General features: G+C 41.1%; 8 protein-coding genes and 1 non-coding gene across 18 annotated transcripts; 4 read left to right on the plus strand and 5 right to left on the minus strand.

The window, feature by feature from the left end:
* Window positions 1–11,031: 11,031 nt before the first annotated feature.
* On the plus strand, window positions 11,032–11,169 carry LOC118661832. Its single transcript, XR_004969492.1, has one exon. It is a non-coding gene; the product is annotated as a small nucleolar RNA SNORA8 (small nucleolar RNA).
* Window positions 11,170–57,220: 46,051 nt separating this feature from the next.
* Window positions 57,221–59,816, minus strand: GPR135 (G protein-coupled receptor 135). Its single transcript, XM_036308941.1, has one exon. It carries the CDS (start codon window positions 59,613–59,615, stop codon window positions 58,164–58,166), a length of 1,452 nt encoding a protein of 483 aa, XP_036164834.1. The 5' UTR covers window positions 59,616–59,816; the 3' UTR covers window positions 57,221–58,163.
* Window positions 59,817–67,865: 8,049 nt separating this feature from the next.
* Window positions 67,866–78,144, minus strand: L3HYPDH (trans-L-3-hydroxyproline dehydratase). 2 transcript variants are annotated; one of them, XR_004967501.1, is made up of 6 exons: window positions 77,511–78,144; window positions 73,365–73,534; window positions 71,956–72,078; window positions 71,732–71,869; window positions 69,076–69,305; window positions 68,435–68,569 (listed from the first exon to the last, which is right to left on the minus strand). XR_004967501.1 is itself a non-coding variant. In XM_036308950.1 (5 exons), exons 1-5 carry the CDS (start codon window positions 78,025–78,027, stop codon window positions 68,444–68,446), a joined length of 1,074 nt encoding a protein of 357 aa, XP_036164843.1. In that variant the 5' UTR covers window positions 78,028–78,144; the 3' UTR covers window positions 67,866–68,443. The 2 variants fall into 2 exon arrangements, 1 of the variants encoding a protein (XP_036164843.1); XM_036308950.1 differs by lacking the exon at window positions 69,076–69,305 and having other exon boundaries at window positions 67,866–68,569.
* A 22-nt stretch (window positions 78,145–78,166) lies between these two features.
* LOC118656124 (JNK1/MAPK8 associated membrane protein) lies at window positions 78,167–91,777 on the plus strand. Of its 7 annotated transcripts, none has more exons than XM_036308974.1 (7): window positions 78,167–78,303; window positions 80,220–80,311; window positions 80,902–81,056; window positions 86,654–86,860; window positions 88,317–88,498; window positions 89,669–89,745; window positions 91,500–91,777. In XM_036308974.1, the coding sequence occupies exons 1-7, from the start codon at window positions 78,300–78,302 to the stop codon at window positions 91,716–91,718; spliced, it is 936 nt and encodes a 311-aa protein (XP_036164867.1). In that variant the 5' UTR covers window positions 78,167–78,299; the 3' UTR covers window positions 91,719–91,777. The 7 variants fall into 7 exon arrangements, with proteins under 7 accessions (XP_036164867.1, XP_036164877.1, XP_036164892.1 ...); XM_036308984.1 differs by having other exon boundaries at window positions 78,170–78,303; window positions 80,238–80,311; XM_036308999.1 differs by having other exon boundaries at window positions 78,191–78,303; window positions 80,188–80,311.
* A 5,808-nt stretch (window positions 91,778–97,585) lies between these two features.
* On the minus strand, window positions 97,586–149,417 carry CCDC175 (coiled-coil domain containing 175). Its single transcript, XM_036355154.1, has 20 exons — window positions 149,264–149,417; window positions 146,566–146,651; window positions 142,868–142,979; window positions 139,468–139,603; window positions 134,947–135,175; window positions 127,626–127,748; window positions 124,451–124,560; window positions 122,429–122,510; window positions 118,301–118,437; window positions 117,507–117,617; window positions 112,086–112,157; window positions 110,629–110,764; window positions 109,965–110,096; window positions 105,977–106,115; window positions 105,332–105,411; window positions 102,788–102,940; window positions 99,793–99,889; window positions 99,011–99,152; window positions 98,092–98,167; window positions 97,586–97,765 (listed from the first exon to the last, which is right to left on the minus strand). The coding sequence occupies exons 1-20, from the start codon at window positions 149,415–149,417 to the stop codon at window positions 97,586–97,588; spliced, it is 2,487 nt and encodes an 828-aa protein (XP_036211047.1).
* A 5,732-nt stretch (window positions 149,418–155,149) lies between these two features.
* RTN1 (reticulon 1) lies at window positions 155,150–340,034 on the minus strand. 2 transcript variants are annotated; one of them, XM_036309028.1, is made up of 9 exons: window positions 339,610–340,034; window positions 246,171–246,944; window positions 237,195–237,950; window positions 163,565–163,772; window positions 160,316–160,454; window positions 158,444–158,513; window positions 157,910–157,956; window positions 157,766–157,824; window positions 155,150–155,952 (listed from the first exon to the last, which is right to left on the minus strand). In XM_036309028.1, the coding sequence occupies exons 1-9, from the start codon at window positions 339,845–339,847 to the stop codon at window positions 155,910–155,912; spliced, it is 2,334 nt and encodes a 777-aa protein (XP_036164921.1). In that variant the 5' UTR covers window positions 339,848–340,034; the 3' UTR covers window positions 155,150–155,909. The 2 variants fall into 2 exon arrangements, with proteins under 2 accessions (XP_036164921.1, XP_036164930.1); XM_036309037.1 differs by lacking the exons at window positions 237,195–237,950; window positions 246,171–246,944; window positions 339,610–340,034 and adding an exon at window positions 176,611–176,819.
* Window positions 340,035–363,783: 23,749 nt separating this feature from the next.
* On the plus strand, window positions 363,784–458,520 carry LRRC9 (leucine rich repeat containing 9). The gene is made up of 32 exons (XM_036355246.1): window positions 363,784–363,831; window positions 364,096–364,314; window positions 365,472–365,612; window positions 366,385–366,448; window positions 367,029–367,099; window positions 371,629–371,811; window positions 375,177–375,332; window positions 377,998–378,194; window positions 379,360–379,491; window positions 383,333–383,509; window positions 383,833–383,950; window positions 397,747–397,879; window positions 401,518–401,640; window positions 402,267–402,382; window positions 406,064–406,276; window positions 410,793–410,912; window positions 414,549–414,740; window positions 416,056–416,181; window positions 419,817–419,951; window positions 420,979–421,156; window positions 423,771–423,991; window positions 425,323–425,445; window positions 429,347–429,477; window positions 431,457–431,565; window positions 432,251–432,390; window positions 436,059–436,195; window positions 439,515–439,732; window positions 443,072–443,140; window positions 448,542–448,682; window positions 453,881–454,022; window positions 457,428–457,596; window positions 458,463–458,520. The coding sequence occupies exons 1-32, from the start codon at window positions 363,784–363,786 to the stop codon at window positions 458,518–458,520; spliced, it is 4,500 nt and encodes a 1,499-aa protein (XP_036211139.1).
* Window positions 458,521–483,772: 25,252 nt separating this feature from the next.
* PCNX4 (pecanex 4) lies at window positions 483,773–509,257 on the plus strand. Its single transcript, XM_036309047.1, has 11 exons — window positions 483,773–484,218; window positions 491,272–492,016; window positions 494,993–495,172; window positions 495,262–495,776; window positions 496,027–496,127; window positions 496,253–496,372; window positions 498,307–498,667; window positions 501,649–501,752; window positions 502,919–503,946; window positions 504,320–504,506; window positions 508,568–509,257. The coding sequence occupies exons 2-11, from the start codon at window positions 491,328–491,330 to the stop codon at window positions 508,817–508,819; spliced, it is 3,537 nt and encodes a 1,178-aa protein (XP_036164940.1). The 5' UTR covers window positions 483,773–484,218; window positions 491,272–491,327; the 3' UTR covers window positions 508,820–509,257.
* Window positions 509,258–512,991: 3,734 nt separating this feature from the next.
* Window positions 512,992–532,834, minus strand: DHRS7 (dehydrogenase/reductase 7). Of its 2 annotated transcripts, none has more exons than XM_036309053.1 (7): window positions 532,612–532,834; window positions 526,023–526,175; window positions 523,323–523,429; window positions 521,949–522,188; window positions 519,348–519,470; window positions 517,696–517,911; window positions 512,992–513,227 (listed from the first exon to the last, which is right to left on the minus strand). In XM_036309053.1, the coding sequence occupies exons 1-7, from the start codon at window positions 532,742–532,744 to the stop codon at window positions 513,180–513,182; spliced, it is 1,020 nt and encodes a 339-aa protein (XP_036164946.1). In that variant the 5' UTR covers window positions 532,745–532,834; the 3' UTR covers window positions 512,992–513,179. The 2 variants fall into 2 exon arrangements, with proteins under 2 accessions (XP_036164946.1, XP_036164956.1); XM_036309063.1 differs by lacking the exon at window positions 532,612–532,834 and adding an exon at window positions 529,483–530,163.
* Window positions 532,835–576,716: the final 43,882 nt, after the last annotated feature.

Below are 576,716 nucleotides of genomic sequence, written 5' to 3' on the forward strand. Positions count from 1 at the left end.
GATCCCTCCAGAACTCTGCCCCTTTTCTAACCAAACATGGGTTTATGTGAGGCAAAAGGATAATATTTATTAAACTAGTTTAGACAATTATTCAAAAGACTATTCTGAAAGAGAGAGTTGTTCGGTGAGATTTTGTTTCCAAGTGGAAAGCCTAAATTAAGAACCCAAAGGCTTAACAATCACTTGATACCATTCAGTTCCATAAACCCTAGCTTTGAGAACCACTGGACTGTGTGTAGAGAACTTTGTTCTCTGTCACTTCGTTCTCATTCAGATGGAAGAGAGCCTTCTATGCATGGGACAAGGACCCCGATGCAAAGTTCTGGGCTTCTTGCATCGGGGTCACGTATAGACCATCATTATGTTGAGTTAGGTGCCCACTTTCTGAGACTCTTTATGCCTGTTTTCCCTATTAATATGAACGCTACTGATGTCTAAAAGCCTGTTGAGTTCATAATTAAGGGGTGGCTTAAAGTCTGTAAAGTCTTAGCGAAAATTTGGAATTCTAGAGGAAAGAGTTTCTTTTTCAGAAGGATTTTTCCATAGCAAAGATCAATCAAAATTATTTTTCTTCAGTCTTATGGGGAAAACATCGAAACTAACCTTTGGTCTCTTCCCTGACACACTTTTGTCTACTGCAAACAACTGTGTTTCCATGGTATCAAACAAACAACATGAACACGGGATTGCACACTGGAGGTTTTTGACAAAGGAGATCCTTATTTTTTATCAAACCTTGATATGTTTTTATTTCTCATGGGAGAGGGGTTTTGAGGTATGAAGTTGCCATGTCATCCCAATAAAGTATTTGTTCTCTGCTTCTCTGCCTGTGGTTTCTTTCACTGAGAGGAGGAAGAGAAGAGACAGTTCAATACTGGTCTTTGGTACCATTTCCTTTTTCATTTACACCCATTATGGTCATATGGGGACATTTCTGTGGCAAAGGAGTCTGCGGCCCCCTGAGGGGTGATGAACGTTTCCTGTTAGTGGCTTCACCCTCCCTCCCCCCACTCTGGCCTCCAGGGTAGAGAAACTGCTATGTCTGAGATTTGAGGTCCACCTGACTCTTGAGACAGGTGATTGTGCTTAGAGGAGGTGACTGTGATGCTGAGCAATGGGTCAGTTGAACAGGCACAGGAAAGAAAACGAAGGAGGTGCCTCTACCAGCTGCTTAAAAAGAGAAAGTCCATGAGTGCATGGCCAGGACACTGCCCTACTGAATCCGTTTAAGTTGCCCTATTCCCTTGCACATGCCCTCCCTCAGCTAAACTCCCTTTGATAACTTACCGCACCCCTTGACTTCCCGTTTATCCACATCTGGGAATATCTCCAAGGAACAGGGTAGCTTCTCACACTTCCTTGAACTTCCTTTTCTGACCACCATCCTTTGAGACCAGCCCCGTCTCTAAAACCTCCTGATTAACTCCTAGGCCACTAGGACCACGCTGTCTATTCCTTAACTCAGTGGTTCTCAACCTTGGCTGCATTAGAATCACCTGGAAATCTTTTTAAAATCCTGATTTCTGGGCCTCATCCTCCGGAAATTCTGTTTCTTTGTTACTAATGTTGCGGCCCCACCCCATAACAAAGAAACAGAATTTCCGGAGGATGAGGCCCAGAAATCAGGATTTTAAAAAGATTCCCAGGTGATTCTAATGTGCAGCCAAGGTTGAGAACCGCTGCCTTAACTCTACTTTAGAGGTGGGGGCAGAAATAAAAGGATGGATTGTCACTAGTGAGCTAAGCATGCTCAGGCAGTTCAGATTATAAATCATTGGGACTTCCTGTTTAAGACAGTGTCTGCAAGTTGACTGCATCAGCGGGCTCGCCAGAGGAGCCTGCCCTTCCCTCCCTGTTTTCCCTCACACCAGCATCCCACCATCTAAAGCCTTCATTAGGAATTCTCTTAAGACTTTTGAGGAAAACAGTCCTCTCCTACTGCCTCTGACGTGAGCTGTTTGACCCTGATATGCAGCAGCTGTTTAGTGACCTGATGTTTTTATGGCGGGTGAGTTCCCACTCAGAGCGTGGCCTTTCCGTGTCTGCAGGAGCACTGCTAGGCGGGCCACGCAGCCCTGCTCGCTGCTGAAGGATGAAGGCAATGGCAGAGGACAGTTGGCATCGACTCCCTCGTCAGAATGCGCCAAAGGGGACCCCGATGAAGCCTCAAACCAACTAGTCATTGAGGTACTCGCCACAGAAGACGCTTCCAGGCTTCCTTGTGCCGATTTCTAAGCAACACTGTAAAACCCAGAACTCTGAGTTGCAGAGCTGTGGATTGCCTTGGACATGAGCTGTGACCTTAGGCGAGTCTCCTAAGTGCCTTCACTTCCCTTTTGGGAGCTGGGAGAGCAGCTGTAAAACCTCCCATTGCAGGGCCGCCGCGCAGTCCTGCCGCTGAGGCTCCTGCAGCCGATTACTAACATTAAACTCTCCCTGATCACTCTGCTTATCACCCACAGACTAGAAACCCGCCTCTGCCCTGGCTGCCTGGGAGGGCAAGTGCTGAGAGCAGCTTCCATCTCAGCGGTAGCCAGACTCATGCCGGGGTTTCCTTTTGTTTTACCAGGTAACTGTGGTAAGGTGGATCCTCAGAGCATCCAACCCGCATCCCTTGATTTAGCAACGTCTGTCATCAAATGGCTTTGCCCAGTAGAGGTTGTGGCGACTTAGGAAGAGTGTGGCTGGGAGTGAAGGCAGGAACAAATCCAAATAAATCCAACTAAATGGATGGGCCCACTGCGCTCTTCACTGGAGTGGCCACAGCTGGAGTGCTGTGTTCTCAGGGACAATGCATCATCATCATTATTATTATTATTATTATTTTAATATATTTTATTGATTTTTTACAGAGCGGAAGGGAGAGGGATAGAGAGTTAGAAACACCTATCAGCTGCCTCCTGCACACCCCCTACTGGGGATGTGCCCGCAACCAAGGTACCAAGGTACATGCCCTTGACCGGAATTGAACCTGGGACCCTTGAGTCTGCAGGCTGACGCTCTATCCACTGAGCCAAACCGGTTAGGGCAGGGACAATGCATTTGAAGAGCAGCACTGACAAACCGAAATGCATCCTGGTAAACAGGTTTAAAAACTGACTAAGCAGCATCCACCCACAAGAAACTTAGCCTGCAAGACAAATTATAAAGGAGATGTGGGGAGACAAAGGGAAGCTGGGTAGTCAGGAATTGGGACCATTTGGGTGGGAGGAGTAAAATCGGGGAACCCAACGAGGTGGAGTTACTAAGGCACCCCAACTTGGAGGGGGGAAGGAAGGACACACAGGAGAGGCATGACTTTAAAAATACTAAGACAAGCGGGTGCAGGTAACCAATCACAAGGCAGTAAGACATATAAACCAATCCCAAGGACGTTGCTAAGGCAAAATTCTTTGATAAGACCAATCAGGAGCGAGCAACGCTGTCTCCACCCCCTAAATGAAAAGGGGCGTGCGCTTCTCCTTTCCCCTCTGCGCGCGATGGGTTCCTGAGGTTCATTCCCGCACATCCCTGTGCCCACGTGGCGTATGGCTGCGTGGGCCTCCACACGTGGACCATTAGACTTTAATTAGCTTGGACACTAAACTACTCCCCACTGTAGCATGGAGAGGAAGCTCCCGGCCCAGGCCTGCTCCTGGGACGCCAGCTGCACCTTTTCCAGGACTGGCTTCTCTCAATGAACTTCGGTTTCACTAACCACTCCTGTCTTGTCTTCAGTCTTCCTTTCTGTGAGGCAACGAACTCGGACTCGAACACCTCACATTTTGGTTTCATAATGACAGCGGCCTCTAATACTTGAAGAGGGGGAAGACTTACTCTGTATTTCACCAGAACACAGGACTGCAACCAACAGGTAAAAGTCACCCCCCAAAAATGCATTTGATTTTCTTAACCCGCAGTGAACTTTCAAGCTCCTTTGATAACCAGCAGGTGAACAGGTGCCACAGGGGACACTGAGTACCTCGTCCTTAGAGGCATTCAAACCTCCACACTATTCATCACATCAGGGCTGTTGTCAGAAGTTTGGGATTAAGTGGCAGGTTGAATAAGTGACTTTTTAAAACTTTTCATTTGGAAATAATTTCAAACTTACAAAAAAATACAAAAATTAAAATCGCATAAGGAACACCTTATGTGCCCCTTCCCCAATTCCCTTATTGCTAACATTTTGCCCTATTTTGTCATTTGTTCTCTTGCTCTCTTTCTGTCTGTGTGTATGGGCCCACATAATCCTTTTCTCTGAACCATTAAAAAGTTTGCATCATGGCCCTAATTCCTACATACTCCAGTGTGCATGTCCTAAGACTAAGAATATACTGTTGTATAACTTAAGTACATTTATCAACTTCATAAATTTATACCTCTACCAGTATCTAATCAACCATTCATGTTCCAATTTTGTCCAATAATGAATGTCCTTTATAGCATTTTCCCCTCCAGAAAAGGGTCTAGTCCAAGATCAGATATTGTACTTATTGTCATATCTCTTTAACCTCTTACACTCTTGAGCCTTTCTTTGTCTCTTATGACATTGACGTTTTTGAATCGTCCTGTGGTAGGCAGAATAATGGCTCCCCAAAATGTGCATATCCTAATCCCCCAAAACTTGTAAATGTTTCTATTTTGCCTCTGTTTCTATTTTGTTCATCAGTTTAGTATGTTCATTACATTCCACATGACAAAAAACGACGTTGATTAAGTGAAGGATCTTGACCCAGGAAGACTAACTTGGATCGTCCACATGAGCCCAGTATTATCACAGGGCCTTATCAGAGGGAGGCAGGAGGGTCTCAGTCAGAGGAGATGTGAGAAAGGAAGCTCAGGTTGGAGAAATGAGATTGCTGGCCTTGACAGAAGGGGGCCACAAACCAAGAAACACAAGTCCCCCCACCCACCTTTTGTAAAATTTATTGGGGTGACATTGGTTCACATAACCTTACAGGTTTTAAGTGTACAACACAATAAAACATAACGTGCACACTGCACTGTGCACCCATTGCCCCAGGCAAAGTCTCTTTCATCCCCATTTTCTCCCTCTGTGCGCATCTCCACCTACCCCCACCCCCTTTCCCGCTGGCTATCACCACTGGCTCTCCAACATCCCCTAAGGCAGCGGTTCTCAACCTGTGGGTTGCGACCCCTTTGGCGGTCAAACGTCCCTTTCACAGGGGTCGCCTAAGACCATCCTGCATATCAGATATTTACATTACGATTCATAACAGTAGCAACATTACAGTTATGAAGTAGCAACAGAAATAATTTTATGGTTGGGTCACAACATGAGGAACTGTATTTAAAGGGCCAGAAGGTTGAGAACCACTGCAAGGGATCCTGGATTGTGAGAGGGCACAGGCCAGGCCAAGGGGACCTCCCCCACCCATGCATGATCTGGACCGGGGAGGGACGCAGGAGGTTGGCCAGCTGGGGAGGGACCTCGGGAGGGCTCCAGGGCATGTCCAGCCCATCTCGCTCAGTCCTGATCGGACAGACCCCAGCAGCAAGCTAACCTACCAGTTGGGAGTGTCTGCCCCCTGTTGGTAAGAGCACGTCATAGCGACTGGTGGATTGGTCAACTGTCTGCCCCCTGGTGGTCAGTGTACGTCATAGCGAGGAGTTGAGTGGCCTTAGCATATCACTAGCATATTACGCTTTGATTGGTTGAACAGATGACCAGACACTTAGCATATTAGGCTTTTATTATATAGGAGGATGTTTCTTGGCTAATCCCTTCACCTTCTTTCATCCACACCCCCTTCTCCCCTCCCCTCTGACAGCTGTCAGTCTGTTCCATATGTCCATACCTCTGTTTCTATTTTGTTCAGTAGTTTATTTTGTTCATTAGATTCCACATCTAAGTGAGATCGTGGGGTATTTTTCTTTCTCTGACTGGCTTATTTTACTCAACATAATAATCTCCAGGTCTATCCGTACTATCACAAAAGGTAAGATTTTCTTATTTTTTTTTACAGCCAAGTAGTATTCCATTGTGTAAGTATATCATTGCTTTTTCATCCACTCATCTACTGTTGGGCATTTGGGCTGTTTCCAGATCGTGGCTATTGTAAATTACACCTCTATGGACATAGGGGTGCATGTATTCTTTCGAATTGGTATTTTGGAATTCTTAGAATAAATTCCCAGAAGTGGGATCACTGGGTCAAAAGACAATTCCACTTTCAATTTTTTGAGGAAACACCATGCTGTTTTCCACAGTGGATGTACCAGTCTGCATTCCCAGCAGTGCATGACACGCCTTCTCCAACACTTGTTTGTTGATTTATTGATGATAGCCACTCTGACAGGTGTGAGGTGTTATCTCATTGTGGTTTTAATTTGCATCTCTCTGATGATTAGAGGCATTGAGCATTTTTTCACACGTCTGTGGCCTTCTGTATGCCCTCTTTGGAGACGTGTCTATTCAAGACTTTTGCCCATTTTTTAATTGGATTGTCTTCCTTTTTTTTAAGTTATATAAATTCTTTATATATTTTGGAAATTAACCCCTTTTCAGATGTATCATTGGCAAATATAGTCTCCCATTCAGTGGGTTGTTGATGGTTTCTTTTGCTGTGCAAAAGCTTTTTAGTTTGATGTAGTTTCATTTGTTTATTTAACTATAATTTTCCTTGTATTTGTCTGATGTTTCTTTTTGTTAGATTGAGGTTATGCATTCTGGGCTGGAAGACAGCGTGGGTGATATCAGGGAATCACACAATGTTTATCTCTCCGTCATAGGTAACATAAGTTTCATCACCCAGTCAAGGTGTGACCCAGTTTCTTCTCTGTATAGCTATAGGGTTTTGTTCTCCCTTGCAATTAATAAGCTGCCTGTTCCTCATCAAAATCCCTCCCCTAGAGTTAGCAGCTATCGATGATCCTTGGCTGAAAAAATCTTTACTATAATCGTTGGGAAATGATGATATAGTTCGGCTCCAACAATTTCTCTACATTTATCAGTCGACCTCACCTTTCTACTCTAAGCAAGAGCCCTCCCAACTCCTCCATCATTCATTTATCTCTGATCAGTATAGGCTTGTGAATTCCTATTTTTTTCCAGTGGTTTATAATTCATTACTGGACTTAATTATGTTTATACTCAAATTATTCCAGATCTGACCTGAGAATGCCCCCTCAAGCTTGTACCTGTGTCCTTGTAATATGTCCCATTTAAAAAACTAATTTCCTAAATTCTGGCATAACAAAAGGTTCCAGGTTTATCTTGTACCTACCCTGCCCCAGCCTTGGAGTGAGCCATTTCTCCCAGGAATTCTGATGCTTTTAGTGGGAAATGTCATTAGAGACCGAGATTAACTTTGCCTCTTGACCTGTTTCACAGACAGTGAGGAAATGTATACATGTGCTTATCCATATAACAGACATACACACAAATATGCATGTGCACATAGACATGCCAATATACATGCACATATTTTAGGAATCATGACTTCATACCAATGTCTCAAATTCTAATCTATCCCCACACAAGTCCTCCCTCACTTCCCCTGTTCCATATCTGTACTAGTATATCCTTCTTCCACAGTGGATGTACCAGTCTGCATCCCCCTGCAGACTGGTACATCCATATAACACATTTACGCATTTGTGCAATCCGATGTTGAATCTAAGAGTGTTTCAAAATTGCTTCTTACGTAACACTACAAAGAAACTACCCTACTGGAGAGTCCAGAATTTATGCCTCTCCCCTGCCACATCCCACTGTGTTCCAGATGGTGGTACATAATCAAAAACTGTTCCTAAATTACTTGGGTTGGTCCTTTCTTCTTTTTTCCTCCTCCCTCAGTACAGTTATAAGAATCGTTTGAAATGCACTTAGATCCATTTGTTTTCATTTTCTTTCACTTTTAGTTAGGTTTTGTCTCCTCATTCTTATTGATTTGATTTGATTTTTTGACTACGTAGACTACTAACATACTTTCAAAGTCAAAACTATTTGAAAGGGCACCCAGAGAGGTGTCCCTCCTTCCTGTATCCCTGTCACCCCACCCTAGCTTGCAGGTATTCAAATTTGTTTTCTTCTTTATCTTCCCTTTATTTCTTTTGTAATGATATGTGATATTTACTTGTTTTCCTTCTTTTTTTGCACAAAAGGTAACATACTACATATGCACTTTTGCAGTCAACCTTTTCCACTCAATATCTGCTGGAAAGCACCCCATGTCAATTCATTCAGATCATTCTTTTTATAGCTGCATAGTACTCAATTATGTGTCAGTAACAGTTTATTTAGCCAATCTCCAACATTTTCCAATTACATATAACATTGCAACAAATAGCCTTGTGCATCTGTATGTATTATTGTTATATTTTCAATATAAATTTCTAGCATTGGGATTGTTGAGTCGAAGAGTAAACTCCTAGGTTATTGTTAAAGGTTGCTAAACAACCCTGTTAGGGGTTGTACCATTTTGCATTCCCACCAGCAATATATAAGTGTGTCTAATGAGTTCAATCAATTCTCACTATCTCCACTGTTATCCTGGACTGAGCATCTCTTTTCTGGATTAAGGCCATGGCCTCCTAACTGGTCTCTTTGCTTCAGTCTTTTCTGCCATTATCTAGTCCAGCCGTGGGCAAACTATGGCCCGCGGGCCGGATCCGGCCCGTTTGAAATGAATAAAACTAAAAAAAAAAAAAGACCGTACCCTTTTATGTAATGATGTTTACTTTGAATTTATATTAGTTCACACAAACACTCCATCCATGCTTTTGTTCCAGCCCTCCGGTCCAGTTTAAGAACCCATTGTGGCCCTCGAGTCAAAAAGTTTGCCCACCCCTGATTCTAGTCTCATCGCCACAGCTGAGGTGATGCTTTCAAATACCACTCGCTTAAACTCTCCAGAAGAAGTAAAGTGACAGTTCTCACAGTGTCCTCTAGACCCTAAATGATCTGGATACCAGCCCAGCACCGCCATCCTTTTGACCTTGTCCTCACGACTCTCCTTCTTCCTCCCTTTGCTCCTCCCTCTCCTTGATACCAAACACCGACCTATATCAGAGTCTTTGCACGTCTGTGTCCTTTGCCTAAAACACTCTTTCCTTTCTTCGCCTTCTGTCATCTCCTCCAGATCTTTCTTCTAATGTAACCTTCTCAGTAAAGACTTTCTTGCCACCAAGTTTATAATTACAAACCGTGCCCATCCCGGCATCCATCCCTAGTCTCGACTCTATTTTCTTCATAACAGTTGTCATCATATATTTTGCATACCATTTGTTTATTATGTCTCTTGATCCACCCTCCCCCCCCATTAGAATAAAAGCTCCATGACGTTAGAGATGTTTGTTTTGTTCACTGAGTATTCCAGCATCTGGAACAAAGTCTCACATACTGGAGGTTCTCAATAAATGTTTGTTAACTTAAATGAGCGACTTCAATATGTCACTCTCTTCTCTGATAGATCAAATATGTAAAAAGTAGAGACATGAATAATGCAATTGATGAGGTTTATTTAATAGATATTTTTAAACAAGGATATATTTGAAGAGAAAATCTCTCCTTTTAAATGTTTGTGATAGTGTTTCTCAACAGCAACTATTACATTTTGTGCCCAATAGCTCTTTGTTGTGGGAGCTGTTGTGGTCACTGATGTTTAGCAGCATTTCTGATCTCCACCCATTGGCATACCTCCCCAAGTTGTAACAACCAAAATTATCTCCAGACATTGCCAATGTCCCCTGGGGAGTAAAACTGCCCCCAGTTGAGGCCCACTCACCTATGGTTACACTCCTAAAATTGAGCCATCCTATATAATAAAAGCCCAGCGACCGAAATGGTGGAACGACCAGAGACCAGAACACCACAGCCCCTTGCCCCAGCTGTCTCTGCCCCCTCCCCCCCCCCCAAGGAGTGGTTAGGGGTGATCAGGCAGGCAGGTAGGCAAGCAGTTAGGAACCAGGGATCAGGCCTAAACCGGCAGTTGGACATCCCTGAAAGGTCTCGGATTGCGAGAGGCGCAGGCCGGCCTGAGGGACAAACCTCCTCCAGTGCACGAATTTCGTGCACCGGGCCTCTAGTATATACATAAAAAGAGCAAAATGTAACAATAAAAGTTTAAACAAAAAAATATCACAACCATTTGGAGCAAAGTGTTCCAAGAAATATTGGCTCAAAAGTTAACCAAAATTAATAGGGTTGCCAGATAAAATATAGGATACCCAGTTAAATTATAATTTCAGATAATAAATCATTTCTTGGTATAACTAATATTTAGGGCATACACTAAAAATGTATCTCTTGTTTATCTGAAATTTAAATTTAATTGGGGAATCTTATATTTTTATTTGCTAAATCTGGCAACTCATTATTCATTAATTATTATTAATGGTTAACTCATTATTGTTATTCATATAATAATGAATATAACACAATTTCATATAAAAATACAGCCACTATACACAGAATACATCCTGAACTGTACTCAAAGGTAAAGATATGTTTGTTGACTCCTTTATTTCTTAAGCAGAGATATGATTAAAAATGAACTAAATGTTTAACTTAGCCAGGCTGGCATGGCTCAGTGGTTGAGCATCAACCTATGAACCAGTAGGTCATAGTTCAATTCCCAGTCTGAGCACCCCGCTTGGGTTGTAGGCTCGATCCCCAGTGTGGAGTATGCAGGAAGTAGCCAATCAATGATTCTCTCTCATCGATGTTTCTATATCTCTCTCTCCCTCTCCCTTCCTCTCTGAAATCAATAAAAATATTTTTGAAAATAATAAAAATTAAAAATTAAAAAAATAAATGTTTAACTTAAAAATGAAAAAACCACCAAAAATACCAAAGAAAAACCAAAATAAGTAATCTAATGGGATGCCTCATAGCTAAGTTAATTTAAAGGAAGAACCCTTTCCCACCCTAGTTACAGCCTTGCCAATGGGATTATACTGCTCCAGGGTCTTTGGTTCTGAGACCAGGCTAGACACATTCTAATAATGCTCTACATCTGTTTGCCCTTCTAAGTGCTGATCAACACTTCTATTGATGTATTTTCCATTTAACTATATTATCACACATGCACTGCATGGTATCTGTATTCAGTAGTTTATTCTTGCTGGGTGTTCAAAGGACAGGGCAATATAAATTTAGTATCTGGCATCGTTGGTTTTCTTGGCTTTGTGCATGTTAAACCTGGTATTTTTATTGAGACATTTTTTTAAAAAAATAAAAATAAAAATAAATATATTACCACACATCTTTTTCATGCTATGTAATGTCCATCAGGTCTTGTCTATAGCTACCGATCTTTTGACTAAAGGAAACTCCTGAGTTATAAGTATAGACATTATTGTTTAAGCTGATGACTTCAGAAAGGGCCTACTTTATGTTCACTTATCAGTGGTTCTCAACCTGTGGGTCGCGACCCCTTTGGGGTTCGAACGACCCTTTCACAGGGGTCGCCTAAGACCATCAGAAAACACATATATAATTACATATTGTTTTGTGATTAATCACTATGCTTTAATTATGTTCAATTTGTAACAATGAAATTGGGGGTCACCACAACATGAGGAACTGTATTAAAAGGTTGCGGCATTAGGAAGGTTGAGAACCACTGACTTAGTTGATTCAGTTAGATTAGCTGAAACCTGGAGAATCTCACTGTTTCTCTTACGCATTATCCTCCAGTACTTTTACCGATGAGTCCAGTATTTTCAAGGTATCTCTCCGACATTGTCAGGGAGATGGCAATGGCTCCCTGAAAGCATCAGCACTTGAGACGCGAACCAGTGAGTGACTGGACTCCCCGAAGGAAGTGATTCTATCAAGTAACTTTGAGAACCGGGATGGGAACAAAGAAATAAGGCCTATTATGTACAATGAGCTGTCATGGTGTTGTCATTTCCTGAGCAACCTTCTTCTTATCTGCAGTGGCTCTGTTGCCAAATTTCATCTTGGAAGAGCATTACAAGGGGAAACCAATCCAAATCTTTATGTAGTATTTCCCAGTTAGTAAACACAGGATTTCCTGCATGCGAATGATTTCAACAAATTGCCTTCCAACACGGCCTAGTGACACTGTTCCGCCAGGCCAGATAAGCTTGCTGATTGAAACCTCCTCTAGCTGAGCAAGGGGTTTTGCCGCGTGTGTAGCCAAGTTCGCAACGCTGCCCCTCCCCGCCCAGCCTGGGGGCCACAGAGATGAATTTGCATGTCACACTGATTTCCACCTGGCCTTAGTATGTCATGTATTTCCATGTCCCCCCAAGCAGAGTCTGGAAGTATGACTCACCCTTTTCTTCTGAGAGCTCAAGGGGGCAGCCTGGTGACTGTTAAAGAGGTAGGTAGGTAGGTGGTCGACAGAGGCTTCTGGGTCATTTATTTTAGAAATAATAAGCTGGGGGATTCTGGAGGATGGACGCTGAGTTTTCAAGCGCTGGCATTTGTTTCTGGGGGGAAAGGCTCAACTTTCCATTCACAGTCTCCAGAGGAAGGAAGTGTGTTTAGCAAAGGGACAGGACTCCCTTCCTCTCAGACATAATTCTGGTCACACCAGGATAATTTGTAAATCGGCACCAGAAACAGTTCCCCTCCCCATTTCCCATTCCTAATAAGGTGCTCGTGATGAACTAAGTGATGGAAACTCTCTCCCCAGACTCCAGTCTCTCTTTGTTTTAAAATCTTATGTGAGTGAGTTTCTTCCGGAAGCATGTGGTTGCATAATTCCCAGGACACACTGTTGGCCTGAAACTCATTTGTAGTTTAGTCAACACGATGATATACCCAAGAGTCATAGCGACTGCTCCAGTTTGCCAAAGGACAGAGGATGTACAGATTTGGATCATGTATCAAAATTCTGCAGAACTGTGTTATCCCTGCCATTATGCGGAAGTCGGTACGGAAGAACCCTTTTCAGGAAAAGCCAGGGCAAACCTTCGTGGGGAGCATTTGTAATGTTCTCCCTACAGTGTTGCCCCAGTTGCTGTCAAGCATAAACACAGGCTGTGTACCCGGACACAGTCCCGCCGAGAGTCTTGGTGTTCATGGAACACAAATCTGCAGTTTGGGTGAATTGCCACCATTCAGCCTGTCCGTCCCCTGCGCTTGGTAGTTGAGAAGAATATCTAGCTGTTCACCATGTCTCCAAGCTTTCATGAATTTATGAAAATGACCTCATTAAAATAGGATTGTATAAGTTTCCATTGTTAACATTTGAGAGGAAATTTCCTTTTAGAATAATAACTGCCATTATTAAGGCCAGACACTGTAATAAGCAATTCCCATAAAACAACCCAGTAAAGGTCCAATGACTCATATTTTATAGATGAGGAAACTGAGGCTCAGGAAAATTAAAAAATTTACTGAAGGTCACACAAAATTCAACCAGAACCTGACGAAAGAGTGTGAGCCCTTAACAAATATTTAATTAAAAAAGAAATTGCAGCCCTAGCCAGATTGGCTCAATGGATAGAGTGTCGGCCTGTGGACTGAAGGGTCCCAGGTTCGCTTACAGCCAAGGGCACATCCCTCCGTTTCAGGCTCCTCTCGGGCCCGGGCCCTGGTTGGGGTACATGCAGAGACAACAAATTGATGTGTTTCTCTCACATCGATGTTTCTCTCTGTCCTTCCCTCTCTCTTCAACTCTCTCTAAAATATCAATGGAAAAATATCCTCAGGTGAGGATTTGAAAAAAGGAAGAAAGAAAAAGAAATTGCAAAAGACACTGCCATTATTATCTGATTTTTTAACTTTCTTTTCTTTTATGTTGATGCTGCTAATCTTTGAGATTGAAACTCCAGTGTAGAACAGAGCCTGTGGGGCCATTTTGTTTGCTGTTGCAAGTGGGAATTCTCTAATAATGAAACAGTAGTCACAGAATCAGGGGACTGGAGGGGACCTGGAAGGACTGCAGTGGACACATGTGTGAATTTCCTACCATTGACTCCCCCTTCTCCTGCTGCCCACACTCCCCCACCAGAGGGTCAGTCAATGTTCCCACCCCCTAGTTCAAGGAATGGGCATGTGGCCTGAGCAAGGCAATCAGAACTGAGGGACACAGTCTGGTTCCCGTGACAATCCCTGAAGGGATAGCACATCATTCTTGCCACCCAGAACCCAGGAGCTCCCCTGGTTCCGGTCCTGTCTGAAGTTGAGGTCTTCAGCTTTCCCAGCGATTCTGAAAACTGGCCCATGTCAGATTCTGTGGGTGGGAACCGAAGAATCCTAACTGATACAAATGTCTAATCGGGTCTTCGGGGGCCTGAGGGGCCAGACACATAGGCACCAGTTCCCTGCTTCTGCTTCAGCCAAAAAGCTCTGTAGGTTTTTAACAAGGGTTTGGTTATTAAAGTTTGAAACAGCACTAATCTAGTCTGAGCACCCTCAGTCCTTGGTAGCCCAAATGGTGACCATCTAAGCTCAGCCCCTGGGGACTTTAGCTTTGGCTGTTATATTCATTTATTTTGCAATTAAATTCAAATGTGAGGAGAGGGTGGCACCTATGAGCCCCTTTAATCTCACCACTGTTTGTACCCAAATAAGACAGATGTGGAAACAACCGCCATCCCAACTCACCTCCCGTTGACAACTTTTCAAACCTGGTTCCAAATCACATCTGAACTTTCCTTTAAACAACGTCTTATCATCACCAAAGTGTAAATGTACGATGGCACATTTGTTTGCGTACATTTTCAGCACTGGCAGTTTTTATTATTTTTCACTCCGTACCTGTCAAAAGAAATCTGTTCAATAATTTATTCAGAGAGTTACTGAACTTGAAATTTATAAAATGTTAAAGGACCATTCCAAATTCAAAACTAAATCCAAAGAAGCTGACCAGAACTTTTAAGCTACATTCCTGTTCCTCATGCTATCCCTCTCCAAAAAGGCAAGAATCCAAAGATCTTTCGGGGGGAGAAGGGGGGAGTTGAGATTCAAATTTGACTTGTAGCTTTTGGCATGAGAGTGAATGTAATCTTATATTTAACAGTGAATATCTATCCCTTTTCCTAAAAAACAAGTTCATCTTTTTTCTTTCTATCTTGTTAAATGAGCTAAACTAATGTGAAAAACGGAAGGGCATCTAAATAGTTACATCAGGGTTGGGTGGCTTTCCAAATTCTAGTCGGGAGGCTTATGGCATGGCGGTCAGAACAGATAGTCCGGATAGGAACCAATTGAATTCCAAAAGTTCAGATGGGAATTAGTTTTTAACTTGAAACATATTTTCCACTGGAAATCGTGTTTAAAATGATAGCTATGTCCTCAAGGTTAGCCTACAAAGGGCTTCCAGACTGTTCTAATAGTCCCAGTGTTCTTCAGTGGTTCTCAACCTTCTGGCCCTTTAAATACAGTTCCTCATGTTGTGACCCAACCATAAAATTATTTTCGTTGCTACTTCATAACTGTCATGTTGCTACTGTTATGAATCGTAATGTAAATATCTGATATGCAGGATGGTCTTAGGCGACCCCTGTGAAAGGGTCGTTCGACTGCCAAAGGGGTCGCGACCCACAGGTTGAGAACCTCTATGTAGTTCTAAGTTGATACGGAAAAGAAAGGAACAATGTTAAAATTTGACCCCCCTTTCTGTGGCCCTCAGCCCAGCTGGGTCCCAGGGCCTTTTGCTTTCCAAGGTCTCCCTGGGTTCTCTCTCCAGCTGCTACCCTCAGGTCATCTGAGCACAATTACTAACCCCACATCATGCATAGACATTCTAGAAGCGGGCCGAGGAATCTGCATTTTAACCAAGTGCCCCAGGGATCATTTTACACACTGAGGGTTGAGAGCCAAAATGTTTTGGTTTCTGGATGCCAATTCCACCTTCACCCCAGATCCAAGCTTCTGTTTGCTCAAGCTGGCTGATCTGAGCTCGAGTGGAGAGAAAGGTAGCGAATGAATGAGTTTGCTGAAGATTTGGGTCCTTGCACTTTCCTCGGCCTGTGGAAACCTCTCACCTAAAGACAATCATTTTTAACAATTAGGCGTGTTTCTCTTCAGATACAGAGGAATGTGTGTGTGTGTGTGTGTGTGTGTGTGTGTGTGTGTGTGTGTTTGGGGAGATTAGAATTATATAGAGAGATTTTATATAATAAAATCGTACTCTTTAACAAACTTAATAAAATGTATTTTTCCACCTGTTAGGAATGTTGTGACAACAGAAATTGTAATAACTACCTAATATTTTAATTTTATGAATTTGACAAGTCCTGTTGAACATTTATTTATTACTTATTACAAACAAGGCTCTGATAAATATTTTGAATACAGCTTTGACAGATTCATGTTCCCCTGCTGGTTCATTTCTGGAGATAGAATTCATACCTTCTCACTACAGATTGCCACAATGCCCTCTGGAAAGCATCGTACCAGTTTACACACCCGGCAGCTGGGGGTGAGAGCGCCCTTCTACTAACCACACCGTCATCAACATTGAGTAATACCAGGATTAGAAAACTTTTAAACACTTTTTTTTAAAATTAGGGATGATTCAAGCTGTGGCTTCAAAGAACAAAGGGAGTGTGGGCAGAGCCCTGGAGTGGGAATCAGCAGCTGGATCCATGGTGCCTGGACTTGGTGGCTCTGTCGTCTCTCTGAGTCGCAGTGAACCATGCCCGTGGGAAGGTGAGTGGATCAGGAGGCCACAGTCCAGGTAGAACCACTCACCTGGCAGTGTACCGCCTACATTTCCAGGCAGAATTATTGAATCAATGTTTGCACCTGTTTCCTTGGATAAGCATGAAGGCAAGGATTAAAACTCAGATTCTGCGATCCACCCAGAGGTCCTGATTCAGTTAGCCTTCGGTAGGCATGGGAATCTACATGTTCATTAAGAACCCCATGTGAGTCCAACTTAGGGGGCTAGGACCTCCCCTGGAGAAATGTTAAAGGAGAAGAACATTTCTGAGGGGCAGCCCTATAACCCAGTTTTATCTCAGGAAATTACTCCAGTATTAATCTTTCCAAGAGGAATCCACTCTGAACAGTGCCATGCTTTTCTTTTGATCTATGTTGAAATGGACAGCTGCACTCAGAGGTTGCTATGACTGGCCTGGCTTTCAAGCCAGCACTGAGGATGGGTGACGTCAGCTACACACAGGTCTAGTTTGTGAGGATGGTACACACGCCTTGGCCGGCCAGCTTTCCCTCTCTAGCCTCATGCACAGGCTCTAACCTGGTTTAGTGCTGGGTGGTGCTAACTAGACTAGAGCCAAGATAGCAAATGCTGGCATAGACTTTTGACAGCACATTCCTTTGGGTTATAAAAACAGCCTGCGAAATACAGGCTGAGTGTGCAGAGTCAGGGACCATGTACCTTGACACCCCCGGAAAGGGTCCCCAGGCTAGGTCTCCCCATCCCGTGTAGAACTGAGAAGGGCGAGAAAGATGATCTGAGTTAGCATCCAGGCTCCACGTTTGCCAGCTCCAATGACCATCTCATGTGAGCTTAAAGGGACTCTGTCAACATTGCTTACATCTGAAGATCAAGTTCAAGGAAGGTGAAAAGAATGTGCGGAACTGATGTACAAGGCAAGCCTTAACCTCAGGCCAAGAAGGTTACCCACTGTTATGGACTGAATCGCATCCCTTCAAAATTCATGTGCTAAAGTCCTCACCCCGAGAACATGGCTGGTGGAGATAGGTTCTTTACAGAGCCAATTAAATAAGGTAATTTACTAGTAAATGAGCTCACGAGGGTGGACCCTAATTCAATATGATTAGTGTCCTTGTGTGAGGACAGCTGCCTAGGAGACAAGAAGAGGCCTCACGATGAAACCCACCTTGGAGGCACCTGGCTCTCAGACTCCTCACCTCCAGAGTCAGGAGAAAAGAAATGTCTTGTTGTTTAAGCCACCCAGTCTGTAGCTCTTTGTTACAGCAGCCCTAGCAAACTAACATACCCATTTAGTAGGTTTTGAAAAGGAGACATATGTAATACTCTTTGTAATACTTTAAGCAATAAAACAAAATTTTAAAAAAGAAAAAAAAGAAATAATCTCGCTCCCTTTGGTGCCTGAAATCCCTTTCCCTTTGGCTATTCAGTTTAACAGTCCCTTACTTAACCCTTTGTACGCCATAAGCGTCTATAGACGCAAACAGGATGGTTCCCGTTTTGGTTGCATGGCAGTTAACACACACACACACACACACACACACACACACACACACACACACGTTCTAGTTGCTTCTTCTAGGCCAGGCAGCTGGCTTCCTTGTCTCTATATGCTCAGGCCACATATCAGGACTCCATCTAGTGGAATTCAAAAAACATTTATTAAATACTTACTATCTGCCAGGCACGCTAAGTAACACAGAGTTAAAAACAGAGATGTAATCCTTATATTTGAGACACTCAGTCCCTGGGAAGCGAGACCATGCACAGTTTAAGGGCTAGGACAGTGACAGCTTTGGGACAGGGTGGACATGACTGGTTTGCCTGAGGGGCGTGCGGAGGCCTTGCAGCAAAGGTAAGTTTGAAAGGAAGAGGAGGAGGTTTGCAGATGAAGAAGAGAGACATTCTGACTAAAAGAAACAGTATGTCCCGCAACAGAGGCCTACAAAGTGTTTGGAACTGATGAAAACTGCAGTGGTGCTGGAGTACAAGGCTGTTAGGAGGAACTCACGGGGCCACCCGCATCATCCTCCGGGCAGGACAAAGCCACTCAGCTGAGCTCCCATTGGTCCAGAGGGTTCTCCAGGCTCCCCAGACTCCTGCAGCATCTGAAGCAAATGATGGTCCCTGCCAACCAAAACCAGCCAGCCCCATTCCTGTGCGCTGGCTTTTGAGAGCACAGGGAGTCCAGCACAGGAGCCAAGTCCATCTCAGTCTCATGGAATCAATATTCCCAGGCCCACTTTCCACTTCTGGGGAGCTGGAACCTAACCAAAGCGAGAGATGTGGTGTAAGCTGGCCCCTAACATCTGCTCAGGAGAACATAATATCTTTATTACTGTCTTTGTGTCCAAGGTTCACTCAGCTCGTCAGAAAGGCTGATGGTGTTCCTACTCCTCTCTCTCTGTGTGGTCAACCCCAAAGCTGTGTGTTTTGGCAGATAACTGATATTCTTCCTATTGATAGACCATTTCCCGTGTTATTCACTCACAGGGTTTCTGTGGTCCAGTGTTCTGTCAAGTCCCAGCGGGCCAGGCATGCATAACAGTCGTTACCAGTACAGCTGCTTTTTTCATAGTCTGGGCTTACATAAGGTTAAATCTGTGTATGTTAAAACACATATATCTAGCTGGGTTAAAATGTTCATTTGTATTAAGTGCTTTCCAAAATTAATATCAGAGCTAAAAATAATAGTTCTCCATTATCCAAATGGTGAAATATTCATTTTTGCCTTTTCGAGATATAGAAGAGTAAACGCCATTTTTGAAAAAGCAGAGTTTCTATTTAAAGTATAATGTCCCAGTGACAGAGCAAAGAACCAAGTACCTTTTTCTTTTTATTTCTTCTGCTTCCTTATTATCTGTTTTGAGGAAGAGAAAGTTTGGAAGGTGCCTATTCAAATGTTGAATTTCATCTTTCAAAAATAATTTTTAGCAGCTTATTGACTATCATATCTCTTTATCCCATAATAATCCTTGATATCAGTTGACTGCCTTTTAAAATAACAGCTTTATTGAGATATAATGTACGTATTATACATTTATTCACTCGAAGTATACAATTCAGTGTCTTTTAGTATATTCACAAGTTGTGCAACTGTTACCACAATCAACTTGAAAACATTTTCATCATGCCAAAAAGAATCCGCACACCCATTAGTAGTCACGCCCCTTTTCCCTCCATTTCCTTCCTCTCCACCTCTAGGAAACCATGTTCTGTGTGTTTAGCTTTACCTAATTCTGGACATTTCATATAAATGGAATTATACAACGTATTATCTTTTGTGATTGGCTTCTTTACTTACCATAATGTGTTCTTAATTCATCCATGTTGTAGTTACATATCCATATTTCATTCCCTTTTAAAAATATATATTTTTATTGATTCCATAGAGGGAGAGAGAGATAGGAACATTAATGATAACAGAGAATCATTGATGGGCTGCCTCCTGCATGACCCTCACTGGGGATCGAGGCAGGAATCAAACTGTGCCCTCCTTGTAGTTGACACAGAACCTCTGAGGCACATTTGCTGGGTTCATTCCTTTTTATTGCTGAATGATACTTAAGTGTGGATATACCACTTGGTTTTTCCACTCATCAGTCAATGGACATTGGTTTGATTTCATGTTTTGGCTGTTATGAATAATACTGCACACGGTTTTAGATTGGCATGTGCTTTCCTATATTTCATATATTTCATATGGAGTGGAATTACTAGGTCAGATCATTTTGCCTGCCTTTCAATACTGAATGAGGATACCCCAAATTTCATAACAGGTAAACAGAGTTTAAGGTAACTGTGGGACACTAGTGTGAAGGTGTCTGGCAGGCAACATAACTGTCAATGTTGCTCCCATGGACTTAGAATAGAGTCCATTTTGTTGCCAACATCTCTATGTGATTTCTTGTGCTAAACAGGAATTGGTAACAACTCACCTTCAACTTACAAAGGGAGAACCAGTTGGTCAGCAACTGTGTCTGCTGACTAAGATAGTGTCTATGTTATTCAGGTGTACAAAACACACAAACCAGGGATTTAATGTCAAAAATAAACCTTTCAGTAAGACACAAAGTCCTCTTTGGTGTCATATTAAATTACTTAGTTGCTAGATTGAACATCCTGATTTCCAGGGAATATGTAAAAACTATAATGTAGGGACTGCTTGCCATTGTTTTGCCATCACTAATGTTGCCTATTTTTTGTTTATTTGTGGGACAATTAATTTTAACATTGAATACCTAGAATGCACCAGGATTTGTGTTCAGTGCAGGGGGTAAAAATATGACTCAGACATGGCCACAGCCTTAAAAGACCATAGCCTCAGTGATGAGGACGAGGCGCCCAGTTCATCAGTCACTAGAGCCAGGTGCATATTGGTGCATAGCCATTCAGGTGAAGGGCAAAGCATCACCAGTTGGGGACATCAGGAAAACCTTAAAGAAGGTGTAGCATTTGATGTGTCTTGGAGGATGAATGCGATTTTGATATGCAAATGTAGGTGGAGAAGACATTGCAGAATTGCACATGAAGGGAAATACATGAAGAAAGGCAGATAAGCAAGAAAGAAAAGGATTTATTTAGGGAACTCAGATTTAAATTTTTCTCAGTGCTACTGCCTAACCATAATACTTTGGACAATTTACCTGAATTTTTCAAGGATTCAGTTTCTTCATTTGTAACATGGGCAAAATAACACCATCATGTGATAAGAATTAAATGATACAATATATTAAAAATATTCATCACAATGTCTAAAACCTAGTAAGTGCTCAATAACAAGTTGTTTTCAAGTGGGATGGTTGGAATATAGGTAGATGTAAGGGACCAGGAAGTAGGTTGGATCCACAGTGTAGAGCCTTGATGTGGGATGAGAAGTTGGAATTTAGGTTGCCCAAGCAATAAAGCATTGCGGAGATTTTGGAGGAGGGAAGCAGCATGATTACAGCATCGTGGGCATGGGCATGAAGAATGGGACAAAACTGGGCTACGCTGTAGAAGGCTATGGCAGAAGCCCTCGGGATGGGTAATGAGGACCTGAGATAAGGCGGAAAGTATAGAAATGCAAATGGAAGTCCATTTGAAAGGTTTTATAAAGGGCAGACTATCTAAACCACAGCAACTGCTTAAATTTTAGAGGCAGAAGAGAAGCCAAGCTTTTGAGACTGTGTCTCTGTGGGAATATAGTGATATCATTAAACAGGAAAAATGAATTAAGAGGAAAGATGGGTTTGGCTTTATCTCTGAGGAATTCAAGGTACCTGTGTGAAGGTGTCCAGCAGCCAAGTAGAAATGGGGATGAGAGCATGGGCAAGAAGTCCAGCTAGAGATTCTGGAGCTACCTGCGGAATTGGCAGAAGCGAGGGGCTGGGTGACACAGAATTTGACAAAAGTCAGCACTGCCATAAAGAAAAAGAGAAACGAGAAGTGGGAGAGGTTCCAGTTCTGCGTGCCTGTCGAGTTTACCCACAGGAAAACCCTGCGCAAGCTGTCACGTACTGCAAAGACGGGCTGATGAGACACAGAGGAACGAACAGCCGCTGCGGAGAAGGTCACAGAGAGTCTCCTGAACCAATGGGACGACCCTGATTTCTTGATAGATCTGATAAGCAGTCCAATGGAACACGCTGCTAGAGTTTGGATAACTGGATGGGGTAGCAAAGGAGTGATTAAGCCAGGCTCTCTTGACAAGAGAATTTGCTCCTGTGTGCTTCAAATAACTGTGTGGATCCTTCCAACTTTCTTGTTTATTCCAGCTGCTTTTGGAATCTGCACTGTCAGCCATGTTTCCAAATTAAGGAACGATGCTTGGGGCTTCTGTGACCAGGCAGTGGAATAGGGATTATGGTGCCATTATTGTCCCCTTCTGGATAGAGACAGCTTCCTGAACAAACTTCTTTTCTCCATCACACATTTTGCATCAGGTCTTCAAAGTATCACCAGTTCCACATTTTAAAGTTTGTAATCAGTCAAGATGGCCTGTTGGTGGTATCTGCCCCTTAAGTTCTAGCACAGTCTTACTGGATGTCGTTTGGGAGGTCAGAACCTGAGGCTAGAGCAGCCGTGGGCAAACTATGGCCCGCGGGCTGGGCCATATCCGGCCCATTTGAAATGAATAAAACTAAAAAAAAAAAAGACTGTACCCTTTTATGTAATGATGTTTACTTTGAATTTATATTAGTTCACACAAACACTCCATCCATGCTTTTGTTCCGGCCCTCCGGTCCAGTTTAAGAACCCACTGTGGCCCTCGAGTCAAAAAGTTTGCCCACCCCTGGGCTAGAGGAAGCCAGGGACCCAGAGGCAGGAGGCCAAGGTGCAGCCGGCTCCCCAGGTGCCAGCACTCAGCACCTGTAATCACACGTTTCTCTCAAGGACCTTGAGAGGTAATTACTTTCTCTCCAATTTTCTGAGAAGGAAATGGTGACTAAGAAAAGTTAAAGTTGACCAAGGTCAAAATCTAGTAAGTGGCTGAGCTAGACTTTGAACCTATATTTGTCTGACTCGAGTGACTTTTTTTCTACTAAGTAACTTCTTTTTTGTCGGATTTGTGAAGATTCCTGCAATGTTCCCCACCACGGTCCCTAATGCTACAATTCTGACACTGCCCTTTTTTCCCCTTAAACCATTTAACATTTTTCCACTGGATGCTACATTACTATTCCATATATTTTTCTGAATATATTTTATTTTCAAATGTCTCTATGATTGGAAAAAAAACCCTGCACCTATTTCAGCTGAACTATGTTTCCTATGCTCTTCTTAGACGTGATGTGAGAAGGGTTTAAATAAATTCCATGTCTGTGGAAAGGTGAGTCTTAGATATAACATTAATCAAGGTTACAATTCATAATCAGAATTGCCAAAGTGGAAAAGACATATTTAAAGATATTTAGCAGCAATAAAGCTTTATTCTACAAACGTAAGAATTGCGGATAGTTGTATATTTTAGTTGCTCACGGATAATGCAATTATCCGTAAGCAACTAAATAGCAACAGCCATTTTGAACAAAATATACGATGAATCATAGTAAACTAAGAATTCCTGTGTAAATTAATTTATGATTTTAATGACTTTTATGCTTCCCCTATACAATATGCTAAAGAAGTCTTGCGTGCCCCAGGGAAGTACATACACAGTAAAGCACGCCTAGTGAAGTCTGCAATTTTACTGAGATAAATCACTACTTGCCAACATTAAGGGGAAACAGTAATTTATAGGGCTGCAGTGAACACACGCTTTTAAAATTATGCTCTGTCCTAGGGGGAAACTGCCCCCATAGAAATGCATTTACAGGGAAATAATTGGAAAAGTTCGGAAGCCTGGGCACTTAGTTTATTTTGCAGTGGCATATTTTATTATCATCATTATTTGCCTAAGTTGAAGTGCTTATCAGACTTGATCTCACCCTAAGAATATTTAAAATAATAAAATAGTATTCAAAGCAGACCTACCTCATTACAACAATATCCCTGGTTCTTCATATTTGAGGAGTTCTGAAGTTTTCTAAGCTGTTTATCACACAGCTTCTCAAAAAAAAAAAAGTACCTTACCTAGAATAAATACACGACTTCTATAGCAGATTGATAAGCAACTTAACAAGGGTAATTTGTAAATGAGGTTAGACCTAAGGATGAGCCACCATGTTTTATTAAGATTAAAACGTGTGTCCATTCTCTGTGGGGGACTTTTTCCTCTGGCCAGAGCATATAGGAAAAGTTTGCCTTTTATGGCTTCAGCTAAAGAAGAGAGTTAAACCTCACACACCCTCAGGAGCTCCCACAGGCTTGTGCGGTTTCTGTACATCACCCCCCCCATAAGCCTCACTTCATTTTCTAGCCAACCTCAGCCCCAGTCCTCCATGTTAACCCCTCTCCTGCCTCCACCCACTTTTCTTCTGAGTACCTGGCAAACTCCCTCCCTGGATTAAACTCATTGTCTGGCTCTTCAATGCCCCACAAGGGCTGCTATGCCCAAATAGTATACAACAAAGAGCACACCCAGTTATGTGGATTGGAGCCACCTCAAATTCAAGTTCTCTGTACCCTCCCCCACAGGGCAGCCTCAATTCCATCCATCCCTCCTCCTCCTCCTCCTCCTCCTCCCTCAGACTGCCTCACTTCACCACAGTGGATAACCCTCCCTCTGGAAAGCTTACCTACTCCTCACTCACCTTCATTCCCTTCCTTTCTTTTCAAGGATGAAGCTGGCTCTACCACCTCCGCAGGAGTCTTGCTTCATCCATAATTATCGCCCTGATCTGACTGTTTTTCTTTCTCGGTTGATTGTTTCCCTTCGCAGACAGAGACTGGTCTGGATCCCCCAGCACCTCCCGCCGCTCCTTGGGCTGACAGCCCTTATATAAGGTGGGCCCTGGGTTCCTTCCACAGCTCTTCGTCCACGGCACTCTGTACTGGACTTGGGTGCTGTACTCACCCTGCAACAGTCAGGCTGCGGTCAGAGACCAGGGCCACACCAGTCATTTTAAAAGCAAGAAATTAATGTAAAGAATTGTTAAGTAGGCAGAGAGTTGTTAGCTAGGTAACGGAACGGGTGAAAAAGGAACTCGAAGATTTGGCGGAGGTGGCACCCACAGGAAGCAACACCACCTCAAGGGCTGAAGGAACAAAGGAAGAGGTTGGAGTTAATGAGACGAGACCTGAGGGGAGAGCTGCCATGGGTGGGGCCCAGACCTCGGGGAGGCGGGGTACCTGGGCACTGCTGGGTCTCTAAGTGGGGGTGTTAGGAAAATGCACACTGGACCCCACAGCTGCTACTGGAATCAACTGCAGCTGTAAGGCCGCTGAAAACCCCCCCCCTTCCCCCTGGACCAGCTTTTCCAGTAAGCTCTGGTTAATGTAAAGATTAAAGAGAACTTCCCCCTCCTGACCTTTCCCGTAAAGCTCTGGCGCCCTGATCTGGTCATAGCATAGTTATCTTATCACTCCTCGGGATCGGCCTGCGCATACCAGACCACCCTGGCCCCTTAGGAAATGAGTCAACTAATAACAAAGACCTGTCCCTGTAAAAGATGAGTTATGAGTTAACTGGTAACCCAGTTCCCTGTTTTCCGGCCACCTGCGTGTGGTTTTTGCCTTTATAAACCCGTGTTCTGCAATTGCTCGGGGCTCCAGTCAGCAGCACTTCCTTTGTGTTGTTGCCTGCCTGCCTGAGAGCCCCTGCGCTGCGCTTGTAATAAAAATCCTCTTGCTCTTGCATCAAGCCTCGGTCTCTGCGTTTGACTTGGGGTCGTCGCCTCCTCTGCTGGACTCTCCGGGGGTCTTAGGGCCCAACATTTGGGGGCTCGTCCGGGATGAGGCGACCCCCTTCAAGCGCTGGGATCGGTCTTGGAGGTAAGCAGACTCCGGAGTCATTCAGTGTTTGTCTTGTCCTTTGTTCGTTCTTAGTTTCGGTTTTTCAGGAAGACAGGGTGTCGGCTCCGTAAGGAGTCGGCTCCTCTGGTCGTAGGGGCTTCGGCCAGAAAAACTGTCACCCTGGGGGACGCCCCAGGATCGGGCGGTGACCAAGAGGTCTTGGTCACTTCAGGTTCTGGCTGTCCGGCAACGGGCACTCGCGTGTCCGGCCGGACTAGCATTAGGGAGGGATATCATCCCTCAGCGGCCGTTCTGTATCTGGGTAAATTCTTGTGGATCCGGTGTCTTGTCGCGTCATTGTTTGTTCTTTGTTTTTGTCTTTTACTCCTCTTCTCCCATCCAGGTAACATGGGCCACGGAAGCAGCACCCCTCTTTCTCTTACAGTAGCACACTGGACGGACGTCCGGAGTCGGGGACTCAATCTTTCCGTCAGTGTCAAGAAGGGTCCTTGGCAGACTTTCTGTTCATCCGACTGGCCAGCCCTAGGCGTGGGATGGCCAGCGGACGGGACTTTTGACCTGTCTATTATTTTTGCAGTAAAGAATAAGGTGTTCCAATCAGGCCCGGCGGGCCATCCAGACCAGCAGCCGTATATTGTCGTCTGGCAGGACCTGGTCCAGAACCCTCCCTCTTGGCTGAAACCCTGGCTGCCATCCGGAACCTCCCGGGTTCTCGTGGCCCAGGCCCCTCCCGCCGCAGATCAGACGAAACGTCCCCTGGCAGATTCTCAAACCGATCTTCTCCTCTTGGACTCTCCACCCCCTTACCCCTCTCCTCTTCAGCCAGAGCCGCCGGGGAGACCGGAGCCTTCAGCACCTCCTCCCGCCCCTCCAACAGAGGGACCGGCCCAGGGAACCCGGAGTCAGAGGAGACATCCCGCGTCTCCAGATTCGACCGTAGCCTGCCCTCTCCGACCATACGGGCCTCCACCCCCCCGCGGAGACGATAATGAAACGGCTCCGCTCCAGCCACTCCAATACTGGCCCTTCTCCTCGGCAGACCTCTATAACTGGAAAACTAACCACCCTCCCTTTTCAGAGGATCCCCAGCGTCTAACGGGGCTGGTTGAGTCCCTTATGTTCTCTCACCAGCCCACTTGGGACGATTGTCAACAGCTTCTTCAGACTCTCTTTACTACAGAGGAAAGGGAGCGGATCCTCTTGGAGGCCCGGAAGAACGCCCCTGGCCCCGACGGCCGGCCGACTCTACTCCCTCATCTGGTGGATGCGGCCTTTCCTCTGGCCAGGCCGGACTGGGACTTCAACACGGCAGAAGGTAGGGAGCACCTGAAGGTCTACCGCCAGACACTAGTGGCCGGCCTCAGAGGGGCAGCTCGGCGCCCCACGAATTTGGCTAAGGTAAGAGAGGTCATACAGGGGCCCACTGAACCGCCTTCTGTTTTTCTCGAGCGATTAATGGAGGCGTTCAGACGGTACACCCCGTTTGACCCCACCTCGGAGGGGCAGAGGGCCTCAGTAGCTATGGCTTTCATAGGGCAGTCAGCATTAGATATTAAGAAAAAGCTGCAGAGACTTGAGGGATTGCAGGACTTTACCCTCCAAGATTTAGTTAAGGAAGCAGAGAAAGTGTACCATAAGAGGGAGACCGAGGAGGAAAAGGAGCAGCGGAAGGAGAGAGAGAGAGAGGAGAAGGAGGAGAAAAAGGAAAAAAGGGAAGAGCAGAGACTAACCCGTATCTTGGCCGCAGCAATAGAAGGGAGTAAGCCACAGGAGAGAGGAAAAGGAAGACAGGCAGGGGCCCTGGGCAACAGGCCACCGTTAAGGAAGAATCAATGTGCTTATTGCAAGGAAGAAGGACATTGGAAGCGGGAGTGCCCAAAGAGACTAGCAAAGAAGGCGCTGGCACTCCAGGAAGATAGTGATTGAAGAAGTCGGGGCTCGGATCCCCTCCCCGAGCCTAGGGTAACTCTTAAGGTGGAGGGGAAGCCTGTTAACTTTCTGGTAGACACAGGGGCCCAATATTCAGTTCTTAAGAAACCACTAGGACCAGTCTCCCAGAAGACCTCCTGGGTGATAGGGGCAACGGGAAATGAGCAATATTCCTGGACCACCACCCGGACAGTTGATCTAGGCACGGGAAGAGTGACTCATTCCTTCTTAGTAATACCCGAGTGTCCAGCCCCCCTTCTGGGAAGAGACTTGCTAACTAAAATGGGGGCTCAGATCACTTTCACCCCACGGGGGCCGACCCTGACCCAACATGGAGAGCCAATTACTCTCTTGACACTCCAGCTCGAAGACGAGCATCGGCTGTTTGAGAGTAATGTCCGAAAGGACGAGAGGATAGCGGGATGGTTACAGCAATACCCCAAAGCTTGGGCTGAAACCGCAGGGATGGGCTTAGCTACCGAACGGCCCCCCGTGATAGTAGAGCTTAAGTCCACTGCAACCCCGATTGCAGTACGACAGTACCCCATGGCAAAAGAAGCCTGGAGGGGGATCAAGGTTCATGTCCAACGCCTCCTACGCCTTGGAGTCCTCGTTAAGTGCCACTCCCCGTGGAACACCCCACTCCTCCCGGTAAAAAAGCCCGGAACTGATGACTACCGACCGGTGCAGGATTTAAGAGAAGTCAACAAGAGGGTACAGGATATTCATCCCACGGTCCCCAATCCTTACAATCTCTTAAGCTCTATCCCTCCGTCCCATGTGTGGTATTCAGTCCTAGACTTAAAAGATGCCTTCTTCTGCTTGAGACTGCATCCTGCCAGCCAGAACATTTTCGCCTTCGAGTGGAGAGACCCAGATTCGGGAATAACGGGGCAGCTGACTTGGACCCGACTTCCGCAAGGATTCAAAAATTCCCCCACTATCTTTGATGAGGCTCTTCATCAAGACCTGGCTGCTTTCCGTGCTGACCACCCGCAAGTCACCCTTCTCCAGTACGTGGATGACCTTCTCCTCGCCGGAGCTACTAAGGAGGACTGTGAAACAGGTACCGGGGCCTTGCTTTTAGAGCTCTCCCGCCTAGGATACCGGGTCTCGGCCAAGAAGGCCCAGATATGTCAGCGGAGAGTGACCTATTTAGGATACGCACTAGAAGGGGGAAAGAGGTGGCTCACTGAAGCCCGAAAAAGCACAGTCACCCAGATTCCCAGACCACAGACCCCCCGGCAGGTACGCGAGTTCCTGGGAACAGCTGGATTCTGCCGCCTCTGGATTCCAGGTTTTGCAACCCTAGCGGAGCCCCTATACCCGCTGACAAAACAAGGGAACCCCTTCGAGTGGGGGGAGACTCATCAGAAAGCCTTTGACGACATTAAAAAGGCTCTTCTCTCGGCGCCAGCGTTGGCCTTACCAGATGTGGCCAAGCCCTTCACTCTGTTCATAGATGAAAGAAAGGGAGTAGCCAGGGGGGTCCTAACTCAAACCTTAGGCCCCTGGAAGAGGCCGGTAGCCTATTTATCCAAGAGACTAGACCCAGTGGCTAGGGGGTGGCCAGGCTGTCTAAGAGCAATTGCAGCTACTGCCCTGCTTGTAAGAGATGCGGACAAACTTACCTTGGGGCAGAAACTAACTGTGGTGGCCCCACACACTCTCGAGAGTGTTATCCGGCAGCCACCGGACCGGTGGCTATCCAACGCCCGGATGACTCACTACCAGAGTCTCCTGCTAAGTGAAGATCGAATCCGCTTCGGGGCTCCGGTAGCTCTCAACCCAGCAACCTTACTACCGGAAGTAAATCCTGAGAGCAAAGAAGTCCTACACTCATGCCGTGACATTCTGGCAGAGGAAACAGGGCCGAGGAGAGACCTCAAAGATTCCCCCTTGCCAGAACCTCAACTCACCTGGTACACGGATGGAAGCAGCTACCTCTATGAAGGTAAGAGGGTGGCGGGAGCGGCTGTGGTCAGCAAGGACCGGACTATCTGGGCTAGTAGCTTGCCCGAAGGGACTTCGGCCCAGAAGGCTGAATTAATTGCTCTGACACAGGCTCTCAGGCTGGCAGAGAACAGCCGGGCTAATATTTATACTGACAGTCGTTATGCTTTTGCCACTGCTCATGTGCACGGGGCTATATACCGTCAGAGAGGTCTCCTCACCTCAGCAGGAAAGGAAATTAAAAATAAAAAGGAAATCCTCGACCTCCTAGAAGCCATTCATGCCCCCCAGGAGGTAGCTATCATCCATTGTCCCGGCCACCAGAAAGGGACCTCGGAAACAGCTATAGGAAACAGGAAAGCGGATGCCGAGGCAAGGCAGGCCGCTCTAGGGCCCCGGCTACTCGCCCTCGCTGTTGGCCCCGCAGCACCACAGCCAGAGACCCTCCACTACACCCTAGAGGAGGAAAAAGACCTGCTTAAAAGGCCAGAAAAATACCATAAGGACAAACTAGGAGTGTGGAGAACTGCAGGGGAAAAAATGGTAGTACCAAGGGCGGCAGCCACTGCCTACCTCCAACAACTGCATCGCCTTACCCACCTGGGGGCCAAACACCTCAGCTCCACCAGCCGGGCAACGGGACACTATGTCAAAGGACTCGATCGCCTTTCAGAAGAAGTAGTTAAGCAATGCAAGGCGTGTCAGCTGGTAAATGTACATTCATCCCAGGTCGGGACCGGACACAGGCTCAGGGGAGACCGGCCCGGGAGTTACTGGGAGGTGGATTTTACAGAAGTGAAGCCCGCCCGATACGGTTATAAATATCTTTTAGTTTTCATAGATACCTTCTCAGGTTGGGTAGAAGCCTTCCCTACCAAAAGAGAAACTGCAACTGTGGTCGCCAAGAAGATCTTAGAAGACATCTTTCCACGGTTTGGAATTCCTAAGGTAATTGGATCAGACAACGGTCCAGCTTTTGTTGCCCAGGTAAGTCAGGGAATGGCCAAGATACTAGGGGCGGATTGGAAATTGCATTGTGCTTACAGGCCCCAGAGTTCAGGTCAGGTAGAAAGAATGAATAGAACATTAAAAGAGGCTATGACTAAATTGTCCTTAGAGACTGGCGTGGCAGACTGGACGGTCCTCCTTCCCTTTGCCCTTTTCCGCGCGCGAAACACCCCAGGCCCCTTGGGGGTGACACCGTTCGAGGTTTTGTTTGGGGCCCCTCCGCCCCTAGCCGCTGACCCTTGGTCCGTGCCCACAGACACTCACACCCCTCAATCCCTGCTTGCCAGGCTGAAGGCCCTCGAGACTGTCCAGAAGGAGGTGTGGACTCCCCTGGCCGCCCTCTACCAACCAGGAGAACTGCAAGTCCCCCACCAGTTCCAGGTCGGAGACTTTGTGTACATCAGACGCCATCGGGCCGCTAATCTCGAGCCGAGGTGGAAGGGACCCCACCTGGTATTGCTGACAACCCCATAGAACTAGAGACAAACTCAGGTCAGAGGCTATTAGGCTTGGTAGAGGGGGCCTTTAGTTCTTTAAACATGTCCAAGTCTAACCTAACTGAGTCTTGCTGGCTCTGCCTAACTACAGGGCCCCCCTACTATGAGGGCATAGCCTTCCAGGGAAACTATACCAACACCACCAGCCATGACCACTGTTCGTGGGGACAGCAGGGGAAGTTGACCCTTACTGAGGTCTCAGGGCAAGGCACATGTATAGGACAAGTGCCAAAGGACCGCCAGCATCTCTGCAAGGAGAACCTGGCATATCCCTCCTCTGCAAGCTATTACTTAGTGCCCCCAACAGGGGGATGGTGGGCCTGTAGTACGGGACTTACTCCATGTTTAGCAGCCCAGGCCTTTAACCGTTCTCAAGATTATTGTATCCTTGTCCAACTAGTCCCCAGGATCATGTATTATCAAGCTAATGCATTTGAAAAAGAATTTGACTCCTATTCTCCTTCCCATCGGGATAAACGGGAACTTGTTTCACTGACCTTGGCTGCTCTCCTAGGTCTAGGGGTCGCGGCAGGAGTAGGAACAGGGACAACAGCCCTCATTAAAGGCCCCACCTATACTGAGGAGCTCAGAGCTGCTATAGATGAAGACCTCAAACATTAGCCTGTAGTTCCATGATTGGAACTTCCCACAAGAAAAGGGGGGAATGTAAGGCCGCTGAAAACCCCCCCCCTTCCCCCTGGACCAGCTTTTCCAGTAAGCTCTGGTTAATGTAAAGATTAAAGAGAACTTCCCCCTCCTGACCTTTCCCGTAAAGCTCTGGCGCCCTGATCTGGTCATAGCATAGTTATCTTATCACTCCTCGGGATCGGCCTGCGCATACCAGACCACCCTGGCCCCTTAGGAAATGAGTCAACTAATAACAAAGACCTGTCCCTGTAAAAGATGAGTTATGAGTTAACTGGTAACCCAGTTCCCTGTTTTCCGGCCACCTGCGTGTGGTTTTTGCCTTTATAAACCCGTGTTCTGCAATTGCTCGGGGCTCCAGTCAGCAGCACTTCCTTTGTGTTGTTGCCTGCCTGCCTGAGAGCCCCTGCGCTGCGCTTGTAATAAAAATCCTCTTGCTCTTGCATCAAGCCTCGGTCTCTGCGTTTGACTTGGGGTCGTCGCCTCCTCTGCTGGACTCTCCGGGGGTCTTAGGGCCCAACACAGCTGCTGGGGTGAAGAGGCGAGGTGGTGGGGACTCGAGCCTTCTCTCCTCCAGCCTCCCTCTACTGGCAGAACCTGAGATATGGTTTTTGGAGTCCCAGATCCAGCATCTGAAAGTATTAGAGAGTGAATTTGGATCAAGAGGTAAAAATTGGCCCAACCCCACAACCTACATCCCACCAGAGGATTGACAAGCCCATCTTCCCAGCTTAAGCCTCTCTCTCTTGACCCCCGGATTCATTTAGCCAATATTTATTTGGTTGCTCCACGGTTACATCCAATTCAGTATTTTTAAATTGTTCGCATTAGCCTTAGCCAGCATGGCTCAGTGGACAGAGTATCGACCTACTACAGACTGAAGAGTCCTGGTTCGATTCCCGTTAAGGACATGTACCTCAGTTGCAGGCTGGGTCCTGGGCGTGGCTCGGGCATGTGCAGGAGGCAACCAATCGGCGTGTCTCTCTCACATCGGTGTTTATGTCTCTGTCTCTTCCCCTCCCTTCCACTCTCCCTAAAAATGAATGGAAAAATATCCTGGGGTGAGGATTAACAGAAATAAAAATAAATTGCTCTCATTATCCTTTTCTTTGTCCTTCCCAACCCTGTTCCCTTCTTCGACCCTGCTTTCCCCAAGTGAATGAATATCATTTTGTGTATGGATGAAGCACATAAGTGTTATCTCATCATTGACACTCCCTGTCCCCTAGTCTCCTCATTCAACTCTTTCAGAATCCTTTTACTTCAAGTCAATTCCCTCCTCTCCATCCCCACTGCCACGGTCTGAAGCCACACCCTTGTCATTCTTACTGAATAAAAGGATTGTCTCCTAAACAGCCTCACTGTCTCGAGTGTGACTACTGCCACACCTGGGCCCTGATTGCCTGCCAGGAATCCCTGTGTAAATAGTGTTCTTTTCTGAAATGCAAATCTTGTCACCCTCATCTCTGTTCAAAATCCTTTAGTGGCTTTCCTTAACCTTCAAAATTAAACTCTCTTTGGCCTGACTTAGCAAAAGCCTTAATTCTTTTTTTTAAAAAAAAAAAAATTATATATATATATATATATATATATAATGTATTTTTATTGATTTCAGAGAGGAAGGGAGAGGGAGAAAGATAGAAACATCAATGATGAGAGAGAATCATTGATTGGCTGCCTCCTGCACCCCCCTATACACACACTGGGGATCGAGCCCACAACCTGGGCATGAGCCCTGACTGGGAATCCAACCGTGACTGCTAGATTCATAGGTCAACACTCAACCCCTGAGCCATGCCAGCCAGGCGAAATCCTTAATTCTTACGTCTGCTTCTGCCTGGACCCCTTGCTCAGTTCAACCAAAATGCAGTGATCGGAGCACCGGGCACCACTCAGCTCTCCTCACGCTTGCCCGTCCCCCTTGCCGCTGCTTATTTGTCCATCCTGCATCCCTTTCTCAGCGAATCTTCCCATTTCTCATTTCTGACCCTTCTTTCCTTTCTAACCTCTTTCTCACCTTCAGGACTGAGCACAAGTTCTGACTCGTAGGGGGATTCTGTCTCAGTCCCCAGTCTGAGTGTCTCTCCCCATCATCCTTGGTGGCGGGTCTTCTTGGTGGGACTGCTGAGTGGTTAGGCATGAGAGCTCTGGGGTCGTGTTCAAGTCCCAGTGCTTCACCTGTGTGACTTTGAGGAAGTTATTTCACCTTACAACCCGTCGGCTCCCACAGGGGGTGCTTATAATAGTATCTTCTAAGAGGTGTGTGAGGAGTAAATGAGAGATTTATAAAAGTCCAGCGCCAGCTTTTAATCATTCTTCTCGAAGGCTCTCACTTCTCTGGCTGTTGGTACGCGTGTGATTCTGAAGCCAGGACCCAGAGTGAGAGTATCCCACGTGAGAAAACATTCTTCTGCTGAAACACAACCGCATTTATTTTGGAAGGGCCGGGACCAGGTGGATGCTATCATTGCCTTGATTCCATAATCATTTGGGGGTGGGCTCAAGTCTCACATTGTCTTAGGCACTAGGGGCCCTCAACCTGTGGGTCGCAATCCCTTTGGCGATCAAACGACCCCTTCACAGGGGTTGCCTAAGACTATCTTGCATCACAGTAGCAACATTACAGTGATGAAGTAGCAACAAAAATAACTTTATGGTTGGGTCACAACATGAGGAACTGTATTTAAAGGGCCAGAAGGTTGAGAACCACTGCACTAGGGCCTTCTACTTCCTTGAGGAAAAGGAGTGAGTGTTCCGCCAGCCCTGCATCCTCTGGACTGAGTGAAAGTGAGTTTGGTGGGAATGCCATTAACTTCTTATGGGAAAGATGAAGTTGGCCAGCACCCTGGTGCTGCCTTCCAGTTTCGCTGGGGTCCGACAGGGCCTGGGAAGAGGTATCCAATGAAGCCTGAGCCGAGGCAGCACGGGCTCTTCCCCGGGGTCCAGCGGGCCTCTGTTCTACCTTGATGCAGACTCTCCTTCTCAACATTTACTTGTGCTTTCGACCTGAGGTCCAATAGGATCATAAAACATGTTATTCCGAAAGAGATTACCCCCTGCTAATTCATTCTGCCACACACAGAGAAGACAGAAAACCACTCACAAGCCAGTAGCATGCAACTCCTCCAGGGAGCCTTCTGACCACCATGTACGAAGCCCTCACATTCAGCCCGGGGATCGCGGGGTTCCGGGAAGGTGCGTGTGCAGAAGGAAGACACACTGATGGATTTTGTTTTTATTTTCTTCTCGCCAGACCTATCCTTGACTCCTCACAGATTTCCCAGCAGAAGAATCAGAATGGATGATAACATGGGAGAAAAATGTTCTACTGTCATCTGTGTTCTCGGGAGAGCCATTTGTGCGCACATGGTTGGGGGGCTGAGAGCCCTGATGGCTTGCGCGGCGGGCGGGAGGTCATGCTGCTCCCTGGGAGCTGGGATGCAGTGACCTCTGTCTTCTCGTCCTCTGGAGGATGCAGCTCATGTCCGGCCACAGGCTGTCACCTCAGACGGCCTCACCGAGGCCGACTGAGTTACTAGCACGTTAGCATCAGCTTGGCTGCATGATGCCCTCTTGTGTCTCCCCTCCAGGAGCACTGGCTCTGCCACTCCCGCCGCTGGGCTGTGGGGATTACTAGGAAAAGTGTAGGAGGGATGTCATGTGTTTTTTTTAAGGTGACAAGTTTTTTAGCTTTGCTCAAAAACCATCTCTCCTAATGAAAAAAGAAGAGGGCCTGAGTATGGGAAGAAATTCCAAAATACTAGTGTCTCTAGGGGTACTTTTTTCCCAAGGAATTCAAGATCACAGCATGATTGTGCTCCCTAGGAATGGTTTGTTTTGTTTTTTAATGTGTTTTTATTTACTTTAGAGAGTGGAAGAGACAGGGAGAGAGAGATAGAACCATCAATGATGAGAATCATCCATCAGCTGCCTCCTGCACGGGGGTCCCTCAGCCTAGCCTGTGCCCTCTCACAGTCCAGGACCCCTCGGTCCTTACCGCCCACCTGCAGCAGAGGCAGGAGAGGCTCCTGCCACCACCGCTGCGCTCGTCAGCCGTGAGCCCAGCTCAGGGCTTCTAGCTGACCAGCGCTCCCCTTGTGGGAGTGCACTGACCACCAGGGGGCAGCTCCTGCTTTGAGCATCTGTCCCCTGGTGGTCAGTGCATGTCATAGCAGCCAGTCATTCTGCCGTTCGGTCAATTTGCATATTGGCCTTTTATTATATAGGACTAGAGGCCCAGTGCATGGATTCATGCATCGGTGGGGTCCCTCAGTCTGGCCTGTGCCTTCTTGCAATCCAGGACCTCTCAGGGGATGTCAGACTGCCAGTTTCGGCCGATCCCTGCAGGCTGACATCCCCCGAGGGACATAGTAATGTGTGAAGCAGCAGGCGGCTGGGGAGGAGCACGAGCCCAGGCCAGTCACTGTGCCACTCCCGCTCATCCTGGCCCCGCTGTGCCTGCCACTGCTCAGTAGCACTGCTGCAGAGGTGGGAGAGGCTTGCACTGCCACACCTGCGCTTGCCAGCCGTGAGCCTGGTGTCTGGCACCCATCGGTCAGTTGAGTGGCACTCCTGCTGTGGGAGCACACTGACCACCAGGGGAAAGCTCCTGTGTTGAGCATCTGTCCCCTGGTGGTCAGTGTGCATCATAGCGACCAGTCGACCAGTTGTTTGGTCGTTGGGTCAATTAGGCTTTTATTTTTATTTTTTTATTGCTTAAAGTATTACAAAAAGTATTACATATGTTCCCCCCCCCCTTCACATTCCCACAGCCTCCCCTACCCCCCAGTGTCTTGTGTCCATTGGTTATGCTTATATGCATGCATACAAGTCCTTCGGCTGATCTCTTACCCCCTCTCCTGCCCCCAACCCTCCCCGGCCTTCCCGCTGTAGTTTGACAGTCTGTCCGATGCTGCTCTGCCTCTGCATCTATTTTTGTTCATCAGTTTATAATGGTCTTTATTATCCATGAATGAGTGAGATCATGTGGTATTTTTCCTTCATTGACTGGCTTATTTCACTTAGCATAATGCTCTCCAGTTCCATCCATGCCAATGCAAATGGTAAGAGTTCCTTCTTTTTTTACAGCAGCATAGTATTCCATTCCATATGTACCACAGTTTTCTAATCCATTCATCTGCTGATGGGCACTTAGGCTATTTCCAGATCTAAGCTATGGTGAATTGTGCTGCTATGAACATAGGGGTGCATATATCCTTTCTGATTGGTGTTTCTGGTTTCTTGGGATATATTCCTAGAAATGGGATTACTGGGAAAATGGCAGCTCCATTTTTAACTTTTTGAGGAAACTCCATACTGTCTTCCATAGTGGTTGCACCAGTCTACATTCCCACCAGCAGTGCATGAGTGTTCCCTTTTCTCCGCATCCTCTCCAGCACTTGTCGTTTGTTGATTTGTTGATGATAGCCATTCTGACAGGTGTGAGATGATACCTCATTGTTGTTTTGATTTGCATCTCTCGGATGATTAGTGACTTGGAACGTGTTTTCATATGTCTGTTGGCTTTCTGAATGTCCTCTTTTGAAAAGTGTCTATTTAGGTCCTTTGCCCATTTTTTGATTGGATTATTTATCTTCCTTTTGTTAAGTTGTATGAGTTCCCTATAAATGTTGGAGATTAAACCCTTATCGGAGATAACATTGGCAAATATGTTCTCCCTTGCAGTGGGCTTTCTTGTTGTTTTGTTGGTGGTTTCTTTTGCTGTGCAGAAGCTTTTTATTTTTATGTAGTCCCATTTGTTTATTTTTTCTTTAGTTTCCAATGTCCTAGGAGATGTATCGGTGAAGAAATTGCTTCGGCATATGTCTGAGATTTTGTTGCCTTTGGATTCCTCTAGTATTTTTATGGTTTCCCGTCTTACATTTAAGTCCTTTATTCATTTTGAGTTTATTTTTGTGTATGGTGTAAGTTGATGGTCTAGTTTCATTTTTTTTGCATGTGTCTGTCCAATTCTCCCAACACCATTCATTGAAGAGACTTTCTCGACTCCATTGTATGTTCTTGCCTCCTTTGTCAAATATTAATTGAGCATATTGGTTCGGGTCGATTTCTGGGCTCTCTATTCTATTCCATTGTTCTATATGTCTGTTCTTGTGCTAGTACCAGGCAGTTTTGAGAACAGTGGCTTTGTAATACAGCTTGATATCTGGTATTGAGATCCCACCCACTTTGTTCTTCTTTCTCCGGATCTCTGCAACTATTCGGGGTCTTTTTTTATTCCAGATGAATTTTTGGAGAGTTTGTTCTAGGTCTGTGAAATATGTCATTGGTATTTTAATGGGGAAGTGCATTGAATTTATAGATTGCTTTGGGTAGTATGGACATTTTAATGATGTTGATTCTACCAATCCATGAACATGGTATGTTCTTCCATCTATTTATGTCTTCCTCTATCTCTTTTTTCAACATTTTGTAGTTTTCTGAGTAGAGGTCTTTTACCTCTTAGTTAAGTTTATCCAGAGGTATCTTAAGTTTTTTTGTGCGATGGTAAATGGGATTGCTTTTTTAGTCTCTCTTTCTATAAGTTCACTATTGGTGTATAGAAATGCCATAGATTTCTTGGCGTTAATTTTGTATCCTGCTACATTGCCGAATTAAACTATCAAGTCTAATAGTTTTTTGATGAAGTCTTTAGGGTTTTTTATGTACAATATCATGTCATCTGCAAATAAGGACAGTTTTACTTCCTCTTTTCCAATTTGGATGCCTTTTATTTCTTCTTCTTGTCTAATTGCAATGGCTAGTACTTCTAGTACTATGTCAAACAGGAATGGTGAGAGTGGGCATCCCTGTTTTGTTCCTGTTCTTAAGGGAAATGGTTTTAGTTTTTGCCCATTGAGTATGATGTTGGCTGTGGGTTTGTCATATATGGCTTTTATTATGTTGAGGTATGATCCTTCTATTTCCACCTTGCTGAGAGTTTTTATCAAAAATGGGTGTTGGATTTTGTCAAATGCTTTTTCTGCATCAATTGATATGACTATGTGGTTTTTTTCTTTCAATTTGTTTTTGTGATGTATCACGTTTATTGATTTGCAGATATTGTACCATCCTTGCATCCCTGGGATAAATCCTACTTGGTCATGGTGTATGATCTTTCTGATGTACTGCTGGATCTGATTTTGTTGAGGATTTTGGCATCTATGTTCATGAGGGATATTGGCCTGTAATTCTCTTTCATTGTGTTGTCTTTACCTGGTTTTGATATTAGGGTGATGCTGGCTTTGTAGAATGAGCTTGGAAGTGTTCCTTCCTCTTGAATTTTTTGGAATAGTCTGAGGAGGATAGGTTTTAGTTCTTCCTTGAATATTTGGTAAAACTTCCCTGTGAAGCTGTCTGGCCCTGGGCTTTTGTTTGCTGGAAGCTTTTTGATGACTGCTTCAATTTCTTCCATAGTAATTGGCCTATTGAGATTTTTAGATTCTTCCTTATTGAGTTTTGGAAAGTTGCATTTTTCTAGAAATATGTCAATTTCCTCCAGGTTGTCTAGTTTGTTGGAGTAGAGTTGTTCATAGTATTTTTTAACAATCATTTGTATTTCTGTGGGGTCTGCTGTTATTTCGCCTCTATCATTTCTGATTTTGTTTATTTGGGTCCTCTCTCTTTGCTTCTTGGTGAGCCTGGCTAGAGGTTCATCAATCTTGTTTATCCTTTCAACGAACCAGCTCTTGGTTTCATTGATCTTATGTATTGTTTTTTTGGTCTCTATGTCATTTATTTCTGCTCTGATTTTTATTACCTCCTTCCTTCTGCTCACCCTGGGCTTTTCTTTAGGCCTTTATATATATAGATATTTGAGTGTATTCATTTCTAATTCAGAATTTAGTTTTTGTCTGAGATTTGTGGGAAGTCAAGTAATTTCCTACAAAATAACCTGCAAAATAGATGAAGTAAGTTGATTTCACACTTTTTTTTTTTTATTAGGAAAGGAACCCTTGTTTAAATGAAATTTTGCTTAGAAGCCCAATATGTAAAATGGGTAAGAAATAATAATAATAACAATAATAATAATAATAATAATAAGAAGAAGAAGAAGAAGAAGAAGAAGAAGAAGAAGAATACCCTGACTGGTTTGGCTCAGTGGATGGAGCGTTGGCCTGCAGACTGAAGTGACCCAGGTTCGATTCCAGTCAGGGCCATGTACCTGGTTGTAGGCACATCCCCAGTGGTGGGTGTGCAGGAGGCAGCTGACCGATGTTTCTCTCTCATCGATGTTTCTAACTATCCCTCTCCCTTCCTCTCTGTAAAAAATCTATAAAATATATATTTAATAATAATAATAATAATAATAATAATAATAATAATAGGCAGCTTTGGCAGAAGCAGAGGGAACTAGCTCTCTTGGATGCCATGTCCACCTCACAGAGTCACTAAGGGCCCTCAGGACACAGCAACTGAAATAAGCAACTAAGCACATGCAAAGATGTTCACCATTACTAGCCAATAGGGAAATTCAAGTTAAAACTACAGTGAGATATCACTGCACACCTATCAGAACAGCTAGAATAAAAAAGTGACAGCAACAAATACTGGCCAGTATAAGAAGAAACAGAATCACTCATGTGTTGTTAGCAGGAATATAAGATGGTGCAGCTACTCTGCAAAATAATGTCTGTTTATTTTAAAAAATTAAACACGAGACTTCTATACAACCTAAGGATTGAACTCCCAGACACTTATCCTGGATAAATGACAATTTAGCTTTATGTGAAAGCCCATACACAAATGTTGATTTCTGCTCTATATGTCATAGCCCCCCAATAAAACGACAAGATGTCTTTCAACGGGTGAATGGTTAACCAAACTGTGATTCTAAAATAGTACTCAGAATAGCACTACAGGTTAGTCCTCAGCAACAAGAACCAAGTATTAATGTATGGAACTGGATCAGTCTCCAGAGAATCATGCTGTATGAAGAAAGCCAATCCCTAAAGGTTACATACTGTATGATTCTATTCATATAACATTATGTCAATGGCAGGATTATAGAAATGAAGAACAGATTAGTGGTTGCCAGGGGTGAAGGTTGTGGGAGGAGAATGGATGTGGCTACAGAAGGGCAGCATGCAGGATTCCAGTGGTGATGACAATGCCCTGAATCTTATCTGTATCAGCATCAGTATCCTGGTTGTAATATTGTTCTATAGTTTTGCAAGGTGTTGCTTTGGGGAGAAACTGGGTAAAGGCACATGACATCTCTCTATTATTTCATACAACTGCATGGAATCTACTATAAAAAAAAAAAAGTTGATCTGTCTACATACTGTGTGGGTGATTCTGAGTAACCCCACAGTGCTATGACTTGGATGTCCCATGACCATGGTCTTGTCTTGTTCAGAACTGATCCGTTTATCAGGATGCCCTCTCAGACAAATGCCAGGCACCAGGTAAAGCTCAACTTTCCTCCTTTCCAATTCGGTCAAAAGCACTTACTTGAGTACTGCTTTTAAATCAACACAGGATTCGATGCTGGAAATGAACCTGCTGGTTTTTTGAGCTTATTTCTTCTCTTAATTGGGTAGGAGTTTAAGTGATAAGGAAGTGAAAGTAAGCAAGAGATAAATATCAACAAGAGCTATTTGCTTGTCTGATTAATTGGTGGCATGACCCTACTTAACTCCAAAAGTAATTTAGGATGCATTTTAAAAGTTATTCTATACTTTTAAATATAGGATCAATTAAAGCCCCCTAAAGAGGTTCATGTCCTAATCCCTGGGACCTATGAATGTTACCTTATGTGGCAAAAGGGACTTTGCAGCTCTAATTAATGGTTTTTTAAAAATATATTTTATTGATTTTTTACAGAGAGGAAGGGAGAGAGATAGAGAGTTAGAAACATCGATCAGCTGCCTCCTGCACATCTCCCACTGGGGATGTGCCCGCAACCCAGGTACATGCCCTTGACCGGAATCGAACCTGGGACCTTTCAGTCCACAGGCCGACGCTCTATCCACCGAGCCAAACTGGTTTCGGCGATTTAATGGTTTTAAGATGGGAGAAAATCCTGGATTATCCAGGTGGCTCTAATGTAATCACAAGAGTCTTTACAAAAGGGAGGAAAGAGGTCAGAGAGAGAAGGCAATGTGAAGATGGAAGCAGTGATTGGGAGGATGTGGCCCTAAGCCAAGGAATCCTAGAAGCCTTTAGGAGGAGCCGACCCAGCTGACATCTTGATTTCAGCCTGGTAAGATTCATTTCAGATTCCTGAGTTCCAAACAATACAAGAAGAATAAATGCGTGTTGTCTTAAACCACTACGTTTGTGGCAATTTGTTACAGCAGCAATAGGAAATTAAACGTATACCGTAAAACTGTTACAGTAAAAGAAGAAAAATAAGATAAAGCAAGAGCTTCCTCTCTCTTCAGTTTATTTTACTGAAATATTATTTTGAAGGCAAGGTTTACTTCTTATAAACAGCATGTAGACTGTATGCTTGAATGCTTACCAAAATACTCCAGTCAACTCCCATAGATGACATTGAATCTAATAATTACCTTTTTTGAACTCTGCTAGTAAGCAAGCCCATATTAGGAATTCTTTTTTTGAAAAAATTCAAGCATTTCCAACATTTGTCTTAGCCTCAGTAAGAGTTGAGCTCAATATTCTTCCTTTTCTATATTTGCATTTTGGAAAACTAGGAATCTAGTAAATTACAGCAAAATTATTTACAGCTGTCCATGCATTTCTCTATTTTTCTGTCTTATATTTTGGAAGCAGCTTTATGTTCTTTGGCATCACTCCCTTTGCTATTAAATCATCACCATTCATTTATTAATTCAATGAGTAATTATTCAGATGTATATGTACACATACATATACAAATATATATACATATAAATATGCAGACCTATATAATAGGAATGCAATTATTCCTCTTATTTATAGTAGACTAGAGGCCTGGTGCACAAAAATTTGTGTACAAGCGGGGGGTCCCTCAGCCTGGCCTGTGCCCTCTCTCAGTCTTGGACCCCTTGGGGGATGTCCACCTGCTGGCATAGGCCTGCTCCTGGGGGATCGGGCCTAAGATGGCAGTCAGACATCCCTCTAGCAGCCTGGGAGCCCTCGGGGGATGTCCACTTGCCAGCGGGGAGAGCAGGCCTAAGCTGCAGTCAGACATCCTTAGCGCTGCTGAGGCGGGAGAGGCTCCCACCACCACCACTGTGCTGGCAGCCATCAGCCTGGCTTGTGGCTGAGCAGAGCTTCCCCTGTGGGAGCACATTGACCACCAGGGGGCAGCTCCTGCATTGAGCGTGTGCCCCCTGGTGGTCAGTGTGTGTCATAGTGACCAGTCATTCCCAGTTGTTCTGCTGTTAGGGTCAATTTGCATATTACCCTTTTATTGTATAGGATGTGTCAAAACAGTGGAGATTGTGATTTTCAAGAAGGTGAATCTCAGAACATGATAGCATGCTCTAGTCTAGAAAGATTCTCTAGAAGATTATTAATCAGTGGTTTGAGAGCATTTAGAAAAGAGATTGTGAACCTCAAGGGTCAGAAAATTGGCTTCTGGTGGTTTGCATGACTAACCCAAGTGGATTATTAGCATTCGCCTAATATAGGGGCTTCTGGTTAGTACTGTTAACCCAATATGCCCTGCATCCCACTGGCTCCAACTGGTGTTAAGACTCTGTCTCCCGGAGTACCTATTAACACATAATAACTTGATTAGAACAGTGTTCTTACCAAGCTTATGTATGTATGGCTTAAAACATAATCAGGATATACCTTGTGAATTTGCCACACAAGTTTAGCAATCATCAGAGCAGCCCAAAAAGAGTTCTTCTGTATCATCTACTTAAACATCCCTAGGAGCCAGACCGGTTTGGCTCAGTGGATAGAGCGTCGGCCTGTAGACTGAAAGGTCCCGGGTTCGATTCCGGTCAAGGGCATGTACCTTGGTTGGGGGCACATCCCCAGTAGGAGGTGTGCAGGAGGCGGCTGGTCAATGTTTCTAACTCTCTATCCCTCTCCCTTCCTCTCTGTAAAAAATCAATAAAATATATTTAAAAAAACCAACAACAAACATCCCTAGGGAATAGAAACCTACTCTCTTCCTGTTCAACCTACTCATGGCACATTTCATTTACATAGAGCCAAGCTCTGCCTCTATTTAACATCAACTCTCCGTTCATCTGTCCCTCTATTTTAACACTTAAAGACAGCTCTCAGGCCCTCCTGCCAAAATCTTCCTTATTTTCCAAGTTAAATGTCCATGTTTTTCTTCACTATTTTTTAAAGGATAGTTATTAGTCATTAGGGAAATGCAAATCAAAACCACCATGAGGTACTACTTCACACCTATTAGGGTAGCCAATGTTAAAAACAAAACAAAACCATAATCCATAATAAGTGTTGGTGAAAATGTGAAAGAAATTGGAATCCTCATACACTGCTCGTGCAAATGTAAAATGGTGCAGCCAACTTTGGAAAAGTTTGGCAGTTCCTCAAAATATTAAACATAAATTTACCATATGACCTAACATTTCTCTACAAGGTATATACCCAAGAGAAATGAAAACATATGTCCACACAAAACTTAAACTGTTCATAGCAGTATTACTCCCAGCAGCTAAAAAGTGGAAACAACCCATTCATTGACTGATAAATGAAAAAACAAAATGCGATATATCCATACAATAGAATATTATTCAGCAATGAAAAGAATAAAGCAATAAAAAGAACGAAGTACTGATAGATGCCACAACAAAGATAAACCTTGAAAACGAGGTTTGTTAATATACTAAGTGAAAGAAGCCAGTCACAAAACACGTGTTGTCTGATTTCATTCATATGGAATGTCCATAGTAGGCCAATCCATGGAGACAGAAAGGAGACTAGTGGTTGCCAGGGGCTGCAGGGAGGAGAAGGGGATGGGAGCAACTGCTGGTGGGTGTGGGGGTTGTTTTTAGGGTGATGAAAAGCTCTGAAGTCACGCGTGGTAATGGTTGCACAAGTCTGAACACACTAAAGCCCTCTGAATTTACAATTTAAGGGTGAATTATATATGTGAATGATAATGTCAAAGCTGTTATTAAAAACAAAGATGCTGAAAGCTTTTACAGTTTTGCTTTATCGTTTACTGTCTCTCAGTCCTCGTTAGCATGAGTGTGGCTGTGAAATGAACTTTTCAAGGTGTCTACTGTAGAATCTCCTACTTAGAGAAATGAAATGTCAACAAAATAATTTTTAATACATTCTGACACTTGTCATAGTAGACAAATGAAACCAAACTATTGAAAGCATGAGGTTGAAAAATAATAAACCTTAGATTTAAAAATGCTTTTTATGACTACAAAGCTCAGTTAAAAATTTGTGATAAATTAAAAACATGGAAAAGTGAAAGCATATCATCATTGGTATTTATTTTATTAACTTCAAATGTTATGAAAAGGACTAAAGCAGTTTATTTGATTTGGCTGAGCATATATTACTTACTTAAAAAATAAAGCATAGCCTTAAAATAGCTTGTTTAGAATGCCTGTCCAGTGATTTAGAACTAATTACCAAATATTAATCTGTTGCTCACGCCTTACATTTGTTTTAGTGAGGTTTGCTAAATTAGTTAACATAAACTCAAGCATAGCATATTTCTGGCATATTTTTGATAAAATGTGTCACAAACATATACTTTTCCATATGCATTTAAAATAGTTAATAGGAAACTCTCTTACACCATATTTTTCAGGAAAGAAATTTGTACACAGGAAGTTTATTGTGGAGTGGTCTCAGGAATAAAAATTGTGAGGAGCTAGAGAAGCAAGAGTGGGCAAAAGAAGGTGAACTGTGATGAAACTGTAAGAGAGGCATCTGTACATCCCCTAAGACAGTGGTTCTCAACCTTGGTTGCACATTAGAATCACCTGGGAATCTTTTTAAAATCCTGATTTCTGGGCCTCATCCTCCGGAAATTCTGTTTCTTTGTTACTAATGTTGTGGCCCCACCCCGTAACAAAGAAACAGAACTTCCGGAGGATGAGGCCCAGAAATCAGGATTTTAAAAAGATTTCCAGGTGTTTCTAATGTGCAGCCAAGGTTGAGGACCACTGTCTTAAGAACTTGGGGGCTGGGATGGTCCTGCAGAGCTGTCCCAAATTAAGGTCAAAGAACTGGATTTTTGTATCTCCACCTTGGCCAATCATTGGGTATGGGCTTCCCCTTCGGATTGGGCATAACCTTTGGATTAGCCATGAGCCATCAATAGCTAACACTTCTGCCAGCTGGGGAGATGAATGCCTTGGTCACGAAGCGGGTGTCTGGACAGGATGTCACAGCATCCACCACAGTTCACCCCTTGCACTGCCTGTATTCACTTGCTTTATATAAATCATTCATTCCATTTGAGTACAGCACCCACGGGCTTCTGGTTGGTCCATTTTCCTCAGGAGAAAAGTTTGTGGGATGAAGTACAATCCCCATGCCTGCTGCTGACCTCAGAGATGCTGTTGATATTCCACATCTCCCTTCCCTATTACCCACCGGAATTCGCCTCACCCTGGGCTAGTCTAGATGGCTTCCCTGGTCAGGTGACTCTGACACTCATTACTGCCCTCTAAAGCCTTGCTCATTATGCCCTCCTGAGGACCAGGTGCTGTCCTTGTTCCTTTACTGTAAACTAGGCAGGCGAATACTAAAAGATGCCCAGGGGGTCACAAGGAACCAAACCTGTTCTTTCCTTCCCCATTGTATAACAGCAGGTCTGCCTCCTGTAGAACCTGTGGTTGTTCGTGGTGTGGTCCAAAATCATGCCAGGTCCTCCCATCTGGGGAAGCCAGCGCTTAAAGAGTCTCTACCCTTTGACCTCTTTCTCTACGGGTCTCATGGTGTGACTATTGATATTTTAATGTAAAATAAGCAAACTGACATTCCTTTTCAAATTGCATCCTCTACATATTTTCAACAACCAGAAGGCCCACACATTATTTTAGAAATGTTGAGGAGTTCACCAAAAGTGGAGGATCTGTTCAGGAGGAATGACCTCTCCCTTTTCCCCAAAGGAGTAGCTTGATTTTTTAATAGACCAGGTGAGGAGTGTTATTGCATGCTAACTACCTACCAGATTCCCCATAAATAGAGTGACTATTCAGCCAAGATGCATTAAAAAAAAAAATCAAACAAAAATATTTAAGGTATATAGCCAGCGTATCCATACCATACTGGTTGATAAATATTTTATCACTCCTGCAATTTGATCATTCAAAGGTAAGTTTTAGAGGGGATGTAAAGTAGGGCATGGGGAATATAGTCAGTAAGTCAGATGGATACGAGATTTATTGGGATGATCACTTAGTAAGTTACAGAATGTCTAATCACTGGGGTGTACACCTGAAGCCAATATAATATTGTTTGTCAACTAAGTAAAAAATAAAAAATGATTTGAATAAAGAAAAGCTAACTAAATAAATGGATGTCTCTCTAAGCAGTGGTTCTCAACCTTCTGGCCCTTTAAATACAGTGCCTCATGTTGTGACCCAACCATAAAATTATTTTCGTTGCTACTGTTATGAATCGTAATGTAAATATCTGACATGCAGGATGGGCTTAGGCGACCCCTGTGAAAGGGTCGTTCGACCGCCAAAGGGGTCGCAACCCACAGGTTGAGAACTGCTGCTCTATAGTAACATATGGATCTGAGCTCTAAAATAAAACTACAAAACTGAATTCTGTAAATGCTTAAATAATTAGAAACAAAACTTCACGAACCTTTGTTCATTATTAATTTTTTTAAAAGGTAAGTTGATTTGTCTTTTTGGCACCAAAGACAAAGAACCAATCTAGAATCTATTTAGAACTTATTTGACAAGTTCACCTGTGTTACCGACTTCAGTGCTTTTGTACACAAGAGGATTTTTTTTGATAGGCTGTCTGTTCATACACTTTATGCTAAACCAACATTCTGTGTTTAATTCCAGATTATTTTTGCTCTGCATCTATTCCAATCATTGACTTAAGACAAAATCTGCTCTTGACTCTTGATGTGACGTTATTCTGGCAGCCTAAGCTTCCCCAAGGCCGCCAGGCTCCTCCAGGTGCACAGGGGCCTCGGGGAGCCTCAGCGAGCCCCTGACCACGTGGCTCCGGCTGCCCTGAGACACAGCCACCAGGTCTTCTCTCGTCTGCCGGCAGGGCACAGTCCTGACCTTTAGGGAGAGTGACCAGACATGAAGAAGCTAGTGCCTGGCTACCCAGTAATTATTGAAAAAGTTATCATAGGACGCTAATTTCACTCTTACATTTCAGACATAATATTGATGCTTAAATTCAACTCACTGGAAAAATAGAGACACGTCTGGCACAGAGGGCCTGATGAGGACCGGTAGGCATGCTCAGGGATGTCAATCTCTCCTTGGTGCCCACCCAGGTTAGACTCCACCTTCATGTCACCCTGCCTCCTCCTGACTCTCAGGCTCTCATACCTCCATCCCGCCCCACTCCTTTCCCCATCCACTCCTATGTGAGTCCAGTACCAGTACTTCCGGTACCAGCTGTTCAGATGGCTATGGGATCTTGAACAAGTTATTTCTTTGAGTCGCAGTCTCTTCGTCTGCAGAATGCACAGAGTAATAGCCCATGGATACAGCTCAAATGAAATAATATAAGCAAAGCACCTGAAGGAGGCACTCCGTAAATACGGTACTAGCCACAGCCCCGAATCCCACTCTCAAAAGAAGACTGACGTCTCAGAGCACTAACACTCACAAATTACAAATCTAATTATATTTTTCATGTAAAGAAATTTGCCTTCTCAGTTTCCCTGATGTATTTTATACGCATACCATATGGCATGCAATAAATGATTTAAACATAAAGTTAATTGAATGCTTATGGCACTGGTCATATTTATTCTAATTTATTTTTTCTTCAGAGAATTGAGGATGCAAAAGGAAAACTTTTAACATCATACAGTGTTACATCATATATCTAGTTTTAACATCATACTTTTGAAAACAATCTTAATTGTATAAATTATTATGTATTTAAATTATATTTCCTTTTTAAATACTTTGAACAAATTTATGACCATTTAGAAATTATATTACCAGTATTTTAAGGTATCACATCATCTGATTAGAAGTATTCACTGCTTCAATTTTAAAGAGATATTAAATAACGCCATGCCCATATGTGTTATTAAGCAAAATTACTAAACAGGTAACAATGTTTTGCCATATATATAAAGAGAAAACATCTTAACCAAAGGTTAATCCTTTTTTTTCTTTGACTTTGAAAGCCAAAGTTGAATCTATGTGACAAATCTTGGATCAAATGTAATAACTGAAGCATGAGGGAATATTTTTTATTATAATTATCAACCTCGCTTCCCCCCAATTCTCCCCCCCCCCACTCAAAATAAATAAATAAATAAATAAGAACCTCTTGTTCTGTATTCTCAGTTTAATTTAAGTTATGGATTTAAGACAGGATACATTTGCCTTACTTTGCATGGCAGTAAGATAATACAATACTTTTCTTATATGATAATAAGAACCAAACTGTAATCAGGAATGTTAAAGTGGTTAAAGGTTATGAAAGTTTCATGCACCATGATGTGCTGCTTTTAAAATGGGTGATACGTTTCCCTCTTGAAACTTTTACGTGACAATGGGGCCTCCTTGTGGGGAATTAGCAGTATCTCAGGCTTTCATATTGCAGCTGAAATGCTATTTGGGTGCCCCCTTTCACAGAGTGAGCACAGGGAGTGCTATTAAGAAAGGCTGCACTTCCCGTGGACCCCTGCCATCCAGAAACAAGCAGGCGCTCAATGACCACAGGACGTGGTGAGCTCAGTGCCGTCTCTCCTTTCATTTGTCTCTCGCAGCTGAAGGTACGACAGGATTAAACATTTTCCCCCGGTTAAATTGATTGTTAGGGTCTCTGGAGAGAGAACAAGTTGACAGACAGTTGTTTACTTTTAAACTGGCCCATGCAGAGAACATACGACATTAGGCAGATGCATGTTTTGCCTTCATGTAGTGGAGATATTGCTCTATTTTGACCAGAGGGCATGTTCCTCTGAGAGGAAAGGTGCCTTATTCAGCAAGGCTGGTGCTTTGGGAGAGCGATGATAGCTGGCAGCATCAGCCAGCTCCACTCTGTGGATGAACGTGGTAACAACTGTTAGCAGCTGGTGGCTGCACTTTCGTTACCAGTGCACAGGGAGAGGTCCAGCAGCAAGAGGAATAGCCAGGACCCAGGGAGTAGTGAGATGGTGAGAGCATCTTCTACTCCTCACACCTGTGTGCAGAGAATAAAACAGGGCGCTAGTATAAAATACCCGAGTCCTTGGTATATTTTGTTAATCATAACAATACTAGTGTCCCAATGCACAAAATTTGTGCACGTTAAAAGGGGGTTAATTAGAGGAAATATTTTAATATTGCTATTTGCCCTTTCTCTATAATAGAAGTGTCAGAGATGAAAGAAAATTAGTAAAATGTATATGAAAATCATCCTCCTGTCAGAGTCTGGGGCGCACCACAGGACCCAGAGTCAAGTCCCCACCCACCCATGTGCGCCTCAAAATCGCACGAGACCCAGACCCAGCCAGCACCCCCTCCCCCACATTGGGCTAGATCCAGACCTGGCCAGTCCCACCCTTGTCAAACCCCGCTGAGTGGGGGGGGGGGTGCAGCCTCAGGTCCCCCAGCCCAGGCCAGGGCAGGGGGCATGGCCTGAGGTCCCCCGTGAAGCCCTGCTGGATGGGGGGGCACGGCCTGAGGTCCCCTGTCAAGCCCCATGGGGGCAGGGGAGGGGGACGCAGCCTTAGGTCCCTGCTGATTGCTCGTTAAGGCTCAGCCATCTTGTGTTACAGAAACCCCCACCTCCACTGTGGGTTTCACCATCTTTTTTGGTGGAGTGACAGTCAATTTGCATATTCCCTCTTTATTATATAGGACGATTTAAAAAATAAAATTTAAGCTTACACCCTAAGTAAATTTTTTCCAGGATTTTTTTTAACTACTTAGACACATAACTTTGAAGTGTTCCTATGTTGGTATATTTTCAAGGGCCCAGGCCAGTAACTCAGGCCTCAGTCAGAGGCTATGGGGCCCAAAGGCCTGAAAAAGCCTAGGGCCTATTGCAGTAAATACATAAATGATTTCACTCCTTCCAAGGCCAAATGGAGGGACTGTCCCCTCTCTCCTTCAACCTGGACCCCTCAGGATGCTCTTTTGCCGAACCGGTTTGGCTCAGTGGATGGAGCGTCAGCCTGCAGACTGGAGAGTCCCAGGTTCAATTCTGGTCAAGGGCATGTACCTTGGTTGTGGGCACATCCCCAGTAGGGGGCGTGCAGGAGGCAGCTGATTGATCTCATCTATGTTTCTAACTCTCTATCCCTCTCCCTTCTTCTCTATAAAAAAATCAATAAAATATTTTTTAAAAAAATGCTCTTTTGTGGTTTATCTTTATCATTCATTTTTTAAAAAGTAATGTATGCTTATTGCAGAAATATAATGGGATAAATTATTCACAACTGAAGAGCACCTATAACTATATAGTTTGGTAAAAATATTATTTTGTAGTAATAATATTTGTAGATATCTTTTCAGATTTACTTCAATGCAAGTATGTTTTCCAAAAATGACATCACTCTAAATATACTATTTTATAATGGACTTTTTACTTTAATAAAATATTATAATATATAAAATTTCATATCCGTAAATAAAGATTTCATAAGAAAAACCAGCATATATTGCCCATTTACTCTGTGCAGGCATCACGCTGAGTGCTGTGTCTGCATTTGCATTATATAAATTACTCATTTTTCTTCCCAGGGCTATTTTTCAGACTTTGACATTGGGAGGTGGAGCCCAAGTAAAGAAAGATGGTCTTGCCAAGCTGGGAATGTAGAGATCAGAGTTGGAGGCAGCTGAAGTGACTGGAATTTGTGGAGTAGAGTACCAGAGAAATGAAAGTTATGTGATGGAGACAGAAGTCTGCATGGCGGTTCCCCCGTATATCTTTGGGACAAAGTTAGGCTGCACACATATAGAATAAATTGCATGAGGCCTAGGTCGGAGGGCTACTCCAGGACTGGGAGAGGAACAGAGAGAGGAAGAGAAAAGGGGTGGAGAAATAGGAGAGGCCTCCCTCCCCCCACCCACCCCTATAAAAAGTGAGAGCTTAGAGCATGCTTACGTGCTCAGAGGAGGGATTTGGACCAGTGAGAAAGGCTAAGGATGTGGGGAAAGAAAGTTATTGGTAGCAGGAGATTCCTGAGGCTGGAGAGGGGACTGGTTTCTTTACTATTGGAAAGACAGAGCTCAGAAATCCAGGTTAGTTTGTTACCTTTGGTGGCTAAAATATAAATGTACTATTGGCGTGGTGCAAGAATCCATGCACATTGACAGGAGATTAATTAGAAGAAATATTTTAATATCACTATTCGCCCTTTCTCTATAATAGAAGTGTCAACCAAGTTCACAATCAACAATAACAGATGGAAACACACGTGTGCGATTGGCGCCAACAAGAGCTTTATATAGATAAACTTGCTTAATTAGACCTGCTTTCTGATTTAGCTAAACTTTTTCCAGCCCAGTGAAGCACCCCAACTTCTCTTTCAGGTAATTGTCAGCAACATAGCAGTAAATATCAACATGAAGCAGATTATTATTGTAGATCACACAGGGAGAATATTTAATTGTAAAGGGTAAAATATTTAATTGTAAAGGGTAAAATATTTAACTGCAGCAGTGTTTGACTATACTCTGCCCAGTGAGAAAACCTGAAGTCATTTTCAAGGTCCACCATTTCTTTTTTTCAGTCGGGTCAAGTTTCTAAACTTTCTAAATCTCCATTTTCCAGCTAATGAAAAGAAAATAGGATTCCACTGAGTCTCCTACCTACCTACTCCAGGACTTCTATGAGGATCAAATAAGATGAGGCATGGGAAAAACACTTCACAGACATTTGGTTAAAATGTAAAATGTTTTCACCTGGCTATAAAGCAAGTAATGTTCCTGGGCTAAAAAACTCCAAGGAGGCTAGTCGCTAGGGAGAGGAAGCCAGGCGTTGCTATGTGACATCATTACCCCACACCCACAGAGACTGTTTCCAGGCTGGGCTGGGCTGTGGGCTGCATTTTGCGCCATGCGGTCTCGGCAGCATCGGCTGCGATTTGGTGGGCTGTTGCTCCGGGGTGGTGGCGGGGCCTGTGTCCCACTTGGGGGAAGCTGAGTGTTGCTTTGTGGGCATCAGGTCTGCGGTTCCGTTTCTCTGTAAATGGCCAGTGGGTGTCACTGCAGCTCTTGTGTTGAGCGTCTGCCCCCTGGTGGTCAGTGCGCATCATAGTGACCGGTCAGATGGTCAGACACTTAGCATATTAGCCTTTTATATATATAGATATGTATCTGTCTATCTCTTTGGTGAAGTAGGAAGGATATTCATCCTCCAACAAGGGAGGGTCATCAAAAGTTTGAGGGGAGAAAGTTTGTAGAAACTTACAGTGGTCAGAAAGAGTGAGCTGACAAGCACAGAGGTTTAGACAACTGAGCAGGGGAGAGGGCCCTGGTGAGGCTATGGAGTCTAGGTGCAGAGGGTACTATTGATCTGTCTGTAATTTTCTCCAGCTGTGCTCAGCTGCCCTGGAGCAGAAATAGAGAAGATGGGTGATGGGGAACATTAAGGCCTAGGATTATGCCTATAAGTGATTGCTATGAATCTCTTCATGTAGTTTTTAAACACACATCATGTATAGCTGCTCTCCAAATTAAACAAATCATTTCTTTTAAATGTTATGCTACCCACTCCCCCCTCTCTTTGATAATTGTTTTTAATGTCTCTGGCTCTTTTCCATATTTCCCATTGTCTTTTAAAATGAGATAGGCCACACAATGCAGTGATTAAGACAGACTTCTGGCACCAGTCTGCTAGGCACCAATCTTAGGCCTAGCATTACATCCTGTGTGAACTTCGGCAAATCACGTAGCACCTCAGTGCCTCAGTTTTCTCATCTGTAAAATAGGTGGAATAATCAAAATAGTACCCCCCTGCAGAGGGTTGCCTTGAGGATTAAATGAGCTAATGTATGTACTATGCTGAATATGACTTGTTGCTTTATTTTCATTCAAATGAAATATTTGAGCTGGGAGCAGAATGAGATATGAAGGATTACATTCTGGCTTTTTTTGTATTATGCCATATTTAACACATCCCAATATTTCACACTTTTCTTTCCCCTTTTCCCACAAAGACCCTAAAATCATGTACGCAGCCTGAGGGAAGGCCCAAGTCTTAAATTTATTGGAGTCATTCTTCCTCTATCTTTTATTCAAGGCATTAATTTTTGTCTCTAAATATTTACAACTGGACCAGGTTGGTAGTTGGCCTTTATCTACATGTCTTTTGCTTCTAAATCCATCTCCTTTAATAGCCACATCTAAAAATGCTGCACCTCTTCTTCCCCACAGGTAAAATAAAGAGTCCTGATTATGGACCATTTTTATAAAGTACAAGGTCCTAATTAAGCGGTTATGCCTTCTTAAGGCAGGTACTTGATTTCCATCTTTTAGTAGCCTTTGTACTCAGAAGTTGCCCAATGTAAAGTAGGAAGTAAAAACAGTAGATTGATGATGATGATGATAGTACCACAACTTCTCATCCTTCGTTTCCCTTACCATTGACCTTTGTGAGGACCACAGAGGGTAGAGACGGAAACATAGGGCTCTGAGCCCAGAAAGACTGTGCTTCCAATCCTAGTTCTATCACTGACTAGTTGTATAGCCTCACATTAAACAAACACATAGTACTCTAAGTCAGTGGTCGGCAAACCGCGGCTCGCGAGCCACATGCGGCTCTTTGGCCCTTGAGTGTGGCTCTTCCACAAAATACCACGTGCGGGTGCGCACATACAGTGCAATTGAAACTTCGTGGCCCATGCGCAGAAGTCAGTTTTTGGCCTGGGCGAGTCTATTTTGAGGAAGTGGCGTTAGAAGAAGTGGGGGGTGTCGGTTGGTCGGGAGACGGGAGACGGGGTGCAGGCGGGCCATGGGATACGCAGTGCTGGGGCGTGATTCATGCACGAGTTGAGTGAGCCAGTCAGCAGTCTCATTGTGCAGTGGTTAGTGCTAGTCGTGTCAGCAAATCGCGCGCGGGTGACAAAAGTAAAGTTTATTAAATTAATTTTAGGGAACGTTGTGGAGTGAAAGAAGATGTAGTGTCAAGGATTGAGAAAGGTATGTTGAGATGGTTTGGACATGTAGAGAGGATGAACGAAAGGGGATCCAGCCGTGGGCAAACTACGGCCCGCGGGCCGGATCCGGCCTGTTTGAAATGAATAAAACTAAAAAAAAAAAGACCATACCCTTTTATGTAATGATGTTTACTTTGAATTTATATTAGTTCACACAAACACTCCATCCATGCTTTTGTTCTGGCCCTCCGGTCCAGTTTAAGAACCCATTGTGGCCCTCGAGTCAAAAAGTTTGCCCACCCCGGGACAAAACAAGTAGACAAGACGAGTGTGGATGGGAGAGTTGGAAGGGGCCGACCTCAGTGAACATACCTCAATCAGATTGAGGACGTTTTTAGCAAAGGCCAGCTTAGGAGTACCCTAATTAAGTTAATAACAATGTACCTACCTATATAGTTTAAGTTTAAAAAATTTGGCTCTCAAAAGAAATTTCAATCGTTGTACTGTTGATATTTGGCTCTGTTGACTAGTGAGTTTGCCAACCACTGCTCTAGGTTGTTCAGTAACTTATTAACAAGTTTCTCTTTTTTAAAAAAATATATTTTTATTTATTTTAGAGAGGAAGGGAGAGGGAGAGAGATAGAAACATCAATGATGAGAGGGAATCATTGATTAGCTTCCTCCTGCACGCCCCCTACTGGGGATTGAGGAACCCAGTACCCTTCAGTCCACAGGCCCATGCCTCTATCCACTGAGCCAAACTGGCTAGGGATCTTTTTCCCTCTTATTCTTGCTAACCATAACTCTTAGAGCCATTAACACCTGGTCTCTTCCCAAAGCCATTTCTTTATTAAAACTTCCTACCACTCCCTACCAAGAGTTAGGGTGGGAATTTCTTTTCTGTCTTAAAGTCCTTCATGCCACCAGCTTCTCACTTCCAATCTCTCAGATTCACCAGATTCCCTTCATTCACCAGAAAGGTTTATTCCATTTCATGTTTGTTTATTATATGTGTTTATGAAATACCTTCCTTCGATTCTTTATCCTAGACCTAGGCAATACCCTATTTTGCAACATGCTTACCTCCTTCCCCCAAGGTTTCTCTTTTTCTGACCATTACTCACAGTTGCCAAATTCCTAGTCTGTGATACTTTTCATAACTAGAAGTTTTTCATCATTTCTAATGACTTCCATTTTCTCACAATGCCAAAAAATACACAAATTTTTTGCCTTTAACAGGCAAGTACTACTAGTACAGATATCTGTTAAATGTCTGTTTGGCGTCATTAAGTCTGTATATGTTTTATAACAAGTACTAAAGAGAAAAGATTAGCTCATCTACTTTGTACTATGCTGAGTGTAGCAAGATATATACAGATAATTTATAAACTTCTGATTATGATGATGCCTGGAGAAGAAGAAAAATTAAAACATCATTAGCTCTGGCATGAATATATATATATTTCCATTTTCGATTACAAAATAATGACATACACCCATCACACAAAAACTTAAACTCAATAAATATCTTTAAACATTTTATAAGGAAAAAAGTGATTATTTCACATTAAAACCTTTATATGATAGCTGATGTTTCATATGTAGTTTAAAGTACTTATTCAATTAAGGCTATGAAATATTGAAGACAAAAGAGGCAAGATAGAGGAAAGAAAGGAGAAAACACAAAAATATCTCATAAAATTCTGAGTCAGTGAACGGCATTTAATGAAATTTTATCTACACAAATCCTGAATGGTGCTTTTGAATTTTTTAAAAGCATCTTTGTCTTACACATTTCTAAAGACACCTTTAGCTTGACTGGAGTACCTCTCTGGCAGGCCTAAGTTATTTAGACCCTATTACACTGTATAATTACTCCACACTTGGTCTCCCTTCCTAATAAAGACTACATTATTTTAGGAAACTCATATCTATAAAACAATGATCCGTTTAAAAACACACACACACACACATGTACCCAAAACTCCCAAATGTGAGAGTATGATCTTCTTAGAAAATTCTATGTTTATTTTAGAAATGGGGCCACTTCTCAAAATATTTTTAGAATTCCTTTTAGAAAACATCATCAGTTAAAAAACCACGCAGGAAAGTGAAATCATGTTACTTTATAGAGCTTTTATTTTAATATATATGACATTACTCACCTGATTCAATCAACTTGACTTCAAATTACATTTTTTGGCTGCATCCAAAAATCAATTTACTCCCCAAAGACAAAGATTTTCTACTACAAACGTTATTTTTTAAAAGTGTGAAAGCATTCTGAGAGCAGCATCACCCAATGTATTAGAAACAAAAGCAGCAGGTTAGAGGAAGGGTAAATAAAGCCTCAGCGGTAGTCAGGGCAGATAATTTTGGGGGTAGGATGAGAAACATAACTTTCTAATTATAATTTTAGAAGACTTTTTAAAACAGCCACATTTCTTTATTTTCATACTTCAGGTGGCTGAATTTTATGGTAATAAACCACCTTTTCAAAATCCTACAGTTTTACATGGGATATGAATTTAAAATTTCCCACAAAGATTTTAGAGGGATGGGGTGTGAAGTAGACAGAAGAGTGTAAGGATAAGAATTTTCCGCTCCCAACCTAAGTACCCAAAGCATGTGTCAGAGTAGCAAGTTCTAGAAATCTGAATTGAATGCTGGTGATTTAGAGGGTTCAGTAAGCAATTCTGAGGGTCTCTGTTCTTTCTTGAAACTCTATGTGTTTGAACAAATACTGATTGCATTCAATGATTTTGTTTCACAGTGTGATTCCTGTAATATGAGCTTTTCAATAATTGTGAATTTTATTTAGTCATTTTTGGCACTTACAGTTCACAATGCTTGGTTGTGTGGTTTCAGATTATTTTAATTTTTGCACTTTACATTCCTTTTGGCACGTTTGAAGGTGACATTGTCTCGTATGTTGTTTGGGGAATGGTAGGCCTCCCAATCTGTATCTTTTTTAAATGTTTGGCTTTATGAAAAACACACTTCTCCCCAGGATCCTGCATTAAACGAAGCAGGTAAAAAGCTACCTTCACAAGCTGTGCACCCCAACTCTGCTTAGAGGCTGGTATCCCTGGCTCCAGATGGAGGCTGTTTGGCCAATGCTGTCACAGGTTCCGGTGGCCCTTCCCGGCAGAAAAGTACAACTGGAGTTTTACGAGCCCACAAGGCCATCTCCCCAGCTACCCCGCTGGTCGGATTGGAAGAGTTCATCCTGCTGCAGGCCCCCAGCCGGTTGGCAGACCGGTTTCTGGCCCGCGGGCCCGGGCCCTGGTCGGGCAGGGAAGCGTCCACATTCCTAGTCCGGTAACCCTCTTCCCGGCTGCGCCCTAGCAGCATGGATATGTTGGGGTTGCGAATGGCGTAGATGACAGGGTTGATGGCCCCATTGGCCCAAGTCAGCCAGACAGCCACCACGTTGAAGAGCGAGGGGACCTGCGTGGCCTGGGCCTGACGGGCAGCAGCCAGCAGCACCAGGAAGCAGTAGGGTCCCCAGCAGCAGATGACGAAGACGATCATGACTAGAACGGTGGTGGCGGTGCGCACCTCGCTGAAGAAGCGCAGCACCCGCGCGTAGGTGGTCACGGGCCGCACGCGCACGCCCGACAGGCGCACGGCCTTGCAGATGTGATAGTGGCAGAAGCACATGAGCAGGAAAGGCAGCAGGTAGCAGGCGACCACGAGCCCCACGCTGTAGGCCGCGCCCAGCTGCGCGGGGTCCGGGGACGTGCGGTAGAGGCAGCCGTGGAAGCTCTGCGCGGCGGGGGGCGCGCGGGGCGCGCGGAGCAGCTCCCAGGGCAGGGAGCAGCTCAGGGCCAGCAGCCAGGCGCCCGCCAGCAGCTGCAGCGCGCGCCGGCGACCGATCTTCTCCCGGGGCGGCCGCACGATGGCGCAGTAGCGGTCCAGCGAGATGAGCGCCACGCTGAGCGTGGAGACGATGCCAAAGCAGGAGCTGAAGAAGCGGCTGGCGGTGCAGAAGCCGCTCCAGGGCCCCGCGGCGACGGCGGCGGCGGGAGCTGAGCCCCCGGGCGGCGTGAAGAGGTCTAGGAAGGCAGCGGGCAGGCAGAGCAGGGCCGTGAGCAGATCCGACAAGGACAGGGACAGGATGAAGGCGTTGGTGACGGTGCGGAGCTGCCGGTGCTTCACGATCACCCCCATCACGGCGCAGTTGCCCAGGCTAGACAGCAGGAAGATGAGCAGGAGGACCAGCGCCTGGGCCGCCACCGCCGCCCCGTGCGTGAGCAGCTGCGCCGCCTCGGGGCGCAGCGGTGGCCTCCCCGCCGCCCCCGCCGCCCCAGGCCAGCCGAGGCCGCCGCCAGCCGTGGCGCCAGTGATGTCGCCCTCGCTCCCGTCGCTCCGGTTCCCCAGCGCCGCGGCCGCCGCGGTAGCCACGGTGCTGAAGGAGAGAGCGGCCGCCGCCGTCTCCGCGGAAGAAGGCCAGCCAGGTGTGCCGGCCGCGGAGGGGGCGCCGGGGCGTGGGCTGCCCAAGGCCATGCACGCTGGCTCCATGGGGCCCCGCGGCGGCCGCGCGTCTGTTCATCCCGCACCAGGGGAGGCGGCCGCGAGCTGGAGGGTGTCTCGGCCGGGGCGAGAGGCCGCTGCCGGGAGTGGGGCTTGGCCGGAGGGGTGGTGGTCGCCGCGGACTCTGCGGTGCCTTTGACGTGGGTTCCAGGCGTTGCCTAGGGAACCGCCTGTTTACGCAGGAGCGCGGGGCGGGACACCCTCCAAGTGCTTCCGAAAAGCCGGCGCACCACTTCACGTCCCCGCGGGGTGCCTCGGCCTGGGGTCCGGCCGGCTTCAGAGTGCCAAAGGACCTCCGCATGGACCTATGTCTAGCCAGATAAAGCGGGAGTGGCTCTCCTATAAATGACCAAATTCAACAAGGGTTCATTCTCCAGTTCTTTTCTTGGATAGGAGGTCCTGGGAAGGCCTTGGCTTGAGGGGGATGCTTTGCCTCCCTGTGGGTGTTTCCGGCATACGCAGGTAGGGAAGGAATCAAGAACCCGAAGTGAAAGCTGCCCAAATCTGGAGATTTTAAACCAGGGGGCAGTGACGCATAGTAATTCCTCCTTTGGAAAACTGCTGTTTGAAACTGCTGTTTGAACTACTCTGTTATTTTTAGTCTCTTATTCTGTAGGTCAACTCTGTTATTTTTAGATAGTCCCTTATTCCGTAAAATAACTGTTTTAGTTTGAATAATAGAAAAAGATAAAAACTTAACTGACCTTGCAAGCTAGCCATCTGATGTAACAGGCTAATACTGATACTGATAATAATTACCATATTCTTATGCCAAGTATTGGTTCATTATGTATTCAAGGTTACAAACTGTAACAATAACTTACACAGAGCTCTTTGTAAAATCTGCAAAGGGCTCAAAAAGGTATAAATAGAACTTCCTCTATTTGTTTGCTCAGAGATTTGGGAAACACCTCCCTCTGGGTCTCTCGAATAAAGACTCCTAATTAATTGGCTCATTAAGGCCTCTCGTTAATCCAGGTGTTCTCAACCTTGAGCATCTAACAGAATCACCTGGACTTCTTGCTGAAACTAAGTGAGTCGGCCCAACCCCAAGTTTCAGATTCAGTGGGTCTGGGGTCCTGTCCTAGAATTTTGCATCTCTTAACAAGTTCCCAGGTGGGGATGTTACTGGTCTGGTGGCCACACTTTGGGAACCACTGATGTACTGTGCTTATTAAATGCAGATTCACTGGTTGACGCCCAGGATTACTGAGGACAGGCCTACGACTCTAAACCCCACAGGTGACTCTGATACAGGTGCTCTGAGGAGCTGGTAGGATATGGATTTTAGCGGCAGGATGCCACTTTGCTTTAAAGAGCCTGGGACCCAGAATCATGCATAATTGGCTCTCGCACATGTTGTGGGAAAAGGGAGCGTGTTCCTTCTCTGTGGCCTGGCCTTCCTCAGTTCTCTGGAACGTGATGTGCTTTGAGTGTAAGGTGCTGCCAACTAGGCAGTCACCACAGAGGCAGCTCTGGGTGTCTGGTTGGGAGAGACAGGAGCAGGGCCTGCAGGCCCAGGGAAGGTGCATCTCAAGTTTCTGGGCACGGCTGCTAGTGGGGGGAAGTGAGCTCAGCCCTCAGGTTCTCTAAGGCTGTGGTTTGTAAAGTGTGGACCCTGGACCAGCAGCATCAGTCTGACCTGGGAACGTGTCAGAAATGCACATTCTCAGGCCCGGCTCCCAACCTGAATCTGAAATTCTAAGGTGGGGCCCAGCCATATGACTTGCAAGTGATTCTGATACACAATCAAGTTTGGAGAAACACGGCTCTAAAAAATAATTGGTACATGTGCAGGTCTTAGAATCAATGATAGGAGTGCCTTGGTTGCTTAGTTCAGTGATGGAGAATATCCTACTGGAAATTAACAGCATAAATAGTTCATTTAAGGTGGTAACTAAGACTGTGTTTCTCGGCCTCAGCATTATTGACATTTTGAGACAAATAATCTTAGTTGTGAAGGCTACCCTATGCATTACAGATGTTTAGCATTATCTCTAGCCTCTATCCATGATACCCCTGTAGTGACAACTAAAAGTTACGTCTTCAGATATTGGCAAATGTCCCCAGAGATTGGGGGGTGTTGGGGGGGGGGATCAACCCAGACGAGAACTACTGAATTAAGACAAAAATTTAATAGATTAATTTATAAAATCTCTGTGCTAAGTGTTCAGAAACAACAAGTAAGATAAGGATTCCAGCTGGAAGAATCTTACAGCCTTAGGTACACACAACTATATTGCAGTGTGGAAAGTATTGTTAAAAATATACAAATGAAATTCTATGGAGGTGACTAACTCTTCCTAGGGAAGATGATGGAGAATAAAGACTTGGCACAAGAAGTGACAATGGACTCTCAAAAAAAAAAGAAGAAGAAAGGGAAGGACACTTGATGCATGTGTGAAGTCTGAAGGTTAGTGTCTAAGTACTTTACTCTTGGGTACTGGCGAGAAATACCTGTATCTGAGGCTATGTGGGGTAGGGAGTGAAGAGGGGGAAGAACGATGAAAACTGATTGGGGCCCTCTTACAAAGGCCTTGCGTGCAGTGTTACAGAGATGGAACTTCATTGGGAGAAGACGGGGTAATGGCACTAGCCATGAAGGAGTTTAAACAAGGGAGGGCATGATCAGGCATGGTTCAGAAAGGTAAGAGTGACCTCACACTCTCCTGGTTTCCCATCTTCCTCGTTTGCCGCAGTGTCCTCAGCTAGTTCATCCTCCCTCACCTACCTTTAAACGCTAGAATCCAAGGCCCCGTCCTGGATTGCTCTGGACTTCCTCCCCCTTCTCACTCACAGCCACAGCTTTGAAAACTATATACTCACAACTCTAAATTATGTCCCTAGTTCCAAACCATGTATCTTGCTACTTGGCAATGAGCCTTGATGTGCAAAAGCACCTCAAATGTAAGGTGACCAAAATGGAATTCATGATCTTTCCTAAAAACCTTAGTCCTCAATATTTTGAATCTCAAAAAAAAAAAAACCAAAACACCACCTTCCACCTAGTTTTCTAGGCAAAAACTAAAAACTTAGGGTTCTTTCTAGATAAATTTTCTCTTCCTCATACCAACCCATGTCCAATCACCAAAACCTGAGGATTTTACTTATTAAATATCTTTGTATCCATTCACTTCCTCCATCACTCCATCGTCCACCTGAATCTTAGCTCTCATCCTCTCTTTGGACTATTGCTGATACCTCCTAGCTGGGTCTCACCCCATCCAGCCCCTATTCCACATTGTAGGCAGAATGCTTTTTTTTTTTTAACAAAATAATTTGATCATGCCACTTATTTAAACACTAGAGGCCCGGTGCACAAAAATTTGTGCACTTGGGGGGAAGGGGGGGTCCCTCAGCCTGGCCTGTGCCCTCTAGCAGTCTGGGACCCCTCGGGAGATAACGACCTGCTGGCTTAGGCCTGCTCCCTGGTGGCAGCGGGCAGGCCCAATCCCTAGGTGCAGCCCCTGGTTGGGCTCAGAGCAGGGCCGATTGGGGAGTTGGGGCACCGCCCCTGTCATGCACAGAGCAGGGCGGATCAGGAGGTTGCGATGCCACCCTCAGTCACGCTCAGGGTAGGGCCGATTGGAGGGTTGGGGCACCGCCCCCTGTCACACTCAAGGCAGGGTCGATGGGGAGGTTGCGGCGCCACCCCCTGTCACGCACAGAGCAGGGCCAATCGGGGTTGGAGCGCTGCCCCCTGTCACTCACAGAGCAGGGCCCATCGGGGGTTGGGGAGCTCCGCCTGTCACGCACAGAGTAGGGCCAATAAGGGAGTTGGGGCGCCACCACTGTCACACTCAGGGCAGGGCCAATGGGGAGGTTATGGCTCTACCCCATCACACACAGAGCAGGGCCTGTGGTGGGGGGGTGGGGGGGGGGTTTGGGGCGCCGCACCCTGTCACACACACAGCCACAGGGCGAACGGGGTTGGGGAGCTCCCCCCTATCAGGCACAGAGCAGGGCCGATCAGGGGGTTGGGGCGCCTTCCTGTCACGAACAGAGCAGGGCCGATAGGGAGGTTGTGGCCACACCCCCTGTCACACACAGAGCCGCAGGGCAATCAGGGGGTTTGGGTGCTGCCCCCTGTCACACTGATCCCGGTGCCGGGAGGCCTTGCGGCTCCACTGATCCCGGTGCTGGGAGGCATATTACCCTTTTACTATATAGGATAGAGGCCTGGTGCACGTGTGGGGGCTGGCTGGTTTGCCCTGAAGGGTGTCCTGGATCAGGGCGAGGGTCCCCACTGGGGTGCCTGGCCAGCCTGGGTGAGGGGATGATGGCTGTTTGCAGCTGGTCACACACCCTTCAGGGTGGGGGTCCCCATTGGCGTGCCTGGCCAGTCTGGGTGAGGGGCTGAGGGCTGTTTTTAGGCTGGTGGGTGACTGAAGCTCCCAATCGCTCCTCTTTTTCTTTTTTTTTTATTCTGGGCCAGCTTTAGCTCTGAGGCTCCAGCTCTTAGGCCTCCGCTGCTGAAAGCAGGTTTCTCGCTTTTGTTTACCTTCTGTATTTGAAACAATGTTGCGATCCTGCTGGCTGAAGCCCGGCGGACTAAAGCAGGTTTCCGGGGTTTTGTTTAGCTTCTATATTTGTAACATAGTTGCTTAGAGTTGCAGCTCAGAGGCCGGCAGCGGCAGGCGGGGAACGTTGGAGTCCTCCATCACTGAAGCAAGCAAGCCTCATGTTAGCTTCCAGCTGGCTGGCTGCTGGCCGCCATCTTGGCTGGCAGTTAATTTGCATATCGTCCTGATTAGCCAATGGGAAGGGTAGCGGTAGTACGCTAATTACCATGTTTCTCTTTTATTAGATAGGAGTCTATTGGCTTTCTCCATTTAATTTAGGGTAAGGACCCCAATCCTTAATATTTACTGCAAGGCACTGCATGATTTCACATCTGTTTCCTCCCTAGTCTCATTTTGGGCCACTTTCCTTCTTTTTTACTCCACTCTAACCACACTGGCCTATTGTGAGTTCCTTAGGGCATTTGTACCTACTCTGTCTTCTGCTGAGAAAGCTCCACCACCACTCCTCCCCCCAATCCCATAGCACCCCCATCTCTGCATGAATGTTTGTCCCTCAGGGTAAGCCCCCTGGGCTTGTAGGACATACCACACTGTCTATAATTATGTTTTCATGACTATTACTTGCCTCCCATGGTCGACTTGTAGACTGTTAAGACTAGGACTTGACCTGTTTGGCTTTTTATTAGATTCCTAGTACTTAGCACTCTGGAAAACTATTAGGAAAACACACAAAAGAAATATTTTTTGAGTAACTATCAGAGGAGAAGTTAGCAACTGGGACACCAGTTAGGAAAAGGCATTGTAATGACCAGGGAGGAAATGAAGGAGTCTGAAGTCAGGCATTTCAGCCAGGAGCAGAAGAGATTTTAAGGAGTTAGTGTATGGATTAGGGTCTTTGGAGATAAGCAATACTTATAGGGCACTGTCTCCCTTAAACAAGAAAGGAATTTACAGATTATAGAAGGATAGTCTAACAGCCAGCCCCAAGAACAAGAGAAGTCAGGGCAGCTCTGTGGGTAGAGATAGCAGACACTAATTGAGGGTGATCTCTTTAAGGCACTATCAGAATAAGTCTGCTTCAACCATTTATACACCAAATGTCATTTCTCTCAAGATCCCAGATCCTGCTCTAGTTGGTTTGACTCAGTGGATAGAGCGTCAGCCTGTGGACAAAGGCTCCCTGATTTGATTCTAGTCAAGGGTGTGTTCCTTGGTTGCAGGCTCCTCCCCAGCCTGGGCCCTAGATTGGGCTTGTGCAGGAGGCAAACAATCTATGTGTTTCTCTCACATCAATGTTTCTCTCTGTCTTTCCCTCTCTCTTCCAATCTCCCTAAAAATCAATGGAAAAATTTCCTTGGGTGAGGATTAACAACAACAACAAATCCCAGGTCCTGGGAGCAAGAGCCTGATTGGTGTACCCTTTCCCTTGCCTGGTAGTCCCAGCAAGGCTACGTTCAGGGGATGGATAGCTTCCCAGAGAAAAAGGAGTGTTAATAAAGTGGGAAAAAGTTAGTGATAGTGTTATTTTTTTTTTTAATTAAATCTTTATTGTTCAGATTATTACATTTGTTCTTCTTTTTCCCCCCCCATAACTCCCCTCCTCCCAGTTCCTGCCCCACCCTCCGCCCTCACTCCCCACCCACTGTCCTCATCCATAGGTGCACGATTTTTGTCCAGTCTCTTCCCGCATCTCCCACATCCCTTTCCCCCCCAAGAATAGTCAGTCCATTCCCTTTCTATGTCCCTGATTCTATTATAATCACCAGTTCATTCTGTTCATCAGATTATTTATTCACTTGATTCTTAGATTCACTTGTTGATAGATGCATATTTGTTGTTCATAATTTGTATCTTTACCTTTTTCTTCCTCTTCCTCTTCTTAAAGGATACCTTTCAGCATTTCATATAATCCTGGTTTGGTGGTGATGAACTCCTTTAGCTTTTCCTTATCTGTGAAGCTCTTTATCTGACCTTCAGTTCTGAATGATAGCTTTGCTGGATAAAGTAATCTTGGTTGTAGGTTCTTGGTATTCATCACTTTGAATATTTCTTGCCACTCCCTTCTGGCCTGCAAAGTTTCTGTTGAGAAATCAGCTGACAGTCGTATGGGTATTCCCTTGTAGGTAACTGAGTTTCTTTCTCTTGCTGTTTTTAAGATTCTCTCTTTGTCTTTTGCTCTTGGCATTTTAATTATGATGTGTCTTGGTGTGGTCCTCTTTGGATTCCTTTTGTTTGGGGTTCTCCGCGCTTCTTGGACCTGTAAGTCCATTTCTTTCACCAGGTGGGGGAAGTTTTCTGTCATTATTTCTTCAAATAGGTTTTCAATATCTTGCTCTCTCTCATCTTCTGGCACCCCTATAATTCTGATGTTGGTACGCTTGAAGCTGTCCCAGAGGCTCCTTACACTATCCTCGCATTTTTGGATTCTTTTTTCATTTTGCTTTTCCGGTTGGGTGTTTTTTGCTTCCTCGCATTTCAAATCATTGACTTGATTCTTGCGCTCCTCTGGTCTGCTGTCGGGAGTCTGTATAATATTCGTTATTTCAGTCCGTGTATGCTTAATTTCTAGTTGGTTCCCCAATATAACATGGAGGGTCTCATTAGTTTTCTTGTAGATCTCATTAAGTTTATCGGCGGCTTCTAAACAGTTCTTGAGAGACCTTAAAAGTGTGGTTCTGAACTCTATATCTTCCATTGACAATTTTGTCCTGTTTCTTTGTCTCCGCATTTTGTTATGCTTCCTTGGTGCACCCCCTAGTGGTCTTTGTGCGCAGTCTTATAGTTAAGCCTTGATTGTTGTAGCTAATACCAGGGAGGGTTTGACCTCCAGGCCAAGTGGCTATGAGAATCAGCTGTGTCTGCAGTGAGAGAACTTCTGTCCTCTAGGGAGGTGCTAATCTAGCCTTTGCCTGAGGCTATCCGGCAAATGCCTCTGTGCAGGGCTTGGGCGGGGCGGGTCGCACAGGATCAACAGGGTGGGCCAGAGAGAGCAGTTATGGCGGCTCTCAGTCCTGTCCCCAGGGGCTCTGCCTCTCTGAGTCCCAGCATCCGCTGCAAACCTCGGAGAGAAAGCTGCACTCGCTCTGACCGAAGCCAGACAGTCCCGCTTCTCCCGTTTGAGTCTGGGTCCCTAAAGACTCGCCTGTATCTGGAGCTCAGAGCCTGCGACTCCCTCCCGATTGAAAACGCCAACCGCGCCCTCCGCCGCCAGCCCGCTCCGCGCACTCCGCACCTCAGAATTTGACTTCAGTACTGCGGCTCCTCTGAGTGTCCGTATGCGTTTCTCTTTCCTCCTAGTTGTAGGACTTCCACTCAGCCAGCGTTCCTGTGGTTCTAGGTGATGTCCGTTCCGTTTTTTAGTTTCACTTTTGAAGTAGTTGTTTAAGGCAGCAAACTCCGGCGTTCACCTATGCCGCCATCTTGGTTCCACCGATCGATAGTGTTATTTTTTAGAGAGACGTGATTTCTTTACCAAAGAATGTAATAGAGAATGAGTGGAAAACATTATTTTGTTGTGTAATTGATTCTAGTCAGGTAATTAAATCATAGACCTAATGACTGGGTCTATACAGACTTGGTGGATGGCAAAGCCAGTTTAAATGAATTAATTACCTCAGTTTCTGTCAGCTCAGAAAAAAGAAATACTACTAATCACAGCAGAGTTTAAGGAATATTGAGAGCATTACACGTTGAATAATTTTAATTCTTCATTTTATAATGACTGGTAATGATCAAATTTATTTTTAACAGGCTCACAGGCAAGAATACCAAGAGTTACCATTTCTTTCATATTTTATTTTTTTAACATGTTTTTATTGATTTTAGAGAGATAACAAGGGAAAGGAGAGAGAGAAATATCAATGTTAGAGAGAAACATCTCGGCTGCCTCCTGCACACCCCATACTAGGGATCAAGCCCACTACCCTGTCTGTGCCCTGGAATCGAACCAGCGACCTTTTGGTGCATGGAATGAAGCTCACCCAACTGAGCCACACTAGCCAGGACATCATGTTATAAATCTACCTGGCATGTAGCTGGTAGAGTATGAGACTTGTCCCACTGTAGTGATTCACTGATTGTTTTCTACTATGCACCTGTATTTCAGGACCTATACCTATATATCTATGCATCTCTGAGGTATAATGATTTTATATTTAGCCATAGTGTACTATTTTAGAAAAATGGGAATTGGCTTACATGTACAATTTGGATATAGGTTTCCACATAATTCAGATGAAAATTACTGATAGATAACGACTGCTTTAAAAAGAAAGCCTTTAAAAGTCATAGAAGTCACTTGAGAAGAAACCCATCCCTCAGTGGGTCGTCGTCTTCTATTGTAAAGCTTGCTGTTCCCGTGTAATGGGCTTGTCCGGATACTTCCACGATAACCGCATTAAAATCCCCACACTTTGCTTCCTGAAAAAAGGTTAAAGGAGTACAATATCAAAATACTGCATTCACATTGTATCTGGCTTAAGTCATATTGTTAATTTTTATCACTTTAAAGAAAACCCAAGAGTTAATCCAATGAAAGGAGAGCAACCTGATCAGGTCTGTGTTTTACATAAATTAACCTGTACAGTGGGAGACAACTGGAGAGGAGAGAAACTAGACACCCAGAACCCTGTGGAAAGGGAAGCTTAATTCATTGATTGAATCTACAGTCACTGGGGTAATTTTTAGTGAGGCTGGAGGAGAGCAAAATACAGAGATACTTTGGAGGAAGAACTGACAGGCCTGGGGATTGATATGTGGGAAGTAAGGAATAGAAATAAATATGACTACAACTTTTAGCTTGAAAGTGATGGGGAATGTGGCAGGAGAGGCACCTTTAGGAAGAAAGAAGTTTTTTACAAGTTGAATTTTCGATGTCTCTGGGACAGTCATTTTGAGATGAGTTTACTGGACAGTTGGGAACATACCTGTTAGACTCAGGAGAGAAGCCCAGGGTAGGCATGGGAGGGAGGAAGGTTTGGAAGTCATCAGTGGGTGGCTGAGAGTTGAAACTTCAGAAGTGGGTGAAATGGCCCAGTGGCATCAAATTGCAGATGAGATGAGAAGGAAGCTAAGGATAAAATGCTGGGGGCTTCTGAACGGAAGGATGGGGAAAGGAAGCTGGGCAGCGAAAGAGATGGAGATTCTATCAGAGAGCCTGGAAGAGCCCAGAGATGAAAGGTCAGTGGTGCAAAGGAAGATGTTCTGGCAAGTATGATAATCGGGATTAAATAAGTTTAAATCTTCACTACAGAGTATCTTTTCATTTTCTAATTAAAAAAAAATACTTACCTTTCTAATTAAGGTAAATATCAATTATGAGCTTAGGGTACAGTAATTTTATCTAATATAATAATAGAGGAATATGCAAATTAGTCACGACGCTATAATGTCATGATTGATCTACAAGCAGCGGAGAGCTACAGGAGGGCAGGGCAGTGAGCTATGAGCAGCGGAGAGCTACAGGAGGGCAGGGCAGTGAGCTATGAGCAGCAGAGAGCTACAGGAGGGCAGGGCAGCAAGCTACAGCGGAGAGCTACCAGCAGTGGTGGGCGGGGTGCCCAGCTGAGGCAAGCAGCAGCGAGCTACTTGCACACGGATTCGTGCACAGGGCTACTAGTCTTTTTGTAAAGCTGCTATAATATAAAGCCTCACTGAAAACTTGCCTTGTCTAATCTATACTAATAAAAGGGTAATATGCTAATTAGACCAGGAGACCTTCCGAACGTCCTTCCGGACAAAGCCATGGTGGTGGGGCCGAGGCAGAAGCTGTTAGGGGCGAACAGGCCAGCAGGGGAGGGCAGTTGGGGGCAAGCAGGCTGGCAGGGGACAGCAGTTGGAGGCAAGCAAGCAGGGGACGGCAGTTGGATCCTGCAGGGATGGGGCCTAAACCAGCAGTCGGACATCCCCCGAGGGGTCCCGGATTGGAGAGGGTGCAGGCTGGGCTGAGGGACACCCCCCCCCCCTTCCTGTGCACCAGGCCACTAGTAGCAATATAATATAATGCTTAACAGTGTGGGGTCTGCTTAGAGAGATCCATGTTCATAGTCTGGATCCATTACTCTTTGACTTTTGGCAAATTACCTAAACTCACCAATTTATCATTTGTTGAAGAAGAAGAATAGTATTGACCTCCCAGAATTCTTGTGAGAATTAAATGATATGGTATGCATAATGTGTTTAGCTTGGAAACTGACATGTAGTGAAACACCCAATAAATATTATAGATTATTACTTTATCTTCATTCTGAGACTTGAAGACAATGTATCCCAACTTTTTGCATACAACATAATGGTTTGGTACCTCATAAGATCAGGTAACGTATAGGAATGCCTAACTTAAAAGAAAATTCAATATTTAGAAAAATCAAACTTTAAAAACATCTATATTTCCCTGGCCATGTGGCTCAGTTGGTTGAGCATCATCTAGTGCACCAAAGAGTGCAGGTTCAATTCCCTGTCAGGGCACATACCTAGGTTGCCAGTTGATTCCTTTGTTGGGGCACCTACAACCAATCACTGTTTCTCCCTCATCTCTATCTCTCTTTCTCTTTCTCTTTTTCTCTTTCTCTTTCTCTTTCTCTTTCTCTTTCTCTTTCTCTTTCTCTTTCTCTTTCTCTTTCTCTTTCTCTTTCTCTTCTCTCTCTCTCTCAAATCAATAAACATATCCTCAGGTAAAGATTTTTTTAAAAAGCTATATTAGGATATAAAAGTATTAGGATAGATTTCTATGTTAAAGGACTCTTTGAGTAGATTCACTTACTAGATGTAAACAAGTTATCCTGTAGATTTCATTTATTAATGAGTAAATTCATTAATTAGCACTATTAGCAAATTTAATATTTGATTCCATTATAAAAATTCTGCCCACTTTTCAGGACTTTCACATCCTATTATAAAATGAAACACTCCTATAGAATAAAAACAAGCAAACAAAACATCCAAACCCTAGTTTAATGGCTCGCAGACATTTCGGTGCCAGGACCCCTTTACACCTTCAGGTTTGAGGACCTCAAAATAGTTTTTGTTTATGTAGGTTATATATATTAATATTTGCTTTTTAAAAAGTTAAAGATATTTTTTCATTAATTAGTTTAAAAAATAAACTCACTGCATGTTAACATAAACAACAAATTTTTGTGAAAATAACATTGCCAAAACAAACAAAAAAACTAATGAGAAAAATGGCATTGTTTTACATTTTTGGAAACATCCAATGTCTGGCTATAAAGAAGACGCTAGATCCTCATATCTGCTTCTACATTCAGTCAGCTGGGATAGCACATTATTCTGCCTCTGGAGAAACTGTACACTGATGAGAGAATGAAAGTGAAAAGCAAACGATGTCTTAGTATTATTATGAACATTGTTTTGGCCTTGTGGACCCATGGAAAGGACCCTGGGAACCCCCAGGGGTTTTCAAACCTCACATTGAGGACCAGTATCCTAGCTGAACAGTTTTTACAGGTCTGTTTGAAAATCGTCTTCTGAGAGCTGAGTGAAGAAACTCATCACACACCCGACTCACGCCTCTTCAGTCTCCAAAGTAACCCATTTACAGAAGAAGGTAAGGGTGTCACTCACCCTCACAGCCTTCCCGGTGAAGACTGAGCCAGTGGCACTGCTTTTAAAGGCTCTGGTCTGGTTCAGTTCCAGAAGCCCTTTGTGATACTGTAAGGCAATTCGGGCTGTCACTCCTGAGCCCGTAGGACTTCGGTCAACCTGTTTCAGAACAAAGATAAGAAAGTTCATAGTGCTCTACTTCCACATCACATGACTTTTGTGCCTAAAAATCACAGTTTTAATACCTGCTCATCTGCAAACACACAGATGTTGGTGGTTGGCTCCTCACTGTAAGTGTCTTTTCCATCTGTTAATATAGTTCCATATAGAAAGGCAAGGTCTTCACTATCAGGATGAGTAATTTTAAACTGCAAATAACAAAAAATTATCAACCACATGTAAAATAAATACTTTGATTCAAGTTTATATTTTAAATAACATTATGGGGCTCTCTTAGACATAATTTTTCCACCTTTATAATTTTTAAAACACCTTTTGGGTCAAGGCACTAAATGCTAGAATGACATCTTTGTCTAGATCCGTGATCGGCAAACTGTGGCTCGTGAGCCACATGCGGCTCTTTGACCTCTTGAGTGTGGCTCTTCCTAAGCCTTAGGAGTACCCTAATTAAGTTAATAACAATGTACCTACCTATATAGTTTAAGTTTAAAAAACTTGGCTCTCAAAAGAAATTTCAATCGTTGTACTCTTGATATTTGGCTCTGTTGACTAATGAGTTTGCCGACCACTGGTCTAGATGAATAAACATAGTTTTATTGGAAGTTGTGATTTTTTTTTAATTGGTTTCAAAGAGAGGAAGGGAAAGGGAGAGAGAGATAGAAGCATTAATGATGAGAGAGAATAATTGACCGGCTGCCTCCTGCACGCCCCCTGCTGGGGATCGAACCCGCAATCTGGGCATGTGCCCTGACTGGAAATCAAACTGTGACCTCCTGGTTCATGGGTGGATGCTCAACCACTGAGTCACACTGGCCAGGTGGAAGTGTGAGTCCTTCCGAAGGAAGTTGCCCTGCACATAGCCTCTACTAATGGAACAGTCCTACTTTATACACACCCCCACTAAGTAAACACACACACTCTTTGAGGCGCTGAGCCCAGGATGGTCAATCCACAGGCTGGCCATGGCTGCCCAAACAGGAGGCGCTAAGGCAACCATATCCTCATTCTCAGGAGCTTGAAGGGGATCATGTGGAGAAACCAGGCAATGAGTATCTAGAGCTGAAGTGAATACCAGTGATAGAGACAAAGACTGTGAGAGGCCCAGAGCAAGCAGAAGTTACCGGGATGCGGATGCTATTAGGTAAGAGAAACAACTGGATGGAAAAAGAATGATATATTGTAAAGAATGATGTCAGCCCAGGTGGGTGTGGCTCAGTGGTTGAGCATCAACCTAAGAACCAAGAGGTCTCCGGTTGGATTTCTGGTCAGGGCACATGCCCAAGTTGCAGGCTGGATCCCCAGTGGGGGCGTGCAGGAGGCACCTGATCAATGATTCTCATCATTGATATTTACTAATATCTCTCTCTCCCTCTCTCTTCCTCTCTGAAATAAATAAAAATATATATTTTTAAAAAGAATGAAGTCAGCTGGTATCATGAAAAGCAGCAGTGTTGATGGCAGCAACAGTACTGACCTGAGCTTTCACTGCTTCTGTCACTGTACTTGCTGCATCCACAAGGTCCCTTGTCTTTGCAGAACAAACATCGAGTCCTAACTTTTCACCACTAACAAATGCATAAAATGCGCCACCATATGCAATATCCACTACCACCTTTCCATGACCAGGAACATCCACCGGGAGATCTAAAAAAGATGTGTTTGAATAGTGTGTTTTAGTAGCTTAGCAATATAAATCATACAATTTTTCATATGTTTATGTTGCGGGGGGGGGGACGGGGAGCATAGAGAAAGTGGGGGGGTCTTCCTATCATAAAATGGAATGAAACAAAAATCCATCTTCAAAATGAGTAAGCATCAAGTAAATAATAATAGAGCTTTAGCTAAGTACACCTTTCTATTTTTAACTTGATGTTTGCATAAGGTATACGAGTGCACTTGAATGCATGTTTTCCTTAAATTATACATGCATATTTGTTAACTATTCTGAGTATCTTTTTTTTCTAGGAAACATTAGAGAGACAGAGAGAGGAAAACCCTGGGGCCTCAACGTGTAAAAACTACGAAGGAAAATGTAGGTCCCCTCTCATACTATTAGGAGTGGTTTTAAATAGTGAGGATTTGGAGCCCTATTCAGAAATTGGTTTTCTTCAAATCTGTCGTCAAAACAAAATGGGGAAAAAGAGACTTTTCCTATACGTTACATACTTATATAATATGGCTAATCTTAATGTTCATAAGATTGCAAAAAACACTTATTCACTTATATATTTCATTGAAAAACACTTATTCACTTATATATTTCATCTCATGCAAATACTGCAGGCAAATACTCAGAACAAACCACTGTGCAACCACTGACTTGTATGGTATTATTTTGCATCAGGGTTTTTATAGGTATTTTAAGTGGCGACATAACCAAAGTTTCACCTGAAGGTCAGTTGTTTGAAATACTGACTTTACATTTCCAAAGGAATGGGGCTGGCTGATATTTCGGGATATTAAAACTGTTTCCCCCCTTCTCGAATTTTCCTCTCTTTCTCCTCCCCAATTCCAGTGGGCTTGGTGATTATGGCCTCTGGGGGAGGGATATGGCAGGGGAGAAGCAGGTTTTGTGGAAAATGATCGCAGGGGAAGAGATATGTTGGCCAAGGAGTGTCCTATATATATATATATATTATTTTTTCCGTCACCATTTATCCCCTCTGTGCCCTCTTCCACCTCCCCTTCCCCCCCCACAACCACCACACTGTTGTCCATGTCCATGAGTTCTCTTTTTAAAAATCTTTATTGTTGAAAGTATTACATATGTCCCCCTTTTCCCCCATGGACCCCCTCCAGCGAGTTCTCTTTTATTTTTTCTACATTATTCCATCCCCCCGACACCCCCACCCCCGCCCCAGCTGCTGCCTGCTCTCTAAGGGGAGAAAAATTTCTCTTGGTCAATAGGGAAACTTCCTCTGGACTGAGAAAAGAGGCTGGAGGCCCTGAGTGCAGAGGGCCTGTTAACTTCCCCACACACCACCGAGAGGCTGCAGGCTGTGCCAGAGGCAGGAGGAGGAGGGGGCGGGGGCAGGGGCCACATGGAGGGGGTGGATGACGCTTCCCTGGTAATCTGTGCAAGCCAAGGCCTGGGCTATTTTCAGAAACCTTTGCTCACATATATATGAGGAAAAGGGGCAGCAAGTGGAGGAATGAAACTATGTCAACCAATAAGGCAGAGTGGAGTCTCAAATTCAGAAATTAAGTTGTGAAAAATAAAATATTTCTTGTATTCCTGAGTTTGCACAGTCCTACAACGGTACCAGTATGCGATCAGTTACAGACTAGCCCACAGAGCCCTTTTTACATGTGACGTGTCAAAACACAGCAAATTTATCATCAAAAGAGTAAAACATGCCTGTGGAACTTAACAGCAAACCTGAATAAAAAGGTCTTTATCTGGATGCTGGTGCAACATGAAAAGCACATTTAATAAAAGGAGAATGAGGAATTCGATGGAAATAAGGGACTGCTAGAAAGCTAAGCTAAGTGTGGCTTTGGTGTCCTCATGTGTAAAATGGCACTACTATTCCCCCCCCCAAAAGGTTTTCTTTGAGAATCCCATGTGATTATGTGTGTGGAGTGGTTGGCACAGATTAGTAATGTAATAAATGTTAATATTAAAGCCAGAAGTTTAATTTCCAATAGAAATAGAACTCTTAAGAGAACAGTTGTTTACATTTGCCAATCAGCATAGTCTCCTCCAAATTTCATTTTAGTTATTCATTTAACAAGTGTTAACTACCTACTGTTCTAGCACTTGAATACAGTGAACAAAATTCTGGAGTTTTCATTTTGGCAGGTGGAGTGGAGGTGGACTCAGCAATTTTCTGAGATGGGCACTGTTGTCATCTTCATTTTACAGACATGACATTGAGGAACAGAAACCCTTTCACAAGGTCGCCTAGATGAGGAAGGACAGAGTAGTGATCTTGATTGAACAGTCAGTCCACCTTTTTTGTATTTTTCTAAGTAGAGAATTTAGGATTTCATTTTCTTTTAAAATATATTTTTATTGATTTCAGAGAGGAAGGAAGAGGGAGAGAGATAGAAACATCAGTAATGAGAGAGAATCATTGATCAGCTGCCTCCCACATGCCCCCCCCCCCCCCCCCCGGCCCCCCCCCCCCCCCGCCCCCCAGCCCCTTCCCTTGCACGCCCCACACTGGGGATCAAGCCCACAACACGGGCATATGCCCTGACCGGGAATCAAACCATGACATTCTCTGGTTCATAGGTTGACGCTCAACCTCTGAGCCACACCAGCCGGGCAAGATTTCATTTTCTTCATGCAGTGCTGTTCCCGGAACTACCGAGCTGATGGGGTTGGCTGCCCCTGCCATCACTTGAGGTGGTGGTGATCCTGCTGCCTGCTGTCATTTCCCACAGAACCTAGAGGGCTTCCCACCTGCTGCTGGCGTGGCTTAGGTGCCAAGTGAAACTGTTGAGGTTTTTGAGGTGAAATCTGAACACAGACTCCTGTCTCCCTCCAGTGCCTTCCCAATACAGATGTGACACCATTCTCTCCTAAAGGGGAAAGTGGCATCTATTTGCTCTAAGAATGAGCTGGACTATCACGGCATCATTCAGAATCAGGCTAACCTGGAATCCAAATCCTCGGGGAGAATTAAGATCGAACTCACAGCATGATATGCATGGCTTGAAGGCTTTGAAAAAAAGAGGTGATAACCCAGTTCCTGGCTGGACTAACTTAGCTCCCAGCTCACTTCCAGCCACGACTACTTAAGCTGTCCTCACTGACAGAATGCAGCCCTTTGGAGGGGTTTCCCCTCTATGTAAGGATGATAGTTATTAGACATTTATCACATGACACACAGGCTCTGTACTAGGGACCCACCAAAACCTTCTGAAGGCTCAGCACACCCAGAGGACGGACTAGTAACCTTATATATTCGGTAGTCTCTGTCTTGGAATGTATCTATTTTTAAATGCTAAGTAGTGCCTTACACTCATTCAATCCTCACAAAACTCAATCCTCACATGAAGTATAGACTCAGAGAGGTTAAGTAATTTGACTCAAGCTGCACAGCCTTATAGGATTGTCAGGCTTTGAACCCAGGCAAAGTCTGTTCCTTTTTTAAAAAAATAAGAGCAAGCGTTTTAGCGACATCGGTACTTTCACGATTTATAAGTTGCCTAGTTCATTCTCATTTAATTTCCTCCCCAAGAAGTGGGGAAGCACTTTTTACAGGTCAGTCCCAGTAACCTGTGTTTAGTAACCTGTCAGAGGGGATGGTGTGTCTGGCGAGGGTATTCTGAGTCAGCCTGGAACCGGGCCCACTGGCTGTTCTTTGCCCTTTGACTCCGGCCGACCTGGCTTTAGCCAATTGTGAAATCTAGGAACGCCTGCCGAGTGGGGAACGAGGCGCCAGGAGAAGCTCTCTCAAGACCACAGGCCCACGGACCTGCGGGATCGATCATTGAATTGCATGCTCCGCACAAATCCGAAGGCTATCTGCAGTGACTGAGAATTGCCTTTTCATTATCTGCAAAGGCTGTGGGGTGGGTTAGTTGCGCGGTGTGGGTTCCAGCCGAGAGAACGAGTGCAGTTAGTAGCGTCTCGGGTTGCAGCCCGAGGGTGGGCGGTCCCGCCGGTTACCTGTGGCCAGCACGAAGGCCGGGACGCTGTGGAAGCGCACCGGGCCGCGGCTCCGGCCGCCCTCGCACTGCACGAAGGCGGCCACCAGCCCGCACGGGCAGTGGATGTTGACTTGGGCCTCGCGGGCGCCGGCCGGGGGCGCAGCCACCAGCCCGAAGTCGAGCGCGAAGCGGCCCAGCGCCAGCACGGCGTGGCCGCACATGGAGCTGTAGCCTTCGTTGTGCAGGAACAAGACGCCCAGGTGCGCGTCCGGCAGCTCGCTCGGCACCAGCACGGCCCCGTACATGTCCCGGTGCCCCCGGGGTTCGAACACCAGCCGTCGCCGCACGTGATCCAGGTGCTGGCGCATGTAGCGCCGCTTGGCCAGCAGCGTGGGGCCCGCCACCTCCGGACACCCCGCCAGCACGATGCGCAGGGGCTCGCCGCCCGTGTGCATGTCCACCACCGACAGCGCCGGCGTGCCCGGGTCGTGCGGGGGCAGCCGGGGCGGCGCCGGCGAGCGCTCGGCGGTCTGCATGGGGAGCTCAGCTACCGCTCGGCTGGGCGGCGCGCGCTGCCAACCCAGGGCCCACCCGCGGGCCGGGCGCCGGGGAGGTAGGACCCGCGGCCTCCTCGGGGGCGGGGCCTCGGAGCCCGGACGGGGAAGCGCGAGGCGGGGGCGGAGCTTCGGAGCGGTCGCCCGGGTTACCAGGAGGCGGACCCGCCGAGGCGTCCGTGGCCCGGATGTCCGGGCGCAGCGGGCCCTGCGGCTGATCCTGGAGCTTCTCCAAGGAAACTTACCCGCGGCCCATGGGTGAGTGGTCGCTGGGGTCCCGGGAGCGTTTGCAGAAGCCCCTGCTGTTTGCCTTGGCTGCTGCGCGGGGCTCGGCTCATCCTCGCTCCTCGCTCCCCCACCCCTCGCCGTGGGGGCGCGCCCTGCACTCTCCTGGGGACGCGGGTGGGGTCGGGGGCCTCGGCTCCCGCCCGGATGCCGAGGGGAGGCCGCTGCGCGCGGGGAGGGATGGGCTAGGCCTCCGTGGCTGCGATCGGAGCGGCCCTTCTGTCTCCGCGTCAGTCCTGGCTGAACACTCACCGGGGTTGACTTCACAGCTCAGGGCGCGGGAGCAGAGGCTGATGGCCGCATAGCGTTGTTTCCCGCTTCAGCGTCAATCGTGGGTGCAGGGGCCCGTCACAGAGATTGCAAAAAACCCAGACAGAATGCTAGCTGCAGGGAGGGTAAGGAAAGTGATCGGACGCTGGGAGTCGGGGTTTGTTTGGCTGATGATAAGCTGGTGCTGGCTTTCAGGACTTGGGGTTTGAGAAACTTGACTTACATTCAACTAGATTTATTAAACATCTACTATAGGCAAAGCCTGTGTAGGAAAACTTCCAATTCTTTAACCCGGGGCTTCTCAAAAAATCAATTCATTTCCGACTATTAGCTTAGAACATGGTGATTACAGTTGGTTTAAAAATAAGCGTCAAAGAAGCCCGGGGATTTAAAAAAGAACCAAACTCAAAAATTTGATAAAAGTGAAACGATTAGACTTGCGGCATTTTAGTCAGTGTTATTTCTGTTGTTTTTTTCTCAACTGCAAAAGGAGAAAAAAAATCAGAAGTCTATTCAAATTTGAAAGGAGAACCGGCATTGTGGACCAGACAGTCTCTAGATTGTGAATTCATGAAGAGTTTGGGAAATGATTGTTCATCATAATTATAAAATGCATACTTTTCTAATTAATTTGCATTTGACCACAGTTGTTTTGGAATTATTCCACGCGAGGCTAAAGGTTCCTGAAGGCAGGGACTGCCATGTCCCTCTGTGGATCTTTAGTTGTCCCTGACCAGTGGAACCTGACATTTAATGCATGTTCGTTGAATGAGTGAATCAATGAAGGAAGGGAAATGTCCCTGATGAAAAAAAACCAAAACTCTCCTTCAATAACCTCTACCTGTTGATGAGGTCAAAGACAGTCGGTCGGCCCTGAGTGGTTTCGTAAAGAACAGCTGCTTTTAATTTCCCCCAAGCCTCCAGATCAGGGGGTTGATTCAGGCAGTGGTTCCAAGTATTGGTCAGAGTCCCCGTGACAGCCTTGATGAAGTTGTCAGCTGTCCTTGACAAAAGTTAGGACAATGTAAGTAAGCCTTTTCTAAGGGTGAATCTATTTACTCTAAAGGCCCGCCCTTTATTCTGAAATTATGTTCTTTCTGCTTTTCTGGTATTAAACTGTGTCCTGTTATGGAAGAAGGTGATAGTAGATAGTGTGTGTGTGTGTGTGTGTGTGTGTGTGTGTGTGTGTGCACTTAATGTCCTGACTGAGCAAAATAAAAAGTAGTGATTCTCTACTAATCCTCTTATTAGAAAACCATTTAAATTCAGAAGGCTAGACCCCCTAATCAAGGGGAGTGGCTGGCTGGAGCTACTGGAGACAGGCCAGGTTAGGCTCTGAGTTCCAGGGATACCTGCTGACCTGCAGGTAGAGGACTGAGGGTGTTAATCACGAGAAACAGTATTAACAACAAGGTTCCAGTATAACTTTGTGCAGTGTCATGTCACAGTGTAAAGGAGAAATTTAATTTTTAAAATAAATGCACAAGACTTTTGCCACGGTACATATGATTTTATTTGAAACTGTACTGAGATATTTCTGCCAAGTGCTTCAACTAGTATTGCATTATTTGTTTATAATCACAAAAGATGTTACTGTACTGGCATTTGTTTTTAAAAAGCTGTCGATATTCAACCAGCATGCCTTGGACTTTACTGTGGGAAGACCCTATTATTTAAAAATGGCTCAACTGAACTGTATGGAGAATGTGGGGTAAGTCTTAATGTTTGTATGTTCATTTGTAAAATCTTTTTGCTTTTGAAATATTTTCGCATGTAGTATATCTTTTTTCTTCTGTCTACTCATTAGTTTCTAAAAGACTATGTAGGCATTAATAAAGTTCTTGTGTTGTCATGTTGATTGTCTATAATACATCTTTCTTTACAGTCGCAGTTACTGTGTTTTTAAGAACATTTTATAATTTTAAAGTAATTTTAAATTACTTTTTATTAATGATATAGTACAGTGACTTGGATATGCAAGTCAGTTAACATTACAATTCCAGAACACTTGTTTGCAATTATTTTTATACGATGCTAATAGCTAAGTTTGTCATTTAATATTAGTCAACTATTTTAGTAACTTAGTAAAAGGACTCCTTTTACAGTTGGTTTCATACAGATATAGGCAAATACAGTGTAGATTTCTTTTTATTTTACTTACGCTTTCTCTTTTTTATATCTGGAAGATGCACATGTAAATAGATGTCTAAACAGAAATGGGACATTTTATAGAAAGATTTTGGGGGTGTTAATGTTCTAAAGTAATATCTGTACATAAAATATTATTTTTATATGTTGTAGGTGTGTCCAAGAGGACAGAGAACAAACGCACAGAAGTACTGCCAGCCTTGCACAGAGTCTCCAGAGCTCTATGACTGGCTCTATCTTGGATTCATGGCTATGCTTCCCCTTGTTTTGCATTGGTTCTTCATTGAATGGTACTCGGGGAAAAAGAGGTTAGCACTTCCTATGAATGTATCTGGATGGACTGACGCTGGAATAATTATTAGTCAGAATCAAATAATTATACTTCTGTTGTTTGTTTTAAAAGTGGTAAGCCTGTTTTGGTTGTATATTCTGATTACTCTTGATTGTGGCAAGAAAACTTAATGATAGGGCATGCCTCAATATGTATTGAGGGAAGTATCCTTTATCTGGTTTACTTTAAATGAGCTTGAGGGAACTTTTTTTTTACATATCTTTCTTTTTTTGTTGAAGAAATTGAAAACATTTTAAAATTATTATCTTTGTTGTTGTTTTTTCTTTACAAAGAATTGCTTTATTGTTCTAGAACTAGTACTTTGTGATTTAATTTACTACTAGTAATCTAGTGTAATGTAGTTAAAATGCTATAACTGCAACCTCGTTATGAAAACTCATACTATTACATTATCTCCATAAGCATTTTTTAAGCACTGTGTTTTATGTTCATAAGACCAGAGGAGGAGACACACAAATAACTGACATGGTTTATAGTCATAACCTTTTAGAGAAGACAAACGTATATATAACTGAATGTAATATAAGTCAGTCTTAAAACTATATAAACAAAAAGTGTGTAAAAGCACTGTAAGCAAAATGCTCTGGAATCATGAAGAAAGGAAGAGATAAATTGTGCCTGGTAGGATCTGAAAGACTTGGGGAAAGAAAAAAACACACACCATTTTAGGCAGAGGAAAGAGCTTGAGCAATGACATGGAGGTGTGAAATGTGTGCCCTGTTAGGGTGGGAATGGAAGTGGTCCTGGGTGGTCACCGTGTGGATTGCTTATGAAAGAAAGGTGATGAAAGGAGAGTGGGGAAGATAGGCTGCGGCCAGCATGTGAGGGTTCCTGATGAGGATGTGAATTTTATTCTGGGAATGAGGACCCAAATTCTACCTTAGCTTATATTAGCCATACTATGTATGACTTAGTGTATATGGCTTTTAGTTCCTCTAACATCTCAGTATCTTTCCTGCTTTAGGTCCTTTTCCTTACCCCAAACTTTTCTCTGCCTGAAATACTTTCTTGTCCCTCTAACTGCAACTTTTTGCCTAACCGCCTCTTCCCCCCTTCAGTTTAAATTACACCTACTCGGAGAGGCCTTCCCTGACCCAATCTAAAGTAGGTCTGTCCCTTATTTTTCTTTTTTAATAGCACTCTTCATTTGTTTTTGTTTTGATTTAGCACTCAGCACAATTTCTAGATAAGTTTATTTCCTCAGTTAGCGTTCCGCCCACCCCTGACTGCCAGCTCCAAGAGGGCAGTGGTACTCTGTCTTCCATGGAATCTGCAGAGACCAGCACAGCAGCTGGCCCGTGAGAGATGCCCACTTAGTATTTGCCGAGTGAATGATTTATTCATGAAGGTTTGGTTTAGAGAAGTAACATCCTTGGATGTGTATTTTAGGAAGATGACTTCTGTGGAGGGTAGATTAGAGGAGAGATATATTAGAAGGCTGTGGCCCAAGAAACAGTGATGGCCAGGCTCAGGTCCTGGGAACAGAGGTGGAAGATGGAAGTGGAATCAGCACTTTTCTGGATCCGACGTAATAAGTCCACGGTGATTATTTATGTTAGAAAAGCATTATTTTTCAGAAGAACATATGAAGAGATTTTTTTTAAAGCTCTCATCCTTTTTAAGATTTTTGTTACAGAATAATGAGAGATGACAATGAAAAGGATGTGATGCGCATAAAGCTAAAATAGAGTAAATGCTCAGTTAGTTGTTGGAACTTCTTGGCTCAAAGTAGAGAAGAGATGGGGGTAGCAGATGTAGCTTCCAAATGCATTAGAACTAAAACATCAGGTGTGTTTTGAGGGAGGATCTTGGAGCAGAAGGTAGAAACAAGCAGTGATCAGTGGTAGGCAGGGGAGGAGGTGGATTTAAAAAGGACATAACTGCTTTGCCTAGCAAGTTGGTAGCTAGTAACACAAGGGCCATCTTTCATTTTCCTGAAACGCTGCACTTTTTTCTTCTTTATTTCAGAGAAGAAGCGGGGGTGGGGGGTGGGGTGGGGAGGGAGAAAGAGAAAGAGAAAGAAACATTAATGATGAGAGAGAATCATTGATCGGCTGCCTCCTGCAGGCTCCGTACTGGGATCAAGCCCCAACCAGAGTATGCAACCCAACTGGGAATCAAACCATAACCTACTGGTTCATAGGTCGACACTCAATCACTGAGCCACACCAGCCAGGTGAGATGTTGCACTTTTAACGAAGGTAGCAGGGCCCTAGCTGATCAGTGTTTCTCAACCATTTTTCATTATCACATCTTTAAAAAACCTTATAGATAACCTTTCGTTCCTTAATTCCATCTACCCTCATGAAATTTATGTTTGTTTATGCAGTGTATGTATATATGTACTTTATTATAAAAAGTGTAGGAGTATTTTACCCATAAGGACCAGTTCTTGCCCCCTGGGGAGTAATATCACTATTGAGAATACGTAGCTAGATAATAATCAAAGTTCTCCTTTCTGGCACCCTTGCTTCTCCTAGAGTTTAGTATTAAATTTGTTTTTCTTTAAGACCAGGGCGAGATAGGCAGAAATTGCACATTTCTATGTAATATAGGCAGAAGCTTTGCTTCTTATGTGATTTGTATTTATATAATTTACAATTTTTCAAATATACTCATTCAACAGTCTTTAGGGGTATTTGCAATACATTGCAGGATTCAGAGATGACTAAATTGTGGATGCTCATGGTCCAGTGGATGAAATGACAAACCTTCACATATATATCAGGTCCTGTACTAGAGCCATGTGCAGAGATTTAAGGCTGCATGAAGAAGAAAGAAGTTAATTTTACCTTCTCAACTAGGATGGTGTCATAGAAGAAAAAACTGATTTTAAGCTGGACTTTGAAAAATAATAGTTTTTGATAGAATAATTGCAGAGTCTGTCAGACATAAAGAAAAAGATGTGCAAATGTATAGAAGCAAAAAGCTCCATATAATCAAAAAATGAGAGCTGAGAATGCTGTGGAAAAAAAGGGGGAAGGCTAAATGAGGCCAGAATATAAAGAGATTGGGACTTGGGGAGTCAGGAAATGCTCATAAAATGGGGGGATGACCCTAGAGCTGATATTGAAGGATGCAGTTTGCCAGAGGGGGAATATGTTTTGAGGGGGAGAGGGAAGCATACCCAGATCTGTGAGGGGTGAGTGGTTTAGTAGGGCCAGAAGGTGTGGACGATAAGGCTGGTGAGGAGTACTTTTCCTATAAGGCAGAAGGGACTCAGGGAAGTACTTTAATAAGGATAGTTTGAGGGTCAGGTTTCATTTGGTAAAGATCATGTGGTTAACTGCAACTGGATTGAAGGGGAGCATGATAAGAGAGCAGTAAGAAGGCTAAAACAATGGCAAGAAATGATGAGATTAAAATTTTGCCTCTAAAAATATGAATTCTATAAGGAAAGAAAAGATTGGATTATATACGGAAGTGTAAATGTTTAAGTATCCAGTTTTTCAACTGTGTAAAATGGTGCTAGGGTTCTGCTTCCAACAATATGGACTAATCATGAGCTCCAGGCGACCTTCCTGCATGACGTTCTGAAGTCTGCGGAAGACAAACTAATTAAGACGTTGCTGGTCTTCCTGGAGTTAAGGGAGAGGTCCAAGAACTCTTCTCTTTCAGAAAGCAAACCCGACCCAAGCTGGGGCCAGAGTGACAAAGCAGGCAGTGGGGATGGGAGGGTTGCCCGAGGTTCATTGTTGAAAGCAGCAGTGCTATTGGATACTGAATCATGGGCAGCCATGGCTAAGCCTAGATTCCCAAGGGGCTGAAGCCCAAGGTAGTCGTGTGCATGGCACCTGGGGAAAACAGTAAGTCCTTTTTGCTAGAAAGCTTCCCCATTCTCAATTTAGGCCTATAAGACTCTGGTTTAAGATCTGTTAATGATCTCATAATCTGTGATTAGTAAATAAAATAATCACTATGACTGAGCGTCAGTAGTCATAACAAATAATACATGCTCCCAGAGGCCTACAGATAATGGACTTTTAGCTACCGAGTATTTACCTGTTACCTTTATAATGTTTAAAGAAATAGAGGGTGCAGTCACAAGGATCTCCAGTCAGTAAGAGATTTGCTTAAAAAAAAAAAGGCATTTCTAGAAATGAAAATTTATACTTGTCCCTCAAAACGGTAGGTCAATTACTAGATTAAACAGTTGAAGATAGAATTAGTCAATTAGAAAAAATATATACAAAGAAATAATGCAGCACTGAGAGAAAAGGAGATAGAAAATATGAAATATGTTAAGACGTGGACCATAGAATGAGAAGCTGTATTATGTATCTGTATTACCTGGTGGGAATCCACTCCGGTTTAGTTAAACATTCAGACTTAAGAGGCTGTCACAGGTCGTACCCACTGCCAGTGTGCTCAGAAGGAACACGGCCGACAGCAGGGCAGCATCAGACATTTCTTGTCAGCAGCAGCTTTTCAGCGGTTGTGCTCAGCTTCGAGGAAATGAGATCCACATTGAGTGGGTGTGAGAGTCGTCAGGCTTAGTCTTACGCCCCGGAGGAGCGAGAGTAGTTTTGAAGCATAAGTACATGGGAATATAAACTTTAGAAAAAGTGCTAGCCCTGGCCTGTGTGGCTCAGGCGGTTGGGCTTTGTCCAGTGCACCGAAACGTTGCCGATTCCATTCCTGGTCAGAGCATATGCCCAGGTTGTGGACTTGATCCCTAGTAGGGGGCGTGCAGGAGGAATGTTTCGCTCTCACATCAATATTTCTTTCTCCCTCTCCCTTCCTCTCTCTAAAAATAAATTTAAAAAATATTTTTAAAAATAAAAAGTGATAAAAGACAATTTAATAGAAAGGTTAACTCTAGGGTAGAGACAGGTGTGTGGAATGGGGAGAAACAGAGGTAGATATAAGTTGTTATTGTTCTAGTTATTGGGTTAGATGGTGAGCTTACAGTATTTATTATACTCTATAACTAATATATTAGGTATAATTTTGGTGTACTTTTTATTTTTATTTATTTTTATTTTTTTAAAAATATATTTTATTGATTTTTTACAGAGAGAAAGGGAGAGGGATAGAGACTTAGAAACATCGATGAGAGAGAAACATCGACCAGCCGCCTCCTGCACACCCCCTACTGGGGATGTGCCCGCAACCGAGATACGTGCCCTTGACCGGAATCGAACCTGGGACCTTTCAGTCCGCAGGCCGACGCTCTATCCACTGAGCCAAACCGGTTTGGCAACTTTTTATATTTAAGATAATTTTAAAATGATGCATAAACAACTTTAAGAACATTTTAATAGCAATTTGGCGAGGCACTAAAGATAAGGGTAGATCTAATTTCTGCTCTTCTGCACATTCAGGTGATACTGGCATGGTATAATCCCTTTTCAGTAAACAAGTTAAACTCTTCTCAAGTGGTTTTCATGTATGTTTGACTTTCCTTACCCGTTAAGAAGATACTTTGTTTCAGGAGTCAACAGTTACAATTTCTTTACAGAAACCATATCTTGAATCATATCCAGGTTGTATGGAAAGCCGTTTAGCACTAACGGCTAATTTTGGGTAATTGTGCTTCTTCCATCTTGCTAGCTCCAGCGCACTTCTCCAGCACGCCACCGCATTGTTTGAATGCGGCGCGGCCGCTGCCATCACCTTACTTGTGAGTGAGCCCGTCGGGGTTCTTTACATCCGTTCATGCCGAGTGCTGATGCTCTCTGATTGGTACACGATGCTTTACAACCCCAGCCCAGATTACGTCACCACCGTGCACTGTACTCACGAAGCTGTCTACCCCCTGTAAGTGTTTATCTAGACTTAAGATCACGTTTTGAAAAATGACAATTAGAGATTTAATTCATTTCCATAGGCTTTGAGCATCGTAAAATGGCATCTAGGCCCTGGGGGAAATACACAGAAATGATTTTCTTCTTCTAAGGGATACATCGTCTGATAGGAGAAAATAGAAATACAGCTTAGTATAATAGAAGTGAAAGTGTTTTTGCGTTGGCGTTGAAGTATGTGTAAACACAAAATAAGCCATCTGTGCTTCTTAGAAAGGGATTTACAAGGAACACCTTTTTGATACGCAGCAGAGAAGCAATATCTGACACACGGGAAAGAGTATGGGCTTTGGAGCTGAAAGCAGGCTTGAGTTTGGATCCTGGGTCTGCCAGTTGTCCTGTTACCTCGAGCATGTTAGGAGCCTCTTGTAACTCACATTGGGAAAATGGGAATGATGATCCCTCCTAAGGTGAGTTTGAGGATTAAATAAATCCATTCAGATCAGATACTGTGCAGTGCTTCACGTATGGGAAGCACCCAACAGTAGCTGAAATTATTATTAGAGGGTTTGGGTTAATGTTCTTTCCCCCCCCTGTTTTTCTAAATAAATGTAATTTCCATCAAAATATTTTGTTTTAAAAATATCAAATTCATAACATTCTATATAATATCATCCCAGACTACATTATTTTTAGAATTTCTGTAAATGGTTGGTGTTCATTTGATGTGTTCTTTTTGGTAAAGGTATAGTAGAAGAGTCTGGTATTTATGTTCTAGTCATAGCAAGTGTTCATTACATAATATGCTCGATAAAATAGTCCTTTTTGAGAAAGTTCTAATAGTACTGATTGTCAAAATACACATGCACATATGTAAAAAGGTAATTTTCAAAAAATAAGATCCAGATGTAAAGATATGAAAATCTTTTCCACCTGCCCAGCTTTAAGCCCTATCTCTCTCTACATGTATTTATAGCTAAAATTTATATGTAAAGGACTGATAAAATCCCCTGATTTAATAGAGCTGTACCATCAGCTTCAGTTAATGAAATAATGGCTACATAGTATTTCACATAACATTTAACCAGTTATCTGTTGTTGAATATTTATTTTGTTCCTTAGTTTTCTTTATTATATGGTCCAATAAAAACCTTGTTCATAAAGTTATTTTTGTGAATCCCTGATTATTTCCCTTTGAAAATTTCTGCAAGTAAAATTGTGGATCGAAGGAGATAAACATTTTTTTAGGATTTTGGATACACATTTCCAAACTGCCTCTGGGAAGGGACCAGCATGCACTTTTCAGTAATGGTATGAGAGTCCTTTTGGGAAACTGTCCACCAATGTGACCATTCAATGGGTAGACTTAATATGCTTTTTTAACCTTTTATAGGACCTTTGATTTAAAAATGATCAATGATAAAGTATTTTAAGAGTATTTTTGATCATGTAATTCCTTATTTATTTTACAGCTATACCATTGTATTTATCTACTATGCGTTCTGCTTGGTGTTAATGATGCTGCTCCGGCCTCTGCTGGTAAAGAAGATTGCCTGTGGGTTAGGGAAGTCGGATCGATTTAAAAGTATTTACGCTGCACTTTACTTCTTCCCCATTTTAACCGTGCTTCAGGCAGTTGGTGGAGGCCTTTTATGTAAGTTTCTTGGGTAAATAGCTATATATTTATTATATGTGATCAACAATGTCTTCTCTGAGTATAATTTTGGAGCTTTTTCTTTAAAATGGAATTTTTTAATTCTTGAAAATAAGCCACAGTATATATTTTTGCTAAAACACATAATAAGCCTTATTATTTTTTTTTAAATCATGATTTTTTTTTGGAATGAAATAGAAATTCTCAGGAAATCAGTGGCAGCTAACCAAAACTGATTTTTATTTAGAGAATATTTTGTATTTGAAGCTTATAACCTAAACAGAAAGATTTTTAAAACCCAAGTATAAATTAGAAAATAAAAACTGGTTTTTGCATATAATATATGGAAATTACTCTTAGTAATGTATACTATTTATCAAGTTAGATTTTAGATTTCTAAATTTCTTTATGAAAACCTTTTAGATACAGTAAAATAATCTTCAGTTTATTTTAATACTAGAGGCCTGATATATGGAATTCGTGCACTCGGGGGAAGGGGGAGGTCCCTCAGCCCAGCCTGCACCCTCTCACAGTCTGGGAGCCCTTGGGGAATGTCCGACTGCCACAGAGGCAGGAGAGCCTCCTGCCACTGCGCTCACCATCCATGAGCCCAGCTTCTGGCTGAGCAGCACTCCCATTGTGGGAGCGCACTGACCGCCAGGGGGCAGCTCCTGCATTGAGCGTCTGCCCCCTGGAGGTCCGTATACATCATAGCGACCGGCCATTCGGTCGATTTGCATATTACCCTTTTATTATATAGGATAGCCATTCGTTCATTTATTCAGCAACCATTTAGACTAAATTGTTATGCAAAGGAAGAATAAGAAAAAGTTGGTGTTAAAGGATTCACATACTACTAGGAAAGCTGTAAGTAGCTTAGGGGACATAGTGTGGTACTTATTTGAATATGTGACATTGACTGGGATTTTGACATTGACAAGGATGTTAGATACCATCTTTTATACACTGCAGAGCCAAAAACATTTACTGTCTGGCCCTTTACAGAGAGCCTTTGCTGACCCCTGCCTCAGGGCACTGAGGCTTCCGTCTCTCACAGGACTGATTGAGAAAGTTTTCAATTATGGGGAGAATTAAACTTTTGAAATTTTTTGATGGTTTATTTCAAAAATTTGCTTAATTTTCAACATAATGCCAATGTTTGTTTTTCAGATTACGCTTTCCCATACATTATATTGGTGTTATCTTTGGTTACTCTGGCTGTGTACATGTCGGCCTCTGAAATAGAGGTAGGAAAAATGTTTTCCTTTGTTAGAGATTTTTTTTTTATGGGTTTGACAATTGAATAACAGTATAATACATATGATATGACATAGCACAACTGATTGTTTTAGTAATCTTTGGCTAGTTGATGTCATTACATAGCTTATGAAGGGTTGTATACTAGACTGTATTTGCTTGGGAAATTAGTGAAGTAGTCAGGCTCAACTATCTAGCATGTTGGAGAAAAAAATCACATAATTTACTCAGAAAATATTTAATTATGAAATATTGAAAACAACACCATTTTGAGGGAAACATAAAAATGCTTTATGATATGTAGAACTAATTTTACAGTACATTTTACAATGGCAACACTGTCATTAGTAATTATACAGTACATTCTCCACCTTTCTATATTTTGTCTCCAATTTTATTTTCTTGATTATGGATGTTTACAGTTGTCCTCTAATATCTATACTATTTAACACTAACAGTAACATTACTTCTGATACTGTTTCTGTTTTGAGATACCCATTTGCGCTTCTAACTTTTCAGTATTTCTGTGGAAGGTCACTGTTAGAAAGGACTCCTTATTTTGAGGCTGACCTCTGAAGGAATAGCGTGTCAGTGGCTTAGTACTATTTCACCCGAGCTTGCTAACCTAGTGCCCATGCACTGTCTTCGCTGCCCACCACACGTGATAAGACATGTGCCTGCTCATAATTCTTAACCTTAACCCAGGGATATTATATTTTAATTTAATCCAGAGAAAGTAAGTTGTTAACTATTTTGGAATGCTTGCTGTTGATGCCTCTCTTTCAGTTCATTAGTGAAAAGGTGAGAGAGAACGACTGACAGGGAGAATAATGTAGTAGAGGAACAGACAGAATATTTTGATGTTGATTATTCAATTGTTTCCATTTCCCCTTTATAATCTTTAATGATTGTCAAAATATGTATAATTAAAGAAGATAAGCAAATTAGTTTTAGCACGTTTTTCAATGCTAGGGAAATATTTGAATAAAATGAAGTTTGTGAATTTGTTCATTATCCATAACTACTATAGGTAGTAGTTATATTAGCTTGGAACTTATTTGTGTCCCTGCCCCTGGGGATCTCTCCATATAAAATGTTCATGTACTTCAATTAGGACTCCACCCATAAATCCGAGAGAGAGACCTGGATCAGGAAGGCAGTCTATAAGTCTAGCTTTAGGCAAGTTAAAGAGCCATTTAGTAAGAGAAAGTTAGTAATGGAATATTGCAAATTCCATTTCAGTATGTTTATTAGCACATTCAGCTATTACTTTAATAATAATTTGGGCCTTCCCATTTCTGCATATTATAGAGCTGTGTTCAAGAATAAAAAGAAACCAGAGTAGGTCCCGTGTCGTTTCTGCTCCCTTCTACCGGTCCAGGCAGCAGACCCCAGGAGAGCTGAGGTTAGGGAAGCTGGTGTGTGCGCCCGTTTCTCACCTGTAGACGGAGCTGCCGGGCAGGAGGAAGGCAGGTCACGTGGTGTTCCCCTTCCAGCTCATTCCTTCAGAAGCAGCCCTAGTGCTTCCCGCATTGACTCCGGTCCTGTGCTGCCTCAGGGCTTACGTGACCTCAGCCAGGAAGCCTCACCCTGCTCCTCGGCAAGTGCAGAGGCTAGCAAGTGCTCTCTCAGGTCCCTTTAGCGCAAAGTCTGTGATTGAGGTTATGACTTTTAAATAATACATTTAAATCAAAATATAAGTGATTATCTGTTTCTCTCTTCTTCCTTTTATAAAATGTTACAGAACTGCTATGATCTTCTAGTCAGGAAGAAGAGACTCATCGTCCTCTTCAGCCACTGGCTACTTCATGCTTACGGGATCATCTCCATCTCCAGAGTGGATAAACTCGAGCAAGACTTACCCCTTTTGGCCTTGGTACCCACGCCAGCCCTTTTTTACTTGTTCACAGCAAAGTTTACTGAACCTTCACGGATACTCTCAGAAGGAGCCAATGGACACTGAATATAACATGCCAAAACCCCTAAGAAGTATTCTTAATAAAAAAGTAAAGAAATTAAAAATGTATTAGTTCTCTTCTGTCATACATGGGAATGAGATTGTCAATATGTCGTAATGTTTTTGGTTGGTTTGATTTTGTTTTTGACCTAAGACTTTATGGTTAGACTTAGAAAATACAAACACTATAATACTCTCTTACATAGTATAATACACTATCCCCGCTTATAGTACTCTATTATATGACAGGAAGCCTATCTCTTGCAACAAGTTGGTTATTGTTTAGAGCAAAAACATGCTTCTGTTTTTATTAAGTACTTTAATAAGTATAATATGGAATTCTTAGCTTTGGCACAATTGTGCTTGCCTGATGTGTTTCAACCTGGCTTTCAAGTGTAATGAATTATAAAGACATACCTGTGGGGTCTGATAGCAAGCATGGAAATGTAAAGTATGTTGTTTTTTGTTATCTGTTTATTTTCACCAATATAGTCTTTTCATCAAAAATAGAGCATAATTTATATAACAGGTTTTCTGTTTATAGGTAGTTTGGTTGAAAATATCTTCATATTATTCCTGTTTCTGTAAAGAAAAACAGTAATGAAAAACCTGACAAAAAGTCTCAAATGTTCTGACATTTGTATTTGCCACACTAATTGTGGAAATTAAAAATATTAGGTAGTGAGATTAATGTCTTTTTCCCACGTGAATAAATACATGTACTCACATATTTCCTTCCTCTTACATCTTATTTAAAAAATTTGATTTTAGACAGAGGAGGGAAGAGAGAAAAACATCAGTTGGTTGTGCAGAGATGGAACTGGCAACCTAGGTACGTGCCCTGACCGATCGAATCTGCAGCCTTTCGGTGTATGGGATGATGCTCTAACCAACTGCGCCAGCCAGCTGGGGCTTATATATATTTTTAAGGATGCATACACATGCCACATTTTTTTGATCCTGGGACACATTTCTCTCCACAGTGGGACATCTCTGAATTAGGCTGCATCACACAACTAATGGCTTAGATTTAACAAAATGCAGAATCTATACAGCATAGGAACAGTTTTACTGTGGTTGTTGATAGGTATGCTGCTTGTTGATTTTTATACTCTGAATAGACTTACGGTTGTAACCATGGAAATAAGATTTTTATTTACTGATTCTGCTATTGGTGGGGGTTACCCAAGTTTGTTAAATCTCAAACTTTAAGACTTTCATTGACAGTTGCAAATTGCAAAAGAATGCACTCACTTTCTCTATAGTTTTGTTTATGCCTTTTGAATTCACAGCAGTTGTATCCTTGGAATTATTTTGTTATTTTTTCTTCATTACTATCTTTTTCACAATACGTGCAGCCACCGGAAAACGGACTTTTTTGGTACGTGTCTGTTTGGTTGTCTTTTCTGTAGGAATAAAAATAAAATTGTAAAAATTCTCTATGTATTTCAGACAGGTTTGGGTGGTTATTAGTGTCCATTAAAATTCTAAGTTGCTCAAAGAATCCCTCCGTTGGGCAGTTGCACAGTTGGAAAGGGGGAGGCCTGGGGGGTCATGTATCCGATTACCAGGACTGTTCTTTTCCCACCACATTTGGAGCCATCTTAAGGCATCTTCTCTGATGTTCTATTCTAGCAGAAAAGTGTGTATGCAAAATGAGAAATCATGCAGGTAATTATGATTACAACTCAAAGGCAAAGACTTTCAGGAATACTTAATACATATCTGCATTTTTACAGAGAGGAAGAGAGAGGATAAAGAGTTAGAAACATCGATGAGAGAAACATCAATCAGCTGCCTCCTGCACACTCCCCACTGGATATGTGCCCGCAACCAAGGTACATGCCCTTGACTGGAATCGAACCTGGAACCCTTGAGTCCGCAGGCCAGTGCTCTATCCACTGAGCCAAACCGGTTAGGGCCATATCTGCATTTTTAATTTGCACTGTGAAGAACAAGAGGAATAATTCATAGCACCTGTGGCTGCTAATGTTATTAATTAGCTTGTTAAAACGCGGTTATTAAGAAATACACCAAAACTACCCTTGTCTAGCTCAACTTTTGTCTTGATGTAGGTCCTTGTAGTATATTACAACTCACTGCTATAGTAATAATTGTGCTAACCAGTGCTGGATAGGTTATTTAAAGTCAAAATATTTTCTGATTTGGGTCAGTGTACCCATTTGTTACCTTGTTATCTATTTGCCTAAAACCACTGGTTTGCAAGACTTGACTGCACATTGGAACCAGCTGGAGAGTTTCTAAAAACATGCCTGGGTCCCAGCCCCAGAGACTCATGGTGAATTGGTCTGGGGTATGGGCCAAAGATTGTAAAACCTTCTCCAGGTGATTCTAATGTTTGGGAACCATTGTCTAAACCAGGGGTGGGCAAACTTTTTGACTCAAGGGCCACAATGGGTTCTTAAACTGGACCGGAGGGCCGGAACAAAAGCATGGATGGAGTGTTTGTGTGAACTAATATAAATTCAAAGTAAACATCATTACATAAAAGGGTACGGTACGGTCTTTTTTTTTTTTTAGTTTTATTCATTTCAAACGGGCCGGATCCGGCCCGCAGGCCATAGTTTGCCCACAGCTGGTCTAAACTCTCTTCCTAGTTCAGATTTTAATTTTTCCAAGAGACCTTTTCACAGTTTTTAGGCAAATGATTTTTAGATTATTTCTTACTGAAATTTTGATTCTGCTAGATTATAACTGCATTCTTTTCCATTATTAAATGATCAAAATACAGATAATTATATCAAGTTCTTGTCCAAAACAATAACAAAAAATAATTATATGATATTTGATCATTATTTTAAAATATCTCTTGATCTAAAAAGTCTCTACAGAGTAGACATCAAGTTAAAATATTTGGTTAGTATACAGATTGTTTATCTGCATTCAAAATTATAGTACAATTCAAGGACTTTTGGAATTTTAAAACATTCTTTTTAATGCTTTAAAAAATCCATATTCAGTTGCTATTTGGTTTAGGTATACACTACAAATTAACTTATTTACTTGTTTACCAGAAAGAATATTAAGGCAGAAAGTAACGATCTTAGATTTCAGGATGAAGCCTGGTACTTTCTGACAAGCTAACCCCCCACTCTCGCCAGCTGGAACCCCAGATCTCCACTCAGCCATACTGCTGCAGTTCTTGGCCAGGTGATCGGGGCTGCTCCTTTGGGAAGACATCCCTGTGTATTCCCAACACCCCAAAAGACTCCGACACCCCACTTTACCTTCCCCCATAGCCACTCATTAGGAGGAGTCCCCTGGATTCTAATCGTCTCTCGTCTCGTTCTCACAGTATGTGCCCTCTGACATTCATACTGGGTGTCATTCAACTCGGGCAGCCTTTGTTCTGGTGCCAGACTCAAGGGTGCTCACTCTGCTAATTAAGCTAGTGCAGTGTTCCTGGAGAGGGTCGGACCTGCTGGGCTGCAGGGACCTGATGTGTCCAGAAGAGGACAGGGGAGAGCTGTTGAGCTGAAAGATCAAGGCCTCCTTTAGAAGTCCCATCTGTGAGAGAAGCCATTCAACAAGAACATTTCAAAGCTAGGAGATTACAGGTGGCTCAGAGGTGGCCAGGTAATTCACGGGACCAAAGCTGACCTTTATCACCTCAGGAGGATGGTAAGCTTCAGGGATCTGATAAGTGCTTAATAAAGGTCTAATGCTTTCTTACTGCTGCTATCACTTACAGTTTACAACCAGGGAGGCTAAATAGCACGTAAGAAGCAAAGCTGCGATGTGAGCCCACATGGTGCCACTGCTCCAGGAGCAAAAATCAGTGGAGCTAAGGGGGCAGCAATCTTCCTTCAGATCTCAGCTCCATTTCCAGTTCTTCAGAGACGTCTCCCGACCCCTAACTAGGGCAAGTCTCCCTCTTAGGTTCTTAAGTTCTTAGGCCCCCCTTCAGGACACTTATGACACTGACATTTTACATACATCTGTGTAATACCTGATTCTCCCACCACACCAGCGGCGGACCAACTACACCTGAGGGGCAATTCTGCTCCCCTGGCAGAGTTGAGGAGTTGAGTAGGAGACCTTTCATGGCTGGCCAAGCCAAAAATATTGTCTGGCCCTTTAAAGTTTGCCGACCTCTGGCCCTGACTGATTTCCATAGGGCACGGACTAGACCTGTTTTCATTCCCTGTTGTAACTCCACAGCCTGATAGAATAGTTGGCACAGAATGGACATTTGATAAGTACTTGTTGAATACAGTTTAGAGTTGATAGTGAACCATGGATGGAAGTTAAAAGCAGGACCAACCAGAGGAAGGCAAATACGCTCACTGAAGGCTCCCCCAGGAGGCTCTGCGTCAGGCTGGCCGGCCAGCTTCCCCAGGCCCACAGCCTCCATCCGCGCACCGGAAGGCTCCTCTCTTTCCCAATAAACCTTGCCCACTACCGTCCCTGCCTCTGAATCTCTGCCAAATGCAAGTGGTGGTGACTGCCCGCCTTGCTGTCCCAAGTTCTACGCCTCGGCTTTTCATGCAGTCTATTTAAATCCGCCCCAACACAAAGATGCCATTAGGCTTCAACAAAAACGGAAGATGCGCTCATGTGAAAATAATGCAATTGACACTTAGAGATGATTTAGCTCCTCAAATTCCCCTGATCCACAGTTGCTGGGGATGGCCTAGCCTTGCAAAGAAAATACAAAGTGAGGCAAGTCCCTCCCACCAGGGACCCTTGAAGCACTCAGACCTAAGAAGGACCACCAGGCACCAGCAGGAAGACCAAGACAGCTTCCTGGCTGATACAAAGGGGCTTTCCCACAGAACGCTTCATTGGCTGCCTAAGCATTCCTTCTCCTGTCAGCAGTACCCTCAGAACACGGGTTTTTCGCAAATATTGCAACGGTGTTTAATCCCATCACTTTTTCTCATCTTAGCTTTTATTATATTTCATTTTACTTTCTACACCCCACCTTTATAAGTACTTATCTAATGAAGATGCTCTTTAAAATTAAACCTTAATGACCTCTACTAAACCCATATCCTTGCTGAATGACTTTTTTTTTTTCCATTTCACAACTCCATCGCTCTGCTGCACTCTATTCTCCTGCCTCCTCCCCAACCTTCGCTCCCTCCCTGGGACCCCCTGCTGCGCCTGTGTGAGGGCTGGCTCCAGGCTCCGCCGCCCTGGACAGGGCTCTGAGTTAGAGAAGGAATCAAGGAGGAAGCTGATATTCCTCTGGAGCCAGCGGTTCTCAACCTGTGGGTCGCGACCCCTTTGGCGGTCGAACGACCCTTTCACAGGGGTCGCCTAAGACCATCCTGCATATCAGATATTTATATTATGATTCATAACAGTAGCAACATTACAGTTATGAAGTAGCAACGAAAATAATTTTACAGTTGGGTCACAACATGAGGAACTGTATTTAAAGGGCCAGAAGGATGAGAACCACTGCTCTGGGGAGACCCGGCTGCTTGATTTTGAGGGGACCAATCCTGCGCTATAGGATGTATTCACATCTCACGAGCCCCAGAAGGCATCCCTAGACGGGGAAGAAAAGGTAAACTGATGCTCAGTATCTCCTGTTTATGAAGACAAGGAAATGTGTGAAAGAGTTTGGAAAGACTGCTTTGGAAAGTGTTCAAAATAAGAGTTTAAAACATCAGAAATAAGTTGAGGTTCCGTTAGGGAGAAAACTCTCTTAGGTAGAAGGGAGACTGTCCGGCGCTGCTGCCCTGCCGTGTTCGACCCTGCAGATGAGAATCGGTGCTCACCTGAATGTCTGGGGCATGATTCGGGGTGGGCTGTTGGGCATAACTACGTTACTAGTAGGCACGCTTATCTGGGGAAGGGCTTTCTGGATACCACCAGCTAGTAAAGGAGCGGGAAGTTCTTGGTTACCCAAAGCTCTTGAGGTGCTGCTTACCAGGAATTTCCACGGTGGCGAGGAAGCGCAACTCTTCAAGATTCCCTCGTAACCAAATACTGATTTTCTCTATTTTTTCATCTCTTGCACACAGCCTGTCTATTAGACTTTTTATTTCTTGCAAAGTATCTTCACAATCACCTACAAATTCCTTTAAAAAAAAAGTAGCATATTTTTGGGTGTGTATGAATTGCAATAAAATAAAAAAAAAAATATTCTGTCCAGGAAATCATATCCAAGACAAAAATATATATGCAAAATTGGTATGAGTCGTGCAAAATAAATATGCATACACAGCAAATTCGCCAAGTTCTAGAAAAGATCTCAGAAGAAATGGTTTAGTAAATCACTGAACTAAAAAATGTTTTCAATGGTTAATTTTCTTATGGAGCTATAATTGACATAGAACATTACATTGTTTGGTGGGTAAATACTTTTAGAAATATGATACTTACGGAGGTAAAACAAAAAACTCACCTTTATAGTAATCTGAAGTTCTGCCCACAAATTCAGATATTGTGCTAAAGTAAAGATTTTCAAAATGCACAGGTTACTGAAACAATTGGAACATTTTTATCAAAGAAATGCTATTTGTGTCTCAAAATTGTTTTGTGTAAAAAATTTCAAAATGACAGAAGAATTAGATCAGACTTGCCCTCCCACTGCCAACAAGCAGAGAATGGGACCATGTCAGCCAGGTGGGTGAGTGGTCTTCAGATGGCCCCAGCCCCCAGCTGCCGAGTTACCCGGACATCGAGCTGCCCCAGCTGAAGTCATGCGGAGCAGACCCGAGTTGTCTCCACCAAGTTCTGACAAAATTGGCAATTTGTGAGCAAAGTAAATGATGTGCAATATCTGTTACTGCGATATGCTCCCCTTTCTTCTCTCTTTAAAAATCAATAAAAACCATATCCTTGGTGAGGATTTAAAAACACATAATAAAATAAAAAAACACTTGTAGAAAAGTAGTAACCCCAAACTGGAAAGAATTCAAATGCCCTTCAGCTGGTGAATCCTATATACTAAAAGGCCAGAGGCCATAAACGTCATGACCAAGGCCAGAGGCCATAAACGACCACTAGACCACTCACCATGAGGTGGCATTGACCACCTCTCGGTCCCTACACCACTGGTCCACGAGCAGGGGCGGGGCGGAACTGGGGACTGGCGAGCGGGCTGAACGGCTGACCTCTTGGTCCCTGCCCCCGGCCCGCAGGCTCCGATGGATCAGCGATGGTGAACGGGGCAATCGGGGTGGGTGGTGGGAGAACCGGGCTGGCTCTCAGGCCGTTGGGATCACCAGCTCATCCCCGGCTGCTCAGGGGCTCAGGCCTGCGGGAAAGCGAGCGCCGGGCTGGCCGCTGATGGAACGTGCTACCTGCTCGGGGTAGCTCACTCTGGGGCAGGTAGGTCCCGGGCACGCCCCACAGCTTCCATCAGTGCTTCAAGCCCCAGCAGCAGCGGCAGGGGCAGCGGCAACGGCAGCGGCGCCTGCATGAGCAGCCCTGAGCGGATAGCATGTACCATCAGCTGCCGGCCTGGCACACATGCATGGAGGTGAAGTCGCAGGCACAAGCTTTCCCACCAGCCTGAGCCCCAGGGCAGCCAGGGATGAGCTGGTGATCCCAGTGGCCTGACAGCCCAGCGGCAGAGGCAGCATTTGGCCTGGGGACTGGCAAATGGGCAGGAGATGGCCCTGATCGCAGGAGGCTAGGCCTAGGGACTCTACCCACACGATTTCGTGCACTGGGCCTCTAGTGGATAAATAAAAAACATGGTACAGCCATGTAGTAGAATACTATATAGCTACATAAAGGAGCAAGCCAATGATACGTGCAACAACATGGCTGGGTCTTAAAAACAGTTCGTTGAGTGAAAGAAGCCAGGTACAAAAGTGTGCATAGTCTATCATTCCATTTCTATCCAATCCTTGGTGACAGAAAGCAGGCCAGTGGTTTCTAAGAACTGGAGGTCGGGTGGGACTACAAAGGAACACAAGGAATGAGAACGCTCTATATCTTGTTTGTGCTGTCAGTGGTTACAATGGAATGCACATTTATCAAAACTCATTGCACTCAAGATGGTGCATGTATTGCATGCAAATCAGTAAAATTTGATTTAAATAAAACAAAAGCTTTCTACTTCATATGTAAAGCTCACCCAGGACACATTACCTACCGTAATTAGCTACCAGGTGCCAGGACAGGTCACTGTAGATGTACGTCTTGGCTTCTTGTGCGTACGGCTCTATCTTGGTCTTCATGTATGCAATATACTGAAAATCAAAGGCATGGAATTGTTTTAAGCAGTTTCATTACTGTAAGCTAGTTCTCTGTGCAGTCATTCAGTAAACATTTATTGATCCCTCCTCTGTGCCATCAACTGATCTAGGTGCAGTGCTAACAGTGGTGAACAGCCCTGTCAAGCTTACATTCTAGTGAGGGAGATAAAGATCCTACTTTCTAGCAAGCATTTTGGCACCCAAATAAACACAGTATCTGAATATAATTTTACATAGAAGAAATTAAATGGTATTCTAAATGTACCGTCTCTCTCTCTCTCTCTCTCTCTCTCTCTCTCTCTCTCTCTCTCTCTCTCTCTCTCTCTCTCTCTCTCTCTCTCTCTCACACACACACACACACACACACACACAATGTTCCTTATGCAAAATGGTGTGCAGTGAATGTCACAGCAAAGATGCTGCCTGACTGGAAGAACTCAGCATAAGATCAGGGAGAGGGTTTCCTGAGGCAGAAGACCCCACAGAACCGCTCACTGGGCTGGTGATGGTGGTAACAGTGGTTGGGGTACTAAAGTCATGGCTTTCTCTTCTGACCACCCACTACTCAGGAACTCTAACGTCTCTGGGAACTCTGAAAGGACGGGCTTTGGGATGTAAACGTGGCACTGGTCCAGTTTCAAGAGAGAAATAGTAAAGACTAAAACTACTGAAAAAAATATAAGAAGTAGCATCCACCATAGAAGGAGATGACAGAGAACTGTTTTTCACCCCAGTGGTACGGGGTTTACTCATGCAGCCCTGACCTTGTGTCAGCCTTCGCATGGCTTGGCGGCAGATATTGTAGTAAACCAAAGTCAAGTCCAAATCAGCATTCCTGCCTCTCTTTGAACATGGATCACTGTTTGTAGACTTGCCTAGTTCAGCTGGCCTCCCGTAACTCTCAAATGAGTTAACACGCTGACTTGTAATGATCTATTTATAGGCCCATCTCCTTGGCCAGAGGGTGAGCCTCCCAAGGGCTCGGGCAGTGCCTTATTCAGCTCCATTCACTGCACCTTCCCCAGGGTTTGGGACTCAGTGGATGCTCAGAGTGTGTGTTGAGTGAAGATGCAAAACAGAATGGTGAGTGAATAAGATAAAAGCACAGGGTCATCCAGAGGAATCAGTAGATTGGGCACTTAATCCAAAAGCGGAACTTTTAGAATGACACAGGCATTCATTTGCTTACGCATTACCAAAATAGCAATAAAATTCCAAGTATTTTAATAAATAATATATATCACCTTGATAGGGAGACAATAGAGTGGAATATTTCCATGAGTGGATGGAATTCCTTATGAGTTTGGTTCAAGGGCTAGAAGAACAAAGATGTGTTGCGTGTGTGTGGGCGGGGGGAGCGGGGGGGGGGGGTGTTTACTGATGATGGTACCTGGGCTCCATGGAACACATTTCCCTTTCCAAAGTACCTTGGTACCTTTTACGCCATTTTAATTCTACCAAAAAATACACATGCTATCGGTGGGAAAACTGTTGTCATTGAACTAAGGACAACAATCTCCCAGGGAGCTAAAGGCATTTTCTCCTTAGAGTCTTATTGCTGTAGGACTGCTTTTATTTTCCCAACTATTAAAAAATTATTACAAATGCAGAGTCTCACTTTCCTCCTCTATAGAAGGGGCAGAATATATCATCCACGTTATAAGGTTACTGGGATCATCCCAGGGGACCGGATCCCTCTTACATGCGCGGGACTGCGCAAACGGCTGGCATACACCGACCCACTGCCTGACCCACCGAGGTCACGATGGTTCGCTGGGGGGAAAACGTACAGTCGATATGAAACAGACTGACAACCTAATTTTTAAACTGGGCAACAGAACAAGCACTTCGCAAAGAGGTTATACAAGTGGCCAAAACACATGGATAAGCGCTTCCCTCGTCATCAGGAAAAGACAAATGCTGGGACCCCATCGCACACCCGCCAGAATGGTTACGTTGAGAAAGACTAAGCTTCGGTGAGAATGCGGGACAGCTGGTGTTCTCCTACATTAACGCCAGAGTGGCCATCACTGCAACGTCTTTGGGAGACGGGCACTGTGCACGAACGCGGGCGGCACACACCCCATGGCTCTGTGATTCCACGTGAGTGTATGCCCAACAGAAAAACGTACATATGTTCACCAAACAAACATGTACTAGAATGTTCCTAGCAACACTATTTGTAACAGGAGAAACTCTGAACGCCTGTCAACAGTGCAAATAAAGTGTAGTGGAGTCACATAATCGAGTCCCACCCAGAGCTAAGAATGAAGGAACCTCAATGGCACCCGACAATAAAGATGAACCTCACAAGCATGGTGTTGAGCAAAAAAAGTGCGCACTGTCCCATTCCACGTGTATAATGTTCAAAAACAGGCAAAACTGGTCTGTAGTGATAGAAGCCAGGCGGGTGCTGCCCTTGCGAGGCGGTCGGGGACGGGAAGGGACTGAGAGGGTGCGTGGACACCGGTAATGCTTTGTTTCTTTTCTTTTCTTTTTTTTAATATATTTTATTGATTTTCTACAGAGAGGAAGGGAGAGAGATAGAGAGCCAGAAACATCGATGAGAGAGAAACATCGATCAGCTGCCTCCTGCACATCTCCTACCGGAGATGTGCCCGCAACCCAGGTACATGCCCTTGACTGGAATCGAACCCGGGACCCTTCAGTCCGCAGGCCGACGCTCTATCCACTGAGCCAAACCGGTTTTGGCAATGCTTTGTTTCTTGATCTGGGTGCTGGTCACCCTCGTGTGCTCATTAGGCTGTACACGTATGATTCGGGCACCTTCTTGTCGGTGCTTTAAGCTTCATTTAAAAGCTCTTAAGAGCTCTTCTCTCATAACGATTATAACCAGGACCACTGCGCACACTGAAGTGCTCTTGAACTTACCTTTTTCAACCTTTCATTTTCCAGGAGCAAGGCTTCTGTTTCTAGGTCATGTGCATAGATTTCATTTTCTAAGTTCTTCAGAATTTCAAAATGACTTTTGATCCTATCGCTTTCTTGATCTCGCAATTGTTGTAATTCTCGCCTCAGTTTACTCTGCTCAGACATAAAGCCCACAGTTAACTCACAGATTCAAGGAGCAGGGCACTGATACATTAGGCCACCTGGACCACGTTCAGAGAGGAGTCCCAAGTAAGTCCTGAACCATCAGCAAAGGCTATGCAGAACTTCCCGCAGAAAAACTTTATTTTAAATCCAAAAGCTGATTCATGGAAATTTATTCATGGACTTTGGGAAGCAGGTCCACAGACCCTAAGTTAAGCTGTTGAGACAACTTCACAAAATAGCATATATGTTGGTATATGAACAATTGTCCAGCAAAAGCAGGGAAGAGGAGAGTGAAGTTTGTTGAGGATTTTTTGGGAGGATTTAATATTTCTTGAAGGAAAAGAATATTACTTTATAGATTTTTAAGAAACTTTCTGTTTTCTAGACAATCTCTACAGTTATTATACTGTTATAAATCACAATCTTCATTCATTGCATAATCATCACTAGCAGCATCTTATTAAGAACATAAAATTGTATATATTGTATACTTACAATTTTCCCCTTCATATCTCTCTATGCCAATAACATGTTAACACATTTCGTACCGCTCAGGAGTTTGCTCGTGTTTCGCGCGCCATCTGTTAAGGACCGCTCACGAGTGTTCTCGTTTTTCACGCCCATGGAAAAGGGAGCGAATCTAGATACTTATGTAAATTTTGTTTGGTCCCTCTTCACAGACGAAAATGTTTTACGCAGTGCCATACGTTAAAAAAGTACTAGGAACTTTAATTGTTTAATTGTTTTTGTAAATAAAAATGTTGTAATTATTGAAAAACAACACCTAAAGTGCATTATGATGATTTAAATAACGTGCAGTTTGCTCAAAAACGTGCGATCCCTGGCGTATGTCTTAGAGATTTCTATGCGGTACGCAATGTGTTAAAAGTTACTTTTTATATCAGTGCATCTCAAAGAATAGAATGTTTCCATTTTTAATTAAGCAACTCCACATACATGTTTATCATTAACTAGTGATTATAAATTTTAAAAAGGTAATAAACACCTCTTTACTTGTTCCCTTTTCATCCACTCCCTCCCTACCCTGCAACCTCTTAACACTTATCCTTGTCTTCATAGGAACTTACCGAAGTAACAGATCTGAAAAGAACCTGAGAAAGCATAAGCCAATCTCTACCTTATAAATAAGGAAATCGAGGCCACCCAATGATGTTCCCATGGTTACATGTTAGTTGCTTCTAGAGTCCCTGTCTCTCTCTTTATATATACACTAGAGGCCTGGTGCATAAAATTCGTGCATGGCGGGGGGAGGAAGGTCCCTCGGCCCAGCCTGCACCCTCTCCAATACGGGACACCCCTCTCGCAATCTGGGACCGCTGGCTCCTAACTGCTCACCTGCCTGCCTGATCGCCTCTAACCACCTCTGCCTGCCAGCCTGGTCGCCCCCTAACTGCTCTTCCTGCTGGCCTGATTGCCCCCTAACTGCTCTTCCCTGCTGGCCTGATTGCCCCTAACTGCCTCTGCTTCAGCCCCCGCCACCATGGCTTTGTCGGAAAGGTCGTCCGGAAGATGTCCAATCTAATTAGCATATTACCGTTTTATTAGTATAGATACTAGTGACCCGGTGCATGAATTCGTGCACCAGTGGGGTCCCTCGGCCTGGCCTGTGGGATTGGGCCAAAACTGGCTCTCTGACATCCCCAAAAGGGTCCCAGATTGTGAGAGGGTGCAGGCCAGGCTGAGGGACCCCACTGGTGCACGATCAGGGCCAGGAAGGGACGTGAGAGGTTGAACAGCCGGGGAGGGACTGTAGAAGGGCTCTAGCACCTGTCCGGCCCATCTTGCTCAGTCCCATTTGGCTGGACCCCAGCAGCAAGCTAACCTACCAGTCAGAGCATCTGACCCCGGTCAGTGCACGTCACAGCAACTGGTCGACGGGCCGACTGTCTGCCCCCTGGTGGTCAGTGCATGTCATAGCAAGCAGTTGAGGAGCCTTAGCATATCATTAGCATATTACACTTTGATTGGTTGAACGGCCAACTGGATGACCAGACACTTAGCATATTAGGCTTTTATTATATAGGATACAGATATATATATATATATATATATATATATATATATATATATATGCGCGCACACACACATATATATTTTGATATATGAACAACTGTCCAGCAAAAGTGGGGAAGAGGATATACAAATACACATACATACATACATATGTATGTGTATATGTGTATATGTATGTTGTTACTAAAATTTCAAAACATTAATATTAAAAGGGTAAGTTTAATCAATGTGGATTTCCTGAAAACTCCAAAGGTGCCAGGTAAGTATTACTGTGAGTATATACCAACATTTTTTTATATCAACATTTTAATAGAAGAAAGAAGAATGGATGCATGGACTCTTTACCAAAAGGTTCATTTGTCTTGTAAACTCTCTTGTCATTTGAGAAATCTGATCATTCAGTAAATCCTGTTCTTTTTTTTGTTCTATAAAAGAGATACAGAGAAAAAATAACTACCCACAATGTTCTTTGGCTTAAAAAACATCCATCAAAATAAGAAATGAACCTGGTTTTAAAAGTCAAATACTATGGCTTATAACAAAAACTAGCAGTCAGGTGATCCCCAACACTGCCCCCACCCTTTGTCCAACTCCTAAGGCTAAAATCATAGCTGGAAATGATATAATTTCCAAATTTATGTTAAGAAACAGGAAAAAAATCTCCACGTGGTAGTAAAGTTGATTCTACCTTTACCAAGTACAGGGAGAAACCACATAATATAGTTGCTACTAACTCTTAATTTTAAACAATCTTTAAAAAAGAAAAGGAAAAATTTGACAACAGCAACAGTAAGATTTTGTGTTATAAAAGAGAGGAAATTCGTAGATAAGAAAAAAACAAAACACCCAAACCATAGAGAACAGAGTTAAAGGTGATGAGGAAAGGTAGAGGAAATTCAACCTTGCTTTGGTGGGTGAACCCCTCGTTAGAAGTCAATGGTGAAATCCTTACCTGGGCTTAAGGTCAATTACTTAGTGCCTCATACAAACCTGTGAGAATACGACCCAGCTCTTGAAACATTTTGTTTTTGCTCATATATTCGTCTTCTGTCTCTTGGAGTGTGGGAAGATATGTAAATAGTTCATCTTCCTTTTCTTTGGTACTTTCCATTTTCTTAACAAATTTTTGCTTTAAAGAAAGTAAGGCTGATTGTGAGGCATGGTTTCAGAGAACTGACATAACAGTCGAGAGCAGTTATAAATCATTTGAGGGATAGAGTTCTCTCTTAGTCTTCTCCTGTCCTAAGGTGCATAGCAAGGTATCTGGCACATCCTAGATGTTTAAAAAAATATTTACTGGCTGACTCACTTACAAACTAAGACGATGAGAGTCAATGGCTTTCCGAAGATCCTCTCAGTTCTATAGCTCTATTGCTACAATTCTGCTGTTATCATGTGTGTACTCCCAAATCATTTGAGGAACTTCTCTTGGTTGACAATATTTTATGGGTAAAAAAAACCCACAAAACCGAAACAAGCAAACAGGCAGCAGGACAGATTATACACAAGTTCTAAGAAATGTGCATGTAAGAAAGAAATGGGAGGGGGTAGCAATAATTGGATATACTTCTACAGCAAGCATGTCAAACTCGCAGCCACATGGGGCCCACAGTGAATGTTTTTGCAGCCCAGCCACTATAACGGCATGTAAGAAACATTTTAACTTAAATTTTGTGACTTAATTTTTACAATGTCCTGTTACACATTGTTAATAACGAACTACAATGTTCGCTAATGACTGATTACTATCATCGTGTTGCATTCATTTCCCTTACGTGCCTTACACGCAAGCGCACCATTTCCCTCCACTAATACTAGCAGCAGATATTTTAGCAGCCGATTGCCACGTCATTAGTCTTGGACTGACTGGTTTGGTGTGTGCAACAGGAAATATTTCGCTTTCGGAGAACACGAAAAATAGATTTGCATTACGCTTATTAATTTGTGCAGAGTCTGGTAAGTTAATGTTCAAGAAAAATATTAATTTTTATTAAAATGTTCTATTATTTTATGTTAACGATGACTCATTTATTTCAGCGCTTTGTATTCAGCATGTCTCTATCGAAATAAACCTACATTTCTATGAAAATTGAAGCTTTTGTGTTTCTGCGGCCCACAGAAACGTAAACCTTGTTTATTTGGCCCGTGTTAGCCTGTGAGTTTGACATGCTTGTTCTACAGCAAATGGGTACCAAGTGTCCAAAGCAAAGCATGAATTTGCCTGCTTACTATTCAATCTCAGGTTTTGTTTCATTTCAAATGGAGTAATTTTTTTTTTTCTAGAAAGTCAGGATAAGTTTAAAATGGTGAAGAAGGCAGAGGCGGCCAGCTGACATTCACTATCCGTTCTCCTGTCCTTGAACCTCAGGACCCCGGAGTTCAGCAGAGCATATGGCTGCCACCTACAGGGGTTTCTCTGTTTCCCTTGCAGGTGGGTGTGACCAACGAGTATGTGAGCAGAAGTGGTTCGGGCCACTTCTGGGCCTCGCCCCTGCAGCAAGAAGGGGTATGTGCCCCCTTGCACCCCCCCTCCCCTGGCTGGAGAGGATGAGAATGAAAGCCGCCACCTGGACCCACAGGTGTTAGCCATACGCTGAGCAGGTGGACCTGCCCCTCCCGCCCGGGATTGCTCCCCTTTAGCCTCTACCGAGAAAGAGGAAGAACCGTCTCTCCTGCTGCAATGACCAGACCAGTGGGTCTTCTCAACTCGATACGCAGGCTCTTAAGGTTTCAATAGGCCGTACTTGACCCAGTTTACTCTGAAAAACTTCCATTTTTATTTTTAGCCAAGTTGTATCTGCATGTAACTTGAAGAAATCCCTGAGTGCCAGCAGGGCAGCAACAGACATGCTTCCCCAGCAGGAGGCGCCCTACAACACAGCTGACCAGAGGCCAGTGCCCTTCGACCCCACCAAAGAGATAAACTCAGATGAAGGGAAAGAGACCCGCACGGGTGGGTACTAGAGCGCCAGGTTCAGAGAGGACCAGCATCTGCTGGGCAAACCTTCTAGGTCCCCGCAAGGGACATGCCCACTTACATGAGGCACCAACCCCAGGAGAGCCCGATGTCATGATTTCCCAGCAGTTAAGGCTCCCAGTCAAGACGCAGCGCACCCACCAGGGGGCTTTTCCACACAAGCTGTGCTACCTGACCCCACAGCTGCCAGTGCCCCTTTATCAGGCTACCAGGGCAGGAAGTCAACACGGTCAGCCACGGTCCCCTTCCCAACAGAGGGCGGCTTGCTAACCCTGCACAATACACCTTGCATATGTTCACTATGTTTTGGCATCTCTTTGATACAAGCAGCTTGCTTACACCCTAATTAACACAGTGATACACCAGCCTATGTCCCCTTCTAAATTGCCATTAAAATCCTTATAAAGAAATATAGGAACACACACACACAACCACGATTTAAAAATGTCACAGTGCAGAATCAGGAGAAAATTTCTCCAGACTGCAGTGTGAAAAAACTCAATTGTGTGTTATCTGTATTATGTTCTCTACAGAAGAATATCGGGGTGGCGGCCGGGGGGGGGGGAGATAAGGAGGTGTGTGGATGCATTAATTCATTCCTATTGTCTGCAGTCTCCCCATTTCTGCTCCAGCCACCTGTCCCCTTTCTGTTCCTCAGGTAGGACAGCCCTGCCTCAGACCTTCATGCTCAGCATGCCCTCTGCCCGGCACCGCCTCCTACAGCCTTCTCCACGGCAAGCTCCCTCACGCCTCAGGGCGGGGCCCTCTCTGACTACCCTATTCAAAACAGCACACACTCCAGCCCATGTCCCTGCTTTCTTTTTCTCTATAGCATTCATCACCATCGAATCTACTACTTGTTCTCTTTGTTTATCTTGTTTCTTTTCTAACTCCCCTCACTGGGCGTTTGACAGGCCAAGCTCTGCTGTTTTTTTGTTTTCTGTTAGCATCTAGCAGAATACCTCGCACCCAGATGTGGTACAACCAACAGAGAAGGGCTCCCACCCACCGCTCCCCACCGTCCCCTCTGATTCTGTGTCATTCTGTGCCGCGCTCTCTGCCACCTGCTCCCTGCCTTGTGCCGCTTGCCATGTCACCTCTCCCTACGCCTGGCCAGTCCTCTGACATTTCTGCCTGTGCTCCCGAGTTGCTGACTTTCCTGCACAGCCCCGTGAAGTTACATTTTTTTTTTTTTTTTTAATTCAGGAAAGAACATTTGATCCCAGTTTTCGTCTGTGGCAGCATCACTTTTCTGAGTGCTCTTCATTTGCAGGGACGCTTTGCTCTGCCTTTTGTCTGTTCTCACAGCCTTTTTTGTGTGGAAGGTGTGCCTGCTTCTTGCCTGTCACTCATATTAGAAGTGGCTCTTCTTGGATTAGTTATCTGCAGAGGCTTCTGGATGAGGTGTTGGGGAATAAGTACCTGAGGGGGGGCGGGCGGGGGGGGGGGCGGAAATAGGCTTGGACCAGGGTCAGATCTAAACTTTGAAACGTAAGGGCTCCCTACTCCATCGCTACAGCAAGGGACTGCTGCCTTCAAACACAAACTGTTTGGTGTCGCTGGGCCTCTTTCCCCCTTCAAACCAAATCAAGTCAGGAAGGCTCCTACCTCCATCTCTTCTCTCCTCAACTTCTCTACCAATGCCAGGCTCCGAGAAACACACCCTGGCCTTTCAAGGTCACGCCGTCACCTTGAGAAGGCGTGGTTTGTGTTGTTTCTGGGCGCCCTGGGTACTTCTGGTCCCCTTTTATCCACCTCCTCCAGCATCCGCACCCTAGTCTATCCCAGGTCAGCTCTGAGCCGTTCCGAAGTCAGTACAACAATATTTCTGGCTGCTCTATTTCCTTTTTAGGAAAAGAAGAAAGATTCAGAATGAAATGTAGTTTTCTTCACACTAAAAGATTTGTCTTATATTTAACTAATTAGAGGAGCATGGGACATATACCCCTTTCCCGGCACACAGCCCTCTATAATTATTCTTAGATGTAAAATAAAATTTACCTCATACTTGTTCAATTCTTGAATTAACTTTTTTTCATTGATGACAAATTCCGTCTCTGTTTGTTTTAAATCTAATGCAACTTTTTTAATCTGTACCAAATTTTCAGTGATCTCTTTCTCTGTAACACTGGTCTAATGAGGGGAAAAAGAAGATTCGTCATTTGTCTAGTAGCAGTCATCCTTGGATTTTTTCCAACAACCAGGTAAATGAATATCTCTTTGCATGAGATTTGGCTCTGATTTCAGGTCATTATTTCTCAGTAACCACTGAAAAGGTTTTTCCCCCGCTTCAGACATTAATTTCTTCGCCAAATAGTAGTTATAAATGACACGAGGAAATGGAGAATGGGGTCAGTGAACAATGGAGGATGGGCAGAGGGTAAATATGGAAGTTAAATAAATGATGTGTGATCTCTTTATTTTTAGAAACAAATTCCTAAAAAACAATTAAGTGTCTGATCACAGGAGAAAATTGCCACTTCGTTTGCTAAATTCCTATAGCTAATACACAGCAAATGGATATATTTCTTAGGAAGATTACATAGTTCACCCTAAGCTTGAAGTCAGCTGAAAGGAAAATATCTTTGCGTTAAACTTAATATTGAAGGACAATTACTGATATGCAATATAGGAAACGAACACTAAGTCTGTTGCATTCCCTTACCTCTTCTATTAACTCACTGCGTCTATCTTCTGCGGCCTTGATTTGATCCATAATAGCTTCTAATTCTTCTCTCATCTTCAGTAGCCAACGTCCATGTCTTTTTGTCAAACAAGCTATTTTCCACCGAGTCAGAACACTAGAGATCAGAACAAAAAGATTGGGACAATTTTATGTCATCATTAAGTTGACATAACGGTCTACTGAAAAGATGAAGGGATGCAAAACAAAACAAAGTCTCTGATCACACAAAACTGTTTGTGCTATTGGCGATGCAGACTCCACATTAGCTAAAAAAAATAAGACAAAACGTTGACTGCCTCAATGCTGGATCTGCACGTTGCTTCAAAGTAAGACGCTCTGCCCTGACCGGTTTGGCTCAGTGGATAGAACGTCAGCCTGCGAACTGAAGGGTCCCAGGTTTGATTCCGGTCAAGGGCATGTACCTTGGTTGCGGGCACATCCCCAGTAGGGAGTGTGCAGGAGGCAGCTGAATCGATGTTTCTCTCTCATCGATGTTTCTAACTCTCTATCCCTCTCCTTCTCTCTTCCTCTCTGTAAAAAAATCAATAATAAAAAAAAGTAAGATGCTCAGTGGGCCCATCCAATAGGACAGCGGACAAACCACACTTGGCAGCTTGCCTCCTTTAGGTGAGGAGAGAAATGGGAAAGGTTCGGGGGCAGTGGAAGAAAGGAGAGGCCCAGGCAGAAGAGTCATGGAAGTACCTAAATGACCCAAAGTGCTAATGAGGGATTTCAAGCTTCTAGGTTCTCAAATTTCTCTCCACCACAACATAGAAAAGCTACATAATTGGGAGCCAGAATGTGCCATTCGAGTCTTATATACATCATATTATTACCAATGACAACAACAATAAAAAAAATAGAGTTATGTTTTCCCAAGCGCTTCTTAGATGCCAGGTGCTGATCCAAATACTTTACATGGATCATGACATTTACCATGACGAGGTGGCACTGCTATCATTCCCCCCTTTATAGGGATGGGAGCAGAGAGATAATGAAATAACTGAGCAGTGATCCCAGAGTGAGTTAGAGGTAGAGCCATCAGGGTCGCCCCTCTGCAGAGCCTGTACTCCCACCGCTTCTCTGCCCCTGCACATCCCCTGCTGTCCCCACGAGGCCTGGATGTGCAAAAGGCATTACACAAATCTTGGCAATTTTACTTTTACTATTTTGTGACTTTACTCGATTGAAATGGAAAACTTTGGTTCTGGTCAGGGCCAAAAAATGTGCACGCGCAGGCACACACACACACACACACACACACACACACACACACTTATATACATAGATGTAGATCCAGAACTCACACAATTTAGCTTAAGAAAATCAGTTTCTTGGATTCTAGCAACCAACAAGTACTCTGATTTCCTCCCTACTTTGGGGCACTGTTCATTCAGATACTAAATAACCTACACAAAGGAACTGGTTTTCTTTACCATCTCTGAATTTCTCTTTCCAGGTTTTCACTCAGGATTTCTATGTGCTTCCGATAGACTTCCTGTGTTGCTCTGAAAACATGAAGAAGATATTGGATTTGGCATTTATTTATAGGAGCTGTTAGAATATATAAAAATTTATGTGTCAATCTTATGCGCAATAAGGTTATTGCTTAATTGGAACACGAAGCAAACCTTGTGAAACCACTGAAGAACTTAGTGGCAGAATGACAGAAAGATAACTGAAGTTCTGTGCAAGCACACACCGATTTTGCAAGTATCGAGGTGGACATCCAAGGAGAGGGAGCAGACTCTGGGGACGCAGCTGGAGAAAGATTATTGGAGGTTCCTGTTTGACAGGAGGAGACACGTGGGTTGCCGGAACGAAGGAGCAATCCCACCAAGGAAAGGACCTCGCTGTTTGTAAAGACACCGGGGAACAGAACAGCAAGTCAGGACCCCGGTGACGAAGGCAGACTCGCTGCCCACAGATGAAGGGAAACAGCACCCTGATGTAGGAGGAGTCAGAGTCAACAAACCGGTGAGGACCTCTGAATTCTAGATTAGTTACGATTTGCTACAACGTTTAATTCAGAACGTCAATAGAAATGCTTGAACTAGGGGTAAATAGTATTCAGGATGGAAGATTTTTCTGGTGAATCTGAAATGGATAAAAATGTGAGGGCTCTAACATAGACATCAGAAGCCTTTATTATTTTCATTCCCTTTATTCCCTAAGTGCTTCATCATGCACAGTGATGAGTTAAAGGCCACATAAGTAAAATGAGACTTTATACCTTTTTAAAAGATAGAAATATTGACAAATGCAACTTAGAATAGGAAATACTGTTAAAGAAACTAAAAACACACTGTGCTCATGTTTTTTTTTTCTTCTCTATTTGAAATCAATTTCTTACCAAAATAAACATAATATCCTCCCCTGGAACTGCAGGGTTCTTTATAATTTGCCCCAACGTTATTGATTTTATTTACATTTTAAATTTAATTCCCACAGGGGTTGACTAGTTTAAAATAAAGCAACAGTAATAGAAAAAAATCCTTAATGGATGCCAGTATTTGGCTCTGAGCTTCCTGGTGATCAGAGTAACGATGACACAATAATTCACTGTAAATTTGCATTATTCACAAGGAACGTAAAACCTCAATCAACTCGGTTCTATTTTCCTGCTCTCTATAGTGAAGGGTTTATAGTTTCTTTTCTGAGGCTCACAAGATGAAAAATAGATGTTTAAAAATATGATTTAACAACATATGGACATGCAACCAGAAAGCTACACTTCCTGCCTGCTCTACCTTTCTGTTGATATGTGTCAAATTTTCATCACCACCCATCTTAGTTTTCTGTAAGTTAGTCTCTTCAGTATCCTATATTCAAGTCATCTATCTCTCTATGAGTGGCGATATTATTCCCCCATTTGATAAGCAAAGAGAAAAAAATCTGATTTGCTTTTAAAGGTCTACAGTTTTAAATCTTTATATAACAAAGAAGAACTCCTTTACTTTCCTTCACCCTTCTTTGATTGTTTCTTAATAATTCACGCTATTCTTCAGTTATATACCATTCATTAGTTATTGTCTGTTGTTAGTCTTGATCATGTGCCCAACGACAGTATAAGTTGCTTTATGCCCAGTATTAGTGAGTGTAAAATGATAGAATATTTACATAGGGCATTTCATAATTATAAAAATAAAAAATACATAACCCTCTTTGACCCAGGAATTCAACTTTTAGGATTTATTATAAAGAACTAGTCACGCTGAAAAAAGAGATAGAAGAAGACATAAACAAGTGGAAGAATATACCGTGCTCATGGATTGGTAGAATCAACATCATTAAAATGTCCATACTACCCAAAGCAATCTATAGAGTCAATGCAATCCCCATTAAAATACCAACAGCATACTTCAAAGACCTTGAACAAAATCTCCAAAAATTCATCTGGAATAAAAAAGACCCCGAATAGCTGCAGCAATCTTGAGAAAAAAGAACAAAGTTGGAGGGATCACAAATAACAGATATCAAGCTATATTACAATGCCACTGTTCTCAAAACTGCCTGGTATTGGCATAAGAGCAGACATATAGACCAATGGAACAGAACAGATAACCCAGAGATAGACCCAAGCCACTATACTGAATTAATATTTGACAAAGGAGGCAAGAGCATACAATGGATTCAAGACAATCTCTTCAGTAAATTGTGTTGGGAAAATTGGACAGATACATGCAAAAAAAAAAAAAAATGAAACTAGAACACCAACTTACACTATACGCAAAAATAAACTCAAAATGGATAAAGGACTTAAATGTAAGGTGGGAAACCATAAAAATCTTAGAAGAATCCATAGATAGCAAAATAGCACACATTTGTCATAGCAATATCTTTACCGATACAACTCCTAGGGCAATGGAGAAAATAAACAAATGGAACTACATCAAAATAAAAAGCTTCTGCATAGCAAAAGAAACCATCGACAAAACAACACGAAAGCCTACTGCATGGGAGAACATATTGCCAATGTTATCTCCGATAAGGGTTTAATCTCCAACATTTATAGGGAACTCATACAACTTAACAAAAGGAAGATAAACAATCCAATCAAAAAATGGGCAAAGGACCTAAATAGACACTTTTTTTATTTTAAAAAAAACGACATACAGAAGGCCAAGAGACATATAAAAACATGCTCAAAGTCACTAATCATCCAAGAGATGCAAATCAAAACAACAATGAGGTACCATCTCACACCTGTCAGAATGGCTATCATCAACAAATCAACAAACAACAAGTGCTGGTGAGGATGTGGAGAAAAAGGAACCCTCCTTCATTGCTGGTGGGAATGCAGATTGGTGCAGCCACTGTGGAAAAACAGTATGGCATTTTCTCAAAAAATTAAAAATGGAGCTGCCATTTTCCCAGTAATCCCATTTCTAGGAATATATCCCCCCAAAAAACCAGAAACACCAATCAGAAAGGATATATGCACCCCTATGTTCATAGCAGCACAATTTACAATAGCTAAGATTTGGAAACAGCCTAAGTGCCCATCAGCAGATGAGTGGATTAGAAAACTGTGGAACATCTACACAATGAAATACTACACTGCTGTAAAACAGAATGGATTCTTACCATTTGCAACAGCATGGATGGAACTGGAGAGCATAGTGCTAAGTAAAATAAGCTAGTCAATGGAAGAAAAATACCACATGATCTCACTCATTTGTGGAATATAATGAACATAAACTGATGAACAAAAATAGAACCAACATCATAGAAGCATTGAACAGACTGTCCAACCTATGAGGGAAGGCAGGGGTGAGGGGGTAAGAGATCAACCAAAGGACTTGTATGCATGAATATGAGCATAACCAATGGACACAGATGGAAGGGGGGGCTGGTGAGGGCATGTTCTGGGGATTGGGGGCAGCCAGGGAGAGGTTAATGCGGGAAAAGGAGACTTATGTAATACATTAAACAATAAAAAATTTTAAAAAAGAGAAATAGTCACATAGGTGGACAGAGATATGTTAATGTTAACTTTGAAAATTGTTAGTAATATAGGAAACAGAAAAAAATGTCCATCAACAAAGTATTAGTTAAATAAAATACAGTATAATCTGCAGAAGAAATACTATGCAGTTAAAGAAAAGAATGAGGAAAGAGGTCCTGTATATATGATTTTTTCTTTATTTTTAAATAGTTTTAAACTCAACAGGTAAGTGTCAAAATCAGTGCAAAGAATCCCATAACTTTTACCAACCATGGTTTTATTATTCTCTCAGATATAATTTTTCCAGCTTTATTGAGATATAACTGACATATGATATTGTGTAAGTTACCCAGATATAATTTTAAGTGGGAAAAATCCAATTACAAAAGACTGCAACCCAAGTTTTGAGTAAATAAATGCATAATCTAGCTATATAAAACCCTAATATGCAAATCAACTTAACAGCGGACTAACTGGCGGAACGACCCATCGCTATGATGCACACTGACCACCATGGGGCAGACACTCAATGCAGAAGCTGCCCCCGGCCCACAGACCCCAACCAGCAGTGGGGGGCAGGGCTGGTGAGCCAGTGGTGCCAGGCCAGCCAAGGTGGATGGGAGCAGGAGCCCCAGAGATCAACTCTGATAGCTGGCCAGGCCTAGGGACCCTACCCGAGCACGAATTTCACACACTGGGCCTCTATTCTATATATATAAAAGCCTAAGCAACCAGCCGACAGGGTGGTAGTTATGATGCGCAATGACCACCAGAGGGAAATCGAGGAACAGACTGATGGAAACATGGAACAGACTGATGAATCTCAGAGGGAAGGGGAATGGGGGAGGGCAGAAAGAGATTAACCAAAGATCTTATATGCACACTAGAAGCCTGGTGCATGGGTTCATGCACCAGTGGGGTCCCTCGGCCTGGCCTGTAGGGATCAGGCAAAACCAGCTCTCTGGCATCCCCCGAGGGGTCACAGGCCAGGCCGAGAGACCCCTCTAGTATGTATATATTATGTATAGATAAATATAAATATATACTAAAGGCCCAGTGCATGGATTCATGCACCAGTGGGGTCCCTGGGCCTGGACTGTGCCCTCTCTCAATCTGGGACCCCTGGGGGATGTTGGGCTGCCAGTTTCAGCATGATCCCCACATCCCTGCAGGTGGCTGGTGAAAAGCCCAAGCCGGGGCCAGGTGCCGCTCCCACTCATTCCAGCCCTGATGCACCTGCTGCTGCTGCCACTTGGTAGCACTGCTGTGGAGGCGGGAGAAGCTTGCGCTGCTGGCTGAGTAGTGCTCCTGCTGTGGGAGCGTACAGACCACCAGGGGATAGCTCCTGCCGAGCGTCTGCCCCCTGGTGGTCAGTGTGCATCATAGCAACTGGTTGACCAGTTGTTCACTCATTCAGTTGGTTAGGCTTTTATATATATAGATATTAGAAAGCATGTATAGCAAACTGTTAACAGTAATTATTTCTGTGGAGAGATTCCGGTAACTTACTTTTGAAGTTACAAATTTCTATATTTAAATTTTAAAATCAGGTATAGGCATTACTTTTTTAATCAGAAAAAATTAAAATAGCAATTAGAGTGATTTAGAATGGTAGAAATGAACATGATGGGGGGTCAGTGCTGAAATAACATTTGGGCACATTCTTGTCACTAGATCCCTAACTTGTCCACTCCTCATGCTCAGCAACTTGTATAGAACTTAGAACCTGTCTGCCCTTTCAATGAAAGATTCAATGATAATGACTGTTCAGGATTGTAAAACAGAGACTGAATTATAAACCTCATTTTTTGTAGGAGATTAGAAATTGACCTATATTTGTTGTTACTATTTATTTTTTAAAAATGCAGAGAGGAATGAAGATTAAAAATTTCGAAGGCAACAAACATACCGATAAAGTTCAGAAAGCGTGACAAGTCCTTCTTCCATATTTTTGATGTCTACTTTTCTTTGTGACAGGAAGTTTTCTTTCTCAGCAATAAATTTCAGTTGTTTTTTATTTCTACCATAAAAAAAAACCACAGAGCTATCATATTTTAAAGGTTTAAATAATCATTTTTCAAATCCTCAGCATGAGAAACTATGCCATCACTAAGACCAATTTTGATATATTTTATTGATTTTACAGAGAGAAAGAGAGAGAGAAACAGTGATGAGAAACATCAATCAGCTGCCTCCTGCACGCCCCCTACTGGGGAATCAAACCCACAACCAAGGTATATGCCCTTGACCAGAATCACGCTGGGCACCCTTGGATCCGTGGGCTGATGCTCTATCCACTGAGCCAAACCAGTTAGAGCCAATTTTGAATACTGGCTCTACCTCTTCCCAGGGGTGTGACCTTGAAAAGAAACTTTACCTGTTAATGAACCTCAATTTTCCCATCCAAAAAATGGGGATCAAAATACCTATCTCAATGGGATTAAACAAGGTGTAAGCATTTTGTAAAAAGTGGTTTGTTTTTTTGTCTCTAACTTGCAGAAAGAATAATAGGAAGGTTATGATTTTATTCACATTTCCACACATTGATAGGAACACGCCTGCAACGGAAAGTACTTTATCTAAGTGTCAATAGGTTTTAAAACTAGAATAAGTTCAGGTGAAGGGTTACCACTTTGACAGGAAGGAAAGCACCCCATAACTACAGTATGTTAACTCATATATGGATCAGAAATAGAAACATACTCTTCTTGTATTTTCTTTTTTTGCATATGAACTTTATCTTCCTCCTGTAAGACAATCTTATATTGTTTGGTAAGAGTCTGCAATTTCTCTTGTAGATCTTTGTTTTCTAACTGAGCTTTGTATATTTTTTCATTCATCTAGAAAAAAACACACACAAAATAACTGAAGTAGAGGACCTGCTTCACAGGTCCTTTGAGGGGAGTTAGAGTCAGGTAGGCAACTCGCTAGAGCACTGAGCATATTGCTTAGCAAACAATGACTATGCCACAAAGAGTGAGTGATTGAATTCTATATCAACTATCCAATTATACACTTTGGGGCTTCTTCTATAACTTATGTCCTAAGTGTAGAAAGGTAATAAACACTGATGCAAAACTACAGAGTAATAATTCATACTGAAATACAAACTGGGATTACGAAACCGGGATAATTCACTTTATGACGTATGTCTTTTTTCCAGAAGATGAACTACACTGGGGAGGTAAAGTATAATAGCAACAGAAGTTCTTGCTCAAAACCTCTTTCACTGGATATTATGCTTGCTTCTTGTTAAATATTTCTACTTAAGGGAAAAAAAGGAGTACTTTTTAGTGGTTTGAAAGAGGTAAAAACTTTGTGTTTGGATGTCTCTGTTGAATTCCATCAAATGAGGTGAAAAAGATAGATTTAGTATTCAGTTCAAAATAACCATCTGGCTGAGGATTGCTAAAATAGCTGGGTGAAAAAAAATCCTTAAGTGTTGAAGAACTAACAAGATGATGAGGAATTTCTAGGTCTAATTCAATAAGAAAGCAAGAATCCATAGTGGTAAATCTAGCACTGAAAAGTCCTTTGTACCCTTAGGACATTTACAGATATGGAAGAAAACATGTGGAAACTGAGTTTTGGTTTTCTTACATGACAAGGGGGACAAAAGCCAACACTTGGAGCTCATCCAGGTGTTGAGTCTGATAAATCGCCCATCACATTGTCTGGGATCCCAAAGAGCTTCCCTCTCTGGCGAAGGGTGAATCAGGAGCTAACATGCCATGGTCTGTGGTCACAAACAAACCTAAAGGTGTACACACACACACACACACACACACACACACACACACTAATAAAAGAGAAACATGCAAAATTAACCATCACTCCACCACTCCGCTACACCCACCAGCCAATCAGGAGCAAGTATGCAAATTAACCCAACTAAGATGGTGGTGGCCACGGAGCTAGAGCGAGCAGGAGGCTTGCGTTGCCCTGGGCGATGGAGGAAGCCAAGCTTCCCATCTGCTCTGGCCGGCCCTGAGCTCCATTCAAGGCTACAAAGTTTCAATTATAAAAGATAAATAAATCCCAGATACCTGCTTCGAGCCCACCCTGGCCTCCGCTCAAGGAGGCACTGAAAAAAAAAAATAAGGAGAGGCTGGGAGTTTGGGTCGCCGGGGTGTGTGGCCAGCCTGAAAATGGCCATCAGCCCCTCACCCAGGCTGGCCAGGCACCCCAGCGGGGACCCCCACCCTGATCTGGGACAACCTTCAGGGCAAACCACCCGGCCCCCACCCATGCACCAGGCCTCTATCTATACTAATAAAAGGGTAATATGCTAATTAGAATGGGAGACCTTCCAGGAGACCTTCCAGATGTTCTTCTGGACAAAGCCATGGTGGCCGGGCCGAGGTAGAGGTGGTTAGAGGCCAAGAGGGGACGGCTGTTGTGGGTGATCAGGCTGATGGGGGGTGGGGCCGTTGGGAGCGAGACCAGCAGGGGGACCAGTTGGGGGTGAGCAGGCCATCAGTGGGGGTCAGTTGGAGGTGATCAGGACAGCAAGGGGGGGCAATTTGGAGTGAGCAGGCCAGCAGGGGGGCAGTTGGGGGCAAACAGGCCAGTGGGGAGGGAAGGTGGGGGTGAGTACACTGGCACGGGGGGCAGTTGGGGGTGATCAGGCTGGCAGTGGGCATTTGGGGGTGAGCAGGCCGGCAGTGGGGAGGCAGCTGGGGGCGAGCAGGCCAGCAGGCAGGATGGTTAGGGGCAGGCAGGCAGGCAGGCAGGTGAGTGTTTAGGAGCCAGCAGTCCTAGATTGTGAGAGTGATATCCCACTGCCGGTTTAGGCCCAATCCCTATAAACCATATAGGACATCCTTCGAAGGGTCCCAGATTGGAGAGGGTGCAGGCTGGGCTAAGGGACACCCCCCCCCCCCCGTGCACGAATTTCATGCACCAGGCCACTAGTGTGTGTGTGTGTGTGGGGGGGGGGTGTATGTGTGTGTGTGTATAATTGGGTCATAGTGTATATACTGTTTTATATTTTACTAGAGGCCCAATGCAATTCATGCAAGAGTAGGCCTTCCTTCCCCCAGCTGTGGGCACCGGCTTCCTCTGGCACCCGGGACCCAGGCTTCCCTCTGGCTGGTCTTGCCTCTGGTACCGGGGACCCGTGCTTCCCTCCAGCTGCTGGCAGGCACCTGGGACCCAGGCTTAACTCACAGCCCTGGCTTTGTCTGAAAGGACATCCGGTCTAATTAGCATATTATGCTTTTACTAGGGGCCCAGTGCATGAATTCGTGCACCTTGAAAGAAAGTGTGGGCCACAAAACTGTGGTAGGTACAGGGGCGGGTCTCAACCCATCCTCTGTGCCCCTGCCTGGCCCCTTTCACCACGTCCCCGGTCCCATGTCTGCCGGCAGCCCTACTCCCACCGCTGCTCCCATGTGCTGACAGCACTAGCCCCACTTGCACCCGCTGATGGTGTAGAGCGATTGGGCCAGCGCCAGCAGAAGATGTGAGCAGAGCCAGTGGGGTCAGCGAGTGCAAGTGGGGGCTGCTGCTCCAATAGCCCCTCGGGAGCAGGGGGAGGTAGAGAAGCCCTCAGGGGCAATCAGGGCTTGTAGCCGCTGCTCGCACCCACTGATGGCACTGAGTGATTGGGACCAGAACCGGGCACTGGCAGCAGGTACAAGCAGTGCTGGCACCAGCAGCAGGTGCGAGCACCTGGCGGGACTGTGGCGCAAAGGAGGAAAGAATTTTCAATAATTACCAGAGGCTTGCCCCTATGACAAAGACCGGCACTCCACCTTGGTATGGAGCCCCTGCTCACCTGCTCCACCATCCTGCCACGGCCAACATCCATCATGTTCTGCACATGCCCCCTGGTGGTCAGCATACATCATAGCAACTGGTTGTTTGGTTGTTCCGTCGTTTGGTCTATTTGTATATTAGCCTTTTATTATTATAGACTAGAGGCCCAGTGCATGAATTCGTGCACCGGTGTATTCCCTCAGCCTGGCCTGTGCCCTCTCACAATCCGAGACCCCTCAGGGGATGTTGGAGAGCTGGTTTTGGCCCAATCCCTGCAGGCCAGGCCAAGGGACCCCATCGGTGCATGAATCTGGGCCTCTAGTATGCATATAAGATCTTTGGTTAATCTCTTCCTGCCCTCTCCCCTTCCCTTTTCCCTCTGAGATTCATCAGTCTGTTCCATGTTTCCATGCCTGTGTGTTGAGCGTCTGCCCCCTGGTGGTCATTGTGCATCACAGGGTCAGCTGGTCGCTTAGGCTTATATATATATATATAGATTTATCATATCCTAAACGATGACATTTAAAGGATTTCTGTTAAGCTTTAATTGTACTTTGTCTCTAATTGTTCAACTTTCATAATAAATGCTTCATTGACTATCTTGTGGAGAAATCTTGGTTTATAGCCATGATTACTTACTTAAAATATCATATTTCTTATAACCTAAGTTTTATAATGTCTAGGGAATTCTCCTGGGGTCTAAATTTGACTCAAATATTCCACTAAAATTATTAAGTACAATATGGGTTGCTATACAACAGCAAGAAGCTCCTAATTTTTCTAATTAACTCACATAAAAATGTCCATTAGCCATGGATATTCCTAATGTAAAATAACCATATCCACTTGAAAAGTTATCGAGAAAATAATTCATCTTCTCATTAGAAATTTTTTCCTTTATACTTAAAGTGCTCTGGGAGGGAATAAAATCTTTAAATCAATTACTGTGACTGATCATGATTATTAGTTAATGAAAAAACTAGTTTTGGAAAATTTCTCCATTTACTTAAAATACTAACTAAAAAGAAAATCTAATTATAATCTAAAAAATAATAATTTCTGTCTTCCTACCTCCTTTATCTTCTGAAAAAATTCATTTTTGTCAGTAATAGTTTTCTCTCCCAGTTTTTTCTTGTTTTTCTTTAAAAAAAATCTATGAACAAAGGAAGCCAAACAAATTCATATTAAGACATATTTTTTCAGCAAAGCCATATTGTCCTATATAACATATTTATATATTCATTATAACAGACAAAATATTTTACTTTTTAGAATTGACGAATTAATGCTTTATTATTCTATTCAATCATTTAAGAAGCAATGGCAAATGGGATTGTTGTTTTTATTTTCTCTCTCTGAGAATTCATTATTGGTATATAAAAATGCCATTGATTTCTGGGTGTTAATATTGTATCCTGAGTGTAGCAATATTTTTAATCATAAGTCCTAGAAATAATTTAAGAACTAATCTGTATCTTCCACTATGATTCTCTGCCTAGTTTTTCTTTAAAACATATATGAACTAAAACTATTAAACTTCCAAAGAAAAAGATTTTTTGTTCTGAGTTTGAATTGTAGTAACTCTTGAGTCTTCCTATGTTAAATCTGGTACTGGGTACAAAGATCAGTGCCTACTTTATGGACCAGTTGATGATTACTATACTGGGCAATTGCTGTTTTAAAAGACTTAATTTTAATCACAATACATTCAAACCTCTGTACGTAGAAATGAGCCATTTTATAACATGATTCCACATGTGAAGTTAACTTGTCTTTTGGAATCTGTTCAGTTCACAATTTGTCTTTTAAATCGAACTCTGGAGGTAGGCCCAGAAGCCATATATTTGTATTACAAGACCTTGCCTTCTGGTCCAAAGCTGAGCCAAACAGTTTTTGTTGCTGTTAATCCTCACCTGAGGGTATTTTTTCTATTGATTTTTAGAGAGAGTGAAAGGGAGGGAGTGAGAGGGAGTGAGGAAGAGAGAGAGAGAGAGAGAGAGAGAGAGAGAGAGAGAGAGAGAGAGAGAGAGAGAGAGAGAGAGAAATGTGAGAGACACATAGATTGGTTGCCCCCTGCACATGCCCCAACCTGGACTGGGGATCAAATCTGCAACCCAGGTACGTGCCCTTGACAGGGAATCGAACCCTCAACCCTTCAGTGCTCAGGCCAATGCTCTAACCCAGTGGTCGGCAAACTCATTAGTCAACAGAGCCAAATATCAACAGTACTTCTTCAAAATAGACTCGCCCAGGCTGAAAACCGACTTCTGCGCATGGGCCACGAAGTTTCAATCGCACTGTACGCGCGCACCCACATGTGGTATTTTGTGGAAGAGCCACACTCAAGGGGCCAAAGAGCCGTATGTAGCTTGCGAGCCGCAGTTTGCCGACCACAACTCTAACCATTTAGCAACACTGGCCAGGGCTGAGCCAAACGGCTTTTGATGGGAAATCTGCGAATTCTCCTGGAAGAGAGTCTATTGGCCAATCTCTAATGATGAGCAGGCCTGTGCCAGGTCATTTCAGAGGGTTTGGAATGGTCATGCTTAGCCATGGCTCACCAGGAAGAGAACATAGTATGCAGATAGAGAGAAAGATGAAACCCTTTTGCAAAAGGAAGAGAGAGTGTGGGCTTTGGGATGAAAGATTCCCTTAAGTTTCTGGTTCCAGTCCCATGGGTAAAAGTTTTTACCCAGGGGCGTCCCTGTAATTTCTCAATAAACTCTGCAAATCTCCCTCGACTAAGAACAGCCACTGTAACCGTATGGGTAGGGGAGTGGGTAGCCTTGCGGCGGGCCTCATGAATGCCTTCCTGGGGGCATATTCATTTGCAGGAATCCCGGAATGGGGGTGAGAATAATACAGCCCACCAAGTCCCTTCCTTTTCCTGAGCTGACTGCATCATCCCCAATATTTTCTCTTGATCACGGGAGAGACTGATTAATTCCAAAATGAAGAGGTGTTTCTCTCCAGCTTGCAAGCACACAAATTTTAGTAAACTAAAAGATTATCATTTTCATCTAATAAAATTTTTTAAAGGAAAGAAACATAACACCGAGAAATGCTTCAGTAAAAATAAAGTATCATACTTACATTTTTTCCTCCAGGCTATTACAGATTTTCTTTATTTCTTCGATCTGTTCTTCCCAATGTCTTATTGATTGATTTAGTTCTGCTATCTCTAAATTGTGATCACTAAGTTCCTATTGAAAATTTAAAAAAATTATGGCATTCAGTCATTGTCAAATGATTCAGGATGGTGGTTCGATTCACTAAATATTCATGTGTCACCCACTCAACTTCTGCACTGGGGGGTGTCCTTTAGTTAAAATAAAAGCAATCATTGCAAATTGTTTCTTCAAAATATAAACTAGGGCAGAAATAAAAAATAATATTGGGGGGGGGGAGAGCAACCAAATATAGTAGTGAGGATGTGACAACTATAAAAACAACTCTCAAGACATGAATTCACCTTGACTATCATTTTAAAAAATAAACAAATCTATATTTTCATAATCATCTCCAAAATGTTATTCCAGGAGAGAAGAATGATATTATAAACAGGTCTAAACAAATTGGGTCTTTCACCTCAACTGATAGCTATGTTCATGCTGAAGAAAAATTTCTCTCTTAATATTTAATCAGAAGTTTGAAAATAAAACCGGTGAAGACTGTGAAAAAATGTTAGCCTAATTTTAAAAAGGAAATACAGATGAAGAAAATTCATAGTGAGACAGCTATGTTGACAGTGCAGTTTGGGAATAAAGAAAAGGGAAGGCAAATGTATCAGAGCCCTGGGCCTGCGTTTCCGCTTCTGAGGGAGAACGGAGCTGGTCAGATCCCTCCGCTCTGCAGCACAGGTGCCAGGCCAGATTATCGCATGCCGTCTAAGCCTGCACGCCAACGTGGGGTCATGGACACACCTGGGCAGCATAAAGGTGCTCTCCATCATGCCACGTGAGACAGGTGACAGCTCCCCAGAACTCTTTCTTTCTCTAAAGAAGTGGTTCTCAACCTTCCTAATGCCGCGACCCTTTAATACAGTTCCTCATGTTGTGGTGACCCCCAACCATAAAATTATTTCGTTGCTACTTCATAACTGTAATTTTGCTACTGTTATGAATCGTAATGTAAATATCTGATATGCAGGATGTATTTTCATTGTTACAAATTGAACATAATTAAAGCATAGTGATCAATCACAAAAACAATATGTAATTATATATGTGTTTTCCGATGGTCTTAGGTGAACCCTGTGGAAGGGTCATTCGACTCCCAAAGGGGTTGCGACCCACAGGTTGGCGACCCAAAGGTTGAGAACCGCTGCAAGCATCCTTGGGACTGAACTTCTGGGCTATAACTAATTCCAGAGTAACAGGGTCTGAAATCCTAGAACTGCCACCAACAATCAGCAGAACGTCTAAAGGACTCCGGCTGGCCATGAGGATTAGTGACTAAATGCCAAGGCCATCAGGAATGACACTGGTCACCTCTTGTCCCCAGTTCTCCCTGCCCTGGATATGTAGGCCATATTGAGGACCACACACCATTATTCTTTTCTGCCAACATGGCATCAGCTTGACCTTGGTGCAGAGTTTTCTAAACTAAAGGTACCACAGGAAGATTAATCTGATATCTCCTACTGTCTCAGTCCACAGCCAAAATGTTGTTTTCTAATCTTGAGCAATAACAACAAACTTCACCAATGTCTGATCTCCACAAAAGCCCTTTGAAGAAGGCAATGGTATTACCCCACTTTACATTTTTCATTTCTATAGATTTCAAAGAGGAAGGGAGAGGGAGAGACAGACAGAAACATCCATGATGAGAATCATTGATCGACTGCCTCCTGCATGCTCCCTATTGGGAATCGAGCCCGCAGCCCAAGCATGTGCCCTTGACAGGAATCAAACCCAGGATCCTTCAGTCCACAGGCTCTATCCACTGAGCCAAACCAGCTAAGACTTACCCTATTTTATAGGTGAAAAAAATCTGGGCTTGTAGAGTCAAGGTTTGAACCTAGGTCTCTTTGACACTCAAGTTTGTGCTTTAAACATTATTCTCCACCAGTAAGGTAGGGCGGGGTGGTCAGGTATGACGGGGCAAGAGGGAAAATGACACTTTCAAGCCTGTCTCATTTGGCCTTAGAGATCTTTGGAGTACAGGTTAAGGAGCACGTGCTTCATTTTCCCAAGTTAGAACTTGGAGGGCACTTGGCTTTGATTTATGAGGTCCAAACGAGAGGTGTGTACTTGGGGGGCATGCAGATCAAATGTGTTTTATGCAATCCCTACTTTCTCCTTAGCCTGACTCATGCTTCCTTACTATGTTGATATTTAAAAAACAGGTAATGATATTCTTAAATATATTGGGAGGGGGAATTTTGACTTGACCAATGTTTTGTAATTGGATGTCATAACCGATATAATAAAACTAAAATGATCAGGACCACCATATAAAAAATAAAATGGAATTGGCTGAGCATTCTGGTAAGAAGTGTGATGTTTCAGTATTACTATTGCCCATATACAGTTTTACATGTATTTCTCAATGCAGATAGGAGAAATGAAGACTCAATTCAACTAACTGTGATAGATTACCATTCATTTCTGTTTTAATTAACATAGAAGTGGTATTATCATTAACGTTTTCAATTATAGTGACCTCCAAAGGTCCAGTTTTCTAATTTTTAAAATAATGATGATCCCCACAAAATACTTAACATAGTACTGGCTTTCATTCAATGTTATTAGTATTTTTAAAAATAGAACTGCAGAGTTCTCAAGTATTTGCTAACTTAAATAAACAAATAGTCCCCTTTCCCTATTATGTTTTTCCCTATTATGTTCCTGTACCCAATATAAATGGAGAGACTAAATTCTGTTTTATCATCACATACCCAGAATTAAGGAATCTGCCCCTGGTTACTTCTTTTGTTATGTAAAATAAAGCAATATCATAAAAATGTTATATATGGTATTGTATGCATTTTAAAAAAATCAGTTTTACAGTATTTTGGTTCATCCAAATGCAATCTGTACCTAAGGTGTGCCAAACTTTTTTCTTCCCACCATATTCCTGAAGAAGAAAACACAATTGCAATACAACACACTAAAGTATCAGGAAATGTTAACATGACAAAAATATTCTTCCAGCACGTAAATTAAAATCAATTCCTTTTTAAAACGCCTGTTACCAGTCATATTAAAGGTAGTGTATATTGAGGTGCCCGGGTCAGGCTTGAAAAGCATAGTTTATCCTTTCTTACCACTGTGCTGGTAATAACTTTTTCTTTTATGTCCATCTCTTTAATCCTTAATTTATCCAATTGTTTCTTCCTATAATAAGCATCCTGTTTCTTAGATTCACAGATATTGTCATATTCATTCATCTGTAGTGACAAACACAAACCAATGAAAAAGCTTATGAGGGCAACAAAGTTTAGAAACTCCTTTTTTAAATTTTATCAATCTAATTCATATTCAATCTAAGTATATCATATTCAATCTAAGTATATCAACAATAAATAATAACCAGCCCTGGCTGATGGCTCAGTTGGTTGGAGCATTGTTCTGAACACCTAAAGGTGGCGGGTTCCATTCCAGGTCAGAGCACATATCCAGGATGCAGGCTCGATACCCAGTAGGGGGCACATGTGGGAGGCAACTAAATTGATGTTTCTCTCTCACATGGATGTTTGGATGTTTCCTTCTCTCTCTCCCTTTCTCTAAGATAATAAAGAAAATAATTTATTTTCTGTTAATAAAGAAAATAAATTAACAGCTCCAAGTCTGTTCCCTGCAGATCCAGGGGGAAGGGACTACCAGTGGTTCTCAACCTTCTGGCCCTTTAAATACATTTCCTCATGTTGTGACCCAACCATAAAATTATCTTCGTTGCTACTTCATAACTGTAATGTTGCTACTGTTATGAATCGTAATGTAAACATCTGATATGCAGGATGGTCTTAGGCAATCCCTGTGAAAGGGTCGTTTGACCCCCAAAGGGGTCGCGACCCACAGGTTGAGAACCGCTGGACTAGACAAAGAAAGAATACACGCATGCCCAGTAAAGTCTAGGTGGTCTAGGGAGGGTGATTGCCTATCAGTCACACCTGGGAGCAGGTCACTGGCCAGAATAGATGTGGCTACTGCAAGGGCGCAAAACCTGAGACACATATGCTCCTGAACAAAGGAAGCTCTTGCTTTCGTGGGACTCTTGTTGCAGGGGGTATGCCCTCAGACTCTGCACTTGCCCACACGGCCCACAGACATGTGGGCTCCACACAGGATGGGCTGATGGACTGGAATTAGTCTAATGCTGTGCTGGACCTAACTCCATCAGGGAACAATATAAAAAATACAAAGTAATACAAAAAGTTCAATGAAATGGAGAGTTGGTTCTTTTAACAGATAAACAAGATAGAGGAACCCTTAGCTGGATTCATTAAGAAACACAGAGAGAGAACCCAAATAAATAAGATCAGAAATGAATGGGGTAAAGTAACAACGGACACCACAGAAATAGGATTATAAGAAAATACTGCAAACAACTATATGCCAACAAACTAGACAACCTGGGTGAAATAAACAAATTCCTAGAAACATACAATCTTCCAAAACTGAATCAGGAAGAAGACAAAAACCTGAATAGGCCTGGTAACAGCTGATGAAACTGAAGCAGTATAAAACAAAAAAACAAAAAACTCAGCAACCAAAGCCCGGGTCTGGATGGCTTCACAGGGGAGTTTTGCCAAACATTCAAAGAACTAACACCTCTCCTCCTTAAATTATTCCAAAAAATTCAAGAAGAAGGAAGACTTCTAGGCTCTTTTTTGAGGCCAGTATTATCCTAATCCCAAAACCAGATAAGACCACAACAAAGAAAGAGAATTATATGCCAATAACCCTGATAAACAGAAATTCTAAAATCTTCAACAAAATACTAGCAAATCAGATCAGCAATATATTAAAAAGATCATACACCATGACCAAGTGGGATTTATTCCAGGGATGCAAGACCGGTACAATATTTGCAAATCAATAAATGTGATACACCAAATTGAAAAATCACATGATCATATCAATAGATACAGAAAAAGCATTTGACAAAATCCAACAACCCATTTAAAAAAATATATTTTTATTGATTTCAGAGAGGAAGGCAGAGGGAGAGAGAGATAGAAACATCAATGATGAGAAAGTATCATGGACTGGCTGCCTCCTACATACCGCACATTGGGAATCCAGCCCAAAACCCAGGCATGTGCCCTGACTAGGAACTGAACCATGACCTCCTGGTTCATAAGTTGACACTCAACTACTGAGCCACACTGGCTGGGCCAACACTCATTTTTGATAAAAACTCTAAGCAAAGTGGAGAGGGACCATACCTCAACATAATGAAGGCCATATATGACAAACCTACAGGCAAATCATACTTAATAGGTAGAAACTAAAACCATTTCTCCTAAGACCAAGAACAAAACAGAGTTGCCCGCTAGTATTTTATTCAATACTAGAGGCCCGGTGCATGAAATTTGTGCACAGGGGAGGAGGGGATCCCTCAGCCTGGCCTGCACCCTCTCGCAATCTGGGACTCCCTCAGGGGGATGTCCAACTGCTAGTTTAGACCCGAGCCGGATTGAGCCTAAACAGCAGTTGGACATCCCTCTCATAATCTGGGACCGCTAGCTCCTAACTGCTCACCAGCCTGCCTGCCTGCCTGATGTCACTAATTGCTCGCCAGCCTGCTTGATGCCCCTAACCCAGTGGTCGGCAAACTGCGGCTCGCGAGCCACATGCAGCTCTTTGGCCCCTTGAGTATGGCTCTTCCACGAAATACTGACTTCTGCGCATGGGCCATGAAGTTTCAATCGCACTGTACGTGCGCACCCACACATGGTATTTTGTGGAAGAGCCACACTCAAGGGGCCAAAGAGCCACATGTGGCTCGCGAGCCGCAGTTTGCCGACCACTGCCCTAACCACCTCTGCCTGCTTGCCTGATTACCCCTAACCATTCACCTACCTGCTGATCACCCCTAACTGCTCATCTGCCTGATTGCCCCTAACCACCTCTGCCTCGGCCCCTGCCGCCATGTCTTCGTCAGGAAGGACGTTCGGAATGACGTCTGGAAGGTCGTTCAGCTGTCCAGTCTAATTAGCATATTACACTTTTAATATTATAGATAGTATTGGAAGTCCTAGCCACATCAATCAGACAAGAAGAAAAAACAAAAGGCATCCAAATTGAAAAAAGGATATAAAACTGTCATTAGTTGTAGATGACATGATACTGTACAGAGAAAACCCTAAAGACTCCACCAAAAAACTACTAGATGTAATAAATGAATTTGGCAAAGTAGCAGAATACAAATTTAACATCCAGAAATTGATGGTATTCTTATAGACCAATAATGAACTCTCAGAAAGAGAAACTAAAAAAAAAAATCTCATTTACCATTGCAACAAAAATATACACCTTGGAATAAATTTAACCATAGAGGCAAAAGACCTGTATTCCGAAAACTATAGGACATTTAAAAAAAAGAAATAGAGGAAGATACAAACATAGGAAGAATATACCATGTTTATTAATTGGAAGAATGAGCATCATCAAAATGTCCATACTACCCAAAGTAATCTATAGATTCAATGCAGTTCCTGTTAAAATACCAATGGCATATTTACAGATCTAGAACATATACTCCAAAATTTATATGGAACCAAAAAAGACCCTGGGTAGCAGCAGCAATCTTGAGAAAGAAGAACAAAATTGGAGGGATCACAACACCAGATATAAAATTATACTACAAAGCTATTGCAAACAAAACAGCCTGATACTGGCACAAGAACAGGCATATAGATCAGTGGAACAGAACAGAGAACCCAGAAATAGACTCAAGCCATTATGCTCAATCAGTATTTGAAAAAGAAGGCAAGGGAATACAATAGAGTAAAGACAGTCTCTTCAACAAATGATGTTGGGAAAATTGAACAGGTACATGCAAAAAAAATGAAATTAGACCTTCAGCTTAGACCATACATAAGAATAAACTCAAAATGCATAAAAGACTTCAATGTAAGTCGGAAAACCATAAAAATCTTAGAAGAAATCATAGGCAGCAAAATCTCAGACATCTCCCGTAGCAATATCTGTGCTGATACATCTCCTAGGGCAGTGGTCGGCAAACTCATTAGTCAACAGAGCCAAATATCAATAGTACTTCTTCAAAACAGACTTGCCCAGGCCGAAAACCAACTTCTGCGCATGGGCCAGGAAGTTTCAATCGCACTGTACGCGCACCCGCACGTGGTGTTTTGTGGAAAAGCCACACTCAAGGGGTCAAAGAGCCGTATGTGGCTCGCGAGCCACAGTTTGCCGACCATGGTCCTAGGGCAAAAGAAACAAAGGAGATAAACAGATGTTTAAAAATAAAAAGCTTCTGCACAGCAAAAGAACCCTGCAACAAAATGAAAAGGGAGCCCACTGCATGGGAGAATATATTTGCCAATGATACGTCTGATAAGGTGTTAATTTTCAACATATATAAAGAACTCATACAACTTAACAAAAGGAAGACAAACAATCCAATAAAAAAATGGGCAAAGGACCTGAATAGATATGGCTCTAAAGAGGACATCCAGATGGCCAAGAGACATATGAAAAAATGCTCCAAGTCACTAATCATCGAAGAGATGCAAATCAAAATGACAATGAGGCACCATCTCACACCTGTCAGAATGGCTACCGTCAACAAATCAACAAACAACAAGTACTGGCGAGGATGTGGAGAAAAGGGAACCCTCGTACACTGTTGATGGGAGTGCAGACTGGTGCTGCCACCAAAGAAAACAGTATGGAGTTTCCTCAAAAAATTAAAAATGGAACCGCCATTTGACCCTGTAATCACACGTCTAGGAATATGATCTAAGAAGCCTGAAACACCAATCAGAAAGAATACATGCAGCCCTATGTGCATAGCAGTGCTATTTATAATAGCTAAGATCTGGAAACAGCAGCCCAAGGGCCCATCTGTAGATGAGTGGATAAAAACAGTCCTGGACACTGTTCTGCATGTGGTACATTTACATCATGGAACACTACACTATGCAGCTGTGAAAAAGGATCTCCTACCCTTTGAGACAGCTAAGCAAAGTAAGCCAGTTAGAGAAAGAAAAGTATCATATGATCTCCCTTATATTTGGAATCTAACAAACAAAATAAACTCATGAACAAATAGAGCCAGAGACATAGAAGCATGGAACCAATGTCCATGCATAACTCATGGACACAGACAATCGTGCACTTACGGGTGGGGGGGGGCAGTTTTGGGGGAAGAAAAGGGATATCTGTAATACTTTCAACATTTTTTAAAAAGATGAAGGATGGAGAAGAGGATGATAAGCCACTGAATTAATGAGTCTTGGATACTGTTCTGCATTGGTAATTCCTACTGTGTGAGATAACAAATGCCCTTACTGTCTAAGCCAGCTGGAGTCAGGGCTTCTGCCGTTTGCATCTGAAAGCGTCCTAACTGGTGCCATTTTCCAGGGAGATCACCACGGGTAAACAAACTCCTACCCGTGGCTCAAATCCAGCCACCACCTGTTTTTGTCAGCTGCTCTCATACATTCATACATTTAGGAGTTGTTTGTGGCTACTTTCGTGCTAAGATAGCATCGTTGTTTGTGGCAGAGACTGTATGGCCCACAAAGCCCTAAACATTTACCATCTGACCCTTTCAGAAAATGTTTGTCGACCCTGAGACAGGCTATTCACATAAGGAAGAGCCTGCCATGTTTGCAAATGTCCATGTTTTGAGCTCCTTTGTGCCTCCTTTTTGCATTTTAACATTTACATTAAAGAATAGGGGCGGGGGGGGGGGGGGCGGGATTTCCCCGTAGGGTGTAAAATGAAGTCAGAAACTCGTTCATTCAGTGGAGTCACATGACACAGTGTCTCCATGTGCGAGGCACGCCAGGCTCTGTTGGTAGTGCTGGGATGCAGCACGAAGGACACGGACAGAATCCCAGTCCTGGAGCCTTCTGATGGACAAAGCACTCATCTGCATATCCGACGCCACCGCTGCAGGACCAATTAAGTCCCCGGGGAAGTAAAGAGAAGGAGCAGGGCTCCCCGACTTCTCACCCCCCTCCCAGCTGTGCCCACACAGACACACCCCACTTTTGGCTCCTGTGACTTAAGTGAGCCGCTCCACTTTGGGGTCTGGGGTGCTCAGAGAGAGGAAGAGGGCTGGAACAGCAGGGTGACCGAGAGCTGCTCAGCCTCCTTGTCAATATGGCACGAAAACAGTAAAATGCCTTTTGGTTCTTGTTGTCCTGATATTCCCATTTCCTTGTGACAGTAATCACCAAGTGAGTTCTCGCCCAGGGACAGGAGCCCCTCACTGTTTTTGAGACGTGGATGTTGGCTGACTCCAGCACTGCAGGTCAGGCGACCAGGGGCTTCAGCCCCTGGGAGCTGGGCTTTCACAAATTCAGTTTAGTGGCTGCAGAGGGCCCAAGGGACTTCTTGCCAGCTCCTTCACCAAGAGCCCGTTCCCAGGATGACTAAGCCTGAGCTATCGGTATTCAAAAGGACGATCCATGGTTTTAGTGTAAAACTATTCCTGAAAGACTCAGTGTTACCGCTGTTAGCTACTTACTGATGGGAACAGAAGCCAGGACGTCAGACACTGTTGAGCATATTCGGCTGGGAAGCAGGGGCCCGTCTGCCCCACCAGGAAGCTACGGCTTCACACCCCAAGAAATCGCAGCATTGTCCCTCCAAGGGCGTCAACACCCTTCTCTTCCCCACTCCAGGACCCGATTGTGTGTGGAGCAGGGGGAGATATGGACATGCTCGGTAAAGTCAAAATGGTGCAGAGGAGGTGCCTGACCCCAGGGGCCTGTCAGTCTAACCGGGGAAAGCCATTGTCAGGCCCAGCAGAAACCCTTGAAACCTTGGGAAGCTAATTGGTTATTTTGAACAAGCTCCTGGTTATAATCCCAGGAGACAAAGAGCTCTCTCTCTCTTTCTTTCTCTCTCTCTCTCTCTCTCTCTGTCAGATTGATTCAGCAGGTGCAGCAGGCTGGGGCAGGGCTGAACTTCCTAGTCCTGCCATAGAGACACGGCCGCAGAACGGCCAAAGGCAACCAGATGACATGGAGGCAAATTCCTAGTCCCTATTGGGCTGCAGATGAGCCAGGGGCCACCCCAGTGATACAAATCCTGTCACTCATATTCTTTCTCATGAACTGAGATGCTGCTATACAATTAGCTATCTTCCCCAAGGGGCTCCCCTAAGATTCCCACCTGCAAAGGAGATTAAAAACCCCAAGACAAAGGGCCAGTGCATGCGCTCTCCCGCTGGGGAACATGTCCACACCTTCCCCTTCCCCGTCATCTCTCCCTCAGGCATGCATCTCCTAAACTCTAAAGATCTCTACTCTATTTCCCATCCCAGTGTTCACAGAGGACAGCACAGGAGCGCTAGCTAGCCTTGAGGACAAATAAATTATTCCCCATTTCGTGCTTGAGATTCTGGATAATTCTGTACCATAAAAAATAAATCATGCCACTTACCTGGCCACTCAACCTTTTTTTTGCCTTCAAATATTCTCCTTTGTCTTTGACTATTATCGCCTCTTTACCTTGAATACTTTTCTTTTTCAGTCTTATTTCTTCTTTCTCCAAGTTTATTTTTGTATAAGTCTCATTGATGTAAATAGCGGCGATGGCTTTTTTTCCCATCGCGTGGTTGAGTAACACAACAAGCTTTTCATGCTTCTTCGCCAGCTCCTTTTGCTGTTCCCTGGGAGAGAGAAAAAACATTCATGGCATGAAAAGTACGGCTTTTGGGAAAGGAACTTAAAGTCTATTTGGTGAAATCAACCACCACAAAGGGGGAAATTGTAAGGCATACTGATTTTAGAACTGTATTTGTAATCGCCTAAACTTGGGTGAGATGAGGACAGATGGATAACACAAGTGTTAACCTTGTAACTATTTACCAAGTAAAAATATCACGTGGTCCTGCCTCACCACGCCCATCCCCACAGAGCAGGTAGTGTCTATGGGATGTTTGGGTTAAAATATGCAATGACTCAAAAACAGTTTGGAGCAAGTAAATAAAACCTGGCCAGACAAATGGTTTGCTATGTAGCACTGCCGTTATGTACCTTATCATCCTGAGATCTGTAGCTAAATCAAAGAAATATATACATCCCACCACCCCACCGGCCACCTGCTGATGCCAGGGCCTGCAGGGAGGACCCAGGAGAAAGCTCGCCTCCCTCCGATGGACAGGAGTTAGGCGAGGAGAGGGTCCATCTTCATTGTTCAGGGGATGCTTGAAACCTAATGTGAACCCTCTTATCTCCCACCAGCTGCAGCCAAATCTGAGTTCAAAAGTAGACAATACCTTCACCCGTCAGTTGGTCACATTCACTGGAGGAAGACCTTGAGACTGCTAGAAACATCTACGCCAGGGCTAACCATAAAAGGTGTGTAGGAAGAATAACTGCCACGATGTCTGAGACAGGCCAGTAAGCCAGGACAAGTGGAACAGGGAAACTGAGGCAGAGAGCTGAACAAACTGGCCGAGGAATTTACAGCCAGACACAGCAGGTTGCCTCCCTGGAGATGACATCTAGGCCTCAGTTGTATTTCAGCTCCAGGCCCAGAAAAGCGGCACAACCAGGTGGGTGATGCCAGGGCCTGCTGCAGTGACTGACCCCTGCCCTGCCAGTCAAGGCCGTGACCCTGGAAGAGCACGCCTGAAAACTGATGAATTTTCTGCGGAAACCACGCCCTGAGACCTCCCCTAAGATTCCTGCCTGCAAGAGAGATAAAAACCCTCAAGACAAAGGACCCAGCACTGCGCTCTCCTTCTGGGAGCATGTCTACGCCTTCCCCTTCTTCTTCTTCCCCCACAAGCATGCATCTCCAAAACCCTAAGGAACCACGTGAGGCTTGCAACCTAAGGAGGAGGGGGGGAGGTGCTAATGGGCAGTGGCAGCTCTCACCTGGGCTAGCCTAACCCTCTGAACCTGTCTGCAAGGCCCCCTTTCCTCTGACTTCCCAGTGAGCCAAAGCAGCCCAGCCAAGGCTCTCCTGTTGCTGCTTCTATGCTAAGCCCTTACTTCACTGTCCCCAGGGTTTTTTTTTTGTTTTTGTTTTGTCTCCAGCTTTGATAAACGTACCCTCATAGTCACCTGGACTTGTGCTGTGAAATCTTTCCTGCACAAAGTCAGAAACCCACACACTACCGGCCGGCCCTAGGCAGACCCCCTCAGGGTCAGGTCCCTGTCTGATAACATTTCTATATTTTCCTTTTTAAAAAGCTCCTGCAATGTACACACATTTTTTTCCAGTCCCCAGGGCTAAACATTTGAGTTCAGGTGGTTGTGTGCAAAGGTTCAGGAAAATGGAAACGGATTGTTGGTCAGTTCGATTTCCAGAGGTCACCTCCACCACGTAAATTCAATAAACAGAAGCGCAGGCTAGAGGGAGTGAAATCCTGGGTGCTTTGTGGTCTAGTAGAGGAAGCCTTCTAAGAATGAATCGACCTAGGGATCGAGTAGCCTCAGGGAGACAGAGCGAAACAAGTCAAATGAAAAACCCTAACTGGGAGCACTGGGGCGGGCTGAGAAGCGAGCCTTCAGAAACCTGAGGGGGCATGCAGCCTGAGGAAAGCACACCAAAGAGCTTGCAGGGATCCAGCTTGCGAGAACTGTCCAGGAGAGGGCCACCTTCTTTGAAAAATGGACGCAACGCACAATTGTAGCTTGATGATACCTCATCATCAAGCCACCCACGTTATGTTTGTAATTTGCCTTACCATAAGGATGTCTCTACAGCAGTGATTCCCAAAATGTGGTCAGGACCTCCCAGCAGTGGCAACATTACCTGGGAACTTGTCAGAAATCCCAGTTCTCACCCTCACCTCCACCAAGTCAGAAGTTCAGGGGGTGGATGTCCCCAGCAATTTGCGTTTTCACAAGAACCCCAGGAGATTCTGATGCACCATGAAGTCTGAGAGTCACTGGTCTGTAGAGAGGTGATGGTGCTGGCCAGCTGATACGAGTATTGCAGCTTGGAAATGGACAGTCTAGTCTACACGGCAGTTTCCGGCAATTGTGGCTGGCACACACCACGTACAAATCTGCACTGTGAAGCCCCAACAGGGGTTGGAGAAGGAGTATTTCTCAAACTTATGTGATGATGAACTTCCTTTTTCATGGAGCGTCTCCCAGAACAGGTGTTCTGAGAGCCTATTTCCGGAGGAGTCTCTGGGCCTTGAGGTCTCCACCTTATTCCTTGTGCCTTGAAATCGTGAGCACCAAGCAATCCTCTGATTATTTTAGCTTCCCAAGAGGATTTTCCCGCTACGATGAGGGCTCTTTGAAAACTTCTCATTTTGACAAACTGACCTTCTAGTATTTACAATTAGCCTTGCAAATTTGCTCACAGCACTGAGTTGCTCTTCAGAGGTCTAGTTTTGCTTTTTCCCCCCAGAATATCTCTCTTCCTCCATGAGGTGGGTAAATCAAGACTTGTAATCCCCATTTAACAGATGGAGAAAATGGAACCCCCAGGGGTGAAGTGCTAGCAACACAGCCAGGAATAAAGGAAAGAGACTAACAGGTGTCAGATCCTCTCTTGGGAACATAATCCAGTCTTAGATTATGACTGACTATCTTCAAGGAACTAAACTAGCTACCATCTATCTGGCTTGATGCTATATTTACACCCAGCAAGCTTTCTTCCTTTGGTGGGTGAAATTTGTAAATTTAATTTTACTAAAATGGAAACCATGTGCCTCTGTCTGTGGAGGCGGTGTGCAAAGCACTGTGGGATTTATACACAGCAGCTGCTACTCAGAAGCTGGGTCAGAGGACAAAGCCCTTAGGACAGGGGTGGGCAACCCCTGGCACGCGTGCCAAATACGGCACACCAGTAACTTTTGCTGGCAGGCGAAACCCTCTCTTATAATCTTCTATTTACAATTTTTGTGAACATTTGAATGACTTAAATGTTAAATTACAAGGAACTGGCAAGACACTTGATGTTATCTTTGGTTACATAAAGGCTTTTGAAAGGAAACTGGAAGTCATTAAGAGGGATGTGGATGATGAGAGATTTCGATATATCCCAAACCTCAAGAGGCACATCAAAGACCTCCCAAAAGATGACAGAACAGACTGTCAAAGCCTTCAAAAGCTGTTTCTAAACATCATCAAGTCAACTATTGAGCAGTTCTCAAGATTTGCGAAATTCAGAGAACTGGAAGAGACAGCAAAATTCATGAGGTTTCCAGACAGCATGAAACTGGAGGAACTAAACTTACAAATATTTTCATGGATAGACATGACTGACTTTGAAATGCAGTTGATTGAATTTCAGAGTAGCTCAATTTGGAAGCAGAAATTTATTGACTTTAGAGTTGTCTTAGAAAACATTGAAAAAAAGCGATTAGAGACAGGAGTACCAGAGAGAAGTGTCAAAAACGAACTATTGAGGACTTGGAATGCCATTCCAGAGAATTTTTTCTGTTTAAAAAACTTTGCAACAGTGTTACTCTCCATGTTTTCATCCACATACACTTGTGAATCTTTGTTCTCAGTGATGAATTTTGTTAAGTCTTGTAATAGTAGCCTGATGGATGAAAGTAGTAGCTTGTGCATATCTCTGAAGGTCACGAAATATAAACCTGATGTAAAATCTGTCATCAGTGATGCAGCAGCAAAAGTCCCACTGATAATATCAAACAGAGTCATAAAGTTTTCTGTCGGACTATCAGTGTACATGTATACATTAAAAAATAAGTGTACTTCTCATCATCATATACTGTGTTTTGTTGCTCGAATGAATTTTATTATTTCTTCAAGGTTCTTCACATACGTACACCTTAGGAGATATCAAGTAGGCATAACATGTTCTCAAAAAATTAGGGATGGCACGCAGAAGAATTTTGAGTCAGAGATTTTGCTGGTTTTGGCACGCGCTCACTAAAAGGTTGCCCACCCCTGCCTTAGGACATTTTTCCCACTCCGGCCCCAGACCTCAACTCCCTCTGGTATTGAACAGAAGAGATATACCTACCCCAGATCATTATTAGTATCTTTCAAATCAACCATTTTCCTCTTCAGAAGCTCTATTTCCTTATTTAACCTTGCAACTTCCATCCGTAATTGTTTTATCTCAAGAAGGTTTAATTTGCGAGCAGCGATGACAAATTCTTAAAAGTAAGTGGAAATATTTACTGTTACTTGAGAAACAGCACAATTGTAGACACTAACTTTTCAAATCATGGACAAATTGCCTTTCTTTGAAATATTCTTTAAATTGTGTTTCTGTATCACAACACCTCTTCTTTACCCCTTTGGACCTTCTCAATCTTATCTATCAATTATTTCTCTTATTATTTCAGTTGCTGCTATGGTGACCAGCTTTCTATGGGCTCTGAGCAACTTGAGACTGGTGCATCTGACAGCACCTGATGCCCGCTTTTTCCATCCACTCCTCACCTTCTGCCTGGCACTTCCCTGTTGCCTTTATCATGGGACTTCTTTAAATTTTAAAATATGCCTTTATTTATTTGAGAGAGAGAGGAAGAGAGAGACAGAAATATTAACGAGAGAGAAACATAGGCGGGCTGCCTCCTGCATAGGGATTGAGCCCGAAACCTGGGTATGTGTCCTGACTGAGAACTTCTCTAGGTACCCACAGCCATGCATGTGAACGCAAAGCGCAGAGGTGGGGCAAAACACTGGACCAGAGATCAACAGGAGCCTACTAGTACCTGGATGGTCCTGAGAAGAGGTAACTGTGTCTTAGGGGCATGTTCTCCTACTTCAATAGTTGCATTTGACAACAGTCAACATCATATTGTACGGCATATTAGCTCTCCCTTCTCCCCACTTTGGTCTCTGTACCCTTCTCTCCTCCTTCTTGAATTGTACTGCCTAATAAAACATAGGGCAAAAGCCATTGCCTCTGGTTCTGTTGTCTAGGGAACTCAGTGTGTTAAAAACATACACTAATTATTCACCAGTAAATAACAAATCAGTGTAATCACATGAGACTTCAGAAGACTATCTCAGTGCATGACAGACAGATGGTAACAATGCATGAATTTTGAATACGGCTGTTTAGCAAAGTCCCGGATGACCCATTTCTACACATACAATTTCCTAGAAATGAACTGGTATCTTCCCTGAGAGAGCTGGGTTATTTTTTTCTAGGCTACTAGTTCAATTGTCCATTGTAGCAGGACTTCTCAAACTCTCTGTCTCAAATCTGCACATGCAACACCTGGGGATCTTGTTGAAATATAGGTTCTAATACAGCAGGTATGGGATGAGCATAGAGACTGCATTTTGTAACAGGCTCTCAGGTGATGCTGATGGTGCAGATCCAAGAATCATCTTTTGAGTAGCAAAGCTTGACTCATAAGGCCAATTAAAGTTACTTGGTTAAGCAGTCAGCATGTATCAAGGATTTATAGGCTCATATGGTATTTTTTTTCTTCTAAAATATTTTTTTCCTGATTATAAAAGTAACTCAACCTAGAAATAAAAAAGCAACCAAAGAAAATAAAACAAAAACACTCTTAATTATGCCTTTGGTGAGGATTTCTTCCAAGGATGATTCTTCTCTGCATGTATAGTTGGTTGTATTTTCCCTGCCAACTTAGACTAACATTGTGCATGTTGTTTTATAACCAAATGTATCACTAAGGGTCCAATTAGGTCATAGGAATCTTATATAAGTTGATATAAAATTATTGATTATAACAGGATTAGAGAAATGAGGGAATGAACAAGAAAAAGTAAAGAGAACTCTAAAGAATTTAGGAGCAGCAGGCATAAGGAACAGCCACCATGCCCAGGGCTGAGACAGAGTGCCCTCGGAGAAGCAGCACCTCACACATGAGATCCAGACTTCACTGGAGGTGGCTGTGGCTCATTGCATGGCTCAGAGATGTTCATTAAATACTGGGCTGGCAATCTGGCTTCTGAGGTGTTGGGGGAATCTGTCCAAGGGAGGTGCCATACTTTAGAACTCACTGAAAACCACCCAAGGGTGCTGGGGAAGCTGTGCATTAATCACAATAGCCATTGGTGAATGGATGGATAAATATTATACATACACACACACTCCCTTATTTCCTCAGGAATATTGTTCAATCTTAAAAAGGAATTCTGACACATGCTACAACATGGATGAACCTTTAAGGCATTATGCCAAGTGAAATAAAACATTCACAAAAGGACAAATATTGTGTGATTCCACTTATATGAGGTACCTATAGTAGCCAAACTCATAGAAAACTGGTGATTTAGGCCAGTCAAGCTGCCTAATTTAGTTGGATAAATATCAATTTGGAATAGGCTGATCTATATATCTTTAGCCTATTTATAAACTAAATTATATAAATTTTATATATATATATATCCAGTGCATGAAATTTGTGCACTGGGGGGGGGGATGTCCCTCAGCCTAGCCTGCACCCTCTCCAATCTGGGACCCCTTGGGGAATCGGGCATCCCTGGCAGTTGGACATCCCTCACAATCTGGGACTGCTGGCTCCCAACCGCTCGCCTGCCTGCCTGATTGTCCCTAACTGCTTCTGCCTGCCAGCCTAATCACCCCCTAACCACTCCCCTGCCAGCCTGATCGATGCCTAACTGCTCCCCTGCTGGTCCGGTCGCCCCCAACTGCCCTACCCTGCCGGCCTGGTCACCCCTAACTGCCCTCCTCTGCTGGCCTGGTCGCTCCCAACTGCCCTCCCCTGCAGGGCATCTTGTGGCTGCCATCTTGTGATGATATGGGTGGGGCCATCTTTTTTAAAAAAATATATTTTATTGATTTTTTACAGAGAGGAAGGCAGAGGAATAGAGAGTTAGAAACATTGATGAAAGAGAAACATCGATCAGCTGCTTCCTGCACACCTCCTACTGGGGATGTGCCCGCAACCAAGGTACATGCTCTTGACCGGAATCAAACCTGGGACCTTTCAGTCTGCAGGCTGACTGACGCTCTATCCACTAAGCCAAAGCAGTTAGGGCAGGGGGGTGGCCATCTTGGGATGCCATGGGGGCGGCCATCTTGTGCAAGGGTGTGGCAGTCAATTTGCATATTACCTCTTTATTATATAGGATATGATTTCCACTTAAAATGCCGCTGTGTTTGTGTCTCACTGTGTTTATGTCATGTACTCTTCTAGCTTATTTTGAGATGAAATACCTAAGCTAACCTTATTTTATAATAAATTAAACTCATCTTTTTACAAGGGCTTCATTCTATTTTCTTTTTTTAATGAAAAGTGTTTAATGTTGATATTATTGCAGGTGTCCCCCATCTCCCCCTTCTTTGCCCACCTCTACCCCTCATCCCCCGGCCTCGGCCTTCATCACGCTGTCGTCCACGTCCATGGAGAAAGCATATATGTTCTTTCGCTAGTCCCTTCACCTTCTTTACCCAGTCACCCTCAAAATACCTTCGAGTTCTGTGTTAATGTGATCAGGAAGAGTTTCCAATAGAAAATATAGTCTACTGAGTTCCATGCTTTCAATTTCCAGATGTTCAATTGTAGCTCTTCTCATTTCTTCCTAAAGATTTAAATTACATATTAAAATAATAAAATTTATCTCTTAAACAATGCCCTATAAATGTTTTCAAAGGTCAAAATGTAATTTTCATTAAATACCTTCTGCTGCTATTTTTATTTGGAATAGAAAGTAGGAAACATAACTACAATCAGTTTTAAGGTGTCACTGTTAATTTATTTTTTTTAACTTCCACTTATTTTCTCCTACTCAGAAATCATCTTTCTGTATGTGTGTTTCCTATTTGCAGTTTCAACCAATTTAAAGACTTCAACAAAAAGGGTAACATTGAGAAAGAAAACTAGTTAATTAAAATTAGAAAATGCCTATAAAAATATGCTTATGTATAAAGAGAACAACAGTTCTCTTTACATACCTACAAATCCAAACAAAAAGTCAGATAAGCCTGTTATTATTATTAACTCATAATTTTTTGGGGGGGGTTATCTGAAAAAGAATAAAAATCTGTTCATGGAACAATAGATGAAATTATCTTTTAAATAAATGGCTGCAATGGCTATAGGTATTTTATGACCTGAGAAATTACTATTATTTTTATTAATAATGAAAAGCAGGTTATATAATTGTATATATAGTATGATCAGGTTTCTTTAAAAAATAAAATTCAATACAGGCATCATCTATACCCTGAAAGTAGGAAGAACATTCATCAGGAGTTAACTGTGACTATTGTAGGGTGGTGGGATCATCATGGTTTTTACTTTCTTCCTTTTGCTTGTCTATTTTTTTTCTGTTTTCCAGAGTAAACTTGTGTGCTTTTATAATAGTGAAAATGTGCTACTTTAAAAAATGGAAGGATTTATCTCTAAGAGATTTCACAGGTCAGGTGTTAAATGGAGACATACTAGGTACTTTAATAAGCCACACTAAATACTTTGATCCCTTCAATCCCTAGAGAAAAACATAACTGAAAACAAAGCAGAAGAGGTTTTCATGAGATCACAGTGCAGTACAACATGCGTAAACTCTAAAGAGTATGTATTCTACTAGTATATGCATATACTCTACATGTATTCAAATAAGTGTAATTATAAGGTATAATTCTATAGTATGCATACACAACTATATATAACTAGAGGCCCATGTGCACAAAAATTTGTGCACTCGGGGGGGTCCCTCAGCCCGGCCTGTGCCCTCTCTCAGTCTGGAATGCCTCAGGGGATGACCACCTGATGGCTTAGGCCTGCTTCCCGGAGGATAGAGCCTAAGCTGGCAGTCAGACATCCCTCTGGCAGCCCGGGAGCCCTCAGGGGATGTCCACTTGCCAGTGGGGAGCAGGCCTAAGCTGCAGTTGGACATCCTTAGCACTGCTGAGGAGGCGGGAGAGGCTCCCACCACCACCACTGTACTGGCAGCCGGCAGCCTGGCTTATGGATGAGCAGAGCTTCCCCTGTGGGAGTGCACTGACCACCAGGGGACAGCTCCTGCATTGAGCGTCTGGCTCCTGGTGGTCAGTGTGTGTCATAGTGACCAGTCATTCCCAGTCGTTCTGCTGTTAGGGTCAGTTTGCATATTACCCTTTTATTATAAGGATAGAGGCCTGGTGCATGAGTGGGGGGCCTGGTACATGGGTGGGGGCCAGCTGGTTTGGCCTGAAGGGTGTCCCGGATCATAGTGGGGGGTCCCGCTAGGGTGCCTGGCCAGCCTGGGTGAGGGGCTGATGGCTGTTTGCAGGTTGGCCACAGCCCCTTCAGGGTGGGGGTCCCCACTGGGGTGCCTGGCCAGCCTGGGTGAGGGGCTCAGGGCCGTTTTCAGGCTGGCCACACCCCCTTCAGGGTCAGGGGTCCTGCTGGGGTGCCTGGCTAGCCTGGGTGAGGGGCTGAGGGCCGTTTGCAGGCTGACCAAGCCCCCCAGCAGGGACCCTCACCCCATGTGGGTGTGGCCATCCTGGGTGAGGGGCTGATGGCTGTTTGTAGGCTGGCACAGCCCCCAGCCACCCAAGCTCTCAGTGGAGGCTGGCTGGAAGCAGGTATCTGGGATTTATTTATCTTCTACAGTATAATTGAAACTTTGTTGCCTTGAGTGGAGGTCACAGCCTGTCAGGGCAGGCGGGAAGGTTGGCTTTCTCCATCGCCGGGGCAACCAAGCCTCCTGCTTGCTCCATCTCCATGGCTGCCGGCCGCCATCTTGGTTGGGTTAATTTGCATATAGTTGCTCTGATTGCCTGGTGGGCGTGGCTTGGGGCTTACTGGAGGTGCAGTCAATATGCATGTTTCTCTTTTATTAGATTAGATACTAGAAGCCCAGTGCACAGATTCATGCACTAGTGGGGTTCCTCCCTGGGCCTGGTCTGTGGGGTCAGGCTGAAACCAGCTCTCCGATATCCCCCGAGTGGTCCTGGATTGCGAAAGGAAGCAGGCTAGGCCAAGGGACCCCACTGGTGCATGATCAGGGCTAGGGAGGGACCGTGGGAGGGCTCCAGGGCATGTCCGGCCCATCTCACCCAGTCCCAATCAGCTGGATCCCAGCAGCAAGATAATCTACTGGTTGCAGCGTCTGCCCCCTGGTGATCAGTGCATGTCATAGTGACTGGTCGAACGGTTGAACAAACAGTCGGACACTTAGCATATTAGGCTTTTATTACATAGGATAATTGTAAAGTAATGAGATTAACTTTTATCAGCAGTCTCTAGACCCAAACTCATTTACTTTACAGTCATATTTTTATATTTTTAGATATTTGATATGTAGTAGATTCTTATTCAATATTTTTAAATCAAATAAAGAGACCTCACTATTCTAACCCTTCTGGGGAAGCATTGTAAATGTCACCAAGGACCAAAGAGAAAAGTTTGTGACTTCAATAGAAAATTATTTAAATCTTTCTTTGTGGGGTTGAATTAACATAACCAAAAGAATTTCTGTTCATTTATTTTCACTGAACAGCAAGGTCTACTTCAGGGAAATGGGAGCAAGAATTGCTTATAGAGAACTAAGTTCATTGGTACCACACATGCAATTAATTTCAGAGGTTGTCTGTCTTAACCAATACTTACATATTGGTGTCCTAAGCATTTGCGCATTTGGCTCACCCCTTAGCTGAGCTCTGTTATCACCAGTATTGCTTCTGTTTAGCGGGCTTGCCCTCATCCATAGCACAAGTCTTTTTTTTTTTTTTTTTTTTTTTTTTTTTAAGGAGGGGAAACAGGGAGAGAGAGAACTAGAGAAACATCAGTGTGAGAGAAAAACATCAATGTGAGGCACATCAATTGATTGCGTCCCATATGCCCCAAGGGCAGAGATCAGACCTGTAACGCAAGTACCTGCCCTTGACCGGAATCAAACCCATGACCTTTCAGTCCACAGGCCGACACTCCAAACACTGAGCCAAACCAGCTAGGGCCATAGCACAGGTCTTAATTAAGTGCTCTGCATGGAAAATCAGGCAACAGTCCACCATTGAGCAACACTGGTTAAAATGCTTAGTAAATTAAGAGGAAAAAAATTTTATAAATCTTTTCTTATGTATCTATTGAAATACCTTGAACAGAGTTGGTGTTAAATTAAAGTTTGATGAAGAAATAAGTGGAAGATTGGGGGGAAAAAACTCTTATAGATAATACAATACCAATCTCCTGACAGCTATAGCAATGTCCTTAAGAAAGATGGTAGCTTCTTCGTTGCATTTAAAATAGTCACTTTGCAGTGATTGTTCTAAAAAAAAAAAAAGTAGAAAATTAAGATCTCATATTTATCTGTTCAAATCCTATTTAACCCTTTAAGATCTAGCTCAAATGTTTACTCAGCTGGAAATTATATCTTCTATCTCTGAATTTCTGTAGGACTTTATATAAATCTCTTTTGTATTTGTTATTTTCTATTCCATTCTATTCTAATTTAGGGATATATTTTATTCTCCTTGAGTCCATCTTTGCATCTCATGGTGAAAAGAGAATGTTTATAGCATAGGCAAGAAATTCAACAAACATTTATGAAAGATATAAATATAACAAGCCTATAATGTAGGTTTGTATAGGAATGTTTTCTTATATGTTAGTATTTTGCCCAAAAACACACATTTAATTAACTGTATAACAATCTAAGTCAACTCTTGTAAACTTATGATGATTTCTATTTCACAGGTAAGAAATCTAAGACTTTGAGGTCATGTCATATGTTCAAGGTCACAGAGCCCATCACTGACAGAGTCTGGATTCAAATGTAAGTGGTGTGACTACAGGGTCCATGCCCTAAAGAGTTCTATTTACTTTCAGAAAAGTAAATAGCAGTTTCTGCCCTCACTTCCAGGGAACTTGAATTCTCTTAATGAAATAAGCTCTCAAACCAAATGAAAATCAGTTACGGAGTTTGCAAGCAAGTGTGTGTTAGAGAGGGACGGGCATTGCCTGCTATTTCCTTTTCTTTCTTCTAAGGCAGTGGCTCTCAACCTTCCTAATGCGCGACCCTTTAATACAGTTCCTCATGTTGTGGTGACCCCCAACCATAAAATTATTACAGCTACTTCATAACTGTAATTTTGCTACTGTTATGAATCGTAATGTAAATATCTGATATGCAGGATGTATTTTCATTGTTACAAATTGAACATAATTAAAGTATAGTCATTAACCACAAAAACAATATGTAATTATATATGTGTTTTCCGATGGTCTTAGGTGACCCCTGTGAAAGGGTCGTTCGACCCCCAAAGGGGTCGTGACCCACAGGTTAAGAACATCTGTTCATAGGAATGAATGAACCCAAGAGCTTGATCCCATTTGCAAAGGAGTTGGAGAGCTACTACATATTTTATAACTCACACTAAGGACAAGAGGCTCAATTAAGTTTTTCTTCCTAAGAAAAACTTTCTGAAGGTTCAAAAATTAGCAGAAAAAAATATTTGTGAGTGAATGGGTATGCTGGTCTAGACGACCTAGGACAAACATGAAAATACTCCTCCAAAACTTGTAAGAATTGTGAAGTTAAATTCGTTCATCTAAGAAGGATAAAAGAAGCTGTCCCAAACTGAGTAACATTATGACAGATATCAGTAAAGTTATCTGGAAACAATGAGATTATTAGAGTAAAGCAAGGAGATGCTTTGTTGTTCGGTGTAAATGGTTTATGAGCTGAACAAGACACCCTTCCTTGGACTGTCGCACCTTAAGCTTATGTAAGGTCAGGTTTAGCTTCTTAAATGAGGAAGTATTTTAACACTAGAAAGACTGAAATTTAGTATACACCTATATTGCCCAAAAGCAGTCAAAATGACTGCATTGTGAAATAATAATATCGGCGCACTCTTCACTTATGTTCCTTAGCTTTTCCAATAACGCACTTCTATTCGACATTTCTTTCATGAATTTAGGGCGCAAAAATAAAATAAAATAAACAACTTATTAGAACAACTATCACTGCATAAAGATTCGAATAACAAGTACTAGTTTAGCTTATTGAGCAACTGCAACTTATCAAGTATCGACAATTTATCATGTACTTGTATTTTATCATGTGACGGTAATCAAAAAAAAAAATGAAAACTGTTATTTCAATACAGAGCCGAACTGTTATTACTCAATTCAATAATAAGAATCATTTGATTATTTAAAATTTCCCAAGCAGTCAAAATGACTGCTTTTGGGCAATATAGGTATAACACATATATCTATATACCAGAAATGAAGGAGGGGGAGGTAACTACAATTATTAATAAACGCATTTATATGTTGTACAAAAAGTCACAAAATTCTAAGACATTGTGTCCTTATATACATAATTGTTTTTCTAATTGAAATTAAAAAGCAGTCAAAATGACTTCCTTGGGCAATCTAGTGTTAACCTGGCCCCACCCAAGGTTATTATCTGTTTCACCTCCTTAACACCCCTCTCTAATATTCCTTGCCTAATATGACAAGAGCTTCTTAAACACTCCTGTCGTATTAGGCAAGGAGATGCTTTCTTGTTTGCCTGTTAAATTTTCCAGTTTGCCCTGGCACAATGTTGGAGGAAATTAACTTGTGAAGGAAAGCCACGAAGGGAAAAGGGAAAACTGAATGCACAATCTAATGCAGGTGGGCACTGCAGGTGCAGATAAATGGCAATGGCCTGGGAGTCCAGGAGTTGTCACCAGCTGCTGGTGTGAGTTGGGCCAAGTCACTCCAGTGGCACGACAGCACGAGGGCTGAGCCCTGGGTCCCACCCTGTCGCCTCTCTCTAACCCTAGGACCGGAGAAGGCTCTGCTCAAGCCAGGGATGCACTGAAGGTTCCTGCTAAGCTTAGCGCCCCTTCTCCGAGGACCCCCTCCCAGCGCCCGCGGGCCTCTCACCCACAATAAAGAGCTGCTCCAGCGCTGCGGTCGCGACTACGGAGCCCAGGGTGGAGGGGAAGGTGCTTAAATCCAGGGAGGGGCCGGTGGAGACGGCGACCTGCTTCAGCTTTTCGCTGAACCCCAGCTCCGGAGACCAGGAGTGTAGCGCCATCTTTCTGCTCCTGTGCCGCCCACTTGACCAGAGGCAAGGACGCCCGCCCGTTGCCACGGGCAACGAGGTCGCCCACGCAGGCGCACCAGCTGTGGCCCTCCCGGCGGCGTCTCTAGCTACATTCACAATAATTAAGCTGTACCGGAAGCAACCCCTCTGGAGCGGTCCTTCTCTCCATGTCCCTTTCTTTAGCGCAGCCCTCGCACCTGTCTCGTGGACCTTGGGAATCAGTAAGGATCGTCTTGAGCGCGGCTCTGTGCCAGGCACTCCTGGAGGAGCTTAGTTTTCACAGTGACTTTGTGAGGCAGGTTCTTTCACACACATGTGCTAATTTTAAATGAACCTAGGTAGTTGCCCACCTGCAAGGTATTTTGTGTTTCACAAAATGTCCATTTTGTAACTGCTCCCGTGACTTATTTAGTCTTTGTCATAACGCTTCAGGGAGATTTTTATGGTTATCCCATTTTTCAGAACATCTTACTGAGGTGAGAGATGCAGTAACCTGGGGGTAACCGCTGCCCCCGGCCCTTAGGATTGGACAATGGCAAGGCAGTTTCCCACCCCGGGTCTGCCAGAGCTGCCCTGTGACTGTGCAACCAGGGCAGGGAGTGGGGCTGGACAGCCAGGCACTGGGGCGTGGCTGCAGAGTATGGGGTGCAGGAGCCCAGCCTGAAATGGAGGCTGTGAATTTACCGTCGGGCCTTGAATTCTGAATTCAGGAGTTTGGGTTTTACTGCTGCAGGCAATGCTGCTCTGAATAGGAAGATGAGAACAGATTAAGGGGCTCCCTGCTGGCAGCTGCTTGGTAAACAGTTTATTTCTGCCTCAGGTAACGTTATGGTAGAGCAGAATATTCTTGTCAATTACAGGCATTATGATTTTTTTCAAGGAATCATCTTGCAGAGTAATCAGAAATTAAATTGGGCCTGAAACAACCAACCCATATTTGGCATAAATGTCTTATTCATTTTTATTATTAAGTGGCATCCTAAAAAGGTAGCAGTGATCATTGTTAATGCTCACTTAGTATTTTTACAGACATTTCAAACACTCATGATCTTAAAGTAGCAATATTCTTATTTTTCTTATTTTTAATTTATTTAGTTCTTATTTTTACAAAATGTTTTAGATGATTCATCTGAAGATGATTCAGTAAAGATCACTGGTGTATTAAGCCCTCCATTTGATTTAAAAATCTTTGCCTTTGCCCAAGCAGCATGGATCAGGGATGGAACACAGACCTATGAACAAGGAGGTCACAGTTCCATTCCTGGGTACCCAGGTTGTGGGTTCCATCCCCAGTGTGGGGCGTGCAGGAGGCAGCTGATCAATGAGTCTCTGTCATCTCTCTCCCTCTCCCTTCCTCTCTGAAATCAATAAAAAAAAATTTAAAATTTTTTGCCTTCTTTTCTTTTTGTCTAGCTAAGGTTTTGTCATTTTTTAAAAATCAACTCAGTTTTATATATTTTCTATTGTTTTTCTATTCCTTATTTGAATTATTTTTGTTTTAATTTTTATTATTTCCTTCTGCTAACTTGGGGTTTAGTTCATTATTCTTTTCTAGTTTCTTTAGGTGTACAGTTAGGCTGTTTATTTGAGATACATATATATGTATTTTAATTTAGGCCTTTATCCCTATAAACTTTCCTTAATTACTACTTTTGCTATATCCTATATGTTTTTCTAATTTGTGTTTTTGTTTTCATTTGTCTTGAGGTATATCAATTTTTTAATTTAAAAATATGTTTTCATTGATTTCAGAGAGGAAAGGAGAGGGAAAGGGAGAGATAGAAACATCAATGATGAGAGAGATTCATAGATTGGCTGCCTCCTGCAGGCCCCCCATTGGGGATCCAGCCTGCAACCTGGGCATGTGCTCTGACTGAGAACCGAACTGTGACCTCCTGGTTCATGGGTCCACCGACACTCAACCACTGAGCCACACTGGCCAGGCTTGAGGTATATTTTAAATTCCCTTTTGATTTTCTCTATGACCCAATAATTGTTCAAGAGTATTATTTATTTTCCACGTATTTGTGAATTTCCCCATTTTCTTGCTTTTACTCATTTCTGGTTTCATTCCAGTGTGCTCCGAAAAGATACATGGTATAATGTCTATCTTTTCAAATTTGTTAGGACTTGTCTTGAGGCCTGACATGTGATCTGTCATAGAGACTGTTCTGTGTGTCCTTGAGAATGTGTATTCTTCTGTTGGGTGAAAAGTTCTGTATATGTCTTTCAGATACATTTGGTCTATAGGTTCGCTCAAGTCCATTCTTTCTTTATTGATCTTTCTGTCTGGATGTTCTATACATTATTGAATGTGGGGTGTTGAAGTCTCTCACTATTATTGTATTGCTTTCTCTTTCTCCTTTCAGATCTGTCAATATTTATTTTATATACTCAGGTGCTCTGATATTGGGTGCGTGTATATTTACAATTGTTGTATCTTCATGTTAAATTGACCCTTTTATCATTGTGTAATGACTGTCTTTGTTTCTAAAGACAATTTTTGTCTTAAAATCAACTTCACCAAAGAGTTTCATACTTTATATTCTCACGTTGCTATTTAGTGTCTTTCATTTCTACTTGAAACACTCGATTTAGCATAGTAGGGAGGAACCAGAGACAGGTAATTCTAGCAGGATTATTTTAAAAGGCTGCGACCCAGGATGAAAGCAATTAAATTTACTCATTGAAGAAAACGTGGCCAGCCAAATTAATTCTGTAATATTGCATTATTGAACTGAAGATAAATTAGCAAAAATATCATATCGAGGAGCTCGAGGATGATGCTTAAACAAAGCACTAACTAGAGGAGCAGGTTGGAGTCTATAGGCAAATGACACTCCTGTCTGACTAGGCAAAGCTTGGTTATTCCCTGTCTAACCACCGCCATGTTGGCTAACACTAGGACACTAATAGTGGCTCCTTCACATCTCCCACCTTCTTCTCTACACTCAGAAGAAAGGGCTGAAGTTTGGGGTCTTGGAGATGCCCTATTCAAGGACAATGTGGCGATTGATAGAACTATACAGTAGTGAAGCAAGGCCCAGCACGTGGCCTTTCTCAAGTGCATGCGGGTAAGGGAGGAGCTGCCCCACTACTTCTCAGCAGTGATTCCTAACAGTGGGAAACAAGGAGAAAGAGATCTGGGTTCCACATAGGAGGGAAAGTCTTCACAGGGGTATAAGGGCCAGTGTGAGGCCTGGGATGGTGTTATGGGTTGAACTGTGTCTCTCCCCGCGCCCCCCCCCCGCCGCCCCCCAAGAATATATGTTGAAGTCCCAAACCCCAGCATCTCAGAATGTGACCTTATTTGGAAAGAGGGTATTTTACCAAGGCAATTAAGTTCAAGTGAGGTCATTAGGGTGGGCCCTAATCTGATAGACTGGTGTCCTTATAAAATGGGGAAATTGGACACAGAGGGAGGAGGATGTGAAGACACACGGGAAGAAGATGGCCATGTGCCTGAAGTGATGCACCACATGTTGCTGGCAACCACAAAAGCTGGAAGAGGTAAGGAGGAACTCTCCCCTAAAGCTACTGGGGAGAGAGGATGGCCCTGCCGACACCTTGGTTTTAGACTTCCAGCTTCCAGAACTGTGAGAGAATACATTTCAGTTGTAATAAGAATTTTCTACTGTTCTCAGCTTTCAGAATAACCTCACTCACTCTGGGTCCCTGGGGGCTCTGTCCTTGGTCCTCTTCTTTCCTGTTCACTGGGCCCTCACTTTGTATCTATCATCTTGAATATCAACTTAACAGATGCTTCCTGTAGAAGCAGGATACAATGGGGCCTTGACTTAGGAGTGTCCCGACTAACGAGTTATTCCAATACGAGCCGTCCCCGGCTGATTTTTTGCTTTGAGTTGACAGAGTAATTTGAGTTAACGAGCTCCTTAACGAGCTCTGTCACAGAACGAATTAAACTCGTAAGTCAAGGCCCCACTGTATTATGTGCCCTGAATTCCATTTGGTAAAATTCTACATCCATACCTATCATTTTGTAAGGCTGGACTGTCCTCAGGAAATTTTCTTCACAACTGTTAGCAAATGCAATTCCTCATAAGATCCTCCTACTGCTTATGCAAAGCTGCTTATGCAAAGAATTCTGGGCCCATAAGTATGAGGAAAATGCTGCCAATGCAGATACTGGGGAAGGTTAATTCAGCATAACAGAGCCATTTAGAAGAAACTTTATCTTCAAGGTTGGAGACTGAGATACACACATGAAAAAAAAAAATCCTCTTCTGTATCTAGTAAACATAAAAAATAGTAGGGACCAAACTAAGCTTATTGTCTTCCTTCCCAAATCAGCTCTTTTAGGCTTTCTATTCTCAAAAATGGTCTTGCATTCTCCTGACCAGCTAGTATTAGACAGAGGTGAGCGAGGGCGGGGCATGCGAGCTGCCTAGCGTGCCTAGGAGGCACTAACTCTCAGGTCGGCCTTGGTTGAAACACCATATCTAATCGCCAGCGCCAGTCTCATCTCCCTCCATGTAATCTCTTAGGGCCTAAGTCTGAGACTCAGGCAGTCCTCTGTGCACAGTGGGTGCCTGGCAGGTTGGGCTGATATAAAGGATCAGGAACAGGTGGATACCTCCCTTCTATTCTCACTGTGGCTACTTTAGTAGAGGCCTAGTCATTTGACACCTGCTTGCTGTTAGTTATGTGATAGTTGTTTCCTATAGTCTTCTAATCTCTAGTATCAGGCACCCTCCATGTGTTTATGTGACTCTGAGATCTAAAGAACGAAGACCAGGCCCTTGGTGTTTCTTTCTAGTGTGATCTAGACCCAGCCCGTCAGCCTTAACTGACATGACCATTCCCACCCCAAGCACCTTACAGCCCAATCCAGCTTATTACACACGGTGTGTGCCATGCACTACCATGTCTTAGCACCTTAGTTCATGTTCTTTCTTTATGCTGGAATGCACCTTCTCTATCTGGAGAAAGCCAGATCAGGACCCAGCCCCAAAGCTCACCTTCTCTGTCGCTCCTATGTCACGCTGCCTTTTATTTAGTTAGCATTTCCACAGAGCCACCTCCCACCTCCCCCATTTTGGCTATTGGCACAGTGTCCAGTTGCCCTGCGGTCTCCATTAGTGCTTATAAACCTGCATACAGGTCAAAGGCAGCTTTTGTAACTATTCCTTTTATCTCCCACTACTTTTATTCCTCCCACTGCTCCAACTTGCATCCACTTCTACCAGGTCATCCTTGACTTTTGACTCTAAGAGTGAAATAAAATGTGCAACTGGACTTTTGACAAAAAGTGAACAATGGTTAGAAGACCTATCTTGGTGATGGTAGGAATTGTAGTCTCTCTTATTCACAGTCCTAGTCTCAGGACTAGGGGCTCACACGTCAGGGCTCAATAAATAATTCCAAAAAGAGTGAGTTCATAGCAATTTTAATTGTTTCATACCAGTGTTGTGTTGTATATTATAAGAATTTTATGGAAGGATTTATATAACTTCCAATTTTAAAAAAAACCTACTTAAAATATCTGTGTCAACCACACAATATAATATACAGTCTTTTCCAGTTTTGGTGATTTCTATTAATAGCCCAAAGTAGCCATATGCCAGGTTGGGGTTGGACCGTATGGTCCTGGAGACAGGAGAAAAATGAACACTTGGTCTCATCCTTCCCAACATATATGTCCTCCGGAGATTTCGTCTCTTACAACTTTTGCATTTTCTAGTAAGACCACAAAAAGAGAGGGAGAAGTTTTTACATTTATTAACATTTATTTATGCATTCAATACCAAGTACAGAAGTGCAAATATCCAGAGTCCATAATTAAATCCATTAGGAACTACAGAGAAAGTAATACAAATTGTAATAAAGTTAACAAGCTGGTACTCTTTCGTTACCATACATGTAAATCAGCCCGTCAGTCCCACACAACAAAAGTACCACCTGTCTGTTTTGGATTTATTCATTCATTTAATTATTTTAAGTTATACAAAACTGATTACCATAAGTACAGCCAACTGTTTTTATTTTTACGTTGTGTGTGTTGGAAAAACACTAAGACATCGGTCTACACTTCTATATATTGTTATTAAAGATTAATCCGACCAGCAGCCCAAGGACATAAAAGCGATTTTCACTACTGCGTCAGGGCACTCAGCGGGAAAGGCCTAGCCACGGGAACATGAGAAGCTACAGAAGCATTGCAGGGAGGAGGAGAAGAACACCAAAGAAGGAAAGATAACTTGGGCTCTCACCATCATGCACGTTTTTTTAGCAACACGAAATTAAAAACCACATCTAATACACTTTTCTCTATACTTTAGTGTTTGACACAAGTGACTCAAATATCCTAAGAGTACAGGAACAGCCTAAAAACAGCTGTTGCAAAGTTTGTCTCTAAGATTATGGTACTGGGGGGAGAAACAATCGACTTGCCGTAACACTTAAAAAGAGAGCGGTTACCACTCCAGACATTTCTGTTGTGCCCAGTCCCGGTGGGATATCAGTTTACTCAGCGTGCCTTTTAGCGCCTGGGATTTTAGCCTGGATCCTAAAAAGACAACATCAAAGGTAATAAATCACAAGTGTTATTAATAAAAGGATTTTATGACATTATGTGTTGTTGCTTTAATTAGCTTAAGTGATCGAATAGCTTAATATTTCAAAAATAATAATCTTTATGTATGAATGTCCACAAACACATTCTTTCTTCTTCTTTTTGAAGTGGTTTTTAAAAAAACATTTTACTTTTCAATTGCAGTTGACATTCAATATTATTTTGTATAGTTTCGGGTGTGCAGCGCAGAGACAATCATATACTTTATTTAAAGTGCCCCCCTCAGTATTTCTAGTGCCCACCTGGCACCATACATAGTCATTACAATATCATTGACTCTATTCCCTATGCTGGACTTTACATCCCTGTGACTATTCCGTAATACCAATTTGTGCTTCTCAATCCCTTCATTTTTTCACGCTGTCCCCCAACGCCCCCTCCCCTCTGCAACCATCAGTGTGTTCTCTCCGAATCTATGAGTCTGCATAACCACAGTCCCTTGCAACAATAGGAAGAATGTGTAAATCAGACAATGAATGATCCAAGAAGGCCACGTTTCTTAAATTATAACTTTTTAGGTGGACAAAGATAGTGACTTATTTCAGGATTACAGCAGCTGTGGTAGAGTTAGGTGACCATTTATCACCAGTCTGGGACACTTCTGAAAGAGAAAGACAGTGCTGTTACTAACTATTCCAGGACATTAGGCATAAACGGAGATGGTCCCAGGTAACGGAACCTATGACTAATCTCAGCGTAGCCAAACTACCCAGCCTGGAATGAAGAAACCTGAGTCCTAGTCCCTGCTGTGCTACCAGTCAGCTGTGTGACGTAAGGCCAGCTAATGAGCTTTCCTGGTCCTACAGCGTCCATTTTTAAAGTGTGGGTATATCTCAAAAAAACACCCCAAAACAGTAATTTGAAGAAATATATGCAGCACCCCTATGTTCACTGCAGCATTATTTATAATAGCCAAGATATGGAAGCAACCCAAGTGCCCATCAATAGACAAGTGTATAAAAAAGTGGTGGTACATACATATAATGGAATATTACTGGACCATAAAAAAAATGCAGTCTTATAATTTTTGACATTATGGATGGACCTAGAAGGTATAATGGTAAGTGAAATAAGTCAGGGAAAAATAAATCCCATATGATTTCACTTATATGTAGAATCTAAAGAACAACATAAAAGAATAAGCAAAATAGAAATATTCATAGATACAGAGAACAGACTGATGGTTGCCAGAGGGGAGGGGTGTTGGGGGACTGCGTGAAAAAGGTGAAGGGATTAAGACACACAAATTGGGAGTTACAAAATAGTCACAGGGGTGTGAAGTACAGTATAGGGAATATAGTAATTAATATTGCAATAACTATGTATGGAGCCAGGTTGGTACTTGAAATATCAAAAAAATCACTTTGTCAAGTATATGATTGTCTAACCACTATGCTGTACACCTGCAACTGATAAAAAAATAATATTGAATATAGACTGTAATTGAAAATTAAAAGTAAAAAATAAAATGTGTGATTTGGTTGAGTCAAAAAAATCCTCATTCACCATGATCCCTGAAATAAACCCTCAAAACACCTGAAAGTTTTGTTTAGTTGAGAGTTTTAAAATGTGTACTTATTTTCTGAAATAATACTATTGGAAAGAGCATGAATATGACTCAAATAAGTGAATGAATGATCATAAATCAACCTATCATTTTATTATCCTTTTATTACCCCTACCTCATCCACTTATATGCCTGCTTAAGCCAGTCTCTCCTTTTTACAAATTGCACTGTATAACTTACTTTGCCACAATAGCATTTATGTGAGTCCTCACAAGTCCCAGATATTGGTCAACCTGTGCCTACAACAAGGAAGAAAATCATGAGCACATCCAAAGTTCAAGAGGCCAAACGTAACATGAATGTTTGACTTCACACAGAACTTACCTGGTGCTTAACATACACTACAGGTAGAGTAAACATTGAAACCACAGCTGGGATGAAAAACAAATAAGAGTATTAAAATTCTGAGAGTCATCAGTATCTATAAGCTTATAGATACATGTTCATGTAGTTATGTAATATTATAGCATTTATAATAGTCAGCATTTTAGATAAAAGAGGACAGGGCAGCTCCTAAGGAAAACAAAGGGATGCTGAGCCCTTTACAGATAGTAAATCATTATCCCTAGAATGAGGGTAGATTGTGCCTTCCTAGGATGAAAATGGATTTCTGTCCACAACTGCCATTGTAATGTACATTAGAAGAAGAAAAAACCCTTCAGACTAAGAAATTCATTATTAATGTGTAATATATCTCTTATACTCTTTATTGAACTATGGTCAGGGAAATGTGCAGCATCAGGGGGATCTGGTATTTGTTCCCAGGAATCTATCAATTCAAGTGAACAGCTAGCAGCCGGGAAGCTCTATGCTCACGGAGCGTGTGAAGGAAGACGTAGCACGCTCATCTGTCCTTACCCATGAGCAGCAGGGTCAGGCCGTTGAAGAGAGCGCCAACGTAAGTCAGGAGCCACATCAGGACTGCGAACTGAAAAGTGAGATGATTATCACAGCTTCTAAAACCGTGACAGGTAAGAGTCTCATTTCATTGACTTTTTAGATTCGAATTTGAGGCAAAATATATCATGATTTCAATAGGAAATGTAGGAGCACTTAAAGCTTGTCCCAGGATTACTGAAAGAGGGTCCTGTTTACTTTTCTCAGAACCCTTTCACTTGTTTCTGTGTGGATCCATGAGCTAAGAACGGATTTCACATTTTTAAATGCTCAAATAAAAATCAAAACAAGAATAACATTTTGCTATATATGAAAATGATATAAAATTCAATTTTCAGCATTCATAAAGTTTTATTGACTCAGTGGGCAACCTAGGGCAAGTGTTTTAGCCTCTCTGAGCCACAACACCCTCCCAACATCTGTAAGATAAGGGGGTTAGCCTGCATGAGCTCCATGGGACTGTACAGCTAGAAGTTTTCTGACTCTAGAATGTAATTTGCACTTGCATTTTATTCTCCAGGATGTGGGTGCTGGAAGCCAATTCCAGCATGACAGCAGGGCTGCATCTGGGAATGGCTGAAGGCATTTCCCCAAACCTGAATAGGATACATTAAATTGATTATTTGCTGCCAGACAGCTCAGGGCATCTTAATCTACATGCTACTGCCTCCTACTGGCCAAACACCTGAACAGCTATAGACTAATTCCCCCAATCTGACAATGCCTCTGTATAGGAAACCCTGACCCTTTGAAGTGTGTATCTCTGCCTCGCCTCAGGACAAATTGTGTTAATAAAAAGCATGGGGGTCCTGAGACGAGGAGATCTTACTTTCCTTTAAACGAGGCTCCTCTGACCCCCAAATGCCTTTCAAAATTATATTTTGTCTCTGGACTCCTATTTAATCTATGCACAGCCTTGTCCATATTTCCTGAACCCTTCTTAATGCTAGAACAAGAACCCCGGCATGTGGTTTTTGGTTTATTATATTACTAGAGGCCCAGTGCACAAAATTCGTGCACTGGGGGGGGGGGGGGCGCGTCCCTCAGCCCAGCCTGTGCCCTCTCACAGTCTGGGAGCCCTCGGGGGATGTCCAACTGACGGCTTAGGTCCGCTCTCCACAGGGAGTGGGCCTAACCTGTCAGCCGGACATCCTTAGCGCTGCTGCGGAGGTGGGAGAGGCTCCTGCTGCTGCGCTTGCCAGCTGTGAGCCCAGCTTCTGGCTGAACAGCGCTCCCCCTGTGGGAGCGCACTGACCACCAGGGTGCAGCTTCTGAGTTGAGCATCTGCCCCCTGGTGATCAGTGCATGTCATAGTGACCGATCGTTCAGCCATTGGGCCGAAACTGGCTCTCTGACATCCCCTGAGGGGTCCCAGATTCCGAGAGGGTGCAGGCCAGGCTGAGGGACCCCACCAGTGCACAATCGGGGCCAGGGAGGGATGTGGGAGGTTGGCCAGCCGGGGAGGGGCCGTGGGAGGGTTCCAGGGCGTGTCTGGCTTGTCTTGCTCAGTCCCCATCGGCTGGACCCCAACAGCAAGCTAACCTACCGGTTGGAGCCTCTGCCCCCTTGTGGTCATCTGACAATGCCTCTGTACAGGAAACCCACACATAGCGACTAGTCAACCAGTCGACTGTCTGCCCCCTGGTGGTCAGTGCACGTTATAGCGAGCATTTGAGCGGCCTTAGCATATCATTAGCATACTACGCTTTGATTGGTTGAACGGCCAACTGTACGACTGGACACTTAGCATAATTGGCTTTTATTATATAGGATACCTTCAGGGGAAAAGAACAAAACTCAAGACTGTCTAGTGAGCAGCTTAAGCAATCGTACTTTTAGGGAATCCACCAGGTCCTGGACGAGGAAGAGTCTCCTCAGTTCCTTAAGCGTGTTGTTCACGTAAAACTGCAGGCAGTCCGTGTACTTCTGAATCTGCTCCTGAGAAAGGGTGATCTCGAGCTCCAAGTAGGCCCTGCCAACAAACCATCCCCACAGAGCACTCATCAGAGGGAACCACCAAACAGCTAAGTTTTCCTTCTTTCACTCTGAGTGTGACAGCTGGGTTGTCCTGGGTTGGGGAGGGGGGGGGGTGCCAGCCAGTGGGCCCAATACTCAGTGCACTGGGGAACGGGAGAATCATGGCGCCTAGTGGGGCACTGTAACCACTTCTGTTTCCCAAAGACAGCATCATAATTGAGCAACTGTCCAAAATCAGCTCATTTTCTGAATTCTCTTGATATCCCTGGCCCACCAGGTAATTGTGAAAGTCCTCATGTCTTCTTGGCTGAGTGGACATGAATTATCTTTTAAAATAGTTGAAATATCTGAAAATCCTAGCTGCCAATTATTGTTTGTCATCTAAAACTCTTAAGATGGCATATTTAAATTCTGGAAAGTTCTTCCAAGATTTTATCTAGAGAGCTCGGAAAGCTCAAGTGAGCTGGGCCATATTAAAATGCTCATGGTTCTATTAAGAGAGGAACCTTTGTTTATTTTGTTCATTAGATTCCACATGTAAGTGAAATCATACACAAGCAAATAAAATAGAAACAGACTCAGCTATTGAAAATAGAATGACAACTGTCAGAGGGGAGAGGGTTGGGGGTCTGGGTAAAAAAGGTGAAGGGAGTAAGCAAAAAACAAAAAACAAAAAAACAACAACACAAAACACCTCATAGACACAGACAACAGTATGATGATTACAAGAGGGAACAGCGTGTGGGGGGAGGTAGAAAAGGGTAAAGCAGGATATATGGTGACAGAGGAGACTTGACTTTGGATGGTGAGCACACAATATAATAGATGGTGTATTACAGAAGTATACACTTGAAACCTATGTAATTTTACTAACCAATGTCACCCCAATAATCCAATACAAAAAGATAATCATGTACATAAAGATAAATACACGCACCAAAAGAGAGAGAGAGAAAGAGAGAGGTATCTTTAGTAACTGCATTTTTCATTTGTTAAAATGGTTATATTGAACTCTTGGGTAGATAAACCAAGCTCCTCAAATATATGCAAATCAGTGCATCTTCCTGTTTGTCCATGCTCCTCACAGAGGTCCACCCTCCCTCTCTCCACCCTCCTCTGCACTAAGACAGGCCATGTTGTCTAACCAGAGGATAGCCCCAGAGCACTTCCAGTGCCTACCTAACTCTGGGAATAGGGGTGAAGAGGAAAGCAGCATTTGGCTTGAGTTTTAGGACGTTTACTAGTATATGGAAATACTATGGTTTTCTTCCATTTGGGAAAAAATAATACTGGTAGTATGTTTTGATTCGAAATGTACTCTGAGTCAGATATTTCTTTAACTGATAAAAACAGAGGAAAATCCTGCATTTTAAAATGGTCTCCTAAAGGACAAAAAAGTAGTTGAGCAAATTGTAGTTAGGCTCTTGGTCCTATACTGGGTATTGGGAGAAATAAACCAAATGAAAGATAAGTTCCCCTTGTAACTTGACTGTCTTGGGGGCCAAGAAAGCAGGAGAAACCAGCTTCTCCTGAATGGCTGACAGCAAAGGTGGGGGCAGGGTGAGACTCTAAATGTGGAGTCTCTGGTCCCATGATACTCCACTTCACTCTTCCCACCTTTGGGATGGGAACTTGTGTAGCCAAATTATAGCCCCAAAGACACTTTAACTCTGCATTAGAAGAGGCCACATGCATCCCAAGAACAAGAATGCTCAGCCTGTAACTGGGTTTGACACTGAAGCCAGGAGCCAAAAGCTGGGAAGGGACATCTGATGCACAGCCTTTTCCCTTTTGTCAACAGACCCCATAACACAGTCATCCTTCTCCCTGTAAGAGCCTGGTGCACCGAGGTCTGGATTCAGCTGACTGGTGGGTGAGCCCGATAGGGGCGGAGGCATCCGGTGAATTACTGGGGCTGGCTGAGAAATCAATTCGGCAGCACCCACCTGTGTCATCCACGAGGCGAACTGTCCCTGCTTACAGGAGGTGAGGGCACCTGCGCTCTGGGGCCAGCACCAGACCAGGGGTGACTGACGGTCAGGGCTAAAAGTGCCCGAGCTCACAATCTAGAATCAGGAGATAAATTGGGGTGCGGGTGGATGGCATGTAGCCGGCAGTGCTAATATCTCCCTTCACTACATTTCCTATATTCTCCAAGTATATTGCCTTTTAAAAAATAATTTGTTCTTCAATATGCATTCCAATCAGATCTCCCTGGTATAAAAATGCAGATGAGGGAACATTGTAAAATTGTTCATGACCCTTGCACCCTCCAGAAGATCGGCCCTTTGGTATTAAACTTCTAGAGAGAGCCTAGAAGTGAAAATCTGAACACCTGGTCCTGGCCCTGTGCTCTGGACTGGCCCTGTGGCCTTGGGTGAGTCACTTTACTGCTTAGAACCTCAGTTTCTCTACTTGTAAGTAAGGACTATAATGCCCTGCCTTCTTCACAGAATTGGGAGGATTAATTGTTGAAACACTTTTAAAATGAGAAAACATTGTGTATGTATATATATATATGTGTGTATATATATATATCAAGAATTATGATTACTATTAGGAATAATTAAATATAAAATATTAATGTTAAATATAAATTTATATTATATAAGTAAATTTATGTTAAATTTAAATATTAAGTATTTAAACCCTGGCCAGTATGGCTCAGTTGGTTGGAACGTGGTCCCATGTACCCAAGGGTTGCGGGTTTGATTCCAGTCAGGGCACATAACCCAAGTTGCCGGTTCAGAGCGCATATGTCCATATTTCTCTGTCTCTCCCCCTCCCTTTCTCTCTCTCTGAAATCAATGGAAACATATATCCTCAGGTGAGGATTAAAAATAAATAAATATTACATACTTAATTGGTAATAATTAAAATATTAAAAATCAGTAAAACAATAGGTGTTAGAATAGAGACAATTGAGTTTGTTAAAGAAATTCACCAGAAACATCGGAGATTAGAAGAGAGGGTGTTAAACGTTACCCTTAAGAGGCCTGTTAGGTCTCAGGGAAACATGACCCAAAGCGCAGGGGAGTGAAACAGCGGCAGAGGGAAAGAGCCCGGGAGAGGCTGGGCCAGGGCCGGCCTGGCCGGGGCACTCACTTGAAAGGGTGGCCCTCGTCGGTTTTCTGCACGGCTTGTAAAACAGACTTGTAGATGCGGAAACTGATGGTGGCCGAGAGCACGGCGAGGGCCAGGTAGGCCACCACGCTCACCACGCTGAACTGGGTCAGGGAGAAGAGCAGCAGCAGGAAGCTCCCGAACACTATCCCCGTCTGCTTGATGTCCCGCCAGTACAGCAGGTCAATGGCTGTGGGAGACACAGAGCACACAGCACTTAACACGGGCAGGGCCGGGACGCCGCTGCGGCCCGCTGGCAAAGCCGTGGCTGCAGGTTCTCACCGGCCTTCGGATCCTAAACCCAAGTGAGGGGACATAGGGCTTTGCCCAGGGCGCTCACTGTCATTCCATTTTGCTTTGGAAGAATCTTTTCCAGCTCTGATAACGGCTCGTAAATTCATAGATATGAAAAGGCCGTGACTCTCCAGCGACCCTATCTCTAGGAACATATCTCACTGGGCTATGCCTTCTGCAGAGTGGCCCAAATTATATGACGTTGAAGCAAAACTGAAAATACATAAGACTTTGTGAAGAGCCTGTTCCCTTGCCCGGCCGGTGTGGCTCAGTGGTTCAGCGTCCATCGATGAACCAGGAGGTCATGGTTTGATTCCCCATCAGGGCACATGCCCAGGTTGTGGACTTGATCCCCACTAGGGGGCATGCAGGAGGCAGCCAACCAATGATTCTCATCAATGATGTTTCTCTCTCTCTCTTCCTCTCCCTTCCTCTCCGAAAGCAATAAAAAAATATTATTTTTAATAAAGAACCCGCTCCCTTGTTTTTGGGTGGCATTGATTGTGTGTATTTCGAGGCCCTGCTGACAATTTTACACCTCAGTGGTGGCCTGTGAGTGCACAGCAGTCACACAAGTGTTTCTGTGCTGAGAGGGAGGAACAGCAGTGGAAAGGGAGGGCCTGGCGAAGCGGTGCCTTCCGGAGAGGGGCGGCAGGCCCAGGAGATCCCAGCCTGCCTCCAACACTGAGGGGTAGCGGCTGTACGCGACCTGTGACTTAAAAATCTGAAATACACACTTTAAAATCCACATCACATCGATCATTCAGTTATTTCCCTCTTTCAATCTTTTTAGAAAAAAATTTAAATTCAAAATACTTTCAGATAGTACCTCATTTAAACCTTACAATAAACTTTATTAGATAGGTATCCAGTAGTCACCCCTTACCCATAGTTTTGATTTCCGGGGCCAACTGTGGTCCAGAAATATTAAGTGGAAATTTTCAGAAATAAACAACTCATAAAATTTTAAATGTATGCCATTCTGAGTCAAGTGATGAAATCGCAAGCCCTTGTGCTCTGTCCCACCCAGTATGTGAATCCTCCTTTCGTCCAGCGAATCCACACTGTTCATGCTCCAAACCTGTTAGTCATTAGTAGTTTCTACATTATCAGATGGACTGTGGGGGTATCACAGTGCTTGTGTTCAAGTAACCCTGTTTTACTTACTAATGACCCCAAAGCCATTCACATAGCTTTTATTACAGTATATTGTTATAACTGTCCTATTTTATTATGTTATTGTTGTTAATCTCTTACTGTACCAAATTTATAAATTAAACTTTATCATAGGAATGTATATTTAGGAAAAACATAATACACAGAGTTCAGTACTATCCAAGGTTTCAGGCACCCATGGAAGTCTAGAGATGTATCCCCCACAGATAAGGGGGACTGCTATATAACAGGTGAGGAAGGTAAAAGTTGAGAAACTTGTCTACTGACTAGTTAAGAGGAAAAGCAAGATCAAAACCTAAGTGTGAGGCTTCTTTTCCAAAACAAAACAGTTGTATCTCTCACATATTTGGTTATATATTAAATGTCCCCAAAAGTCTGCAAAATTAATTTAGGCAACCTGATTATGTTTAAATCTGTTTCTAGAGTTAGGTATTTAAAATAACATTTTTTTTTTTAAGTGAAAGTGACTCATCAGCAGTAAATAGTCATTGGTTATCTATTTACCTAGTAATTGCAGGAATGAAAATATAAAATTTTGTTCCTGCTTTTAAGAATCTAGCCTGGCCGGTGTAGCTCAGTGGTTGACCATCAACATATGAACCAAGAGGTCACAGTTTGATTCCCAGTCAGGGCACATGCTCAGGTTGCAGGCTCAGTCCCCAGTAGGGGGCGTGCTGGAGGCAGCCGATCAATGATTCTCTCTCATCATTGATGTTTCTATCTTTCCCTCTTTCTTTCTCTCTCCCTCTCTGAAATCAATAAAAATATATTTTAAAAAAAGAATCTAGCTGGGAAGATTGGACATTCACTTAAAAATGTATCAGTGCCAGTGTATCTTGTGTTGTTGGAGGTGGTAAAAGGTGATTTCAAGGAAGGGATAGTACTGGGACTGATGACAGTGGACCTGGGATGGTTTGCGAACGTGGGAGCAATTTGTTGAGAAGATGGGGTGGATAAAGGGAAATATTATGAGGGATTCGTTGACAAGAACGGTGACTAATTAGCTGTGGGAGAAAGGAGGAAGAGCTAATTAAGGGTGAAAGCCACATTTCCAAGCTGGGTGAGTGAGGGATTAATGTCACCGACAAAAGCAGGAAATCCGAGGGTGAGCTGGTTTGAGGAAAAGCGGACACTTGGTTTTAAACCTCTGGGTTCCGACATGATGACACCAACGCAGGGTATTTTGGCATAGCCGGGGGCAGAGATGGAATAGGGATCAGGGATGAGTTGAGACTGACAATTACACGCCATACGCATTACTTTTTTTAAAGCTTGGAAATTAAATGATTTTTCCTAGGATTTGTTAGAGTATTTGTGAGTTAAATGCCAGTAATATCATATTCCAATGCTATTCAGATGAAGGTATGCAGTAGGCACTTGGAAATGCAGGACTGAAGTTTAGTAAAAAGGACTGAACACTTATATTTGGCTGCAGTCTGAGTGGAAATGATGATCGAAGTCATGAGTAGAGAAAACCTCCAAGAGAGGAGAGACTAAGGGATGCAATTGTGGTTGAGTAGGTGCTGGGAAATTCAAAGTAATAAAGAAGATGGTAAATAGAATGGTAGTTTGAGGAGTCGTAGCAACAAGTTAACCTTGAGGTTGAGTGAAACCTGGAAATGTTAGTGGAGAGGGCAGGCGGGGGCAACGGACATGTGTTGAGGTGGAAAGGGAATAACGAAGTGGCTGGAGGCAGATTTGAGTCCTGAGGTCTTCCTGAGACTGCGGCGACTGGGATAGGACTTGAAGAGACCAGGAAAAGTCAAAGACCTGTGTTATTCACTGCAGTTGTGGGGAGCCAAGGTGGCTACTGAGTGAAATGTGGCTGGTCCATTTGGAAAAACTGTGTATCCAATTTCAGGCTTAGTCCAGAAAAGGATGTAAATAAAGTATCTCATTAATGCTGTTCATATTGATTTTTTTGATGTTGAGAGGCTAATCCTCTGGGTATGTTGGATTAGATAAAATATATTATCAAAATTAATTTTATCTGTTTCTTTTTTAATATAACTAGAATATTTCAAATTACTTATGTGTCTTGTTAGCTGAACAGCCCTGATCTAGAAAAATATAGTAAAGATTCCAAAAGAAATGGATGAAAGGACTGCCAGAAAGTAAAGAGGGTCTGGTTCAAGTGGAGGATCTCTAGAGCAGTGATGGCGAACCTTTTGAGCTCGGCGTGTCAGCATTTTGAAAAACCCTAACTTAACTCTGGTGCCGTGTCACATATAGAAGTTTTTTTGATATTTGAAACCATAGTAAAACAAAGATTTATATTTTTGATATTTATTTCATATATTTAAATGCCATTTAACAAAGAAAAATCAACCAAAAAAATGAGTACGCGTGTCACCTCTGACACGTGTGTCATAGGTTCGCCATCACTGCTCTAAAGGGTCCAGTCAGCAAAGTTCGAGACTGGTGTTCTGAGCAGCAGGCGGTGGAGCTGAGCCAGGGCTCTGAACTGGCACAAGGAGCATGGTTAGAGGAGCTGAAGATCCAAGAGGACAGAATTGGAATGAACACCCTGGGCCCGGGCTGGGAATGAGAGGCAGTGAAGACCATTGGGCGGATGGGCTGGGACAGCTGTGGGCAAACTACAGCCCGCGGGCCGGATCCGGCCCGTTTGAAATGAATAAAACTAAAAAAAAAAAAGACCGAACCCTTTTATGTAATGATGTTTACTTTGAATTTATATTAGTTCACACAAACACTCCATCCATGCTTTTGTTCCGGTCCGGTCCAGTTTAAGAACCCATTGTGGCCCTCGAGTCAAAAAGTTTGCCCACCCCTGGGCTGGGAGAATGGCAATGGCTGTGTGTTGTCAGAGTGCTGGCAAATGGCCCGAAGCTCCGATGATTCAGCGGGAAGGGTAGGAAGTGATGGGGTGTGATCAGAGAAGAGAATTTCTGTGTTCCCAGTCTGCTGTGCAAATGCCAAGTTTTCACATTTTAATTTTGCTTACGGTGATGTAAGCTTGTGTAGGAAGCTTTATCGCACCCAATCCAGAAAAATGGATATTTGAATACAATTTCCTTAGAACCTACGTTCAAAAACTACCAATAACTCTGTAACTGCAATAAATTACCCAAAGTCGTCATTGGGTCCAACAAAGTATAGGTAGCTTTTCTCTTCTTTCAATATCCTCCTAATGTAGAAAGGCCAGATGAGAGGTTGTACACCAGAGTACACATTCACTAGGCATGCTCACCAACACAGGCAAATTACTGTATTGTTTTGCCAATTGTGAGAATTACGAGTTACTTTGCCAAGAACCATATGGCTTTGGAATAAGAGATCAGTGTGTCCTATCAACCTGATAAATGGACTGGGTTCGGTGATCTCATCTCAGTCCCCAAACCACAGGTGGGGGCACACCTCAGCCTGCCTGGGGCTGACTTAGTGCTAATTCACCTCAAGGGTGAACTGGCAAATTTGAAATACTGAAATCAGTGCTACCCGCACTTCCATAATCCAAGCAAGAACAGAAGAGGAAAATAGAAGTGATCCAAGGTTTTAACTAATAGCTAAATGGAAATAAAATGCTATGTCAAATTTCTAGAAAACAGTCCTTTGATGCAGTCCAAAATTTTTTGGTTTGTGAAACTATTATAAATGTATTCCATTATGACCTAATAGTGGTTGCAGTACTCAGAAAATTTATTAAAAATGTAGGAAGTAAGAAGACAGTGGTGCAGATATTCAAATTTCATTTAGAAGGCAAAATGTGGAATAAGGGAATAATATGAACTGGCAATAAACTGTGCACAAGTATCTGCATTATTGCACCATATTCCCAAATATATTTATTTATATTCCATCTTGGTCCAAAAAAGATTACAGGTAGCATTGCATCCCTTGCTGTGAGAAGTTAATGCTACTTAAAAAAATTTTTTTTAAATTGATTTCTTTCTAGAGAGAGAGAAAGGGAGAGGGAAAGCGACCAAGAGAGAAACATCAATGTGAGAGAGAAACATTGATTCATTGTCTCCCATACACACCCCGACCAGGGTCATGTCCCTGGACTAGGAATCAACTGGGAATCGAACCTCAAATTGAACTAGTGACCTTTCAATGCACTAGAAGATGCTTAACCAACTGAGCCATACTGGCCGGGCAGTTAATGCTATTTTTAAAAGGCCAAGTGAGGAAATCCTATTCATAGGTAATATCAGCATTTCAATTAAAGGCTTGTTGAAAATGACATGCTCTTGACTTTTACTTTTTATTTTAGCAAGCTTCCAATAATTGGTTATGATAACTGACTACCTTCTAAAAGGGATTAGAAGGCTATAAAAACCTCAGTTCTTTACAACCCAGTGTCCAAAGCAGTATAGAAAAGCCAGTTTCTCTGATGCTCATGAGGCAAACAAAATACCATCCCTAAAAGTTAACCAGAAGAAACAGTAACTTTCCCTACTTGAACTTTCCTTTATTTTGCTATCAAACTGGAGAAACATAATGGAAATAGATGCATAAAAATACTTTCAACATACACAGAGACCTTCAAAGATGACATCTTCCAGTCAACAAATTCATGAGCTTCCTCTGCCTTGAAAAGTCTCTCACGTAAATTAAAACTTTAACTGGTACTTCAGGCGCCCTGAGCCCAGAGAGGAAACTTCTGGAAGGGTCTTTTGCTAATAAAACACCTGCAATGGTTCCATTTCTCAGGCCCTTGCTTCACAGCTCCAAATGCAGCCGAGAGAGCGTCAAGAGAAAAATGGCAGCACTGTTTCCAGAGGTTTAAATCATTCTGTAGATGTTCTGAAAGGGGAGAGACACTAAGCCTGGTGCTCTGTGCAGACAGTAAAAGACACAGCATGTCACGCACACGGGTGATCCTCTACGTGAGCTTTGGTGGAACAACGGAGAATGAAGGATTTGATGAGCAAAGCCACAGCCAGCAACGATGTCTGGTATTTTAATTCCACGGGAGACAAAAGCAAACACATTCTTCTAATGACTACCCTTCAGAAACATCAACTGCTTTCATGTTTCTGTGAATTTTGTGAAGCAGCTGAATGTGGTTCTGTTTGCTAGTTCTAAGCACCAGGACCACATTCTCCCCTTGTGACAAAGGTAACACAATGCTTAGGCCCATTGTCATGGTGATGGGTGGGCCTGGCTAAGAAGTGAAACGGCAGGGCCTAGTATTTAAGACAGTATGGCCTGCTCCTCCTGCTAAAACTCCAGCAAATGGGCTCCTTTAGAGGAGTCTCCAAGGGCAGCTGGCATCAAAGGCAGAGATGGCCATATGGAGAGAAAACGAGACTTTGGGCACATGATCGTGGAGGGAGGCACCCAGAAAGATTTGCGAGGTATTGAGCAATGAATGTCTTCGTGTGCTTTTCTTTCTTTAAGCTTCCTGGCCATATCAAAATACAAAACTGTTCATTTGGTGGGTGGTCATCAGTCATAACTAGTCCCAAAATCTTAAGTCTGGGCCACACCCTAAAAAACCAGCGTTGTATTAGAATAGAAAGGAACCTCGGAGGTAGACAGCTGTTGGTTCTTTATAAAAATAAATGAGTAAATTTAAAAATTTTGACCAATACCATAATAATAACAATATTTCTTGAACTAGAAAGATATAAGGATAAGGAATCATTTCTCTTTGTGCTCCCGTTCTGTTCAATAAAATGTTATGTCCTTCCCGACCCCTATTACCACTAGATTTGCTCTGCGGAGTGATGAAATGTACCTGAGACAAGACATACAGTATAACCGCCGTGAAACGAGTGGAACTCCAATAAATTCTAAACATTCAAACCTGTGATGGTTGTACTTTTCACTTGTTCATAAAGAATGCCAGTTTGGGCAAAGGCCTTGTAAGTGATGCTTGAATTATTTTCCTCCCCCCGTGGCAATAATGAAAATAAAAAAGAACTTAAGGATTTGATTGCATGAAAATTATAGCTTTGCTCAGCTTTAACTTAAAAATATAGCTCAAGTTTATTTGGAGGAAATAGAAGTCTATATTTCTACGTTCTAAAACTCCTAATAATGTTATCTTATTTAAAATATATGCCGTACATTTGAAATACAATTGTAATTATCAAGATTTTTAATGTAGTTATTATTATTAATTGTCACTTTGGCAGACGATGGCTTTTAAAGACTTATTAATGTCAAATTCTTAACTTTTAAAGTGTGAGCTTATTAATAAGGCAACTGTGTTTCTTTGAATGTTTGTGTGTACTTTTGTAAGCACTGGAAAGGTGACAGTATGTAAATATTAATACATGACCAGATATGCACATAACTTAGGACAGCGTGTTGAGAAGGATGGGAAATGTGTTGGTGACATACATTTAATTATTTCAAAAAGAAAAGTGATAGTCTGAAAATGATCCAACCATGTATGCTAGCTTTCGTTTGCTGGATTCAGTGGATTTTAGAACTTGATTCTATCATAAGCTAATTTAAAATATATCGATTACAGATTCTGGTCTCAAATATATTAACAAGTCTAAAGATAAAAAAGAATTGAGTAATAATACCATTTTGAATATAAGAAGAAATTAGGAGGAAAGCATGGAGGGGATAGGGAGACGAGAGAGAGAATACTTTTAAAAATGATGAAGTATTAACATTCGTTAACTGTAGGTGGTAGGACTTTGGGTGACTTGCGACTTTCATTTGACCTCTCTTCGTACAAATGGGAATTGTCATAATGTGCATGTACCACTTTTAGAAGAACAATAAAGCCTTTCTTCTCTCCCCAAACTTTGAGACATTTCCTCATAAAGATTCTCTTGAAAATGATAACATAATGCAAAAAATACTTTTATTTTTCGATGGAGTAATAACTACCTACATTTGGTGTGTTGGTGTGTTATGTGTATAATGAGGCTTTTCTTTCATTAAAAAAAAACCCCTTAACTCCTTGCTAAGCCAGTTTTCCCATTGGATCTCATTAGAATCTGCAGAGAGGGAGTTTGCAAATGTAATTATTTATGTTGTAATAGTTGTACAGTATTATCCTGCTCTAGCTGGTTTGGCTCGGTGGATAGAGCATCGGCCTGCAAACTGAAGGGTCCCAGGTTTGATTCCGGTCAAGGGCACATGCCTGGTTTGCGGACTCGATCCCCAGTGTGGGGCATGCAGGAGGCAGCCGATCAATTATTCTCTCTCATCATTGATGTTTCTATCTCTCTCCCCCTCTCCCTTCCTCTCTGAAATCAATAAAAATATTTAAAAAATAATTGTACAGTATCCTAATAATATTGAATCCAAATAAAATGCTATATTTGATGGAAGGTGATATTGGTCTGCCTTTATGTTTTTAAAATTGCCTTTACTAAAGATATGTAACAAGAGCTTAGGACAGTGATTGGAACATAGATAATACTGATGGAAAATTTAGGATGATGAATTTATAATGATGGTGATGATGACAAAAATGGCATGAACTGGTTAAGACCACTGCCTTGCTGATGAATTTTGCTGTTTGTAAAGAGAGAACCTATGTGAAAATATCCCAGAAGAGGTAAGTGAGAGTTCACTCTCTGTAACTCAGCACTAGTAAAAGAGGTGGTGAGTGCTGAGATGGGAAGAGTTCTAGATTTGAAGCCAACCGTCACCTCTTCACTACTCAACATACCACTTATCAAAAAACCTTGGGCAAGTCACTTAACCTCTTTGAGGCTCTTAATGTCAAAAAGTAAACTGAAAAATCTCAAATAAGAAGACATTTGACAAATGAAAACTATGTAAATGTGAGGGGTTATTAAATCCGCACAATCACCATTACCTAGATAATTCATATTTTTAGAAAAACCAATGAGGAAAAAGGCATTGAGGCAGATAGTAGGGCAGTGAGAAGAGGGGAGCCTAGGTTTAAATCCAGCTTCTGGAATTACTAGCTGTGTGCCTTGGTAGAAGGCTCAGTTGAAAACCTGTAAAATGGGATAGTAATAAAATTTACATGTCATACGTAACACATATGATTTGTGAGGATTAAAGGCAATGATGCAAGTAAAGTGCTCAGTAAATGGGCCCAATAAATAACTAATGATGTTGTTGTCTTTAAGATTACTGTGTATATCGCCCAGCTGGTGTGGCTCAGTGGTTGAGCATTGACATATGAACCAGGAGGTTGAGGTTTGATTCCCAATCAGGGCATATGCCTGGGTTGTGGGCTCCATTCCCAGTGTGGGGTGGCGCAGTAGGCAGCCAATCAATGATTCTCTCTCATCATTGACATTTCTATCTTTCTCTCTTTCCCTTCCCCTCTGAAAAAAGAAAAAGAAAAAAAAAAAAGGATTACCGTATACATAGGTGTTTTATTAGCTTATTGTTTTATTGTCATTTCATTTTCACTGAGTAGAATCAGCTTTGATTTATTAACCAATGCTGGGTATTAGTATCATTTAAAAAAACTGTGTAGCTTAGTATAATGTAGACTTTTAATCTCTTTAAATGTTCTTATCTATGACTGAAATCTTATGTATTAATAAAATAAATATAAGGTTCCTTTTGCATGTGTTGTAGAGTTCTTATGATACAGTGTGTTGGTTTCAGTAGAGTCTTCATGTGATAGACAATGGGCTGCGATTTCTCTATGGAAGGTTTAATAACACAGAAGAAAACCTGAAGCTCACTTTAAAAAAAATATATATTTTTATTGATTTCAGAGAGGAAGGGAGAGGGAGGGAGAGAGGGAAACATCAATGATGAGAGAGAATCATTGATTGGCTGCCTCCTGCACACCCCCACTGGGGATCGAGCCCGAAACCCGGGCATGTGCTCTTGATTGGAATGGAACCTGGTACCCTTCAGTCCACAGGCCGACGCTCTATCCACTGAGCCAAACCGGCTAGGGCTCACCTTCTTTATTCCCTTTTCCAATAAAAACTTTCTCCTTGGAATAGTTCTGGAGGACATTATCAACAATGTCACATGGCCTTCTTTTAACTGTCTTCTTAGCTGCTTCTCGATCACACCCACTTCAGCATTTGCATACCAGACCTTGTTCTGCTGGCCTATGGACTGGGCTCAATAAGTATTATTAAACGCCAGTAGCTTCAAACCTGACTACGCACTAAACTCACCTGAGGAGCTTTTAAAAAATATTGATGCCTGGCCCAATTGATTCAGAACCTCTGGGGGTACAGGCATACTTGGAGTTTTTGTGTGTGTGTGTTTTTAAAAATATATTTTATTGATTTTAGAGAGGAAGGGAGAGAGATAGAAACATCAATGATGAGAGAGAATCATTGATCGGCTGTTCCCCCCCCCCCCCCACACACACACACTGGGGATCAAGCCCACAACCTAGGCATGGGCCGATCCCTTGGCCGGAATCGAACCTGGGACCCTTCAGCCCGCAGGCCAACGCTCTATCCATTGAGCCAAACCAGCCAGGGCCTTTGTGTTTTTTAAAGCTCTCTAGGTGATACTAATGTGCAGCCAGGGTTAATAGAAATTGTTTTTGATAATGGAGCTAAAATGCAGAAAATACACTGAAAATGCTAAAAAACAACAACAGCCCCTTATTGTAGATTTAGTTTAAATGAAAAGTTGTCCTATTGGGGAGAAAAGGAATATTTACTTCTTGCCATTTCTCTTTTATGTACACCCACCTAGTTATTAGTCAATTTTCATCAATCTTTAAGATAATAGCTTTGTTCTGTTTGACAAAAGGAAATCAATGGTACTAAAGTCTACCAAAGGTCACTGTGTCCAGAAGACCCTCAATGATCTTGCATTAATCTTCACAAGTTGCTATATATTGGAAATGAAAATGATTTTTTTCAATGGGGAAGTAATGGCATTTTGTGTCATTTTGTGATTATAAATGTCCATGCATTTTAATCATCCTACCCCCTTATGAGGTCAACTGAGCCAAATATATAGGATTATGATACATATAAGATAAAATATAAGAAATAATGTTTTATATTTTATACAAATAAAACAAAATCTGCCACCTTTTGGTATCTACTTTTGGTAAGAATAGAAGAATCCCATAATCATAGTGTAAAAACCAACTCTGTTCTGTCTTTATGTCCAACTCAACTTGATATTATATCAAGCCATAGCTGGCTGTTGACTGTGTATATCAAACAAATTGGATGAATCTAAACACATAACAAGAATGAAATATTATCAAGAATTTTGTATAAATTCTGCCTTCTGTATACAACATATGCTATTCCATAGCATTGTCATCATTCTCTAAAATTATACTCTTGAATTGCCATACATTTCTTTATGTCCTGGCTTTCAAATGTATTAGGTCCATTTATTTACTTTTGACAGTTGTATTTCCAATAGGCCCACCCACACAATTTGAACTTGACTGTATGTATTTTGTCATTGCCACCCAACCGACAAAATCAGAAGCAGAGCAATTGTCTTCTTAATTCTAAGGTTCGTGTTTACTTTTTCTTTGCCTAAAAAAATCTACCAAAGAAAACCCCCACAGGGCATTAAAGATGAAAAGATATCCTATTCTTTCTGTGAGAGAAAATTACAAGGGGAAGATGCCAGTTTTTGGTGTTTTTTTTTAAACCCACAAAACCCAGCTTCTGCTCCAGAGTATTCTTGGTCCCCCAAGGGACGCTACAGCCCTGCAGGTTAAGTCAAATGCACCTTCTTCAGAACCATATTTGTTAAATATTAAACGACACTTCATCTTACAAACACCCCAAGGTTTCTACACATAATTCATTCTTGCAAATGATCTCCATCTCCTCCTATTCTCAAACTGAGCAAGGTGAAGGAGGGCATCTTAATGTAACAAAGGAGAGATGGATGTGTGAAGTATGAGGCTGAATAAAAATGGCTGAAAAGCAATCCAAGCGAGGCTGGAGGGTGGCCACACCCAGTGCTAACATGGACTGTTTCAAAATAAATCTGTTCTACCAGAGGGAAACCAGCAGTGCTTTTTATTCCCCTCTACTTGTTCCACAGACACCGATTATTAATAAATAGTAGTTAGCAGTTACCCGCATGACAGACACAAAAAACCCCTGAAATATTTCCAGGTGAACCCTCCTAATATGTGGCTACGCCATCACATCTTCAGGATTTGGAGAACTAGTCTGCATGCCCAGTCTCCTTTGTGTGACCACAAATAACAACCCTGAAATGGGTGTGTCCCACTTAACAGAATGCACTAGTGCCCACTCGGTTAATGGTTCTACCAGGAGGTTGCCACCTTTCTGCAGAAATGAAATACAGTGGGATGCATGGAACAATAAGAAAGCATTTTAACTCGGGGATGAGGAGGGATTAAACAAGTACTGAATGGTCAACGGATCCCAAAGAGCTCCCAGAGGAGGCACAGGATGCATTTTAAAAAATACTAGCTTGACAACAAGAAAACAAAAAGGGTGGCGGTGGGAGGGAAAATAAACAAATGGGGGAAAGAAAAAACATCAAACACTATCCATTTTGATTTTTGACATAACAAGTTTACTCCCCCCAACAGAAAGCTCTGGGGGATAAAGCATGCAGAGGTCCCACAGGTGAAATGATGCACAATGGCCGAGTCCGGGTCCCGGGCTCCCGTGCGCCGCAGGCATGCATTACTGAAATAAAGAGAATACCCTGACTTTTCCAGTTGCTCCACACACAGTCCATCTTGGTGGAATCGGCAGTGGCCTGCATCGTGCGGGCTCTGGGGGCTCGCCGTTGCTGTCCTGGGGGCGGGGAGCGGGCACTCCGGCGTCAGCGGCCCGGGCTGCAGCGCTGGGCTCGCGGTGGCCGCGCGGCTGCAGACAGACTGAGGCTGCACCAGCCGGCGCTGCGCTGCGAGGGGCGGGCGGGGCGCGGGCACCGCAGTCTCAGCCGCAGCGAATCAGCGCAGCGCAGCGCGCCCCGGAGCTGGGAGCTGCCGGCGCGCTGGGCTCGGGGATGCGGGCGGGCGCCCCAACGTGGGAGCTCGGGCTCGGTCACCCAGGGGGTGCTGCCCTGGAGACGGTTGAAGAGCGCAATTGTGGACCGGGCGTGGGAGGTTTTGAGAAGGGGGAAAGGACCCAGGGTAAGGATGAGCGTAGAGGACTAGGGCTGTTCCTAGGAGTTCCAGACTGGCTGGGGGCATATTCTAGAAATTTCTTAGAAATCCAAGAAACCTGTTGGATAAGATGTAGCCGATGGCAGTACAAACATCAGGCTTTCAGCATAATGTCCCCTAATTGTCACCATGGCTCAACAGCCTCTCTCTCCCCCAAATGTTTACATTCTGGCCATGCTTTATGTTAATTGCTTGCCATCTTCCCTTATCCTATCCCCTCGCTCTTTTGGCATATTCCAGCGCCATCCAAAATCCTTTTGGCAAGCCTCAGTCACTGTAAAGAAATGCCACTGCTCTGTCCCCGAGGGCTTGTTTCTCCTGCTGCCTTCTGCAGCTCTGTGTGTGGGCTGAATGAACAAATACCTATCAGAATGCAGTGCCTGTCCGCACCAGATCAAAGCCCTGGGGCTCTGGACACGGAGTTGGTGGTCACTGCAGCGGCACTCCAGTTGTGGGGACATCCAAATGGAACTCAAGGAAGCAAACGCATTCTGCCTCAGTAACATCATCTTTGAGGTTGAGTGTTGGGGGGCCACTGGAGGGGGGATGGTGTGTATAACTTGGTTGATAGTCGGTTTCCAAGCCCAGTGAGCAACGGCGTTAGGAGGCCCTAGTTACAATGCAGATGTCAGTGGCAGAAGCAGAACAGTGAGTGGTGACCTACTGAAATCCGTTACCAGATTATTCACCAAGGCCTGGAGAGAACGGACAGGGGATAGGTATGTTTTCCACGAGGACAAGTCAGAAATAGCACACAGAAAAAGGAGTGGCATTTGGGCATTCTGGGAAGGAAAGCCCCGGCGGAGGGAGCGTTGAGGAGAAAGACCACAGCACGAGGACAGAGGATGCCTCGGGGACCACAGCGACATGCAGAAGGAAGAGTTCCCACTTCGTTTGTTGTAACACGGCCCATTCATTATTCGGAATTCTCTCTCTCTGGGAGAAGTGAAGCCTTTGGGGTTCTTCCACAGTTGCCATTCCTTCCCAGACCCAAATCTACATTTGGGTGTCCTGTACCAGTAACCTCAAGGTTATGCTTGTAGATCAGATTTATCGTTCATTTTCTGAAGCATATACACTTTAAAATAGGATCTTTAGGATAATGCATGTTCTTTTTAGAATATAAGCTTCTAGAGCAGCGGTTCTCAACCCATGGGTCGCAACCCCTTTGGGGGTCGAACGACCCTTTCACAGGGGTCGCCTAAGACCATTGGAAAACACATATATAATTACATATTGTTTCTGTGATTAATCACTATGCTTTAATTATGTTCAATTTGTAATAATGAAAATACATCCTGCATATCAGATATTTACATTACGATTCATAACAGTAGCAAAATTACAGTTATGAAGTAGCAACGAAAATAATTTTATGGGTGGGGGTCACCACAACATGAGGAACTGTATTAAAGGGTCGCGGTATTAGGAAGATTGAGAACCACTGTTCTAGAGGAACCAGCTAAACCTCTCTGAATATGTCTTTAACACATCTGAAATAATTCTTATGGAAGCTTAACAAGAAGGACTCCAGAAGGGTGATTTGACTCTCTGGGCCGCTGAAGTCTTCTACAAGAGGAGGGTGTCAGGGCTCCCACTGGCCTGATGGGAAGGGAAAGCAATGACCACGTTATCACAGAGCACTTTTCAAAGTGACCTGCTCTAGAGACATTAGTGACTGTTAATATTTATATCCCCTATCCCTCCCCTCCCATTTCTTTTCATTGTCATAGTCATGTTGGGGAATTCAGTCAGCAAAATACTGAAAAGACTGGTACTTGATGAATTCTCACTGAATGATGTGGGTTTGGACTGGTATTTGAGGAATTCTCACTGTGCAAACAGGTGGGGACAGGACTCAGAAGGCTGAAGAGGAAAGGGGTTGCCAGGTGGGTTGTTGCTGCCCTACCCACTTTTCAGTTGGAAACCTTTGGAGCCTTGGCCACTAGGAGGCACTGCCAGCTCAGTGATAGCCCCAGTCATCAGCCTTCAGTCCAGAAGGTGCCCCCAGGTGTCTTCAGTGGTGAGTACTCATTGTCCGCCAGGTTACCAGAGCCAGTGTGTGTTGCTAATCTGACAGTACTGAGCACTGAGAGCAGCATGTTCCCAACACGGAAGAGGAGGCAGAGGCCACCTCCTCCCCAAGCGGAGGGAACTGTCAGGCTTCATGGGCCACGCGTTTTCATTGGCCACAAAGGTGACTTTGGATCGTCAAGTTTAGCTGAAAGACCGCATTCTTTTTAGTCGTGTAAGTCTGGAGAGAAAAGCCTGATGGCACCCCCAACATCAATATAGCAGTTCGACAGTTGAAGGTTGAGATTATGTTGGATGCCACAGACAGAGACACACTGGTGGAATAAGTATGGGGTAGGAGAGCCTTTAGATTAATGCTTAGACGATAAGAGAAATATAAATGAAATTACTGAAGGAGAATCAGACAGTAGAGTATGAGGATCAGGCCTGCGAGGTAGGGGATGTGTTGCAAAAGTTAGTCATGTGAAATTTAGTTATGTGAAATTTATCGTCTCTGGACCTCTCTCTTACACAAATGAGTTATAGCTTTAAATGTTTGTTTCTATGAAATAATAAGAATTTATTTCCTATAGACATTGTAAGTGGGTGCTTTCTTTGCACAAGTGCCCACACAGTACTAATTGAAACCTCTCGCCAAGATCGAAATGATAAAGTGGGTAGAAAAGATATGCAAATTGCCTGTAAGTAGTGAAAGGAAACAGAAAGCAAAATAAAGCTTGCTAAAAGCAGGCAGGAAATGCCACTGTCTTTAAACGAGGAGCGAACAGACGGGCTTTGTACGCAGCCAGTTTAGAACTGGCTTCAGGTGCCTGCCAGGAGAGGAAGCGATTTCTTTAGTTTTCAGGGGGAAATCATGCATGAGGCAGTCTGTTCCAAGGAAAAGTAACATAGTCAAGTTTTGTAATCTTATCTAGGATTGAGATGAATGTTGAAGGCTACCATGCCCAGGGTGGCTGTATCATGTCTGTCTCCTGTAGCATCAAGATTCTACTGATGAGAATCAGTGGCACCGACATTAATATATTTATTCAATAATTATCTACTGAGCACCTCTGGATGCTAGGTACTGTTCTATCCATAAAACCAAGTTCCTGTGTTTAAGAAGTTTATATGCTCATGTGTATTATTGGGGGGGGGGAATATAATAATAAAGGAGATAAATATATATATTTCACTTGTGGTCAATTATACTGGGGGAAACAAAGCAAGTTAAAAGGGGATAGAGAATGGGGGTGGGGTGGAAGTTTGTTATTTTATAAGGAGGGTCAGCAAAGGCCTAATTTATGGTAAATTACAGCAGACACCTAATGGAAGAGAAGAAGAAAGTCATTGAGACAGTCTACGGGAGAAGAGCATTCACAGAGGCACTGAGAATGGAGAGAATGTAATAGCTGGTAATCTATATCAAGCTTCTCATAGAATGCCTTGATTATTTTTAAGCTCTGAGAAGCATAGCAATTAGAAGAAAAGGCACAGAACTAAAAGAATACTTCATTATGATCAAAGAACACTAAGAACTCTGCTTTATGCCATATTAGAATAAGGAAATTTAAAGAAATAACCACTTTGGTACATAACCCACTGTGCCAAAATAATGCATGAATTGTCTTCAATTCAAACAGCAAATTAGCACTTGTTATTTGCCAGGTGCTCTTTCATTTGGTATATATTTAGTTGTTACATGATCATTATGCGATAGATAGTGTCTGCCTTCATTTGATTGATTCATTTATTCATGCATTCATTCAAAATACAAACATTTATAGAGCCCATGCTACGTGCTACAAAGGGAACTGTCCACTGGGAACTTGAGTCTCATGGGGGGAGATTTACACATAACTAGATAAATGCAATCAACTGATAGAGGTCTGAGCAGGAAGGAGTGGATACATGAAACAGAGAGTGGTTAGAGGGAAGAGGAGGTTCAGAGAAGGCTTCTGAGTTGGTAATTGGTAAGCTGAGTTAGGATCAAGAAGTAGGATCACCGGTTTGAATGATGAAGCTTTTCTAGCAGACAGATATGGAAATTTAATTACAGACACATGCAGGGGCCAGATGATCATGACAGATCCGTGTAGTAAAACAGTCAATAAATGAGGGAGACATTGCAGGGTTTCAAGGAGAGGAGTAACAAGAAGTTGAATAATTTATCCAACTTTGCCCGAGAGTTTTCCAGAATTGGTAAAAGACATACATTCTAGCCCCAAGCAAGACCAAGAGAAATCAGCACCCTGACCCCCATCATAGTGAAACTGGAAGACATCAAAGACAAGGAGAAAACCTTAAAAGCTGGCATAAATAAAAGACAGATTTATTTAAAAGTCAAAAACTCTCTCTCTCTAAGCACGGTCTTAGCTGCATCTGCTGTTTTGATATATTATGTTAATGTTATTGTTCAGATCAAAATATTTTCCTATAGTCATTGTGATTTTTCTCTTTGGTCTATTGATTATATATAGAATTATAATTTTTGAAGATTTGTTCTAAGTATTCTTATTGTTTATTTTCAGTTTAATTCTTCTGTCGTCAGAGAGCAAACTCTGTACAACTTTAATCCATTGAAATTTGTTGAGGCTTGTCTTAAATCCTGGAATTTAAGTTATTTTGACACATATGCAAGTGGACTTGAATGCATGTTTTGAAGTTTTAAGGAGAGGTGTTCTGTAAGTGTCACTTAAGTCACATTAGAGTTTTAAGGGGAAATGTTCTATAAATGTCAATTAAGTCATGTTAATTAGTCATATTTTTCATATAATCTATCCCCCTACTAGTTTTAATATCAGGTAGGTTTCCTGTCCCCCAGACATTGACAACTTGGTCCTAAAATTCATATGGAAATGCAAGAGATCCATAAAAGAAAAGACAATCATTTTTTAAAATTCTCATCCAAGGACATGCTTTTTAAAAATTTGATTTAGAGAAAGAGGAATGGAGAGGTAGAGAGAGACACATCAATGTGAGAGTGAAACATTGATCAAAGATCAAACCTATGCCTTTCGGTGTATGGGACGACACCAAGTGAGCTACACCGGCCAGGGCAACAAGACAGTCTTGAAAAAGAACTATGTTATAGGCCTCTCACTTCCTGATTTCAAAACAAGCTATAGTAATTAAGACAATGTGGTACTGGCATAAGGCTAGACATACAGATCAATGGAATAGAATTGAAAGTCCAGAAATAAATCCCTACATATATAGTCAATTGACTATTGACAAGAATGCCAATATGGAGGGAAAATAGTATTTTCAACAATGGTGCTGGGGCAACAGGATATACAAAAGATAAAAGTTGGATCCCTACTTACACCATATATAAAAATTAACTCAAAACCTATCAAAGACTAAATATGAGAGACAAATCTAGAAATCTTTTAGAAGAAAACATAGGCATAAATCTTCATGACTTTGCATTAGAAAGAGGTTTTTTAGATATGGCACCAAAAGCATAAGGAACAAAAGAAGAAATAGATAAATTAGACTTCATCAAGTTTATCACTTCAAAAATTTTCCTGCATCAAAGGAAACTATTAAGAAAGTAAAAGAACGACCTATAGAATGGGAGGGAACATTTATAAACCATACATCTGACAAAGAATATGTATCCAGAATATACAAAGGACTTTCAAAGAAGATAAAAGACAACCAAATTTAAAGATGGGCAATGGATTTGAATAAGCATTTTCTAATGAAGATATATAAATAACCAATCATCACATGAAAATATGCTAACCATCATTAAGTAAATGCAAATCAAATTACAACTACTTCACACCCACTATAATGTATATAATTTAAAAGATGGAAAATAACAAGTATTGGTGAAGATATGAAGAAACTGGAGCCCTCATACACTGTTGGTGGGAATGTAAAGTGGCATGGCCACTTTGGAAAACATTTTGGTAGTTCCTCAAGAAGTTAAACACAGAGTCACAATATGACCCAGCAATTTCACTCCTGGGAAGGAAGGAAAAAAAGGAAGGGAGAAAAGGAGGGAGCAAGGGAGGGAGGGAGGAAGGAAAAGAGGGAGAGAGGGGTTTTTTGGAGATAAAATATCTTGAAATTAGATAGTGGTGAATAACTGAGTGGATAAGCTAAAAACGACTGAACTGTACACTTTAAAAGGGTGCGGGATGTGAATTATATATTAATTATTAAAAAAGAATATGGAAGAAAAAATTAGAGTATGATTCCACCTCCAGATGGCTGCAATGCTGCGTGTCAGCATGAGGCTTGGTGAACAGTGTGAGCTGGCATCAGCTTCACTTGCTGTCTTGGCCAGGCACCCTCACAAAGGGCACACCCTGGCAACTTCACATGGCAGTCTGGACTGCTTCTGTGCTCACCTCCGGCCAGCCTTGTGCTCTGTCTCCGCCTCTCCTGACTGCACAACTCCTTGCCTCAGGCCAACATTGTGCTCCCGAACTCCTTGGCAACCTGAGTTTATTGCTGTCCATTTCCTGGTCTTTCCTTCCTTCCTACCACATCTCTCAGAGTTTCCCCTGCCGACCTTCTCAAGCGCATTACTTGGATTAGCTTCTGCAGCCTGCACATTTCCACCAAGCCCAGGCATGACTGTATTTGTGTTTTTTTTTACGAGGGATTTGGTTCTCCAGACTTGCTGTGCACACATCCCTGCCCTTGGACCATGCATGGCTCTAATTTTATGTTCCTTATTTGCTACCCAGAATTTGCATGATCACCACTTATATTTTTCTCAAGCATTTGTAAAAAATTTCATGCTGATAGCAAGAGAGCATGGAGTTGGGAAGAGTTGGTTTTTCAGAAATTAATATAGCCACTTCTGTCTTTTTCATTAACGTTTATATGATATCTCTTTTGCTTTAAACCTATGTCATTGAAACGGAAGTGAATTTCTTGCAAGCAGTGTGTGGTTGAGTCGTTTTTTATGCACTCTACTAATCTTTTGCTTGGTGCACTTGGATCATCCATATTTAGGATAATTATTGATATGTTAGCACTTAAATCATTTTGTTTGTCTCCCATTTGTTTCTCATCACTCGTTCTTATTATTTGTTTCTTTCTTTTGCTTTCCTGTGGGCTCCTTACTTGATATTTTTAGGATTCCATTTTGCTTTACTTATTGTGTTGTTGTTTTTTAGTTTATCTCTTTATATAATTTCCTTAGTGGTTGCTCTGAGTATTACAATATACAGTGACTTGTAACCACGTCGAAGTGTGGAACCCTCACTTCCATTTACCTCCCTCAGCTTTAAATATTGTTTTTAGCATCACTGTGTTCAGAATTTGTATTTTAGTGTTTGTTACAGTGATAAACTTGATGTATAAAAGTCACGAATAGTCTATTTTGTACCCATATTACTGCTCCTTCTGTTGTTCTCTCTTCCTTCCAAAAGCTCCAAGTTTTCTTTTATCATTTCCTTTTCCTTTGAAGAACTTCCTCCAGCCAGTGTCTAAGGAGAGGTCTGCTAGTGACACATTCTTTTAGTTTTCCTTCACCTGAGAATGTCTTTGTTTCTCCTTTATTCCTGAAGGTTAGTGTCCCTGGATACAGAATTTACAGTCGGCAGTTCTTCTCATTAAGCATTTTAAAATATTGTGTCACTTGCTCATGGCCTCCACGGTTTTAAAAGATGAGGAATTTGCAGTCATTTGAATTGCTGTTTCTGTACAGATAACATGTCATTTCTCTCTGGTTGCTTTCAAGATGTCTTTAGCTTTCAAAAATGTAATTGTGATGTGTCTTGGCATTGATTTGGGGGGAGGTGTTGTCCTGTTTGGAGGTTGCTCAACTTCTTGAATCTCTAGGCTTTTTGTCAAGAATGGTTAGTTTTCAGCCATTATTTCCTCAAGTATTCTTTCAGCCCCACTCCCTCACCTCTTTTCTGGGACTCTGATGATACAGCTCATGGATCTTTTGTTCCTTCTCAAAACATTCCTGAGGCTTTTGTTCATATTTTTTTCAGTGTGTTTTCTTTCTTTCTTCTATTCCTCAAGTTCACCGAGTCTATCCTCTTTCACTCTAGTACTGAGCTATCGAGCAATTTAAAAATGCTTGTTACTGAAATTTTAGTTTTACCACTTCCATTTGGTATTTTTATAATTTGTATTTCCTTGCTAAGATTTTCTATTTTTTCATTTGTTTCAAGAGAATTTGCAATTGACTGTTGAAGCATTTTCATGATGGCAACTCTAAAATTCTTTTCACATAACTCCAACACCTGATTCATCTTGGTGTTGGCAACAGTTGTTTGTCTTTTCTCATTCATATTGTAATTTTCTTAGTTCCCGGTATGATGGCTGATATTCTATTGCATCCTAGATGGTCTGGATTGTTAGGAGACATTGCTTTCTACTTAAATCATTTCTTTCAGTAGGCAGGCACTTGGTTTATGTTTAGCATGTGGGTCTTGGTCAAACTTTGTTAACTATAGTTCCAAAGGCAGTTTAATGTTCATACCCTTTGCAGGGTATTTTGGTCTGCTTTATCTGGTACCACTGGGCTCCGCCTGGTCCCTGCTGGTGCTGCCTAAGGAAACCGAGGAGGTTTCACCAGAAGGGGCTGCTGAGTGTCTCCCAGTAGAGGAGCAGTACAGTGCGACCCCCTCCTGGTGCCTCCCAGCTGCCCTGCTGTCTCCTGGCAGGGAGGAAAGTCTCAAGCCCACAGGGCCATTTGTTCTAGATGAGTCCAAGTCTTCCCGATTCTGCCTGCCTGTCTGCCTCAGTCTCCCTTAGCAGAAAAGGGAAATCTCAGGCCTGGCAGGGAAGGAGAGCATTTTCCCTGGATGCTCATTACTGGCAGGGTTCCTGACTGACCCTGTTTTCCAGGTCTGCCAGGCTAGCCTGGTGTTATCAGAGAGACTCCCAGTGGATCTGGGGAGAACAGACCTACCTGAGCTTCCTACTGCAGCTAAGGGTAAAAAAACACCAGGTCTACTGAGTGAGGGATGTAAGACATCCTCCCTCTGTATTGTTACTCCAGTTCTGGGGCCTCAAACTGGTTCATATTTTAATATCTTTCAAAATATTCCTTTGCTTGTCTCTTGGACTTGATAGTTGAGCTTAGTGGAAGTGAATGGGGAGAAACACGTCTGTGCCATCTTGTCTAAATCAGAAGTTCCATTATTGTTTTTTAAATAAAACAAAACTGCTAACCACTGAAATTAGAGTCTTCTACAACCTCCTCTGGTCTACTATCATCATCATCATCATCATCATCATCATCATCATCATCATCATCATCTTCTTTGTTTCTGCTGATGAACTCAATACCGGTGAGTGTTGGGGTTTAGTTTTGCCGTCATGCCAAATTTGACTTGGTGCTGGGACATTAACTGGCAATCTTGCATAGAGGGAGGGACAGATGGCTGGGGTGGAAGAGCTAACAGCATAACAGCAATATTTTGTTTTTGTAAAGGAATGCTCTGTCACTTCCAGGAAAATAAATAATGGTCACATTTTCTCTAAGGAGACTGACAAGGCCTAAAAGGGAAATATGAAGCAAGCTAGAAGATGAGGCTATGAAAGGTCAGTATGAAATGAATACCTTAAAATGTGGTTGGCCCATTATGGTTGACCTACCATCATTGCAAATTCTCTTCTTCCATGAATTCCTCCTACTATGGAGTCTATAAACCCATACACATAAAGCTATATGATCATCTATATCTATCTATCTATCTATCTATCTATCTATCTATCTATCTATCTATCTATCTATCTAATCTTAGAGATAAACACAGTTTTTCCAGAATGCCTTGCACACAGGAGTGCTCTGGGCCCAGGTTTGAGCCAGAGCTATAAAGGGAAGTCCGCTGGAGGACTTCAGAGAAAGATTTTTTCTTGATGAAAAGCAAAAACTCTTTTGTCACTTGGCTGTCCTCAGCTTTCTAGGAGGACATGATGCTTGGAACTCTTGCAGCCATCCTGTGATCATGAGGAGAAGGCCATGAGAATGGTAACAAGTCAAGTGCCCTAATGTTGTGATCTGTTGGCCACTATGTCTCTGGTATTACTACCTCTAAACTTCTCATTACGTGAACAGTCAATGTCCATATGGTTCACACTGATGATAGTTGGAGTGTCTATAACTTGCAGCCAAAAGCATTCCTACTGAGGAATCACCGAGTCAGGCTCGGTAGCAGAGTTAGCCCTGCTTCACTTGGTCTCTTCTGCATTATACAGACTCCTTGTTTCCATCTTCTGGCCATTCCTCCCACCATGAATAAGTTAGACATGTTCAACCATTTTCTTTGAAGGTCATGGTTGACCATCTTGACAGAAAGCTACAGTAAATAGAATAACTACACAGGTGGACTGCTATTGCAAATATGTCTTATACATCAATTTAAAAGAAACATTCTCAATAAATCATCATAGAAGGGAGAGACTGATGATTTTACAATAGTGCCTCATTAATATCAAGTCATCAAAAAAAGTTCCCTCTGCTGAGCGTGCATTAACAAACAAAGACCAGAATCTGGCGTTAAAATAATGATCTCATTAAACATTTAAGGCACAGCAGTATATTTCTGCAAACAGTTGCAATTTTACAAACCACCCCTAACATATCTAGAAGGAAATTTTAAAAGTACTCATCTGAGCCCTAGCCGGTTTGGCTCAGTGGATAGAGCATCGGCCTGCAGACTGAAGGGTCCCAGGTTTGATTCTGGTCAAGGGGGAATGCCCCAGTTGCAGGCTCAATCCCCAATAGGGAGTGTGAAGGGAACAGCTGACCAATGATTCTCTCTCATCATTGATGTTTCTATCTTTCTGTTCCTCCCTCTTCCTCTCTGAAATCAATTATATATATTGAAAGCCCAGGAAGCTGCTGAAAGAGCACTGACATTTTTTTCTCAGCAAGAGGCAGCCAGAATCTGCAAACCCTGGAGTTTCACTATTTAAGGTTTGGAATTTCAGAGGAGGGCTTTTGTGTTAGGAAAAAAGTAAGCAGACAAAGGATAAGAGCAGACTATTATTGTGGGGAGTATGTGTGAGAATAAACACATGGCAAAGTTTTACAGCCCACAACCTCAGGAGCTTAAAGGAATAAAAACACTAAGATTGAATCAGTGTACTTGCTAGAATATGAACATCTCTCCACCCTTAGCTAACCCAACAATCATTTAACACCTCTCTCTCTCTCTCTCTCTCCCCCCCCCCTTCTTTTAATGTGCAGGATAGTATCTGTGTTATAGCAAGTCTAGAAGTTTCAGGACCAGAAAGGTATTCTTTCTTTAAAATTGTTATTTTCTTTTTGTTTATTGATAGAGGAAGAGAGAGAGAGAGAGAGAGAGAGAGAGAGAGAGAGAGAGAGAGAGAGAGAGAGAGAGAGATATCAATTTGTTGTTCCACTTATTTATGCATTCATTGGTTGATTCTTGTATGTGCCCTGACCAGAGATTGAACCTACAACCTTGGTGCATTGGGATGATGCTAGAGCCGACTGAGCTACCTGGCCAAAGCAGTATTCTGTCTCTTATAACAATGGCTACAGCATACAGCTAGTCCTAGGCTAACAACTCATGTGAAGTTGGTTTTAAAAGATGTGGTTGTGCAGCGGCCCCATAGAAATGCTGAAACTGGCTAACTGGAGGTCTGGATAGATGAGTCTTCTCCTAGCCCTGCTGATCTCAGCAATGCAGCAAAGACCACTTCTTATGCAGCCTCAGTGTCCTTAGCACAGGCTTACCCTTGTGCTAGTAAATAGAGACAGAGCTGTGCTCTGATGATATTCTTATTTTTCCTTTAATTTAGTCTAATATTCTGAGTAATGATGGTTTTTCCAAGACTTGAAGGTTAGAGACACTGACTTAAAGGTAATTCAGCAACATTGACATCTGATGTTAAACTTGAAGCGAAGAGAACTCTGGCATGTGACTTAAGTTTTTAAAGAGATGTTTGTCATGCAAAGACACAAGTCAAAGAGACAAACTTGCGAAAAGAAAAGGAGGAAACGTCGTGCCAAAGTCTTCACTCTTTGAACATCCTTCTTTACAGAGTTTTAGCAGAGTTGTGGAGGGGGATTCTTACTTCCCTTTTCTAACCTCGGTTAAAGACAAACCATCAAGAGTTTGAGAATGAAATCCTCCTTATTCTTTTGCACCTGTCAGCAAACAGGGAATGAAATTGTAACTCACGCATAAATTGAAGAGTAGAGATAAACAGTCCACACTGAAAAGAAGGAAAGCAATACCACTAATAGCACACATTTAGTTTATTAACATACTAGTGGCCCGGTGCACGGATCCATGCACATTGAAAGGAAATTAATTAGAAGGTGGCCAGTGGGCTGGGGCTGGGCGAGATGGGCTAGACTAGACATACCCTGGAACCAACCTCCTGTGGTCCCTCCCTGGCAGCCGCACCTGGGGTGGCGCTGTGGCTCAAGGGGCATATGCAGAGTGAGTGGGGTCCCTCCGGCAGGTGGGGTCCCTCAGCCTGGCCTACAGGGTTCTCTGACATCCCCTGAGGGGTCCCAGAGTGTGAGAGAGCACTCTGCAAAGCTGCTGTTGTAGAGGGTGTGGAACACAAATACAAGTGCGCAGTAAACCAGATTCGGGCCGACAGTGCCCCAGCAACAACATAACCCATGGCTGAAGGTGGAATCGCAAGACCCCGCGAGGAATCGGGCTCCCTCCTCCCTGGTTTCAGGGTGCATCACCTGAGAACTGCCACTGCCAAGTCACTGCAGCTTGGCAGCTCCTGCATTGAGTGTCTGGCGGTCAGTGCACATCATAGAGACCAGTCGGATGGTCGGACACTTAGTATATTAGCCTTTTATATATATAGATAGCAAGTGACAGACCCTGGGGCTGTGTTTCACATGGAAGCTCTCACTTAATCCTCACCACAAATTTATAAGGAAGGATGCTAATGCTTCCATTTTACAGGGGTAAGGAGGGTGGATCTGGGGCTAAGATTAGGTAACATGACTCTACCCCTAAAGCCCTTAGTGGCAGAGTCCAGTTTAGAGCCAGGTTTGCCTGGCTTCAGAGATCCAGCTGTGATCTAGGGTACTCCACTGTCCACTGACATTTCCTAACAACGACCACTGTCCGCACCAGAGAAGCCAGAGGCAGGGCAAACAAAGGGTCTAAAGCTTCTGAACCTTAACAGGCCAATTCCAAGGTAGGGGTCAGCTCCAAGCCTCCCCAGGGTGTCCACCTGTGGAGCTGGACTTGGGCTCGGAATTCAATGAAAGAAGAGGATACTGCGTGTTGAATGTTTTGTTTTGCCCACAAGAAGAAACCAAGAAAGCTCTGATATTATATTTCTGACGTCTAGTTCCTTGAAAGGGACACCATGCAACCTGATGCTGCAGTGACTAGGAAGTGATTGGTTGGAAGCACAAATATTGGGAGTCTCTAAAGCCAGCTCGCTTTCCCTCTGGGCTTTGGCATGTGCAGCTAGGCTGGTTAAGAGGCACAAGGGCAGTGGGAAAGTTCTGGCTCAGACACTGTCTGACTTCCCCAGCTCAGGTTCATCAGCAGAAAAAAGAAGAAAATGCTCATCACACATATGTAAGCAGGCCAGCACTTACCGTGTTCAGTAGCTAGCAGCTGGGGTCAATTCAGAAGAGGGTGAAATTAGTCCATGTCAACATAGAAAGCCATTCCACAGTAGCAAGTACAGTGATACTCAGTTGCCTCAGTGGGAACAAAGTCACTGCAGGACCTTAAAGGATGTTACTTTAAAACAATGTTATAGTCCAAGAAGAATTATTATATCTCTATTATAGTATTTTGAATTCCATACACTCTACATACAGATCACGTTATGTGGCAAATTATTTTGCAAGTTAATATCAAGAATGGTGTAATTTTTCTCAAATAAACTGTATTTTATTATATAATGCTAGTTATTTAAGAGATGGTTATTTGTTGAACAAATAAATAAAAGCATCTTTGCTTTGACTTTTCTGCTCAATCAGGAAGCTCAAAGCCAAATTTAATACAAAATCAGCAGATACTAACATCAGTCTTAGCAAATTTACTTCGCCCATTTTTCTTTTTGGCTTTGGTTTCCTTTTTTTTTTTAACTTTCATTTTTAAATTAAAATTTTTGAGACACTTGTAGATTCATCTGCAATTATAAGAAATAATACAAAGAGATTCCTTGTACACTTTGTGCAGTTTCCTCCAATGGTAATATTTTGCAAAACTGTAATATAACACCATACCAGAGTGGGGACATTGATTCAGTTCCTCAATTTTATTCAGATTTCCCTAGCTTTACTTGACGTGTGTGTGTGTGTGTGTTAAGTTCTATACACTTTTATCACCTCTGTAAATCTGTGTCCACCACCACAGTAAAGATACTAAATAGTTCCAATGCAAAAATTCCCTCTTGTTGCCATTTTATAATCACACTCACCTCTCACTTCCCTCAAATTCTTTCACATCTTATTCCATTTTTAACAGCCCTGTTGTCTACATTACTTGGAAGTCCATAAGGGATAAGAAGAAATGAGTAAATATTTTAAAAGCAAGGTTATATTCATCACAGCCTTGTTGACTATGTCGTTTAGCCCAGCCAGACAGCAAAGCCAAGCCTCTATGTGTTCCCAACACGGCGCCTTTCCTGCCATGGGAAAACATATTTGCACCAGGCAGTTTCCCACATTTTAATTTCACGGGCAGTTGTTAAGTGCCCCGTGTTCCAGGTATGTGCTTGGGGCTGAAGAAACAAAGATGAATAGAGGACAAGTGTTCATCAACAACTGGGAAGCAGAAATGTAAAGAAGTAATTGCAATGCAGTGATAATTTATTTCCAATATTTGGTTTCTAGTACAGATTAAGAAGAACAGAGTTGGAAAGATGAAGAATTATTTTAATGATGGATAAAAATTGCCAATCCCTAAAAATATTTTAGACAGAAGATTATTACCAGGGGAACTATTTAACCAATGGCACTCAAAAAAAAAAAAAAGAAAAAAAAAGAAAAGAAAAAGCAAACATAAAGGGCTCGTGTGTGTGTGCATGTGTGTGTGCGTGTGTGTGTGTGTGTGTGTGCGTGTGCGCGCGCGCGTGTGTGTGCACGTGTGTATTCAAATTAGTGAAAGATCTTCATCTTACTGAAAAAATAAAAGCAATACCACGAATAGCACACACTTATTAACATGCCAAGCGACAGGCCCTGGGACTGTGTTTCACATGGAAGCTCTCATTTAATCCTCACCACAAATTTGTAAGGAAGGATGCTAATGCTCCCATTTTACAGGGGTGAGGAGGGTGGATCTGGGGCTCAGATAAGGTCACCTGACTCCACCCCTAGAGCCCTTAGTGGGTTTCATACTGAAAGAAGTTCAGAGCCTCATACTGTAAAAAGAAAGCAACCAAAGATGAATAATTTTAAACTGAAAGTTGCAAACAACAGAGGATATACTTGGGCAAAAAGGGGGAAAGGAGCAAAAGGGAGAAATAAGTACTTCAGCCTGGCCGTGTGGCTCACTAGTTGAGTGTTCACCCATGAACCAGTAGGTCACAGTTCGATTCCCAGTCAGGGCAAATGCTCAGGTTTCGGGCTCCATCTCCAGTAGGGGCGTGAGGAGGCAGCCAATCAATTATTCTCTCTCATCATTGATGTTTCTATCTCTCTCTCCCTTCCTCTCTCTGAAATCAATGAGAACATATATATAGGAAGAAGTACTTCAAATACCACAAATGGCAAAGACTGAAAAGACAAGGGATCTGTAAAAGAATTGTAACAGGGAGCCCAATAAGACTAGAATATAGGCACTAAATACATTCTTTACCTAAAATTAGGGGGAAGTTGATAAATTTATTCCTTCCTTCATTCAAAAATACTGACCCAATCACGGTCCAGGCTTTCTTCTAGGTACTGGATATAAAAAGGTGAGTAATTGCCTTAGCTCAGTGGTTCTCAACCTTCTGGCCCTTTAAATACAGTTCCTCATGTTGTGACCCAACCATAAAATTTTTTTCATTGCTACTTCATAACTGTAATGTTGCTACTGTTATGAATCGTAATGTAAATATCTGATATGCAGGATGGTCTTAGGCGACCCCTGTGAAAGGGTTGTTCGACTGCCAAAGGGGTCACGACCCACAGATTGAGAACCGCTGCCCTAGCTGGTTTGACTCAGTGGATAGAATGTTGGGCCTGCAAACTGAAGGGTCCCAGGTTCAATTCTGGTCAAGGGCATGTATCTGGGCTGCGGGCTCGGTCCCCATGAGGGGGCAAGCAGGAGGCAGCCAATCAATGGTTCTCTCTCATCATTGATGTCTCTCTCTCTCTCTCCCTCTCCCTTTCTCTCTGAAATCAATAAAAATATATTATAAAAAAATGTGAGCAAGTCCCACATGCAGCTGGAGTGCAGACAGGCACACACACAATCATCATATGGTGAGAGAGGCACCCTTATGGGGAAGGACAGTGAGTTAGAGTGCACGAGAGGGTTGGCTAATCAAGATAGGGTCAAAGAGGATCAGGGAGGGTTTCCTGGAGGAAGTGGTGCCTATGCTGAGCCTTGAAGGATAAGTGAACTAAATCACACAAAGTGTGTGCATAAGGGGTTCGGGAAGAGAAAAAAGGGGAAAAGGGATCCTATGTGCAAAGTCCTTGAGGCCAGGGAGTTCAGAGGCAAAAGTCAGAGTGCTCAGCAGGAAACTAGAATGCTAATTTGGGAGTCAAGAGATTAATTAAAGTAAAAAATTTAATTATGTGAGATCTACAGGAGTTGTAGAGAGAACACTAAAATTTATTGAGCATGTACTATATTCCAGACATTGCACTAGATTCCTTTTCATATGTCAGCACATTGAATTCTCACAACAGCCCTGCGGTTTAGGGATGATTAATTCTGCTCTATAGCGAGGAACCCAGGATTTGGAGAGGTTAAGTAACGTGTCCAAAGTCACACATGTATAGGTGATATCGTTTGGATTTAAACTCAGAGGGTCCAATTCCAACATCCAGGATCCTCAGTTAACCAGGTTGGTTTTATTATCTATTTTTTACTGACTTTTAAAATTATTATTAAAATCACAAAAGAGTTATGGAACTTTGCTTTAAATAAAACCAGCCATCAAGGCATAATCTAGGGTCAACATATTGAGCCCCCATTCAGACATGTAGTCCTACTTACCATTCAGTCTTTCAAGATGCCTCCCTGATAACCCTGCCCCCTCAACACAATACTGGGCTTGGTGCTGCCACATATGCTTTCATAATTCCCCTTGTCTTGTCTGCTCTCCAACTGGACTGTAAGCTTCAAGAGGGCAGGCTCATTGCTGTATCACTAGCACTCCGTACAGTTGCTGGACATGCGGCAGTTAGTCTACACACCCATTAAGTAAATATTCTAAATCAAAGTTAACTGGAAAAAAAATTAACATTGGAATATGCACTTATAACCAATCGTCTTCAACCTGAAAGTGGAAGGGATAATCTTAGCTAGTTTTTGCCGAGACTGTACAGATTAATGAGCCAATGTCTTCTGTATATGTGAGGTCCTCAGAGGGTTCCATGTGGATAGCAAATGCTACTGTTTATTTTCTATGGTATATGAATGGTCGTGAGAATAACATCATCATCACCATTTGTAATTGCAGTGGCAGCAGTGAGGAAACAGGTGCAATTAATTATCACAAGTTTTATGGCCTGAGAGATGTCAGAGTTCGACACAGAGAAACATTAATGAGATTCCATGAGAAGCTAATGCTTAAGCGGGTACCCAGCTAATTGATGACTGGGAAAGACTTTTAAGGGCAAAGGGCTCATGCACAAACACAGTATGTGTTGGGAAAATGCCAACCAGGAGGCAGGACAGAATGAAAATGGAGGTAAAAGGAAGCAAAGAGCAGGGAAGTGTATAGCTCTGGTGACTTAACTATTGGCTTTAAAATCTCCTGGTGTATTCATTGAAAATAAAAATTTCTCGATCCATCACCACTTAACCACATAAGAATCATTGTGAACAAGGCCCTAGAATTTGCATTTTAACAGGTTTCTCGGGTCATTTTAAGCACTGAAAAAAGCAAAAAGCAGTGACCCGCTAGTACTTAAATCCTTGAAAGCAGTTAACCACAGGATAGAAAAGTGAGGAGGTTCAGTGATGCTTGTTGTCTAAGAGGAAGATGAGCAGTCCAAAGAGGTATTTGGAAAGTTATTATGAGTTCAGATGATGGGCAGAGATTCATCATATTCATCACACCCGCTTCGGAAGGCAGATCTCATCACAGATCTACGCTGCACCCCACTCTGCTGCACCCCACCCCGCTGCTCTCATCCACGCTTCCCTGGCTGGGGGACTGGCTGCCACCTCAGGCTCGTCTTCACATCTCGCTCTTTCCCCTAGTATTCAGTATTTCAGTCTTCTGTGAAGCACAAAGCCGGAGGTGCCCATAACTATTTAAGTAATGTTGATTTGATGTATTCGTGGTCTTTGAATTTAAAAAAGCAACATCATTTGATGTTTCACAGCTTCTAACAGGCAAGCATCTCTACTTGATTTTATTGTAGGTTATTCAGGACATCTTTTCCTAGGGATGATGGTACCTCACTGCTCTGATCAATGGAGAAACAGTGGTTCTAATTTAGGGATCAAAGCAATAAATAAATACACCCCAAAATCCACTTTTTTTAGAAGACATGAAGAGAGATTTATGATTTGAAATGTAGCTCAAAGGGTCAAATCCTGCATTAAGGGGCTAGAGTATGATGTAAAAAGAAATAAAACAATATATTGATATTGATACTGAAGATTTTAATCACTGACAAAACTATTGGGGGGGAAAAAAACCCCTGGCCCTGTGTTGGAAGATGATGGAGGTCGTAATTACTCTGTGGAACATTTAAGCCACTGTTAGCTTTTGCTTGAATCAATTCAAAGCACTTGGCCAGCCTCATGCATCCTCCCAGCTCCCAGAAGTGGCCCTAACTCAGGAATCATGCCCTCATGTGAGAGAAAGTGGGAAAGTAACCACCCCACTCATGTAAGGCCATCACATGGATTTCAGCTTGGCAAGGAAATTTCCTAACAAACCACATGGCCCATTTCTGTCTTTTAATGTTCGAACAATCCCCTAAAATAGTATTTCTGACAGAAATAACATCCTTTTCCCACCCAAGTGTTTGGCATCTAAATGCTATTCTAAGCATTTTAGAAAGAAAGATAAATTAGTCAAAGCTATTTACAACAATGACTTCCAGTGCTGTGGCCAGAGACAGAGAGAACTTCACTTGAATTGCCAAGAAGGGAACAGGGTGTCATATAAGCCCTGGAAACAAGCCAGGGGACCAGTCCGCTCTGGGCTCTGAGAGGATTTGGAAGGCTGCCCAAGCTCAGGCAGCCAGGGTGGGGGTGCATGGGAAATGAGAAACGGGGTCTTTTCTCCAGTTTTAGGGTAAGGATTGCATGCTAATGCTAATGTGGCCCAGCTCAATCATTTTAGCTACTCTAGCCGGGCCTTCCTACCAGCAAGAAAGAAGCCAGTTACAAAACTTTTCCTTTCTGTACAAGGCTGGGGCCTGGTCTTTGCTCAGTATCTGCACTGGTTTCCACTCTCTGGGGGAAGAACATGGCTTTAAACACTTAGGTAACGACAGACGACTCTCACCAGCTCAGTAGCCAGTCACTCAAACTGCACATCGCTGCATCCCTGCTTTTCTACCTCGTGCCTCTTCTGTGAATGCATTGTTGCTTCTTCACACATAGCCAGATCCAGTCTGGGACACAGCACACGGTGGGACCTCAAGGGCAGAGGGCTCCTCGCTGGGTCTCCCTTCTCACCAGTGCCAGTTCCCTAACCTTCACCTTGTCACCATTAAGCTTAGGATCGTGGATATGGATGAGGCTCCAACAGACTGGCAAGCTGCTGGTGTCAAGGACAATCCCCAGACCACCTGCTTCAGAGGCATCAGAAGAGCTGGTTAACATGCAGCCTCCTGGGCCTCCCCCACACCAACTGAGTCAGATGGAGGGCTGGGAATTTGCATTTCAACGTGCTCCTGAGGTAAATATGATGCACATAGAAGGTTAAGGACCACAACCATAGGTGCAAAGTCTTAGTATTGAAATGTATTCAGTTCTTGAGTTTAATGGTGAATTAAAAAAGCAAAGAATAACATCTGAACCTTGTTGTTTACTGGGCTTTGGAAAGTGAGAGACTGAATAGTAAAGAATAATGATATTTGGGAAGAACAGGTAGGAACCTAGAGAAAAAGGCCAACATGACCCCCACCTTGACAGTACTGAGCCTCAGGCTTTAGTGTAACTGTAAGGGTGGCTCGGGCATGAATCGGGGGAGTGCCCTGGATTTCCCTCTCAATTGTCAGGAGTTGCATAGATGCTCCACAATTCAAGAACAATACAGTGCTCTTTGCCCACCTGCATTATCTATTAAACAGAGCCACAGTGATAAGCCATAATACACCTTTGACTTAGGTTTCAGAATCAATGTTTGTAAAATAAGGCTGGGGGTTGGGACTCTAAATTTTATTGATGCAAACTCCAACCCTCTCAGCTGAGACCATCCAGTTTTCACTTTCTTCCTATGCCTTAATTTCTCTCATGGGTTGGACATGCATATAGTACCCATCATATATACATTTTAGGGTTGTTAAAGAGGGCTGAGCGGTGGCAAAAGCAGGGCACAAAATAGTTATTAATACTACTAATCACTGTTAATAATTTCACATTATTAAAAAATTAACACTGACCAATGAACCGCCGGGCTAAAGTCTGGGGTTGATTTATGGATTTAAATTATTCACATGCTATCACCTATTGCTGCAGACACTTCCAAGTTCAAGTTCTTTGGAATATCATATAATTTTCTGGAGCTTCCACAGAGTTGCTGATTCTCTTAAAAGATGGCTATGGGCCTTGCAACCTGCTCTCCTGTTTTGTGTTGTTTTTTTAAATAGAACCTAAAAAAAACAACAACACCCTAGGTTAGACTTAAATAAGTCTGGATATGTTGTACTGTCTTGACAATGTAGCAACAATAAAATGTGTGCTGCCATTGCTGCCCTCCTACCGCAATGTGCGTACAATACATCTGACGGAGTGTGTCTATTTCCAGGGCACCTATCACCATGGCAGCTGAGCAGAACTCTCCGGAACAATCAGGTTAGCAATATAGCCCTTGGTTACCACCTCCTGAAAGCTTTGCTCTTGAATAAATGGGAGATTTTCTGTTCTTTTGTATGTTTATTTTTAAGAAGCCATAAAACCCTCCAAAGTAGACAATTATTGCTAAATACTGCTTGATTTTACAAAAAATAAAATAACAAGCCCTCTTCCCATGGATACCAGTTAGAGAAACATTTTGTGTTTTGCCTTTAAAAAAGTGTTTCCAATCTTCATGACCATGCAAAACACATAGAATGTATGTGCTTTGAACTACATTTTAAGATCCTCTTGCCTACAGGTTAAATAAGAAAAGAGACAGTAGTGATGTTTACAATAAGCCCACCTTTACAGTAATTGGAACTAACTGGTATATTCATTGAATCAATAAAGAATAGTGCCAATTCCCACTTTCCCAGTGATCCCACGTATAGGCTTTGTAACATGCCTCACAGCATAGCCATTTAAAACTGATGGAGGTGTAAATTTATATCATCTTTCTAAAAAGCAATTTGTCAATAGGAGCCTTAAAATGTTCATACCTTGTATCTTAGTCCATGCAGGCTGCTATAACAACATATGACAGACTGGGTAGCTTATAAACAACAGCAATTTATTACAGTTCTGGGGCTGAAAGTCCAAGATCAAGGCGCCAGCATGGTCACATTCTGGTGAGAGTCACCTTCCTGCTTCACAGTTGTCCTACCCACATGGTGAAAGAGGAGCGGAGCTCTGTGGGGTCTCTCTCACCACCAACACTGTACCTCCAGCCTGGACCTTGCTTCCGAGTTCCAGGTTCAAGTCACTAACTGCTTACAGTATATGTCCCATAGGCTCCTACGAGCTCATCCTTCCTGCCTCCCCTTCTCTTCACACTGTGTTCTCACAGTTAGCACAAGGATCACATTAGGTTCTGCATTCTCTCCCACTGCCCGCTTCATACCCACACTCACACTTTGATTTCTACTTCCCAAATCTCTCTCAAATTCTGCTTCTGTTCTTGTTTAGAGTTTAGACCCTCATCACCACTCACTGCATTTTTGTTATGAGCTCTAAACATCCTCTTTGCCAATCTATCCTTTGCATGAAGAAATCTTTCTGGAATGTGACTCTGATCATGGTAGTCCCCTTTAAGAAGCTAGAAGTCACCCCACCTGCCCTATCTGATCTGGCTCCTTCCCACCTACCCCACTTCATCTCCCATGTCTTCAACACTGACTTCCTACTTTCCAAGAAAACAGAACTATCCTGGCTCCCTGAACCCACATGCCATTCCCTGCTCTTAGGAATTTGCAGGTTCTCTTATCTTCAACTAGAATCCTCTCATATATACCACCTCCCTGCAAGCTACACATTTCCTTAGCTCAAGGTTCAATTCCTTTTCTTTCCCTTCCTCCATGGCATCATTATTTCCTGCACATATTTCCATGGTATATTAATGATTCGATCAAAATTTACTAAGAATCCAATATCATGCATGCACTGTGCTGACTATTGGATAGATGGACTAGAGGGGCTCCCATCACATTTATTGATTTCGCTTTATTTACTGCCTTGAACTGCTAGAGGGCAGGCACTGGATCATAATCACCTTTGTATCCCCAGAACATGGCAAAAGTAGGTAATTAATAAATGTGTGTTCAACCAACTGAAGCTGTAGTGTTTTGGCTGTCCCATCAGAGTGATTAAACTTTACAACTGTAAAAGTCACTCATATTTTCCAGTGGGTAGCAACTGACACTTCATAAGAGTGACACACTGTTCACAGATCAACTGTGTTCAGAGAGCACGTGATTTAGCAGTCCTTAACGATGCATTAGGGATATAAATGGATAATTTCTGAGTCTCCTCATAATCCTATTATTAAAATGACCGATAGTATGGGGAACATATTTAGTTCCATTGTAGTCTGCTTCCAAAAACTGTGATCTCTAATCCATGCTGCATTGATTTGCCTGATAGAAATCTTGTTTGTAGTGTTATTCAGCATTTAAGGAGACAGGCAAGAGAAAGGAGTAGAGATTTGACTTATAGCTAAGGAGTGACATTTTTGTTCTTGGTTAATATTTAAAAAATCAAATGATATACAATATTTGATGATACTCTGTGGTTGATATCTGAATCTGTAAACCCCATTTCTTCTTACTAAGGCATTCTTCCGGTTTTATACTGAGGCTTATTCCAAATTCAATCTCATGTTCTGCCTCTATTGGAAACCACTAACGGGCATGTCCCTTTTGCTTTTTTCGCTGAATAAATACATTAATTAATCAGTTTAAAAATGTAGGAAGGTGGTATGAGTTTTCATGAACTAACACGATGACTTGTTTATTAAATCTAAATATTTCCAAATCATCCAAGAATAGGGAAAGTAATTGCACATTTGCAATACGGTTGAAATGGAAAATGTATTTGCAGATTTGAAATTATATGGATTCAATATAAATCTTTATCAGTCAATTTACTAAGCATTTAAGACTAAGGTTTCTTTCTTCTTAAACTTTCTTTTAGAAAATTGAAAGAAGCTTGGTTGGAGTTGTCCCAAAAACACTTTCCAATATACTTTCCTGAAATCCACTCACTGTGGGATCGAATGTCACAAATGATGGGTTTTTACCACAACTTCTGAAAACTTTCTTTGTTCCTCAAGCCAGGTGAGCCAAGTTACAAATCTGTTCATTCATTTCTATTTCCTGAAAGATTAGATATTCTCGCTCAATAGCCGGTCCCTTGAAGGGCTCCTTTCTCTGGCTTTAGAATTACTCTCTTATTTCTTTAATCTCTTTGGTTTCATGTAGTTGACCTTATTGGTCAGAAAAGTGTTTTTGGCTTTTGTCTGCCATGAAAGAAAAGCGATGACCCATCTAATTTGCTCTTCTTGGTTTTCTACTCCTGTCAAAGCCACTGTCTTCACTATGAATACTACCCTGTGCCATTCTTATTATCAAGTATTGTGGTTTGATTAGTCTCTAAAAATAATTTCAGTAATTGACTTTCATGGGCTAAGAAAGCTACTGCATTTAAAGGTTTGTAATGAATCAAGCAACGTATGTAGTGTACATTTAGTCTGCAATGGCGTAATCATACAACTGAGACTCCGTGAGTTTTAATTAGAATAAAGCTCTTTTAAAAAATTTAAAAATCTTTCTCATTCCACCCCATTATTCTTATTTAGTTTCTGTTTTTTACTTATGGTTTTGCACCTGTTTGTTGATTACTAACACTCATCTGTTCCTGGCTTTGCTATAAATCAATTGTAAACACTAGGAAAGTCACTTAATATCTTCATTTGGTTTTCTTCAGTTTTAAAGTCAAGAAGGTTAGTAAGGATTCTCTAAATTTCTTCTCAGCATTAATATTTAAGGATTCTAAAATTTCATTTAGCATCATAGGATTTGGCCACTCTATGAAAATCAGGGTGTACTGCCTATTGTCCAATACTTCTTCAGCATGGGGAGGCAGGACCTACATGTATCATACAACTAGAACCCTTCTGGCTCCCCCAGAGTTTGATCACCTACTTTGGAGTTTGATTACCTACTTTAAAATAGGGTACAAGCAACTAACAAAAGGCCTCTCTAAGGAGTTGTCATGTAGTCTCAGAAGAGAATTACAAGATAGAAACAGCCATAGAAAGATCAGGAAAAGAGAGAATGCTAGGTAAAGAGAACAGCTAGTATAAGAGCTAGGCAGAAACTAACTTGGCACCTAGAGAAACATGAAGCAGATCAGTGTGGCTGGAAATGGTGGATGAGAAGGAAAGAGGTAGAAAGTCAGATCAGAAAACGAGGCAGAAATTAGATCTTGCAGGGTCTTTTAAATCGCAGTAAGGAGCTCGGATTTTCTTCTGAGCACTTTGGGAAGACGATGAATGGCCCTGGCTGCTCACATCCTTTGAGTCACACTTCTTCTATAGCTGTCACACAGAGAGCAGCCTGCAAGAGCAACAGTGGAGGTACAGGACCAGCAAGACATATTTGAAGAGCAGTTCTCACACAATTCACCTTTTGAACGTTTGCTAGAATATTCATGAACATTTCTATGTTTGTTTGAATATGGCTCCTGCTTTGGGCTGGTGTGTATAAAGTATGTCTTCACTCTCTATGGTTGCTGCTGGCCCATGTGGTTTTTCTCCCTGTGCCTTCCTTCCTTTTGTCCATAATGCATTCAGACAAGGCGACTATAGAAAATGCACACAATAAAAGAATCCCCGAGAACCCAAACAAAGGCTGGTTTAGACCACAACCAGCAAGTGAGTCCCGCCAAAAAAAGGGAGTACCGCTGGACTCCAAACTCGCTCAGAAACAGACTGACTTCTTCAGTTCCCTTCACCTTTGTCCACACCTGTGTTTGTTTCAAGAAGATGCATCTCAAAGCAAGTGGTCCATTTGGTTCTGAAACCTTACTTTAATTCTAAACACCACCTCTCACCACAGCGTCTTCATTGCATCCGCCTTCTTCAGTCAGGTGCTTTATTGCTCGGCTCTCCTTCCTCACCTGGCTAGTTTTTAAAATCAGGATTTTCTTTTTACTTCAAGAAATATTGATCAGAGTCAACTCTCAATAAAGGAATGCTAGCATAACAATTAAATGCAGCAGATTATCTATCCGGAATCAGGGAGAGCCACACAGTTCAGGACGGTGAGGGAGGGGGGGAGAAATCACTCACAGCGTGTGTAAATGATTGACAAATACTACAAGAACAAAGTTAAGAAACTGCACATGTGAGCCTGTGTGCGCATACATGTACATAGCACTTTTCTCCTGAGTCACAATGTATTTCATATGACAAAGGATAATTAAATATCTCTGAAACGTTAATTTCAGGTTTCTGAAAATAATTCTGAAAATTTACATGGTGTCAGGACATTAAAGTACATTGGTCACAAAACTAAGAAAATGCCACATGGTGTCATAGAACCTCAAAACTTGAGGTTGAAAAGAACATTTCTGTTAGAATCCTAAATCTTTTATAATATTCAAAATGGACTGCCAAGCTCCCAACATCATGGATCAATTTGTAGATAGACTACGGACATTACTCATTATACAACACAAAGTAGCCTGATCAGATTGTTCCCCCAGACCCAACCCTGGAGACAGCACAGAAAGGAAAAGGAGGCTGACGTTTCTCAGAAACTCCTATCTAAACTGGGAAACCCGTCATGGGAGAGAGTGGTTACATTCCAGTGTGGGCAGCAGACAGCAGCCCAGAGAGGATGGGCTCAGAGGAGAGGCTGGAATGGAGGGAGCTGCCTCATTTCTTTTCCTCTAATTGCCCTGAGCTAGATCACTGGAGGCATAAAAACAGCAGTACATGCTCTCGGCTGGTACCAGAACATTCCTTCCTCCTTCAGGGAGGAGAGACAACAGAGGTTCCCAGAAAGGCAAGGTCACTGGTGGTGCTGTTTGAGTGACGGAGCGGAGGTGGTAGGTAGTGAGGTGGTGGGACAGGAGGAAAAGTCAAGCCCAGATCATAATAGCAGAGGCTTTCCACACTGGGGAACATTCTCTTTGCCACTCCCTGGCCTTACCATGAGGGGACCAAGCTAGAATCTCAACATATATAAAGCATAGTTGGTCAAACTGTGGGGTGAAATGGATTAATCAAAAATTCTAGCCTTGTACAGAAACTCAAAGATCAAGCACACAAAAATTAGCAAAAGTGTATATAAGATTTCTATATCAAAATTAATAAGCTCAAACTAATAGAGCACTTTATATCCAATAGAGAATATATATTTTGTTTTCATTACATATACATGAAACATTCAAAAAAAATCAAGTACTTGCTAGGGCATGATTAAAACCTTAATAAATCCCAGTGAATCAACATTTTAGACACTCAAAACTAACCAACATGTAATAAAATGTAAAATCACAGGGGAAATTATAAAAACTTAGATCTGAATGACAGCGAACACATGTCAAAATTTGACTTTTAAATATATTAGTCAGAAAATGAGAAAATAAAAACAAATGAGCTATATTTTCAACTCAGAAGAGCAACAGAGAAAATTCAAAGAAACAAGGACGTATCAGTATAAAAATAAATTGAGCCCGGCTGGCATAGCTCAGTGGTTGAGTGTCAACCTATGAACCAAGAAGTCATGGTTCGAGTCCTGGTCAGGGCAGCAGAGGGCGTGCAGGAGGCAGCCAATCAATGGTTGCATCATTGATATTTCCATCTCTCCCTCATTTTTGAAGAAAGCAACAAAAATGGAGAAGGCAAAAACCAAAAGCTGCTTTTTGAAAAAGTTAATGAGATGAACAGGACTGATCAAGAAAAGGAGAAAGAAGCAGTAAATAAAATGTGACATGACAGAGAAAATAGTGACACAACAGAGATTACAAAATAATATTATGGGCATCAATACACATTAATAACTTGAAAACTAGGACAAAATTGATACATTTGGGGAAAATATAGTACACATTAGTATAAAAAAAGAATCAAAATCTTACACAGAAAATAATCTTCAAAGAAACTGATATGGTAATCAAAGACTTTATCCACAAAAAAAACACACAAAAAACCCCCCACAGATCCAGATGGTTTTACATTTCAGTTCTACCACACTTTCAAAGACTAGATGATGCCTACTTTCTATAAGTTGTTCTAGAAACAGACAAAAAGGGAGGAAAGCTACCCATGCCATTTATACTGCAAGTATAATTTTTATTCCGAAATGGGAGGAGGGCGGTACAAGAAAAAAAATTATTATAGTCTCCATTCATGTAGGAGAGGCAGTAATGCATAGTACAGAAGAACACCGACTCCAGTGCCAGGCTGTCTGGGTTCAAACTGCAGCTCACTATTGGCTAGCTGTGTGACCTTGAAAATGTTACTTATTTTTTGTGTGTCTCAGTTTCTCCATCAGTAAAATAAAAATGACAAGATATTGAAATATATGCCATGGGTTGCTATGAGGGTTCAATGAGTAAAGTCCTAGTGTGGCACCAAGTAAATATGTACAGTCCTTGTCTGGTACTGAGTAAATGCTCTGTAATTGTTAGTAATTATTAATGCTGACATGAATATCAGTTATAAATAAATATTAGCTAACCAACAGATATTAAAATGCTGTATAAAATAGCAGTTACTCCAAAGGACGGCAGGCCCGTGTGAAACAGGACCCAGAGGTGCTTTCAGCTGTCACCATGCATACCTTCTTCAAGCAGGTAAATCTTCCCAGGGTCCCTGGTCATCACCAGTGTGATATCCACCAATACACTCTCCCATCAGAAAGTGTGGATATGTTATTCATATTTTTTTCTCTCTATTTTCTTTTTCTTTTATTTTGGAGAGGAAGGAGAGGGAGGGAGGAAAGGAGGAAGGGAGGGAGAGATATATCAATGAGAGAGAGAATCATTGATCGGTTGCCTCCTGTATGCCCCCCACTGGGGATCGAGCTCAAAACCTGGGCATGTGTCCTCACTGGGAATCGAACCATGACCTCCTGGTTCATAGGTCAACGCTCAACCACTGAGCCACGCCAGCTGGGATACTCTTTATTTTCATGCACTGCCTAGTATAGGGCTTGCAACTAATAGGTATTTAATAATATTTATTGAATGAGTGAAAGAATAAATGTATGCAACATGGAATTCCCTATTGATTATTTAATGACAGGCAAAGAAGAGGTTGAGAGAACATAAATATATGTGGATTCTATCCTCTATTTCTCATCCCAGACAGGTCTATAAATGTTGCTTCTGCTTTTGCCTTTGAGTAGGAGTTGACCAGAAGGAAAGAGATTGCCCAAAGGAAAATTCTTCTCTGGCATTCACTTTGCCTTAAGAACCTTCATCAGTGGCACTAACTCTCCAGGTACATTCAGCTCTAGGCTCATGTGTGCAAAACCAACAAGGAAGCCAGGCTGTGGGCTCAAGAGGCGGAGACTGAAGGAGCAACTAGTAATTGCCACCTTTCTTCCACTGGACCTTGAGTTCCTACAGGTCAAGTGAGATACTGTACTAGGTAGTGAGCGTACAAGCAATGCCAAACAAAACATGCTCTATGTCCTTCTAGAGCAGGGGTGGGGAACCTCTTCTCTGCCAGGAGCTATTTGATATGTATAACATTATTCACGTACAAAATTATCAACTTAAAAATTAGCCTGCTCTATTTGGTCAAACATTTTTTTATATATATATTTTATTGATTTTTTACAGAGAGGAAGGGAGAGGGATAGAGAGTTAGAAACATCGATCAGCTGCCTCCTGCACACTCCCTACTGGGGATGTGCCTGCAACCAAGGTACATGCCCTTGACGGGAATCGAACCTGGGACCCTTGAGTCTGCAGGCTCTATCCACTGAGCCAAACCATTTAGGGCATTCAAACATTTAATTAACTTCCCCCTAATGCCTTATACAGGCCCGCAGGCTGGATGTTCCCCACCCCTGTGAGCATACACTCTATTAGGGACACAATCATTAACAAATGAATACAGGTATAAGTTAGTAATTAAAAGCTACTCCAAAAGTTACAAAGAATAGCAGACTACTAGACATTTAATGTAACTTTGAAAATTCTACTTTTTAGGGCCCTCATTTTATTCGTGATTGCCCTGGAAATTCAGACAGAAGTAGCAGGTAACTTTGTTAAAGTCAGAGCAACGATTCATCTAAGTTTCCAACAATTCAGCTAAGTTTTAAACTTTCCCACTTCTCTACTCTCAACAGCAATTTAATACTTGCCTTCACCTGTGTGGCTGCAGACAGGACACGTGGCTTTATGCTGAGGCAGCAGATAGAATGACTTTGCTTATAAACGCTGCAGGAGCGTTGCTAAATGGCATGGACACTTCCGACTAAATGAATGAGCTGGCCCACAGCACAATTACGTTGCTGTCTTCAGATGGCTTTCTGCCCAAGTCACTCATTATTCCACGGGCCAAGACACCACTTAAAAAATCAGTAGCATAACTTAACAAAAGGACAAGTACTTTTATATTCTCAGATCTAGCTGTGAAAGAAAAGAGGCTATTTTGTTTCAGCTTTTAAAGGAGTAAATATCTTGCTGAATTGATGGTCCTCGTAGAGATACTAAACAGAAAATGCTATTCATTATAGCTGCATGAGCTGGTCCTAGGGCCAGGGCTGGCAGACCCAGTGACAAATCCATTTGTTGTCAGCAACAAATTTATAAATTTCCATGAAGATATGGAGTCCACTGTGGAGTCTCAAATACTTGCTGAATAAGCTGGGAGCTCTATAACCTATCTGTTGGGGATCTAACCTAGACAAGAGATATTCCTCTGAGACAGATGAGTTCTGTCACAAGGCAGAGGTTCAGGTCAATAAGGATACGCCATTAAGAAACAATTTTTCAGGATTTCTTATTCTTGGCCCCTTGACCCTAAATCTAAGGAACATTAGCAAGATCTTTTTAACCACTCTCAAGGGGCAAAGAACAGGAAAACACAAGTTCTAAAAATTTTTAAACAGTACTGCCCATTCTGAAAGAATGTTATAACTGTAATGCTGTGAAGTAACCACTGGATACTCTCAGTTTAGGTTAGGTTGGCTAACATTATTTGAGTCTCAATTTTTGGTCTACTTGCTCCTCATGGGAAGAACTCTCTAGAAAATAACATTTTGTTTTCCTATGAACAAATGTTTATTAGTGAAAGGCAATCAGACTCTCCCCCTTTCCTCTCAGAAACACCTCCTCCTCTTTCAAGACTTGGCTCAAATATCACCTCATCGTGGTTCTCATCACTAACCTCCCCAGGTAATTAATGGCCTCTCCTCGGTGTCCCTTGTTCACATTTTTGTTATTGTACTCATTATTGTATACTATGGTTATCTGTTTGGATGTTTTCCTATATAGAGCAGCGGTTCTCAACCTGTGGGTCGTGACCCCTTTGGGGGTCGAACGACCCTTTCACAGGGGTCACCTAAGACCATCGGAAAACACATATATAATTACATATTGTTTTTGTGATGAATCACTATACTTTAATTATGTTCAATTTGTAACAATGAAAATACATTTTGCATATCAGATATTTACATTACGATTCATAACAGTAGCAAAATTACAGTTATGAAGTAGCAACGAAAATAATTTTATGGTTGGGGGTCACCACAACATGAGGAACTGTATTAAAGGGTCGCGGCATTAGGAAGGTTGAGAACCACTGATATAGAGTAATGATTTGCTTGGGACTACCATCCTATTTTGTTTATCATTGAAACCCAAACTCTGAAGACAGGCTGTTACCAAGTACATGCTGAAAAAAATGTTTATGGAATTGAAATTAAATCTAGAAAGGAGAGATCAAACTGATGGTTGCCAGAGGAGAGGGTGATGGGAGGAATGGGTGAAAAAGGTAAAGGGAAATAGTCAATAAAACTGTGATAAGTTTACACAGTGACATCTGATTACTAGACCTAGAGTGGTGATCACATTGTAAGATATATAAATGTCAAATCTTTATATTGTACACTTGAAACTAATATAATATTGTATACCAACTATACTTACATAAAAGTAAAGGAAAAATATGGAGAGAAGTTTATAATAGCCCATCACAGGCTTTGTGCCCTCAAAACTTTCCTCAATGATACGTAGAAAGCAAGTGATCATGCCTATAGATAATGCAAAAGTTGGATAGAAAATACACTGAGTGATAGAATCCTTCCAAATCTTGACAGACTAGAAAAATGGCATAAACCTAACAAGATCAAGTATAACGGAGATAAAATGCAAAGTCAGGCACTAACACCTAATATATCAATCATAATAATGTGAGATAGAGAAAAGGTAGCTACCACCAGCTTAGAGAAATAAAACTTATGGGTATTAGATGATATCAACTCAACACAAGTCAACAGTGTGATGCAGATGACAAACAGATGATGTGTCATAGGCTGAATTGATAGACATTGGGTGTCCACAGTGAGGGAACTCATGGTCTTTCTGTGAAATGCACTATCCGGCTCACACACTTCTCAGAAAGATGGTCTGTGTGGGCATACCTCGTGGAAAGAGATTTGGAGGAACCAAAGGACCTACAAAATGGGATAAACGGTACATGGACTTGAAACCAGTCTGAATTGATTGACAGCAATGGAAATTTAGGGTCTAAAAAAGTGAAGATTCAAGGTTAGCATGACGGTTATCTTTTATTTTATGGCACCACAAGATACAATAGGATTAGTGGAGAAGTAGCATTTACATATAAGATAAATTTCATAATTGACCAAGGATAAAAAGTCATCTCGAAAGGCAGTAGTTCCCTATCACTGAGAATATTCATAAGAACTTTCATATGATACCTTGCAACCCAGAAATTCTCTGAATCTGAACTCTTTGATAAGTCAGGTTAAAAAAAAAAAAAAGGAGGTTCCCTGATTTCCAGAAAAAGATAATATTATCTCAACACTTGATCATTTCTAATATTATATCCACTGGAAAGAATGAGTAGCTGGAATAGCCTGCCATTTTATTAACAATACAACAGCTAACTTTTTGCAAAGCATTAAGAATCAAGGTAAAAAATTATTGCGACTGAGAAAAGCCTCTCTCTCTCGGCAAGGACAAGATCTACGGTTTGCTCCTGTTTCCTAGATAACCACAGGACTGCTCTGGAAGCATTTTGAAACTTTTAGTTTGATGGAGAATCTGCATTTTACCTGCACAACTGGAACTGCCGAGTAATATTTTGATCCATTTGGGCAGAGTCAATGTTCTTCTGAAGTAGATTCCAATATGGACAAGAGGAAACTCTGCTCCAGCTGGAAGCCTGTTAACATCTCCACCAACAAAATAGATACTGCGAATAGATATTGCAGAAGATGTGCTTTTGGTGACTGAAACTGCTACGGTTTCTATATAATTATGGCCAATAAAAATATGTCCTACATGTTTATGAGCTAAAATAGAACACTATTACTAAGAAATGGGAGTGGCATCTTTTTCTTAAGGGGAAAACAAAACTCATTCCAATATTACTTAGTATTGAGTAACCAACATATTTTTCTGCACTTAAATTTGTGTGAAAAAGAAGCAAATGCTATAAGTAAGTAATAAAGGCACACCTAGCAAACTAATGTTAAGAATTTAGTATGGGAAGCAGGAGAGGAGCAAATTTTAGATTATATCTCCTGGTCAGAGATTTAACTTCCAAGCAGTGGAAATACAAATGAACAAAAAGGTTGAAAATTTTGAGTTGTGGACCCAGTTCTTGACATTGGCTCTTCCATATGACATTAGCAAGTCACTTTATTCCCTCATAAGAAAAGGGATCTAGAATTTCAAGGAGGAGAAACAGAATTTCAGAGATATCAAACAGACAGAAAATGCTGGCCCGGGATTTAGACCTAGGTCTCACTAACTCCAAAACTCATCCTACCCAATATTATTTTATTTCACAACATCAAATAAAATGACTTTAATTCCTCTTCCATATTACCACCCAGCAGGGAGAAAAAGAAAAGAGTCAGAGTTTTCTGCAAACAAATTATATCCTAGAACAGAGATTAGCAAACTTTTTATGTAAAGGACCAGAGAGAAATATTTTAGGCTTTGTGGACCATATCGTCTCAGTTGCAACTGTTTAGCTCTACAATTGTAGTACAAAAGCCAAAGACAATATGTAGCAAATGAGTGTGGCTGTATTCCAACAAAATGGTATTTTTAAAAAATTGGTAGTGGTATGATAGCACCAAAAAGAATTGTAAAAATTAAGAATAAGTTTAATAAAATAAGTGCAAGACTTGCACAATGATATGTAAAAAAAATTGTTGAAAGAAATTAAATAAGACCTAAATAAGTGGAAAGATATCCCACATTTGTGAATTGGGAGATATCATTAAGATGGCAATACCCCCCAAACTACAGATTTAACATAATCCCTATGAGAGGGACCCATATCAAGGTCCAAGCAATTCCTATTAATTTCTGTTTTTCAGAAATTGACAACTTGATTCAAAAAATTCATATGGAAATGCAAGGGAGCTAGAATAGCCAAAACAATACTGAAAAAGAAGAACAATTTTAGAGGACTTACACTTCTAGATTTCACTTAAAACAAAACAATTTATCAAAAACAATGTGGTTCTAGCATAAAGCTAAACATCTAGATAAAAGGAATAGAATTGAGAGTCTAGGAAAAAACCCTTAACCTTTGTGGACAATTGTTTTTTGACTAGGATGACAAGATACTTCAATGGGAAACAAAAAGTCTTTTTAACGAATGATTCCAGGACAATTGCGCACAAAAGAATGAAGCTGGGCTTCTATCTCACACTAAATAAAAAATTCAAAGTGGATCAAAGACCTAAATGTAAGAGCTAAAACTATAAAACTCTTAGAAGAAAACATAGGAGTGAATCTTTGTGACTTTGGATTAAGCAATGGTTTCTTAAGTACCTCCCAATGGTCCCACTTCCTAATACTATCATATTTAGGGATTAGATTTCAAAATTTACATTTGGGGATGGAAGACACAAATATTCAAACCATAGCATAGTCCCAGCATAAAAATCCCTGAATTCTAATCCCTTTAAGGAACACCCCCAAAATAATTATATCTCTGCCAGGTTCAAAGATCTACTGAGAAGATTATGCAACATTGCTCAGAAAGCCTATCGAATATTTAACAATGTTCCCTCACAACACACTACTCCTTATGTCTTGTGAGGATGGAATGAAAGCAGTGGGTACAGTATGATCTGCCGTCAGGAGAAGAAGAAACAGAAATAGAGCTTTTAACAAAATCCTCACCCAAGGATATGTTTTTATTTTATTTTATTGATATTAGAGAGAGAGAGAGAGAGGAAGGAGGAGTGAGAGAAGAAAGAGAAACTCGATGTGAGAGAAACATGAATCAGTTGCCTCCCATACTGGGGATCGAGCCCACAAACTAGATATGCGCCTTGACTGGGAATCAAACCCACAACCTTTTGGTGTACAGGACAACACTCTAACCAACTGAGTCACCCAGGCAGGGCCAGAAATAGAGCTTTGAAAACATGTTGGCACCTAGAGAGTGAACAGACTGTTGGACCTCAGAGGGAAGGCAGGGGAGGATGGTAGAGAGAGATCAACCCGTGAACTTGTATGCATATATGCATAACCCACGGACATAGGCAATGGGGTGGTGAGGGCCTGGGGATAGAGGGGACTGGAGGGGGCTGGAAGAGGTTAATGGGGGGGGGACTTTTATAATACTTTCAACAATAAAGATTAAATATAAAAGAGTCAGCTCTCAGAGCTCCAAAGGCCCAGGGTCCCTGGAATCTCCACATTAGTCCTTGTTTCTATTGACAGGGTGCCCCTGCAATAGAATGAGGGGATGGCCTGGTTTTTCTTTTTGAATTCAGCATTTTCCTGTGCAGCACAGAAGTAAAGGAAATTGAAGAAGCAATCGAACTGCCAGTACTGAGAGAGAGAGGAGAGAAGATAAGGACATGGCAGTGAAAGCATCTGGGAGAAAGAGCCAGTGTCGGTCCTGGAATTGGACTTGCTGCTGTTGTTGCTCCTGATTTTCCCTGTGATTAGGAGAAAAGTCCACCTCTCACAAAGGCTGTGCCATACACCACAGAAATGTCATTTTAGTGCCAACTGAGCATATTGGGTTGGGGGAAGGGAGGAGAGGTGGGTAATCAGAGCTGGATCACCGCCATGAAAATTCAGAGAAAAGCAGCGTGTGCGGCCTTTAGTTCTCCCAACAAATACTTTCCTGGCTTTGAAAAGTGAGACTCAACTGGATGGAAATTTTACATACAGTAAGGGTAATACGACGGACTGAAATCTCTCCTTTAAATCCAGCAAAACCTTATTAAAAGCACTCCAGAGCGTAGAGGATAAATAAGGCATTCAACAGTCTCTCCCTATTCCCAAACTTAGTTTTACTTTTGCATCCATGCAGGCTACCCCAGGCTCCTAGCACAGGCAGGGGCGCACTGCGCATGCTTGGGCGTGTTCAGCTCCCACCTCCCTCAATTTGCAGCTATCCTGCGATCAGCCTCTACTGAGGCGAGCCTTTACATTTGATTGTGCAGAGAGCTAATGAGTCTCTAAAGTTATCCACTAGCTCCGCTGCAGAAACAGGACAACGAGGATACAATACATTCTTACCATTCGCCTCCCTACCACTGGCATACTATCGCTGCAGTGTCTGATAATGGTACCGAAGCCATTAAAGCAATGGTTCTGTTTATGTGGCTCATTTCTCGGTAAGCCTAACAAATACTATCATCACTTTGGGATAATTCAATCTTTCTCTTTAGGTTAAGAAAGGGATTATTCTAATACTTTTCCCTGCTGCAGATTTTTTTTTAAGATATGGGAAATCAGGCATAGAAAGGTGATGCTCATTATAAATCAATAACATAGACAGAGCTGGGACAAGTATTGCTTTCATTGCTCCTATAACACTTTATTGTATTAACTTGTTTATATGTATGTCCCCACAAATGCCTTGTGGGCAAGGACTACGCCTTATTCAGTATCTTATTTTCCTCAGCCATAGCTCTTCACTCACATGCAGTAGGTGCCTGAGACTTAATTCTTGAATGAATGAATGAATGAATGAGCAGATGCATATGTGAATGTGTGAACATGTGTAAGCCAAAGTGTGCACACACACACACGAATCCATGTAGATTGTTCATGGTTTTAATTAGCTAATTCAGAATCTCCTTTGTTTCTTTTCTTTTCTTTTTTTATTGCTTAAAGTATTACAAAGAATATTACCTATGTCTCCTTTTTTTCCCCCCCGCCCTTGACAATCCCCTGGCCTCCCCTACCCCCCAGTGTCTTATGTCCATTGGTTATGCTTATATGCATGCATACAAGTCCTTTGGTTGATCTCTTATCCACCCCCCTCCTGCCCTCCCACCCTCCCTGGCCTTCCTGCTGTAGTTTGACAGTCTGTTCGAGGCAGCTCTGCCTCTGTATCTATTTTTGTTCATAAGTTTATAATGGTCTTTATTGTCCAGAAATGAGTGAGATCATGTGGTATTTTTTCTTCATTGACTGGCTTATTTCACTTAGCATAATGCTCTCCAGTTCCATCCATGACGTTGCAAATGGTAAGAGTTCCTTCTTTTTTACAGCAGCATAGTATTCCATCGTGTAGATGTACCACCGTTTTCTAATCCATTCATCTACAGATGGGCACTTAGGCTGTTTCCAGATCTTAGCTATGGTGAATTGTGCTGCTATGAACATAGGGGTGCATATATCCTTTCTGATTGGTGTTTCTGGTTTCCTGGGATATATTCCTAGAAGTGGGATCACAGGGTCAAATGGGAGTTCCATTTGTAGTTTTTTGAGGAAACTCCATACTGTCATCCATAGTGGCTGCACCAGTCTGCATTCCCACCAGCAGTGCACAAGTGTTCCTTTTTCTCCACATCCTCTCCAGCACTTGTCGTTTGTTGATTTGTTGATGATAGCCAGTCTGACAGGTGTGAGATGGTACCTCATTGTTGTTTTGATTTGCATCTCTTGGATGATTAGTGACTTTGAGCATGTTTTCATATGTCTCTTGGCTTTCTGAATGTCCTCTTTTGAAAGGTGTCTATTTAGATCCTTTGCCCATTTTTTGATTGGATTGTTTATCTTCCTTTTGTTAAGTTGTATGAGTTCCCTATAAATTTTGGAGATTAGGCCCTTATCAGATATGACATTGGCAAATATGTCTTCCCATGCAGTGGGTTTTCTTGTTGTTTTGTTGATGGTTTCTTTTGCTGTGCAGAAGCTTTTTATTTTGATGTAGTCCCATTTGTTCATTTTCTCTTTAGTTTCCAATGCCCTAGGAGCTGTATCGGTGAAGAAATTACTTTGGCATATGTCTGAGATTTTGTTGCCTTTGGATTCTTCTAGTATTTGTATGGTTTCCTGTCGTATATTTAAGTCCTTTATCCATTTTGAGCTTATTTTTGTGTATGGTGTAAGTTGGTGGTCTAGTTTCATTTTCTTGCATGTATCTGTCCAATTTTCCCAACACCATTTATTGAAGAGACTATCTTGACTCCATTGTATGTTCTTGCCTCCTTTGTCAAATATTAATTGAGCATATTGGTTGGGGCTGATTTCTGGGCTCTCTATTCTATTCCATTGATCTATATGTCTGTTCTTGTGCCAGTACCAGGCAGTTTTGAGAACAGTGGCTTTGTAATACAGTTTGATATCTGGTATTGAGATCCCACCTACTTTGTTCTTTCTCAGGATCGCTGTAGCTATTCGGGGTCATTTTTTATTCCAGATGAATTTTTGGAGAGTACGTTCTAGGTCTGTGAAATATGCCATTGGTATTTTAATGGGAAGTGTGTTGAATTTATAGATTGCTTTGGGTGGTATGGACATTTTAATGATGTTGATTCTACCAATCCAAGAACATGGTATGTTCTTCCATCTCTTTATGTCTTCCTCTATCTCTTTTTTCAACGTCCTGTAGTTTTCTGAGTAGAGGTCTTTTACCTCTTTAGTTAAGTTTATTCCTAGGTAGCTTAATTTTTTGTGTGTGATGGTAAATGGGATTGCTTTTTTAGTCTCTCTTTCTGCACATTCACTATTGGTGTATAGAAATGCCATAGATTTCTTGGCGTTAATTTTGTATCCTGCTACATTGCCGGATTCTTTTATTAAGTCTAATAGTTTATTGATGGAGTCTTTAGGGTTTTTTAAGTATAATATCATGTCATCTGCAAATAAGGACAGTTTTACTTCTTCTTTTCCAATTTGGATGCCTTTTATTTCTTCTTCTTGTCTAATTGCAATGGCTAATACTTCCAGTACTATGTCAAACAGGAGTGGTGAGAGTGGGCATCCCTGTCTTGTTCCTGTTCTTAGGGCAAATGGTATTAGTTTTTGTCCATTGAGTATGATGTTGGCTGTGGGTTTGTCATATATGGCTTTTATTATGTTGAGGTATGATCCTTCAATTCCCACCTTGCTGAGAGTTTTTATCAAAAATGGGTGTTGAATTTTGTCAAACGCTTTTTCTGCATCAATTGATATGACTATGTGGTTTTTTTCTTTCAATTTGTTTATGTGATGTATCACGTTTATTGATTTGCGGATATTGTACCATCCTTGCATCCCTGGGATAAATCCTACTTGGTCATGGTGTATGATCTTTCTGATGTACTGCTGGATCCGATTTGCTAAGATTTTGTTGAGGATTTTGGCATCTATGTTCATGAGGGATATTGGCCTGTAATTCTCTTTCATTGTGTTGTCTTTACCTGGTTTTGGTATTAGGGTGATGCTGGCTTCATAGAATGAGCTTGGAAGTGTTCCTTCCTCTTGGATTTTTTGTAGTAGTCTGAGGAGGATAGGTTTTAGTTCTTCCTTGAATGTTTTGTAAAACTCCCCTGTGAAGCCGTCTGGTCCTGGGCTTTTGTTTGCTGGAAGCTTTTTGATGACTGCTTCAATTTCTTCCATAGTTATTGGCCTATTGAGATTTTTAGATTCTTCCTGATTAAGTTTTGGAATGTTGTATTTTTCTAGGAATATGTCCATTTTCTCCAGGTTGTCTAGTTTGTTGGAGTAGAGCTGTCCATAGTATTTTTTAACAATCATTTGTATTTCTGTAGGATCTGTTGTTATTTCGCCTCTATCATTTCTGATTTTGTTGATTTGGGTCCTCTCTCTTTGCTTCTTGGTGAGCCTGGCTAGAGGTTTGTCAATCTTGTTTATCCTTTCAAAGAACCAGCTCTTTGTTTCATTGATTTTCTGTATTGTTTTTTTGGTCTCTATGTCATTTATTTCTGCTCTAATCTTTATTATCTCCTTCCTTCTGCTTACTCTGGGCTTCTCTTGTTGCTCTCTTTCTAATTCTTTGAGCTGTAGATTTAGATGATTTACTACCATTTTTTCTTGTTTGTTGAGATAGGTCGGTAGAGCTATAAACTTCCCTCTCAGGACTGCTTTCATTGCGTCCCAAAGGTTTTGGATTGTTGTGTTTTCACTGTCATTAGTTTCCAGGATGTTTTTAATTTCTTCTTTGATCTCATTGGTAACCCAATCAATATTTAATAACGTGCTATTCAGCTTCCAAGTGTTTGAGTATTTTGAGTTGTTTTTGTTGTAGTTTATTTCTAATATTATGGCCTTGTGGTCTGAGAAGATGCTCGGTATGATTTCAATCTTCTTGAATTTGGGGAGACTTTGTTTGTGACCCAATATGTGATCTATTTTTGAAGATGTCCCATGAGCACTTGAGAAGAACGTGTATTTTGTGGCTTTGGGGTGAAGTGTTCTGAAGATGTCAATTAAGTCCATCTGATCTAGTGAGTCATTTAGGATTGCTGTTTCTTTGCTGAGTTTTTGTCTAGTGGATTTATCCAGTGATGTCAGTGGTGTATTAAAGTCCCCTACTATGATTGTATTGTTGTCGATCTCTCCCCTGATATCTTCCAGGAGTTTTCTTATGTATGTGGGTGCTCCTGCATTGGGTGCATACATGTTTATCAGGGTTATATCCTCTTGTTGTATTGATCCCTTTAGTATTATGAAGTGGCCTTCCTTATCTCTTGTTATGGCCTTCACTTTGAGGTCTATTTTGTCTGATATAAGTATTGCTACCCCAGCTTTTTTTTTCATTTCCATTTGCCTGAAAGATATTTTTCCATCCCTTCACTTTCAGTCTGTGTGAGTCCCTTCTAATGAGGTGGGTCTCTTGTAGACAGCAAATATATGGGTCATGTTTTTTTATCCATTCAGCCACTCGATGTCTTTTGATTGGACCATTTAGTCCGTTTACATTTAAAGTTATTATTGAAAGGTACTTGTTTGTAGCCATTTCTATTTTTTTTGTGTGTGTGGCTGTTTTCTTTCTGGGCTTTGTAGTTCTTCTTTTTACACTAGTCCCTTTAGCATTTCTTGCATTGCTGGCTTGGTGGTGATAAACTCCCTTAGCTTTTTTTTTGTCTGTGAAGCTTCTTATTTCCCCTTCAATTTTGAATGATAGCCTTGCTGGATAGAGTATTCTTGGATTCAGTCCTTTGCTTTGCATCACTTTGTAAATTTCTGTCCATTCTTTTCTGGCCTGATGTGTTTCTGTTGAGAAATCATTTGATAATCTGATGGGGGATCCTTTGTAGGTAACTCTCTGTTTCTCTCTTGCAGCCTTTAAGATTCTCTCTTTGTCTTGTACATTTGCCATCGTTATTATGACGTGTCTTGGTGTGGTCTTTTGGGGTTCATCTTGCCTGGGACTCTCTGTACTTGTGTAACTTTTTTCTTCCCCATATCTGGGAAGTTTTCTGACATTATTTCTTCAAATAGATTTTCTAATCCTTGCTGCTCTTCTTGTCCTTCTTGCAGCCCTATTATGTGTATGTTACTTCGTTTCATGTTGTCCTGAAGCTCCCTTAGGCTCTCCTCCTGCTTTTTAATTTTTTTCTCCAGTTGATGTTCAGATTGAGCTTGTTTCTCTGCCTTATCTTCTAATTCACTAATTCGGTCCTCTGCTTCTTCTAGTCTGCTGTTGAAACTTTCCATGGTGTTTTTGATTGTAGCTATATCACTTTTCATTTCTTCCTGATTCTTGCATAGGTTGTTGATTTTCTCATCCATCCGGTGAATGAATTGTACAACTATTATTCTGAATTCTTTTTCTGTCATGTTGCATGCTTCAACTTCATTGATGTCCTTTCTTGGTGACTTCTCATTGTCTTTCCTCTGGGTGTTGTTTCGTCTCTTCATTCTGATTATCTCCCGATGGTTCAAACGTTGAGTTGCGTGTGCAGTGGGAGCCTCCCACCTCCTTAATGTCACTGAAGGCTCTGACACTAAGATGTGTGGTTGTTGTGGGTTGGTGGGAACCAGGCTCGCTCAGAGTCAGTGTTATCAGCGCTCAATGTGGCCTCTTACGCGCCCTTAGAATCAGGGACCCCTCCTGCACTGTGCTGAAACAGAGACCCCCCTGAAGCATGTTGAAAACCAGAGCCCCCTAGCGTGCGCCAGGAGTCAGAGTTCCCCAGAATCCAGTATCAGAGTCTCTGTTGCTTCGCGCGACCTTGCCTTGAGAATCAGGGTCCCTGTGTGCTCTTGCACCAAGAATTGGAGTCACTGGCTCTTAGTATGAATGCACAGGGAATCAGGATCTCAGGTGCAGGTGATAAGAAACACAGTCAAGTCACTGGTGCTTGGTGCTGCCTCCTGCCCAGAGAATCGGGGTCCCTGGGCCTGTGATACGCTGGACAAATTCCCGGTGTTCACGCGATTGCTCCCAGCCCAGGGCTCCGAAGCCGGCAGTGCGCGTAGGATCAGTTCCTGGGGTTCGCGTGTTTGCTCCCAGCCCAGGACTCCTGAACCCGGCCCTACGCCGGTTCAGTTCCAAGGTGCTCGGGCACTTCGAGGCTAAAGTTCCTGCAGGGCTGAGGCCTGGCAAGGGATGGGTCTATCAGTTAGTTTCTCTGGCGCTGCCTGAAAGCCTGCGGGAAGGGGGAATGGGCTCTGCTACTCACGGATCTGCGGCGGGGATTTCTGAACTTTTGGTGTCCTCAGGTCTGTAGCTGTGGTCACAGGTCTCTGTCCCCAGTGGCTGCAGGGTCCTGGTATGCGTCTGAGATCAGACTGGGTGGTGCTGAGGCCAGGATCCTAGTCTCAAGCAGCTCTGTTTCCCAAGATGGCGTGGTCGCCGTGCCTGTGCTGGCCGCCCAGGAGTGTCCGCGCAGGGAGCTGGACTCCGCCGCCTAAGACTGCCCGGTTTAGCAGCCTCTTAGAAGACCTGCAGAATCTAACTGTCCCTAGCTCATACACACACACCACACACATCCACACACTCCTCTATCACTTCCTTGCGCTCTCACACTCTCTCCCTCCCTACCTTCCTGCTGGTCACCATTTTGGAAGCCTCCTTTGTTTCTAATGATAGATATATTAGTAGTCTCCATGGGGCTCAATTTTCAGCTCAAACCGATCTTTAAAGAGGGTAAATAAAGAGAAATGCACTGAACATCTTAGTACTTCTCCCTCCTCTGAAATCCAATACGATTGCACTTAAGATTGACAGCATTTGTAGTGAGAGTTAATCATAACGGGAGCTGGTGTTGTTATTTAAATGCTCCATGTACACTCATTCTATCCCTGGAGGTGGAGGGCTGGTGAAGTGTTCAGTGCAAAGCACCTCCTGGAGCAGGTTCTGCCTTTAAATTACCTGGTGTTCCCCGTGGAACCCAACAAAGAGCCAGACACATACAGGCGCTCTGATCGTGTGCCGATTCAAAGAACTGCCAACCTGAGTCAAGCGCAAGGCCCACCCGTTCCACAGCACTAATACAAACTGCCTGGCAGCTTCCGTAGAACAGATTTGTTTTTCATCTGCATAATATTTCTGGTTAATGTTGAAAGATAACTAATTAGCTAACAATAAGACGAGTCTGTCTTTAACAAGAGTCTCAAGGCACAGGGTTGGAAGGCGCATCTGTTGTCCTTGTTAGCAATCATCACATATTAGAGATGTCCACTGCAATATTTTAGTTCTGCCATTTATCTCTGACCATCCCATTTAAAATAGCTCTCCCTTTAGCCTGCGTTATTTTTCTAATTCACAGCACTTACACGAGGACATACTGTAATATGTGTGTTTACTTGTATACTGTTAGTCTCCCACTAACTAACCCCCCTGGGATCTCCACTCCCTCCACTGTGTCTAGGAAGGAGCCTGGCACGTAATAGGTTCTCAATAACTATTGATTGATTGATTGATTGATTGATGTCGCTAAATTTACAAATGTTCACTCACGATGAGCCAAGCTGTCATTTGAGATAAAGCGGAGAGGTGTAAGAATGTGTTAACTGCTTGATAAATATCACACATCCCTGCACACTCCACTGAACTGAAACCTAAGTCTGCAGGAAATGAACACCTAGAGCCAAGGAAACATACTCCTCTGCCAAAACCTCACCCAGTGATCAGTAGAAACCGCCAATCAGTATAAAAGATTTGGAAAGAGATTTGTTGTTTCTACTAAGACTAAAAGGAAAAAAAAAGGGGGGGGGGCGATATGGGGGGATTGCTGCAAATAAGCCAGATGGGGTAGAATGCTATGAAACGCACAGCAGATGGCACTAAAATATTAAACTAGCATTTCCTTACGCTCCAAGCTGAGCTCTATGTCAACGCTGATTAGGGGATTCAGTCTATTTAAAAACATGCAGATAAAAACGAATCCTGTATTGTTAAATCTTGCTGCTAAAAGCAACTCCAAGCATTAGTATCTAATGTGCTTTCACACAAGCAATATGTTAATATTATTCAGGCGAGTTTATGTCGAACAAAACCACCCAGAATGGGAGGAAGAAAAGCCCAGTCTCACGAATCTGCTCAAAAACAAGCTCAGGGTGGTAAAGCCGTGAAAATCTGCTCTGCTTCTCTGATCTCCATGGCAACTGCAGCAACCCTCAGACAGACGCTTTAAAAACCAGATTTGTTTTCTCCTTTCTAAGACCCTTCGCATGATATTTTTAGATAATGTTGAAACACAACTAACACCGAATAAGCTGTAAACACAGTGCCTGCTCCAGTTGCTTCAGTATTCGACGGGGCGGCTTGTCATTTTCTCACTTAACCCACAGTGGTGATGCCGCTGTCACAGTGCAGCTCCTGGCTCGCTGAGGATGCCCCAGAAAAACACTGTCAACCGAAAGTCAGGCTTAATAATATTTATAGGCTGGCATGAGCTACCCAGTTGGAGAAGATGCTCTCAAGATTTACACACCATGCAAAAGTAATCAGCATATTATCCATCTGCTTTGCAAACATTATTTAAGGCTTCTGTCTAAAAAGAAGCCCCATTGCCTGGACAGCGTGGCTCAGTGGTTGAGCATCGACCTATGAACCAGAGGTCACGGTTCGATTCCTGGTCAGGGCACAGGCCTTTGGTGCGGCTCGATCCTCAGCGTGGGGCGTGTAGGAGGCAGCTGATCAATGATTCTCTCTCATCATTGATGTTTTTATCTCTCTCTCCCTCTCCCTTGCTCTATGAAATCAATAAAAATATATAAAAAATAAAAAGAAGCCCCATAGAATACTCACTTTGTCACTGAATCTGAGGTATAGATACTATCAAGTCTCAGTCAGGAAAAAAATTAAAAACAGAACCATGTAAACAGGAATACACTGAAGCATTAGTTAGACTATTCTGTATGTTTAAAAATTTCCATAATAAAATAATGATGAAAAAAGGAAATAGATCTGATCATTATGTAATATACAAACCAAGGGAACTTTCCACAGTTCAATGTTCTCATTAAAGTCAATATAGTGGAAAAACAGAAGCTGAGTGTTATTTGCTCACTGGCTAATTAAAAGTGACCAACTGAAAAAAAATTTGGAGGATTCATCGTGGAATTTTAATGTGAACTGAACATTAGACGATGTTAAAGTATTTGTTTTATTAGATGTAATAATGGTCCTGTGCTTATGTAAGAAAATGCTATTTGTAGAGATGTACACTGAAGCATTTTGGGTGAAATATCTTGATGGCTGTGACTTAATTTAAAAAATGCTCCCCCCAAAAGTAGATCAAATTAATGTGAAAAATGATTATTAAATTTTATTGCTATATATTTTGAAGTTCATTATACTATTCTAATATGTGTATGCAACTTTCGACAGTAATCTATTTTAAATATCTTAAAAAAATAGAAGCACGCATACTCATTTTCAAATCATAGACAAGAGTTAAGTATTTGAAGGGCCAACCCTAACCTTATCTTTTAAAGGGATAATTAAAATACATGCCATTTCTATGAATGAAAATTCTTTGTCAGTGCTTGTGAAATACTTTATATGGATTTCTGAAGTGAGCTAATCCATAATTATTTTTGAAAGCATGAAAATGGTGGACAAGGAAGATGAAGCATAATGTGCAAAACAAGATGTTACAAGAGACATCCAAGGATAGAGATAGAAGTCATGCATAAATCCTATTCCCAGCCTGTGCCAGCCTACCTGCCTATAGGGGACCAGGCAGACAAGGGACTGCTCTAAATTGGAACCACACCAAAGTTTAGTTCCCACTTAGGATAACTGAAAGTGTATAACAAAAATGGAGAGCTTGTTGAGAAAAATGACAGCATCTGAAGCATCCTATCTAATAAAAGGCTAATATGCAAATTGTCCCCTCAACTGAGAGTTCGACTGGGAGTTCGACCTGGGGGCAGGGCCAGCCCACCAACTGCCTGTGGCCCCTCCCCCTGACATCCCCGCCCCTGATCGGCTCCTCCCACCCTGATCAGGGGCAGGGCTGGCCAGCCAACCTCCCACGTCACCTCCCCCTGGCCGGCTGGGCCCGATTGGCCCCTTTCAGGGCAGGCTGGCAGGACCCCACCCATGCACCAATGCATGCACCTGGCCTCTAGTTTTATGTAAGAAACAAACCCTCCAGGATTTGTCTATCCACTCGAAAAGGTTGATTCCATGTTTTGAATATTCCTAAAGAACCCGATTGTTCAGAAGGTTGCTTAAAAATAAATCACAGGGATAAACTTCTTTGTGAGTAGAGTTATACTTGAGGAAATGAGGAAGAAGAGTCAGCATTCCAAGCTTGCCGTGAATTCAGTCCCTTTTAAAGGAAAGCAGCCCTAATGGTGGGTGAGGAGGCATAATGCCCATGAGATGGGCTGTCAGAGGTGCTGAAGCTGTTCACTCAGAACCTCCCCACCTGAGGAACAGGAATGCTGAGTGCACAGGAGCCCAAGGGCATGGGCTGGGCTGCCATGGCCTTGCTCTACAGGCCTGCCATACAGCCAGCCTTGGAAGGAAGGCCAGGAGGCCAATCCACCGAGGAGAGCCACCTGCTGCCTCTCGTATCCTTGGTAACACCATTACTGCCCATAATCTGGACGTACTGCTGTATCTACTACAGAAAACACGATCCAGTCATAGAATGTGATAACTGTTGCCACTTACAGTGTGCCAGGTTTTCCACTAACTTAAGCTCCTTAAAGATGTTACTCAATGTATGCCATTTACATCTCATTACAATTCTAGGGAGTAGGAATTATTAGCCATATTTTTCAGATAAGGCTTAGGAAGTTTGAGGCCAACAAGTGGTGGACTAGGGTTGAAACTCAGTCTTATTTCAGAGCTCATGCCTTAATCATAATACCTCCTGCCTCTATATTAGCCTTAATAACAAGCCTAGTTTTTTAATTGGGTCCTACTGTGTTCAAAATAACAAGAAGAATTCACTGAAGAAAGTGTTCCCATTTTAGAGGGGTTATAAAGTTTCAATAGATTGGTCTTGTACAACTTCCATAGGCTCAGTAGAGAAAGGCTGAACACAGGCTTACAGTGATGTCACCTTCTGCTGTGTCAACTCAAATCTTTTATTGGTGATATCAGCTGAACCTCAGAAAGCATCTTTCTCTGCTGACTGCATTTGCCTTCCTGATCACTCCAGGAGCATACAGCCAAGAGGTAGATCAGTGGTTCTCAACCTTGGCTGCACATTAGAATCACCTGGGAATCTTTTTAAAATCCTGATTTCTGGGCCTCACCCTCCAGAAATTCTGTTTCTTTGTCATGGGGTGGGGCCACAAAATTATTAACAAAGAAACAATTTCTGGAGGATGAGGCCCAGAAATCAGGATTTTAAAAAGATTCCCAGATGATTCTAATGTGCAGCCGAGGTTGAGAACCACTGAGGTAGATGCTCTTTGTGAGTAACAGTTGGGGATCTACACACAATGTTTTCTTCTTAATTGGCCTATTATTCTTTCATCTTTCCTCAGACTCAATAACATTTAAACGAGCGCTTGGAAAAGAGCACACAAGCCATAAAACCCAAGGCATACAATAAAATACCATAATACATTTCAGCGGTTTCACCTATGGGTCTGGAGTCACCATCATTTATTCATCAAATGTTTATTACGTCCCTACTCCTTAGCAGGCATCCTTATAGGCACTGGAATTATAGTGGCAAAAGAGTGTGATCTTAAAGAGCTTAAAAATTTATGCCGTAAAGACAAGCAATAAACAAATGCACACATAACGCACTGGGAACTGATTATGTGCTATGAAGACCTTCAACAACAGAGAATTGTGCAGGAGGTTTGTGACAAGGACCTGATGCTCATCAGGCTTCTAGTGTGTCCCATGCATCAGGAGAGAACCATGTTACTAATTCTGGCCAATGGACCTTCAGCAAAAGTGACATGTGTCATTTCCAGGAGGAGATTTTGAAGTACTAGTGTGCCCCGCCTTCCAGCTCTTCCCCTCTGTCGTGGCAACTTGGAAGTCTTATGTTGATACTCAGTGGCATGGAGGGCGAGAACTTGGACCCTTTTGTAATTGAATAAAGGAGAGTCCTCATCAAATAGCATCAGATTTTCTGTGAGCTAAAAATAAATGTTCAGGGAGCTCAGCCATTGAGATTTGGGGCTTATTTACTGCAGCGTGGCCTAACAGTAAAAACAGTACAGAATGCCAGAGCCTGAGCAGAGACAACAAATGGGGCTGAAGATAACAGGAGCCCATTCACCACAGACAGGGTGAGCTCAATGCTTGGGAACCCCAGGTGGATGTTTTAAATCACCTGAAGGTACTAAAAAATATTGATCTGTGGGCATTACAGCCAAAGATATTTAGGTTGGGGCCTAAGCATATATTTTTTTGGGGGGGAACCGGGGGGAGAAACACCATTCAACAGAAGATGATAAATTGGGTCAGCTGGCTTCAGGAAACCTCCCCAGAGGCAACCTGTCTCAAAATATGCTTGGGAAAGAGCTTATTAGTGAAATCAAGTCAACGTCCTATAAATCATTGGAAAGCAGCCAAACTGTGACATATGAAGAAAACCTGTAAACTTATTAATTGAAATTTTATGAAAGAATATGTTGCAGAAATAATTCTTGCACTAAATGAGTAACTGAACTAGATTCTTCCAAAGCCCCATCTCATTGTATAATTATTAACATAAACATTTAAATAGTAATAAAATGAGAGAGTAATTACTTAACCAAATTATTTCAATTAATCCTTGCAAGAATTCTGTGATGCAGCTACTGTTCTCTCCTTTAAACAAATGAAAAAGAAGACTGACAGGTTTGCCCCAAATCACACAGCTAGTGACACATGGGGGAGCTAGAATCTAAACCCAGCTGGCCCATGATTCCTTGTTCCAGTGAAGAGGGGATATGCAATCAAAATAATGCAGAGTCTAGAGAAGGGGAATTGAGACACGGGGCCATTGGAGGGGACAGGATTCTAGTTGAGGATCCCAGTCCTTAGAGAACAGAACAGTTCACAGGCTGCCAAATATGATGGAAATTTCCAATGAAACAATGCACTCTTTTTGCTCCAATTCTACACTTACTAGGCAACAATGAGCTGATCTGTATACTAGGATGGAGTTCCCCTGGTACATCTCCAGTGTAAATTTATAAACTGGCATTCTGGTTTATACCAGATTCTGATATGTTTGTGTTTCAGAACACACAGCGCTGAGAATGGAGTCTTGGCCTACTATTCCCTAAGTCTGTGGACCAACCTTACTCTAAGGTGGCTCCTTCCTTCAGATCTCCTGGAGATCTGCTGCATATGAGGATTCAACACTAGTTCACTAACACAGGAAAAAGAATTGTTATATCAAATAAATGTGTGTAGTTCACTCTAAGAAATGGAGAGCATGAGGATGCCAAGGATACAGAATATAGGAATGTGTGTTTGGAAAGGGAAGCAGGGAAAGTTCAGGAACACTGAGGCAGATTTCTTCTAGGTAGTCATTCAGGGACCTAGGTTCCTTCTCCTTTGTCATCCTCTAGGCCTAGAGCCTTGAAGGAGGAAAAGGCACAATTTCATCATCACCATCTTGCCCCAGATGTGACCCATATCACTTCCACTCACATTCCATTGATAAGAATTAGGCTCATAGCTTCACCTCGATACAAGGAGGGCTGGGAAATGCAGTCCTAGACTGGGCAGCCACTTCCCAACATTAACTCCATATTATGGAAGAGGAAGTATCAATTTTGTGGAGAGTTACCCATCTTTACCTGTTACCAAATGGGCATCATATTATTTATAAGGGCAAATATTACGTACAGTGGGAGAGAGAAATTGAATGATCTTATGTCTCATCCTAGAGGCAAATCAGTACAGATTTGACAGATGAATAGTAAGGCTAAAATCAAAAGGTGTCTCTTCACAAAGGACGTTGCCCTCAGCCTCTGGGGTTTGGCCTAGAGGGTTCTCCATCAACAAGGCCTCCGTGGTTTTAGCCACACTAACGGGAAACGTGGTCTCCATGGAAACCAGAATGTAAACCATGAGAGGCTTCAGACATCAAGTCAAAGCCAAGATTTGGAGCTTTGGAATTAGAGCACATTTTCATGGAATATATAAAATATACCCCAAATTATCAAGATTCTGTTTTCAGAAGAATAAAAAAATGGCCTAAAAATATGGGTCCCATCAAAGGGAAGGAAAAAATAATAAAAGGTTCAAACTGACAATGAGGTCATTTTACTTATATCAAAATTAGCTAGAATCAAGCTATCTGTGATTTTATTTACTTCCAACATTTGAGAAAACTATGAATCTATGTAAAACTGACTCAATCATAAGTTAGCTAAGCTAAAATTTTTTTAAAGTAAATTCTTTTCAGGGAATTAGATTGAATTTCCAGCTGACTGACCATCTTAACACTTGAACTAGATGTGCGTAGGGTGTATAATTATGAAACTATTTATATATTTAGGATAACAAATATATATTTAGGATATTAAATCTTAGAGCTCCAAATTCTAAACAACATAGAAAAAGCGTTTAGATTTGCTTATAAACAAATCAACTACCTGGAAATCAATTTCATTGGAAAAGGACATTGAAGGAGAGTCAAATCTTATTTCTAATACTGGTTCTTCTATCCCCCACCCCCCGCCAGTATCACCTAGAGCAACTACCACCTCAACCCTTGACTTCGATTTAAAATGAGGGTGCTGATCTAAAAATGAAGTTAGTACAAAACTATGGTTCATACATTCTGCATAGCATTATATCTTATGTTTTAGTACGGGCTTAAAATTAATGGTTTACCTTAAAATTAATTTTGGTAAAAACTAAGTGACCCATTTAGGAATTTTTTTTGAACCTCTGGCCTTGTGATTGTTCCAAGGAAAATGCGAATGGTGATTTAAATGATTGACCAGCACATAAGTGATCCAGCCCTGTGGACACTGTAAAATCATTTAAAGACATATTTTCTTACATCATAGCTCAGGAGATCTGTAAATTTTAAATTGCGGTGGTTTGAGATGAGGTTAAAAAAGCAGAAGGTTGGATATTTTCATCTCAACCACTGGATGGCAATAGACATTAACAGTGAGTAGAGATAGTAAGAACAGTCACTATTCTATTTTACTTAATTCCTCTCCCTTTTTAGGTGCAGAATAAAACAAATCTCCTAGAGATATTAGAAAGAAGCAAACAATAATGAGTTTGGAAGTAAAATAATTAGTTTTAAGACACATATTCTGTTTTTATAAGCACTGTGTGTGTGTGAATAAATCCCCCAAGATTTCAGTTCAGCCAAGAGTTGTAAGAAAACAAGGTACTTGCCAGAAGGGATGATGAGTTAAGCTGGAATGCTATATTTACCAGGACACACAGCTTTGCACTGAATAATTTATTAATGGTGGTGAAAACTTTGATCTTGTGTGAGAAGATCAAGTTTGCTACTCTCCATTTGTGACTGAAAGCTCGACCCCACCCTCAGGCCTTCTCCCTCTCCCAGGAATATTCTGAGCTATGGGCAGAGGCCATCTGGAGCACCCTTCTGACCAGGAGGCCTCATGGGAGCCTGAGGAGTTAGTTATTTGTGTTCCCACCATGTCCTTTTAGGGTCTTTGTTCTGGAGCTTTGTGAGGTGGGGAGATGGTAGGAGCATCCTCCAGAATGAGCTGGTGAGTCACATAATCCCCCCATCCACTTCTCTCATGAGGAGGAGAGAGTCCAGAGTTAATAGTATAAATTTTATTCTAAACCCCACACATAACCCACTTCAACTAACATCGAAGCCCAAACAGAAATCCAACTTTCAGGATTCTGGCACAGGCCCTAGAAAAAGCTGGGGACTACTGGAAAAGCCAGTCAAAGATTACTCTGAGGAGTTTGACCGATCAGCCTCAACACAGTTCCTAGAATACTAATTCTCAAACTCGGATGTACTGAGGGTTCACTTTGAAGCTATTTAACGAAACAGATTCCTGCGCCCTTCCCTAGCAACAAATGGCTGCTATTGTAAATACTCCACCAAACACACTTGAGAAACATTGTCTAGAAAAACCAACCAGTTCCGCTGAGCCCCTAATACACTCTCCTTATCCTGATCCCCGATTTCTACAAGGACAGAGAAAAGTTCTGGCGGAAGAGGGCCACCTTCTCAGGCCTAGGCCACTTAAAACCCAGGAGGACCAGTACAGAGAGGTGCTGACTGAAGAAGCACTGAGTGATCGCAGAGAAAGACCACGGGCAACTGTGAGCTGAAGTAACTAGACCCAGTAGTATGCTTGCTTGCGTTTCATTTCCTGATTTGAGTGTCTGCCTTCCAACTACCTTTCCTCTGACTTTAGCGTCTGCTCTCTGGCAGGCTGCTGTCTTTTCTTCATCTGTTAGTATAATTTTGATTCATATTTGGGACGGTATTTTGGCCATTTGGAAGCTTCTGTGAGTCACTGGCCCCAGCTAAACTTGTGTCTAACTCTTTTTAAACAACCAACTGGCTTGTCCATAATCCCTGACTACCTCACTATGTGTCTTATTTAACCTTCATTCCAGCTCCAGTCTCAGCCACGCAAACATCACTGTCACCTAAATCAGCAGTCACCCACCTTTCGGACCTCACAGACCACCAGTGGTCCGTGGACCACGGGTTGGTGACCACTGACCTAAACCATTATACCCTCAGATGTTTGTCCATGGAAATATACTAGATATAGAGCTCAAACTGTGAGAATATTTCAGTGCCATCATAACCCAAATGATGATTTTCCAACAGCAGACCCCCCCAAAAAAACAAACGGGTTCAATACTAATGAAACGGCATCAAAGTTTGGGATATTTTTTCCCATTGTAAATATTTTTGCATATATTTGTAATCATATGGTGCTGAAAATTAAAATATGAGAGGTATTGGGGATAAAGTCCTCCCCACAACCAACCCAATGCATTGGTAAGTCCTATTGAGTCAATCTTCAAAGTATATCCCAATCCATCCAGTTCTCCCCATCCCCATTACTACCACCCTCTCCCAGTCACTGTCATCTCATGCAGGTACTATGGCAATAGCTTCCTCATGGGTATTCCTGCTTCTATGCTGGTCCATCTCCCATCCTTTTTCCCTATAGCAGCCAATGGGACCTTTATAAATGCAGAGCAGGTCATATGACTTCCTACTTTAAATATCTTTCAGTGGCTTTTTGCAACGTTTGACATAAAGATGAAACTCTACACCCTGGTCTGGGCATGAAAAGGCACTGTCAACCTTCCAAATCCATTTCTTGCCACTCTCCCATTTGCCTACCACACTCTAGCTACACCGACCTTTTTTACAGTTTCTAGAATGACCCACAACTTTGCATTGCCTATTGCTCAGAACCTTTAAAATCATCTCTTGCCATAGTTGACTCCGTAGTTTCCTCCTTCTCTGACCTTCCTCTCTAAATGGCACCACCACTAGGTGCTCTCTCACACACCACTCTGTTTATTTCCTTTTTAGTCAACCCGCAAACCCCTTACTGCAATGCAAGCCCAGTGAGGGGTCTGCCTTGGTCACCGCTATGCTATATCGCTAGTGTCAGGCAGACAGTATGCCATATCGGTTGAATCAAAGGAAGGATGAATCGGTAAGGTCTTGCTTTGATACTATTGGCCTGACACTGGGTAAACCTTGTGTCATTCTGTATTACAGAAGTGTTTTGTGGGGCTGCAAAGACAGAATCCAGAAGTTTAGAGACCATATCTGTGAGTGCCCATCTAGACTTCAGAGGACAGCGAGGACAGCACTGAAAGGGGGTGGAAAATCCCCTGGAGCCAGTCTTGGCTCTGAGAAGAATGTGAATTTTACCCTCCAAGTCCCACGACTGCACCAGTAAGGGAAGATGATTTATTTGAGAGACAAAGGGGTTGGATAGAAAATCGGTACCACTGTCTAAACAGGCTATTGTTCCTTGGGAGCATCAAAATGTTTGCATCTGTGAACTATCTTCACAGGCAAATTCAAGTTGATTTGAATCCGTTTTAGGAGCTGATCTATGTCTACTCCGTGCCTGCGCGAAAATTTGTCAGGAAGGTAGGGTGCCCCGTGTCCCAAAGAATTTGCATCAAAATATTAGAGGTACAATAACCATTTTGGATCTATATACACACCCTGGAATGTGAATGTCAAGAATATCTGTCCCTAGAAATGTTAAATTCTGGGGCCACCGAGATTTGGAGTAACTTTATCCAAGGCTGAGAAGGAGACCTTCCTAGTGTCCTGAAGTCACCACTTAAAAAACATAGATCTTGTGACTGTGTCAGAAGGAAAAACAGGGGGTGAGCTGGCTACTGGCAGCCCCATTCTGGGATGCCTAGACTGGAAGAGTACCTTCTGTCCCTGGGTGAAGTGTCACAAAAACAGCTGGTTTGAACAGTCTGAGATGGAAGGCTCACCACCTCCATTTACATCCTCACAGAAGCCAGACTTTATCTGGCGGTCACTGGCCCATCTTGCTGAAAGCTGGTATGGGGGTTGGGAGGTGGGGAGAAGCAGCTATAACAGAGTCCTCAGGCTGATTCTGAATCTGCACCATGAAAGAATGAAACTTTCCAAGAATCTTTACAGCCTGATTTATGAATTCAGTCTCAGGGAAGCAAATATACACAGGACTAGAGTATAATGATGCTTTTAGAATTACAAGAAGAAAAGGAAATGGGTCACATTTATTTTGCTTCTCTCCCCAATGTTTTAGGACAGAAGCAATGTCTGGCATAGTGATGAAGAGTAATAATAAGCATCATAAATGCTACGTCTATTTGAGAAGACCTCCATCTGGTAGCCTTCCTGCAAATCACTTCCCTAAGGAGGAGATAAGCTCTGCCCTGCCACGAGGGGCTGAGCCCTGCAAGTTCAGGCTGCTGCAGCTGGTGCCCACAGAGGGGAGGGGCAGAGGCCTGCCTCCCAGGGCCCAGGAATGGATGGAAAGGGCTGAGTGCCCTCTCAGTCTCTCTAATTAAAAACTGCCATATGCTTAGGGCAGGCTCACCAATGTGTTTTTTACTACAGGTCTGGGCTGCTTAGCTCATCTGCTTACAAGCAAAGTGCTCTTCAGCGTGCTTATTAAAAGCGCAGGTTTATGCTTGGGCCCATTCTGATTCTGTCGTTCTGGGGCCAGGCTGAGCAGGAACCTGCATTTATAATCAGCACTCCTGGAGGTTCTGAGGAGCCTGGTCCCCAGGCCACACTTTGAGAACCAGTAGCTTAACCCAATATTTTTCCAACTGGGGCCACTGGGTGCATTCCTGAGAGTTCTACAGAGAGAATTTTTACATTTTATACCTTTATTTTGATGATAATTTTTCAAATGTTAAGATCATTCTGGATCATTTGGATGACAATTTGATAACCAAACCAAACACTAAAGCGCAAGCCTTCCACTGAAGTGTTTACAATCAGGTTGTACTTTTAACTTTGTTACAGGCTGATGAGTCTTTACTCAGATCCAGACGGAATTTGAATGTTCACACCAAAATGAGGCCTGAATGGTATCTTTTCAGGACAGGAAGGAAAGGGAAGAGAAGGAAAGGAGAAGATTTTGACAAAGAACATCAATGTATTGTATTTGGGGCACCTATGGGATGTCCACTCGTCACTGGGGAAAAGGGTATGGAGCGCAGAAGAGACTTCTCCAAAACCAGCGAGCTGGGAGGTGCTACACAGACAGCGGTGGCTGAAAACAGAAATGAGGGACTGGAAGGAAGGTAGCAAGAGATTGGAAAGGAGGTCAGAGAGTAAGGAGAAACCCAGAAAAGAGAAACTTCAGAGAGATAAGGGAGGAAAATGTTCTGAGAAAAGAACAATGTCCGTGTGAGTGGGTACTGTCTCGGATTTTACTGTCAAATGAAATAAGTTACAAAACAGTCTGTTCAATATGCTATCACCTGTGCAATAAATTGTGTATGCCTGCACACTTCAAAAAATGTCTGAAAGGAACAAATACAGCAACCAAAGCAAAACAAAAGTCTGGGGTTATCTCTGAGAATTAGCAACAAGAGGGTACAATAGGGGAACCTTAACTTTTTATTTTGCACCATTTTGTACAGTTTAAATTTATTATTATGAACATATTACTTTCTCACTAATATTTTAAGAACTGGTCAGCAGTATGACATTACATTATCTGAGCGGACAAGGAAGCTGAGACTCAAATGAGGCCATTTGGGCAGCAAGAAGGTTGTCATTGGTGACTTTTACCAGAATGGTTTCAGGTAGGAATGTGGAAGCTGACCCAGCCCTAGCCTGAAACGCTGCTTCTCCAGCTTTAATATGCATGTACCAACCGCCTGGGGGTCTTCATTAAAATGCAGATTCTGACCCAGTAGGTCTGGGTGGAGTCTGAGATTTTTAACAGGCTCCCTCCCACATGATAACCACATGGCTGGTCCAGCACCACTGTTTTGAGTTGCAAGATCGTCAGAATACAGGAAATGGGAATGCGAAGAGACCACTATTTCCCCAAAAGTACTCCCTAGAAGACTAACCCCGAGGCATGCTCTAATAAAAAAGATTCACAATCAAATGGTTTGGTAAGTACCACACATCCCTCCTGACGCTACTACATTAAGTATTAGTGATTTCCTGAGGAAGTCTGCTGTCTTTTCACTCAGATGCTCCTAACAGTTAGAGCTAACCTTGCAGCAATGAAAACTTATCTTTATTGTCAGATTCTGAAGTTCATAGGGCCACCTGGAAGGTCTGAGGGAAGAGAATTACAGGGCAGCACGAGCTCAGGGGTGCACAGAGTCGGGAAACTGGAATACGACAAATTGCATTTTGTCTCCAGTACAACAGCAACAGAAGTCTCTGAAAGGCAAGAAATCTCCAAAATAAACCTTTTAGGGCATGTGCACCAGTCAAGCCTGATGCTCCTTTACAATACCTGCTACGATACTACCAGGTATTTGCTAAACCTTTTTCTAATGATTTATGGACCTTTCTAAAACTTAGCCCCGCATCAGCAGTAAGACTCCCAGCCACAGGAATGAGCATTCTTGTGAATACCTGAACTTGAATGTATCTATCAGTGGCTTCACTGAGCAAGAACAGGAAACACAGAAGCTAACTTGACCTCGCTGCCGAAAGGAGTTCTTCCTGCTTGACATGAGCATAATCCTACTGTCTACTGACAGTGATTAAAATCAACCTGGGGAGGGTGGGCTGCACTGATGGCCTCACCTGCTGAGATGGAACCTCAGAGCTCAAATAACCTGGTGGTGGCGCCGAGTCATCATCCGCCCAGGACCTCCAGTGCTTGGCTGCCCGGGAACGGCCTTGTAGACCAGTGATGGCGAGCCTATGACACGCTTGTCAGAGGTGACACGCAAACTCATTTTTTTGGTTGATTTTTCTTTGCTAAATGGCATTTAAATATATAAAATAAATATCAAAAATATAAATCTTTGTTTTACTATGGTTGAAAACATCAAAAAATTTCTATATGTGACACGGCACCAGAGTTAAGTTAGGGTTTTTCAAAATGCTGACACGCCGAGCTCAAAAGGTTCGCCATCACTGTTGTAGACTCTCTTCATAGGCACCGCACTGAGCAGCACGTTTCCGTGGGAGCCTGGATTTCAAAGGAAGCCTTGGTGCGGAAGAGAGCAGAGGCTATTCACCCTGCATGCCTTCGTCCTTTGAAAAGGCTGCCATCTCTCCTCCCTAATGTCTGAACTTGGCAGTAGAGGTTCAAGCCACATGGGGCAACTTGCACAGGATTAGAATGACACCAGAATTGGCCAGAAAGGATGGCCTGACACCTCACATTCACATGTGAGGTTTTCCATGGCCTTAGCTCTTCATTGGGTGTCTGGTCACTCAGTCAGTCCCAGCTCCCATTCTTGCCTCTCAGATTTACTAGGGAGGGAAACAGGCCCTCAGATTTATTTACTTTTAGGGATAAATATATTTGAACAGCACTGTCACGTGGTGTCTATTTCAGGGACACTAGTTAGGAAAACACATGCCTGTTACAGTCCAGTGACATGCACTCAAGCTGGACTGTGTCAGGATGGCAGGGTACCGCTGGTTGTTCGTGCTAATGCTGTTTCGTGAGGCTCCCATCACAGAGTGGTGGCAAAAGAAGCCAAATTAGTTTTAATAGTCACCTAACAAATGCACATTCCCTCTGTTAACTCTGTTATCAAATAACCTCCCTATCTACAATAAATATATTTTAAACTCACAGGGAAGAGGTATTTGGGAAATCAAGGAGTCACTTCTATTGGCCCTCACACGATGCCATGTGACTAAGCCCTCAGCCACCATGCAATTGCATGACTGTTTTACCGCATTCCTCTAGGTTTGCTTTATTATGTCCCTCTAGGTTTCTCCATTCCAATGTGCTAATTTTAAAGAATTTAGGAGCCAGCTTCCAACCTATAATGAGAAAGACTTTGCACTCTATTCTTATATGAAGCACTTTAATTGCTACTAACATCACTGAAGTCAGTGTATACACAGGAAGAAGGGTGTACCCTCGAAATCATTTATCCCCTAAAGGCAAAATACTTCTAAAGAAACAAAAAGCAGAGGAGATAAGTAGGAGAGGGGGATCATGAAAAATGTTGTGCTTTAGGGTTTGTTTTAAAGTGCTACCTGGGTGTTCTCCACCCAGGAGCTGGGAAGAGGTTCTCTACCTTCACTTGACTGCCCATTAACTAGACTGTCTAGGGTAGCGTGGGCAAACTACGGCCCGCGGGCCGGATCCGGCCCATTTGAAATGAATAAAACTAAAAAAAAAAAAAAAAAACCGTACCCTTTTATGTAATGATGTTTACTTTGAATTTATATTAGTTCACACAAACACCCCATCCATGCTTTTGTTCCGGCCCTCCGGTCCAGTTTAAGAACCCATTGTGGCCCTCGAGTCAAAAAGTTTGCCCACCCCTGGTCTAGGGCCTAATTTATTGATCTAATTCTGATTCCTCTGCTGAATTCTATAATGAAATCAGATGTGGTGGATGATTTTGGAAGAAGAATACCCTCAACACATACAATGTCTGGAACATAAAATAATGGCTTATCTTTTCCTGCATTTGAAAACATCCAGATTTCTCAGGGTAAACTATCATGGCCAAGTTAAAAGATTCTAAGTTATAAGTGACCTTAAAAATTATTTAGTGACCTTAGGTCTTGCTTAGAGACAAGAGAGACTCTGGATCCAACTCTGGTCCCTGTCTTCCCTGACTAGCTGGGAAAAAACCTTATCAAGGCCCAAATCCCTTGTTCCTTGATAAGAGAAAGAAGGGCGGCAGAGACCCACTTGGCCCATGTAAGAAACAAGCTTGGCTGGCTAAAGGGGTGTGCTAATGGGAGGTTCCAGTACCCAGAGGGGCTGTGGCCACTCCCCATCATCGGCAGGGTAGGAAATTGGAAATGAGCTGGAGTATGACACAAAGCCAGCCCTTCCTGAGACAGGAGACCCAGCCCTGGGAAGGAAGGAAGGGTGCATTGGCTCCATTCAGGAGATCTTGGAGGATGCTCATCGCTGAGGAGGCTGGGGTTCAGCCAGCTCAGGGCACTGCTCCGCGTGAGTGAGGGTTCTGCCACCGAGGCCCAGCTGTGACTCTGAATTCTCTCCTCTCCCCCCCATCCTCCTGGCCTTGTGCTCGGGCTCTGCTCGCCTGTTTGACCAACTAGGACATGACTACGGGGTTGAGCCAGAACCACCCTGTGCTGAATCCACCCCCCCACCCTCACCCCCCAACACCCAGGGAAAGCACAACTACGCAGACAGGCTGCTTCAACCAGGAAAGCTGCCACTTTACCTTTTTGCTTATTGAAAAACAGCAGCGGGGGCGCGATGCCAGGACCCCGGGGCCCAGGGCTCTCTGCGGCCTCGGGAGTTTCTTTGGAACTCGCTGCCTCTGCAGGTGTCTGCGGCACCACGGGCTCCTGGGGCGCGGGCGCTCCGTCTCCGTCTCCGGAGGGCAGCTCCTGGCCAGTTCGGGCGACCGCCGAGGGGAACTTAAGGAAGGGGCCCTGCTCGGCCAGGCCCGGCTGGCTGGGCGCGCGCTGCTCGGCCCGGGCCCCCGGCTCCTCCCGGATGGCATCCAGGGCGCCCGGCTTCATCGGGGGCGAGTCCTGCTCCCGCTTGGGGCTCTCCTCCGAGGCCGAGGACGCATCGCACGACTCGATGATGAGCTCACTGTCCAGCTCGGCCTCGCGCTCCTCCCTCAGGATGCTGTACTGGATGGACGGCGAGGCCGGCGAAGGTGGCGGGCCGCCCACGTGGCCGAAGGTCACGTAACCGGAGGCCAGCGCATCCTCAGCGGCCAGCGGGTCCTCGGACACCAGCTCGATCTCTGAGTCCCCTGACTCTGCACTGCTGGCCTCGTGGTCCAAGGGGCTGGGGATGGTGGGCCGCCCGGACCTGGCCTTGACCTCGGGCCTGTCGGCCACGTGGCCCGCCGGCTGCGGGCTCTCAGATGTTTCATAGGATAACCCCTTCGCTTCTTTAATGGCAGTGATCAGCTCATCCTCGGAGATGCTGCCTTTCCCCTGGGATTCTGCAGCAGATGGTTCTGTCGTCCCACAGAGCGAAGGAGAGCGGAAGAGGCGCGCACACACATGGACAGACAGATGGACAGGGAGAAGAAATAAAACAAAGTTTTATTATTGCTTGAGAAACACATAGCTTATTAGCACAAAAATATCTGTTTCTAGGGCTATGCTGGAAAGACAGGCCACCTGACCTAAAAGGCGAATGACCGTTAAGGCCCAATTAATCAGGGTTTCACACACCTATCTATCTCAACCTGGCTGTTTAAAAAGTGACCCAGCAACTTCCTAGCAGCAGCAGCACCTCGGTTGTTTTTCCTGTTTCCACATGACCCAGACTCTAGAAGTCATTGATTTTGGTATCTGATTAATTCTCCCAGGGAAGTTTTCCAATGTCACAGATTTCATTAGTTAACCTGGTGGACATAACCCTTTAATTTGGCCCACCGCTATCAACAGATCTGAAAACCACCCAGGATTCCTTGTCCACTGTTGTTTGTGTTCAGTTCTTGAAGCAAACAAAGAAAGCTGATTGAGATCCTAGGGTACAACTTGATCTCTGAGCTTTATATTTACCATAAGAAACAATCATTTTACTCTTTTTTAGTAAAAAGTGTAACTAGATTTTGCCCCTTCCAGAGAGCACAATCCCAGTGGGTTTCGAAGGGTGGAGCCCACCTCTACTCTTCGCCCTCTCTTCACCTCCTCATGAGAAGCACAGAACCCGAGAGTGCCCCGGCCCCCTGGTATGAATGCCTGGCTGCTACCTGGTGTCTATCCAGATGGGCTGAAAACCTTGGCAATCTTGCCTATATCTCTGTCCCTTCGGATCACCATGACAATAGTTTCAGGAACTTGGTTTTCCCTTGCCCTATAGCAGGATTTTCAGAATATCCTAGACCAGTGATGGTGAACCCATGACATGTCAGAGGTGACACGCGAACTCATTTTTGGTTGATTTTTCTTTGTTAAATGGCATTTAAATATATAAAATAAATATAAAAAATATGTCTTTATTTTACTATGGTTGCAAACATCAAAAAATTTCTATATGTGACACGGCACCAGAGTTAAGTTAGGGTTTTTCAAAATGCTGATACGCCGAGCTCAAAAGTTTCACCATCACTGTCCTAGACAGTGGCCTCTGGCCCTTCTAGGAGCAAGAACTACTTGGGAATGATGGCTAAGGGGTAATGGATTTTTTTTGGGGGGGGGGGGTAATGAAAATGCTCTAAAATTTATTATGGTGATAGATACACACTTCTGTGAATAGACAAAAAGCTATTAAAATGTAAATGGGCACATTGTATGCTATGTGGATTATATCTCAATAAAAAGAAAAAGAGATGGAAGGAGGCTTTTCCCCTGAATTAGCACTTATAGAACTGCCTGACCTATATTATACTGTACTATAAGTGAGAAGTAACTTTATATATGTTAAGCCACTGATTTGGGAATTTATCTGAATCTAAATGAATGCACCCCTTTAGTCTGGATTCTGCTCTAACTGCTTGCCTAAATTCACTGATCACGTTCAGATCATTTTTGAGTTCTGACCCATTAAGAGGATACTGCAATCCTTGAGGGAGGAATTATGACAACCTAATGAGTTGTGGTGGCCATAGGGATAGAAAAAACTGGACAATTAAAGAAACACTGAAGAGAGAAAAACCACAGACTCAGTGTCTGACTCATGTGGTGGGTGAGGAAAAAATGGGGTGTCAGAGATCACTCAGAAAAGGTGAACCTGGGTGAGTAAAATGAATAGGAATTACCTACCCAGAAACATGGAAGTCAGAACAGTGAGCTGTTTTGATGGCACAGAGGGAGAAAATTCTGATCTTAGACCTCTTCCCTTCCCGTGGCTCATACTAGTCCAGTTTCTCCCGTTGGAAGCCTCTGTCTGACCATCTAACCTGCAGGCTGACCAAACTCCAGCTTGTTCAACGTTCCTAGGAGACCTCAAAGCAGGTAGGCAGGGCCCTGGGTTACAAATGGCCCTGCAGGGCAGTTCATCCTGGGTGCAAGCCAGCCTGGGAATGGGTCCTTCAGGAAACAGGTTTGTGCTGGCTCATCCTGCACAACCGGAAGCCCCGGGTGGTTTGTATTTGTGTGATGATTTGATTAATGTCTGTCTCTTCACCTCCCCCAATCTCCCTGACCCCAAACTGAAAGCACCCACTGAGGGCAAAGGGCAGCCAAGGTATTTTTGTTCAAAATCAGATCTCCAGCACCTAGTGCAGTGCCTGGCACTCAGAAAGTACTGATAAATAGAGCTCATTTGAGGACTAGCTCAAATCTTTAGAACACTGGTTATTAATTAGGTGTAAGGCTCAAAACGGCCCTCAGAAATTCTGACTTGTAGAAGGAAGTCTGGGTGGGGTCCCCACATCTGCCTTTTGTAACCACTCACTACAAAAGTGATTCCAGTAGTCACCTCCAGTTAGGGTTGGCAGATTTCGCAAACAAAAATGCAAGACACCCAGTTAAATTTGAATATCAGCTAAAAAATGACTTTTTATTAATATAAGTGTGTCCCATGAAATTTGAGTTTTTATTTGGCAACCCTACCTACCTCCAATTGAAAACCACGTGTTAGAGCATTCAGAAAAGAAGGCTCAAGGATCTTGCTTCATTTACTCAAGAGTTGTTTTTTTTTATTGTTTAAGGTATTACAAATAGTAATACATATGTCTCCTTTTTTTCCCCATTGACTTCCCCCCTGCCTCCTTCCTTCCTCCCCCTTCCCCCCCCCCCCCCCCAGTGTCTTGCGTCTATTGGTTGTCCTTATATCAGTGGTTCTCAACCTGTGGGTCGCGACCCTTTCACAGGGGTTGCCTAAGACCATCGGAAAACACATATATAATTACATATTGTTTTGTGATTAATCACTATGCCTTAATTATGTTCAATTTGTAACAATGAAATTGGGGGTCACCACAACATGAGGAACTGTATTAAAGGGTCGCAGCATTAGAAAGGTTGAGAACCACTGGCTTATATGCATGTATACAAGTCCTTCGGTTGATCTCTTACTCAAGAGTAAGGATGTTATTAGACAACTGTGGGGTGTGGGAGGAAGGGGCCTGATGGGTTTCATCTTGGGCAAGTAAAGGTACTACTTTTAAAAGAATTCATCCTTCTTATGAGTCAAAAGGAACTAAATAGATCGTGTAGACATTGCCCTCCATTCTTTTTTTTTTTTTTTAATATATTTTTATCGATTAAAGAGAGAAACATCAATGACCAGGATCAAACCTCGACCTTCTGGTTCACAGGTTGACGCTCAACCACTGAGCCACGCAGGCTGGGCTGCCCTCCATTTTTAATGGCAACTAAAATTTAACAAAGTGCTGGGAGGAACCTGGGAAAATTTTAGACCAAAAGAGAAGTTTTCCTACTCTCATTTAAAACCTTATGGGAGTTTAGCTAAGATACTCGTTGTTATGTGTCAAGACTAACACAGCAAAGCTGGAAACAGTCAATAAAAATAATAAAATAGAATCTAGAAACTGAGGAGGTTAGAACCACCCTACCTGGGAAGATGTGTTTGCGGCTGCTGCTAATAAGGACGATATGATTAAGAAGGATAAAAGGAAACATGAACATGGCCAGTTTACCAAGTTGCAGTTGCCAGTGTCCAACTGTGAATGATGCTGCCATTTCGGTGTCCCCTTTGCTGCTGGCTGACTCTCCCCTCATCACTCAGAGGGATCCTCTGAAAACACGAGTCTAATCCTGCCGCTCTCACCTTCCTTCTCCCCACTCCAGCGACAGTGACTTTCCAGTGCAACTTGAACACACAGGACATTCCCAGCTGCAGCTTCTTCACTGGCTGTCCTTCCTCAGCTATCTACCTGGCTTGCCCCCTCATCCCATTCAGGTCTCTGCTCAAAGCCACCAGCAAAGCGAAGCCTTTCCTCACCTCACCACCTCCCCATCCCTCTCTTTCACTATATCTTGTTTTATTTTTCTTCATAACCATTGTAACTACCTAATGCTATATTATATATTCATTTACGTGTGCAAGTCTTCCCAACTAGAACGCAAGCTCCATGCAGGCAGCAATCTTGTGCTTCATCATAGACCCCCCAGTGCTGATGGTACAATGCCTGGAGTAAATGGTTAATGTATATTTGTTGAATGAATGATGGTACTTCCCAGCTTAAACCCTCCGATGGTTTCCCATTGCATTTGGAACAACATCCAAATTCCTTATCCTAGTACATGAAGCCGTGAATAATCTAGGCCCCGCCTACCTTTCCAACTCAGTTCTATTCCATACTTCTTCCTTACTCCTTTACACCGTCTTCCATAATTCAGCCTTGGGGCCTGTGCATTTGCTATCCTCCGTTCCTGGGCCCCTCTCTTTGAATTGTGGGGTCCTTCTCCTCATTCAGATCTCAGATCACATGTCGCATTCTCAGAGAGGCCATCCCTGACCCCTCACACCCAACACGCTATCATTCTTTATAGCACTCACACTCCATAAACACTACCTATTTATGTGTTTCTTTTTATTGTTTCCTCTCACTAGCAGGTAAATTCCATGAGCATAGGGATTCATAAATCTTGTACTGCAATTTGTCCGGTGTCCCGCACGTGTCTGACATAGAGAAGTCACTCAGTAAGTATTTTTTAAATAAAAGAATGAATTTTGAAAATGAGTAGGAGAATCACAGACCTCCTCAATGCAAGGAAATAGCAACAGTAATTTTCAAAGAGTTAAAATTAAAATTGGCCCTGGCCAGTTTTGCTCAGTGGATAGAGTGTTGCAGCCAGAGGACTGAAGGGTCCAGGGTTTGATTCCGGGCAAGGGCATGTGCCTCAGTTGCAGGCTCAATCCCCAACCATGGCCAGGGTGCATGCGGGAGGCACCTGATCGATGTGTCTTTCTCACATAGATGTTTCATGTTTCTTTCTCTCTGTCTCTCCCTCTCCTTTCCACTCTCTCTAAAAATCAATGGAAAAATATCCTTAGGTGAGGATTAACAAAGAAAAGAAAAGAAAATTAAAATTGATTTACCTTTTATTTCTCCTTTCTTTTTAAGGGAAGCTGGGTGCTTTAATGACGACCTCTGGATTATTGGCCTCTCTGAGGCTAATACCTCAAAGAAAATCCATGACCACCAAAACAAGCTCTAGGTGTGTGTGTCAAACAATATGGTGCCCATGGGTCAATGGGCTGGTGCATCAGGGAAATTATGATTTATCTAAAATGCCTCACTTGTACTTTTGACTGATATTTGCTGAGAAGAAACTTTCAATATTTAAAAATGTAAGAATTGTTGCCTCTGTACCTCAGTGTATAATTATTTAGCAAGATGAAAACAGTTATGCTGGAGGAAGTTACAAAAGGAAATAGTCTACTAGAATTGAAGAAAATATATTAGACTCCCTGCTTAAGCTTCAGGGTCTGTGACTGAAATTGTTCTAAATTAGAATTTCTCCTGATTCATGATTCACATAATTAGAAATATTCCCCAGAATTGGTGATTTTCTTATTTATTACACAATGATATAAACAGAACTTTTTTTGTTTAGAATGTTTTCCTTTCCCTCAATTTCTATGTAGGATCTTATGTAATTCTTGGTATTTGCCTTATCTGTTGGCACTGGAAATGGCAGAGTGACCCATGACCCAACAGATGTAATAAAGCCCAAATTGTCCAGTGTCTATGGGTAGAGTGGCATATGATGTCAGGGACTCACAAGTTGAGAAGGGGGTTAGGCTAAACTTTTGGGATAAAAAGAATAAGGAGAAAGGTCTCAATGACAAGCTGATTCCTTCTATCTCTTCTATTAATTTTATTCTTACCTGTTGTTTTATGACTCAGATATTATGATGTAGAGGATGGGTGAAGAGAGGAGCTGAACATGGGAGAGAGCTGTGCAATGGGATAAGGGACTTTCTCTTTCTTGAATAAACCTTGCTTAGGATGTTTATTTGGAGAAACTACAGAGAAAAACATTGCCCTAACCCCATGCCGTCAACTGGGCAACTCAAGATCATAAAACTCTAAGGTCATGTGAGCCATATCTGTTTTCGTTTTCTCTTGAAGTTTCTCCAGATGGTTATTAAAAAATGAAAATTCTATAATAATAACTAATGAACACTGATCAAGTCTTTATCACTAACTTTGTAAACTTCAATTTGTACATGAGGCATGTGCCATGTAAGTGGACTTATATGCACTGGGGTAGTTCACTCTTTCTTAAGGACTGGCTGAAGTTCTTCTAGACCGACCACCAAGCAACCCTGGAGCTCTGTAAAAGACAGCTAGTAATGTAGCTTCCATCTTCAGAGCATCCATATCTTTATCTCATGGAATAGGATTGTACGGTGCATTGCCAGAAAGACTACAAGGAGGCTTTGAGACCCAGTTATGTCCCTATCTCGTGTTGTAGGCTGAGGCAACTCACATCTAATACACTGAGGGCCTCAGCTTCCTTATTTGTCATCACAACCAAATCTTAATTTATATTTTATGGAAAATTCACTGTACCCTCATACCTCCTGTCCTTGTACCTTCTCTGATTAGAAGGCCGCCCCTCCCCTTTACCTGTTTATTTCCTCCTGCTCTTTTAAGAGTCACTGCAGGTGCCAGTTCACCGGGGGAGCTGTTGGACCCTGCTGCTCCTCAACACTCTATGTTTTCCTCTCTCAGAATACAAATCACACCAGAGTCTATTTTCTTGGTCAATTGCCCCACTAGAGGGCAGGCACCGATTTATGTTTGTTTTTTAAAATTCTGTCATCAGTACTTAGTAGAGTGACTGACCAAAAGAACATGTGTGCAAAGTGTTTGTTGAGTGAGTGAATAAATTTGAAAATCAGGGACTTGGCGCAGTGGATTTTTAAGACCCCCTGGAACTTTATAGTTGAATGAGTCTGAGGTAAGGTTGGGGAAGGGGAGGAATTGATGCTAAATCTTTAGGGAAATAGGATAGTAGGGACTTCCATTAAATCCACTTCGTTCTAACGCTTGGACTTACTGCAGTATCAGGGTGTAGAGCAATCATTCCTAATCCTGCGGTTTGGGATCCATTTTAAGAGTTCAGTGGAAGCTCATTCATCTGAGGTGCTGAAAATCACTTTTTATAAATCACTTTTTAGGTTTGTAAATCACTTTTGGGTAGGGTCAGAATGCCAGCCACTAGAAACAGGGAAAGATTCTAGGCCCTCAAACTGTCCTCTTCATCCTGATGCCTCATGGGCACCCACACACAAGATGGAGATACACATAGGATGGAAATGCATATATGATGGGAGATGCACGGGGTGAGGTGGGGGAGCTCCTGCTACCACTCTGGCCTTTTCCAGGTAGAGGTGTCCCCCTTTGTACTGAGAGTATGTATTAAGTGTGGTTTTAACACCCTGCCTGAGCCAGAGTAGAAAAACATTCAAGTTGAATAAAATCACAACCTAGGGGATTTCAAACTTTTAAAAATTCTATCCACTGCAGACCCGGGGTCCAGGGTTTGATTCTGGTCAAGAGCATATGCCCAGGTTGTGGGCTCAGTCCCCAGTGCAGGAGGCAGCCAATCAATGATTTCCTCACATCATTGATGTTTCTATCTCTCTCCTCCTTCCCCTTCCTTAGGATAAACTGAGAGCGGCAGTTTATTCTACTGAAATCAATAAAAATATTTTTTTAAAAAAAATTCTATCCAAATAAATCCTTTAGTTTAAAAAATAAAATTGTATGCAGATCTTCAATACATTAAAAGATAAAAATGACAGTGCTGAGATTTAAGGGGGAGGAGAGAAGTACTCTTTGGTAAGTTACCTCTCATTGTCCATGACCCCCCAAAAGAGTGAGGCTCACTCCCCACTCATTGTACAGACTTGGAGCTGGGGCCCTGCCCAAGTTAACCCAGCGGATCTCAGGGGAACAGCCAAGATGCTCACCACATGATGCCTCCAGGATGTCTGGGAGGAAAGCTGCCCTAGAAGTAGGTGGTACCTCCCTCTCTGCTGTGAACGGCAGACCCACAGGAGGATTTAATGTTCCCAGTGTGTCATTCTTTCCCCTCAATAGAAGAAAGAAACATTACAAAGCAAATCTGATAGGACTTTAACATCTATCTCAAATCTCAGCCTTTGTACGTGGGCACAAGACTGGAAAAGTTGGGTGTTAATTAAATAAGTAAAGTTGAGACTTGACTGCAATTCTTGATTCCTTAATATTCAGATTTCCATGTGCTGGGTCTTCCCAAGGTAGGGAATACAATTTCCTTACCTGTTCCGAAAGACGGAGGAGTGATGGATTCTGGGCTGTCATCTTCAGGCTCTGAGACGGTGACAGTAGGGACTGTGTCAGGACTCGGTTTCAGACAGATAGCTTGCTTCTCGGGGGTCTTCTCTTGGGTAGCAGCTCCAGCAGAAGGCTCAGTGTCAGTCAGCGTGATTTTGATGGGGGCAGTGACCAGGGAGGCTCGATGGTGCTCCTCAGAGAGGTCATCTATATAAGGAGCAAATGTTGATTCTTCAAATAAATGGTCCTTGAGGATCTTTCCCTCCACGGGAGCTGCTTTCTCTGGTTCACGGGCCTTTTCCGATTTTATTGCGATTTCAGTGTCCTTATTCTTAAAGTCAAAGTCTTTTTCTTCCAACTTGGGGTGATGTTGCTCCTGATAGCTCACCTCCTCGGGCCTGGTTATGTCAATGTACTTGTAAGCTTCTGCTTTCATCTGGTCCAGGGGGTCTGCTAAGATCTTGTTCACTTCGGTGGACTCTGCAGGAGTCATCTCTATTCCAGAATCAGAACTAAATAAGCCCCGAGGCTCCGTCCCAGGCACATCTGGTAAGGAGGGCCCAGAGGTACTCAGCTCCTCAGGGCTCTCTGATGTGGTGATGTGGCCATTTTCTTTCTGAAGAATTCCAGTGAAATATGTGGAATCCTCCTGAGGTGGGTAACAGATGTCGGAAATCAGAGATGTGTAGCACGCTCCTTCCCCATCCTTTGATGCTGTTGAAAAGGGATGATCCATGGCACGGGAGACATCTGCCACACCTAGGAACCAAAACAGCAGCAGACGGTGAGTGGGCACTGGGCTGCAATCTTCTCTCCTGCCTAACCCACCACCCACCCCTGCCCTGTGGAGACACAGCATCCTGTCTCCTCCACATCTCGGGGTTCCCTCTCAGCACCAGCATGTTCATTTCTCTTGTCTCCCTGAGAGCCCCCAGCACCGGTGTGTCCCCTGCAGCTGACTACAGAGGCTCACACAGCTGCCATGGCCAGAGAAGTTGGGGACAGATCCCAGAGGACCAGAAAGTTGCTTTTCAACATCAACTACCTCAATACACAGTGACTTGGTCTTACTTAGTATTATTCAACAGAAGCCCTCTTTGTATCTAAAGCATTTATGACTCTTTAAGCTGAGGTGGAAATGTAGGCTAATTCAGGTCTGAAAGTGCAACAATGGGATAGTCGACTGGGGAGAGGGGCTGCTGTTGGACTCAGAGCTGGAAGAGGCCCCAGGAGACCCTCTCTTTCACCCCTTCCTTTAGGGACTCCTGCCCCACCTGGATGGGTGCCATCCCTTCTCTTTTTAAAGGTCCTCAGAGAAAGGGACTCCTAGTTTTCCGATGGGCTCATCCCAAAGTGGTATCACCTTAATGGTGCTCTTCCTTATTTCTTCAGTTTTCTCATTTTGTTTCACTCTCATTCACTCATCTATTGCCCATTCTTCGCCTTCCAGTGATACTCACAACGCGCCCCCCCCACCGCCCCCCCGGGATTTCTTAGTTCCACTGGTGGTGCTAAGGACAAAACAGATTTCCAAGTTGGAGTCTAAAGAATGTTTTCACCTGCCCTTCATTCTACTCATAAACCAGCCAAAAGTTCATTAGTAGGCAGAAGAGGAAAACCCTCTATTAATTTTCTTGCCTGTGAAATGTGATAAGGAAGAAAACTAATAATGTTTATTGAGGTGTTGCTATATGCTAAGCAGTTGGATTTTACCTAATTCTTACAACTATTTTATAAATTAAGCCCCACACTCTCAACATAAAAGCACATCACACACACACACACACACACACACACACACACACACACACACACACAGACAAACACACGCAAAGAATATTCCAGATTAGGGCACCAACTCATAAAAGTAATAAAAGTAGTAGCTGTAATAAAATAGTAATAGCTAATATTTGAGTGTTTGCTGTGTGCCAGACATAATTCCAAGCTTTTTATTAATATTGACTCATTTAATAATCATAGTCATCTTAGGAGATTGGTACTATTAGCTTCATTTCACAGATGAGGAAACTGAGGAACAGAGAGGCTACGTACCTCACCTAAGATCGCACACATAGAAAGCAACACAGCCAGGATTCAAACCCCAGTAGTCTAGAAGTCAGGAAACTTCCCCTCATGCCCTGTGCACCTTCTTAAAATCAGTTTGTGACATTTATTTTTTTCCAGTGATTTTGAATCTAGTACTAGCATTATCACAAGTAAACTTAACTTTTGCATTTTCCTAGCTGTTTTCTTGGTTATACGAGTCATTGTTTGTCTAAGGCAGTGGTTCTCAACCTTCCTAATGCCACGACCCTTTAATACAGTTCCTCATGTTGTGGTGACCCCAACCATAAAATTATTTTCGTTGCTACTTCATAACTGTAATTTTGCTACTGTTAGGAATCATAATGTAAATATCTGATATGCAGAATGTATTTTCATTGTTACAAATTGAACATAATTAAAGCATAGTGATTAATCACAAAAACAATATGTAATTATATATGTGTTTTCAAATGGTCTTAGGCGACCCCTGTGAAAGGGTCGTTCAACCCCCAAAGAGGTCACAACCCACAGGTTGAGAACAGCTGGTCTAAGGGGAATGAAAAAAGCACAAAGCCTCTTCTCCATTCTAGCACTTTCCTGCCTCAGCACCTTGGCACTCGCTGATTTCTTTGTGTGGACCTCTCTCCCCCCAGATACCTGTATACCTAACCCCCTCATGCTGATCTTTGTCTAAGTCACCTTCATAAGGGAGATGACAATGTCCACTACCTAAAACCTGTCCTGCCTTCTCCACTCCGTGGCAACCCTGTTCCCTCCTACCCTTCTTTACTTTTTCTTCCTGTATCATTTGTCTCCTCCTAATATATTATATAACTAACTTATTTACCTATTACTTATGTATTGATTGTCTCTCCTTGCTAGGCATGCTCCATGAGGGCAGGAATCTTTGACTATTCTGTTTCACAGAATAGTTCAACACCTACACACACTAGGTACTCAATAAATATTTGTGAAATTTAAAAAGTGTGAATTTTAGAATTAAGCACAAGTAACAGGATTGTGTGAGAAGACAGGTTGGCAGATTCACCCAAATCCTAAGGATACTTACTTCACTCAGCAAGTGGCTTAATCTTGTAACCAGTTCAAAAGTGTACATTTCAGGGAAGCTTCTAATTGTACTTCCTTTGCACATGGCAGCCCCTTTTCAGTTTGGACCAAAAATAGCTCAATAGCAAAAGGAATAATATTAATGATGAGCCTTATTGGCTACCATATATAGACCACCAATGAAAAAGCTAATAAATTTAAATTCATATGTGCACGCACATCTTTATCCTAAAGAATTTTAAAAGCTTCTTTCATTATATGGGCTCAGCCTACATGTAGACCTCACTAGAGACAGAGAAATCAATCTTGAGATATTTCTTTTTTAAAAAATATATTTTTATTGATTTAGAGAGGAAAGGAGAGGGAGAGAGAGATAGAAACATCAATGATGAGAGAGAATCATTGATTGGCTGCCTCCTGCACATCCCCCACTGGGGATCGAGCCCACAACCCCAGCATGTGCCCTTGACCGGAATCAAACCCGGGACCCTTTGGTCCGCAGGCTGACACTCTATCCACTGAGCAAAACCAGCTAGGGCAATCCTGAGATATTTCATTACAGACATTTGGATCCTGGGATTCTCTACCCCAATTATCTGGAACCACTTCCACAGGTTAATAAGTAATTGTGGACCAGGAAGTAAGGAGGGTTTGCCCATGGATATACATTGTCTGGAGGTGTAGGGGTGGGGAAGGGGATGCTTTCCTGATAAATGCACAGTAGGTGGTATCCAGGGCTGCTCACAATCATTATCATTCACCTCTCACTCCATACAGAGTGAGAGGCCACCACCATGCAGAGGCCACCACCAGGCTCCTGGCCCTTATCACCTATGCCTGGCATAGTGCATAGCCCTCCAGCCCAACGTCTCCTGACACCAGTTATCACACTAAACACAACTCAGCGACTGGCCCCAGGGCTCTGCCTTGCTTCACCAGAGAATTCGTAAACTCTGCAGCCTGGCATTGGAGACGATGTGCATGCCATCTGGTCTCACAACTTTGTCTCCACTGGTCTTCACAATCTCACGCTCCACCAGCTTTTCAAATCCTGTCTTTCACTCTCCAATTCAAACTCGAAGCTCTGATTAATATAAACTCTCCATCACTTCTCGAACACTTTATCCTTCCAATCTTTACAGCAGAATCTCTGACCTCAAACCATAAAGTTAAGCAGCTTTAAGTGCCCCTCCTCCATGATGAGTTTGCTGATCACACCTGTCAGCGCTTGACCCCTTCCTATTGTTCCCCCTCTTCTTTCCTACAGGACCTAACTATACTGAGCATGTGGAATGCATGACATACGACTTCTCTATGTCCAAGTTATCTCCTAGTAACCTGTCAGCTCCTGGAGTTTGATGCTCATGGCTTGCTCACTATATTGTATTATAGGCACCCAATACAAAATAAATGAATGAATGAATGAATGAATGACCACTCAATCAATCAACAAATCAATCTGTTAACTTAAAAATATTCAAACTTGTTAAGAATTTTTTGTGAGTGTATTTGAGCCAAACTGTCAACAATTGCCGGGAAGCAGAATCTCAACATATTGGGATAATGCTCTGGAGAATGATGTTTTTTCACCTTGTTTTATACATTACAATTAAAGGAGGAGATGTAAGTGGGTTATATGAAATCCATTGGTGATAGATTAGGGAGGCGGGAGAAAGCAAAGCAGGCATGGGGTGGGATGGGGGGGTGGTTGGAAGGGAACCTCTGGGATTGGATAAAAAGTGAAATGATAGACACATGCTTCTTTTACTTAGATGGGTCCAGGATAGTTAACAGTCAACAATTAACACGATAACAATAACAATGAAGAAATTTATGGTCTCTGTCCTGGCCCACAGGCACATTTGGTTGTGCCCTGAGAGGTCCGGAAAAAGGGAAGTTACAAGTGACCTTGACATTTCACAGGTATGTTATCTTAGATGCAGAAAGGCAACAGGTGCAGTTAAAAGTTGACCTTTGTCAGGGAAGATATGGCTTAGGATATGACCACCCACTGTAAACTGCTTTTAGTTAAAGTTTTAATTTCAGACCATCCTCTGTGGTTACTTTAGGTCTTTGAGTTTGCAACACTGCAGGCCTTCCCTGAGCTTGTCAGGTTAGCAGGTGGCCTTTTTTCATTCACAAATTGATCAATCAATTTATTCTATGCAGCTACTGAGAACAAACTAAGACTAATAGATACAAGTTACAAAGAGGATGTGTTTAATATATCAAGTGAAAGAACAATCTAGAAAACCGAGTTATCCAACAGTGAGACAGGGCTGCATCTCAGAAACCAGAGTGCTCTGATCCTGGGGCAATCAGATAGAGGGGCCCAGCATCTGTGTAGGCAGGAACCAGCATTTGGTGAGAAGTTGGATGAAACAACCACAGAAGTCCCTTCCGACTTTCTATGATGTATGCACTGATTGGCTGCCACTGTAGTTGGACACGACTTCCTTTATTGCTTCCTTACTTGTAAAATAGAATCAATACAATTTTCCCTGAGGTGAAAATTATATAGGGATTTCCCAGATGTATGGTAACAGCTGAGGGCATAGACTCTAGCGTCCACCTACATTAAAGGAGAGACTATAAACAGAATCATCTTGGGAGGAGTTTCCACCCCTGAAATTCTTATCCTCTGTCTTGACCAGAGCACCCAGCATAAAACTGAAAGAACCCCTTTGCATTCCTCAATACACCAACTAGAGGAGGAGGAACAAAGTCACTTGTGTAAACCACACATTTAAATGGGACCGTGTCAGAGGCCTCATAGAAGCAACAAATCACCGAAATAGTCTGACTGTGGCCATGTCCCATCTTCTTAAATTGCGCCAAGTGCCCTGAAAGAGTCTCAAGGTTCTAACTTATTGAATTTGAAAATGTACAAACATTCCAGGGTACCCATCAGTCAGAACTCTTGGAGACAGAAAGCCCAGTAGACAGTAAATTATGCGAGAGCAGAGTCCTGTGGGGTTGTTGGAACTTGGAAGCCAAACTGAGCCTTGGGCTCATGACAACCAATTAATTCTTGTCGGCTCTTCCTGCAGAGCTGGCAGAAGCGAGGTCTGAGAAAGAGAGCAGGGGCCAGTGACCCCAGGCAGCGACCAATATTGTTACACTGTTAAATACAAATCCACCAAATGAAAGCTCTTTCCTTGCTGAGACGAGAGACTACTGCTTGCTTTCTATTACCAAGGGTTCCTTGGAACATCTGATTTCTTTCTCTCCAGCTGTTTCCTTGGCCATCTAGAAGTCCAGTTCCTGTGGAAGAAACTATACAATGGGTGGACCCACAGGTGCCCTCGCAGGAGGTGGCTGGACAGGAGGGCACCACAGGTTCAGTTACCTGGATGCATTTTAAATGGGATTGGTTTTTCAAATTTTCATTTTACAAGTAACTATTAAAGTGCTTATAATAAAAACTAAAGACTCCAGTGATCACCATTTCTAGTCAAAAGTCTGGTGGAAGAAAGATGAAAGTAAGCTCAAATTATTGCCATTAAATCACTTGTGCTGATAAAAACCAGCTTTATGTAGTCACCAGTGTTCTAGACCAGATATATTTATTATGATCTAGACAAATTCCATAATCTCATAAAGGGTGGGTGTTTTATTTAATTTAATTCTTTGGCAATAATAAGGAATGAGGCAACAAAGATGACTTGCTGAAGATGGTTTTACTTTCCCTAAGGAAAGTTTCAATCCCAAAATTCTAGTTCTGAGCTCTGACTCATCCTCACAGAATCAAGTTCATTCAATCAGTGGGCGACAGCTTAGGTTTGTATTCAGGCTCTACTACTGTCAGTTGTCAGACTCTTGGCAAGTTAGCCTCTCTGAGCCTCAGTTTATTCATTTTTAAAGTGGAGGTAATAATAGTTCCCATCTTATCAGGCTGTTATGAGGATTAAATGAGATGATGCACTTAGCTCTGTGCTGGGCACACAGTTCACACTCAATAAATGAGGGCTGTGGATTTTATTTTTACCTCTATTTTGTATGGAGGACACTCAACATTTGCAACATATTACCACTTGACCATTCGCCAATCCACACTCATATTGCCCACTGGGGTCTGCCTTAGATGCTAAAGCCCCCAGACTGCAAGGCCACTGCTATCTGTAGAGTTCCATAAGCGGGTGGTTGCTTGTTAAGTACTTTCTAGTGATGCTATTGACACAGATCTGTCACAATCGTGGTGATGGCTGACTCAATTATGAAAAGCTGAATTTACCAAGATGATATTCAATAAAGAAACCAGTGTTTGGTACCCATGGATGAACTTTCTCCCTTGTGAGTAGAGCTCATTCCAACCCCTCAGGGTAAAGATAAAGGGTCTGTGGTTTAAGATAACACTTCTATAACTGAACTAGAGGCCCAGTGCATAAAATCATGCAGGGGCGGGGGGGCGGGGGGGAGCAGGAGGTGTCCAGCTGGCCTGGCCCCAATCAGGATGGATCGGGGCTGGGCCTGTCAGGAGGAGGAGATGGCGAGAGGTTGGCTGGCCAGCCAGCCCACCTGGATCAGGGCCCCTGATCAGGGCCAAGCTGGCTGGGGGAAGGGGCTGCAGGCGATTGGCTGGCAGGCCCTGTCCCCGATTGGGGTTGGGGGCCAACTGGGGGTGGGGCCTGCCATGGTGAGGGGCTGTGGGCAGTGGGATGGCTGGCCCTGCCCCCAAATAGGGTGGGTGGGGGTTGCTGATTGGAGGCCAGCGGCCTGAGGGAGGGGCCATGGGTGGTAGGCCAGCCAGCCCTACCCCTGCTTGGGGTGGGGGTGGGGGGTCGATCATGGGTGGGGCAGCCGGGGGAGGGGCTGCGAGCCAATCAGGATGGTAGGGGCCCATTGGGGGCATGGCCAGCCGCGGGAAGAGGCTGAAGGAGGTTGACCAGCCAGCCCCACCCACTATTGAGGTGGAGTGGAATCACAGCCAGGGCTGCCAGGGGGAGGGGCTGCAAGCCAGTTAGGGTGATGGGGGCACATCAGGGCGTGGCCGGCTGGGGGAGGAGCTGCAGGAGGTTGGCTGGCCAGCCTCACCCCCTATTGGGATGGGGGAGGGGTTGTGGGCCTATCATGGTGGGGCAGGCTGATGGGAGCCCGGCTGGTGGGGTTGAGTGGGGAAGAGAGGGGGCATTTGGCAGGCCGGCTCTTGATCAGGGTGGGAGAGTCCAATCAGGGGCAGGCCGCCAAGGGGGAGGGGCTGCAAGGTTGGCCACCAGCCCCACCCCCTGACTGGGAGGTTTGCCAGCCACAGCGTGTGTCATGGCTACCGGTTGTTAGGTCATTATGGCTGAGAGCTTCTCCATGCACCTCCTAGTGACCAGTTGTTTGGTGGTTTTGGTCTAGCGCCTCTTGGCCTTTTGTTATTATGATAAAGCCCTTCTTACTACTCTGAGATAGGAACTTAGAGAATGCCAGAAAGAAAGATGGATTATAACAAAGGGTTTTCTGATCACAGAGGTAGATATACTCCATTAGAGAAGCATCTGGTTTAAAAACAAAACAAAGCAAAACCACCAGTTACTGTTTGAATCAAGTCAATACTAACAGGTTTAGGAAACATTGGTCCCAATGAATTAAAAAATATTTTTAAAAGGTGGGGGGGGGTATAATTTTTTAAAACCTGGAATGACAGTGGGTGGAGGGAGAGGTACACATCCAAATTCAAGAATTAAAGACCAGAAACAGTGACGCACGAAGTGAATCTGGATTCACTTTCCCAGAATCGTTTGCCCTTAGGCTGCCCATGTGATGGATGGCAGCAGCCTGCACAGAGGTTAGGCTGTGCAGCTCTTTCTCCGAAACTCCCACTTATCTTTTCTGAGTGCTGAGAAATCAGCAGCCCCACAGTGTGGGGGCTGTGACACATCTGACAACAGAGCCACCTAGGATGGATGGGCATGCCAGCGAGGCTCCGGGAGCCTCTATGTCACCTCGAAAACATTCTCCTTCTGAAATTAAGTGGCCTGTGAATTAACATGACAAATGGGTGCTGAGAAACCCAGGTACACTCATTCTTTAACATTTTATCTATGTGATTAGTTAACAGAGTGACAAAGAAACAAATGAGCCTGCATTCTCTCGCAGAAGACTCTACGCCAAAGCTGATGACATGCTTGGGTGTTTAAGAATATGAGTAACTACTCTTTCTTTTTCCAGAGCACTGCCTTATTTAAAGCTTGCCTGCCAGGATAACAGATTTAGCTGTTGGGATTGCAAAATGATGCTTAATACAAAATGATTCAGCAAGTTTTAGGGTTTTCTTTCCCCTCTGAAGAGCCAGGGCTTGCACTGTCTGCAGAGTTTTCACTTGAGCAGAAAATTCTGTTAGAGGAAAAAACCTGCCCTGGCACGGAACCCCTGTCTAAGTGTCCCTGCCAGTCCTCAGAGCGCCTTGGAAAGAATAAAGCGGCAGCGTGTTGAGATAAAATGGGAGCGGAAGTTCTGATGAGCCTGGAAGAGCGAGATATTTTTTTGCCCGCTGTCCAAGGGAGGAAATGTGATTCTATGGCTTTCTTTGGGAGACAGTCCTTGGGGGAGGCTGGGAGGAGGTGAATATTATTAAAAATTTACTTTGATCTTAAGAAAAAGGCCTTAAAACCCTACATTGCTTTTTTAAACAGCTTTGTTGATGTAAAGTTCACAAACCATAAAATTCACTCTAAGTGTATAATTCAGCATTTTTGTATATTTGCGGTTATGCAAGTCTCCACTATCCACCCACCTACTCTCAATGTTTTCCATACAGAGAAAGTTCTAAGTTACCTCTGCCACACAAAAGAAAGGCTAATTTTGCTCTTTGACTTCCAAGGAAAATAATTGTTTTCAGTCGTAGTTCCTCAACGCTAGGTATATGGAAATAGTAGCAAAAATGTGCACTATAAATTTCTGGTGGCACTTTAATGGGCTTTTTTGCTCCATTCCCCTACAGAGAATCATCTGGCTACCCCCCATGATTCCTTTCACATGACTATTCCCTCTTGCTTACCAGCTAGACCCTCCTCCCCTTCTATTTAAATGACTGTGATAGTTCCCTGTGTTCTCCAGCTTCCAGCCTCACCTCTTCTGTGTGCCGCCCTGCACGTGGCTGACACACTCATTTCCCTAAAACACCACTTTCCCATGTCAGTTCTCTATTCCAGGGCCCTTGGTGGCCATCTTTGCCCATCCACTGGCTTGGAATTCAGGACCTTCATCAATGAGGTCCCCATCTATCTTTGTCATTTTCTTTCTGAGCCTGCTCAAGAAACACACCACGCAAGCCCACAAACATGAGATTCAGCTTCTGTTTTTATTCAAGCCCTTCCCCTCAACTGAAAGGCTCTTTCACTTCTCCCCCAATCCACATAAAGTCTCACCTCCTGTAGAGATTCTCCCCCTACACCCCACTCCTCAATGCTGTTTCCCTCATCTCCATCCCAAGGGCTATGCCCCTTCGTTTGGGCCCACGGGCTTTTCTGCCTTTGTCACCAGTTATCAATTTACTTGCTGAGAACCATGTCTTCACTTCTTCATATCTCTGAGTCTCCAGCACTGTGCTTTGCACATAATACGTGTTTAGTAACTACTGACTGGATAATTACCTCCATATTCCATCTGACTGAGTCACAATTAAGAGCTTTTAGAGCAAGCTTTCCCATCAATCATGTGCTAATCCGATCAAAAAGGTTTGTGGAACATCTGCTTTGTGCAAAGCACTGAAATAAAGGACATTTCCATACAAATGTAGGCTTAGTAACCCAGTGTGTCATAAACTTTCACCATGAAGCCATTGTTTACAACCAGAAGTTCAGGTCCCCCTGGCTGCTTGTGGCAGTGTGCTGGTGGGTGGTTTGGTCTCTTGGAGGATCACAATTAGAGCAGGGAGGTCCCATATGGAGCCTCACGTATTCTATATCCTGATTCATCTTTCTGGTCAGGCCTAGCATTATTGGAAGGAAATAAGGAATTACTGGAAAGGTTCTTTAAAGTTGTCTAATTCAATCCCCTTCCTATCCTAGGATCTCATCCACAAGATTCAGGATTGACCATCTCCCAACCTTCGTTTGAATATTTCCATTGATGGAAATGCTGCTATGCAAACCTAATTATTAATAAGTGTTGTAGTCAAGAGCCTAGGCTGTGGAGTCAAATACATGACTCTGAATACTGACTCCACCATTTACTAGCTGTGTGACCATGGGCAGATTTCCTATTACCTTTGTGCTTTAGTTTCATCTGATAATAATAATTATCACCTCATGGGATTATTGTGAAGATTAAATGAGATGGTGGAATCAAAGCACTAAGAATCACATATTAAGGGCTCATTATTTTTTACATTGAACTTAAATGTACCTCACTGTTGTTTCCAGCCTTTAGTCCCACATTTGTCTTCAAAGTCTGTTACTGGAAACAGACACCTCAAGTAATTAGAAAACAATACCACGCATAAAGGGCTAATCTCCCTAATATATAAAGAGTTCCTAGAAATCAAGAAGAAAAAGACTATCAATTTTTTTTTTTTTTAGATCATGAATGAAGAATAAACACTTTGCATAGAAAAAGCAATATAAATGACCCAGAACATAAAAATATTTAGACAACCCTAAAATTACATTTCTCCCTTTTCAGATTGGGAAAAATTCAAAAATCATTGGCAATACACTCTTTGATGAGGCTGGCAAGAAACAGGCACTCACGTGCTGAGAGGGGTCTGGTAGAAGTAGATATGATATAACCACTAAAGAGGGCAATTTGGCAGTGCCTATTCAACTTACAAAAGCATTTACTCTTTGAAACAGCAATTTTTCTTAGAGAAATTATTCTATAGATATAACTGCACATTTACAAAATGAATGTGAACAAAGTATTCATTGCAGTAAAGTTTGAAATAACAAAAGTTAAAACCAACTCAAAAGTCCATGATCAGGGCTTGGTTAAACAAACTATGTACTGCTACACATAAACTATTATATAATTAGTTGTACAATAGAATGAAGACCATCTCCATCTAGTACTGATAAGGAAAAATTTTGAGATAAATATTGTTTAGTGAAAAAGCAAAATGCAGCATATGTGTGAGAGATATAAATACAGGTATACAGAAGCAGATAGACTGCCAGCTCTCATGTAAGAAAAGGAGGCAAAGAATATGTATTTGCATTAGCTTGTATGTGATAAAGAAACACTGGTAGATACTCAACAAACTAATTATTAATCATAAGGGTGGGACAGGATAAAGAGTGACAGAAACAGAAAAGAGACTTTTCATCGTATACTTATTTTTTTTAAAAAGAATTTTACCTTTCAACCAAATATATGTATTGCTATTTAAATGTTTAATTTCATTTAAAAGCAAAAAAAAAAAAAAGAAAAGAAAACAATGGGGGGTTATAGTAATAGTGTTGCACAAACTATGATGGGAGTCCCCAGTCCAGCTTCCTTCTTCCTTATGACACATGTTCAAAGATCTGAAGATAGACATGTTCTCTCTATGTCCCATGGTTCAGACCAGAACCTTCTTTGTTCTACTTTCACATGTATTTCTTCCTCACCCTGTGAGCTCCTTGCAGTCTCACATGGATTACACTTTGTATCTTACTATTTCCCTCAGCAAAGCACACTTACTGGTACATAGGTTTTGTTTGGTAAATACTCATGAAATGAATCAATGAATATGTTTCCACACTCATCATACTGGTTAGTTTGGGACTCTTTCATGGGACTCTTTCCCCTCTGAATTTTTATTCCTTTGATTTAAACTTTCTATTTTTACTCACAGCATTTTATACTTGCTGCCACATATTATTAGCTCATGTTGCATTTGTGTCCAACTAAGACATGTGGGGACATAATTTATTGTTGTTTTTGCTAAATAACAGCCTAATTAAAAAATGTACTTTTAGCCACGGCACTGAGCATATTTTATAAATTTGAAAAACATTAAGTTAGATGCACAGAATTTTCATGCTAATTGCCTACAACCTGCATCTATCTACCAGAACAGATTGAAGAAGACTCTAGAAAGGGGATTTATCCCAGTCTGTAATAATCCATGCAATCAAGCTAAGCTACAGTTAGGATTCCTCATTAGAATGTGTTTTGTAAAGGAAATTCTATGGACACACAGCATAGGGCCATCCTTGTTGAGTTGCCACCAGTCCATACTCTGTCTTGACAAAAAAATAGAGGTCCTTTCTCTGGTGGACACCACCTGTGCCAGAGGTGTGCATCCTCTGCTGAAAGTCTTAGATTTTGTGCTAATGTTGGGAATTGATCATAGGTCACAGGATTCAAACAATGCTATATACACTGACATGCTTTGGGAGGTACATAAGGAAGGACAAATGAGGATGACTGAGGGATAATCCTGTTAGAAAGTTAACACGGTATGTCACATGACATGATGTGGTACGAAGTATATTATGGCATGCTGTGTGGCATGACATGGTGTGGTGTGGTGCCATGTACTGTGCTGTGGAGAGCTAAGGCATGGCGTGACAGGGCAAGCAGTATAGTGTGGAGGACATGGCATGGTGTGTTGTGTGGTACGCTCTACGGTGCAGCATTCTGCAATAGAAAAACCAAAGGCTTAAATAGTGTATGAGGCGTTTTTTAACCACACCCATGCTATTGATAAAGGAACTAAAGCTTAGAGAGGTTAAGGGACTTGCTCTCAGGAACACAGCCATAAATGACAGAACCAAAACTTGGATTTGGGGCAATCTGACTCCAAAGAGAATGTTATTAGCAGTCTTCTTAGAATTCCTGTGAGGATTAAGGAGTCTGACTGTGAGACGGCCCTGGGAAGCTGAGAAAAATACCACATGAACTCACTCATTTATGGATAATAAGAAACATTATAGACTGATGAACAAAAATGGATACAGAGGCAGAGCAGCATTGAGCAGAATGTCAAACTATAGTGGGAACCCTGGGGAGGGTTGGGGGTAGTAAGAGATCAACCGAAGGACTTGTATGCATGCATATGAGAATAACTAATGGACACAAGACACTGGGGGGTGGGGGGAGCCGGGGGAATGTCAAGGGGGAGAAAAAAGGAGACATGTGTGATACTCTTTGTAATACTTTAAGAAATTAAAAAAAAAGGAGTCTGACTGGTTTGTGGCTGGCTTCTCAAGCAAAGCTAGATGGATCTGAATTTGGAATCACGGCACAGCTAATGATGCAGCAAAGTAGAAAGAAATCATCTCTGCACCTAGTAGACTCAATGGTTGATCAATGTTCGTTTCATAAATATACTGTTAAGTGGTTGTGGCAAGGAAGTGCATGTTTTAGGACTTACGTTTTACTAAGAATACATCAAAGTAGATTTCAAACTCATAGGCTGGACACTTTTTTGAGGTACACAGGCAGAAGAGAATGCTTTTGTTTTGAAAGGCAGTTGTCGTTAGCTACCATTTTGCCTTAATACATTATGCCTTCTTCCTCAAGTTTTCAAAATCTAACTATGTTCTGCCGGTCATAGGATATTTGAACTTTATTTTTGGGTTTTGAGCATTCCTAATTTCAAACACAATCTCATGTTGGAACACAGGCTATAAGAATAGAAACAAGTGAATTACATTTTGGGACAAATTAGTAAAAAACTGGAATTCAGGACACATCACTTGGTAGACTCAAAGGCAAACCCTTTGATTTTAACACATACAAACATATACACTCACATGCAGGCAAGATAAAAATACTGAATATGTAGAAAATTTATTCTGCTTGGAATAAAGAAACTGGACCCCAGAGGTAGCCATACTAATCAAGGAAAGTGACAAGAAAGATTAATGTCCTTTATCAACAGCAGCACTCATGTTGCTCCTCTGAGCTATCTGACTCTGGGCTGAGGTAAACTGTGTGCTTAAAGCAGGACAATAACTCAGCCGCTGGTGTGCCAGAGTGGGGAGTATTGATCCAAATGGCTCTGAGTGCTCAGTCAGGAAACTACATCAAAGCTTCTTCCCACTTTCCTTTTAGCCTCAGGAAGAAAAGGGACAATAAATAATAAGCAATACATTCAAAACATGCATGATTTCTGACATCAATGCAAAATTTCAATCAACTGCACATTCTAAGGGGATAATGAAAATATTGCATTTTTCTAGTAGAACCTACCTACATGATGATCAATGCATTGTGTTTTTACATTGTGAACTAAAAAAAAACAAATAAAAAACAATACCACTTACCATTGCAACAAAAAAATTAAGATACCTAGGAATAAGTTTAACCAAGGAGGTAAAGGACCTACACTGAGAAAATTACAGGACACTGAAAAAAGAGTAGAGGAAGATATAAACAAATGGAAGAATATACCGTGTTCATGGATTGGTAGAATCAACATCATTAAAATGACCATACTACCCAAAGCAATCTATACATTCAATGCAATCCCCATTAAAATACCAATGGCATATTTCACAGACCTAGAACAAACTCTCCAAAAATTCATCTGGAATAAAAAAAAAACCCTGAATAGCTGCAGCAATCTTGAGAAAGAAGAACAAAGTTGGAGAGATCACAACACCAGATATCACGCTATATTACAAAGCCACTGTCCTCAAAACTGCCTAGTACTGGCATAAGAACAGACATATAGACCAATGGAACAGAACAGAGAACCCAGAGATCGACCCAAGCCATTATGCTAAATTAATATTTGACAAAGGAGGCAAGAGCATACAATGGAGTCAAGACAGTCTCTTCAATAAATGGTGTTGGGAAAATTGGATGGATACATGCAAAAAAATGAAACTAGACAACCAACTTACATCATTCACAAAAATAAACTCAAAATGGATAAAGACCTTAAACATAAGATGGGAAACCATAAAAATCTCAGAAGACATAGGCAGCAAAATAGCAGATATTTGTCATAGCAATATCTTTACCAATACAGCTCATAGGGCAATGGAAACTAAGGAGAAAATAAACAAATGGGGTTACATCAAAATAAAAAGCTTCTGCCTAGCAAAAGAAACCAACAACAAAACAACAAGAAAGCCCACTGCATGGGAGAACATATTTGCCAATGTTATCTCCGATAAGGGTTTAATCTCCAAAATTTATAGGAACTCATACAACTTAACAAAAGGAAGATAAACAATCCAATCAAAAAATGGGCAAAGGACCTAAATAGACACTTTTAAAAAGAAGACATACAGAAGGCCGAGAGACATATGAAAGCATGTTCAAGGTCACTAATCATCTGAGAGATGCAAATCAAAACAATAATGAGGTACCATCTCACACCTGTCAGAATGGCTATCATCAACAAGTCAACAAATGACAAGTGCTGGAGAGGATGCGGAGAAAAAGGAACACTCGTGCACTGCTGGTGGGAATGCAGACTGGTACAGCCACTGTGGAAAACAGTACGGCATTTCCTCAAAAAATTAAAAATGGCCCAAACCGGTTTAGCTCGGTGGATAGAGCGTTGGCCTGCGGACTGAAGGGTCCCTGGTTCGATTCCGGTCAAGGGCATATACCTTGGTTGCGGGTACATCCCCAGTGGGAGGTGTGCAGTAGGCAGCTGGTCAATGTTTCTCTCTCATCGATGTTTCTAACTCTCTATCCCTCTCCCTTCCTCTCTGTAAAAAATCAATAAAAATATATTTAAAAAAATTAAAAATGGAACTTCCATTTGACCCAGTAATCCCACTTCTAGGAATGTCCCAAGAAAACAGAACACCAATCAGAAAGGATATATGCACCCCTATGTTCATAGCAGCACAATTTACAATAGCTAAGATTTGAAAACAGCCTAAGTGCCCATCAGCAGATGAGTGGATTAGAAAACTGTGGTACATCTACACAATGGAATACTATGCTGCGGTAAAAAAAGAAGAAGGAATTCTTACCAATTGCAACAGCATGGATGGAACTGGAGAGCATTATGCTAAGCGAAATAAGCCAGTCAGAGAAAGATAAATATCACATGATCTCACTCATTTGTGGAATATAATGAACAACATAAACTGATGAACAAAAATAGAACCAGAAACACAGAAGCATCAAACAGACTGTCCAACCTATGAGGGAAGGCATAGGGGTGAGGGGGTAAGAGAACAACCAAAGGACTTGTATGCATGCATATGAGCATGACCAATGGACACAGATGGGGGAGCGGGAGGGGGGATGTGCTGGGGATTGGGGTCAGCTGGGACAGGTCATTGGGGGGAAAGGGAGACTTATGTGATACTTTAAACAGTAAAGAATTTAAATTTAAAAATACATTGTGTTTTTAGGAATTTGGAGAGGGTCACTATTGTGAGGAAAGTGAGATATGCACTGGGGCTTTGAAAATATGTATAATTGTTGCGAGGCAGAGGAAAGCAGTAGGAAATTATTTTATGGACAGAGATAATAGCAAAGGCTTAGCAATGAATAGAAAAGAATCCTGGCTCCAATAGGAGAGACTGAGAAGCAGAGAACACTGCATTTCTTTGTAAGATTTCATAAAATGAGAGCAGAAGCCAAAGCCAAATGTGTCCTGGAAAAGGAACCAGCAACCAAGAATTATGTCAATAATTCAATACAAGCATTAAATTTTCATGACTTTTTAAAAACTTCTAAAAATAATCTGCCGACATTATCCCCTACATCTGGTGTTGGGGGCCCTCTAATCGTGACTCCTAAGAATTACATTTTGTTTTAGTTAAGGACTGAAATCACAGTTTGAACCATAAACAAAAGGCAATTCCACTTAAGTGTTGTTGTTTTGTAAAAATGCGGCTAACAATTAGCTGGAATTAAATCTTTCCCTCAGCACAAAGGGGTTTTCAAAATAAATGCTTCTTGCAAAGAGAGGTTGGAAAGAAATCAGAGAACCCAGTCTTCGCTTTCCTAAGTGTGTAGAAACAGGTCGTCTGTTATATCTTTGTTTTTATTATTTTTGCTCCAAATGCACGAATGTTATTCAACATCTTATTTTTTATTACCTGGAGGTTGGTAAGGCAGATGCTCTTATACGTGAGCAGAAACCCAGGGTTAAGCAGAGCTATCTAGCGGCCTGTTAGTTGCTGCTCATTGTTTGTCAGTTGCTTCCAGAGAGGCTTGATTTTTTTAAATGGACCCCTTTAAGGGAATTCTTTAATATAATGATTTAATACTTCAGATTTCTTCTCTAAATGGAAAGATTAGTCATTTCAATATTATTTCTTAACATATCTTTATATCCTACACATGAATCTTTTCTTCTGACTAAAAGACATGGGAGAAAACTTAGCATGTGTTGAATACTTGCTATGTGCCTGCCAATCACCATGATAGGTCGCAAACAATGGCTCAATCAATGCCTAAAAGTCCCAATCATGCCAATCAATAAATATGTGGACATTCTAAAGTTGAGTTTGGGTAATACCAGGAGATTTATGAAGACAAACCAAACCTAGTAATGATACAACAAACATGATATTTTTCTGTGTTTATGAAACTTCATTCATCTAATACCTACTATATGTTAGGCATTTATCCCAGTTTCTGGGGCTATAACAGTGAATGAAACAGATAAACTGGGGTGGGCAAAGTAGGTTTACAGTTATGAGGATACAAAACAAAGAGTGTCTTCTTGTATTATTATTTATTAATTACTGTGTTATTTTCCATATGAACAACTGTAAACCTCTGGATAGTCTCAGGCCCCAAGGAAGGCAGAAGCAAACAAGAAACAAACAACTCTGCCGGCATGGGAGAGGCTGCTAACTCTCCTCCTGCGTCTATCCTGCCCTCCTTCCCTTTAGCAACAGATACCCCTCCTCAAGGAATTTTAGCCTGTGGCTATCTGGCTAAAAGACTACATACACTTCCCAACCTCCCCTCGGTGTGAACACAAGACTGGGATGTGAATGGAAGCAAGGTGTGCTGCTTCTGGATCATGTCCTTAAAGAAGACGCCGGTTGCTCTTCCCATGAGCTGGCCCATGAACACGGTCTCTCTGAGCCAGCTTTAACAATGCAGATGACAGCAGCACTGGAGGGGTTGATGGGAAACAGGACAGAAGGAATTGGAGCCTTGGATGACCTTCTGGGACACACCCTTACCTGACTGCTCACCTGTCTCTGGACTGGGTAATAAGAAATAAACTAGCTATTTTTTGTATCTCTTTGCTATAGCACCTTAGGCTATACTAATATAGCAGACAAAATAACTGACAGTTACCATAAGTGCTCTGAAGGAAACAAACAAGTGGATAAGAGAAAAAATAAAGGTTATCAGTGGGGAGGGTTTGGTTACTTTAGATAAGATGCTCAGGTCACTCTAAGCAAGGAGATGATATTTAAGCCGAGAAGAAACTATGCAACTTTTTTGTTTCCTTAGGATCTTTCCCTCAGTTCTTTCTCCCTCCCTGTGTTTTGGTTGATTTGTTCTTCTTACTCTTCACCATGGCCCGGGGTGCAAATACTATCCACCTATATAAAAGCCCTGGATAGGCCCATTACTGGATTACTGACCTCTCTGAACATACCATGGTCGTCACCTTTATGTGAAAAGACAGACTCATGCATCAGTTAAGCAGCTAGTGACACACCTTATTCAATGTCTGTCTACCTCTTATTATATCACACTAAACTGGGAGATACTTGATGGCAAGGATCGTACTGTCTCTGCATCGCTAGCACAGTACTTAGCACTTAATAAGAATTCAATAAATTTTTTGAATGACTAAGTTTACAGAATAGGACTCACCAAATGTTTGAAGAATTCCCTTTGCTTTGGTTACACAAAGAAATGACCTCATAGCAGCTGCATCTTACAAGACAGCACTTCTAAAGGTGTGATCTGGTCCAATGATGAAAATCAGGATTCAGATCATCTATCCTGCCCTCATTTGGGCTGGACAACTAGAGAGAACTGAGGTGTGGCTCCCCTTGGAATGTGGATGCATCATGGTTTTACTGTCATCTTTGCCCACCTCCCACAGAACCTTGGATTGTGTTTAGAGGGCTGAACATTTTCTGCACTCTCACTCCCCCGCCGCAGTTTCTACACTACCAATGACTCAGGGATGGGGGGGAAGAGCCTTAGCCATGAAATAACTATATCATGTCCTTGAGCTTTATCACTAACATATTAATATGGTTCTATGCCACTCCTTTCATTTAATCCCATGTGTTTCACTGTTAAAAAAATATACTTGCTGAAAAAAAGGATTGCAATCACTGGATTTATTTAACTTTCCTATGTGCTAATAGCTATACATGCATCTACTCATTTAAGCTCTATAACAATTCTAAGAGGCAGGCACTATTATTATCTTCATTTTACAGATGAGGAAACCGAGAATTAAAGAAAGTGACTTAACCAAGGCATCCGATTTCTAGAGTGACCAATCATTTCAGTTTGCCCAGGACATAGAACATTCAGTACTAAAACTTGAGTGTCTTGGACAAACTAAACCCAGTATTAAAACTGGGAGTGTCTTGGTTACCCTATAAATAGCCAAAGAAGAATTTGAACCTGGGTAGTTGGATTCTAAAGCACTTGTTTTAAAACATGATGTTATAGTACTTAATTTTTTAAAAGTATTCTTTACTGTTATGAACTGAATGCTTGTATTCCCCCAAACACTTACATGTTGAAGCTCTGCTCCTCCAATGAGATTGTACTAGGAGATGAGGCTCTAGGGAGGTAATTAGAATTAGATGAGGTCATGACCCAGAGCCCTCATAAATGGGGTTAGTGCCCTTATAAGGTCAAGAGAGTTTACTGCTCTCTACTGCCCACCACGTGAGGACACAGCGAGAAGTCTGCAACCTAGAACCCGGCCAGGCTGACACCCTGATTTCTGACTTCCAGACTCCAGAATTGTGAGAAATAATTTCTGTTGTTTATAAGCCACTCATTTTATGATATTTCATTGTAACAGCCTGACTGATGAAGATAATCACTAAAAAGAATGAAAGTTCTCTCTAGGGCAGTGGTTCTCAACCTTCTGGCCCTTTAAATACAGTTCCTCATGTTGTGACCCAACCATAAAATTATTTTCGTTGCTACTTCATAACTGTAATGTTGCTACTGTTATGAATCTTAATGTAAATATCTGATATGCAGGATGGTCTTAGGCGACCCCTGTGAAAGGGTCATTCGACCGCCAAAGGGGTCATGACCCACAGGTTGAGAACCGCTGCTCTAGGGTATGTAGTAAATGTTAAATAAAAACAGTGATAGCTAGAGAGTCTTTTACATGAAGTCATGTCATTCTGCACTGTGATCTCCTTCGTTAGAGTGTTTTCAAAACACTATTAACATACGCACTTTGAGACAGTTTTAGATTTGGTGCCTGAACAAAGTCAGTATCAATACACAGCAAGCATTTCTGAGGCTGTATTTTATGAACACGAATTCTCTACTAAACCTCATTATAAATGAAATGCATTTTTCACGGACACTTTGCTCAGCAATGAGTTGTTTTGCCTCTGGAATTCCATTTAATTAATGAGACCTGTGCTGGGAAATCCTCAGGGGCAAGCCCTGCTCCTTGCAGAATCTGTCCCAGTGTGCAAGAAGCTGAAAAAGCAGAACGACCATTCAGAGTTGTTTTGTTTAAAGATTAAACTTAGAAGTGAGATAAAAAGGGTTATTTCTCTTTGCTTTAATCAGACAATGGCCTACATGATCCATGACAACATCAAAGGTCTAGCCACCTCTTGACTGGTTGAGGAGGGAAGAATCTGCTTTGGTTCATCATGTGGTCACTGGAAGGCCATCTGCCATACAAGGTCAATAAGCACTTTTCACTATACCAAGCCAAGACATGGTCTGCTGCCCTCTAGGAGTTTACAGTACATCGGCTACAGCTGGAACCAAAGGTAATGAACAGAAGATACAGCAAGGGCAAAGTGCAGTGGGAATGCAGAAGAGGAAGCAGTCTTTTCTGCCTGTGGGACACGGAGGAGCAGCACAGAGGAGCTAGTGTTTGGGTGAATGGATAGGATGTCAACAGGAGGAGACACAGGATGAGCAAAGCCATGAGAAATTCTGAGTCTTAAGAAAAAGACGATCTTGTAGGAGCTCGGAAGGTGGGAGAGACGTCCCAAGTCACACTGCGGAGCGTGAGTTCGTCTTTCTAGTTTCATGACCGTCCCCTCCTCTCCGCAAGCCCTAGGGGTCGCCCTGCACCTTGACGTCCCCGCAGGCGGCCCTGTCCTCCGTGTAAATGTAGGCGTCCTCCTCCTCAGAGGCCCGGGCACTTCCCTTGGGGTTTAAAATGGCGCCTAGCCCTAACCGGTTTGGCTCAGTGGATAGAGCGTTGGCCTGCGGATTCAAGGGTCCCAGGTTCGATTCTGGTTAAGGGCATGTACCTTGGTTGCGGGCACATCCCCAGTGGGAGGTGTGCAGGAGGCAGCTGGTCGATGTTTCTCTCTCATCGATGTTTCTAACTCTCTATCCTTCTCCCTTCCTCTCTGTAAAAAAATCAATAAAATTTTTAAAAAATTAAAAAAAAAAAAGAAAAAAAAAAGAAAAAGACTATCTGGGGTAGTTGACTCTACATATGCGGAACGCAGTAGGACACAGAAATAAACCAAAAGCCAAAAACAACATAAAACTTGGGATTTCAAAAATTAATGCATGATTTCCTTTTACTTAGATGGTTGGGATCTGGAAATATACCAGATTTGCATTAAGGCCAGTTCTCATAACTCTCTTCATTTCAATGATTCTTTCCCATTATTTATCATTGAAAATCTTAATGTTACAGTCAAGCTTTATGTACATACTAGAGGCCCGGTGCATGACATTTGTGCACTGTGGGGGTGGGGGTGGTCCCTCAGCCCGGCCAGCACCCTCTGGTAGTCCAGGACCCCTTGGGGGACGTCCAACTGCCAGCTTCGGACATCCCCCCTGAGGAGTCCTTAGCACTGCCACAATGGCAGGAGAGGCTCCCACCACTGCTGCTGTGCTCGCCAGCCATGAGCCTTGCTTCTGGCTGAGTGGCACTCCCCCTGTGGGAGCACACTGACCACCAGGGACAGCTCCTGCATTGAGCGTCTGCCCCCTGGTTGTCAGTGCATGTCATAGCAACCGGTCATTCTGCCATTCAGTCGATTTTCATATTAGGGTTTTATTATATAGGATATCTTCATTTTCAAAAACCAGAAATTCATGGAATTATAGTGATTAGATCAGCTATAGCTATTAAAAAATGAAAATACTTAGATTTCAAACTAGGTTTACTTCCCAGAAGACGTGGCAGCCTTGAATATTTTATTTAAGAACTGTGTAATGGCATGAACTTTCCTTATATCCAAGTCTCCCATCATCAACAGGATCTGTATTATTTCTCTAATAACTCTAATGGATTTGTGATGACCCATTTACATTCTCCTTCCCCAACTGATACTCTGGTTTGGTATTTAGAAAATATCTGGGTAGAAGGGAGCCAAATGTAGCCATGAAATCCAACAAAACCACAGGCCTCAACAGGGTTCTTTAGCAGGCTTCTCTCCAAACAGGTTGACTAGAAATTAGGAAGAGTTGCCGGTGAAGCCATCAGTCTAAACTATGTGCAAGAAGTACAGGCACTGCTTTTTAAGGTGCTACGTTGGCTCCTTAACCTTTACAAAATGAAAACCCCAGTGCATCTGTGAGCACCATGGAGGTATGTGAATCATAAACATTCATCAAATGTCATGCCTAAATTAAGTCTTATCATCAAGTAGTATGTATTAAACACCCACATACTGCACACACACGGCAGTATATGAGACACATTAGCAAAGGAATGCTGTATCTTCAGCCATGAAAATAATTCATAGTAAAGTGCCAAACTGCTGCTGGAGGTCATAAAGATTATTCTTTTGCTTGAATACTCTCACCATAAATTTCAAATAAATGATGGAATCGGGTAACTTCTCCCATATGCTGAAACCTTCCCTGAAGTGCTTCATGTTCAATTACCCTTAACGTAAATGAAATAAAGGCTTATATGCAATTCCAACTGTGCTTCTTATAGATATGACAAGACATACTCATAAGAATTACTCATAAATTCATGTCATTTGACACTGCCTTCTAAAATTATGGGACAATAAGAAACAGTGAGAAGGAGTGTCTACATTTAAATTGTCAAAGTACCACTTTGTTTTAGACTTTCAGTATACTATTCATTATTCATTGCTATTGCCTTTTGTAATTACTTTTGGTAATACATAGACAAAAATAATTCATAAAAGCTGAATAAATAGAATAGTTGAATACAAAAGCACCAAAATTACTTTTTCTATCTGGTGGCTAAAGAGACACACAGTTGCCAGAAAAAAATGTTTTACTCAGTCAACTGATCTTTTGTCTACAGAGTGTTAAAAAAAATTGTTGTTTTTTCTTATATCGTGTCATTGACTTTTAAAAAACTAAACTGTGTGAATCAGCCTGTTGTTTCTGCATCTTTTAGAACAAGATCCTGAGATCGTTTTAAGTCTGAGTGAGTTATGTTATTCTTCATAGAATTCTTTACTCCTTAGTCACTTCCATCTATAAATATACTCATTATTGTGCCTACTCCATTGTTCAATATGTCAATCAGTACATTTAACTGCCTTCAGTACTCTAGTAGGTAACATGAGTGCTACCAAAGAACCAAAAGCAGGTCAAAATAATTGTTTACACCTTTCCAAATTAAGTTCCAAGACAGCCCAATTCTTTAATACCCTCTAAAATTTAAGGGGGGGCGGGGGACGGGGCGGGGAACATGCACTGAGAGGAAGTCTTTGGCATGATCGATTCCTTAGCTAACATGATGCTAAATCATAAAACTATGACTGTGCATCTTTTTGGCTACTTCCTTTATGCTCTAGGGAGCTCCTAGGCTGTGAAAAACACTCATTCCCCAAGATGAACAAGACGGTTCGTCATTATTTAACATCTCAGGTTTTCAAAGAACTTGGGCAATCTAATAGTAATAGCTTTATTAGTCAATAAAGGACCAATTTTGCCATTTTAGAGATGGGGAATTTAGGGCTTAGGAAAAAAATAAAAAGATGTATTATTTATAAAACCCTGTGGCTATGTCTCTGGTATCCCCATGAACGAACTCCAAGTAAATGGCTCCACCTGATAATGGAGCTCTTTGGTGCCCTGCATTCCCTTGGATGAGGTTCCAACTATGCCTGACATATACAGCATTCTGTCTCTAATGAATAATGTTACAGTAAATTTTTAGAGTGATGTGTTTCAGATGGTTTGCTATAAATTAATGTAGTAGTAAATTTATTAATTAAGAATATAATTGCTCACCTTAAAGTAGTTCATAAATTAGCCTTTAATTGCATTATCCTTTCCTTAAGTATTTTATTTTAAGTGGCTTCTCATGTAAGAACCCCAAAGAGTATGAAGCATAAATCTATGAGACGTGTGGGTATTCTATCTCATTCGCTTTGAACTATTATCATGCCTCATTAGTTATATTAGGAAAAATAGTCTTATCATTTATTTCTTGTTATAGTAAAAAACAATAACATATCAAATCTAATTAAGACAAAACTAAAGACAGCACTATATCATGTAATTTATTGTCATGGTTCCAAGAATAAATGAGGAAGTATCTTATATCTATTATATATCTTCTGAGGGAAAAGGCTAATTTCTGATAAATAAACCAGCACACAAAAAAGACCTCATTTGAAACCAATAATAATATTAATTTACAGATGATAAATATTCCAATTTTGGGTTAAGCCTTTCAATATCTCAGGAAGGCTAATTTTTTTCCATAATTGAGCATCAGAAGTAGTTTTTCCATCGACTGAAGGGTATTAATAGAAACAAGCCCAGGAAGTTCAGAGTAGGTGAGAGGACCATCATTTCTCAGTTATTCAGGGGCCGATTTATCTTGGCTTTTCATTTACTGTCTTTCTTCTTCCTTACCCTGCTTTTGACTGTCTCATTAATTATCTTCCCCCAGAGAAGATGAAAGAAAAGGACAAGAGAGGGGAGAAGAAATGAATACACAGCCCACCCTCTGGCACTTTCAGAACGGAGTCTCATAAAAGGATGATGGAATACAATGATAAGGGTTTTCGATTATCTGAAGGATTGACCCAGCTCTGCCTCCCTTTCTTTTGTGTTAATAAAAGAGAGTAACTGTTATTTCTCCATTCTTGAAACATTGGGATAAACCTGTATACATAAACTGGAATGTCAGATTTACAAATTTAGGGCTGGTATATGCACCACAGTAAAAAGAGTATCCACAGTGAAGTGGCAGTTCACTATTTAAATGAAAGAAGATATTTAAGTACCTTAAGTAGCAGAATTAAAACATAATACAACTGCTGAGTTAATGATAGCACAGCTCTTTGTTGTTCTATAGAAAATAATGTGACTTTCTTACTAAATTGACTTTAAAAATTGCTGAGTCTCCTCCTAAAGCATTCTTCATCCCCCTTGGTATAACATGGAACCAAGTTCAATAAAGAGTCTGAATGTGATTTATAGCCTATAAACCACCACACAGATTATTATAATTTGGCTCAGGAGGGATGCTGGTTTCTTTCCACCTCTGCAGTTTCGGTTGTCACCTGCTGCTTTAGCTGTGTCAACATGGGAAAACTTGAGAGCTGAAGTTGTTAGGCAAATAACTCAGGCCCAAAATGTGACTGAGCAAGAAGCTATTTGGCAGTCTCTATCTACACTGGTCAAATTCAGTTCATAAAAGTCTGATGCTTTATTTTTTCCCCAAAGGCCTCAAATAAAAACATATGAAATTCAAGTAATGTTCATTCAGAATCGAATATTTATATATATGTTCTTAATGTTTCCCTTCTGAATAAACCACAATCAATGGGGATAAATCGGGTCACAGTACTTAATCACCCCGGGAGTTGAACTTTGAGGGGCGGGAGCATATGGTGAAGTCAGCCAAGAGCCAAATCACAAAACATCCATAAATATCTATTCATGCTACCTTTCCACATTAGAGAGGGCCTGCTGGGATGTAGTTGCCCAGCAGGGACTACATTTCCCAGCTTCCTTCCTAGGTGAGATCATGTGACTAGTTCTTGCCAACAGGATGTGAGCAGAAGTGGTGTGGGTCACCCAAGTCTGAGGTGGTTAAGAAGGGAGTACCTCAGGCACCTCTCCTGTCTACTGGTGGAATGTCTCTGTCCCAAGTACCCTTGAAAACCTTATATTTAAGATGGTAGAACCAAAATATGGAAGGAGCCTGGTCCTTGAATTACCATTTGAAGGTCAACTGCAGGCTGCTTAGGAATATACATCTTAGACTTTATGTGAGTAAAAAATAAATCTGTATTGTGTTTAAGCAATTACACACTTTGGCTTTTTTAAAACAGTAGCTAGCTTTACTCTAAGTTTGACAAAACCTATCACAGCATTTTGAATCTGATGCATCTCTCTAGGAAGCTTTGTTCACTAGATAATGATGACATCTAACACTTATGAACCACTTACTGTGAGTCACACACTGTTCTAAATCCTCTACAGATATCAACTCACTCAATTTTCATAGCCGCCCCATGAGGTAGGTACTATTCATTATTCCCATTTTACAGATGAGAAAACTGAGGCACAGAGAGGTTAAGAACACACAGTAACAGAAATTGAACTAAAATACCAGATAATACATCTTCAAACCAAAAATAAGACACTTGTACTCTGTACCTTATATGACAAATATTAAAGTCCTCTATTTCAATTTGAAAATAAGAAATACAAATTGTGGCCTGATAGCCTGGTTTCATTCATGGAACAGCAAGTTGTTTCTAATAACTGAAAAAACGAAGAGAAGCCATGTGAAGTCTGAACCATTTCTCTCACAGCCGGGAATAAGAAATTTTAAATTGGGGTATCATCTATAATATCCAATAATATAAAATAAAATAAAATTTGATTCAGTAACATACTATATTATAATCACACTTGCCTCTTTCCTATCACTTTCCTTTGTATTCTGCAGTTAAAAGCCTCCTGCATCTGGAGAACGAACACTTTGTGCTGCTAGCCAGCGTGGCTCAGTGGTTGAGGGTCGACCTATGAGCCAGCAGGTCAGGGTTCTATTCCCGGTCAGGTCAGGGCACATGCCCAGGTTGCAGCTTGATACCCAGTAGGGGGTGTGCAGGAGGCAGCTGATCAATGATTCTCTCTCATCTTTGATGTTTCTATTCCTCCCTCTCCCTCTCTCTGAAATCAATAAAAACATACAAAAAATACTTTGTGCTAATATTTGTGATGAAAACATCAGTTGCCAAGCAAGCCATTGTTCTCTCTCCTTGTTTCTGACAAGGTTTCATCTTGGAAGTGTTTAGGGGTGGGGAGGCCCTTTAGCCCTTCTCTCAGCCTCCTTTGCCTCCACCCTCTCACTCCCCCTGCCTTTCCACTTCTTCCCCAACTAGTGAAGAGGCTGAGCCTTCCTCTGCTGGGTGGCACTAAGGAGCTGCAATCTGCCCTCTGGGCCTGCCCCTCACCCTCTCTGACACTTTTGGAGCTGCACTTCCACTCCCCTCCTTCATCCGGTAGGCGACTGCTGGGGACAGGATGGAAAAGTCATTTCAGGAGTAAGAAGTCCATTTACCACCACAGATCCAAGCTGTGCCCTGCAACCCAGGTTTACGAGAAATAAAGCAACCATGCAGGCTGGAATCCGAGGGGATTGGCTCAGAACTCAGGAGGGAAGGAGTGAGATTAAAGCACTCTGAAACTCCCACAGATACCCTCAATTATTTGAGTTATCGCTCCCAAACTAAAAATAACGCACCTGCCATCGCTGACAGGTGACGATGGCGAGTGTTCATCGTGGGGCAACATGCCCCTTGTCTAGGAAGCCCGGATGTGTCAGCAGAGCAAACGTGGTCGCCGGGCAGGGCGACCTCTGCCAGAGATTCTGCCCCTACCACAGAAGAGCACGCGGACTCTCCACCTTATGGGAGAAGAGCAACACTACATGTCATCATCGGCGGCATGATGTGATGGTTTACCCAGCTCCCCTTGCAGCGGTTCTCAACCTGTGGGTTGCGACCCCTTTGGGGATCGAATGACCCTTTCACAGGGGTCGCCGAAGACCATCGGAAAACACATATATAATTACATACTGTTTTTGTGATTAATCATTATGCTTTAATTATGTTCAATTTGTAACAATGAAATTGGGGGTCACCATAACATGAGGAACTGTATTAAAGTGTCACGGCATTAGGAAGGTTGAGAACCACTGCCTTAGAGGCATACCCTAAACTCCTGGGGAGGCTGCTTGCTTTTTCTGTTTGTTTGTCTTTCATCATGGCCCACAGATTTGTTTACCTCTCAGTGCTTCCTCTGCTCCCAGTATAGTTACTCAGCAGTTGGAAACAGCACACTATAAACGTGCTAAACGTGTAGGAATGAGACCACATCCCACTTTACCAATATCTCACTTTAAGTTCAAGCTGACCCAGAGGTTTTGTTGTCTAAATGCCCTCAATTGACTGGTATCTACCACTGGCTCTTTCTTCCGTTTGGCCATTAACTTGGTGGCACTCCTTCCAAACTTCTGAAATACAATGGAAGTCAATAATGGCGTCTTCAGCACGGCTGAGGGGCGGTTTAATGCTGGGCTCTGGATCCCAGCCCTTTGCCCTTTTTCAAGAGTTAGGACCAAGGGGATGTCCTCCCTTTCAAGGGCGTAGGTACTTGATGAGATTGACACTACATTTCCAGCAAAACAGAATAATCTGTTTTTCCTCCAGTTTCTTCTAATTCTTTAGATATCAAAGATGAAAGTCAAGATAAAAGAAAGTCAAGAAAAAAAATAACATTTATTTTGTGTTTCTCCTGTTCCAGGACAGGGTTGCACGCCTCCTCCCACCTCGGCTTCTTGCGCCATGTTCACCCCTTGCTCTCTGCATCCCAGACACAATGGCTTTCTTTCAGTTCCTTGGATGTGCTGTGCCCTGATGTCCCCTGTCTGGAAAATACTTTCCTCCCGCATCACCTAACAGCTCCTCCTCATCTTTCAGATCTCAGCTCACTTACTGCTTCCTCCAGGAAGGCTTCCTTGACTTCTTTGACCAGGTCAGTGCCTCTATCATAGACTCTCCTGGCCCCATGTGGCTCTGTTTTGAAGTATGATCACAATTGTAATTTTACGTTTTTGTGATTATTTTATTTTCTCTCTGACTAGATGGTATGCTTCTTGACAGCAGGAGCCATGTATGTTTTTGCTCATCATGATATCTTACTCATCGATTGAATTAATGAATGGTTGGCTTTCTTTAATTCTCAGAAAAACCCATGCTGTAGATAATTTAAACTCAATTTTTTAAATATAAAAGATCAGCGATGCTGGGCTACATGATTTGTCCAAGTCACAGTAGGTGAAAGAGCCTGAGACCATATTTATTCATGCATTCATCCCATGTTGAGTGCTCACTGCATGCTTTGCTCTGTACCAGACAGTGAAATAAAACAACAAATAAGTCACAGTTTTTTCAGAGCTCCTAGTCTATTTGAGCAAGAGAGGCTTGTAAACAAATAAGTCAAATAAAATATGGCACAGGTTAGGATGTGTGCCCAGCATACAGCAGGCATACATAAGAGAGGATGTGCAGGCCTACGGGAAAGGCAGTGCATTCTGAAATATAAGCAAGCACTTACTAAGTAGGCCAGTAATAAGGGCATGAGGGTGGAGGGAGTCCTGGAAGCCAAGGCCTGAAATTCAAGACCATGACAGCGAGATCCCTGAGAAAGAGCAAACAGATTGGAGGTGGAGGTACACGGTTATGAGGCTAGTAAGTGGGTAGGGTCAGGTCAGGGAGGGACTCTTATGCCATACTAGAGGCCGGTGGGGTCCGGCCACCTGCCCCAATGGGGGCCGATCAGAGCTGGGCTAGAGGAGGGAGGGGCTGCAGGCAGTTGGGGGGGGTGCTGATTGGGGCCCCCATCAGGCCAGTTGGCCACCACAGTGCACGTCATAGTGACCGGTTGTTCCAGTCATTCTGGTAGTTCCATCGTTCCAGTCGCTTGGCCTTTATATATAGATAAGGAACATTATGCTATAGCCATGGGGAGTCACCAAAGGGTCTTAAGCAAGGGAGACCTGACCAGGTTTCAGAAAAGTCCCTCTGAAGGGGAAAGTGATAGACAGATTGGGGCAGGTGAGTCTGGGAAGTGGAAGATCAGAATAGAAGATACAGCAGTAGGCCAGGAGAGCATAATAAAGCCCAGAAGTAGGACAATAGTCATGGTGATGGAGAGGAGTAGGTATAGGAGATGGTACAGGAAAACAAATCAACAGGATTTTATAACCTTTGGGTGTGAAAGCTGAGAGAGAGGGAGGAGTCTCAGGTGATCCTTGAGTTTCAGGCATGGCTGATTGGGTGGATGGTAATATAATGTTCCTGCCACCTCTAAAGCGCAGAAAGGGGACTGGGAAGGCAGAAAATAAATTCATTGAGTGTAAATTGCCTGGGAAACATATGTGCAAGTGGAACTTCCCACTGGGCTAGAGAAATGAATATGGAAAACCTCAGCCTAATGTCAGCAGGTAGAGCCAGGGTTGTGAATGAGGTCGTGGGGGAAGGCCTCAGAGAAGGAAGGTGGAATCCCAAGGAACCAAACCTATATTTCTGGTGTGGACTGAGGAGCTAGAACCAGCAAAGGAGACAAGGATTCTAGCAAATGGTTCCTACCATATAAGGAAAATCATAATCTCCCACTCATACATGATTGTCCTTTTTCAGGAATTTTCATGGTGTTCTGGCATATTCTTACCAAGCTGCTTGTAATTCTGAGAAGTTGCCTGACATCTTTTAGATAACTTAGTCCAGCTCTTGGCAAATTGTCCATATGTTGCTAAGGCCTTTATTGCTTACTAGAGGCCTGATGCACGAAGATTCGTGCAAGAATGGGCCTTCTTTCCCCTGGCTGCCAGCACCACCTTCACTCCGGCCGGAGCCGCTTTTCTGCCTTCCCATCCTGCCCAAAGGCCCAGAGCAGCTGGGGTGGTGTGGAATGCCTGTGCTGTCGCCGTGGCAACAATGCAAGTGTCCCACTCTGCCCCCAGCTGCTGGGCACCTACGTATGTAAATTAACCCACCATCTTTGTTGGGTTAATTTGCATACTCACTCCTGATTGGCTAGTGGGTGTCAATTTGCATCTTTCTCTTTTATTAGTGTAGATAACATCATTGCTTTTCTTCTTCTCCCAACCTCCACTTTGCAGTCTCAGAGGAGAACATTAAAGCAAATTGTTAAATGATTTAACAAGAATTATATCACTAGTCAATAGCAAGACAGGAATATAAACCCAGAATCATCAAGTTTCCCTTCTACACTTAGATTCTATCTGGACTCAAAAGAAAAATTCATAGAGAATCCTGCACTAATTGGCATTTCCTGCACATTCTGACCGGTCTTTCAGTCACCATTCTTGTGCCAGGCACCATTTAAGTACTGGGGATAAAAGAGAAAAGACATGATCCCTGCCCTCAAGGAGCTTCCCGTCTGGTGGAAGGTTAGGTTGATTCACATTTAGAAAACACTGTGATTTGTGCTGTGAAAGAGGTCTTTGAGGTGCCAGCCAGGGGGGAAAAGGGTGCTGAATTCTATCGTGAGGTCCACAGAGGAGATGCAATGCTTGCACTGAGACCCAGCTTTCTTAGCATGGATAAACAAAGAAGTTCAATTTAATTAAAGAGAATCTATGGCCAATACTACCAAAACTTCACATCATCTTGGATTTATATCCAATTGCCATGAAACCAAGACGTAGCTCAGGGGAGGAAAAACTATAACAGAAGCAAGTGTTACCCAACAGTGCCAGCCATCCAGGAGGTAATCAACACTGGTGGGTATCAAACTCAAGAGAAAGTATGGAACAGAACTATTTTAACTGAATGAAGAAGGTACGGGAAGTAGAAAGCCAAGGTCTAGTGCAGATTTCAAATCTCATACACTGCATCAGTTTTTCTTTTCTCTCTCCTTCTTCCTCTCCCTCTCCTCACCTACCCCTCATTTAAGGGCAACTCCATTTCTGTTTTGTTTCTTTTCAGTGCTTCTCACAAATCTAGGACTGAGGAGACTGTAAATTAACACAACCTAAGCTCATTTTAGTAGCAGTGAGTCCAATTATATCATGGAGAGCAAGGTAAATACGGGAATGTGCTGCAAAACCATTAGTTCCACAAATATTTATTCAATTCACTTGCAAGTTGCAAGAGCAGTAGATGCGATGTGACAGGTAGAGGCATGCATCTTGGAAGTAGAGTGGAAGCCTCTCAAATTCTGATTCCACCTCCCCTTTTCCCTGTAACACCATTATTGGAGGCTACACCAGGGTGTGGCACCTGCTTAGGAAGCATGTTTATTAGTATATAATATGTATTAATTACATGATAATAATTAGCAGACCATGCAAAGCCCCTTTGGCTTCCAATATCTCATTTAGTGTCCCAACAATGCTACGAAACTGGTGTCTTATCCCCATTACGTAGCTAATCCCCATAATTACATTACGTAATTACTCCATTACGTAGGAAACACAAGTGTCTGGATCATGGTCATGTGGATGGGGATGGGGGGTGGGGACCAGGGTCTGAGCTCAGTTCTCACTGATTCCAGAGCCCAGGCTCTCCATCACTCAGCTGCCACCCTGCTACTTATTCAGAGCAGAGCAGAACAAAGATTAGAGCAGACTTCTTCGACTATTTTCTTTCCTTTTTAATAACTTCATTGTAGACTTCAATCTTTTTATAAAAACAATAATCCCCAAACTCTCAGTCATCAATGTTTATGTTCCTGTTCTGTTTCAATTGTTGTTAATAAATATGCTGATGTTTTACTTAGTTGTAATCAGGATATAATTTGGAGTCAGCTTTTTCTACTCAATGTTGTTTCAAAATCTGGCCCCATCTCCTGACATGGTTCACACCACTAGTCATTTTAATGGCCCAAAACTATTCCATTCTGGCCATTGTTTGGTTTTCTCCCAAATAACCATGAATAGTTTTCATGTACCTTTCCTCCCCTATTCCTGTTATTATTAATTGCCATCTAGGTGTTTACAAATTGTAAGAATTTCTAAAGTGCCTATCATTTAAATTTTACCTTTCATATACATTCTGTTCCGTAAACACATGACTTGATTAAAACTGCAAAAATATGGCAGTGAGTAGGTTAGACCACCATGCTGCACATCGGAAACTAATACAGACTGTAAACGGCAATTGAAAAATAAAAACATATATTAAAATTACTTTAAAAAATAACATATCAGATAGCCTTTGAAACATCGTGGAATGAAAGCTAGACATTCTGTGAAGATGTGTTGAAAGGGTCTGTGGACTCACAGTATGAAAAGGTGGGTCATGCTGGAAGGTTATTAGAAGATAATTACCCAGCGACACTATCCCACACAATCTATGTGCAGGAAGGAGAAAGTGTATTTGCATTTTAATCCTCTGGTTTTGAACCATTTTTTTCACAATGAAACTAGCTAGAAACAAGAATTAAAGCTGAAAGGATTTAATGACCCTGTCAATTTTGATAGTGCAATTTCCCCCTGGGCTGACGGCGCTAGAACCATCTAAAAGCACCAATAACATTTCGCTGCACAGTTGCAGGAATGGGAAGAGTCAGCCTTCCATCCCAAGCCTCTTACCTACATAAATTATTAAAAGCCAATAAAGAGGCAACATGTAACTGAATGGATGAGGCAGAATAATGTGTGATGGCGATTTTCTAAGAGGCTATAATATTTTGTTTTTCAGGTCGAGGTCCTGATTTAGAGCTGTCCTATTACTGCAAGAAAAGGCAAGCGCTTCACCACCTTTTTCAAGTAGCTGGTGTGATGTTGCTGAATGCTGCAGGCATGAGTGCAAGTTCTTTCTTTCCTGTCTCGGCCATGAGCTGCCTTTTTCTTGCGGAGAATGACTGATCATTACGCACAGAGGGGCGGTGGAGACGGCTAGAGCCAAGTCTATCTTGCAGGCTGTGCTGAGTGATGGTTTGGTGACGACTGCAGTGGCCCAGATGACCGTGACCCCTGTGCTGTGCTAACCGCTTGGCACATTTTGCCAATATAATCTCATTTACACCCACCACACTGCCTGAGGAAAGCTCTGCCAACCAGATTGTACAAATGAGGAAAGCAAGACAGTTGTCCAAGGACACGGGGAATGATCTGAGTTTCGAACCCACACCAATCTCTTGATCCCTATGGTATGTTACCTCCCTCCATGTCTTTGTGTAGGCGTTTTTAGTCAGTCAATCACAAATATCTCCAGGTCTCCACTGTATGCTCAATAAGATGGAGAACAACATATTCACTAAAGTTCTGGGTGAGGTGGGTAGTAGAGCGGGAACCAGCAAGGAAGTTACCCTGGTTCAGCCAGGTCCCACAGCAGGAGCAGCTGGAGGGGGCCTGGATCACCCTCCCCCAGGGTCTGGGTGCACTAGGGAATAGCATCGCCTGGGTTTTGAAGGGGTGGAGGATGAGGTGACTGATAATGTGGAAAAGGGAGAGGGGAACAGCAGGTGAGGGGGTCAAAGCTATGTGATGTGGGGTGTGGTTCCTCCCACCCAGCCTTCTGACTTCAGCAGAGACTGTGCTCCCAAAGTGCTCTGTGTAGTCAGGTGGAGGCACGCATCTTGGAAGTAGAGTGGAAGTCTTCCACGTTCTGATTCCACCTCCCCTTTTCCCTATAACGCCATTATTGGAGGCTACTCCAGGCCTTTCTTGTTGAGAGCAGTAATGTAATAGAATCTTGTAATCTTATAATTTTCCAATCTGGTGGTCAAAAAAACAGTATTCCATGGTTTGAATGTACATTTTTTTTCCTGATTTCCAGAAAGGGTCTGAATGTTTAAAATGCTTATTGGCTATATGTCATAAGACTTCCTCTGTGCACGGAGTCATCATATCCTTTGCACAGTTTCTATTAAGTCATTAGTCTTTTTCTTCTATTACTTTGTTGGAATTCTTTATATAGGGTGGGCAAAATAAATACACAAAACTGGGGTTATTCTTGAATTATTACTTATTAAATATTGTATTATTTTTCCTATGAAAACTATAAATCTACTTTTGCCCCACCCTGTATATTAGGATTATTAATCTTATATATGCTTCAAAATTCTCCATTACCACAATTTTCAATTTTATGGTACCTTTGGCTGTATAGAAGTTTTCCTTTATATGAGGTCAAATCTGTGGGTTTTTGTCATTATGTCTTTTGGGTTTTGTGTCTGGTGGAGAAAACATTGCTCTAATAGTACTGGGATGTACTTTGTGAGTTTGCTTTGGTAGAGCCTTTTGGGAAGGCAGGTCAGTGGTGCTTCTTTTGTCACACTGAAAATTCACTTGTGAAACATGTTATTCCCTCTTCATGTGAACATTTTTGTAGAAAGAAACTGTATACTGTATGCAAATTTGTACTGCTGTGGTAGTTAAGTCTACCAGACCTGAGGCCCTGAACCTAACTGTCCCCTATACCGGGGCTCCTGAGCATTAAAGAGAAAAAACCAACATGATATAGAAAAATGTTAGTTACATGCAAACAAGTGGTTAGAATAAGATGGAACTTGGAGACATTGTAGAAAATAGGTCTACCTTTCAGTGGCTGAGGAGTAAGTAATTAATGACACCCTTGATTCCGTAAATACTGGGACATATTGCAGGGAAAATGAGATTGAAAAAATTCTTGGACTTAGAGACCCACTTTTTAATTGATACACTTTAATAACAGAAAGCCTTTCTGAACCTACTGATAGATTTAAATATATTTCTGATTGCCACTTTTTCCCATTTGGACCTGTCTTTATAGATCAGACAACATTGCAAAACTTGATCCAGAATTCACCTCCACGGGTGAATCCTGCAGTAACTTCTTCAAACGGAGAGGTGTCTGTGGCCTATAACTGTGAACATGTCGGCTTGTTTTCCAAACAGCTGAATTCTTACCAACCCTTGTGCAGCCTTGAAAACCTTTTCTATTTACAAATGTGTTTCCCAATCAGTATATTAATCTAATAACACCCATCAATGCTCAAGCTGTTTCATCTTAACTCTTCCTTCAACATGGATTTCATTTTTCTTCTTCTTAAAACAGCCTCATTTTTCACGATGTTAATTTTTGTGCCTAATAAATACATTGCTAAAACCAATATGAAAAATTATAACAAGAGTAAAACACATAAGAACGAAGCCCCAAGATAAATTTTGTCACCTGGTGCTGTGTCTCTACCTACATTTGTTTCTCTCCCACCTGTTTGGAACTTTATTTAAGTAAATGAACATTTCTCCCAGAATTATTCTGGCTTCCCTATCAAGTGGGAAATATCTTTATTTGAAGAAACCTTGCATATGTTATTGTTTAGTTCCCATCATAAACTCTACAGTATAACTATCATTATCACCATTTTACAGGTAAAGAAACTGAGTCTGGAAAAAGTAACTTGTCTAAACTCATACAGTTCTTAAGTGGCATAACTGGAACTTGAACTAGTCTTGTCTAGCTCATACCCCTTGATTTTTTCCAATACATGACACTTTTACCATTCCACTCATCGCAAAGGCCAGGATGGAGTTGTTTGATTGAACTCCAGGACCGGAGCTTTCAATGGTCTCTACTGGGAAAGAGTATTCAGGAGGGAGGTCTTAAGGGCTGAAACTCCAGCAGGCATGGACAACCCTGGGCCACCCATGGAGGCAATCTCTCCTCTTTCTTCCAAAAGTCTTCCCTGTGCTTTCTCTCATTGGCCATAAAGGCTCAGTAAATTTCCCTCCAATCAGCAGACAGGAGGGTATAAAAAGAAGCTTGTTGCCTCACCATCCAGAAAGCAGACGATCCCATCAATAGCCCACAGAAGTCAGTGGCCCACCAGGGACCACAGGCAGCATAGAGTAGAAAAGGGGCCAGCACCTTGCTAGGTATTACTGAATCTGCCTGTCTGTCTCATATGGCCCAGTTTAAACTCGATCCTAAGTCCACCAAAGAACAAAGGATTTGCAGTCAGGTTCAGATTTCAGTGACACTATTTATGAGACTTTTGGTGCAACTCTTTAGAGCAGTGGTTCTCAACCTTCCTAATGCTGCAACCCTTTAATACAGTTCCTCATGTTGTGGTGACCCGCAACCAAAAAATTATTTTCGTTGCTACTTCATAACTGTAATTTTGCTACTGCTAGGAATCTTAATGTAAATATCTGATATGCAGGATGTATTTTCATTGTTACAAATTGAACATAATTAAAGGATAGTGATTAATCACAAAAACAATATGTAATTATATATGTGTTTTCCGATGGTCTTAGGCGACCCCTGTGAAAGGGGTCGCGACCCACGGGTTGAGAACCGCTGCTGTAGAGGCTTTATTCATCTGAAAACTGGCGTGAAGAGAACACCTCACGGCACTTGGTAAACGGCAGTTACAATTAAAATTATTAGTATCAGAAATGCAGGCCTGAGCTTCTCTGTCCTTCTCTGCGGAGAAATAAATGATACTGAATACAAAGTACCCACAACAACGCCTGGCTCAGATGGGCATCCAAAATGTAATCATTATTATTATCATCACTTACTCTTATTAGAGAAGATTACAGTGGGGCTTATCCAGGTCTCTTTCAGCTTCTGGATTTTTGAAAGGTCAGGAAGAGTTATAAGAAAGGGTAACAGTATAAAGTAAAGAAGAGGTGAGCATTTATAACCTATGGAAAACTTCCCTTTGGTTTCATTTCGAAGAGTTTGATGAATATGTATGCAAAAACTTCATTAATGGCATAAACTTCTGGCCAATTATTTCACCTTTGCTGTCTGAGCCAACATGGCCATTGGAAATAGCGACTTGCCTGGGACTGTGTTCAGCTGTAAGAGTCATCATGTCATCATGTCAGGACTTAGTAACTGCACAGAAGCAAAATCGGTAATCCCAAAAATACACCTCTGAAGTACCAGAAATAGTCCTGATGACTATAAAATGGAGCTGTCAGGACTTATTTGGGGGAAAGCAATCAAAGGATGGAGAAGTACTTAGGAACTCCTGCTGTACCTCATATATTATTGAAAACAAAAGAACATTAAGTTCAGATGGTCCGTGGCTTACAAAGGAGCTGCATTTCCCAAAGTCCATTTGAGTCTGTATTTGGAACCTGAAGCAATACTCCATCAAGAAAAGAATTCACGAATGGTGCTGTGCGTAGGACCAGGGAATGCTGTTTTTTAAAATATATTTTACCTCTACCTTTATTCGATGGCTACTTTACTGGTTTTTAAATTTATTCAGTCTTTGGCCATGCCATTGGCTTTTGGGAGGGGAGATTCTGTGATTTGGCGTCACACCATCATTTTATCCTGGAGGTAGATAGAGCTCAGGTTATGTTTCTCAGGGACCCGCCCCCCAAAAGTAAGCTTTGCTATTCAACAGTAAAAACGTAAGAGAGTATCAATTCAACCTGAAAGGGGGGGGAGGGTTCAGAGGCAGTAGTTCTGTTTAAATACATGCAGATATGTGTATGCATGTGTAAGCAGATATGAAAGCCAAGTAAAGAACTGGGCATATCTAATTGGGTAAGCTTTAGGTATTTATTTAAAAATGACAAGATAACAACTGCCTTAGTGTCACCAGGGGATTTAAACAGGACCAATAGTACTCGTTATGTCTCAGTTCTGAAAAGGAGGTCAGAAGCCTCCATTTCGTGCTCTCTCTGCATTTCCTATCATTCCAGTTTCATCTGAAATGTCAAGATTTAGTCCCTCTATGTCTGACACAACCACATTTAATGGTGAATATTGTAACCTCAAAAGCTTCAAAAAACAACAACAGAATTTAAAAGCAGAATCCCTCAAAAAATACTCTCAGGAAGCAAGGAATGATCAATAATACTTTCCAGATTTCCTGGGAATTCTGGTAAATAGTTTTCTATCAGCAAAAAGAGCTGGCAAGGGGATTTTCTTTTGTGGCTCTGGGATGAACACAAAAGCTTTTTTCTTCCTTCTGTGTCACGCTCGGTTGAAATTATATTATTTCATGTGCCAACAGCAAGGTAATAAGATAATGAAAACCTATCTGAAATCATGTGACAATCTTAGCCTGATATAAAGGCCCTAAAAGTACTGTTTCAAGTAATTGATCCGCTCTGGCCCCAAGATCAAACCATGACACCCCTAGAGAGAAATGACTGAAGCTGGCCAAATCTGAAGAACATAGAGCACGGGAATTCTACCGAGAATCAGAGACAGCTTTAACAGAGCTACCTGACATAATTAACATAGAGTGCACATTTTTTACCCATTGTGTAATATTGTACTTTGTTCTAGACAACTCTAAGATTTTTTTCTGCAAAAACTTGATTTCTAAATTTTATTTATCCTGCTGAGTGACAGAAGCAGAGGTCCGTGCTGGACACAGCCAGATGATTCAGGATATAGAAACCAGTCTCCACCTTTATGTTCAGCTGCCCTTAGAGCCAAAGGTAGGGCTAAACTATAATTGCAACCTTTGTTTTTCTTAAATTTGGAAGAACCAGGCTCCATTCCAAGTTTGTTCAGCCATGGCAGAGTAAATGACTGTGTCAACTGTCTGGTTAATTTAGGCAAATCAAAACCGGAGCAACAGCCCTGGCTGGTGTTAGAGTGTGGCCTGCACACCAAAGGGTTGTGGGTTTGTTTCCCAGCCTCAGGGTACATGCAGGAGGCAAGGCAACCAATCACACACATCAATGTTTCTCTCTCATTCCCCCTCTCCCTCTCCTTCTCCCTCTCCCTCTCCTTCTTCTTCTCCCTCTTCCTCTCTTTCCCTCCTCCATTCCTCTACCCCTTCCTCTCTATCTCAATGGAAAAAATCTCCTCAGGCGAGGATTAACAAAAAAACAAAACAAAACAGGAGCAACAACCAAAAAAATTTACCTAATTCATAATCTCTGAAATTTAATAAGAGACTAATTACTGTATGTAAGTATGTGGATGTGTTTCTTAATCATATATATTCCATTCCCTGTCCCTAGGGCCTTTTATCAGAGAATGCACAAAAATGCACACGCGCGCACACACACACACACACAGTGATAAGATAAAAAAAAAAAAAGCTGCTCAGGAATACCTTTCCTTAGACTCCCTTAGGGGATCATTATATAATTTATATTTTCTATGTGCTACTGTCAAAAATCAACTTCAACTTAGCCCAAATGCCCAAAGTATATACAAGATCCTGATCATGACTTTCAAACACTGTCTGTAGCAGCCCTACCCTTCCTATGTATATTGCACCTACAAGACAGCATGTGTACTTTACTCCTGTGCCACAGAAGGCCCACACTCACCGCTAGTGGTGGACATTGTCTAGATGCTTCCCCAGCATCCATTATACTCCATTCCCACTAAGTAGCAGCCATGAATCTTGAGTGTGACTGACCCTTCCTCCAGTCCTAGGGATGCTTGTTGGCTTAAACTATTCAATGATATCCCCTTTACAACAATTATTGATAACCCAAAGATAAGCTAGTAAGCATATGGCATTATCTTGGCCATAGTGAGTAATTCAGGTATAGACATGTGACCTAAAATTGTTCCAGTCAAAATGAAACTCAATTACTTTGTTCAATATCGAGAAACAAGAAGCTCCCTGCATACTCCCACAACTCTTCACTGGAGAAATTGACAAAATGCATGTAGCTTAGGAGTTGCTAGCAATATCTACTGACTTACAGAGGAAGATGGATGGAAAGAATTATGGACAAAAAGCATCACAGCCCTGGAAGGTATTGCAAGTCACTGTAATAATCACCACAGAAGCTTGTCCACCTCTAGTTTCCAGTTTCATCAGCCAATAGATTTCCTATTGTTCTGACCAGTCTGGATTAAGGTTTTGTTATTTGAAACACAAAGGCACTTGACTGACACATCTTCCTCCTGATTCCCAACTGTATTAGGAGAAAGCCTTGTTTGTTGCAACAATGATCCAAAATAGTAATGACTTAGTCCAGGGCTTCCTTGCTGTTTGAGCCCAGGTTCTTTCTATCTTGTTGCCCTGTCACACCTTGGTTGTCATCTGTGTTCATCACCAAGTCTGTGCTCCTCACTGAAGGATGAGAAAGGGAGACAAAAGGAAGGAAATGGCGTACCCTTTTCTTTTAAAGGTACAATTCAGAAGTAGCACATACTACTTATGGTCATATTCTCTTGACCAGAAGATGGATGGATGGCCACATTTAACTATGCTGGAGGCTGAGATATACAGTCTTTTTCTTTATGTCCAGTTAAGCCTTCCACTATGAGAGAAGAAAAGAATGGATACTGGGGGGAAATGAGCAGTTTTCCATCCTGATCTTTACCACATATTGTCCCATATGGGTACAATAACCTATCCTCTATGATCTACCAAATCATTGTCATTTGTTCTTTTAAACCTCTTTCATATCCACTTAAATTTAGCAGAATATCAATCCCATCTGCCTAGTTCTTCATGAAAATAATTCCATATTGTGTTATGTTTGTGTGCATAACAACTAAAGTTCAAACTGGCTAATTCCAATATTCTGTGACTAATTTTAATCTTTGATAGGACAAACTAGAATTAGCCAAATTTTTTTCACTTAATGACATTAAAGATTTCAAAAAATAATAGTATTACAAGTGTAGGCACTTACTCTCTAAGGCCAGTTAATGAGAGGATGGTTTGTTTTCTAAACCATTTCAAATGACTAGATTAATGTTAAATGTTATGAAAATGGCAATCTTAGCCAGAATTCTGAATTTCTTCTAACACGTCAAATCCATTGGTTTGTATTATTGGTGTTCAACATTGTTGAGAATAACTTCCCAGTTATTCTCTTCCCAGCCTAGGAAGCTGCATTCACTTGGAGAGTTGTAAAGCAAATATCTCATTAAGCTGTTTGGTAAAAGATAAAGGGCCAAACCTTGAAACCTTGATATTTGGTACATATGCATCATATAGGTACCTTAAAAGACAGATTTGGATGTATATGCATGTAGTTGTTGCTGATGGTCACAGAAGATGAGTTTGATTTCATCCTAATGCCCAGGTAGGAGCTCTACTCAGGAATATGATATATACTAAGGATGAGGAAAAGACCCAGCATGGGGATTTATAATAAATATGATCATTAAAATAATCTACATCAATCCAAAAACCATGTATTAATCACCAACTATGTCCCAAGTACTGTGTGTGGTACTGGGGAAGATAAAGAGGAATGAGACGAGGTCCCTGCCCCTACTATGTACTCAGTGTGATATTATAGCAATGTTCTTGTTCAACATCCCCACTGCTTGCAGAAAAATAACCCTACCTCTGGGCAAGACACACAGAACTTTAATAATGAACTGCTTCTTACTTACCTGGCATGTCCCTGAAACAAACTACACCCTATCCTCACATCAGCAGTTGTAGTTACAAGAACACTTTGTGCTGTTTCACATCTGCATGCCTTTCCATAAACTCCTACGTCAGCCAGGTCTCCCTATTTACTACTCATTCTTCAAGATTCAGCTCAGATTTCACCTTCATTGTGAAGAAAGTTTCCCCTAACTTCTGTAAACAGTATCTAATTCTCTCCAAAGAAGTCATTCTCTCTGGTTGCATTTATCACATTATTTCTGACAATTTACTGACCTTTTTCACTCATCAGACTGTGAGCTTTGGGGGTGCAGTGATTTTATCCTGCCCATCTTCATATCTCCTGTGCCTAGAACAGTGCCTTGCACAAAGTCAGGGTGCAATGAATAAAGGACCAGGAGTGTTAAGTTTGTAAATGAACTCAATGCAAATTACTGTAATTCATGAATAACTCCTTCAAATTCTAAGGGAGTCTCTTGAGTTCTCTGAACATTGCCCCATCATTGTTTGGAATAATACAAGCTTTGGGCTTCCACAGAGAATTCTTTTGGAAGATTTATTATTTATTGTACATAATGTGGTTTGAACTTCTCATTCTACATAACACAGCAATAACACTATTGCTAAGCACTAAATAAATCTTCACCAGCACCACTCTGCACTGTTTTCTGAGCAAGTTCTACAAGCACAGGGTATGAGATAGTGATACAGTGTGGGGAAAATCCCCTTGCCTAACAACCACCTTGGGTTCCCTAATTCAAATGAGTTCATTGTATTGGTAATGCTACCTACTGGGCCATTTAAATACCAACATTGGGAAGGCCAAAGTGGGAAACAGTAGATTCTGATTCTGAAAAGGCAGTGCAACATCCGGCAGTCTTCTCTCCTGTGAAGCTGTACAGAGATCTTTCTCTTGGGCTGTTCAAAAGTCCATTATGCAACCCGTAACCAGAACCTACTATTTAGTAAGAAGAATAACCCAGGATGTTTCTCGGCATAGTCAAAGAGGCAGCTACCTACATGGCACAACACTGAAGATAAACTGAAAGGTCTGAATGTTGCTAGCTATCTGCCCATTAAGGGTCTTTCCTTTGGTTGAAGGCATGAGGTCTACTTCTTCCCTATATGGAAGTACAGGCGCTGGAGTCATATTACAAATAAAAGTCTACCTTTTCCTTACGTTTGCCTAGTGCCAGCTCTGTTAGCACTATTCCAAAGTAACATTTTACAGCAATTAGGACCACAGGTTTGGAGGCAGGTATTTCTTAGTACAAATCTAGCTCTTTCACTGACAGTTGCATGACCTTGGCAAGTTCAATAACCTATAAAGTAGAAATAAGAAAACTTCTAAAGCTATGAGGACTTTATAGATAAATGTAAGTGCCCAGCATCATAGATGGCTTATAGCAAATTAAAATATTGTTGTTTACTCCTACAAGTAATAATGACTCGGCTTTGAGAGGTTTATTAATTCATCATGGCCACAAAGTCTATAGTGAAGAGACAATGTAGTCAATATTAATCCAGAAGAAAAACACAGGAAATATGTTCCCATTATAAGGATTGGATGTTATCTATTATTATTCATGATAAAACAGAACATCACAGTAAATCTTGGGAATAAAGGGTATAATATTCACATTACTAGGATAAGAGGACACATAAAAATCAAGCACCAGGGGAAATGATGCAATCAAGAGGTGCGGTAACACGAGACAAATGAGGCCGCTGCCAGCATAACACGGCATACTGTTTTACAACACACTTTTTGAAAAATAAATAGAAAAAGTTCACTCTAAAGTGATGATAAAAAGTATATAGTATAGTAAATTCAGAAACCAGAAACAGTCATTTATTATCATTAGCAAGTATTATGTACTGTGCATAATTGTGTTATACTTTTAAATGACTGGCAGTGCAGTAGGATTGCTTACACCAGCATCACCACATGTGTTGTGCTGTGATGCATGAGAACTGGTTATAATGTCACTAGGTGATAGGAATTTTTCAGCTTCATTATAATCTTATGAGACCATCGTCACATGTGGTGCATCTTGACCTCAATGTTGTTATGCAGCCCATCACTGTATTTATACAATTGACCCTTGAACAATGCATGGTTTAGGGATTTCAACTTACAGTCGAAAGAGGCCTAAACCACCCACCTGCTTGTGCCTCATTTGCTATTTAGTACTGTTTCTCCCTCAGGTCACAGGTAGTGCAGCACAGGAAAGGAAAGAGCTGTTCAGAATGGAAGTCGAAGTGTCATGTATCCAGCAGAAAGAGCCAGGGGCAGAGAAAGTGGGTCACATTAATACTCTTACCTCTCCCTTGTCTGAGGTAGCAAATGATGCCAATTTCCTAAGAAAATGCTGAAGTACCTCAACCCCCCCAGAATTATATGGGGACCAGATCCTGCAAAGAAGGTTGTTTTTACACATGCCTATTTCAGGCCAGGATAGATTTGGGTGTCCTGAATTATCTGGATAGTTGCCCTGATTCTTTGCTTTGACTGTGGAGACCTGGCCTTTGAGGGAAATAGGCCATTCATTCTCCGAGATACCCGTTTCCTTCCTGGAGGATGAAAACTTACTGCGAGGTCTGGAAACATTTCATATCTGGATTGAATCATGAGTTGTAAAGGGATTTACCCACATAAACTCCTCAAGAGCAGAGTCAAGTCACACACAGCACAGTGCCTTGTGCAGAACCTACTCTCTCTCCCCTCACCAGGCGGACAGGTGAGCCAACCTGAATCACAGCGCCAGGGGGCTCGGATTACAGGTGTCCCAGCTGTTCTCAGTCAAATGAGAAAAGGAGGCATCCTGTCCTTGTGATTTCATGTAGATAGACAGCGATTTCCCGCCTGGCCAGTGTGTTTATCCCAGAGTAAATGACATGTTATTTTTATCAGTTTCACCAAGAGGATGGTGGATTGTTGTGTAGGTTCTTTGTTTGTTTGTTTGTTTGTTTGTTTAAGCAGTGAGAACTCAGAGAATTAAATGTCACCTGGAAATTCCCAACTCCATTTCTCCTCTTTGTAAAAGTGATCTCTTTAAAGGGCACTTTCTATTTTATTGTTACTTTGAGACCTGGCTTGCCTCGGCCTTAGCACGGTTGTGACATTATCCTGGATAAAGAAAAATGATTTGCGAATACCATTAAAATTAGTTGCCATGTTAGCAAGGGAGATTTGGGGTTAGGTTATGGCCAGATATTGGTGAAATTCTTGGACAATCAGGAGCCTCCTTCTTTGCTGAGGCTGCTTGGATGGAATGGTATCTAAAGAAAATCTTTTCTCTTCATGTATCATGTCATGTATTCAAAGGTCTCATCCACAGAGATGCCCAGCTTGACCACCCCTCTAACACAGCACCCCCACACCCTAATCTCTAGCTCTTTAGTCATTTTTCTTTTTGAGACTTAAACACTCTGACACTGGTGTGCTTGCTAATTGCAAGCAAACCACATCCTCACTAGAATATAAACTCCATAAGAGTAGGGACTTTTCTTTCTTCACTGTTTCACCCCAAATTCCAAAAGCATTTCTGGTGCACAGAATGCAGCTCACAGCCATCAGCAAGATGGGAGGAGAGGGAGAAGTCCCCAACATGGAGCACCTAAGAACCCAGCTATGTCTGGCCAGGTCTCTGCCTCTGAACATTTTGATTGAGACTGAACCTTGGCTGCCCATTGCTTCCCCACAAGGCCCTGATTTCTATCAAAGGATGAAATATTCCAAGCATATAACAGCTTAAAACTAAGACCACTGATGTTCAAATTAATCATACTCAGACACAAATCTTTTCTTGGAAAGCTTACAGTGTCATAAACCTTGATTTTTCCACGAAAGTTTGACCTTGACCTAATTGCAAAATATGATTATGTTTTTTGCCACCCAAGGTAGCTGTGGACGTTTTGTTTTCCAAGAGTGACAGGTGAGTTATAGAACCACTAGCATTAACCCAGGGAGCAGGGAAGAATGGATCCCACAAAGCAGAGTGGAAAGGCCTCAGAGGGCAACAACGTTTTTGTTTGAAGCCCATGAGCCCTGCTCCTTCAATACATCCGAATGCGCATTGTTAATTGGTGCTACTTGCAATAAGCTCCTTGGAACTTCCCAACATTTTACACCAGGGAGTCAGGTTTGGCAAATACTTTCTCATGTTAATATCACCGAGCCAAAGTAAAAGGCCATAATTATTCAAATTCATGGCTTAGTGGGATATAAGGGTAAACAGAAGCGTAATTAATGAATTTGTTCATTGTCCTTCCTTGCTGTAGGCATCGGCATTCAGCATTTAGCTTTAACATCCATTGGACAAGAAATAACAGGGACCCACAGGCTGCCTAGGAGTTTGGAAAGAGGTTTTTCTCTAGGTCTTCCTACCTGGCACCCCATCCCACCCCCTACCTTGCTTATGATTCACTGATGTGGGAGCACCAGGTGTGAGCCTGGGACTGACCCAAACTGTAGCTGGAACTGTAGGGAGAGGCTAGGATTATACCTCCGAATCTCTGCAGAGGAGCCTGAATTCTAGTTGTAGCCCCTTGGTCTCCTAAGAGGCACACAAAGCAACCCACTGTGGCACTGGAAGAAATGTATTGGAATAGATAGATATAGATATAGATATAGATATAGATATAGATATAGATATAGATATAGATATAGATGCATATATGTGTGTACATATGTATGTATAGATGCATATATATGTTTTATTGAAAAAATAATTTAACCTTATTAATTTCTAATATATTATCCCTTTTCTTTATTAACTTGAGAGGAAAGGAGAGAGAAACATCGATTTGTTGTTCTACTTGTTTATGCATTTATTGGTTGACTCTTGCATGTGCCCTGATGGGGATCAAACCTGCAACACTGGCATATCGGGATGATGCTCTAACCAACTGAACTACCCAGTCGGGGCAATATCTAATATATGACTGACAGTGACTCCCTCACTTTGTATCTCACACAGCGGAAGGGAATTCCCAAGGGGAAAATGAGAAGCTCCTCGATCACTAGCATGCGGTGACATTGCTAACGCTGCGACTCAGTTAAAACCACGTGCAGGTTATACCACCTAGTTGTATTAAGCTAACCTGCACAACATAGACAAGTGGTTTAAAAAGATTCCCACAATGAAACCATAGGCTGACGATAGCAGTAATAATGCAAATACAAACAAATGAACCCAAAATGGGCTGTCATTTCTAGTCTGATCTTTTCATCGGTCACATTACAAACTAAAATCAATGAATAATTTAATCATGTTTGAACACAGGAATTTGTTTTCCTGTTCATTGAAATATGGATCTATATCGACTATTGTTAAAGATGAATCACATAAGTGTTTGTTGATTCTTGCGATATTAGCTAACGGCGGTAGCATCACAATTGGCAACATTTAAAAACTGAGCATCCTACACATGGAGCCAACCACTACAATTGTTAGTGCTGCTAACTGTGATATGTGCCTCAACCTAGAAAACATTGTTGAAAGATGCATTAAAATATTGCTGCATATTTGGAGAGTTGTATTAGTACAAATTATACAATGTGGGAGGTTTGCTGCACAGTTGGATGAAAGTACTGGGGTTTCAACATGTCTCAGCTTATGGTATTTGCTAGTATCTGTTTCCAGTGATAAAATACATACAGATTTTACTTTTGGTGAGACTCACGCAGTAATTCTCAGCTCCAAATGTACATTAGAATTAACTAAGTTTTAAAAATTCTCATGGCCAGGGGTCTTCCCAGACCAATCAAATCAGAATCACTGTAAGTACTTCTCTCTACAGGAAGGAGAAAGGGAAGGAAGGTTGCAACAATGGCATCTCACTCTGAAACCTATTCCTGAATAATTCACAAGCAAACCATTGCTACGAAGAAGTTAAAATCAGGACTGCACAAAGGGCTACTGGAGACCAGCAATGCACTCAGTTCTGCTGTAATATAACATATGCATCCCTAAAAATCACAGCGCCACACTACGCAAAAGTGCAATAAAAACCACAGGGCTCACGGAGAAAATGGGTAAGGACACAACTCTCAACAGCTTCAGTGCCAAATTTTGTTGTTGTTGTTACTCCTCACCTGAGGGTATTTTTTCCATTGATATTTAGAGAGAGTGGAAGGGAGGGGGAGAGAGACAGAAACATCGATGTGAGAGAGACACACCTATTGGTTGCCTCCTGCACACACCCTGACTGGGGCCGGGGATCAAGCCTGCAACTGAGATATGTGCCCTTGACTGGAATCGAACCCGAGGCCCTTCGGTCCATAAGCCGATGCTCTATCTACTGAGCCAAACCAGCAAGGGCCGTACCAAATACTTCTTAAGCTGACATTTAATAAAAACAGAAGCACAATTTTACATGCATTAAATGGCTAAGAAATACATAAATATATAATAAATTTTGCAGTGTACCCTGAAGGTTTGTGGAAATGGAAGGATTGCAGCTTATGGATTATTATAAAGTGGTGAAGAAGGGTTATCTGAAACTGGATAGAAAGTTGTAACACCAGATGTCAACAAGTATGGCTCACAATACACGTGATATGGTTTATAACATGGTAAACTGCGGCAGCTGGTAGGAGTTTGAGGGGTGTGTGTGTCTGTGACTGGATTCGGCTATTTTCTACATTCACCCAGGTACACGCAGCGTCTCTCATGGATGAAACTGCACGTAAGCAAACACAAAATTTGTGTTATGCTCAAAGCATTCTGCATTTATCCACTGCATTGGAATGAACTCTCATTTTCAAGAAAGCTTTACAGCAGAACTGACTGTACTTAATACAAAAACCATCCACTGAAATAAAACATAATCTTTCAATAATTTGCAGTGAGACGGAGAGTGACCAAGGAAATCCTTTACTTCACATCAAGGTTTGCTATCTCATTGTAAAAAAAAATAAGTAAAATATTATTGAACTTTCAACTGAGCTACCCATTTTTATTATACCAAAAAAAAAGACAATTTAAAATTACGACCTCTCTTGGTATGACAAATGCCTTCTATAAGATGGTATCAAATAGATACTTTAATAAAAATATATACACACAAATTCTCCCTTCATCATAAAGATGGCAATAAGAGGGGAAATTAAGGCTTTTTTTTCAAAAGAGACTAAGGCTCTGGAGGGAGCATTTTGAAAATGAATCACTGGAAACAATTCCATTATGAGGTAATTTTTTTGCTGAAAATGATGTGTCATATATAAAAACTCCTAGCTGCACATATTAAATTGGAAACTGAACTTTCCAGTCCACCTAAAAATCTTCCACATGAGAAACTCCTGGCTGTGGGTCTTAAAACTAATCCTAAAAGGATAAAAAGCATCATCCCAATTAGTTTGCAGGGAAAGTCATCAGAGAAAACTTGAGATTTACTGGCCAAATTTAATCAAACGCCTTTGCATTATTGATGGATGAAATGGAAAAAAATGAGTATCTAGATTTAATAAATGTAACCAATGATCTACTTATTCCCTTTGAACAAATATAATCTTTGTAAGAAATCTTTTTGAGATTTCACAGCCAGTAAAATCAAACATAGATCCAAGCTAACCTTGAAGACAGGCCTTCAGATCTTTTTATCACAAAGTGTTAGGCTAAGACTTTCAAAAAATTTGAAAGCATATTAAATCACAACCACATTGCTCAGTACCAAGAGTAAAAAGGTTTGTATCATTAACAAATAAGATAAAATACAACATTATTTTTAAATGCTTTTTGTCTTTAACTTATCTGTTCTGCTTTATGTATAATGTAGTAGTACATGTGAATAGTTTATAAATAAAAAAATACAAATGAATATATATAAATATGTTTTCAATTGTTTTAATGACAAACATCATCAAAAATGTTTTGGAACCACTGCGAGAACTAATGAGGAGATGAAGCAACTGGGACCGCATTCAACTGCATCTTACCAGAAAGTTTAGAGGGTTTAAATTTCTTGTATAAAAGAAGCCTTGTTGTGAGAAGTCCTGGGCTAGAGCTTATGCAAGGCCCAAACTCCTATCTTTGCACAAAGCCTTATTTAACAAGGATTTGCGCTCATGCACACAGCATGGCTGCTGCAACGTTAGACATCATATCCACATTCAGGCAGGAAGAAAAGGAAATGGTGAGGGAGAAAAAAGGCAGAACCTACACATTCACTGAAGCTTTGGAGAGTTAACCCGGAGCTAAGCACCCAGGAGAAAAATCTAGGGAGGTCAACTAAGGCTCTTACTATACTGTACATACATCAAGGGCAGACAACAGAGGCTGAGAGTTGGGCGTCAATGAGATTTACTATAGAGAATTGACCAGAAAGCCTCATTGCTGGACGTCTGCATCAGCACTGAGGGTCAGGGTAAGCTTGGCCTAAGTTGGGCCAGGGCAGCTGTGCCATAGAGTCCTCTCCAGGCAACAGCCTGGAGCCTGCTCTACATTTGAAAGCACAGGCTCTGGAAACGTGAAGTTAGCACTTCTCTGGAAAGAGTCATCAGTTCAATGCAGAAAAAAAAAAAAACCCATGGGAAGGAAAAGCTAAATTAATTTATCGTAAGTCCCACTCCCTCTCACATTTTTTAACCCATTAACTCAGTTTTGCAAACAATAGTACATCAGAGCATCCATTCACGAGCCAGCTGTGTGCCTACTTCAAGATATTCTTGGGGAAAACCCTGATTAGAACTGCTGAAAATTAATCTATGAATACTCCCATTCATTCATCCATGTAAAGCAACCTCAATGATTTTAGGCTATGACAGGCAACCCAAACAAAGAAATAAATACAGAATATCCACAGGTTAGAATGGCAGCCAAGTTCTCTCTGGGATAATTTGATCCTGACAAAGACAAGTTATCCTGATTTGTATTCTGCCTGATTTTCTCAGACAGAGCATTTTTGAGATTTTTTGCTCTGCAATAATATTTAGAATCAGCCACTTTATTAAAACAACAGAAATAGTAACATTTAAGGCCGAGATTATACACTGAGTGGCCAGATTATTATGACCACCCCATCAGTACCATGAAGTGAATTAGTTATGTAAATAAACCTATCTAATAAAAGAGAAACATGGTAATTAGTGTACGACCGCTACCCTTCCCATTGGCTAATCAGTGAGATATGCAAATTAACTGCCAGCCAAGATGGCGGCCAGTAGCCAGTTTTCAATACTCGGTATTTTTGGAAGTGTCAATGAAGTACTGATGGGGTGGTCCTAATAACGTGGCCACTCGGTGTATCTCTCACAACAGTGTGTCCAGGCTATTTTATATTGCTCAAGACTCCAAAGCCTGTGCGTTCCTCATCTCCTCCAAACAGGACGTGTGATAAATTACTGCTGAGATGCACCCACTTAGAGCAAGACCGGTCATATTTACTGTGACGGAGGATTTCTTCTCAGAGAGCTTGTTTTTGTTAAGGTCACTGTCATGGGCACTGATGGCCCTCCTTGTAATAATGTTTATTCTTCCCCCTCCTGCACACTAACCTGTATAAAGCTCCATCCTATAACCTGAAACAGAAACAGAACTTCCCCTCTTGGGTTTTACACTCTGAGGACGATCGCTCTGGGAGAACTAGAGTGTTTGGGGAGCCCCGACACGTGGTGCAAGTCCCCCTTCAGCCGACAGGAGCCCTCCCTACTGCTCCGAGACATCATTCCATTGCTCACCTCCTTTCCCTCTCATACTGAAATTCTTTCCTGGTTTTAAAAATCCCCTCCTGAATCCTACATACCCTGGCATGTATGAGATGGTCTATCTCATTCTCTTCATGCCAAGAGAGTAGGTAATTTATACTGTCTTCACCTCTCAACTCCCATTCTCTTAACTCACCACAGCTCCGGGTCCATCACCCAGTGCCTACTGAGCCAGGCACTTTTGCAGAAGGTTATCTGTGGACACCTAACTCCTCTGTGCCCCCCAGGAGCACAAAGGTGGGCTCTCCTTCCTCATCCGGTTCTCCATCCTTCAGCCCTTCCCCAGTTCCATATCCATTTCACACTCCTCCTTCCCAATCCTGACTCTGTGGTCTGCCTATTCAGTACTCTCCCTCCCTTCTTAGAGTCCTCCTTTGCTTCTCAGTTCCATGATTCTGATTCCCATGCCTTAAAGGACCCGTGGGCCTTTTTGTATCTTCATCTTTCTCCAGTTGCCCACTTAATTGACATCCTATTTCCTGTGTAGTTTACCAACTTCAGCCTTCATGCCTTTGCTCAGGGCACCACTTCTGCTAGCAGTACCTTTTGTCCCTGCCACAGCACAGTCACCTGTGCCTGCCACCTGTTCTTAGAAATATGAAGAACCTCACACCACTCAACATCCTATAACAGAGATTTACAATTTCTCCCTAATGCTTGAGTATATAATCCTTGTCTCCTATTTCTTTTATGATTATCTTTAATGCTGCATGCCTAAGTTTAGGGACTAAGGTGTGCAAATACACACATATGCAAACACAATAGGAACTCAGGTGATTAATTGATTCTGATTCAGATCTTTTGTAAAGAACAAAATAGCCATTCCCAGGAAGCTACTGTCCACCCTCAGCCATCTCCACTAGCCCCTTGTCCATATCTCTATCACAATAGAGCTGACCACATGGCAACACAGCTAATTGTCTGCCTTCTCCGATCCCCAGGAAGCTCCTAGGAAACCAGAATGGAATCGGTTTTAGCTCTGCATCGCCAGCACCTCCCATAGTGCCTGAGAGAGAGTAGGGGCTGAGTATTTGTTGCACACAGAAACGAGTTTTGAGATGGAAGATTCAAACCAAGTTATAAACAACATCCAGGGTAAAACTGAAATCTGGTGGGGAAGGAAGTTGTGCAATAATGATACTGTGAAGGATCAAATTATAAAATTCCCAGGACCAAGAAGAGCTGATTCATGTATGTTTTAAAGGCAAATCTCATCGTTATGAACAATATATGGTGAGCCTAAAGAGAACAGGAGAGGACATCTTAAGAAACATTTCCATTTTAAGGGCAATAGTCAAACATAAAACTCAAGTTCTAATATATATACACCCATTTATTCAGGAAATTGTTCATGAGTACCATGTGTGACAGGTACCGAGTCAAACACTGGGGTTACAAAAGTGATGGTCCCTGTCCTCGCGGAACCTGTTATAGTCAGTGAGGAAAATAGACATTAACAAACTAGAAGTAGGGAAAATAAACATGTAATTGCACATGGTGGTAAATGCTATGAAGAAAAAATAAAGGACATGATGAGCCTACATACAGGAGAACCTGAACAAAATAATACCTGATAGGGGAGAAAATAAATTTTTAAAGACAGGCAGGAAAAAAGCCTTCCCTGGATCAGTGCCTAAAAATGTCATCACGGCCCTAACCGGTTTGGCTCAGTGGATAGAGCGTTGGACTGTGGACTGAAGGGTCCCAAGTTCGATTCCAGTCAAGGGCATGTACCTTGGTTGCAGGCACATCCCCAGTAGGGGGTGTGCAGGAGGCAGCTGATCGATGTTTCTCTCTCATCGATGTTTCTAATTCTCTATCCCTCTCCCTTCCTCTCTGTAAAAAGTCAATAAAATATATATATTTTTTAAAAAGTCATCACGTTGCCCTACTGTCTCCTCCAATTGTCTGACAAAATAGCCCCCACAGCCCACACTCCTGACAGTGGGGTGCCCTGAAGATCATCTTCATATCTGTTGTTTCTAAAGACTGTCATGGCCCTGACTGGTTTGGCTCAGTGGATAGAGCGTCGGCCTGCGGACTGAAGGGTCCCAGGTTCAATTCCGGTCCAGGGCATGTACTTTGGTTGCGGGCACATCCCCAGCGGGGGGTGTGCAGGAGGCAGCTGATCGATGTTTCTCTCTCATCGATGTTTCTAACTCTCTATCCCTCTCCCTTCCTCTCTGTAAAAAATCAATAAAACATATTTTAAAAATAAATAAATAAAAAAGACTGTCATGTAGCCCTCTTAATAAATGTGCCACACTGCCCTTAACAGCTTGCTTATTAGCAGGCAACTGCTGCTCTGCTAAAACATCTATCAACCCATTTATCCTCCTTTGGATTTTTTTCCTTTAAAAACAGTTATGAAGAGTGGCCGTGCTGGTGAACAGTATATCCCCCACCCCACCCCCACCTCCCCAGGGTGTCCTGCAGCCTAGGGCCCTGTGTGTGCAGGGCTGGGGTGCCCCTCTGACCACGGCTCTGTCGGCACTACTTTTCATTGTCTTCTCTACTTTCGCTGGTTGCACAGACAAAAATCAGTACCTCGTTCTTGTCTCGTCACTATGTTAAACAGTTTTCAAAAACTGATTTACTTTTTCTTTTTTTATCCTTTCAAACAAGTTACTGTGTACCTCTCTCAGCTTAATGTTCCTTATGTGTCAAACAGGGATCATAACCATACCCATCTGTGCAGTGTTGTTTAAGAAGCAAATGAAATAAAGTTCTTAAAATGCTATGCCCAATATCTGCGAAGTAGCAAACGTTCAATCAATGATAACTGTTGTGTCAATCTATCCATTATCAATTTGGTCCTTCTAGATTTATAAGTACTAGTTATATTTTATGTAATAAACACTAACCTGGCAGAATGATTGAGAATATGTTCTCCCTCTCTACCATCTTCTTTTTCTTCATTATGTTTGTTCTAGTTATAGAGAAGCTTTTGTAAAATAAATAAATGTTGAAGGAGGGCCCATGGACCTCTAGTAATATTTCAGCTGTATTTCCTGGATTCTGTGACACCTATTTTGGTGGTTTCAAATTTGATGGAGTGGGAGCTGGGGATGCCAGAGAGTTCATTCTGGTTTACAATCGCTTCCTAAAATTGCCCAAAATGTGATTCTTAGAAAAGATGTTGGAGAGTATTTACCGTGCAAATGTTTACTTTTGTGGTGACTCTTGAAACTGTTGTTCAGGAAACAGTTTCCTGGCTTCCATTTGACCAGGCAACACCTGAAGGAGGTGACAATTCCCATGCTGAGGGCCTTCACTTTAATATGAGAAGTAGCTGATTTTTTCAAAGCCCAGTTTTAAGAACTGCAGCAACAAAAAGCTTTGGCAAGTAACTAGCTGAAGAAAGCCACTGCCCTGCATTTTACTTTTATTTACCAACTAAGAAGTCTACATCCCCAATTTCAAGGCGTCATTAGAGCTAATGTCATAACGTATGAAAGTCTTGATTTCATTAATAAGACCTGCACAATCAAAAGTGACAAAATTCTTCTAAATTCCTACGTGCTAAAACCTGAGCTTCACCCACACACACATCCTCTCTGACCACTTCCTTCCCATCTTTCAGCTTGGATGGGGGTGGGTCTCTGCAGAACTGTCTACGTCAGTGATGGCGAACCTTTTGAGCTTGGCGTGTCAGCATTTTGAAAATCCCTAACTTAACTCTGGTGCCGTGTCACATAGAGAAATTTTTTGATATTTGCAACCATAGTAAAACAAAGACTTATATGTTTGATATTTATTTTATATATTTAAATGCCATTTAACAAAGAAAAATCAACCAAAAAAATGAGTTTGCATCACCTCTGACACGCGTGTCATAGGTTCGCCATCACTGGTCTATATCCTAACTCTGCCTCCCCAGTTCTGGCCGTGTGATTTGACTTCGATCTCTACCCTCATCAGTCAAACATGTTCAAGACCTGGGAGTCTGAAGACTGTCACTCACTGACTGTATCATATGTGGCAATCACTTAACCCTCTTCAGCCTCGGGGGGGCCCAGCAGTAAAATGGAAATAATAATAACAGGCCACGCCTCTCTCCAATGGGTGTAGTGAGGATCAGAAGTATGCCTGTTTCTCGATGCCAGACTTGACCCCAAGTGAGAAGTTAGCATCAGGAAGCTTCTTTTAAAAATAAAAATAGGCTCCTACTTCAGAAAGCAGATGGCATATAAGAATCTTCATGCTGCTGGTGGCCTGTGCCCATTTCAGATGCCTGGCCTAAATCTTAATCCTTAGCTGAGTTCCTGGAACTTTGTGGCCCAAACCTCCAACATTGGGCTGCTTGTCCTGCTGTTGCTCAATGTGTTCACCTGGTTCCTGATCTCTGATCTCGAATTTTCTAGATATGACTCTGTCTGCTTCCCTGCTTTGTTTGGGGTTTCTTAACCTCAGCACTAATGACATTTGGGGGTAGATAATTCTTGTGGCGGGGGCCAGCCTGTGTATTGTAGGATATTTAGCAGCATCCCTGGCCTCTACCCACTAATACCAATAGCATCCTTGAATCACGTCAATCAGAAATGTTCCCAAATGTCTCCTAAGAAGAAAAATCGCTCCCCCATCCTCTGTTGAGAATGTTAGCTAACCCTCCTGAACTTGGCCTCTGGGCTACCTGATCTACAAACCATAGCTTATTAGCCATAATGTTTTAGGCAAACACTTCTTTTTCTCACCCTCCCTTAATGTCAAAAGCTGCAGTATCAAGGAAAAGGCTCTAACTCACAGCAAGTTTCTGTAAATATTCAAAATGTGCTGTCTGATTTTTCTAGGTTTTATCAGTCTAAGGGGTGAGCTGCCTGCTATGCAGCGGCAGTGCGAGAAGAATACAGCTGTGTCACATCTGGGCCTTCTGGTCTCCAGTAGCACCGCTGCTGTGAGGCCAGTACTGCAGTATTCTTCAAATGAGTCCATCCAAAGCACAGAAGGCCATGGAACAAAGTTATCACGTGCTCATAGAGTTGCAAACAGTTTTAGAGTCTACTTGCCTCGGTACCCCATCTTACCCTTAGTTTTAGAGAAGATAAACAGAGGTCTGTAGAGGCTAAATGGCATACGCAGTAGTCACAAAGCTATTTAGCAACTGAATTCAGACCAGAAGACTGGAACCTCATCACCTGCCACTCATTGCAGACACAGTTGAATTAAGCACCCAACAGGTTGTGGATCCCATTCCCAGCATCCTAGTTCATCCATTTCATTGTTTGGCCCTGGCTTTTCTATTTGCACCTCCTGTTCTGCACTATTAAACATGTCACTGTATACTTATATTTCCCCACCAGACAAATAAAAAAGTGAAGTTGATAGAAAAGCATTAAACCACTATATCAGGAAACCAGAAAGGAACCAACAAGAAGAGAGAAAGAGAGGGGGAGAGGAGGAAGGGAGAGGGCACACATTTATGAGCACAAACTAAACATTTCAAACAAATGATCTCAGCTCTCAACGTGATCCTATACATACATTTGAATACTGGCTCCACCAATAAGCAACTAGGTGATCTCTGGTAAGTTACTTAAACACTGTGTGCCTCAGCTTCCTGATGTGTAAAGTAGGTATAATAACGGAACTGAGCTCTTGTGTAGCTGTGGGAGTTAAATGACACTGTGGCTGGTACATAGTAAGCACTTCATAACTGTTAGTGATTACTGTTCTGTATTCTAGCAAGCGGCATCTATTTCACCTCTATGTTCAGACTTCAACCCCAGTCTGGCCATATAACCATAATTTTGAACAGCTCAATGGAAGCCCCTAGTTCCCTCTAGACATTGCATTGGCTAATGGCTCCTGGGAACAAGTGACAAGGAAGACAAAGGTCACAGGGATAATCTTCCTGCTTTAGAGTGGCCCGCATTTGCTTCTGAGCCAGAAATTCAAAATTCAGAGATGAATAAAATCTAGGGTTGCCCTGCAAGCAGCCCACAGTGTTCATTTTGCAAATGTTTGCTGAGCTCCTACTCTGTGCCAGAATCTATAACAGCCTCTGAGGATCCAGGGAGGAAGGACAGCCCCTGATTTGGTGGTTATTACATTCTAGTGACAATAATCAAATAAGCAAAAACAAAATAAAAACAAATTTTAAAAAAAATAAACATTCATGATGAGTGCAAAGAAGAAAATAAAAGTAGATTTGACTGGCAGGGAGTGATGGCCGGGGGTGTGGTATGTAGAGTGGGTGGTCAGGGAGGGCCCCTCGGAGGAAGTAGCACCCCAGCTGGCACCTGGATGACAAGAAGCATCCAGCCAAGCGAAGGTCTGGGAGAGTCTACAGCCAACAAGGACGTGCACATGTGTGGTTCTTAGTGCAGTTTTCTTCTTTGCGTCACTTGGGTTCATTTTCTCATTGGACTTGCCCTCCAGTTGGCTGCCATAGCAACCTGGACAGACCATTTTATTTTGCCCACCCAGTCACTCCCCAGCCCACACTCGGCGCATACCCAATCCTAGCAACTAGTCATGGAAACATTATTTAGAAAACAATAGACTCCATAATCGGCTCCAAGGACTATTCAGCTGTAACTGAAAATAAACCAGGCAGCCTGGTCCCAGGAGGAATTCTCAGTCGTTGCCTCTCTACACACAAAAAGCTCAAACCACTTTCTAATTTGCTACCAACAAAAGCCTCGGGTCAGCCAACCCAAGTGGCCCACAATCGCCCCATCCGATACCAACACAGTGTTTTCCTCTGCCCCTCTCCTCTGCAGTCAAACTTTCCTGGGCTTACACTCTGGGTATATTTGCATTTGAGACAGGCCCTGATATCAAATATTTCTGTAAGACACGTTTCCAGAAGTTGCAGCCTACGTTTGGTTTGTTTCTACTCATCTGTGGTATCTAATTTAAGTTCGTTCATTCAAGCAATAAACAGGCTACTTCCATGTTTAATGAGCCAGGTAGGACCAAAATAAGTTACCACCCTGTTTCTCTCCCAGAAAATGAGTTCAGGGGAGGCCTGTTTACATTTGCTCACCTCTCACTGGAATGTAGCTTGGAAAATGCAATCTTACATCTTTAACAATAATTCAGAACCATCTCTTTTGGCCTGGACATTCTTTCTGTGTATCTTTGCAATCATTTCCTGATGACCTTCTGTTTGTATTCTAAAGGAGAGCTAAAGAATTAAACAAATAAAAAATATGATCAAGTCTACCACATGACCTAATCATTTTCTCATTTTCTCAGTACTGAAGTTGAAGTATTGATTTAAGTATATCATTAGAATGGAGAGGGAAAGAGGGAAGGGGAGAGGAGAGGAGAGAGAGAGAGAGAGGGAGAGGGAGAGGGAGAGGGAGAGGGAGAGAGAGAGAGAGAGAGAGAGAGAGAGAGAGAGAGAGAGAGAGAGATGGCTGTCATACCTAAATAGAGGCCAGGGATTGTATTCTGACTAGCCTGATGCTCCCTGGAGTGCTGTGCTCATTTCTGGGCCGGACAAAGCCCACCCAGAGGACTGTGGAGGACACTGGATAGGAGCACAGAGGGAAGATGACTGAAGCCTGAAAGAAGAGACTGGCGAGGATGAGCAGGTATTATGTGGCCTGGAGGGAAGGCGGCAGAACATCCATTTGCACACCAGCAGCACAGGAACTACAAACTGCCTTAAAACCAGATGCCAGTGGTCCAATTATCTCCCAATTTTTGTCTCAGGCAATGGCTTGCTACTGACGCAGCTATAAAAGTGTCCTCAGTTTAAAACGCTTGGCCTGCTGCTATGCCACAGGGGTGAATGCGCCGCTGAGTGCACCGGCAGAGGGATGTTTCACCCCCACAGCCCAAAGGTAAATGGTTACAAAAATCCAATAGTGGGGGAGGGGGAAGGATCATGATTTCAGTATGAAATTCTTGACTGTAAGGAGACATAAGCTCACAGACCAAGTTTCTAAGGCACTGGAAGTACACATGCAATAAGGAAGCAAGGTGGCTTACAAATGGTACAGTGCAAAAAATTCAATGCCTAATGGACTACAGCTAAGTGGCTGTCCTACTTCTGCCAAATATTCTATTATTCAACCTCCTCCGGTTTTACCACAGCTCAATATTTAAGCAACCGGATAATGATGAACTTTAGGATATTTAGCCCCTTTGAGTCCCCAGATGAGCTTCTTATTTCTCATCCTTTCTTTCCAAGAGGCTGGCAACTACCCAGCAATCCATCCTTTGTTCGCTAATATACACTTTAGAGAGCTTCTATAACACAAGGTACTGTGTTGGGAGGGATTCAAAGATCAATCAGATGTGCTCTCTTAAGCAGCCTGTGATCTGGCAGAAGGAGAGTGAAAATGTTTACTACTCATGACAAGCTTGGGCCCTTGCACATCATCACTCTTCTCCCCTGTACTCATCTCCTGGGAACCACCATTTGACTCTCTGTTTTTTACAGGTTTAACTTAGATTCCACATATAAGTGATACCATACAGCTGTGATTGGCAAACTCATTAGTCAACAGAGCCAAATATCAACAGTACAACGATTGAAATTTCTTTTGAGAGCCAAATTTTTTAAACTTAAACTATATAGGTAGGTACATTGTTATTAACTTAATTAGGGTACTCCTAAGGCTTAGGAAGAGCCACACTCAAGGGGCCAAAGAGCCGCATGTGGCTCGCAAGCCACAGTTTGCCAACCACAGCCATACAGTATTTGTTTTTTCTCTGACTTATCTCAGCAAAATGGCTCGTGTTCAGTCTGAAGTGTGATTTTCAGTAAATTCTGAAATGGATTTAACTGGGACACAGTCACCAAACAGGTTAGCCAAGGAGTGAGCCACTGTGAGGCCGCTCTGCGAGTCCAGCCGTCTGCCCAGCAGCACAGCTGTCACAGGGCCTGCCTGACGGCATTACAGAGAGTCCGGATCAATGCGGCTAATGCCACCTGGAAAGCAATCCAGCTACATCGGAAATCAGTCTGAATTTTTAAGTGGCCAGACATCTTCAGTGCCAACATTGAAGATGTTTTGTGCTGACTCTTCAAGTGCACGATTTAAGAAAAGGATCAAACAGCAAGCCACAAGGCAACCAACCCAGCCCTCTCACCCAGAGTCTGCAACACTAGCATCCGCTCCTAAAGCCAAGGAAGCTTAGAGAGTTCTCTGGCCCAGGCAGTGATGCCGGGAAGTGTGAAATAAGGACTGAGGAGCCCAGGGGACTATAGTCCAGTGACAGAAGGTAGTCGGGACAGCATCGTGGGGAAGAACCCCAACAGGGTGACAAGTGCCTAAGGACAAGTCCCAGTTCTGCCTCCTAGAGGTCCTGCCTCTGAACAAATAATTTACCCATTTCCAGGCTCCTTTTCTTCATCTTTAAAATCAGAGAATTGCACCAGGTCATCTCTGAGCCCCCTCCTAAGGTCAGATCACTGGTGTTGGAATAACATCTCTGGCCCTCACTACCAGTGTGACCTGTTGGCCTCATTTCTGTAAAATGAGGATAATAATGAACCTGATTCACAGGGTGGCTGTAATGAATAAATGAATTAACATATAGAAGGCCCTAAGAACAGTGCCTGGCATGTAGTAAAGGGCTAAATAATTACTATCTATTTTTATTATTACTATTGTTAATCAAAGTGGAAGACACAGAAGCAACACTTAGAACTCTCAGCCCTGTGTCCTGGACCAGTTCACAAAGAGATACATGTATATTTAAATCAGTTTCCCAATGAGTATGAATTTAAAAACAAAAGTTAAAGGTATGGGTTATAAATAAACAGAAAAATGATAAATTATTACTTTGCAAATTTCTTGATGTTAGGAAAAAACCAATCCTCTGCCCCCACACTTAAAAGGAGGGCCACACTGCTTTGACCCAGCCAGCACACCGCCCGCCCTCTGGGGCACAGACATGACCCCTCTGTCAAGGTGTTTTGAGGCAACATTTTCCTGGTGTCACACTGACAATCTCTGTACACCTGGGAATCTGACTTTGAGAGTCACAGTGCAGAGCAGAGATGGGAAAAATTATAATATGAAATTAGGGTTATAGGATCAGAAAAGGTTCATTATTTTTATCTATAAATATAAATAATTATATTTTCATAAAGATAAAATTATATTTGCACTTCAATTTATCTATGAATAACGGATAAATGATCATTTATAATGATCTATAATAAAGTATAGACGATTTAGATACCTTATTTCTCCTCATCTATATATATAAAAGGCTAATATGCAAAGTGTCCCCTCAGGAGTTCGACTGGAAGACTGGGAGTTCAATCGCTCCCTATGATGTGCACTCACCACCAGGGGGTGGCACGGGACAAAGGAAGGCCCCAGCCAGCAGCCAGCAGCTGGGGAAGGAAGGCCCCAGCCAGCAGCCAGAAGGCCCCGATTGGCCCTGATCGTTGGCCTGGCCTAGGGACCTTACCTGTGCATGAATTTCATGCACCAGGCCTCCAGTTTACCTATAAATTCCTAGAGCCTAGAAATGGCCATTGACTCCACTTCCTCACTTTTCCCTTCACTCCCCTGATAACATGGGGAGTCAAGAAAAGAACTATGTGGAGAAAATCAAGACTGCACTCTAAAAAGATTGCACATCGGCAAGTGTCTTTAAAACTGAGGTACACAGAGCATGTCTGGAAGAGAATATGACAAAGGGCCTCAGGAGAAAAATAATAAGACCTCTGGGTAACTGCCGAACTGAAGCTTGAACAAATATTTTCTCAGAAGTAGAGCCCACAAATCTAGAGAAACAGCTCATAACTCAGAGATTTATCTGAAAATGAAAGATTTATAACCACATGGTTTCATATTGGAGATATTAGTCAAAGAGGGACAAAAAGAATGAAAAAGAATATAGTAAATATTGACTGTCTTATGGTGAGTGACAAATATCCAAAGTAGTAATGTAAAAAACTTAATTATAGGAATACATTAAATAATAGTGAAAAGGCTAATGACATGATTTATACATCAGTTTTAGATAATATGCATTCTCTGATAAGTAGTATGGTAACTTCCATTTATTCAGAGCACAGACAATAGAAAGACATGTTTGCTCCCCAAAAGAATATGCTAGCTCTTAAATATTGCAAGATTCTCCTAAACAATATTTCAGAATTTTCCTTTTACTTAAAAAGTTATTTCATTAAGAAGAACCAAGAGGACAAACACTACCAAATTTCAAAACTTATAATAAAGCTACAATAATCAAGACAGTGTAGCCGAAACCGGTTTGGCTCAGTGGATAGAGCGTCGGCCTGCGGACTGAAAGGTCCCAGGTTCGATTCCGGTCAAGGGCATGTACTTGGGTTGCGGGCATAACCCCAGTAGGAGATGTGCAGGAGGCAGCTGATCAATGTTTCTCTCTCATCGATGTTTCTAACTCTCTATCTCTCTCCCTTCCTCTCTGTAAAAAATCAATAAAATATATTTTTAAAAAAAAAAGACAGTGTAGTATTAGCTGAAAGGCAAACAGATACATCAATGGAATAAAATAGAGAGGCCAGAAATAGAACCCACACATATATGAACAACGTATTTTCAGGAAGCGCAATTCAGTGAAGAAGAGTCTTTCAAAAATGCAAAAAAAAAAAAAAAAAGTGGGAACTTCTATCCATATTCCACACCCTATGCAAAAATTAACTCAAAATGAATCAGAGACCTATATGTAAAACCTGAAATTATAAATCTCCCAGAAGAAAACCTTGAGTTAGGCAAAGATTTCTTAGATACAACACCAAATTCCATAAAAGACAGCACTCCATAAAAGAACAAATCAATAAACTGAACTTGATAAAAAAAAAAAAAAAAATTCTGCTTTTAAATAAAACCAGTTAAAAGAATGAAAAGACAAACACAGGCTGAGAAAATATTTGCAAATCACATCTAATAAGACACATGTACAGAATATATAGTGCACTCAAAAATCCTATGTAATAAAAGGCTAATATGCAAATTGTCCCCTCAGGAGTTTGACCGCTCGCTATGATGTGTGCTGACCACCAGGGGGTGGCACAGAATGAAGGAACGCCCCAGCTGGTGGCCTGCAGCTGGGTAAGGAAGGCCCCAGCCAGCAGCTGGGGGAAGGAAGGCTCCGATCGGCCCTGATCCCCGCCAGGCCTAGGGACCTTATCCATGCATGAATTTCATGCACTGGGCCTCTAGTCTATAATAAGAAAAATAATCTAATAACACAGGCAAAATTGAACAAATACTTCACCAAAGAAGATATATGGGTGGCAAACACACATGGAAAAGATGCACAACATCATGAGTCATTAGGGAAATCAATTAAAAGCCAATAAAATATCACTACACACCTATTATAAATTAAAGAGACTGATACCGAATGTTGATGAAGACACAGAGGGACTGAAATGCTCATAAACTGGTGGTGAGGATGTAAAATAGTACAATCACTTAAAAAAAACACACAGGCAATCTCATACAGTGCTTCTGGAAATACATTTTAGTCCAACCTTTCTGAAAGAAATCTGACCATTTGTATCAAAAGCTTTAAGAATGCTCACATCTTCTGACTCAGAACTTCCACTTCCAGGAAATCACCCCAAGGAAATAACCAAAAACAGTGCACAAAAAAATTAAATACAAGGAAGAATGTTCAAAATCAAGAAGTATTATAGTAGGGGGAAAATAAAGAAAACTTAAAGGCTCAATGATAGGGAACTTGATCTTGTAGGGCATCTGTAAGATGGAATACTAAGCAGCCTTTAAAATTATTTTTTAAAAAAATATTTGTATTGATTTCAGCGAGGAAGGGAAAGGGAGAGAGAGATAGAAACATCAATATTAAGAGAGAATCATTGATTGGCTGCCTCCTGCACACCCCACACTTGGGATCGAGCCCGCAACCCAGACATGTGCCCTTGACCAGAATCGAACCTGGGACCCCTCAGTCGCAGGCCGATGCTCTATCCACTGAGCAAAACCAGCTAGGGCAGACTTTAAAATTATTGACGAATAATGATATCAGAAGATGTTGAAAATAGCCATAAAGTGAAAAAAAAAAAAAATCCAAGTCAGCATACAGTATGTAGATGATTGCAGATGTTTTTGGCGTGTGTGTGTGTGTGTGTGTGTGTGTGTGTGTGTGTGTGTATACAAAAAAAATATTAGTTTATCTACTGAAGTTCTCCACAGCAAATAATTGTGGACACCACGTTTGTAAGATTTAATTCCATGTGAAAGCTGGGAGGGTGCAAAAAAAAAATCAGATGTAAAACTTTGGTCATTGTAAACATACATGATTGATGATATTAAGATAATTGAAATATAGCTATGCTTCTGACCTGGAAAGTCTCAGAATCTGTCTTTGCTTGTCTCAAGTATTTCCACTTCACTCTGGAATGGTCCAGCTTGGTTTATTTAGCCCTTTCCACCAACTCTGCAGTGCAATATAGATTATTAAAGTGTAATGAGGAAGCAGCATCATACAAAAATAAAGAGAAACTTTCTCCAGACTATTTTACCAGCAAAATCTTCCAGATTTCTCATTGAAATTCCTCATTATGATTTAAAAAAAAAAAGACTTGAAAATAATCAACAGAATTAGATTATCGAGCGAATTCATTTGAATGGATAATATTTAGGTTGTTTTTTTGTGGTTTTTGGTGGTTTTGTTTTTGTTTTTTTGCTTTCTGCCATTTTTTTTCATGTTTCTAACAAGTATGTGCAGATGAAACTTGGTTAAAGTATAAGTCAAAGTTTTATATGTATATTTATTTCTATAAAAATCCTTTCTGATTACAGGAACCCTCTTCTTCCTCTAAGAATGTTTAAAACACATATTAGCTTGTCTTTAGCTTTAGCCCATAAAAGACATTATGATTTCTTTTCATTACTAGTATTGCTAAAATTATTGCTATTTCAAAGTAATGCCTGCTTATGGAAACCTGTTAAACAACTCGAAGAAACATAAAGAAGTAAGAATCTTCCTCCTTCCACCCAAATCCCACTCTCCTGAGGATCCAAGTGTTACTGTTTGGCTGCTATGCTTTGGCATGCCCTAACCACTTCCGTTTTACAGGCTTAAAGAAGCAAAAGTGCAGATCATTAGCAAAATGTAGCATGGTTTGCAAAGTATCAGTCTACAAACATAATAAAATCAGTGGAAATATATCAGAAGTGATTCAAAATCTTTACTAATTCCTATTCTGAAGCAAGAAATCTTCTCCATAAATTAAGTCTAAAAACTCAATAAATTCAGTTTGACCCACAGGGAAAACTCAGCTTTTCTTCCCCTCCCTCTAATACATACAATTAATTTTAGATAATGAATTGCCATTGTAATATTCTCATTCATATAAAAAATAACTGAGAATCTGTTTTCAGTGTTAAACATGCGGGAGGGGGCATTAATTGGTTCTCCTCTACCTTGTAAACTTAACCTTTTCTGAGATGACTTGATTTAGTGATATTCTATAATTAAACTTTCTATCTTTTGCTTTTTAAAAATATACATATGTACATATACTTTCACTGATTTCAGAGAGGAAGGGAGAGGGGGAGAGAGAGACATAAAAGCATCAGTGGTGAGAGAGAATCATTGATTGGTTGCCTCCAGCAAGCCCCCCATTGGGGATCAAGCCCACAACCTGTGGATGTGCCCAAACTTGACAAAATGAGTATCCAGAATAATTTCTAACCCCCCCTCCTACTTTCAGCCTTTGGGACCCACTACACGCTATGCACGTCCATTTAATATGATTCTGCTCCTTCGGATTCGACTTCACTCCAGGAAAGGCCCTTCCTGGTCACCGGGACGAGACTTGGACTCAGCAGATTTTTACTGAGAGCAATATTGGCTGTTCGTGAGCTCACCTAAGCACTGTCTCCATTTTCTCATCCTTAAAATAACTGCACTGATTGACTTCACAAAGTTGTTGAGAGGCTTACATAAACTGGAAACCACCCTCCACTCTCTGCCTTCAATTGCATAGCACAGACTTTCAAGTCAGCCTGACTAGCTCTACCTTTTCCAGCTCTGGTATCTTGGGCTCATTGTATCCTCTCTGTGCCTCAATTACCTCACCTGCAAATTGGAAATAATAAAGTATTGCAAAATATGGTGGTTGTAAATGTTAATTGTGATAATATCTGGATCCAGCAATCCCACTTCTGGGAACATATACAAAGAAAAGATCTCAAAGAGATGTCTGCAATCCTATATTCATTGCAGCATTAGTCACAGTAGCCAAGATATGGAGACAACCACAGTGTCCATCGACAGATGAGTGAATACAGAAAATGTGGTGTGTATAAAGATGGGATATTATTGAGCCTTAAAAGGAAGGAAACCCTGCCATTTGTGACAACATGGATGAAGCTGGAGGGCATTATGCTAAGTGAAATAAGCCAGACACAGAAAGACAAAAGCTACATGATCACACTTATATCTAAAAAAAGTCGAACTCATAGAAACAGAGAGTATAAGACTGGTTACCAGAAGCTATGGGTTACAGGAAATGGAGAAATGTTGGTCAATGGGCACAAAGTAATAAAAATAAAGGAAAAAAGTGACAACATTTGAAAAGCACTTAATATATAGTATGAGTTCAGTAAATGTTGGCTATCTTAAGTGTTATATCACTTCAGTCTTGTATTTATTTTCATAATAAATACAAATCTAAAATATTCTTCCATCTCCAGGCTTCAAAGCATTCACCAGTATCCCTCTTGATCCCCTTCCATGGGCTTGCTCTTTTGAGACACCTTATTAATAATATTTTCACTGATTAGATAAATTTTTCAATGAGAAAGAAACCATTCCTGTAGCCTCTTGAAGCCAATCTCTTTCTTTAGAAGCACTTGATGATAAATCACATGGAACTTTCACTAAGTCCTTAGCACAGATTTTTTTCCATGTCATTAATAAAGGTACTTTGCACCAGCAATGACTATATGGAGAGAATTATTGAACTAAATATTAAATATCATCAGGGACATTTAAGTATCTGGCATTCTTAAGAGGATGTCTTTGCTCCACCTCTTCCTATATGTGACTAAGTTACTTACCTTTTTGGGCCTGTTTTCTCATTGATCTAAAAAGTCTAGATAATAATTCATACTTCATAAATCAGATGTAAAAATGAAATGGTTAAAAATGTTAAATGTTGATTCTGAGTAGAGTTTGATAAGTTAAGGATATTAGCTGTACAGCAACCTTTAAAAATAATAGCTAAAATGTGACAACAAAAGGAATAAAACTAATATTAATATATTTCTGATTAACTCAAAAGAGGGCAAAAACCAAAATAACAGAAGACCAAAAACCAGATGAGACCCATAAAAATTTTTTAATAGATTTAAGCCCAACTACATCAATAATAATATAAGTAACTAAACATTCCAATTAAAAAGAAGAGATCATCTGATTGGATAAAACAGTAAGATGGTATGCAGTCTGGTAAGAGACATGCTTTATAAAGATTTAGATAGATTGAAAGCTAGAGTAGACAAAGATATACATGCAAACAATAAGCATAAGAAAGGAAGTAAATGAGATATACTTCAAAATAAAAATAGTTTTATAATTATGCATGAATCAACTTATCAGAAAGACATACCATTCATAGATGTGTATGCATCTAATAACAGAACTTCAAGTATATGAAGCCAAAACTGAGAAAATTAAGGGGATAAACATTAAAATCCACAACTATAATTGGAGACTTAAAAATCTCTTTCAGGAATGGTTAAAATAAGTACATAAAAACAATAAAGATCTAGAACAGCCTTCCTGAACTAGAATTTTAAGCACTTAAAAAATAATTTGAGAAATCATTGATTTGAGAAATGTGTAAGAAATTTAAGCACCTAAAAATTATTTGAAAAAAATATTTTTTTCAATGTTCCCAAAGTTGGTACATAATTAGCACCATTCTAGATCCATAAAATAAATTCATTAGGCACTATTGCTTGATTATCTGCACAACCCTAGTTACAAAGAGTTAATAGAGAAGATATGAAAAATACTTTTAACTTGATTTCATTGGCAGTTACAATACTTTTACACCTAAAAAATGGATTTGAATGGTAGTTATAAGATTTTATACACTTTCAAAAACTCATCAACCTATACATTTAAAATGAGTGCATTTTATCATATGTAAATTATACCTTGATACATTTCAGTGAAAAAGAAAACCACTAGAAGATTCCACTACACATTTACTAGAATGTCTAAAATTAAAGAATATGACAATACGTAGTGCTGGTGAGGGTGTGGAACAACTAAAACTTTAATATATTGTTGATAGGAGTGCAGAGTGACACAACTGCTTTAGAAAACTTTTAGGAGTTTCTAATAAAACTAAGTATAGGCCTACCCTATGCCTTCCCATTATACTCCTAGGTACATAATCAAGTGAAATAGTTCCACATGCCCACAAAATAATATGTTCAAAATTTTTCATAGCTGTAATCATAATAGCCAAAAATCAGGGTAGAACCCAAATGTGAATGGATAAACAAATTGTGATATATTCATATTGTAGAATATTGCACAGTAACACACAAAAAATAAATTCTCAATGAATGATTCCCAAAAGCATCTTAGAAAGCAAAAAAAAACCACCGACAAACAAACAAAAAAAGCCAGATACAAAATCATTCCCTTCGTATATGTTTAAAGACAGGCAAAATTGTTCTGTGGTGATAGAAGCTAGAATAATGGTTGCCTCTGGGAAGGGGGGATTGACTGGGGAAGTGATAAGAATGAAGCCTTCTTGGATGGTGAAAATGTGCTTTTTTGATCTGGGTGATGGTTACATCAATGTGTACTCACTGAGCTTTAAGAATAAGATCTGTTTACTTTTCTGCATGTAAATTACATCTCAGTATTTTAAAAAGATTAAATAATATAATTAGGTTAAATCAGAGATCAACCTGACATGTGGATGATGTTTAATAAAGTATAGCTATTGTTGTTATTTTATCTTAAATACCTGTTAGTAACACCTGCTAAACATATGTAATTGTTCACGTTGAAAGATAAGCTAAAACAGAAAAAGGAAGGCATGTGTGATTTGAGAAGGGAATCTGTGAGTGCAAAACACTGGAAGAAATGCAAAATTTGTAGACCCTGTGTCCTATAAATCGGTAAATTTCATAAAACGTTTATAAGTTACATAGCCGTTGGAGTTTTGTCACTAGTGTCATTTGTTTTCCAAGTCTTCCATTTAGAAAGCAAAAATTATAGCAGAGTGCTTTTTTACAAACATTTTAAAGGCACTAGGAAAAAAGAGATTTATTTTAAGAAAATAAATGGGTTAAGATTTAGGTCGAAATCCCAAAATGATTTGTGTTTGTCCTTAATTTGCTCCAGGAAAAGGGCTGCTTTGAGAATCTCAGCATTCTCTTGGGACCCCCTTGCTCCCTGCCTCTTTGCAAGAATACAGGCTGGGTTAGCAATGGAGCGGTGAGACCTGCAGGGGCAAAAGAACAGGAAAGTGTGTGGGTGTTCTTGAAGGCACAATACCCAGGCCTTATAAACAGAACTTCATGGATGGAAGGGGCATAAAAAAACAGATTGTAAGAGTGGTCTGGCTCTTCACATGAGAAGAAAAAGAAGAGTGTGATTATTATGAAGAAAAAGTGCTTTAAAATGGGAAATACAAATAGGCAACATGCAGTGAAGAGGCACATGATACCTTCTAAATGGAGTACCTGGAAATTTCAGGGCTTAGGTTTTTTTTTTATTCTAGATGTCTTATTTTCTCCCCTGTACTCCACCAAAGAAAACTAGCCATACATTCATTTATCCTTTCATTCCATAAATATGTTTCGAACACTCTCATAGGCCAAGCATTGTTCTAAGACATGAACACACAATAATGAGACTCAAACAAAGCCTTCAGGGAACGTATTTCCAGATATGAGAAATGAACCAGGTATTCACAAGTGAGTTGTCATCCCCGGGTGTCTGAATAGAGTTGCTGATACAATCCTTGGTTGCCTCACCATGTAATAAAAAAAAAAATTGGAAGTAAGTGAAGGTCAAAACCTCTGTTCTTGGAGAAATAACAACACTGTGAATGTGGAATGGGATAGAAACTTTAACAGAGTGAAGCAGGGGTAGGGACCTCTTGAATTTGCAACCAGAGCCATCAAGTTCTTACACTAAGCCCCGGGGAAAGGGGAGGGGTGGTATAGCTAATGTAAAGGGGGGGGAGGTTCCAACAATTTCACTTAATATTTATAGATGCTAAATAATGAGATTATAAATATGCAATTGTGCAATCAATCTGTGTTCAATCAGTAGAACTAGTTCATACTTCTCCATATCATAAAGAGCTAATGAAGTAAAACTCTATTACCAAAGTAAAAATTTAATCACCTGATACATGAACTTGACATTGTAGATTCCCTGCATCAATTAAAAATTAAAAATTCAAAGGGTTCGTATTTTGCATTTCTTGTTCAGTGTTTATAAAAGCACTAGCTTTGTGATTCCTAATGGTTTCTCTAGATCTGTATAATCAATACTGTGGATAACCATTACCTTAAAAACAAGATCAGCGAAATATGATTTTAATATTAATACATTACATTTGCAATGCAGTGCTATTATCTTTGAAAGTGTTTTACATTCATTCTCACTTCCTGTATCTGCATTCCACTTAGCAGCATCACTATGCATCTGCATGTCCAAGCCAGAAACTGAAATAATTCTTGTCTACAGCCATACCACCCTGAACGTGCCCGATCTCGTCTGAGATAATTCTTGTCTCTTCATTTTCAAGTTCTACCCATCGTACTTCATAAAAACTTCTCCATCCCAACCCCTCTCGCTCTCCATCACCATAGTTTTGGCCTCACCCTGTCTTATGGGACTGCTGTGGAGGCCTCTTAACTCACCTCCCACCCTTCGCCACGCTCCCACCACTCGAACCTTCCATTTTGCCAGTGCTTCTTAACACAAATTTGAGAGAGCATCTATCTCACCGAAAAAAACTGAAATGACTCTTTATTGTCAACAGAGAATAAAAGCTAATGTTCTTATACGCCATCCGACAGCTTTACATCATTCACAGTACAGTTCCTATCCACTATCCCATTCTCCTTTCCCTTTCCCCAGCAGGATGTAGACCCACATAAAACCACTTGTCATTTCCCCATCATTACAACTCTATTCATTTGCACTCACTGTACCCTCTCCCTAGAAGATTCTCCCCCACAATTTTCTAGCATATGATATCTTTGAAGGCCCAAAAAAAGAAGTTATTTCAGGTAGCTGCCATGGACGATTCTATAGAGGACATACTAGAGGAGAAAAAAACTTTCCAGCATCATACCTACCTACACTATAGTAGATTAGGAACAGAAGTAGTTGGAACTATAAACATACAGTCGAAGATGGTTCTAGATTTAAAAATATGAACTTGGAGCAATTATATATATATAATCTGTAACAACCTTGATGTCTGTAAGACACCAGCCATGATTGGGTCATTATGGGCCATGAACCAGGTTGGATATAAAAAAGGTCAGTAATGTTGCATAATGAGGATGATGGAAGAAAAGAAGCAGGACCAGAACCATGGTATCTCCCCTACCCCTTCCTGGCTACAGGCTCACTAGTGCTTTTGTGAGGAAGGAGAAGCAACAGAATGATCTAAAGGATAAATCCTGGCCCAATTTTGCTTCTCTTCCTTCTTATTTTCCACTCTTGGCAGATATCACTCATTAATCCCATAATTTTTCTCATCTCAGCACACATCTCTATGAGTTGGTGCACGCTCATAAACATGTACGCACATGCACATGCACACGCACACACATGCACACTCATCTGCTACTTGTTCCTGAGGTTCCCCAAGAGCACTACTCCCTAGTGTCTCATATATTCCCCTCCAAGTAAGCATAATAGAAAAGGAAGAGTGAGTGTGCATCCCAAGGGCCTAAGGACATAGCCCTGACTGTATAATGCAGGAAATTTATTGAAAGCCTCATATTTAAAAACTTCATGTGAATTTACTCCTTAATGCATCCATTTTACTTTGTAATAAAAACTAGTGTTTTAAAAGGCTTACTATAGGAGAAAATTGACTTTGACTAGTGTGGCTCTGAGTGCCCTTGGTCCTTAGCCAGGTGTCTCCATCCCTGTTGGAGATGCACAGTCTGTCCGATTCTGAAAGCCATATGCATTCTCAGACAAGCAGTCACTTTGAGGAGGCTGCTTTTGCTTATGAACCAGGAATAATCTAGAGTCTTAAAGACAAATTCAAATAAAGAGCTATGTACTGCTTTGCCACCATTCTAGGAACCTAGAGTGGTAGCAAAGAAAACACACACACACACACACACACACACACACACACACACTCACACACACACAGGAATGACTCCTTTTTGAAAAAGCAAGAAGGAAGAAATAGGGTTTTAAGCAGTGCTGTTCTCTGAATAGTCTCCCTCAGGCCTTATCCTGCTAATTTCTCATCCTTTGACACTCAGTTCCAGAACCACTTCCAGCAAAAAGCTTTTCTAACCTTCCCTCTGTTAAGATGTTTGACATAGCATCATGTACATACTTCTATCATTATTTCTCCACAATAAAATACATTTATTTCTTTATCTCCTTCACTAGACTCTAAGTTCCTTGAGGAAAGAGGCTTTTAGAAACATTCTATCTATAACACTTAGCACAATGCCTGGCATGTAAGTGTAAAAGAATGAATAATTAGTTCCCATCTCGTTACCACTGTCCACCATGAGCACGATACATTATAAAATATTTTTGTGTGCCAACAGTATTTTAAAGAGCATAATGATTCACCAGTGTTTCTATTTTTCTAATCAAAGAGATCTTCTGGGCATGCCATAAATATAGTAAGTGGAAAGTATTTTTAAGTATTAAAGTTACCTGTTAACTTAGATCAATAGTGTTTTGGTTTGCTCATATGGGCTCAGACAAGTTTTAGCTAAAGGTATAATGCCCCAATATTTAAAATGTATGTGTCATTTCAAAGTCATTCACAGGACTATTGCATAACAATTCTATGCTTTTACTGTAAAATCATGGAATCCTGAGACAAAAGGAATATAAAGCATATTTGAGATAATCTAGTTCAACCTCCCACCTGAAAAATACGCCTTCTTTTAAATGTCCCTGATAAGTGATCACAGTCTCTGCTTGAACCCTCCCAGCAGAGAATGCTCAACTTCATGCTACATTCTTTTTTTTTTTTTTTTGTGTATTATTGATTTCAGAGAGGAAGGGAGAGGGAGAGAGAGATAGAAACATCAATGATGAAAGAGAATCAAGAGCCCACAACCCAGGCATATGCCCTGCCTGGGAATTGAAAAGTGACCTCTTGGTTCATAGGTCAGCACTCAACTACTGAGCCATACGGGGTGGGGCATCTACATTCCTTTTTGAGCAACTCGAACTCTTGACCCCACAGACTTTTCTTACCATATGAAGAAATAGCAACATACATATGCAGGGTAGAGTAGGGAAGGGGGAGGCTGGCCCAGATTACCCAGCCAGGCAATGGGGAAGGGAGCCCAGTGCCTGAATCCAGTTACACATTTCAGCCAGGACAGCCATTTTACTTTGTAGTAAAAAATAGTGTTTTAAAATGCTTACTATTGTTGTGGCAGAAGGCATGGGAGAACGATCAGCCAGTGCTCAGAGGGAGGAAAGTTTAACCTTTATCGCGCAGATCTGCTAGTCCAGGGGAATTCCGGATCCAAAGCCTGAACTGAACTCTTGGGGAGGCTCTGACCTATATATCTCCTCCTGTGGGCAGGCCCTGAGGGTCCCCGAAGCTCCGCCCAAGTCAGTCTTGGCAGGGCATTGGGGGCATGCTCCACAGCTCTGCCCAAGTCAGCTATGGTGGGGTCCTGGGGTTAGGCTCTGGAGCTCTGCCCAAGTCAGTCAGAGTGGGGAATTAAGACTACAGTTTTAACCAGGTACTGAACTAGGTTGCAAGCCCTCCCCCGCTCCCCGCTCCCCCAGTTTCCTTTTCACCATAGGAGAAAATTGACTTTGACAAGTATGGCTTCAAGTGCCCTTGGTCCTGTCCTTAGCCAGGTGTCTCCATCCCTGTTGGAGATTCACAGTCTGTCCGATTCTGAAAGCCATATGCATTCTCACTTTGAGGAGACTGCTTTTGTTTATGAACCAGGAATAATCTAGAGTCTTAAAGACAAATTCAAATAAAGGGCTATGTACTGCTTTGCCACCATTCTAGGAACCCAAATCCACTGTTAAGCCCCATTTCACTGGAGCCTCTTTCATCTTAAGTAATTGCTCAGATTTCAAAAGGCTAGAATTGAATTGAAAAGACTGATGTCTTGCTTTCTACAAACTAATGACAGATTCATTGGCCATACATTTCTACTATTAATAGAAAATGTATTGTAATGGTCACACCTCAATCAGCATCCCCTTTTTTGAGGGCAGAGCTGCCAGGTGAGCCACCAGGTGCTAAGAAGGAGGAACTGTTAATGGCAATTGTGTCAAACTAATCTCGGAGCAAACTACTGCATTTTATTATGTAAATTCTCAGGATAATTGAATGCCTTATCAAGGACATTCATCCAATTAATTTTTAAATGTTAACAAAATTAATTTATCATCAGATAGTTTTAATCATAACTGCCTAGAATTGTTTTTTATTTTTTAAGTTAGCACTCTAGAGTATTTTTAAAAGTTCAAAGTGGTTTGACATTTGAAAATTTTTTGCTGCTATTCTTATACAAATGGAAGCAAGAATTTACATTGCAATTCATTTAATATTGATCACATGAGTTATACATAAAAGAGTCAAGTCCTACTTCTAAAATCTTTGAGTAGTCATTGATTCACAAACTATTCTGTGACTAGTCTTATAAAATGTGTTATAATCCCAATATGGTATTAAGATCTTTTTATGTAATCAAAGAAAAAAAATGGAAATCATCAAATGATGAAATTCTAACACTGATTTGACCCTCTGCTTGGGATTATAGAGACTACTGGAGACACAACACCTACCTCAGGGGACAGTCTATAGAGGGAGAAAGAAACATTAATGCATTCAGTACAATATGAATAAGGACATATAAGAAAATCATCATTGATGAAAGGATAGGAAGGACCCCAAATTCTTAGCTGACTATTTTGTTTTGTTGTTGTTGTTAATCCTCACCCAAGGATATTTTTCCATTGATTTTTAGAGAGAGTGGAAGAGAGAGGGAGAGACAGAAAGAGAAACATCGATGTGAGAGAGATACACTGGTTGATTGCTTCCCACACACGCCCTGACCCAGGCCAGGAATCGAACCTGCAACAGAGGTACAAGCCCTTGACTGGAATTGAACCCAGAACCCTTCAGTCCGAGAACCAAGATTTTATCCACTGAGCCAAACTGGCTAGGGCTTAACTGACTATTTTAAAAGGACCCTTAGAAGACTGTGATTTAAATAAACATTCTTGAAAATACACCTGTGTTACCAGCTAGGCCTTGAACTCCAACATCTGGTCCCTCATCCTGATCAACCTAGTGGGATCTCAATGGAAGACTCCTTTCCATGTCTAGTTTATGCTGTGGCTGGAAACAAACAGGATCATGAAAATGAGCTGTCACAACTACTCAGATTAACCAAATGATAGTGCAGTCTCTGCCACGTATTCAATAGGCCACAGGATCCTAAAGATAATTTTAAAAGGTATATAAAATGTTTATCACAGTGCCTGGCTGCCTGTTACTAGGGGCTGAATAAATGTTCACTTCTTTCACTATTACCTATTTCCTCTCTTTGTCTTAATGATCTCCATTCCCCAATCAAAATATAGAGTACATTTTTATACTGGAATATGGTAAAAGAAAAACCAGTTAATTCCCTGATGTTGCTCTCCAAACCACTGCATTTGTGAATCTCAATGTTCGTTGTGCAGAGAAGACTTTACAAGTAATCCCTTATATTTGAGGGGAAACCCTGAGCTAAATTATTCTCCACTTAGATAAAGTTAATGTGAGTCCTTTGGAAAATCTCCTGAGAGAGGAAGAAACATTTCGGCCCACATTCAGGCCTGACTCAGCCCATTGCTTGATTTCATTCAGCCTGGGGGTGAGAAAGCTCTGGGAAGCCCTCACAGAATACCCAGAGAACAGCTCCGACCCCTGACCCCCAGGGGATCATAACAATTGTAAAGATGTGAAGTACAGTCCTAACTGGTTTGGCTCAGTGGATAGAGCATTGGCCTGCGGACTGAAAGGTCCCAGGTTCGATTCCGGTCAAGGGTATGTACCTTGGTTGCGGGCACATCCCCAGTAGGAGGTGTGCAGGAGGCAGCTGATCCATGTTTCTCTCATTGATATTTCTGACTCTCTATCCCTCTCTCTTCTTCTCTGTAAAATATCAATAAAATATATATTTTTTTTAAAAAAAGATGTGAAGTACAATTTCACACAGATGTAAAGCCAAGACCCCTGGTCTCAACTCACTGTAGATTCTAGAATTTAGGAAAACTTTGTTATCTACTTCTCTTTTCCTCTTCTTCTTCTTCTTCTCCTTCTTTTACAAATCCATTTATACATATACTAGAGCAGTGGCCAGCAAACTGCAGCTCGTGAGCCACATGCAGCTCTTTGGCCCCTCAATTGTGACTCTTCCTAAGCCTTAGAAGTACCCTAATTAAGTTAATAACAATGTACCTAGCTATATAGTTTAAGTTTAAAAAATTTGGCTCTCAAAAGAAATTATAATTGTTGTACTGTTGATATTTGGCTCTGTTGACTAATGAGTTTGCCGACCACTGTTAACTAGAGGCCCCGTGCATGGATACATGCACCCGTGGGGTCTCTCGGTCTGGCCTGCAGACATCAGGCCGAAACTGGCTCTCTGACATCCCCCAAGGGGTCCTGGATTGCAAGAGGGAGGTTCTTAGGTGACCCACCCTGGAATCGGGCTCCCTCTTCTCTTCTCCCAATACTATGAAACTTTCTCTCTGCATCTGTCTGGCTTCTTTCATCTCACTTTACCCTAAGTTTGGCAGTAACTGATGACTTGCGGACATTTAGCTGCAAAATGCAATTATTTAGCAAACAGGTTTTACTTAGCCTGGAATCTAATCAGCCTAAGGCAGGACCCTGCTCAATGTCAGGCTCCCACCCAGGTCCTTCCGCCCAGACAGAATCATGTGGCAGCGGGAACCTCCTTCTTCCCACCTGAGCTGCTCCTTCGCCTCCTTCCCTCCCTGGAGGTTGCCCGCTGGTGCTACTGTCCACCTGGAAGGAGGAAAGCTACGGCTGGTTTCCCAGCTGAGAGTGGTAGTGGGAAATTCACTGCCTTCACTGGAAATCGATATTAAGTGGATGGGCGGGGGTGGGCCCCAGACGATGGGGCCTCAGCCAGTAGGTCCTGCATGTCTCATCATTTAGCTAATCTAGTCCAAAAGTTTCTGTAAGGGCTAGACCCACAACCTCTGCAATGGGCTAGAGACCCAGGGGGGAGCCAGACCTGAAGTGGGGAGTCAGTGGACTAGAGGGGTCCCAGCTTGTGAGAGGGTGGTTCTCGGGTGATGCTCCCCGGAATTGGGCTCCCTCCTCTCTGGTTCCAGGTGCGTCACCCAAGAACCGCAGCTGCCAAGTCACTGCAACTCAGCAGCTCCTGCATTGAGCGTCTGCGCCCTGGTGGTCAGTGCACATCATAGCTACCAGTCAGCTGGCTGGACGGTCAGCCGGTCACTTAGGCTTTTATATATGTAATTTATTTTGCTTCCTCAAAAGGCCTCCCTCCCTCTGGGTACTTTTCCTTAGCTCTCTTTCCCCCTTTTTCATGTATTCTTTTTTTTTTTTAATTTTTAAATATATTTTATTGATCTTCCACAGAGAGGAAAGGAGAGGGATAGAGAGTTAGAAACATCAATGAGAGAGGAACATCGATCAGCTGCCTCCTGCACACTCCCCACTGGGGATGTGCCCGCAACTAAGGTACATGCCCTTGACCGGAATCGAACCTGGGACCCCTGAGTCTGCAGGCCAATGCTCTATCTGCTGAGCCAAACCGGTCAGGGCTCATGTATTCTTTTAATTCCCCTTTTCTTTCTATTTGTGTCCATTCCTGGGGTGAAGCTTTCTCCCTCCCTCCGCATTTCCTCCCCATTGCCCCCTCTCTTCTCCACCTTCACCTCTCTCCTTTTGTGTCTCTTCTCCTGTCTCTCCAGCTAAGTATCCTCCTAAAACTCCCTTCTGTCTCTGTAAGACAGTTTTATTTTTCCTTATGGTGCAGGCAGTGTGGTGCAATAGAGAAAGCATGAGACTTGAGAGTCTGGGTTCTTGTGATCCACCTATGTACCAACTTCCCCTTTTATGAACTGAAAGCTATGTTTCACAAGATATTATACAATAGATCATATCAATCCAATTCAATATCCAAAAGACATTTTCACACGAATGATCGCAGTGGAAATACAATCATTAAACGTTAAGTAGTACAGGTAACAGTTGACCTTGATGTCCGCTACCTGCAGAATGAAAGAGCTTTTGTTATTGACCAATTGATAAAGGTTCCTTTTAAGAACCAGTGTTCTTGGGAATTATTATAATGGTTAAATACTAGTAAGTACCAAGCACAGAGCAGATCGCTACACTTAAAAAAGAAAAAAAGGAAACTCCAATAGCCTTGAGGGACAACCACCAATAGTTTCCACTCCTGACACACGTTTACCTTCAAGACAAGATACTTCTGCAACAGTACATCACTTCTCTTTAAAAGTATTTTTAATTCCTCAACATTATTCATACAAACGGAATCAATTCTAACTTCTAAGACTTCTGGTATGTAAACATCCAAAGTATAAACAGGAACTGCTGGGCTTTTAAAAGATTATACAATTTCTGGGAAATACTACTAGGTGTTTGTTCTTTCCCCCACTTCTGGGAAATAAAATAGAAGCACGTCTCTAATGCCATGGATCCAATTTAAAAAATAACTCACACAAATTCAGTTCTGATAATGTAAACATACTGGGTTGCAATTTACTCTTGTATTATTAATAACAAAAGGTTGCTAAACAGATTAATAGTATGCTAAGTAGCAGCAACTCCAAAGTTTCTATATATAAATGCGCTTAGAGGCCACAGTCTGGTTGGAATAGAAGCCAGTGGATTTACTTTGAAACTGACTTTGTATAGGAAGCCCTCTGTCTTTATTTTGATGATGTGTTCATACATAAATCAGAGTAGTATAGATTTTTAAAAATTACATAAAATTGGGGAAAAAAACATTAATTGTCCATATCAAGTGTTATTTATTTGTTTACTTATTTATATATTTACTTATTTACTGTGGCTCTAGATGGCTGATAGGGATTACAGGGAGAATTAACATCTTCCCCACCCCAAGCATCTCCTGATAATAACAGTTAGTGGATGTTGTAACAGCTGGTTCCAAAAATTTTAGCAATGACTAAACTGTACACAGAGATGTATTGTGAATAGAGACATCACTTCTCTGGACACTAAAAGTTCTCAAAGACCCATCATTTAGCTCTTCCCACAGAGTTGAGACTAGCAACTGGCCATTGGAAGAGCTGAGACTGGGATCGATACATGTCTCCAAGTCCATACACATTCTCCCACTTCACAATAGCCAGTTTGGAAGAAGCTTGGCTCAGAAACACTTTGAGGGCCAAAAATTCCATTACAGTATATTCTTGAAGCTAACAAAATAGCATTTATAGAATGTAGACTTTTTCCTCAATTTAGACTGTTCTTCCTCATAGTATGACTATATTGTTATTTTGCTGCATTTATTTTTATATCCTGGTTATGTATTTAAGTGTCACCTACTCTACCACATACCTGTGTGTATGCAAACACACACATATAATAAACACTTAACAAATATTTGTTAAATAAACAAATAAATGATTCAGTGAGATTTTATTGAACCATAAAACTATCACCCCTGTGTAAACAGCAATCTATATGAGAGTAGCTGGAATTATTGATTTCTAAGAAATAGAAAGTTATTCAATTCTTCCATCCATGAAAAGCCTCTGAAAAATCCCAGAATTTGTGTAAAAAAAATGGTGTTTGTAAGTGCATTTTCCTAGGCAGAGATTCCAAAGCTTTCATCCATCTCTCCAATGGGGGTCCTGTGATCCTGAAAAGATTAAAAAAAAATACCAACCTAATAAATCCTCTCTATTATATCCCTTATGTCATATTAATGACCAGCCAAATGATACTGGTCTACTTATGAAAGTCTTAACCTACAGAGCTATATACTAGTCTGCAGATATATAACATACCTCCTATGACAAGAAACTCACCACCATGAGGCAGTCCAAACTACTTTCATATTTTGCAACTTAGCTTCTGATTGACCACAGCTCCACCCTCCAGAGTCACACAGAACATATCCAGCCCCTATGCCACTTGATGGCCCTTCATTTATTTTTACTTAGACAGCTGTCATGACCCTTCCGATCTCCTCGTATGCAGCCTGTAAATCCCCAGTTCTTTCAAAGTGGAGCTCTCAGTGCACTCAGGACTCTGCCCAACCCAACGTGGTGGGCCCTCCCAGAGCCAAGTGCAACTCTCACATCCTCGTTCTGTGAACCAGACTAACAGATCATCACCTGAGGGCAGTTGGTTCTCCGCAAAACGCCTATAATTTTTTCTTTATCTGTTCTACAGTTTCACCGTGACCCTCCAATTCTGTGCATGCAGTTCGTTTGAGGATCCTGTTGCAATTATCCCTGTCAAATGTCCACCTTGTAAATGTAACTGTTTCTATTGGTTGAGGTTCCGATGGATTCTTAAGTTCTATCATTCCGACTTTTAGCTTCTCTCTCTCTCACACAGCTTCTCTCTCTCTCACTTTAGTTCAGACAGGTTTCCATATAGGTTAATGCCTTTTAATATGCAACTTTGGCTACACAGTCTTTCTATGTTTATCTTATGTTATAATGCCCAGAGTTTTTAGCTGCTAGAAACAGAAGTGTTAGTCCCCTTATGAAAGACAACCTACAGAGCTATATACTAGTCTGCAGATACCTCTGAGCCCACACAGTGGGAGGTGGGGTGCAGGGGCTGGCTTTCGCTGCCACGCCCTGCGAGAGAGGCAGCCTCCTCCAGACTGACTTCCATGCATACCTGGGATCGCTTCCTGTGGCCATTGCTTCCACTACGCAGGAGAACCAGAATAGACCCCGTCTGCGGCCCCCTCCCTCCAGCTGGCCGCACAGGCACACCTCAGCCCTGTTCCAGTCACAGATCACTCTTGAAAAGATGAGGAATGGAGCTGGACATCACTCCGACTGTACTCCTCAGAGCCAAAAATATCTTCCAGTGGGGACTGCCGGAACTGAATCTCCCCACTCCCATTCCTCCTCGCTCTCTGGCCGTTTATTTCCCACTGATACTTGCTGAGGCTCCGATGACCACGCGAGCATTTTCTATTAAACCACTGACGTAGCATGCTTTCTTTCTCGGTCTTTGTTCTCCTGGGCCTCTTTTGCATCGGATAGTGCTCACCCGTCTTCCAAGTATCAATATATTGCAAATATATAGTTATTTGCAATCTGCATGTACCTCCTCATGTTACTTCATTTCACCTCCACAATAGCCCTGTAAGACAGCCAGGACAACAGTACCGTCCCTGTTTCACATATGAAGAAACCGAGACATAAAGCAGATGTGCCCACATGGACATGATGCTAGGTGCCAAAACAAATACTGGAAAAATCTGCCTTCTCAGGCAGGGTTCATTCCATACCAAGCCATCTTGGCTTCCAAGATACTATAATGAATAGTTACCATCTGATTGCCAGTTACTCTACCTGATGTAGTCTTGTAGACGTAGACTTACTACAGAATCTGAGGCTCAGAGAGATTAAATAACTTGCCCAATGCCACTCAGTTAGTAAGAGATTAGGAGGTCTTGCTCTGTTGTTGGCCCCCTGTTCTTCCCATACTACAGAATCTTTCAAAAACCTAATTTATTCTATGGCTGCTCTTTTAACTTTCTAAATATATACCAACATAATTATATTGTCATTTCCAAAATCTATTCCTTTATCTACCATGCCAAATGGAGATTTCCACTCACATGGCTTCCCACCATTTCAAGCCTCATATGACTAAAAATGAATTGGTTATCCTCACCTCTCTCACCAGGACCCCCTCCCATCTCTGTAGTACCAGCATTTGCCCAGCCACAGCACACAGAACGTTAGAGCTGATTCATTCCTCTCCTCATCCCCCATGTACCGTCAGCCACCAAGTTCTACTGGATGTTCTTGTGAAGCCACTCATTTTTCTGCCTCTTCCTTCCCACTGTTACTTATTCAAGGCCCTGAAACTGATGCTATTGGGTCAGCTGTCTTTCAGCAAAATGTGCAGTTTTCAAGATTCCCGCCCCCACTGAGTTCATCTTCTAAGCACTGTTTCACCAATCTTCCTTAACACAGCTTTATATTACTTCCTCCACATATACAACTTCAAAGTGCCCATAATCCATAAACAAGGAGTCTAGAAGTCTCATATGCAGCTTTCAAACTCTCCTCCCCCTGAACGTGCCTCCCCTTATCCGTCTGGGCAGATTAAACCTTACTGCTATTGTTATTGCTAAATTGCCTTTCTGCTCACTTCTGCTTATCCCTCGTTTATCCACCCTTTAGGTGTAAGTCACACTTCACCTCCTCCAAGAGACCAAGTATTCTGGAACCCATAAAATCATAAAATTCCTGCAGCACTTACAGCTTGCACCATCTATCCAAGCACCAGTCTGTTTTCTGACTCCAGTAGTTTATTTTTGCTTTATATGACAGTAAGCTCGAGAAAAAATGGAGGAAAGGGGGTATAGCTCATGCTCTTCTATTCCCCACGACTCCTAGCAAAAATGCCGCGCATAAGGAGGAGGTTCAATAAATCGCTGCATCTTAGGTATGTTTCCCTGGATTGAGGTCTGTGAGTCACCTTATGGGATCTTGAAGCAGGTAGGCTATAGACCACATTTTGAGAAGTCTTGATTTTTCATGATCAGTTGAAAAAGTCATGCCAAAGGTAGATAAGACATTGGTGTTTATTCTCTTTTTTTTTATTAAATCTTTATTGTTCAGATTATTACATTTGTTCCTCTTTTTTTCCCCCTATAACTCCCCTCCTCCCAGTTCCCACCCCACCCTCCGCCTTCACTCCCCACCCACTGTTCTCATCCATAGGTGCACGATTTTTGTCCAGTCTCTTCCCGCATCTCCCACACCCCTTTCCCCCCTAAGAATAGTCAGTCCATTCCCTTTCTATGTCCCTGATTCTATTATAATCAACAGTTCATTCTGTTCATCAGATTATTTATTCACTTGATTCTTAGATTCACTTGTTGATAGATGCATATTTGTTGCTCATAATTTGTATCTTTACCTTTTTCTTCTTCTTCCTCTTAAAGGATACCTTTCAGCATTTCATATAATACTGGTTTGGTGGTGATGAACTCCTTTAGCTTTTCCTTATCTGTGAAGCTCTTTATCTGACCTTCAATTCTGAATGATAGCTTTGCTGGATAAAGTAATCTTGGTTGTAGGTTCTTGGTATTCATCACTTTGAATATTTCTTGCCACTCCCTTCTGGCCTGCAAAGTTTCTGTTGAGAAATCAGCTGACAGTCGTATGAGTATTCCCTTGTAGGTAAATGAGTTTCTTTCTCTTGCTGCTTTTAAGATTCTCTTTTTGTCTTTTGCTCTTGGCATTTTAATTATGATGTGTCTTGGTGTGGTCCTCTTTGGATTCCTTTTGTTTGGAGTTCTCTGCGCTTCCTGGACTTGTAAGTCTATTTCTTTCACCAGGTAGGGGAAGTTTTCTGTCATTATTTCTTCAAATAGGTTTTCAATATCTTGCTCTCTCTCATCTTCTGGCACCCCTATAATTCTGATGTTGGTACGCTTGAAGCTGTCACAGAGGCTCCTTACACTACCTTCGTATTTTTGGATTCTTTTTCATTTTGCTTTTCCGGTTGGGTGTTTTTTGCTTCTTCGCATTTCAAATCTTTGACTTGATTCTTGTGCTCCTATGGTCTGCTGTTGGGAGTCTGTATAGTATTCTTTATTTCAGTCAGTGTATGCTTAATTTCTAGTTGGTTCTTTATCACAACATCGAGGGTCTCATTAGATTTCTTGTAGATCTCATTAAGTTTATCGGCAGTTTCTAGAAAATTATTGAAAGACCTTAAAAGTGTGGTTCTGAACTCTATATCCTCCATTGACAATTTTGTCCTGTTTCTTTGTCTCCACATTTTTTATGCTTTCTTGGTGCACCCCCTAGTGGTCTTTGTGCACAGTCTTGTTGTAGTTAAGCCTTGATTGTTGTCGGTATTACTGGGGGGGATTTGACCTCCAGGCCAACTGGCTGTGAGAATCAGCTGTGTCTGCAGTGGGAAAACTTCTGTCCTCTGGGGAGGTGCTAATCTAGCCTTTGCCTGAGGCTATCCGGCAAATGGCTCTGTGCAGGGCTTGGGCGGGGCGGGTCACACGGGATCAAACAGGGCGGGCGGAGGGAGCAGTTATGGCTGCTTTCAGTCCCGTCCCCAGAGGCTCTGCCTCTCAGAGTCCCAGCAACCGCTGCAAACCTCAGAGAGAAAGCTGCCCTTGAGTTCCAACCGATGCCAGACAGTCCTGCTTCTCCCCTTTGAGTCTGGGTCCCTAGAGACTCACCCAGAACTGGAACTCAGAGCCTGAGACTCCCCCCCGATTGAAAACAACAACCGCGCCCTCAGCGGCCAGCCCACTCCGTGCGCATCTCCGCACCTTTGTGTTTTCCGCACTGCGCCTCCTCTGAATCTCGGTATGCTGTTCTCTTTCCTTCTAGTTGAAGAATTTCCCCTCAGCCAGCCTTCCTGTGGTTCTGGGTGATGTCCGTTCCGTCTTTTAGTTGTATTTTTGAAGTGGTTGTGCGAGGCAGCAATCTCCGGTGTTTACCTATGCCACCATCTTGGTTCTCGTTTTCGGTGTTTATTCTTATGCTCATCAATAGATCAGCAATAACTTGAATACACACAATTTTCTGTTACCTAAGAGTTGCTGTTGTTGTTTTTTTTTTTTAAAAAAAAGAAGATTTGCTATGCATAAAACAGATTCCAGGTATTTTGAAGGACATGAGATACTCAATAATTCCTCACATTCAAGAAGTAAAAAGTTGATGTATAACTGGTTTTATGTAGTAGATGAATTTGAAAATCAATATTTAGATTGGATGCGAAAGCTAGAATGCAGAACTCTTCCAGTTAAAATGTAATTCATTAGGCAAACCAGCAAATATTTTATAATGAATAATCTGACATAAATATACAGATAGTAAGGCAGAGAAGTAAACAGAGATTCAAATGATGCTTTTAGCTTTACAGAATTGTTTAATGAATTTCCAAAACATTTTAGAATATGTTGAATATTTATGGAATTAAGTACAGTAGAAAAAAATGAAAATGAAAGTTGAGGAAACAGAATAAAAGAGATGCTTGCAGATATGTTTCACATTTAGGTTAATAACCCACAATGGATAAAATTGTGCAGTTCTGAAGAAACAAATAGGTTACATTATGGAGTTTTTTCAACAATGGAGAACTAGAGAAGAATTTAAAGAAGGCCATGATTTTGTAGAGTGCATTTAAGGTAGTCAACTTGAAGTTAACTGTGGTTTTTACGATGTACACTATTTCTTTTTAAAAAATATATATTTTATTGATATTTTTACAGAGAGGAAAGGAGAGGAATAGTTAGAAACATTGATTAGCTGCCTCCTGCACACCCCCTCCTGGGGATGTGCCCGCAAACAAGGTACATGCCCTTGACCAGAATCGAACCTGGGACCCTTCAGTCCGCAGGCTGACGCTCTATCCACTGAGCCAAACTGGTTAGGGCGATGTACACTATTTCTGATTTCATTAGTGTGCTGATCACTTTTGAGAAATATGCCTGTGGTAACAACCACACTGTAAAGTTAGGGTATTGTTTTATTTTAGGAAGATATAAAGATCTTGGTGTAACTAACAACTTTCTCTCTAAATTTCCCCTAATAAACAGCAACTTTGCTTTTACTTGAAAATCAGTAACTGAAAGACCTATTACTTTTCTGGGCAGTCCTAATTATTACAACTTTCTCCTTCGTTACACAGAAATCTGCTCCTGATTCACCCTCCAGTCCCAACTCTGCCCTGCAAAATCACCCGGGGCAAGTCTTTCTTTGCTTCATAGGAGTTCTACTCCGTAGTATGTGAACTTAACTTTCAGGTCTCCTTGAATTCTTCTTTTCTTCTGGCTAAAAATTCTTAATTTCTTCAGCCATTTCTCAAGTGGCGTTTTCTCTAGAAGCCTCAACAATCTAGTCACGCTGCCCTCACTATTTTTTAGCTCACGAACATCTCACGAAGTATGGCTCACATCATTTAGTGCAAGACTCTGATGTTGACCTGCCTAGAACAGAATCTAGGAAAACTACCTCATCTAATGTGCACCCAAGACTTTCTATTAACACTACCAAAAATTGCATAAGCTATTTTAGTAATTGCACCATAGCACTAGCTCATATTTAGTTAATGACAACCCTCAACTTTCCCATCCCCCACAATAAACTATTTTAAGTAGTGTCTCCCATGTTCTGTACATATTAAATAGAGACTGTAGGACCTATAGTTGGGACTTTACATTTACAATTTTACAGGCAACTATTTGTCCGTCCCCTCTAAAAACCCCTAGCTTTTAAGCCCAGGCAGCCCTGTCCTTTCCTAAAGATATCAGCAGCGGGTTCACTGTCACTCTCCAATCTCTGCCATGGTTCTTTGTCATATCAGTAATCATAGAGGCGATTATTTCACTCCTGGCCTTGACGTTTTTCTGGACTCCACTCCTCCAATGATCTTGTCCTCCACTCCATCTCAGTCTCCCTCTCCCCTCAATGACTGTATCCCCTTCTTAACCCGTCTCAAACACCCGTTCTTTCACTGCCCTCTCTACTTTACAGTGCCTTTTCCAAAGCTCCCTTAGTCAATCATTTATTTTAACTTTAAAAGAAAAGCACAACTAACTAATCCAGAGATCTTTGAGTAATATTCAGCCACAGCTATTTTTATGAAAATAATAGAATTAGATAGATAGATAGATAGATAGATAGATAGATAGATAGATAGATAGAGATATAGAATTTATCTCCCCCCCACACACACACCCAGCTATATTATCTGAGCAATCCGTGCTCGTTAGAGTATTACAATGCCCTTCTAGTCTAGCTTCCAGCAATGACTTGAGAATGAGGACAATAAAAAGTGACACAAAAGCAACTGTTTAAACCAAATACTAATATGAAACAGAAAGATGCACATGTTCTAGGAAACCACAACCTGTGTTTAGCACAGATTCTTACCCAAAGGAGGCATTCAATAAATGCTGACAAAATTGATTTGATAATAAAAACTTTCCATAATCTGTGCTATCCAGGAGGGACCGAATATTGAGCAAGATAACCCACAACTCCTCTACTTCTCCAAGCCCTCAGACTAAGACGTACATGGACAGCCTGGAAAAAAAAGAAGGGGGCAGGAAGGCCTACAGTACATTGGAGGAGCAATGAGCAGGATAAGTTTCCTGGAACAGTAAGTTCATGAAGAGGAAATTATGCTGAAAGCCTTGATAAAATTTATCTGTGCATTTTAGGATATGTGACTGTTTCTACATTTTAATTTAACCTAATTTCAGTCCCCTATATAAAAGGATATATAGTGTACTTACTGCCAGAAATGTTATTTATTATATCCAGAGGCTATATCCAGAGAAATAAAGTGCATTAGAAACTCTTTTATTCTTCTTATATGGTCTGTAATATATTCTAAAAGCAAATGAAGTGTTCCTTCCCATTTCAATAGAACTGATGTTTTCTCAAAAGATGAAAGAAGACAGAAGATTGAGATTATACCTTCTGAAAAGGATTACTGGGAATGACTCTGAATAAAAGTGTACACAGGTCTATCAAACACATCCACAAATGAAGACAGTCAATCCAACCTCCACACGAAGTTTAGATTATTGGTAATGTGTATTGTACAGTGTATTATATTAAATGATATAAACATAGATATATAATCATTCTGAAAGCTATTTAAATGATTATAGACTAAGAATAGTTTTTCTAATAGAGTATCACAGTCAGCATTTGAAAAATATAAATTTATGAGCACTGTGGTCCAAGTAGAAGATAATGAGGAAAAAAATCTCTTTTTTACCAATCATCTAAAAATTTAGGCCAAATTATCTATAACTCAATATTACTGAAACAAATCTTACTGGACTGATTTCTCTACACTATTCACTACTTTGTTCTTTATTTTTCCCTCCAAGCATGAAGCAGTCAATGAGTTAATTTCCAAATCAGCCAAGGAGTTAACTTCTTACCACTGCATTTTGATCAAATGGTCTATTTTAAATTCTCCCTTTAAACAAAGAACCATTCTTCTATCCTTGTGTTATTGTATGCTCCTCTTGAATAGTTTCCAGGAATAACAGATCATGAAAAAAAAAACCACAGTTGCTCTTAACATCCTTTGTATAAAGTTATTAGATGATGGCACTGATTCCTGATTAACAACTCCAACACGCTGTAGCCCACACGTGGTGTATTAAAAGTTCCCTTGGCAACAGACATCATTTTGCATGCCCATTATAAATTTTAAACATGAAAAATTAAAGAAAGTGTTACTTTTCATTAAGAATGTTGTACCACAAAAGGGACAGGAGCAATAAGACTCCCTAAAAATGGGAGTACTGATGGAAGTGTCATAGTGTGGCTTTAATGATGTTTAAACACATATTCATTTTAGGACACTACTGAAAAATATTTTTGGAAATGTTTCTTCAAGAACTTTAATAACCATTAATGTTTAAAAATAAATGATAGAATCTCTGTCCAGATGACATGATTGGTGGCGTTTTTCAGGAAAAAAAAAAAAAGTTTTAAAAACATCAATACCTGCCTTACATTGTATAATTCCACCTGAAAAAGAAACAAAATCTGTTTACAGTGCACCAGGACAAAATCTAATTTACTTCTTAGTTTGATTTGAGTCCCAAAGAGCACCATTCTCTTAAAAAGGTAAACAGTGTGTTTCATAGGCTTCCACTGGATTTTATGTCTGATAAAGTTAAAGATACACCTGCTGACTTCGCTTATAGCAACAGAACTGCCAAAATAACAGACAAGAAAGCTGGCCCAGATTCTATTTGTATTTTTCAAGAACTAGTTATTTACTTAGGCATCATTTTTGGCACCTGGGTCTCTTATAACAGTCCATGCAGTCTACCAAATAAGAAACGTACATGTTTAAAACATTAAACAATAGACAGTTCTATGAGAAATTCCTTCAGAAATAACAAACTAAAAAATTCTATATAAATATGTGCTATAAGATTTTATCTCTATAAAATAAGTGCTCCTGTTCTCTCCCGTCATTTTCCTCCCATCCAGACTTAACATCATGTTTGATTTTGTTAGTGTATTTGTTGACTAGGATAGGAAACCCCTATGACAGCTAACAAAGTCTAATATTTCTACAATAATAATGATGATGATGATGATGTTGAAAACTGCAAATGCCTGCTTTGAGACAGCGGGAGATGTTCTAAACATTGTATAAACAGCAACTCATTTTAGTGAATAGTATGTTACTGAACACTGGGCACGGGGCTTCCTTTCCCTAATTCACCCAGCCCTGGAGACACTAATGGGAGGTAGGCCATGTCTATAAAGAAATAATTTACTTTGATGATGGTGGATAAAGGTTCTGAACCATGAGCTACTCTCATCAGAGAATGGTAATGGTAACCCAACAAAATGGTACCTTTATTTGCCAATTATCTTTTGCCATCTTATTTTGCAATGATAAAGAGTTTTGTTTTCACTTTACTTAGGAGAAGTTGAAAGACAGGCTAGGCAGCCATCTTAGTCTTATCCTCTCCCCTGACCCCCCACCCCCACCCCCACCCCCAACCTCTCATATAATAATTAACATAGGACAAGTGGGTTTTTCAGATTTAAGTCTTCTTTTCTTTTGTTGGCTTCTAAGATGGTCGCTTTTTCTCTTCCCTTCAGAATGTTGCCATTTTATTCAATGCATTCCCCAAGCCTCCTTCTCTCAGCTCAGATCTTGTACTGGAGCAGAATTAAAGCTGCCTAAGGCCACGCCAGGCGACCAGTAAGAGGCGGTCGCTTAAGAAAGGGGTTCCCCTAAATCAGCTGCCAAGAGTGTGAAGGCGATTCCCCCCACCTTTCCCCTCGGCTGGGAGCTCCCACCACCCCAAGCCTGGGAAAGCTACATTTCCAAAACTACACACTCCCATTCCACCACCACAAAGCTTTCTCAGAGCACACAACACAGCACCCTCTTCCCCAGGCCCTAGGAAAACAGCGCTCCCAGGCCCGGCGATCCTCCCCAAATGTGTCTCCCGCAGCCCTGGGCCAGGATGTCCCAGGCCCCCTGGTCCCCTCTGGGCACCCAGGCGCTCTGGTTCGGAAGCGGGGGAGTCAAGCCATGGAAGGCTGAACCCAGGGCGATTTTCAAAAGCCCGGGAGAGTCCAGACTGCTGGTAAGCTGAACCTCGCCCACTCACCACCCAAGTGGGGTCACACCACAGCCAGGCCGGCCACTTGAAGGGGTTGCAAGTTTCAGTGCTCCCTGCAAGAGTCAGGGTTCCCTGATCCGGGCAGCTGGACCGAAAGGCAACCCCCAGCCCTCTGGCAACGCTGTTCCTCCTGAATTAGACATACACACCCTGGGATTTCTGTTTCCTGCGCAGAGAGAGGGAGAAATGAAGGATGGGAGGGGCGACCGGGAGGGAGTAGGGTGTGGCAATTGGTGGAGGGAACGGGTAAGGGCCGGTTAAAGTCACCTCCCTGCCCGGGACAGAGCCGGGGGAGGGGCAGCGGGTCTGCCTGCCGCTTTGTTGTCATCGTCCCAGTCGCTGGCGCGCACGCTGCAAACACGCCCCCAAAATCAGGGCCACGGGCCAAGAGGCCCCCTAAGAGCCCCAACCCCTTGGCCGAAGGAGGAAACTTGTACACAGGCACTCCAGCACCAGGTGCTGCGGTTTGCCTCTGAGGGCCATTTTAACAGCCAGAATAATGATGATCATTAAATAAGAGAATCAATAGTATTTTGTTGTCTTCCAAGTCTTTGGAAAAATGAAATTCAGGTTTTCGACGGATCCGCTAACATTAACAGCCCCCTGAGACGCAGCGGGGTGGGTGGGTGGGTGGGTGAGGGAGACTGGTGCTCAAGGTGGGGAGCGCGAGGAAGGTGCAGAGGCGCTGCGGGGAGGGGGCAGGCTGGGGGTCCGGTCCCCACGCCATTTGCGGGGATGCGGCGCCCGCCCGCCTTACCTGTGGATGCAGTTTCCATGGCAACGGGAGACCGGGCGGGGTTCGAGCCCAGTTCTCCGGGCGCCGCTTCCCCGGCCCCGGCGCCCAGCCCCCGGCTGGACTCCCCCGCCTGCGGCGCCGGCCTCGCCCCTTTCGGCGTCACCGCTTCGTCCTCCCCTTCCTCCCGGTCCCCAAACCACTGGGACCCGCGGCCGGCCAGCGGCAGCAGCTCTTCTTGGGGATCCGGCGGCGCGGCCATGGCTGGCGGTCCCGGGCGCAGCGACGGCGGCTGGGGGATGGAGGTGCGGTGGCCGGACCGGCAGGCGCTCCCTGCTGCTGCCCGCGCCGGGACTCGGGGCTTGGGAGGCTGCGGTGTCCGCGCCGCCGCCGCCGCCGCTCCGGCCGAGCTGCTGCCGGCCGCGCTCCCCGCTTCAGCTCCTCCTCCTCCCCGCCCCCTCCTCCCAGCCCGCCGCCTGCGCTCCTCCTCCGACTCCGGGCAGCCGCCTCGCTACTCCCCAGCCTGTGGTTACGCAGGTGGAAATGGCTTGCTTTGGCCGCGTCTTCCTTGGCACACGGCAGCCCCGGGCCTGCTAACTGCAGGCCCCGCTTACGGACGTGCCAAATCTACTGGAATCTTAACGTCATTTGGGGAGGAATCAGAGGAGAGGACGCGCAGGTAGCAACAACCCCCGGCTGGAGCGGGGCTGATGAGGCTAGACGCCCTCCAAGTCACAAACTTCAGCCCGGATGGGTGTCCTGGGGGTTGAGGCAAAGAAAGGAAGCTGGAACCCTCAGGACCACAGTTGTGAGGGCGACCACTGTCAGCTGTGGAGGAGACAGGTCTGCGCGGGGAGGTGCAGGTGTTGGTGGTGGATGGAGATTAAATGCTGTGTCCTTAAATTGTCGTGGAGGACTGGAAAGCCTCCGGGGAAGCAAGCTTACCAGACCTCGTTCCTACCAGCCCTGAGGGCAAATGGGATGCCGTAGGTGGGACAAAAAGCAACTGTTTCCTTTCAGAAACACTGAGCCAAAGCCACACAAATTAGAAGCTGCCTGTGCGTATATTTATTTTGCTGTTTTATTTGTGAAGTTGGACATTCCAGGAGGCTTGCTTCTTTTTTCCCCTTTACAGCTCTCTCTGCCAAGGTGGAAATTTTTTGACAGAAAAACGGAAACTCAGAAGTGACTTGCCTTATATAGTGTTATTCCCATATGTAGATCCATCTTTTCAAACAAGACGTGCTTTTTTTTTTTCTTCCTAAGTTGTCTATAAAATAATGTAATTGGAAAAAAAATAAGGTTCAACCCCACGCAGAGGGTGGATGAATAGGCTCTGCTCCTCCTTAGAACTGGTGGGGCGTAAGCTGACGTTCTGAGAGGCTGGAGGGCTGCTAAGCCACCCGAGGCATATTGAAGATTTCATACCTGTCGATTCTTGTATTCAACTTCAGCGCCATTCAGATATTCCTCAAAAAAGGCTGAAACTTAAAAGCCTAAATTTTGCTCAGTCTTTGCTAGTCCATTAATGTTCAAAAAACATTGTGTCAATAAATTAGAGAACATGTATTCACTCATAGACAATAAATATGGCCTACTAGTGCCAGATGTCCCGGAGAATCTAATGATCACCAAATTTCACATTACTTATATCTTCAAAATTATGATGGACATGTTTATTATCTTGATTGTGGTGATAGCCTCACAGGTATATATACATATGTCAAAATGTATCAAGTTCACTATAAGTATGTGCTTATACATATATATACATTACATATATATAAATTTTACCTCAACAAAGCTATAAAAAAAGTATTCCCTCCAACAACAATCATCAAAAAATTCTTGATTATCATGAATCATTGTGATTTTTTAAATCTTCCTATAGGAAAATGAGCCTATTTTAAGAAACCTTTAAGATGAAAAACTATTCCACTGACATCTTTCCATGGAGCTTAGTCCTGTCATGTGATCAGGGGGCACTTGTGAGACTTCTCAGATCTATTTTTAGAATGCCCTAAAGTGTTAGAAATACCAGATGGAAATTTCTCATAGTTTCATTATTAATAACATGCCAAGAACCCAGAAAACTCTAATGATGTAACACAGCGGTTCTCAACCTGTGGGTCGCGACCCCTGAAAATACATCCTGCATATCAGATATTTACATTACGATTCATAATAGTAGCAAACATTTTAAGTGGTTATTGATAGGTTCTGAAACTTGGAAAATTGGTATGATAAGGCAGTTAGTTACATACAAAATAATATGGAGAATGCTATTTCGTTTCTCTGAGAAACATTAATGTAAGTCATCATTTAAGAACTGGAATAACTATGCAAGCCTCTTAGTTGAGAAAGAGTTTTGGGATATGCCTACGTTGATAAGGAGTGTTGGGATATGATAATATGTATTTTCCATATTTCATCAGATAATAATCAATACTCTAATTGAGAATGTGTGAAATAGCCAGTTAAATAAATCTAGATTTTACTTGTTAAAGGAAACTAACATTTTCCATTTTAAAAGAAAATTTCCATTTCCAATTTAATTTAAATTCCATTTTGATAAGGACTCCATTTTGCTCTGCTGAAAAAGGTGTGCACACTGTCTCAATTTTAGCAATTTTCATAGCTATCTTTACTTAGCGGATTCCACTTCCAGATGTATACAAATAATTATCCATCTGGGAGAAGAAATGTTCAGGCTTATGCTATGGTTTGAAATTACCAATGTTTATTTATAAGTGTTATTTATTTTACATTTGCACTCCTGTGAACTGACAAAGCTTAACTAATTTGAAAATGACTGGGCATAAGACACAGTCAACGATGGAATTCCAGGGCTTGCATAGTTACTCTAAGTCAGCGATTGTCAACTTTTTTCATCTCATGGCACACATAAACTAATCACTAAAATTCTGTGGCACACCAAAAAGTATATTTTTAGCCAATAGGTATAAATCTGATTCATTCACACAGGGCAGCTGTTGTTACTTTTTTTAATTGACAATCTAAAAGTTCAGTGCCCCTGACTAAATAGTCAAGTATTGCATTTTTAAAAATTCTTACGGCACACCAGTATGCCACAGGAGTGCTTAAGAATCGCTGCTCTAAGTTATGAATTGCTTTAAAATGTTTTTGAAACAAATAGGGTTGGCACTTGGGAAGGCTAGCAAGAAGAGTTGAGATGAAAGAACTGTCAGGTTTTCTCTTATCTACTGCTTTTTTGAAAAGAAGTTATGTTCATTGTTTCAAAAGAAGGAATCTGGTATGGTATATTTATTTAACATTAGCGTCTTAACTTAGACCAAACCTTATATCATGGGGCCACGGATGTGGGGACATGCAGGAAGAGCACCACAAGCAACAAACTTCAACCACGATGAAATCCTTCCTGGCCTCAATATTAAGGCTACCTAATAGCTCAGTGCCTCGGTTTCCTCAACTATAACCCGGATATTTTAATAGTCCCTTTGGCACTGGGTTTGGGAGCGTTCTAAGTGTATTGACAAATGTAAAGACTATTATTAAGATACTAGAGGCCCGATGCATGAAATTCGTGCAAGAGTAGGCCTTCCTTTCCCCGGCTGCCAACACCAGCTTCCCTCTGGCACCTGGGAAGGGCTCCCCTCGCAGCCCTGGCTTTGTCCGGAAGGACGTCCGGTCTAATTAGCATATTATGCTTTTATTATTATAGATAATAGCACATGCCAAATTATTTCCAGAAAATGGTTTATAATAGTAAAAGTTGTCTGGGTATTTATATTTGTGAAGATCGAAGAGTCAAGAGTAAACACTTTAGGCATTTAAAGCAAATTAGATCAGGAAGGATCCCCTTGTATTCAGTTACCATTGGTCTGTTCCTAGCAGTAGTTCCTATATTCTGAAAGACAAACCTTATTTATAGATAAACATACTTGAAAGGTTCTTCTAAGTAAGATAGTTGTTTGACTCAAGGTGCGACTTACTCTGAAGCAAGCAACAAATGAGGCATGCGGCCCGCCGGCCGTGAGTTTGACATGCTTGCTCTGAAGCCTCAAATTTCTCTGGTCATGGTGAGCGGGGTTGGTTCAGAGCTTAATTTGTCTATATGGATGCAGCTCATTTTGCAACATATTGTTCACTCTTCTACAGAGTATAGATGCTCTTGAATTTGATATGGAAAAGTTCTCCATTTCCTACTGCAGTGAAAGAATGTTTAAATTGAAACTAATTTATACAAGCTATAGGCCAGTGCACAAGATAGCTGTGTTTTCTCCAGGGGGCCACTATAGCACTCACAGATGTCACAACACATTTGGAACACACCAGACTCCTCCTGTCCCTGGGGAGTGGCTGCTGTCACTTTATCTGCCACCCGAGGAGAAAAGCCTCTAATGCCCTCTAGTAGGGGTTGGAAGAAGAGAATTGATTGCTTTTCATTGAACCCAGATTTGTTTTCTTAATTTGTACATTTGAGTAAAACTGCAAAGATTTTTTATTTCTTTCGGTAAGTATATGAATTAGGAGGTCTGTAACTTAAATTCTCTGTGCTTTGAATTCACAAAGATATTCTGATCTTGGGAAGCAAACCAAAATAGACATGATAGACATTGATTGCCTTTGAATAGTGCTTTGCAAGTTTACAAACAGATTTCATGTAATACACACACACACACACACACACACACACACACACACAATTTCCCAAATTTTGGTGAGATATGGTATTTCACAGTAATTCTAATTTTCTATTTAGTTGAAGATCAATGAATTAGGAATTTTTTCATGTGCTTCTTGGTAATTTGTATTTTTTAAATAACAGCTGTAACTGAGATATAATTTGCATACAATTTAAAGTATATAATTCAATGGTTTTAAGTAGAGGTCGTGTAACCATCATCACAATTTTAAAACATTTTCATCACTCCAAATGGAAGCCTCATACCCCTTGTCAGTCACTCTCCACTCTAACAACCCCAAATCCAGTCCCAGGCAATCACTAATCTATAAAAGAAATTTGCCTATTCGGGACACTTCATATGTATGGAGTCATACATTATGTGTCTTTTTTGTCTGGCTTCTTTCCCTTAGCATAATGTGTTCAAGGTTCATCCATGTCATAGAATTTATCAGCACTCTATGCTTTTCTATGTGTGAATAATACTCCATTGTATGGATATCACAATTTGTTTATCCATTTATCAGTTTATAGACATTTGGGTTGTTTCTACGTTTTGGCTATTATAAATAACTAGAGCCCTGGTGCACAAATTTGTGCACGGGTGGTGGCTGGGCTGGCCAGGGGGAGGAGGTGGTGGGAGGTTGGCCGGCCAGCCCCACCCCCGATCGGGGTAGGGGAGCTGATTGGGTCTGGGGCCAGCAGGGGGGTTAGGGTCACAGGAGGTTGGCTGGCTGGCCCCGCCCCCACAGTGCATGTCATAGCAACTGGTTGTTCCGGTCATTCCAGTTGTTCCAGTAGTTTAGGGTTTTTATATATAGATGCTGGTATAGGTGTTTGTGTGTAAGTTTATGTACATTTTTTCTTTCATCTTGGGTTTATACTTAGGATTAGAATTGCTGGCTTATATGGAAGCTCTGTGTTTAATTGTTTGAGGAATTGTCAGTCTGTTTCCCGAATTAACTGCCTCATTTAAAAAGCCCACCAGTAGTGTATAATGGTTTCAATTTCTCAACATCCTTGCCAACAGTTGTTGTTATGTGTGTGTGTTTTTTTATTACAGCCATGTTAGTGGGTGTGAAGTAATATCACATTGTGGTTTTGATTTGTGTTTCCCTGATAGCTAATGATGTTGGGCATCTTTTCATGTGCTATTGGCCTTGTGTGTGCGCGCGCGCACGTGTATCATCTTTGGAGAAAAGTCTATTGAGATCCTTTGCCCATTTTAAAATTTGGGCTATTGTTTTTTTTTATTTAGTTGTAAAAGTTCTTTATATATTCTGTATACAAGCTCTTTATTAGACACATGATTTGCAAAATTTCCCCCATTCTGTGGATTGTCTTTTCACTTACTTAATGGTGTCCTTTGCTAGCACAGAAAGGTCCAATTCATCTATTTTATCTTTTGGTACTTGCAGTGTTGGTGTTGTATCTAAAAAATTATTGCCTAATCCAAAATCAAAAGATTTACAGCTGTGCTTTCTCTTAAGAGTTTTATGTCTTATATATAGGTTTTTGGTCAATTTTGAGTTAATTTCTATATATTCTGTAGGTAATTTGTCTTTATTATTTTGTGAATTGCCTTTTGTGTCCAGTTCTATACTTTTCCAGTCAAATCTTCTTTCTCAAACATTTTTAAATGCTCTTTGCATTGTATTTTTGTTATTTATGCTTCACATTTTATTTTTCAGATATGATGAGTAACCAAGGTACTAAAAAAATCTTCAAAGACTTCTTTAAAATCACATGGCTAATGCAACTGTTACTAAAGCCTAAGTCTTCTGACTTTAAACCTCATGCTCTCCAACTTAAAAGTCCTAACACAGTGCAATCACATTTTCAGTTTGTATTCAGTATGTCATTAACAAGAGCCCAGCTCAGCAGAGCTCAACGTAAACTACAAAGGTAGTCAAGTTTAGTGCTCGTAGACTACACCCCAAGTATTCAGAATTTAAAGCAAAACCCCAGCTTCAAGACCAAGGACAGGAAAGGTACTGATACCCTGTGAAGTCAGAACCCTGGACAGCTCAGTAGGCGCTTCCCCAAAAAATAGTGTTTTCTTCCAACAGGACTGAAACCACTATTAGTAGCTGACTCATGTTTCTGGGGGTTATTCCAATTTAAAGGGCTCTGGCCTTATTCATATGACCCGAATGTCTCCTGGAGAAAAGTGTCATGTCATCTTCCAAGAATCTGTCATCTTTATGAAGTGGCAAGGCCTAATCTTCAGGTCTGACAAATATGTGAGGAAAATTCTAGTTCCCGGAGTCTTTGGGGGGCGATGTGTGTATGTCTGTGTGTAGGAGGTGGGGGTTTGGGGAGGAGTGGGGGGTGTTAGGCTTGTCTAAAGAGAAATTGTTTTCTTTCTCTCCTTTTTTGGATTTCTTTATCCATAAATCTGCCTTTCCATCAAATTTGGGGACTAGACAGGAACACCACTGTAAGTGGGGATCTGAAACAGTACTTGATAGAAGGTTAAGTCTACCTGAGAGTGCCAAGGAGAGCTGAGGGGAATACTTACATGAAAGGACTGAGAGCCAGGCCATACTTATAATTCCATGTGCACCACAATATGAGTTTGGACATTGGTGTCACAGGGCAGATAGAACCACACAAATTCTGTGGCTTGCATGCACTTATGAACTGTCCTGAGTCACTGGTCATCTATTCCATTGCAGACCTATTTGGTCTAAGGCCATGATCAATAAGGATAAGACTATCGTGACTGGGAAATAACCTAAGATAAAGTTGCAAACAAAAGTCCTTAGCATGAAGATAATCCAGGATACCTGCACAAAGTCAATAAAGAGAAAGAAACACTTTGGGTCCATTTCGTTTCCCTTGAAAAATAATCAATTAAAAAAATCCAACTTTGTCTCCTTGAAATGGGCATAACACCCTAGAACATCAGCCAAAGGATGCTTTCTGTTTTAATGGCAAGAGGCCAACTATCTTATGTATAGAAACAATTGCTCTGCAGAACGTCTAGATGATCCTCTGGGAAAAATGTTACTCTTCAACAGAATCATGGCTTCCTGTGCAGCTTAATTGTGAAGATGTTAGGAAGATCCTGTCAAATATGGTTTCTACTCTAGCCTGTCACTAGTATTGGAAGTTCAACATTTTGACTTTATAAATTTGGCAGGTCAGTACTTTTGTAAATGGCAGCATCTCCAAATAAATAACTCGGCATTCATAGAAGTATCATACCTCATAGTGAATTATCAGACAGCTTTACTAAGCTGAGCTTACATTCTGATAAGGGGAGAAGACTAGGGCCAGCACTCCACATTGGCCTGGGAGGACAGCCAACGGAATGCAATGATAGGCCCTTGACCTCAGAGGGAGATGCTTAACTTCCCCAAGGCTGACTACATTTCAGCAAACCATGAACAAGCTCAAGAATCTTGCAGCTTGTATTATAACAGAAGTGATCCCTAAGATTGTGAAAATATTTCTTTTCTTTGAGCTTTTTCATCTTTTCGGAATTCTCTAGGGAAAAAAAAGAAGTTATATAAAAAGTCTCTAAGGTCATCAGCATCTTTTATTTAGTTAGTTTTCGCACCTTTTAGATACTAATAAGTTTTACTTGTAAATTATACATGTAAGATTATCTTAAGCATCAAGGATCAATTCATAAAAGGAGCACTACAGGCTGCCAGTAAACGGGAGGAAGACAAGGATTATGCATTTGACTGCATCAAGAAAAGCTCATGTATACCTTTTAATGAGCAATGCCGCTCTAATGCCTAACTTCAAATTCTGCTACCTGAAAAACAAAACAAAAAGCACAAACAGCAGTGCTGGGCAGACCAGCTGGGCCCCCTGCCAGGAGCGCTGCTGTGAGAGAGCATTGTGAGGACTAATACGGGTTGACTAGGAGTTATTTTGATCCTGTAAAAATAAACTTCTTCCTCTTCACTGATTTACATGCACATTTTATGTAGCATATAGTAGATGCTTAATATATAACAGCTAAATAAATGAATGAAGTGTGAGGATTTTCACTAGAAGAAGACATTGAGGATCCTTTAAGCAAAGTCATCTCTTCTACACCAGCCCTGAGATATCAAGCCAGAGTCTCTACCAGGCTCCACCAGATCCTGTGATATCCTGGGTCCTGGCTTTGACCCATATTTTCTTTCTGGAGATAGAGTGGCTTAGACTTCAGCTTTCAATCCCTTCTTGTCCTGGTTTCTCCCTCAGATGTGTCTTCACCTCTGGTGACTTGGCCTCCTGTAGTGTCACTTCAGCCCCTTTTCACCTTGCAATTCTCCACCCACTTCCTGGATAAACCTGAGCCACTATCTCTCCTCCCCTTGGCGTCCTGCTCTCTACAGCTGACGTCACCCGTGGGATAGAGGCGTTTGTGCAGCTGTGGCACCTGCAGGCTCTGAAGTTAACCTCTTGCTCTTGTCAATCTCTGCCTACTATGCCCATTTAACCCCCAATATGCATAGAGGGGTACCACTTGGGAATACACAAGGCCATGTGGAAAGCCATAACATTCCTAAATATTGTAAAGCACAGATGCCTTGAAGTCTGAAATATTTCAGCACAGAGGCCTTGAAGTTTGGACACCTCATACACCACCTCTTCAGAGGGTTAGAGATTAGACTCTCCAGTGATGACAAACACAGTCTCCTGCTCAACTGTTATGGGGAATCCACAGCTTCACTGGGGTGAATTCTGAGGGATGCTTAGAGGTAGTGGTTGGGTATGGAAGCTTCAGTATCAAAGCAGAGCTATAACTTAGTCTTGGCCCGGATTGCTCATTTAATTTAGCTAACTCAGTTTGGAATGGAATGAAGCCACTCTAGATAATGAGTTTAAGGAAGTTCTAAATAGTCAGTCTATCTGGGCCATCTAAGTGGAAATAGCTGTGGTTCCCTCCAGATTATATGCCTAAAAATTGGAGCTGATTCAATGCCCCTTAAATACTAGCTCAGGTATTTGCATAATTATTCTCAAACTTGATGGCTTCCTTGGGGACCATCTCAAACTGATGGTTAGCTTAAGTCTGGGTGTACTTAAGCTAACCTGACTCCAGCTTTCTCTTGCACTTTGCATTTGGGCAGGGAGGCCACTATGCCATTTATAAGCCCCAAGTTGAGAGAGGGAGTGGGGGAAAAAATCAGTTCTTGTGTAATGAGGCCCCTCCCAAAGGATTAATTGCATCACAGAGCAACCCCAGCACCTGCATCTATCCCCCTACAGTTTTCCAACAAGTCTGACCAACCTAAGGAGTTTCAGGAACTATAAAATTGGGCTGATAACTAGGGACCACATCTATTTCTGCCTAATATTGCCCCCCATGTCACCATATTGAAAATATCCCATAAAGCTCCATGCTCATTGCATTCTATGTGGCATCCCCAGGAGCCGAACACTGCAGCAGCCCTCATTGCCCCACTGGAATAGAAACCATTGGCAGTCAATGTTGAGAATTAGCTACTCATGAGAACTATTCAGTATCACTAAAGGACTGTAACCCTGAGTGTATTATAAAAGCCACTTTTTACTACAGGTTTCACAATTTGTGGTCTGCCTCAGAGCTGACATTTTGTTCTCCTAGCAGGGCCTGTTATCTTCCTGGATTCTGTCCAGAAACCACCAGCCAAGAAAAGCATTCCTGAGATAAGCTAGAGGTATCAAAATTTCCAGTACACTTGTAGTAACACTGAAGCTACCCTCCTGGCTCTAGGAGCCCCAGTTGTGATGGGGTATGTTCACCCCTCCCAGAATACAATGATGCAAGTCCTCTGAGACTTTCTTCCAACCAGTCTGTTACAGTGCCCCAACTGAGGCAACCTATCTTTTGGTACATGTTGAATTGGAGTGCAATCATATTCTGGTTGACTGTCACACAACTCCAGGTACCTGGTCTATTCACTCATAAAATCCTGAACTGTTGCTAGCAATATGGGCTCTCTGCTGAGCTGAATCAATCCAAATATGAGACTGTAAAGGTCAATTCTCTGGAATTATCTCCCCTCATTACATTCAATGATGTGCATGATTGGGGCAGGCCACCAAGCTCCAACAGTCTCTAGTATTTTGGGGGTTTGTGGAATACTATGAGATAGATTGATAATATCCATATATTATTCCTTCCATATTTCTCCATTCTGACTGCCAAGCTTACCAAAATGCTTAAGGAAAATAAGCCAAGTGCCATAAAAGACCTAAAAGGCATTTGCAACCACAAAGATGATCCATCCTGCATCTATTCTAGTACACCCAGACTATTAGGGTCTTTCCTCCCCCTAGCATATGTTCTGAACACACCACAGAGGAATATTTTCTCAAAGTATGGGCTAGAGACCAGCTACATCAGAATCACGTGGCATTCTAGCTTAACATGCTTGTTCCCGGGCCCTACCCCAGATCTAATGAGCCAGATCCACTGGAATTAGGCTCAGTAATATGCAATTTAAATAAGCACCTTCAGTTATTCTTACATCTGCTAAAATTTGAAAATTATCAGTAGCAGCATCCTTCCTAACTCAGCCCTGACTTGGCATTTTTACAAACCTATTCCATAAGTTTACCATTCTCCATCCTTTGCCCCTTCCAACCACCCAGCCAAAGTTATATGCTATAGGAGAGGAAGTTCTTGATCACCACTAAAGCAACATAAAGTTTGAGGGCATTATTTGGAAGAGGGCCATGTTTTCAATAATAACAAAAACCAGCTATTGCAACAAAGAATACCACCAAATTGTCCAAAGATGAAGCCAAAGGTCTATTCTTTGGTTCTAAGTCCCTCCTGGTGCCAAGGTCAGAGTAGGCTAGGCCAAGTAGAGACAGCAATGAGCAGCTAGCCACAGGCAAGGTAGTCAGGTAGGTTAGGGAGAAGTATTTATAACAAAGAACCTAGAAAGACTGGTGGAGCTGGGAGTATTTAATACTAGAAGGTAGCTGGTTGGGTATTTGCAGCAAGGCGTAGTGTTAGAAAAGCTAAGACAAATGGGGTTAGGGAGATACAGAAGACAGGGCAAAAAGAGGGCATTGACAGCACCCAGCCGAAGAATTCAAGGAACAGGCTAATCTAGTAGAGGCCGTATTAACAGACACATCAAGACAATGTACGAAGACACATTCAAAGATAAATGAGTAAATCAAGGTTTAGAAGCTACATTAGATTTGTGGTTGGAGTGGGGGTAGAACTGGAGAAAAAATTGGAGATAAAAATAAAACAAGGACCTTAAATGGATAGATGATGATAATGTGTTGTGGCAGAGGAATACAATCACTTTTCTGAGCCTGCAGTATAAGTAAAAGACACAAAGAAAAGGAGAGAAAGAGGAAATAATTCTCCACACAAAGAACTGGTCAGCTCTTTAGCGAAGTAAGACTATCACCTCCGCTTAAATTTAGGCTATGGCCAGGTAGCTCAGTTGGTTAGAGCGTCATCCTGACATGCCAAGGTTTCGGGTTCCATCCTCTGGTCAGGGCACACACAAGCATAAACCAATGAATGCATAAATAAGTGGAACACACAAAACGATGTTCTCTCTCTTAAAAAAAAAATTTTTTTAATTCACTGTCCCTCTATTTTCTCCTTAGAGCTAAATGCAAATATAAATGCACCGGTAAGATGAGGAGGTTTTATTGTCTGAGAGTTAGTGCTTCTTTCAGTTCCATTCTGGCTGCCTTTTAAGAAAAGCTACTAATTATATATCAACAAATCATGGACAAAGATTATTTAACTTTCTTAGATAGACCCATCAGAAATAGCATTCTGTTGGTCTAATTAAAACTTTAACCAGGCCCATGTGGCTCAGTGGTTGGGTGTCAACCCATGAACCAGGAGAACAACGGTTCGATGTCTGGGTTTCAGGCTCCATCCCCAGCAGGGGGTGCGCAGGAGGGAGCTGATCAATGATTCTCTATCATCATTGATGTTTCTATCCCTTCCTCTCCCTTCCTCTCTCTAAAATCAACAAAAACATTTTAAAAAACTTTACTTCAGAACAATTCCTAACTTTAATTGAATAATATATATTCAGTGCCAGACAATAATAAGAGGCCCTCTGCTGATGACTTTAGAAGTGCCACATAATTATCTCTTCCACTGTCAAAGTAAACACTAAGTTGTGCTGCATTCATTCTTTGTGTGATGAATCAAATTCAAATGTGTGACATAGAATTTTCACAGATAATCTAATAAAATCATTAACTGGAAAGTATTCATTTGCATAAGGATCTAATGTTAACAGTAATAGAAAAATTAAATTAGCATTTGAAGTCTCCAGACTTTTGGTTCTCTGGAATTAAATTTAAAGGCATTCCAAAGCCAAATTGTAATCTGAAAGTCTCCAGAGTTCTCTAGCAATAAGCATAGAGCTTCTGAGGAAATAAACTTAACTATCAACTTAAAAGGTTTTAATTAACAAATTATTATGCAACTCAAGATTTTCTTATCTAGGTTTGTAAAGTCACCTCTATTTTGTTTAAACAATCCTCTTTAAATCAGGCAGTGACCATTAATTTGTTATATTCAGTGGAAATAGACCTTCCCAATTGTTTTCAGATTGGAGCTACCTTTACCCATAAATAAAGAGATTACATTTATATGTTTGTCCTTTGTCTAGGTAGGAGTACAAAGAAAGAGATGAATAAAATGAAGTTTTATTTCACTTATAATGTTTATTTTGTTTGCTTGATTTTTAGTGGTTTCAACTTCCATTGTTTCTTGAATAGACACATAAAACTATATCATAAACTTTAAAGTGAGAAAAGGAGATAACCGAAACTGATCACTCTTTTTGTATTCCTCCTATGGCTTTTAACTGTAATCGGCTTTTGCTCCAAATACTATCTGGAATATGTTAATGATATTCTTCCTTTAAGAATTACTCAGGACAAAGGCTTTAGTTTGGCAAATCACCAGTGGTTACAGAAACTCTAACTTAATTGTTGGCTGGTCAAATCCTTGAGCTTAACCTAGAAATAACATTCTTAAAGTTGTTTATATAATAGTAGAGGCTCAGTGGACTGGCCTGCGGGGATCCAGCCAAAACTGGCTCTTTGACATCCCCTGAGGGGTGCCCGATTGCGAGAGGGTGCAGGCCAGGCCGAGGGACCCAACCAGTGCACGATCAGGGCAGGGGAGGGACCCAAGGAGGGGTCCAGGGTGTGTCCAGCCCGTCTCACCCAGTCCCAGCCCTACAACAAGCTAACCTACCAGTTGGAGCATCTTCCCCCTGGTGGTCAGTGCATGTCATAGTGACTGGTCAAACAGTTGGAGGGACAATTAGCATATATATATATATATATAATCTGTGTTAGCTCTCTCCAAGTCTTGTACTGGGTAGGAAAGTCACAACAGATTTCTAATACTATACTATGACAATTACTATATTTTTATCCAAAAGACCTGCATCCCCTCCCAAAAGAAAAGCTTAATGCACATAATTCAACTACTTGATTTCTGAGCCAACTTTTTAATCTAAAAGGTTAGTTCTCTAAACTGTTATTATCTAGTCTTTATATGCTAAGGTAAAAATTTGTCCAGATAGGTCATCTTGTTCAACTAGATTTTCAGAGAAGATAATATTAAAAGTACAGTTATGTATCAAATTTCATTGGTATTTGTTTCAAGCCCATACAGAAACAAGTATTTTAATTAATTTGTTTTTAAATAATCAATTAATAACATGAAAACTAAAAGTTCTGTGAAATAAAAAATATAGAGGAGCCAGTGTTGTTCAGTGGTTAGAGTGTCAACCTGTGCACTGAGGGTGAAGGGTTCAATTCCCTGTCAAGGGCATGTACCTTGAGTTGCAGGTTCAACCCCCACCTCGGGGCATATGTGGGAGGCAACTGGTGTGTCTCTCTCACATCATTGTTGCTCTCTCTCTCCTCACTCTTTCCCTTCCACTCTCTAAAAATCAATGTAAACAATATCTTTGACGAGGATTAACAAAAAAAAAAAAAGGTAGAGGAAAAACTTACCTTTTTCTATATGTTTATGTATGTTTACAACAGTCAATATTAATTGAACCATGACAAATATATTGAATCATTGGTAGTTGTTAGATTAATGGAAATATTTTTAAAATCTTCACTCCTATATTTTTCTTGAGAATACAGTTTAAAACTATAGTCTATTGAATGAGGTGGCCACCTGGTGATGGAAACGAGCACTACAGGCACTGTTTTGTATGAATTTAATGTCATATTCTACACAAACCAACTGAACCACAAAAAAAAAATGGTAGCGCTGTCCAACAGAAACATAATGTAAGTCACACATGTAATTTAAAATTTTCTAATCACCGCTTTTAAAAAGTAAAGAGAAACAGGAATTTTCATAATACATTTATATTTAACCCAATATATAAAAATATTATTTTTACATGTAAACAATACAAAAAATAGTTTATTTTTTCATAGTAGGTCTTCAAAATGGGATGTGCATTTGACAGCACATCTCAGTTCGGACCAGACACATTTCAGGTATTCAAAAGTCACACGTGGCGATGGCTAGTGGCTACCACGCTGGGCAGAGCAGATCTGGGGAAGGAAAGGAGAGCTGCCATTTGCTTTTAACGAAGTTCATTCATTCCTCAGCCCCTCTCCTCTGCCCACTCTTTTAAAAGTTCCTCTTTTTCCCTCTTTCAATTTTACTTTATTTTGTAAATTTTTTTTTTTTTTTTTTTGCCTCCTGAACATTTTAGAATACTTAAACGACCCTCGAAAGCTTGTCCGAAAACAAGAATTCAAGAAGACACTTGGAGGGTACGAAGCGGGGCTGGGAGGCGTCTGCCCGCGCTGCCCTTCCATTAGGCTGCATGGCGCTCGGCGGCTTTGTGCAGCGCTCAGCTGCTTTCATGGAAGGCAGCAGTCGCGGGCTGCAAAAAGGAGGCCACGCCGTTGGGGATCAGGGACTGTCACGTCGGGCATCTTTGTGACATCACAGCGCCGTGTTTTAGGGATTCCAAACCCACCAAGCCTGCGGGTTTCCAGGCCCTGAGGTTCAAGGATTTTCAATGAGAACGAGCAGGGACTCGAGGAGGCAACGACTAGGTCTTCGCAGCGATGCATCTCACAACCCACGGCTTCCAGTCCCGTCCTCTGACCCAGCGACAGCAAGTGAACGGACCCGCGGGCCGCAAGCACCCCACTAGTTTCCAAGCAGCACCAGCCCGGTCTTCCGGGTGGACCCCGACTTCTGCTGATTGGTTGGAGGGTGCCGCCACGTGATCCAGAAACGGTCTGCCACTGCTTTCCCCACCCTCCCACCCCCTCCCCACCCAGAAGTCGCCCCGAGGCTGAGCGCGTTTCCTGGGCAACCGCTAGGGTTGAGTGACCACAGCAGGCCAGGGCTAGAGAGGGTGCCCTGCCTGCCGCTGCAAGGCAAGGATTGAGAGGTTGGAGCGGACTCTTCTGTCTCGATTGCCTCGGAATCCATCTTCTCTCTGGGATTTGGTGAGTGTCTGTCACCTGGTGGCCTTTGGGTGCACGTTACCCGTAGTCTGACCCTTGGAGTTTCGGCTCCCCTCTTGTCTGTCTCCAGCCACATTCGGAGTAAGACAGGAGAGAAGCGACATTGAAGGCAAAGGATCTGGGAATGGTGCGAGAGATAATCATGAGACAGTGTCGTGGCTTCATCTGAGGCCATCAGTGACCAGAGCAAAGTTTACTGGTAAGATGAGAAGGAAAGGGCGGGTGGCCCAGAGCCACCTGTACAGCCCTTACTGCGCCGGTGGACGTGCTGGGCAGGGAGAAACCAACTTGATACGCTCCCCTCCAGCCACAAGGGCGTTTGGCCCATCAGTGATAATGGATGGATTCTGACCACTTTATACCCAAGGGAGGAAACAATATGATCACACAGGGCTTCTAGTTTGTAGAAAAGGAATTTGATCCTCTCAGAATGACACTCTGCCTGACTCTCTTGGCAGACAGATACATGGTCCTTTACACTCTGATTGGTCATGTACAGCAAGTATTTAATTTATACCATAAACGACCCTGTGGTATGACAATTAATTCAAACCATTCAACAAACTTTTATCAAACACCATGTGTGTGCCCGGCACTGTGATAAGTTCATGGTCTCTGCCTTCAATGAACATGTAACCTTGTAGGGAGGAAAGACCTGCAAGCATCACAATACAGTGAGGCAGGTTCCATATATGGGGCATATATGCATGCAGGCCTTAAATGGAGTCACAAGGAAGAGAGTGATTATAATACCGCCAGACCGAAAGCCTTCACATAGAAAATTCTCAATTTAAACCTTTAAGGATGTATAGAGTGTACCATGAAGTCAAGGGAAAAGACATATTAGGTTAGGAAAAACAGCATATGCCAAAGTATAAAAATATCCCAGCCTGTTCAGAGAAATATAGTTATGGCCAAAGCCTGAGTTGGTCTAGGGCAGTGGTCGGCAAACTCATTAGTCAACAGAGCCAAATATCAACAGTACAATGATAGAAATTTATTTTGAGAGCCAAATTTTTTAAACTTAAACTATATAGGTAGGTACATTCAACTTTAAATTCACGGTTTTTGTCTTCCGTTTTTCTTTGCTTCTTTGTAGCCATCTCAAACAGAGCACCTAAAAAAATGTTTCATTTTATAATAATAAAGCCACCAGACACAAAAGAATTACAATTCTTAAATTGATGACAAAAATACCTGTAGGATTTGCAGCTGGTTGGAAAAATACAGGTAACTTTATGCTTTGAGTAGGTACTTTTGTCACCCGCGCACGATTTGCGGACGCGACTAGCACTAACCACTGCACAATGAGACTGCTGACTGACTGGCTCACTCAACTTGTGCATGAATCGCGCGCAGCCTGCCTGCGCTGCATCTCCCCTCGCCCGACCGACACCCCCCACTTCTTCTAACTCAACTTCTTCAAAGTAGACTCGCCCAGGCTGAAAACCAACTTCTGTGCATGGGCCACGAAGTTTCAATCACATTGTACGTGCACGCCCGCATGTGGTATTTTGTGGAAGAGCCACACTCAAGGGGCCAAAGAGCCACATGTGGCTTGCGAGCCGCGATTTGCCTACCACTGGTCTAGGGAGTTTGTGACTGATGAGCTTGAGAGGTAGGCAGGAGTCCGAGCACAGAGACCATGAATACTTTCCAAGGGGACTAGTCACTAGTGTGAACAAATTTACCTTTCAGGAAGCTGGCTGTCACAGTAGAGGATGGATTGTAGGGAAGTGGGACGATAGGGAGGGCATCCAGTTAAGGTGAAATGATGAGGGCCTGAACTAAGGAGGAGGCAATTGGAATGGAGAGGAGAAAAAAAACTGATAGACAATTTAAGAGGTATATGCAGAAGAATTTTCATGTGTGAGTGAATGTGGGGAAAATGGAAAAGGGTGGCTGAGGGTAAGTCCCAGGTTTCTGGCTTGGATGAGTAGAAGGATGGTGTTATTTACTAAGAGAAGGCACACATTGGGAGAAGCAGGCTGGCTGGAAAAGATAGTGAGCTCAGTTTGAGCATACTGAATTCGAGATGTGTGTGACACATTCAGTTGGCCTTTTCCACATGGGTAGTTGGATTTGTTGCACAGGGAAGAGGGAGATACAGATTAGTAATTTTTCACCAAGAAGGAAACAATTGCTCAGAAAAGTAGGTTTGAAGTAACAAGTAGAGAGAAGCCGAGAAGAAAAAGTCACACCAAAGAGGGCAACTTAAAGAAGAGACTCATCAGAATTGTCAAATGCCATGTCAAAGTCAAGTTTAAAGCTGAAACATGTCCAATGTCTTTGGCAATTAGATTATTGTTGTTCTTGGTAAAAGAAACTATAAGGCCTAAGGTGTCCCTAATCAGATTGCATTGAGCTAAGAACTAATAGAGATAATGGAGTATTGGTAATGACTAGAAGTTTTTCTGTGAAGGTATCTAAAACCAGCTATTCTTAGAATACAGGCAGGAGGATTTGTTAAAAGTTAGTAACCACCTAACATTCATATATTGAAGAGAAAAGAGACTCTAGAAAAGAAAAGAGAACACATGAGAAAGAGGAAATGCTGACAGAGCAATATTCTGAAAGAGACATAAGAGGATGGGATCAGTACACAAGAAGAGAGATTAATTTTGGACCAAAAAAAGGAATACTTTTACTAAGACAGGAATCAGGAAGAGAAAGAAATACATGTTTAGGAGGAGATGGAATTTAGAATGCGTGTTATGATGGCATCACTGTTCTCTGGGACAAGATTATCTCCTGGAAAAGAGAATTTGAGAAGAGTGGTGGAAGTTTAGAATAGTCCCTAAGTCATGAGTTCCAGATCTGTAGTTCTAGTCCTACTCTCCTTAGGAAAGGAAGCTGAAGAGGAAAATATAAATATCTATTGCTGAAGTCAGAGGCATGCATTTGTAGTAACTTAAACTCCACGCTGGTTATGTGAAGTCTTCCGGCAGCATTCCAGAGCAGAAGAGAGAGGTGATGGAATAAGTCAGAGATTTGAGATTTGAAGAGTGAAAGCTGTAGAAGCTCGTAGGGGTTCCAGATTCCCTGGAGGGACCAGAGAAGACCTGTGGGCCCTTAGGTGAGCAGGTCCTGAAAAGCGCTTTCCCAAAGTGCAGGAGAGTGAGTACAAGCTGGCCATTCCACAGGTCTTGATGGAATCAGAAGCTTTAGCTGGAAGCCTTGAGCCTCCTTTTGACTAGAAAAAGTACACAAAGCTTATAAGTTCCAGAAAGGTCCAGGGTTCTCATAATTCATGTTTAATTATGAAAATTATAGAATTTGGCATTTTAAAAGTATTATTTTTTGCCAATTAACTATGAATTATAATATTTTTTCCTAAATTAGGGCATTGATGAAGGGAAAACAAGGTGAATGCCAGGTTAAGTTAGTATCCCAAATATGTATATTTTTCTCTATCAAGAAAACATAGTCTTCTTAAATGGAGAGCTATACCTTGTTCTCAAGAAAGACTCAATACTCTAAAGATGGAAGTTCTTCCTAAAATTAATTTTTACAATGGAGTCTCAAAACCCCATGCAAATTTTTTAAAACCAAATTGAAATAATCATAAATTCTATTTGGAAAAACAAATATTAAAGAATAGCCAGGATTTTTCCAAAACAGAATGTGATATGGGAATTCACAATATAAATCATAGTGCTTAAAACAGGATAATACGATAGAAATAGAGCTGAAAGAGAGCGCAGATTGGAAAGTCCAACACTAGGCTCAAGTACATGTGATAATTTAGTGAATAACAAAGGGAACAGTCAATGTCTTCTGAAAAAGCTCTCTTGGACACAGGCTAGATAACTTGTGTCACCATTTGGTGACTGTGAGGTCCTGAGGGCGGGCTTTGTCCCTTGTGTGGTGGTGGTGGAAAGGCAGGCTTTTCTTTGGTGTTCACAGACATTAAACCAAAATGTAGGGGCTTCTCTTCTGGTGAGAAGAGGTGCTACAAGCCCGCCCTTACTTGGTGTGCCATCTGAATAAGCCTATGGAGGGAAGTCTATAGCCTGCATCTATGTCTTGGACTCTGATGGAATATCTAAATTCTTTTAGGTTGTTCCTTGCTAAGCACTCCCTTGCCTGGCCACTCCTGCCGCCTATGCTGTAATAACTTGGAATTGTCCAAGAATGGGGTATGAGACAATTGCCAACGGAAAGCAGGGAAAGAAAGATCAGTATAATTAATACCATTCTTCCATCACTCTTCTCAAGTTCTCTATGATTCAATATAGTCCATCATCTATTTATCATCCCGACTACTACCACCCTACTCCAACCACCATCCTCTCTGAACTATCCCTTAACACGTCTCCTTGCTTCTGCCCTTGACCCCTACAAGTCTGTTTTTAACAGAGTAGCTAGAGTGATCTTTTTCAAAACTTAAACAGCTCATGTTACTCTTTCATTCAAAATCCTCATATAGTTTTCCATCTCATAATAAAATCCAAAATCCTCACAAGATAGCACATGACTTGGCCTCCTACCATCTCCATTTCCCTGGCTGTGCTCCAGCCACATCATTTTCCTTGCTATTTGGTAAACATGCCAAGTACACTCCCACTCCTTTTTTTTTTTTTTTTTTTTTTTTTGCATTTGCTCTTCCCTCTGCTTGGATGCATTTACCAGGGGTTTTCTCATAGCTCACACTCTCTGATTTCCTTGAGCTCTTTGCCCAGATACTAACTTACCAGAAAAGTCTTCTCTTTCCTCCCACCCCATAATTCTCCGACTAGGTAGGTATTAGGCCCTCAATACATCAGTTAATGGATGAGTGAATGAATGAGCAGAAAAATCTAGTGTATTAGAATTTTTTTCTTTGGGATGTTAGCTGGGTTCCCTCCCCTCCTTGACTCAGCATGGTGGAACTATGTCTCCAGTTTACAAAGCCAGAGTACAAATACAGATTGTGTGCAGGACTGTGATATAGATATCAAAATCCTTTGATTTGGTCCCTTTGGATGGCCACAGCCATCCTTTTCCCAATCACTGCTGCTCTGAGTTTGGTGAGTTTTTTTAAGTTAGCTTTGTGAAGCTTTCTCTAGTACCTCAAATTTTGGGCTGGTTTGTGCTGATGAGCTTTTCTCTCAATTTGATGCCATTTGCTTCATTTTCATTGAAAAGTCCTTTTCCAACATTTTTGGCAATCAATGCACTTTCCTAGCACTACTACACATTTCTTTCTTATTTTCATACTAGAGGCCTGGTGCACAAAAATTTTTGCACTTGGAGGGTCCCTCAGCCAGGACTATGCCCTCTTGCAGTCTGGGACCCCTCGGAGGATGTCCACCTGCTGGCTTAGACCCGCTCCCTGGGGGAACGGGCCCAAGCTGGCAGTAAGACATCCCTCTGGCAGCCCAACAACCCTTGGGGGATGTCCACTTACCAGCAGGGAGCAGACCTAACCTGCAGTCGGACATCCTTAGTAATGCTGAGGAGGCGGGAGAGGCTCCCACCACCACTGCTGTGCTGGCAGCCATTAGCCTGGCTTGTGGCTGAGCAGAGCTCCCCCTGTGGGAGCACACTGACCACCAGGGGACAGCTCCTGCATTGAGCATCTGCCCCCTGGTGATAGTGTGTGTCATAGTGACCAGTCATTCACAGTCGTTCTGCTGTTAGGGTCAATTTGCATATTACCCTTTTATTATATGGGGTAGAGGCCTGGTGCAAGATGGGGGCCAGCTGGTTTGCCCTGAAGAGTGTCCCGGATCAGGGTGGGGGTCCCGCTGGGGTTCCCGGCCAGCCTGGGTGAGGGGCTGATGGCTGTTTGCAGGCTGGTCACACCCCCTTCAGGGTGGAGGTCCCACTGGGATGCCTGGCCAGCCTGGGTGAGAGGCTAATGGCTGTTTTCAGGCTGGTCAAGCCCCCCCTAGTGGGGACCGTCACCCCATGGAGGTTTGGCCAGCCTGGGTGAGGGGCTGATGGCTGTTTTCAGGCTGGCCAAGCCCCTCCAGCAATGGAAGCTCCCAGCCTCTCCTTTTTTTTTTTTATTCTGGGATTTATTTACCTTCTATAATTGTAACTTTGTAGCCTTGAGAGGAGCTCAGAGCTGGCCAGGGCGGGCAGGAGGGAAGCCTCCTGCTTGCTCTAACTCTGTGGCCACAGCCAGCTGAAAGCAGGTGTCTGGCATTTATTTACCTTCTATAATTGAAACTTTGTTGCTTTGAGTGGAGCTCAGAGCTGCCGCGGCAGGCTGGGAAGCATGGCTTCCTCCATCATTGGGGCAACCAAGCCTCCTGCTTGCTCCAGCTCTGAGGCTGCTGGCCGTCATCTTGGTTGGGTTAATTTGCATATAGTTGCTCTGATTGGCTGGTGGGCATGGCTTAAGGTATATCAAAGCTATGGTCAATTTGCATCTTTGTCTTTTATTAGTGTAGATTTCCCTAATTATTCCAGTGGGATTTGGAGGCGAGAAGTTAGGTAACTAAATGGATGCTAGCAACCTTTTTTTTTTTTTTTTTTGCCTTAGATTTTTAATTTATGTATATGCCTGTAGCTTCTACCATTGTCCTCTTTGTTTACTCCATTCTAGCCACTCTGGTCTCTTCACTGTTTCTTGACTGTACCTCACACACACTCACTTTAGGTCCTTGGGTCTTCCCTCATGTATCTTCATGGCTCACTTCCTACATTACTTTGTGTAAAAGAATAAAAATGAGCATATAAATGCTTTTTAAATAAACATTTAAGTAAAATTTCATTGATGTATAACATCTATCTTAGGAATCTAATTTTGTTTTTCTCAAAGTGAACATATATCCCTTTAACCAGAACCCAGATCAAGAAATATATCTTCATTTGCACTACAGAGCCCTTTTATGCTGCCTCCTAGTCACTCACCCCTGAATGGTAACTATCATCCTGACTTCTGATACCAGAGATTAGTTGTTTTCAAATATTATTGAATGGAGTCATGCAGTATAGATTCATTGTGTAGCTTCCTTTGCTCAGCATTGTGTTTGTGAGAGTCATCTACATTGGAAGAAACAATAGTTTCTTCCTCATTGCACTTGTAGGCATGCACCCAGTAGAAATGTGTGCCTGTATGACAAAAATGTTCAGAGAAGCACTATTTAGCTCCAACTGGAAACAGTTCAAATGTCTACCAACAGTAGGATGAATAAATAAATGGTCATATATTCATGTTACACATTACTAAACATGCTATTTAAAAAGTGTGGATTTTTTCTTTTCTATTTTTTAGATCTAACCCCATCCAATCTGGCATGCCTATTATAACTACATCAGCTTTCACCTGCATCAAAGATCACGCATGTTAATAACTTAGTATGTATCTTTCCATATGTTCTCCTTACATAATCATACATACACATGCCTACACATAAATATACATGCATACACATGTATGTGTTGGGGAGTTATTCTAAAAAGATGGGATCACAATATATATCATTTCTGCATCTTGTTTTATCATGTCATAATATTAAAACCAAACTGTTTTTTAAATAGTTTGTATCTGGAATAACATAATGAAAATATTAAAAATAATGAAAAACTCAGTTAAATTGTATTAAATCTATTAAGTTATTAATTAATTCATACCATATAAAATGAAGAAGTTGATTAATTCATTTTAATCAACATTTATTAACATGACAGATATGTTGCTATGCCCATGGATTCTTTTCTTTGCTCTGTAAGTACACTTAGGAAACTAAAAGACATGAACTGGAGGCAGGGTAAGGGTGTAGATTTTCTTCAAGTATTTTCTTCAAGTGGTAAATTAGGCTCATACTGTGGAAGAAAATTATACTTGTTTTATATGAATCCAGAAGGTAAAATGGCAACAAATAGCAAGAAGTTATGAAGAGACAGTTAAATTCAAAATAAAAAATAACTTTCTAACAGAAACTTTATAGATGCAATGGACTGTCTTGGGGCCCATGCAGATGCATGGTAATGTACTGTGTGAAGATTTCAAGCCACAGGTGGACAGTTGCACCTAAGTAGGTTTAAGAGCCCTTTCAATGTGGAATGACATCACTCTAGTGTTTATTTTAATTTTTTATTTTCCTTAACAGATAATATATTGTCACCATTATTTTTAATGGAAGATGATTGAATGTGAAAATCTAAACCAAGAAGAAATAATTAAAGAACTGGTGAGTGAGGGTCAAATTTGTTTCCAACCATATCTGCAAGAATATTAAATGGAATACTTTACACTACATTCTGGAGTTTACCTAGAGATTTCTTCTACAGCGTGACCTTTGGAATCAGAGAGAAATTATACATATGGTACAACATTCCTTCTTGTGAGAATAAAACATGGCATCAGTGCAATTGACAGTTTATCATTTTTAATGGCAAAAACACATTTTTATTATTTTAAATAGGTAATAACCCAGTTTCTTTTTTGAAAACAGTGTTTATGCAATGGTTTATCTTATGAGATGGTTGTACAAGAAGGATCAGATACTTCAAAACTGGAGATGTTTTTCTCAGGGTATCCCTGTATAGTTGGATTATCATTATTTCCTAATTTAACAAGTCTCACAATCGTTGCGCAAGACATAAAAGAAATTTCAGGATTAGAGACTTGTTTACAACTCAAAGAACTTTGGATTGCTGAATGCTATTTAGAGGTAAGTCTAAACATTTCATTTTACATGAAATATTTTATACTGAATTCTGCGGCTTTGGAAAAATAATTCATTGGAATATGTGCTTGAGACATGGATCAAAACAGATGAGTGAGGGGGAAAAAGAGACCATACATGATAAATTGCAATAATACCCGTTATCCAGTAAAAGAAAACAAAACACAAAACAGATAAATGGGCAAAAGATAGAAATAGATTTATACATGGGAAAAACTAGAAATAAAGAATTAAAACATAGACATATCTACTTTTTAGTAACCAAATCAGACCAAATAATACCCAGTATTGCTTAGGAATTAAATCAGTTCACTTAGATACTATTGGTAGTGTGAAAATTATAACATTTATATTGAAAAGCAATATTGCAAAATGTGTGAAGAGCCAAACAAAGGTACATACTATTTGACTCAGAAATCCCTATTCTAAGATTTTTGTCCAAGAGAAGTAATTCAGCAGCAGAAAACAACTGTATTCATGAAGTTATTTATTGCACTATTATTTATAATAGCTAAAATTTTGAAATATAAATATGCCACATATAGGGTTACTTTAAAGAAAATGATTATAAACTTCCTGAAATATTTTGTAATTATTAAATATTTTCATATTTGAAAATTATTAAATATTTGACAATTATGGAAACATTTTAGATAGTCTTAAGTTTAACAAAACACTAATCTGTAGAGATATTATGATTATAACCATATACAATTAGGTGCAGAGTTGATTTAAATAAAAAGAGAATATAAAATTGAAAATAGTTGTACATGGATACAGAAGTTATATGTTTTTCCTTTAAAAAACTTAGCCCTGGCCGGTATGGCTCAGTTGTTTGGAGCATTGTCCCGTACACCAAAATGTCATGGGTTCAGTTCCCAGTCAGGGCACATACCTAGGTTGTGGGTTCAATCGGGGTGTGTTGGGGAGGCAACCAATTTATGTTTTCTCTCCCTCCCTCTAAAAAAATCAATGAACAAGTCCTTGGGTGAGGATTTAAAAAAATTAGTTAATTTTGCTGGATATTTATTTTGCAATAAAATTTGACTTTTAAAAGAAAATGTACTTGATATGTACTTTATTATAAGGATTATGGTAAAATATAAGCTAACACTACTCAGTCTGCTCTTTTTTTTTAACAGAAAATTGAAGGTCTTCGAGAATGTAAAAATTTAGAAAAACTGTATTTATATTATAATAAAATTTCTAAAATAGAAAGTTTAGAGAAATTATTGAAACTGGAGGTTCTTTGGCTGAACCACAATACAATTAAGAATATTGAGGTAAGATAATTTCACTGTATATGTAAAATTAATTACTACTATGGAGTTTAAACCAGAATGTCCAAGATCTTATTATGCTTAAGAGCCAAAATACTTATAATTAGTTTAATTATTGTTGTTAAGAAGAACTAACAAAGAGAACTTCATCTACATTATTTTCTTTTTTTTTTTTTTTATTATTAGTTAAGGTATTACAAATGTGTCCTCATCCCCCCCATTAACCCCCAACCTCCCCCACACACACAAACTCATGCTCCCATCCCCCTGTTGTCCATGTCCATTGGTTTGGCTTATATACATGTATACAAGTCCTTCGGTTGATCTCTTCCCCTTACCCCCGCCCTCCCCTACTTTCCTTCTGGGGATTGATAGCCTGATTGCTGTTTCTCAGTCTTTGGGTCTGTACATTATTTTCTTTACTCCTCCCACAAAGCCTGAAAGGTAAAGTGTTATTTCCTCTTTGGAGGTTTTTTTAAAAAAAAGAGATTTAAAGAAGTTTTATATATTACTTGCCTAAGATTATAAGCACACTTTGTGTGATGTGCTCTTTTTCCCTATTCCCCTTTCTCTTCCTCATTTCCTCTCCATTTCCCTGTTCCCTCCTCCAATAACTCTCTCCAGGTGCCAGAGAAACACAGATGGCTTCATTGAGGCTCCCACTTACTTCTGTGCTCAATGCTCAGAACACCCGGAGAACTACCAGATTGATCAGATGGTTTATAAGTATAGATTTTAATGATTCTCCTAAATTATATACTGTCTAAATTTTTAGGGCTTGCAAACTTTGAAGAACTTAAATGATCTCAACCTTGCTGGAAATCTAATAAGCAGCATTGGTATGTACTGTTTCATTTGGAATGTAAGGTAATCTATATATATAAAAGCCTAAGCAACCGTCCTACCGGTAGCTATGATGAACACTGACCACCAGGGGGCAGATGCTCAACGCAGGAGCTGCTGAGCTGCGGTGACTTGGCAGCTGCATTTCTCGGGTGACGCACCCAGAATCAGAGAGGAGGGAGCCCAATTCCAGGGTGCGTCACCCAAGAACCAACCTCTCGCAATCCAGGACCCCTCGGGGGATGTCAGAGAGCCGGTTTCGGCCCAATCCCTGCAGGCCAAGCCAAGGGATCCCACTGGTGCATGAATCCATGCACCAGGCCTCTAGTGGTACAATAATATTTTATCAGTATAAAAAGTAGATTTCTTTCTTTTAGACCTTTGTGCATGATATCTTTGCAAAGCATTTCTGAATCTATGATTCTAAATCAGAGGTTAATAATTATAGTGTTGTTGTTTATCTTATTGACCTGCAAGAAATGATGCCCATATACAATTCAGAAATAAGACAGGATATGAATAGGAGGTAAAACAAGAAATTTAATTTTTCTTTCATCTTGCTTTTTTAAATTAAAGGTCGATGTCTTGATCCCAATGAACAACTGGAAAAATTAAACCTTTCTGGTAATCAAATATGTTCTTTCAAGGTATGTTTCAGTGGAATGAATTTTCATTTACCAACCTGGATCATGAACCATCTTATTGCAGAAAATGGACTAAATAGCCAGCCCCCTTTTAAAAAATAACTTGATCATGTTGGACTATCCAGTGCTCCTGAGAATTTTAGAGTTAGTTGACTAAATTGACCATAATGATCTGACACTATTAAAACCAAACAAATAATTACTTGGCTTTTAAGATACTAATTTCTATTCGTTTCCCCCTGGTCTTTCTAGCTATACCTCTTCTGGTTACTTATCCTTTCATAACATCTAAAAAATGAACTGCCCCAGGTCAGTCCCAGGGTCTTGTCTTATTGCTGTCTGCATTCACTCTGTAAATAATCTCATCATGTCTAAGACTTTAAATGCCTTTTATCCACTAATGCCTCCTAGGTTGGCATCTCTACTTTCCCTAACAACTCCCCAAACTATAGATATCACCTGTGCTGACTCAAACTGACTTCCCCTCCACTGAACCTTCTTCTTCTGCAGCTTTCTCTGCCTCTCTAAAGAGATCTTCATTCTTCTAGGAACATAAGCCAAATACTAGTACCTACTGTCCTTTTGACCCCCTATTCCTTCAACTCCATTCAATCCATCAGCAAATTCTGTTGGCTCCACCTTCTGAATATGTCCAGAGTCTGACCTTTTTTTTTTTTTTTACCACCTGTATCACTACGGACCTAGTTTAAGACACCATCATCCCTAACATTCATTATTGGGAAGAAAAAAAAAAAGCCTCCAACAGGTCTCCCTGTGTTAACCCTTTTGCTATGATGTCTGTTCTCCACACAGCAGTCCATTCCTTTAAAAACATGTCAGATCAAATCACTCTTCTGCTCAAAACCCTCCCCTGACTTCTCTCATCTCTTTCAGAGTAAAAGCCATTAATCAGTGGTTACACTGTCCCACAAGACACTAAATAATCTAGTCCCCCAACTGTCTCTCTGACCACTCTCCCCTTTGCTTACTCCTCTCCAGCCATTCTGATCTCCTCACTGTTCCTTGCACATACTCACCTTAGGGCCTTAGCACTTGCTGGGATAGTCTTCCCCATATATTTTCATTGCTCATTTCCTCATTTCTTCCAGGACTTTGGTCAAACATTATATTCTTCATGATGTCTTTCCTGCACAATTTAGATAAAATATCAACAGCCCCTACTCTACTGCCCTCCCCATCCTGAAGCACTCCCATATCTCTTTCCCTGTTTTATTTTTTGTCTTGGCGCTGATCCACATCCCTTACTAGAATACAAGCTTCATGAATACAGAAACTTCACCTGTTTTGTTCACTGCTATCTTCGCAAGCCTAAAACAGTACTTGACATGTAATAAATCTTAACAAACATTTGTCAAGCACTCAAATGAAAGAGAAAAAAAAAACATAAAAAGATTTTATGCTTATGGCACATAATGTGGGTGGAAACATGACATTCATAATTTTGACAGTGTCAGATTGAAGGTGCATATTCCAACACTTCCCCTGTACAATACTGAAGAAAGATGAGCAAATTTACTATAGAAATAGTTTTGAATTGATCAGTACTGAAATAGACATTTTTTTTACTCAGAGAAGAATATAGGACACCAAAAAGCTATGGACTGAGGCAGAATGTTATAAGCACCTTAAAAAGAAATTTAAGCACAATTTTATCTTCTTGGTCAAAATCAAGAGGGAATATTTGATGTGGTCACACCTTAAAGGGTTGACAGGATTTCGACAGGCGTTGTGGGCAGATCTTCCAGGCAGTGGCAGGCAGGCATTCTAAGATGGGGAGAACAATATGCACAAAGGCATGGAGGTCAGAAATCAAAGGGTGTATTTGATCAGAGGAAGCTATGAAAGAGAAATCCAGAATGCCGTGGGAGGTAATGTCTAAGCTACCAAAACTAGGAGTTACCTAAGGAATGCGCATTCCGTACAAATTTGTGAAATGGCCTAAGTGGTGGAAAGGGATATAGCAAATTCAAGAAACTAAAAATCCTGTGTGGCTGGAACAGAGTGAGGGAGAGAATCATGAGTTGAGGCTGAAGAAGATGAGGCAGAATGCTGGGAGGAGAAGGGATTGCCCTGCCAAGAAGCCAGATGGAGGGTTATCTTGTGCTGGCTAGCTGTGGCGGCCTCATGTGGCCAAAAGCATGGGCTTCCCAGGCGGAAAGATCTGTCAGTTCTGGCCCTGCCACAAACCAGACGCAGTGGTAACATGAAGTTTAAGTGAAATGATAATGTAAAGATCTCAATAGTAGACACTCAATAGATATGCTAATTTATTATTATATCACTTTATGTTAACCTATTCTCTTTCAATCTGGGGAGAAAATAGGGTTGTTGTGAAAATTTGTTGTATGGCATAATATTAAAAAGGCTCCCTATAATAATGATGGCTATTTATTATAAAAGCATTGAACATGATTCACAGCAACTTTTGCTAGTCTCAGCTTAAGAATATTCTTGAAACACTGTTATTTTGAGTTTTTATCGCTAATCTTTCCATTCACCCTAAAAAATACTATCCTGGTAATGATGGAATAACTTCTGTGCCACTTTCCATCTACACCAGGTAGCGCAACACTGATTTTCAGTGATGAAATGACTTCAATATCATCTGCCTTTTGAGTGTGGGGGGGTGGGGCGAGCGGGGGGGGGGGGGTGGCGGTCCTGTGTAAGATTTCAGAGTTCACAGTCTCCTAGCCCAGACTGATGGTCAAATGCAACATGGCCACCCATAAATTAAAGAGGGTCTTTACTTACAAGAACGCTCTGAGATTTGCCTCCCTTGTTCCTGCAGAATTACACCAAATAACTATTTGCACAGCTCTGACCAGAAAGTGCCCTTTCAGAGCAGCTCTCCTTAGCGCCACTCCTCTCATGGACCCAGCTCCTGCCTGGAGAGTCAAAGTCTCACTTGTCCAGAGAGAGTTTGGAGACACACAGGCTCCCTGTTACTTTCTTCTCTCACAGCCTGACTTCACTACTTGCTTCCCTGTTCCATTTGTGCTTTATCTTCAGAACTAATGTTTCCTGGTTCTTGCTTTAGCTGTCCCTTAACTCTGATTCTGACGCTTCTACGTAGCATTGCATCCCTTTAAGTCCAATCCCACCATAGCACCCTCCTACCCCAGGAACCACCCTAGTAATGCTATTGTTGAGGAAACTATGAGGATATCTTGGAGGTTGGAAGAAAGTAATAATCATTCAATTCAATTCACATGTTTATTTAGTGCCTACTGTGTCCGAAATGCTGAGTGCTGGGGATGTAAAGTTAAACAGGTCACAAACCCTGCTCTCAAACAGTTTATCTCAGGAATTGCCAGACTTTTTCTGTAAAAGGCCAGGTAGGACATATTTTAGGCTTTGTAGGTCATATGGCCTCTGTAACATGTTCTTTTAAATTATTTTTCCACAACACTTTAAAAATGTAATCACCGTTCTTAGGGCCAAAGTCCATATAGACCCTTGGCTTATAGAGTTATGGATGAACAAGCAATTGGCAGTAGGGTGTGAAATTCTAAAGCAAAGGTAAGCCAGTGGCTAAGAGTTCATAGGAGGAGCATCTTACCCCACGCTTGGGGTGATGAAACAGGGCTCCTAGAGAAGAAGAATTTTAGGTTAAGTCTTGACAGATTAAGAGGTTAAATTGGGGTGAAGTCCAATCCATTCAAAAGCAACAGCCTGAGTGAGAGTCTAAAGATAAGGTAGGGTCTGATACATTATGAAATTTCTAGTTTTTCAGTACGTGGCTAAAGCATAAAATGTCAGGGTTTAAATTGAAAGAAAGAAGACTGAAGGGGGAAGCAAGGGCCAGATGCCAAATAACACAGGTGGAAAGATGGCTGAAACTTTAGGATAAAAGATGTTAAGGAGAAACAGTCTGGAAGTGCATTATCAACCCCTCTGCCTCCATACGTTGTGAGAAAAATGAGGCCTTAGGAGAAAGCTAGGTTTCAGATGTCCTTAATAGGTAGAAAAGGCATTTACAGGAAAAAAAAATTAACAACTAAAAATCAGGAATTTAATGGTGACTGTAATAGAGCCAGGGCCCCCTAGCCTTTGATGAGAAGAGCCCATCTGCAGGCCAAGGAAATGGCGAGCTGTGTGCCGAGGTGGTAAGTGTGGGGAATGCTGGTGAAGGGAGTAGGAGACCCACAGGCACAAGGGGGCGGTGTTACACAGGAGCTGCGCACAGAGGAAACCTCTTACTGAATAAATGTGCTCAAGTGACTGGCTCCGGGTGAAATACACGATTTAGTAAATATTCTTTGGCCTTTTTTAGAAAGTACAATTTACACGCATAGTTACATAGAGTCTGCTATTTAATTATCGATGACCTACATATATTTAGCGTGGTTTTCATTAGACAAGAACATTGTATCCATCGAAATCACTTTAGCATATTTAAGCAGATAATTAGAATGCATTACATTACAGTATAGTGACCTTGAGTGTTCAGAAGCCTCCTTTAGAAATGGACAGTTGCAATTAATTAAACATTATTACTGCTGCTGTTTTAGGACCTTACCAACTTAACCAGGCTTCGGCGCTTAAAGGATTTATGTCTGAATGATCCTCAATATAAAACCAACCCGGTTTGTCTGCTGTGTAATTATTCCACACATGTACTGTACCACTTGCCTTGCCTTCAAAGACTTGACACATATGATGTGTCAGCAAAGCCAATCAAGGAACTGGCAGATGTAAGTGCATCCCTAATGGGGTATCTGTGACTTAAGTTTAATTAACTCCTTCTTTCTGGCTGTGTCCACATATGGCGGGTAGTATTATCTTGTCAGTTCTTGTCACCAATTCTACTTTTGCCCCAGTGAGCTGGCTTTTTCACACCAATATAGACCATTAATAAAATTAGTGTTAAGACCTCAATTTTGATGACAGTACTGAAAGGTAAAATAATAATAAACATTTTAATTTATACAAAAATAAAAGGTAATCTGAAAAATTATCGTCACTGTTAAGAATAATTGCCCTAGTGCTATATGTACACAAACATTAATAAAGCCTAAATAAAGTAGAAATGAATCAAGTAACTTCCTCTCATTTGAAATTTTATGTATAAAAATGAGAAAAAAATCCATGGTGGATGGTAGTATGCTAGGATAGGTCAATTTTAATCTAATTAAAGATGATTTGGGGAACCACCTACACTGCCAAAATCTTGACGATCTCTGAAATCTTGAAGAGAAACTATTCCGGGGCTGCCGCTGATGGTGAACCTCCCAGGAGAGGGTCTACTTTGATGTGCTTCTAAAGCAGTGGTTCTCAACCTTCTGGCCCTTTAAATACAGTTCCTCATGTTGTGACCCAACCATAAAATTATTTTCGTTGCTACTTCATAACTGTAATGTTGCTACTGTTGTGAATCATAATGTAAATATCTGATATGCAGGATGGTCTTGGGCGACCCCTGTGAAAGGGTCATTCTACCGCCAAAGGGGTCGCGACCCAAGGTTGAGAACCGCTGTTCTCAAGGGTCTGTAATTCAGAATAGAGTGCATAGGGAGTCACCATGCTTATTAATAGTCTTTCCACATTATATTTCTACCTCTCCCTGCCACATTTGTTCATTAAATTAACCATCCAATACATAGTTTTGGGGTATGTAGAATGTGCCAACCATGTGGATGCCCTCACATATGCCCCTCCCATTATTTGCTGTGGCTCATCCATCATCTCAAATAGATAATGTTTTTATTCTTTTTTTTTTTAAAATACATTTTATTGATTTTTTACAGAGAGGAAGAGAGAGAGATAGAGAGTTAGAAACATCGATGAGAGAGAAACATCGATCAGCCGCCTCCTGCACACCCCCTACTGGGGATGTGCCCGCAACCCAGGTACATGCCCTTGACCGGAATCGAACCTGGGACCTTTCAGTCCGCAGGCCGACGCTCTATCCACTGAGCCAAACCGGTTTCGGCAATGTTTTTATTCTTTTATCGTAACTTCTTTCTCTTCTCTTTCTAGTCCGTGATTTTATTCTAAAATTTCATTCTCTCCCCTCCCCCCCGAAACTGGGATTATCATCCTTCCCATCCCCATCTGAGAAATAAATTGTCTTACAATATTAAGCAAAGGGCTAGAGTTCTTGTCTATTAGCAGATGTTTGGAATCATTGAAGGGCCAAGGAGGAATGCCTTCTCTAACAATGTTAAGTCTAAAATAACAGCAAAGCTTTGCAGTAAAAACTATGTTTTTACATCAGGCTATAGTTTGACATCAGGCTGTTACTGCAAAGGTGAGCAGAGTGAATATTATTCATGATATTACTTGGCTGGTTCATTCATCTAACAAATTGCATTCCAGGCACAATTTAAGGCACTAGAGACATACAGTGACCTAAGCAGGCAAAATCCCTGCTTTCTTGGAGCTCTACTGAGAGCAAACGGATAATAAGCAACTAAATAAGGAACCAAGTAGTGCATCAGATGGTGACAAACGCTATGGAGAAAATAAACAAGGGTGAAGAAAACAGGACTGTTGGTAGGGGCAGAAGACAGGGTGTTGACTATCTTATATAGAATTGTTGGGGAAGGATGTGCAGCTAAGGTGACATTTGAGCAGAGATTGGAAGGAAGTAAGAAAGCAAGCTGTTCAGGGATCAGCAAATGTAAAGACCTTGATGCAGAAGCATGCCTCATATTTAAAGAACAACAGAGGCTAGTGTGGCTGGAGAAAGTGAGGATGAGAGAAGTAAGAGATAAAGACAGGAGTGGTGGGGAGCAGATCATGGGAGACTAGAATGTTGGCTTTTACAATGAGTGAGATGGGCGCCACTGGAAAATTTTAAGCAGAGGGATGACGAGATGACATGTTTTAAAGGGACCCTTTTGGATAATGGATTAACAATACAGAATTAGAGGGGGAAATGTGAAAGCAGAGAGACCAGTGAAATTCCAACAACGTGGATCAGAGATGTTGATGGTTTGATACAGGGTTTTAGTAGAGGTGGTGGTGAAAAGTAGTCAGATTTGGGTAGTAGAAGGTAGGACTCATCTGGATTTGCTGATAGATTGGATGTGAAGTACAGAGAAAAGTAGTACAAAATAAGTCCAAGTTATTGGCCCAAACAACTGAGAGAGGGGAGGAAATTGCTATTTCATGAAACGAGGACGAGTATGGGAGGAGTAGGTTTAGAAGGAAGAATTATGGTTTAATTTTAAGCTTATAAATTTTGAATAACCTTTTGCACATCCAAGGAGTATATCCAATAAATAGCTGGATATATGAGTCTGCTCTTTTATAGAATTGCCTGCATTGGATTAGATTGATAATTTAGTAATTTTCTCACTTTAAATAAAATGAGTTCACTTCAGCGGTTCTCAACCTGTGGGTCGCGATCCCTTTGGGATTGAATGACCCTTTCACAGGGGTCGCCTAAGACCATGGGAAAACACTTATATAATTATGTATTGTTTTGTGATTAATCACTATGCTTTAATTATTTTCAATTTGTAACAATGAAATCGGGGGTCACAACAACATGAGGAACTGTTTTAAAGGGTCGCAGCATTAGGAAGGTTGAGAACCACTGACTTAGAGCATCCTTTTATAGATTTGGAAAAAAAAAAAAAAAAAAAAAACCCTACATGAAATTCTATTCTTAGCCATGCTTTTAAAAATGAATTAATATTACATTTGCTTTTAATTATTTTTAATTTCCTTACTTTCTCCATAAGTTAATCAGATAGAAAAAATGTAGTTATATATTTACTTTAGTAAATGATACTATCTTTAGATAAATGATACTATTTTATAAATTAAATTCTATCTCTTTATGATGTTATCTTGGAAGTAAATGTGAATATGCCTCACATTTAAAATATCATCCACAAGGAAAAATCTTTGGAATTTTATATTTTGCTTATCAAGTTTAAATATAGGACTCTGTGTAGTCATTATCATTTCAACATCATCATTATTAGTAACTGAACATGCATATCTTTCAAATTGTTATTTAGAACATATTGCACTCATAATATACTGCTAATAATTACCTATAATGTCTTTTATTTCAGTTAATCTTTTCCTTTTTTCTCACTTTTAGACCACAGCTATGAAAAAGATAATGTATTACAATATGCGTATAAAAACTGTTCAGCGGCATCTTCACGAAGACCTTGAAAAACTGGCTGATCGAAAATGTAAATTACAGAAGTTGCCAGAAGAACGAATAAAACTCTTCAGCTTTGTGAAAAAAAATGTAAGATATACTGCTGTAAAATTTCAGTGGCCACATCTGAAAGGAAACTGGTGGATAAGATAGCCTTATATTTTCATTTTATGTATATATACACATATATAATGTTATTTTAATTAATATTGAATTTCAAGTCAAGCTTATTCCCCAAAATGTATTCATTCCAGGTGTTTTTATTAAGCTTCATTCTGTGCTTATAAATATATAGTTCAAAAAAGGTATAGGCTTAATATATAAAAATTAAAAATTTTTAGTATATAAGAATTTTAAAGTAATTCAATATGATTCAGAGTTATAGAGATATGTTAGACTTATTTTAGCCTCGGTTTTATTAGATACCTTTAGTTTACACTCAAAATTCATTTTCTTATCTAAAAGGATGAAATATCCCTTTACTAATATTCAAGCCATACTTTAGTAGTTATATTGTGTGTACCTTGTTTATTTAGAATAAATTAGGTTTCCTTTACTAAAAGTAGATCCTGAAAAATTAAAAATTATTTCCTCAAAACAGAACTTTGCATATAAAAGAACTATATATTCTTTAAGAATGAGAAAATAATGGGTTATTCAACAAATGGTGTTACAAAACTAGTTGAACTACTTGGGGTGGGGAAGTTGGACCCTTAATTCACATTTTACCAAAGTAAATAACAATGGGAAAAATATTTAAATGTTACTATGAAAAAATTTAAGAATATATAGATGTAACTATCTCAGCCTACCAAATAAAAGAAACACTAGAACTCTCAAAGGAACAGAATATAGATTTGTTTGAAAAAGAAGGTAAAATACCTTTGTACTAAAAAGCATAATTAATGAAAATAAACAACAAATGACAATCTGAAAAAATTGTTTTCAATAAACATGTTAGACAACATGATATCCTTAGTATAAATGTACCCATAAATAAAACAAGAAAAAAGTAAATAGAAAAATTGATCAAAGTACATCAATCTATATATATAAAAGGCTAATATGCTAAGTGTCCAACTGTCTGACCGGTCACTATGATGCGCATTGACCACCAGGGGGCAGACGCTCAACGCAAAAGCTGCCAAGCTGCAGTGACTTGGCAGTGGTGGTTCTTGGGTGATGCACCTGAAACCAGACAGGAGGGAGCCCAATTCCTCGCAGGGCCATGCAATTCCACCTTCATCCGTGGGTTATGTTGTTGCTGGGACACTGTCAGCCCTGAATCTGGTTTACTGCACACTTGCATTTGCATTCCACACTCTGTAAGACAGCAACTTTGCAGAGTGCACCCTTGCACTCTGGGACCCCTCAGGGGATATTGGAGAGCCGGTTTTGGCCCAATCCCCGCAGGCCAGGCCAAGGGACTCCACCTGCCGGAGGGGCCCCAGCTCACTCCCCAGACAGCAGGGAGGGACCGTGGGAGATTGGCTCCAGAGTGTGTCCCGCCCATCTTGCCCAGTCCCACCCCACCGGCCACCTTCTAACTAATTTCTTTTGAATGTGCATGAATCCGTGCACTGGGTCACTAGTTATCTAATAATATGATAATATGCAAATTGGTTGGGATGCCGTCATGTAACGACCAATTAGCAGGGACCTGAGGCTGCTTGGCACCTAGCTGGGGAGGGGTAGCTCAGTCTGCGCCCCCCTGCCCCGGTGCTGGCCCAGGAGACCTCAGGCTGCACCCCCTGCCCCAGCGCCAGGCCGGGGAACCTCATGCCATGCTCCCCGCCCTAACACTGGGCTGGGGGACCTCAGGCACACCCTCTGCCCAGAGGGGCTTGACGGGGGTGAGGCTGACTGGTTCTGGGGCTGGCCAGGTCTGGGTCTCCTGCAATTTTGAAGCATGTGTGGGAGGGCGGGGACTTGACTCTGGGTCCCGCGGCACACCCCAGACTCTGACAGGAGGGAGATTTTCATATACATTTTACTAATTTTCTTTGATCTCTGACACTTTTATTATAGAGAAAGGGCAAATAGCAATATTAAAATATTTTCTCTAATTAATTCCCTTTTAATGTGCACAATTTCGTGTACCAGGCCAGTAGTCATTTTATAAAAGAAGAAATTAAAAATGACTAATAAACATTTGAAAGAACCTCAGACAATTATTAATCTCTGAATGTGAATTAAGATAATGAGCAACCATTTTCACCTGTAAAATAGTCCAAGTATAACACATGATAGTACTCAGCCTGGTGAAGATGAGTGTGAGACTATTACACCACTGATGGGAGTATAATTGGGTCAGATATAGTAACAGCCTAAAAATGCTCAGAGCCTTTGACCCAGTAAATCTACTTCTAACACTCTATTCTGAAGATTTGGATATAGTTCTTTATATAAAGCTATTCATTACTGCACCATTAACAACAACAAAAATTCTGGAAATCACCTAAATATTTAACAAGAGAGGAAGTGTTGAAAATGGACAATATTTTCAAAGCAATTTCTTTGCTTTTCTAACCCTAACCCTAACCCTAACCTTAATCCTAATATTTAAGGCTGTCTTTCACTTAGCTGAAAGAAATTGGCTGACTGAATTTATACCAAAGTTATAATCACATGCTGGCCATGTTTTATGAAGTTTGGTCTATTTATTATCTAGATTTCTACTTTGTTCATTTAAATTAACTACATATTTAATAGAGTCCACTAAAAAATTTGCTATCTGGTACATTGATTTCAACAGTTGGAACGGGAACTGGCTGAACTCAAGGGATCTGGCAAAGGGCAAATTGAAAGACCCAATAACAATCAAGTAACTGAGCTTGAAATATTAAAGAACTCTGAAACTGTCTCAGAAGAGCCAAGCCTTCAGCAGAAGATACAGACCAAACTAAATGCCTTGAATGAAAGAGTAAAATTCTGGAACAAAAAACTAGATGAGTATGTTTAATAAATTATCTAGTTGTTCAAATTTAAAACATGAGAGAATATAATGTTCTGGGCCATCAGTTGATCTCAGTGTCCCCTTCAGGACTGGAAAGAATTATAGTATTAAGTAAAACATGGAATGTGTTTCCTGGTAGAGATTGGCATCATTGGTTCAAAGCTGGCATATAGTTGTTTTTTTAAAAATATGTTTTTATTGATTTTAGAGAGAGGAAGGAAGGGGGTGGGAGGGAAAGATCAATATGAGAGAGAATTATCAATCAGTTGCCTCCCATTCATGCCCCAACTGGGGATTGAACCCACAACCTGGGTTTGTGCCCTGACCAGGAATCGAATCAGCAACCTTTTGGTACATGGGATGATGCTCAGCCAACTCAGCCACACTGGCCAGGGCAAGCTGGCATACAGGTTTTTACAGAGGCCATATTTAATTAGGGACAGTGAACGTCCACTGAGTGGCATTCTGTCACATCACTACTCTAGTGTCTGCAAACTAAAAACATTTATGTGTTTTTTTCAAACTAACTGCTACCAGTGCAAAAGCTCATGGCACGGAGGAGACTGAGCAAAGCACATACACAGTTGCGTGGAATAATGTAGAAACAAATACAGGTAGAATGTTAACTAGAAATATAAAGCAAGAAGACTCAGTAAGTATTGTGATTTTTTTTTTTTAATTTACTAGGGCACCAAGTGTGTTAGTTAGTATGCCCTGTAATAATGCTAACAAAATAATAACTAACATTTATTGAATTCTTATTGTTACTCAGTGCCAAATTCTTTGCCAAGAGCTTCATGTGCATTTTGCATATAATCCTCAAAAAAAGCCTATTCAGGTATCGGTACCATTAATATTGCCATTTTACTGAGAAACTGCAGCATAACAATGTTGTGACTTGTCTAAGATCTGAGAGCAAGTGGTAGAGCCAGGAGAGTCTTTGAACCTTCACTTGTTCTGAGATTAACAAATATTAAGGTGATTTTAGTTGTCAAAAATATAATGTATTTTACATGGTTTAACTATTAACACCACATTGTCTTTATCCATTGACAAAAAGTCTTGTATTTTAACATCAGCTTCTTTAAAAATCAATCATGAATTTCAGTGTTGTGACTTGTAGATCATTTTAATCGCTTGATACATTTTTTTCTTAAATAGAATTGAAACAATTTATCGTACTGAAACAAAGCGAAAGAAGAAAAGTAGTGGGTTATTGATCCCATTTTTGTCAATTGAGTTGGAGACTGTAGGAAATATCCACTTTGAAGAAGGCACTCGATCTGATGAATGGTAAATCTGTTTGAAATTTAGTTATAGCTTTAAAAATAATTCTAAGTGCTTTGGATCATCGATAAAAATATCAACTTATAAAAATGTTAAAATACCCTATTTTCAAAACTGTTCTTATATAGAATATTCATTCATTGAGAATTGACAGTTACCTATTTTACCATCTATACATCTTTCTGTTTATATCATTGCCATGAACTAACCTTGAAAACATCCTAATGGTATTTCGTTGGTCTTTACCCAATTTACCTTACCCCAAAAGAAGAATATAATTTAAAAGTTCACGGTCAAGTATTAATTTTATGTATGTTTATACTGATTATTTCTGGACAGATTATAGTGCTGGATTCTGAATATTGGGTGAGAAGTTAGAACAGAAAAGGAATGGCAAAGCAGGCTTGGCAACCACAGACTACAAACACCAGAGAAGGCTGCCTAAGAAATTTCCTGGAGGCTCCATGATCAAAGTCAACCCAAGCTGTCTAGAGCTAGCTAGAGTCCGGGTGCACATAGACTATACAAGTTAAAGTAAGGCATACACTTGAAAACCAGGAATCCAGATGGCCAGTGTATTTAGACAAAAATAGAGACAGCTGCCAGAAACAGAAGCAGAATCCAGCATCCACAGTTCAGAAACAAGGCCTCCTGGTACACACAAGGAGGTGATTAGGTGACTGTGTTGCCTCAACTAGAGGGTACAACCAAAAAAATAATTATCTTTTTTTTTTTTAAAAAAAAAAAAGCCTTTACAGAAAAGTATCACTAATTATTAGTTTCACATTTCTGTAATCAATTTCTCAAAATTGGGAAACCCATGAAATAGCCAAAGATTGCCCTAGAACTCTAGGGGCAGACTGCACACTTGGGTGTGTGGACGGAGACCAAGAAACGCATAGAGCTATCGAATGGACTTGGTACTTCACCCCAGGGGATGCCTTTACTCTCAGTCAGGGTTGAAATGATCTGTGATTCTTTGTGGAATCAAATGCAAAATTTGTACTAATCTTTTAGGGGAAAAAAAGTATGATTGTTAGGGGTTACTTTCAACCAAGCCCCCTGGTTTCTATTAGATGTGGTTCTCAAGAACATTGTGGGTATCTTGGTGGAAAAGTGTGAAAAGCTCTGCCTAAGGAAGATAGAGACCTTTTAAAATCTTTCTTTTCTATCAGTACATCCATTTGCCCAGCAGTTACCAATGGTTGCTTAACCACCATACTTTATTTTTATATGCAAAATATAGAAGGTGTCCATCCCAGTTCCCATGCAAACAAGTAGAGACCTTAATTTTTCAAGTGCAAAACCTGAATGGTGTGTCTTTGCAAGATGCATGAATAATTTTTCAGCCTGTCACTTATATGCACTCAATCTAAACATAATTTTTATATCTGTTTATTTTTAACTTATTATAAAGTAAGCTCTTTATGAAACAGGTAGATTAGTGGAAAAATATGTAAAAGAAATGGCCCATACACACTGTCTGTGTCCATGGGCTGTGCATAAAGTCATTTAGGTTAATATGTCAGCCTGATAGTAAATTAGATACCTTGATGGATTGTGATAAGTGTTAGCAATTGTTTACTTGGTTTTAATAAAAATAACCTTGATCCATTTTAAGGAGAAAATCAAGTATATGTTGGCAGAATTCCAAGGACTGTTTTTCACTTATAGTACACTTCAAACTTGGCCACCTTAGTCCTGATCTTTTATGTATGTTAAGAAATATTGACTAAAGTGCTTTAAATTGCACTGGCTTCTCTTTTATTAATATTTTCAAAGGCAGTGATTTAGCCCATGAACTGGAATAGAGCTAGAGCTCACATATAGGTTTCCCCACTATTTCAAAGAAGAGCATTTCTATGAAACCTTTCATAAACCAAAATGGTGTAAAGTGAAGAAGCAATTACCATTACCTTATTTGGGAAAATTTTTGTGCATTCCCAAACCCCCAAAACAATCCACCAAATCCTACCATTTAATACACAAAACCTAAGATAATACTAACACAGTAAAAACAGGAATGATATGATACACAGCCTATATAAAGTAGAAATAATGTCCAGTACTATGTGGAATAAGAGTAGTGAAAGCAGACATCCCTATCCTGTTCCTGATCTTAAGGGAAAAGCTTTTAGTTCGTGCCCATTGAGTATGATGTTGGCTGTGAGTTGGTCATATATGATCTTTATTCCCACTTTCCTGAGAGATTTTATCTCAAACGGTTGCTGGATTTTATCAAAGCTCTCTCTGCATTTATTGAAATGATCTTGTGGTTTTTACCCTTCAGATATTAGTCTTAGGGAGAGACCATCCATCAGGAACCTCTGTGATCTTAGTCCACACCCATGCTCAGATCCTGTGCTAGTGAGAACAGACATCTCATAATCAAAGGCAAATATATACCATATAGGATCACTTAATTTCCTTTCAAATTGATCCATTTTTAAATCTCTTAATCTAAATTCTGTTTAAGACAGGACCAGAGCTATTGTGAGTATGGCCAGATGAGGGCAGCAGAGAGAAGCTTCAGTACATTTCCTTAAGCTCTTCACATGGCCCGCCCCTCCTCCTCCTCTCTCATTCTTAATTCAAAACCCTTCTTAAATAGCCCCCACTCCATTCCTTACCCCAAAGCCTCTGTTTCTTCAAAGCACTTATCCGTTTAGAAATGATTTTATTTATGGCTTATTTATTTCTTTGTGCAACCCCCTTGTAATATAGGTTCCATGAGAGCAGGGATCCTGCCTCTTTCACTTCTATATTCCTAGTTATGAAATTATTGCAAGAGTCCCACCGAGAGGTGGCAGTGACTTAGAGTAGTCTAATCTCAGTGGCATTGATAAAATAGGGTCACATTAAGGATGTATTTTAGATGTAGGGCCAAACAGACTTGCTGAGGAGTTGGATACTGATGAGAATGAGAGGAGGCAAGGTTTAGTCCTGATTTTTTTTTAACCTAAGCTAATAGTGGTACCATATACTGAGATGAAAAACACTCAGAAGGAACAGGTTTAGGGGCTGGCATTGGTCAAGTTACGTTTGAGAGGCCTATTACATATGCAAGTGAACATATTAAGTGGGTAGTTGCATATATCTGTTCTGGGTATATCCAATAAGTTGAGTAGAGATAAAGCCTAGAAATAAAACATTGGGATATATATATATCCCCCAAATGTATGCACACTTTAACAGCTGGTAGCTCAATTTTGAAAATGGAATGTATTTTCATAAACACCATTTTATAATTATTCAAAGTATGCATATACATTTTGGGATATATATATATAGTGTTATATATATATATATATATATATATATATATATATATATATAGTGTTATATATATATATATTTATATATTGCCAAAGAAACAGATGAAATTATCTAGGCATGGTGTTCATGGAAACAAGAGGAGAGCCAAAGACTTAGTCCTAGGTCGGTCCAACATTCAAGAGTGTCAGAGGAAAAAGAAGGAGCAAAGAAAACCATGAAGGAGCAGCCAAGAAGCAGCAAGCAAGAAACATGTAGTTTCCCTGAAGCCAAAAGAAAGAGTGTTTCAGAAATGCAGGATTGCTCTACTAATATATCTTTTAGTCAGAATAAATACATAAGGATTAAGAAGAGAACTATTATTTTTATGTTTCAAAGTTTAGCATCTCTTTTATCGATTGAATAAGTGTGCCCAGTTTGAACCAACATAGAGATACTATATGACGATGTATATTTGTGGGGGAAGGGGACATAAAATATGGGCTATAACTATTATCATATGCAACTTCGTGTTCTTCAACATTTTGAGGAAAATCTATTATTTTCTTTGTATATATTCTGTATCCCCACCTAGGTTTAATTCCTGCTATGAATTAATTCTAGCACGTTTTTGTTCATGGGACTTCAGAACATATGGTATTACAGGAGTGAAAGTAAAACGCGTCATCAAAGTTAACAACCGTATTCTGAGACTAAAATTTGAAGATAAATTCCAAACATTTTTGGACAATGAAGAGATACATGATTCAGAGTAAGAAGTTAAATTCCATAAGGAACATTTTTTAAAGTCTGGTTTTATTTTGTAAAAAAATGTCTTTCTGTTTTAAAAGTTTACAATATTGAAAATATAACTTCTTAGTAAATATTTCCTTTCCATGCATCTCCCTTGACTAAGATGACCTAGTTTATCTACCTTTGGGCTCTTTTTGAGACTGAGGGTAAATGGAAGTTTAATAATGACACTGGAACACCTAATATAATTAGGATAATCCTGGGCAGGACATACAATTGTCTTATCTACAGCTAAGCTTTTTTAATATCAGATTTCAATTTTTTCCCCTCTCTATTGTTAAGGAGCCATCGAAAGATGCTGGAATGCCTTTTTTATGTTTTTGATCCTGAAGTTGCATTAAAGAAAAAACATCTGCTACAAATACTTGAAAAAGGATTCAAAGACAATGAAACAAGCAAGGTAAGGAAAAAATGTCATTCAGAACAATGCTCTCTACCTCATGAACAAAGTTTTGGTTAAGCATGTACTTTTTCCTAAATCCTTTTTTAAAAATGTTTTTATTGATTTTGGAGAGGAAGGAAGAAAGAGAGATATAGAAACATCAATAATGAGAGAGAATCATTGATCGGCTGCCTCCTGCACACCCCACTCTGGGGATCAAGCCTGCAACCCAGGCATGTGCCCTGACCAGGAATTGAACCCTGACCTCCTGGTTCATAGGTTGATGCTCAATCACCGAGCTGAGCCATGCCGGCCAGGCAATCATATATATATATATATATTAGAGGCCCGGTGCACACGAAATTCGTGCACTTGGTGGGGGGTCCCTCAGCCTGGCCTGTACCCGCTCACAGTCCGGGAGCCCTCAGGGAATGTCCAACTGATGGCTTGTGGGCCTAAGCCTTCAGTCAGATATCCTTAGTGCTACCACAGAGGTAAGAGGGGCTCCCACCACTACCATTGCACTCGCCAACCATGAGCCTAGCTTCTGGCTGAGCAGCGCTACCCCTGTGGGCATGCACTGACCACCTGGGGCAGCTCCTGCATTGAGCATCTGCCCCCTGGTGGTTAGTGTGCCATTCAGTCGATTTGCATATTAGCCTTTTATTATATAGGACTAGAGACCCGGTGCACAAAAATTTGTGCACTCGGGGGGTGGTCCCTCAGCCCAGCCTGTGCCCTCTTGCAGTCTGGGACCCCTCGGGGGATGACCACCTGCTGGCTTAGGCTGCTCCCCAGGGGATTGGGCCTAAGCTGGCAGTCAGACATCTCTCTGTCAGCCTGGGAGCCCTTGGGGTATGTCCACTTGCCAGCGGGGAGCAGGCCTAAGCTGCAGTCGGACATCCTTAGCGCTGCTGCGGAGGCGGGAGAGGCTCCCGCCACCACCGTTGTGCTGGCAGGCGTCAGCCTGGCTTATGGCTGAGCAGAGCTCCCCCTGTGGGAGTGCACTGACAACCAGGGGGCAGCTCCTGCACTGAGCGTCTGCCCCATGGTGATCAGTGTGTGTCTAGTGACCAGTCATTCCCAGTCGTTCTGCTGTTAGGGTCAATTTGCATATTACCCTTTCATTATATAGGGTAGAGGCCTGGTGCATGGGTGGGGGCCAGCTGGTTTTCCCTTACGGATGTCCTGGATCACGGTGGGGGTCCTGCTGGGGTGCCTGGCCAGCCTGGGTGAGGGGCTGAGGGCCATTTTCAGACTGGCCACACCCCGTTCAGGGTGGGGGTTCCCGCTGGAGTGCCTGGCCAGCCTGGGTGAGGGGCTGAAGGCCGTTTTCAGGCTGGCCACACCCCCTTCAGGGAGCAGGGTCCTGCTGGGGTGCCTGGCCAGCCTGGGTGAGGGGCTGATGGCTGTTTGCAGGATGGCCACAGCCCCTTCAGCGTAGGGGTCCCCATTGGACTGCCTGGCCAGCCTGGATGAGGGATTGATGGCTGTTTGCAGGCTGGCCAAGCCCCCCAGCGGGGACCCTCACCCCATGAGTGTGTGTCCAGCCTGGGTGAGGGGCTGATGGCTGTTTGCAGGCTGGCCACAGCCCCCAGCCACCCTAGCTCCCAGTGGAGGCTGGCAGGAAGCAGGTATCTGGGATTTATTTATCTTCTATAATTGAAACTTTGTTGCCTTGAGTGGAGGCCGCAGCCGGCCAGAGCTGACAGGAAGCTTGGCTTTCTCCATCGCCGGGGCAACCAAGCCTCCTGCTTGCTCCAGCTCCCTGGCTGCCGGCCGCCATCTTGGTTGAGTTAATTTGCATATAGTTGCTCTGATTGGCTGGTGGGTGTGGCTTGGGCATAGTGGCGCTGTGGTCAATTTGCATGTTTCTCTTTTATTAGATTAGATAGAGGCCTGGTGCATGGGTGGGGGCCGGCTGGTTTGCCCTGAAGGGTGTCCCTGATCAGGGTGGGGGTCCCCATTGGGGTGCCTGGCCAGCCTGGGTGAGGGGCTGAGGGCCGTTTTCAGGCTGGCCACACCTGCTTCAGGGAGGCAGGTCCTGCTGGGGTGCCTGGCCAACCTGGGTGAGGGTCTAATGGCTGTGTGCTAGCTCAGGGCCGGCAGGAAGCTTGGCTTCCTCCATCACCCAGGCAACCAAGCCTCCTGCTTGCTCCAGCTCCGTGGCTGCTGGCCACCATCTTGGTTGGGTTAATTTGCATATAGCTGCTCTGATTGGTTTGTGGGCCTGGCTTGTGGGCGTGGCTTGTGACTGTAGCAGAGGTACAGTCAATTTGCATGTTTCTATTTTATTAGATAAGATAGGAAACTTCTGTTTCACAAAAGGCTTAGTGCTATCATAGAAAGTACAGCATCCTCATTCTTTGGATTGCACAAGAATAAGTCCATTAATTTATCTGCATGACTATTTAATCTTTCTATGTATCTTACTTTTTATGTTGTGATCCTTTTGTTGATGACCTTGAAGTCTACATTCATCTGTTTTCAACTTTCCAAGGTCCATCCCATCTTGAAAAAAAAATACATTCACTTAACACTGCTGTGCTTTTTGTCATCCTATTTTTCTCTTTCTTTTTACTGCCACCATTTATTTATTCTCTACTTCACTGTCCCCACCTTGATGCTCATATTGCTCTATTCCTGGTCACTCCTGAGCTCCAAAATGTCATCAACCCTTCTCAGTTCTCTACCTTCTTGTTGAGGCAACTGTAGCACACTGGTATAGAGCAGTGTTTCCTAACCCTTTTCACATATGGCACACATAAAACAAAAACATTGCTGCATTTGAATCCTGCTTCCCTACTCGCCAGCTGTGCCTGTTTCTTCCTATCTGTAAATGAAGATGATAATAGTATCTACTTCACAGAGTTGTGGTCAGGATTTAGTGACATATGCATTAAAAAAGTTCTTGCATATCAACATCCACATCATCATTTTTGACAAGAGCCAAAAAGGAGAAACAACCCAATGAATGGGTAAACAAACAAATTATATATATATATATAATTATTATTATTATTATTATTATTCAGCCATACAAAGTAATGAAATTCTAATACATGCTATGACATGGATGAACCTTGAAAATATATATTAAGTGAAATAAGCCAGACACAAATGGTTAAATACTATATGACTCCACTTATATAAGGTACCTGGAATAGGCAAATTGATAGAAAGTAGAATAGGGGTGAACAAGTGGGTGGGGAGGATAGGGGAATAAGGAGTTATTGCTTAATGAGTACAGAGCTTCTATTTGGAATGTTGAAAAGTTGTGGAAATGGATAGTGGTGATAGTTGCACAATATTATGACTGTACTTAATGCCAATGAATTGTATGCCTAAAATGTTCAAAATGGTAGCTTTTACCACATTTTTACCAACATTTTAAAACAAAACAACCACCTTCCAGCTGCTCTGTGGAGAATGGATTGAAGGGAGTAGGAGCAAATAACAAGGGCACTCTATGCAGGAGGTGGTAGGCAGCGTAGGCCAGAGGTGGTGGTGGCTTCAGCGGGTGGTGTGGTGAGGGTGCCCCCCACCCCCCGTACTTTCTGGAAGAGAAGTATGTAGGAGGTGAGAAATTGAGAGTTTTAGAAGGTAAAGTGCCGGAAGCCGGTCCATCCTTGCTGCTTGACACAGTCGCTGCAGGAAAGAAACATCTGCACAGCATATGTTTCAAGGGACCTGACGTATATAGCATACTGTTCTTAATATGTTTGCTCCCCTTAGCGCTGTGTGTTTTAACCAAGGTCACCTCTTCAAGAAAGGTTGTTTCCCCAGGTAGGAATTTTTCCCTGAAGTCAGGGAGGGGATGCCTCTCCTAGAAAGGTTGTTTCCCCAGGTAGGAATTTTTCCCTGAAGTCAGGGAGGGGATGAAACTCCTTAACTAAGTGCCAGGCGGGTAGTTAATCACTACAAACATTCATGCTTAAGCTACATAATCTTTACTCCCTGGAATGGAGATAAGAAACGCCCTAACCTTTGTAATAGAAATTGACAGGATTAAAATCAACTGGTATAAACACGGATGTAACAAAACAATAAACAGCAGAACTTCGCTGGAGATCCAGACCAGAACTTGGCTGGAGATCCTGGCTAGAGATCCTGGCTAGGCTGCTGATCAACTGAACGCTGTCTCCGTGTCATTCCTTCTTCGCCGACTCCGTCCACACCTTTGGGGAACCCCTGGACCTGCTGGGGTTGGACCCCGGCATCTGGCGCCCGAACAGGGTTCCCTTAGGTAAGTCCCCCCGTACTTGGGACGGATAGGACTGCACCGTAGGGTGCTGCAGACCCCCCCCCCCCCCCCGCCCCATAGAGAATAAGTAGGGTAAGCGGGTAGTTAGTACAGAACTTAGATTGACAAGATGGGTCATACTGAGTCTAAAGAAAAAAGACTCTGTATTAATCTTTTAACGCATATGCTTACTAGCAGAATTGGAGTTGAGGTTTTTCCCAGTGAGACAGAAAGTTTTATAGAAGAAGTATGTCAATGGCTTCCAGAGGATGGAACTGTTAATTTAAAAACTTGGGTTGAAGTAGGAAAGCAATTAAAGAAACACCATGAATCTGACAAGGTCCTGCCATGTTTCTTTTCCCTCTGGGATTCAATCTGTGACACCTTGGCACCAGAGGCAAAAACGGTTGAACTTTCTCAAAATTTAAATAGTCCCTCGGCTCCACCCAGAGAGGACACATCATCATTGTCTTCAGCTCAATCTAAAAGCAATTTAACTATGCCTACTGATCGGGAGGAGAATAAATATCATAAACATGACCATTGTTCCTTTCCAGTCAGTAGAGAGGAGAATGGCCCTCCCATTCAAAACAGGCTCCCCAAATTAGAAAGGAAGCCTAAACCAGGTCCTGTGGCTCCTATGAGCTCCATGTCTAAATTTCAAAGGGCAATAAGAGAAGCTGAAGCTAATGGAGATCTTGAATTCTCACTCTGCTTCCCAGTTACATATGAGAATGAGTCTGGTGGGAATAGAAACCCCACCTTGGAGCCTATACCTTACAAAGTACTTAAAGAATTAAAATTGGCCTGCTCTGAATATGGACCTCTAGCGCCTTACACACAAACCTTGGTAGAAACCCTAGCCAGTAAATGGATGACTCCTTATGATTGGTCACAGGTTTGTAAATCCTGTCTCTCAGGAGGCGATTACTTATTATGGAAAACTGAATATGAAGATCTTGCTAAGAAAGCTGTAGCCACTAGCGAAAAAACCAGAAAAAGAATAACCCTAGACATGATATTAGGAGAAGGTGATTTTAACACGGCTGAGGAGCAAATGAATATGCCCACAGAGGCACTTACCAAAGTAACCAGTTGTGCAGTAAGTGCCTGGAAATCCCTACCTTATACAGCAGGAAAAACCACCACCCTTACAGAGGTTAAACAGAAGGTCGAGGAACCATATCAGGATTTCCTTTCTCACCTCATGCAGGCAGTCAAGAGAGTAATCAATAACAAAGAGGCAGCCGATATCCTAATCAAACAACTGGCTTTTGAAAATGCTAATAATACCTGTCAGGCTTTATTAAGGCCGATTCGCAGAACAGGAACTATAAATGATTTTATAAAACAGTGTGCTGATGTAAGTCCAGCATTTATACAGGGTGTAGCTATAGCTGCAGCTCTCAAAGGGGAGACATACCCTCAATATGTACAGGCTATAGGACAAGCCAGCAATACTACAGGTAATAAAAGAAATATGAACTGCTACTCTTGTGGCTTATCTGGGCACTTTAGCAGAGAATGCCCAAATAAAAATAATAATACTCAGGCCAGATGGCAAGCTCCTCGACAGCCTGGAAATACATTAGGGAATAATATTAATCCTCCAAAAACCGTTTGTCCCCGATGTCAGAAAGGATTCCATTGGGCAAAGGAATGTAGATCAAAATACCATAAAAATGGTCGGCCTTTAAACTCTACAAATAGCTCCCAAGGAGGTTATATCCCATCACCTCAATCGGGAAACTTGAGAAGGGGCCAGCCCCAGGCCCCTGCAATAATAGGGGCATCAACCTTCAACCCCTTTGCAAATTTCGATCAGTCAGTGACCTCTTCAGGGCAACCCCAGGCAGTGCAGGATTGGACCTCCACACAACCACCCATGCAGTACTAACCCCAGACTCGCCAGTAGCAGCCATTCCTACAGGAGTGTCTGGGCCACTGCCTGAGGGAACTGTAGGTTTAATATTAGGACGGAGCTCCACCTCGTTACAGGGGATCTTAGTCATCCCAGGAGTTGTTGATGCAGACTACACAGGAGAAATACAGATTTTACTTTCCCCACCCACTACAACTATACAGATTCAGCCCAACCAGAGAATTGCCCAATTAATCCTGTTACCAATACATAAAATAGGGACAGCTGTTACCCAGGAAGCTAGAGGGGCCGGAGGCTTTGGATCTAGTGATGCAGCATTTTGGATACAAGAAATCCATGCTACTAGACCTACAAAAATTTTACAAATTCAGGGAAAACCAATTGAAGGTCTATTGGATACAGGAGCAGATGTTTCCTGCATAGCAGAGAAGGATTGGCCCTCTTCATGGCCCACGCACACCACCTCCACTTCCCTAGTAGGACTAGGCAAGGCATCTAATGTAAAAAAGAGTTCTCAGATTCTAACTTGGGCTGATGAAGATCAACATTCAGGAACATTCTGTCCCTATGTAATTACGACTATCCCCTTTACATTATGGGGAAGAGATATCTTGTCTCAAATGGGAGTTGTATTATATAGCCCCAGTGATAGAGTAACATCACAGATGCTAGACACGAGATTTAATCCAGGAAAGGGATTAGGAAAGGAAAGTAATACCTCACACTCCTCGACAGGATCTGTAATTGGGGCCATTGCCCTTAGGACTTCTGATCCCATAGTCTGGAAATCGTCACAACCAGTATGGGTTGAGCAATGGCCCTTAACATCTGAGAAAATATCAGCAGCCCGACAATTAATTGATCAGCAACTAGCAGAGGGACATATAGAGCCATCAAATAGTCCCTGGAACACACCCATATTTGTAATAAGAAAGAAATCAGGCAAGTGGAGACTTTTGCAAGATCTAAGAGCCATAAATGCCACCATGGAAGATATGGGCTCCTTACAACCTGGATTGCCCTCCCCTGTGGCAATTCCACAGGAGTATTGTGTTGTTGTTATTGACTTACAGGATTGTTTTTTCACTATACCTCTTCACCCAGCTGATTGTCAAAGATTCGCATTCAGCATACCATCAGAAAACTTTAAACAGCCTTATCAGAGATACCAATGGAAGGTTCTCCCACAAGGGATGAAAAATAGTCCTACATTATGTCAAAAGTTTGTAGATCAGGCATTGCAAGTTATTAGAAAGAAATTTTCAGATCTATATCTTATTCATTATATGGATGATATTTTACTAGCTCATAAAGATCGGGCTACTTTACAGGAAATTCTTACTCAGACCATCCTTGCTTTAGAAGGACATGGTCTAAAAATAGCCCCAGAAAAGATTCAGACTGAACCTTCTTTTTCATACTTAGGCAGAATATTACATACCTCTACTATCACCCATCAGCCTCTACAATTAAGAAAAGATCATTTAAACACATTGAATGATTATCAGAAACTATTAGGTGATATCAACTGGGTCAGGCCATATCTAAAAATAACCACTCTTGACTTAAAACCTCTATTTGACATTTTAAAGGGAGATTCTAACCCTAAGTCTCCCCGACAATTAACTGTAGAAGGAGAAAAGGCTATAGCAAAAATAGAACAGGCCATCAATAAACAGCAACTACAGTATCTAGATTATTCCAAATCTTGGGCCTTAATTATTCTAGCCACTAAATATACTCCTACAGGATGCTTGTGGCAGGAAGGACCATTAGAATGGATACATTTACCTGTCACTCCTAGGAAGATTGTACCACCCTATCCCTCCCTAGTGGCCACTCTCATTATCAAAGGTAGACGTCGCAGTATCGAACTCTTTGGAAGAGAAGTTACTGAGATAATAATACCTTATAAAAGAGAACAATTAGACACACTATTACAATTTGAAGAAGAGTGGCAAATAGCTATAGGTAACTTCCCAGGACAAATTTTACATCATTTGCCAAGATCACCTATATTGCAATTTCTCTCCCTACATCCGTTTATATTTCCTATCAAATGTTCAAAAGAACCATTATCACCTCCTGCCTCCTTAGTATTCACAGATGGTTCCTCTAATGGTAGGGCAGTAACAATCATTGACTCAATAACCCATGTTCAACAAACTCTAGAGACGTCAGCTCAGAGAACAGAGCTTTTGGCAGTCATTTATGCTTTTGAACAATTGCAACAGGTTCCCTTTAACTTGTACACTGACTCTCAATATATAGTTCAATTATTTCCTCATATTGAGACCGCCTCTCTCCCACAAGGAAGAACAGCCATTTTCTCTTTGTTAACTCAGCTACAAACTTGCATTCACAAACGAGAAAAGGCTTTCTATATTGGACATATTAGAGCTCATTCCTGCCTACCAGGACCCTTAAGCGAAGGAAATTATCAGGCGGATTTACTAACTCGCCCAGTAGTTTGTACAGCTCTAGAAGAAGCCCGGCAGTCTCATGCCATTCACCATCAAAATGCTTCTGCTCTCCGTCTATATTATCGCATATCTAGAGAAGCTGCTCGAAGTATTGTGCGTGACTGCGGCCATTGTCCTACTCATTTTCCTAGCCCTGCTACTGGAGTTAATCCAAGAGGACTTAGACCCTGTGACTTATGGCAGATGGATATTACTCATGTCCCATCTTTTGGCAAACTTTGCTATGTGCATGTTTGTATTGATACCTTTTCTCATGTTATCCTTGCTTCTGCACGTACAGGAGAAGCCTTTAAAGATGTAAGTCAACATCTATTCCAATGCTTTTCCTACCTAGGAATACCAAGGGCACTTAAAACTGACAATGGGCCTGCCTATACCTCTAGAGCTTTTAAAAACTTATGCTCTACATTCGGCATCGCACATACTACAGGAATAGCCTACAATCCTCAAGGCCAAGCAATAGTAGAAAGGGCTCACCAAACTTTAAAAACACAAATTAAAAAATTACAAGAAAATGAGTTTAAATATTCCTCTCCTCATCATGTTCTACAACATGCTCAATTTGTAATTAATATACTAAATGTAGATTCTGAGGGAAATTCCCCGATGTACAGGCATTGGAACCCTGATCTAACTAAACCTAAAGCCCTCGTCAAATGGAGAGACTTGCTTACAGGAGCCTGGAAGGGACCTGATGTACTTTTAACCCAGGGGAGAGGATATGCTTGTATATTTCCACAGGACGCAGACTCACCTGTGTGGATTCCAGACCGTCTAGTCCGACCTTATGTCTCACCGCCCACCATCTCTGCCTCATCATAGCACACCTGACCAGTGCCCATCTGCAGCAGATGTGCAGACCTGAGCTGGAACAATCTGTCCATTGGGAGGATCACATGTGCCTCCGTTTTGTCTTTCCACATGTCCCAGCTTTGCCCCACATCTCCTTTCCTTTTTCCTTTTTTTAAAATCTAACTACTTGTTTGCTGGTTCTTTGGCCTTTCTCCTTCTTTCCTGAACACAGCCTTTTCTAGAATCTCCCTACCCTACTGTTCCAGGAAGGGCATCTCCCTTTTATGCCGTGACTAGGGGTGTTTGGTATATGCCCCATACATGGAGTTGTCTTGGGCCAAGAGCCTGACATCCTGGGCTGAGAAAGCCCTGTTCCAGGACTCTCCTTTGTCCTGTATTGGCCCCTCTTACCCTTGTGTCAAGAGGGACCCTCTTCTTACAATCCAATTGCCCATAGATGTTGCCTGAGCTCTCTGTTCATGCTGAGGTTGAAGCCGCATGGTGGCTGGTACCATGGATCTGTCTCTGGCCCAATGGCGTAAGCTGGGCCCTCTCTAGAGAAGAAACCTGAGTTCCCTATGATCAATGCCAGAGCCCCGCCAGCAGGCAAGGGGATCCCAAGGCAGTTGCTGGGCATGGAGGCCAGAGGGACATAGGCTATCAAGGAGACAAAACTGAACCTCACATCACCCTACTTGGCCCAGAGATGGCTGGTAGTCAACGACGGGTAAGACTCCACAGGGTGGGGCAACCTAAGACAGGCACAGTCGGGGGCCAGTAGGAGAAAACTTGGGGTGCAACAAAGGTGGGGCACAGACCCCCCTCCCCAATGGTGCAGGGGCTTGAACACTAGCCCCTTCTGAGGAAGGTCTCCTGTCCCCATGGCTGCTTCCTGCTTCCCATGCCCAGCTCAGATCGGGACCCAGGTAAAGACAGAGACTGGCTGATAGCAGCTGCCCTCTCACTGCAACAGGACTTGTTTCCCATTTCTACCTTGGACCACAGGGAAAGGGGCAGCTGAAGGAAAGGGCTGTGTCAGGATGCTGCATTCTTCCCTTTCTTCTCCCTCTTTTTTCTAAACACTTCCATGCCTTGTAGTTCTTTTGCTTTCTCTTCTTTTTCTACTACCCTCCATTTTCCATATCAGCTGGATCCAGAGGGCACAGCTTACTCCTCCTCGGACATCGACACCACCATCAACCACGGCCCTGATGGACCCTTTGATGCAGCCCTTCAACTTGCTGACGCTTCGGGAAGCCTGTCGCCAGTGACGCCGCCCGCTAGCCAGACCAACAAAGACAACCAAACCAACAACTTGAGGACAGCTGAAATCTCTTGACTGAAGAGGCTGGCAACCTTCTACAGGAATGGGGCTCCTTCTGCGCTCCATCCACTATGTTTATAGCTATGCTCACTATCATTGCTTGCCACTCTTCTTCCGAGACTTAAATGGCCCAATCTGAGAGGTGGCCACTGATTTGCATGCGCTATCATTTAAAAAATAAAAAAGGGGGAATTTGCCGGAAGCCGGTCCATCCTTGCTGCTTGACACAGTCGCTGCAGGAAAGAAACATCTGCACAGCATATGTTTCAAGGGACCTGACGTATATAGCATACTGTTCTTAATATGTTTGCTCCCCTTAGCGCTGTGTGTTTTAACCAAGGTCACCTCTCCAAGAAAGGTTGTTTCCCCAGGTAGGAATTTTTCCCTGAAGTCAGGGAGGGGATGCCTCTCCTAGAAAGGTTGTTTCCCCAGGTAGGAATTTTTCCCTGAAGTCAGGGAGGGGATGAAACTCCTTAACTAAGTGCCAGGCGGGTAGTTAATCACTACAAACAATCATGCTTAAGCTACATAATCTTTACTCCCTGGAATGGAGATAAGAAACGCCCTAACCTTTGTAATAGAAATTGACAGGATTAAAATCAACTGGTATAAATACGGATGTAACAAAACAATAAACAGCAGAACTTCGCTGGAGATCCAGACCAGAACTTGGCTGGAGATCCTGGCTAGAGATCCTGGCTAGGCTGCTGATCAACTGAACGCTGTCTCCGTGTCATTCCTTCTTCGCCGACTCCGTCCACACCTTTGGGGAACCCCTGGACCTGCTGGGGTTGGACCCCGGCAGTAAAGTGCTCAGGGTCATTTCAGAGAACTATGAACCATCATGGGCACAGAGGGTAGGGGAAGGATGGGGCTAACATTTCTGCTTGCCAGACACTGTGCTAGTGCTTCAACTCCTGCATTTCCTAAAGGAGATGCGATATCTCTAATCCTCTGCACTGCTCTGTCCAGTACAGTAGCCACTACCCACATGTGACTGCTGACCATTTGAAGGGCTACCAGCCAGAGCTCAGATGGACTCTAAGTTTAAAATATATACCAGTTTTTGAAGACATGGTACAGAAAACAGGACTGTAATTTCTTATATTCTGATTACTTATTGAAATGATAATATTTTGGAAATATTTAATTAACTAAAATGTATTATTAAAATTTATCAAAAGGGTTCTTGGACCAGTTCCTGGCACATAAGAATTTTTTTATAATATTTACTACTATTGTCTGAAACATTTGATACTATTGACTGATCTTTCCTTTCTGAAACTCTCCTTTGGCATCCATGATATTGCACTATTTTTATCCTCTTATCTTTCTGATTGCCCTATCTTTGTTTCCTTTTTGTTCCTTGTCTTGCTTCAAAACATGAGAATACCCAAAGATTAAATTTTACTAACATGCCCTTCTTTCTACACCCATCATCAATTACTCTCATTGTTAAGATCTTAGAAATGGGGGGACATATTGGCTGGAAAATATCTCATATTTTATTGCTTTATATAATGCACATAATTTTAATAATAAATAAAACCAGTATAAACAAGTTTAGGAATAAAATTAACTGACTTTTGATAAGCATACAACATGATTGGATGGAATTAGGAGTACATCTACTTAGAAGTAATTTTACAAGTACCCTCTTATACTGACTGTCACCATACTGTGGGTTATTGAGAGAATGGAAAATATTGGTTAATGCTGTGAATTGGTTAAGTGGAAATTGATTAAGTGGCAAGCAATTGGAGCACATTTGTTATATTGAAATGTAATCATTTCTATGATTTCTCCAAAAGTCCTTGAGGATAGGGGCTGTTTATAGATTCTTAGTTGAAGCCTGAGGAATAAAAGATGGATAGTTGGGCAGATGGATGAATGGCAATTACACCTGTTTCTGTGCCTTCATATGTTTTCTTCCTCTTAAAAATACTTTCCTCTATAAAGTTTCTGATTATTGGAATAATGTCTAATCTTAGCCACTTCAATTAAAAAGGGATATCTTATTTGATGCATATAGTGATGCCTTGTATTTTTTAAAAATATATTTTATTGATTTTTTACAGAGAGGAGGGGAGAGGGATAGAGAGTTAGAGACATCGATGAGAGAGAAACATCAATCAGCTGCCTCCCGCACGCCCTCCACTGGGGATGTGCCCGCAACCAAGGTACATGCCCCAGAACGGAATCGAACCCGGGACCCCTGAGTCCGCAGGCCGACGCTCTATCCACTGAGCCAAACCGGTCAGGGCCCCTGTATTTTTTATTATTGGGTATAGTTTCCAGCCCCTCTCTTATTTGACAGCCAAGACTATGCTATAGCCTCACAATGCCATACAAATAGCTTGCATCTAATAAATATTTAGTGATGTTCCCTAGAAATCTAAGAAGGTTGTACTTACTGGAATGTGGAAATTGTGGTCAAACGAGCCACATTTCAGCATTTATTTTATAAAACCTCTTTGGACAACAGATTTCAATACAAAAAAAAAAAGATATAGGTAATTCAGCATTTATAAAAAAGGTATATTTCTAGATAATTTGGCTACTAACATTAAACTAATAATAATTTCAAAACTGTGATAGTGACATGGAGAAGTAGAACTGAGTTTAGATCATGGCTTTGCCAACTTCTACTTCTGTCTTTGGATAGACTATACAATTTCTCTTAGCTCTAGTTTTTTTGACTGCTAAAACTAGAGATTTATTGCTCTTTAGAGTTGCTTTCACAACAAGTAACATAAATATTTCTGATAAAACACTTTGAAGAAAGAAATCAAGTCACAATGCAAACTAAAATTTTCATGCACTAGCATAGTGAGATGTATCTGAAAAACGAGGTAGATTATTAGACTATATTATTAGAAAAAAATATACATACATAAGAACCTTCTCTAATGTAATATCTCATTCCCATAGGATTTTCTTTTTGGAATATGCACGATTATTAGTGGGGTATCATTGAATATGTATAAAACTTTAGATCCTACACCACATAAACATAAAATAATAAACCCACTATGTTGAAGTTGACATATTACCAATTTTATAAAAAACTGACTTTGTTTTTCATTACAGCTGCCTCTCAGAAAGGAAGCTGTCACTCTTGCTAACAGCCTAAGCATGTGTGAATGTCCCAGAATTGAATTTCTACAGCAAAAGCACAAGGATGATAAGAAAAACTCTTTTGACCATGAGCTCTTTAAACATGGTAATACAAATATACTCTATTCCTGAACCTTTAAGTTCTAAGTCTTCAAATTCATCAGTTTCATATCATTTTTGATACTGGGTTTATCAACTCAGGAGATTTTCTGAAACCATTTTATTTAGTATTTATCAGTGTAGTGATACATGAATTTCTGATCTATTACTTTAGTCAGGTTGTCAACAAATATTACTGAGTGATTTTTATGTGTCAACATTAATAGGATGAGACTCATTTGTTACTCATATTTAATCCATGTTATCTAATATAAAGTATGCTTTTGTTCATTGTGTCCTAAAATAAACTTTAAATATACATATATACATACATATAAATGTATATATATATATTATTTACACTTACACATACCCCAAATGGATTGCTTTATAAGTTGCCTTTTTAAAGATAAACTTTTGTTATTTCATTTATTCAATCATCAGAACTTTATTTGCATCTTGAGTAGATATAAATAAAAGTACATGACCCATTTGTAGGACACTTCTAGAAGAGGTTCCTTGGTACCTACAGATTAGGAGAAAAGACCAGCTCATCCTGTCCTTTCTTGCCTCGCCCTCTTACACAGTTCATTTTTCATTCCACCAGTATTTACTGAATGCTTACACACAATGAGGCACTTGGTAGGTGATAGGGATAGTCAATGCAAACTAGACAGTCTTGTCTTTTATGGTGCTCACAAGCATTAATTATTATTCAAATTAATGTAGAATTATAATTATCGTAAGAGCCACAAAGATGAAGTATTAATGCATAGTATCAATCATAATGAGAATTGACTAGGTCAGGGAGTAAGGGACACCTATTCTTTGGTCTTAACTATCCAACCTACTGAAGATTGAGTAGTCAGAAATTTGGTTAACTCATTTATATGAGTGATATTCTAGGTTCCAGAAAATTAAGCAGATTATTGAACCTAGAAAGAACTATTTATTTAAAAAAAACAATTAAATCTTTTTTTTCATCCTTCTCCATTCCTATCCTAAGGATGGTGTTTTCTATCTTTCTAGCATATGCTTTCCAAAGCAATTAGTTTCTACCGATTAACATTTTATAGCTTACTAGAGGCCTGGTGCACAAAAATTCGTGCACTTGGGGGGGTCTCTCAGCCTGGCCTGTGCCCTCTTGCAGTCTGGGACCCCTCAGGGGATGTCCACCTGCCACCTGCCACCAGTCGGACATCCTTAGTGCTGCTAAGGAGGCGGGAGAGGCTCCCACCACCACTGCTGAGCTCACAGCCGTTAGGCTTGTGGCTGAGCAGAGCTACCCCTGTGGGAGCGCACTGACCACCAGGCACAACTCCTGCATTGAGCGTCTGTCCCCTGGTGGTCAGTGCGCATCATAGTGACCAGTTGTTCTGCCATTAGGCTCAATTTGCATATTACCCTCTTATTATATAGGACTAGAGGCCTGGTGCACAAAAATTTGTGCACTCGGGGGAGGAGGGAGGGTCCCTCAGCCCGGCCTGTGCCCTCTCGCAGTCTGGGACCCCTCAGGAGATAACGACCTGCTGGCTTAGGCCTCCTCCCGGGTGGCAGAGGTCAGGCCCAATCCTTAGGTGCAGCCCCTGGTCGGGTTCAGAGCAGGGCTGATTGGGGAGTTGGGGCGCTGCCCCCTGTCATGCACAGAGCAGGGCGGATCGGGAGGTTGCGATGCCACCCTCAGTCACGTTCAGGGTAGGGCCGATTGGGGGGTTGGGGCACCGCCCCCTGTCACCCTCAAGGCAGGGTCGATGGGGAGGTTGCGGTGCCACCCCCTGTCATGCACAGAGCAGGGCCAATCAGGGGGTTGGGGCGCTGCCCCCTGTCATGCACAGAGCAGGGCCCATCAGGGGGGTTGGGGCTCCGTACCCTGTCACGCACAGAGCAGGGTCGATCAGGGGGTTGGGGAGCTCCCCCGTGTCATGCACAGAGTAGGGCCCATCAGGGGGTGGGGAGCTCCCCCCTGTCACGCACAGAGCAGGGCTGATCAGGGGGTTGAGGAGCTCCCGCCTGTCACTCACAAGTAGAGCCGATAGGGGAGTTGGGGCACCTCCCCCTGTCACACACAGAGCAGGGCAGATCAGGGGGTTGGAGCACCGCACCCTGTCACACTTAGGGCAGGGCCGATGGGGAGGTTATGGCTCTACCCCATCACACACAGAGCAGGGCCTGTGGAGGGGGTGGGGGTTGGGGCACCGCACCCTGTCACACACAGAGCTGCAGGGCGATCAGGGGGTTGGGGAGCTCCCCCCTATCAGGCACAGAGCAGGGCTGATCAGGGGGTTGGGGTGCCTTCTCCTGTCATGAACAGAGCAGGGCAGATAGGGAGGTTGTGGCCCTGCCCCCTGTCACACACAGAGCCGCAAGGTGATCAGGGGGTTTGGGCGCTGCCCCCTGTCATGCTGATCCCGGTGCTGGGAGGCATATTACCCTTTTACTATATAGGATAGAGGCCTGGTGCATGGGTGGGGGCCGGCTGGTTTGCCCTGAAGGGCATCCTGGATCAGGGTGGGGGTCCCCACTGGGGTGCCTGGCCAGCCTGGATGAGGGGATGATGGCTGTTTGCAGCTGGTCACACTCCCTTCAGGGTGGGGGTCCCCACTGTGGTGCCTGGCCAGTCTGGGTGAGGGGCTGAGGGCTTTTTTCAGGCTGGCGGGTGACTGAAGCTCCCAACCGCTCCTTTTTTTCTTTTGTTTTTTATTCTGGGCCAGCTTTAGCTCTGAGGCTTGGCTCCAGCTCTTAGGTCTCCACTGCTGAAAGCAGGTATCTGGTTTGTTTGGGTTCTATAATCGAAACACTGTTTCAACTCCAGCTCTGAGATCCCAGGTGGCTGAAAGCAGGTTACTGGTGTTTTGTTTAGCTTCTATATTTGTAACAATGCTTCAAACTGAAAGCTCAGAGGCCGGCAGCGGCAGGCGGGGAACGTTGGAGTCCTCCGTCACTGAAGCAAGCAAGCCTCATGTTCGCTTCAAACTGCCTGGCTGCCGGCCGCCATCTTGGCTGGCAGTTAATTTGCATATCGCCCTGATTAGCCAATGGGAAGGGTAGCGGACGTACGGCTAATTACCATGTTTCTCTTTTATTAGATAGGCTATGTAGTTCTTTAAAAAGTCATCTGAATGTTTTATGCATTATAATTAGAAGTTACTCTATATGATTCAGTGACTCCTGGAAATACTTAGGATTTAGTGAATCTCAAGGTTCCCTAAAATCTAAAGGGAAAAGAAATGTTCAGCCATCAGTCAACATTTATTGATTGCCTCCTATGCTCCAAGCCACATGCTAAATACTAATGATGCAGAGATGAATTTTTACAACAGTTAACATTAAGGACAACAGATTTCTTATTTTAAATTACTTAATAAAAACATTGCTAAATTTTTGGGTCCTTTTCTTCCTTTTCTGTAAAGCTTTGCTTGATATAATTACCAGAATCTCCTTTTATAACCATTGCATTTATTCAACAAGTATTTCTTGAGCTACTATTTTAGATCAAGCAATGTGCTATGTGCTATCCAGTGGCAACGAGTTAGGCAGGATCTCTGCCTTTACAGAACAGACAGTCAGGTCTGGGGCCAATAAGAAATGTGATATTGGAAAATTACTAAAATGAATTGTTAAAAATTATTTGTTTTTTCAACTTAGGCATTCTCCTCATTACAAAGGTTTTCCTTGGCCAGAGTGTTCAGGCTCGTGAACAGGACTCCATCAGTCAGGCCAACTATCCAATGGTTAATTCAGTGTTCGTCCCTCGAAAATGTGCACTAAGTATGTCTCCCATAAAGAGAAATGTGCTTTCATCTTTCTGAATACAAAACGTTTGTATTTAATACAGATGCTTACAATTTAACCTCTATTTCAAGTAGTTTGTAAACTTTTCTACAAAAAAATGTTCCTAGCTACTAATGAACTTCCATTTTTCTAACCCCTACTTCAATGTCATTTATGTGTGCAAATATATTATTTGTAACATTTTATATTTTACACACATATAATCTCATATATGTGTATATATATAAATACATGTGTATATATATAACATGATAAAAGATAAAAACCCTTTTAACAACAAAGGTTTTAGAGAAATACATTTGTCAAAACTATATGATCACATATTGAATAGAAAAGTGAAAAAGTATGAAAAGGGAAGTAATATGAAAAAAGTAAATCCTACTAGTCTGTTGTGACAGAGTGACTAGTGAGTACTTATAGAATTAACAAACAGTCTAGGTATTGTGGGAAGATAAAAGAAAAAAACTCTCCACACACTAAAATAATAGTTGGAACTTGCTGAATTTGTTGTTCATGAATCTATATAAGAATGAAATAAGTATATTAGGTGTCATGTTGAAGAGTGTTTATTTTGCCTGTTTTTGTTTCTGATTTTACTCTAGATTCTATAGTGGGACAAAGAAACTGTGATTGCAGCTTTCGGCAGTGCAAGTGGTTTGTCTTTGATCATGACCTTGTTTTGCCAGAATACATCGTTGAATTTGAGTTTGTTACAGTGGTATGGATGTATTTTTAATACTAGAGTTTCTTAAATGAGAACATAACATTAATTTGAAGTCTAATAATGTTATGTCATATACATATGTATATGTATATATACTTAAATTTTAAAAACAAATCACTATGACACCTAAATATTTTAATTATGTAAATATATTACATGAGTAACATATGGCTGGAGTTCCACTGGAAAAGATTCAAACTATATTGAAGAATATGGAATAAACATGAAAATCTTCTTTCACTTCAACCCCACTCTCTTTCAGGAGGCATCCATTATTAACAGCTTTGTAGGTTTGTTTTCAGATTTATTCTATGCATTTACAAATATAACAATGCATACCATTTTACATTGTAAAATCAAATTCTAAGTATTGTGTGATGATTTTTGCCTTGAACAATATGTTTTGGACATATTTTCACTTCAGTACATATAGGAGTATACATCAGTCTTTCGGTAGGTGCATACTATTCAGAAATAATCTTATTTATTTGACTACCCTATTGATGAAACATAGGTTTCTTTCAGTATTATTACTATTTAAAACAATATTTCAGTGAACATCATTGTAGACGTTTCTCTGCAGCATAGATTTAAAGAAGAATTTGGATAGTAAAAGGGAATATGCATTTTAAATTTTGATAATTTGAGCATTCTCTTCAAAGATTTTACTATTTTATAAATTTCCAACAGTATTATAGTGTTTGTTTTTTGCATCTTTACCAACACAAAATATTACCAATCTTTTTTTCCTCACTCTGATGGGGGGGAAAAAGAGGATATTTTATTATTTCATATGTTATGGGTTATTTATAATTTTTTGAATCACCTATAATATCCTTTAACCATTTTCTATTGGGCTCTATTGTTTTCATACTGATTGGAAAAATTCTTATATGCATTCTGGATATTAATCCTTTATCATGTCTATATGTTGCAAATATTTTATGTCACTTGTATTTTTTTATTTGTAGCAAAAGACTTACCTTTCATTTTAATTTGTAATTTACACATTAATATTTAAGAAGTCAGATATTTCTTTTCCAGTATGGACTCTAAATTATATGTCTCATTTTCAGAAGGCTTATATAAATACTAGAGGCCTGGTGCATGAAATTTGTGAATTGGGGGTGGGGGGTGAACCCTCTCCAATCTGGGACCCCTTGGGGGATGTCTGACTGCCAATTTAGGTCCGATCAGACATCCCTCTCACAGTTCGGAACTGCTGGCACCCAACTGCTCGCCTGCCTGCCTGCCTGATTGCCCCTAACCACTTCTACCTGCAAGCCTGATCACCCCCAACCACTCCCCTGCCAGCCCAGTCACCCCCAACTGCCCTCCCCTGCTGGCCATCATGTGGCTGTGGGCACCATCATTTTTTAGGGTGGGGCAGTCAATTAGCATATCCCTCCTTATTGGCTGTGGGTGCCACCATCTTTGCGATGGTGTGAGGGTCAATTAGCATATTCTCTCTTTATTACACAGGATTCTTTATTTTCTTCCAAATCTTATATAGATTATTCTAAAACTTTTAGATATTTAGTTCCATCTAGGTATTTTTCTATATTGTGTGAAGGAGGTATGGTGATCAAATAAATTGTCTCTTAAAAATGAATAGCTACTTGACAAACATCATCTTTTTTCCTCTACTTTAAGATACCATCTTTGTTTTTAAAATTATTTTCATATATAAGGAGCCGATTTATAGATCTTACTATTCTGTTCTAGTCATCATCTTGTCTAATCTTGGACTCCTATTACATTGTTTTGGTTATTATAACCTGATGATATGTTTTGATAAATGATAGGGCAAATTCCCTTCCCCTGCCCCTAACTCATTGAAGAAAAAAAATTCTCAGCTAACTCTTGAGTATTTTCTTTACTAAATAAAATTTAGAATCAGCTTGCTAAATTCTATTTAAAATCCTATTAGGATTACATTGAGATTGTATTGAATTTAAAACTTCATTTAGGGTAAAATGAATACTTTGCAGTATTGGGCCTCTCATCCAGGAACATGATAAGTTATTTCATTTACTCAAGTCCTCTCTGACAGTTTTCTTTATATAGGTCTTAATTCTTGTTAAGTATAGTTCTGGGCATGTATATTTTATATTGTTATTATGAATGGGATTGTATTAGTCAAGTATGCTTTCAGCAAAAGATACAGAAATCCAGACAAAGTAGAAAAAAAACTCAAATTATAAGTAGTTGAGAGGTGGGCAGTTCCTGACTATTCAGGGATGTCAGCAAAGACAGTAACTCCATCATTCTTCTGCTTGCCACTTCATGAGCTCTTTTGACCTGAAGATTCAGTTTTTTCTTTAGTTTAGGGAAGTTTTCTTGTAATTCCTTGATTATTTCCTCTCTTCTATTTTCTGTCAAGCTCCCTGAAACTAAACATTGGACATTCTAAATTATCCTCCACATCTTGTAAATTTTTTCTTTCATATTTTATATCTTCATTTTTAAAATTTTGTGTTCTGAATGAGTTCCACAATATCAGCTTCCACATTGCTAATTTGATCTATTGCCATATCCATTTGGTTTGTCAAAGCATTTATTAATTCCACTTATTGTTTTTATTTCAAAGTTTTGTATCCTATTTTTCCTATAGTAGATGCTTTATTCTAATACAGATGCTTTATTCTCCTAGGTTTTTGAAAATTCTCTTATAGACTGTTTTGTTTTTTTCTAGAGTCATTTCTATTTGTTCATGTTGTTCTTGCTTATCAATATGTAATTCTTACCATAATTATATAATTATCTGATTACCAATTACCTGGAGCATTCTCCTGCTGTTTTACTTGTCCACTCAGAACACCAAGTTTCTCTGGACCTGCTCTGCAGTGGTTATCTCCTGCATGTGTTTTGACTAGAGGTTACCTTTCTGATCCTATTTCTCTGTCAATTCAGTCCCCTCTGATTTATGTCTCACAATTTCTAGTCTTTTGCTGTGCCCTATCCATTGTTATATAAATTTTTGCTAATTTTAAGGAATATTTAGTGGGAGGGGATGAATACATCACTTATTCTTAGCCCACAATTTTAATCTACTCTCATACATTGCCTAATGTGATTCTTATCATCATAGGTATCTATACTAATAAAAGAGTAATATTCTTATTAGACCAGACATCTTCCCGACGACCTTCCGGACAAAGCCATGGTGGTGGGGCCGAGGCAGAGGTGGTTAGGGGCAACCAGGTGGGCAGGAGAGAGCAGTTAGCAGCATCAGGCCAGCAGGCAGAGGCAGTTAGGGGCAATGAGACAGGTAGGCAAGCAAGTGGTTATGAGCCAGCAGTCCCGAATTGCGAGAGGCATGTTTGACTGCCGGCAATCAGACATCCCCCAAGGGATCCCAGATTGGAGAGGGTGCAGGCTGGGCTGAGGGACCCCCACCTCCATGCACGCATTTTGTGCACTGGGCCTCTGGTCTATAATAATAAAGGCATAATATGCTAATTAGACTGGATGTCCTTCCGGACAAAGCTGGAGCTGAGAGGGTTGAGGTAAAGGCGGCTGCTGCAGCGGGCAGGGGCCAAGCCCCTTGCACAAATTTCGTGCATTGGGCCTCTAGTTACTATATAACTAAAAACCTTTTCTAAATAGCCTATTTCTTTTTCAAAAACGATAAACTCAGCAACCAAATTTTCAATATTTTAAATAAATTTTTAGGTCAAGACTTATTCTTTATTTTCTTCAGTCAACAATGCTATTCTAGAAGAAAGCAAAAAAAGTTCAGAAGGATCAGTATTGTCCCAGGAATTGAAATTTGATGATGAAGTTATAAAAATGGACCCCAGGATCAAGCCAAGACCAAAACTTATTAGCTTGGATGATAAAACAATACTTTCCCTTGCCAAGACTAACGTATACAGTCATATTGTAGTAAGTATTATGATGAATAACATTTTTGGACAAGAACCTTGAATTTGAAATCAGAATCTATCATATGAAATCTAAAGGTATTAAACCACCTATCTGATCATGCTAGGCATCATGTGGTCAAATTCCAAAGTACCCAACCCTTTCCTTCTATGTGGACTACATTTGTGCTGTCTGGTAGTAATGTAATATTAGCTATACATGTAATTTAAAATTTTCTATTCACATTTACAACATATTTTAAAAATTGGCCCTGGTCAAGTAGGTTACTTGGTTGGAGTGTCGCCCCAATACACCAAAGTTGCAGGTTCAATCCCTAGTCAGGGTACATATAAGAATCAACCAATGAATTCATAAATAAGTGGAACAACAAATTAATGTTTCTCTCTCTCTCTCTCTCTCTCTCTCTCTCTCTCTCTCTCTCTCTCTCTGTCTCTCTATATCAATCAATAAATAGATAATAAAATTTAAATGGCAGGATTAATTTTAGTAATATATTTTAGTTAATCTAACATACCCAAAATATTATCATTTCAAAATACAATGGATAGTAAGATTCATTAATCAAATTGTTTCATAATAAGTATTTGAATTCTGGAATATGTTTTACAGCACATTCCAATTCATTTTTTCTCTTTTCTTTTTTTTCTTTATTAAGATATTACATATGTGTCCTTATACCCCCATTGCCCCCTCATCCCCCCACTCATGCCCTCACACCCCTGGTGTCTGCAATTCATTGTTTCTGCATTATAATATCAAGATGTCATATTTGAGTAATAATTTTTTATAATAAAGCTTTAGTAATGCAAGGTATAATATATGAGTGTGTTTTGACTGGATTAAAACTCTATAACATGTATTCCTGTAGACTTAAAGGGATTGAATAAAAGTTAAAAATACAACAGAAGGTAGGTCTTTTTGTTATCTGTGATTTGCAAGATAAAAAACAGAGAGGAGGAAAAAAACAAACAAATCATAGAGGAGGAGACTACAATTTCAGAATGCCTTAGCCTGATATGACCTCAGCCTGGATGCATTAATTCGACCAACACCCAGAACATAAAAATGGAGAGGCTTTTTCATCTTAAATTTGTTTATACTGCTTAAAAGCCAGCAAACTTTCTAGAGCTTCTAGTAAGAATACTAGATGTCACAAGAACGTTTAGAGAGCGCATCCTTTGTTTTCCTTCCTTTGTGTCATTACTATAAGTTCAGGTACATACCTCTTATTTTCTTTTCAGTCTTCCCCACTGCATTGAGTTTTATGAAAACATACATAAAAATAAATTATTTAGAAATAAAACCCCCAGATTTGTAACATAATTTTATATTCTCTAATAGCACAATTACATACCAAAAAATTAGGGTTGTCTTTTGCACTGATTTATTCATCTAGCATTTACGGAGAATGTGCTATGTTTTAGGCAATGAGGTAAGTATTGGGGGTTCAGAATGAAGAAATTATTTTTCCTGCATCAAGGACATCATTTTAGTGGAGGAGACAGATATGTTAAAAACATAGGAAGCTTGGAGTTGCTGGGAGAGTTCCACAGAAAGAAGTGAGTTTTGTGCAGTTTTTTGAAGGTTAAGTGAAATTTAGTTGTTTACATATTCCAGGCAGAGGAAATACTCTACCCATAGGCACATAGTTTTGAAAGAACATGGTGTCTTCAGGGAACACAGAGAAACTCAGTGTGACTAGAACATAGGATGTGTGATGGTAGAAGGTAGAGGTGTCAATTGGAATACAGGAAGCAACATGAAACAATAGGTGGAAGAGTAGGAGATTATAGCCATACTAGGGGCCCAGTGCACAAATTCGTGCACCTTGAAAGGAACTGTGGGCTGCGAGGCTGCAGTAGGCACAGGGGAGGGTCTCGGCCCATCCTCTGTGACCCTGCCTGGCCCCTCCCGCCGCAGCCCCAGTCCCCTATCTGCCATCAGCCCTGCTCCCGCTGCTCGCATACACTGATGGCACTGGCCCTGCTTGCACCCACTGATGGCGCAGAACAATTGGGGCCGGTGCTGTCAGCGAGTGTGAGTGGCGGCTGCTGCCCCAATCGCCCCTCACGAGCAGAAGGAGGTGGAGAAGCCCTCAGGAGTAATCAGGACCAGTAGTCGCTGCTCACACCCGCTGATGGCACTGAGTGATCGGGACTGGCACCGGGCATCGACAGCAGGTACAAGTGGGGCCAGCACTGGCAGCAGGTGTGAGCATCACATGGGAGCAAAGAATTTTCAGTAATCACCAGAGGCTTGCCCCAATGACAGCGACTGGACCCCCGCCTTGGTCTGGTTCCCTGTTCACCTGTTCCACCATCTTGTTGCAGCCAACGCCCACCATGTTCCTCACACACTCCCTGGTGGTCAGCACACATCATAGTGACTATTAGGTTCTGCTGTTCAGTCTATTTGCACATTAGCCTTTTATTATATAGGATTAGAATGGATTTTTAAAGGCACATTTAAAATTTTAGATTCTTTAAGAAACTGGCTCTCTGTAAAGACTCTAATTTTGGCAGCTTGTGTTTAGATTTCATTGAAGTCAGACTGGTGGTATGGAAATCCAGTAAAAACTATTGTAGTAGTCCAAATGACAGATAATAGTCTAAACTAAAGCACTGATGATAGTGATAGTATGGAGTGATTAGTTTGAGAAACATTTCTAGAATCAAATGAATGTGGAAAAGAGGGAAATGGGGTGATCAACAATATCTGTTAGATAGTGAAACTCATAATCAGGATTGACAACATAAACTATCAAGCAAATATATAGGGAAGTTGATGAATTCAGTTGTGGACATGTTAGGTGTAAGGTATCTGTAGATTTTATCATGGTTGATACCTACATATGACCTGTGGAATAAACTAGTATGCATAAACTGGCCCTTCTTAATTTGAGCTAAGTTTTGACAACTATTTGACATTTACTTGTTGCTCCCTACCAGGAATTTAGTTATGTCCATAGTATATATAATAAGGTATTAGATGGTAGAGGTAAGTGAAGAAGATTGGGAGGTAGACACCTAATTTTATCATAATACCAATTTATTGTGACTACTGCAGTAAGTTGTATTAATACATTTCTTATGCCACTGTTTATTTTGTAGACTATACATAAACATAATCTTCGCTTGATACCATTCACAATGCTGTAGCTTAAAGACAAAAAGATATGTAGATATCAGGGTCCCCCCAAATATAAAAATATATAATAATAATTTTTATATAGCCCAGGAAAATGGACAGGGGAAGTCTGGGCCAAATCCTGACATAGAAATTGTCTTATCCACTCTTCCACCTCCTTCTTTGATGTTCTGTCCTCCTATTTCAGCACCTCATTCAGCCTTTCTTCCTCAGTCCAGTGCTCTCGCAGGGTTTCTTGCAGTCAAGGTATATCCTTGCCATCCACTCTCTCTTGTGAGTTACCCAGCTAATATCCAAAATCTTTAGGGCCTATATTGTTCACTGGCTAGCCTAAGCAATATATCTGTCCTCATAAATAACTCAACAATATCTATATATATATATAGCCTAAGTGACTGGCCGACCAGCCAACTGGCCAACCGTATGGTAGCTACGATGTGCACTGACCACCAGGGGACAGACGCTCAACACAAGAGCTGCTGAGCTGCGGTGACGTGGCAGCTGGGGTTCTTGGGTAACGCACCTGGAACCAGAGAGGAGGGAGCTCGATTCTGGGGTGCATCACCCAAGAACTGCCCTCTCGCAATCCAGAACCCCTTGGGAGATGTTGGTGAGCCGGTTTCAGCCCGATCCCCGCAGGCCAGGCTGAGGGATTCCATTAGTGCACAAATCCGTGCACTGGGCCTCTAGTATTAAACTATTTTTGTAAAATAATTTCATGCCAATTATAGATAAACTTGGACCAAGTGGAAAGTCAAATTAATCAAGAACCAGATCTAATGATGCTATAATAAACTATACCTTCCAAAAACCACACATTAGATTTTTTAAATATATTTTATTGATTTCAGAGAGGGAGAGGGAGAGAGAGATAGAAACGTCAATAATGCCCTAACCAGTTTGGCTCAGTGGATAGAGCGTCAGCCTGCGGACTGAAGGGTCCCAGGTTCGATTACGGTCAAGGGCATGTACCTTGGTTGTGGGCACATCCCCAGTAGGGGGTGTGCAGGAGGCAGCTGATTGATGTTTCTCTCTCATCGATGTTTCTGATTCTCTATTCCTCTCCCTTCCTCTCTGTAAAAAGTCAATAAAATATATTTTTTAAAAAAAGAAACATCAATAATGAGAGGGAATCATTGATTGGCTGCCTCCTGCACACCGCACATTGGGGATCAAGCCTACAACCCAGGCATGTGCCCTGACCAGGAATTGAACCATGACCTCCTGATTCACAGGTCATCACTTAACCACCGAGCCACTGGCTGGGCAGATTTCTTTTTCTTATTGGCTCAATCTTAATGTCATTTAAGTAACTATGGTATAGAGTATAATCTGTCTTATTTTTAATTTATGTTTTATTTTACTTCAGAATCTGAATCTACATGGAAACAGCTTGAGTAGACTGAGAGATCTCTCCAAGTTAACAGGACTTCGAAAACTTAATATCAGTTTTAATGAATTTACTTGTTTAGATGATGTATACCACTTGGTAAGAACTGTTCTTTCAAAATTATTTAAGTAAAACAGAATTATTAATTTGATGGATAAATTGTGTTTGTAATTATGACCTCATATATACCATATTCAAGATTATACAGCCCAGATCAGGAACAAAACCTACATACTCTGCACTATCTTACTTTCTCTAAAATATAGATTCCATTTGAAAACCAAATATACAACTGTGGTCATATCAGATTTCTAGCTACTTTAAAAAAATTTATTAAAACAATTCCAGATTGTTTTTAAAATATCCTTTGGAAAGTGTTGTTTCCATTTTGTTCTGCTCTTACTACTTCACATCTAATATTGTCAGTTCCTCCCATCTATTCATTATCCATGTTATTTCTTTTTCTCTCTGCCTTGTCCTTTCTACCTGAATGTCACATGCATGGCTCTTGTTTGACTCATGTTTGTCGTCTCGTAGTTCATAGGACAAATATAGTAATGCTCATATACACATTAGTTTGGATCTTGTCTGGCTTTTGCTTTCCTTTTCATATATTATATAGTAAATTTAATTACATATGTGATTTCATAACTCCAATCCATCATTCCAAGTTTCCGTGGGTCCCAGCTCATTGACATTCCTTTTCAGACTATCATTCTCAGCTCTTATTCATTCTCTACCTCCTAGCAACCATAGCAAAGTCCTTGCGCTGCTGCTTCCATCACTGATGTGGGAGCGGTTACTTTGTTTATTGGCCTTTGGTTTCAGTGTTAATTAAGCCCCCTTCCTTGTTTTTTACGGTAAGCCAAAGTCCCATTTATTTATTCATTCATTTATAAATTGAATTTATTGAGGTGACATTGGTTCACAAAGCCATATAGTTCTCAAGTGTAGAACTCAACAAAACATCATCTGCATACTGCATCGTGCACCCATTGCCCAAAGCAAAGTCTCTTTCAGTCCCCATTTTCCTCTTTTTGCCCATTTCTGTTTGTTCTGCCCTGGTGATTCCCTGAGACCCCACTCCTCCCAATTTACAACCCCACCCAAGCTGTGGGCAGAAGCGTTTGCATATGAATGGCCTGTCCTTTCTCAGGCTAAAAACCTTTCATCAAACAAGCTGCAGCTCGATCAGGGAGTCCCAAACCTATCAATAAAAGGTCCAAGACCTGGCACCAGCACTATCCTGCCTTGCTTCACAGCTGGGCCTTATCTGGGCACTTTCAAACCCAATACAAAGAGGAGGAATCTACAGATCTCTCTGTAGCTCCTGCTGGGTGGCCCAAGCAGTGTCTGACTTTGCACCTCCCTGGAGAATCAAGAGCCAGTGTACCCAGTGGTCAGTGTCAGACCATACCAGATTACAACTCTACACATCCATTAGTGACACACTCAAGGGGCAGATTCAGTGAACACCAAAGCCACACTGAAGCAAGTCCTGCTCTATAAGGGTGTCTCCTACACAGCAGCTCCCCCACTGTAGTCTCAGCTGGTCCTCACAGCCAATTGGCCTGGAGGTCAATTCCTCCCAGTGACACTAACAGCAATAAAGTCTCAACTACAACAAGACTGTGCTCACAGACCACAAAGGGGTGCACCTAGAATTCCAAGCTCAGGTGACTGGGAAGGCTGAGCCACTGGGCCCTATAGGACAACTACTACACAAGGCCACTATATCAACTCAAGGAGACATAGTAGCTCTACCCAATACATAGAAACAAACACAGGGAAGCAGCCAAAAAGTGGAGACAAAGAAGCATGTCACAAATTAAAGAAATGGAAGAAAGCAAACTACTGGCTATAGAGTTCAAAACCACAGTTATAAGGTTATTCAAGAATCTTCTACAAACCTCTAAGGGACTCAGTGATACTTTTAAGGATCTTACTGAGAATGCCAAAAAAATAAAGAAAGAAAAAAGAAAAAGGACCAGTCAGAAATTAAGCATACACTGACTGAAATAAAGAATAATATATAGGGATTCAACAGTAGACTAGAGGATCCAGAGAATCAAATCAAGGATTTGAAATATGAGGAAGCAAAAAACACCCAACCAGAAGAGCAAAAAGAAAAAAGAATCCAAAAATATGAAGATAGTATAGGAGCCTCTGGGACAACTTCAAGTGTACCAACATCTGAATTATGGGGGTGCCAAACGGAGAGAGAGAGCAAGATATTGAAAACCTATTTGAAGAAATAATGACAGAAAACTTCTCCTACCTGGTGAAAGAAATAGACTTACAATTTCAGGAAGCACAGAGAACCCCAAACAAGAGGAACCCAAAGAAAACCACACCAATTAAAATGCCAAGGGCAAAAATCAAAGAGAAAAACTTAAAAGCAGCAGGAGAAAAACAGTTAGTTACCTACAAGGGAGTACCCATACAACTGTCAGCTGATTTCTCAACAGAAACTATGCAGGCCAGAAGGGAGTGGCAAGAAATATTCAAAGTGATGAATAGCAAGAACCTACAACCAAGATTACCCAGCAAAGCTATCATTTAGAATTGAAGTTCAGATAAAGAGCTTTCCAGACAAGAAAAAGCTAAAGGAGTTCATCACCACCAAATCAGTATTATATGAAATGCTGAAGGGTATTCTTTAAGATGAGGAAGAATAAAAAGGTAAAGATAAAAAATATAAGCAACAAAGTGGCAACATATCTATCAACCATTGAATCTACAAGTCGAATGAATAAAAAAATCTGACGAACAGAATAAACTGGTGAATAGAATGAGGGGCATGGAAATGGAACAGACTGATGATTCTCAGAGGAAAGGGAGTGTGTGGGGGGTGTGGAAAGAGATTAGACAAAGATCCTATATGCATGTATGCATTACCTATGGACACAGACAATAGAGTGGCGAGGGCCTGGGGTGAGGTGGGAACCAGGTGGAGGGGAGCTATGGAGGAGGGGGAAATAGACCTCTGTAGTAATCTCAACAATAAAGATTAATTAAAAAAATAAAAATAAAACTATCCGAATAATACACATATTAGATATTATGCTATCATTAAAAATAATTTTGAAGAACATTTAATGATATGTGAGCATGTTAAAGGATACAAAATTCTATACAATATAATCTGTTTTATACAAAAATATATATGTTCATATAATAAAAAAAATTTCAATTATTCTTTGTGAACAATAGAATTATATGTTTTCTATATTTTCTTTGTATCTGTTTATTGTAGTTCCCAAATTTCTAACACAGAATATGTTACTTTAATGATTTTTCAAAATTATTAAAATTCATGCACTTTTGAATAAGAAAAACCATAAACTAGGTTTGGTTTGTACCTCTGAAGATCAACCTTTTAACCATGTTCAATAGTTTAAAGCAAAAGCCTAAATCTTAAGAAGTGTAATTCCTTGTTTTGGGGGACAAATTATCTTCCCAGTTCCTCTTTGCCTTCTTTTCTCTGAAAGCAAGCAATGCCACTCTATGTTAACAAGGGCGAAGTGTGAATTAAGAGAGAATGACTAAAATAAAATACCTGTAGCTCTATAGTGAATGTATACATTGATACCATGATTGCAGTATAACTAATGGTTAGGTTTCTGTGAGGATTATCAAAAAGCATGTAGAATACTTAGAGGATCGTAGAGAAAGGAACTACGTTAATACAAACCATGATCCCTTCAGCATCGCTTCTATTTGCATCTATTGCAGTACAACCTTGAATATTTGGATGCAAGCCATAACCATGTGATAACCCTTGAGGGATTCAGAGGTCTGATGAAACTGAAGCAGTTAGACTTGAGCTGGAATCAACTGAAAAAATCTGGTGATGAAATAAATATATTATGCAAACACACCACAAACCTTCTCATTCTTGATATTCGACATAATCCATGGCAAAAGGTATGCAACAGATGCGATAAGAAAGCAGGTATTTCAGAGCCATTTTCTCACTACTATTCAATGAAAGCCAAAAATAGACAAATTATCTTCATTGTATTAGAATTTCTTCTTTAAAAAATATTTTTAATTGATTTCAGAAAGGAAGGGAAAGGAGAAAGAGAGAGAGAAAGAGAGAGAGAGAGAGAGAGAGAGAGAGAGAGAGAGAGAGAGATAATGAGAAAGAATCATTGATTGGCTGCCTCCTGCACGCTCCCCACTGGGGATTGAGCCCGCAACCCAGGAATATGCCCTGACCAGGAATTGAATTGTGACCTCCTAGTTCACAGGTCAATGCTCAACCATTGAGCCATACCAGTTGAGCTAGAATTTCTTTAAGTATTTCATAAGTTAAATTTAGTATAGTTATCAAATGAATCAAATGTTACTATAAGAAGTAACATTATAGCCTATAAAAGGCTATAATTTCATGCCAGACATTTTCGTAATCTAATAGTTTGATAGTATTATGGTTTTAAGAATGTTAGCTGTCATTGCCATTTATAAAACTTCAGAGAGTTTATGTAGCTCAGTGTGCTAGAACTTTATTGTAATGAAGCAAAGGAACCAAGAATAATAGAGTATAGTAAAAGAAACATACTACAAAGGGGGGAACAAATTTATCATCTCCCTTACTACTAGCTGACTGCTGATCTAGATTAAAAGGAAGCACAGCCATTGTTCTTTGAACACTTTTACCACAGTCGCTTTTCAACAGCATATGGGATTTCCCCCTTCATAAGAATAGAACCATCCACCTCCAAACAGGACAGATTAACTCATAAATATAATTTAATTTCAACTATTATGTAAAGAACTAGAGGCCTGGTGCACAAAATTCATGCATGGGTGGTGGGGGTTGGGGAAGTCCCTTAGCCCGGCCTGCACCCTCTCGCAATCCAGGACTGTTGGCTCCTAACTGCTCATCTGCCTGCCTGACCGCCCCTAACCGCTCTGCCTGCCTGATCGCTCCTAACCACCTCTGCCTGCCTGATCGCTCCTAACCACCTCTGCCTACCTGCCTGATCACCCCTAACCACTCTGCCTGCCTGCCTGATTGCCCCTAACTGCTCGCCTGCTTGCCTGATTGCCCCTAACCGTTTCTTCCTCAGCCCCTTTATTATTATTATAGATAAGTTAAGCCTTTATTTTTAGATATGCAATAAAATAAAAGATGCATAATTTTGAGTTATATTGGGAAGGAATGAAGAACACCCCCTTCCATGCCATAACAGGTGTAGTATTTTGTAAAAATTAACTTTCTGTTATTTTTCCCCAGCCAGCCACACTAAGGTTGAGTGTTCTTGGCAGACTGAAGACCCTGACTCACTTAGATGGGGTTCTAGTTTCAGAGGCAGAAGCTACAGCAGCTATGAAATTCATCAGTGGCACAAAGATTACTCAGGTTAGATTTTACTATTTATACTTATTGTGATATTTTGAATATACAAATAACATTTCCCATTTTCTTATTAAGATTTTATATTGTCTTAGCATGCTAATAAAAAAGCAATTAATATATAACAATCATATCCCTTGAACTTTTTTCTGCTTAAATGTATCCCATTTAACTTTCTATAAAATAAGATAAGCTGAGAGGCCATGAGAAATCATTTAGTGAATTAGCTACATATTATTGGTATTATATGTTGTGTTTGAAAAAAAACAAAATCTATTAACTTGAAGGAGAGGAGAGGTCTATGATTCCCAGATTAATAATGCTAATATTTTGGACAAAGTCGCTTCAACAGTCTAAATATCTCCAGTCTAGTTTTCTATCTATTTACTTTTTGTAAGGCACTTAAATATTAGTTAATTTTGGATCTATCAAAATGAAGGAAAGATACTTTTTTGTTGATTAAAAATACAATTAACTCCTGAAGAAGAGTTGGGGATTTACCCTACCAGAAATCAAAACTTATTAAAATCCTTTAAGACAGGGTGGTGAATATCTGGCCTGAGGGCTGTATATGGCCAGTGAAATCATTGGTCTGGCCCTGCCAACACATCAGGGGTGAGTTAATTAAGTGTTCGACCAAATATAGCAGACTAATTTTTATATGGCCCAAGAATAATGTTATAAATATCCAAATGGCCCTTAGCAGAAAAAAGGTTCCCATCCCTGCTTTAAGACAACGTGGAATTTGTGCAGAGTTGGGCAAATAGACCAAAAAGAATCTATATATATAAAAAGCCAGTGTCCATGATGACCAAATGACCAGTCACCATGAGGTGAATTGAGCACCTCTCGGTCCACAAGCAGGGTGGGGCGGGACTAGGGGCTGGCGAGCGGGCTGAACGGCTGACCTCTTGGTCCCTGCCCCCTGCCCACAGGCTCTGATGGATCAGCGATGGTGAACAGGGAAATAGGGGTAGGTGGCAGGAGGACCAGGTTAGCTGTCAGGCCGTTGGGATCACCAGCTAAGTCCCCAGCTGCTCGGGGGCTCAGGCCTGTGGGAAAGCAGGTGCTGGCGACTTCACCTTCATGCATGGGCACTGGGCCGGCCGCTGATGGAACATGATGCCTGCTTGGGGCTGCTCACGCGGGTGCCGCCCCACCGCCACTGCCACTGCTGCTGGGGCTTGAGGTACTGATGGAAGCTGCGGGGCATGCTCATGCCTACCTGCCCCGGCGTGAGCAGCCCCAAGCGGGCAGCGTGTTCCATCAGCGGCTGGCCTGGCACATGCACATGAAGTCGCCGGCACCTGCTTTCCTGCAGGCCTGAGCCCCTAAGCAGCTGGGGATGAGCTGGTGATCCCAAACACCTGACAGCCCAGCAGCAGAGGCTGCGTTTGGCCTGGGGACTGGCAAACGGGCAGAACATGGCCCTGATCGCAGGAGGCTAGGCCCTAGGGACCCTACATGCACAATTTTGTGCGCTGGGCCTCTAGTAGAATATAAAGGCTCAATATTGACCCACACATGCATGGAAACTTGGCAAATAACAGAGCTGCCTTGAAGATTAGGGAGGCTAGTCAATAAAAGGCACAGAGACAGCCCTAGCCAGATTGGCTCAGCGGATAGAGTGTCGGCCTGCGGACTGAAGGGCCCCAGGTTCGATTCCGGTCAAGGGCATGTACCTTGGTTGTGGGCACATCCCCAGTAGGGGGTGTGCAGGAGGCAGCTGGTCAGTGTTTCTCTTTCATTGATGTTTCTAACTCTCTATCCCTCTCCCTTCCTCTCTGTAAAAAATCAATAAAATATATTTTTAAAAAAGGCACAGAGACAAATGCATTAAGAACTTCACTATAAAAAGAAAAACCAATATGTTTTAGAAAAAAAATATCAACGATTCTCATTATGACCTTGAATTCGAAAAGAATTTATTACACAAGAAACAGAGAGCATAAAACTGTAAAAGATTGGATTTGTTTACAGTAAAATTAATACATCTGTTCCTCAAAGGGGATACCATGAAAAGACATACTAGAAAAAGAAATTTGCAACACATCTAACAGATTTTTTTTTTTTATATAACTAGACTATATCATGAAAATAACAACCCATCAAACAGAAATAAATGGTCCAAAGATTTAAACAAATACTTCACTGGAGAGGAAATCAGAACAGCCAAACAACTTAGGAAAAGATGCTCCACCACATTTGTATTAAAAAAAAAAAAAGAACATTAAAACTGCAGTGACTGCCCTAGTGGACAGAGTGTCAGCCTGTGGACTGAGGGGTCCTGGGTTCGATTCTGGCCAAGGGCATTTATCTCAGTTGCAGGCTTCTCCCCAGATCGGGCCCTGGTTGGGGCATGTGCAGGGGACAACCAATCAATGTGTTTCTCTCACATAGAGATTTCTCTCTGTCTTTCCCTCTCTCTTCCACTCTCTCTAAAAATCAATGGAAAGATATCCTCGGGTGAGGATTTAAAAAAAAAACCAAACACAAAAAATTGCAGTGATTTACCAATTTATAGCCACCACTTGGCAACAATTTTAAAGCCTGACAATATCAAGTTTTAGCAAAGATCTGAATTAATGTTACAAGTGGTACAATTACTTTGGAAAACCAATTTGGCATTATCTAGTAAAGCTGAATATAAATACACCTTACAAACCAGCATATATACTGGGTACATATTTGTTTATACTCTAAATAAACTCTTACTGTATACACCAGGAGTCATGCACAATAATATTCATGACAGAAATGTCTATAAGAGCAAAAAACTGAGATCATCTCCAGTGTTCATTAACAGAAGAGTTGATAGGAAATGCTATACAGCAATGACATCTGAATAATCCACAGCTACATGCAACAGCATAGTTGAGTCTCTTGAATATAATGTTGACAAAAAAGCCAGTCATAGGAAACTTCATATATATTATTCAATTTACATAAAGTTCAAATATGTGCAGACTAAATGATATACAAACAGGACAATAAAGTAAGTAAATGGTAGATACAAAATTTGAGATCATTTGATCACTTCTTAGGGGATCAACTGATACACTTGAGTGGTGGCCTGTGAGGAAAAAGAGGAAAGGATTAGGATGGGTAATAGGAATATTCTAGCTCTTAAGCTGGTTTCAGGATGGATTATATGGTGTTTGTATTACAGTATTCCTTTCACAATTTTATAAATATGATTTGTATGGTTAAATATCTGCTAAAACAAAAATAAAGTACATAATTTAAGGTTTATCTACACATTGAAAACATTTTAAGGCAACGGAAATGTCATATTTTAAAATTATTCATTGGGCCACTCCTCTAGGAAACTGTACTTTTTAAAAATATATATATTTTATTGATTTCTTACAGAGAGAAAGGGAGAGAGATAGAGAGTCAGAAACATCGATGAGAGAGAAACATCAATCAGCTGCCTCCTGCACACCCCCTACTGGGGATGTGCCCACAACCAAGGTACATGCCCTTGACCGGAATCAAACCTGGGACCTTTCAGTCTGCAGGCCGACACTCTATCCACTGAGCCAAACCAGTCAGGGCTAGGAAACTGTACTTTTAACTAGCTATAAATAAACTTCTACATGTCATTTCCTTTACTCATCATGTGTTTTTTATTGTATTAGTTATCTCTCTTACGGCATTCTAGCAGTAAGGAGGAAAGACCGCGGATACTCAGTATATGGCCTTCTGCCAAAATCCTGACACAGATTTCGAAGTTAGGACCGCATGCACATCTGAATGTGAACTGGTACTTGAAGGTAAAGGCTAATTCTATTAAACTCCATTTTTAAAAAAAGTTTAATTTCAATAGATTTTTAGTTAGCTTTGGTCTGCCTATCATAAAGAGGACACAGATGGGTGTCAGAAAAGTGGAAGAGCTGAATTAAAATTAAACAGGGAGATCAAGTTGTTTATAGTTATGTTATGGGGGCTAGGCCTTGACAGTAGTCACCACAGAATTGGAGATTTTTGCATAAAGGTAGACTACAAAATCAAAGAGTAGGTTCTGATAATATGTCAAAATAAGCAAGCAAACTTTAAAGCTCGGAGCCAAAGATCAAACCAAAAGTTTGGGTGGCAAGGTAAAAGGGATGGAAAGTCCTGTCGTGGGCATAGGGGAACCTCCTTAGAATTCAGCTGCGGTTAAAGGAAAGGTTCTGGAGCCGCAGCAGCTTCTTGCTGCATAGAGCACCCTTATGTATCTTACCAAAGATGGAAACTGGGTTAAGAAAAGCTGCGCCTTGAAAACGGAAGATATTAGTGGCATTATTTTTATGATGGAATATATACAGATAATTTAGCTTTGATGCAGGCCCAGTGACAGCCTTGGGACACAGGGAGTTCTGGAATTAGAATGGCCCTTTAAATTGTTCCAAGTTGGGCTGAGTTGGCCAGGCCTTTATATCCCTCTGTCATTGGATGTGGGCCAGCCTGGGCTGGAGCATGACCTTGGGCAAGGCAGCTCTCTGCAGCTGAGGCTGGCTGTCCCTGAAGGGGCTGAAAGCTGAAAGCTTTCTGCCAACAGCATTCCTAGCTGCTAGGACAACTCTTTCATTGCAGTGGGCGTCTGACTGACACAGCACAATGACCAAATTCCATATAAGTCCCTCTTGGAGTTAAAATGTTGTCAAATTTTACTTTTTTGTAACCTAAGGGCTTCATAATATTGTGAAGGAGTTCCTTGGATGCTACCATATTTGAATCATTTCACTAACCATTTCCTTTTATAACACTGAATGTATTGATGAGATTCAAAAGTAAGATAAACTACTCATTATTCTACAGATAACTGCCTTAAATTTAGATGGGCAACATCTCTTTGAAATCACAAATTTAGAAAAATTGGAAAATTTGAAATGGGCATCATTCAACAACAACAATCTCACTAAAATGGAAGGCTTGGAATCCTGTGTTAACTTAGAAGAGCTCACATTAGATGGAAACTGCATCTCAAAGATAGAAGGTAAAGTATTTGAGAAATTGAAAGTCAGAATATGAATATCTAATTGACAAGAGCAAAAAATGAATGACACTGAGGGTACCATTCCTGAAGAGGAAAAGCTCTAGAGAAGTGCCAAGAAGGTTAGGAGCAGAGTATTCTAAACACCTATTAGTGCAGTGGTTCTCAACCTGTGGGTCGTGACCCCTTTGGAGGGGTCGCCTAAGACCATGGAAAACACATATATAATTACATATTGTTTTTGTGATTAATCATTATGCTTTAATTATGTTCAATTTGTAACAATGAAATTGGGGGTCACCACAACATGAGAAACTGTATTAAAGGGTCGCGGCATTAGGAAGGTCGAGAACCACTGTATTAGTGGGCTCAGTGACCACCTGCTGAATATCATGAGCCCAGGTAGCTGACTTTCACCTCTTCCCCTTCCCTCTCCTCTCCTCTATGCCAGTGGTTACCAACTCTTACCAAACCTAACACATTACAAACGAGGCAGTAATTAATATTTATTGAGTTGGAAAAATGAATGAATGAGGTGCATTAAAAAAGATAAAACAGCCCTGTTTGTTTTTCAAAATATGAAATTAAGGTTACATTTGGAAATTGAAGACTTTAACAAAAATGAAAATATTCATAAGAGATTGAAAATCAAATGTACTATGTAACCTTTTATATGGATCCATATGCAAGTACAATTAGGCAGCTTCACTAATGTCTGGGTATGCACACACACACACACACACACACACACACACACACATATCTGGGCATCAAACATTTCTGGATGTGCATTTTAGTAACAGAGAGGCCCTTGGCAAGGACTGAAGGTAAAAATTGGAAATCATGGCTGGAAAAAAGACTTAATTTATACTTTATTCACTTTTGAATTCTTGGATTATTTTTAGCACATGTGTGTGTACTACCTTTTACATAAAATAGAACATTTTATTTCAAAAAATCCTATATGCAAAAGCGAATATTAAATATCTTTTAAAACAGCATGAATAGCATTGGTTATACTTTATGTTAATGGCTGTTTACAATGTATTTCTAAACCTTGCTTGAGCATAAGAATCACTTGAACTAATTATTGAATATACAGATTCACAGGTCTCTCTGTAGATTTCAGTTAGTACGCCTGAGGCTAGCGCAGGCATTTGTGTTGAAAACCATCACTAGTCTTCCATTCCCATACAATAGGGTGTTAGTTTAGCTTTGTACATATAATTGAGAACCCCATTTCCTTTTTATTCCCTTCCATAAGCCCACTAAAGGGAAGAATCCTCCAACCTATACTCACTTTCCCTATACCTACTTCTCAGAGAAGATAGCTACCCCGCTAAACTTTAACAGATATTTCTCTTCATTTTTCCAGACACAGATGGGTGTAATATCCATTTAAGAATTTCTGCTTGGATGGTTTTATCTCAACAGACCCTAGATCGATTTACTTTCAGCATTGCATAGTCCTGTGATAGAAGTGGGTGGGAAAGGGGAGTGGGTAAAATTTACTGAGGACCAATTATTTGCCAAAAGCTATAACTGATGTTCTTCAAATGCCATGCCACTTAATCCCATAGCCCTTTAGAAGTAGATTTTAGTATGCCCATTTTGTGGATGAGGAAAATGAGGCTCAGAGGGCACATCATTTTACAAGTCTAGTAGTGATACATTTGGCACCAACTCTGACTCCAAAGCTCTTATCTTTCAACTGTACCTTCCTATCTACAGTTATAAAGTGCCTACACTATGTAACGTACACAGGAGTTAGATTGTGGTGAGAGGTGGCATTTTTTAAAAAGTTCTGTCTAGAGTACTTTTAATCATACAAAAGTGGAATTAGCCTAATTGACTCTTTTTAATGCAAATAATACCACAGTGAGGAATGTGCTCCAGAGTATTGTATTCCAGTTCCTTACCCTCTTTTTAAATGGGGTAATTATTTTTACCTTTGTGTAGAGCTTTGTGTTACTGAAGTGGTTCTCAACCTTCCTAATGCCGTGACCCTTTAATACAGTTCCTCATGTTGTGGTGACCCCCCAACCATAAAATTATTTTCGTTGCTACTTCGTAACTGTAATTTTGCTACTGTTATGAATAATAATGTAAATATCTGATTTGCAGGATGTATTTTCATTGTTACAAATTGAACATAATTAAAGCATAGTGATTAATCACAAAAACAATATATAATTATATATGTGTTTTCCAATGGTCTTAGGCGACCCCTGTGAAAGGGTCGTTCGACCCCCAAAGGAGTCACGACCCACAGGTTGAGAACCGCTGTGTTACTGTGATGGTGAAAAATCTTAATTATATCACTTGAAGTTTATTTGAAAGCAAAATTTATTATTTCCTACTATGTAATACCTTCCTTTAACAGCTAAGAAGAATGAGTCTACTTAGAATTCCAAAACTGGAATTTAATACATTAGCTAGGACTTCATACACATTATATCCTTAAATAAAAGGAAAAACAATGATGGTTACTATTACAGAATCAGAAAAGCCACTTGAATTTAGAAAAAGAGAAACAGAAAAATGACCAGATGGTTCTTTTTTAAATTAACCTTTCAGCGCTGTCTGAATGTTTTCTTGAATTTGCTTATTTTTCTAGGCATTTCCAACCTGACTAAATTAACCCGCCTCAGCATAAACAATAATCTCCTCACTGGTTTGGAAAAGCATACTTTTAATAACATGCTTCATCTTCACTCCCTTTCTCTTGAGAACAACAGGATCACTTCATTGAGTGGTTTACAAAAAGCTTTTACTCTAATTGAACTATACATAAGCAATAACTATGTTGCTCTCAATCAGGAGATCTACAATTTAAAGGTGACTATCTGCGGTAATGTTTTTGTCTTTAAAAATATTGTTTCTTTGTACTCTGAAAGTAATGCATGTTCCCTGTACAGGATTTGGGAAATACAGAAAAATGTAAAAAGAAAATAATAATCAAGGATAACGCGGTTTATCCCATTTATGTATATACATACAAACAAATGTGTGTGTAACCACAATGTCCCCAGGTTGATAACCTCCATGGGTAAATTTTTTTAGTACTCAAATAAAATAACCCAACCCCCATTCCTCCTAACTCAGTACTTCTAAAGATTTCCCAACCTGGATAGAGAGTAAGATTCTTTAACATTTCCTGTTCTCAGAGCAATTCTTAATTATCTCTCACTTCCTTACTGGTTCCTACTGGTGGATCTGTCTTTCTGGTCAACTTTGCCTAGCTTTGCTCTCTGTAGTTCTCCCAAAGAAACCTCTCATTCAAGCTACTGTATAATAGGCTTTACTGAAAGTTTGAATAAAATGGGAGTTTACCACAATGCATAATAGGAATTCATTTCAAATGTAATGTGTGGTTTAATTGCTTATAAAGTTCAATGGCCATTTCCTACCACGGGAACTCTCACCTTGGCCCCTTTTCTTTTGCTTATACCATAGTTCTAGGACTTTATCTCCTAACAAAATGTAGGTCCATTTCCCATCTTCCCTCAAGTTCAAATTTATCCCCATCTTATTCCCCAATATAAATAGTTCTTCTAAAGCTTGCAGAGGCAACCTAATCAACAATAGCAGCAACAAAATAAACCATTTTACATTATGATACAAAATAGTTTCACTCCCTCTAACCTTAACCTCTCCCAGCCACATCCACTCAGGACCCTTTCTTCACAACAAGGGCACATTAAAATGTCTTCTCTAATAAGAAAGCACATTTTCCTTAAAATTAATTCTGCCACACTCTCAGAAGGTAAGAGCACTTTAGTTTTATCCCTCATCAGAAGGCAGTGTTCTCCATCCCAGTTATATCTCTATGCACATATACGTACTATTTAATAGGCCATTATTCCATAAACAAAATATACTCTTTTAAACTTACTTAATTCCCTCCAAATTATTACCACTGAAAGATCATACATTTAGCACCAGCATCCAAAAATGGATTCTGGTCATATTGTACAAAATTGGACGCTAATGGTCTGAATGGGTAACACTTGTACTAAAAAGTATGCTTCAAATCACTCAAATCACTATAAAATGATAGAGTAATTCAAATATTAAAATTCAAGGATAAACTCTTAAGGGGAAAAAATTTGAGATATATATATATACATATATATATACATTTAAATGTATGTATTTTTATTACCCAGAGTTTATGCAACTTGGTCATTCTAAATGTGTATGGAAACATTATTGTATGGAATCAAGAAAATTACCGGTTGTTTGTAATATTTCATCTTCCAGAACTGAAAGCTTTGGATGGAATCTCAATTGTAAGTTGTTTTATGACTCAGTTTTGGGTCCATATGGAATATATGAATATTCACATATCCATCGGCCATAATTATATTTAACATTCTTTATCTCTAGTATGATACCCAAACTTACTATGCTTATTAACATCTAGGTTTCCAAAACACATTATGGACCTGGGTTTTCAAATTTTTTCCTCTGGCCAATTCTTTTTTTCCCCCTTTTTATTAAATGTATTAGGGTGACGCTGGTTAACAAAACTATACAGGTTTTAGGTGCACAATTATACAGTGCATCATCTATACACTGTATTGTGTGTTCATCCTCCTCCTCTGGCCAATTCTAATCATCGGAATTGAGGTGGCAGGGAAGAAAAATGCTGGCTACATTTGCACCCACTAATTCAATGCCTAAAAAATAAAGAGCACAATTTTATAGAACAGGATAGAAAAAAAACTGCTCTGGAACCCTACCAAAAAAAATGCTCTGGAGTCCTACCATCCCCTTGGACTCCAAAATAGCTTCCTATTTCCTGGAAAATACAGTTATTATACTTAAGAAAAAATACATTTAAACCAACAAATGATATGTCAACATTACCAGTAAATGAACCAACAAATGATATGTCAACATTACCAGTAAACTGTAAAGAAAAATAATACAGGACTAAATATGAAAGCAATATTTAGAAACTTGAATTCTGTAACAACTAAGTTAATACAGGGCTCCTGTGTAACACTGCCTAGCTCCTGCCAAACAATAAAATTCATTAATCTAGAAAACTGAGAGATAGTTATGACTGTTTGGGACTCTGAGATGCTCTGAGAAGATTGCTAATTCTAATCTGCTGCTCTCTGTGGTCACAAAACTAGAAAAGGGGAAGCCAATTAATCAGAAAACTTTTGGACAAGAATAGGTTTACTCCCTCCAAACACCACAAAATAAATCATGGCCCCAAACAGAATGGGAGCAAGGAGAAAGACCTTGAAGCCCTCCCCGGTTTGGCACAGTGGACAGATCATCTATTCCTCAAAATAGAAAATCAAAAACATTCTCCCCTAACACAAACAAATTCTCTAAAATCTTGTACTGGGTTTTATTTAGATATTGGCTTTCATTGAGGGATGTTTTAAAAGTAGACTTAGGAAACTCATGTGCTCAAATGATACTGGCAAAGATCTTATCCTTCCTCTCTCTCTGTGCCCTCATTGAAGGATCACGTGAGAAAGTGCTTTAAGAAATAAGTGTGGGAAAACATTTTCCCCAAGGAAAAGTTATACTCTGCTCACTGACAATGAGTGTTGTTTAACTATTGTTCCTTTCACTTTGACTACCTAAAAGTTCAGGGACAATTTATGGTTCAATAACAGAAAACCCTGTAGGATTTATGGTCTATCTGTCCCTACCCTGTTTTTATCTATTTTCACTTAGATCATTCTTGGACCCGATCTCTATTTATTATTTTCATTTTACTGTTGAATTATATGTGCTTCCTGTAAGCTGCCAAACATTCTCTGTGGGATGAGATAGTGTATAAGTATATGAATTAATAATGGAACATGAAGACCAGACTGAATAATTTAGACTTTAATTGAGGCATAATAGGAAGGCAAAAGATTGAGTAAGGGGAGTAACATATTCAAAACTATATATTAGGAACTTTAATCTAACAGAAGTGTTTACAGTAATAGATGAAAGACCAGTAAGACTATTAGAATAGTCTACATGTGAGGTACAGAGAACCTGAATCAAGGGGAGTTGACTTTATTTTTTTTAAATATATTTTATCGATTTTTTACAGGGAGGAAGGGAGAGAGATAGAGAGTCAGAAACATCGATGAGAGAGAAACATCCATCAGCCACCTCCTACACACCCCCTACTGGGGATGTTCCCGCAACCTAGGCACATGCCTTTGACCGGAATCAAACCTGGGACCCTTCAGTCCGCAGGCCGACGCTCTATCCTCCAAGCCAAACTGGCTAGGGCATGGGGAGTTGACTTTAAAATGGAGAGCTGGAAGGTATGAGAAATACTGGGGAGAACTAACAGAATTTAGTAATCAATTGGATTTAAAGGACAAAGAAAGGGAAGAGTAAAAGATGTCTACAAAGTTTGAGTCTATACTAGTAAAAGATATTATAACAGGAATATGAATATAAGAAGAAAAGCACTTTTCAAAAATAAGATTATTAATGTTGAACACACTAAGTTTTATATGATAGTGGATCATCTGACTGGAAAGGCCAAGCAAGCAGTTGAATACACAGGACTAATTTTAATTATGGAAATTTAATTTACATTTGTTTAGATTTGGAAGTAATTTGAAGAAAGTTGATAGCTAAAACCAAAAGCATATGTAAGATTGTCTAAATTAAAAGAGTAGAGAAAGTAAATAAATCCAAGTGAGGCTTTAAAACTTCCATTTAGGAAATTTACAGAGGAAAAGAAGCCATAAGAAGTATGTGCCCAGGGAGATAGAAGAGCAATATAATTCTAGAGTTGTTTTTGTTAATCCTCACCCAAGGATATTTTCCCATTGACTCGTTTTTTTTAGGGAGAGTGGAAGGGAGAGGGAGAGACAGAGAGAAACACATAAATTGGTTGCTTCCTATAAATGTGCCAGGATCGAGCTGCAACCGAGGTATATGCTCTTGGCCAGAATCGAACCCTGACCCCTTCTGTCCACTGAACCAAACCAGGTAGGGCTTCAAGTTCTTTTTCATTGCTCCCATTCTGTTTGGGGCCATAATTTATTTTGTAGTGTTTAGAGGGAAAAAAACCCATTATTGTCTAAGTTTTCTGATTAATTGGCTTCCCCTTTCTTAGCCTTGTGACCACAGAGAGCAGGCTTTTTGTGGACTTTATGTTTTCTCTTATTGGCATTTCTGGATTTCTAGCTTCTCCAACACCTAGTTCAGCATACATGAGGAAAAAAGAAAACCCAGGTCTAAAGGAAAAATTCACTTCTGTGTATTTCCTTTACTCTTATCTTACATCACTATCCCACTCACAACACTTACCAGCTATGTTCAGGGCCTTCCCCCAGGGGAATCTACAACTTGTCCATCTGTAGTCTCTCTTTTGCTGGCAGACAGAACAGTATCATTGGCATTCTTTGTCAGATTAGGTCCATCTCTGCATTGCTATAGACCTCCCAATGTTCACCTACTTCGTGGGCCCATATGGCCACCTTAACTAAGCATAGGGTGATATCTGCTTGTCAATTCCAATTACTTTCCAAACCTAGAAGGAAGTTCTAATGGGTATTAACATGACCTACTTTAATGTATCCCTCAAATTTCCATAGGGCCATGCCCCATATGGGCATCCCTTTAATAGGCAGGCTTCCATTGCCCTCCTGCCTGATCATATGGCTTGGCCAGGAACAATGGATGAAGACCTCACACATATATTTTTATTATAAATAAAACGCACCAGGGAACTCACCACAATGTCATTCCTCAAGTCCCAAGGTCCCTAGCTGGTCGGTCTGTCTTCACTGTACCTTTCAGTCTCCTTCTTTATTTTATACTAGAGGCCCAGTGCATGAAATTCATGCACAGGTAGGGTCCCTAGGCCTGGCTGACAATCAGGGCCAATCTGATTCCTCCTGGCCTCCCTGCCTCCTCCTTCCCTCCCTCCCTCAGCGCTCCACCATCGCCCCTGGTCCCCCGCCATGTTCCACACCACCCCCTAGTGGTCAGCATACATCATAGCGAGGGATCAAACTCCCTAGGGGACAATTTGCATATTAGCCTTTTATTATATAGGAGGATACCATGTGCAGGGGTTTTAGTTGTACTTAATAGGAGGAATAGAGAGAAATGAGTTCCACTCCATTTTGACCAGGAACCAAAGAATGACTGTCATTTAGTCATCTGTATGGGAAGACATTCCTTTCTAAATGTTCTCATATATAGGACCCACCAGAGACTGAGTGTGCAAAAGATTTGTTTGGTGGCAGACTAACTTCTGACATGATCGCAGAACGACAAGGACATTCAAACTTCACCCAAATGCAAGAATTAAATTGGACCTCATCATCCATCAGGTAAAAACATTTTTTATATGTTGTTTGATATAATTAAACATGTAATTATTATCAGTTTTTAAGGTTTATAATTTATACATCTACCCAAATATAACTTATAATTCAGAAAATTTTCTACCTTACTTCAAAATCTCATGCTAACTTTGCCACCCTTTGAAATACTCTTATAATTTTTATCATCACACACTATGGTTAAAAATGTCATTAACCTCTTTCTAAGACCTTGTATTTCTCTTTTCTTTTACAACCAAGCTTTTAAAAGTTAGAATATACTAAGTTTATTCTTCACATCATATCACCCTAATTAATGCAATCTAGCTTCATTCCTCTGACACTATTCTTATGAATGTCATCACTGTCCTCCTGGTTAATAAATCCTTTTATTGCCTATCTTTTTTCCTTATTCTGCACTAGTCACACACAGAATAAAGAAAAAAAGAGGCAATAAAAGGATTTAGTTTATGATAATGACCCCCAAATTTTGCCCAAACCTGGGCTCCACACTTGAATATTCCGTTGCTTTCTAGATAGCATCAAGAAAATAATATCTACGTATTGTTGCCCACGCCAAAAAACTAAGAGTTACTTCTCTCTCTCCTTTGTCCTTCGTTTTTAATTAATCACCATGTTCTACAGAGTCTATGTCTTAAGTATGTCTCATAATTACCCTCTTCTTTCCATAGTCACTACCATTAGCCTAGGTTGGGAAAGAAACAATTTTAGAAACTTTCTTGACCTTTTATTGTCATATATAACCTTTCCTGTAAGTCCATCTACAATCCATACCACCTTTTAAGATGCAAGGTTTATCAGAACATGTCCCTTGCTAACATTGTTCAACGGCTTTCCATTGTCTACATAATAACATTTAAAGTCCCATTGCACAACACAGAAAACGCTGTAAGTACCTGTTTATTTTTATCTCTTGTAATCCTTACCTCTAGTGCCCTATAACTCTTTGTGCTCCAGAAATCCTAAAATATTATAGTTCTTCAATCTCAACCATAAGATGATGTGTCATGTTTCTGCTTTTGCTTATGCCTCTTCCACTGCCTAGAACTCTCTTTTCTAATTTGCCTAACAAATGCCTATAAATTCTCCAAGTCTCATTTTAAGATCCTTCTCCCCTGCAAAGTAATTCCTGACTTTCCCAAATACGCTTTTCTTTTCCTAAAATGCCATTACACCTAACTCTGTTATAGCAATTTTTCTTCTTTACTTCAGTTTTCTGGATCCCACTCCTTGAGGGCAGAGACAGTGTCTTTTCATATTTGCTGTAACCTTTCCTAGCATATTGTCTGCACTTATGAAATAGTAATGAAAATATGTTGAATGAATAAATGTATGTCATAATTATAATTTCAGGGTTTCGAATTTGTTTAAAGAAGTGGGTAGCAAGGTTATTTAGCTTTATGCTCTTTCTCACAACTCAAAGGAGGTGGAAGAGTAAAGCATTCTGCTTAATTACTGAAACATTCTTACAAAGTGGAATGCAATAAAAGTTTTCAGATCTCACAAAAAAGCCTGCTGTCAAAGATTTCACTTACTTTCACCTTTTCTTTTCCATTCCTAACCTCTTCCTGGCATTTCAGAAATAACCTATCTCACTCATAGCCTCTCCAGTTTACAATCTGAAAATCTTATGATTTATCATATCAACTTCACTATGATTTCATGAACATGTGAATTTATAAAGAAACTGAAGATGTTAATTGTTTAAAGTTTCATTTATGATAGTGTTATGTTGTAATAGACATTTTTAAAACAATTAAATTCTATGTCATATTTTTTACATATGTGCTCCTCCAAAAACTGTATTTATCTCATCATTTGGCCCATACATTTTACATGAAGGCAATTCCTTTTATAGCATTTGTCAGATGAGATTTTTTAAAATGCTTTTGGTGTTGTACATGAGGGATTCACCTAAATAATTTTCCTACTAAAATTGTAACTGTATTTACTTTGTCTAAATTCAGAACCGTGGATTTGATTCCAATTGACCAATTTAGAAATGTGTGTAATGTGAACCTACAGAACAATAATCTTACCTCATTCAGTGGATTAATCTATCTGCCTAATGTGAAGGTAAATCACAAATTTTCTTTCAAAGTTTTCAGTGAAAGCTGTAATCTTCCTTACTTTGGATTAAAATGTATTTTCATATTACTAAAGAAAAACAATTCCTAAAGTTTTTTTTTTCACCAAACAAGAAAAAGTATTACCTTCCAAAGTTGTTTGGTTGACCTCAGTTTTATGTGATTGTCTTATAAGCAGTAAATCTTACTCAGTGTAGGACATGGGGATGTAAGGCTGCCTCTATAGTGAGTGGGTATGGTACGAAGTCAGAGGACACTGCAGTTCTCAAAGCAGCCTCAAGGCCTCCTGTCCTATAGCTTGACTGAGCCATCTTATGGTCTTTTAAAAATAAGGAAATAGCAATCTCTCCAACTAAAGAGTTATTTCCTCTAAATCAGGCTTGGAGAAATCAGTGCAGATTGAGAAAGTTAAACAGCTTTCTTTTGTCTCCATTATTTTGTTAATGTCATTTCCCAGCATGTCAAATAATTTTTTAAAAAATTCAAAGCCAAATCCAGACAATTTGCTATATAAAATTTGTAATTTTAACACTGATATTATTAAATTATGTTGTACAGTCCATCCATTTTAATAGCTTTTGAGATGCTAATTCAAACTATATATATATTTATATATATAAACATATATATATAAATATATATATAGCCTGATTAATAAGGTATTCTTTTGCTAGGTCTTATGCCTCAACTATAATCATATTGAATCAATCATACCCAGACTAAGGCCTCAGAATCACTTGACCAACAGACAAGTGCTCTACCAGAAAGTGTCTTCAAGTGGGTATGGACAGCAAGGAAACTCAAAAATAAACAGGTACTTTCCTTTTATTTTTACAATTATAAATAAACTAAGGGCCCAGTGCACGAAATTCGTGCACTGGGGGGGGGGTGTCCCTCAGCCCAGCCTGCCGCCTCTCACATACCGCCTCTCACATACTGGGAGCCCTCAGGGGATGTCCTAGTGACAGCTTAGGCCCGCTCCCTGCTCCCCTTGGGGAGCGGGCCTAAGCCACAGTCTGGCCTCCCTTTGTGGGAAGTGACCGGGCTGATCAGGGGAAGACACCAGCCCCATCACCCCGCTGCTGCGCCACTGCCAGTCACCACAGCCAGCAAGGTTTTTTCATCAACACAGACTCCAGTCTCTTCACCATGAAAAAATGACAACTTTCTTTAGGCATTTTCAAGATGTGTCTTTCATATAATAATAATTTCTTTATTATTATTTTTTTATCCTCACCTGAGGATATGTTTCCATTGATTTTTAGAGAATGTGGAAGAGAAAGGGAAAGATAGAGAGAAACATCAAAGTGAGAGGAACACTTTGATTGGTTGCCTCCTGCATGAGCGCTGACCTGGGCCCCGGCCAGGGAGGAGCCTGCAACCTAGGTACATGCCCTTGGTCAGAATTGAACCCAGACCCTGCCATCAGCAGGCCAAGGCATTATCCACTGAGCCAAACCGGCTAGGGCAGGATATGACATTTCTTAGCCCTCCAGCAGCAGACGTTCATTTTTTTCACCAGGAGTGTGGTAAAAAACCCTAGATCACCTTTTTGGATTCTTATTACCCAAGTTACTAAGAATATTACCAGTGGCATACAGGGAGCTTAGCCAATGAGCTGTCAGAAAAGGTGTTTCCTCTGTAGTTCACACAAATCGCCAGCTTGGCTGCCCCGACCCAGGCCTAACGCCTCTGGCCCAGGCTTTAGGCCTGGGCAGGGGACTCCCATCTCCCTCCCATTGCCGGCTCCGCCCACCTCAGCCAGAGGCATCGACCCCCATCACCCTTCGATCACCAGATCAGCCCCTTGACCAGGCCTGATGCCTCAGCCAGAGGCGTCAGGCCTGGGCAGGGGAACCCCAGGCCCCTCTGATTGCCAGCTCCACCCCCTGAGCAGGCCTGACGCCTCTGCCAGAGGCGTTAACCACCATCACCCTCCAGTTGCCGGATCGGCCCCTTGCCCAGGCCTGACACCTCCACCAGAGAAACTCCTGGGCAGTTTCTCTTGGGTAGACACCTAGGAGTGAAGTTGATGCATTGTACAGTAATTTAATGTTTAACTTTTTAAGAAACTGCCAAACTATTTTCAAAATTGGTTGCACCATTTTGCATTAACAACAATACTTTATACGGATTCTAATTTCTCCATATCCTCACCATCAATTGCTATTATCTGTATTTTATATTACAGCCACTCTAGTGGTTTTGAAGTGCAATTTCATTATAGTTTTAATTTGCATCTCCCTCATGACTAATGCTAATGAGCAACTTTTCATGTGCTAATTAGCCATTATTATATCTTCTTTGGTGAACTGTTTAAAACTTTTGCTTATATTTTAATTAGTTTGTTTGACTTTCTATTATTGAATTCTTTATATATTTTGGATATAAGCCCATAATTAAATAAATGATTTACAAGTATTTTCTCTCAATGTGTGACTTTTTATTTTCTTAAATGGTGTCTAAATTTTTTTTTTAAAAAAGTCCAATTTATCAACTTTTTCTCTAACACATAGGGAAGGGATTTGTGAATTGTTCCTAGAAACTCTTTGCCTAACTTAAGGTCGCAAAGATTTTTCTCATTTTCTTCAAAGTTTTATGTTTCTTTTTTAAAAATATGAAATTATTGATGTTAGAGAGAGAGGAGGGGAGAGGGAGAGAGAGATAGAAACATCGATGAGAGAGAAACATCAACATTAATCATCTGTCTCCTGCACATGACCAGGAATCGAACTGGTGACCTCTTGGTGCATAGGTTGACACTCAATCACTGGGCCAAAGTCTAATGTTTGATCTCTTACATTTAGGACTAAGAACCATTTAATTTCTGTGCATATTGTGAGGTAAAATGTGCAGTCTAAATTCATCTTTTTGCATGTGGTTATCTATTTGTTCCAGCGCTATTTAAAATACGATCCTTTCCCCCATTGACTTGCCTTGGTACCTTTGTTGAAAAGCAATTGATGATAAATGTAGAAGTTTATGTCTGGACTCTTAGTTCTATTACATTGATCTATGTATCTATCCTTTTACCAATTCCAGACTGGTTTGGTTACTGCAGCTTATAATAAACTAGAGGCCCAGGGCACAAATTTATGTATGGGAGGGGTGGGGGAGTGGGGGGGCAGGAACGCTATCGGCCCTCCGGGTGGGCAGTGGGACACCCTTGCTGGCCAGGATCCAGATCCATCCCATTGACATTTGTGCTGGTTGTCAGGAGCTACCTGGCGGCAGCTTTTATATTGTTTCTTCCTTGCGGAACATCTAGGGAGGGGAAGTGGCTGCGATGCCTGAGGCCGACTTCCAGAAGGCCAGTGGCGCTGTTGGGATCCAACTGGTGGTGCTGATCCATCAGTGCCTGGCCCATTCTCCGGAGATTGGACCTGCAGAGCTACTGAGGGAGTGGGTGGCTACCACCAGGCTGGTGGGCTGCTGGAATGGGTTGGTCAGCTGAACAGCCTCCTACTTGTGGGAGTGCACTGACCACCAGGAGGCAGCTCCTGCACTGAGTGTCTGCTTCCTGGTGGTCAGTGTGTGTCATAGCGACTGGTTGACCAGTAGTTCCAGTTATTCTGGTCATTTTGGTTGTTCAATTGTAATAGTTGCTTAGGCTTTTATATATATAGATTTTGAAATCAGGAATTGTAAACCCTTCAACTTTGTTTTTTTTTTAAGATTGTTTTGGATATTCTGGGCTCATTGAATTTCCTTACAATTGTTAGACTAAAATGGTTATTTTCAGAGGGAGGGGGCGCTGCTGGGCTTTTGATAGAAATTGCATTGAATCTATTGGTCAATCTGTGGAGAACTGCCATTTTAGTAATGCTAAACTTCTAATCCATGAACATGAAATATTTCTCCACTTAGAGCTTTTTTAATTTATCACAGCAATGTTTTATAGTTTTCTGTGTATACATTTTGCACTTATTTTGTTAAATTTTTCTGAAGTATTGTATTATTTTTATGCTATTGTAGATAGAATTCTTAATTTCATTCTGTTATTTTGCTTATCTATAGAAATTCAAATGATTTTTTTATACTAAGTTTTTAACCTGTGATTTGCAGGACTCATTTATTAGTGCAGTAATGTGGGGGGACGTTAGGGGGTTGGGGTTTTTTTTTTGTTTTTTGGTGAATTCCTTAGGATTTTGTAAATATAAGATCATATTACCTTAGAATAAAACAATTTTATTTGTTCCTTTCTAATCTAGATACATTTTTTTCTCTTTCTTGGCTAATTGCACTTTTTTTTTGCTTTTTATTTTAAGTAACTCTATACTTTACCATATGAAAATATTTTAAAGATTACAAAATTATTATATAAAATATAAAGACAACGTATTACAGTTTAATTCAGATACATTAAGAAATTCATCCTTTTAAAAAATCTTCAATTTAAGATAAGTACATACAGGCTGTCTTTTTATAATATAACTGGTTTGAAATTAAGCTTATGGAATCAAATTTACATGTGTGTTTCAGAGATATAATGAGCAATGAAAATTTGCCTCCAATAATGCACAATTTAGAAGTTCTTCATTTGGGCTACAATGGAATTTGTAATTTAAATCAGCTGCAACTAAACAGACTAAGAAATTTAAAATTCCTCTTTCTACAGGGTGAGTAGCAACACTGTTAATACATAAGTCTTTGTTATTAAAAACTGACTTGGTAGCCCTAGTAGGTTTGGCTCAATGGATAGAACGTTGACCTGTGGACTGAAGGGTCCTGGGTTCAATTCCCGGTCAGGGCATGTGGAAGGCAGCCTGTCAATGATTCTCTCTCATCATTAATTTTCTATCTCTCCCTCTCCCTTCCTCTCTGAAATTAATAAAAATATATTTGTAAAAAACTGACTTGATTATCATCCTTTTTGATAAGCAAATACAAGCCTCAACATTTACTTAAAACAGATTCACTGATGAAAATATTTTAGTGATCACAAATGGGTTTCTCTTGGGTTATTTACATAAATAATGTCAATGCAACATTCTAGGATTATTGAATATTGCCCTAGAAAATGCAACATTTTATAGCCCTTGAAAATGCAATATCCTAGGACTATGTACAGTATAGTATTACAACATAATTTACTTTTATATCATACTAGAGGCCCAGTGCACAGATTCATGCACTGGTGTGGTCCCTCGGCCTGGCCTGCACCCTCTTGCAATCTGGGATCCCACCAGTGCACAATCAGGGTGGGGAGGGACTGAAGGAGAGCTCCAGGGCGTGTCTGCCCCATCTCGCCCAGTCCCGATGAGCCGAACCCCAGAAGCAAGCTATACTACTGGTAGGAGCATCTGCCCCCTGATAGTCAGTGCGCATCATAGCTACCGGTTGAACAGTCAAATGTTCAAACGGTTGCTTAGGCATATATATATATATATTTTTTTTTTCTATTTTTAAAACAATAAAAAGTAACCAATGAGTAATTCACAAGAACTTACTAAACCCAGAATTGTGCTAAGTACTGGAAAGGATACAGAAATACTAAATTATTGCTATTATATATAATTTAGATCTTTGCTCTAAAGTAATTTAAGATCCACCTATAGAAATATACTGAAACAAAAATAAATTAAGTTCTGAATATGTGTCATTAACTTCAGTGCAACAGAAGTTTAGAGAAATTGAAACATTGGCCCCTCTATGTATCTAGGAGTCTGAAAAAGTGAAAGAATTTAGAGTGAAAGTGAGCATGACCAAGAGTTTTTCAAGTGAGGGTGTGGGGGAAGGAGAGAGTCATAAGGGCAAGATCATAGTGTCTATGGGCCAGCACTTGGAAAGGCACTAACCTGACTAAAACAGAACATATAGTTCTCTGGGTGAGTTATAAAGTTTCTAAATATTATCAATCTTATAGATAATGCTCATTTTGTAGTTGAAAATAGGTAGGAATTGTAAATTTTTAGAAAAGTGGCATAAAAAAAACAGGGTTTGGAACATTAGTCTAACAATAAAGGGTGTCAAATATTTGGTGATGAAAGGAGATTCAACTTTGGGTGGTAAACACACAATGCAATATACAGCATAGTATTATACACTTGAAATCTATATAATTTTATTAACCAATGTCACCCCAATAAATTTAATTTAAAAACAAAATATAATTATTAAATGACATAGAAGAAAGATTGGGAGATACATCAGTGAGACATATAGGAAGATAACTGCATAGTTTATCTGAGTATAATAATTTTTCTCTGAAAGACAGACTTTTCTAGACCATTTTTAAGTTTTTAATGCATATTTTTGCCTATCAAAGGTCCTTGCCAGTTGGGTCAAGAACATGGAGAATTAGCCTTAAAAGAACAAAAAACTGAACATAACAATGTCAGATCTTTTAAAAGATACATTGACATAAAAAAAAAAAAAAGACAACCTACCCCTGGAAGGTCTATTTAATCTAACAATGTATAGGACCAGTGTGTTGTGTTGCTGTGTCTAGCATGGCAAATTACACTGAGGCAGCCTTATGCAGGAAGTGAAGCAGTTTACTCTGACAGTAATAGCTGTCACTTATTGAGTCATTGGTTAAGGTATTTGTCTACATAGATTATCTAATTCAACCTTCACAGCATAGTAATTTTATAAGCATTTTACAAGAAAAGAAATTGAATCTCAGTGGGGTTAAATAATGTATCTAAATTTTTGCCAGTAAATGGTATGGTATAGGATAAAACACAGGTCTGGATCCAAGCACATGCTCTTTCTGGTTTCAAAGGACATCAATGACAATAAGGGCCCCGGCTATAGTAGTGTCAGAGCGAACAATAAGTAAGAGGTAAGTCCAAACTGCAGTTTAAAAGAAGGAAATACTAGGATTTAATGACTAACTAGATATATTAGGGGAGAAAAATATAGTCCGATATGTTTTTCATGATTTCATTAGGAAATTGGGCAAAAGGCAGTATTAAAGCAGAATTAAGTCATTGGGAAAGGTTGCTCATTTGCAGTATGGAAAGATCAGTTCTAGACCTGGTGTTGCCATTTTTATGTCTTTGAGGAAATCACTTAACTTCTCTGACCCTTAGTATCATGATCATTAAAAAACAATATTTACCCTGTCCTATTTGGGGACTCTAATAGGAAACACATATAAAAGTATTTTGTCAACTCAAGAGTCATCTTCTCATATAAATGATCATTAATATTTATAAACTATTGATTGCGACAGTAGAGAGAACTCACAGGTTATAAAGAAAGGACTGAGCCCTAGCTGGTTTGGCTCAGTGAATAGAGTGCTGGCCTGCAGACTGAAGGGTCCCGGGTTCGATTCTGATCATGGGCACATGCCCAGGTTGTGGGCTCAATCCGGAGTAAGGGATGTGCAGGGGCAGCCGATAATGATTCTATCTCATCATTGATGTATCTATCTCTCTCTCTCTCCCTCTTCCTTCCTCTCTGAAGTCAATAAAAATATATTTTTAAAAAATAGAGGACTGAGTTTTTAACATAATGTAATGAATTCTTAATTTTTAATGTGGTTATAGTATAAAATATGTTTTTATGAGAATGTGTATTAAGGTGTATTTTTTCAACTTAACACAAAAAATTCATTTTAATAAATAGTTATATGTACCTATTTGAATGCCTATTAGAATAATCAGATATACTTAGGAGCATATCTTTTGTGGCATTTTTATATATCTGCTTTTGTCAAAACCAGTAATTAAGACTATTTTAGTACTTAATTACTGAACAGATATTGTGTATGTCACATCTTAATCTTTCAAACATAAAGAGGAAATTTTACAAAATATTGTTTGAGGATGTCTTCCTTCTTAAAAATCACATTTCTATTTCTCCTTGGAAATATATTATTTTAAATACTTTTTCAAAAATAAATGTATGAAAATATTTAAATGAAGATAGATAACCCTTCATTCAGGAAGTTTGGGCTCACCTGATATATCATGACTTATCTTTTTTCAGGGAATGAAATCAGTCAAGTTGAAGGGCTTGACAACTTACTAGTTCTTCAGGAATTGGTAGTGGACCATAACCGCATCAGAGCATTTAATGACAGTGCCTTTGCCAAACCAAGCTCCCTGTTGGCACTTCACCTGGAAGAAAACAGACTACGAGAGCTGAACAACTTACAACCTTTGGTAAAACTAGAAAAACTTTTCCTAGGATATAATAAAATCCAGGTAACATTATTTTGTTTTTGTTAAGAGACTTACAAGACTTAACTCCTCTGAACATAAAGCTTCCAAATACACCAATGAAAACTTTGCTAGTGTGTTACTTATCATTTATATGCCAGATACTCTGTGATACAGAGGCATATAAATAGCCTGTGATGCAAAGATGTCCACTCTGCTTCTAGACATAAATCCAACCAACACACATGCATCCAAACAAACAAAAAAAGGTTAGCTCTAAATGTTCTAAGGCTCGCCCAGCTGGCGTGGCTCAATGGTTGAGCTTCGAAGTATGAGCCAGGAGGTCACAGTTTGATTCCTGGTCAGGGCACATGCCCAGATTGTGGGCTTGATCCCCAGTGTGGAGGGTGCAGAAGGCAGCCAATCAATGATTCTCTCTCATATTGATGTTTCCATCTCTCTCTTCCTCTCTGAAATTTTATATATATATACATACATATATAATGTCCTACGGCTCTTCTGAGCAGTCCTCTCTAAGAGATCGCCTTTGTTCTTGACTACTTTACTCTTGGTCCATGCTATTTCTGCATCTCAATTCCAAACTTCCTCTGGTCCTTTAAACTTCACATATGGACTGGTTCTACCTGACATTTCAATCATTCCTAATTATGGTTTAATATTCCATCTCCCCCTACTCAAGGCTTCCTTAGGATCCTGCCTTAGTTTTCACTGCTCAAAATTCAACCTAGGCCATTGCCTCAACTGAGTCTGCCCAGACTTTTTCCTGAGATAGTATACAGATGAGAGGGTTAAAAGTATACTTAACTTTATACAGCCCTAACATTTCTCTCAGTGCTTTGGTGTTGATCTGTTAGTCCTCCTTTTATCAATTTTACTACTCTGCCCATATCTCTAAAACAAACTACAAGACAAAATGAACTGTGGGCTGCCCCGAAGGGCAGGGACTGAGTCTGTCCTGCCCACATTTGTGTCAGTATATATAGTGTCTGGTACATAATAGGTACACAATCAATCTTTGTCTGTGGCTCTACTTACTCCAGTTCAGATAGCCTTTGCTTGGTTGATCTAAGGCTAGAAGGTGTCTGAAGCTAGAAGGAAATCATAAGCAGTGCCCTTTTCTACATAGCAATTAGAAAATATACATTCAGAGAAGAAAACATCATGCAATTAATTTATCAAGGTTCAACAAAATTCATCTGAGATAAGACTTCAAAACCCAATGATTCTTACAAAGTTTTATCCACAAAAAAATATAAATTAGGAAAATTGCTATCCTATAAACAATCTTTCCAATGATAGCAACTGAGTTAACACAAAGGATTGTCAAGTTAGACCTACATGAATCAAAGATCTTACCCAGTATCACACTTTACAAATAATTTCAAGAATATACAAGACCTGGGACATTCCCATGGCTTCTCAGGTCCTTTCTTTCCACATCACACATGCACACTGTCCAGCTTAGAATAAAATATGAGCTCTCTGAACAATATGATCCCATACAACAAGGGAGTGTTTTATTTATAGTTTATATGACATTTTATAGGGAGCCATGCCTGATAATTCTTTACATCCTAGGTTTATTTATTATAAACAGTCCTTAACCAGAGAGATCCACTAAGAGCATCTAATAAACAAGGACCTTCTAGTAAATAACATTGGTCTATTTGACAGAACATCTAATTATCAGTGTACTCACAAGGAGTTTAGACCAGGTAACCTGCTTTTCCCTAGAAGTGTCTCTAACCCACCTCCCCACCCCACTAATCCACTAAAGAAAGTGAATGAAAGGCAGATCAACTGATATAGCAACTTCCTCCCCAGTAACCTAAACAGGATAATGCTTAGTCAAGCTTATTTATTATCAAAATTTAAGATAGCTAAAGGACAACCGCTAGGATAAATCATGGGAGATTATACATTGAAGGGGTATTGATTATTATTTAATTATCAGCCCTTATTTGTTTATTGTGTCCTTGGAATGGTATTATTCATTGAATTTAAATTGATCATTTTACCATTACACTTCTTCTAACCATTCAAATGATAGTACCTTAATATGACCATACATTTAGCTGGGGGGAAATGAACTGAGAAGAATAAGGTTAAGTTGGAGATTCTGTTTAATTCTACTGAAAATATTATGTTCTTCAAAATTCTTAACTCTCGGTTCAATTTTTCTTTTTGGGAGTGATCTTCTCTCTAGATTCATACCAACATGGATAGACTACACCAGCATTAATTACCACAAGTGGCCAATCAGATTATAATCCCTGAATTAACAAGGATTTATAGCCTAGAAGGGTAAAAGCACTGAAAAATTAGCAAAATAGTACTTCCAAAAAAGGTATATGCAGTCCTTTATTAATCTACTTTAAAGTCTTTCATACACTGCATATTCTTGATAACATATTCCAGTTGGTGCTTTTGACTTCGCTATCATGTTTTGGAAAATTGTTGCCAATAGTCTTGCTTCTGCAAGAAGAATCACAGGATCACAGTTGAAAGATGTTATTTAATTCATTCTTATAGTCCTGCTTGGTCCTTGTGTCTAAATGATTCCCCTATCTGACATCCAACAATTGCATCTACTTTTAAGCATCTCATTTAAAGATATCCTGCCACTTCCTTCTGGCCAATAAGGTTGCTAAATGAGAAATCAGCTGATAGCTATATAGGGTTTCCTTTTATGTGACTCATTTTTCTCTTGCTTTCTTCAGATTGCCTCTTTATCTTTAACTTTTGTCATTTAACTATACTATGTCTTGGTGTGGGTCTCTTTGGATTTATCTTGTTTGGGACTTTCTGTGCAAAAAAACTAAAATGTACAGCATTTGCAAACTTTCACCAACGTTAAATAAATAAGAAATAATCCAATCCTAGGGAAGACAAGTAATTCAACTAGAGAAATAGTTTTTCAACTACATATATTCCCAGCAAATATATCAGGATGCAGTCCACTCAATATCATATGTTCCTTTATGGTTAAGGTTGTATTGCATATATACATTTGAAATTTGTTTAGATTGATACACCTTCTTTTCCACACTTCTGAGTCAATTCTCTAGGAAAGTAGTATAATCTGAGTCCTAGAATAGATCATAACTTTTCTGAGAAAAAAAAATTGTCTTTTCTTGTAACTGCTGCTATATGGCCTCTTTCCCATGATAGAATGTCATCTCTGCCAATCACGTATTTGGAATCAATATTACACAGACTTGTCTTTAATCAACAATACAGAATATTGTCACTCAAGCTAACTTCACAGGATTCAATCGTGAGCTAGCTGCAATTAGCTTCAAATCAGTATATATTTGAAGATGTTGGATTTAACCAAATAATAACTTATTGACTTTTAAATAGGATATAGCAGAACTGGAAAAACTTGATGGTATCTCTTCTCTCAGAGAGCTTACAATTTATGGCAATCCAGTGAGTATGTTACTTTTCTAACTTACTAGTTAATTTACTTCCAGTTATACATAATTTATTTTTATATAAAGTGAGAAAGGATTAATTTTATTTGTTTTATGTATTCACAGACAGTTTTCCAAGCACAATTTATTGACTAGTGTCTTCTTTCGTCTGATTCCAATATAAACTTCCATTGTCATATACATGAGGCTCAGTTTTAGGGTTCTACATTATATTCATTGGCCTATTTGCCAATTCCTGTATACCAATATTATCCTGTGTTAATTACTAAAGTTTTATATTAAGTCTTGATGTCTGATAGAGTAAGCACCTCTCCTTCTATTCTACCTTCTGTTTTTCTTTCTTCACTGTCTTGGCTATTCTTGGCCCTCTTTCTATGAGTTTCAGCAAACAGCTTCTCAAGTTATATGAGAATCTTGATATTTTAATTAGAATTGCATTGAATTTAAATTAAGTTTGGAAGAAATTTACCACCTTTCCTGGTGGAGTCATTGAAGGCATCTAATAAGTAGCACCATTATTCACCTAATAACAAACTGAGAAATATGATAGTGGCAGATGAGAGGTGAAAATATTTTGCTTAGCTTAGTGAGAAAGCCAAGTGGGCCTGCTAACAGATTCCAGAAATAAGCAATCATGATTACCCATTAGCAGAAAATACTTGACTGAGGACTTTCTGAAGGAACAGTGAGCTCTTTCCAACAGTGAGCTCTTTCCAAAAGGAAAGATGGGAACTAAACAAGCCCAATTTATTAATTCCAGATTTATTAAATCACCCTACTTCCCCAGTGGAAAAGTGAAATGATTGAGAGAACCCAGTAGTGTTACATCAGAGAGCTATTTCCACCAAAAAAAACCAAAAAAACAAACAAAAACAAACAAACAATAAGCAGTCTCCCCTAATATTTATAGCATTAATCCTTCCCATTCATAAACACAAATATCCCTACATTTTTTATGTCCTTTAATTTTCTCCTAAAGCTTTTAATCATCTTTGATTAGATTTATTGTTGTTTTAATGGCTGTTTTAAACAATGTCTTTTTACACTTTTCTAATTGTTTATTGCTGGAGTATAGAAATTCTGATTTTTGCATATTCTTCTTTATCCAGGAACCTTGCTAAACTCTCTATTCTTAGTTCTAATGGATTGTAAACTTTGTTGCATTTTCTCTGTAGACTATCATATTATCTATAAACTAGAGGCCCAGTGCACGAATTTGTGCACCAGTGGTGTCACTCAGCCTGGCCTGTGGGATCAGGCCAAAAGTTGCTCTCCAACATCCCCCAAGGGGTCCTGGATTGTGATAGGGCACAAGCCAGGCCAAGGGAACCCACCAGTGCACTATCAGGGCCGAGAAGGGATGCGGGAGGTTGGCCAGCTGGGGAGGGACTGCAGGAGGGCTCCAGGGCATGTCTGGCCCATCTCGCTCAGTCCCGATTGGGTCTGGCCAACATGCCCATCTGTTGGAGTGTCTGCCCCCTGGTGGTCAGTGCACGTCATAGAGAGCAGTTGAGCAGCCTTAGCATATCATTAGCATATTACACTTTGATTGGTTGAACAGCCAACCAGATGACTTAGCATATTAGGCTTTTATTATATAGGATGACTCAATTATTTCTTTCCAATCCTTATGTTTTTTTATTTCCTTTACTTCACTTGATGTGCTGACTAGGACCTCTGGTACAGTGTTGAATAGAAGCAATTATAGTAGGTTACTAACTTCAAAAGAATGTGTCTAAGTTGTCACTGTTAAATATGATGTTTGCTCTAGGTTATGGGTAGATAACCTTCAACATTTTAAGGAAATTCCTTTCTTTCCAGTTTATTATGAATGGATATTGGGTTTTGACTAGTTTGTAACACAGTTTTTCTCTTTAATTTGTCAATATGTAAATTACATTAATAGACTCTAGTGCTGCCCTAGCCAGTTTGGCTCAGTGGATAAGGGTTGGCTTATGGACTGAAGAGTCCTTGGTTCAATTCCAGTGAAGGGCACATGCCTGGGTTACAGGCTTGATTCCCAATGAGGGGCTTGCAGGAGGTAGCCAATTAATGATTCTCTCACATCATTGATGTTTCTAGCTCTCTCTCTCCCTCTCTGAAATCAATAAAAATATATTACATTTTTTAAAAATAGACTCTAGTGCTTAACCACCCTAAAATTCTTGGGATGAATACTATTTAGCCATGTTTTTACTTTTCTGGATTTAATTTGCTAAGATTTCATGTAGCATACATATCTGTACCTATAGAAATAAGTAAATTTATACTATAATTCTATCTTCTTATACTATTCAAGTTCATCAAACTTTTTTATTTGCCTCATGAAATTAACTGTGGAATTCTCCCTCTTTTTCTAGTCTATGAGTTAGCTTATCTAGGAGAAGACACGTATTCCTTAAAGGATAATTAAATATTATCTCTAAAACCATCTGGGCTTAATAAGTAGATTTAAACTACTTATTCAAATTCTTCAGTGACTATAAATCTAGTCATGTTTTCTATTTCTTCAAAAGCCAGTGTTAAGCAGTCTTATTTTTCTATAAAATTATCCTTTTCATCTGAATTTTAAATGTATTGTTATCATTGTATTCTCATGAATTTAAAAAATCTCTATTATATCTATTTGTTATCTTTTTATACCTAAGTTTCTTGATTTTTGCTTTTTTCTTTTATTATTGACAAGGCTTACTATAAGTTTGTCTATTGTATTGCTCTTTTCAAATAACCATATTTTGGTTTTATCAAGTGTATTATTTCTCTTTTTATTTCATTAATTTCCACCCTTTATTATTTCTTTCTTTTAGTTTCTTAGAATTTGCTTTTAAAAAGATGCTTAAGTGGATTCCTCAATCATTAATTTTTTATGTTTCTTGTAACTGAATAAGTTTTAGGTTACAAAATATTGCATTAGCAGCATTCTAAAAGTTTTGCTATGTAGTGTTTTTCCTGTTCCTTTTTTGAAAATGTATTTTTATTGATTTCAGAGAGGAAAGGAGAGGGAGAGATAGAAACATCAATGATGAGAGAGAACCGTTGATCAGATGCCTCCTGTACGCCCCACACTGGGGATTGAGCCCACAACCCGGCATGTGCCCTGACCAGGAATTGAACTGTGACCTCCTGGTTCATAAGTCAATGCTCAACCACTAAGTCATGCTGTCTGGGCAAGCAAGCAGATTTATTAAGGAAGCAAAGCAAGTAAATTTATTAAGAATACTCTTGCCATAAAGCACAAGCAAGTAACTCAGCTAGTCTGAGTGCCCTGCCTGGTGGGGGATTAAGGGTTTTATACCTTTACCCTCTATAGCAGTAGTTCTCAAGCTTCCTAATGTTGAGACCCTTTAATACCATTCCTCATGTTGTGGTGACCCCCAATTTCATTGTTACAAATTGAACATAATTAAAGCGTAGTGATTAATCACAAAAACAATATGTAATTATATATGTGTTTTCCGATGGTCTTAGGTGACCCCTGTGAAAGGGTCATTCAACCCCCAAAGGGGTCGCGACCCACAGGTTGAGAACCGCTGCTCTATAGGTTTCAAGGTTCCCTTGCCAGATGGAATAGATTTCAAGGTCCCCTTTTTACATTGTTGTGGCTTTTCCAAGAAGTTAGAAAACACCTGGAGATTTTATCTTGGCAAGTACCATGACTACTGACTTCTTTGTTCAGTGGGTGAGATAAACTCCCCTTTCTTCCCCCTTCCCCACCTTCTGCCCTAGCAGCTAATCTGTCCTGCCTAACATTCCCCCCTTAAGTGATACCAACCCAGTGCTTTTAGGGCTTTTGTTATTTGTCTCCCAGATTTTATGTGTCCTTGGGTTTAGCTGGAAAAAATGACATCAATTTGGCCTTTGCTCTCTATTTTCCCAGGCCAGGGTGATTTAGGCTATGTATTCTCTGGTTAGAAGGAGAGGTATAAACCACTTACTCTCAAGTGTCGTGCTTCGGTAAGATAAGGTCTTGTGATTCACAAGATAGCTGAAAGCTGCCCAAACTGTTTGTCCATGCTTAATTTTCTTATCTCAGTTTCCCCGTTCCACTTGCCCAGGAATTTTCCTAGCTTCCTACTACCCTGCCACAGTATTACATTTTAGTTAGAGGAACCTATTTATTATAATCTTTGGTATTTATTAAACTTGCTTCATGGCCAAAAATAATTTTCCTTTCACTCAATTATTTGTCTTAAAGATCTCGCTCCATTAATGTATATGTATCTGCTACATTTTTAAGAAATAAATTGTTTATTCATCCCTTTTGATGACTGTTTTGTTATCACAAATAGCACAACACATGATTGTGTTGTCAGTCCCCATGTTCAAGGATTTGCTAGAAGGACTGGCTTGTGGGACTTAGCATATAGTTGTACTTATGGCTAAGATTTATTACAGTGGTATAGTGAGGATACACAGCCAGGTGATGAGTGAAAAAGACATAGGCAGAGTCTGGAGAAATCCATGTGCAGCCTTCCTTATGCTATTTCTCTCCCATGAGGAGTCACACAATACATACTCTTCACTCAGCAACAAAAATGCAGCAACATGTGTGCTATGTTTCTGCCTAGGGAATCCCAATAGACTTGGCACTCAAGAATTTTGTTGGGGGCTAGTCACATAGGTACCCTATGCCTATCACATACCAAAATTCCAGGATCTCAGAAGGAAAGTAGGTTGAGCATAAATAATATTATTGTATAAGTCGTCTAGGTACAGTGAAAGTTAAGGATGGTGGAAACACTTCCAAAATCTAAGTACCAAACATTAGTCAAGAGCTATCCTTGTAAGCAGACCCTTCTAAAAATAACAACCTCAGGCCTACTCTTTCTCCACACCTTCTTATGCACATATGCAAATATTTTTAAGAGTAGTTTGGTACTATGAAGTGATAGATTATACAGTTCAATAGATGTGTATTGAATTAAACTGGATAGTGCCTGTTGGAAAATATGCTTCAAACTAATTACTTACAAGTGAACTTTTATAATACAATCCCATTCCTGAGGTAGGATTGCCTGGAATTAATGAACAATATTATATACTAGAGGCCTGATGCACGAAATTCGTGCAAGGGGTTCGGTCCTCGCAACCCTGGTTTCGTCCAGAAGGATGTCTGGATGGTCATTCAGCTGTCTAGTCTAATTAGCATATTATGCTTTTATTATTATAGATGTACTCTAAAAAAAGAGATTAAACCACCAAATGGTAGCCTTAGTTAGAAAAAAGAAAAGTTCTTACTTTCATTTAGCATAACAGGGAATTGAGAAATCTTTCAAAAAGGGAGCTCATATTTGTATCATCTACTTCTTTGTTGCCCATGCTAAACTTCCTTCTTTATAAAAGTTAACATTTGAAATAAAAGATCTTCTTAATAAATTATTTTTATCTTTAATCAGATTTCTAGAAAAATGGTACATCGCCATATGCTCATATTTCGACTACCTAACTTACAGATGTTAGATGGAATTCCTGTGAATTCAGATGATAAGGCAAAAGCTGAATTTCACTTCTCTGAACTACAAGCAAGGAAAAATTCGGTAATAATTATATTATTTATACTTTTTCTTTTAAAATATATATATTATTAGTAAATGAACATTCTATCTTGTGCATTTTTACTTAAATATTTAAACCCAGGCTATGATGTTTTTGTAGATTATTTAGTATCTTTTTAGTGATTACTATCAAAGACTTGAACTGGTGAATAGAGCACTCAACACACACACATACACACACACACACACACACACACACACACACACACACTCACAAGCCAGGGGAGCTCCGTTTTCTAATAACATACTTTGATATAAAGCTAATTATTTAAAATGTGTGCCTCTTGCTCAATATGTCTGATAATGCTCTAAGGTAAGAAACTACAACATATCCTATATAATAAAACCCTAATATGCAAATCGACTGAATGGCGGAACGACTGGCAGAATGATCAGTCACTATGACATGCACTGACCACCAGGGGCAGACACTCACTGCAGGAGGTGTTCCCTGGTGGTCAGTGCGCTCCCACAAGGGGAGCACTGCTCAGCCAAAAGCCAGGCTCACGGATGGTGAGGGCAGCAGCAGTGGTGGGAGCCTCTCCTGCCTCCACTACAGGCGGGCTGTAAGGAGCAAGGGGTCCTGGACTGCGAGAGGGATGTCTGACTTCCAGAAGGTGGACATCCCCCGAAGAGTCCCAGACTGCAAGGGGGCACAGGTCGGGCTGAGGGACGCCCCCCCTCCAGTGCACAAATTTCATGCATTAGGCCTCTAGTCACTTTTATAAACAGAAACTAGCAAAACTCTTTCCACTTAGCAGATAGGAAGGGAAGGAAGGAATTCTAACCACAATTCTCTGGACTGTGTAGTTCATCTAACAAGAGAGATGTGTATCTCTTTTTCTGTATATTGGTAGAATAATTGGGCCTTTACCCATGAACCCTAAAAAGGTATTCTTTCCTAAAAATGGTAGGAAAGAAATTAGAGAAGCCACCAAAGTATATCATAAGGAAATTCTATCATTGACCATCCTCCAAAGACTAAATTTAACACAGAAAAGCTATGATATATTTTTTTAAAGAAGCAGCATGATTAGAGCAATGCCTTTGCAAGGGTTTAGGAAGAAGAGGCTAAAGACAGGAAAACCCGTTAAAAAGCTTTTAAAATAATCCAAGAAGGAGATTATGAAGACCTGGACTGGTTGGTATTGTTGGTGGGAGAAGGGCAGTGAGAAGGTAAGTGAACCTTTAATGTAAATGAAAGCCAGAGAGCATAGACCTTAGCAAATGAAGATTACTTCTAAAAGTTATGTTGTGGAAAGAGATATGACTTACTATATGACTTTACTATAGTGGCTTTCACTTAGATTACCCAACTCTCTCCATTCCCTCTGTAAAACAAACTAAATCTCAGAGCACACTGAATATGCTATATTCCTCTCCAGTCCATTTTAACTTTCAGTAATATATTCATATATTTTTCAAGAGTTGGTTGTGTGTGTTCTCAAGATTTAATGTTCTCTTCTTTTAAATAAGCAGATACACTAAAATGCAAATTTTAAATTACTATTTCTGTGTTTCTATGAAAACCAAACAGGATACTTTGGAAGGTCAATAAAGCTCTCTCTCACACACAAACACACACACACACACACACACACACACACACACACACACACACACAATGTCAAATTAGGTTAGGAGGGGAAAATGGCAAAATATGGGAGAAAATTACATAGATTCAGACAAAATATGTGGGAAAATTCTTTTTTAAATCTAGACAGATTCTTGTGTTCAAATTTTCTCCAGATGTCTTTAAATTCTTGCTACTTTAAAGAAACCAAAACTAGACATTGTAGGCAAAACCTTAGGTGTGATTTATCCAAGAACAATCAGATAAAATACCAATCAAGGGACTCTTGCTTACAGAGAAGACCTTGGCTCTTCATCAAAACATTGCTGAATGCATGTATTTTATGCTTTAAAATTCTTAAAGATAAATATGAATTATACATATAATTCTTAATTATTCCCTGACATTTTTATTAACCTTGACTTTTTCTTAATTAACCAAGAAGATTCAATTATAGGTCAAAGGAGCTACAGAGGCCTGTGAGACTTAAGGTGTACGATGTTAATAAAAATTACCTAGATTAGGCCAAGGAAACTGGTTTATTTGTGGGTTATTCTCAAAAAAAATTTTTTCTAAAAACTATGTTTTGTGAAAAAAAAATCTTAGTTACTAATCTGTATGATATATCTAGACAGAGAATGATCTAATGTCATCTACTGAAATTATTGTCACAAGTTCCAGTCTTTCAAAGCTCAACAAATAATCAAATAAAATTTAATTCAGTGATTTAAGCCTCCTTTCCCTTTCTCTATTTCATATTTCTGGAGCAAGTCACTACTTGCTTCCAGGAGTGGAAAACTTTGGTTTCCTATTCCTGCTATAACAAATTACCTTAGGTTTAGTGACTTGAAACAACACAATTTTTTTATCTTACAGTTCTGAAGGTCAAAAGTCAAAAAAATCAGTCTTACTGAGCTAAAATCAAAAGTATTGGCAGGGCTGCATTCCTCTCGAAGCTCTAGGAGAGAATTTATTCTTTGTCTTTTCAAACTTCGGCTCGTGGCCCTCTTCCAACAATGGCATTACTTTGACCTCTGATTCCATCATTAAATTACATCTTCTTTCACTCTGACCCTCCTGCCTTCCTCTTCTAAGGCCTAAATACAATCTTATAATTGTATTGGGCCTACCTAGATAAACCAGGATAATCTACCCATTTCAAAATCCTTAATTTAATTATGACTGAAAAGTCCCTTTACCATGTAAGGTAATGTAGTTACAGGTTTTGGAGATTAGGGTGTGGACATTTTTGCGGGGGATGGGTTTTCTATCTACCACACCATATATGTGAGGGCTCCAGTGAGAGAACTATAAAAATCGTCACATTAAAATTTATAAATTCGCCGAAACCGGTTTGGCTCAGTGGATAGAGCGTCAGCCTGCGGACTGAGAGGTCCCAGGTTCGATCCCGGTCAGGGGCATGTGCCTGGGTTGCGGGCATATCCCCAGTGGGAGATGTGCAGGAGGCAGCTGATCGATGTTTCTCTCTCATCGATGTTCCTAGCTCTCTATCCCTCTCCCTTCCTCTCTGTAGAAGATCAATAAAATATATTTAAAAAAAAAAATTTATAAATTCACCCTAACTGGTTTGGCTCAGTGGATAGAGCATCGGCCTAAGGACTGAAGGGTCCCAGGTTCGATTCCGGTCAAGGGCATGTACCTTAGTTGCAGGCACATCCCCAGTAGGGAGTGTGCAGGCGGCAGCTAAATTGATGTTTCTCTCTCATCAATGTTTCTAACTCTCTATTCCTCTCCCTTTCTCTCTGTAAAAAAAATCAATAAAGTATATTTTTAAAATTTACAAATTCTATTTCAAGGTAATGTTGATTAAATTTGAAAAATTACATATAATTACATATAAATTCATTAAATTACATATAAGGATATCACTTGGCGTAACTTTAAAGATCATTAATTTTCATATATATTATTAATTGACTTAGATAGCAGAAAAATTACATAAAGTCAAATTTAGTCAATGATGAGTATTTCACTAGAGGGTTTGCTTGGTGCCTATTCTTCTCTGTTTCTCATATAGTGAACTCATTTTCCATTACTTTGCTATGATGTTGTCTTGAGTGATTCTAGATACCTATTCTTGCCATTTGAATCAGAGCCATATATAAAAATTAAGTTCTTATATATGTTAACTTATTCTATACGTAAACATTTAATTTTTAAAAATTTATCAACACGATTAATAATATAAATGGGATATTTGACGTCTTTATTCTAGAGCAGTGATGGCGAACCTTTTGAGATCGGCGTGTCAGCATTTTGAAAAACCCTAACTTAACTCTGGTGCCGTGTCACATATAGAAATTTTTTGATATTTGCAACCATACTAAAACAAAGACTTATATTTTTGATATTTATTTTATATATTTAAATGCCATTTAACAAAGAAAAATCAACCAAAAAAATGAGTTCGTGTGTCACCTCTGACACACGTGTCATAGGTTCGCCATCACTGTTCTAGAGAAACCTATTTTAAAATTCAATAATTTTTTTTTTAATTTCATGCCTAGAACAAAATTGAGCCATTATTTCTTTTAGCTGTTTAGGAGACAGAATACTTTTGAAGTTTATCAGTTATCTTTGTATTTTTCTTTGTTGAAGTTGCTGCTGTTCTTTCTTTTTAAACAGCAAATAAAGAAGGAATAAATGAAATCTAAAATTGTACTTTAAACCAACACATTTTTGGTGCTTTGGTTTCAGAAGAAAATTTGACAACATTCTAGATTAGTAATGGGAGAGAGCCCCAGAAAAGAATTGGTTTAGGGAATTTGGGATTTGCCAGCTTTAGTAAAAGCCCTGATGTCTTAGTGTTCATTACAAAGCTGCATTCTTGACAACACTCACTGAAATATGAAGAAAATCAGTTATTTTATACAAATGCAAAAGCCTATGTCTCTAAAGAAATTGTCATATATTCAGAATTTACATTTTTAAAAGTATAAACAGGATCAGTCTTAATGAAGACACAGAAAGCACAGATTTCTAGGGAAACCAAGAGTCTCCCTCCTCTATTTACTGATTCTGAAATTCTTTAAAAAGCCTCTTAATCCTCAACTAAGTTAAAAGGTAAACACTATTTAGAGAGTGAGCACAATCATTACAAGTGATTGTTATAAGATGCTTTTCTTAGTCCTCATTTTGTTCGTTTGTTTTGAAAAACTAATTTACTGCAAGGCTCCTGATGAGATACTGTGAGGATATGAAGATGTAGAAGATATAACTTCTACCGTCCAGAAATTTCTGTTCAGAAAAGAAGAACAAACATTACAAAGGGGAAAGGCTTAATTTTCATGTTCTTAATTCTACATTTTTCTTGTGAAGATCTTTTGGAAATGGGTCGGTGCCATCACATTGGATTCTAGTGATGAATACAATGCATCTGAAAAGACAGAACATAGGGTTCTATGGGAGGTTAAAGACCCAAAGACTGTTTAACATATTTTGCCTCTAACTAACTCTGAGTTTAGACAAATATATAAGTCATAACCTAAAAAAATTTTATTATCAAGTGGGGCTTGTGGTAGAACTAAACCTATTGACTTGAGTTTTGGAGGTGAGGGTTCTTAATTGTTTTTATTTTATTACATAGTTTATTCCTGTTACCAACGCTCCTATGGATGGTGGACCATTTGGCCAAGTGAAATCTCCCATAAAGATAACAAATATAATTCTGCCTGGTGGATTTAGCCATTACTTGGGATCTGACTTCACTTTAACTCCTGAAGTTGAAGGTATTTTGACAGAGTTTCAAAGTGAATATTCAACAAACAAAAAAATAACAAAACCCACTTCATTTGAAACAAAACTCTGTTTAATTTCTATGACTACTTAAAATTGCATGTTTTAAATTTACATTTTAAAATTGCATGTTTCATCTGGCCATTCTGATTTCAAAGAAGTCTGTAGTATTTTTTGGTTCTGCTCAACTATTAATATGCTGTAACTAAACATTTGTTTGCAATTCAAACATTGTGATACTTGCACAATTCTTTCCTGACATTTTTTTTTCAAAGTTTTTATTTCATTTTGTATATTTTATAGCAAATGACAACTAATACCAGTTCATTAGTACATCCTGCTGAAAGTAGAAAATAGAGGCTTAAAAATATTGATAACAAGACTTGTGTGGTTTAAAAGATATCTTAGAAAGATCAGACTTTATCCTTGAAACCATAAATATTCATGGAGACAATACTAGTGTAGAATTTTAAGAGGTAGAGCTCTAAAGGAGAAAGTATGCTACAAGGACAGGGCATGGAAATAGTTCATTCTATTATGTACATTTTAATTCAGGCTTAGATCAGATCTTTCCCCTAATTTCAGATCTTCACTGACGACCATTTGGTGAAAGTAGGATTAGCTGCTCCTTCTCTGAGGCGCTCATCTCTTCCATTGCTTTTAATATCCCACATTGCTCAGGCCACTGTTGAACAATAAAACTGAACATCACAATAACTGTAAAAAGATCTAAGAGCCTGCTAAGAATAACAGATTGTTCTATGTGATTATTTTTCAAGAAAACTCAGTTAAAAGAAACCCACCATAATTTACTCTGTTAAGATATTATTTTTAATTTATTTTTCATACTTCTACATACTTATGGTTTCAAGGTTTTAATCATAATCAGAATGTTTATGCTTTTATCCAATAAATAGAGCTATCTGTAAAACTGGATGTACCAAATTATTAGGCTCCTTAACAAGATAATGCCATCTTCAGGAAAGTCATCCTATATAATAAAAGGCTAATATGCAAATCAACCGAATGGCAGAATGACCCATCGCTATGATTGCACTGACTGCCAGAGGGAAGATATGCAATACAGGAGCTTCCCCCTGATGGTCAGTGTGCTCCCACAGGGAGCGTGCCACTCAGCCAGAAGCTGGGCTCATGGCTGGTAAGCACAGCAGCGGTGGCAGGAGTCTCTCCCGCCTCCACGGCAGTGCTAAGGATGTCTGACTGCGAGAGGGTGCAGGCTGGGCTGGGGGACCCCCACCCCCGAGTGCATGGATTTTGTGCACTGAGCCTCTAGTCAATGTATGTGGAATTAGTTCAACCCTGGATTCATCTCCATAACTTCCTTCTCAGATATCTTTCTTCAAGATTCATTGTGCAACTATTTTTTAGGATTTTCTGGAAAGTGCTGGGGTCCAACCCGAGCAGGTCCAGGGGTTCCCAAAGGTGTGGACGGAGTTGGCGAAGAAGGAATGACACAGAGGCAGCGTTCAGGTGATCATCATAGCCGGGTTCTCTTGTCAGGGTCTCTAGCCAAGTTCTGTTCAGGATCTCCACTGAAGTTCTGGTTCGGATCTCCAGCCAGGTTCTGTGTCCATGTTCTCTTGCTAGGTTCTCCAGGTTCTCCAGCCAGGTTCTGTAGCCATGTTCCCTCACTAGGTTCTCCAGCCAGGTTCTGTCCAGGTTCTCCAGCCAGGTTCAGTCACCAGGTTCTAGTCAGGTTCTCTTGCCAATTTCTGTAGTCAGGTTCAGTCCAGGGTCTTTTGCCATGTTCTCTCCAGCGAAGTTCTTCTGTCTCTAGGTTCTGTGTAGGTTCTGTCTTCTAAGTTCTGTCTCCTAAGTTCTGTCTTCTAAGTTCTGTCTTCTAAGTTCTGTGTTGTTACATCTGTATTTATACCAGTTGATTCCAATCCTATCAATCTCTATTCCAAAGGTTAGGGCGTTTCTTATCTCCATTCCAGGGAGTAAAGATTATGTAGCTTAAGCATGATTGTTCGTAGTTAAAGTGATTAATTACCCGCCTGGCACTTAGTTAAGAGGTTTTATTCCCTCCCTAACTTCAGGGGAAAATCCCTACCTGGGGAAACAACCTTTCTCAGAGACCTTGGTTAAAACACATAGTGCCAAGAAGGTGAGCAAACATATTAAGAACAGTATGCCATATATGCCAGGTCCCTTGAAACAGCAAGCATGGACCGGCTCCCGGCAGGAAAGATCCTGTGATTTCTTATATTCTACTAGGGGCCCAGTGCACGATTTCATGCACCTTGAAAGGAACTGGGTTGCGAGGCTGCGGTGGGCACCGGGGTGGGTCTCAGCCCATCCTCCATGTCCCTGCCTGGCCCCTCCTGCCATGGCCCCCAGTCCCCTGTCAGCAGTCCCACTCCACTGCTGCCACTCCCACGTGCTGACGGCACCAGCCCCGCTCACACCTGCTGATGGTGCAGAGTGATTTGGGCCAGCACCAGCAGGGGGTGCAAGTGGGTACCCACCTTGGTATGGTGTCCCCACTGCTACCCTGATTGCCTCTTAGGGGCAGGGGGGAGGTGGAGAGGTCCTCAGGGACAATCAAGGCTGGCAGCCCCAGCTCACACCTGCTGATGGCACTGAGCGATTGGGATTGGCACCAGGTGCCGGCAGCAGGTGCAAGTGGCAGCTCCAGCACCAGCTATGGGTGCCAGCGGGGCCAGCACCGGCAGCAGGTGCAAGCAAAGAATTTTCAGTAACCACCAGTGGCTCGTCCCAATGACAGCAACCGGTGCCCGCCTTGGTATGGTGTCCCCACTCACCTGCTCCACCATCCTGCTGTGGCCAACACCTGCCATGTTCTGCGTACGCCCCCTGGTGGTCAGTGCATGTCATAGCGACCAGTTGTTCGGTTGTCCGGTTGTTCCACCATTTGGTCTATTTGCATATTAGCCTTTTATTATATAGAATGTTTTATCAGTTTTTATTTTGAGAATTATGGTCATTTTAGCTATACATCTATTACAGTACACTGCTTTGGATATGTATATTCTTAAAAATTACCTAGAGAGGGCAGATTGAAGAGGATAAATGGGATGAATGGTGATGGAAGGAGACCAGACTTGGGATGCTGAACACATATGCAATGTGTGGATGATGTACTGTAGAACTGTACATTTGTAACCTATATACTTTATTGAACAACGTAACCCCAATAAATTCAACTTAAAAAAAGCTAGAAAGGATCAAATTGATTCACTAGCTCAGAGAGTTAAGCATTATTAAGTGCTAAAAAATATATTACAATTCTATATTTATTAAAAATTTTAATTCATATTATGAAATATGTGTAGCATACATTCAGCTGAAGGACAAATTTTTATCACTTATTTTATTACTTAATGTATCTATTGTTTCATAACTACTAATTTCAGAAAAAAAAACCAAGAATGCAGGAATTCTGACAAATAATCCTCGGAGCATCCATGCAGAAATAGCTTTTCGGCAACTCAGAGGAATAACTCTCTCTCCGTCTCTTTTATCACATCAGAATATGGCATCTCCAACGGCACAAATGTACCAAAGCAACCAAGATGAGGGAAGGTAAAGCTATTCTGTGCTTTAATATAATTTCTCACCATTAAAAAAAACTGTCTTAAATCTGCTACTCATTTATAAAAATAGGAAATATTATTATATGCTATTGCATATTCATTCTGAGAACTGAGAAAAACTATGCCATAGCATGGACTTCTTATCCCATTCACCAAATCTTTCCTGAAGTCCAGTATTTTTGCATCATAATTCGAAAAGGCTTAGTTAGAATGGCTATCAAGGTAGAAGAGTGCTCACCTAGTAGCTGTGTGAGGGAAAATTGAAATAATTACATGGGAACTACTTTTAATTGTATTCTCTCCCAAGTCACTTCTACTCACTGAATATGCAAAGCAGATCACTTATGTTTAAACAATTTCAACTCTCTGAAATCACAAAGACTGAGAATTTTGTAAATTCTTCAAATCTCTCCTTATAGTTCCTATTTGCCCTTCCCCATTCTGGACTCTAGCCCTAGAGGCCAGCTCAATGCCTAAGAGCCTGCTACTTCTCATTAAGAACTCACTCTGCTGCTCAAAACCTGTTTGCCTTGATTTCCAATTGTTACCTGTCTACCAGCCTCTTGGTGGCCAAGCTCTAGGTCATCTATTAGAGGGACCTACTCAGCAGCAGATCTAGCTTAGGCCTGGCTCTTGCTGAACTGACTTCCCTGCTGTAATCAGTCATGTCGCACTGAGTCCTCTGGATAACCCAATTTTTAGATAGCCAAAAATTAGGATCATTTTCTCTTTTGTATCTTTTTGAACTTTACACATATAAAATACAGAAATTATTTACTGTAGAATTATCTTAAGTTAGCTGATCCATTAAGAACTTAGCATAATTATTTGACTCAAATATTTTATTTCTGACAGAATTCCTGGCAGACACTTCCCAAGATCAAATAGAATGGCACTACCTAAAGAGAAATGAACATACACCAAGAAACCTCTTTCTGTTTAGTAGTTGTGCAAAAACTAGCAGATAATGTCGGGGTAGGGGGGGAAGATAATCATGTTACGTATGTTACTAAAGCACTTCAGTTTCATGTGAAGGTAATCTTTGTCACCCTTAGTGAATTTCATTTACTAACTTTTTAAAAATATTTTTTTATTGATTTCAGAGAGGAAGGGAGAGGGAGATAGAAATAGAAACATCAATGAGAGAGAATCAAGGCTCAGTGGCCTCCTGCACGCCCCCTTACTGGGGATCCAGCCCACACCCTGAGCATGTGCCCTGGCAGGGAATCAAACCATCACCTTCTAGTTCATGGGTTGATGTACAACCACTGAGCACACTGGCTCTCTCTTAAATTTTCTTTATGGTTATCTTAATTATTCGATTAGATTTCTATATTAGAAAAATTATTAACTATTATATAATACAACAATTTAAAAAGATACAAGTGACATAAAAGTCCAAAGGCTCAAATATTTAGTCCTGGTATTGGAAACCTTTGGTTATAAAATCTCGTTGTGGTCTATCATATGAAGATACTAAGAAACATAATTTTAGGAAATAAGCATGCTTTCATTTGTAAAATATGTTCATTTAGAGTTACCTTAAACTAAAGCATACAGTTCTTACCAAACAGTTGTTACTAAAGCAAGTTGAGTTTAACCAGTTGAATCACAGATCAGTTTTTTTAGGACTATACTTGGAAAAAAAATCCCCAAACTGGGTTTGCTCTAAGAATTGTTTGGAGGCAAACATGGACATCAATAGCTAGCTCTTCCTAAAAGTGGCTAATTGTGAGTTCAACAAGTCATTCATGCTCTAAGAATAACTGAGTGCTATTTCATATACAAAATTTGTTAATTGCCTATAGTGTTATAATTTTACAAACAGTTTTAGGCTAAAAAGAACATATGTTCAAACTGAATAGACATTCAAAATTTGAACCCTTAATAATTATATTTCACTGGAAATAATTTTTCTAAAATATCACATTGCATAGTACTAGCACATATCATAAATCAAATATGATGTTCAATGTGCTTGTTTGTTAAATACAGTTCTTCAAATTAATTAATGACTATAATTACCAGCCAGATTTTAATATAAATGAGCTCCATGATTCATGACCTATTCTCTTTAAATTTTTCAAGTACTGGTTCAAAACTGCATATAGTTTTCATACTATTTTATGTTCTTTACATGAAAATAAATTAATTTTACTAAAATATTTGTATTTTTTAATTTATCTGGAGTTTTAAAGATATTTTGGAAACGAATTTCAATGTATATGCAACAACTGTGTATCTTTTCTTCTTTAAAGGCTGTATGTTTGTAATTAAATCATGTAATATTTAAAATTTCAAACCTAATACAAATTGACTTTACACTTTTTAATGTGTGGTTTTTAAAAAATTATTATTCTTAGGTAGAAATAAGATCCTTTGTTTAAAAAACAACTGTGCAGTTCTTAAGATGTCCAGAAGATGTCTTTGTTGCCCATTAGTTTTGACAACTGCTTACATTACTGTGTAGTGATAAGGGTCTGCTGTTCACTATTTGTTACTAACTGGGCATCATCTGCCTTTTTTTTCTTTTATGATAATGTATAAATGAAATACCAAATACATTCTCCTTTTATAATAAAGTGTGTTTTTTAAAATAAAAATCTGGGTAAGACAAATAAATGTAACATGTTTTCACTGGAGAAAATTTTACAAGAATAGAAAAGTATAAAGCAGGAAAAAAATAACTCATTATTCAGCATCCACTTAACATTTGCCAAATTTTTTTAGCTATTTTTCCTATTAATTTATAATATATTTCAGATATATAACTTCATTCTTATGTACACATTATTAAATTTTGAGATATCTTATTTCATAAATTTTAAAACACATCTGAATTTCTCCTTGAAGATAAATTTGCATATATAATTTGATAATCATACTAAGATTAATAATAAACATGTATTTAAGCATTGCTAAGTACAGAAAACAGACACAAACGCAATCTTAGAAATATTTTAATATAAATATACAATAAATAATTTATGTGGAATAATTTAATACAAATATTTATATAAAATAATTTATTTATAAGGGGTGATTACTAACATAATTTAGCACAGTCATTCTGATGGCAGATGATACTGACATAATATACAACATACTCCCCTGGGAATGTCTATATAGGTTTAGCCATTGGTTATGTGTGCCTCATAAAACAACAGCTATAACTTCACCCTTTCTTATTCAATAAAACAAATAAAAATGTACTTGAATATGAGGGATGCTTTTGTAGGAGTGACTTTAGATTTGCTCTAAATTGTCTAAGTAAGTCACAGACTAAAATTTTAAGTTATAATTATAAATTATTTGTAACACACTTCACAACTGATTGCAACAAAACAGACAGGTAGTACTTTAAATCTACAAACCACTAGTCCATGTTTTAACATGGTTTATCCCAATAACAACTACATGAAGTAGATATGAAATGTCTTTATTTATAGATAAACTAGGGGCCCAGTGCACGAATGTATGCACCTTGAATGTAACTTGGCCCATCCTCTGCACCCCCACTCAGCACCTCCCACTGTGGCCCCTGGTCCTCTCTCTGCCAGCAGCCCCGCTCCTGCTGCTCCCACACACTGACAGCGAAGGCCCCGCTCGCACCCTCTGATGGTGCAGAGATAGTGGGACTGGTGCCATCAGCAGGTGCGAGAGGCAGCTGCTGGTCCCGATTACCCCTTAGGAGCAGGAGGAGGTGGAGAAGCCCTGAGAGGCAATCAGGGCCGGCAGCCGCCGCCGCTTGCACTTGCTGATGGCACCTAGAGAGTGACTGGGGCCGGCGCCGGGCACTGGCAGTGGGTGCAAGCATTAGCTCCAGCACCGGCAACGGGTGCGAGCACCTAGTGGGACCATGGTGCGCGGGAGCGAAGAATTTTCAGTAACCAACAGAGGCTCGCCCCGATGACAGTGACTGGCACCCCACCTTGGTCTGGCGCCCCCACTCACCTGCTCCACCATCCTGCCACAGCCGATGACCACCATGTTCCACACTCTGCCACCTGCTGCCGATGCCTGCCATGTTCCACGCATGCCCCCTGGTAGTCATCGCATGTCATAGCGACTAGTTGTTTGGTTGTTCTGCCGTTCGGTCCATTGGCATATTAGGGTTTTATATATATAGACTAGAGGCCCAGTGCATGAATTCTTGCACAGGTGGTGTCCAGCCAGCCCCACCCCTGATCAGGCCACAGGTGGTTGGCGGCCAACCCCGCCCCCTGGTCAAACTCCCAAACTCCCGGTCAAGGGGACAATTTGCATATTAGCCTTTTATTATATAGGATTGGCTTTAAAAGTAAAAGAGCAGATATCACAACAAATCCTAGATTTTTTTCAACTCTAAATTCATTGGCTTTCAGTTACTACAAGTAAATTGACATTTGATTCTTACTAATGTGCCATTAAGCAACTGTTGTAGAGTCCTAGTGTATGTAAAAACTGTAAACTATTCACTTTCTTCTGGTGTATTTAGGGAAATTTTCTACAGTAAAATTAGTATTTTATTCCCAGCAAATATTTAGATTTTTTTTGCATGATTATATGCATGATTATATGACTTGTTCTAAATTCAAGGACAATTCCATAAACAACATGGAAAGCTAAATAATTAGGGCACTTTAACTACAGATTAGGTGTTTACTATGCTGAATTGAATATAGGTGATGCCAGAGTAATCTTTTGATTTTAATATATGAAGATGGACTATAATTAATTGTTCAATAAGAACTATACTTACTTCTATTTTTATAGTTCTGGATTTCTCTGACGATACAAAATCAACTATGGTTGTGAACAGATTTTTGTGTGTGCTTGCAGGCACTCATGACTAGTTTTAAAATAATCCTTATATTTAATTAACATGGCATTTCACTGCTTATTCATAAGTATCATACATTATGAGAAGTGTTTAATGTTTTAAAACATTAGATCTTACTGTTACTCATGCTGTAGTGCTTAATTACCTTCCCTGTTCCTCTCTGCACTTTTCTCCATTATTGAAATATTTTTAAAGAAAACTTATACTGAATTGCAAATTTAATTTGCTGAAAGCCAGAAGCACACAGTTATTTTATTAGTAATATTTTATTTCTACAATTTTTTATCTTATAAATATATGAATTATACTATTCTATTCTTACTCCTTTTTTTCATTTGTGAATAAAATTGTTTTGTAGACTACTGCAAAGACATTTCTCAGATCTAATTTGTGCATTTTTATTTTAAAATTTTATTTTGATAATTATTTTTCCTTCTAATTAAAATAAAATGAATGACTTTTTGGCAAAAACATGAAATGCTGTAACCTGAAAATGCTACATTCAAAGGAACTTAAAAAGAAGTAGCTTTGAAACTGTTAATTACCTGAAATAAAATTATTTATCATTTATGTCCTATTTATTAGGCCTTACCTTAACTATATGCTCTTTTAGGTAAAACAAAAAGCCAATTCATTAACATCATTATTTTCCATATAAAATACCTGTGATTCTGAAATGCTAATTTAAAAATTAGAATAGATTTTTCCTTATACTGTATAATTAAAAATAAACGTATTTCTATATGCCCTGAATAAAAGCCCATTGGGATAATATAGTTTGGTAACGTATTTAAATTAATGACATTTTGATCAAACATTAAAATAAAAATTAATGTGCAATACTTTTACAAATAATATTCTACATTTACATCTGATTTTTAATATAATTCTAATTAACTTCCAATTTGCTTAAAAATCTTTTATACCAGCAGAGTTCCATTATTAAACATTACAAATAAGAGAAAAGGTTAGTGATGACCTAACTATTTTTGTAAACCAATTATGGTTTATGGTTATATAAACCATTTATGGTTATATTTATTTTTAAATAACAGTATCTATATCTTAAATAGAAAAAAAATAAGGTCATGTGGTTTAAAAGGTATAGATCTGTATATCATGCTTATAGTAAAACATTATATTTTTTAGAAAATGTTTCAGATAATTTTAGTAGTTTGGCTCTATTTGTTCCATCTTTAATTATAACACAATGCCGCTCCTCAACCCACCTTTCCCCTGAATGTTTTACAAGTATGTTTCTCAAGAACAACAAAAAAAGACTAATCTGTAAAAAATATATCAATAACATTTTAAAGTTTCCAATTATTTCTTATTACTATCAATTTGGCTGAAAACAGGTATTTACAAACAATGGTAGCCTACTTTCTTATGGCCTTTCATTTTTTATGAAGTGCTTTAAAAGAGTTCAATCAACCTTAATGGTGCATTTTTAGTTAAGGAAATAGAATGGGGAGAAGTCAATTTGAGCTCCCAGACAAACAAGTGTCTCAGAAAGAATAGGCATAAATGGATTTAGAAAACAGAGAGAGTACAAGTAAAATGCAATGAGCAGAGCACTCAAGGAAGCCAGATACAATGAAAAGAGTAAAATACTGCAGAGCTTTTTAAGCTACATACAATTGGAACAATGGACTTGTTCCAGCCATCTCTGTTAAACTGTTAAAAGGTAGGTGAAAAGCAAGCTGTAATTCTATATAGAGTGTTGAGGAACCGTAGAATGAAGAGCTTTAAATTTAAAGGGAATGAATGCAGCCATTCAATAGGATGGAAATGAAGTCAAAATTGGCATATTTCCCTGGTTAATTTATCTTGTGAAGGACTCTGTTCAGTTTTAGGTATTAAGCCCTTATTAATAATAAAATAGTCTTTAAAGTGCCACCATTGGAGTTTTTAAGCAACAACATAGTGTACATCTGTGAATTTCATATATACATACTAGCTATACAAACACAATACATGGAAGTAAAAATACAATATATAGGTCTCATATATAACTATGATAATTTAATATTGTAGTCTATCTCAGTCAGTGCACTGTGTATGTCAAACTTCCCGTCCTCCAGTAACAAAAAAGGGTAATTTAGAGTTAGCGGCAAAGTTGCAGGTGTACAGTTACAAAAACTTGAAAATTAACCTGGATAACACATATAACTCACAGAATAGGATACCTTGAGATGACTGATTGGCTTAATGTTTTTAATTACCTGGAAGTCAATCAGAAGACTTGTTTTCTAGATTTTGGGGAAACTTTTATTAAATGCATTGATATACTTTCCTGTTTTAGCAGTAGAATAAATTAAATTTTATTTTCAATTGTTTATATAGTGCCTCAGGCTGATAGTTGTACATGATTTACAATTTTAGAAAAAAATACAGCTAAAGAAAAGAATGTAGAATGTGTCCTGAATTGAGGATATAACATTGGAAGTTGATTATGGCCAAGGTCCCTGATTTGTGCTTTTGTCTTCTGGCTTATTTTGTGTGTGTATGTTCTTTCAACTACTGAGATACTGAAATAATTTTTCAAGTTAGATGAAAGTTCTAATATTTTCATGTACAGTGAATGGAAGCATCATTATATTGTTATATTATGCTTTGAATAGAGGTATAAATATATGTATAGAAATATATCTAAAACCTCTACACATAGAAACTAAATAAACTAAAACCCAAACATGTGTTAATATTAACAGACTCTGCCATTGTTAACTCTCAAAAAGAATAACTATGAGAATGTCAGCCACATAACTGTCATCCTTTAGTAATTGTTATTAAATGTTGTAAATACCTATTTAATATTTTTAAGAGTTAGCTCAACTGACTAACTGACTTTATCAAGAATTTAAACACCTACAATAGACTTTAGGAACAGTGAAGATTGCCTAGTACCATGGAATTGTTTTAATATGGTGCTGTTTTCATATTTTAATGCATTATAATAAGAGTAGAAATACATACTTACAGCATGAGTATTTCAGAAATCATCAAAAACTATTAAAGATAATAAAAGCAAAACATTTTTTTAAAGAAGCATTATTTTTGTGGAGAAAATAAAAATGGAAAAAAAGTTTTTGATTGGGAACCATTTTTCTCTTGTAACTCAAAAACAACCTTTAAAAATTAGAATTTGTTTCTAATATTTGATCCTGCATAGATTTCGATTACTTTTTCAGTTATATTCAAAAGATCAATAAAAATAATTTTATTCATAATATTTATGTGTCTTTTCAGGATATTGGGGGGAAGAATATTGGGGCTTCAGTATATTGAGAGCATATAATGCGGTTTATTTCTGGTCTCTTTATTCTGTTCCATTGATCTATATGTTTGTTTTTATACCACTATCATGCTGTTTTAATTACTATGGCATTATAGTACAGTTTGATACCAGGTAGTGTGATGAATCCAACTTTGTTTTTCTTTCTCAAGATCACTGATGCTATTCGGGGCCTTATTTTTGAAATATTCGTTTTAGTTCTGTGAAATATACCATTGGTATCTTGATAGGCATTGCATTGAATGTATAGATTGCTTTGGGTAGTATGAACATTTTAATGATGTTAATTCTTCCTACCCATGAACATGGTAGATGCTTCCACTTATTTGAATCTTCTTCAATTTCTTTCTGCTGTGTCTTATAATTTTCCAAGAACAGATCTTTTACATCCTTGGTTAAATTTATTCCTAGGTATTTTATTCTTTTTGAAGCAATTGTGAATGGGACTGTTTTCTAAGTTTCCATTTCTGATAATACATTATCTAATCTAATAAAAGAGAAACATGCAAATTGACCGCACCTCTGCTATGCCTAAGCCATGCCCACCAGCCAATCAGCATGACTATATTCAAATTAACCCAACCAAGATGGCGGCCGGCAGCCACGAAGCTGGAGCAAGCAGGAGGCTTGGTTGCCCCAGCAATGGAGGAAGCCAAGCTTCCTGCCTAACCTGGCTGGCTGTGGCTTCCACTCAAGGCAACAAAGTTTCAATTATAGAAGATAAATAAATCCCAGATACCTGCTTCCAGCCAGCCTCCACTGGGAGCTTGGGTGGCTGGGGGCCGTGGCCAGTCTGAAAACAGCCATCAGCCCCTCACCCAGGATGGCCACACCCTCATGGATTGAGGATCCCTGCTGGGGGGCTTGGCCAGCCTGCAAACAGCCATCAGCCCCTCACCCAGACTGGCCAGGCACCCCAGCAGGACCCCCCCACCTTTAAGGGGGTGTGGCCAACCTGAAAACGGCCATCAGCCCTTCACCCAGGCTGGCCAGGCACCCCAGCAGGGAACCCACCCTGAAGGGGCTGTGGCCAGACTGCAAACAGCCATCAGCCACTCACCCAGGCTGGCCAGGCACCCAAGCGGGACCCCCACCCTGATCTGGGACACCCTTCAGGGCAAACCAGCCAACCCCCACCCATGCACCAGGCCTCTATCCTATATAATAAAAGGGTAATATGCAAATTGACTCTAACAGCAGAACCACTGGGAATGACTGGTCACTATGACACACACTGACCACCAGGGGACAGATGCTCAATGCAGGAGCTGCCCCCTGGTAGTCAGTGCGCTCCCACAATGGGGAGCTCTGCTCAGCCACAAGCCAGGCTGACGGCTGCCAGTACAGAGATGGTGGTGGGAGCCTTTCCCACCTCCTCAGCAGTGCTAAGGATGTCTGACTGCAGCTTAGACCTGCTCCCCACTGGCAAGTGCACATCCCCCGAGGGCTCCTGGGCTGCCAGAGGGATGTCTGACTGCCAGCTTAGGCCCAATCCCCAGGGAGTGGGCCTAAGCCAGCAGGTGGTCATCCCCTGAGGGGTCCCAGACTGGGAGAGGGCACAGGCAGGGCTGAGGAACCCCCCGAGTGCACAAATTTTTGTGCATCGAGCCTCTAGTTGGTGTATAAAAATGCAACTGACTTCTGGATATTTATTTTGTAACTTGCGACTTTACTGAATTCATTTATCAGATCTAGTAGTTTTGTGGTTGAATCTTGAGGGTTCTTTATATACAGTATCATGTCATCTGCAAATAATGACAGTTTTACTTCTTCCTTTCCAATTTGGATGCCTTTTATTTCTCCTTCTTCTTTAATTGCTGTGGCCAGGACTTTCAGTACTATGTTGAATAAGAATGATGAAAATGAACATCCCTGTCTTGTTCCTGATTTTAAGGGAAACATTTGTAGTTTTTGTCCATTGAATATAATATTGTCTGTGAGTTTGTCATATATGGCTTTTATTATGTTAAGGTATGTTCCCTCTATTACCACTTTTCTGAGGGTATTTATCATAAATGGGTGCTGGATTTTATCAAGTGCTTTTCTTGCATCTATTGGTATGATCATGAGGTTTTGATCCTTTATTCTGTTTATGTGGTGTATCAAGTTTATTGGTTTGCAGATATTGCACCAATGTTGCATCCCTGGAATAAATCCCACTTAATCATAATGTATGATCTTTTTAATCTATTACTGGATCCAGTTTGCTAATGCTTTGTTAAGGATTTTAGCATCTATGTTCAACAGGGATATTGGCCCATAATTTTCTTTCTTTGTAGTATCTTTATCTAATTTTGGAATTAGAATAATGTTGACTTGGAAATGAGCTTGGGAGCCTTCCCTCCTCTTGGAGTTTTTGGGATAGTTTGAGAAGGATAGGTGTTAGATCTTTTTTCCTGTTTTTGGTAAAATTTGCCTGTGAAGTAGTCCAGTTCAAAAATTTTGTTAGGAGTTTTTAAATTACTGATTCAATTTCACTAGTTGTGATCTGTCTATTCAGATTCTCTGATTCTTCCTAATTAAGCTGTGGAAGATTGTATGTTTCTAGGAATTTATCCATTTTGTTCAGATCGTCCAATTTTTTGGCATATAGTTGTTCATAATATTTTCTTACAACCCTTAGCATCTCTTTAGTATCAGTTGGTACTTCTCCTTCATTCCTGATTTTATTTATCTGGGTGCTATTTTTTTCTTGATGAGTTTCATTAAAAGTTTGTCAATCTTGCTTATCTTTTCAAAAAACCAGATCTTGGTTTCATTGATCTTTGTTATTGGTTTGTTTGGACTCAATTTTACTTATTTATGCTCTGATCTTTATTATTTCCTTCCTGCTACTCACGTTGGGCTTTGTTTGTTATTCTTTTTCTAGATCCTTTAAGTGTAAAGTCAGATTGTTTGAGACTTTCCTTGTTTCCTGAGGTAGATCTGTAATTCTATGAATTTCCCTCTTAGGACTGCTTTCATTGTATCCCACTGATTTAGGGTTGTTGTATTATCATTATCATTCCTTTCAAGGTATCTTCTGATTTCTTCCTTGATCTCGCTGTTAACTCATTCATTGTTGAGTAACATGTTATTTAGCCTCCATGACTTTGTATGTTTCCTCAGTGTTTTCCCTATGATTGATTTTAAGATTCATATCATTATGGTTAGACATGCTTGATATGATTTCAATATTCTTAATTTGAAACTAGTTTTGTGTCCTAACATGTGGTCTATCCTAGAAAATATTCCATGTGCACTTGAAAAGAATATCTATTCTGCTGCTCTGAATATATCGCTTAAATCCATCTGATTTAAGGCAACTATTTCCTTGGTGATTTTCTGCCTGGAAGATCCATCCATTGATGTCAGTGGGGTGTTAAAATCCCCAACTACAACTGTATTACTGTCCATCTCTCCTTTTATGTCCATCAAGATTTGCTTTACATATTCAGGTGCTCCTTTGGGTGCATAAATGTTTACAAGGGTTATATGATCTTGTTTGATTGCTCCCTTTATCATTATGTAGCATCTTTCTTTGTCTCTTACTATATGGCTTCTGTTTTAAAGTCTATTTTGTGTATATATATATATGGCTACCCCATCTTTTTTTCCCTTTCCATTTGCATGAAATATTTTTTCCACCCCTCAACTTTAGTCTGTGTGTATCTTTCATTCTGAGGTGAGTCTCTTGTAGACAGCATATATACAGGTCTTGTTTTCTTATCCATCCAGCTACCCTATGTCATTTGATTGGAGAATGTAAACCATTTACATTTAAAGTGATTATTGATAGGTATGCATTTATTCTTTTAACTTGGTTCCTCTATTTTTCTCCTTCTATCTTCCTCCTCCTCTTCATCTTCTTCCTCCTCCTCCTTCAAGCAGGCCCTTTAACATTTCTTGTAATACTGCTTTGATGATAACTAACTCCTTTAGCTTTTCCTTGTTGGGAAGCTCTTTATTTCTCCTTCAATTTTAAATGAAAGCCTTGCTGGTAAATTCATCTTGGTTTCAGGTCCTTGCTTTTCATCATTTTGAATATTTCATTCCAATTCCTTCTAGCCTAAAGTGTTTTTGCTGAAAGATCAGCTGACAGATAATTGTCTTTCTCTTGCAGCTTTTAAGATTATCTTTGTCTTCAACATTTGCCATTTTAAGTATGATTTGTCTTGGGGTAGGCCTCTTTGGGTTCACCTTGTTTGGGACTCTCTCCACTTCCTGGACATGTGTGTCTTTTTCCTTCACCAGATTAGGGAAGTTTTTGATCATTATTTTTAAAATAGGTTTTGATCCCTTGCTCTCTCTCTTCTCCTTCTGGTACCCCTATGATATAGATTCTGTTTCACTTCATGTTGTCTTAAAGGTCCCTTAAACTATCCTCATTTTTTAGAATTCTTTTTTCTTTTTGCTGCTCTCATTGGGTATTTTTTTCTATCTTGTCTTCCAAATCACTGATTTCATCCTCTGCTTTTTATTCCTTGCAGTATATTCTCATTTCATAATTCTATTCTTCATCTCTGATTGATCTTTTTTTATGGTTTCAACTAGAGGCCCAGTGCATGAAATTCATGCATGGGTAGGGTCCTTAGGCCTGGCCAGTAATCAGGGCTGATTGGGGCCTTCTGGCTGCCAGCCAGGGCCTACCTTCACTCAACTGCCGGCTGCTGACTGGGGTCTTCCTTTGTTTTTACCACCCCCTGGTGGTCAGCACACATCATAGTGAACTATCGAACTCCCAAGGGGACAATTTGCATATTAGCCTTTTATTATATAGGATGTCCTTTTTTATACTGTTGAGCATGCTTATAACCATTATTTTTAACTCTATAACTGATCAATTGCTTGCCTCCATTTCATTTAGCTCTTTTTCTGGAGGTTTACCCTATTCTTTCATTTGGGGCCTATTTCTTTGTCTCCCCATTTTGCTACCTTTGTGTTTGTTTCTATGTATGAGATAGATCTGCTGTGACTCCCCATCTTTGTGGGGTGTCCTTATGTAGGTCTCCTCAGTTTTATCCACTAATGTCACCAACTTATCCAGTTTCTGACAGGTTGGAGGGGAATACCATATCCAGAGGGACAACAGTCCCTCACTGAGACAGACAATAGTGCAGTGAGGCCTGGGGAGGGTGAAGGAGCAGGATGGAGGGGATCAATGGGAGGAAAAGGGGGGCATCTGTAATACTTTGAACAATGAAGATAAATATAAAAAGAAAATAATTGAATGTTTCATAAGATTAATTTTTCAAATTATTAGAATCTGGCTGAGTGAGGTGGTATAGAGCTTAAATAATATGCTAATAAAAGTCAAGGGACCATTCTGGCCAGATCTGTCATTACCTATTTGTATAATCCTAACTTCTCTGGATCTCTGTTTTGTTTTGTTTTACCTTTAACACAAACAAGCATCACTTTCAAATCTAAAATTGTGAATGAACATTAAAGGTTCATTTCAGTCTGACAATAACATTTTTTGCTACTATGAACATACATGTGCTTAAAAAGCAAAGCATGAAAAATAAGTAGAACAGATTTCAAGTCATAAATTTTAGAATAACACAGAATAGAATTTGGTGATATTCATTACCAAATTATTTTTTCCAACTGCTTTATGCATTTCATTTTTTCATTGTACTGCACTCTTAAATCTAAAGAGAATTTTTATTTTTTTATTGATTTCAGAGAGGAAGGGAGAGGTAGAGAGAGATAGAAACATCAATGATTAGAGAGAATCATTGATCAGCTGCCTCCTGCACACCTCACATTGGGTACTGAGCCCGCAACCCAGGTATGTGCCCTGACCGGGAATCAAACCATGACCTCCTAGTTCAGTGATGGCAAACCTTTTGAGCTCGGTGTGTCAGCATTTTGAAAAACCCTAACTTAACTCTGGTGCTGTGTCACATATAGAAATTTTTTGATATTTGCAACCATAGTAAAACAAAGATTTATATTTTTGATATTTATTTTATATATTTAAATGCCATTTAACAAAGAAAAATCAACCAAAAAAATGAGTTCGCGTGTCACCTCTGACACACGTGTTATAGGTTCACCATCACTGTCCTAGTTCATAGGTCAATGCTTAACCGCTGAGCCATGCCAGCCAGGCTGTCCTCTTAAGTCTATTAACTAGACCTCTTTTCAATTTCTGATACATATCTAGAAATCCATCCACAGCTTCAAGAACACTTAAAAATTACTTTTAATAAGATATACAGAACACAAAATTTACCATTTTAACCATTTTTATTTAATTGTGGAATACATATAAAATTTAGCATTTGAACCATTTTTAATCATACAGTTCACTGGCATTAAGTACATTCACATTGTGCAATCATCACCACACCATTTATCTCTAGATATCTTTTCACCTTGCAAAACTGGTACTCTGTACCCATTAAACAATAACTCACCACCTCCCCTCCTCCAAGCCTTTGGCAACCACCATTTTACTTTCTGTCTATGAATTTGACTACTGTAGTTACCTCATATAAATGAAATCACACAGTACTCATCTTTTTGTGACTGGTTTATTTCACTTAGCATTATGTCTTCAAGGTTCATTCATGTTGTGCACATATCAGAATTTCTAAGGCTGGAGAATATTCTAATGTATGTATATACCACATTTTGCTTATCTACTCATCCACTGATGGACACGTGGTTTGCTTTCACCAATTGGCTATTGGGAATAATGCTGCTCTGAACATTGGTGTACAAAAATCTGTCTGAGTCCCTGCTTTCAATTTCTGGGGTACATATCCAGAAGTAGAATTTGTAAATCATATGGTAATTCTATGTTTACTTTTTTCAGGAACCATCATACCATTTCCACAGCAGCTGTACCATTTTCTATTCCCACCAGCAATGTCTAAGGGTTCCAAATTGGGGATACTTTTATACATTAAAATGTTTTATAAAATTTTTAAATAATATACGTTTCAAAAACAAATATTGTAATGATCTAAAATACCACCATGCTAATACAACTATAATTTTCTAAAGACCAAAAGTTTTCTCACTTGTGTATTTTTACAGAATTCTAATAATTTATCCAAATTTTGTTTTTTCATCTAAGCATTTCCCATATTACAAAGCCAATGTAATCATGTTAATGTATTACATTCAACCAAGGGGAAATACTATTATTTTCCTAATCATCAAAACTTTGGAAATTTAAGTTACTTCCAATTTTATGTCAGAAATATGCAATAAACACACATGAATAAATCCTTTTTCTTCTATTGAATAGTTTCTATAGGAAGGCATTAATTAGTTAAAAGGTATGCATATTTTTAGAGTTGCTAATAAATATCACTAAATTCTTTCCAAAGGGATCCTATAGATTATTATTACCCCAGCACTCTCACTAGAGGGACCCATGATGGGAAGTACTATTATCCTTCTATGCATCACTAATTTCTAACAAATTGCCTATCATCTAGTAAACACACAATACATGTTTACTAATTGAATTCATTAATGAATAAATGAGAATGTCATTTAACGGAATCCTCATAATCACTGAATCTTATTTTGCTCAAATTAGATTTTAAAAAATATTGCCAGCTTGAAGGTCTTTTTTATAGATTTTTTTCTCTCTTTATTGATAAAGGTATTACATATGTGTCCTTATCCCCCAATTGTCCCCCCCGGTCCCCCCCCCCCCAGCACACACACTCATGCCGTCACGCCCCTGGTGTCTGTGTCCATTAGTTAGGCTTATACGCATGCATACAAGTCTTTTGGTTGCTCTCTCCCCTTCACCCCCACCCTCTCCTACCTTCCCTCTGAGATTTGATGGTCTGATCGATGCTTCTCTGTCTCTGGATCTGTTTTTGTTCATCAGTTTGTTGTTCATTATATTTCACAAATGAGTGAGATCATGTGATATTTATCTTTCTCCGACTGGCTTATTTTGCTTAGCATAATGCTCTCCAGTTCCATCCATGCTGTTGCAAATGGAAGAATTCCTTCTTTTTAACTGAAGCGTAGTATTCCATTGTGTAGATGTACCACTGTTTTTTAATCCACTCATCTGCTGATGGGCACTTAGGCTGTTTCCAAATCTTAACTATTGTAAATTGTGCTGCTATGAACATAGGGGTGCATATATCCTTTCTGATTGGTGTTTCTAGATTCTTGGGATATATTCCTAGAAGTGGGATAACTGGGTCAAATGGGAATTCCATTTTCAGTTTTTTGAGGAAACTCCATACTCATCTCCACAGTGGCTGCACCAGTCTGCATTCCCACCAGCAGTGCACGAGGGTTCCTTTTTCTCCACATCCTCGCCAGCACTTGTCCTTTGTTGGTTTGTTGATGATAGCCATCCTGACAAGTGTGAGATGGTACCTCGTCATTTTGATTTCCATCTCTCGGATGATTAGTGACTGAGCATGTTTTGAGCTTGATATTTAACATTTTCCTATACATTGCCAAGTGTAATGTAATTTCCCTCAGTTATAACCTTTCTTCTTAACAAAAAATATTACTGTGGGATCACTTTCCTAACTTGCCACATTCTGTGGTATCAGAAATATAGGTTCTATTTAGCATTTATGTATAAGCAAATTAAATAGTACCAGTCATACTCAACTCATCATAACTAAAGTGTAATTAGTTACGTTATCCTTATTTTATTTTTTTCTTGTGAATCCTCTTCATTCAACTGCTAGTTCTTTGGTGTTAAAAGATGTTTATTTTTTCATCTTTGTATCTGCCAAACCGACTAGCACAACATATTTTGCACATGTAGGCATCAATAAATACTTTGGTATATTTATTATGCTATATATTCATTTTCTGTTTGACCTAATTGAGAATAATTTTCAAGAATCATTATAAAATACATTATATATTCATTTAAAAATAGACATTACAAGGATCCCTTCTTTATGTTAAAGTAGTAGGATAAAATTATCAGATAAAAAGGAAGCTTTAAACTACCCTGATTCGATTCTTCTTCACAGGCTGTAAATTATGGGAATGTTACCAGAACTGTCAAATTCTCCCCAAAGCAATCTTCAAGTTAATCAACATAGATAATCAGTCTTTCCATTTCTATAGCAATAAGAAAATTTTAAGCAGTATCTTTTGATTGGAGCCATCTTGAAAAATGCTTACTTAGTTGGAGGCCTTATTTTAAAATTCTACTAGCCTGAAATATTAAATGTAATTTGTCATGCAGCCTAGAGAAAGAATGAAGCATTTGGTACATTTTCCTAATTGTTTCTGATTGCTGACTGGGTAGCCCCAGCACTTCTACATCTTCAAAATCACCTTCAAGAGCTTCAACATCTTTGACCACTGCTTTTAATCAAAGAGGCTAAACATAAAATAATTTGACTATTATGTAGCAGAAATCTTAACAATGCTGGCTTTAACATTTTTATTAGTTGACCTTGAAAAGCGAGGCCTCACAAAGCAAATAGTTGGTACTTAATGAATTCTGATTAAGATGACACATTACATGTTAATACTTAATCACTGTCCCAGATAAAGTGGTCAATACAGAAGTTGATAGAGTTTAGTTTTCCAATAATAATCATGTTTTGTTTAGGTCTATTTAACAATAAATAAAGCTCACTGTTATTTTTAAAGTATGGTTAGAAAACTTATTATAATAGTACACCTTTAAGAAAAACTACATAAAAATGTTATATCCTGTCTTTATTTCCATCCATACATGATAAATTTAACACAAAAATAATACAACAGCAGAAATTTTTTTATAATTAAATGGAAATTTAGTGATATAGCTCAATCTCTTCATTTAACTAAGGAAACTGAAATCAGAAGAATTTAAGAGTCTTGCCCAATGTCAAATTATCAAGTTCCTTGCTGACAGTGAATTATAACCCAGGTCTTAATATTTCTGATGAAATATGCTTTCTATAGCACCAAGAAAATCATTAGCTTTTTCCTTCACAATATTACATTTCCACTATTTTAATCTGGAATAAAGTTCCCATGTCCATTTATCCAACAAAGAAGAAATCAGTTATTGGATTCATGCTTTGACAGGAGTGAGGAAAATGCTGGTCTAGTAAATGGAGATTATGAAAAGAGGACAAGTATTTCAGAGTGTTTTCAGGTAGGGCTGCTTTTGTTTCTGAACAGAATGAAACGTTCTCTTTGGGAGGAGGCAGTAATGGATGGGATATTGGAGCTATAATCAAAAGGAGGGGGAAATCTGCTCAGGACTCCCTTGTTCTTAAAGATTGTACACTGTCTCATAAACACTTCACTACATGCATGAGGAGAAAAAGAAATAAAAATTCTTTCTGGGAGAATCCATATCACATTCAGGTTAGTATTTTTAAGATGTACTATATTTTTAATGAAAATGTATGCTGGGTAAAGGAGACATACATAAACAAAGGAAGTCTTTTTTTATAGAGTAGATGTAACTTTTATGCTTTCATAGGCCAGTGTTCTAGCCCAGAGTACGCTGGGGTATACCAATGATACAGAAACAAGTTGTCCAGGGATACTGAATTGTGGAATTTAGAGTGTATGCCACTCTGCACTAATTCGGTCATTGAAAATAAAATATTCTATTTTATTTTTTCAGTAGCTAGTATGCATATTTGTTTGTTTGTATTACATGTGGTAGGAAGGGCATTTATACCCTTAAAGAAAGCTTGTTTTTAAAATTTTATTCAATATTATCGCCAGGAGAAAAAGCTATAAAAAAATTCACAGGGAAAAAAATCCATAGGCTAGTTTTTTATAAAACCTCAATTAAAAATATCCATAATTTGTTTCTTAATATATGGTTACCTCTATAAGTAAATGCATCTTTCTTGCTGCTACTATTTACTGGTAAATACATTTTCTAATAATTACAAAGTCTTTTAGGAGGAAAATTTCCATTTAAAACCTTAGCCTGATATTTGGTTTGAAATTCATAAATAACAGAGAATCTTTTAAATTCAGTAGGATTAATAATTATTTTAATATCAATCTCTATACATTGGTTTTCATTTAAACTAAGAGCCTATAAAGTGTCTACAGTAAAATAGAAATTTTTAATTACTTGCATAAATTTTATTAAAATTTGTTGTACTTTAATGGGGGAATGAGGAGACATTTGTAATACCTTAACCAATAAAGAAATTTAAAAAAAATTATGTTGCTAAAGATAAGACACTTATGAAGATTTCTTCTATTAATAGTCATTGCTGGTTCAATAAAATAAGACTGCCATGTATTTTATTTTGTATGTTATTTATAACATACTTTCTAAAAATACAATTATTTTACATGTAAAAAATATATCTGTAGAAATATACTAATACATGTATATTTTACATACACTATACTAAAAATTAGGATTTTATATGCAACATTTGAAATCTTGAGAATACATAAATTCAGTAAATGCTCTCATTTAATATAAGATAAATGAAGAATTCCTATTGATGAAGCATTGAAGTGGTCCAGATTCTAAGCAGTCTCTGAGTATCAAAGCTCAAAATTTACTGGTATAGCAATACTTACTATAATTCTCAACTCTAACATAACACTAAATATACCATTTTCCTATTCAGGCATCAACAGTATAATCATTAATTCACAGAAACTAGCAACTATATTTTCTAAGTGATTTTCTGGATAAAGGTACTATTATAAAAATAAAAATTCACTATGCCACTTTTCTGGTTATAAGCAGCTTGATGTGGTTTTGGGGGGTAGAAAGAATATTTTTAATTGTCAATTTAATTGTTTCTTATTTTATGATTCAAAGATTATAAAAGCAAAACTATATTAACACAAAAATAACGGTAAAACATTCTCTTTCCCATCAAACCCTCATTAAACTATTGAGAGTTAACTTCTTTCATAGCATCATATGTAGCCTTCCAAAATAAGCATATATAAAGCATGGTTGTTCATGCACACATCTAGTTTTTATATAAGATCATACTATACAAATTTTAGTTTTTAGACTTTTTATTTAATATAAGGTGAACATGCTTTTATAACAGTACATGTAAATGTACCTCCTTTACTTTTTAACTAATTTATTTAACCTGTTTCTTATTGAAAAATATTTTGTGTTTTGCTACTACAAATGGTGTATGTACATCTTTGTACAAATACAGTTTTGCTGCATACTTAGGTGAGATATCTGTCAAGATGAAATATCTATAAAGTAGATTCCTAGAGATAGCATTTCTCTGTCAAAGGGAACTGCATTTTAAATTTTGTTACAACCAAGCCAAGTTTTAAATGTACCTCTAATATACCATCCTGCCAACAATAGATATTGTTGATGTTGTTATTTATATTTTATGTATAAATTTTATTTACCAAATATGGTTTCATTTTCCCTAAATATTTATCAGTGAGTAACCTCCAGTTCTCATATTTTTAAATACATTAACCTGAATAAGGTATCACAATATAAGCTGTAGAAAGTAATTCTAACCAGAGTAGACTTTTCCATTTAGCAGCAATCTTTGCAGACTCATGATACTACTAGAGGCTTGGTGCACAAATTAGTGCACGGGTGGGGGCCGGCCGGCCCATCCCTCAGTCCAATCAAGCAGGCCAGCAGGGAGGAGGGGCCGTGGGTGGTTGGCTGGCTGGCCCCGTCCCCTGGTTGAACTCCCAGTTTAGCTCCGGGTTGAACTCCCGGTCAAGGCGACAATTTACATATTAGCCTTTTATTATATAGGATTCCTCTATCCTTAGGCAAATTACACCTAACTCTCCTCCCATCCCCACATTCTTTTTTAATTACAGATTCAAACAAATTTTATCAGGTAACTTGTTCACTGCATTTCCTTATACTAGTACATTCATTCTACAGGAAAGCAAAGATAATATTCACACAATTCTAAACAGATGGTACATTTATAAACAAAAGTATTAGTAGGCAAATGCCAGGAAAAGGACATCTATTTCAGGTTACTAACTTCAATTCTAGCTTTAGAAATTCATCTATATTTATAATCTATATTTATAATAGGGTAATATGCAAATTAGTCAGGACACTGTCACATAATGACCAATTAGCAGGAGGGCAGAGCAGTGAGCTAGGAGTGGCAGAAAGCTATAGGAGGGCGGAGCAGCAGGCAGAGAGCTACAGGAGGGCGGGGCAGCGAGCTACGAGCTTCGGGAGAGCTACAAGCTGCGGTGGGCGGGCAGTCAGCTGAGGCAAGCGGCAGCAAGCTACTCACGCATGGATTCGTGCACAGGGCCACTAGTATTACTAATAAGAAAACATAACATCCTTGATAACACTGTCAATAGAAGAGGTTAATTAATGTTCAAAGCTTAGTATAGGAACTGGGGATAAAGACTATCAAATCTGCATAGTCAACTCTTAATTATGTGTGCTAAATAAAGGGGAATTATTATTATTTTTTAATCTTTATTGTTCAGGTTATTATAGATGTTCCTCCCCCCCCCCTCACCCCAAGGGGAATTATTGTTATTAATTCAGATATGTGTGTAACTTAATTTTTATAAAGAGTCAAATGGTAAATATTCCTGTGGGTATTTACAGAGTTCAGTTATTCTTAAAATTTGATCTTCCACTGAAGTTATATTTACAAACTTTTACAAAATTTAACGTAATTTACAAAATGAAATTCTAGCCTTTAAAATATCCCAAATTAGTAATTTTCAGTCTACCAATAATTCTATATTCTTTTAAAATAATTATCTAAAATAAGTTTCTATCAGTGACAGATGGTAACTAGACTTACACCTTGATCACATTGTAAGGTACATAATCGTCAAATCGCTAAGTTGAACACACCTGAAAATAACAATAGTATATGACAACATAGTTTAATAAATTTTTTAAAATAAAAAATGTTTCCAGTGGTGATAATTTTCAAAAATAACATTTAATTGAAGCACTTCTAAGTTAAAAATCTGTGAAGTTATTGATGTGAAATAATAAAACCTAAGAGCTACACAAGAAAATTCAAAGTCTTTAATCAAAACGAAAATCTCAGAAACACTATCATTTCACCCTGTCATCAGGAATTACTGTAAGATTTTCAAAACTGTAATTGAAAAATATATTGTATTTCACAACAAAGTGTAAAACCAATTAATGGCAAAGCTATGCTTACATTATACATGGTTTAATGTTTCTATTTATGAATATTTATGTGGTATGTTATGGAATTTTTCTATATTAAAGGAAGTTTTGATATGAAACTTTGTAATTAATAATTGGTCACTCCCTGTTTTGTTTTGTTTTTTTATCCTAACTCAATGTCACCCAACCCATGTCCTGTGAACATGCGGGGGCACACAAATTTCTCCCCACCACATTCCCACTCATGTGGTTTTTGTATGTATTTATATCATGATCTGTAATATAAAGCAATGAGATGGATTTCAACAAACCATGTAAGAAATGGACCATTTTATTTCAGAATCCCTTTTTTCTGCTCTCCTTATGATTTTCTTTTCTTTTTTCTTTTTTTAATCCTCACCCGAGGATATTTTTCCATTGCTTTTTAGAGAGAATAGAAGACAGAGGGAAAGACAGAGAGAAATATTGATGTGAGTAGAAACACATCGATTGGTTGCCTCCTCCATGAGCCCTGACCAGGGCCTGGGCCTGGGAGGAGCCTGCAACCAAGGTAAGTGCCCTTGACCAGCATCTCACGTGGGACCCTTTAGTCAGCAAGCCAATGCTCTATCCACTGAGCCAAACGGGCCAGGGCCTTATGATTTTCTTCATGTCCACTAATATCCAAACATTGGCATTGCCTTCTAATCTTATGATTTCAACCTTTTTAAAAAATATATTTTATTGATTTTTTTTTTTTTACAGAGAGAAAGGGAGAGGGATAGAAACATCATTGAGAGAGAAACATTGATCAGCTGCCTCCTGCACACTCCCTACTGGGGATGTGCCCGCAACCAAGCTACATGCCCTTGACCGGAATCGAACACAGGACCCTTCAGTCCGTAGGTTGATGCTCTAGCCACTGAGCCAAACCAGCCAGGGCTCAACTTTTTAAAAATGTAAAGTACTCCCAAGTCTGTCTTGACTTCTCCCACAACATCCAATCTAATTATTTCTAACCGGACATATCCCACAAGCCCCTTAAACACATGTCTCAAAGTTATTCTTCCTTCTGTGCTTATTTATTTTAGGGTACCTCAAACATTGTGGTCACCCAGCTTGAAGGTTTGGCTCATCTTTTTTCTTTGGTCTCCTTACCACCACAACTCATTCCCACCCCCAATCCAATCTTTTACTAAATTTTAGCAAATCTACTGCCTTGCCCTGGAAATTCAGTTTCCTAATCCCATGAGGCCATTTCACCTCCTCATTAATCATCCTACCTTGTGGTTATTTTCAGAACCCTCTGGTAAATGGTCTATGGGCAATGGGGCAGAGAGAGGATTTTATGGTTTGTTTGCTTTTGGTACAAAGGAGCAACTTCAGTTATGAACTGAAAATGGATATTACCATTACACAATAACATGTATGCCATTATAATGCCTGAGTAAACACTTTCTCTGGCTGAAAAAGCAGCTCTACATTTTTTATGAAGTTTCATTTTATGTAAACCAGCAGGGCAACAAAAAATACGGATCCTGGAGACATACAGATATGCTCAATTCCAGATCTTATCATTCATTTTACTTTTCTGATGCTCTGATTCTTTATATTTGAAATGAGAATAATTGGCTACCTCATAAGTTTAAGACTTAATAAGGTATATGTGTACCTGACTTTATATATGCTCTAGATATTTGTTGAATGAATGAATGAATGAATGAATGAATGAACCCCTACTTGGAACACCTCCTCTCCCACATCTTCAGTCAGCTAATTTATACTTGTCTTTTAAAACTCGATTGCAGCCACCTGAGTTTCCCAACAATGATTTCTGTGTCCCACCTCCGTGTTTCTATAGCTCCAGTGCATATGTGTTTATCACACACTGTAATTACTAATGTCCTTGTCAGTCTCCCAAGTCATATCTTGGTGAATTCCCTAGGATATGGATCGTGTTTCAATTGACTTTGTATCTGCAGCAATTACTGTGGTTCCTGGCAAATAGCATCCACTATTTCAATAAATGTTGAATGATTACTTTGTACACAATTAACCAAGTGCCTGTACCATAAGCTTTACTAATTTTATTCTAAGATAAAGCAAAGTACAAACATCGAGGAAAAAGAAAAAGTTAACCACCAAATATCTGCTGCAGGCATTTTAACAAAAATGTTCATTCTGGTGGGGTCATGTGTAAGTCAAGATGGTGAAAACGGGCATTATAAGTACAGCCTCTCTACATGGAGAGAACAGTTACGCACTTAAGCTGTGCCAGTTCGTTTCCTTATTGAGCGCTTTAGTTATTTGATTTAATCCACACAACCCCCTCTGGGGTAAGTTCTATTTCTATTATTAGCCCGATTTTATGAGATAAGGGAACGGAGGGCCGGAGAGATTCTGTCACTGAAAGATCACACAAGCAGTGCTGTGATGGGCGGTATCTGGGTTCCCACGCGGGCTTCCTAACTCCTGAGCCCCTACCCTTAACTGCAATGTGCTGACTTCTTACTGGTGGAAGTAGCTGATTTTTCTTTTTTATTTTTTAATGCTTTTACTGATTTTTTTTTTTTTTTTTTTAATTTAGAGAGGTAGGGAGAGGGGGAGAGAGAAACATCGACGTGAGACACAGTTCCCCACGCACCCCCACCCAACCCAAACCGCAACCTGGGCAAGTGCCCTGACCCAGAATCGAACCAGCGCCCTTTCAGGAAGACGCTCAACCAACTTAGCCACACCGGCCCGGGCGGAAGTAGCTGATTTTTCAAAGATGCGTCATGTGGCACCCTGACCCAATAGGGCCGGGGCTATGTCCTCCCCAAAAGAGTGTAAATAAAACATTCTGGATGACTAGGGACACATTTCACCTTCACACCCAACGAAGGAAGGCTCGACCTGTAAGATGTGTCCTTCAATATAAGGCTACGCACACCACGATGCTGCCCAGTTTTCTTCCACATGCCTCCAATAAGCTACACTTTCTCCTGGTTAGTCACATCCTTTTTTAAAAACAAGCCTTGGATTTCTTTTAACACACACACACACACACACACACACACACGATTTTCCCCTTTATGGCCTAAAAACCTAAATGCTTAAGAACTAAGCCATCATTTCCAGTAAAGCCAGAAAAAAAAAAGAAGGTCGTGTATAGAATTTTGAGACTAGGAGATCCAAATGAGGCAGTCGTAAGGCCACCCAGAAGCCCAGCTCTGCAGAACTGATACGTCCGCTACGTCACAAGGCGGACACGCGGGTAAACTGAGGCCCACGAACTGGCCCTAAAGTTCCCTTGACGGGGCGGCCGAATCGCTAATTTCGAGTTCTCAGGGGCTGCCTTGCAGACTTCCAACCGGCAATCTGTAAGGTGTCCAGAACATGGGAAAGAAACTGGAACACGGGAAATGGAGGCAGGGGCACAGGGCGCAAGGGTAAGTCTTACACTAGAGCAACTAGGGACTTGGGGCCCCCTGTCAATGATTCCCGGATCTGAAATTATCGCTAAGTACTAACAACCCACCACAATGCTTTTTTCCGGTTGGAACACGGGGCCTTGACCTTACTTTATTAAAAAACAGATAGATACCTCAGGAACGTGTTTCATGGATGGGCGTTTTGGTTCCTTGCATTTAAATATGCAGTCAAATCCACTCAGAAGTGGGAAATTCAATCAGGACCGACAGCGAGCACTGTGTGCAGTGAAAATCAGCCGAATAGGATGGATGAAGTATCACTTAGAAGCCGTTTATTACCGTCGGCGTGTTGGGTGGTGACGGCCAAAGTGCGGATGTGATTAACAGAAGTCGCAGAACCCTGAGCCGCGGGAGCCGCACTCCACTCCACAGGTGGCTGTCAGACCACGAGGACCGGACGCTGGCAAAATGGCGGCCGCGTCTCTATCCGCGCGAGAGCACGACCCCGCAGAGGAACGTACGTCACCAGGGCAACGACGCTCTCGCGTCAGCAAGACGCTCTTGGTCCGGGTGAAAGTTCAGGGCTGGCTTAGCGTTCCCCTCGCCGCTTTACCGCGTCAGGGTCCAAGGCAAGGCCAGATCGCGGGCGACTACCCCGACCCTGGGCCAAGCGAGCTTTGGCTCAAGTGGGAGCGTACAAAGCGCGCTTACTGCCCCGCTCCACCTCGCCTAGCCGGCCGGAAGGGAGCCCTCCGAGTGAGCGCCGGCCTGGGGGCGTGGCGAGCCGAGCGCCCGCCCCGCCCCGCGCGCACGCGCTCTCACTTCCGCGCCGGGTAGGCGCCAGCGGGAGTTGACGTTAACCATGGAAACGCAGAGCGGGCTGCGGCGCGACCGAGAGGAGCTGGCTGTCAAGTCCCCGCAGTTTATCTGTCTTCCCGTCGGGGTCGCAGACATTCTCCCGGCGGGAGCGCCCAGTCTGTTTATCTGCAGAAATGCAGCCCTCTGGATGCCTTTGCATGGCCTCTTCCCTCGGGTGACTCGAGGTACGTTCGATCCCAACACCCTGGAGACTTCTTTGTCGCCTCAGTTTCCAAGCCAGCGCACAGCCACGTTGTTCTTGCAGTTTTAAATTGCGACAGGTTTCTCGTTCTTCGTTATAAAGCCTACAGGTGCCACTATTGGACTTTCTTGAGACGTAAGATGAACTTAGTCGGTAGAGAGAGCAATCTGGTGTGATTTTAATTTTGTTTTGAAAGACTATATTTTAGCCTGGTGACTTAACAGCATTTTGTTTCTAAGAGACACTTGTGAAATGGAAAATGGCCTTTTAAGTCTTGATTTGCTGATGGCCTTGTTACCCCACTAACGCTTACAAATTACTCTCCTTAGATGGTAATGGACTTTTTCTCTTCTTATCTCCAACTAAACCACTTTTGCCCCAAATTGGTCAACTTCTGGCCCCCTGACCATGAATATCTCTTTACCCACTGATCTACTGCCTCTCTCCACAACTCTCTGTCAAGGACCAGCGGTTACTTCTATGAAGTCTACTTCATCAGAAGTTATTTATCAGGCTTTTGAATTCATTATCTGCCTTATTTCTTTCTTACTCGGCTGTATATTAGGTGTTTTGTCTTTGGTTAGCTCATTCCTGCAGGTAGGGCAAAGACCATCCTTAATATTATAGGATATCCTCCCAACTTCCCTTTTAAACAGCAATATTTAATGTTTTTCTACTTTAATCAGCGTTTTCAAGGTATGCCATTAATGTATTACATGCCTTTCCATGCCAAGGTGTTTCACTAAATATTAGGGAGAATCAAAAGTATCTCAAGATTTAGCCCCTCACAAATAACTTAATAGAGAAGGAAAAAAAAAAAGATGAAAAGGTAACATGTGAAGAGTGAACAGTACAAGAAATGCCTTACGTTGATACATGTTACAAGATGAGTAGCATAAACAAGCAATGCTTTTAATATACAGAGAGAAGAGAGGCACAGTTTGGCCTACGTACTCTACAAAATTTTCGGAAAGGAATAGGCTGAATCTTGAAAGTTGACTAAGATTACTAATTAGGGAAGGGAGTACAGGTATCAGAGGCAAAGGAGAGGCTTTGAGCAGAGGCACCCACGATGAAAAGCACAGAATGTGTTTGCTGGGCATGGGGTTGAGAGTTCTAGAGAATGTTTATGTTTGGTAAACTTAAGAGGTGTGAAAATGTCATACATAAAATACACGCACAAACACAGCATAGTGTATATGCCTTCTGAAACTTTTTACACCTGTACAAATTGCACAGCCATTAAACATACAAGTGTATGTACTCTTGTTTTAAAATGCAAATGGGTCTTCGTGTGTTTGTTTTACTTTGCAGTATCTCATGGGAATCTTTCCATGTTTTCACATTAACAATAGATCTTCGGAATATTTCCCTGCTTGGAATATAATCACAGGGTATCCTATCAAAGTTAAACGAATGTGAGTAGTAACGTGCATGCAGCTAGGTAATCTGGTTGATAAGTATCCTCAGTTTTTGGCTTCCTTTCCCAGCAAGCCATCTCACCTTGTTCCCGGCTTGCCTCGGTGGAGCAAGAGAGGGCAACTTTTCCTAACTTCCTGGGGAATTTCAGGCACATCCAGATCTTAAAAAAGCCCAGGCCAGCCATCCAAGTTTATTTTCCTGTCTGATGTCATTTTTCATAGATAATTGAAATCAGAATGTTTACCCCGGCTTACAGGAGTGTGCCTTTACTTACCCTATGGCTTCTACAGAACAATCATATCAGAATACAGTACACTCAGTGTACAGAATACTAAGCCTGACATCAGTACAGGAGGTAAACTTATTCAGAGGGTAGGGAGGCAATCTTCTCATTCCCTGAGATTGAACCATCAACCATATAAGTTCTGCTGTTTTGTGAGTACTTGCAGGGCTGCCATGTGAGTAAAAGCTATGACTTGTTCTGTGCAGAATGAAGACCAATGGCTTGAAGATAGAAGACAACAAGGGGCCCAGTGCACGAATTCATGCACCTTGAAAGGAACTGTGGGCCGTAAGGCTGCTTTAGGCACAGAGGCGGGTCTCAGCCCATCCTCCGTGCCCCAGCCTGGCCCCTCCTGCCATGGCCCCCGGTCCCCTGTCTGCCAGCAGCCCCGCTCCTGCCCCTGCCGCCGCCGCCGCTCCTGACGGTGCCAGCCCCACTTACATCCATTGACAGCATGGAGCAATTGGGGCTGGTGCCAGCAGTGGGTGCGAGCAGGGCCGGTGTAGTCAGCAGGTGCGAGCAACAGCTGCTGTCCCAATCACCCCTCTGGAACAGGGGAAGGTGGAGAAGCCTTCAGGGGCAATCAGGGCCAGCAGCTGCCACTCGCACCCGATGATGGCGCCAAGCAATTGGGAAGGGTGCCGGGTACCAGCAGTGGGTGCAAGCAGTGGCTCCAGCGCTGCCTGCAGGTGCGACGGGCTGGCGCTGGCAGTGGGTGCAGCGGGGCTGGCACTGGCAGTGGGTGCAAGCGGTAGCTACTGGCCCTAATCTCCCCTCAGGAGCAGGGGAGGTAGAGAAGCCCTGAGGGGCGATCGGGGCTGGCAGCCACTGCTCACACCCTCTGATGGCACTGAGCAGTCGGTGCCAGCACCAGGCGCCAGCTGTGGGTGTGAGTGGGGCCGGCGCTTGCTGGGGTCCAACCCCAGGGGGTCCAGGGGTCCCCAAAGGTGTGGACGGAGTCAGCGAAGAAGGAATGACACGGAGACAGCGTTCAGTTGATCAGCAGCCTAGCCAGGATCTCTAGCCAGGATCTCCAGCCAAGTTCTGGTCTGGATCTCCAGCGAAGTTCTGGTTAGGATCTCCAGCCAGGTTATGTGTCCATGTTGTCTTGCTAGGTTCTCCAGCCAGGTTCTCCAGGTTCTCCAGCCAGGTTCTGTAGCCAAGTTCCCTCGCTAGGTTCTCCAGCCAGGTTCTGTCCAGGTTCTCCAGCCAGGTTCTGTAGCCAAGTTCCCTCGCTAGGTTCTCCAGCCAGGTTCAGTCACTAGGTTCTAGTCAGGTTCTCTTGCCAGTTTCTGTAGTCAGGTTCAGTCCAGGATCTTTTGCCATGTTCTCTCGCTAGGTTCTGTCTCTAGGTTCTGAGGCCAGTTTCTGTCCAGGATCTTTTGCCATGTTCTCTCCAGCGAAGTTCTTCTGTCTCTAGAGAACGTTCTGTGTAGGTTCTGTGCCTAGGTTCTGTCTCTCCTGGTTCTGTCTTCTTACATCTGTATTTATACCAGTTGATTCAATCCTATCAATCTCTATTACAAAGGTTAGGGCATTTCTTATCTCCATTCCAGGGAGTAAAGATTATGTAGCTTAAGCATGATTGTTCGTAGTTAAAGTGATTAATTACCCGCCTGGCACTTAGTTAAGAGGTTTTATTCCCTCCCTAACTTCAGGGGAAAATCCCTACCTGGGGAAACAACCTTTCTCAGAGACCTTGGTTAAAACACATAGTGCCAAGAAGGTGAGCAAACATATTAAGAACAATATGCCATATATGCCAGGTCCCTTGAAACAGCAAGCATGGGCCTGCTCCCGGCAGGCGCTGGCAGCAGGTACAAGCGCCACAGCAGCCCCGCCCCCAATCAGCCATCATCAGGGTGGGCCAGCCAAACTTCACCCATGCACGAATTCGTGCATTGGGCCTCTAGTATAGGATAAGTGTTTATAGTGTAAAGAATTTCCTAACAGTATAACAAGAGAGGTTGTAAAGCAGTAATTCTTAATAGTGACCCAAAAACCTTTTGTGATGCCCAAAAGCTCTCTCCAGGGCTGATTTTGATTGGGAAGAAGTGGCTTGCAGAAAAACTTTTAAACTGATGGGAAGAAAGGCTATTTTAAGATGGCTTTAAATACGTTTATGTGTTGTAAAAACATATAACAAATTTTATCATCTTAACCATTTTTCAGTGTATAGTTCAGTAATATCAAGATTCTTACATTGTCGTGCACCATACTTTCCCATGATTCCTTTCATCTTGTAAAACTCTATACCCATTAAAAAACACTCCCCATTCTCCTGTCCCCCCAGCTCATGACAGTCATCATTCTACTTTCAATCTATGATTTTGATTATTCTAAGTACCTCATATAAGTAGAGTCATACAGTATTTGAAATGTGACTTATTTCACTTAGCATAATGTCTTTAAGGTTCATCTATGTTGTAGCATATTACAAGATTTCCTTCCTTTTTAAGACTGAATAATATTCCCCTATAAGTATATACCACGTTTTGCTTATCCATTACTCCTTTGATGGACATTGAGTTGATTCCACATTTTAGTTATTGTAAATAATGCTGCTATGGACATGAGTATATAATATCTCTTTGAGAACCTGCTTTTAATTCTTTGGGGCATATATCCAGAAATGGAATTCCTAGGTTTTATGGTAATTCGATTTTTAATTTTTTGAGGAATTACCATACTGTTTTTCATAGAAGTTATACCATTTTACATTCCCAGCAGCAGTGCACAAGGGTTCTAGTTTTTCCAGATTCTCGTCAATATTTGTCATTTTTTGTTGTTGTTTTGGTTAGCTCATCCTAATGGGTGTGAGGTAATATCTCATTGTAGTTTTGATTTGAATTTCCCTAATGACTAGTGATGTTGAGCATCTTTTCATTATTTTCATTTTGGTTATTGGAATTGGTATGTCTTCTTTGGAGAAATGCCTATTCAAGTCCTTTGCCATTTTTTGAATTGAGTTGTTTGTTCTTTTATTGTTGGGTTTTTGGAGTTCTCTATATATTCTGCATATTAATCTCTTATCAGGTATATACTTTGCAAATATTTTTTCTCATTCTGTGGGTTGCCTTTTGACTCAGTTGATAGTATCTTTTGATGCATATACTTTTAAAATTTTTATTCAGTCCAATTTGTCTATTTTTTGTTGTTACTTATTGCTTTCCAAGAAATTATTTCCAAATCCAACGTTGGAAGCTTTTCTTCTGTATATTCTTCTAAGAGTTTTATTATTTTGGCTCTTACATTTAGGTCCTTGATCCATGTGAGGTAGTTATTTTTACAGAGAGGAAGAGAGAGCGATAGAGTTAGAAACATCGATGAGAGAGAAACATCCATCAGCTGCCTCCTGCACACCCTCCACTGGGGATGTGCCCGCAACCAAGGTACATGCCCTTGACTGGAATCGAACCCAGGACCCTTGAGTCTGCAGGCTGATGCTCTATCCACTGAACCAAACCAGTTAGGGCACGTGAGGTAGTTTTTGTATATGGTGTTTGGTGAGGGTCTGACTTCATTCTTTTGCATCTGGATATCCTGTTTCCCAGCACCATTTGTTGCAAAAGACTGTCCATTCCTTATTGGATGGTCTTTCATCTTTGTCAAATCTTTGACCATATGTAAGAGTTTATTTCTGGGCTTTCTATTCTGTTCCATTGGTATATATGTCTATCATTGTGAAGATGGCTTTAAACATAATTCTTCTTTTCTAGTACAACATATGATCCCTGAGGTAATCCTTTGTTAGCTAGCCCTGTGTTAGGCAACTGTTCTTCTGGATAAGCTACTGAGTATATCCCAGGAAAAGGAAAACTTGAAAATAAGAGAGACCACCTTGTTTGATACATAGTTTTTGTGACCCTTAAATTAAAATAATCTAGAGCAGCGATTTTCAATCTTTTTCATCTCATGGCACACATAAAATAATTACTAAAATTCTGCGGCACACTAAAAAATATTTTTGCCAATCTGACCAAAAAAAAAATAAGTTTAATGTTGATTGATTTATAAAAAATAATAGTAATTGCTTATCCCTTTTGCTCCAAAGTGACTTTTTAAAACATCAGGTATCTATACTTGTATATAAGGATTTCTGGTACCAAGACTTAACCAATCAGATGCAACCTCATTATGTGATGTGACCAATAAGATGCAGCTCTAATATATGACCTATATATTTATGGTTCAAGAGAGGGAATTCACACCAGACAGCTATTGTGTTAGCTGTTGTCATTTTTTTTTTATTTGATAGTCTAAGGGAGAAGGGAGTTAGTGCCCCTGACTTCATAGTTTTAAAAATTCTTGCAGGACACCAGTGGAAAATCACTGATCTAGACTAAAGCATGTATAGGTCTTGTTATTATTTCAAATGCTTTTTTAGAGCAAGTAGATTTTTGAAAACTGACAACAGAGAGACTAAAATTTTAATCCTGTGATAATATAGCTAATAATATGCATTATTCTGATACCTGAAGTCTTTTGAGTTGAATGATGAAATCATTGTTCTTCCTACTACATGTTGAACAGCCAGTGGCTTTTTATCAGAATGCTACTGTTTTAGCAGGATTTAACTTTTTAAATTATCGGAAAATCCTAAATTTACTATAATTGTTAAGTGATATGACTAACAGTATTTCTGTTTTCCATTTCTATTTCTATTTTAATTCAAGGTAATTATAGAGAATATCCTTATTTTAGGGCAGAAGTTGGTAAACTGTGACCCACAGGCCACATCTGGCCCACAACCAGTTTGGGTAAATAATGTAAAGTTTTATTGGAACACAATCAATCATATCCATTTCCGTATGTAAAGTCTGTGGCTGCTTTTCTGCAACAACAGCAGAGTTGAGTCATTATAACAAAGACCATATGGCCCACAAAACCTAAAATGTTCATTCTTTGACCCTTTACAGAAAAAATCTGCTGGCCCTTATAATAGAGGGAAAAGTTAATAATCAAACAACAAAAGCTCTCAGGGAAATGATCAGTTAAACCAGATTTGAGTTGAAAGTACTTACTTCTTTAACTTTCCTTTGGTCTCAAAAATCTCAAATTGTGAGTTAATGTAAGATTTAATTCCAGATATTATGTTCTAGATAAATTAATAATAATGTGGTGGTCGTTTTTTTTTCAAATGAAAAACAACTTAGCCATTATTTATTTAGTACCAAGTATGTGTCAGGCAATGGGGAGGAGGTAGAGAAATGAGGTTGTAAATCCTGCCCTTGAAGGAATTTGAGAGAAAACATAGAAATGTGGGATTTCCCCTACATGTTTTAAGTATGACATTTCCAAAAAGTGACTTTTTTATTTCTTTTTTTTTAGAGACTGCTGTGTTACAGAAAGTGATGTGACTTTCAGGATACTCCTGAGTGAGAAGGATGAGTCCTGATGTGCCTCTACTGAATGATTACAAAAAGGACTTCCTCCTGAAGCGCTTTCCACAGACTGTTCTTGGAGGCCCTCGGCTCAGATTAGGCTATTGTGCACCTCCTTACATATATATTAATCAAATTGTCCTTTTTCTGATGCCATGGGTTTTGGGTGGGATAGGAACACTTTTGTACCAATTAGGCATCCTAGAAGACTATTACACAGCAGCACTCTCAGGTGGACTAATGCTTTTCACCGCATTTGTCATCCAGTTCACAAGTTTATACGCCAGAAACAAATCATCAACGGTAGAAAGAATGCTAAGCACAGATATCTTAGCAGAGGAAGATGAGCATGAATTTACAAGTTGTACTGGTGCTGAGACTATCAAATTTCTAATTCCTGGGAAGAAATATACAGCCAATATGGTTTTTCATTCTGTTCTTGCTGGGTTATTGTGTGGTCTTGGAACGTGGTATCTGCTCCCAAATAGGATAACCTTGCTGTATGGCAGTGCAGGAGGCACTGTTCTGCTGTTTTTCTTTGGATGGATAACATTATGTACAGGAGAATATTCATTAATTGTAAACACAGCTGTAGAGACTGCAACTTTTCAAACCCAGGATACTTATGAAATCATTCCTCTTATGAGACCTCTTTATATTTTTTTCTTTGTTTCTATAGATCTTGCATACAGGTAATAAGCTATCAAATACTTTATAACTCGCTTTATTTTAAAGCAGACATAATAAGAGCACCCTCCATTGTATTAAAAAATGTATCTTTGAAGTGGAAGTCATCAAGATAAACCATTGGGTGGTAGCTTTGATGATTAATCTCTAGGAAAAATTTCTTTTAAACATACATACTAAAACAGTAAGTAAATCTTATTGAAGAGTAAAAAGAAAATCCTTTATAAGATAAATCAACAAAATTTCAGTCCTGTGTTTCACTTTAAAGAAGGAGTTATGAATCTCTATGATAGCGGGCTAAAACCTGGGGAAAGAGATAGAACTTTACTGTGAGGAGAAAATGAAGACTTTAAAATTTATATACATAAATATTATGTACAGAGTGAATTTCTGATGAATAGATAACATCGAATTTTGTTACAGTAACTATATTGAAGAAATAAATATTTTTAAAAATCAGTTGGCTACTGAAGAAAAATCAAAAGAATGTTTAACAAAATTGTTTACAAAATTGTTTGATAACCACTTTTTGCTTGCCTTTTCTAACCCCATTTTGCTTGCCTTTTTTCTAAATCTTACTTTTCTTTCTTTGTTGCTATAGATTATAGCTTTCTCTTTTATAGGTTAGTGTCCAGGTAGAAATGGATAGTCATGTTATGGACTGAATGTTTGTGTTCCCTCCAAATTCATATGTTTAAAGCCCTAACACCCCATGTGATAGTATTTGGAGATGAGGGTTTTGGGTAGGTAATTATCAGAAACATTAGAATTTAAACATTTTTATATAAAAGAATTAACACAATTCTTTTATATGAAAGAATTAACCTCAAAAAAATTAAACATTTTTATATAAAAGAATTAACCTATTTCGGCTGATTACATAAGAATATAATCACAATGTTTAGTTACCTCAATTACATATGCTTCTATTTATGATCTTGCATATAAATACTTTTCTATGCTATTGCTTATATTTATTTTCAAAACAAAAATGTTTGGGGAGTAAATGTAATTTGGATAAACTATTTCTTGAGTATACATTATTTTACATGTTATCTTATTCTTGACTATGTTAGCAAGAGATGTGTTATCTTTTTTTAAAGATGTAATTTAAAAATACATATATTTTTCCATCACCTTTTATCCCCCATCCCCTCTTCCACCTACATCCCTTTCCCCTCTCCCCCACAATCATCATACTGTTGTCTGTGAGTACGTGAGTTCTTTCTCTCTTTTCTTTCTTTTTTGCTCAATCTCTCCATGCCCCCTGCCTCCCCCCTACCCCTCACCCCAGAGAGCTGTCAGCTTGCTCTCTATGAATCTAAGGATAAGTGTTATCTTAACAACAACAAAAAAACCACAGCAACAAAAAACCCTCTATATATCTGCATGTTTTCCTTGACCTTCCTGTGGCTTATTGTGTATGGTTCAATTTTCTTTTTTGTTACTTCAGTGTTTTCTTCTCAGGATGAGATTAATTTTATTTTAAACTATACTACAAATAGCATTGTCCTCTAATTTAGCATCACATTGTTAACCTTGTGTTCATTAATTCTCTGCTTATGAAAATGTGAAGGACATACATTATGATGCAGAGTGCATTAGCTAGCATAGTCCTGCTATGTGTGTGACCAAACACATTATGCTGTTATTATATCTGTAGTTTTTATACATTTGCTTCTGGACTGTTAATGTACATTGAAGTGTTGACTATTACAGAAGTTGCCTTTTTCCTTGATTTCTAGTAGCTCAGGTATAAAGTACAATTATAAGTTTTGAGATTCATCTCTTTTGAGTTATCTCTGGAACTCCATAAGTACTATGACATTGTTGCTTTCCAAACAAGGTGATTGTGTAGCCTCATTTCAAAAAATTAGTAACATAGATAATTTTATTAAGTTTGTATTACATTATTTGAATTCATTTAATGATGTTGTATTTAACTGGTCAGTGCTGTATCAAGAACTAGTTTCTCCACTTACGAGAAAAGCCATCTCTGATTGATGAGATTGTATAGTACCAGTTTGTGTTCTCAAATTCATACCACTGTATATACAATATAGAAACAAGTGTGAGTTAAGTTTCCAGGCTAACCCACAGAGACACATTCATAACCTAATGTTGCTGGCTTCTGCTATTAACTATACTAACTTCAAATTCTGGGGCCTGGGAGCAAGACAGTACGAGAGAGTTGAAGAAGAGAACAGCTTCTTCTCTGCCAGCTACTGATGTGTGAACAGCAGGAAGGCTTTGGCTTTCCCAGAGTTACTTGCAATTTTAAACTTCAAAATTTTATACTCTAAAAAATCATTGGTAGAATGTAACCAATGTAGTTTAGACATTTAAGGGAGAAATATTTTTGCCCTGGGCTCAGTGCAGTTTTACAGATTCCTAAATTCAATGTTATTCAGTAAACTAGAGGCCTAGTGCATGAATTCGGGGGCTAGGGCCGATCGGGGCGATTGGAGCCGGCTGGCTGAGGGGAGGGACCATGGGAGGTTGGCTGGCTATGGGAGGTTAGCTGGCTACGGAGGTTGGCTGTGGGAGTGCACTGACTACCACAGGGCAGCTCCTGCTTTGAGGGTTTGCCCCCTGGTGATCAGTGCGCGTCATAGTGACTGACACGTCATTTGTTCATTTGGTCACTTAGGCTTTTGTATATATAGATTACTTATATATAGATTACTTTTAATTACATTTTCTTTCCACATTTGAATCCACATATTCACTAAGTGCTAATTTGTACACTGTTGAGGAGAGAGGGTAGTTCCTGATATAAGGGAGGGACAATGATCACAACTTATATGTGTTGATCTTTTGCAAATTGGGACTAGGACCTTTCTGTAAGTGTTCTTTGGTTTTGGGGGGGTGGGTATTTATGGTGTGGGAGGGGAGGGGTGTATGTATGTTTTGTTTTTCCTGAAAAGATTCTCTGCTATATATAATTTTTGTATGATTTAAATATTTCCTTTTCCCTATAGGTTTATGGTAAATATACCAGCTCTAGAACAAATGAATCAGATTTTACACATCTTGTTTATATTTTTACCCTTTCTGTGGGCACTAGGGATTCTGCCCCCACCCGATGCGCTTTTCTTATGGTCAATGGAACAGGTTTTAGCATTTGGCCTGGGAGGCTCATCTATGTCAACCCATCTACGGTAATTATTTTAAATATTAAAGTTATATGTAACTTACTCTTAAAGGACATTATTGCTTTTCAAACAAATCCTTTTTTTATTCTCTGCAGATTATTAATAATGTTCATCATTTCTGCGGGAACAGCTGTAACATCGTATTTCATTCCCAGCACTGTTGGAGTGGTTCTTTTCATGACTGGACTTGGGTTCTTACTGAGTCTTAACCTAAGTGAGATGGGTTTTGTCTTCAAACACAGTGTAATTGGACACAGAGTTGGAATCAAATCTAAGACTTTACCCCTTGGTTCAGAAAAACAGTTTTCTTGGAAGGAATGCCTCTTCTACGTCATTATATTAGTCTTGGCTCTCTTAGAAAGTATTTTGCTGCATCACTTTGCTTGTTGTTCACAGATTTCCAAAACCAGCTCCCAGGCTATTGTTGGCTATGTTTTGATGATATTACTTATAGTACTATGGATACTTAGAGAAATTCAAAGTGTCTATATCTTTGGAATTTTCCGAAACCCTTTCTATCCAAAGGATGTGCAGACTATGACATTATTCTTAAAAAAGCAAGCAAGGCTCATGAAGATTGGTGTTGTCAGACGGATTTTGCTAAATCTAGGTAGGAAGGTAAAAATTTAGTAACTTTGTGTTATATCTACAAAGTGTACAGAAATATGAAATTCCCATATCTGTGTAATATATACTTCATATAAGTGTTTATTTTATGTTTTGGTTCATTTGTTTGGTTTGAGTGTGTTTTTTTAGTTAATAGCTTAAATGGGCATTTATAGAGCCTCATATTGGCCAAAATAAAATATGGTAGAAGGGGTAACATTGCCTTAATTAAATTTGTCTTTTGTTTTTCTTAGTGTCACCTTTTGCTATGATAGCATTTCTTTCATTGGACAGTTCCTTACAAGGGCTACACTCTCTGCCTGTCTCCATTGGATTCACAAGAGCTTTTAGAATGGTAATCCTAGTATGCACTTAATAATACTTTCCTATTTCTAAATTTAATTGTGATTTTGTTTACTCTAATAGTTTACATAGGTTATCAAATTCTCCCTAATCAAGTGGATTTTTTGTGTACTGCAGGTATGGCAGAATACAGAAAATGCTTTACTGGAGATTGTCATTGTATCCACAGTGCACTTGTTGACCAGTATAGACACATGGTGGAACAGAAGCCTGAATACAGGAATCAGACTCTTACTGGTGAGTGTATTTTTTAACAGCTTTATTGAGGTGTATTTCATATACCATTAAGTTGTCCACTTAAAATACGCAGTTCAGCCCAGCCGGCATGGCTCAATGGTTGAGCATCAACCTATGAACCAGGAGGTGATGGTTCGATTCTCGGTCAGGGCACATGCCTAGGTTGTGAACTCAATCCCCAGTGTGAGGTGTGCAGGAGGCAGCCAGTCATTGATTCTCTCTCATCATTGATGTTTCTATATCTCTCTCCCTCTCCTTTCCTCTCTGAAATCAATAAAAATATATTTTTAAAAATATGCAGTTTAGTGGTATCCCATATAATAAAAGGCTACCAGTAATATGCAAATTGTCCCCTCGACCAGGAGTTCAACTGGGAGTTCAACAGGGAGTTTGACCAGGGGGCGGGGCTGGCCAGCCAACTGCCCGCAGCCCCTCCCCCCAGCTGGCCTGGCCCGATTGGCCCTGATCAGGGCGGGCCGGCAGGACCCCATTCGTGCACGAATTCGTGCACTGGGCCTCTAATATATTCAGAATTTTTCATCCATCACCACAATCTAATTTTAGAACATTTTCAACATCCAGAAAGAAACCTCATACATATTGTATTTATCATTCCTAGTCTCCATCACACCCACCTCCTGATCCCGCCCCAGCAACCGTTAATCTACTTTCTGTTTCTATGTATTTGCCTATTCTGGACATTTTATTCTGCACAAAGTCTTGTGCATCTTGCTTCTTTCACTTATGTTTTCAAGGTTCATCCTTATTGTAGCATGTATCAGTATTCTTTTTTGTTGCTTAGTAGTATTCTGTTTTACTTTTGACTATGAATAATGCTACTATGCACATTTGTGTACACGTTTTTTATATGGACATATTTCCAAATATTTTTCCAAAGTGGCTGCACCATTTAACATTCCCACCAAACAGTGCATGAGGATTCTAATTCCTCTACATCTTCACAAACACTTGTTATTATCTGACTTTTTCATTATAGTCATTATAGTATGAACTGCTATCTTGTGATTTTGATTTGTATCTCTCTGAATGCTAATGATGCATCTTTTCATATGTTTATTGGCCATTTATGCATGTTTTTTGGAGAAATGTCTATTCCAATACTTTGCCCACTTTCATTTGGATTATTTATCCTTTTATTGTTGAGTTGTAAGAGTTCTTTATATATTCTGGATACAAGTTCCTTGACAGATATATGATAAAAGTTTTCTCACATTATGTAGATTGTCTTTTACTTTCTTTATGTCCTTTGAAGCAAAAAAAGTTTTTAATTTTGGTGAAGTTCAGTTTATCAGTTTTTTCTTTTATCACTTGTATTTTTTGTTTTATATGTAATAAACACTGCCCATTCCAAGATCAGAAAGATTTACTATATTTTCTTCTAAGAGTTTTACAGTTTTATCTCTTACATTTGGGTCTGTGATCTCTTTGAGTTAATTTTTATATATGATGTGAAGTAGGGTTTTAAATCTATTCTTTTGTATATGGGCCTACAATTGTCTAGCACTATTTATTGGAAAAACTGTTCTTTCTTCAATGATGTTTCTTCTTCCCATTCATGAACATGAGCTATATTTACATTTATTTAGGTCTTCTTTAGTTTATTTCAACAGTATTTTATAATTTTCAATATAGTACAAGTATGCTTTTGTTAAATTTATTTCTAAGTATTATATTCTTTATAATGATATTATAGATGGAATTGTTTCCTTTATTCATTTTTGGCTTATTTACTACTACAGTGTAGAATACAATTGATTTTTAATACTAATCTTATATCCAAAAACCTCCCTAAATTCTTTTTCTAATAGATTTTAGATTTCATGAAATGAGAAAGAATAAGGAGTAAAAATCATTTTTAATAAGAAATATAAAAGATTCTTTAAGAATAAAAAATTATTTTTATGCTTCTACAGGTTGGTATCATGCGTGACCGTCTGATTCAGTTCATCTCTAAATTGCAGTTTGCTGTGGCTGTACTTTTTGCATCATGGACAGATAAAAATCGTAGACAATCAACCACCACTTTATGTGTACTCAACATTGTTTTCTGTCCATTCTTGTTGGTTTTCATAGTTTTTTCCACACTACTCTCTTCTCCCCTACTCCCCCTCTTCACCCTTCCTTTGTTCCTGGTGGGGTTTCCCCGACCTGTTCGGACTTGGCCGGGAGTGGTGGGCACTGCAGCCTCTGTTTGTGCAGATTCAGTGTACTACTACCAGATGATCCCAAGTTTGACCGCTGCACTGCAGTCTGCAATGGTAGCTGGAAGTTTAGGTAAGTAAATGGCTTGTGCTTAAATACTCACTAATGTATTTAAAGTACAAAAACACGAACACACAGAAAAACAGTCTTTTGAGCCAATTACTTATACAAATTATAATACTTTGATGTACAGGCAGAAAGATGTATACCAATATGAAGTAGATGTATATCTCCTGCTTGTTGTTGTTATCTCCTGCTCCTTATTTTGAGGTAAAGTTATAAAATGAAAATACTAAGGGAAAATTTTAATATGATCTGACAATTTTTTAAGAAACTCTTGCATGTTTTTTTTTTTTTATTTTTAGAGAGAGAGGAAGGGAGAGGGGTAGAAACATCCATGAGAGAGGAACATCATCGATCAGCTGCCTCCTGCACACCCCAGGCATGTGCCCTGACTGGGAGTCAAACCACAATCTCTTGGTTCCTGGGTTAACGCTCAACCACTGAGACACACCAGCCAGGCTAAACAACTTTTTCTTGAATAAAGTCAGGTTGTAGCCTCATCATTGAAACATGAAAACACTTTATCTCCCAAAATTGTTATGTATTTATGAGCTCATAGCAAGAAGATGCAGTAGCTTTAGACCCATAAAGAGTGAAAACTACCTTTATTTTACATAGTGTCATATTGAAGGGCTTAAGGGAGTTTGCTCATATATTATTAGTTCTTATATAGCAACTTAAGCAGTCTGACAAAGTTACAGGGTAAGATAACAAAGGTTTTGGGCAATGATTGGTTGCCTCCCAAAATGAAGTGCTATGTAAATTAGCAATATTTTTAATGAGAATGAATTAATTTTATGATAATTATAATTTTATGTTACTTATATAATTTTATTATAGAACTATGTAATGCCTCTAAAGGTTGGTTTTAGATAAGGTATAAGCTGATGACAACAGTGTATAACCTCCTATCATAGGCCCCTGAAACTTGACTTCCTAGCAAACTGATGCCAGGCAGAATAGCAATTAAAATTACAATATGAATGTAATGTTTACTTGGGTTGAGCTTTTCTTTACGATGACGTTAGATAATTTAGAAAAAACTTTACCTTTGTAGTACAAATTTTTTGTGAATAATCATTTTCCTTTTATAGGAAATATTCTATACTTTTAATACTTTTATCCAGTTCCAATTAATTTTTATTATGCAGTGTTATGCCACTTTTAAGTGGCAGTGCTGTGCCACTTTTAAAAATACCTGTAAGATTAAACTCACATCTGAAATGATAAATACCTTAACAATAAAGTAGAAATTATACTTTATTATCAAATCAGTCACACTCAGCCAAGAAGTGTGTTGTAAAGTATTTCCTGGGGAAAAATGAGGTAGCATTTCACACACATCTGATTGGCAAAAATACAAAAAGTCTGACATTACCAAGTATTGGCAATGGGTATGGGGAACAGGAACTCTCAAATCCTGCTGGAAGGAAATGTGTAAATTTGTAAGCTACCTTGAAGAATAAATTTATAGTCTGTAGTAAAAATGTACATTCCCATCACCTAGTGATTCCAGTTTGAGTCAGTGATTCCAATTCTAGAGAAACTTGCACGTTTGTTTGGTTTAAGAGCATTCCTACATTTGATTATTTGCTAGGAGGACTCACGGGATTCAGCATATAGTCATAGTAAGAGGTCAGCCAAAGAACTTGTATGCATATAAGCATAACCAATGGACACAGACAATACGGTGGTGAAGGCCTGGGCTGGGAGCGAGGGTGGGCTGGGAGAGGACAATGGGGGAGAAAGACATATGTAATACTTGCAACAATAAACAATTTTTTAAAAAAGAAAAAGATATTTTATGGCTAAAGCATATATAGCGTAATCAGCCAAGGGAAAAGTCACTTTGGGTAAGAGACTAGATGCAAACTTGCAGGTGTCCTCCCCAGTGTAGTCACACAGAATGTACTTAATTCCCCAGCAATGCGTTGTGACAACATGTGTGATATGTTGACTATCCGGGACACTTACTTGAGATTCAATGTCTAGGGTTTTTGCTGGAGCTGGTCATGAGGCACCCTCCCTGCCTAATGCATACCAAAATTCCAGACTCCCAGAAGGAAAGCCAGTGTTTGGTATAAACTGTATTGTTTGCACTGAAATACAAGTTCCCAAATGCCAGTCAAGGCAACTCTGTAAGCAGGCCTTTCAAGCCTATCAGTTAGTTCTGTTTGTTAACTTTCCTGCACAATACCTTGTATAAGCAGACTTGCACAAAGATAATTTCTGCAGCATTATTAAAATTGGAAGCATCCAAAATGTTTATTAAGTGGGAAGTGAATATTCAAATTCAGCGCTATTTATATAATGATTTCTCAGTGCAATTACAATGAATGGTTGAGCTGTTTGCAGTAAATATAGGCAAATCTCAGACACAATGTTGTGATAAATACTAAGTTTTAAAAGTATTTGTACAGTGTAGTAGGTAGTATTTTATGTAAATTTTAGTACCATAAAACTCTTTTTAATTTATTGGTTTTATAGAGAGACGATAAGGGAGAGAGAGAAACATCGATTTGTTGTTTTACTAATCTATGTATTCATTGGTTGATTCTTGTATGTGCCCTGACTGGGGATTGAACCATAAACTTTGGTGTAACTAACCAACTGAGCTACCTGGCCATGGCCTCACAAAACATTTTTATGCATGTCTATAAAATGTCCACAATGTTATAAATCATTAATGTAAAGATGGCTTTTTATATACAGTATTTAATACTTTTCTTGATATATTTAACATGTAGTTAGGATTTTATATAGCAAGTGCTAATATATTGTTTTCTGGAAACTATATCCTTGACTTTTTATGTATTATCACCTGTTGAGAGCTCAATTTAATGCAATGAATAGTTATTTCTATTTTTGATGTAAAGAGAGGGTCAAAGGAGTTGTGAATTAGTTGAAAGTGCGTTATCAATTTTAAAGATTCGTGTGGAAAAATAAAACAAGTTTGAGCAATGACTTTTCTTTTTTCAAATTTGTTTTAGGTCTCCTCTTACCTGGTTCTCACTACTTGGGCCGCTTTCAGGATCGTTTAATGTGGATAATGATTCTAGAATGTGGCTATACTTACTGCTGTATTAACATTAAGGTCAGTGTGCATTTGAAACCTCTGTAGTACTATATTTATTTTGCATGTGTAAAATTTTACTTGTTATGTACACATCAAACAGTAGTTCAGTTTGAAAGAGTATCTTTTAGTTACCTGTGAAAACACTTAGGGATTTTTAAAGTATATTTCAATATGTACATATTGATAGGCAGACTAGTGCTAATTGCGTAATAGAGCATAGTAACAAAACATATGTTCCCCCTTTTCGTCCAGTCCTCCTGTTCTTTTTATCCCTGTCTAATTGAGCCTCTCAGAAGTATGACTTTGTAACATTTTTTACACACCTGCATCATATAAGCATTCTCAATTTAATAAAAACTTTTTGACCCCAATGCTTCTACCTACTACACCCTGTGTTTTTTTTTCCTTCCTTTTAGAGCAAAATGCCTTTTTTGAGTTGCTTATAAAACCTAATAATGTGATTCCTTTTATTGATCTTTTGTGCTCCATGACACATGTGGTATAAGGACATACCTTTTGGTGGCAGTCATTTTTTCTTCCTTTTTAAATTTTTTTTGGATACAAGCTTGCTTAGTTTTGCCAAAAGAGAGCTGCTTTATGAAGTTTACATTATAGTGGAAGGAGACAGACAATAACCAAATCCATAAATCTGTATTATTATTATTATTATTATTATTATTATTATAGTAAAAAAATGGAATATGAGGATGGTTAAATAAATTATGGCATATCCACACAGTAGAATAATGCTCTCATAAAGTAGGAGGGAAGGATACAAAACTATTGTGCATATTGTATAATTCCAATTTTATTTTTTTCCCTCCAAAAATTATTTTAAAGGTTTGAATAAGTGTTATTCAACCTTGACTACAGATAGTCTTTTAAAATTACAGTCATATTGAATAAAATTATTTTGGTAATTTCTAGTGGAATTTCTAGAATTTCTTTTGAAATAATGGAATTACTTTTTATTTCTGTATCCACCATCAGATATGTTAAGGACCATTAAGTTGGAGTTAAGGTATATCTCTTGAGGTTAAGAAAATGTTTACATTTTTTAATATTTTTATTTTGAGAAACCAATTCCTTTTCCTTCTCTTTCAAAGAAAAATAATCCTACCTAATTGCTTTTCTCTATGTAATAAGTGATCATAAACTTGAGTACTTTTTAATTTCTTCTTTAGGGGTTAGAATTGCAGGAGACATCATGTCATACTGCTGAAGCTCGAAGAGTTGATGAAGTTTTTGAAGGTGCCTTTGTACAGGAAGAATGTGCAAAAATATGTTCAATTAATAGACACTTTGGAAATGTCTTAACACCCTGTACTGTGTTGCCTGTGAAAATCTATTCTGATGCCAGGAATGTCCTCTCTGGCATAATAGATTCTCGTGATAACTTAAGAGAATTTAAAGGTGACCTTGTTAAAGTACTTGTGTGGATACTTGTTCAGTACTGCTCCAGAAGGTCCAGCATGCAGGAAAATGTCCAAAAAACTGAAAATAAAGGGAAAGCATCCCTAATAATCCTGCCTGGTTTGAATACTTCACCACAAACCAAATCCCCAGAGGACACAGTTAGTTTAAATTCAGAAATTTTAGATGACTGGTCTGATGATGTTTTGGGTGATGAGCCAACTCCCAAAAAAGAAAATGAAGGAAAAGATCAATTAAGAGTTTTGCAAAGTATAAATTTGCCTCTTCCAGGATCAGTAGAATCACAAATGGTTGGTGATCGTTCTCTAGGCAAATTTACTGAAAATAGTCTTTACAAAGCAGTCATATTGGGATACCCTGCTATTGACAAAGGAGCACAAGAAGATACGGCATATGTTCCTCTCATGGAGTTCAGTTGTTCTCATTCTCACCTGTTGAGCGTACCTGAGGAGTGGAGGTCTAACTGTGTACCGAGTTCCAAAATGAAGGAGATGAGCTTACTGTTTCCAGAAGACTGGTACCAATTTGTCTTAAGGCAGTTGGAATGTTTCCCTTCAGAAGGAAATGTACTGGAAGAAATTGCAAAAGACAGAGTTTTAAAAGACTTTTATGTTCATGCAGTAATGACTTGTTATTTTAGTTTATTTTGTGGAGACAATATGGATCCTAGTCCTGGTCATATATTGAGAGTTTTCAATGGTGTTTTGCCTTGGTCTCTTGCCCTTGATTGGATGACTGAAAAGCCAGAACTGTTCCAGCTAACACTGAAAGCTTTCAGGTAATTCATTTTGATGACATGCAAATTGTAACATTGGCAAGAATATGTTGAGTTTTTTAATAACCTAGAAGATACATCTTCATTTCTAATTTTAAAAAATAATCACTTTCCTAAGAACGAAAAAATTGTTTACTATGTATTGTGATTTTATCAGGAATATACTTCAATGTATATTTCCTTATGTTTTCTTTGTGTGGGGAACTTATTTTTCATTTGGATTTCTTCACTTTAACTCCATCATTTCTCTCTTTTGATCTGAAATACCAACTGTATCATTTCAGTTTAATATCTTAAAAATATTGATTGAACAAAATCTATTTCATTTATAAAGTTGGTAAAAATTTCTAAAATTCTTTGTTTCTCCATTTTTTAGGTATACTCTGAAACTAATGATTGATAAAGCAAGTTTGGGTCCAATAGAAGACTTTAAAGAGCTAACTAACTACCTTGAAGAATATGAAAGCAACTGGTACATTGGTTTGGTATCTGATGAAAAGTGGAAGGAAGCAGTTTTACAAGAAAAACCATACTTGTTTTCTCTGGGGTATGATCCTAATATGGTAAGGTTAAAACTTAGTTTTTAAATTTTTTTGTATATTAAAAAAATTTTTTTGTATATTTTGTATATTACCTTAAAGAACTGAAATCAGTTATAAAGGATTTGAACTAAGTGATAGAGAGATGACATTCTATGTATTAATAACAGCTTTAATGCATCTATAAGCGTGACTTTATGGTCAACATAGTCCAATTATAAAATGACTGATGATTTAATTTTAAAAACTTAATAGGAGCCAATTAAAAATGTTGTGTATTCATGGTGTAATAACTGACTCATAGAGTAGTCAAGTAAATGTCATTTGCTATAGCATACTTGACCAAAAGGATTGTATTTCTATGCTAAATTCAAGTATAGAAATTATCACTTTGGGTTTGACTCCTAGAAGAAAAATTAATTTATGAGTGGCAAAGTATTTCTTTTGCTGACAGTTATACTTTATTTGAAGAATAACTGACTTGTGAGAATTACGAAAGACTTCAAATAGTGAATAATTTTTTAAAGATTTAGTACTTTTCTCATAGCATTTAAAATGTCATTGAGTGTGGACAAGTATAAAAGATTCAATGTTATGAGCTTATTATGGGTTCCATGTTGGCATTAGAACCTAAGAAGCTCTGCAGATGTGCTCCCCAGTGAAAATGATGAAAGTCATTTTTAAAAGCGAGCACTTACAGTCTTGGAAATGGCCCTAAAAGTATACAGCAAATGAAGAAACATTTATTCAAAAAAAATCAACTAAAATGCAGGAGGTACAGTGAGAGTCTGTGGTATTTGAGCCAAGGCTCATTTTCTCCCAGCTCAGCAAGACAGAAACACTCATTCAGTGTTCGGCTAGGGACAGAGCCCCTCTCCCTCAGCTGCCAGTTGGAGAATAATGTTTTCTGAAAGAGGCAGGACTTCCAGCATTTCTCATCTTATTCTCAGCTACCTGTTTGAGGCTGGGTTCTAAGCATATGTAGTCAAGATGTGAGACTTCCTTTCTGGATAACCTACCTCATTGGATGGAGACTTTAGCCTGGACATGGTGCTACTGAGAATACTAGGGCCCTGATCACCCTTGTGTACCCATAGGGTGGAGGTTCCACACTGGGAGAGGCAAGAAAAGAAGACCTGAAATTACTGCTGCCCCTCTACCAAGTACTTATCTCCTGCAGCAGAGGTGTTACTCAGAGCACATCATTGTCTCACCTTCAGATTCAGAGCTCTGGCTCAGAGATTTTTTCCAGTGAGAGAAGCAAATGATTAACAAAACAGTAACAACAACAAAAGGAACCAGCATTATTTGCAAAACAGTGTAGTCACATTGAAGCCTAAGATTCTCTCAAAAACTATGGAGGCTGTAGTGAAAAATAATTAAGAGATAGTTGGTAAGTTCATTAAAAATACAAGTTAAACTGTAGGCTGGGTCGATTAACAGGGAGAACCTGGAAAGAAACAGCAGAGAAGAGACCTCCTGGCATCAGAACAAATTTCAAACATTCATCTCCAAAGTTATTTTTTCAAAGGAGCCCAAATTTAATTGGATCAGTCTCTGAAGCAACATATGCCCCAAGTTATTGTTGAAAATGTAGAGCACTCAGTGGTGTTTAACAGCTGGGTGTGACCACTTAACACAGAGAGCCCTGCCAAAACCACTGCTGTCCCATGGGAACTGGGCATCCACAAGGCTGCACTACCCAAGGAGCAACATCAAAGATTTCACAGTAGGCGTGGAGTTAGGGATTAACTTCCCTAAAGTTATCCAAAACCTCACTGAACTAATAAGCAAATAATAGCAAGCCATGCAGTAGGGGGAGGAGAGGATTAGTACCCAGAATTGCTACAGTGTTATCTGAAATGTCCAGTTTTCAACAAAAATTATGAGGCATGAAAAGAAACAGGAAAGTCTGATCCATATACCAGGTTAAAAAAAAAAAAAAAAAAAGACAACAGAAATTGCCTATGAGATCAACCAGATATCAGATTAACAAAGATTTCAAAGGAGACATAAATATGTTCAAAGGACTAAAGAAAACCATGTGTTAAAAAAGTCAACAAAGTGGGCAACAAAATGGGTATAGAAGGAACATACCTCAGTGTAATTAAGGCTTTATATCACAAGCCCATAGCTAACACCATACTCAATAGTGAAAAGCTGATCTAAGATTAGTAACAAGACAAGGATCCCTATTCTTGTCACTTACTCAGCACGGTATTGGACATCTTAGAGCAATTAAGTAAGAAAAAGAAAAGTCATTAAAATCAGAAAAGAAGTAAAACTGGTACTAACTGTAGATGATATATTATAAGCAGAAAGCCCTAAGGACTCCACCAAAGTAATTCATTAAAGTTGCAGTATACAAAATCTACACTAATAAAAGGCAAAGATGCTAATTGACCATACTTCGCTATGCCCGTCAGCCAATCGGAGCGACTATATGCAAATTAACCCAACCAAGATGGCGGTTAATTTGTATATACCGGCTGGGAGCGAAGACTGAAGACAACATAGAAGGAAGCCAAGTGCTGCAGAAGGGAGCAAAGTAGAGGCAGCGGAGACAGGAACAGAGCTAAGGAGGCGGGAGCAGAGTCGGGGTGCGACGGGCGGCCGGGGCACGGTGGGCAGTGGGAGTGCGAGGGGTGGGAGACGGCGGGAGGCAGGAGGATGTGGGAGGCGGTGGCAAGCGGGAGGGAGCCGAGGCGGCAGAGGCGGGAGCCAAGCCCTATTGCAGGAATCTTCCTGCAACAGGCCTCTAGTTAATATATAAAAATTGCTGCATTTCTATACACTAGTGAACTGTCATAAAGAGAAATTAAGAAAACATCACATTTACAGTTGCATCACAAAGAATAAAATACCTAAGAATAAATTTAACCAAGGAGGTGAAAGACTTGTACACTGAAAAGTCTTAGGACAATGATGAAATAATTTGAAGAAGACACAAATAAATGGAAAGATAGTTCATGCTCATAGATTTGTCATCAGGGAAATGCAAATAACCACAGTGAACATCACTTCATACACACTAGGATGACTAAAATGAAAAAAATTAGATAAGTGTTGTCAAGGATTTTGAAAAATTGGAACTCTAATAACAGTGCTGGTGGAAATGTAAAATGGAGCAACCACTTTGAGAAACCTGACAGCTTTCAAATGATTAAACATAGAATTACCATCTGACCTAGTTTTTCACTGTTAGGTGTATCCCCAAGATAAATGAAAACATAGATACAAATAAAAACTTGTACAAGAATGTTGACAGCAGTGTTATTCATAATTGCCAAAAGGTGGAAATAACCCAGCTGTTCATCACTTATAAATACACAAATTGTGGTATATCCATGCAATGGAATATTATTTGATCATAAAAAAGGAATGAAATACTGTTATATGCTCAACATGAATGAATCTTGAAAACATGTTAAGTTAAAGACTTTAGTCACAAAGACCACATATTATATGACACCATTCATTTGAAATTTCCAGAATAGGCAAATTTATGGAGTTAGAAAGTACTGTAATGGTTCTTAGGACTAGGGGAATGAAGAGATGCAAGGGTAATAGCTAGACTAGAGTATATGGTTTCTTTTTGAGGTCGTGAAAATGGTCTAAAATTGACTGATGATAGTTTTCTATATCTGAATATACTAAATAAACAGTTGAATTGTACAATTTATATAAGTAAATTATATGGAGTGTGAATTATATCTTAGTGGAGCTTTTTTTAAAAACAAAAAAAAGCCTACTGTGTGATCTCCACTGATTAGTATTTATGACTTATGCATTGCTGAGGCCAGATCTGATGAAGGAATAGAGAAGGAAATAAAATAGTGAGATTTTGCTGTTCTGTTCATGGAATGAAATGGCTGTCAGGGAATCTTTTCTCGCATACTTATCCATAGAATTACCTAATAGAGGTGACTCAATTCTGAAGACAAGCAACTCGTGTGTACATTTTAATACACCACTTTCTATGTTTGCCTCGAATGATAGAATTTTTTTCTAGGTTTATAAGTAAAATATAAAGGCCTGAATATAATCTCTTTTTTTTCTCCCCCCACCCCATTTGTACTTTAAAGGGAGTTTACACTGGGAGAGTACTTACCCTTCAAGAATTATTGATCCAAGTTGGGAAGTTAAATGCTGAAGCTGTTAGAGGTCAGTGGGCCAATCTTTCTTGGGAATTGCTTTATGCCACAAATGATGATGAGGAACGTTATAGTATACAAGCTCATCCACTATTTTTAAGAAACCTTACAGTACAAGCGGCTGACCCTCCCCTGGGATATCCAATTTATTCTTCAAAACCTCTCCATATACATTTGTATTAGAGCTTATTTTGAATTGTATAGTCATCAAATGGGATGTCTTTATTTTTTCATTCTAGAAGAGTAACTGGGTGATTTTGCAAACTTCACTGACCTTCCCTCTCTCTTCCCAAAAGTCAGATGCCTGGGAAAAGCTAAGCTCTATAAGTTGATTCTCTTAGCTATCTTAAGGGGGGCAGGGGGGAAGGACTTTGTCTAACATAAAAGTTAGAACTATTGGCCAATATTTGTGCCCTATGGATTGTGGTAGGCTTTGTTAAATATGAAGCATTTGTATAAAATTAGAAAATGACTTTTTAATGCTTTCTTAAATGTGTGATAGGTGACTTGACTTACAAAAGTCAACTACTATGTAATTTTTACATACTTAAAAAGATATTCCTATCAGTGTTTTTAAGTAATGATAACGGTGCTATTAAAAGTTACATAATGTATATATATTTATTTATTTGAAATGCAATTAAATTTTTTAGTATTTTCAAACTTTGTGCTGTTTTATTTTAATATTTAACATGGTCTGAATGACTAAATGTTTTCATATAATTATTTTCTTTTCATATACTTCAATTCAGAAACCATAAACCATCTAATCCACTCCCAAGATTTAAAATATCAATAAATTAAGGATGTTCAAATATACAAAGTAGGGCAAAAGTAGGTTTACAGTTTTGAGTACATGAAAGAGTTCATTCTTGTTATTAATTAATTGTATTACTAGAGGCCCGGTGCATGAATCCATGCACCAGTGGGGTCCCTTGGCCTGGCCTGCAGGATCGGGCCAAAATCGGCTTTTAGACATCCCCCAAGGGGTCCCGGATTGCGAGAGGGCTCAGGCCAGGCTGAGGGACCCCACCAGTGCACTATGCGGGGGCGGGGGAGGTTGGCCAGCCAGGGAGGGACCGCGGGAGGGCTCCAGGGCATGTCCGGACTGTCTCATTCAGTCCTGATCTGCTGGACCCCAGCAGCAAGCTAACCTACCCGTCAGAGCATCTGCCCCCTGGTGGCCAGTGCACATCATAGCGAGTGGTTGAGTAGCCTTAGCATATCATTAGCATATTATGCTTTGATTGGTTGAACGGCCAACTGGCTGACTGGACACTTAACATATTAGACTTTTATTATATAGGATTTTACATACGAACTGTAAAACTACTTCTGCCCCACCCTATATTTATGTAAAATCAACCTCTTTTCTTTGCACTTATAAGTTAGTTTTCTCTATCTGATGTATTCAAAAGTGACCTTGTTGAATTTTCCCTAAAACCTGATTTTCTGACTTCTACTTTTAGTAGTGTCTAGGTAATCCACAGCAGCCATCTCACAGAGAACAACTAGTAAAGCTGGGCAAAATAATATTTTAAACTAAACTTAAAGGTATCAGAGGACCAATAAGATAATGAAGAATTACATCAACAAGATCCAAGGCAAAATGAAACTTAGACCTGAGTTCAGCAGTTGGGCTGCTTCTCTTCTAGGAGCATTTGCAGTTCAGGAGGGAAGTGGTTGAGAACCTGAGAAGCTAAACACTTTTATAGCCTTGCTGTGTAGTTAAAGGGATAAAAATTGGAGTCCAGAGCTCTCATAGGAAGGGAGGACTTGAGTAACTGACCACACATAGGATTGGGACCTCAAAGACTACATCCTAATTTTAAGGGTGAACAAAAAATAGATGCAGTTTGAATCTTCGCAATTCCTAAACTGGATTAAGGTGACCCTGGGTGCCTAGTGTACCTACCCACTACACAGAGCAAATATAATTCTTCTCTCAACTGACTTTTCAAGTTATTTTTATAATTTTTCAAATTTAGTACTAGACGATCTAAAATAAAGCACTTGAGGAGACAACATGATCAAAAGCCCAAGAAAAATGATAGCGAATATGAACATACTCACAGGGCATCCAGTTAGTGAGGTTTTTAAGCACAGGCTTAAATTATTACGCTTGGTACGTTTAAAGATATAAAACACAAAATTGAAAGTTTCAGCAGAGAATTAGACACTATACAGAAGAATTGGCAAATCTCAAACTGAAAAATATATTCATCAAGTTTAAGAACCCATTGGAGATAATAATTAAAAAATGAAATGTCAGTGCAAAATAATAAACTTTTAAAAAGTCAATATGGAAACACTTGGGTTCACAGTTCTTGACTATATTTGAGAAAATGTACTTTGACAAAAATCTGCCTTTCTGTCTTGGGCTGCTGACAAAAGAGCCTGAGGATTGGGGGTGGAGGGGGGGAGTTACATATAGGTATTAATTACATGCTATAGAAAAACACCATACGGATGAGTTTCTAAAAATCATTCAAATTATTTATACATCTTCTACCACTCATTGGCTGGTGTAATTAAGCAAACTGAATTCCCTTTTCCTTTATCCCCGTATTATGCTAATTTCAGTCTCTGTGAGTTTTCATTCGAGACATTCTGGAGGCAAAGAATGCCTGACTTAGAGAAGCTCAACAAGCCCTACCAGTGGTTCTCAACCTTCTGGCCCTTTAAATACAGTTCCTCATGTTGTGACCCAACCATAAAATTATTTTTGTTGCTACTTCATAACTGTAATGTTGCTACTGTTATGAATCGTAATGTAAATGTCTGATATGCAGAATGATCTTAGGCGACCCCTGTGAAAGGTTCGTTCAACCGCCAAAGGGGTCGCAACCCACAGGTCGAGAACCGCTGCAAAACGTTGGCAAGTACAATGCCAAGCACTGAAGATTCAATGACAAGTAAAACAAAACTGCCCTGGACCCCTACCACCTAAAGCCTCTTTTGGTATAAATGCCACCCTTGAAAGGCTTAGTGCAAGTCACACCTTCTGTGTAAAGTTTCCACACTAATCCATCCACACATTTCTCCCTTTTCTGAACTTTGCACTATAGTCTGTACCATGCCACACGTTATTTTGTACCATTGTAGAATTGTTCCACAATCTGTATTTTTGGTTTTACCCCAGATGCAGTGTTGATTTATTAATCATAATTTCCATCACGTTTATTACATTTTATCCCCATACTACACCCCCCATTTCTCTCCCCATCCTAAGCAATCATTGTAATACATCTGTTTATCTTTTCTTTGTGTTTTCTTGCAAAATGAGCACTACCTTCTTTGCACATCAATTTGTGTATAAATATACTTGTGTTCTTTCTTCACTCATCATCATGTTTCTAGGACAAATCCATGTTGCTGTGTCCATTTATTCCATTGCTTTTACTTGCTGTACCCCATGGTGTACCTCCATCATCCCCCTTTCCCAAGGATAGCCACCAGGGTGGCCTCAAACTTCAACAACTATTCTACAGTTACTTTATGTATGTTACCTTGGCTATAGCTAAACTGTGAACTGCTTATAAAGAAGAACCATGATTTTCTCCTGTTATACCCCCCTTTTGACAGTAGATAGTTAAGGAATATTTGTTGATTTTCTATTGTGGCCTATGCATGTTATCTACTGTAAGGTGCTAAAGATTAAAGTAAAATTAATTATAGAGTAAGGGGTTACCAATGGATTCCTCCTGGAGTTTAATCTTGACTTTACCCCTTACTAGCCCTGGGACCTTGGGAAAGTAATACCGACTTGCTTTGGGCATGTTCTTTCTTCCTCTACAAAGGAAGATAATACCACCTACTTTAGTGTACTTTCATGAGGAATAAATGAATTAATAAAAAGCACCTCAGCCCTGGCCCGTTTGGCTCAGTGGGTGGAGCGTTGGCCTGCCGACTTAAGAGTCCCGGGTTCGATTCTGGTCAAGGGCACATGCCGGGTTGTGGGCTCGATCCCCAGAAGTGGGTGTGCAGGAGGCATCCAACCCATGACCTCTCTCATCATTGATGTTTCTATCCCTCTCCCTTCCTCTCTGAAATCAATAAAAATATATTTTTTAAAAAGCACCCCAGTACAACAAATAGCATATTAACAGGTGTTTTATAAATCATGGCTGCTAGGAGTACTACTTCCTGTCAATTCTTCTAAGAGAGTGTAAGCACCTTGGTGGCAGGACCATTTAGATATTTCTTCACATATGCTCATTACCCAGCACTCAGCTTCGTGGAATAGTCCCTACATTTACATTAATGGATTTCTATAATTCTTTGATTAGCATTCCACTAACGTAGATTTTAAGCATAAATGCCAGAGTACGTTAAAATGCTCTCTTATCCAAGAATGTAGTACGTATTACCATCTTTATTGAAAGTGTCAGAGTAATCTTTTATTTGTTGTTTATTACATGTTGGAAGGGAAGTTGTATGTATTAAGAAGTAAATTCACAAGTTGGTCTTCTGTGCACAAGAAGATGGCTGTTTTCATGGTTTCCATTTCTCCCTCCAGTGGCTTGAAAATGCAAGTACTCTGTCAGTCATGTTTTGTCTTCCAGATTTTACAATAAGAAGAATCTGCATCCTGAAACAAAGTGACAGCAACATGAGTCAGTGCCACCTTGAATTTACCCCCGTTTTTGACAATTCCTTCTGTTTTAAGGAGCTCTATAGTTATGATTCACTGTTGAGAATCCTTATAAAACCTGAGCAAATGCTTAAATTAGAATAAAAATCATAGCTAAAATTCTAGATCTAGAAAATGGACTTAGCATCATTATCTCCTCTATCACTGGTAAGCATCTGCTCATGCCATTTTGTGAAATCTCTATTACTCCTCTAGAGTAGCATACCTACACTGATTTGTCTTAATAATTACAAAGAATCAGAATATTTAGAATAGAAATATTTGATAGATGACTCTAAAATGTCTTGTGAACTTTTAGTTCTATTGCTTAAAATAGAAAACAAAGCAACTCATTCATCCCTAAGGATGTAACATTTCATTTGGGAAGATACGCATTTACCACTTCCAAGAACTTGCACTAAGACAAAAAAATAAAACACAAAATTCAATGCAGCTATTGTTCTTGATTTCTTAAAATAATAAAAATTCATCAAAGTTACAGACATAGTGTTCCTAGCCTCAAGGACAGAAACAAATTCAAGTACTACTGCCAACTACATTTAATTTGGAATAAAGCTATATTAGCATTCTCTTAACTTAGATACTTATAAACAAATCAAATTAAGGAGATGGATATATGTAATAGAAAATAATGTGGAGGAAAGAAGCAGGGAGGAGAGAATTGAGGAAAAAAAGTGAGAAACAATTTTTTAGTTCCCATGGTTTTGTGTAAAGAATGAGGTATGATATCTCAGAAATGGTAGTGGGAAACAAAATGATGTCCAGTTTATCCTTAAAAAGTAATAAAGCAGTAAGACCATGTAATAAACAATATATTAAAGACAGTGGTAGGAAGAGAAAGGCCATTACTGTTAGCAAAGGTTAGATGTAATCAAATGCTAGATTTACTGAGTGATGTTTATATTTATAGTTAGATATTGTGTAAATAAAACAAAATAACATCTGCTACAGTAGGACTGAAACTCTACCAGGGGTGGGCAAACTTTTTGACTCGAGGGCCACAGTGGGTTCTTAAACTGGACTCAGAAGAAGGAGCTGCGGCCGTGTTTCCCGACGTTGCCATGTTAACACTGCTGCTGGTGAAGGAGCGGAGGGGAGAGCAAGAGAACCCTCCGCTCTTTCGGCTCAGCGGGCCGGATAGAACAGCCGAACGGGCGGATCCGGCCCGCGGGCCATAGTTTGCCCATGGCTGCTCTAGCCCCTGGTCCTTCTTTTCCCTCTGAAACAACTATTTCTATAATGTACTATCTCTCTGGCCTCTTATTTAACTTTGATCTGCACTATCTATTAGCTTAGTATCCCTGTACCATCAAAATGAAAGCATTAACAGCTAATCCTTAGTAAGTATAACATTCCACATGTGTTTTTAGAGTTTTCCACATACTCATTCAATCTCAATGACAATACTATGACTAGATGCTATTGTCATCAGTAATCTCGTTTTGTAGATGGGGATATTGATTAACAGAGAAGTAACTTGCCTGAGATCTTGGGACCAGTAGGGTAGCCTGGCACCAGGATGCCGTCACCTCTAGTAAGATAGACTTTCCCCCTGGATTCTTATCCATCAGTGGGCACAGTACCACTCTATCAGCTGTACTCCATAAAACTTAGATGTTATCTTTGATGAAGTTCTACCTTTAGACCCATCTTACACCACCAAACCCCAACATTACCAAAATACTTATAAACGATGTGGCCCAAAGAAAACTGGTCCATAGTACAAGTTGGTAGAAAATGTGTAACTCCTCCCCCCAACCCCCTCACCTTTATGGTTTTTCAAGCTCCGGAGAGGTTAGTGCAGTATGGAAGTTTTATAACCTTTAAGTCTTTTTAAGCATTTTGTTTTAAGCATTTTTGCTTTTTTTCACTAATTCATTTTACTATCCTACAAAAAGTTGAAGTAAAATAAATGTATGGCAATTCATGGATTGCTTAAATAGTGGTAGGTTATATAATGATACACATGGTATGATCCCATTTTAGAATTCTCTTTATATATCGAGAGGCCCGGTGCACAAAAATTTGTGCACTCGGTGGGAAGGGGGTCCCTCAGCCTGGCCTGTGCCCTCTCGCAGTCTGGGACCCCTCGGGAGATAACGACCTGCTGGCTTAGGCCTGCTCCCGGGTGGCAGAGGGCAGGCCCAATCCCTAGGTGCAGCCCCTGGTCGGGCTCAGAGCAGGGCCGATTGGGGAGTTGGGGCGCCTCCCCCTGTCATGCACAGAGCAGGGCAGATTGGGAAGTTGCGATGCCACCCTCAGTCACGCTCAGGGTAGGGCTGATTGGGGGGTTGGGGCACCGCCCCCTGTCACACTCAAGGCAGGGTCAATGGGGAGGTTGCGGCGCCACCCCCTATCACGCACAGAGCAGGGCCAATCCGGGGGTTGGGGCGCTGCCCCGTCACACACAGAGCAGGGCCCATCAGGGGGTTTGGGGCTCCGTACCCTGTCACGCACAGAGCAGGGTCGATCAGGGGTTTGGGGAGCTACCCCCTGTCAAGCACAGAGCAGGGCCCATCAGGGGGTTGGGGCGCCGCACCCTGTCACACACAGAGCCGCAGGGCAATCAGAGGTTGGGGAGCTCCCCCGTATCAGGCACAGAGCAGGGCTGATCAGGAGGTTGGGGTGTCTTCCCCTGTCACAAACAGAGCAGGGCAGATAGGGAGGTTGTGGCCCCACCCCCTGTCACACACAGAGCTACAGGGCGATCAGGGGGTTTGGGCGCTGCCCCCTGTCACGCTGATCCCGGTGCCGGGAGGCCTCTCGGCTCTGCTGATCCTGGTGCTGGGAGGCATATTACCCTTTTTCTATATAGGATAGAGGCCTGGTGCACGGTTGGGTGCCGGCTGGTTTGCCCTGAAGGGTGTCCTGGATCAGGGTGGGGGTCCCCACTGGGGTGCCTGGCCAGCCTGGGTGAGGGGATGATGGCTGTTTGCAGCTGGTCACACACCCTTCAGGGTGGGGGTCCCCACTGGGGTGCCTGGCCAGTCTGGGTGAGGGGCTGAGTGCTGTTTTCAGGCCAACTGAAGCTCCCAACCGCTCCTTTTTTTCTTTTTCTTTTTTTTATTCTGGGCCAGCTTTAGCTCTGAGGCTCCAGCTCTTAGGCCTCCGCTGCTGAAAGTAGGTATCTGGTTTGTTTCGGTTTGAAACAATGTATAACTCCAGCTCTGACTCCAGCTCTGAGATATATTTGTTAAAATGTTTCAAACTGCAGGCTCAGAGGCCTGCAGCGGCAGGCGGGGAACGTTGGAGTCCTCCGTCACTGAAGCAAGCAAGCCTCATGTTAGTTTCAAGCTGCCTGGCTGCCGGCTGCCATCTTGGCTGACAGTTAATTTGCATATCGCCCTGATTAGCCAATGGGAAGGGTAGCGGTCGTACGCCAATTACCATGTTTCTCTTTTATTAGATAGGATCCCTACTAAATTCTTTCTTTAAAAAAGTAGTATCACTCAGAGACATACTTCAACAATAAAACCATCCTGCCCTGACCAGTTTTGCTCAGTGGATAGAGCGTAGACCTGCGGACTGAAGGGTCCCAGGTTCAATTCTGGTCAAGGGCATGTCCCTTGGTTGTGGGCACATCCCCAGTAGGGGGCGTGCTGGAGGCAGCTGATCGATGTTTCTCTCTCATTGATGTTTCTAACTCTCTATCCCTCTCCCTTCCTCTCTGTAAAAAACCAATAAAATATATTTTAAGAAAACCAAAAAAACAAAACCATTCACAGAAATAACCTTTCTTTGTGTAACCAGATCTATAATTTTTGGCGTAACTCCTTACATTTCCTGTGCTGTTTATATATTTAACTCTTTTGTTGGTCACAATTTTCTCAGAAACAGTTCATAATATTCCTCACTTTTCTAAAGAATGACTGTTGAATGAGTGATCAGCATATTTTCTTAGACGTGGACATAGGCACAGCTCACATGTGCAGAGTGCTTCTGGATCAAGTCAAAAGAACCAGCACTACCCAGTGAGAGTGCATCAGTTTTAACAGCACAGTAACTGGTAAGCACTGGGCAAAGTTCACGTGGTCCTGGGGAGAAATAAGAGGGGAGGCCAGATACCAACCCATGGAGGGGACACCAGAGCTGAGACTTATAGGATGAGTAAGCGTTTGTGAGGAGAAAGCGCGTTTGGCACATACACTGGTCAAACAATGAGTGTAGAAGCAAAAATGGCAATCTCTGATTTGATTTTAACCTTGTAGAAAACTTTTTTCTCCAAGACCAGTAGTAATTTATAATAAACCAACAGATATGCATGGGGCATAGAATACGTCTAGTATCTTTTGTATTGATATCATGAGATTAGTGCAGAGTTAGTAAGAAAAGTTTTTAAGCACTAGAAAATTTCATACTTTCCTAAAGATTGATATGTATTAAGAAACTTATAAATTGTTCTTACCAGACCCTTCTTAAAGTTCTCAATCCTTTTCTTCCCTAATTTGTTTGTTACCCACAAGGCCCAGGTTGGCATATACTGCCACAAATACGCCATTGCCAAGAAAGGTTGTTCCGAAATCCAAACTTCTTTCAAGTCATTGGCCATGCAGATTAACATCAGCCGCACGCACCGACTGGTCACCATCTTGTAGGACTGGTCTCCATCACTATGCACAGCCTAAGAAATATTTTAAAAATTAAGTGAATGGTGAGTATTTATACAAGGTATTTCACAGAACTTTTAAGCTAGAAAGGACCCAGAAGTCATCTAGTTGACTTTTTAATGTGACCTCATACCTCTTCAGACCCCAGTGGATACTAATAGGTGTCTATATTATTCCCAAAAGCCTAACAGGAAACACACACTTACCAGATAAGATTGTACAGGCTAACTAAAAGATGAAGGTTTTTGGCTTTTAATTACAATTGTATCATCTTTTTTTTTTTTTTTAATATATTTTATTGATTTTTTACAGAGAGGAAGGGAGAGAGATAGAGAGTTAGAAACATCGATGAGAGAGGAACATCGATCAGCTGCCTCCTGCACATCTCCTACTGGGGATGTGCCCGCAACCCAGGTACATGCCCTTGACCGGAATCGAACCTGGGACCTTTCAGTCCGCAAGCCGACGCTCTATCCACCGAGCCAAACCGGTTTCGGCTACAATTGTATCATCTTAATGTACTTAATGATAATTATATATCACTTTAGTAATAAAAATCTTTAAGCAAATTAACACATACATTTAACAAATGGAAGTCTATAAAACATAGAGTCCATGGGGGTAAAACAGCAAAAAGATAAAAGTGGTTTCTTGGTAGTGAACAAATCTGGCACTGCTCATCTAATTAACCCACTACCATTCTATCAATAAACAAACTGAGGCCCAGAAAGGTAGCAATTCATCCGTGCTCACACAGATCATTACAATAACCAGGTCTACATGCCAAGTCCCTTGATTCCTATAATTGGGTGATGATTCTATTTTACCTTAGAACCTCCACAAAAAATGTGAAAATATAAATTATATCTGTTAACATTTACATAGAAGCATATACAGACTTATGTCTCAGTAGAAATAGATCTTAATGAAGAAGGAAAATGTCATGGTTTTTAGAGGGATTTTGGTATTACTGAGCGACACTGGATTCTTCGTGAGACGTGTGCTATTCATTTGATAAATCACTTTGTGATGTGTAATCTGAGCTGAGGAAAACAGACTTGGGTGAGGCTAAAATAAAATTACCAAAAGTGTTTTTCTAAGCTCCTTCACTGGGATTCCTCTTTAAAAGCCCAGTCAGGTTAATATACTGAAATTCAGCCACACAGAACCTCTCAGTGTTGCTATAATTTATGAATTTATAGAAACTGGGTTTTTTAGATCACATAATAGTGGGTCACTTGCCAGTACTATCTCAGCAATTTCTTTAGCCTTTGTTAAAACTGGCTGCTAAAACACTCTCAGCTAACCTTAACAATTTTCCTAATGCTATGAGTTAAGGTTTATAAGTAAGTCATAAGCAGTTCTAACATGAAAACCTGAGGCACAGTGATACAAAACCTACATATGACTAGGAAACCATTCAAATTATACCCCAACAAGAAATGCTTACCTGTGTGGTATCATTGCGTAGGGAGTTCTTCACAATATTCGACTGCACTGGTCCTGGGTAAATGTTAGAAACTACTATACCTGGGTACGTGGCAAGTTCGGTTCGGAGGCCATTAAAAAAACCCTAATATAAAATAAAGCAAATAAAATAAATACAGACACATCTCATGAAATTACTTGTCTTTGACTATGAAGGACAATAAGCAGCACATTATATGTTCTGAAATGCCTGAATAAAGCACAGGAAATGTAATTGTGCAATCTTATTAGCCATTTTTAACCTTAAGACTGGAGGCAATCAAGAAAAGCATTCTCAGCTCTTTCCGGGTATGAGTGGCTCACCTGTTTGGATGTGGTGGATCAGGCCATCAGTGATTTTTAGGGTAGGCAAGCACTGGATAGGTGAAAAACTGCCCCCTGGAGATTCTGATACACCCTCCTTAGACCAGTCCCCATGTCCCCACTCCGAAAGGGGTGCATGTTTCCCACTGAAAATCACTCAGATTTGGTTTCTTTTTATCCTTCAAGGTGGTTTAAGGTGCCCATATTGGGGCAAGAGGGAGTGAGAGGGATTAGTACTTAACAAACTCTCAAGGAAAAATTCAACTTTTTATATTTATTACTAGTTTAACAGACAATTAGTTTCAGCCAACATCCATCTTTTCTGGGTGGTTAAGACCCTCTAGACCAGCGGTTCTCAACCTGTGGGTTGCGACCCCTTTGGCGGTCGAACGACCCTTTCACAGGGGTCGCCTAAGACCATCCTGCATATCATATATTTACATTACAATTCATAACAGTAGCAACATTACAGTTATGAAGTAGCAACGAAAATAATTTTATGGGTCACAACATGAGGAACTGTATTTAAAGGGCCAGAAGGTTGAGAACCACTGCTCTAGACTTAAAGATACTGGCCATTTCTAACCCAAACAGGGAGTAAACATCTTTCCCTAATCTCTTTTCCTAATTTAGGAAATGGTCCAAGACTAGAAGCTGAATTAACTACTGAAAAGCCTAAACAGCTAACCCAGGGTACATTTATCTGTGATCCAACAACATTAAATAGTTTTGCCAGCCCTTAATGCTGATCTCTAACAAATAGGGCCTGTGAGGATCCATGCTGTCAGAGACACACACAGTGCCTAACTCAGATGGACAGGGGAAAAGGCTAAGTGAATGAACTCCCAAAACCTTAGTTTTCCGCCCCGCTTTAGCAAAGGGGAGAGAGGACAGACACCATGAGAGCCAACACATCAAACATCAGCACCTCTCCTTGTTTGAAATCACACCTAGTATAGCGTGTGAACGTTTCAGTGATAAACAAGTTCACTCTACAGCTTGCTGGGCATCGAGGAAGGAAACGTGCTCTTCAAGGAGCCTTCTGGTTTCAGAGTTCAGCTACTGGTATAAGCAACTAGTCTCAATCTGCCACATGGGGTCAGAGCATCAAGTCCAGTAACAAAACAGTGAGTCTTGGAGGGCAGGCCAAACACCTCACATTATCTGACTGAAAACATCCTGCATGTCTTATGAGATACTTGGTGCCAAACAGATGGTGTAGCTGCTTTCCCTCATCTACCAGCCTGAGACTTGCCCAACTGCTCTGCAGGAAGTGGCTGATACCTTATAGTGCCAGATATGAGGAAATCATCAGTGTAGCATTCCATTGCATCACTCTCTTCAACTGTCTACTTTCCACAACAGAAAGGACGTCCTAAGGAACTAAAGCTTCAAATTTTCATGAAGCTGATGATCAGTCAGCTATTCATCTTATTATTCCAACAGTGAAACATTCTATGTAAACTGACCTTCAACAGCATTAATTATAAATTGTGTGTCTCCTTTAATCATTCTTCTCCTCTTGGCCTTATGATCTAATTTGTTCCATGTTGCACTTTAATAACATTTCTTCACATCCACTCTTAGCCAACATTAAAAATTCATACGTTTCTAATATTCACATCTCATAAGTTAAGCAAACCAAACCAAGCTTTTCTCCTAGCCTCTGTCTTGACTAGATTTTCTTCTTCCAATGCACCCAGGGTAAATTGAGTCAAAGCTAAACCCAGCAAGGGATATGAAGATCAAGGCTAAACATCTAGTGGGTAGTTCCTATTTTTGACATGCTTACAGATATATTTAGACCAGGTAAGATAAACCCCACCTAAAAGGGGAAAGGAAAAATAAGTCACAGAAATGGGGAGGAAACGTACATCCTGAAGTATGTAAAGAAGTGAGGGGTAGACCCCAAATTTGCCAAGAAGATATGGTAGGAATGAGGAGAAGGGGATGGGTGACATATTGACTAGACTATAATTCTTGAGGGCAGGGACCATATCTCATCTTTATATTCCCAGGATCTGTTGGCAGTGTATGACACAATGTAGGTATTCAATACATGTTTGGTGAATTACAAAGAGGCATGTGAGGCTTAAGTCTTTTTTAGCATTTTCTGGGAATGTCATCTATCAAAGGTCTCCTTGGGGTTCTCTCTGTCTCTCCACATCACGCCCAGTTCCAATGACCTCTTACAGTGATGGCCATATCCCCCCATGTACATTCAGGTCAGTTCTATCAAAGTTTGTTTGAGCAGACTTACCCGAAGAGCATGTTTGCTTGCACAATATCCACTGGAAAGGGGCGCAGCCATAATACCCATGACACTATTCACAGTTACAATCTTCCCTTGCTTCCTCTCGATCATGTGAGGCAGAACACACTTTGTCAAGGACACGGTTCCTAAGTAGTTAAGCTCTATCAGCTCCTTGTAGACATCCATGCTGGCTTCCACACACAGAGAACGCTGGGATCTTCCACCATTGTTGACCAGAATGTCGATCTAGACAGTACAATTAGAAAAGAGGCACTTTGGTGATGACCTGTTGATGGATTGATGGAATCCCTAGGGGTGGTTACTTAGACTGATAACTTGAAGAGTCACTGGAAAAGACTGGTGTATTTTCAGAGTCAGTAATAAAAATATAAAATAAAAATTAGAATTCATCCATGAAATTAAATTTCTATTTTAGGTGACTCTTTATGGAAAGTAATGTCATAAAAATAAAAGGCGCCCTGACTATTTTGACTCAGTGGCTAGAGCGTTGGCCTGTGGACTGAAGAGTCCCAGGTTCGATTCTGGTCAAGGACATGTACCTTGGTTGCGGGCACATCCCCAGTAGGGGGTGTGCAGGAGGCAGCTGATGGATGTTTCTCTCTCATGGATGTTTCTAACTCTCTATCCCTTTCCCTTCCTCTCTGTAAAAAATCAATAAGATATATTTTTAAAAAAAAAAAAAAGCCCTGACCATTTTGGCTCAGTGGCTAGAGCAGCCGTGGGCAAACTACGGCCCGCTTGAAATGAATAAAACTAAAAAAAAAAGACCGTACCCTTTTATGTAATGATGTTTACTTTGAATTTATATTAGTTCACACAAACACTCCATCCATGCTTTTGTTCCGGCCCTCCGGTCCAGTTTAAGAACCCATTGTGGCCCTCGAGTCAAAAAGTTTGCCCACCCCTGGGCTAGAGCGTCGGCCTATGGACTGAAGAGTCCCAGGTTCAATTCCGGTCAAGGGCATGTACCTTGGTTTCGGGCACATCCCCAGCAGGGGGTGTGCAGGAGGCAGCTGATCGATGTTTCTCTCTCATGGATGTTTCTAACTCTCTATCCCTCTCCCTCTCTGTAAAAAAATCAATAAAATACATTTTTAAAAAATTAAAAATAAAAAATAAATAAAAGGCACTGAATTTGTAGCTTCTTTTGTTCTACAAGGAGGAGTTAATATTTGTTAAGGTATGAAAAGTACTAATTTCACAAAGCCAACAACTCAGAGATTAAAAGGCCCAGCTCATGGGCCTTGATCTCACTGCATAGACCCATTTGCCTAAAGCCCTTTTAATGAAAGCACCACAAATGGGAATCTCTTTGCAGTTACTTCAAAGCAAAACATGTCAATTCAAAATGCTACTTACTTTACCAAACTCCTGCAGAACCGCTTTGGTCGCCACTTCATGCGAACTTATGTCAGTCAGGTCAAAGGGCAAAACAAGTATGTCTTTTCCTTTTAAATTGCCATTCTCTAAATAAAGACACTAAAAATTAGCGTGGAAGTCATGCAACAGTTCAATCAAGCTCTTTGCTACTTGCATTAACATCCATCCTACAACCAGACTTGGCAACAAACTCATTTCTGAGTGGTTCTGCAGAAGAGTTTCTCAGTGATCAAGAAGAGGACTGGTGGTAATGTGGCAACATCTTATCGGATAAAAGCTGGCTGGGTACACAGGAAATTGAATAGCTCTCCTCAACTTGTATATAAACAGTCTAATGTTGGAACAGACTCTAGAAGAAGTCAAGACAGTACTACATGCTAAAAAAAAAAAAAAAAAATTGCGAGGGATCAGTCCATGTGGCTCAGCAGTTGAGTGTCGACCTATGAACCAGAAGGTGATGGTTCAGTTCCAGGTCAGGGCACATGCCTGGGTTTTGGCCTCGATCCCCAGGAGAGGGTGTGTAGGAGGCAGCCAATCAGTGATTCTCTCTCATCACTGATGTTTCTATCTCTCCCTCTCCCTTCCTTTCTGAAATCAATAAAAATATATTTTAGAAAAATTTTGGGAGCAATTTCTTTAAAGTACAGAGGCACTTTTGTTTTATGATAAGTTCACAAAGTTAGTTGCTCTTTTACACACATTGAAAAACAAAGTTTATGCCGAAACCGGTTTGGCTCAGTGGATAGAGCGTCGGCCTGAGGACTGAAAGGTCCCAGGTTCGATTCCGGTCAAGGGCATGTACCTGGGTTGCGGGCACATCCCCAGTAGGAGATGTGCAGGAGGCAGCTCATCGATGTTTCTAACTCTCTATCTCTCTCCCTTCCTCTCTGTAAAAAATCAATAAAATATATTTTTAAAAAAAGAAAAAAAAAGAAAAACAAAGTTTATGCTTAAGATGAGGAAGAAGCTCAGAGCCCTCTGGTGACATGACACATAAAAGCTTCCTTCCAGAGGCTAAGGATCCCAGAAGCGCACAAGGAAAAATACATAATCCTGGAATTCCCAACCAGGAAACATGTTGGACTATATAGCCCTTTCTATTTCTGTTCATTAAAAAAAAATATTTTTCTCGTGAACTCTAACCTTGGAATACAATAAGTAGTGCCAGTAAGAAAAAACAAGCAAGTAGAGAGATATGTAAAGGCTTTATGGGCAAAGGAGTAAATTGTAAAACATTAACTATTTTAAAAGAAAGAGAAAAGTTTGCACCAGTTGTCTGACAGATAAAACAATCAGCTTCATTCCAACTAATAAATGCTGATACGATTCATTTTTGCCAGTACAGGAATTGCAGGTCTCGACAGCGGAAGAGCAACTACCATAAGAAATGGCCCAGCCCTGGCAGGTGTTTCCCAGTGGGTAGAGCATTGGCTGCACAGCAAAGGGTCACAGGTTCAATTCCTGGTCAAGGGCACATACTTGGGTTGCAGGTTCACTCCCCAGCTCCAGACAGGGCGCATGTGGGAGGCAACCAATCAATGTGTGCCTCTCACATCGATGTTACCCCCCCACACTTTCACTTTCAAAATCAATAGAAAAAATAAACTCAGGTGAGGATTAACAAACAAAACAAACAACAAAAGCAAAGAAAGAAATGGCCCAGGGCAGAAACACCAGAGGCCTTTGAACTCAGTGTCCTGAAATGGCCCTAGTAGCTTTCACAACTGACTCATTTCTGGGTGGTTAGTTCCATCAGCAAAGTGAAAGAAAGGTTTCTAAAGAATGATAGGTAGCCGAAACCGGTTTGGCTCAGTGGATAGAGCGTCGGCCTGCGGACTGAAGGGTCCCAGGTTCGATTCCGGTCAAGGGCATGTACCTGGGTTGCGGGCACATCCCCAGTGGGAGATGTGCAGGAGGCAGCTGATCAATGTTTCTCTCTCATCGATGTTTCTAACTCTCTATCTCTCTCCCTTCCTCTCTGTAAAAAATCAATAAAATATATTTTAAAAAAAAAAGAATGATAGGTAGATGACCAAAAAAAAGGTCTGCTGGAAAATTCAAAATTATCTCAGTTTAGATACTAAGTGTCCGTGAGAAATTATAACTTTATTACATAAGGCTGCTTTCAATGTGAACATAACTACGTTAAAACACAAACAAAAATAAATATTGTTGCAACATATAGCAATATGAAAATATTGTCTCAAGTTGCATTTTTTAAACTTCATCCTTTATAACAAAAATTTTATATCATCCTATATGACTTCAATATCTGACATTTTAGCAGAATGTGTCAGGATCCTTTCTAATTAAATTTCTGTGCTTAACATGTGTGTCATACATAAGAACCAAACTATTCCTTCTTTAAGTCAAAAATATAAAACATTTATGTGATTTCTAAAAATCCATCAACATTTGAGAGAATTGGTGGTCCCTCCCTAATGCCAAGAGGCAATGCAAAAAAAAGTAGAAAGGCAGTAGAAAAGGGGCAGAAAAAGGGAAGAAAAAGACAAGGGCAGCTAGTTAAGAGATGCCAAAAGGAAGAGGATTTGGGCCAAAACACTTGGAGCATTTGGAACCAGAATATACTGCCCAGGAAAATCCCAGTCTTACTGCTGAAATTCCCCGAACTGTATTTGAGTTTGGATTCTGATTTATTGCTGTTTCAGATTTACTTACCAAGGCATCTTCTTTTCACCCTTTCCAGCTCTTGCACTCTCCTGGCAGACAGCACCAGAGAAACTCCTAGTTTCGACAGCTGGTAAGCCAGCTCCTCACCAATGCCACTGGATGCTCCCGTCACCCACACCACCATGTCCGTCAGCTCCCATTCTATTGAGAAAGGAGTAAGGAGTGAGGGGAGAAAATAAGCTATGGATTACACCCATATCCAGAGATTATCCCCCCAAAAAAGTATTTTAAACCATACCCCTCATTATGAATATATAATGCGTGGAACTTAAAATTTTAAATATTCTGTTAATGGCCTTGATATTATGGTGATAGTCTCACAGATGTATACTTCTCCCCACACTCAAGTTGTTTGTAAAACTATGTGCATTTTTTTAAAAATATGTTTTTATTGATTTCAGGGCGAGGGAGAGATAGAAGCATCAATGATGAGAGAGAATCATGGATCGACTGCCTCCTGCACGCCCGCTACTGGGATCGAGCCTGCAACCTGGGCTTGTGCTCTGACTGGGAATTGAACCATGACCTCCTGGTTCATGGATCGAGGCTTAACCACTGAGCCACACCAACTGGGCTATGTGCACTTTTATATGATTATCATACCTCAATAAAGTGATTTTTAATTTTTTTATTAAATATCCTAAGAAAACAACTCCTACGCAATTAAAAAAAAGCATGGATATAAATCATATTGGTAACAGTTATCAATTCTTTTATTTTGTGTATTCAGACTCTTGGGTGAGTTTTCCAAACTTTACTTCAAGGTAAACCTTATAACTCCATGGTCTGACTTCAAGGCTCTACTCATCTATGTATTTGATGGAGAAAAAGTAAGGCTAAGTAAATAGAAAGTCTGCCTAGACTCACTTTCTCACTTTCCTTCTCCATAAAACGAGGGATTCAGATTAAGATGATTACTAAAGGTCCTATCCAGTTGTCAATTCTATTATTCTAATTTCTTGCAATGGAGGTATTGATAATGAATCTGAATATGCTAAGTCCTACTCTATGGTATGGCGAAACCACCCTGGACTTTGAAAGTCATACGTTCCCCCTCTGTCAGTCATATCTGATGCCTATCAAGTACAGGTCCTTTTGTAAAAATGTTCCCCCAAATGCCTCCGCTTTCATCCTAGGAGAATCCGGTGGTTCACCCACTATGAAATGCGTGACAGCGAGATGAAATGCTATACTCTGCTTGCCCAATCATGTTCTCATTAAATAAAAATGTTACAATAATAAAGCAATGACGAGTGATTTATCCTCCTTTTGTCCAATGAAAAAAAACTTGTTTGCAATGCAGGAGATGAGAGCCTCTGTCTCTCTGAAAGTGTCGAGTCACTGTGATGCAACATTCCTGTGTGCCTTATTCATCAAAATGTGTTCTTTATTTAAAAAATAGTTAATCCAGGAATCACTTAACATGTGCATTTCTGGTTTTCTATTAGAAACATTAAAAATCACGCCAAAACCGGTTTGGCTCAGTGGATAGAGCGTCGGCCTGTGGACTAAAAGGTCCCAGGTTCGATTCCGGTCAAGGGCATGTACCTGGGTTGCGGGCACATCCCTAGTAGGAGATGTGCAGGAGGCAGCTGATCGATGTTTCTCTCTCATCGATGTTTCCAACTCTCTATCTCTCTCCCTTCCTCTCTGTAAAAAATCAATGAAATATATTTTTTAAAAAAATCAGGAAACTAGTTTACTATTTTCATCAAACAATTCTACAGCCTGTTAGGTTGACAGTCTGAGCTCCAGAAATTGCCAGGGTTCAAATCCCAGCTACACCACACACAACAGTGAAATGCTCCTGTGTGAGAACTCAGAACCTTCATTTTCTACAACTGGAAAATGGGATTAATAATAATAAGAACTCCTCCACTGAACTGTTGAAAGGTATGAGTTAAAACCTGTAGTGTTCTCAGAGCAGTGTGTGACTCATACCCAGTGCTTAATCAAATGTCCACTGTAATCATTGCTAAAAGTCTTTTAAAAAAATAGATGTTTTAAAACCAAAACATAAGATATTCACTCAGTAATTTGTGTGTCCCAATTTCTCCAGCCAGGGGCCATGGATTATTAACTGTAACCACTTACCATTTTGTTCATTACTTCCTATGTGTTTGCATTACCTTATTAAAATCCTCAGAAGAACCTTATGAAGAATTATCTCAATTTTATAAAAAGGAAACTGAGGTTTACAGAAATTAATTTACCGCATTGGACTACAAACTCCCTTAAGGCTGAGACCCTATCTGCCTTGTTCCTTGCTAGGTCCTCAGTGCCTAGCACACTGCAATATAAATAACCGTGGAACAAACACCCAAGAGCCCTCGCAGAGCTGGGAGATGAGCCCAGGGACATCTAGCTCCGAAGTCCACACACTGACCACCCGTCTATGGTGCCCGCATTTTAATATAACCAATGTTTTACAACCCAACTGTTTTTCAGCCATTCCAGAAAAAGCAACTTGTCCTCAGGAAAGAGGTTTCACGTAAATATCTGAACTGAGGATGGAAACATCCCAAATACCATGTCTAGCCTACAATGCTTTCCCATCATACAATATGCTGTCCTGGAAAGGCACAACTGAGCCACCACCTAAAGGACTTTCTCAGGAATATAAAAATGTCTAATTCAGATCGTCATTTATCCATTCATCGACTACTGATTGTCCCAACGTTCTGCAATTCTCAGACTCTAGGGTAAATATAGTTTGTTTATAACTATTTACTAATTAGCATAGGACTAACAAAGATTTTATTTTACCCCAATATTCAAATATTATTGAAATCCAATGATGAAATCCAATGATTAGTCCACCTGCAGTTCTGGAACCTTCCTGACGAAGAAAATCTTTTTTTAGCACTAACTTTTATTTGCCAATTCCACAGAATCTGGCATACACAGCGGTCTCCCTAAAAAGCCTCTGAAAGCAGATTCTCGAAGTTGGAAGGGAACTTACAGTTCACCCCCAAACCCAGTTTGCGAATTCTCTCCCCAGGTTGGCTAGTCTCAGCTTCATTCCCTCACAGGATGAGGAAGCTAGTTACCTCCGAGGCATGTGCCCCTTGTTTGGACCAGTCTAATCATTCAAGGAGTTCAAGGATTCTAACAGAGATGTTATGATATACCTTTAACTTCTCCCCGCCAGCACCTGACGCCCGGAGGCACCGGAAAGAATAACTCAAGCCTGTCTTGCACATGACAATCCCTCATTTCTTTGAAGCCAGCTGTTATGCCCTCCTTAAGTCCTCTCCTCTTGCTTCTCTAAGGCTACAGAATACATAAACACCTCCAATTTCTGCTACCCTCCCTCAGATGACATGGCATCAGGTTACCTCACTCTTCCGCTCACACCCCTCGGCACAAGCTCTAGTTGGTCAATGTCCCGCTCTATTGAAAGGAGCTGACCAGAGCAGGACACAGGATTCCCCCGGGGGGTCTGTACCGTTCAGAGCAGGGTAAGATGACTAAATTGCTCCGGTTGTTCCCCAGAAGACAGGCTGTGCGAGGGCCTGGACAGTGGCTGGAGCAGTCATCGCTGGATCCCCAGTGCCCAGCACAGAGGCTGGCACGGATTATGGAAGACATCTGTTGTTGTTTGCAGTTTGTTGCTTCAAGACACTAAATATCTCCCGGGCTTGCCTAATTTTTCTGGCATTCAGTTCACAGTTGACTCATATTTAGGTGACTGTCAACTAAAACTGGAGTTTGCCCCACATGTGCTGCTGCTGCGACTTCCTCTACTCTGGACTCGTGCCATAGATTTTTCCCTGGACTAAGGTGCAGTATCTAAAATTAGTCACCCTTAAATGTCATCATGAGAGAGATATGCCTGGAAATGCAGAGAATTTCTCTAGAAGGATACATAACAGGTAGGAAATGTGGTGGCCTCCAGGGAGGCAGACTGGCTAGCTGGGGGAGGCGGCTGGGAAAGCAAGAGCTTTGGTTTTCACTGTATAACCTTTTGTATTTTTAATTTTCTATTGTGTGAGTACACTGTTTATTTTTCAAGTAACAAAAACTAACTCTCCAGAGAAGATAAGGAGGATAATTTTTTTTTCACTTTGGTCTACCCAGTCTGAGCTGTTTTGGAACCTGAGTCTACCCCATATTCCTTTAACTTTTTTTCAGTATCACCCCTACCCCCAGGAGTCCTGTAAGTCATTTTTTTCCTAATAACTCCCCATAGAATTTGAATTCCACTGATATACTACGTATCTGTTTATGTCCTGTACATAAGGAGTTCTATCAAGGTTACTCTTCAGTAAGAATAGCTAAATTTAAAAATTAAAAGTTAAACATTAACATTTAACTTTTACATCTGTATTTGCTGTATAACTTTTAATGTAATGTGTTTACTTAGATAAATGATCATGTATCAACCTACATATGCAAATTATATAACTATATAAGAGCAATGTAATTAAAATCCTCCAAAATTGTTATTTTTCCAGCAAAAGTAAAACATTGAAAGAAATTAAATAAATTTCTTAAAAGTTATGTTTAGTAACATTAACTTTTAACTTTTGTTTGATATGTGAAAATAACTTTTAATTTAACTGGCTGCTAGATATTGTCAACATTTCTCCTTTTCAATGCTTGACATAATGAGCGGTTGAATATTTTTTGTAGAATTAGGTAACAAAATATAAACTATTTTTGTTTACTTCTCAAATCCAAGTTCATTAAAAAGCACTGAGGAGCCCTAGCCAGTTTGGCTCAGTGGGTAGAGCATTGGCCTGTGGACTGAAAGGTCCCCAGTTCGATTCCGGCCAAGGGCACATGCCCAGGTTGTAGGCTCGGTCCCCAGTGTGGGGTGTGCAGGAGGCAGCCCATCAATGATTCTCTCTCATCATTGATGTTTCTTTCTCTCTCTCTCTCTCTCTCTCTCTCTCTCTCTCTCTCTCTCTCTCTCCCTTCCTCTCTGAAATCAATAAATATATATATAAAGCATTGAGGATCAAACACAAATATCCACAAAGCAGCCAGTAGGCACATGCATTCCATCTGCTGAGATGGATGGAGCAAACCATCAAGAGAGAGTCTGCCAATCACAGCCATCAATTTGTCATAGTTTTGTAGCACTGCCCTTGCGTATGTGTAGTGTATTTTGCATGAACTCAATACTGTCAGTTGCATAAGTTTTACTCCACCCCCCAATAAAAAGGAATGAGAGAAATTAAATACTAAAGAATAAGATTTTGTCGGGTAGGTTTTAGCTTTGGAGGGACCCTCTAAGATTTTTTTCGGTCCCCAAGAACCAATTTTCACCCTCACGGAAGCAATACGGCTTCCCTTCTCTCCGGGCCCCATTTTAAAAGCATAGTTCTTGCTTCCAAGCAAACCTACCTGAATGATGAATCTTGCCCTACTGGAAACTTGGTCCAGGGAAAACCCACTTCCCCCAGCCCTTATGAATCCAAATCCCAACTTTGGGCAGGTCATTAAATTTCTCTGAATATTAGTTTCCCTACCTGGAAGATAAGATTCGCAAAGCCTACTTTGTACGAGTCCTTGTAAAAAATAAAGGCCACATCTGTAAAGAGCCAAGCACACTGTACTTAATGAATGTTAAGCAGGGCACAGATACAGGTGGGACATGCAGAATGCCCGCTTAGTATGGCAATAATGACCTTTCTCCAGGCAAAATGCCAATTTAGTCCTTTCCGTCTTTATACCTTTACTATTCCAGTAAGTAGGACCGAACTCTGGATTATGTGGAGAAAGAAAGGATGTTTTAACTGCTCTCACTAAAAATCAGTAACCAAAGGAGAATATAGAGCCTTTCAAATTCCTTACTGGGCATATTCCATGGGGATAATCACATATACTTTTCAACAGTCTCAACATGAAAAATAAATGATAGAAAGCAGTGCTGTTCTTTCTGCATCCTGAAAAAAGTTTGCCTTGAAGAATAAGTATTTCCAAACTCTATTTTCAGATTCCCCGATGACAAGAGGGGGACGACCCAACCTTATCTGTACATCCTTTCCACCTGATGTGAAATGTTAATCTCTGAAATGTATGTACTTCTCGCTCACTCTACCTATACAAGCAGCCCTCACGCTTCCAAGTTAAAGCACAGTTTTAAGGCTTCGCAGAGTTCTTCTCTCGGGCATGTCCTCAATTTGACCCAAATAAAAACTTTTTTCTTCAATTTATAGAGGTCCAGTTGTTCTCCGTTGACAATCTCAAATTTTACCATTTCAAAACCCCCGGAGAGTGAGAAGTAGTGGATAAACAACTTCAGCAAGTAGACATACGCAGCTCCCGTCCGCAGAAGGGATCTCTCTCTTACAAAGCGGGGGGATGCGCTCACTATTTCTCAAAGTATCCCCGGGAGCCCGCTAACAGCTTAGGGTGCTGAGGGCGCCCTCCCAGTCCAGCAAGTCCAGCCGACCCGGAGAGAAAACAACGGGCAGACGCGCCTCCTCCTCCCCCACCCGCAGCCGCAGGAAAAGGCTGAGCCCGGCGAGGCGGAAGCTCCAAGGCACCAGGAGAGACCCGGAGGCAGCGCAATCTCGGCGGCTCGGGGCCGGCCTCGCACTGCCCTGAGGCGGCTGCGGGCCCTCACCTGGACGTCGGCCCTGCCACTCGGCCCACAGCAGGGTCAGGTCGCCATCGGCCCGCAGGAAGCGCACCAGCTGCACCACCAACGCGAGCAGCGCGCACAGCGCCAGTAGCCAGAGCAACAAGTCCCAGCTCATCGCGGCCGCGCGCCCGGCTCCGCGGGAGAAGACGGACCGCGCCCCAGCGGCGCCGCAGCTCCGGGATCCGTGCGTCCGCCTCCCGCTCCGCCCTCGGGTAGCGCCGCCGGGCTCCGCCCCGCCGCACCACCTCCGGGATCCCCCCCCCCCCCCCCCCGCTGCGCGCGTGGGCGTGGGGTGTACCCGCTCGTCGGGCCGAGAGTAGCCGGCCCAGCCGTTGCTGCGCAAGTGCAGCCTGCGTGTGCGTCCAAGAAAGGGTTGCGGTAGGAGCAAAAGGCTTGGATTTGTGATATCAAAACCGATTCTTTAGCAGTTGTTTTGAGGTCAGTTTTCAGGGCTCTGGTTGTGTGCACAGGAAGACCACAAATATTTCGACCTAAGGACGCAGCCTCCTCCTCCCCCTTTTTCTTCAACTTAAATGAATCGAACAAACCACCAAATCGACCCAACCCAACCCCCATCGAATTAACACAGTCTCTGAGTTAAATTGGTCCCGTGTCAACTTAAATTTGGAAACCACGTTGCAAATGACATTTGCCTCGTTGCTGGACCAGAAAGTGCAACTTCGGCCGTAACTGGCCATGAGCACTAGCTCTGGGAGCTTGGATTGGGAAGCTGAGCCAGACGCAGTTGAAGTTTAACTGCGCAAAGCTGATTAAATCATCTACTTATCTGTGCGCACAAAGAATATGGAAGATGACTTAAAAAGTGCCCGTGATGTGGCTCATACACAGTAATTAATTCTTTTGTACTTATTACTATTCATTAAGTATCATTATTACTTACTTATTGTTTCAATTATTATAATTTCTTAGACTTCAACCTGAAAGTCAGGGACTTTGTTTACAAACTTGTATATTCTGCACCCATAAAGTTCCCCTCGCACGTGAGAGCGATAAGAATGTTTAAATTGTGATGAATCAGAAATTGTTAGATGGTGTTGGATTCCTCGAGGAAGCTGTGAGCTAGCGAAACTTTGATCTCAACTGATTGTTTACCCCAATTACAACTTGCAATAATATTGCTAGGAGTTGCCCTCATTGGTTTGTCACCTTTGCAATAGGGGTTTATCTTCCTTATGAAGAATGACTTTTAAAATAAGATGCTTAAAAATACCACACTAAGTCTCGCGATAGTGAACAAACTGTTTCCTCTGAGCCTATTTCCCTTCTTGTAAAATATAAGGGTTGAGTTAGATTTAGTGTTCCCAGCCAGACACCATACGACGGATGAATAACTGGATTCCTATCACAAACTCCAGCTGTTGGGAGGGTGAAAGGGGAACAGAGCTGCACGTTGCAATTAGGGCAGTGGGAGATGGAACAGCAGGTTCAGGACTGGAAAAACTCACCAAAAGAATAAAATCTCTAATCTGTCCAGCCCTACATATTAAGAAGTCTATGTGAGCTCTGAATGTCTAAGTCTCAAAAATGTGTCTTTGCACCTTAGCTAATTTGGCTCAGTGGAGAGAGCACCAGCCACAGACTGAAGGGTCCTGGGTTTGATTCCCATCAAGGGCTGGATCCTCGGCCCTGGATGTAGGAGGCAACCAATCAATGTGCCTCTCTCACATTAATGTTTCTCTATCTCTCCCCCTCCCGTCCATTCTCTCTAAAAATCAATGGAAAACATCCTTGGGTAAGGATTAACAAAAAAAATATATGTGTCTTTGCTTTTTAATCTGATAATTTGTCCAGTATAAATGTCTCATTCATTCCAGTGTATGTACTTACTGTAAACTCATATACATAATTTTAGGTACATGAATTTATAAGCTGTGATGGTTAATGTTATGTGTTGGCTTGGCTAGACCATGGTGTCCAATTTTTGGTCAAACACTTGTCTAATTGCTGTTATGAAGGTATTTTGTAGATGTGATTAACATTTAAATTAGTAGACTTTGAAAAAAGCAAATTAGTCTCTATAATGTGATAGTTCTCATCCAATCAGTTGAAGGACTTGAGAAAGAAAAAAAAAAAGACCAAGAAGATGGAGTTCTGACTTCAGACCACCTTTGAACCTGAGCTGCAATATCAGCTCTCCCTTAAGTCTCAGATTGCTGGCAAATTTCAGACTTAATGGCCCCCACAATCAGTGAGCCAGTTCCTTACAGTAAATCTTTCTGTATATATATATGTATATATGTGTGTATGTATTTCCTATTGGTTCTATTTCTGTGGAGAACCCTGACTAATACCCAAACTATAAAAAAACCAGACAGTCATGTCACCTCAACAGCAGTTCATGCATTGGAAAATGAAAACAACAAATTAATATACAAATTTCAACATCAGAAATTTTAATTTCCCTGAAGAGAGGCATAATTCATTTTGGAATTCAACTATGTTTAAAGAATCTGTTACTCTCATCAGAAAAACAACTATTATAACTAATATCTTTGCAGTGCAAAATTGTCCATTCTCTTCACCAGTGAGAAAAATCCAGCCTCCGAATCCGCTGCCTCTGGGGAAGATTCTCAGCAAGATTTTCATAAATAGTAGCCATCAGAATTTCCTCTTCCCATTTGGCACAGAATTTGTCACAAAACTTGGAGCCAAAGTGCTCAATGCAAACAAAGGACAGATAAACAAATGAGCGAGTCTCCTGAGGCTAGTGGGGCAGTGGAACTCCAGTCTCTCCTGGATCAGTCCATTCATGAGCTGACAGAATTTTAACCATTTAAATATAAAATTTCAATAATGAAAAAAAAAACTGATTCAAACATAAGCCACATTATTTCTTCTGTGAACGGGGAAATGTAAGCAACTGCCAGGAAACAGGGAGAGAGTCACTGCAGCTTAGTTCCCCTTGTCTATTTCCTTTGGGAGCAGTATTGGCTGCTCCTTCTCCTCAAGTCTTGTTTTTTGTTTGTTTTGCTTTTGTTTTTTTAATATTTTATTTCAGAGTAGAAGGCAGAGGGATAGAGAGATAGAAACATCAATGATGAGAAAGAGAGAATCATTGATCAGCTGCTTCCTGTACATCCCACACTGGGGATCGAGCCTGCAACCCAGGCATGTGCCCTGACCCGGAATCTAACTGTGACTTCCTGGTTCATATGTCAATGCTCAACCACTGAGCCATGCCAGTGGATACGTCTTGTTGTTTTTTTTTCATGAGGCCAGAATAGTGATGTGGTCGTCACGTGAGTCACCACAAGCCAAGGCAATGGTCCGTGAGTTAGGACAGGGTCCTTTCACAATTAAGGAAAAAAGACTGAAATCATATGCTCTATTTCAGCACCCTACATGATTCTGACAACACACAAACTTATCCTCGGCAGAAGTATCTGTTTTGGCAAACTACATTCTAGTTTGGGGCTAAATCCTCCCCTATCCAAACCTTGATTCACATCTTAATAGTAAACAACACTATAAAAACAGAACGAAATCAAAACACCATGGTCTAATTACACAAAATGTTAAGATGCTATTCTTGATTAATTTCCACTAGAAAGAGCTTCAAAACATTTAATTGCTCCCTACTTACCACCTGCATGTATTGAACAGGCAACAGCAGCAACTTTCTTATTTGTTTTTTTTTAATTTATCTTTACTGTTGAAAGTATTACAAATGTTCCCTTTCCTCCCATTCTCCCTCCACCCACAAGCCCAATCCCAGGCCTTCACCAAACTATTGTCTGTATCCATGGTTTATGCATATAGGTTCTTAGGTTAATCTCTTCCTGCCCCCTCTCCCCCCTTTCCTCTGAGATTCATCAGTCTGTTCCATACTTCCATGTCTCTAGATCTGTTTTGTTCACCCATTTATTTTGTTCATTAGATTCCACATAAGAGTGAGATCAGTGATATTTGTCTTTCTCTGACTGGCTTCTTTCACTTAGCATTATACTCTCCAGGTCCCTCCATGCTTTCTCAAAGGGTAAGAGATCCTTCTTTTTTACAGCTGCAACTTTCTGATTCTTAAGCATTTAAAAGCAAGAGAGTTTTCAGTCACAAACCTCACAGGGACCCAGTTAGAGTGCATAGAAACTAGGTCATGGCTGAGAACAATGGATTGTCAAATGGAGAAAGTTCCAGGCGTTCATGCAGCAGAACTTGCAGCCTCTCTAATTCCTGGAATACCTTGCATGCTCTAATGACTATTTTCCTTGGCAGAAGTAAAATACAACTTTAAAACAATAATGAAAGTGAAAAAGATTACTTGCAGTAATTACATTTCCTTAAACAGCTCTTCCTTCTCTTTCCAATTCCTCTGCAAACCTTCACTCCCTCTTCTTCCCCACTCCCATTCTTCTCTAGAAAATTTTTTTCCGGCTACCTGGAGACATAATCACTTCCTCCCTAGTCTCACCTCTTTTACAATTACTTCTGATGGGCCCTGTATCTGATAGTGTTCTCTAATTATTTTCAGGGTTAATATATTATTGTCCCCATGGAGCTTTAAGCTCCTTGAGATAAAGTAGCAAAACTTGTGTCTTTTGAAGCACCTACAATACTTAGTGTTATGCCCAGATTTCAAGATCCCCAATAGACCACACCAGGGAGCCAGCTGTGTCCGATGCAAAAGCAAAGAGTCTTTTATTATTATAGACCTGGGTCTGGCTCCCAGCCTCTACCGACAAAACGGCGAGACGAGAGTGACTGCCCGTGGGAAAAAATGGGGTTTTAATAGGGGGGGTAGAGTGAGGGGAGGAGAGATGACGGTGGGCCCTGCTGATTGGCTAGGTGCAAGTCGGGTCTTGTTACACAGGATGTGGTCATATCCATGGTGCGCATGTCCCCTGATTGTCATTGGTTAGTTTAAAAAGATTCCGGGCGTGGCCAGCAGAGGCCTGGGCTTCTGGGAAGAAGGTACTTTCCTGAGCACATGGCTGCTGCCCCAACATGGAGGATACGGGGCAAGATGGAGGGCATAGCCCTCGCCCTTTCATTCCCCCCTTTGTCTTGGAACTTCTGGCTCAATCATGAGATGGACTGCATTTCTATTTCACCGTTGCTAGAGGCCCGTAATGGGCACACAGAACTATCAACTGAATTCATTTTTAGCTTTAATAACTTCTATTGAAATAGGATTTTTCTTCTTAAAATTCCTCCAGGGCTTTCAAAAAGCCAAATTAAGATTAATTTATCTACTGTCCTGATGCTTGCATAAACACAACAGGAATGGTAACTGACTACCTTTGCTGGAATTTCATGGTTGAATTTTAATGTGCCCCGTAGGGCCAGGAAGCCAAGCCATCCAGCTGCCATCAGGCCTGCCTGCAGTATCTGCTGAGTTAGGTGAATCCCTCACCTGTAGCAACTCCACCTGAGCCCATGCTCTAGGCTTTAAGGCCCATCTCAGTAGCCCTCCTACTCGTTGCGGCACAGTGTGTGTGGGGGTTCCGCAGGGACGCAGAGGCATCCTTATTGCCCCCCCCCCTTTTTTTTTTATAGAAAAGGTTTATATTGATGGAATTGTCAGTTTTCCTTTTTGTGTCAAGAGCTAACTTTGATGTGTTAAAACTAAGTAAAATGCATTTACTCAATCAGTAACATTTTTAAGAATAAACTTCAAAAATGCAAGACATAATCACCAACAGATTTAATTCTGTCCTCTTGATTTTTCATGAGGCAAATTAGATTATTGAACAATTTTTATAATTTGATTTAGTAAACTTTACTTTATACTTTCAAGTGGCTCTGGAAAACCACATTTGAGCCTTGCAAAACAGGTTCTGGCCTACCTGGTCTTTTCAGATGTAAATTGACCACATTCTTTAAGATTTTGCTACAGGTGGGAGGAGACTATCCTCTTCCTCCATTAAGAAAAGCTTTCTTAATTAACAAAGGACCAGTTTTGTTTTGTTTTTTCTCTTTGGAAAAACTGTTCTTTATTATGGAAATGCCAATCCTGCTGCTAGAATTTAGCTAGCATCTTTTTTCCCTGGGTGAATGATTAGTCTTGGGATCCATCCTGCACATTTGCAAGGAGATTCCAGCTTAAAACTCTATCCAAAATCGGATGGTGTGCACATTAGTTTCAAGCCAGCTTTTCTCCCTACACGTGCACAGAAATCCCAGACGCATTTACTTGGGGAGGGGGTGACCTGTTTTCACAGATCCTTACTCAGATGCCCACCTGACCGAAATCCTGAACAGAGGCAGTAGAAAACTGCCTAGGAATGCTTCTCTTCTACCTTTTTTAAAAGATAGGCCAGATTCGAACCCTTAGCCAGTCCGAGTTTTGACTTTCCTCTGGAAGTCCCAGAGACGGTGAATACCATCTAGAAGCCATTCCTCCAGATACAGGACAAGTCCCTTAGAGATAACATATATCACACAGAGCAGAATATACAACACACAGACACTTACCGCGGCCAGTCAGACTCTCTGGATCGGGGGTCCCTCGATGGTCTTGGGGATCCCGGATGAGCCCCCAAATGTTATGCCCAGATTTCAAGATCCCCAATAGACCACACCAGGGAGCCAGCTGTGTCCGATGCAAAAGCAAAGAGTCTTTTATTATTATAGACCTGGGTCTGGCTACCAGCCTCCACCGACAAAACGGCGAGACGAGAGTGACCACCCGTGGGAAAAAATGGGGTTTTAATAGGGGGATGGAGTGAGGGGAGGAGAGATGACGGTGGGCCCTGCTGATTGGCTAGGTGCAAGTCGGGTCCTGTTACACAGGATGTGGTCATGTCCATGGTGCGCACATCTCCTGATTGTCATTGGTTAGTTTAAAAAGATTCCGGGCGTGGCCAGCAGAGGCCTGGGCTTCTGGGAAGAAGGTACTTTCCTGAGCACATGGCTGCTGCCCCAACATGGAGGATACAGGGTAAGATGGAGGGCATAGCCCTCACCCTTTCACTTAGCTTAATGTTAAGATGAAGGCAGTTGTCAAACCTCAGAGGGAAAGTAGGGGAGGTTGGGGGTAAGGGGAAAGATCAACCAAAGGACTTGTATGCATGCAACCAATGGACACAGACAACAGGGGGGTGAGGGCATGAGTGGGGGGGTTATGCACTCTAACTGGGTCCTTGCGAAGTTTGTGATTGAAAACTCTCTTGCTTAATGCTTAAGAATCAGAAAGTTGCAGCTGTAAAAAAGAAGGGTCTCTTCTTTTAAAAAAAATTAGCTGACAAATAGTTATTTAAAAATCCATTAAGGAAAACTATTAAAGCAGACAGGTATATAATTAAGGAAATCCTCAATGTTTATTAGTAATAAATAGCTAATAAAAATTTTAGTAAAAACAAAAACAAAACAAAAAAAGATGAAGGCAGTTGTGTGTAAGAAAATTGTCAACTTCCATAATAAAAGCATCTATAAAAATAACTTTAAAAATCCAGATCCTCCAAGGTTGGCAGTCTCTGGTGGGAAAGAGAAAGATCCTAAGAGTGAAAAGAGTGACTGAGGAAGTCTGGGGAGAGAATATTCTCCCTCAAGATCAAGAAGCTCCTCAAAAAAATAAAAATAGAACTACCATATGATCCAGCAATTCCACTTCTGGATATTTATCCAGAGGAATAAAAACACTAACTCAAAAAGATATCTGTCAAGGGGGGGGGGGGGAGGAGGACACATATGTAATACCCTTTGTAATACTTTAAGCAATAAAACAATAAAATAAATAAATAAATAAAAAATAAATTTTAAAAAAAGATATCTGTACTCCCATATTTATTGCAGTATTATTTACAATAGCCAAGACATGGAAACAACCTAAGTGTTCATCGATGGATGACTGAATAAAGCAAATGTGGTGTACGTGTACAATGGAATATTGTTCAGCCATAAAAAGAAGGAAATCTTACCATTTGCAGCAACATGAGGGCATTATGTTAAGTGAAGTTAGAGAAAGACAAATATTGTATGATCTCACATGTGGAATCTTAAATAAATAAATAACCTCAAGCTCAGAGATACAGAGAGCAGATTAGTGGTTTCCAGAGGCAGGGGCTGGAGTGTGTGTGAAATGGGTGAAGGTGGCCAAAAGGTACAAACTTTCAGTTACTGTATAAGATAAATAAGTCCTGGAGATGTAATGTGTAGCATGGTGACTATAGTTAATAATACTGTATTGTGTATTTGAAAGTTGTTAAGAGAATAGATCTTAAAAGTTCTCATTGTAAGAAAAAAAATGTAGCTCTGTGTGGTGATGGATGTTAATTAGACTTATTGTGGTGATTTCAGTATATACAAATATCGAATCATTCTGTTTTACACCTAAAACTAATATAATGTTATATGTCAATAATACTTCAATAAAAATATGATGAATTACTCATTCAAAAAAATATGTCTGTGTTGGGAGACCCATAGTTGGTGTATTAAATTAAGAATACGCAAATTAGGACCTGCTGAATGAGGAGGCACAAGCCACCCACACTGGGTCAGCAGATCCCTCAGCATCCAAGCTTTCACTTGGGAATGTCAAAGTCCTGGAGGTGTTTTGATAGAAAGCACAGTTTCAATACACTCACACAAAGGAAGTAATGTCACAGGATCTATTACTTACAGCTCCAAGAATGGGGGTAGGGTGGAGGTGGTTAGTCGTGAACCAGGGGGAAGGCAGTTCTCTGTCCCAGGTCACAAGTGGCAGGAGATAGAGATTAGGGTAGCAAGCACTTATTATATACTAGAGGCCCGGTGCACAAAAATGTGTGCACTCAGGTGGGTCCCTCAGCCCAGCCTGTACCCTCTCACAGTCTGGGGCCCCTCGGGGGCCCCTTCCCCTGGCTACTGGCACCAATTTTCCTCTGGTGCCCGGAAGCCAGGCCTTCGCTCTTCGCTGGGAGAGGCCCGGGCCCCGGGGGCATGGTGGAGGCCAGTGCGGCAGGCTTCCCTCTTTGCTCTTCGCTCGCCAAGCCGGCCTTCGCTCGCTGCTCCTGTCCGGGGCCAGCTGGCTTCGCTCCGTCACTTGGTGCCTACATTTGCAAATTAACCGCCATCTTTGTTGGCGGTTAACCGCCATCTTTCTTGGCAGTTAATTTGCATATCGCCCTGATTAGCCAATGGGAAGCGTAGTGAAGGTACGGTCAGTTACGCTTTTTGTCTTTTATTAGATAGGATAAGGTGGTTCGAGCAAAGATCAAGAGCTCAACTCAAAGTGGTTATTTTAAAAGGTGCCCTGGGAAAAGCAAAGTGGGAATGTGGGGCAAGACTCCTAAGGACTCTGGTCCTTATCTAAATGTTGACTATGGATGGGAGCAGGGTTGTCATACAGTAAAATGCCTTCGCAGCAACTCAAAATAACTGTTTTCTTATCAAAATGACCCCCATCTATAGTTGGGTGTCCCCAAATCAGAGACTCACATGAACCTGCAAGGCAGAGTGTCAGCAACAACTGCAACTCATCTGCCCTAATCTTTTGCCTCCACTCCCACTTGTCCATAACTGATTCCTGCAGAATCAACTGTGGAAGCCTCACTGCTTCCACCCACCATTGCAAGAACATCAAGTCTGGTGTTAAGGTTTCTGTCTCTAAGGTTCCATTCTGCGGGATGCAAGACCATCCATCACTGGTCTTGAAGAAGGAAATAGAGCATCTCCTCCCTCCCCCATGCCTTATGTGCTGTTCTCTGTGCTCAGTTTCACAAGGGCTGGTGTAAGTCCACTGGATCCTGAGTGTCCCAAACCCTTTTCTCCAGAGCTTCAAACCAGCCCACTGACCAGTTAGGGACAGCAGCCACCACTGATACTCTGAATCATCGTCCCTAGCACAAGTCCCGAAGAAATGAAGTCAATTAAAGAACACTAATGGGAATTGGAATTGGGGGAGTGGGACACAGTGTCTACACTACCTTAGTCTAGCTCTGCAGTCAGAAATGTTTCTTAAGTACTGGGAGTGAGGCAGCACAGACATCTGGATGTTCAGAGAGCAAAGCTGATGGCTGTGCTTCTCCTTTATAACAAAAGCACTTCTGCTGCTGAATTCAAAGTATCCTGGAGAAAACCACCTGTTGTCTGTTAAGACAGACAGAAAAAAGGAGGGAGGGAGGAAGGGAGGGAGGGAGGGAGGGAGGGAGGGAGGGAGGGAGGGAGGGAGGGAGGGAGAAAAGAAGGAGAAAGAAAAGGAGAGGTTTTCATAAGTAGATTTTGCATTCATATTCATATTGAAGGTGCCCATGGATAAGTCAGCACTGCCCTCTACTGGATGATCTGTGTTTATTACTCAATAGTTTGTCCAAGATGATTTAAATAGAATTTTTGATATTTTTTCTTAACTTCAATGAAAGGTGCATGGACACCAGGAACCCCGAGCTGTCTGGATATTCCTTCATGTCTCTTAATATGGTCTCTTAACATTTGATAAAATGTTCCTCAAAAGAAGCCTGCATTTTCTATTTTTAGAATTATAATTTAAAAAATGAGTTCCAATGCATTAACAAAGAGAAAGAGTCAGAGAGACAACAGAAAAATAGAGGTAGAGATGAGTGAGAGAGATTTACAGAGACAGAGACAATTCTCTTCAGAATAAATGGGGACTGCTGTCTAACTTTGGCAACCTCAAAGATAAAGTCAAGTAAATAAATACTTTCTTTGTGACATCACCAGCTGCAGTTCTTATAGTGCATATGCTATTTCTAGCTCATGGGACAAACCTTTTACCTTCTTGAAAGAAAATGTCAGCTGTGAGCATGGTCAGGTATTGGTCCTCCTGCTGTGGAAATGCTATGCTTCTATCAAAACAGATTAAATTCTGGTTTGTTGAGAGTCAACATAAAGCCAACTGAAATGTAGCCCCAATTTTGACTTATAAGGTAGGAAAAATAAATAGTACTTAAAAGATACTACTAGATGAGTATCCCTTAGGAAGAAAGAGAAGGAAAGAAGGAAGGAGGGGATAGAGGGAGGAAGGTAGGAAGGAAGGAAGCCTCATATAAATTAAACTATATCCCATAAATTACAGTGACAAGAACACCTAGGTGCAATCTTAAAAAAACAAATGCAAATGCAGAACGAGCCACCATTTATGGGTTAAAGACTTTCAAACCAGACCCTCCAACCCCAACCTCCATCATCTCACCCAGAAGCATGATCCTGGAAGGACATGTGGTTTGGCACAGACAACCTGGATTCCAATTCCACCTCTGCCATTGTGTGGCCTTGAGGAACACCTTGCTTTCCTTATCTGTAAAGTGGAGATAGCGATACACAACTCACAGAGTCTGAGGAAAATTAAGTGAAATAAAGCATGTAAATCATTTAACATAGTATCTGGCACATATTAGTTTTTAAAAAAAATACCGTTTTCTCCAAACTCCTATATCCACCCAGTTACTAGACAACTAAAGGTGACACACAGCACATCATGTTCAAGCAGCAAGTCTAAAACTCCTGTCCCAGCCCTGACTGGTTTGGCTCAGTGGATAGAGCTTTGGCCTGCGGACTCAAGGGTCCCAGGTTCGATTCCAGTCAAGGGCATGTACCTTGGTTGCGGGCACATCCCCAGTAGGGAGTGTGCAGGAGGCAGCTGATCGATGTTCCTATCTCATCGATGTTTCTAACTCTCTATCCCTCTCCCTTCCTCTCTGTCAGAAATCAATAAAATATATTTTAAAAAATAAAAATAAAACTCTTGTCCCTCAAACCCTCTTTCCTAATTAGTTTCACCATTATTCATTCACCAGGTGTCCACCAGACACTTGAACATTACCCTGTATGCCCTTATCCCACTTGCCTCAACATCTGCTTGAAAAACACCTCCTCTGCCTTTAATGTTCAGTTCAAATGTCACCTCTCCCGGGAAGAGCCTGTATTTTTCTCCTCCTCTCAGACTAAGTTTTTTTTATCTGGTCCCATTTTCCCAAAGCACCCCATATATATGTCTCTTAGAGAAGTGGCTACACCACGTTGTTGTAACTTGGTTCTCTTTCCCACTGGGCTGTGAATATTTTTGAAGTAGAGATTGTGTCTTATTCATAGTTTTACTTCCAAGTTCCAGCATTGTACCTGCCACATGCAGATGCTGAAAAACATCTTACCTAATAATAGACAAACATGCAAATTGACTGTACCTTCGCTACACCTCAAGCCATGCCCACCAGCCAATCAGAGTGACTATATGCAAATTAACCCAACCAAGATGGCGGCCGGCAGCCAGGGAGCTGGAGCAAGCAAGAAGCTTGGTTGCCCCAATGATGGAGGAAGCCAAGCTTCCCGGCCGACTGCTGCCTCCTCTCAAGACAACAAAGTTTCAATTGTAGAAGGTAAATAAACCCCAGATACCTGCTTCCAGCCTCCATGACCACTGAGCTGGAGCCAGCAGGAGGCTTGGTTGCCCCGGCAATGGAAGAAGCCAAGCTTTCCAGCCGGCTGCTGCCTCCTCTCAAGGTAACAAAGTTTCAATTATAGAAGGTAAATAAACCCCAGATACCTGCTTCCAGTCACCATGGCCACGGAGTGAATAAAACAAACACAAAAAAAGGAAAGGCTGGGAGCTTTGGTCGCCGGGGGGCTTGGTCAGTCTGAAAATAGCCATCAGCCCCTCACCCAGGCTGGCCAGGCACCCCAGTGGGGACGCCCACCCTGAAGGGCATTTGGGCAGCCTGAAAACAGCCCTCAGCCCCTCACCCAGGCTGGCCAGGCACCCAAGCGGGACCCCCACTCTGATCCGGGACATCCTTCAGGGAAAACCAGCTGGTCCCCACCCATGCACCAGGCCTCTATCCTATATAATAAAAGGGTAATATGCAAATTGACCCTAACAGCAGAATGACTAGGAATGACTGGTCACTATGACACACATTGACCACCAGGGGGCAGACGCTCAATGCAGAAGCTGCCCTCTGGTGGTCAGGGCGCTCTCACATGGGGAGCTCTGTTCAGCCACAAGCCAGGCTGATGGCTGCCAGTACAGCAGTGGTGGCGGGAGCCCCTCCTGCCTCCTCAGCAGCACTAAGGATGTCCGACTACAGCTTAGGTCTGCTCCCTGCTGGCAAGTGGACATTCCCCGAGGGCTGCAAGGCTGCCAGAGGGATGTCTGACTGCCAGCTTGGGCCCGTTCCCCCAGGGAGCGGGCCTAAGCCAGCAGGTGGACATCCTCCGAGGGGTCCCAGACTGCAAGAGGGCAGAGGCTGGTCTGAGGGACACCCCCCCCTCCCGAGTGCACAAATTTTTGTGCACCGGACCTCTAGTTTCTAGAATAAATGAACAAATGGATGCATAGGTGAATGAGTATGTTGTTTGAGTTTCTGAAATGCTAATCTCGCCCCTTTCCCCTGTGGAGCAATAGAGTTGGGAGTCAGACTGAGAATGCCACGTGTTTCTGCAGCCAGGATCAGGCTTCCTATTCCTTCCCCCAACTTTAGACTTCTAGGCCCAGAAAGTCAGATAAGATTTGCTAAGCAGCCACCTTCCCACAGAGGAAATGGCCACCTGCGTATACCTGGCAAGCACAGATTAGAGACAGGCCTGCCCCTGGAAGCCCGCCCTTGGGTGCTTACCCACAGAACCAGGGGCAGAAGAAAAGGATTGCTATTTGCAGGCAGTGCAGTTCTAAAGATGAGAATGCATACACTATTGCAAATTTCCTGTGCAAGGAGCCAGCTGAGGGGCAGGCAGGGGGCAGAGGGGGGGTGGGGGGGGCGGGCTTGAAATTCAGCCCACACACCACTAGCCAAGTTGGACACACGGGTTTGAGTCTGTGTTATATAAAAATATTGTCTGCTGCCCTGGCTAGGCAGTTCAATTGGTTGGAGATTCATTCCATACGCCAAAAAGGTTGTATGTTACATTCACAGTCAGGGCACATACCCAGGTCACAGGTTCAATTCCTGGTCGGGGCACATATGGGAGGTAACCAATAGATGTCTTTCTCTCTCTCCATCTCTCTCTCCCTCTCTCTTCTTCTCTCTCTAAAATCGTATATTTGTCTGCTAATCAAGCTCTGTGTTCAAAGGGCTGTGTCCATCCAGAGGGGAATCTTTGTCTCATTTGTACTAAAGCTCCAGGTGAACTCAATGGGACTCCACTAAATATGCTTTTCTCAAATCGCATCAATCAGATGGGTCTTCCCTTCCCCTTGCAGAAGTAAGGACAGAAGTTCCCTTCCCACTTCTTCCAAAAGGTTAGATGTTTCCTTTTTTATGAGGTAGGAGAAGGGAAGCGTTCTCCCTAAGAAAAATAGGTGGGGAAAAGAGAATGACTGCTAATTGAACATCTACCATGTACCAGGCACTGGAGCACATGATTTGGATAAACCATTTCATATCATTCACACAATTCTGTAAAAATCGCTATCTTCAGATGAGCATACTGAGGGTTAGAGCTGGCAGACCACCCCTCCAAAAGTGATGACACTTGGCTCCAAAGCCCAGTATCTTAAGCACTACCCCACCCCCATGATACTCTGACTCATCCAACAGATGGCTTATTCTGTAGAATTCCTAGGAGCTGAAGAGCATGAAGTTGAGCAATGCAGACACAAACTAATATCCCAATGTTCTGAACTGAGAGATGCTATCAAGGAAGCACCGAATTTTCAAACAGGAGCATTCCAAAAGTTCATCCCAAGACTAGAATTTAGCAAATGCTTTTTCTAAGTTCTAAATGAAGGTTGGGTTCTTGGGCTAGCTCACAAAATTGTTTTTAGTGTAGTTTGGAACCTTAAGCACTGAAATAGAGCTTCTATGAACATTGATCACTACTGGGAACCCTCGTGAGCTGTCAATAACCAAGATGGGCTGACTGACTGTGTATATAAGTGACTTGTAAGACAGATGGAAGCAAGGACAGAAGACAAGGAACATAAAACGAAGGGTCTATGTAAAAAGTCCCACAAATAAGGTTTTGAAAATCTCTTTTGCAGGGCTTCTCAGTCCCATCACTAACACATTGGACCGGACAATTCTTTGTTGTAGGAGGCTGCTGTGTGCATTGTAGAATATTTAGCAGCATCCCTGGCCTCAATCCACAACATGAAGTAACAATGTCCCACCACCTGTTTACAGGAAAGAAAGGTTCCTTGTGGGATCAAAAATCACTCTCCATTGAGACACTGAAATGCAATGGTCGCTGAACAATGGCTTACAACCACTTCAGTTTTCTACAACTCTCACAGGCCAGAAGCCCACGTTTCTGTGGATAAACTACTAATAGGCAAGACACATAACATTTTTTAAAAGTAAAACACAAGCTCTGAGGGTTGTGACGAATAATGTTTAATACCTGGAAAGATTTAATACCTTTAAACATCTAGGTATTTTTAATACTTAGAAAGATTTAATGCCATTTTCTTAAATAAGGGATAATTGAAAATTGCATTCCGGTCAAAATATACTGTTCCCAGGAACAGTCTAAGATATTTTAGGTGAATTATGATACTCTTGTTTTCAGATGGTGATTTAGCACCAACAATGGGCCTTTTCTTTGGCCCTAAACAGAAAAATGTGGGTGTGGACATAATGAAGCAATTGTATGGTTTGAAATAGTGACTAACTCACACCCCTCATTGAGAGAGGGTCATGCTACCTTCACAGAGCAGTCCAAGAAAATTCCCATGATGCTAAGCCACATAGAAGAGTTTCTGATTCTACAAAATACTTTGAGTCCCCTACTTTTTTCTTTCATCCCACTATTCTCTGTTTCCAAATGAACAAAATGTGGTGCAGTTTTCTTCAGAGGCCATCAAGCTAAGGCCCAATTGCCGCTGGGCAGAGTTCAACCTCTCTTTTATATGAAAATTAAAATTTTTATCTGATCAACTTCAAAATCTCCATTAAGAGATGAATGCAGAGGTAGCAAGTTGCTGTGGCTCTCTAAATGTTCCACAAAGCAAGCGAAGTCTCCTGAGTCTTCCATAGACATGAGATATTCTCACCTGAAAGCTGAATTCTGTAAGGTAGCTGTTACCATTAAACTGATCTCTCTTCTCACCACATCCCCTAGTACCACAGCTTTCAAAGAGAGTTGAAAACATTCACCTATATGAACAGAATGGAGTGGTTACGAGGTGGGATTCGGGAGCCACATCTGGACCTGGGTCCAGAATCTCAGTTCTGCCATTTACCGGCTCATGACCTTGGACCCTCACTTCATCCTCTGTGTGCATGTTTCCTCATCTATCCAATGGAGATACTAAAAGTGCCTACTTCTTAATTTTGTTATGATGAGTAAATTATTTAACATTTGTAAAGTGCATAGAATGGTGTCTAACATCTAGCAAATGCTATAAAAATATTTGTTGCCCAGCCAGTGTGCTCAGTGTTTGAGTGCTCACCTATGAACCAGGAGGTCATAGTTTAATTCCTGTTCAGGGCCTATGTCCAGGTTGCGGGCTCAATCCCCAGTGTGGGGCAGGCAGAAGGCAGCTGATCAATGGTTCTCTCTCCTCATTGATGTTTCTATCTCTTTCTCCCTCTCTCTTCCTCTCTGAAGTCAATAATAAATAAATAAATATATATATATATTTAAACAAAATTATAAAATCAATAAAGCAACATGAGGCTTTTGCCCCATTATTGCAATTATTGCCCTAGGAGAAAATTAGGTAATAGACTTTTTGTCTTTCCTACCCACACTTTCTTTGTTCAGTCCCTTCTCCCTTTTTCTGTTTATCTTGAGTTCCCTTTCCAGATTTCTACCAGGGTGTTAGCAAATCACAACTGGTGATGTTTCAGGTGCTAGTCTAAGTTTCCATCTCTAAGGGGACTTTGAATTCCCCTTGGAGACTGCGAAAGGCTGAAAAGTCACCAGCACTTAAAAAAAAAAATGAATCCCCAATTCTAACATGTCATCTATGAACTGTATTTTCAGCTGGGGACACCCTTAAGAGCTTGGTCTGCACACTCCTGAGGCTGGCCCTGGGGAGAATGGTAATGTGAATTCATACCTTTGAGCTTAAAATTTAAATTAAAAATAATAATAATAAACAACCCAAATTTCTGTATTCTAGTATATGACAGTTGTGTCACTATCCTGAAACGAGTCATCCTAGCCCAAGTTAGAAGCAGACATAAATTCCAGATGTCAAAAATTTTTTATTTCTTCACTAAATAAAAAAGCAAGCAAGATGGAGTGTGATTATTTTTTATTATGGCTTCTTTTACTAGCTGTTAATGTTTACTCACTTCTGATTTTTCTAAGATTATCCCCTTGTACGCTGTGGCCTAAATGCATTTAAATTGCCTTTGAATATCCCAAGCAATCCTTACTACCATGGAAACAGAACCAAGGATATGCAAGATGACTCCTCTGGGGCATAATTTGGTGCTTTAGATACTTCTGATTGGTTGCTCCCTGCTCCACCACCCCTTCTCTAAAATGCAATCATGGTGGTTGGATTTATTTTTATTAGCCATGGGAGCACACAATTCACTGAGTAGTGGAAAATGCCATTCATCCATCAAAGCCCTTCCACAGACATTCACAATCATGGGCAGCATTAACAAGAGCAAATCTGTCTGTGTCAGAAAGTATGGGCAGATTGATCCAGGAGAATTTAGGCATTTGCTCAAAGGTCTATGAGGTAACCTGTATCTTTTGTACTTTTGTTAGTGGAGGAGAAAAGAAGTATGGCCTGGTGCCCCAAAGAAATGCTGCCTAATGCCCTGGCTCTTGAGAATGTGACTTGGCAGTTGTACAATTCTGTATAAAGGGCATATGAGATAGGAACAATTAGGGACCAAAACTGAGACGTATCCAATTTCTGACTCAGTTGTTACAGTATTTATAACCCTAATAAAATAACTTTGCTATATCCCCCCCCAGCCCCCACATATGTAAAATGGCCATTTATAGCATGTAGAATTAGGCTTGGGTTTCATTTGAGGTCCATATTTATAAATGAATGATCTTTTGGATGAAAGATTTGACATAAAGAACAAATATTATTTCCCTTGCCTGTCTCATCATCCATGATTAAGATGGGAGGAAAATGTCAAGGTCAAGTCTATCTTTCTTTTTCAAAAAATACCACCTGAGCATGAATATCTACCTCAGCCCCTTAAAAGCATAATGCTCTTATGTTTCCTAAGATAATTGGATTTATGAAATGTACAAAGGCATAAAATACATATTTGTGATTTTTGATTCATTTTTTTCTTCCCCTTTTAGAGTTACTTGTAATTCTCTGGGCATATGTCAATAGACCAGCTGCTTCTTAGCATAAATGATATCATGACAATGAAAGGACACAAAGGCCAGACAAGCTGAGCCTACCTGACATTCGCCTTGCGTAGAAATGATTGTGACATTTAGATGTTGAAGGATGAAAAATTGACAATGAAGGTTAATCTCTATGTTATACAAAAGCTTCTAGGCATCTTTGAGAAATATATTAATAAATATATTCCAGATATATCTAATAGAAATGTTTCATAGATAGAAAAGTGGATTGATAGTTTACATGAGTGGTTGTAAAATTAGCACATAGAAACTTGGAAAGAAATTGAATTAGTAATCAGATAAATGAAAAAAGGAACTATCATGTAACTGATTAGTAAAAACAATTTAGTTATATAATGCTGGCAGTGATGAAAGGTGAGGCAAACATATATCATGTCTATGGCCACCAATATCTTTTGATCAACCTTCTTATATTTAGAGAAGTTGTCTTATTGTGAGTCCTGACTCTTTAGGAAAATACACAACTCATTTTTCCAAGCTGCTTTGAACCAGGGATGTAGACATGTCACCTACAGCTATATCCAATTAAGAGTTTGATATAGAAGAAGGACACAGGAGGGAGCAGATAACGCACAGGATTCATTTTCTGATGGAGATGACAACAGAGGTGTCTAGCTTGGGGACAGCAAAGGTTCTTGCATCAGCCAGTGCCCAGACTCAGCAGGTGAGCTGTGGTGGTGTTTCCTGATGACAACAGCACTGTCTTTTCTGGAACAGTCCCACAGTGTGGTGTGGGCATCCTTTATGGCTGTGGAGCCTCCAAGACTTACTCCCTGGACCCTTGGAAGGATCAATAAATTTCTTAGTTTGCAACTAAGAACACTGATTAGTTTAGTATGTACATTCATACATCCTTGGTGCAACTATAAATTGGAAGAGTGCTTTAGTATTATATATCAAGACCCAGAAAACATTCCTTTCTGATTCATTAACCCTCTTCTGGGAAGTTATGCTAAAGAAATAGTCCAAAGGAAGAAAAATGGACATATGAATGAGCATGATTTAAAATTTCAAAGGAGTAGAAACGACCTGAAGGCTCACCCACAGGAGAAGAATTAAGTCAGTTGTATACCCTTAGTAGTCAGTAGACCACAAGCGTCCCTATATGGTGGGTGGGTTGGGATACAGGATTTTGTTGGAGGGAGGCCAGGGGGCTTAAAGCTGCATTTACATGCTTTTTTCCCTTAGGCTGAATATTTGGGGTTGCTTGTAGTGAATGGGGTTGAAGTGCATGAAAACCTCCCCCAAATATCTCCCCTAGAGCTGCCACTATTGGCAAAATATTGTACAGTGTACAATAATTATTAGTAATCTTATGTAGCAGAAAATAATGTTCATGATATCTTAAGGGGATAGAGCAAAACACAAAATCATATCCATGTTATGACTACAGTTATGTAAAATATTGAAATAATAAGTTGAGCCAGGTCTGTAAAAACAAATACAGAAAAACAGTGTGACTTGAGTGACAGATTGTTAATAAAGATTTGATTCTTGTTTTCTGATAATGTCATTTAATGCAACAAATATTTTTAGACTTTACAAAGCTATCTTAAGTGTTCGAAAGACTCAATCTGAGCTCTAGGTAACGTGGCTACTTTACGTGTGCATGGACTCACAGAACCAAAGGAGAAAGGCATCACTCTATGAAATCAGCAGCCACATAGGCCATCCCACCAGAACTCTGAAAGTACACCTGCTCACATGGAGTAACTGGGACTGCTGGTGAGAGAGTAAATTGGCAAACCTCTTTGGCACAATCTAGAAAAGTCAGATTTTCTATGACTCAGAAAGTCCACTCCTAGGCATTTACTCTGGAGAAACTATTGGCACATTTGAACCAAAAAATATGTACAAGATTGTGTATAGTATTATTCCTATTCACCCAAGACTGAAAACAACTCACATGATCAACAAGAGTAGAATGGATTAAAAATGGGCAAACATACAGTGTAATCACATCTTTATAACAATGAATATGTACAAACTAAATTTAGATTCAACAAAATGAATGACGCTCATAAACATAATGGCAAATAAAAGAAGCCAGATATATGACTCCATAAAAAGTTTAAAAGCAAGCAAATTTATACTATTTAGAGATTCATACAAAACTGGTAAAACTACAAAGTAAAGTTAGGAAATTATTCATTCAAATGTCAAGAAACAGTTACTTCTGAGGAGGGAAGGGAAGAAGGAAAGGGGCACATTGGGGCTTCTGACCTGCCAACGTTCTCTCTTGACTTGATGGTTTTGCAGATCCTTTATAGTTTTGCATTTGCATTAAACAATGTTACATTTATGCTCCTTTCTTTGTGATGTTATAGTTTATATTTTGCAAAAAAAGAAACAGAGGAGACCCTAACAAAAAGGCCTGTCAGGGATGAGGAGGAGGAGAAAACACCTTTTCCAGAAAAAGAAACCACTTTCAGGTCATTGAAGTAGGAGTTGAAAGCTAGAGAATTGAGTTGAGACCTTGATTAATGAAACTGAGCCACCTGCAGGATTGGGTTTTCCAGGAGTATGGTTCAGAAGCACTATTTAATGAATAAATGTACTCTTTTGAATTCCTCAAAGCAAGGTAACAAACCATCAGGAGCCGTGCCTTTGAAAGGCTTTGAGCAGTGGAAACGAGAGCTCTCTGCAGGTTCTGGATGCTAGTGCACCAGGAAAAAGAGTCCTTTCTTTAGTTCATACCAGAACTTTCTCCTGCCAGCAGAGAAGTCAAGGTTGCTGCTTCTGGATCCAAATTAGGGTTGTCTAACACGGTCATGAAGAGTCATGAACACTGGCATGCTTAGTAACTGGCCAGTCCCCACAGGGTTTGGTGGCCCATGAATGTGCTCTGAGACGAAGAAGAAAGCATTCCAGGCACTATTAGCCTGTTGGCAGGACTCCAACAATTTTAAATGGAACCTCTAATCCCTGAGTAGTGAAGAGTAGAGAGTTGTCACTGCATTTGGCCATGACCAATGAGGCCACCTGACTTAGTTGCCTGGTTATAAATTGCTGCCCAGGAAGATTTAAGTTAAGCCTACCAAGCCTTCCTCAAACTCACTTGGAACGCAAACTACCTAGCAATTCATTCAGTTGATTGGGAAGCAAGAATGGTCTTCCCCAAACTAAACATTCTACCATGAACCAGAAGTTGTGTTGTTACCTGTACATTTGAAAGCTATCATTTAAAGCTCAAGACCTGAGAATTCTCACTGCCTCGAGTTTAGTTTTGTGTTCCTGGCATACTACTAAACTTGGGAAGAAGCAAAAGAAATGTTACTCAGCAATGTAATCATCTGAGCTTGACTTTTTTTTTTTGAGCTTGACTTTCTATTGTCTAGGATATTTGCAACTCTGTAGGAGTGGTGGTGAACTTATAGATTCTTGTCTGATATAAATACAAATAATTTGTAACCGGTGCAAAAGATAACCCCATTGTAAAGAGTATGGATCTTTGGACATTTACAAGTTTTGTATATAACGCAGCAATCTTACACTAGTGCTGTCAAAAATACCCAGTTCCGCCCTAACCGGTTTGGCTCAGTGGATAGAGCATCGGCCTGCAAACTGAAGGGTCCCAGGTTTGATTCTGGTCAAGAGCATGTACTTTAGTTGTGGGCACATCCTCAGTAGGGGGTGTGCAGGAAGCAGCTGATCAATGTTTCTCTCTCATCGATGTTTCTAATTCCCTATCCCTCTCCCTTCCTTTCTGTAAAAAATCAATAAAATATATATTTTAAAAAATACCCAGTTCCTCAAATGCTCTTTGAACAAGTTTTAAAATCAAGTGGACATTCATAGGCTAAAAAACAAAAACAAAATAGACCTTTGCTCTGTAAAATCCAGGTGAACAGGATAAACAGACAAACTACTGACTTAGAGAAAATATTTGTGTGCCACATATCTAATAAAGGACTGTAACTATAATATTATAAAAAATAAAAACTCAATACTAAAAAAAAACCCCAAATAATTGAAAATGTGTCAGAGTCATAAACAGATATTTCAATGCAGATGGTAAATAAGCACATGAAAAGATGCTTGCCATTATTAGCTATCAGGTAAATTCAAATTTAAACCACAATGAGATAGCACTATACACCTATCAAAATGGTGAATAAAAGTTAGTGACGGCACTAAACACTTGGCAAGGAATGGCGAGAAACTGGGTCACTGTTACATTGTTGGTGAGAATATAAAGTGGTACAGCCACTCTGGAAACAGTTTGGTAGTTTCTGCAAAAACTACTAGTAAACACACAAATACCATAAAGTGTAGTGACTGCACTCTTGGGCATTTATCCCAGAGAAATGAATACTTATGTCCAAACGAAAACCGGTGCCCAAATGTTCATAGCAGCTTTATTCAAAATAGCCACAACTGTAAACAGCCCAGAGGTCCTTCAACAGCTGAATGGTTAAGGAAACTGTGCCACAGCCATACCATGAAATACTAGTCAGAAGACAGAGAGAGAGAGAGAGAGAGAGAGAGAGAGAGAGAGAGAGAGAGAGAGAGAGAGAGAGAGAAACTATTGATACATGCAACAGCTTGGATTACTCTCCAGGGAATTATGCTGAATTTTAAAAAAACAGTCCTAAAATGTTACTTACTGTATTATTCTATTTATTTAACACTTAAATGTTAACATTCCAATCTTTAATATATTTTAACATTTTGAACATTTAATATTCTATATATTCAGTATTCCATATTTTAAATTAGTTAAATTTAAACATTTATTTAACCTATTAATATAAAATTTTAGAAATAGGGAACAGATTGGTAGTTTCCAGGGTTAAGGATCAGGAAGGGAGGGTGGAGGGAAAGGAGGTAGGTGTGGGTATAGAAGAGAACAGGAGGGATGCTTCTATGGCGAAGGAGCTGTATCTTGCTTGTGATGATGGATACACAAACCTGTAAGTGTGATAAAATTGTATAGAATTAAGCACTCACACACAAATGAGTACTATAAGATAAGAAACTGTATAAGATCAGTGAATTGTATCAATGTCAATATCCTGGTTGTAATATTTACTACAGCTTTGCAAGAGGTTACCATTGAGGGGGAAAGGGTAAAAGGGTAAGGGATCTCTGTATTATTTTTTACCATTGTAGTACACAATGATCTCAATTAACATTTCAATGAAAATAATCATGATCTCTATAGAAAATAAAGAAAATTTTTAAAGAAGAAAAATAAAATAATCTTCAATTTAATCGCTTAGAAATAAACATCTGTTAAGAATTTAAAGTATGTCTTTCCAGCCTTTAAAAATTCATATTAAAAATATTGGTATTGCACTGTTTTATAAACTAATGTTCTCATTTAATATACTGTGAGCAGTTTTCCATAGCATTATATAGTCTCCTAAAACATATATTTTTAAAAAATATATTTTTATTGATTTCAGAGAGGAAGGGAGAGGGAGAGAGAGATAGAAACATCAATGATGAGAGAGAATCATTAATTGGCTGCCTTCTGCATGCCCCACACTGGGGATCAAGCCCTCAACCCTGGGCACGTGCCCTGACCTGGAATTGATCCATGACTTCCTAGTTCATAGGTCAACACTCAACCACTGAGCTATACCAGTTGGACTAAAACATCATTTTAATGACTGCATATTATCCCTTCATATGTAAAAACAAAAACCAAAATCTATTTACCTAATCCCTTGTTTTGTTCTATTTTTCTCTATTATGAGAAATGTTCAATGAGTATCATTGCAGATAAACTTTTGGCCAATATCCCTGATTATTTCCCTCATAAATTTTAAGTGGAATTGCTGTTGTTCAAAGGGTATAAGCATTTTTAAGACTTTGACACTTATCACTAAAATGTTCTGAAGACCACAATTGACAAAAACAGGCAGTTGGAGGGTAGCCTCAGGTGACAGAGGGTGGTGAGAAGGGAGGGTGAAAGAGTAAGCGAGTCCCTGGAGAAGAGGTGGGGAGAGCTTCTTCTACTGGAAAGTTTCCCAGGGCTGGTGCTGGGTACACATTCCAAGAGGAGGACTTCCTCTGGGGATCAAGTAGGGAGGGCAGGAATGTGAAAAGAGGCCACACCCTTGACATTCTCCTAGAGCAGTGGTTCTCAACCTTCCTAATGCCAAAACCCTTTAATACAGTTCCTCAAGTTGTGGTGACCCCCAATTTTATTGTTACAAATTGAACATAATTAAAGCATAGTGATTAATCACAAAAACAATATGTTATTATATATGTGTTTTCCGATGGTCTTAGGCGAGCCCTGTGAAAGGGTCGTTCGACCCCCAAAGGGGTCGCGACCCACAGGTTGAGAACCACTGACCTAGAGGCTCCGAGGTTCATTGGAAAAGGTGCATGAGAAGCTATGTCTAAGGGCATGCAAACATACTAGTAAAGACACAACACCATAAAAGGAGACAGCTTTTTAGATTTTCCTTAAATCCTCAGGCCTGTGAATTTCTTCAACAAAGTTCTTGAAACATTAAACCTTTAGTGTCACTGCCAGAGTGATGCTGATCTTGAATTCCAACACCAGGGGGGAAATTGGGGAAGGGTAGAGGTGTCAATAGCGTTACCTTTTATGTTAGTTCTTACTAGCTCACACAAATACTTCATATTTCTTTGTGTTTTATGGGGGTTGCGATGAAACAGTTTTTGTGGTTCTACTGATTATAAAAGCAATGAGTGCTTATTGTAAAAAACTAATGATATAGAAAAAGAGGAAGGTGAGCTTCTCCTTCACCCTGCCACATTGTAGCAGGTCTTGTCCAGATTTTATCACACTCTCCTACCATCAGCATTTTTACTTAACAGAAAGGTCTGGGCACCTATTTGTGTCAGTAAATGTAGCACTCCATCATCTTTACTAACAGCTCCATAGCAATCCACTTTATTTTCTATACCATAATTTATTCAACAAATCTAGTTGATGGATATTTAGGTCATTATAGTCTCTTTCTATTATACAGTATCCTTATACTAATTGTTCCCAAAGCAATAATTTCCCAAGAAAAGAATTCTTGAGCCAAATGACACATATATTAAATTTTACTGCCCATTTTCATATCTCCACTGCTTGTTTATAGCCTTTGTCATGTCTTTTAGCAGTGCTCAGCAGTTTTCAGGAATCATTTTTAGCTTGCCCTATTGTTCCTTGTTCCATGTCACAATCGGTAGGACATTGGTCAAGTTAACAGGGAACTCACAGATTCTCAAATGCGGGGCATCTTTTATTCTTTAAAGAGATCTTTCCAGGAGCATCAGACATCAAACTGCTGGCAAATGAAAAGTCTGCCACAGAAGGAGTGACGCTCTATGTTCTCGCTGTTCATTGTCATGTAATTAAATCTTTCTTAGGATTGTTTCGGTGAAAGTGAGTTAGGGAGAAAAGCGCACTTTTTTTCAGTCTTGGTTTTCTTGAACTGCATAAGAGGATCTGGAAAGGAGCAACTGAGACCAACGACTACCCCTTGCCTTTGTGCTGAACACTGTGCAAAGAGATCAAAGCCTTGGGGGTAATCTCTTCCTGAACCACGTAGCTGCCTTTTCTTCCAGTATCTAGTATACCTTTAGACCTTGCCAGACTTCAAAATGAGAGCCAGAGATTACAAGAAGCCCAACCACAATCATGTGGATGGCAGCAGGTCAGATCTATTGGCCCCCCTCAAAGAATAGCAGCATAACAGCTGAGCAAACTAGAATGCATTACACTTAGTTCATGGACTGCAGGCTGAGCTGGACTGGACTGAGAATCAGGCCATGTGCCTATTGGAAAATCAAGGGAAAAAAGAAAAACAAAACAGAAAATGTGCAGTCATGGGAGGATAGTCTTCAAAATCTCTGATTAGGGCCATGATCATCCATGACAGTGACAGGGTGTGGCTGCCAAAGAAAGAAGCTAATTCAACTGATAGGAACAACAACGACAACAAACAATAGGTGCCTGACATCAATGCAATCTACTCTTCTTTCCATCAGACTTTGTAAATCTGTATATCTTTGTTTTCTTGCTTCATTCTCTTTCTCTCTCTCTCCTTTTTGCTCCTTCCCCTTCTTTCCTTCATTCCTTTTATCCTAAGTCAGTGGTTCTCACCTTCCTAATGCCGCGACCCTTTAATACAGTTAGTTCCTCATGCTGTGATGACCCCCAATTTCATTGTTACAAATTGAACATAATTAAAGCATAGTGATTAATCACAAAAACAATATGCAATTATATATGTGTTTTCCGATGGTCTTAGGCGACCCCTGTGAAAGGGTCGTTTGACCCCCAAAGGGGTCGTGACCCACAGGTTGAGAACCACAGTCCTAAGTGCTAAAAATCCAGCAGCAAATGAAACTTATACCACTTCTTTCTCTCTCTGAATGCTTTCCTCCCTTGCCTATGTCAGGCTTTCCCCATTCAAAGGATGTCTTCTTTCAACCATGTTCTCCTTTATTTATTTATTTTTTGAATAGTTTAAATGCAATGAATTCCATAGTGTCGGTTCCTCAGCAACTAAGTGTTGTCATAAATATAATAAAAGCAATCCAGATTGGTACTGCAATAAAATCTCAATTACAGATTTCAGCAAGTGGTCTACATGATCCAGCAATTTTACTTTTATTCTCTAGAAAGCGTGAGTTCCCATTCTCTGCAACTATTTCTCTGGAACCCTGTCCCTCTCACTCTCAGAAGAACACCTATTACAGACATTGTAGGTTTGTCTGTGCTTACAGAATCTGAATTTTGTATCAGTGAGATGGCAACACATTTGGGCTAAACCATCCGTTTTTAACCTGTGTTATGTGAACCTTTAGGCAAACTCTAAGACTTTCCAGGAAAGTATGAATACAGATCCTCAACCACCTTCTGTAAATTTTTCTGAACTGATCCACTTGAACATGCCCTCCCATTCCTTTGTTCTCACCCCCCCTTTTGCGATTACCCTTCTTTGAGTTTATGGGAGAAATTAATACATTCACCTTTCATACGTCTTACTGTGTGGTATTTTACACTGATGTAACCTATGACGTTCTAAGTCAGCGGTTCTTAACCTGTGGGTCGCGACCCCTTTGGCGGTCGAACGACCCTTTCACAGGGGTCACCTAAGATCATCCTGCATATCAGATATTTACATTACGATTCATAACAGTAGCAACATGACAGTTATGAAGTAGCAACAAAAATAATTTTATGGTTGGGTCACAGCATGAGGAACTGTATTTAAAGGAATCAAGAGATATTTCAAAATATTGATATCAAAGAAACTTTTTAAATGAAGGCACCATAAACTCATGATAGGGTTTCATGTCTTTATAACTTATTTCCATTAAGAGTGAATCATGGTTTTAGAAATGGGGCATTTGGGCTATATTGGGATGTTTTGAATAAAGATACATTGTAAAGTATGGTAGTGAGAGTGATGACAATATTAATTTAATGACTTAGAAATGTTGAAGATGGAGTACCTGATTTTATCCATGGTGAGGATCCCAAGTTTCTCCTCTCTATCTTGAAATTCATATATTTAAGATGGTATAAAGCATGATGGCAAACACCAGTCAGCATCAAAACTAGTCTCTCCGAATCTTCACCATGCACGGTAGTGAGAAAGCACTTTGAATGAGTTCTTTCCTTTTTCCGTGTCTATAATTGTGCAGATTTTGTTGGATTTGAGGGAGAAAAAGGTGAAAACTTCTATGCTGACTTCCAACAGGTAAACAATGTAGCTTAGAATAAAAGGAACATGGATCAGAGTTCAAGTTTTATTTATTTGTTTAGGCTAGTAGGAAAACATTTTCACTAATATTTACTAAAATGGCATTGGATTTAACATCACACTCACTTTTTCTTACATAAACACCTCGTACTGGCTGTCAGCATCAAACACTCCTCTGCTCGTGTGTTTACACCTACCATCCTTATAAATGTTGGACTATCGCAACAAGAATATGTACTAGATTCCACTATGCACTTAACAACTAGAGCAGCAACATTGCACAGCTCCAGGGGGGACTTTTCAGGCAGCCCTAGTAGTAACAATCATTAATAATCCTTTTGTAATCTTGAGTTTACAAAGGGCCTGTTACCTCCTGCCCCTCTTTTTCTCTTATTTTCTGTAGCTTTTTCTCAAAGTAGACTCAACTGCACTATAAAAGGTAGAATCTCTACTAATGTACAGTGTAGGACAATAAGTTCTTTAAATGCAACCTAGAATGTAAGGCTGGCTTCATTCTCTAGAATCTAGAGTCTAGATCAGTGGTTCTCAACCTTCTGGCCCTTTAAATACAGTTCCTCATGTTGTGACCCAACCATAAAATTATTTTCTTTTTTTTTTTTTATTAAATCTTTATTGTTCAGATTATTACATTTGTTCCTCTTTTTTCCCCCCCATAACTCCCCTCCTTCCAGTTCCCACCCCACCCTCCACCTTCACTCCCCACCCACTGTCCTCATCCATAGGTACACGATTTTGTCCAGTCTCTTCCCCCATCTCCCACAACCCTTTTCCCCCCCAAGAATAGTCAGTCCATTCCCTTTCTATGTCCCTGATTCTATTATAATCAACAGTTCATTCTGTTCATCAGATTATTTATTCACTTGATTCTTAGATTCACTTGTTGATAGGTGCATATTTGTTGTTCATAATTTGTATCTTTACCTTTTTCTTCTTCTTCCTCTTCTTAAAGGATACCTTTCAGCATTTCATATAATACTGGTTTGGTGGTGATGAACTCCTTTAGCTTTTCCTTATCTGTGAAGCTCTTTATCTGACCTTCAATTCTGAATGATAGCTTTGCTGGATAAAGTAATCTTGGTTGTAAGTTCTTGGCATTCATCACTTTGAATATTTCTTGCCACTCCCTTCTGGCCTGCAAAGTTTCTGTTGAGAAATCCACTGACAGTCGTATGGGTATTCCCTTGAAGATAACTGAGTTTCTTTCTCTTGCTGCTTTTAAGATTCTCTCTTTGTCTTTTGCTCTTGGCATTTTAATTCTGATGTGTCTTGGTGTGGTCCTCTTTGGATTCCTTTTGTTTGGGGTTCTCTGCGCTTCCTGGACTTGTAAGTCTATTTCTTTCACCAGGTAGGGGAAGTTTTCTGTCATTATTTCTTCAAATAGGTTTTCAATATCTTGCTCTCTCTCATCTTCTGGCACCCCTATAATTCTGATGTTGGTACGCTTGAAGCTGTCCCAGAGGCTCCTTACACTATCTTCATATTTTCGGATTCTTTTTTCATTTTGCTTTTCTGGTTGGGTGTTTTTTGCTTCTTCGCATTTCAAATCTTTGACTTGATTCTTGTGCTCCTCTGGTCTGCTGTTGGGAGTCTGTATAGTATTCTTTATTTCAGTCAGTGTATGCTTAATTTCGAGTTGGTTCTTTATCATAACATCGAGGGTCTCATTAGATTTCTTGTAGATCTCATTTTTATCGGCGGCTTCTAGACAGTTCTTGAGAGACCTTAAAAGTGTGGTTCTGAACTCTATATCTTCCATTGATAATTTTGTCCTGTTTCTTTGTCTCCGCATTTTTTATGCTTTCTTGGTGCACCCCCTAGTGGTCTTTGTGCGCAGTCTTGTTGTAGTTAAGCCTTGATTGTTGTAGTTAATACTGGGGGGATTTGACCTCCAGGCCAACTGGCTGTGAGAGTTAGCTGTGTCTGCAGTGGGAAAACTCCTGTCCTCTGGGGAAGTGCTAATCTAGCCTTTGCCTGAGGCTATCCGGCAAATGGCTCTGTGCAGGGCTTGGGCAGGGCGGGTTGCATGGGATCAACAGAGCGGGCGAAGGGAGCAGTTATGGCTGCTCTCAGTCCTGTCCCCAGAGGCTCTGCCTCTCAGAGTCCCAGCAACCGCTGCAAACCTCGGAGAGAAAGCTGCCCTTGAGTTCCGACCGATGCCAGACAGTCCCACTTCTCCCGTTTGAGTCTGGGTCCCTAGAGACTCGCTCAGAACTGGAGCTCAGGGCCTGAGCCTCCCTCCTGATTGAAAACAACAACCACGCCCTCAGTCACCAGCCCGCTCTGTGCGCACCTCCGCACCTTTGTATTTTCCACTCTGTGCCTCCTCTGAGTCTCGGTATGCTGTTCTCTTTCCTTCTAATTGAAGAATTTCCCCTCAGCCAGCTTTCCTGTGGTTCTGGGTGATGTCCATTCCGTCTTTTAGTTGTATTTTTGAAGTGGTTGTGGGAGGCAGCATTCTCCAGTGTTTACCTATGCCGCCATCTTGGTTCTCCCCATAAAATTATTTTCATTGCTACTTCATAACTGTAATGTTGCTACTGTTATGAATCATAATGTAAATATCTGATATGCAGGACGGTCTTAGGCGACCCCTGTGAAAGGGTCGTTTGACTGCCAAAGGGGTCGCGACCCACAGGTTGAGAACCGCTGGTCTAGATGAAGATATTTAATTCTAACTATGCCCAATTCATAGCTATAAATGTAATCATTTTAAATCATGAAATAAAATTATTAATCTATCTATAAATTGTAATTCCCAAGTATCTGCTTCCTGGTATACCTGTCTCACCTTCCTTTGATTGGACCTCAAAATATATATTTTTGGTATGAATATCTATGTTTTTGTTTATAGATGAAAAGAAAAGAAAATCTAAATATACAATTTCCAATTTTACAGTGTTTTTTTTCTGTGTGTGTGTGTTTTTAATATATTTTATTGATTTTTTACAGCAAGGAAGGGAGAGGGATAGAGAGTTAGAAACATCGATGAGAGAGGTGCTGGGAGCCGGTCCATGCTTGCTGTTTCAAGGGACCTGGCATATATGGCATACTGTTCTTAATATGTTTCCTCACCTTCTTGGCACTATGTGTTTTAACCAAGGTCTCTGAGAAAGGTTGTTTCCCCAGGTAGGGATTTTCCCCTGAAGTTAGGGAGGGAATAAAACCCCTCAACTAAGTGCCAGGCGGGTAATTAATCACTTTAACTACGAACAATCATGCTTAAGCTACATAATCTTTACTCCCTGGAATGGAGATAAGAAACTCCCTAACCTTTGAAATAGAGATTGATAGGATTGGAATCAACTGGTATAAATACAGATGTAAGAAGACAGAACCAAGAGAGACGGAACCTAGAGACGGAACCTAGGCACAGAACCTACCCAGAACGTTCTCTAGAGACAGAAGAACTTCGCTGGAGAGAACATGGCAAAAGTTCCTGGACAGAAACTGGCCTCAGAACCTAGAGACAGAACCTAGCGAGAGAACATGGCAAAAGATCCTGGACTGAACCTGACTACAGAAATTGGCAAGAGAACCTGACTAGAACCTGGTAACTGAACCTGGCTGGAGAACCTGGACAGAACCTGGCTGGAGAACCTAGCGAGGGAACTTGGCTACAGAACCTGGCTGGAGAACCTAGCGAGGGAACTTGGCTACAGAACCTGGCTGGAGAACCTGGAGAACCTGGCTGGAGAACCTAGCAAGAGAACATGGACACAGAACCTGGCTGGATATCCTAACCAGAACCTCTCTGGAGATCCAGACCAGAACTTGGCTGGAGATCCTGGCTAGAGATCCTGGCTAGGCTGATGATCACCTGAACACTGTCTCCGTGTCCTTCCTTCTTCACCGACTCCGTCTACGCCTTTGGGGATCCCTGGACCTGCTGGGGTTGGACCCCAGCAGAGAGGAACATCGATCAGCTGCCTCCTGCACAACGCCCACTGGGGATATGCCCACAACCAAGGTACATGCCCTTGACTGGAATCAAACCTGGGACCCTTTGGTCCGCAGGCCGACACTCTATCCACTGAGCCAAACTGGTCAGGGCCAATTTTACAGTGTTTTAACAGGTTTGAGCCAATTTAAGCTCCGTAAACAAGGTGAAATTAAATGAGTGGTTGGTATAATTAATAGTCATTTAGTAAAAGACATTTTTTTCTCAATGTTCTCCCAAGAACATGCTTTTAAAAAAATGTACTTTAGAGAGAGGGGAAGAGAGAGAGAGAGGGGGAGAGAGAGAGAGAAACATCAATGTAAGAGCTGGATCAGTTGCCTCCCATAAGCGCCCTGAGTACCTGCTGGGACTGGGGATCAAACCTGCAACCTTTTGGTATATGGGACAATACTCAACCAACTGAGCCACCCAGCCAGGGCAGTAAAAGACATCTCATAAGACCTTCTTAATTTTTTTCACAGGTATTGAGGAAATAAATGAATAATATCTGGTTAACAAATTTCTTTGCAAATTAGGTAGATTCCAATTCTTTCTTTCAAACCAAATTGAAAGAGGGCCTAGTTAAGCATAATAGATAACTAAAAATAATTTTGATTATAGGTAACTGGGATTTTACTATGTAACTCAGAAAGAACTAAAAAAGTTGAATAGTAGTGCATGCCAAAACTCCTTTTATTAACATCAACCTATTTACATGAACAAGGTTTTTCAGCATTTACATCTATAAAAACAAAAAATAGGAATAGACTTGATGCTGAACCTTGTTTCTTTTAAGCAACAAATGATATTCATCCACATATAAACTAATTTTAAAAGATCCTATGCATTTCATTAAAAGATACATTCTAATAGATTTTTACTTTGCATGTTTAAAAAACATTTTTCACAATATGTGTATATTGTTCTGTTCTGTGCTATTCTTTTAATATATTTTTTATTGTTTTAAGAGAGGAAGAGAGAGTGAGAGATAGAAACATCAATGATGAGAGAGAATCTTTGATCAGCTGCCTCCTGCATGCCCCACATTGAGGATCGAGCCCACAACCTGGGCATATGCCTTGACCAGAAATCAAATCATGACCTCCTGGTTCATAGGTCAACACTCAACCGCTGAGTCATGCCAGCTCAGCTAATCTATGCTATTCTAATTGTAATGATAACTCAATCCAGAAAACTGTTTTAACATTTTGAGCTCATTTATTCAATTTTTAAAATAGTAAAATTTCATCCATAAGCATGAAGTGTCACTCTGTTACTGCAGGGACATGTGACAGTGACCACTTAAAGACTTTGAAGTGTAAACATACTGTATTAGGATAAAATTCTATGATAGGAGTAGAATAAAAATATGACTGATGAAATGTCCAACTGCTAAAGAAGAAGTTGGCCATGTTTTATTAATAATAGTATTAAACATTATTGTATTTGTGTTCCACCAGATGCATTTGAAAGAATGATGAGTTTTATTATTTAATAGCAATTTTATATTATAGCAGAAATTACATTTTTATTAACTATTTAAACTGGGTGAAAATGTTTAGATGTCAAACATATGAATGGAGGTAGCTAATTTTCAAAATTTTTCTAGAGAGTCCTAAGCAAAATAGCTAGATATTACTACTGTAAGCCAATCATAGTATTCCTGCTCCCCTTTGCCAGTGATTGATCTAGGGGTGGGCATGTGACCAAGTCCTAGCCAGTGAGGCCTCAGAGGAATGTGGCAGAGGGTTTCCTTAGAGAAGAATCTCCTTTCCCTTTTTGTTATATTTCCTTGTGAGAATGCAACTCTTTTTTAAAAAATATTTTATTGATTTTTACAGAGAGGAAGGGAGAGGGATAGAGAGTTAGAAACATCGATGAGAGAGAAACATTGATCAGCTGCCTCCTGCACACTCCCCACTGGGGATGTGCCCGAAACTAAGGTACATGCCCCCGACCGGAATCGAACCCAGGACCCTTGAGTCCGCAGGCCGACGCTCCATCCACTGAGCCAAACCGGTCAGGGCGAGAATGCAACTCTTTTTACAGATGCAGCCATTCTACATCCTTGGGGGAGGCATCATTGTCGCAGGGAGGATGATGGGATGGAAGGATGGAAAGGATGATGTTGCTGAGCTACTGATCCATCCCTGGAATGCTCACCCCTGGACTTCACATTCAGGAAGAACAAATAAAACTTTATTTGTTTAAGCCAGTTTTGGTTGGATATTCTGTTACTTGCAGCTAAAGCATCCGTACTGACTCAACTTCTTAACTCATCTGACAGTGAATAATATCACATTCATCAGACAGGAACTCCCCACCGACAAGCCCTCTTTCTCTCCTTTTGTCCCAATAGAGGAGACATCCCGCCACAGGTTGAAGGTCATTCTGCCACACATGGCCTTCCTTCCAACTGAGGACGTTGCTCTGATGGTTATCTTCTCAGTTTTGCCTCTTTAGCCTCTTATTCTCCAGTCATACCTTCCAAACTCCATTCAAACATCCTCTTATGTCTCCTACCCTCAAACAAACAACCAACAAAAATGCCTCCCTTGATGATGCATTCTCCTCTGCCTGTATTCCCAGGCAAGATTCACAAGAGTTATTTTCACTCGCTGTCTCTTCCTTGCATTCTTCTACTCCCACCAATCTATAAAAACAGTTCTTACTAAGGTCACTGTGACATTCATGCTACTAAATCCAAAAGACACTTCTCAGTCTCATCATATCTAACTTCTTAGCAGCATTTGACATTGTTGACTACTGACCAATTCTTTTGGCTCCTATGAGAGCACACACTCCTGGCTTACTGTCCACCGTGTGGCTAGACTCCTGGCCTGGTTCCTCCTTCTCAAGGCACTTCTGAAAGCCAAGCCTCCCCATGGCTCTACTGTGGTCTCTCTCCTCTTTTCTATTCTGTTCTGTCTTCCCAGACTGGTCTCATCTGTTTTGGCCACCGACTCTCAATGTGTATCTCCAGTCTGATCTCCTTGATTAGCTCCAGATTTGCATAGATAGTTGCTGCCTTGACTTCAATATTCAAATGCCTCACAGATACCTCTAACTTAAGTCTTACAAAACCAAAATCTGTATCCACTCAAATGTGCTCCTCCTTTGGTGTTCTCCACCAATAAGTAATATCTTCATCTACCCAATGTACTTGCTGGAATCCTTGACATATTCTTTACCTTCAATCTCATCTCTTTCCTTTAACCCCAGATTAAATCCCAAATAAGCCACCACCAAGTCCTATAGATTATACCTGTAAACTACTACCTGCATGGATCCATTTCTCTTTGTTTACACTCTAACCAAATCCAAACCACCAAAGGCTCTTACAATAGTTTCTTAACTGGTTTCCCTTCATCTTTTTAAAAATCCATTCTTCATATAGGAACCAGGGCAATGGTTGAAAAGATTAATTTAATCACATTGAAGCAAATGCTTCAATGGCAACCCATTGCACCTGGATAAAAATCTGCTATCTTTAATATTGCCTTCAAAGTATTGTGTAATTTATCTCCTGCCTACCATCCCAATCTCATCACATGTATCTTCCCTTGGCTCACTGTACCCCAACCACATTAACCTCCTTTAGTTCCTTGAAGGTTCCAAGTTCTTTGCTTATTCAAGGTCTGTTCAGTGTACAACACTTTTTGCCAGGCTTTGCCTTCTAGTCTAAATTTAAATGTCATTTCCTAAGAAAGTCCTTTCCTAGTACCCAGTGCAAGTTATACCCCTACAGTTACCTTACACACATGTTTACCATTAGCCATATGCATTTCCCACTTTTTTGCTATTTCAAACAATGCTGCTGTGGACATTTATATATATATATGTACACAAGAGTTTCTCTAAGGCAATGTTTTCCAATCTGTAGGTCCCAACTTGCTGGTAAGTAGTAATATTAATTAAAAAAAGAAAAAACAGGAAGAAAGAGCTCAGCCTGTGTGGTTCAGTGGTTGAGTGTTTACTCATGAGCCAAGAAGTTACTGGTTCAATTCCTGGTCAGGGCACATGCCCAGTGGGGGCATGTAAGAGGCAGCCAACCAATAATGTTTCTCACTCATCAATATGTCTCTCTATCCCTCTCCCTCCCTCTCTCTCTAAAATCAATAAAATATTTTGTTTTAAAAAAATGAAGAAAAAAATAAAAGAGAATAGAAAGGAAAACACTAGGGTATATTTCATATAACAGGTGTAAGCTTTGTTTTGTGAAACTTTCATTTCATTTACCATGGGTCACATGGTAAAATAGATTTATTACTGAAGGTCAAAGTCAAAACAGATTGGAAAGCCACTATTCCATGCTATATTTTAGGAATTGATATCTTGGGTCATAATATTCAATTGTAATTTTAACCACAAATACAGCAAGGCAAAAGCTCAAATGCAAATATATATATATATATATATATATATATATATATATATATATCTCCATCCATCCCTTGGTTTACTCATGTTAGTTTCCATAAACTTTGCCCTTGTTTTACTCATGTTATTTCAATAAATTTTTGTTCATATTAACAGTACCTTTTTTTAAGGGAGGGTGATTCTTAAAGTAAAATACCTTACAAATATAGTATAAAAAGTTATTTATGTAGAAATCAGTGTTATTTAAGCACACCGCATGCTGACAGAAACCAGGAGGTCTGAAGTCTTAGCATGCATTCTTTTTTCATAACTTTCCACATCACCAATTTACATTATGGCTAGAAATAAATCCTCCATGTTTATTTAAAAGTTAAAAGTGCAGAACCCATTTGTTTTATTGTGTAAAACTTTCCTGGCTGCTTAGGATAGTAATCCCCAATCCTTGGACAAAATACCATCTCCATGTGCTGTTTTCTATTCTCAGTTCCATGTGGTGCACTTCTGCCCTTTGACCTACCTTTACTCCACAGCAAAGATCTGTAACTGCGCCAGTCCTACCAAGCCAGAGCAGACAGCTGCCTCTGTGCAGGACTTGAAGGAAACTGAAGGACAATCTACTCTGAAGTATCTATCCTACTGCCTGACTCACCACCGTTAGAGTGATTTGTTTGGTTTCAGCAGAAGGCCCTCATGAAAATCCAAATACTTTACATAGAAAGAAGTCACATATTTAAACCATTCGTTTTAAAAGCAGGATCAGGACTTGGATAAATGGGGTGGAAATAAGTTGGCTACTTGGACAGGCTGAGGTGGGAAGCAACAATGGTGCCTTTAGTGAGGGGGCAGTCCGAGTTTCCCAGCTGGACATGGAAACAAAGGGCTGGAGACAAACTCTTGGTAATTCACAGTTTGGCCCTGACTGGGAACACTATCCCTGATACTGTGGGGACATTCCAGCTCTGTTCTATTCAACGTCATTTACATGCTGCTTCCATTGAGAGGTTGCAGGCACTGCCTCACACTCACATTCAAACAGCTTCTCAGAAGTCAATATTTGGTATATGGAAACCACCCTGGTTTATGTGTCACCCTTTTATTTCTGTTGAAATTATCTTTAGAACTAGCCTGACCCTTCTTTTAGCCAGCTTTATTTTTTTTTTCAATCAACTCCAAATAGATAATCCACGCGAGAGAAACCAGTATTGCCCTGTATCCTAGGCCAGCAACGAAAAGAGGAATGCTGGATTTCAAAAGCGATAAAAGACAACAAAACCAGACGGAGAACAGGTCTGTTTCTTGGGACACATCAACCTTACACTGCATTGTTGGAGTCGCTTTTTATTGAAAATGACAAACAGGTAAAAATCCCTCCATAGCTGATGTAAGAAGTCTTTTGGTAAGAATAGCAGTAAAGAGAACTCAGGTCTAGGGTGAGATTGTTGTGCCAAGTGTCAGTTGTGGGGGTGAGTTGTCATCAGTCCATCTGCTTCAGATAAACAAGATGTGACCTGATTTTGCACCCAGGTGCCCAGGGACTCTCTGTTGGGAGACAGGCTGGAGAGAGACAGAGTTCCTCACCTTCAGAGTCCATGACTTCTTCTACTTCCCCATCACTCACTTCCTGACAAGGTTTTGATTAAACTCATTTACAATAAGGCATAAATGACAAATGTGGCTTCTTGTTTTGTTTTGATTATCTTCCTACTAAAAATGCATAATGCTCATTAGCATGTAATATATATTAGCATATAATGCACAGCAGGCATTAGTGCCCTCATTTTCCAGAGGAGGAAACAAAGGTCAGCAAAGCATGTGACCTTCCCATGACCACACAGCTACTGGAGGGCAGAGTCAGGATCTAAACTCAAGTCTGTCTGAGTCCAAAGTCATGTGCCAAACTAACAACTTCCTGAGAACAGCTGCCTGCTAAGAGGCCCATGCCATCATGCATTCCCTCTCCAGAGCACCTGAATACCTCTGTGCAATTCCAGACTCCGTATCCTGGAGATGGTACAGCCAGAAGACTACACAGATGGCACATTCAGTTTTGAAAGGCACCCTTCAGGAGTCAAAGTACGATTCTCAGTACCAAAAGTGGACACAATTTGCATTTCATGCTTTCAGCTAGGCCAGTGATGGCAAACCTTTTGAGCGCAGTGTGTCAGCATTTTGAAAAAACCTAACTTAACTCTGGTGCCGTGTCACATATAGAAATTTTTTGATATTTGCAACCATAGTAAAACAAAGACTTATATTTTTGATATTTATTTTATATATTTAAATGCCATTTAACAAAGAAAAATCAACCAAAACAATGAGTTCGCGTGTCACCTCTGACACGAGTGTCATAGGTTCACCATCACTGAACTAGGCTGTACTCCCAAGTGCAGAAGGGAAGACAAGCATGCCCTTTGGAAGTCTTGATTTTTCTGTGGTTCTGAGCCCTGAATGGTGGCAGTGGTCTTTAGAGAACCCAGGAGCAGGAGCTTGTGGCCTCCTGTGGGCCTCCATGCTAGCATTGCAAACCCCAGGCCCCTCTGGGAAGCTCAGGTCCTCAGGGAGCTGGTTGGTGATATGGATGTGGCTTGAGGATGTTCATATCTGCCAAATAGGGTTTGAGGCTGGAGGATGAGGAAAGAGGAGTTGGTTTCAAGGTGTTTTACAAGATCTAAGTGTCTGGCAAACTGCTTCATCTGTAGAGTAAAACTATGTCCTCAAAAAGCCCTGGGTCAGCCTATTTTTTCTCTGAAATGTAGAGTGGCTGACAGGGCCAAAACCCATGTTCCTGACATCTTCTACACCATATATTCGTGTGTGTGTGTGTGTGTGTGTGTGTGTACGTTTTATGTTGTACATGCTGTGGGCCTAATAGCCAGTTGAATTTCAAGAATCTTGGAGTCGGAGAAACCAAGATGGCGGCATAGGTAAACACCTGAAATTGCTGCCTCGCACAACCACTTCAAAAATACAACTAAGACAAAATGGACATCATCCAGAACCACAGAAAGACTGGCTGAGTGGAAATTCTACAACTAGAAGGAAAGAGAAAAGCACACTGAGACTCAGAGGAGCTGCGGAAGTAAAGTGCAGAGGTACGGAGGCGGAGGCGAATGCAGAAAGGGCTGGCAACTGAGGACGTGGTTGTCTTTTTCAATCTGGAGGGAGACACATGATCCCGCTCTGAACTCCAGTTCTGGGCTAGTCTCTGGGGACCCAGACTCATACAGGGAGAAACTGGACTGTCTGGCAGTGGTTGGATCTCGAGGGCGGCTTTCTCTCAGAGGTGCTTGCAGCGATTACCGGGACACTGAGACCCGGGGCATCTTAGGGCAGGGCTGAGGATCAGCCATAGCTGTTTGCTCTGCCCTGTTGATTCCCTGAGAACCCGCCCCACCCAAGCTGCAGCAGAGGCTTTTGCATATGAATGACCTGGTCCTTTGCAATCTAAAATTACCTAACAAACTGCAGCTGGGTCAGAGAGACCCAGAACATCCAAAAGAAGGCCCAAGGCTCCACAGCAGCTTGCATTGCTTCACAGCTGGGTCTCATCTGGGCACCTCCAAATCCCAAACAAAGAAGAGGAGTCTGCAGATCTCTCCATAGCTCCTGCTGGGTAGCCTCAGACAGAGGCTAAATTAGCACCTTCTTAGAGATCCAAGTGCCAATGTACCTAGTGGTCAGAGTGGGACCATCCAGATTACAACTTCTCAGATCCATAAGGGACACACTCAGGGGGCAGACTCAGTGAGCACCAAAGCCCCACTGAAGCAAGTCTTGCCCTATAAGGGTGTCTCCAGCACAGAAGTTCTCCCACTGCAGACACAGCTGATTCTCACAGCCAATTGGCCTGGAGGTCAATTCCTCCGAGTGATACCTACAACAATCAAGGCTTAACTACAACAAGACTGTGCATGCAGCCCACAAAGGGGTGCACCAAGAGTGTCCACCTCAGGTAATTGGGGAGGCTGAGCTACTGAGCCCTATAGGACACCTAGCACACAAAGCCACCCTATCAACACAGGGAAGCAGCCAAAATGCGGAGACAAAGAAACGGGTCACAAATGACAGAAAGAGAGGAAAGCAAACTACTGGATATAGAGTTCAAAACCACACTTTTAAGGTTTTTCAAGAATTTTCTAGAAACCACCGATAAATTTAGTGAGATCCTCAATAAATCTAGTGAGACCCTCCAGGATATGAAAAAGGACCAAATAGAAATTAAGCATACACTGACTGAAATAGAGAATATTATACAGAGATACAACAGCAGACTAGAGGATCACAGGAATCAAGTCAAAGATTTGAAATATGAAGAAGTAAAAAACACCCAACCGGAAAAGCAAAATGAAAAAAGAATCCGAAAATATGAAGATAGTGTAAGAAGCCTCCGGCACAGCTTCAAGCGTACCAACATCAGAATTATAGGGGTGCCAGAAGAAGAGAGAGAACAAGGTATTGAAAACCTATTTGAAGAAATAATGACAAAAAACTTCCCCTACCTGGTGAAAGAAATAGACTTACAACTCCAGGAAGCACAGAGAACCCCAAACAAAAGGAATCCAAAGAGGACCACACCAAGACACATCATTATTAAAATACCAATAGCAAAAGACAAAGAGAGAATCTTAAAAGCAGCAAGAGAAAGACAGTCAGTTACCTACAAGGGAATACCCATACGACTGTCAGCTGATTTCTCAACAGAAACTTTGCAGGCCAGAAGGGAGTGGCAAGAAATATTCAAAGTGATGAATAGCAAGAACCTACAACCAAGATTACTTTACCCAGCAAAGCTATCATTCAGAATTGAAGGTCAGATAAAGAGCTTCACAGATAAGAAAAAGCTAAAGGAGTTCATCACCACCAAACCAGCATTATATGAAATGCTGAAAGGTATTATTTAAGAAGAGGAAGAAGAAGAAAAAGGTAGATAAAAATAATGAACAACAAGTACATACCTATCAACAAGTAAATCTAAAAATCAAGTGAATAAAAAATCTGATGAACAGAATAAACTGGTGAATATAATAGAATCAGGGGCACAGAAAGAGTGGAGTGACAATTCTAGGGGGAAAGGGTTGTGGGGTGTGCAGGAAGAGACTGGACAAAAATCATACACCTATGGATGAGGACGGGGGTTGGGGGGGGCGGGAGGTAAGGGCAGAGGGTGGGGTGGGAACCTGGTGGAGGGGAGCTATGGGGGGAAAAAAGAGGAACAACTATAATAATCTGAACAATAAAGATTTAATTTAAAAAAAAAAGAATCTTGGAGTCTCTTATATGTAATAATTGTTCTAATTGGAAATGCCCCAATGAAATGTCATCTTTGGGGTTGAAACAGTCCTCACAGGGCTCCCTCAGGCTTACATACTTGCCTACACAGAGACAGTGGGAGAACCAAGGGTGCAAATAATTCCTATAGATCTTACCTGCCCTTCAGGACAACACTGCCCCAGAAAGAGACCTCTTTGTAAGGCACAGGTTTTTACCACAAATACACCTGAGTTTGACTCATGGCTTGCTATGTGATCCTGGGCAAGACATTCAGTTTCTCCATCTGTAAAATGGATCTAATATATTTATGCTGGGGTTGCTGTCATGATTAAATGAGTTCATATAACTCAGTTCACAAAATACTGAGCACATTGGAAGCCTTTAGAAAATGGTAGCAATTATTTCCTTCATGATTATCAAGCAGAGGTCAAAGGCCCGAAATGAGTAAGCAAGAGGGATTAGCAAAGAAAAATCTGCAGCAGTCAAATCTCTGGCTCTGGTGACCCTATCTGGTCCCACTCTGATCCCCATGAGATCTAATGGTCCCTGAATGAACTGACAAATAGCCTAGTCTCTTAGCCATCTCCTTGGGCCGGCACATGTCTTTAAATTGAGGCCACGTGGGGTAGCATATCAGGAATTATCCCCACAGTAGTCCTGCTTTCATCTTTTCTTGACTATTTGATCTTAGGCAAATAATTTATACTCCCTATATCTCACTTCTCTCATTTGCAAAATGAGAATAATAATGACACCTATCCCAAAAACAATTGTGCAGATTAATGAGATGATGTGGGAAAGGTGCATTAAGGTATAGTTATGTTTTATGATGGAGAAAGAGGAGTAATTATTCATAAATTTGGTCTTTACTGGAAAACTCCCAGGAACAATGAGTTCACAGAAAGGATGATTACATTATTGATCAGTTATGATTATTTAAAGTTTTCCCTTTACATTAAGTAAATGCCTGTTCTTCATCTCAACTTTGACACTAATGGATTTTGTAGGACAAGATCCAGATGCTCTTAATCAGAATCCATGAGGACAGGACATGGGTTTATATAGTTAAAATCCCCACAGGTGACTGAGGGACAGCCAACACTGCCAACACTGATCTAGGGGCCAAGAATAACACAGAATTGGGGCAAAACTGTTGGGCTAACATTGATATGATCAAGTTTTATGGACAGCACGGACAGAAACCTACCCAGTGTAGTTCAAACTCTACCCTTGGCCAGGAGTTTGTCTGAAACCCTCTGGATTTCTATGACTTATCTTCCAAATGACCAAACCCCAATTTATCCCTCTAATTGCTCTCGAGTATCTCCGAAGTGACTTGGGGTAGGGATGGAAGAGAGCAAGGAGGATGGCCACAGTAAGGGTGGCTGAAAAACTGGAGATACTGAACACTGCCTGGCTCAGGGGTTGTCAGTTTATTTAGAAAAAAGGAGATGAATGAGGAGGCTTCTCTACTGTATCCCACCCCCCTTACCTGATGCTTGTACATACTTGGACTAAAATGAACACACTCTAAAGACGTAAGAAATTTAGCCATTATTAGTTTGTGGGTATATAAGAGATTCAGCTCATATGTCAAGAAAGTGTCTCACCAGAAAAAAACAACAAAAAAACCAAGAACCATATGATTTCACTCATATATGGGATATAAAATAAAAAGCAACAAACAAAACAAACAAAACAAAACCACTCATAGACACAGACAACAGGGTGGTGGATACCAGAGGGGAAGGGAGATGGTGGAGGAGAGTAAAGGGGGTCAAATATATGGTGACAGAAGGAAACTTGACTTTGGGTGATGAACACACAATGCAATATACAGATAATGCATTATAAAATTAAACACTTGAAACTTATATAATCTTATTAACCAATGTCACCCCAATAACTTTAATAAAATTAACCAAAAACATCTCACCACATAATGTTTTGCATAGTAAGTTGTTTAAAGCATAAATGTAAGCAGTACAAGGAAAAATATACTGACTTCCATTATAGCATTCTTTTTCTATACTCTTCTTCTTGGAACATATTAATATACTTTTCTGCTTTGCCATTTCATATCAATTATATTATTTTCTCAAGGATATTAGAAACTCCTTGAGGGAAGGGATTCTGTCCTGTGCAGCCTGATACAAAATTCTGGGTGCTTGGTAGGTGCTCATTAAAACCTTAATGAAAAGTGAGTACTGTGGGACCTAGTACTATATGCTGCTAGCCCTGGGTCCAAGATAGATCTGGCTTGTTTGAAAAGTACCATCCAGCATCTTATGTCAAACTATGATGAAACATCCCTGGGAAGCCCCCAGAAGTTTCTCTGGCTGCTTTCTAAAGCTGACATCACCTGAGTGACAGTATCTGTGGGTCTCTAGAGACCAGGACCATGGGATACACTCTCTCTTCCTCGTTCCTCACAATGCAGCATTGACTGAAGGGAACTTACTTTTTGTAGCAGGCAGGTTAAGTTACAGGTACACACTGTATCCATTACTGATTCACTGGTGATGAGTTGAGGGGCAATAAGCAGTCTTCTGAGTGGTACCATGGGTGGGATCCTTCTTAGCACAATCTTTTGACTCCCA

This window comes from Myotis myotis, unplaced genomic scaffold (genome assembly GCF_014108235.1).
Source record: "Myotis myotis isolate mMyoMyo1 unplaced genomic scaffold, mMyoMyo1.p scaffold_m19_p_1, whole genome shotgun sequence".
Classification (NCBI taxonomy): Eukaryota; Metazoa; Chordata; class Mammalia; order Chiroptera; family Vespertilionidae; genus Myotis; species Myotis myotis.

Coding starts and splice junctions, on each gene's coding strand:
- GPR135 (XM_036308941.1), bottom strand. CDS start 59,615: ATGGAGCCAGCGTGCATGGCCTTGGGCAGCCCACGCCCCGGCGCCCCC.
- CCDC175 (XM_036355154.1), bottom strand. CDS start 149,417: ATGGCGCTACACTCCTGGTCTCCGGAGCTGGGGTTCAGCGAAAAGCTG. Junction 110,765..112,085: donor GAAAGAGAAATTCAGAGATG/GTAAAGAAAACC, acceptor TCTGATCTCTAG/TGTTCTGACTCGGTGGAAAA. Junction 105,412..105,976: donor GCTGGGTCGTATTCTCACAG/GTTTGTATGAGG, acceptor TCTCTTTTATAG/AACAAAAAAAAGAACAGGAT.
- L3HYPDH (XM_036308950.1), bottom strand. CDS start 78,027: ATGCAGACCGCCGAGCGCTCGCCGGCGCCGCCCCGGCTGCCCCCGCAC. Junction 72,079..73,364: donor CAGAAGCAGTGAAAGCTCAG/GTCAGTACTGTT, acceptor TGTTATTTGCAG/TTTAAAATTACTCATCCTGA. Junction 71,870..71,955: donor GTGTGTTTGCAGATGAGCAG/GTATTAAAACTG, acceptor GTTCTGAAACAG/GTTGACCGAAGTCCTACGGG.
- DHRS7 (XM_036309053.1), bottom strand. CDS start 532,744: ATGAGCTGGGACTTGTTGCTCTGGCTACTGGCGCTGTGCGCGCTGCTC. Junction 517,912..519,347: donor TACGCAATGATACCACACAG/GTAAGCATTTCT, acceptor AATATTTCTTAG/GCTGTGCATAGTGATGGAGA. Junction 513,228..517,695: donor AGAACTTTAAGAAGGGTCTG/GTAAGAACAATT, acceptor ACTTTGTTTCAG/GATGCAGATTCTTCTTATTG.
- LOC118656124 (XM_036308974.1), top strand. Junction 88,499..89,668: donor AGTTGGTGGAGGCCTTTTAT/GTAAGTTTCTTG, acceptor TTTGTTTTTCAG/ATTACGCTTTCCCATACATT. Junction 89,746..91,499: donor TGTCGGCCTCTGAAATAGAG/GTAGGAAAAATG, acceptor AAAATGTTACAG/AACTGCTATGATCTTCTAGT.
- LRRC9 (XM_036355246.1), top strand. CDS start 363,784: ATGATTGAATGTGAAAATCTAAACCAAGAAGAAATAATTAAAGAACTG. Junction 425,446..429,346: donor CTTTGGATGGAATCTCAATT/GTAAGTTGTTTT, acceptor TCTCATATATAG/GACCCACCAGAGACTGAGTG. Junction 431,566..432,250: donor TCTATCTGCCTAATGTGAAG/GTAAATCACAAA, acceptor TTCTTTTGCTAG/GTCTTATGCCTCAACTATAA.
- PCNX4 (XM_036309047.1), top strand. CDS start 491,328: ATGAGTCCTGATGTGCCTCTACTGAATGATTACAAAAAGGACTTCCTC. Junction 495,777..496,026: donor ACGGATTTTGCTAAATCTAG/GTAGGAAGGTAA, acceptor TGTTTTTCTTAG/TGTCACCTTTTGCTATGATA. Junction 501,753..502,918: donor ACTGCTGTATTAACATTAAG/GTCAGTGTGCAT, acceptor TTTCTTCTTTAG/GGGTTAGAATTGCAGGAGAC.
- RTN1 (XM_036309028.1), bottom strand. CDS start 339,847: ATGGCCGCGCCGCCGGATCCCCAAGAAGAGCTGCTGCCGCTGGCCGGC. Junction 163,773..237,194: donor GTTTTTCAATAAGCAAAAAG/GTAAAGTGGCAG, acceptor TGTCTCCCACAG/CCATTGACCTGCTGTACTGG. Junction 157,825..157,909: donor TAGTGTATGTTAAGCACCAG/GTAAGTTCTGTG, acceptor TCCTTGTTGTAG/GCACAGGTTGACCAATATCT.